Here is a 576716-nt window from a genome sequence, read left to right as displayed (position 1 = left end):
TTTTTTCGTCTGAGCAAAATTGTTTGTTTGATTCATATTATGTCTTCAGTAAAGTTGTAGATATGTACCTTATTTGACATCCCAAAGAAATAATAAACCCTGAGAAAAAAACGGACATTAAACAACAATGAAAAATGTATATAATGGAAAAAATACAAATAAATATGCAAGTATTGTATTGCTTTATTAAACACGTAACATAAGACATAAATATTTTTCGTTACAAAGTGTATGAATTACGAATATATGAAGTGCGACTTGTAGTAGTAGAAAATACAACAAAGCGAATGTTTAATGAGTATTTTACAATAATAACTGCGAAAACATATACATAATTAACACTTAATTATTCTAGACATCTCCTCTTAAAAACTACCATGCTGTCGGTTAAAGCGATGTGGCGAGGGAGTTCGTTTCAATACACTTTTCCAAATGGAATCGGACTCATAAAGCATATTTTATCAATTATGAATATTAACATATTATGAAAAAGCTGTTCTTGGCATATTCCTCATGTGATAAGCGTGCACAATAAAGAAAACTTTCTACCCGTACCGTTCAATCGAGTGCACTCTTATCTGCATGCAGTCGTTCCTTCTGCGACCCGTGCGTGCACTCGCAAGTTCAATTAAATCTGACAGATTATAAGCTCTTAGCTCAGCCTGTCAGCATTTCCCATCGGCAAACCGAGCGCAAGAGATTATATCGATAAGTGCACTTCTCAGTGCAGGCGCAACCCGGTAAAAGCCAGAACACAGCCGGAAAGGAAAACATTTTCCCATCAACTTAAGATACGTAATGATGCATGCATAAGAAAGTGGAAAGCAAATTTGCTCCCGCTTCCCGAACACTTCAAGGCTGTCTCATCTCGCGCGGGCTTGCACATCCAGAACCCATCAAGTAGGGGAGTGCTTCGGCTAGAAGCACAGAGTCGTATTGGTGGCTTAGAGTTTCTCAAAACAAAATTTGCGAAGCATCCTAACCCAGTCCGGTCCGACACTGCTCGAATCGCTCTGTGAAAAAGCGCACACACTTGTGGTTAAAGACATCCTCCCATATTCCATTAGCACCCGGCTTTAACCGACCGAGAATGATCGACTTGAGTTTAACGGAGTTTATGAAGATATGAAGTGTTCCATCACAGGCAGAGCCAGCCCTGGGTTACGATAGTGAAGAAACTGTTTTCCACTTCACTTTTCTTCAATTTGTAAACTGCCTGCCTGCCTGCTAGCCCGCCTAGCATCTTCTTCCCAACCAAAGAGCTTCGATCTTGGTGAAGACAGTTTAGTTTTGGGAGGCAAAAAGTTTACCACTGAGCGCCGAGGAATCACTTTTCCAGTGACGCCGCACTCTGAAAAGCCATAAAACTTAATAGGATGACTCGCGCGACTGCAACGGCTTCGCTTGCTTTGTGCGATAGAAATAGATGAATGGTAAAAGTGGGGTGGACGCCGGTACGTGAATTCTTATTCTATAATGATTATTTGAAAGTGCACTCTTGTTGCTACTAAGTACGATCGATTGCAGCCCTGTGGAAGGAATTTACCAACTCAAACAAAGCGGTTTGCAAATGATCGTACATTTTCGTCTGTAGCACATGGGAGAAGGCGCTACAAGCTAGTAATCCATTTGGTTGGCAAGGAGTTGCTAACGAAATTGGCTTCCAACAGTGGAGTGATGAACTAGCTGATGCTTCAAATTAGCATAAGTATGGATGGAGCAGTAAATCGCCGAAATACGTAGTAGTGGCAGCAGTAATTGCTGTACCGGCAGGTTTTCGTTGTGAAATCTCGTGCAACGTCGCGCCATGAGTCAGCTTGGAATCGAGAACGTATACGAACGGTGCATTATGACGAAAAGTGCTTGCCAAAAACTTGTCGAAAAGCTTTTAAAACTATGCAAAATTTTATCATCATTTCACGGATGGGTTCACCAGCTGGAATTGAACTGATGATGAGCACGGGTCCTGTTCGACCTGATACTGGTTATTTATTTCCTTCCGCTTTCCGCTCGAGTGTACTTCGCCCAACGCCGTTGTTTGTTCGTGCTGCTTCGAGCTCAAGCCCTGAGATGGGTTGAAATGAATTACATTTTTGGGAACTGTTTCCGTTTCTTTTCAAAACCGGTGGTTTACTTTGGAGCGGTATTTGAATAAAGGTTCCAAACAAAAAAAGATTTACAAGATGTGTTCACCAGGAAAAAATTTCATGCTGCTTACGCGGGGAAAATCTAAATAAATAAAACATGCTTTTCATTTTAAAGATATGTATTACTTTGTCTCTCAGAATTGAACGATGCATAATTTTATTACTTGAGAACTATAACAATTTTAACCGTTAATAGTTTCTCTTCCTTAAAACCAATCGAACTTCCTTAGAACTAATCGTACTATCTACTTTATTCGAACATGTCACATTTTTTTCTCTGGAATGTGGACTAGGAGCTTTGCAGTGAACGCTATAGTTGCAACTACTTAGACTTAACCAAAAGCGGTGTCGATAGATATAACATAGAAAATTAAACCGGTGACTATTATCCAAAGTTGTATGGAAATGATATGAGGTATAAAATGTAAATAATGCAACAAGAAAATGTATTTATATACGTATTCCTAAAATCCATCCATAAAAAAAAAACAATATCGCACGCTTAGCCTTGGGGCTAATAGCGGTCTCGATCAACTAGATTAGTTGAGAGAATTCGTTATCGATATTGTTTTTGGCACACTTTGTATGTGTAGGATAAGTACAACGATACACCAGGCCCCAGTGCTGAGTCGAGAAAATTTCCAGCTTGAAAAGATCCTTGACTCGATTGGGAATCGAACCCGATATCACAACCGTGTGAGAGAGCTAGCCGACCGACATCGCTAACCACAGAGCCACGGGGACCACTTTAAAAAAATCCATCCATACAACAGTCTATTACCGTTCCCTTCCGCCTACACTAACACACTAAGACCACGGATTTGTAACCAGCAACCAGACCCCGCACGAATCCGACAGGGTCCGAGAAATACAAGCCTTCGCCTTCCATGATTTCCTAGCTCAATGGAACATCAAGACACCCAGTAAACAACGAACCAGCAAATTTGCATTTAGTTTTTAAGATACCTTTAAAATTAAGACACTAGATTTAAATGGCGCCGTTAAACATTTCTTTTGTACTGTACCGTGTCAATTAAATGTTGTTGTGGACAAAAAATTAAAGAAAATGTATTAAAAAATTGTTGGACGACCAACAGCACAAACTCAACAAAACATCTCAAAATCACAATTCACATTAACACATCTGTTCCTAAAGTGTCGGTGTGACGGTAACATATGAAGTCGATTACTTCTTTAATGAGTGTATGTTTTAATGTTAACACAACTCAAACCAGAAATAATAATTTGCACTTATGTTACTGAGTTCTCAACATATTCCAGCACCCCAACAGCCTGCACTAACTCAATTCGAGAGTTATGCTTGAGAATGTGATAGTTTACCTGGTTTAGCATCAAACCGATCTAGTGGATTTTGTGCCTAATAATAAAGCACTGTAAGGACAAATGATACCACTACCACTACCGCTGTGAAACTATAAATGAACGAGAAAATAAAAACTCTTTCAATTCAATATTCAATTTTTCCCTTAGAGACAATATGTTATTTGATTCAATTTCGGATATTATGTTGATCGCATCTCTGTGCTTACCCTGACTGTGGGAATCAATCTTGATTACACAGAGAATAGCTGAAAATTTAATGGTCGACCGTTCTAGTGGCCATTCACTAGTAAACTGATTGGTTCGAGCAGAAGCAGGTTTTTATATAGCACAAAGAGTGCATTCCTGATTTACTAGGTACATAATTGTGTCGATTGTGCTTGGGAGATCAAGCCATTAATCATGTCTCGAAATCTCCGTTTCAAGCCTTTTTACTTGACATTTTTCAATAGTACAATAGTTCGAATAATCAAATTAAAATTTTGTGCATGTGGGCGGATCCATAGATGACTTTTCAATCGATTGCTACAAGAACGAAGGAAATGCGTTCAACTTCAAAATTCTGCCTTTCATATTTCCACCTGTTCAAATATTCTGCCTTGTGTGTACGGTCATAGAATTCTGCCTTTCGTGCTTCTGGCTTTTGTGATTCTGCCTTCTGTACCGACTCATCAGCTTTCAAAGTTGGATATATTTTACCCTTTTTCCGTTTTTATATTTTCATTTTACATTTCTATGTAGCTGAACTTCCTGAGAGACGTAGTTCTACGTTAGAACAGAGCAGCTGCAATATCATGGTACTAGAAAACTACGAAAATTGGTAAACTTAGATTTAGAGATTGCTGACAAGTCACAATTTAAAATAATAATAGGGCCGATACAAATTTTATTTTCATATTTTGCTGTCACTGAGAAAAAACCAGAATCAATCCACCTAGCGGCGCAGAAACCTTTGTTATACTAACTGCTCATTATGCCAGTAAACCACAAATCGTATACCCGCGTAAGAGGTCCGATATCAATAATGAATTAAATGAATTTAAAAGATAGTTTTCCAGAGGGTAAACCAAATACGATCATTGAATCAAATTTTGACGTGGTTTTTCGAAAACTGTGAATGTTATCACTGAAGTATATAAGTTTTATTTTTTCGTTCACCAATCAATTTTTTAAATAAGAGTAGAAGCAATTAAAATTTTATGAAAAAAAAACCCGAATGTGCCTGTTTGTTTAGATAAAAATGATGAAGATTCCATAACAGAACAGCAAATATGTATGTTAATTCAATGCAGTGCTAATTTTTGAATTCCCGATAATCAAGGTTTAAATACAACAATGGCTTGGTTTTCAGAAATCGCAGTACCTAGAATTATGATTCAGCATCGAATTTTTTTTTGCGAATTGCAGCTTCTACAACTTCTACAAACCTGCTTATAGTTCAGAACTATACCGGAATGCATTGAATGCTTTGTTATTATATAAGCGTTGTTTGAACCATAATTCATTGAAATTCATATGACTACTGATGGAAGTTGTCAATTATATTCCATTTGAAATACATTATCTGAAAATGACGCGATATTTAAGGATGTTGGTTTTTTAGAATGTACTCGAGAGAATTAATCTTTTTGAAAGCCTAGGCTATATAAAAAATTCAAAGCACTTTTAGGACTTTATTACATCTCGCTGCGACAACGAGAAGTGGGATAACATGGATACTCTGTTTGCACTGAGTACTACATTAGAAAGCAACATTTATATTTAAAAAGGTTAAAAGCGTAGTGTAATCTAGCGACGATTATTTAGTGGAAAAACCGGAACCCACATTTCCACTATATAATCGCCGCTGGTCTAACAACCTGAAATATAGCATTTCTTATGTAAAACTGGTCAACAAATCGATTGGTGATGGTTTAATTCTGGGCAGGGCACGGGAAGTGGTCTATTTTGCCCCGTTTCAACATATTTTTGCGTATTTTTGGAAATATACAGGGTGACAAAAAGTCCGGTCACACAGGAAAATCTCAATATTTCAAAGAATAAGAAAAAAATCTGAATCTGGCTTTCATAGCTTTATTCAGCAACTCATAAAGATACTTCACAGACGATATCTCGGAATTACACCACCTTTCTCTGATCGCACCTGCTTCAGACGTCTCGGAAAGTCGTCGCAAGCGGCGCGCACGTGCTTCATCGGCATCTCGTCCCAGATTTTCGTGATAACTCGTTCGTCTCCAAACAATAGTTCAGCCTGAGGCAGAACATTTTTATTCAAAACCGTGTCCAGGTAGTACGCTGCGTTGATTTTGACCCCTTCATCGATAATAAATAAAAGGCGGTTTACCTCTCTTGCAAATGGCTCCCCAAACCATCACTGACGTCTTATTTTGGAACCGGAAAAAGAATCCGGTTCCGGGAAAATAATCTCGTCATCTTCACGCCAACCGAGCAACTCCCGCGACCGTTGGTACCCCTTGTCCTTTGTAGCTTTAGTAACCCCATGAACCACCTGTTTTTTGTATGGTGTAAGTTTTGAAATCCTTGCGCAGAAGCAGGCGGATTGATTCTCGGTTCATTTCAAGATTCCTGGCAGCTTCCGTGCAGATTGGTCGGGATTCCGGCGAATCCGGTCTCGTATAATCTTTTTCAGCCTTGGAGTTCTCACAGACCTTGGTCGTCCAGATCGTGCCTTGTCCTCGGTGCCTCCGGTCTCTAGGTACCGATTTATGGTCCGGTACACGAATTTCCGGTTGATTCCGAGCGGTTTTAGGTGTTTGAATGTGTGTCCGGGTTTGTACCCTTAACATATTCAGCGATAACAGCTGCTCATAACTCTGCCATGGCTCACAACTCAATGTAAACAAACTGCACAGAAACGAAACTCTGCCACTTTGGGCAGCAAAGTTAACCCTTTCATTTGACATATAGATGGCACCAGAGAGATGCAACGTGTAGGCTACAGGCGACCCCAAAAAAGTGTGACCGGGCTTTTTTGTCACCGTGTAGACCCTTTCCCGTGCCCTGCACAGAATGAAAATATCACTAATAGATTTATTGACCAATTTTACAAAAGAATTGCTATATTTCAGGTTGCCAGCCCAGCGGTTTCTAATTAATGGGAATTTGGGTTCATTTTTTCCCAGTGTGCAATGCTTGACTTCCAAAAGCTGTAAATGTATCTTATTGTTTGCAAGTCTGGGTTCAACGTACAATTTAATATATATTTTTAAGGGAGTGAGAACGGTAGCTTCGCTGGTGAGAACAGGGGTTAAGTAAACATTGCAGTTTCTATCTATTTCGAATCTTTAAAAAAAGCTATAAAAACAAAAGGCTAATTTTTTTACACCAGATCACTACCAAGAGTATAAAATTTATGCAAAGTAAAGTTGTTAATGATTACTAATTTCCGTTGAAAAATAAATAAAAATGCGAAAAAAAGAAACAGAGAGAGAGAGAGGGAGGGAGAAAAAAGAGAGTGAGAGAGAGTGAGAAATTATTAAAAAAATAAAATACCCAATGTCTAAAATATACTTTGTTTGATATTCCAAAGTTCAAACAACCAATAAAAAAACCTCGCTCAGTATGGTTTTCAAAGAACTCAAAGAACTTTAATTTGAGCAAAGAGCTTTAATTTGATTTTAATTTTACATTCTGTGACAAACTTTTTTTTTCGATTCTGATATATTACACATATAAACAACGTATTCACACATACATTCGGACAGGCACGCACACATACATACAGAAATTGCTCGATTCATCGATCTGAGTCGATTGGTATATATTACATGGCCCTCCGTGCCATTCATTTTGCGTTAAAAGTTAAATGTCTCATATAAAAAATACTCTTTGATCAATATCTTAAAATCTAAGCCACTCAAAAATCCACTCGGTAGCATTCTGGAGGAGCGTAGTGACTTTCGTTTGCGTATAAGATCATCGAAATCGAATATTGCGTTCTGTAAGAAAGGTGCGTTAGTATTCTGTGTTACACACGAACAGACTTTGCTCAGTTTGTCGTGCTAAGTCGAATGGTATATACGACTTGGCCTTCCAGGCCGGGGATCTGTTTTGCATTTTTCGACCGATTTTATAACCTTTGTTCAGTATAACAAAGGTAAAAGTATATCAGAATTTTACGTCAAAATAAAAATCGTCACATGTTTAGAAACAATTAGGTGCGCAACTAGCAACTACTGTTTCGTAAAACAAGTGAAAATATTGCTCATCGCTAGCTACAACTTTGTGCCATGTTTTAAGCAGAGCTCGAATACCACTTAGATAAAAGTGATTAACTGTTGAGGCCATCCACACATCAAGTTATTTTTCGATGCTTTTATATGAGCAGAACTACTAATCAGTCACGGCTCATGGAACAATTAATTATCGGACGGCACAGTATCTGAGGAATACGACGGTAGGACTTCGAATTTGCTTGTAACTATGCAAGTTTCAACGACTCTGGCAGTAAGAGGTCCAGCGTTGTCATACAGTTGAATCACTTTTCGTACCATTGCTCTAAAACGTTCTTTTTGAGGCGTCCCGAGATGTAATTTTCTGGGATTCCCTATTTGTAAATCAAGTTAAAATTATAGACCTTTTCGAAATTGTTCACATCATCTCTTTTATTCTTTGTTTATAAATATTCTCCCAGACGTTTGAAAAAAAAAACATTTTTTTTTTGCGTTTTTTGGGAGAAGATGAAACGATTGAGCCCTACCGCAAAATGAAGGTCGAATAGCAGTTTTCTCTTTTTTTGTAGATTTTATTATTTCCCGGAATTCCGGGGAATGAACGCTCTATTCTGCTCGTATTGTAAGTAAGCATGTATTCACTTACAGGATTTCGAAAATCTAGAAAAACCTGGAGAATCAGGGAATGTCAGGAAATTTATTTTTCGCTCAGGAAAATCAGGGAATATCAGGGAGAATTTTGAGAAATATTCTTTAATCGAGACGCAATTCTTTTTTAAACGACTGGTTGGCGTATAAACTGATTTTTTCAGCATTAAAGGCTAGTTTGAGACATCTACGGTTCGGTTTCTCGTTACTTTTTCTCGGGGATTTTAGAGTTGCGTTGATCTACGTTGCACTTTTTTGTGTCGGATGCTGAAAAACATCAGGGAAATTAATGTTATATTTCAGGGAATATCAGGTAGAATCAGGGAATTTCATTTTGAAAACTCTTTTGTCACCCTGACTTAACAATGGCTTAGCGTGTAACTCCTAATACCGAAGCAAGCTGTTCCTGCGTTTGGCATGGATCCTCATCGAGCGATTCCTCCAATTCGGCGTCTTCGGAGGGTTTTGGCCTTTCTTCACGCATACAGTTGTCTACATCGAAATTACTGTCTTGAGAGCGACGGATCCAATCGCGGTACGTAGTTTTACTTGGAGCAACGTTTTCGTAATTTTTTCTACTCTCGATGCACTTCAGCCGCTATTTTCTTTAAATGAAATGAGAAAAGTAACGTTTCTTCATTACAAAATCAGACAAAATCAGTATTTTTTTAAATCAGTACTTTCACACAAAATATTAGTACATAATTATAACTGGAAAGCGAGGGGATAAACCTTCAAAGGAAAGCCTAGGGTATAATAACCCTCACTGCTGCGGTAATTTGAGGGAATGCTGTTTACAGGCTGATCCCCAGCTGGTCTCGAGGTACGATGCTTGCCTAACAAGCTAGTCGTCGTAGGTTAGAGTCTTGACTCAGGAGAGACTGTTAGTGTCAGTAGGATTGTAGCGCTAGCCCCGCAATTGTCCTGTACACTTAAAAGTCGGCTGCGAAGTCTGTGTATAGTAAACAGAAGGTCAAGTTCCGAATCGGTATGTAGCACCAAGGCTTGCTTTGCTCTGTTTACAGGCTGCATAAGGTCAATTTTTGAAAAATATAGGGTTCTTTAAAGTTTTTTTTTTGGAAAAAAATCCAGAACTTCAAATTTTAATAAAATTTAATGATTTAAAATTTCTAATTCGTTCTGCTTCTGCATGGTTTAAACTGTAAGTGAAACTTTTTTCGGGGCAGTTCAGAATCTCAAGCATAAGTTACAATTTTTTTAATTATCCAAAGAGCTAATTTATGAATCATTTTGGAATTGAGTCGTTCCAAATGGGTCCCATCCATTGAACAATGTTGATGTTGAAAATTTAATGGGGAATAACTTAGCCGAAGACAGAAAGAGCTCTTATCTCAATGAAATTTTCCTGAATACAAATATTTCCTAATCTACAAAGTTTATTTGTAATACCCAAGAATAATAACGCCAGACAACAAAAGCGAAACAAAATGCTGCTTCAAAGCTCAAAATAGTTGCCCTAGAAACCGCAAACAAAAAGCCCACAAAATTTTCAAAAAACACAATAGCAGTGAAAATCTAGCAATTTACTTGGAAATATGTGATCAACTGAACGCAATCAGTAGAAATTAAGTCTTGTCCAAAGAACTTCTTCAATTACGTCAAAACAAAACTGAAATCAGACAATTTTCCATCAATAATGCAACTCGATGAACATGTTGGTGATAACTCGGAGAAAAATTGCAATCTTTTTGCAAAATTTTTCCAGGAAATCTATACCACATTTTCCGAAGAAAATCGCGACCGCGATTATATTGCATTTAATCCAGAATATTCAAGAAACGTTGGTGTCAACCAACTTCAGGTACATAATGTTTTACAGGGTCTAAGAAATTTAGACCCTTCCAAAGGACCTGGACCTGACGGAATTCCTCCAGCACTCATGAAAAATCTTTCGAAGGAACTTACATCTCCTTTGTTCTGGCTGTTCAATATGTCGTTGAAAAGTGGAGTCTTCCCAAATATATGGAAAAGCTCATTTTTGGTGCCTATTTACAAATCTGGGCGGAAATCTGACATACGTAATTATTGGGAATCGCTATTATCTCTTGCATTCCTAAACTCTTTGAGGCAATTGTCATTGAAAAAATATCTGCTCAAGTCAAAAATCGAATAACAGACAAACAACACGGCTTCTTCAAAGGCCTACATCCACAAATTTACTTGAATTCGTAGATTACTCATTGAATGCAATGGATAATGGGACCCATGTTGAAGCTCTCTATACAGACTTTAGCAAAGCATTTGATCGTATTGACATACCAATGCTACTTTTTAAACTGCAAAAAATTGGAATTGAGTCTGGTCTCCTGAAGTGGCTGGAATCATATTTAACAAACAGGCAACAAATAATAAAATTTAATGGAATAAAGTCAAATCCCATTCAAGTTACTTCAGGTGTTCCCCAAGGCTCCCACTTCTTTTTATTTTGTACGTAAGCAACATTTCCTTCATCCTCAAAAATATCAAAGTTCTAATATATGCCGACGACATGAAGCTGTTCTTGGAAATAAAAAATCAAGAAGACATCAATGTATTTCAGAATGAAATCCACACATTTTACATCTGGTGTAAGAAAAGCCTACTTGAAGTAAATGTAAAAAAATGCAATGTAATATCCTTTTGCAGAAAATTAACAACGCCCAAATATGTAATTGCATTAGGGAATTAATAATAATCTTAGATTCTGAACTTAATTTCATCGACCCATATAACACTATCACACACAAGGCAAACAACATGTTAGGGTTTATCAAACGCTTCTGCTACAATTTTCAAGACCCGTATACTATCAAAACTTTGTATATTGCCTATGTGACGTCAATATTGTAATACTGTAGCATTGTTCGGTCTCCTCGTCCTGGCATATATGAAGAAAGAATAGAATCAGTACAAAAGCAATTTCTACTATATGCTCTTCGTAAGTTAGGTTGGACCTCACATCGTCTTCCGTCATATGAATCACGTTGCATGTTGATTGACATTCAAACATTAAAAGAACGGCGAGAGTACGCGATGGCTTCATTTGTAAACGATATCGTTTCGCAGAACGTTGACTCAGAAGTACTACTTCTTAATTTGAACTTTTATGCACCATCATCGTACCGAATACACTGGGGTCTTTTTTTACGCGGGTTATTTTTATGCGGTTTTTTTATACGCGACTTTTTTTACGCGGTTTTTTACAATAACGCGGATTATTTTTACGCGGTTTTTTGAAATAACGCGGATTATTTTTACGCGATTTGGAAGATTATTTTTACGCGGTACTAAATATGTTTAGTATAAGTAAATCCAATAAAGTAAAAATCAATCGTATGGTTCATGACAATAAGATATTCTGTTTTATTAATCTAAATAATGCATTTTTTTAATATATTTGCTGTTATTATCAAAAAATAGGCAATTTCCGTTGATTCGGGAAGAAGGAACAAAACTACATTAATAATTGTATAGCGATACGAGTCAGGGTCGTTGCGATTAGCTTCCGATAAAGGAACGAAAGCTTAAACATGTGAAAAAATTATATAAAAAAGTTATTGTCATGTTCTTCAATGAATTTTCATTTTAGAAGCACTATAAACTCAATTTGTGTGTTTCGTTACCATTTTTATATTATTTTTCAAGTTTATAATTACTTACTTGCCATTATTTTTAATCGGATCTTATTATAGAATGGAGTTTTTCTTTACGCGATTTTTTAAAATAACGCGTTTTTTTATACGCGGATTTTTTTAACGCGGTACAACCAACCGCGTAAAAAAAGACCCCAGTGTACGCAAAACATGGACCTATAAATAGTATGATGAACTCTTATAATCAACACTGCGAAGCCATTGACTTTACAATGTCTCGGTATAAACTGAAACAGTATTTCAAGTCCTTGAGGCTGAGGACACCAAATTAATTTGTTTTATGTTTGTGTATAGTTTATGTTGTGTATAGTAAAGAAATAAATTTGAGTTCGCGTCAATTTACGTCAAAGTGTCTCATAGTAATTGCTCAACGCTCCAACTTATGTTTACGAGAATACTCATTTAAGTCTCTAAAAAGTGTTGGTGGCTAGGGGCACCAAAATTTACAGTAATCGTAAAAAGCTATGATCTTTCATTTTTTCCTGTTTGAGCCTTAGGGTCACACCTGTGTTGACCAATGTAATCAAATCCATTTTAATCATAATTTATGAATAGAGGTTATTAATAACTCGCTTTTTCGATGAATTCAAAGTATTTTTTATAAATTTGAAAAAAAAAGAAGCAAGTCAACTAATTAGAATGTGTTTCAATCTTTCACAGATTAGAATTTTGACGATTATGGTGAGGTTGCATTACAGCAGAATCTTCAAGAAAGTAAGCCCGTCAAAAATTTTGTTGAGGGAAAACAGAACTTATTCCTCCAAGCACTGAAATTTGGGTTATTTTGACTAAATAATCAGTAAGGAAAGGAACAGATATTTTGAGGAACATTTTGGCCCACGGAGTCTCTGGATGATGAAAAAATTTAACATTTACAATCATTATCGGCGTGCAAAGCTCGACTCGACTAAAAATAATTAGAGGCAGCGGTGCACAAGATAAATACATACGTAAGAGAATTTTCTGTTTCATCAAGGATAAGGAAAACTTATCACAAAAAATATTTAGGGTAAATCAACCTATAGTGGACTCCTTTCCTATAGTGGACCACCCGCCAGATTAACTCAATTTGTGCGAAAACTCGAGGGGTTTTCAGAAAACTTCCGTTGGGAATCATCTTATCCAGCCAATCTGCATCACAAATATTTTTAAACCCCCATTCATGTTAAGAGAAATAAAGTTAATTTGACGAGTGGTCCACTATAGGTTAATTTGCCCTATTTTGTAGCAAAAATTGTGATTTTGAAAAACGTTTTCACACCGCTGTGTAAAAATATGATTCTGTACTCGTTTTTACTATTTTATTGTTGCGAACTGTTATGAATAGTCAATCTGTTGAACGGCTATTAGAAAATGTGTATTCCAAAATGTAGTTCCTCGTACGTTCACAAATCGTTGTTTGCAGACGAGAAAATGCATCGATAATATAGATGAAGAGCATACGTCATCTAATTAACCTACTTGCCGAGAGTTTAGATCCAATTATTCGCTAAAACCAACTTTTCTACCCTGAACGCAGCACAGTTTTTTTTTTTCGAGTATACAAACAGTTCCAGTGCATTGCATATAATCGAGAGGCATGAAGCTTTAACCCCTTTTCGGATAGCTGCCCGGGTAAACATACTTATCGATGAAGGAGTCCAGTCCAGCTGCTTACTGCAACCGACGGAGATGATCGATTCGGTATAAAAGCTGCAATCTGGCAGCGGAAAGCTTACACATCCTTCACTACCCAGCAATGGAACGAGAACAGCTTGCAGTTGCGTTAAAGTTGCCCCACGCCACCGCCGCCGGGTCACGTTCCCCGGCTGCTGGCTGCTGATGTAGCAGTTCTCCTTTGTGAATCGAATGGCGGGTATGAGAGAGTGTGTGTGTTCTATTTTTCCATTATTATTGGTTTGCTAGAGCTCTGTTTGCCTTGCAAGAGCTCGGATCGAGGGGAAGCGATTTCAAGCTTTCATTATTGTTGTTTGCGAAGCGCCTTCTTCGAACTGGCCGCATAGTTATGCACTTCGTCGAGTAGCTTTTCAATGGGGGCTTGTGTAGGGAGGGTAGGTAAATTGGGTGAATAGAGGATACGATAGAATGGAATCAGTGGAAGAAAACCCATCGCAGTGGGTGTTTTTGGCATTCAGATAAGCTCTCAGTACCGATTGAATCCGAGTGGGTAGGAGGAACGGGGTTGAGGGGAAGGGGGTTTCAGAGCGTATGGGCGGCACATGGACGTGCTGGATTATAAAGCGAAAGTATGTGTACTTTCACTCAATGAACTAGCTGGCTGCTTGCAGATCAGCAATCGGGATCAGGGAATTCGCTATTGAAAGCAGGATATGTAAAGAATGAACAGGAATCTGTTTCGAGTAGGGATTCAACTACGAGTGTTGGGAGCAAACTAGGAGGGACTTGAAGTTGCCATCGATAGACATGTTATAAGCAAAATACTTACAACTAACGATCGGCTTTCCAATTGCTGTCGTATGTATGATAAAGAATTCATTCTTTGCCGGGAACATTTGAGCAAACTAGGCTGAATTCCAACTGGGAACACTGATCCAGAACATCGGTTTATTGGTAAACCAAGGAGAATCCAACCGACAAAGCCCACAGATAGCTTCTGACGGGCGATTTATATAAAACCGCTGGCTCTCAAGAAGCTATGCATAAAGAGCGGCTTCAGATCTAATTTACGGTATGAGCAACTACACAATTAGGTACTTCTGAAGCGATACCACTTCCCGATGCCGTTCAATCCCGTTAAGCTGCACTCAAGAGCTCTTGCTGTCTGGCCGTGCTCTTGCAGCTGTAATCTGCGGTGCCTAGCATGACTGAACTTGAACTTAACCATTGGTGGGTGGTCTGCGGTGCAGAACTTGCCTCTCACGGGTGTTAGAAAATATCGAGGCTGACTATTGCCCTCACTTTGGCTGCACCTCTGCTCCAGATCTTTTCAACTGACCATACTGCAGCGCACGTGTTAAACGTTTAAAATAAGTACAGTGCCTTTCGACACGCACCAAGCTTGACGCCAATTAACGTTGTTTCTAATCTAATCTTTTTTTTTTGTTTCTGTTCTTTTCTGCAGGTAAGAGTCAGGAATCCCCGAACCATATCAACCTCCATTGGGTCTGGCATGGCACCGTATAACGGACCGGCTTGTGCTGGGCTCCACTGCACAATGGTCTTCAACTACAGGCGATAATAGTATTATCCAAGTTCTGAAAAAAAAAAACACACACACACACTGAAATGATTATTAAAATGCGTTGAGACAAATGAAACCACCGTGGCTGCGAGCCGCAAAAGCAGCACCAACAGCTGGAGTTTACCCGGCTGGAGTATCATGTTGCCACGGTCGACTGATTGCATTTCCTGCTGTTTGGCGAGGACCATCATCGCCAACCCTATTGTTGCATGACGGGCACGCCCGTTGTCGTTGGCTGATTTCTGCTGGCGGTAGCTTATGGGATATACCTACAAGCACTTCCTGGCCAACAACGGCAAGCGGCAGAATCCGCAGCTTTGCGGAGCCAGCGCCGCCCGGCTCCATTCTATTGTCCGCGCCGAGAGGTCTCGAATTCAGTCAAATGTGAAATTCTTGAATTTTTCAAAGAGTAGTCCCGGCTTCTTGTTCATTTATATGGGTTTAAGGTTTTGTTGTGTACTGTTGCTGTGTTTTTTTCAGTTTTTTGCGTTTCCCTCCTGACAGCTTCGAACAAAGCGAAAAGTGCACAGAGCGGGTCAGCGATCGTCATAACGATTTTATAAGGCATAAATATTTCGGTGCGCAACTAGCGTGACGTGGGTTTGCGTAATTGTGGTATTGCAGATATAAGAATTCGTTCGACTGTTGGATCATAAACCCGCTGAGTGGTGGCATCTTTCATATACCACCATTGTGATAAGGGACTGCAGTAGCATCACCACATCGAGTGCTGTATTATTGAGTGCAAAAGTCATATCTTTATTGAGTTTGGCTGTCATAAAATGCTGGTAGATGAACTTTTGTAATTAATTGCCAACATTTAATTGATAATTAAATTAAACTCGTAATTTTCTCTCCTAGTTCATGTTTATTTGTATACCTGGTCATTATTGAAGTGTTAAACACTTTAAACTCTTTTTTTTTTTGTGAAATCAATAGAATCACGTACTAAAGTGGGGAAAAGTTCAACTCTATGGCACTATCACTAAATTTCAATTAATTTATCGTTTCGTAAGTCATACTCTACAAAGAGAAACCACCTCATTTTTCACTTCACAGAATAACAATAAAATTAAAACGAACCAAGAAGCGATTCGTTTATTTGGCATTTGAAATTTTATTTTAATTAAGATTTATATTAACAAATGATTTTTTTGTGAATGTTTTTACAAAATCTCGTATGTTCCCAAAAACTTGCTTTTACCATTTTTTTTGCAAGCAATTGTAAATCAAGTGGGTTAAATATAAAAACCGGATTGAATACAACTAGCGGGAAAACGTACCTTTGTTATATCATACCATAACATTTGTTCAGTTTTCAGTTACTGCTAGCAACTCATGCGTTGTTATTTACGTACTACCGATAACTGTCCAATGAAGAAAGGCAGTAATGTTTTGAAAATTTATTATAAATTTTAAATTAAAAATGAACTCGTAATTTTCTCTCCTAGTTCATGTTTATTTGTATACCTGGTCATTATTGAAGTGTTAAACACTTTAAACTCTTTTTTTTTGTGAAATCAATAGAATCACGTACTAAAGTGGGGAAAAGTTCAACTCTATGGCACTATCACTAAATTTCAATTAATTTATCGTTTCGTAAGTCATACTCTACAAAGAGAAACCACCACATTTTTCACTTCACAGAATAACAATAAAATTAAAACGAACCAAGAAGCGATTCGTTTATTTGGCATTTGAAATTTTATTTTAATTAAGATTTATATTAACAAATGATTTTTTTGTGAATGTTTGTACAAAATCTCGTATGTTCCCAAAAACTTGCTTTTACCATTTTTTTTGCAAGCAATTGTAAATCAAGTGGGTTAAATATAAAAACCGGATTGAATACAACTAGCGGGAAAACGTACCTTTGTTATATCATACCATAACATTTGTTCAGTTTTCAGTTACTGCTAGCAACTCATGCGTTGTTATTTACGTACTACCGATAACTGTCCAATGAAGAAAGGCAGTAATGTTTTGAAAATTTATTATAAATTTTAAATTAAAAATGAATGCGTAACTCATAAATAGTGAGAACTTCTAACTCACTGACTAAACTAGGGAGATAACATAGATAAATACGAAAAGGTTACGATCTGATTAAGACACTCGAGTAACGCTCAAATAGTTAATGAGTTATATACCTTTTTGGTCGAGAAAAATGAGGGAAGTTTGAATTTATTTTTAAGTGCATAGCACCATTTTTATTGCATCAAAGTGGTTTTTTTCTGAAAGTACAGTTTATCAATAACGAAAAAATACGTTTGATTTTGAGATATACCGATTATTACTGGAGTAATGGCCGTTTCCCCGAAACGCTTTTTTTACGGAGGCTTGCGGTGATCCTGATAAAGACTCAGCGGGTCAACTGAAATTGAAAAACTCATATTATTTCATTAGTTTGGAAGTTTGCCGTGTCCTTGAACGATCGCTTTTATGAGTATTTTGTTTTCAGTGCAAACGGGAACGTTTTTCCCAAAAAAATGCATGTTTTGAACGCTAAAAATTGCATTAATTTTTTTTTGTGGCAAAATGTAACTGTTTTTTTCAAAAAGCGATCTTTCAAGGACCGGCGAATTTAATAACAAAAATTTCAAAAAAAAGATGAAGGAATCGGTTAGTTAGTTTTCCCGCAATCAGGATCACGGCAAAGTCATTTTTTGAGAAACACCATTCCGAGAGAAACGCGTATAAAGTTTCAAGCTTATGCGGCCGTGGCGAGGCGCGCTGCAAATCGCTCTAACTTTCTCCCTATTGCTCAGATCTTCATAAAAAATTGTGAAAATGTTCTCAAGATGTTGTACTTCAAGATAATCCAATAAAAATATTTTCGATTTTTTGGAAACTAAAAAGGTATATAACCCCTTAAGTGTCTCGTGTCCAAAGTACCGCACTGCATCAAATTTCGAACACTTAGGCTATGATGTAACTACTTGCAATAAAAAAAGTGATGGAAAATTAATTTTCGCGTTGAACTTAATGGTTCGTCTTGATAATTTTAATATTGCTGCAAAGAATGCTATTTAGGTAAGACTGCTTTGGATGGACCAATTCCTTCAGTGGACCACCCTGACGAAAAACTACTTATTCTTATATAATTTGAAATTTACAAATGTTTATCGAAGTTCTGATGCAGATTAGCTGGAAAAGATGTTTTCCGATGGAAAGTCCCTGAACATTCCCGGGGTTTCGGCATAACTTGAGTCAATCTGACCGGTCGGTGGTCCATTGAACGATATGCTCCATCCAATTTATACCCTATGTGTATATCAACATGTTCTGTACATGAAAACATAGAGGACTTAGAATTCAGTTTTGTTTCAAACTCCGAACATTTCCGAACAATTTCGCCAAGAGAAGGGATGAGAACGTCTAAATGGGATGAATTACTTTATAGTGGACCCCCATTTTAGAGTAAACCATCCGCCAGATTAACTCAATTTTTGCAAAAATCTTGAGGAAATTTCAGAAAACTTTCATCGGGAAATCTGCATTAAAATCACGAGAAATATTTATTAGGGTAAATTAACCTATAGTGGACCCCTTTCTCATAGTGGACCACCTCCCAGATTAATTGAGTTTATGCGAAAATTTGGGAGATTTTCAGAAAACTTTCATCGGGAAACATTCATCTGCATCACAAACATGTATAGGGTAAATTAACCTATAGTGGACCCCCTTATTTTATAAAACCATAGTGGACCACCCATCAGATTACCTCCATCCCTCCTAACATCGAAATTTATAAATGTATATGATGCAGATTGGATGGATAACATGTTTCCTGGTGGTATTTTCCTGAAAATCCCTCGCTTTTTCGCAGAATTTTTAGTTCATCTGGCGGGTGGTCCACTATAGGAAAGAGGTCCATTATAGGTTAGTTTACCCTTGCTCCCGATTTGTGTTAAGAGAAATTGAATTATTCTGACGAGTGGTTCACTATAGGGTAATAAAAATAAGGGTTAGGTTAATTTACCCTAATTTTCGATTTATGTTAAGAGAAATTGAGTTAATCTGAGATGTGGTCCACTGTAGAGAAAGGGTCCACTGTTAGTTTTTCCGACGCCTACTAATTTCCTGCAAGAGGTCCTACAGTAAAAAGCTTTTGGGTAGAACTGCCTTGGATCAGGCTTCTTCTGTTCTCTTGATTTTTGCCCAAATTTCCTTTTCTACCTGCCAAACCCCTTGGAGAACTAGACTTTCTCTCGCACAGAGTGAGTATTTCAGTCGCAGAGTTCTTTTTCACTCTTAATCATCACGTGTTAAGGATAAACATTTATTTGCTCTCTCAGTTTAGGAGGGAGTAGTTTTCTTTAGCTTCTCCTTTACTAGAAGAGAAGCTGGCCAAATATCAAAACATTTAGGTTCACATTAAAGCCACATCCTAACCGTTTTCGAATTTAATATTATAGGAAGATTCACAACTCACCATGGGTGCGTATTATACAGAAAGTTCGATTTTATACTGTTTTTGCACGCGCCCAGAGCGATGAGAACGGTAACGCAATGCTCAGTTGGTCGCCGAGAAATTTATTTCATTTTTCTTGCGTGCTCGGATGAGCAATTTACAAGAGTTTCACTGGATTTTTGCTCTGTCAAATTAGGAGCGTTTTTTTCGTCAGAGAAACTATTACCTTGCGCTCTCTCTACAGCAGATGGTGTGATGCACATTGAAAGTAAGCTCGCAGTTGTTAAGAGGGAAGAAAACTGTTTTCTCTTCAAGATGAGATTAGCAAAACAAATCCTGCCTTGGATGGACCACTTCCTTCAGTAGACCGCCTGTCAAATTTACTCAATTTCCTCTTGATAAGGTAAGGTAGATTAGCCTACAGTGGACCTCTTTACCATAGTGTACCACCCACCAGATAATTTCAATTTATGCGAAAACTCGAGGGATTTTCAGAAAACTTCCATCGGGAAACATCAGGTTTAGCCTATCTGCATCACAAACATTCATAAATTTCGATTTGGGTATGTTTAGAGAAATTTAGTTAATCTGACGGGTGGTCCACCAAAGGTTTAGAACTAGGGTAAATTAACTTAAAGCGGACTCCTTTCCTAAATTGGACCATTCGACAGATAGCATCAATTTCTCTTAACATAAATATATTTTTTTCAATGGTTCTCGGCAAGTAGAATGGATAAAATATATTTGGTTGGCAGTTTCCTGGAACTGTTGTAACAAGTACACATATGATTACAATATACAATTTTCACTTCTTATATTACGTCTTTTCTTCTACATAAATGTTTATTAATTACTTAGTTTGCTATCGAACATAATTTCCAAAATAAAGTTAGAGTTAAATTATTATTAATATTTTTGCAAAAGATCGTTGACTCAAACACCGCGAGCAAGATCACGGTCAAAGTAGTAATTGGCATAAAAACTCAAAGAATGAGATCCCCGGTGCACGATTTCTCTAATTGCCTTTCTCCACCCATGCCACCGACGCGACGAGATGCTTGACCTAGCCGAAAAAGTCCACTGACCTTTACGAGAGAGACACTTTTGCGCTCTATCCTTTGGGCTGGGACTGGTTGGCGAGATGAATAACGATCGCTGGAAGAGGATCATCTTTCCTAGACAAGACGTTCTTCGTGCTTCTCAGCGCGGTTGGACGATTTTCGCGATACTAATTTCCGGTAACGAAGTTACCGAAAGGCGGTTTGTCTGAGGACTTCAAAGCTGAGACCTTTCACTTTCGTCTGACTAGTGGTAGAGGTAGGAGTGGTTTTCATAGATCGGTCGCGAAGGAATAAAGCGACGAGCAGCAGAGGAAAAGGGATCCGCGTGGGCGGATCGGACTAATCGACGACAGGACGCAGCGAGCGGCGATGCCGCCCTCAGAAAACATTCTCAAGTAAACCCCGGGTATTGAGTGAGTAGCTTGTTTTTGATTTATCCATGCGCATGCGATACTAAATGTCTCCATAATTAAACGAAGGTGAGAAGCAAGCGAGTTTGCCCACCGCTTACCCCCTACCCCCAATCGTGGGTGAAATTGAAACCGCACAGGGGCACGTAATGAGAGCTAGCTAGAATGATATAGAGGAAAGGGAATAGAGAAATAGTTATGTGCTAGAAGACAAGATGGAATAAATGTTAAATCATGGTTTGAAAAGCAAATAGAATAAAAATTATCATTTAGCGCAATTAAGATGTTTTGATGCGCTTTATCACAGTTCTCGGTTAGGTTTTTCATGCTGTTCGGTTCGTTTACTTCTTACTTTTTTCATGAGTTTACTGGAGAGGCTGACTCCGATATCAGCCAAGGCAACTCCCAATTCGCTGATAGGCAGTCGAGTGGGAAGTTGAGGCTTTGCCAGGGATGAGAAAACCCCCTTGTGTAGTATCGGTGAGATCTAAAATCGTGTGTTAGGACGCCGAAGTCGTCGCGTCAGTCAGGTTTTCCGACGCAGGTGTATGCGGAGTACAGCGAGAGTTTTGAGTCTGCCAACTTGCTTCCCCTCCCTAGGATAGGGATAAAAAAAGGAACCTTCTCCCAAAGGTCTCAGGTCGGGCAATCGTTAATCGTGGTGGGTGGTCTCTCGCATGAGAGTGGCGCTTAAGCCACCCACTTAGCACCGGGGTGCAAGCAGGTGGACCAGTTACACTGTCTTGACTAATTCGTATAAATTAAGTCATTCTGGCGGGAGGTCCATCATGCGAAAGCGGTCCAGTATAGGTTAATTTAACCTACCTTGGATAGACCGCTTCCTTTGGTGGACCACCCGTCAGATTACCTCAATTTTTGCGAAATCAGGAAGGATTCCCGGAAAACTTCCATGTAAATACATCTTATCCTGCTAATCTGCATCAGAATTACGAGAAACATTTATAGGGTAAAACTACATTGGATGAAACACGCCATTCAGTGAATCCCTTGGTTAGATTTTTTTTTATTAATAGGGGGGGGGAGTTTGTAATGATTATTTTATGTTCTGCCACAAATGGTGACATTTCAACACTATTATATATATATATATATATATATATATATATATATATATATATATATATATATATATATATATATATATATAAATATATATATATATATATATATATATATATATATATATATATATATATATATATATATATATATATATATATATATATATATATATATATATATATATATATATATATATATATATATATATATATATATATATATATATATATATATATATATATATATATATATATATATATATATATATATAAATGTATATATATATATATATATATATATATATATATATATATATATATATATATATATATATATATATATATTTTTTTTTTTTTTTGTTTCAGGTGAAGGGGAAATTTGCATCCAAACCCCTGAGGTGACCAACCTCAGGGAGTGTGGGGTTGGTTTGAATCAGTGACCGGACCCACTAAAACCCCTTCAGTCTCCAGCCCATAATACTCCCCGGGACCACCGCTAGGTATTGCTTCGGGGAGCGGCTTTTGTGCTCTGTGCACCCTCTTGGTTCTTTAGGTCTTTTTGCTAACTTAGCTAACTAACCTGGAGACTGGCCGTTAGCTAACACTGGCGTGTCGGTGGTCAACCTGTCGCCTGTTTTGCAATTCTAAAACTATTTGAGAGGCGGCTGTACAAACCGCCCTCCAAATGTTTGGGTCTTTACACATCCTCCGAACTAGGTTGTCCGGAGTGGTGTCTGGCCCGCTCACTACCATCATGTCGCTCCGCGCATGCACAAAACGAGGGCACACGAAGAAGACATGCTCAGCAGTCTCTTCCGCATCCGCGCACTCGGGACACATGGGGGACCCCGCATGCCCGAATCTGTGTAGATACTGCCTAAAGCAACCATGGCCTGACAGAATCTGTGTCAGATGGAAGTTAACTTCTCCATGGCGCCTCCCGACCCATCCGGATACATCCGGAATAAGTCGATGCGTCCATCTACCCTTCGCGGAATTGGACCACTCCTGCTGCCATCTGATCATCGAGAATGATCTTCTGGTACCTCGTATGCCCCTTGTGTCACGTTGATCGAAGCATTCTACGTCCTCCTTAATGGCTATGCTGATAGGCAACATGCCGGACAGGACGCAGATTGCGTCGTATGACACAGTTCGATACGCGCTCGCAACCCTCAGGCACATGAGCCTGTAGGTACTTTCCAACTTACTCCGATGTTTACTAGTACCTAGTGCTTTGGACCACACTGGCCCGCCGTATCTCAGTATGGACGAAGTCACGCTAGCTAGAAGTTTCCGCTTGCTGCCGTACACTGCTGAGCTATTGGACATCATGCGAGATAATGCTGCAATAGCCATTGAAGCCCTCTTGCAGGCATATTCGACATGGCTCCCGAAGGCGAGCTTGTCATCGATCATCACCCCCAGCAGCTTCAGGGAGCGCTTAGAGGCGATGGTGCAATTCCCGACACTGATCAACGCCTGTTGCTTCGACTTGCGGTTATTGACAACTGAAATCTCCGTCTTATGATGCGCCAGCTCCAGTTTTTTGGAGCGCATCCAGTCCTCGACGACGCTTATAGAGTGCGAAGCCGTCAACTCAACCTCCTCGATCGACTCGCCGTAGACCTCAAGTGTGATGTCGTCCGCAAATCCAACGATCACAACCCCTTGGGGGAGCTTTTGTTTCAGCACTTCATCGTACATGATATTCCACAGTACCGGGCCCAGGATGGAACCTTGTGGAACCCCTGCGGTAATTGGGACACATTTTTGACCCTCGTCTGTGCTGTAAACTAGCACACGATTCTGGAAATAATTTTCCAGAATCCTGTCAGACACCGGAATGTCTAGTTTCCGAAGCGAGTGGGCTATGGAATCCCAGCTAACACTATTGAACGCATTTTTCACGTCCAACGTGACGATTGCGCAATAGCGAATGCCCCATCTTTTACGCTGGAGTGCTACCTCTGCTGTTTTGGTGACGGACAGAATAGCATCCACCGTAGACTTGCCTTTTCGGAAGCCGAACTGGTTACTCGACAGACCGTTTGCACATTCGGTGTACCTAACCAGTCTATTGAGAATAACCTTCTCGAGCACCTTACCCGCCGTATCGAGCAGACATATCGGTCTGTATGCCGACGGGTCACCAGGTGGTTTCCCTGTCTTCGGCAATAAGACCAGCTTCTGTCGCTTCCATCTCTCTGGGAATGTACAGTCATCCAGGCACTTCTGCATGACTTCCCGAAATAGTCTGGGGGCCTCTTTGATGGCCTTCTTCACAGCCAGATTCGGAATCCCATCCAATCCCGGTGCCTTGCTCACCTTCAGGGAGTTGGCGATCGCGATGAGTTCCTCATTCGTAACCGTTTCCGCCTCCTCTGCCTCGGCACGGCTAACGCCGTCACTCATATATTGGGTGTTCGGCAGGTTGGCCAACCACCTCTGGTCTGAGTTTGAGATACTGGAACGTCGGTGAAGTGACTCGCCAGCCGGAGGCCAAGGATTTGGCTCGTGGCGTGGAAAGAGTCCCTCTATGATCCGCTCAAGCATCGCTGGTGATTTTTCTGCGGGCGCCATCGCACCCTTAGTCTTGGCCATCACCATCCTATAGGCGTTACCCCACGGGTTAGTGTTGGCACTAGCGCACAGTCTTTCGAAGCACGCACGTTTACTAGCTTTTATTGCTCTCTTAAGCGCCGCTCTTGCGGAACTGAATTCCCCTCGACGATCTTCCCTTTCTTCGTCGGTTCGCGCACGTTGAATCCTTCTTCTCGCTTGAAGACACGCTCTGCGGAGGTCCGCTATCGCGTCGGTCCACCAGTAGACTGGTGGCCTTCCATGCCTAGGCTGGCGGTTCCTAGGCATAGTGGCGTCGCACGCCCGCGAAAGTATGGCAACAAGTTGATCAGCGCTCGGGTTACGAATTCTGCTTGCCTCGTGTTCTAGTCTAATTGCTTCCGCAAATACCTCTTCGTTGAAGTGTGATGTCCTCCACCCGCGAGGAGCTGAAGTGTTAATTCTACTCGCCACATGCGGTCTCGTTTTACAGTCTACGCTATAACAGACCGCCAGATGGTCGCTATGAGTGTAGCCATCGTCTACCCTCCAGTTCGTGATCAATCCTGGACTACAGAATGTCACATCGATGATCGACTCCGCGCCGTTTCTACTGAAGGTGCTCTTCAAGCCGACGTTGGCCAGATCTATGTTGAGCTTCGCCAAAGCCTCCAACAAGATCCGGCCTCTCTGGTTTGTGCGTCGACTTCCCCACTCAGTTGCCCATGCGTTGAAGTCGCCCGCCACTACCAACGGTGATAGACCGATCAGCTCCCCGGTGGCTCGGTCGATCATCCTTGCGAACTGCTCGGTAGACCAACGAGGCGGAGCATAGCAGCTGCAGTAGTACACTCCGTTCACCTTGGCAACCGCGTATCCTTCGTTTGAAGTTGACACTATCTCTTGAACCGGGAACCTGCTCGTCGTCCATATTGCCGCCATACCGGACCCGTCCGAAATCCAGTTACCGTTTCCGGAAGGAATTCGGTAGGGGTCCGAGATTATGGCGATGTCCGACAACGACTCAGTGACTGCTTGGTATAGCAGTTGCTGAGCCGCGAAGCAGTGGTTCAAATTTAGCTGTGTCACTCTCACGCCCGTGGCTTGCTAGTCGGCTTACCGGCCGTGCACCTCGGGCCTCCCATTATGTGCTTTGCGTCACGCTTCCCGGCGCACGCCAAGCACTTCGGGGGCTCTCCGCAGTCTTTGCTTTTGTGGCCTGCAGCACCACACCGCCTGCATAGGGAGCTCCTGTCAGGCCCCTTGCAGCTAAAGGACTTGTGTCCTTGCTCGAAGCATCGAAAGCAGACCTCCGGCGGCTGGTAGATGCTGAGTGGGCACATTGACCAGCCCACTTTGAGCCTCGCTACCTTTAGCGCCTGGTTTGCGTCTACTGACGAAAGCCTGACAGTGGCGGTCTGGGTTCCTACTGGGCCTTTGCGCAGTCGAACTGCCTCTGGTGCCACAACCACTTCGCACTGCTCCTTGAGGGCATCCACGACTTCGCCTGCCTCGGTGACTTCGTCCAGGTATTTAAGTTGTAGGGTTACCTGCGACGTGAGTGCCCGAACCTGCACTCTATCTCCAAGCGCCTCTTGGGCCAATGCCCGATAGGCTGGGCCCTTGTTTCTGGCTTCTTTGCGGAGCTCAACGATCATTTCTCCCTTGCGGGATCGGCGGATGCTACGCACATCTGCCCCCAGATCTTTGAGCTTCGCATCGCCTCTCATTGCCTTAAGGACTTCCGAGTACTTTGACTCTTCTGTCTTAAGGATGAGTGCGTCGCCCTTATTTTTAACTTTCTTCGTCGCAGGATTTGTAACCGGGTGCGGTTTTTTGGCCACCACTTTTTGGTTCCTACTCCTTCCCGGAACCGTTACCCACGGGTTACCGGGAGCCTTCTGCTCCTTGGCTGCCACCGTGGGCGTTGCTTGCGCCGCTCCTTCACCGGTCTGAGGGCTGTTTGCGATTAAACGCTTCTTGGTGCCCCCGGGGGCCGTCTCTCCCGGGGACTGTCGCGTTCGTTTGGCAGCTGGCCCTGCCGCGCAAACCGCCGCAAACGTGCTAGCGTCCGTTTGGACCGACTTCGTCGCCAGCTCGGTCACCTTCGTCTCCTCTTTCTCCGCAGCCGCAGCTTTCATTTCGAGCTCGGCGTGCTCCTTTTTCGCAGCATCGACGGAGGACCGAAGCATGTAGAGGGCCTGCTTCAAGTACTTCGTTGTATTGCTGCGACTTTTCGCAAACTCGATTATAGCATCGAGCTGCTCAGACAGGGCCACTACCCTCGGTAGCGTGTCCCGCTGTCTTCCGACCGCCTTTAATAGCTGTGGACCAGCCACCGCGATGTCTTGCGTAGATCCGGTAGGCGTACTGCCTTTATATATATATATATATGTACCCTTTTTTAAATTATTGAATGTTATTAGCTTTCGCAGTTAAGTTAATGTAATTGTAGGAAAATTATTAAACCTACTTGTCAAGGAGAGATTAACTTAATTTATGTGATAGTCAAGGGATTTCCAAAAACTTCCATAGGGAAAGATCTTGTCAAACCAGTCTGCATCACAAACAATATAGATTAATAGATAACTTTTAGGGTGGGGAAAAATGATCGATTTTCCAGAACCAAGTTTTTTTGGTTTCTTTTGGGGCCCCACACAACCCTAAACTTGCCGGGAGCCGATTGGTTTTGTCTCCGCTTGGCGCATTGCATTTCAAATTTGTATGGAAATTTATATGGGAAAACCCACTTTTTTGCATTTACCTTTCTAGAAAGCTCAATAATGCTCTAATAATGCAATACATTATGTTAGAGTATAGTATTTTAGATGCCGAACAACTTTGCAGAAGACACTGAAGAGCTAGGATGTCCCTGAAAAGAGCTATAGCTGTTAAAAGTTGAGTATGTCGATTTAAATGCAGAAAATCTTGTTTTCTGCCAACATTACCAATGCACCGGTGTCAGTAGGATTCGCATCAGAAGTAACCTGTCGTAACGAGTTTACTATGTACGATATTTAAACATAAGATACTAGGATGTACAGAATAAAATTGTCTTCTGGAATCAGACAGAACTAAAGGTGTTTTTAGTTTGTTATGTCAATTCAACAGGTTATGGGCTCAAGAATATAGTTTTTCTATAATTCGTGGCACATAGTCTTTTTTTGATACTCAGCAAATAATAAATCTCATGGAATGCAAGTCTAGGCAGTACTTGTACTACTAGTACATGGTTTTGTGCTTGTTCTCAATGGGAAAAAACAGGTTTCCATCGGAAAGCCGTTAATGTTTGAACGAGCGGTTAATGTTTGATCTATTTTCAGATACTGAAGGTTATGAAATTAGTCGAGTACCTACTTGAAGAAAATGGTCACTGCTACTAGCACCACAACTGTTCAGAATAATGGGAATAATCCCCTTTAAGAGGGTGATTAGGAAGGACTATTCCTACTGGAAACGCGGGGAGCCCACTGTTTAAAGAAGTGGAACCTGCTACACTGTCTAGAGTAGATCCCGTTGATGGAGGACTGTGATGACATCCCGGGAGACGCCTCATCAGAGGAGGCTACCCTCAATGCGGCCGAGTATCACCAGTAGCCTAGAGAGGAAGACTAAGTCGTCAACATGTTTTGGCTGCTATCATTCTGGAATGAGTGAATTCTTAGACTCCGATAGAGACTAGGTAGAATCTACGCTATGGACGACTTCGGTCTTCTCCATCCGGCGCAAGTTGTACAACCTGCGGACAGCGGGCCACCGTACCCTCATGGAGCTATTCGTGGCTCATGAGTAATTTCGGCCAGCGAAAACACCAACTGGTCGCCATCCAGGATCGGCACAACACCATTCATGATACCATCGTAGTGATGCGTCAGACGGATCTGGCCTCCAAGTCGCTGGACGATATCCGGTGCCTATTATTGGACGCCAAGGAGAGCAGGGAAGAGCATCAAGGGCAGTCTGAACCGTCTAACGTAGTTATGGCTGCCCATCGCGCTACCAGTCACCAGCCCAGGAAGAGAGAAACCCGGGCGTGCTATGAATGTGGCAAGGTGTGTCACGCCAAGACGAAATGTTATCGCCTGCTGAACAGAGGTTCGGCAAATGTTGAGAATTGAGCGTCTCGGAGAGGGTACAGGTTTCACCAGAACGCAAGCACACAACAGTCAGCTTGTCGAATCCAGTGAAGGGTATTGTACCAGCAGGGTATCGACGAGAGAAAATATGCCTAATATGGCTTAGTCGTTGCACCCTAGCAGCTTGCGGAACCGGTAGCGTCGACCAGCAAGGTGATCCCCCTGATCGTGAATTCACGACCACATGATTGGAGACGATGTAGTCATGAAGGTCTGCTGAGCTGTGGATGCAGTTGTATAAACAGCCAAAGATGGAGAAGTACTGTTTGGACCAAAGAGAGAAGTGATGAAACTTAAGGTATTCGTTCCTCTACTTGAAATATCAGGAAAATTGAAAAGGGTGAGATGTGGTTTGGTATGAAACCAAAACTGAATTGTTTACGAATCTTTGGATGCAGGTACCAGAAGAAAGATGAAAGTTGGACCACAAAGGAAGAAGATTGACTTTTTTTGGATAAACCAATAATGGATATCGACTTTGGGATTAAGAGTCTGAAAATATAATCATCTTTTGGGATGTGGTATCTCTTTGGATACACAAGACTCTGGTAGCGAGGTTTGAGACCTGACTGGTACAGTACCGGAGTATCACATCTTCGGGTGTAAAGTAATCTGAGGTTACTGACGCTAGGGCACAGGGCGATAAAGAAGAATCCAAGCATGGAGTGAAAAATGAAGAGGTCGTAGTAAAAGATTAAAAAAACAGATACAATAAGAGCTGAAGTCCGTCATTTCCTTTTATTTTCTCTTCAGGGATTTGGAGTTGAGCAATTCCCACTGAGACCGGCCTACTATTAACATGATGGAATTGAAAACGATTCAAGTTATGTTATTTTAGAAGCCCATGTTGAACAAGTAAAGAAACTGCATTTGGTTGATCAAATTGATGGACCCCCCGTTAACTGGAAATCAGAACTTTTTTTAAATTTTTCGTTTTTCTCCACCAAATCTGATCTAACTTTTGAATTTCTCTATGAAATTACGTAAACCAACCTATCATTGAAAAGGAAAAAGATAGGGCCTTCTTTTTTGCAAATATCAAAGTGGGTAGTCGCCATATGGGATTTAGCCGCCATATTGTTTTCTTTCAGAATTACCTACCTACTTTGATATTTGCAAAAGAAGGGCCTATCTTTTCCCTTTCCAATGATATGTTAGTTCAGTTAATTTCATAGAGAAATTCAAGAGTTAGGTAAGGCTTGGTGAGCCAAGTTTTGAAGAAAAACGAAAAATTTTTTGGCCGGTCTCAGCGGGAATTGATCAGTTACGTTTAGGCTATTTTCTGTTTGGTCCCAATTTTGTTAGCTAGAAGTCAGTTTGGAGTGTATTTTTGAGTCTATTCTGTAGTCTTTCAGGCGTTTAAAAGTATTTATATCATTGGATTTAATTTGGGATTACATTTATTTATGGTCAGGAATCTCTTTAATAATGCTAATGAAAATGGCACGATATAAGTTTAATTAACTAAATGAACACTGAATTAAACCCAGAATTATTTTTAAACAAACAACCGTAAACTTCTCTATTCAATTGACCATTTTATCTGCACAATGAAGCTCCTTAATCAAAGCCTCAGGTGCAACCAGCGAAGCTTTATCAATTTGCCGCCACGTCGTACTGATTCGTGTCTGCGTGCTGCCATCATCAGCCTGGTGGAGAAAATCTATTTAGATCATTTTTTATGATGAATATTAAAACCTTCAGCACCTTTCTGTGGCCCAGCTCCGGGACACGGAGATAGACGACGAAACTCTTGCACTGCACTGAAACCCAGACCCCACTTTCTGTTTTCTAAAGGCGCCATCGACACCGGTATTTGGCGTAAGCAGCCGTAAGGAAGTTGTCTGTATCACGTCAACCCCGCCGTCGCTAGGGCTGATAGAATTCGTCAAATAAGCAACTGTTGGAAGCCTCCCGTGTGACCCCGTGGGCATCCCAAGTCTCGGGGCGCAACTATTGAGATGTGGCTCGCGTGGGCCCCACACTCCGAACGATACATTGAATGAATAAATTTGCATCTGCTCAACCCATCCGACCGTGTGCGTCGTCTTCAACTTTCCGACCGGGGCTTATTTTATGTTCTGTCCCAGCTTATGGCGGTTGGCGGTGTGGTTCGCACTTTCACCGGAGCCAATTTCCGACCGGCTCCAGCAGAGCGATAGACGGAGTGCGGTAGAAAACGACAGGAAAGATGAACTTTTCTTCGAAAACTCGGTCTGCTTGCGAACAACCGGTCCCATACATGGCAGGGAGAGAGGCCTTTGAGTTATGGAGTTGTCGAGGGTTTGGGATGCTAACGATCATCACCAGTGCTCGCTTCTGCCTGGCAGGTTGCCACTTGGTGGTGATGCAAAAATGTTTGGAGGTATTATCGGCACGGGTAACCTCAGGGGGGGGGGTGCACTGTTCGGAGGGGAGTGGGTGGTAAACAAGTGAAAGCTGGTTAAACTTGATTTGATTACGTTTTCTTCAAGGTTTTCTTCTCGTTTGGACCCGTCGGAGGCCCATGTTTTCTCTTTCGTTTCGACACGTTTGGGGTTCTTTTTTTTGTTCGCTCTCGAAAGATTATATTAGCAATTCAAATTGTATCAGTTTAGTTTATTTATACACAAGAAAATGGCTTTATCCACTTCGTGGAACAGGAATGATGATTGAAAGCGAATCTGCTGCAGGAGATAATGCGAATTTTAGCTAATCTCGAAACTGAAGGAAGGGTTTTTTTTTATAGAATCACTTATCAAAAGCACTGGGAAATGTCAAATCTCGAACATCGCAACTGCCATTTCTTTTTTGTTAAACTAACGATGTCACTATAATGTGATGCAAAAAAATATTTGCATCGTTCTCATACGTGCTGCCTATGTAGAATAACTAAACACGTACCAAGAAACTTTTTTCGTGTTGGTGGCTGTCTGAAAACAATGTGGACCATTTTTATGCCAATTTTGTTTAGTTCTTACGAAGTTTTCCTCATCCTTTGGTTTATAGTTTTTTTTTTCACGCAGCATAGCCGCATTAAAAAACATTGTTTCTAGTCAGAGAGATAGTAAAAGAGGGGACGATAAAGACCGTAACGTTACCGCACACCAGGCGGCTCCATCGCTGCTGGTAGTATATTTGTTATCAACTAATGGCGCCGGTATCAGTTGCAGTAAGGTTTTTTATGGCGTTTTGTCGGTCTTCCGAGGCCCGCTTGAAGCACTTGAGAAAATGCCATATTTAACTCGAATATTTCCAGTTGAAATCGAATTTCACTATTTTTTTATATATATTATTAAAGTTTAACTCTCTGTTGTTGGTTTTTTGCGTAGGCCTGTAAGCCTTTCTATACTGTAGTATAAGGGTTCTGCGAGAATGCAACTGAAACTACAAGGTATGTCATTAGATTATGTCATTAGAAAAATGAAATGTAGAAAAAATTTGCGTTATATATAATCTTATTGATATTTTAACTTTCAAGGTTTAATTTTCGTGTTCTATGAACCAGTCACCTGTAAGTACGCCAGACACAGATTTCATAAACATATACTAACCGCCAACTAGGGTTGCCATAACAAAATCAGTATTTTTTCATTAAAATCTGCACATTTGTATCTGCGACAAAAATATTAGTAAAAATGTATAACCACACAATAATATAAAATTACCAAACAGCGACCACGTGACTCTCTAGTTAGTCTTGAGTTACGTAACTTTGTACATTTCTTAAAATAGAGAGGGCTTAGAGGAATGATGCATTTTACAATTTTATATGACACGTTAAATTGCTCATATATAACCTAATATTGCGTTTTATGGGATTTAAATTTATACGATATAAACAAATTTAATGTTGCATTTTAGAGAATTTCAAACTCGACATGCACATTTGAGCGATTTAGAATTAACATCCTTATACGACTTCCGGTTTGCTCGGTACGTAATTTGTGTATGGCATCTCAAAAAGTTATATATTTCAACGTTTGTGTAACAAAATAAATTTAATTTTAAGCCCTTCAATTATTTATTCTATATTTATTTTCGGACATTTTCTGACAGAAGTACATGACTGTTGATAAGTTCGCCATTTTTTATCGCATTTTCTTTCATGTCTGAACTTATCTTTAAAAAAAATGCAAGATGCATTTATTCAGCTAAAAATAATCTATTTGTGAAGCTACTGTAGAAGAGATCCTCCTCAAGTTTGTTTTCCTTCCGTTTACATTTCCAAAAAAAAGTAGAAGTGAGACCCAAGACACGATCGCATGGTTGACGAATAACTACGTAAATTCTTATTTATTAAACCTTTCGGTTATATATGCGGTGATATGCGGTGCTGACTCCGTTTCTAAACTTTCATTAAACTTCATTCAAAATACTGCAATGTTATAAGAAAGACAGTAGATAGTTAGAATTCACAGCAGAATTTTGAACTCAAAACAGAATTTTTTATCTCTCGAAGCGGCAGAATGCGACGCGCAACAGCGTGATAATCTTTTGCGTGGCTGAGAGTGTTGCACTCCTATCATCTGCTTCCCTTCGACACGAGAAGGGTTCAATCGTCCTTCTTTAAAGCCCTAAACACGATACAACGTTTAAGTTCGCGTAGGTCTTGATGTCACCTTTTGGATCACTAACTTCACTATAGATTAACCTTCTAGTGCCCAGTGCCGCCTTTAGACACGCTTCAGTTGAATTTCTAAAAAATAACGTTTTCTTCAAGGTTTTCTTCTCGTTTGGACCCGTCGGAGGCCCATGTTTTCTCTTTCGTTTCGACACGTTTGGGGTTCTTTTTTTTGTTCGCTCTCGAAAGATTATATTAGCAATTCAAATTGTATCAGTTTAGTTTATTTATACACAAGAAAATGGCTTTATCCACTTCGTGGAACAGGAATGATGATTGAAAGCGAATCTGCTGCAGGAGATAATGCGAATTTTAGCTAATCTCGAAACTGAAGGAAGGGTTTTTTTTTATAGAATCACTTATCAAAAGCACTGGGAAATGTCAAATCTCGAACATCGCAACTGCCATTTCTTTTTTGTTAAACTAACGATGTCACTATAATGTGATGCAAAAAAATATTTGCATCGTTCTCATACGTGCTGCCTATGTAGAATAACTAAACACGTACCAAGAAACTTTTTTCGTGTTGGTGGCTGTCTGAAAACAATGTGGACCATTTTTATGCCAATTTTGTTTAGTTCTTACGAAGTTTTCCTCATCCTTTGGTTTATAGTTTTTTTTTTCACGCAGCATAGCCGCATTAAAAAACATTGTTTCTAGTCAGAGAGATAGTAAAAGAGGGGACGATAAAGACCGTAACGTTACCGCACACCAGGCGGCTCCATCGCTGCTGGTAGTATATTTGTTATCAACTAATGGCGCCGGTATCAGTTGCAGTAAGGTTTTTTATGGCGTTTTGTCGGTCTTCCGAGGCCCGCTTGAAGCACTTGAGAAAATGCCATATTTAACTCGAATATTTCCAGTTGAAATCGAATTTCACTATTTTTTTATATATATTATTAAAGTTTAACTCTCTGTTGTTGGTTTTTTGCGTAAGCCTGTAAGCCTTTCTATACTGTAGTATAAGGGTTCTGCGAGAATGCAACTGAAACTACAAGGTATGTCATTAGATTATGTCATTAGAAAAATGAAATGTAGAAAAAATTTGCGTTATATATAATCTTATTGATATTTTAACTTTCAAGGTTTAATTTTCGTGTTCTATGAACCAGTCACCTGTAAGTACGCCAGACACAGATTTCATAAACATATACTAACCGCCAACTAGGGTTGCCATAACAAAATCAGTATTTTTTCATTAAAATCTGCACATTTGTATCTGCGACAAAAATATTAGTAAAAATGTATAACCACACAATAATATAAAATAACCAAACAGCGACCACGTGACTCTCTAGTTAGTCTTGAGTTACGTAACTTTGTACATTTCTTAAAATAGAGAGGGCTTAGAGGAATGATGCATTTTACAATTTTATATGACACGTTAAATTGCTCATATATAACCTAATATTGCGTTTTATGGGATTTAAATTTATACGATATAAACAAATTTAATGTTTCATTTTAGAGAATTTCAAACTCGACATGCACATTTGAGCGATTTAGAATTAACATCCTTATACGACTTCCGGTTTGCTCGGTACGTAATTTGTGTATGGCATCTCAAAAAGTTATATATTTCAACGTTTGTGTAACAAAATAAATTTAATTTTAAGCCCTTCAATTATTTATTCTATATTTATTTTCGGACATTTTCTGACAGAAGTACATGACTGTTGATAAGTTCGCCATTTTTTATCGCATTTTTTTTCATGTCTGAACTTATCTTTAAAAAAAATGCAAGATGCATTTATTCAGCTAAAAATAATCTATTTGTGAAGCTACTGTAGAAGAGATCCTCCTCAAGTTTGTTTTCCTTCCGTTTACATTTCCAAAAAAAAGTAGAAGTGAGACCCAAGACACGATCGCATGGTTGACGAATAACTACGTAAATTCTTATTTATTAAACCTTTCGGTTATATATGCGGTGATATGCGGTGCTGACTCCGTTTCTAAACTTTCATTAAACTTCATTCAAAATACTGCAATGTTATAAGAAAGACAGTAGATAGTTAGAATTCACAGCAGAATTTTGAACTCAAAACAGAATTTTTTATCTCTCGAAGCGGCAGAATGCGACGCGCAACAGCGTGATAATCTTTTGCGTGGCTGAGAGTGTTGCACTCCTATCATCTGCTTCCCTTCGACACGAGAAGGGTTCAATCGTCCTTCTTTAAAGCCCTAAACACGATACAACGTTTAAGTTCGCGTAGGTCTTGATGTCACCTTTTGGATCACTAACTTCACTATAGATTAACCTTCTAGTGCCCAGTGCCGCCTTTAGACACGCTTCAGTTGAATTTCTAAAAAACTTCAATAAATACTTGAATATGTCAATAAAGATTCATAGTGATTTTACCGAGGTCCATTTGAAAAATAACTAGGGCACTAGAAGGGTTAAGACATTAGTGTTCAAGATATGTTCAGTGAAATTTCACATCGGCCTTTTTTGTATGTAAATTTTGCCAGTTCGTGTAATGTTGGAAACCTGTACAAACATGTTAGTACCTTCCATACCAACCATCCATAGCAAATTTCGTTCGGTTTTTCTCTGTATTGATAAGTTATTCCCCTAACACAGACATCAGTAGGTAGAGTAATGATTGCAAGTATACTTTGTTAGATTATATCCCCCAAAGAGTTCCAGTACAGTTAGGAAAATGATCTTCGCGATATCATCCGGACTCGAAAACTGATCAGATTCTTAAACAGTTGGAATTCAGAATTGAACCATATGAAAAAATAAGCAAATTAGGAAGTGCTGTTTACGAATTACCTTCAGATCTATTATATTATTACTATTACAGAAAGTGAAAGTAACATCTACGTATTGGCAAAGACGAGATAACAAGATACATTGCGAACTTCAAGTAATGTGGCGCCCCCGAACGACTTGCAGAAACATTAATGATGAATGTGTGTAATGTGGATAAACTATCAAATACGAACTTGACAATAACAATTACAGAAATGTCTAGTCAAACGTGTCAAACCGATAACACGCATACAGACACAGTTGATGTTCTTGGACGCTTTGAGCACGTTACGACCTTGTTTACAGTTACATGCAGGGAGCTGTGTGTCTTGCTATTGCTCATCTTAGGTATGAGTTGGTAATGTGCACCTTTTTGATGTCTGCGCTAGAAAAATGGGTTTTACATGGGTAAAATGTATATGGATATTTGACCTTGAATCTTTTTCTCAATTTGCACCACAAAACAAAAAATATTGATAAAAATTATAAAGTGATAAAATGCTGTAAATTTTACCTTTCCAACGACGCTTTATTTATAACATTCTGTTGAGCTGTCTAAAAGTTATTTGCATTTGAAATCTTCAACCCCTGAAAAGTAATATTGGAGAAAACATATATTATCAGATTTTTTCGTAGTTTTATCGCATTTAATTCGTACAGCTTTTCTTATTCGTTTAAATTGAGTGTTTCGAAAAAAACTCATTTATAGTTACGCTCTTGTGAAAATTTACTCATAGCAAAATTAAACAAAAATTAAATGAAAAAAAATTTTTTTTAATGCAAAATGATATATTATTTTGAGCTAGTGATGCTCTACATCTTCCAGTGTGCCCTTTTACAATGCGCCACTTCTGTGGGATAAAGTTTTCCTTTCTCTCGCTCCAAATTGACGAAGACTTATGCTGATAGTAAAACTTGGAACGTTGGATGATAAACTGGGTAGCTACCTTGAAGTGTTTGAGCTTAAAGCATACTTACTCTGACGTTCGGCTGTAAAGAAAAATACGATCCGAATATTATTACCCAGCACTGGGTGAAGCAGCAATCCAATTGGCCCAAATAAAGAAATTGGCAAGAAACCGCAGAAGGTCGAATGTGATTGAAACTTCAGCTCTCACCCTTTAGGTGCGGATTTTGCATAGCACGCAGCTGCCAGTTAGGTCCGCAATCTATCTAGTGAAATGAGTTTTTTTTTTCTTCATCTCTCAATCGGAAGTGACGAGTGAAAGCCGCATATGCTGATTTGGGTTTCTTGTCATTTTTTTCGAATATTTTCGCTATTGTTGACGGAATTCGATTTCATGGTTTCGATATGATTTATGCTTTATTTTTATCAAAAAATAAACTAGCCTCAGTGTAAATAAAAACTCCACACCCATCACGGTTTTGACACGTTAACACACTTTGGTTCGATCCTGAAAACTGACCAAAATAATCCGTCCCATCGAAGCTGGGTCACGCATTCCACGCCTACGAATATTTACCAAGATGATGACTGTTCGTTTCGGATGGATTTCCCGCGTTTGCTTTCTCTCGAGAATGCGACCGTGCTTACGAGGCATTTGTAGCCGGCTTCCGTCATCCGGCACAAGCCAGGATGAAAATGTCGTTAGGAAGTGCTCCATCTTCGATGCCATATGTCATGAATCTAAAACAGTCCCCATTTAGCCCGGGTCTCATATTTGCCTTTCCGATGCTCGAGGCCTGCAGTCTTAATGGCATTCGTTACGTTTCGTTATGGTTGAGCTGGTGCTCGATGGGTTTACGTTCGAATATTAAACCCAACTTAAATGATTTGCGATAGAAAAAGATGGTCACCATTGAAGGAAGAAAGAAAAAAAAATAATGCTCACCCAATACTACGCCCCGATTCGATCGATTGAACATCTGTTTCCGAACGGAACATTTGTTTATACGCTTGGCCCAAAATTAACCCAACCCCTTCATCGGTGGCCATCCGGCAGTGAACCATATCTTCGGATGTTCCGCACGTTCAGGAAACGAACTGGTCAATATCTGTTCCCAGGCATTAATCGATCCTTTCTTGTTTGCTCTATCCCTTGTTTAATGTTCTGCTTCGGTTTCGTATTTGATTGGTTTACCTCTTTCATCGCAACGGATGCCGTGACTTGAACCGAAGAACTTTTTCTCATCGATTGACTCATCGGTAAACATTTTTAAAATGGAAATCAAGCTGAAAGAGGGGCAAAATTTTCATTGCTCAGTTTTCCAACCATGCTTATTCCGATGTTATTCAATCAACCTTCGACTCCAGCTCTCGCTATACAGAGCCAGTACAATTCGTTTTGTTGGTCCAGACGGTGTCATAAATTGGCTATCGCGATTGAAGTGACCATCAACCGTCGTTGGTCATTGTCAATGGCAGTTTCCACTAGCTCGCAAGCACTACTCACAAAGCATCCATTATTCTCCTTCATTTTTCATGATTGAACTTGATCTCTTTTGCACGATTCAATCGGTGGATTTATTTTTCCGGCTTTGGACGGCTCCAAACCGTCCTCCTAACCGAGACGGTCGTATATAATCCATAATTTAGGAAATCTAAAACTCATCATCGACCGTTCAATGGAGTTCGCTTTTCGATGCGTGCTTTATTACTTCTAATTAAACACGGAGTGCGTGTTTGGGCTGTTGCTAATCTAAAACTGAACGCCCTTCAGTGGCAGCGCCAAGTTCAATGTCGCGCACAGGTGTTGTTTCCATAATTGTTTAGCAAGTATGTACCTATGTAGTTCCGAAAAATATTTTTTTTCTTCTCTTTCATCCCGTGCGCACTTGACACTACCAGGCAGCGCGCGGTGTCATTCAATGCCGACAAGTGATGAGTTTGTTGGTTCTTTTTAAACATTTCCACGCTAATCACTGCTGCAAAGTTAGTGGATGTAGGTAATGACATAATTGGTAACAATTTTGAAGGGAAACATTGTTTTTGAAATGTACGGAGAGATTATTTTTTCGGTTGTTTGATGTAGTTTGTTTTGAAGAAGAGCTTGCCGTCTAAAATTGACTTGAAGTGAATAAAGTAAACAACTTTTATAAATTACTTAGGTGACGCTGCAATAAAAATATAATACTTTTTGGCCGAACAATATATCTATCGCATTTCATGAGAAACATTTCATAATATTTTTTCATTGCATTCACGTTCTTGATTCTGCAAGGTGTAACCGCATATATAGAATATATATCTTTGCGATAAAAAGAGTGACAAGTCCTTTAAATAGAATTGTTTCTAACTTAAAATGGAGCATATTTCATCTATCAAGCTATTTTGAATCTTTTTGTAACACAGATTGAAGCACCAGTTTCATGCAACTACAAAACTCAGGAAATCGGTTGATATATGTGTCAAATGAATACTGCCAGAAATTACAAGAGAACGAAGATCATTACGCATCATATGCCAAAGATAATTTGCATTGACCAGAAAACTGATAGACTAACCGGTTACCACTATTATGATAACATCAATGGCGCTTCTCAGCACCCCGAAATAGTTTATTTGAAAATTACTAGTAACATTTGACTGCTTTCAGAAAAAATAATACTACCACTTCCACTGAATAATTTTGAGGCGCTAGAAAGTACCATTGATGTGTTATAACAGTGACACGGGCAAATTTGTAAAATTTATTGATTTTGAAGATCGCCATTTGACGATGATACAGGATGATTCTAGTTCTTCTGATATTTTTTCATACGCTGCAAGTAAGCAAACAACACATAAAACGAATAAACACACGCTACCAACGCACACAACTAACTATTACCAGTAGGGGAGCTGCATAGCCGCTAGGTTACAGAGTCCGGTTTGTCAAGCGGATAGTCGTACGTTCGAATCATAGTAAAATCAGGTCTTCCGATGTTGAAAAAGACTTGAGCATGGATTTGTTCTTAGGGTCCCCCACCACTTACCCTTCCTTTACGCTGCTTTCTGTTCTACCTTTGTATGACTTCCTATTGACAAAAATCTCTCAATCAATAAAACTGACCAGAAAAACGCACAACTGAACATCTCCGGGAAATTATATTTGGCGATATTTGGCTGAAGGATATAGTATATAGGAGGTATAGTAGGTATATAGGAGGTATAGTAGAGATAGCGTGTAAAATGAAGGGTAAAAAATCACAAAAGCACGGATTAGTAATAAGCATGCCAATTCTCATTAGCGGTATCGCTAATATTATAAGTGCGGGAGACAGCAGACACCCGTACATATCTCACATTATATCCCCGATTCTGGTCGCAGCACATTGCTTCCAAAGCTACAAAAACGTGATCGAAATTATTTTGACCCAAAAAACTTGATTTTAGAGCAACAGTACCTTTAATAAAATTGTTCCATTAATTATTTTTCATGTAATAGAAGTAACAGTTTTGTGATTAATCCACTTAACAGTGAAAAGCGAATTTCACTTTTTTCATTTTTTGCATACAAAAATTAATTGTGTTCGGCAAAGTTGTGGCACATTTCATTAAAAACAACTTTGTCAAAGACACCATACTTCTATCTGTCTATTTAAATGGGCTTATGTGGCGTTTTCTACAAAATGCCACTAAAAATCAGTTTTCTCAACATAACTTTTAGTAGTGATTTTCTACAAATTTTTAATGTCCTACAATGTTGTCTGCTATAACAAAACAAACAATATCTGCGAAAAAAGTTTATTTTTATCTCACATATTTCTTTGGTTATTGACGGTTTTTATTAAAATAATGCATTATTTTACTAACAGATATCTTAAAAATCTGAAAATATCTGCAGACTAAACCATATCTATATTAAAGTATAACTAAAACATCATTCAATCCAGATATAGGCATTTGTCTCTCGCTGTCTTTTGTGTTTATATCTGTAAGTAAATTGGTGCACTATTTCAATAGAAATCTTGAATAACTGATTAATTATAAAAGATAAAAATAAGCTTCCTTCGGTGAACTCGTGTGTTTTATTGTACTGAAAAACATTGTAGAACATTGAAAAATTTTAGAAAATAACTATAAAAAGTTATATCAAAAAAATTATTTTTGAAGGCCTTCTAGAGGAAACTTCACAATAGTTAGTTTCAATTGGCAGACAGAAATATGGTGTCTTCGACAAAGTTGTTTCTTATAAAATATGCTAAAACTTCACTCAGCTAACTGGATTTTGGTATGCAAAAATGAGAAAAATAAAATTAGTTTCTTTCTTTTGGGTAAATTAATCACACGATAAACTTTCATAAAATGAAGAATAATTAACAAAACTACTTTGCTGGATACACTATGGCTCCGAAATCTTTTTTTTTTTGTGTAGAAAGTAATTAGTGTGAATTAGCGCATTATTTAAGTAGAAATCTTCAATAACTAAAAAAATATGTGACATAAAAATAAACTTCCTTCGCAGACCTTGTTTGTTTTGTTATAGCAAACAATATTATAGAACATTAAAAAATTGTAGAAAATCACTATCACATCACTGAAAGTTATATTGAAAGAACTGATTTTTAGTGGCAATCTGATGAAAACTCCACATAAGTCCATTAAAATAAGCAGATAGAAGTATGGTGTCTTTGACAAAATTGTTTTTTATGAAACCACAACTTTGTCGAACACAATTAATTTTTATATGCAAAAATGAAAAAGTAAAATTCGATTTTCACTGTTGAGTGGATTGATCACAAAATTGTAACTTATATAACATGGAGAGTAATTAATAAAACAACTGTACTGAGGACACTACGGCCCTAAAATCAAATTTTTTTGGGTCAAAATAATTTCGACCACGTTTTTGCAGCTATGGAAACAGTGTGCGCAGTGAGGAAGTCCTTACAGGAAAAAAATGCCCAAACGATTCGAAGCGAACGTGCAAAATCGGGACAAAATCGTTAACAATTCCAGATACGTGACGGTGGTTCCCACACAGACGGGAGATCCAGAATCTAGCGTTGTACACATTATATTTGAAATCGCTGCCTGCTGCGCTGCGACTTACAGCATCTTTACTTGCAGCTGGTTAATACACTTTCCAGTAAATCATCCTCATGATGATCTGATAGACAATGAAGACTAAACTTGTGCATGCGAGCTTTTATACGTCACTACCGAGAGTTTTACTGGCCGTGTCGTTGTGCACCCGAGTGAGCAAAACAACAACAACAACAAATCGTGTACAATCGTGCTGGAGAAGGAAGGTTTTAATTCCTTGTTTGATTTGATTTAGACTGAGACCAGAAGATTCTTCCGATACTTGGTCTTGTTTTAGCTCTGATTGTTCGAAATATACCGTGGAATGGGGTGAAATTGATCACCTGAAAATTCGTGATAAAAAACACTAATCAAAAGTTATTGCTCTTACAACACTAGGCAATGTTAACGTGTCCTTAAACGCAACTTTTGCATGTTTCACATACCTGTCAAAGTTAACCCTTGCATGCCCGGTGCAATTTTTCATATTTTCGAAAAATTCTTCTAACCCAGTCAAAACTCATTCAATTTAGATCAAACAAGTTTCCAAATAACAAAAAAAGTATTGAATTTACTTAAAGTAATCTTAGTTGAGGGTTAATTACGTTAAATTTGGAGAAGTGAGTAAAGTTTGATAAAAGCTCAAAAAATATAATTTTCAACAATGATCATTCCATACCAATAAAGAAATACTGGTGAATTCGCAGGAAACCACGAAGATTTTAATTTCAGAGCTAGTTTCTGAGCTTCTGCAACAAACCGAATTGAAATCGGTCTAACGACCATCAAATAAGAGCAAGTTTAGCAATAAGCAGCTCGTGACCCAAAATCCACAAATTTTAACCTGAAATATCGTTATTTTCGTTTCCAAACTAGCTGTAAATGATATTTTTCAGTACATAAATCATCATTTATCTTTAGCATATCGAAAAAAAAGCACATTGCCAAAAGAGTGTATGGATTTTAATGGTGATCAATTTCACCCCAATTTACCTCATAGTACCTTATGAAATTATCGAATTTATTTCATGAAGTAGACAATAGAAATTTCACCAACAGCCATAGAGGTTTACTGGAGCACATACCAGTACTTGTTTCAAAGTTATACTTATTCGAGGAAAATGTACATAAAGCTAGTTAATTGGATATTGTTATAGAAAATAATCAATTTCACCCCGTTCCATCGTACCTTTTATAGCACAAATGTTAGCGATACAAAATCATAATTTTCCACATGTTGGTAGACGTGTTGCTATTTTTCCAATCGATTGCCATAAGAATGAAAGAAATTCATTGGAACCTCCCTAAATTTTGTACGTTTTAAAGTGGACAGTTTTCTCGACGTTTGAGAATTTTCAATTTGCACCCCTATGTGACCGTTAAACGTAACTCTACGTCAAAAAAATTTAAAATTTTAGAAAATAAATTAGTTTTGTCCTGACATTTGAATTTTGCGGCTGATTACGATACGTGACATTGAAGATTATATCTTCTTAGTAGTTTTATTAAATAAAACATCATGCCGGAAAGCCCGCCGCTCAAGGCCTGTTTAAAAGATTAATTAAGGTTATTTTTTTCTAAGCTTCAATCATTTCTTCAGTTCTCGTTACATACGTACACTGCCTGCTCTGAAATTATCTTCCAAAAACAACGAAATAATGTAAAAAAATGTTTTTGACGTAGAGCTACGTATTATGGCAACATTCTGGAATAGGGGTCCAAATCAGGCTTCTTCCGTTCTCTTGATTTTTGCTCAAATTTCCTTCTCTACCTGCCAAACCCCTTAGAGAATTAGACTTTCTCTCACACAGAGTGAGTAATTATCCACATTTAGGCGTAGAGTATTTCAGTCGCAGAGTTCCTTTTCACTCTCAATCATCGCGTGTTGGGGGTAAACATTTGTTTGCTCTCTCAGTTTAAGAGGGAGTAGTTTTCGTTAGCTTCTCATTTACTAGAAGAGAAGTTGGCCAAATATCAAAACATTTAGGTTCACATTGAAGCCACATCCTAACTGTTTTCGAATTTAATATTATAGGAAGATTCACCATGGCCATGGTGGGTATTCTGCAAAAAGTTCGATTTTATACTGTTTTTGCCGCACCCCAGAGCGATGAGGACGGTAACGCAATGCTCAGTTGATCGCCGAGCAATTTATTTCACTTCTCTCGCGTGCGCGAATGAGAAATTTACAAGAGTTTCACTGGGTTTTTGCTCTGTCAAATTAGGAGCGTTTTTTTTCGTCAGAGAAACTATTACTCTGCGCTCTCTCTACAGCAGATGGTGTGATGCACATTGAATGCAAGCTCAGAGTTGTTAAGAGGGAAAAAAACTGTTTTCTCTTCAAGATGAAGATGGTGCAAATTGAAATATCGAACACATCGAGAGCCTCACGAAAACTGTCTAATTTCAAATGCTGATAACTTAGACAGTTTTTCTATTCATACTTACAGCAATCGATTGGAAAATTGATTAAGCGTCCGCCAAGAGTCGGAAAATTGTGATTTTACATTGTATTATTGAAAAATATAGACCCTTGTTTTGAACGCTGATTTTGACCACTAAGAACTGGAAACAAGGCCGAACCCATTCAATCCAATATGGGTATTTTCGGAACCAGGATGATATCCAGAGGCTATTTCGACCCCAGATGCTATTTTGAAGTTTAAGATAGTAAATTTAAATTTCTGGAAACAGACTAAAATGGCCGTATATCGCCCAATATGAATATTCATGAACAATGCTGAAGAAACTGAAAACCAATCTAGACGACATTTTGAAGTTCACTGTGGTGACTTTTAGTTCCTGTAAATTGTATATGTACAAAAAATTGCTCTTCAAAAATTCGAAAACAAGTTTTGCTCCATCTTGCGACGCGTTTTAAAAGTGTCTGAAAAAAATCATTTTTAAGTGGTCGAAAAAAAAACCATTCAGTTTTGAACGTTTTGAACATGAAATTTGTTTTGATTCAAAGACCAAAACAGTTAATAATCTCAAATCGAACTCAGAATCGCTGCAATTACCGTGTAAAAAAACACGTTATTTGGAAAAAACGTCGTAAAAAAATCGTGTAAAAAATTGTCTGTGCTAAAAATACCCTAGGTACTGTAGTATGTTACCGTTACTGTTACTTACTGTAACTGTTTCGACGTAAAAAACCGCGTTATTTGAAAATCGCCGTAAAAGAAAACCGTTTTAAAAACGTGTTAAAAAACGTGTAAGAAAAAGACTTTGCTGTATTATGCCCGAAATCGTCAAAATACGCTTTTTAGGTTCAGAGTAGGTCAAAATAGATAATGATCCCGAATGTGGATCGAAATTGCTAAAACACGCTTTTAAAGGTTAAAACCAAAAACTATGCCAAGTTAAGCTCTAAATAATCATCCAACTACGCTTTTAAAATCATAAAATAGCCATAAAAAGTTTCCAAATTATGCACGAGAGCGCTGGAATACGCTTCTAAACCCAGATTTCAAAAATTCAGACGAAACAAACAATAACAACGAATGATCATTGAATTCAAATGCATTAACCTTGCAGTGAAAGTGATACAGAAGCACTTACGTAGTGTGAAACATTGTTATTTTACGTTGTCTGCCTACTGATACGCATGCTTGTGGACGCGCTCCGTAGCCATCATATTTACTATCCTGTGTGCTCTGAGCCTGCGAATTTTCGAAAAAGTTGACCTTCTAATTTCCATGATTTAAAGCCAAAACAATTTGTTATACCGTCGCTTGCGTTTGTGTTTTAAGATATGGACCCGGTCTACTCAAATTAAAAGACGGTAAAGTAAACGAGTAAGAGAGAATTCAACAGTCTAGTAGAATTTCAAATTTCATGAAAACTAAAGAAAGATTTTTTATGTGAACTTTTTTGTAAGTTCAATCTTGAGTTACTTTAAGCTCAAATTTTCATAAGTTGAGTACAACCGAATTCTTTATAAAAATCTGTATATGAAAATTCATTAAAAATGCAGCTTGGAAACTGCTTTATTCAGAATTTTAAATAATACTCATAACGTAAAAGACATTTTCATTGGAAACCGACCTCGAGTGGCACCTAATAAACCAGACGGCATTTTTCAGCAGAATCTTTAGCTGTAAAGTTTTCAATTTCAGATATTTAAAAATTATTTCATCCACACGATTCACCCTTCAACCAATCAACCGTAAAGGTCTCACAGTTTACAATTTCGTGTTTGCCAATCATCATTCGCCCTATATGATCAACCACGACGCCGTCTGATGCAGCACATGTCCCGCAGTGCAGGCAGAGATGCCAGACTTTTTTTTGGCAAGTCTGTATAATCCATAAAAATGTCTGTATAAGTCTGTATACCGCTGCGAAAAAAAGTTACCGATACATTGATACCTAATTATTTGTCGACCTGTCAGATTGTTTTGTTTTATTGCTTGTTTTGATTGTTCTTTTTCGAGTCTATCATAGTTGGTCGATTAATCGATAACTAATTTATCTTTTAAATCTAAGTAACACATAGAAGTAAGAGTCTTTCCCGTGATAAAAATCGTCGTTCGTCGTAATGTAGCTAAACTGATACATGATAGCAGAAGTCTCGCGGTTATAAAAATAGTACCTTCAAGGTTTGGGACATTTTAAGCAATTCTTCAACGTTGGATATTGCTCCGAATAGAACAAACGGTCTTTTCACCAATATAACCTGCATGGCAATCGATCGAGACAATCAGCTGTTTGTTACTGGGGGCGAAACAGGCAGATTAGTGCCCACGGGGCCGATAAAAACACCGATAGCCTGACTCGATTCCCGTTGTCATGATTTCACTCTCAAAAACGCAAGATTAATATGTTCAGCAAAGTGTTCAGTTCCTAGTTCACTTTTTCCAGCAACGGCTACAGTGACTTTTGGTTTTTGTGTTCGTTTTTTTGTGTATACTGGTAAAACCATTATGTAGAATATCAGATATCTGTGTAATATCTGTATTATACTAAATGTCTGTATAAAATCTGTAGGCTTATGCGTGTCTGTATCGCAACACAGAAAGTCTGTATAATACAGATTTGTCTGTATATCTGGCATCTCTGAGTGCAGGGCACATTTTAACCATAATTAGCAAACAATCCTATATTTGCATGTCACTGCGCATCCCGGCGTTCGATTGTCCGTCACTGGTTGTGGCCGTGAAAAACGACACGCTCGTAAGTATGTTATGCACACTCATTATGGCAAGCGTAACCGTCAGTATCCCACCTTGCTGAGTCCAAAAATGGACACCTTGTAGAGCAGATAGTGACCCTGTGGAACGCACGACAACTGAACTCGCACGCTATATCTACTGTAACTGAGAAACAACGCATAGAGCAAATTACTCCCGTGAAGGTTTTTGCGTAGTGTTGAATCGCCACTCGGTGAAATCTATGTAAGGCTGCTACTAGCTAACTAAAACAGTCGCATTCCAGTATGTTTAGATAAACTCAGAACTCGAACTTGAATCCGACCAAACCTGTCATTATATCACGGCGAAGATTCTCGAGTCATCCTAACGCTCAAGCACGATGTTTAGCAGTGCTTCACCTCGGCATGTCCTAGCTTGTAATCACAATAATATACGTACACACACGACCGATGAGGAGGGTGTCAAGACAGGCGGTATTAAATATTTAGCCACCGTAGTTGGATTGAAATTCCTCACCGGAATGGACTACACCGCCGGGGCGGACTGTTTGCACGCGCGACGGCCCATTACATCACAGCACGGCTTAACGCGTCGCAACAACGGACGGAGGAGGGAGACCTATATTTGCACTGTGCTCTTGATACAACAGCTCACGTTTTCCATTAAAATTCAAATAAAGCCGTGTGTGAGGACGTTAATCAAAACTAATAGGTAACACTTTAAGTTGAACAACGTGCGCGCGATTGTTAATTTTGCTGCTGCTGCTGCTGCTGTTGTTGTTGTTATTTCTATACGTAGATAAACAGGGGTTTAAAGGCTGACAAAGCTGCCATTCCGAGATAAATGTTTACCATCCGACTGAAACGCATCTTCAAGCAATAAAAATATTATCCAAGGTTACGTTTACGGTAAGCAGTTTAATACCTTTGCCCTGTGCTGTTGGAATGTGACGGCTCGGTTGTGACAATAATAAACCAGGATCTTCAACAGCTTTTGCAACGACGTAAATAAATCGAAGGGTAATCCCAACCCGTCTCTATGTAGGTACAGATAAAGATACTGCAAATGGTTGTTGTGTCACCAGCCGGTGTCCACGATCCTTCCATTGTGCGCTTTTCCATAATCTCGTGAGACGAAAAGACTCACGAAGTCACAATAGCGCGGCGACCGTGAATCATTCACACGTTCATCCTTGTCGTTTTTCAGGGACATTCAGATGGCTGACATAGGTGTGTGCGATAAAAAGCGTTCCATGTCAAAGAGCCGCAAAAGGTCGCTGTCACGTGACGGGCAATAATTGTTGCCCTTCCGTGCTGATACCGTATGCGACCGCGGCTATTGTTCATAATCATAGTAGTGGGACCGGAAAATTTCTTCAACCGCGCTGACTGAGTGCCGTGAAACAGAGGGCCAAACCCTAAGCCATCCGTACTCGATGCACACGTGTGAACGCGGATCAATGGCTGAACAATCAACGATTGCTGTCGATTCCAATCGATTCTCATCAATACAATCCACGGTGGATACGACAACGTTGACGGTGTGGTACGGAACGAAACGGTTCCACATTCCAGTGCCTGCCACGGCTGCTGATGCTCAAGTGATATGCTAATTTGCAGCAAAATGATGTTTAATCGATTTATCAACAGCAGGCGAATTGCAGTGCTGCAGGTCTAGAACGAATTGTTGACTCGAAAGGTTGCTGATTTGTGCTGCAAACGCTGCTGATTTATCCGCTTCAATTAAATCATTTACACACGAGTATGCATTAGTGGCACGTGGTAGGCACCCCCGCTAATGGCACTCGTGTTGTGCTTGGTTTGAGTCGAACGAATTCCACAATGACGCCTAGAAACACATACGGTTCGATAAACCCCGAAATGAATGCTTTGAATGAGTTGAGAGATTCCGGAGTGATTCGCGATTAGGACGCAACTAACAAAATGTAAACAAATCGTTTCATTACACCATTGCACAGTGGTCCAGTAATGCAAAAAGTGGAATTTAATATGGGTTAAAAAGAGGCAAGTGGGAACTTGATGTCAATATGTTTTCTTGAAGCTTAGCCGAAGTACTGTAAACTTTTGTGGGTTCCATTTGTCCCAATCCACCCATATTAGAGCACGGCGAGCATATGTTACAGTTGGTTTTCATATATTAATTATACTAACTTTTTTGTGTTAAGAGATAGAGGGATGATATAGCTGGCAAAGTCTCTAAACGTACAAAAATATGAAAGTTCGCTGAACAAACAGCATTCCTATCTCCAGTTGGTACAATGTTACAGAGTATTTTATATGAAAGTTATTTAAAAGTTAGTTTTTTGTACTTAATTTTTGTTAGATACATTTTACAAGAAAACGTTGTTCTAAAGAAGGATTTGGGAATACGAAACACACGTTTTTGTTGAAGACCATACAGCTTGGTGCACCTATATTCATCTTATTTCTCTCATTTGTCCAATTTACCGTCAAATTTCTACAAATTTTTGAAAGTAAATCTATTTGCTTCTCGATTTTCTCAAGTGGATGAAAGTTTTACTTTGAAAATATTACTTTGAAAATATACGATAACTTGATGAAAAAGGCGTGATGAGATGAATATAGGTACTGAGATAAATATAGAAGCGGTTACCCTATATGGTAAAAGGGGCAAGTGAAATCATGATGTCAACACTTTTTCTCAAAGTTTAGCTCAAGTATTCAGAACTGTAATAAGTTCCATCCGTCCCAATACACCCACTCTTACTCGAAAAATAGACAGAAAAAAGGCTATAGCTTTGTAAGGAAAAGTCCTCGAGATGTGTGGTCTTCAGCAAAAACGTGTGTTTTGTATGCCCAAATGCTTCTTTAGAAAAACGTTTTCTTGTAAAATGTAACTAACAGAAGTTAAGTACAAAAAACTAACTTTTAAATAACTTTTATATAAAATACTTTGCAACTTTGTATCCAATGAAGATAGGAATTATGTTTGTTCATCAAAGTTTCATATTTTTGCAGGTTCAAAAACGTTGCCAGATAAACCATTCCTTTATCTTTTAACACAAAAAAATTAGTAGATTTAATTTATGGAAACCGACTGTAACATATCGTCCCCTTAATGCTAGAACTAGATAACTCGAAAATTGACGTTTCGAGAAAAGTGAGTTTGAAAATTTGACCTATTCTGGTGATGACGATTCAAATGTAATTATTAAAGGTTCAGATTTTATGAAACGCATTCATATCGTTTCAGGCCCGTTATAGCAACGAAAAAATCAGCCAAAAGCCGAGTTATTTGGTGTTATTACAAAATACACTTGTTTTTCGTTGAGATATCTAGTTTTTCATTTGATGAATAACACTTTTTCTTGTAATCGTGTTTCAACGAGTCTTGGATATGTTATAGAGCTCGACGCGATGAATATAATGGCATACTTAACTCAAAATTGACAAATTTTGAGTTATCTAGTTCTAGCATTAGGGGGACGATATGTTCGGCGTACTCAAATATGCGTGGATTGGGCCAAATGGAACCCACAGGAGCTTATAGTACTGCAGCTTAGCTCCAAAAATACATATCGACATCATGATTCCACTTGCCTCTTTTTAACCCATACGTTCTTGAACTTATCGGGAAAATAAGCTAAAATATGATACAACGTCGTAAGGAAAAGCCCTAATGATGTATGATCTGTAGCAAAAATGTGTATTTTATGTGCTCCAAAAATTCCTTCAAACAACACTTTCGTGTAAAATGCAATTAACAAAAGTTAAGTACAAAAAACTAAATTTTAAAGTAAGTTCCATATAATATACTTAATAACTTTTTACCCAATGAAGACAGGATTTCCATCTGTTCAACAAAGTTTCATATTTATGAATCTTCTACAACTTTCTTGAATAAACCATTCCTCTCGTCCCTGTGGTTCTGTGGTTAGCGATGTCGGTCGGCTAGCTCTCCCGCACGGTTGTGATATCGGGTTCGGTTCCCGATCGAGTCGAGGATCTTTTCGAGCTGGAAATTTTCTCGACTCAGCACTGGGGCACGGTGTATCGTTGTACTTATCCTACACATGCAAAATGTGCCAAAAACAAAATCGATAACGAATGCTCTCAACTAATCTAGTTGATCGAGACCGCTATTAGCCCCAAGGCTAAGCGTGCGATATTGTTTTTCTATCTCTCAACACAAAAAATTGTTTTTTGACGTTGACTAACGTCTATATCGAAGTTAGGCCCCTGAATTTAAAAATCTAGTAATTCAACCAGGGAAAACCAGAGAAAAGTGGTCAGGTTTTGAGCGCTTATTTTGCAGTCATCTATAATCAGGTTTTCGAGGTTTTGGCATCAATCGATCAGAAATTCTTTTACGGTTAAATTTATGTAACAAAAACAAACTATTGTTTGAGATACACTATTGAAAAATTGGTAATTAATATCGATTGTCTAAATCATACCGCGCAGCCAATCACTACCTCTCTTCCCAAGCACAGTCGACACTAACGGATACAATCGATCTGACTTTGTTGTTATTGTTGTTGTCACTTTCTGTTTCCGATGTTTATGCTGCTGCTAGCGGAAAAAACCTTGCAAATATGCATCTTTTTGTTGGTGTTAATTTTACGACAGCGGCCGGCGCCCCATCATTCTGATTCCAAAACCGCACCAGTGACATGCGGACGCTAGGTGATAGCAGCTGAAAGGAGGAAATACAAAATAGTACCGGTCATCTCGTGCCGGTTTCACCCGTAATGCTGGTGGCTTTAGTAGTAAATGGCTACTGCAAAACACTTAAATGGCTGGAATTCTGGACGGACTAACCAGGAAACTATAATCGGCAACTGGCACCTTTTGGTGCCTCTAAATTTTGTTACAGAAGCGGCAAATTGAATTTTCTGTTTTACCAAATGATGCTGCTAGCGGAAAAAACCTTGCAAAAATGCATGTTTGTGTTGGTGTTAATATTATGACAGCGGCCGGCGCAGCTTTCAAGAAACATTTGTCTCTTCCATTCCATAACTTATGTAGCCCATCCCTCTTTTAATTTATCTGACGAAGCCTTGGTATAAAACGTACCGTTCGAACATTTCACCCCATCAGTTTCATTACTAAACCGTACCGGCTACATACGGACGCTATCTTGAAAGAATTCTGGACGGACTGACCAAAAACATGGATATATTCGGCACCTGGCCCCTTTTGGTGCCTCGAAATTTTGTTACAGAAGCGGCTAATTGAATTTTCTGTTTTATTACAAAATGCTGCTGCTAGCGGAAAAAACCTTGCAAATATGCATCTTTTTGTTGGTGTTAATTTTACGACAGCGGCCGGCGCCCCATCATTCTGATTCCAAAACCGCACCAGTGACATGCGGACGCTAGGTGATAGCAGCTGAAAGGAGGAATTACAAAATAGTACCGGTCATCTCGTGCCGGTTTCACCCGTAATGCTGGTGGCTTTAGTAGTAAATGGCTACTGCAAAACACTTAAATGGCTGGAATTCTGGACGGACTAACCAGGAAACTATAATCGGCAACTGGCACCTTTTGGTGCCTCTAAATTTTGTTACAGAAGCGGCTAATTGAATTTTCTGTTTTACCAAATGATGCTGCTAGCGGAAAAAACCTTGCAAAAATGCATGTTTGTGTTGGTGTTAATATTATGACAGCGGCCGGCGCAGCTTTCAAGAAACATTTGTCTCTTCCATTCCATAATTTATGTAGCCCATCCCGCTTTTAATTTATCTGACGAAGCCTTGGTATAAAACGTACCGTTCGAACATTTCACCCCATCAGTTTCATTACTAAACCGTACCGGCTACATACGGACGCTATCTTGAAAGAATTCTGGACGGACTGACCAAAAACATGGATATATTTGGCACCTGGCCCCTTTTGGTGCTTCGAAATTTTGTTACAGAAGCGGCTAATTGAATTTTCTGTTTTATTACAAAATGCTGCTGCTAGCGGAAAAAACCTTGCAAATATGCATCTTTTTGTTGGTGTTAATTTTACGACAGCGGCCGGCGCCCCATCATTCTGATTCCAAAACCGCACCAGTGACATGCGGACGCTAGGTGATAGCAGCTGAAAGGAGGAAATACAAAATAGTACCGGTCATCTCGTGCCGGTTTCACCCGTAATGCTGGTGGCTTTAGTAGTAAATGGCTACTGCAAAACACTTAAATGGCAGGAATTCTGGACGGACTAACCAGGAAACTATAATCGGCAACTGGCACCTTTTGGTGCCTCTAAATTTTGTTACAGAAGCGGCAAATTGAATTTTCTGTTTTACCAAATGATGCTGCTAGCGGAAAAAACCTTGCAAAAATGCATGTTTGTGTTGGTGTTAATATTATGACAGCGGCCGGCGCAGCTTTCAAGAAACATTTGTCTCTTCCATTCCATAACTTATGTAGCCCATCCCTCTTTTAATTTATCTGACGAAGCCTTGGTATAAAACGTACCGTTCGAACATTTCACCCCATCAGTTTCATTACTAAACCGTACCGGCTACATACGGACGCTATCTTGAAAGAATTCTGGACGGACTGACCAAAAACATGGATATATTTGGCACCTGGCCCCTTTTGGTGCCTCGAAATTTTGTTACAGAAGCGGCTAATTGAATTTTCTGTTTTATTACAAAATGCTGCTGCTAGCGGAAAAAACCTTGCAAATATGCATCTTTTTGTTGGTGTTAATTTTACGACAGCGGCCGGCGCCCCATCATTCTGATTCCAAAACCGCACCAGTGACATGCGGACGCTAGGTGATAGCAGCTGAAAGGAGGAAATACAAAATAGTACCGGTCATCTCGTGCCGGTTTCACCCGTAATGCTGGTGGCTTTAGTAGTAAATGGCTACTGCAAAACACTTAAATGGCTGGAATTCTGGACGGACTAACCAGGAAACTATAATCGGCAACTGGCACCTTTTGGTGCCTCGAAATTTTGGTACAGAAGCGGCTAATTGAATTTTCTGTTTTACCAAATGATGCTGCTAGCGGAAAAAACCTTGCAAAAATGCATGTTTGTGTTGGTGTTAATATTATGACAGCGGCCGGCGCAGCTTTCAAGAAACATTTGTCTCTTCCATTCCATAATTTATGTAGCCCATCCCTCTTTTAATTTATCTGACGAAGCCTTGGTATAAAACGTACCGTTCGAACATTTCACCCCATCAGTTTCATTACTAAACCGTACCGGCTACATACGGACGCTATCTTGAAAGAATTCTGGACGGACTGACCAAAAACATGGATTTATTCGGCACCTGGCCCCTTTTGGTGCCTCGAAATTTTGTTACAGAAGCGGCTAATTGAATTTTCTGTTTTATTACAAAATGCTGCTGCTAGCGGAAAAAACCTTGCAAATATGCATCTTTTTGTTGGTGTTAATTTTACGACAGCGGCCGGCGCCCCATCATTCTGATTCCAAAACCGCACCAGTGACATGCGGACGCTAGGTGATAGCAGCTGAAAGGAGGAAATACAAAATAGTACCGGTCATCTCGTGCCGGTTTCACCCGTAATGCTGGTGGCTTTAGTAGTAAATGGCTACTGCAAAACACTTAAATGGCTGGAATTCTGGACGGACTAACCAGGAAACTATAATCGGCAACTGGCACCTTTTGGTGCCTCTAAATTTTGTTACAGAAGCGGCAAATTGAATTTTCTGTTTTACCAAATGATGCTGCTAGCGGAAAAAACCTTGCAAAAATGCATGTTTGTGTTGGTGTTAATATTATGACAGCGGCCGGCGCAGCTTTCAAGAAACATTTGTCTCTTCCATTCCATAATTTATGTAGCCCATCCCTCTTTTAATTTATCTGACGAAGCCTTGGTATAAAACGTACCGTTCGAACATTTCACCCCATCAGTTTCATTACTAAACCGTACCGGCTACATACGGACGCTATCTTGAAAGAATTCTGGACGGACTGACCAAAAACATGTGCCTCGAAATTTTGTTACAGAAGCGGCTAATTGAATTTTCTGTTTTATTACAAAATGCTGCTGCTAGCGGAAAAAACCTTGCAAATATGCATCTTTTTGTTGGTGTTAATTTTACGACAGCGGCCGGCGCCCCATCATTCTGATTCCAAAACCGCACCAGTGACATGCGGACGCTAGGTGATAGCAGCTGAAAGGAGGAAATACAAAATAGTACCGGTCATCTCGTGCCGGTTTCACCCGTAATGCTGGTGGCTTTAGTAGTAAATGGCTACTGCAAAACACTTAAATGGCTGGAATTCTGGACGGACTAACCAGGAAACTATAATCGGCAACTGGCACCTTTTGGTGCCTCGAAATTTTGGTACAGAAGCGGCTAATTGAATTTTCTGTTTTACCAAATGATGCTGCTAGCGGAAAAAACCTTGCAAAAATGCATGTTTGTGTTGGTGTTAATATTATGACAGCGGCCGGCGCAGCTTTCAAGAAACATTTGTCTCTTCCATTCCATAACTTATGTAGCCCATCCCTCTTTTAATTTATCTGACGAAGCCTTGGTATAAAACGTACCGTTCGAACATTTCACCCCATCAGTTTCATTACTAAACCGTACCGGCTACATACGGACGCTATCTTGAAAGAATTCTGGACGGACTGACCAAAAACATGGATATATTCGGCACCTGGCCCCTTTTGGTGCCTCGAAATTTTGTTACAGAAGCGGCTAATTGAATTTTCTGTTTTATTACAAAATGCTGCTGCTAGCGGAAAAAACCTTGCAAATATGCATCTTTTTGTTGGTGTTAATTTTACGACAGCGGCCGGCGCCCCATCATTCTGATTCCAAAACCGCACCAGTGACATGCGGACGCTAGGTGATAGCAGCTGAAAGGAGGAAATACAAAATAGTACCGGTCATCTCGTGCCGGTTTCACCCGTAATGCTGGTGGCTTTAGTAGTAAATGGCTACTGCAAAACACTTAAATGGCTGGAATTCTGGACGGACTAACCAGGAAACTATAATCGGCAACTGGCACCTTTTGGTGCCTCGAAATTTTGGTACAGAAGCGGCTAATTGAATTTTCTGTTTTACCAAATGATGCTGCTAGCGGAAAAAACCTTGCAAAAATGCATGTTTGTGTTGGTGTTAATATTATGACAGCGGCCGGCGCAGCTTTCAAGAAACATTTGTCTCTTCCATTCCATAATTTATGTAGCCCATCCCTCTTTTAATTTATCTGACGAAGCCTTGGTATAAAACGTACCGTTCGAACATTTCACCCCATCAGTTTCATTACTTAACCGTACCGGCTACATACGGACGCTATCTTGAAAGAATTCTGGACGGACTGACCAAAAACATGTGCCTCGAAATTTTGTTACAGAAGCGGCTAATTGAATTTTCTGTTTTATTACAAAATGCTGCTGCTAGCGGAAAAAACCTTGCAAATATGCATCTTTTTGTTGGTGTTAATTTTACGACAGCGGCCGGCGCCCCATCATTCTGATTCCAAAACCGCACCAGTGACATGCGGACGCTAGGTGATAGCAGCTGAAAGGAGGAAATACAAAATAGTACCGGTCATCTCGTGCCGGTTTCACCCGTAATGCTGGTGGCTTTAGTAGTAAATGGCTACTGCAAAACACTTAAATGGCTGGAATTCTGGACGGACTAACCAGGAAACTATAATCGGCAACTGGCACCTTTTGGTGCCTCTAAATTTTGTTACAGAAGCGGCAAATTGAATTTTCTGTTTTACCAAATGATGCTGCTAGCGGAAAAAACCTTGCAAAAATGCATGTTTGTGTTGGTGTTAATATTATGACAGCGGCCGGCGCAGCTTTCAAGAAACATTTGTCTCTTCCATTCCATAACCTATGTAGCCCATCCCTCTTTTAATTTATCTGACGAAGCCTTGGTATAAAACGTACCGTTCGAACATTTCACCCCATCAGTTTCATTACTAAACCGTACCGGCTACATACGGACGCTATCTTGAAAGAATTCTGGACGGACTGACCAAAAACATGGATATATTCGGCACCTGGCCCCTTTTGGTGCCTCGAAATTTTGTTACAGAAGCGGCTAATTGAATTTTCTGTTTTATTACAAAATGCTGCTGCTAGCGGAAAAAACCTTGCAAATATGCATCTTTTTGTTGGTGTTAATTTTACGACAGCGGCCGGCGCCCCATCATTCTGATTCCAAAACCGCACCAGTGACATGCGGACGCTAGGTGATAGCAGCTGAAAGGAGGAAATACAAAATAGTACCGGTCATCTCGTGCCGGTTTCACCCGTAATGCTGGTGGCTTTAGTAGTAAATGGCTACTGCAAAACACTTAAATGGCTGGAATTCTGGACGGACTAACCAGGAAACTATAATCGGCAACTGGCACCTTTTGGTGCCTCTAAATTTTGTTACAGAAGCGGCAAATTGAATTTTCTGTTTTACCAAATGATGCTGCTAGCGGAAAAAACCTTGCAAAAATGCATGTTTGTGTTGGTGTTAATATTATGACAGCGGCCGGCGCAGCTTTCAAGAAACATTTGTCTCTTCCATTCCATAACTTATGTAGCCCATCCCTCTTTTAATTTATCTGACGAAGCCTTGGTATAAAACGTACCGTTCGAACATTTCACCCCATCAGTTTCATTACTAAACCGTACCGGCTACATACGGACGCTATCTTGAAAGAATTCTGGACGGACTGACCAAAAACATGGATATATTCGGCACCTGGCCCCTTTTGGTGCCTCGAAATTTTGTTACAGAAGCGGCTAATTGAATTTTCTGTTTTATTACAAAATGCTGCTGCTAGCGGAAAAAACCTTGCAAATATGCATCTTTTTGTTGGTGTTAATTTTACGACAGCGGCCGGCGCCCCATCATTCTGATTCCAAAACCGCACCAGTGACATGCGGACGCTAGGTGATAGCAGCTGAAAGGAGGAAATACAAAATAGTACCGGTCATCTCGTGCCGGTTTCACCCGTAATGCTGGTGGCTTTAGTAGTAAATGGCTACTGCAAAACACTTAAATGGCTGGAATTCTGGACGGACTAACCAGGAAACTATAATCGGCAACTGGCACCTTTTGGTGCCTCTAAATTTTGTTACAGAAGCGGCAAATTGAATTTTCTGTTTTACCAAATGATGCTGCTAGCGGAAAAAACCTTGCAAAAATGCATGTTTGTGTTGGTGTTAATATTATGACAGCGGCCGGCGCAGCTTTCAAGAAACATTTGTCTCTTCCATTCCATAACTTATGTAGCCCATCCCTCTTTTAATTTATCTGACGAAGCCTTGGTATAAAACGTACCGTTCGAACATTTCACCCCATCAGTTTCATTACTAAACCGTACCGGCTACATACGGACGCTATCTTGAAAGAATTCTGGACGGACTGACCAAAAACATGGATATATTCGGCACCTGGCCCCTTTTGGTGCCTCGAAATTTTGTTACAGAAGCGGCTAATTGAATTTTCTGTTTTATTACAAAATGCTGCTGCTAGCGGAAAAAACCTTGCAAATATGCATCTTTTTGTTGGTGTTAATTTTACGACAGCGGCCGGCGCCCCATCATTCTGATTCCAAAACCGCACCAGTGACATGCGGACGCTAGGTGATAGCAGCTGAAAGGAGGAATTACAAAATAGTACCGGTCATCTCGTGCCGGTTTCACCCGTAATGCTGGTGGCTTTAGTAGTAAATGGCTACTGCAAAACACTTAAATGGCTGGAATTCTGGACGGACTAACCAGGAAACTATAATCGGCAACTGGCACCTTTTGGTGCCTCTAAATTTTGTTACAGAAGCGGCTAATTGAATTTTCTGTTTTACCAAATGATGCTGCTAGCGGAAAAAACCTTGCAAAAATGCATGTTTGTGTTGGTGTTAATATTATGACAGCGGCCGGCGCAGCTTTCAAGAAACATTTGTCTCTTCCATTCCATAATTTATGTAGCCCATCCCGCTTTTAATTTATCTGACGAAGCCTTGGTATAAAACGTACCGTTCGAACATTTCACCCCATCAGTTTCATTACTAAACCGTACCGGCTACATACGGACGCTATCTTGAAAGAATTCTGGACGGACTGACCAAAAACATGGATATATTTGGCACCTGGCCCCTTTTGGTGCTTCGAAATTTTGTTACAGAAGCGGCTAATTGAATTTTCTGTTTTATTACAAAATGCTGCTGCTAGCGGAAAAAACCTTGCAAATATGCATCTTTTTGTTGGTGTTAATTTTACGACAGCGGCCGGCGCCCCATCATTCTGATTCCAAAACCGCACCAGTGACATGCGGACGCTAGGTGATAGCAGCTGAAAGGAGGAAATACAAAATAGTACCGGTCATCTCGTGCCGGTTTCACCCGTAATGCTGGTGGCTTTAGTAGTAAATGGCTACTGCAAAACACTTAAATGGCTGGAATTCTGGACGGACTAACCAGGAAACTATAATCGGCAACTGGCACCTTTTGGTGCCTCTAAATTTTGTTACAGAAGCGGCAAATTGAATTTTCTGTTTTACCAAATGATGCTGCTAGCGGAAAAAACCTTGCAAAAATGCATGTTTGTGTTGGTGTTAATATTATGACAGCGGCCGGCGCAGCTTTCAAGAAACATTTGTCTCTTCCATTCCATAACTTATGTAGCCCATCCCTCTTTTAATTTATCTGACGAAGCCTTGGTATAAAACGTACCGTTCGAACATTTCACCCCATCAGTTTCATTACTAAACCGTACCGGCTACATACGGACGCTATCTTGAAAGAATTCTGGACGGACTGACCAAAAACATGGATATATTCGGCACCTGGCCCCTTTTGGTGCCTCGAAATTTTGTTACAGAAGCGGCTAATTGAATTTTCTGTTTTATTACAAAATGCTGCTGCTAGCGGAAAAAACCTTGCAAATATGCATCTTTTTGTTGGTGTTAATTTTACGACAGCGGCCGGCGCCCCATCATTCTGATTCCAAAACCGCACCAGTGACATGCGGACGCTAGGTGATAGCAGCTGAAAGGAGGAATTACAAAATAGTACCGGTCATCTCGTGCCGGTTTCACCCGTAATGCTGGTGGCTTTAGTAGTAAATGGCTACTGCAAAACACTTAAATGGCTGGAATTCTGGACGGACTAACCAGGAAACTATAATCGGCAACTGGCACCTTTTGGTGCCTCTAAATTTTGTTACAGAAGCGGCTAATTGAATTTTCTGTTTTACCAAATGATGCTGCTAGCGGAAAAAACCTTGCAAAAATGCATGTTTGTGTTGGTGTTAATATTATGACAGCGGCCGGCGCAGCTTTCAAGAAACATTTGTCTCTTCCATTCCATAATTTATGTAGCCCATCCCGCTTTTAATTTATCTGACGAAGCCTTGGTATAAAACGTACCGTTCGAACATTTCACCCCATCAGTTTCATTACTAAACCGTACCGGCTACATACGGACGCTATCTTGAAAGAATTCTGGACGGACTGACCAAAAACATGGATATATTTGGCACCTGGCCCCTTTTGGTGCTTCGAAATTTTGTTACAGAAGCGGCTAATTGAATTTTCTGTTTTATTACAAAATGCTGCTGCTAGCGGAAAAAACCTTGCAAATATGCATCTTTTTGTTGGTGTTAATTTTACGACAGCGGCCGGCGCCCCATCATTCTGATTCCAAAACCGCACCAGTGACATGCGGACGCTAGGTGATAGCAGCTGAAAGGAGGAAATACAAAATAGTACCGGTCATCTCGTGCCGGTTTCACCCGTAATGCTGGTGGCTTTAGTAGTAAATGGCTACTGCAAAACACTTAAATGGCTGGAATTCTGGACGGACTAACCAGGAAACTATAATCGGCAACTGGCACCTTTTGGTGCCTCGAAATTTTGGTACAGAAGCGGCTAATTGAATTTTCTGTTTTACCAAATGATGCTGCTAGCGGAAAAAACCTTGCAAAAATGCATGTTTGTGTTGGTGTTAATATTATGACAGCGGCCGGCGCAGCTTTCAAGAAACATTTGTCTCTTCCATTCCATAACTTATGTAGCCCATCCCTCTTTTAATTTATCTGACGAAGCCTTGGTATAAAACGTACCGTTCGAACATTTCACCCCATCAGTTTCATTACTAAACCGTACCGGCTACATACGGACGCTATCTTGAAAGAATTCTGGACGGACTGACCAAAAACATGGATTTATTCGGCACCTGGCCCCTTTTGGTGCCTCGAAATTTTGTTACAGAAGCGGCTAATTGAATTTTCTGTTTTATTACAAAATGCTGCTGCTAGCGGAAAAAACCTTGCAAATATGCATCTTTTTGTTGGTGTTAATTTTACGACAGCGGCCGGCGCCCCATCATTCTGATTCCAAAACCGCACCAGTGACATGCGGACGCTAGGTGATAGCAGCTGAAAGGAGGAAATACAAAATAGTACCGGTCATCTCGTGCCGGTTTCACCCGTAATGCTGGTGGCTTTAGTAGTAAATGGCTACTGCAAAACACTTAAATGGCTGGAATTCTGGACGGACTAACCAGGAAACTATAATCGGCAACTGGCACCTTTTGGTGCCTCGAAATTTTGGTACAGAAGCGGCAAATTGAATTTTCTGTTTTACCAAATGATGCTGCTAGCGGAAAAAACCTTGCAAAAATGCATGTTTGTGTTGGTGTTAATATTATGACAGCGGCCGGCGCAGCTTTCAAGAAACATTTGTCTCTTCCATTCCATAATTTATGTAGCCCATCCCGCTTTTAATTTATCTGACGAAGCCTTGGTATAAAACGTACCGTTCGAACATTTCACCCCATCAGTTTCATTACTAAACCGTACCGGCTACATACGGACGCTATCTTGAAAGAATTCTGGACGGACTGACCAAAAACATGGATATATTTGGCACCTGGCCCCTTTTGGTGCCTCGAAATTTTGTTACAGAAGCGGCTAATTGAATTTTCTGTTTTATTACAAAATGCTGCTGCTAGCGGAAAAAACCTTGCAAATATGCATCTTTTTGTTGGTGTTAATTTTACGACAGCGGCCGGCGCCCCATCATTCTGATTCCAAAACCGCACCAGTGACATGCGGACGCTAGGTGATAGCAGCTGAAAGGAGGAATTACAAAATAGTACCGGTCATCTCGTGCCGGTTTCACCCGTAATGCTGGTGGCTTTAGTAGTAAATGGCTACTGCAAAACACTTAAATGGCAGGAATTCTGGACGGACTAACCAGGAAACTATAATCGGCAACTGGCACCTTTTGGTGCCTCTAAATTTTGTTACAGAAGCGGCAAATTGAATTTTCTGTTTTACCAAATGATGCTGCTAGCGGAAAAAACCTTGCAAAAATGCATGTTTGTGTTGGTGTTAATATTATGACAGCGGCCGGCGCAGCTTTCAAGAAACATTTGTCTCTTCCATTCCATAATTTATGTAGCCCATCCCTCTTTTAATTTATCTGACGAAGCCTTGGTATAAAACGTACCGTTCGAACATTTCACCCCATCAGTTTCATTACTAAACCGTACCGGCTACATACGGACGCTATCTTGAAAGAATTCTGGACGGACTGACCAAAAACATGTGCCTCGAAATTTTGTTACAGAAGCGGCTAATTGAATTTTCTGTTTTATTACAAAATGCTGCTGCTAGCGGAAAAAACCTTGCAAATATGCATCTTTTTGTTGGTGTTAATTTTACGACAGCGGCCGGCGCCCCATCATTCTGATTCCAAAACCGCACCAGTGACATGCGGACGCTAGGTGATAGCAGCTGAAAGGAGGAAATACAAAATAGTACCGGTCATCTCGTGCCGGTTTCACCCGTAATGCTGGTGGCTTTAGTAGTAAATGGCTACTGCAAAACACTTAAATGGCTGGAATTCTGGACGGACTAACCAGGAAACTATAATCGGCAACTGGCACCTTTTGGTGCCTCTAAATTTTGTTACAGAAGCGGCAAATTGAATTTTCTGTTTTACCAAATGATGCTGCTAGCGGAAAAAACCTTGCAAAAATGCATGTTTGTGTTGGTGTTAATATTATGACAGCGGCCGGCGCAGCTTTCAAGAAACATTTGTCTCTTCCATTCCATAACTTATGTAGCCCATCCCTCTTTTAATTTATCTGACGAAGCCTTGGTATAAAACGTACCGTTCGAACATTTCACCCCATCAGTTTCATTACTAAACCGTACCGGCTACATACGGACGCTATCTTGAAAGAATTCTGGACGGACTGACCAAAAACATGGATATATTCGGCACCTGGCCCCTTTTGGTGCCTCGAAATTTTGTTACAGAAGCGGCTAATTGAATTTTCTGTTTTATTACAAAATGCTGCTGCTAGCGGAAAAAACCTTGCAAATATGCATCTTTTTGTTGGTGTTAATTTTACGACAGCGGCCGGCGCCCCATCATTCTGATTCCAAAACCGCACCAGTGACATGCGGACGCTAGGTGATAGCAGCTGAAAGGAGGAAATACAAAATAGTACCGGTCATCTCGTGCCGGTTTCACCCGTAATGCTGGTGGCTTTAGTAGTAAATGGCTACTGCAAAACACTTAAATGGCTGGAATTCTGGACGGACTAACCAGGAAACTATAATCGGCAACTGGCACCTTTTGGTGCCTCGAAATTTTGGTACAGAAGCGGCTAATTGAATTTTCTGTTTTACCAAATGATGCTGCTAGCGGAAAAAACCTTGCAAAAATGCATGTTTGTGTTGGTGTTAATATTATGACAGCGGCCGGCGCAGCTTTCAAGAAACATTTGTCTCTTCCATTCCATAACTTATGTAGCCCATCCCTCTTTTAATTTATCTGACGAAGCCTTGGTATAAAACGTACCGTTCGAACATTTCACCCCATCAGTTTCATTACTAAACCGTACCGGCTACATACGGACGCTATCTTGAAAGAATTCTGGACGGACTGACCAAAAACATGGATTTATTCGGCACCTGGCCCCTTTTGGTGCCTCGAAATTTTGTTACAGAAGCGGCTAATTGAATTTTCTGTTTTATTACAAAATGCTGCTGCTAGCGGAAAAAACCTTGCAAATATGCATCTTTTTGTTGGTGTTAATTTTACGACAGCGGCCGGCGCCCCATCATTCTGATTCCAAAACCGCACCAGTGACATGCGGACGCTAGGTGATAGCAGCTGAAAGGAGGAAATACAAAATAGTACCGGTCATCTCGTGCCGGTTTCACCCGTAATGCTGGTGGCTTTAGTAGTAAATGGCTACTGCAAAACACTTAAATGGCTGGAATTCTGGACGGACTAACCAGGAAACTATAATCGGCAACTGGCACCTTTTGGTGCCTCTAAATTTTGTTACAGAAGCGGCTAATTGAATTTTCTGTTTTACCAAATGATGCTGCTAGCGGAAAAAACCTTGCAAAAATGCATGTTTGTGTTGGTGTTAATATTATGACAGCGGCCGGCGCAGCTTTCAAGAAACATTTGTCTCTTCCATTCCATAATTTATGTAGCCCATCCCGCTTTTAATTTATCTGACGAAGCCTTGGTATAAAACGTACCGTTCGAACATTTCACCCCATCAGTTTCATTACTAAACCGTACCGGCTACATACGGACGCTATCTTGAAAGAATTCTGGACGGACTGACCAAAAACATGGATATATTTGGCACCTGGCCCCTTTTGGTGCCTCGAAATTTTGTTACAGAAGCGGCTAATTGAATTTTCTGTTTTATTACAAAATGCTGCTGCTAGCGGAAAAAACCTTGCAAATATGCATCTTTTTGTTGGTGTTAATTTTACGACAGCGGCCGGCGCCCCATCATTCTGATTCCAAAACCGCACCAGTGACATGCGGACGCTAGGTGATAGCAGCTGAAAGGAGGAATTACAAAATAGTACCGGTCATCTCGTGCCGGTTTCACCCGTAATGCTGGTGGCTTTAGTAGTAAATGGCTACTGCAAAACACTTAAATGGCTGGAATTCTGGACGGACTAACCAGGAAACTATAATCGGCCACTGGCACCTTTTGGTGCCTCTAAATTTTGTTACAGAAGCGGCAAATTGAATTTTCTGTTTTACCAAATGATGCTGCTAGCGGAAAAAACCTTGCAAAAATGCATGTTTGTGTTGGTGTTAATATTATGACAGCGGCCGGCGCAGCTTTCAAGAAACATTTGTCTCTTCCATTCCATAATTTATGTAGCCCATCCCTCTTTTAATTTATCTGACGAAGCCTTGGTATAAAACGTACCGTTCGAACATTTCACCCCATCAGTTTCATTACTAAACCGTACCGGCTACATACGGACGCTATCTTGAAAGAATTCTGGACGGACTGACCAAAAACATGTGCCTCGAAATTTTGTTACAGAAGCGGCTAATTGAATTTTCTGTTTTATTACAAAATGCTGCTGCTAGCGGAAAAAACCTTGCAAATATGCATCTTTTTGTTGGTGTTAATTTTACGACAGCGGCCGGCGCCCCATCATTCTGATTCCAAAACCGCACCAGTGACATGCGGACGCTAGGTGATAGCAGCTGAAAGGAGGAAATACAAAATAGTACCGGTCATCTCGTGCCGGTTTCACCCGTAATGCTGGTGGCTTTAGTAGTAAATGGCTACTGCAAAACACTTAAATGGCTGGAATTCTGGACGGACTAACCAGGAAACTATAATCGGCAACTGGCACCTTTTGGTGCCTCGAAATTTTGGTACAGAAGCGGCTAATTGAATTTTCTGTTTTACCAAATGATGCTGCTAGCGGAAAAAACCTTGCAAAAATGCATGTTTGTGTTGGTGTTAATATTATGACAGCGGCCGGCGCAGCTTTCAAGAAACATTTGTCTCTTCCATTCCATAACTTATGTAGCCCATCCCTCTTTTAATTTATCTGACGAAGCCTTGGTATAAAACGTACCGTTCGAACATTTCACCCCATCAGTTTCATTACTAAACCGTACCGGCTACATACGGACGCTATCTTGAAAGAATTCTGGACGGACTGACCAAAAACATGGATATATTCGGCACCTGGCCCCTTTTGGTGCCTCGAAATTTTGTTACAGAAGCGGCTAATTGAATTTTCTGTTTTATTACAAAATGCTGCTGCTAGCGGAAAAAACCTTGCAAATATGCATCTTTTTGTTGGTGTTAATTTTACGACAGCGGCCGGCGCCCCATCATTCTGATTCCAAAACCGCACCAGTGACATGCGGACGCTAGGTGATAGCAGCTGAAAGGAGGAAATACAAAATAGTACCGGTCATCTCGTGCCGGTTTCACCCGTAATGCTGGTGGCTTTAGTAGTAAATGGCTACTGCAAAACACTTAAATGGCAGGAATTCTGGACGGACTAACCAGGAAACTATAATCGGCAACTGGCACCTTTTGGTGCCTCTAAATTTTGTTACAGAAGCGGCAAATTGAATTTTCTGTTTTACCAAATGATGCTGCTAGCGGAAAAAACCTTGCAAAAATGCATGTTTGTGTTGGTGTTAATATTATGACAGCGGCCGGCGCAGCTTTCAAGAAACATTTGTCTCTTCCATTCCATAATTTATGTAGCCCATCCCTCTTTTAATTTATCTGACGAAGCCTTGGTATAAAACGTACCGTTCGAACATTTCACCCCATCAGTTTCATTACTAAACCGTACCGGCTACATACGGACGCTATCTTGAAAGAATTCTGGACGGACTGACCAAAAACATGTGCCTCGAAATTTTGTTACAGAAGCGGCTAATTGAATTTTCTGTTTTATTACAAAATGCTGCTGCTAGCGGAAAAAACCTTGCAAATATGCATCTTTTTGTTGGTGTTAATTTTACGACAGCGGCCGGCGCCCCATCATTCTGATTCCAAAACCGCACCAGTGACATGCGGACGCTAGGTGATAGCAGCTGAAAGGAGGAAATACAAAATAGTACCGGTCATCTCGTGCCGGTTTCACCCGTAATGCTGGTGGCTTTAGTAGTAAATGGCTACTGCAAAACACTTAAATGGCTGGAATTCTGGACGGACTAACCAGGAAACTATAATCGGCAACTGGCACCTTTTGGTGCCTCTAAATTTTGTTACAGAAGCGGCAAATTGAATTTTCTGTTTTACCAAATGATGCTGCTAGCGGAAAAAACCTTGCAAAAATGCATGTTTGTGTTGGTGTTAATATTATGACAGCGGCCGGCGCAGCTTTCAAGAAACATTTGTCTCTTCCATTCCATAACTTATGTAGCCCATCCCTCTTTTAATTTATCTGACGAAGCCTTGGTATAAAACGTACCGTTCGAACATTTCACCCCATCAGTTTCATTACTAAACCGTACCGGCTACATACGGACGCTATCTTGAAAGAATTCTGGACGGACTGACCAAAAACATGGATATATTCGGCACCTGGCCCCTTTTGGTGCCTCGAAATTTTGTTACAGAAGCGGCTAATTGAATTTTCTGTTTTATTACAAAATGCTGCTGCTAGCGGAAAAAACCTTGCAAATATGCATCTTTTTGTTGGTGTTAATTTTACGACAGCGGCCGGCGCCCCATCATTCTGATTCCAAAACCGCACCAGTGACATGCGGACGCTAGGTGATAGCAGCTGAAAGGAGGAAATACAAAATAGTACCGGTCATCTCGTGCCGGTTTCACCCGTAATGCTGGTGGCTTTAGTAGTAAATGGCTACTGCAAAACACTTAAATGGCTGGAATTCTGGACGGACTAACCAGGAAACTATAATCGGCAACTGGCACCTTTTGGTGCCTCGAAATTTTGGTACAGAAGCGGCTAATTGAATTTTCTGTTTTATTTATTAATTATTGTTCAAAGCGCTCTAATGTCAGCAAATAAGAAAGCACTGTTAGATGAAAAATATAGAGTCCTACGTCATGCGGTATGTATGAAATGACAGCGATTAAATAAGAGAGATCCATTTTTCTAGTATTCAGCATTCAGAAATGCACTGTTAGATAAAATTGCAACAAATACTGGAGTTGCAATTCCCTCTACTATTTGTTTTGATGGAATATAAGAAAATACGGTAGTCAACGTCATGCGGTCGTGTCTTGAATACCACCCTCCTACTTTTTTTGGTTTCTAGTATAGTAAACTTTTCATAATTTTTGACAATTTGCCATTATGCAGATCATTCATACAAACAATTGTTCCGAAGACACTATTAAGCTAGGATGAATGTGAAACGCGCTATGGAATTAAGTTCCACTTTTGCCAATGGTTTAAAAAAAACTGGCAAAGTTCATGACAAGAATCCTTTCTTCAATTAAATTATTTAAATCAAGTTTTTAGTAAAGGGCGACAGAACAGTTTATCCAAAACAAAAGATAGTTTGGAACTAGCCCTTTTCATTGTTTTAAAGCAAAGTTTTTATCTCTACGTAATTAATTCTTTCAAAGTGGGTTTAGCGAGAGAATAAATAATGAAATCTACTAAAATTACTAGTGTTGGTGTTCCAAACAACAAAACTATCGGAATATGCAGTCTTTGGAGGATTTTGTGCGAGATAAGTGATATTATTTTTTTAAATTTTTTTTCTGTTTCAGTTGTTCGTGTTGATATACTATATACTCAATCAATTGATTTTTTGACATGTAGGCGGCGCTGCATTTTTTTTTGCTTTCATCATCGACGTGTAGAGGTAGATTCATACAGATCTGTTTTGTATGTATTTTTGGTTGAGAGTAGAGGAAAAATTAACTTTTTTTTTTCTACAATGTTTGTAAACATACAGAGGGTTTCTTGTTCGTACGAATGTGTTACTTAACAAAAGTTTTTAGAGGCTCGGGTTTATGTTTCGGAGAACATTGTACTTTTTTCGCGTTGGTCTTATTTGACATTATTCGACTATCAGTTTAGATGTAATGGAAATATATAATATGGTAAAACCCTTGGCTGTCTGAAAATTAATTTGCTACTAATGACAATTATGTCAAATCGGTGGATAATAATAAGCGTATAACTAAACTATCTATGTATACGATCACCCCTAACCTCAAAACATAAAATAGTAAAATTGCTATATAAATAATCTAAAAATTCAACTGATAAAATACAATTTAAACTAAAAAGTCGGTAAATCACAACAGCCTCAGCTCTCATTAGCTCTAAAAATTCATACCTATAGCAAAATCAATTATCGACCCGCAACATCTAACAGATGTATCCCAGGGTCTCCCTTTCCTTCTAAAATTTCCCATCTCATGTAACATTTATGAGAGCACGTAGGGTTCTCTGCGGTTCTCTTAAGTTAATGTTGGACTAACATTCCTTTTCCGTTCCCCAACAGTTGCAAGGACGTGGCCAGGGCGGTATCAGTTCTCTAGAGACATCTGACCTTCGTTAAGCAACATTTGATTAGATCCCAAATTTCATGTTACTGCTTAGGAACTAAGGTAATTTGTTCTCGTAAACAGAGTATTGTTGCTAGCACCAACTACGAAGTTGTGCAGCTGTTTATGCTATGCTATTCTAAGGACTTATTTGCGAAATATTTCGTAAGCAGGCGACAGTAAAGCGCGGATCAACCTTGTATTCAAAATACAGGCGCATTTGAGCAGGCGCAACTGAAGAAAAAATGAAAACAAAGCGAAATAAAGGTGGACGGATCTCGTTGTCAGAACGCTTTAAGGCTCATTTCGAAAGGGTTGGAAGAAGAGCGCAGATTTTAGTCAATAATGCACAAATTTAATGTAGTATTGTTAGGAAAATATAAGACAGGTTTATTCTACGTCGATTTTTGGTACAGTTGAATCGCTTTATAGCGACATCGCAAGGGACCGTCGTTATAGAAAAATGTCGCAATAAAACGAATAATTTTTATGATCATTGAGAATGGCGCTATAGAGATTTGTCGCTATATAAATTGTCGTAGTTTGACTGTATTATTTTTAATGCTGGTCACTTCTTTGAAATAATGGTTTGGAAATGTACTTGCAAATTTTCAGACTGATATTCCCCAATGTTTATCTTTTGTCAGTTACACCCTCTTCAGGGCCGGCGTCACACTATTTTCCCGAGTGGGTAGTAAGGAATGTGGAAGGTTAATGGGTGGCCTTCCGGTAGTTAACCGGGACAATCACCATGGCGTGTAGGCATATTTTAAGTTCTTTCCTCGTTTTATTTATCAATTTTCGCGACAGAATTGTTGGAGTAGATCTCATTCTGAAGTTTTGTCAAGAAGCTCTCGATGTGGTCAGCTAGGGGACGCTCCATCTCGTCCAACGATTGCTTTGAGTAGTGAGTCGACGGCAGATCCAGCCAGTACACCGAGTTTTTGCCCCAATGATATTTCTTGACGAATCACGCAACTTTCGGCAGGCACTTCTTACCATAAATTTCCAGTCCGGAGCGAAAGAAGAGCAGCTTTAACATCCCCTTCTCGCTAATTGTCAGCCACAGCAGCACCTTCTTAAGGAACTTGGTTTGTTAAATGAAATTTCCCTCGGAGCTCACTTCTTCGTAAAGGAAATAAAATACGAAGCGCCCTGCCAGTCGTTGCCATCCATGTTCGCCAGGCAATTTTCACAGTTTAGCCGGTGGCACCAATCGTCCGACCAAGCACACGCAGTGATGTAGCCACTTTTCCCTCAGTCTTCCTCTTCAGCATCCTTTGGAGCTTCTTATCGCTCAGGGTCGTCTGCCGTTTGGAACTGGATTTTCTTTCGATGCTTGTCCAATAGTGCCAAGATCATATAGATGTCGAAACGGAGGTATCCGGCTTCCACGAAGTGTCGCACGTCCACGAAGTGTCGGACTTCTGGTAAGGCTTTACTTACAGTAATGAAAGTTTCAGTTTTCTGACCAAGACACAGGAATAGCAAATCGCCTCAAATGCATGAAATCTGTAGATATCCTTTGAAAAATGGTCGCTCGCACATGTGCACGGCAATTTTAAGTTTCGAACATAGAAAACATTATGTTTTTTGGTTTTGTCTGATAATTCCGTGTGGGTAAGTACCCACAGGGATATTTTCCGAGTGGGTACTACTACCCACACTACCCACATGAAACGCCGGCCCTGACCCTCTTCGCAAATCACTCCGGATTTATAATACGCTTTGAATAACTGTTGGCTAAAAATTGAGTTTATTCTCCTGTTCGACTCAAAATTATTAAGACGACCTTTGATATTGGACCAGAAGTCCGATTAGAACCGAATTTTTAAAGTTCGATTTTATTTCGGAACCGAGCATTTTGAACCGGGTAATGCTTCTTAAGTCCAGAAGAACTCGTTTTCAATTTCGACTGTGAAACTAATCACGATGAAAGTATCGCATTGTTATACGGTTGGAGTGCAACCGACCCAAACCAAATTTTGAGTTAGTACATGTATTTTCTGCTACCTGCAACCAGGGCTCTACATTTTTGAAATAAAACAATGAAACTGAATATTTCGCGCTGTCACTTTGATTCGAACAGTTTCATTTTCACATGTTTCCTTTCGGCTACTGTCATCGAATCACTTCTTTCTCTTTTTCCCGTCTGTTGTTCATCGGATCATTTCAAATGAAACTGATTAGGGGCCATCTACATACCCACGTGGCCAGTTTTGGGAGGGGGGAGTGTCTAATGGGGTCAAAATCGTTAAAAATCTGTCCACGTGGTATGTGGATGGCCCCTTACTATTTTAAATGACGGAGAGAGTGACGGAGAGAGACTCCTTTCCTTCAGCGTCTCAATTGAAACTAGCACCGCATCGCGTCGTTTTATGCTAGTTTTCCAATATCGCAAGCCACAGTTAAAACGGCAATGGCATCCAATAAATACGTCACACAAGTTCCGATCAATATTCCGGAAATTTTTTTCGCTGTGGATCACTGGCGCTGCATAACCACTGAGCAGTTCCACAAAAAATGTTCCAGTTTTGATTTTTTTTTTCTAAATTATCATTTGAGATTTGGCTAAAACTCTGCATAGATGTTTCTATAGGCAAGAGAGGCCATTTTGTGTTATTTGTTCCATTTTTTGGAATACGACTCATTTTTGAGAAGCTATTAAAAAGTGCTATTTTGGGAAGGTATTGATGATTACAATTTTTTTTAGGGCAAAAACTGTTTGTTTGATCGTTATGATGTCTTCGGCAAAGTTGTATATAAAAATATTGTCTTTTTGAAAAAAATATACACTCTAAAAAAAATTTATGTCTATTGTGAAAAATAGTTGAAATAAAAATTGAAAATTATCTAAAAAAGTTCATTTTTTTAAATTTAATTTTTTCATATAAAAACTACAAAAGATTACATAAACAATGCAACCGGACCAATCATAGAAAAATTAAAAAAAGATTATGAATTTTTGAAAAAAATTGATTTTTTTTTTCACAGAGTATATTTTTTACGGAAGAGTAAAATTATTATTTACAACTTGGTCAAAGACACTATGCCAATCAAACAAACCGTTTTGACTGTAGAAATATTTTTTATTTACCATAAAGCACTCTATTGAAAGATAAAAATATCTCTATAGCCGAAACGATTTGTTTGATTGACATAGAGTCTCCGGCAAAATTCTAGATAACAATTTCGTCCTCCAAAAAATGCCCTTCGAAAAAATAAACTGAAAAAAAAATTTTTTTTTCTTGATTTCTCCATGATCTGACCGGTTGCATTTTTTAAGTAATCTTTTATAGTTTTTATAGAAAAAAAAATTAAATTTTTAAAAAATGAGCTTTTCTTGATAATTAAATTTTTAATATTCATTTTAACTTTGTTTTACAAAAGACATAAATATTTTTTAGAGTATATATTTTTCGGAAGGACAAAATTCTTATCGTTTTGGCCCTAAAAATATTTGTAATCATCAATACATTCCCAAAACAGCATTTTTCAATAGCTTCTCTAAAATGAGTCGTGTTCCAAAAAAAATGAACATATAGCACAAAATGGCATCTCTTGCCTATAGAAACATCTATGCAAAGTTTAAGCCAAAAAAAAAAATGGTTGATTGAATTGGTTGCCTGTTTTTTATGGAATTGCCGTTATACAGATAAAACACAAATTTCTACATAACTCGAGAACGAATCAAACAAATAGAATCAAGTTGGCATGTGGAGGGCTCTCATACAAATGAAACACCAGTTTTTAACACAACTCGAGAACTTATTAAGCAATTGGAACCAAATTTGGCACGATCCAATTTTTGGAAGCATCAAATATTTTTATGGAGGTTTGTCATCTCTTCCTCTACTAAAAGAGATGGCACTCATATAAATGAAACACAAGTTTCTGTAAAACTCAGGAACTAACCAAGCAAATTTGGCACGATCCAATTTTTGGAAGCATCAAATATTTTTATGGAGGTTTGTCATCTCTTCCTCTACTAAATGAAACACAAGTTTCTGTAAAACTCAGGAACTAATCAAGCAAATGGAACAAAATTTGACAAGAACAGGTTTTTCGAGGCAAGACATGTTTCTATGGCGGTTTAATATCCCTCCTTTCTCTGATAGGGAGGACACCCATAGAATTAATCAATTAAATGGAAGCGAATTTGAAAAGTAAGGATTTTACAGTACTAGAAATATTTTTATGATGGTTTGACACTCCTAGTCGAATAGTTCTCTCTTATTCGTCATAATATTTCTTGGCTCCAACATTCACTTCATGTAACAGCATGGAGAACATTTGTATCGAAAATCCGTGAAAAAACTGTCTGTAACAAACAATATTTATTCATTCGACTCTCTCTGCAAAAGGCAAAGCGAAGTCTAGCTACTATATTCGACGATCAAATTCGACCGTCTGTTGTTTATAAAATATTAACTTCGCGACAGGTCAAGATGTAAAAACATTATTGAATATTCAACAACGAGTAGTAGAAATTTATGCTTGCACGCAATCGGTTCGTTTTTTTTTTTGGCACACTGCGAAGGTTAAGTGGTATGTTTTGTGGGACCATATCGGTGTTATTTGTTATGCATTCTCAAACCCGTATAAAGCTACCACTGGGGAAGGGAAACGATTTGAATACATAACCTCAAGTTGACACTCCCGTTGACACCTATTTGAATTCTACAACGGAAAGATCAGCACCACACGCCAGAATATACGTTCTCCAGAATACTTAAAAAAAATTTGTTAAAATTTACATTTAATTCTATTCAAAAATAGCTAATTATTTCTGGATGTTTAGCAGAAAATGTTTGAAACCGTCTCATGTTCTTTCCTGTCCTGGTCTTTTATAGTCTTTTGGAAGCGACTCGTGGGTTAGAAACGATTTCTGCTAGCCTCTAAAGTCGATCAAGTTTTAAAAAATTTTACATGTTTTAAATGCATCATTTTATTTGTGTCATATTAAACAAAAAGAAAACTAAAAACGTACATCGATTTTCCGATAGCAAAATAGGTGACCCTGTCCAATTAAAACAAACTCTGAAATTGCCCAACATAACGGTCGATGTTGCATCCCTCTATCCACTGAGCTTCTGCTGATGATGGTGGTGATGGAGACTACCCACCCATGCATGTTCCCTTTTTTTTTTGCTGTCCTTTTTGCGCACTTTGCGGCTCGCAAAAAATGCTATCTGTCGTTCAATGTAAATATTGATTCAAACCGCCCACTATCCTCTATCCACAGTACAAAACTACATGCATTCATCATGACGAATGGAGTTCCAGAATAGAAAAAAGCGATGTTATTTGGGTAACCGGTTATGCATCAGGGAAAGGAATGGGTAATGTAGCAGAATAAAAGTGTGTTGCCATAGGTATTTAAAATTCCATAATTAAAAACTAGGGTCACCAAACTGGCCGTGATTATCGCTATGGCTTTCGCACTGATAAAAGTAAGCGAAAAAAGCCTTTAATTACTGAATTTCCTCGGACGTGATTTTGGAAAGATTTATCGTGCTTCCGTCCACTTAACCTACTCAAGCTAGTCGCACGATGTTCTGCCCGTTCGTTTTGTCAATATTTTATGTCATCCCATTCATGGTTCATTGGCAAAAAGCCTGTTTGCTTTTGTGAAGTCCTTTGACGGGTGGCTTGGTTTAATGCGAGGACGAAAAAAAACGGTGTTGGGAATTATATTACCCATCTAATTGCGACTTGAGTAAACTGTCATCAAATAATTAAGCTATCTTCTCTTTCTTCTATGTTTTCAGGTAAGACTGCTTGATGGTTGAATAATTAAACTCTGGTGGCTACGTGGACAGATAAGAGTGGATGTATAAGACTATAATAAAGACCTGTGTCAAATTGAATCCTTTTTTTTAGGTTTGTATTTTGATACCATCAAGCTGCTTTGCATTGAACAGCTTAGAATAGAGGAGCCTTCGTTGAAACCCTTAAGTTAGTAGTTGATTATATGACTGTAAAAATAAGAAAAAAGTCACTAAAAAAGGCTCCGCGCTCAACCTTTATAATAGCAGACTTAATCTTCTATGTAATACTGTTTACATATTAACAAAAAGAAAACAGCATCCTTGCAAATTGAGTTCTCGTGAAGAGTCACATCCGACGGAGCAAACCGTCTCGATCGAATCCTAGAATTCCCGGTCGTCATAGCAAGTAAGAAGTGAGATAAAAGTTAGAGGTTTTACTTTCATCCTTCATCTTCTCAACATCACCATCCTTCGGTAACAGAGACCAAATTGAAAAATGTCGTTTCCCCTTCCGTACCGCATATCTTTTCTGGAAAGCACAACAGTAAAAGGTTGCTTACAGATCCTACGCAGTAACACCTTATGCTAGGGCTGTTATTCGTCGTTTGACAAGATGTTTTCCCCTGAATATCGTTGCGAGGAAAGTTTTGCATATAAATCAACATATTACCAGCCGGCAACCTGCAACATAAACTATTCTGGTCTACAGACAACTAGGATGCTAGCAATATTCATCAAAAGGATGTACTATACGTAAATCTTTTAAAAACCGGAATAATTAATTGAATTTGAACTAGCCCATGTGAAACCCCAATCAGGAATACATCATACTTTGCAATAACAAAGCAAAGAAGAGCCCAACCATGTTGTTGAACCGGAAGACCGTATGGTCTATGCGATTGATCTTCTTTTCGATCCGATTCCCCTTCTGGGTAGGGGTCTATTCTGATTTAAGATGAAGTAAATTTGAGGAATATAATTGATGATTGAATGATAAATATGGAAGAAACTCATCAAACCAGTCTCTTTAAAGGCTAGATAATACAAAGCTCTAATCAGAAGGAATATTTTCATTGTAAATATTTGCTTGTTAAGCCTCATTCCACAAATGGAAAACACGAACAGAAGAGCCCAGAACCAACAGTTTACAACCAATCGAACACAACGACTAAGCTTCAGTAGGCAATGGTGAACGCCATTCATATCCAGCCCTCAACCGGGGAACTTCTACGGCACACGGCTAGCTGCTTCTGTTCACGAGCTTGATAAATATTTCATCCGCCTCTATGTCATATACAGTGCTGTATAATACCCCCTTCTTCACAACAACAACAACTTGCCAAGATCTTTCCCTGGGTGAACAAGAAGAAACAACCATGCTAATATAGATTCTATTCTTCCATTGTGTAAGCCTCCTGCCGTGCTCCAGCGCCGCCAATTGCGCCCTTCTTCAAACTGGAGCGGAAATAGGACACTCGTAAGCAACATTTATGAGGCGAATAGGGTAGATTGGGTTTTGGGGCTCAATCCACCACAGTCTATCCGACATTAAGAGCAGCAGTAGCAGGAGGCAGCTCCGTTATTGGAGCGTAAAACGATGGTTCCTTCCGCTTTGCTTTTAGCCTTTACCCCGCATCCGAGTCATTGTGACATTTATGAATATTGCACGCTCCCGCATCCAGTGGGATGATGGAAATGCGAAAACCCGAGGTATTGTTACGTGATAAATTGATTTTACTGGGCTCGATTGCTGGGGAAACTTTTCGCTCCTAGCAGTGGATTCACCGCCCTCCGAGGAGTTCGAGCGAGACACAGCGAGCTGAAAAACGACCATAAATTAGATTCGCGTTAGGTGATATAACTGGAAATGAAGTGATTAAAGTGGAACAAGCCTTTGGTGTGGTGTTGACCGAAAGAATGATGACAAGCATTGAGTTATTACTAACTGACGTTCTATCAACAAAAGCGAAAATTACGGCAACGTGAAAGCTTACTTTGAACAAATTTATTCCGACGCCACCGGGGCAGCGTCGGTCGGTTGTCAAATGGCTTGATTGGGCATGATTAATGATAAATATTCATGACCTTTCGGGTAATTAGATTATATTGTTCGCCACTTGTCCCCTTCATTAAATCAAGCTGTGCCACATTCGGTGAAATTACATGGCGGTTTTTTTCTGTGTTGTACAGCCTGCAATCGCATTTGCACAGTAAACAATCGATTGCAGGGGAAATGTTGTACGGCTAATTAGATGCATGATAAATTAATTACCAAGGACACTTGAATGGAGGATGCCATTTATGGTACTACAGTATTTTAATTATTTGTGCTGAGTCAATCGAAGGACTTTCTCCTTATTTTTTTCTGATAGATAATCGTACATTCTATTAAGTTATTAAAAGAAATCGTGCATCGAAGATTCAGGTAAATTCATCCATTCAACCGATCATCTTTAATCTTTCTGAGAATGAAAAAAAAACATAATAATATACTTTTTTCAAGCTCAAGTATTCAATTTTATTTCCATTTAAGGGGTTATATACCTTTCTGCGCGAGAAAAAAAACAATGTTTGGAATTTTTTTAAGCGAACACCTTTTTTATTGCACAAAAATAGTAGTTTTCTGAAAGTTCTGCTTATCAACAACTAAAAAATAACACGTTTTTTCAAAGGAAATATCTATTGTTTAAGGAGTAACGACCGTTTCCCCGAAATGCTTTTTTTGGCAGGGGTTTGCGATGTTAACGATAGCAGATCAACTGAAATGAAAAAAGTCATGTTTCATTAGTTCAGAAGTGTGCCGGGTATCGAAACGTTGTTTTGAACTTCTATGTTGCTTTTATACCATTTGTCATGCACAACTGTACGGATCGACGAGAAAATGTCAACTGCTAACATTCGCACTACAATGGTTTTGTACCAGTAGCCAGGGTTACGAATATTTTTTTCCTAAGACTTGAAAAAAATAAAACTGACTGAAACTATTTCAAGTAAATCCTATTTTTTGTCGTTATTTCCAAACTTGTTTGATCAAAATTGATTGAGGTTTGACTGAGTTAGAAGAATTTTTGAAAATATGTAAAACTGCACTGGGTATGCAAGGGTTAATTTTGACAGGTACTCGAATCTTACAAAAGTTGTATTTTGGGAGAAGAATACATAGTGTTGTAAGACCAGCATCTTTTGAAGCCATAAACTTTGATGAGTTTTCGACTGTTGGGATGTTGTGGACTTATGTTATACGTTCGGCTGAGCAGTCACAAAAATTTAGAACTACTTATTTTATACTATCCGACGTTTCGTCACTGGTCAGTGACATCTTCAGGGGAAACTGCGGGGATTTATTACAAAATTAGAGGCTTTTTAGCATAGTTTTACAAAAAGTTATAGTCTAGCTGATTGTCTGTGGTTATTGTGTCTGTGACTTACATATTATTTGTTCGTTCCTAGTCAAGATGCTTTTTAAAGCTAATCGTCAATACTGATTGGGGCGATTTTGGGTACATGCTATAGTTTTGGTGGTAACAATATTGTTTTTTATATTAAATTATTTTCGACAAACCAATATTTTAAATTAGCTTACAACTCTGTTTGCTGTGGACCTATTGCGATGGCGGATGGGAACTGATGGGTACTAGTTTGGATTTGAGAGGGGTAGGAAATCGATATTGTTGGTGGGGAGATTGAAAGAAAAGAGAAAGAACTAATTGGCTGAAGTGTTTGTGTTGGGTGCGATACTTGACAAAACTGCTGCGTAAGCTGTGTTGAGTCCGTCGAGATCAACTCGTTTGTTGACTGACGCAAACCACCAAGCAGCTACCACAGAAGCAACAGCAAGTCAATCGCCACCGCACCAAAAAAACAACCAGCCAACCAGCACAAGACCAAGAAACACCCAGCCAGCCAACACCTCACCAAAAATCTTCAAGACAGCCACCACCGCACCAAGAAACAGCCATCCAACCAACACCTCACCAAGTAAGCCCAAATGCAGCAACACTATCATCACAACGGCCAACATATCGCTCAGTACTTTACATTCCAAAACTCTCTGAAAGGCTCAAGAAAACACTAATTCCGGATTATTCACACATCACCATTAGCAGCAGACAATACAACACAATCTCGCGAATGCACACAATAGTTAAAGACCCGATACGAAAAAGAAGATCACAGCCAAATAATTTACAAGATTCCTTGCAACGATTGCAATAATTGCTACATAGGAATGACACAGAACAAATTATGCATGCGAATATCAGGACACAAATCGAATGTAAACAAAATGCAACAAATTCTTAGCACAAACACTAATACCAAACGAGAGCTTGATGAGTTGAAGGAAAAGACGGCACTCATCAATCACTGCATACTATACAAACACAACTTCGACTTCAGTGGAACAGTGATAGTAGACCATAGCAACCGTACCCATATACTCCCATTCCTAGAAATGTGCCATATACACAACACACCCAACACAGTCAACAAACGAGTTGATCTCGACGGACTCAACCAGCTTACGCAGCAGTTTTGTCAAGTATCGCACCCAACACAAACACTTCAGCCAATTAGTTCTTTCTCTTTTCTTTCAATCTCCCCACCAACAATATCGATTTCCTACCCCTCTCAAATCCAAACTAGTACCCATCAGTTCCCATCCGCCATCGCAATAGGTCCACAGCAAACAGAGTTGTAAGCTAATTTAAAATATTGGTTTGTCGAAAATAATTTAATATAAAAAACAATATTGTTACCACCAAAACTATAGCATGTACCCAAAATCGCCCCAATCAGTATTGACGATTAGCTTTAAAAAGCATCTTGACAAGGAACGAACAAATAATATGTAAGTCACAGACACAATAACCACAGACAATCAGCTAGACTATAACTTTTTGTAAAACTATGCTAAAAAGCCTCTAATTTTGTAATAAATCCCCGCAGTTTCCCCTGAAGATGTCACTGACCAGTGACGAAACGTCGGATAGTATAAAATAAGTAGTTCTAAATTTTTGTGACTGCTCAGCCGAACGTATAACATAAGTCCCCAGCATCTTTTGTTCAGAATATTTTATCACAAAATTTCATTTAATCAACTTCAACCCACTGATAAATTTTACCCTATCCCACGATAAACTCTTCCTTATCCTAATCCATTGAATGATAGACGCTAAAATAATGATAGACTTGTACCAATATGTTTATGTCAATAAGTTTTATCTAACCCAAAAAAATGAATTTTTGGAATTAATTTGGTGGCTTGAAAAGATTAAAAATTATTACAAAATTGGCCAAAATGTTTGAAAACAACTGTGAAACTGTCGAATCTATCGTGGATACAATCGCGTTCTGTATAAACGTTATGTAATGCAAAAACATGATGACCTCCGACATAATCCTAGAAGTTTTGAAAGCAACATTTTGCGAGTGTTTTCGTGGATCGTGTCCCAACGTCAAAAAAAAAACTCTTGCTGCTGCCAATGGAGCTCTCAGGGACGCTATCCGTTTTAACGTTTTTGAAATATCAGATGTAATGGTTGAATCTGCAATAGAAAAACTCAAGCCGTCATTTAAACCTGTCCCGGATGATATACCATCATGCGTGTACAAAAAATGTTGCGCCTCTCTTGTTCCGCCTCTTCGAACAATCTTCAATCTCTATGACTGCAACAGTTCCCTTTTGTTTGAAAATCTTCCTACATGACTCCGGTATTTAGGAAGGACGATCTAACTGCCGTATTTAACTACCGAGGAATAACATCATTGTCAACCCCCCTAAAGACGGCATTGGGCACTAGAGGGTTAAAGATGTGTTGTTCAGTTCGTGCAGAAATTACATTACATTTCAGCACGGATTCTTCCCGAAGCGGCTTTGTTCATATCTGAGTGATAGAAATCTAAAATAAAGCGTAAAAATTGGTTCAAAGAAAGCAGCTCCTTTTTCGCCATGTTCTGGTGTGCCCCAAGGAAGCAACTTAGGTTCCCTGTTTTTTACACTCTTCTTTAACGACGTAGTAATTCAACTGCAAAATGATGATATACTCATCTATGCCGATGACTCAAAGATGTATCTTGTGATACGAGTGTTGATGTCCAAATACAAATACAAATACAAATACAAATACAAATACAATTACAAATACAAACACAAATACAAATACAAATACAAATACAAATACAAATACAAATACAAATACAAATACAAATACAAATACAAATACAAATACAAATACAAATACAAATACAAATACAAATACAAATACAAATACAAATACAAATACAAATACAAATACAAATACAAATACAAATACAAATACAAATACAAATACAAATACAAATACAAATACAAATACAAATACAAATACAAATACAAATACAAATACAAATACAAATACAAATACAAATACAAATACAAATACAAATACAAATACAAATACAAATACAAATACAAATACAAATACAAATACAAATACAAATACAAATACAAATACAAATACAAATACAAATACAAATACAAATACAAATACAAATACAAATACAAATACAAATACAAATACAAATACAAATACATATACAAATACAAATACAAATACAAATACAAATACAAATACAAATACAAATACAAATACAAATACAAATACAAATACAAATACAAATACAAATACAAATACAAATACAAATACAAATACAAATACAAATACAAATACAAATACAAATACATATACAAATACAAATACAAATACAAATACAAATACAAATACAAATACAAATACAAATACAAATACAAATACAAATACAAATACAAATACAAATACAAATACAAATACAAATACAAATACAAATACAAATACAAATACAAATACAAATACAAATACAAATACAAATACAAATACAAATACAAATACAAATACAAATACAAATACAAATACAAATACAAATACAAATACAAATACAAATACAAATACAAATACAAATACAAATACAAATACAAATACAAATACAAATACAAATACAAATACAAATACAAATACAAATACAAATACAAATACAAATACAAATACAAATACAAATACAAATACAAATACAAATACAAATACAAATACAAATACAAATACAAATACAAATACAAATACAAATACAAATACAAATACAAATACAAATACAAATACAAATACAAATACAAATACAAATACAAATACAAATACAAATATATATACAAATATAAATACAAATTTAAGTTCAAAGTCAGCTTAAAACCACCTAGAGTTTATCCTGAAAAAGCCGAAATTGATTCCAAATTTTGCTGTTTATGGTTTCTTTGAAAAAAAAAATATCCGAATCAATCCACTAAAGCGGTGAGACCCAGCCTTTCTCGTTCGAACTTATTATTTTTTATAAATTTTCACGAACACTACAACTATTAGAAATTTTTTTTTGATAATTTCCGCCTTGTTTATTTTCCATAACAAATTTTTGGTAGCTAACAGCACAACTATACCGAACATTTAAAACATAACACTCACACGCATATGAATACGTTGTCATCCTGGATTTCAAAATGGCATCTTGGATCGAATTTTGACTTATGTGCATCATTTTGATTGCAGAATCATCCATAGTGGTATTTGAAATGTTTTTAGGAAACCTGAAGTCACCATTATGGCTTTCAAGCGTGTCATACAGTTTTGTAAATTTGTCGGGCGTGCCTCAAGGAAGCAATCTTGGTCTGCTGCTGTTTTCCTTATTCTTCAACGAGGTTTGTGTTGTCATTCCACCAGGGTGTAAATTAATCTACGCCGATGATTTGAAGATTTTTCTCGTCATAAGATCTACAGCTGACTGTGAAGAACTACAGCCTTCTATAATTGATGCATACGCAATTTACTGACAGCTAGTATCTCCAAATGCTCTGTGATTTCATTCACCCGTAGAAAAATAAAACAATCCTATGGAGTTGCACAATCTCTGGATCCAGAAACAGTGAAAAAGTATTTACATGGAAGGGGTATAAAACATAGAATATAAGTACCATAAAAATGACAAAGCAGTGTTTTGGCCTCACCTTATAGTGTCACACTATGCTAATGCAAATTTAGCGGATTTCTGCAAGGCAATATCGAATTTATTCCGAAAGAATGCAATCCTTAAAATGTGCCACATCTGCAGTTTATTGAAACTTTCTGGGCAAATTTGAAGCGAATGGTCTACCATAGAGGTTACAGAACAAAAAACGTCGACTGTTTTTGATCGAAAAATCAAGAAGGAACTCAAAGCAATTCAAACATCCGGAATTCATGACGCTATGAAGCAAGTACCCCAGAGGATCAGGAAATCAGCGCGATGTAGAGCTGAGCTTTTCTTATGAGGTTTGTTAATGAGTTACACTACTTAAATAAACAAACAAGTTTAGAAAAATAGGTTGCGCAAGATTTTTTTTTTGGAATTGAAAGTTTGTTCGGATTTTTTTCATACGTTAAGGACGAAGACACGGGGTAGGAAACTGGCAATAAGGCCAATTGTTTGTGCGCGTTTTTATCTCCACGTAATTTCTTCATTACAAGTGTGTTTTGTGAGAAAATAAATGGTGAAATCAACTAACTATCTAACTAACTATCGGAATATGCAGCCATAGGAGGATTTTGTGCTAGATAAGTGATATTATTTATGTAGATTTTTCTGTTTGAGTTGTTTGCGTTGGCATACTATATGCTCAACTGCAATTGTTTTTGACATGTAGGCGGCGTTGTATTTTTTGCTTTGATCATCGACGTGTAGAGGTAGATTCATACGGATCTGTTTCGTATGTGTTTTTGGTTGAGGTAAGAGGAAAAATAAACTAATTATTTATTGAAATGTTTGTAAATACACAGACGATGTCTTGTTCATACGAATGCGTCACTTAGCACATATTTTTAGAGTTTCGGGTTTATGTTTCTGAAAACATTGGACTTTGTTCGCGTAGGTCTTATTTTACAATGTTCAACTAAGAGGTGACGCCCTTTTAGGCTAGCTGACTGAAGATTGATTTGCTACTAATGAAAGTTACGTCAAACCGGTGGATAAAAATAAGCGTATAACTAAATTATTAAGAGTCTAAACTCTACGTATTCATTCACGCATAACCACAAAGCACAAAACAGTAAAATTGCTATATAAATGATCTAAAAATTCAACTGATAAAATACAAATTAAACTGAAAAGTCGGTAAATCACAATAGCTTCAGCTCTTCGTAGCTCTCAAAATTCATACCTATAATATACTCAATTAGCGACCCGGAACATCTAACAGATATATCCCAGGGTCTTCCTTTCCTACTAAAATTTTCCATCTCACGTAACATTTATGAGGGCACGTAGAGTTCTCTGCGGTTCTCTCAAGTAAATGTTGGACTAACATTCCTTTTCCGTTCCCCAACAGCTGCAAGGACGTGGCCAGGGCGGTAACAATTCTCTGGAGACAACTGACGTTTGTTTGGAAACATTGGATTGGATCCCAAATTTCATGTTGTTGCTCACAAACGAGGGTAATTTTGTTCTCGTAAACAAAGTATTGTTGCTGACACCACCTACGAAGTTGTGCAGCTGTTTATGCTATGTTATGCTAGAGGGTCCAGATTTGGCGTCGGCCCACTACTCGAACCGATCGTTGGAGGAGATGGAGTGTCTAAATATCGATGTGATACCGAAGTCGGCGAAACCACCCAACGTCCCCCAGCGGCGTCCCATCGAGAATTTTTGGGAAAACTTGAAACGCAAGATCTATTCCAACAATTGCGTCGTGAAAACGGAGGAGTAATTAATAAAAAAAAACGAGGAAAGAGCTTAAAAACATGCCCAAACGCATGTTTTCGTACGCCATGGCCAATGTTCCAGTTTGTTGCCGGAAGGCCGCTCGCAAGGGCGTAGAATTTTTTTGCAATAAAGATAATATAATTAACATTAATGGGAAATTTATCCAACTAAATTATTTGTCTGTTTTTTCTCATCAGGTTCAATAAGCAGACAGCTTGTGAAGTAGGGAGAGCGAAAAATAAGCGAACTGGAAATATTCCTCATCACCATCTGAAATAAGGCCACTTTTTTACCGCAAACGTTGTTTATCTCATACAATATGAAAACACAATTGAAAACAGGAAAAAACCTAAATTAATCCACCTAGCGGTCAGACCCAGCCTTTCTCATTCAAACTTATTATATGTTAGAATAGATTTACACGATTTAAGAGAAAAAATACTCCTTGAAAATTTCTGCTGGTTTCAGCACAACTATACCATTATTAAATACTATACCATTAATAAATCAAAATTAAAAACCTAACATTCACACACATATGAGCATACATTAAAACAGACATATGCAACTATAATGAAATAAATATGTTTTGAATACATCACGCAAAAATCCAGATGACTACTTCTGGTTACCGGAGTACATCCTGAAATGGCTAAATTTTGCCTAATCAGGGTATTTCGATGGCGAAGTTGCCGAATTAAATTTCTAGATACTTAGTAGCTTCCGATTTCTGGAAAACAACCTTAAAGGGACCCCCTTAGCGGGGCCTAGTGTGGTTGGTAACATCTCCGCCAACCACGCTCGACGCCTGGGTTCGAATCCCACCGCCGACATAGGTGTCCATGGTTGTGAGGTGGCGTGATCCACTCACAACCAACCCAACTGGTCTAGATTCAATCCTAGCCGACACCGGGAGATTTTCTGAGGCGAAAAATCTCTGGGATCACGCCTTCCATCGCATGAGGAAGTAAAGCCGATGGCGCCGGTCCGTTAAGAAAACGGGTCGTGAGTTAGGGTCCTGGGTGTGCAGTCGCCTCCCTGGGCGTCGGTGATTGGCCACAATAGTGGCGGAACTAGACCGACGGAAAATAAGCGAGAATAAAAAAAAAACCTAAATTAATCCACCTAGCGGTCAGACTCAGCCTTTCTCATTCAAACTTATTATTTGTAAAAATAGATTTACATTAATGCTTAAATCCAATAAAGGTATTTATATTTTCTCTTGGGTTCTAAAATATTGATGTTGTAATTGAAGTATAAAATATGAAATTTGACGTAACGTTAGTGCTTAAGAAATACCGAAATTAAAGAAATTGCTCTTAATTTCGAACAATTTAATCACGAACGATACCGGGAACGCTGAGCCCATATATATTGATCAAAGCAGGTATAGTGATGAATAGCTTGAATTTCTTTTCTTTCCAAAACTTTTCAACAGCATATCAAACTCTTATGAAGTATGTTATTTGAATGTTTGTGATTTTTTTTTTGTAAGATTTGGACCACTGGGACCATTAATTTGATCTTATGTGGTATAAGTTTGAAATATGACTCGTTTGTAAGACACTAGTTAAGTTCAAATGAGTCGTGTAATACTTGAGATAATAGACTTTCGTTATTTTAACAATTTTATACATAACGGTTGCTTAAGTTTGATTACAATCAAATGAAAAGGGAACGTATAAGGCAGCCGAACTTCGAAACCACGTGTTCAATCATAATTCATCAGTTAACACTTAACTAGCCCGTTCATCTGATATCAATATTATTCTAAGATAATGAAGTTTCGTGATTTTCACATTTCGATACATTACAGACGAAGTTACGGTCCGATTACAGCAAAAATCAATAGGGTGTTATGAGGCAACTAGACCTTACATTTGACACTAATTTCGTGGAAATCGGTTCAACCATCTCTGAGAAAAGTGAGTAAGTCCAAGTAGTCTTCGGGATATGTTTCTTTTCATAGCTGGATTTCACATTTTTAAACATAACAGGCAAAGTAGTTATCCGTTTGCAAAAAAAATCGATGAGGTCTTATGGGACAACAAGACCTTCCATATGACACTGATTTTATGAAAATCGGTCCAGCCATCTCTGAGAAACATGAGTGAGATTAGATAGTCTCCAGAACACGTTTCTTCCCATAACTTCTGAACCACTTGTTCAATCTTCATAAAATTCAAAAGTTAAGGTTTTTTAGGTAGCCCGTTCATTTGAAACCAATTTTGTTCAAATCGGTTGTGTAGTTTCTGAGATATTGATGTTGCATAATTTTTACATTTTGATACATAACTTCTAAACTATAAATCAGATTACAATAAAATTCAATAAAGTCTTATAGGGCAACTAGACCTTTCATTTTCACAATTAATTTCATTGAAATCACGACATTCGGCCCTTTTGATACATGACATTCGGCCCTTTTGAGCACTTTTATACATTTGGTTTTTACAGTGATTGCTATACCTTTCTAGGAGAAAGGCAAAAAGTGAAATGATAGAAATGTATTTTTATTTCAACTTCAATCCTGAGCAAGGCCGCAAACATTGAAATAGTACAATATCAAATTTAAATGATGTTGAGGTCACATATTTTGATCGTAGCTATAGTTTTAAACAGTCTGCGCGTTACGTTTCTTTCTATAACTTTCAAACCACATGTTTAAATATTATGTTTAAGGGTTTAAAAGCCCATTAATTTGAATTCAACTATGTTCATAGCTTCTGAGATATAAGAGCGATTTTCACATTCTGACGCAGCGCCAAAACTAAAAGTTTGATTACAATGAAATTTAATAGCAACCTTAGCGGCAAATAGACCCTTCATTTGACACCAAGATAGAAAGAATCGGTCAGACCATCTCTGAGAAAAGTGAGTGCGAAAAAAAGGTGCACATACACACTCACACACAAACATATACACCTATAAATGCATACATGCAGAAAATGCTCGATTCGTTGAACTGAGTCGAGTAGTATATGACATTCGGCCATTTGGATCACTTTTTTACCTTTTAATTAGCCAGTGATCGTTGAGAGAAAGTCAATATGTTTACTTACATTATGTGATTTCACATTTTTATAAACTACGGACAAAGTTACAATCCGATTACAATGAAGTTCAACAGCAACCTATGGGGCAACTAGACCTTTCATTTGACACTTATTTTGTGAAAATCGGTTCAGCCATCTCTGAGAAAAATGAGTGAGTTTAAACAACCTCAGGATAACTTTTTTTTACATAGCTTTTGAACCATATGTTTGAAACTAGTTATATTGAAATCGGTTATGTGGTTTCTGAGATATTGATGTTTCGTGATTTTTACATTTTGATACATAACCTCTAAACTGAAAATCCGATTACAATGAAATTCAATAGCAACCTATGGCGCAACTAGACCTTTCATTTGCAATTAATGTTATGAAAATCGGTCCAGCCATCTCTGAGAAAAGTGAGGGAGAAAAAAAAGTTGCACGTACACACACACACACACACACACACACATACACACATACACACATACACACATACACACATACATACATACATACAGAAAATGCTCAGTTCGTCGAAAGGGGTCGAGAGGTATATGACATTCGGCCATTGGGACCACTTTTATACCTTTGGTTTTTCCAGTGATTGCTATACCTTTCTAGGAGAAAGGCAAAACGCATATTTTCTAATTAAACCAATCTGCTCCATGGTGTTGATTCTTCTAAGTTTACTTTGGATTTCTCATAAAGTAGAATCCAAAAAAACTCACTTAAAAGCTCTAAATATGATTTTATAGTCGAGCATCTGCACTCTAAAACTCATTTAATTCAATCACCTACCTCAGAAAACAAAATCCGCGCATTGTTCTATACGACTACAACGGAACTCGTTCAGCAGCCAGAAATGTTTTTTTTCGTTACTAGCGAACCACTTCTTATTTTAATCACTAAACAAAATCACTCACTACACCAAAAATACTTTAGTCTTCGAAATGTTCACCTCAAATGTCCAAAAACAAGCTTGAATTAGCAGAAATATATGAGATGAATTTCTACAATTCCTAAATTTCAACTGTATGTATTTTCATCTGTTTTCACTGCGTTGAAGAGAATCAAAATTTGCCAAATCAGTTTCTGTTAATACGAGAAAATCATACTGAAAATGTTAAATTATTCCGACATAATTGACATAAATCGACAGCACTGTAGTGGTTACCTAGAATACCAATTTTGCACGTAAACAACTACAGCGGATATCTAGGTAACCTACTACGACGGGCTGCGGCTACGTTCATTCATGATTAACAGTGTGATGAATATAGAGGCGTCGTGAATAATTGAGCAGTGATTCAAGTTTTGAGATGGATATGGAAGCGTTGTGAAAAATGGTTTGTTTTACAAAATTTAAGATAAATCCAGCTAAGTTTACTAAATATTCAATACTGGGCGATTCTATAAGAGCACGTGAGCGTATTTTGTTATCTTGTTCAATGATTTCGTGAAAATTGTTTGATCCGTGCATTTTTCGTGAATATCGATTTAATGAGATGAATAATGGAGCAGTTCCCCTATATGCGAAGAACACCAATATAACCAAAGCAGAGAGTAAAGTTTGCACATACAAAAATTTGTAGGGCAGAGACAAAATAAAGCTTCGAAATTATCGCATCTCATGAGGTATCATAATACTGTTTCCCTTATGAATATTATTTCCTACGAATATCCCGATTTCGATTCGTTGTTTGGATTGAATTTTTGGAGAAATTTCTTGCGTAATGTTAAAAAACACAACATATTTGTTGTTTATTTTGCATTCTTTTCCTAGAGTCAGTTTCAAAGTTGACTTTACGTTGTTAATAAGAAATGCTTTTAAAGCCCTCATTAGATAGCCTAGCTTGCTGTAAAGTAGTTTATAGCGTTTTTAAAGAAGTGCTGATAATGTGTGTAATTTCATCCACAGTCTTCACGAAAATTAGTAAAAGTGTGCACAAAATGAAACAATGTCAAATATTTATTCTGAGCTAATTTCTCAAATGATTCGTACGCATAAAATACACCTGATCTCATTTCTAAAAAGGTAGAATGTAAACTACCTAGAACATAGAAGAATATACATATGAATTTTTAACAAACTTTGCATTTATTTTCGATTATTTCTATCTTTGGAGTTATCTAATGTCAGATTGTAACTGTCATCATCGTCTTGGCTAGAAAAGTGTAGAAGGTTTATCAGGATGGCATGATATCGATCAATCACGGAAAAACATTCCCTCATGCAGAAGCACAATATCGAACTGCCGAGAGAAATTCTGCTGCAGGAAAGCAACCACTGAAAAATTGATACCACAATGCATATATTCATCGGATGTTCCCCCTTCGCCACCATTACGATAACGAATCAGCTAAATTAGCAGGTTCGTACGGTTGGCTGCACGGACCGAAACATCCCAAAAGGCTGGAAACGACAGCCAATTCAGGAGTAATTCTAGTTTCGATCCGACACGATGCCCGTGTCGGTTCGATTGTTGGCTTCCAATACACAATACATTACATAGGCAAACAGCGCGCCAATTTACACTTAAATATTCAACGAGTGCGAGCATGTTTCATGGCCGCCGATAGAATTAATTATTACTTTCCCGTCCATTGCGTGCCGGACAGCCTTAAATACGCAACGGCAGCAGCCACAACAGGCAGCAATTAAGCTTCGCAATCGTTGCAGCGTTATCGCCTTCGTTCATTAGTGTGTGTGTGATCGTAAAAAAAAGTATTTAATTTTCGAAATTTCCACCACTGTTGGTTAATCTCTGCTTGCAATCGGCTTTATTTTATTCTGACCGCTATGCTGGGAAAATTATTAAATGCACGAAACAATCCGATCGCCCTGAACATCATCACGTAAATGCACTGCTTACGAATTTCTGTGTGACCATGCGTTTCCCCACATGTTTCTTGCTGTGCAAATGCGGTCAAAAATGGTATCACTTTAATAATGATGTATGAAGATAATTTGAGATTGAATCACATTATGTGATTCAAACGAAACGAATATGATGCAATCGTCGTTTATTCATCATATGTGCACTTCACGAAGTGTACAGGCCGGGACTAAACTCAAATCCTCTCAACCCATAATGAAATGATGATAGGGTGCATAGGTTTCTGGGAGAAAACAAACACATGACTAGACTACATCAGCTCTGAGAAGCGTTTCGATCGTTGCGTTTGTCTCTCCATAGGCCGGTAGTTACGGGAAGAAAGGATAGCAATAGGAGAAAATCATGTCGCCTGAACAGCAGCAGCGGTGTGGTGCGGTTAGAGGGAATGTGTGGGGGAAGAAACTACTTCGGCAGCGGTTGAGTTCAAGCGAGAGTAGGAGAGCATACACTGTCATTTTATTTCTTTTTCTGGCAAAAAATCATATTCATGAGTCAAAATAATAAGGATATAACAAGTTCTGATCGCTCTCTGTAACAGAGACGAATGACTTCATATACCGAGTTGTGCACATTGAGAACCACGTATTGTGGTGTACACTAATGAATAGAAATATATCGTAAAGAGGAAAGCAAAAAGAGTGCACCAGCACCGATACTTTGTTTTTCGCATACTGACGACGATGTCAACGCATCCTAGGCTTGTTTTATATGTATTCATTAATCGCTAGAGGTGATTTTTTTCCTTCGCTGATCACATATACACGAATATCTACTGTAATTGAACTGTTCATATTGACGATGTTCAAATACATGAGCCATTTTCCCATGAGACATAAGGATATCTAACCCTCCGGTAGTTGTTCGCCTTGCTACTAGAAGTCTGAACTGGGTCGGCTTGTTTCTCACCTTTAATCGGAGTCCGTGCGCACAAATATATAGATTTTGATCGATCCCACGACTAGCGGTTGGTTGTTGGAGTCGTTGTTGATCTCAGTTTTGTTTTATTTGTCTTATTATGATTGAAAATAATCATGATCTGATTTAGATAGTTTTGATGGGCGAACTTATTTATTTATTGTTGCTACTAAAATTTTATTGATATTGTAAAACTAGATCAGTTGAGATCTTCTATATGAAACTACTAACAAATGATTGATTTGAAGTCATTTTCTCCTCCCCACTTTACCTTTCGTCTTTTGCTGCAGGTGCTTTGAGGTTGAGAAGCCGTAAGTGTGCTTCTACTTAATACTTTTTATGCCTCCTGATTTATTTTATCAAACGCAATACATCATTATACGGTTTGCTCGGGTTGGAAGCCTATCGGATTCCACCTAAACACAAGCCGCAATTACGTTTGACACTAGGAACTGCTAGTACAGGTAATCGTAAAAGCAACCCATCGTTACTCAATTAACTCGTTATTCAGAATTTCACCGCAAAACCAGCTCGGCGGGTGGAAAACCTCACCCACCATGTTTCAGCCCCCCATCGACGTCGTTGGAACGCCACCACAACTACTAGCAGACTGCGGTAAGCAGCTGCTACAGATGTCGCCGGAATTAACCAGAAACCTAAAGCACATTATGGCTGCCGCACTGGGCTAGGCAAGGAAACGGCCACCGTATTCTGCCACCGCCCTCAGAACATCGTCATCGTCGTCGTCGAAGCAGAGAATTCAATCAAATGGAAAATGTCAACACTATTATCGTCACCGCGCGAAGCGACTGTCGTGCCGTTGCTAATGAATATTGATTACATTTTATCGGCCTTGTTTGCGGCCTGCTTGCTGCTGCCATTATTACTGGCTAGGATTAGATAGGATCATCTTAGCTAGCGTCTTCATGGAGCATCTTTGTCAGTAAATGGGGTTCTCGGAAGCAGGCAAACGGTGCGATAGAACAAAGCAGTGCTCGCAATGGTGGTCCTTAAATACAACGCGATTATAATCATGCTCACAACAGTTCGAAAGCAGAAATCGCACTCTGCGAGTGAATAGAACACGTCTTCCCATTAAACAGCTTTCCAGTAGCAGAAGCTGTGCGCAGGACAGGGGAAAATAATAATTTCCAAACTTCTTACCGCCACGTCGTCCTGCTTGCCGTGTATACCGGATGTCTTTCAAAGTCGAAAAAAGCAAAAATAAAACTTGGGGATATCTTTCGAAGGTCGTAAAATTTGCAACAATATGCAGGCCGGGCCGCAGAATGATGTCGTAAAATTCTTCCGTTGATATCATTATCATGCTTGTCGTTCTTATCGAAGTTTAAACCGACACCGTAATTTTCCATTTTGGCTTGTTGGCGCCGTTAGGAAAAAAGCCCTCGGTGTAGGCGTATCCGTGGTAGAACGGTTTGGGATGCTCTACTTGGCTTTATTTTTCAAGCCAAATTGCAAACTGAGAAAGTAGGGCACTCACTGGCGTGTCCAGGATCGGACCTTCCTGACATTTGTTGAAAATTTCTTTGGAATGTGATGTTATTAATTTAAGGTTGCCATACTCATTGGAATAATAAAATAATTAATAAAATAAATTAAAATATAACTTAAACATTTCGGGTGTCCTAATCGTTTGCTTTACCACTTACTTCTCATCCATTTTTTTAATGGCATCTAATAAATTCTGCTACTTTACTGTGTTGCCAAAATGTTTGGACTACCTAGGCCTACGCAAGAAAGGTAAGGTTAGCTCCTCTCATCGTACCTGGCAATGCAACATGTTTACAGTGATGTATTTTATTTGTAACATTTAATGGAAACCTTTAAGCTGCACAGATGATACAAAGTTGTTCGATATAAATTTAATCTCTCTTGACAAAAAATGAAAAGCTCCAGGAAAGATTTTTGAAAATCATGCTGTGATGCACACGATAAATAGCGTCTCTCAATTTAATAATAATGATTGAAAATCTCATATATATATTTTCAATTTTGCTCATGACCCTTTAGGTATCTTTTGTTCGGCGATTTATTACTGATTTTAATACTTTTGCTCCGATGCAAAACATAAAACAAATTATATTGAAAATCACTACCGTATAAATATATTTATTGTAGGCAATTAGTTGCTCGGACTGTGCTGCTGCACATGTGTACCGAATCCACACATTTGTTCGATGAAATGTTTTCCCCCTCTACCCCAACGTTTTCCCCTCCGAGAGGGCCGTGAAAAGTCACACAGCCATATCACGGTATGTTACAACTGTTGCAAGCCTGTCCTCGTTGGATGTGCGTTGCTACTCTCTTGCTAACAGCTGTGTGCCCTCGCATTCAGGATGAAAAATGCACCAGCCACCGGCACCAGGAATGACAAATTGTCACAGATTGGAAAAAGCCCCTTTTCCGCTGATTGTGGATGCGTGTTCTGGCAAAAGAATTGTTGTTTTCAAACAAGGGCACGTGATATCCCCACCGAAGCTGTACGGGGCTAAGGAGATTCGTAAATACGGAATCGAGATACATGACGTTTCTATGGCCTCGGGAGTATTTTGCGTTATAAAAATATGTCGAGTAATATTCACAAAAGGTGCACTTTTCTCGAGTGTACATGCTACGCGTAATTACGAGGAACCGAGCTAGTGTTTCGATTGTTCCAGCGATCGCTATCTGGAGTGAAAATCTCATCGTTCCGAAATAATTATAACACCCTGACACTATTCGCTGTGAATAAGCGTGGGTGTAGACAGCCGCTGTTGATTGCTCGAATATGATTGCCCTAAACGAGTGCACAATCGAATGAGATAGGCTTCTCCAGGCAGATTATTTGATTCAATAATCATCCCGCCCGATATAAATTAAATACCACTTTGCATAATTCGTATTCGATGCAACGATACCGGTGATCGGAAAGGTACACACAGCACACGTTTCAGAAATCGATTATAGCTGAACTGCAACCAGAAGCCCCGATGTGTTTGGACCTTTTGGAGCCCTATTAGCCGGAGCACTCAATTGATTTTACTCTGATTGCCGCCTAGTCTGTGGTATCTATCATAGCGAACGCCTTCCAATGTGCCATGAATTGAGTGGTTTTTGGCAAATTGATTTTAATGGCCATCAGAATGCGTTTCATTTATTTCCTGACAGTGAATTGAATGAGCGATGTGATGCTCATGTGAACGTGTCAAAATAAGTAGCTCAAATGATAGGTAATTACACTCAACAGACGTATTTGTGTACCACTTAATATAGAAGTGTTGCGTGAATAAACACAACATCAGCAGGGTCCGACTTGACTCTAGCGGAGCTCAGGCAGGCATGTCCAAACCCACCACACCACTTGCGTGTGTGTTTTAGGCGATGCCACGGAGGGTATTTTCATTGCCCTTCAGTGCTTATACGAAACGGAAACCCACAGTGTTCTAAATAAAACAGCCTTCAGAAGCTTCGGCAAACACATGCCCGAGTGTTCCCTAATTCGTGAGCCCTCGGAGGCACGCTTGCTAAGACGTGTTTTCTCAAACGCATCATGTTTGCAAAAGTACATATGAAAAAAATATTGCAGATGGTTGTATGCGATGACTATCATCAAGCTTTCCAATATTATACCATTGTCGATCTCATCGTGGAGACCAATGCTTGTGTGTTCCCCGAAACTGCGAGCCCTCTGTTGCCTCATGTGCTGAAGTTAAAAAACCCTCGGCTCGCGTGTTCATGAATGGCTCTCCAGTGTTTTGTCTTTAGCTAACGACGGAGGGTAATACGAATAGCCCTGCGTGGTGTGTTTGTTAGCAGATGGGCCTCACGCGCTTAAGTGTGCTGTGTTTTCCCCATGCCTGAGTTCAGGTATATTTTTACAAGCATATTCGAAATCACTACCGATATGATAGTGGCTACTGCGAAACTTTAAACTTTACTTCCTTTTCTTTGGGGCCGAATGGAATCCATGTAGTTGTTTATACCAGCTCTTTTGACTTGGCGCATCGCAACAATTCATTGACTGTCTACGTACCTGTTCATCCCCCGCATTTTCTAACACTTTTCGAATACCACAAGGCAGTAATATGGGACCGCTCCTTATTTTGCTTTATTTTAACTCTAATTTAGCTGGATTTAGGCTGGTGTGTGCCGATGACTTAAAATTGCATCAACAATTGTATTTGGCTGTGCCGTCCGTTGATGATTGTCATGACTTTCAGAGACTGCTGAAGTTTTTATAAATAGGTGTCGCTCATAGTGAGTCACATAAACTCCTTCAGAAAGTGTCTATGTCGAATATTTTATAATTGATCATATAGTTTAAAAATAGGATTAATGTTTTATGTAATGACTGAGTTGAATCCAATGAATTATCAATAAACTCAATGTTAGATTTGTACGGTTCGTAGTTGATTTCAGTGACTTATTATGACCCTATAGGGTGTACATTTTGTCAGATTTTGGTAAACTAAACCGTTTTTGAGATATTCGCAATTTCCGTTAACGTCCTTGCGCTCCTTCCGTTTGTTATATGTTTCAAAATAAAAATATTAATGAGTGAGAGGCGATTGATTTTTTTGCTAATTATTCATGAAATATATTTTAGGAAAACTAAAGACAGAATAATGCTTCAGTCACACTTCCTCCGGCAATTTTGAATTATTTGATCATCAATTTGAACCCAGCTTAGGTTTAGTGATTATACTTTGCTTTTAATTTTGTATTATATTTCTCTCAATTTAAGAACAAATTTGTATGCATATCTCTATTAACAGAAATAACAAATAGTAGGAGGGTGGTATCCAAGACACGACCGCATAGTTGACGTAGGACTACAATAATTTTATAATTTTATTTTGAAGCTATGTTTGATTTGAGCTCGTTTTACTTTTGAAGTTTGCTTGATTTATTTTAACCAATTTAAGCTCAACATCTTCCAAAAGGAAGGTACTTTTGTTCGGGTGGTAATATCAAGTATCTAGGTCGTCAGCCCAAATTCATCAAGCGACACCTAAAACGACTTGAAACTAAAACTAGTCCATTGGTGGCCATTTCTACGGTTAAGGTCTTCTTTGACCATTTAAAAAGTCAAAGAGGTCATAAAAAAAGAACTACACTGGGGTCGCTTTTTACGCGGTTGGTTGTACCGCATTTAAAAGATTAGATTAAATATATTCATACTAAACTTATTTGATACCGCGTACAAACAATCTTCCGAATCGAGTAGAAATAATCCGCGTTATTGTAAAAATATCACGTTCAAAAAAACGCATAAAAACAACCCGCGTAAAAAGCGACCCCAGTGTATTCATTATTGGCATGGTTCGATTTTGGCAAAAATTCTGGCGTGTTGCCAAAATCGAACGGGGTCTGTATTTTGATTAATTCTTTGCAGCACTCTATCTTAGAAGAAAAAATATTCTCTTTTACATTCACAATGGTCTAGAAACCAAATTCAAGGGAAAATTTTGGTCTAGAGCTCTATAGCAATGTTTTAGAGAAAAACTTTTTACAACTTTTTTACAAAGTTACTTAAAATTTTTGGAGCTGTTAAATTGTAGAACAAGGTTTTCTATCTACAAAAATAAAAAAGTTAGATACTTGATAACATTGAAAATTTTGGTCACTCTAATTTTTGACATTTTTTCAATAAGCACTTTATCATAGGTAATAACTTTGTAGAAGAAAGTTTTTCTCTAAAATATTGCTATAGAGTTTTCCCCTAAATTTAGTTTCAGGACCATTGATGAATACCTTTAATTCTAATACAGTCAATATTCTTTATTACGCGAAAAGGCAACCTTCTATAAAATAATTAATTGAGTGCGATTTAGTAGAAATTAAACTTCTGTTTATATCTATTTGTCTTGTTGAATTTGGCTCACTCACCGATCACAAAGCGGCAAAGAAGTCACATAATTTTTTTTCCTGCAGTTACAAGCTCGTGGAAAAAATATCGATAACGAATTACAGTTTTAGTAGAAAATGTATATTCACAGAAAATTTGAAATTGACATAGAATTTTATGAACATGTTGACATTCAATTCAGGTCACTTTAAACATTTTATCAGTATACAGAATCAATCAGAAAAAATTTGATCAGTTTCAAGATACCATATTTGAAAGTTATATGTCTGTTATCTTCGAAAATTAACTGGGCTAGAGTGATGCACAACATTAGCCTCAGCAATTAATATTTGCATAGCGTTGTTCAATTACAACTAAGGTTATGGAAAGTAATATTTTCTTGCAAATGCTAATTCAAAACAATTTTCAATTGAAAAATACACATACTAATGTCGGAACTCTAATATCAAGATGAAATGAATTTGGGTTTTCTCTATACCGCCACCGCGGGATGCAACTAGTATTGTCATATTGGACTAAATTCATTTAGCTAGAAAAATATAATCATCAGTACAGCTCGTTTAACTACCTATTCAAAGATCTGTAGGGAGCATTTTGGTTTTCTATTGTCTTTTAAATACCATATACTCAGTTATTCAAATAAATCTGAAAAAAGCAGAGTGTAGAGTTCAAAAATAAAGAACCCATTTTGTTGTCCCCGGTGGCGCAGCGTATTTTGGGGCACCCGAAAAATCTTATCGAATTCTGATATTTGCTGCTACACGAAACAATGAGAAGAAGGAGAAGACAATTCAAACGGCAATTCGATTGTGTTCCTCGCCCCACTGTCAACAGCGGCAATGTAATTTTCACTTGGCTTGACTGCACAAAAAGGAATATCGAGTTTTTCTGCACTGATAGACGACGAGTAACCAGCGCTCTGCCTGTGCCATCATATTCTCCTTCAAGACATCAGTTTTATTAACATTAACATATTTATTAACAGCAGAACGTAATACTGTCTGATAGTGGAGGTGGTTACGAGCTTTCCAAAAAAGCTTCACCTTCAAGACATCAAAATAGTCTAGGCTCATGGAAGCTAACATTAGTTGACCTATTTGGACGGGGAGATTCTGTCAATTTTTTTTTGCCGCTGTTATACAGGATATCACAGCAGGCAGTTGGTATCTACTCATAAACCCTGTGCCTGGCGTGCTCGCATATGATTGGTACATTATTGGTGAAAATTTGACCTTGAAACTTTTATTCAATTTTCACTGTTTAACAATGAAGTGATAATGAAAATTGAAGAATCAAAAAATTGTCCATCATTTTATCAATCCAACGACATATTGATTATTGTGATCCATCATGTGGTTACATCAGTATAACCGTTTGTAATCTTTCATTTCGACGTTACATCTTGGTTTTAGTTTTCGCGGAATGTATTTCGATATAGTGCGGTTAGACGTAGTCCTACGTAAAAAAGCGTCAAAATATGAAGCCTGAAAAATCTTGAGGAATCACAAGTTCTATTATAGTTTGAACAAATTATAATTTATTATATTGTGAAGGAAAAATTATTTTAATAACTAGTCTATGAAGCATTGTTTTATTGTAACTTCCAACGCAATTCCATGAGTCAGCATGGCTTCTTTTTAAAAGATCTGTAACAACAAAACTAACTTAATTCACCTCATTTTGTTTGAGTTGTCTGGGAGACGGGAAACAGGTAGACATCTCTTACACAGACCTGAAAGTTGCTTTCGACCGAGCCGACCACGGAGTACTGCTGAGTAGAATCGAGAAATTTGGTATTTCTGGTGATCTAATAAAATGGATAACATCATTCCCGACGGACTGAGATCTTTGCGTGAAAATTTGTTCAGAAGAGTCGAAATATTTTACCAGTCTCTCTGGCGTTCCATAAGGGAGCAATTTAGGACCGCTACATTTCACACTAACGTTTCCACTTCACTGCCACCTGGGTGTCGCTTACTCTACGCAGATGATGTGAATATATTCGCGATCATCGAAGCCTTATCCAAAAGTCTGAAACTAGAACATTTGATCAACGAGTTCGAGGTATAGTGCACGAATAATCTGTTGAAATTAAGTGTTATGAAATACAACGTAATTGCATTTCACCGCAAGCTGGATTCAATCATATCGGATTACACAGTACTTTATTATACATTGCAACGGATGCGTTCTACCCTCGAGTCTTGTTCGGTAGTCTGGTGTCCGTCCTATGCAAACTGGATTGTTAGAATCGAATCTGTTCATAAAAGAATTTTTCGTTATGCTCTTCTCATGCTTCCCAGGAATAACCCTTCAGACTTGCCCTCATATGAAGCTCTATGTAAGCTACTGGGACTTGAAACTCTTGAGCAGCGACGAATTTGCTCAAGCTGTATTCATTGCTAAACTCTCCACTCCGCACAAGCGACTTCCTGTACCTCGAGCCGAGCAAGTTGAACTATGGGCTGTTTAATCCAGTTCGATTTATGACCCCACAATACAATGCTTTCTACGAACTTTTCAAGTTTAAAATTTAAATGACGACTCTGCCTCGAGGTCGTCGAGCTCCATCCAGGTCTTTGCTGAATACTATCATCTGCGATCACCTATCCGCCATACGTGCTACATGGCCAGCTCACTGTAACCTGGTTCATCAGCTTGACAATGCCATCGTGTTTTTAGGCACCGGCACCACATATCATTTTCTTGTTTGCCACCGAGTATTGATCGCAAGGGTTCTACTCACCGATCAGCTCCTTTCCACATCCTCGATTCATATCCGTAGACTGTTACCGGAAGTCTCATTGTTTTGTAAAGCGCAAATTTTGTGCGGATCTGTAGGCTGCAAGACCTGAGCTGGGGCTGTTCAATCCGTAATAGGCTTCGTTTGCTACCGCAATTCGTTTTTCAACTGTGTTCTAAGATAAACAAATTTATCAGCAGCACCAACGCCCGTAAAACTGCAAACTTTGTAGTACAAAGCCCATTGCCACCTACCATGTACTCTGTTTTGACAGTGTTTATGGTGAGTCCATTCATTGCAGCTTCCTTTCTGGGAGCCGTAAAGGCCTTCTCTATAGCTTTACGATTAACATCGATAATGTCGATGTCGTTCGAGAGTCCTAGCAGCACATGAGAGTTCGTAATAATCATGTCGCCCTCTGCACTTGAGTCGCTCGTATCAGATCTACAAATCAAGTTAACAACAATTACTTTGTTCGGAAACCATGTACAAGTATGTACTACCACAACTCGTTGCGTTTCACCAAATCGTACGCTGCCTTGAAGTCTACAAACAGATGATGTATCTGCAAGTTGTGTTTTCGAAACTAGTCGAGGATCTGTCTCAAAGTAATTATCTGGTCCGTTGTAGATCGTCTCCTTCGAACACCGTACTCACCAGCAAAAGCTTTCTACAACGGCCTTAGTCTATGAACTATCACACACTTCTTCAATTCACGCTTGACTATTACCCAACATCTTCGATGGGACCAAACTGTGGGCAGTTTGGTAGATTAATCCTTTTTCGATAACAACGTACCAACCGAATTGCCTCCCAGCTGGTCTTGAGGTACGATGCTGGCCTAACAAGCCAGTCGTCGTAAGTTCGAGTCTCGGGTCGGGAGAGACTGTTAGTTTCAGTAGGATCGTAGCGCTAGCCCCGCAATTGTCCTCTACAACTTAACAGTTGGCTGCGAAGTTTGTGTATAATAAACAGAAGGTCGAGTTCCGAATCGGAATGTAACACCAAGGCTTTGCTTTTTTTTTTGCACCAACCGAATTCGAGGTGAGAACCAATTTTGCAGGGTAACTGCCCGTTGTTCTCGCGGCGTGCCCTACCCAACATATCCGTCAAGATTTGGCCACTTTCTGGATGTTTGGTTCCCCGTAGAGTTGCGTGAGCTCATGGTTCATTATCCGTCTCCACACTCCATTCTCCTGCACACCGCGAAAGATGATTTTTAGCAACCGTCGTTTGAAAACTCCGAGCGCTCACAGGTCCTCTTCAAGCATTGTCCACGTGTCATGCCCGTAGAGAACAACCGGTCTAATAAGACTGGCGAGATGATTCTTGAGCTCCGGAAGGACGCCAAGAACAAGGGAGCTACCCACAAAACGGTAGCGGAAAAGGTCCTAGGCAAGGAGGTGCAAGTGCGGAGGTCACCTCAGAGGTGACTCCCCGGACAAACATATATGATTCGCATAGTTTCTCTAGGATTCCTCACATTGGATTCGTGAGCGTCCTTGAATAGGATTCCTGAAAAAAGAATCTTCAGGAATGTCCTGTATATGGGTCTAGGATTCTTGAATAAAAATCGTGAGTGGGAATCCTCCGGATCGTGTTTGCGATTCCTTTCACGATTCCGTCACCATGTTAATCGGTATCCTGGGGATTCTTACTCAGGATTCTCTGCGTGTTGGTAAGGGTCTCCAGCTTATAAACCTGGATGAAATCAGCGAGGGGTGGGACATTGCACAAGCCCGTCGGCGGACACTAACCTGGCCCTGAAAGAAAGCAAGTTGAAGGTCGGCTGGTCTGTATGCCCTCTGAGCACGCTACAGCAACCGGACATTTGCTTACGGTGCTTTGAGGGAGGACATAAGTCCTGGATCTGCAAGGGGCCCGATAGGAGCCAGTTGTGCAGGCGTTGCGGAGGTGCAGTCCATAAGGCGAAGGGCTTGGGGGAGTCTCCCAAGTGTATGGTATGTTCCGGGAAACGGGACGCCAAACACTTTATGGGAGGCCCCAGCTGTCCAGTCGGTAAGCCGGCTGCGAAACCACGGCCGTGAGGGTGACGCAACTGAACCTGAACCGTTGTTTCGCGGCCCAGCAGCTGCTACACCAAGCAGCCACTGAGTCGTTGTCGGACATTGCCATCATATCGGACCCCTACCGCATCCCTCCCAGAAATGGTAACTGGATTGCGGAGAAGTCCAGTATGGCGGCCATATGTACGACGATCAAGTTCCATAGCGTTCGTTGCTTTTGTTTTTTCGCGGTGCGCGGTGCGTTACCTGTACAAGAAACTTCCTTCCGAGGGAGGAAGCCCGCTTTCCCTGTCAGCATACGACCGGTAGATCCACCAGGGTTGGTTGGTTCTTACTAGTTACTCGTATCCCGGTTGGTACCAACGTGGAGGTAGAGGTTCGGTAGCTGGAACGCATGTGGTAACTATATTGCGCCTTTGGTCCAGTCATTCGCCAACTTATTATTCTGTTTGTATCATTCCAAAACATCCAGGGTGTAGTGACAGCTATCTAGATCGGGCCAAACTTCACGGGGCTTCGTATGACTGGATGAATGGCAAAACTATCTCCTGAAGACAATTCTTCTTGTGAACTTGTTCATCCATGGTTGCTCCAGTGATGAAAACTTTCGTCTTCTTTCCACAGCTACAGATGACTTGCCAAATCATCATCTTGCGGGCAAATTTATCCGCGAAAACAAATTTGAACCTACCTGGGGCATTTCTCTTACGGTTAGCGAGGTAAAATTTCATACCCGCGATTTGTTCAAAGTCCAATTTGACGTATGTTCCATCGTCCATCAAAATACAAACGTTGTACCACAGACAGACGTCCAAGCAAGAACAAACCTGATCGTAAATTCTGTGTAAATTTTCAAAGATAATTGCGTTATAAATAACTTGTATAGTAGCGCCGCCTGGTGACCTTATCGTTATAATACATTTTTTTCGCTGGTGTATGAGGCTGGCGTCACTGGTAGCGCTATCTGGTTACGAATTGCTACACGCAAAAGTTCAAGCTTTAATCATCCAATGTGTCCTTTCAATTCGCACAGAATTTGCTCTGATTTCGCACAACCAATGCGTGATACGCATAACGCAAAAGTTGTACAAGAAATACATTGACAGAGATCAAAATCAGAATATGTATCATATACACAAAAATCGTATTGTCTCGGTAAACTTCGGCTTCGGGCGAACGATCAGTTTCGAGGCGCTCAAAAAACCGTTCTTTACTTTCGCGAGCCGGTGCGTATCAACGGCTCGTGCATCCCTAAAAATCGTCAGCAACCGAAACAGCCAATGGCGAGTCTTGTTGCCGCGGAAGTTATTGACGCTGGTGCCAGTAACGCAGAACCGAATGCATGTGAATGAAACCAGAGTCATAATTAAATGCGAAATGTTTTGGACTAATCTCATGTTTTTGTTTATTGTTAATGATTGAATGATGTTTTCAAATGACCTGATTCATGAAAGTGAATCGATCAGACAATAATTTCTTCAATGAAGTCAGTACCCAACTTATCAGTATTGATTGCTGCTTGCACTGTTTTAACGATGCCAACCTTCTGAACATCGGCTGATGCCTTATAAGTGTAGTGGTTTGGAGCTGCGCAATACATTGAAAATACGCTAGAGCATCAAATGCGTTATGCCCAACGCATATGCGTTGTGCTGGTTCCAATTTTTATCAGTAAATGTGCTAATTTCGCTCATAAATGATCTGGTTACGCACACTCCAACATTTGCGTGTACTACAGAAAAAATCTTTACACAAGTTTGGAACTCAGCTTGGACGTCTGTCTGCGGTTGTACTCTGTCAGAGCTCACTCGTATAGGTTTTTTTCTTGGGTTTTGGCAGCCAGGTTTTGTTTCAGCGTCCTGTTGGGTTGTTTGCTGGCATGATACGACCGTAATCCTTCACACATACAGATTCGACGAACTGTACTTTGTGCTGCATTTAACCTTTTCGCAAAATCACGGAGGGAATTCCCAGAATTATTCCGGGCTGCCCTGATAACCTTCACTCGTAGTTTCCGGTCCAATGTTCCACCTTTGTTTAGCGCGGTTTTCCGTCAAAGTGTCCCGGTAACGTTTGAGCATGCTACTAACAGTCGATTTCGGTAGTTTGAGAACCTTGCGATCATTCCTCCTGACCATATTGGGTTTACAACGCATGTGTTTTTCGTCTCTCACGTTCCATCTTCGATAATTTTTCAACGCATGTGTCAATCCTGACGAAATTTTCACCACTAAGTAAACAAACCTTCCCGATTAAAACGCTGTCATTAATTTCTCGGTATGACAACTAGAGGCACTGCAATAAATAAAAGAAAACGGCCAAATACTAAGTGAAGCATACCTTCAACGACCTTTATCAGACGTTTTTTCAGGCACACCTGCACAAAAATTTCCTGGTCGAAGGAACCTTTCACGATGAAAAAGCTGCTCTTCAAACTACAGGAATAGATGGCTTGCCAGAGGAGATATTTCTTTGCGAACTCGACAGCTTAATGTGTTTGAAAATCTCTACCACCTTCGTTCTTCCAGTTGCTGTATAAAATTCTTGTCCAGCAAGTTGTTAAAGTCTAACTTGACGTAAGTTTCATCATCCTGAACCAAGCAATCAAACTTCATTAGCATCTTCACGTACAGCTTTCGCGATCGTCGTCTGGCTGACTTGTTATGCTTATCGTCATGATTTGGAGTCACTACCTTTTTTTAAGTCGACAGTCTGGATCGTTTTTAGCTCGATTCACAGCTGTAGACGACACTTCCAGCTTGCTTGCGACCTCTCGGACGGAAAGGTTGAGAATACGCTTTAAACTGCTGGCCACTTTTTTACGTTTTTGCGGGCTTCGGATTTCGTTTTCTCCCTGATCACAAATGTTCTTCAATCACTTCTATCTTGTTGATGACGGTTGATTTGGCCACATTCTACAATTTTGCCAGCTTGGCGTGCGTGTATAGTTCGGATATCGCGATACGCGAGCAAAAATTTGATGCTTTGGTTCTCTTGCTTCGACCCCATTTTTACAACTGAAGAAAAAATGTAAGAATAAAACATAAAGCATAATACCATAAACACATATCTTTAAAATGTGGGGTGTTAATTTTTTTTTTTTTGATACACGATAAAAATAATACGGCAAATTGAAGTTTAAACATTTTTGACCATAAAGCATGTATGTTGAGCTTTGTTCCTTTTATACGCGCTTTGCAACTTGAATTGAAATGTTTTTTCTCTACCATCGTATGGAGCACGTTGCATGCTCATTAATCTGTTAGCACTTAAGCAACGCCGCGAATTTACAATGCTATTCTTCGTCAATGACATTGTTTCAAATCGTATAGACTTAGCTTTAATACACCCTCACGGCAACCTAGAACAAAAACTTTTTTTTTTCGAAAAACAGTGCAAAACAAACTATGCAAAAAATAGCCTCATATATCGCAGAATGCGTTAGTAAAAAAAATGGTGAAAATTGCCGATTTTTCATGGGTTTACCTTTAATCGCACTGACGAAACTCATGCATCATCGATCATAGTAACCAATGAGTTAGCAAAAAAAATTGACAGCTCTATCAGTCAAACTCTAACTGTGATGGCGAAAAAAGTGAAGCTACTCCGTTCAGAAGTATGCGCGTTCAAAGAACGGTACCCCGCCGCGGTAAAAACTGCGTGTCTATGAATGAATATAGAGCCTAACATTCTGAATACGAAAATGTTCAAAAGTAGTGCTGTTTTAAACGTATTTTGATGTTTTCTTACAAAAAACGTGGTTAACATTATTATTTTTTAGCTCAAATTCAACGTTTTTGACAGATCTACAGTTTGTTCTCTGACACCAACTCGCTATCTGTTTTAGTTTAGGAGAAATTTCAATTTTAATGCAGCAATAATAGAATGGCTCTACGTGGTATGACCTCAAAGTTAAAGCCACTTTATGGAAAAGTATCCAAAAAATTTCAAAGTTGAATAACTCCGAGTAGATTACAACTAGGAAAAATGCGTAGAAGAGTTTTTTTTTCATCAAATGTGGCCCTCTTTCAGCCCCAGAAATATTCCTAACAAGGAACCAATCACCCTGTATACGTTAGATACATACAAAAACGTATTTTGTAATACTTCATTGTTTCACTAGAGCATAAATTACCTACAGCAATGTTTATGTCAATTTACCTTTTGAACAATTGAGTCGACCAATTTTACCTGCAACTTGCATTTTCTAATGTTTGAGAGTTACAATAATTTTCAAATTTATTTCTGTCGATATTGAACAGAAAATATAACATAACTCTAATTAATAAGATATTATGTAGGAGGTGCGTCAACCACATGCGAACAAATGGAGACGCATGATTATTCAGTCTTAATAATTAAACATTTCATCCTCAGAGTATCATAACCAGTCACACAGTATTACAATATCTGTACCAGTTATGCCATATGGACGAACACTAATTGAAAGCATTTTTTCCGTATTTTTTTCTCCATAGCTCACCCTCGGAACGATCCCGTAAAGGCTGCTGCGGTCACTGGTTCGCCGGGCCACCACTGCGGGCGCTCATCGCGGTGGTGGCGCTGGGTGGTGTGGCGTGTGCTCTCGGTGGTGCAGCACTCGGTGCAACCGGATTGGCTGGTTCACCTACCTCTCACCTAACGGCGGCCTTGCTGATGATAGGTAAGTATTTGTTTTCGGCAGAAATGTCTTACTGTTATACCCGACATTTAAAGATTATTTTTGTGCTCCGCTTATTTTTGGATTTTTCACTACCAAAAAACTTGCCTACGGTATAAATTATGCATGTACATCACATATCAGCAGTTATTTTTGTTCGCTTTCGGCAAATTGCGAACACGAAATGGAGACGCACGCTTTTCCTTCTCCAGAGCTAAAACGCCTCTTGCAAAAAAGTGCATCAGTTTTAAACCGGACTTCAGGTGGAAAAATGCTATCCCCCAGCCCACTGTATTCAGGAACACGAAAAAGCAATTTCCCTGATGCAAAGATAAAGGGTTTTTCGCCTGCCAATGCTATTCGGACAGCGGTGCCTTGTTTGGCCTTGGTACGAGCCGGAAATGCTAGAACTTGCTACTTCGAACGGTGTGTGCCATGTACCGTGCTGAGGCTTACGATTATTGTGAATCACGCGCCAAATTTAAAGATGGACTATCTTGGTTTGTTCACCTAAAAGTCCCGAAACGATAGACTTTTGTTTTTTAGAAAGAGAGAGAGAAAAAAGCTTCGTCCCAAGACAAACATTTCGCATGCCATGAAGTCGTATTTTTACTTCGATAGATGGACTTTGCTGTCGACCGGGGCGCACAGCCAAATAAATCCTTACGCCGAGAAAGGTAACATGAAAGCAACTGAGTTTCATTCGAATCTATCGCATAGCGATTCGGTGCTGAAAATGTTTCCAACAGGAAGCAATATCCGAATTTCAGAACTGCCGGAAAAAGCATTCTGCAGGAAATGAGAAAAGCAGCAAACATTTCATTTCTACCCTTGCTGGCGATCATGGTGCAGGAAAATCGCTGGCAGCAGCGGCCGTCGTAACTGCAGCAACGATTGTTGTGCTTCTGCTAACCAGAGCAGGGTTGAAAATAAACAGCTGCAGCCCTCGGAGTGGAAAACTAGAAACGGTTGGTACTCAAAATCCGCCGCGGTACACCGCGGTTGTAATAAAAAAGGTCGAATTTAATTATTATTTTCCCTGCGCATCGAAATCGGTGGGAGCCTTGGGTAGGGAAATGGATTTTCGCGAATTCAATTTATTTTAGCCGGAACGATGTGACGGTTTGGTACACAACTATGCAGCGGGAAAGGAAAGGAAGAAATAGCTCACTGGAATGCGAAGCGGAAAGCACAGCAGATTCTGGCGGTGTAGCTCTATTATTTCGCTGTGCGCACCAGCCGGGCAGCCAAAAAATAGTAATCCGATTTGTGAAGTATTTTTAAGCCAGTAGTAAAAGTTTTTCGTCTGACCAAACAAGCGAGAAGCTACACGATTCATCTCTCGGTATTACAAAACTTTCCGTTGTTTGCAGTTTGCAGTCAGAAATCGAGGTTTGTTTCTACTGGGTCTAACCGAGAGAGGGTGGGAGAGAAAGTTTTATTTTCCAAAACAGTTGCCTGTTGGGTCGTGAATAAATGATTATTCTTGCGGTTCTGGCGGGTTCGGGTTCGTGGTGAGAAACGCAGAGAAAGTAAAATCTTTTTGCTTAAGAAGAGTAATGCACTGCCGGGTATCCGATCCTTAAAAAGCTACCCACTTTTGTTTGCTTCGAAAACCGGTCGACGTTTTTTTCGCTCAAATCGAACCAACGTAGAGCGGATTTGTTGCTTAAGCCCGTGGAATAATCTGGGGCTAACGGAAAAAAACTTCGGTTGATTAAATGGATTCTGTGTAACGCCGGACAATTCAAACTGAACTCTCAGGATGATCAATGTTTTTTAGATTAAGTGCAATAGAATATAGGTTTGATATTCCAACACTGTCAGGAAGTTTGAATATAATTTTATTCGAAACTTGTGTAACTTTTTCGAGCATACTATATTTATTAAGCTCGGGAATGTAATTATTTGCTGGCAGTTCCAACATACATAATCCTCAGCTGATCTTTCTCTTATGGGACAGAATATTCTCACACAAAAAAAACTCTGCAAACGCCACTATCTCCTCTTCCGCGGCTTCACACGAAAAGCTGACACGAACAGCTCAGCAATCCCCAGAGAAATTAACAAAATTAGAGCGAAGCAGTCGCAAAATTTGTGTGCATTTTAAGCTCAGCGTGATAAATGATTATTCGATTATCTGAAAGTAGTTTCCAATTCTCTGCCATTATCCTCTACCAGGATTCCGTCGTCGTCGTTTTCCTGATTCCCAAGGGAAGCGGTGGCGAGGAAAAGCTGCAAGCACCATAATACTATGTAGTAAAGGGCTGCACTGCAGCCCAAACGGCGACAACCACCGCCTCCGTGTGTAAAGGGTGGAAGGAGGAAACAAGTTGTTACTCCTGGGGTTCCAAAAACAACGCTTGCATTTTTTGTTATCGTTGAGATTTCACCTCTTCCGTTCGCGCGCGCACTCCAGGCTAGAAGAAAAAAACCCATTCGGTTGAGAAGAAAAGTTATTGTTGCCATTTAGAGAATTTAATATCGAGTTTTTTTCCTCTCGACTCGACCTACATACATCGCACGGAAGCGAATGAGAAAATAAGACGTAAAAAGCTTTCGCCGCGGAAGCTTGTTGCTTGCAGCTGAGGAAATGAAAATGGCTTTATTGACGTTGAGCGACCGCGCTGCCATACCGCGGGTGGTGGGATGAAATTTTAATCTCTGTTATCTTCATTAAAAGCATTGAATTTATGCTTTCAACAAAAAGGGGGTTGATTTTCCTATGATACATACTTTTCAACAGATTTACGCGGGACTTTATGCAATAGAAATTACGAAATTGAAATGACTTTTCACAACTTCACCACAAATTTGGCAAACCTCTCTCTAGAAAAAACTTCGGCTTTGTTTAGAAAAAAAACATCCGAAAGAAGAAAAATGAAACCTGCACAAAAGCTTAGAGCGCATTCGACAATATAGCATAAAGAAAGCGACATTTCGCGAATCCTATTTGCACACTTCGCAAGGCAACTTGTTTGCATAGTGTTCAACAAACACAGTTTTCCAAGTAGAACGTTAAAAGCGAGCAGTAAATTTTCCTTTTACCCGTGGCCCGAATATGCATATGCGGCGCGTTTTCGAGCAATCGGGAACCTTTTTCTTATTGTAAGGATACTGCGAGTGCAGCGGGTGCATCATGTGGGCTATCCCTCCCGCAGCAGTTTCCCGAATAGGGAAGACTGTTTGCTAGGTACAAGTTAAAAAGAAAAACCAAGAAAGGGAGAGTACAAAAAGGGTCGCACATAAAGATGTCAGTGGAAACTGGAATTTCCTTGCTTGAGCGCATCGCGACGCGTTGTTTGGATAGATTTATCGAAACATCTTCGAAAAGTTGAAAGTAGTTCCATATTATTTCTGAATTAAGTATTTCAACGATTTATTAGCTGGTAACGAAGGCAAATGGGACTTTTATATATTCTTTTTCGTAGAAGGTATATATGCGTTTTTCGGTCAAGGTTACCTCAGTTTATTATTGCACTCCCAATATTTTTCCAAAGCTCATTTTATATAGAAATTATTGCTCTTTGAATTAGAAATCAGTCATTATAGTATGGAAGCCAAAAAAAAATTTCGAAAAAAATTTACACATAATCCAATAGAAACTGAAAGGGTCTATACTTAAGAGTACAAACGCCAGTTTGACGAATAATTACGGATTATATAACGAACTGTTTTCCAACTTTCTTTAACTTTCGCTCTGTAAAGCTCAGTACACAGAATATCAATTTGAAATTGTTACGAATGACCGCTTTTTATACCAGACTGCTGTAGCTGAATCGAACGGTGGATCACGGCTAATTAGATAAGTATATGAATTCTTCACTTCACTGGCGTTTCTAGCTAACGACCGTGTGCTCAGAATAATATTGTCTGCCTGACTAAGGCCAGCAATAGAATTCCAGTGAAATTGGAAAACTGTGAATTAAATTTTTCAATAATTTCACACACTATGGATTGCTTTGGCGATATTTATGCGGTTGACATTATTTTTACTGAAATTTAACACGGGTGACACTGCAGATCAGTTTCAATTTGAGAGAATTAAAACAAAATTATGTCATTTAGGTTTCGCAGTTTCGAAATTTTGCAACAACCAGTAGCTTATGGAGAGCCTGTCAAAGCCATCAATCAGGTGCGCAACTGAGCTCTCGCTATGTATAAAAGATGGTACCAGCAGTTAGTGATGATCAATTTACACATACCTAAAACGTGGTGCACCAACTTGATAAATGGAGTAAAAAACTACACTAACACGTAATTTACTTCAGTTGTGTGAAAGTTTTTGATTTTGGGCTGAAGCGCATCGAGAGTTGGAAAATAGGTTTCCGGAAATGTTGCTCTAAGTGAAACAACGTACCGTGATTGGCTCCATCGCTCGAAAAGACGATAATTTTTAAATTGGTGACTTTCGCGTGAAGAAAGTCGAAAAATCTTCGAAGACGCTGAATTTATGCAATTGTTCGATGAGGATCCATGCCAAACGCAGTAACAGCTTGCTTTGGTATTGGGAGTTACCAGCTTAGCCATTTTCAAGCTATTACATGCTTTGGCAATGATTCAGAACACGAAACTTGGGTTCCTTATGATTTAGAGCCAAAGGTCGTTGAGCGTCGTTTTTTGCCTGTGATCAACTGCTTCAGCGGCAAAATAAGGATTAGTTTTCTTCATCGCATCAAGCCGGGTGATGAAAAATGGATTAATTACAACTATCCAATGTCATATTCGTCGTCACCTAGGCCAAATATGGTCGCTGTCAAGGTTTTACTGTATATTTGGTTGGACCAGGCCGGTGTTGTTCGTTAGAGGTTCTTGAAACCGAACGAAACAATTCATTGGGAAATAGTATCGACTGCTATTGACGTGTTTAAGCCCATAATATAGGTATAAACCTCGAGTACTGTCCACGTCTCATGCCCGTAAATAATGACCGGTCTTTTTAGCGTTTTGGACAGAATAAACTAAGTAGGCACGACTTCCTTCGATAATACGCCCCGTAATCTCCCGGTTGATATCGTTGCTATCAAAGAGCCGAAGGACAGAAACTCGTCGACTACCTCGAACTTATATTGTTACCGTATTACAAAGTCGTGTCCTGTCGTGTTCGGCCCCGCCCACAAGCATATACTCAGTTTTAGGCGTATTAATCTTTAATCCGATCCAATCTGCTTCACGTTTTAGTCGAGTATACAGGTCTGCTACCGTCTCAAATTTCCTGCCGATATCCACGTCATCCGCAATGCGAATAAATTGACCTGATCTGTTGAAAATCGTGCCCCGCATGTTAAATCCCGCCCGTCTCATAACACCCATCAGCGCGACGTTAAACAGTAAGCAGGAAAGACCATAACCTTATCGAAGCCCCCTGTGTGACTCGAAGAAGTCCGACGTTCCACCTGAAATCCTCACACAACACTTCACATTATTTTTGTTGCCTTATTCAGTCTTGTCTGCATCCCCGGAAAGCCGTTTTCGTCAAGGATTTCCATAACTCTTGTCGGTTTATTTTGTCGACTGTGGCTTTAAAAACGACGAAAAGATGGTGTGAAGAGACTCCGAACTCGCGGCACTTTTGGAGGATCTGCCGCAGTGTAAAGATTTGGTCATTCATAGACTGTCCTTCAATGAAGCTCGCCTGGTAACTTCCTACAAATCTGCTGCCTAATGGTGACAGGCGTTGGAAGACGACCTGGGAAAACACTTTGTAGGCGACTTTTAGGAATGTGATCACTCGATAGTTCACGCAGTCTAATTTGTCACCCTTCTTGTAGTTGGGATAGTAACCCCTTCTTGCCACTCCTTCTGTAGCTGTTCGGTCTCCCAGATCTCGACGATTAACTGATGCAGCAAGGTGGCTTATTTGTCGGGACCCATTTTTAAAAGTTCCGCTCCGATACCGTCCTGTCCGGCAAATTTGTTGCCTCGAGCTATCGGATCGCATCCTCAATTTCAGTTGTTGTTAAGGGTGGCACGACTTCGTCATTCATTGCACCGACCACTGTTATGGTCTCCTACTCACACGCCGTTCAGGTGTTAATCGTAGTACTGCTTCCACCTTCCACCTCATTCGCCAAAATTCCTCCATCCTTATCCCTACACAACTCGGCTTGTGGGACAAAGCCCTTGCGGGATGCATTGTGTTTTGATAGAATTCTCGTGTTTCGTGTGTTCGGTGCTGCTGCTCGAGTTCTTCGCATTCCTTCTCTTCCTGGCGACGCTTTCAATCCCTTGAAGAATTGGACTTGCTGCCTCTGTTTCAGTTTATATCGCTCCACAATCTGACGGCTTGCTTTACGCAGTATTGTTGTTCGCGCTACTTTCATCGTCGTCAAATCACTCGTTACATTCCGTTGCACGTTTACCAGTAGGAGGAAGCGCAGCACTGCTGATAGCTGTTTCAACGGCGTTCTAGCGATAATCTAGAGGGGCTTCTACGGGCTCGCCTCCTTCTGGCAACGCAGCTTCGAGCGATAATGTCCGAGAAGTGCCGACCATCTATCAAAACGTGGTCGATTTGTGTTTCTGTTCTATTTGATGATCTCCAAGAGAGTCTATGGCGGAAGTTATGCTAGAAAAAGGTGCTACGTATGGCCATGTTCTTTAAGGTAGCAAAGTCGTTTAGTCTGAGTTCACTTTCATTCGTCAGTTGGTGTGCATTGAAACGTCCAATCACCGATCTATACTTTTTGCCCTGGCCAACCTGAGCATTGTAGTCTCTGATAATGATTCACTCTCCAACTGCGCGTAAAATTCGTCTTTGTCGCCATCGGTACTGTGGGCTATGCACCTTATCAATACTAATGTTGAAGAAACGACCTTCAATCCTCAACCTGCACATTTTAGGACTGATCGGCCACCACCCGATCACCCTCTTAGCTCATGTGCAGTAAAGGAAATGAGACGAATATGAAGCAATCGTCGTTTAGTCTCGATCTGTGTTACAGACCGCGACTGAATTTGAATCCTCTCAGGCCATAATTAAATGATGATATGGTGTATAGGTGTCTGGGAGAAAGCAGACACATGATTAGACTACATCAGATCTGAGGCCTGAAACATGCTGATCGCCAACGCGAACGATCGGGCGAGATTCTTGATGTAGGGTAATGAACAGCCGTAAATAGAGATGTTCATTAACCAACGGCAAGAATCTCGCCCGATCGCTCGCGTTAACGTTCAGCATATTTCAGACCTGAGAAGCGATTCACTCGTTGTGTTTGTCTCTCCATACGCCAGCCGTTAGGGAAAGAAAGGATAGCAACAGAAAACAATGCATATGCTAGCATGCCTGAGTTTCCTAGCCAAACAGAGTTGTGCGCATTTATGAATTGCAAAAATTTCGGTCTAGAACACTATAGGCCAACGGTCCATTGGTATCAAGATGCTTATCCCTGGACCATTTATACCTGCTCCGGTTGAATCATTCATTTTTGAGCCATCTGTGTGAAAGACGACAGAGCCTTGTCGAATATTCAGGCCACCTTGTTCCCAAACTTTCTGCTCGGTGTCTATGATTTTGAACGGTATTTCGAAGTTTGCTTTTCTATTCATCAAGTCTTCGATACCTGGTATATGTTTGCTCAGCAGAAATCTTTTAGGATTGCCAGTTCGCCTCTCTGATCTCCATCAGGTACTTCTTTATGGCGTGTTAATTTCAACGCACTTTTTCCGCCTTTAGTTGTACTACCTAATGGAATGGTAATAGATGCATCTAAGGCTTTCTAAGGCTTTCGATGAAGCACTATTCATTATTCCCGTAATTGCAGTACAAATTAGCCTTTGCAACTTGCCAAGCTTGTTCTGCGTTAACCGTTCTTACGTTTTAGGCCACCACACTAGCAAGGCATATGTTATTCTTGGTCTTATTATTGCCTGGTACTTACTTTGCTTAATTTACTTTTATGGCGACAGATCGTTGAATGAATTTCTGGTCTAAAACTACTCCAAGATGTTCAGTCCTAGTAGAAAACTTCTGTATAGTCTTGCCCAGTTTCAACTCAAGGGTTGTGCCTTCTTTTCCGAGTGAAGTGAATAATGGTTGTTTCAGAGGGGTTAATGGTCAGCCCTCTCTTGACTACACCATTTAAAAGTATAGTTTAGAGCTAACTGCATTCTTTCCGATTCCCCTTCACAAGAATCACAACATCATCGGCGAATCCAACAACTTCTAAACCTACCTTAGTTAGGTTTTTAAGTAATTGGGCTACAACCAGTGATCAAGACAAAGGCGATAGAACTCCACCTTGCGGGCATCCCTTAGTTGTGTTCCTTGTGAGGGTAGTATTACCCAATACTGCAGTTATCTCACGAGAATTGAGCATTGTTTGAATCTATTTTGAGGTATATGTATCAGATCTATGGTATCTCATTGCGTTCAGCATACATTATCGAATGCTTCCTCTATGTCTAGCAAAGCAGCTAGTGCGATTTCTTTTGCATCTATAGATTTCGCTATTTTTGTCGTCAGCATATGTTTTGCATCCACTGCTGGCATGTTGCTACGATGTGCAAACTGATACCTACTCAGCGGAAAGGTTTTTTGGCACGTTGATTTGACGTGGTATTTAATTAGTTTTTCCGTTATTTTTAACATAATGAATGTTAGACTAATTGTTCTAAAAGCTTTTGGAAGTGTTTTGTCGCGCTTGCTAGCCTTTGGTATGGAGATCGCACTCGTTTTTCTCCAGTTATTTGTTATGTAATCAAGTTATTAATATTGTTAATAATCCATCCAGTCCCGGGGACTTGGGGGCTCAAATGATTTAATTGCCCATTCCACTTTTGATTCAGTGAAGTTATCGCAGGCTATGTAATGCGCATTTTTCCTAGCAGTAGGCAAACCAGCACATGGTGCATTTAAGTTCTGTGTTTCTTTTTCTAGAATTAATCGTGTAAGCGATAATGTTATTTTTTTCCACCAAGGCGCGTCTTTGTTAAGTACACGCTTTTTTGGTTGGACCGGGTTGATTTCAGTATCGCATTCAGTTATTTGACTCACAGAGCTCATTCAATACTGCAAATAAGGGAATTTTGTCTATAATTTTTAGTTAATAACCTCCAAAACACAGATAAAAACCTAAATTAATCCACCTAGCGGTCAGACTCAGCCTTTCTCATTCAACCTTATTATTTGTTTAGATAGATTTACACAAACACTGCAATTTTCAAAAAAAAAAAATACACCTTCATAATATGGATCTTTCATCACTCTAAATAACAAATTTTTGGTAGCCAACAGTGATACTTTATCGAACATTTAAAACATAACGATCAAACACATATGAACATACATTAACACATGCAAATAACATAAAGTAAATATGTTCAAAATATATGATGCGAATTTTTTTTGATCGTGGTATAATCAAAACGTCAAGAGCCAAGCCTTGGTGCCACATTCCGTATCGGAACTCGACCTGCTGTTTTACTATACACAGTCGCAGCCGACTGTTAAGTGTACAGGACAATCGCGGGGCTAGCGCTACGATTCTACTGGCGCTAACAGTCTCTCTCGAGCCAGGACTCGAACATACTGGCTTGTAAAGGCCAGCATCGTACCACGAGACCAGCTGGGAGAAACATCACTGTGCTCATATTTTGGTTGGACTCGACTATATATCATTCGATAAAATATCATTTTAGATATGACTTTCTTTTCACAACTTTTGAACTACGTGTTCATTTGTTCAATTATAATAATTCATCAGTTAACTCTCAACTAGCCCGTTCATCTTATATCAGTGTTGATCAAAACGGTTGTGTAGTTTCTGTGATATTGAAGTTTCGTAATTTTCACATTTTGATACATTACAGACGAATTTACAGTCCGATTACAGTAAAATTCAAAAGTGTGTTGTGAGGCAGCTAAACCTTCCATTTTGACACTAATTTTGGGGAAATCGGTTCAGCCATCTCTGAGAAAAGTGAGTGAGCTTAAGTAGTCTTCGGAAAACGTTCATTTTCAAAACTGGTTTTCACATTTTTAAACATAATAGGTAAAGTAAAAGTCCAATTGCGAAAAAAATGGATAGGGTCTTATGGAGTAACTAGACCTTCCATATGACACTGATTTTATGAAAATTGGTCCAGCCATCTCTGAGAAACATGATTGAGATCAAACAGTCTCCAAAACATGTTTCTTTCCATAACTTTTGAACCACAAGTCCAATCTTTATAAATTTTGGAAGTTATGGGTGTTTAGGTAGCTCATTCATTTGTAACCAATTTTGTTAATATCGGTTGTGTAGTTTCGGAGATAATGAACCTTTGTGATTTTCACATTTTGGTAAATAACATACAAACTACAAATCCGATTATAATAAAATTCAATATGGTTTTATGGGGCAACTAGACCTATCTTTTAAGAATATTTTTATGAAAATCGGTCCAGCCATCTCTGAGAAAATCGAGTGAGGTTGAAAAGTTGCACATACACACACACACATACACATACAGCAAAGGCTCAGCTCGCCGAACTGAGTCGAGTGATATATGCCATTCGGCCCTTTGGAGCACTTTGATACCTTCGGTTTTGCCAGTGATTGCTATACCTTTCTATGAGAAAGGCAAAAATTTATGATGAAAATTCACATCCAAAAAGATTCTTGATATCTCATCTTTATTATTATACTTTTCAAGGGTTTTATCTAAAAATTATGGAAAAAATCACTTTTTTGTTATGTTTAATGGCCTAGGTTAATCAATTAACTGAATGCGATGCGAAACTAATCCAGACAAAATATTCAAAAATAACGCTGTAAAAATAAGAAAAAAAATTTCATGAAAAATTGTGAAACTACAGAAGGTGCAAAAAGGTGTTTTTTGACTAGAAAATGTAATTTTTTCAAAAATAACGTTTGGGCATCCTGTGAAAATTTTCTTAGAAAGTCGAAATGTTCTAGAAAAATACTATGAATAACATTATCTTTCAATTTGGGGTTGGCACCTTTACTTTTCCAACATAGATTTTTTGGGATACCCTAACAACATCTTGCAGAATGAAATCCACACATTCTATATCTGGTGTAAGATAAGCATATTGGAATTAGATGTTAAAAATGCAGTTCGATTTCTTTTATCAGAATATCAACAAGATTCTTCAACCTAATTTGGTTGACCACTAAAAACACAAAAAAAAAACAAGGCATGAGCGTGTAGGAGCATAAAAGTTTAGTTTTCCTAGCAAATTTACCGAACATATGCGTTGTGAAACTGAATCGTTGACAAGAGTTACCGAAGCAATTTCTCTTCTTTTTTCAAAAGTTTCAATATTAATGAGCATGCAACGTGATTCATAACAAGGGAGAGGAAATGAGTTCCAACCTAGTTTTCTTAGTGCATATAACAAAAACTGTTTTTGTACGGATTCGATTCAATTGGAATGGACGTCTTGATAAGGCGATCAAACAACACAACAGTATTCTAAAATAGATCTAACATATGTAACAAAAAGAGTTTTTATAGTATGATACCAGACAACCGATAAACACCGACATGATAATCACCGAAGCTTCTCTGAATATCATTACGAGGCCTTTGATATTCATTCCACTGTTGTGTTATTGAATATTATAAACGATATTATGCAACTTCGCAATGAGCATAGGTTACTGAGTTGCATCAGAAAATAAATGTGCTGACACTGAGAACAATTCAATTTATCTACTCGTGAATAAACATCGATATTCTAAGGCACTGATTCGGTCACCATTATCGATTTGTCTGAAACTTTGCATAGACGTTTCTATGAGAAAAAGAAGCCATTTTGTGCTATTAGTCAAATTTTTTGAAACACGACTAATTTTTGAAAACTATTGAAAAATTCTATGTTGTAAGGGTATTTAAAATTAATTATCTCTAAAAGCTAATTTTTGACAAAACTGATTTTATATGAAAACTACAACAGTTTACCAGAAGTTTTCGGTTCCGTTAGGCGCCTTTTTCACTTTGAAAATATGACGAGAACCAGACGAAAGAATCGAAAAGCTCGGATTACGCTTAAAGTGATCCCCCACCTGGCTTGCCCTCATGGGGTTGGTCGTCTTCACTTTTCTTCCGCTGCCAGTTCGCCCCTGGATTGTCTAGGTATTCTTCGACGATTCTACCTCAGAGGGCATTTTCGAATGGTCGATTCCCAAACTGTTTCGATGGGACTGGTCTGGATTTTCTTCGGCCATGATTTTTTGTCGAGGTACTTCTTGTTTGGAAGCTATCTCGATAACTTGACGAAATTCGATCAACAGAAACCCCCAAAAAACAATTTCGAACTCGGTTTTGGCGATACACTCAAGCGAAATTTCTATTTCAAACTCGTTTGCAACTATTTATCCACTTAGCTACGTAAAATAAATAATCAAACGAAAATCACGTTTCTCACATCGAAAACCACACTCAGGCGGCACTGCACAACGTCATTCCACAGAACAAATCTCACACCGGCTCCCGGGGCTCTTCAGCGAATTGCCCTTCCTGGATGCTAGCTAACACCGATTTTGTCCATGTTTAACTTGTTTATTCAATTATGAACTGAAACGATTCTCAAAACTAGCTGCGAAGTCCCTTGGTCCCGGAAGAAGCTGTGCTTCTAAGCTGCACCCGTGCCGGATTTGGTAGCTCACAGCCAGAGAGAAAGCGGTTTTCGTCGTTTCCAGTGCAACTGCAGGCTACGTCGCGCGTGTACAGTAACCTAGCTGCTCACAGGAATCTCGGTTAAGAGCCGGCAATGAATAACAAACAGATTTGGGGATTTTGTGTAATTGGTTTTACTATTGCGGACGATGACCGTAAAGCGGGACACCCGATTCGGCTCGTTTAATTGTCCTGCAGAATCACCAAACTGCAACAGATTGCATTTGGGTTTATGCAGTTTGTGGCCTACGAAGGGAAAGGGAACCCGTTTGGGCCGATGCGGAACGTTTCATCGGAGGTCATTTATTGCTGCATAAATTTCTAATCGGTTGCAGCAGAAAACAAATAGCTTCCGGGATGCAAGTTTATCATTCGAAGTGCAATAAATAATGATGTTTTGGCGGGTAATTGCAATATTGGATTGCGGCGGGGCATTGGAAGTGACACGCAGCTCGTATTATTATTGTAAGTTTCATGTATCATTTTCAAGTAGCTGAACTGACAACGGGGTTAGTCCTTGTAATGAACGAATGGTCTAATGGAAACTTGTACTCACTAAATTTATTCTACCGTAACTTTTAATTAAAGTGACTCAATTGCAATAGATTTATTAAAATAAATTTTTATTGGCAAATTGCATCCAATGTTTACTTTTTAATCGATTGTTATTAAGCACAATAGTTTTGCTTTCTGATCAAAAGTGCGTTTTTTCTGTGAGCGGAAGTTTGGTAGAACCACTCCTGCACCATAATACAATTTTGCTCTAAAAATGTTAACTTGAAGTGATTCGAACACTGAGTTAACCTGACATGATAAATACTGCTGTGCTAACATCAGCAGTTCCAGTTCCAGTTTGACAAGGTGTGACTCAATCCCGGTTCATAAATTATAACCTAGAATCTCGTCATACTTGTTCGCGGTTCCAATAAACAATCTCATTTGCATTTCTCCCGACTGCACGCCATAAACAATTTGCACGGATTCATACCACGTTGCGTTGCTGTCCGATCGTCACAGCCACTGCTGCACTCTGATGGCGCTGATGGCAGAATCGCTGGCGGGAATCGCACTTTTATGGGCAATCAAGTTGATGATTTCATCAGCCCACGCTCCTTTTTCAGGGCGACAGCATTGCGGTGGAATGATTTTTCACACGCTGCTGCCACTAATAAATCGATCATATCGAGTGGGAAAAATGCACTTTACAGACGGCGGCCAGGCGATACACCTGAAAGCAGTCAACCTATCCTGCAGCATGTGAGTCTCGTATGTGGGGCGCTTAAAATCGTTGCCCTCAATGACCAGCCGGGAAGGCTTCGACCGCTGCGTAGAACTTTCCCACGGATCCGCTCAACGCAATGCCGGAGTAAAGTGTTGAGTTTTTATTTGTTTGGCAGTCTGACTAACTGATATTTTAAACTTACTACTTGATTGCCTCGATCGCTTCGAGTGTGCTTTAATATTTTACCATACAGCATTTCGCTCAAAACATAATCTGGTCGGTGTATCTGTTTACTTTATTATTTATTAATAAACTTTCCGCTTTTGGAAAGTTTCCACTCGGTTCCCATTAACTTCGAGTGCAAAGCCGAAAGAAGCACAAAAGCAAACTTTTTGCTCCATATTCCGCTTTAAAGACAGAATGAGGACTCGAAGGAAGACCGGCTTTTATTGATTTTAGAAGTTGAATCAGACTTTGGTCCAGCTTCATGCTTTTGAATAAATGATGGCTTCATGAATTACTTGCCTAAAGTAAATCCGCAGTTTACCAAATCCTTTAATGAGAAGTGTAAAATCCAATGTAAATGTTGAAACAGAATAAAGAAGCCAATAAATGACTTCATTCGTTGAAAACGAATCACGAATCAATTGCATCGTAATCCAGGACCGTATTTTTCTTTCGTGTCAGATTCTGTGTCGTTTTTGTTCGTGCTCAAGTTTATTGCTGCCAGTTCGATGACACTATCTCTCGCACTGAACATGAAAAATTGCACCAGGAAGAAAGCGTAAATTAACATCTTAATTAAAAAACTTCTTCGCTGGGTGCCAGAGCTCTACTTCTTCCATCTCCCAACGCTACCCCGACAGCACACCGCTAAAAACTTTCCATCCATTCTATCCATCTCGGCGCTGTCCCTGTTCGACTATATAAAGTCGTTTTATCTTATAATTCGTTTAAGTTCTCCCGTTCGTTCAATTTGCCTCATTATTTAATTTCACCCGTGCATTCATTAATCTGGATTAGATTAGGCGGAGCGCGTTCGATTCCGTTGCTTTCGCCGCAACGGAGAGAGCATAAGCCCGGAAGCAGCCTGTACTGAACTAATTGTTGTAAACTTTGTTGCGCTTTTTGTTTCTCCCTCAGGTGTTGGAGTGATCCTGGTGACCGTCAGTGGAGCAGCCTGGCGGATGACGGCTCCCGGGGCGCCACCCTGCCTCGGACTAGGTTCGACTGTGGATTTGGGCCGCTGTTCGCGACGACCCTGTGGGCGGGGGGGCAGCACACCGCATGGGTTGCTATATCCGGAGTTCCAACATCGACCGCCACCACCTTCCTACCAGGCTAGCATGCAGGAGTACAGATTAAGGTGAGTATTTAGCGAACTTTAGGATAACGAAATGAATCATTTGTATGATGTATATTAATCGCTTTCAAGAAGGTGTTTTTGAGAAAAAAAATCGTTAACAGCTATAAACGTCAAATGCATCAAGTGCGGATTTACTCCCACTTGATTCTGTGAAAATATAACAGACGAAAATTTATTTTATTTTATCCACATTTTTGTATCTGGAGTGATAATTGTTCCGGAGATCTCTCTAAAGTAGTATTCCTAACTTACTAGTACATCCACTATTTTGAAAATTTTCAACTCATAAACAAAATCAAAGTTAGAGCAGAAAGTGTTTATCGTGGGTTTCAGAATTATATTTTTTTTACGGATGGATTTTATCGACCTATGAACGAAAATGAAATTGCAAACAATCCTGATCTGATTTTCTAACACTTTCTCTTTCTCTTTATAACCTAAATTGGAAAATCTCTTTATATCCTAGATTGGGAGTAAATTTATATGCAATGGTTTCTCGAGCTTTATTACTGGAAATTTATCTCACCATTCGCCAAAATCAGACTAGATTTTAACACGGTGATCATTTCGATTCTATCACGCTTTGCCAAAACATTGTGAATTAAAAAATCCCCTATGTAACGATAGGTAACATTCGACATGACTCCCCCACCCAAAATTACGTAACGCTAATCAGCCTGAACCCCCCCCCCCTCCCCCCGAAATGTTAAATTTCGAGCAAACATTACGGTTACGTAACTGCGTCTACTACCCCCCTCCACCCTACGTAACAATAAGTAACGCTGACTCAACCCCCCTTCTCCCCCCCATCATGGTTACGTAATTTGTGTACGACGCCTAATGATCCGTTCTGTGGTAGCAAGATTATAAGCATATGAAAATGATACATATTATAACATCTGTTACCACTTCAGAATGCGACCAAAAAGTGGGCTCGTGATTGGATAACGCCACTATTTTTTATTTAATTTTTAGTTTATTTTTTCACTAGTTTGATACTGAAAAGATATACCTATTTTTCTACCAATAGTTTTGGGCAACGTGCCTCTTTCGATAAGATCATAAGCGTTCAATGTTCGTTTAGTGTTAGTAACATAATACGCATTTGAAGAGGGAACGTTTTTGTTACACTTTCTACAGTATGCCACCCTATTAATGTAACGTAGTCCTTCGTCAGAGGTTAGCGAATATTGAAGAGTTCGAGTTTGGAAATCAACTTGACACGCTGGATAAACGATTTGAACCAAAAACCAAAATTGATCCACCTAGTGGTGAGAGCCAGCCTTTTTCATTCGAACTTATTATTTATTCAAAAAGAATTACACAACACTCTCATTTAAAAAAATACTCCTTGAAAATTTCTACTGGATTTATTTTCCACTTTAAATAACGAATTTCTGGTAGCCAATAGCACAACTATCACGAACATTCAAAACCTAACATTCACACACATATGAGCATACATTAACACTTACACATGCAAATACCATGAAATAAATATGTTTCAAATACATCACGCGAAAAATACACTGCCGACTTATTCTATTCACCCCTAACTACACACACTGCTGTGCAGGCGTTGGTTATGCGACTGAAAGAAATGTCTCATCACACACAGGAGAGTCAGCTGACGCTGATAACTCTTATAGACCTATGTGATCGAGAGCCAGTCTGAGTCATGCCTACGAGTGCAACACAACAACGGAAGGTGCTCCGTAGGGCTAATTTTTTTCGAATTAATTTCTATCTTTAACAACGGCTTTTACCCGATAACATTCAAGTTCATTAAAGGTAGACAGTGTGTGCAGCCGGGAAAAAAACAGGCGAACTGAAGATATGATACAGATTTAGAGAAACATACCGCATCCGGACGGGACTTGAACCCGCAGTCTCCCTGACTACTTTACTGGTTGCCGGAATACTTCCTAAAATGGCCAAATTCTGCCTAATCTGGTTATTATCTGATAATTTTAAACAGTCTCCGAGCTACTTGCCTTTCCATAACTTTTAAACATTATGATGGTTTTAAAGACTAGTTTATTTGGTCCATTGAATCCAACTATGTTCAGATCGGTTGTGTAGTTTCTGTGGTACCTAATTAAGTTTTGTGATTTTTACAATTTAGTACATAACGGACAAAGTTAAAGCCCAAGCAGACAAATTGTCCAAGGTATCTTGCAATGGTCCTTGCAAATCAACAGCTCCTGTAACAGAAACCACGCTGTTGTCTGCAAGTCTTATCGTGCATAAATTTGCCAGACATGCGTCAATGTCATTCACATAAAAATTGTAAAGAAGGGGCTCAAGCATGAGCCCTGGGGAAGACCCATGTAACTAAGACAAAATGTTGCCAAATCACCATGCGTAAAATACATATGCTTTTCGGACAACAAGTTATGCAAAAAGTTGTTTAAAATTGGTGAAAATCCTTGTCGGTGAAGTTTGCCCGAAAGAATGTCAATAGAAACGGAATCAAAAGCCCCCTTAATGTCCAAGAACACAGATGCCATTTGTTCTTTGCGAGCATATGCTAGCTGAATATCTGTAGAAAGCAACGCAAGACAATCATTCGTTCCTTTGGCACGGCGGAAATCCTGATAGTAGACCACTTGATTCGACCCAATGGTCTAAACGACGGAGTATCATGTTCTCCATCAATTTCCGGATACAGGATAGCATTGCAATCGGCCTATAAGAGTTGTGATCAGAAGCTGGTTTTCCCGGTTTTTGGACGGCGATCACCTTAACTTGCCTCCAATCCTGTGGTACAATATACTGCTCCAGGAACTTATTGAATAGATTCAATAAGCGCCTCTTGGCAGTGCCGGGTAGATTCTTCAACAAGTTGAATTTGATTCTATCTAACCCAGGTGGGTTATTTTTACAGGACAGGAGGGCAATTGAAAATTCTGCCATCGTAAAAGGTGATTCTATCGTGTCGTGGCCCGGAGACGTATCGCGAACAAAGTTTTGCACAGGAACAGAGTCCGAAATACTTTCCTGTCAAAATCAAATATCCACCGGCTTGAAGACTCCTCGCTTTGGTTGACCGTTAAACGATTTCGCATTCTTCGGGCTGTGTTCCAAAGAGTGCTCATCGATGTCTCCCTCGACGTTTCGTTAACGAACGCCAATATCCGCGTTTTTTGCTCGTACCAAGCTTATAAACCAGGTCTCTAGCTCCAAATACCGCTTAAAGTCGTCTGGTTTACGTTTCACCCGAAAGAAGGCCTTAAACGCGTCAGATTTTTCTGTGTAGACATCGGAGCACTCTTTGTCCCACCACGGAGTGGGAGGCCGTTCTTTGATCGTCACGCCGTGATATTTCTTCGTTTGTGCTTGTAACGCGGCGTCGAGAATCAAGCCACCGAGGAGGTTGTATTCTTCAAGTGGTGGGTGATGTTGAATCGACTCGACAGCTTCTGAAATCATTCCCTCGAATAAATTCCAATCGATATTCCGTGTGAGGTCATACGGAATATCAACTGATCGCGTGCGAATTGAACAATTATCAATTGAAATATGAATAGGCAAATGATCGCTATCGTGGGGATCAAAGACTACCTTCCATATGCAATCCAACCGCAGCGATGTTGAACATAAAGATAAATCTAAAGCACTGGGGCGCGCTGGAGGTTTCGAAAGGCGTGTCATGTCCCCGTGGTTTAATATTGTCATGTCAAAGTCGTCGCAGAGGTTATAGATCAAAGAGGAACGATTATCATTAGAAGGGGAACCCCAAGCCACGCCGTGAGAGTTAAAATCCTCCAAAATCAAACGTGGGGAGGGAAGATGTTCTATTAAATCAAAGAGCAGCCGTTGCCCAACCTATGCTCTGGAAGGAATATATATTGAGGCAATACAAAGCTCTTTACCTTGTATTGTCATTTGACATGCGACAGCTTCGACGCCTGGGACCGAGGAGAAGTTAATACGATAGAAAGAATAGCACTTCTTAATCCCTAGAAGTACTCCTCCGTAAGGGTTCTCTCGGTAAAGGCGAATTAGATTAAAATCATGGAAGTTAGGATCTACATTTGAAGTGAGCCAAGTTTCACAGAGGGAAAATGCATCACATTTATGCTTATTAATCTAAACTTTAAATGAATCAAGTTTGGGGATGATACTTCTACAATTCCACTGCAAATAGAGATAGAATCCTTCATCTCAGCCGATGAATTAGCCATCGAAGAATACGATCGCTGCAAGGAGGGGCCATTTAGCAGTCAACTGCTTAAAAACGTTCTGACTGTTGGTAGAAATGCCAGCAGAAGGCTTTTAAGAGGATCAGTTATGTTGAAATTTTCAAAAATCCAGTCAACAATATCTGAAAACTTCAGCAGTCCAGATTCTGGCTGAATCTTGGACGAAAAAGAAGGAACAGTTGGGTTTTTGATGTTCCTAGAAGTGCCGGAAACTCCTTACTTGAATTCAGTTTTGTCAATCCCGGAAGAGTTTGCTTCGGATTTTCTACAGCACTTTTTTGTTTTTTAGTATCAGTCACTTGAGATAGAGACCTTCTCTGTCCTTTCCTAGGAAGCCTAGGGGAAGAAAGGTTTTTCCTCTTCCTAGATTACCCGGGTTCAACAAAAGAAGGTTCCTCAACTGAATCGTCAGAATCAGACACATCGGATGGTCAAAAAGATTCGGGGAAGCCAGTTTGATGGCAGCGGCCTCTTTGAGCATTTCTGCGAAAGTGCGCGTAGAGCGCTCTTTCAAAGACCGCTTGATCTTCTCTTGGCGCTGTTTGTACGTGGGACATGCAGACAGCTCATGCGGAGTCTGCCCACAATAAAGGCACTTTTCAGCACCCTTATTACAGGCGTCATCCGCATGTTGCTCTCCGCACTTGCCACAACGTGCATTATTGCCACAGTGGGAGGCCGTATGGCCCAACTGTTTACACTTTAGGCAATTCATTACCCGCGGTACAAACAAGCGCACGGGTAGACGCACCTTCTCCACGAGCACATAGCTCGACAGAGCAGACCAGGAGAAAGTCACGCGAAACGAGTCTGATGGGGTGTAAGTTTTTACACCCTTGTCGAGCAATACTGAATGTAATTGCTTACATTCGAGTATCTTGACTGGTTTAAGGCTGGAATCCTTGAAAATGCCTTCTCCAGCCTTCAATAGATCCTCGACGGTCAGACTCGATTCGCTGACCACACCGTCGATCTCAACTACGCGAGCTGGAATGTACACGTGGTACTCCAGCGTGAAGAGCTCACAAGCAGCAATCTCGTTTGCTTGCTTGAGGTCGGACACAAAAACACGCAGCTTATTCGGGCGTACTTTGGTTATTTCAGTCACGGCTGTAAACCGTGCCAGATCTCTACAGATTTGTATTGTGTTCAATGCTTTTACTTTCGGCCGGAAAAATACAGCCCTTATACCAACTTTGCCCTCCGGATACTGCTTAAGCCGATGGGTAGCTTTCTGCGGGGCTCCATTTTTTTTATTCTCGCTTATTTTTCCGTCAGTCTAGTTCCGCCACCGTTGTAGCCAATCACCGACGCCCATTTTTAACCCTTGGAACTTTGTATCCGGGAGGGCTAGGCGGTGGAACGAGTGGGTTTTCATCCCCGCGTTCGTCGTCCATGTTGGACGCGTGAGCCACACACGCAAAATGCCAATCAGCAAAGAATTCTGTAGAAGAAAACCTAGAAAAAAAACTACTAAGCTCCTGTAGCCGCTCTCCACAACAATCAGCGCATGGGCGATGCCAATATCCAGTCCTTCACACATGAGTCCGGTAGCAAAAGCTGCAGCCATTCCAGCCACACAGCAGCACCAATACAGCCAAACAGCAGTGCGCCGGGTACTGGATCTCTTACAGTAGCGATACAACGCAGGAATCTGTGGCGTACGGTAGCAAAACGCGATGATGCGTTCCTTTGTCTTCAATAGACGACGGCAACGAGCAGCAGTGCACACGCGATACAATGCACGGTGACCTTGAAGGCGGAATACTGGTCGGCATTAACGAGATCGAAATAAAATTGCGACCGAACACGACGAGAGCACAACTAGAAATTTAATCTTAAAAGGCTACCACTTCAATTATTTTATTGCCTACTGAATGAGTGAATATATGATTACTTTTGTCCTGTAACGGAAAACGTGATTGGAAGGTGGTCGCAATCCGCGTAAAAACCGCGTTAAATAAAACCTGACTGTATTTCTTGATGATAATGGGAAGCACATATCGAAATCATGAATTTCCATGATCGAACCGATTGCATTCTTAAGGTAATCTTTTGTAGTTTTTATAAAAAAAAAAATTAGACTTTTAAAAAATGAGCTATTTTAGATAAATGAATTTTAATTTTTCTTCTAACTTTTTTTCAAAAAATTAATATTTTTTTTAAAGTGTAGGGTAGTTTGGGGTAATTTTGACGCCTGGGGTGAAAGGGACAGGTGCTTTATCTTGGAAAGTATTACTTTTTTGGTTCCATGTACTACTTCATTCTTTCTTTCAACTACTTAACCCTACCCAACATAAAAATTTCATGGTTTGCTGTGATAGATGCACCGCAGTGCCAATGTAAGCAAAGGAAACATCAAAAGTTGATATTGCTGTAAGTTTGACGCTCATGTATTTAAGGTTTTATGAGAACTTCTTCAACGTTTTCAGTCTTATCAGCTTTGCAGCCGTGTTTGTCTAGTAATAGGCTACATTTTGATAAAATATTACGATAACATAGTGGAAAAAATAGTGGAAGAAATTGCGTTTTTTTTTTTGTAAGGCACTCTGTTTGGGGTAAAATGAACAGTTTTTTTAGGGTGGTATGGTCAAGTGAGTTTGAAGTAAATTCTTTTGTCAGACTGATGCCGCGGGCATAAAATATTTTGTACACAAAGTGTTTAAATTCCCCCGCACAGTGGCGGGTTTCTGAATAAAAGTTGCAAAAAACCTAAATTTTTTTCTTAAATAATTGAAAACGACGTATAATGCCAATTTTGAGGTGCTGAACTCATTTCCAATGTCAGAAAATGTTATTCACCTAAAATGCCTTTAAACCTTCCTTGTTATCAAATTTATTTTTTGTTCAGGTCATGCTCAACATTGGTATACTTGTTCCTTATCGAAAAACTTTATACCCATATTTTTTTGTACTTAGGGTGATCCTTTTTGAATTAAGCTTGCCAAAAATAAACAATCATTTTTCACGCACACTGGAACACACACTGACACACACACACTGATACACACACTGATACACACACAGACACACACACTGACACACACACCGACACACATACACACACACAGATGAACACACACAGATGAACACACACAGACACACACACACACAGACACACACACAGACACACACAGACACTCACACAGACACACACAGACACACACAGACACACACAGACACACACACACACACACACACACACATACTGTCATACACACACTGTCATACACACACACTGTCATACACACACACTGTCATACACACACACTGTCACACACATACACTGTCACATTTTTACCCTGTCGACATTACCCCAAACACTGTCCATATTACCCCAATAGCTGGTCCATTTCACCCCTAATGATTTTTTTATGTCCGAAAATCATTATTTTTATTTTGTTTTTTTTTTTGTTCTTTTGACCTCAATATCATGATTTTTTCGTTTAAAAATAAAGAAAACAGGTCAATATTACTATAATACACTACGTTTATGGGATAGAAAACACAGGCTACGAAATAACAAAAGTTTTCTTTATGGGGTTTTTTATTACTCTAAACTACTCTATATTTTTCTCGGAAAGACAAAATTATTATCTACAACTTTGCCCAGGACGATACACCGATCAAACAAACCGTTTTGGTCCTAAAAATATTTGTAATCATCAATACCTTCCCAGAATAGCATTTTTCAACAGCTTCTCAAAAATGAGTCGTGTCCCAAAAAATTGAACCAATAGCACGGAATGGCATCTTTTGCCTATAGAAACGTCTATGCAAAGTTTCAGCCACATCAAAATGGACAATTTAAAAAAAAATATTGAATATATGTCTGCCTGTTGAACAACTTCATCCAATCTGGGTGAGTTGCACTCGGCGAACAAACTTTAAGAGAAGCGCTTTAGAAATGTTCAAAAACTGCATATTTTTTAGTTCCAAACAGGTTTGAGTTGGTTTGTCTCAGGGTTTTTTTAATTTTTTTTTTTGATTTTCTGGTTTATAACGCGCTACTAAAACATGACCGTAGGTATTAGTAGGAATTAGAGTTAAAATATGAAGTATATCAGAAAAAAATATTCAAAAGAGGAATTAAAATTAAAAGTTTGAAAAACTTATCACTAAATAATGTAAAACAGTTTTTTTTTGCATTCATAGTGGTTTTTGAAAGTAGTTTTTAAAAGCAAAGCTATCTTTTTTTGTTTTCTTGAGTACTTCATTACAAAAAATCAAAACTATAAAAAATATAGTAAAACATAAGTGAAAATTTTTTTCGAACACGCATGTCGTGAGTGTTTATGTGAATAATAAGACAAGGCAAACAAAAGGCAATAACACAGAAAATTGGAACCAATAAAATACAGAATTTAATCAATAACTCCAATAACTTAACTAAGTAACTAGACCAGTAATTTCATTTCTGGAAACAACAGCTTTTTCAAACAAAAAATTATGGTTATTTTCAAAATCTTATTTGTCTTCTAAAAGAGCTTTGGGCTTTGGTTCATAAAATATGTAATAAGGATATATGCTTGGCTGATGCAGTATAGAAATGGATTTTAAAACGATACACATTTTATACCCTTGACCGAAACAAAATAAAGCACCTGAAAATGCTGTGTTATCCGCATACAGTAAATAACATTAGCCCTCTCTCTGATTACTGTTCTATCTCTAGTGTGCACATCAAGCACACAAATCCGTTACATTAAACGAAATCACTGCGATTTCATTGCAACACCAGTTTATCCCACCATTACTCAAAATTAATTATACAGATAATAGCACGACCAGTCTGAATAATTCAATTACTAATTAAAACAATTTCGCAAATGAGATTTAGACAAATGGTACATTGGAGAGCAGTTTGCATTTGCATTTGAAGTTGTATACATACACACACTGGCACACATACACCGAGAGATAGTCACTTTTCCAACACAGGAGCCCCTGGCTCTTGCCGTCCTGAACCTAAAGCTGTTAGATAGCTGATGGAGTGCCGAAAGGCAGAACCTGATAGTGGCGCGGTATGACAAAGTTTAGCATGCAGACCATACCCAGCTCTGCCAGCTACTGTCTACGTGGTTGCTTTCACGACACTGCTGATATGAAGTGATACGTGTGTGATTTGTTTCTCCCGGTTACCGGCGGACGTTCCCGAAAGTGGAGCCGCACTTCGCGCAGCCTCCAATACCGAGTGCGGTTAGTCAGTAGCGTGGTTAGGCTGGAAGAAGGTTGGGTTTTCACATTAAACTACATTAAACGTAAAGGAATGTTTGTTGTGCTGTAGAACACATTTATACTCCTAATATTGCTCCCCTCACTAATAATTTTCCGACTAGTCTCACCTGAGTGCTGCATGCTAATTATTTAGATTAACAATTTGCACATTTATCTCTATTACGGACGCTCTGTCTCGGGGGAAAATGTTTACACTTGCTCGTACCTACTGGATGTTAGACGCATTTATTGCATTAGAGTTACTACCAGGTACCAGGGGTTTATCATTTGAAATGCTGAATCGAAATAATGAACGTTTCCACACACCGTTCCGTGAAGATGCTCATTTGCTGTTTAATTGCCACTGTTTATAACACTTCATCCACAAATACCGACATCTATTTCATCTGGTGAATTTCCTCTGCTTTACAGGCTTCTTCTGCTGGATAGAGATCGCCAATCTGGAAGAATGCGCAGCACGGCCTCACCTCCGCCTACATATCGGTCTAACGTCGGGAGTCTCCTCAGGTAAGTAAATGGATACTTCATATTTCGACGCAGTTTTGTGACCGTGAAACATTTCGGCTGCACGAGTGGCCCTGACAAACAAAAATCTCACTTTTGCGACTGTTGGACTGACTGGCAGAGTCGGAATCAAACTTTAATGCATCCACAATAATTATGAATGACCGCTGTGCCTTCTGATTGGATTGACTTGTAATTAACAAACGTTAATAAATGAATGCAATTTGCACGTTGTCATTCGATTAAACGCTTGAATAATTAATTATATATGAAATGAAACAGTGATTAATTATGTTGAAAAAAAAACTTTTTTCAACAGCGCAGTGTCGTGCGACTGGTTGAAATAAAATGCAATACTCGCCCCTTTTTGCACCGGTGGCGCGATGACGAATGAAGCTTTTCGGTTATGTGTTTTTTTTTTTGCTTCTCTTCTAAAAAAGGAAAGCACAATGCGAAAGAAGAGCGATTTGAGCATACTTTAGGAGATGATGGAAAAATTATTATAATCCTACGGAAAGTGTTAAAAATATATTTCGAACGCAATCAAAGACGTATTTGTCAAAAATATACATCAGAATGCACTTAACATTAAAAACTTCGACGTAATGGAAATGGTCGAACACTGTTTGTATTTTGTTATAATTTTTTTAAATATAAAAGTTGAAAAAAAAATCTTTAATTTTGCAGCTCTTTTTCAATTTCTCTCAGTGTTAAACATTTTTTTTCCTTTATTATAGAGACTTTCAATCTTCGACTGGTTCGTCCTAGTGTTAAACAAAATACGATACTCTCTTGATTTTGCATTTAAAAGCATTTTGCATTCTCATAAAAATTACATACAATATCTTCTATACTTGAACATAAAATACAGTAGTGGGTCAAAAAAATTTACACATTACATACTGGAGCATCTGTTGAACGCCTTTGGGGCACACTGTTTCCAAATAGATTTGAGAGCCACAGTGTCTTCAGGAAAGTTGATCCGTCAATTGTTCTTCATTTTATAGAAGTTCCAATTTTATGATTAATCCACTAAACAGTGAGAAGCGAATTTTTCTTTTTCCATTTTTGCGTATAAAAACTCACTTTGTTCGGCAAAATTGTAGCTTATTTTATAAAAAATAAATTTGCACAAGACACCATACTTGAAATTGAAAGGAACTTTTGTGGAGTTTTCTACAGATTTTTCGAACTTAATTTTTATTTTTAACAACGGCTTTTACCCGTTATCATTCAAGTTCATTAAGCAGACAATGTGTGCAGTAGGGAAAGCGAAAAATAAGCGAACTGGAAATATGATACAGATTTGGAAAAATATATAGCATCCCGACTGGACATGAACCCGCAATCTCCCTGTCATGGTGTTTTTATATCGATGTCATCCAATTATATCAAAGTCGAGAAATATGCGAAATTTTGTGATGATGGTGCGCTTTTCTTTCCACGTTTCGATTTTTGCTCTTCGTACTACACCTTTCAAGGCAATGTTGAACAGAAGGTTTGAAAGCGCGTCCCCTTGCTTCAGTCCATCCAACGTCGTGAAAGTGACTGATGTCCGTCCGCATGATGTTGATCTCTTCAGTGTCATTCAAAACAACTTTATCAGTTTCGTTTCAAGCATTATCTGCCACAGCTTATTTCACTTGACTGAGTCGTGCGCCGCCTTCAAATCCACAAACAGATGTTGAGTTTGAAGGATATATGCCGGATTTTTTCTAGGATCTGTAAAGATTCAATCCATCGTGGAGCGTTTCTTCAGAAAACTAGCCTGATATTCACCGACAAAAGGTTCCACCAACGATCTCAATCATAGGAACAGGTTATATGAGAAAGCACTTTGTACGCAGAATTTAGCAACGTGATACCTCTATAATTTCTACAGTCAAGTCGATGGACCTATTTATAGATAGGACAAATGAGGCCTTGAAACCAGTCGTTTGGCATTTGTTAATCCACCTAGATTCGTAAAAAGATTTCATTTGGCAGATACTCGGTTTCCGCCTTCAGAAGTTTGGCCTAAGAACCATCCTACCCAGCATTTTTTTTTATTTTTCAGCCTTTTTAACCTTCGTCTGTGTTGGTGGTTCCATAGCTTGTCTCTCTCTGTCTATTCTCATACTGTTCCATTCAGCAGTGCCTGGAAGTGTTCCCTCCACCAAGCTGCCACCATTGGTTCATCAGTAAGCGGGTTGCCGTCCTTGTCATTGCACATAGTAAAGTTCCTACTCCTGACATTGTTGAAATTCCGCATGTTTTTTCTCGCATAATTGCTCTCAATACAAGATAAACTACTCACCGGTATGTTGAAAGTTTTACTGCATGACGCTGTCGCAGGCCGAAGCCGCATCTTCCTTCGGTTACTTCAAGCTTGTTATACTTGAAAACAACCGGGATATTGGGACACGAAGTGTCCGAACTACCACTATTCATCAATTCTACTAATATACTTCAACTCTACTATTCATCTAACGGACCGTTCACCAAGGGCCGAACGAATAAGAGATGTCCAGCTTCTTTTGTCTTGGGCAGCCGTTCTCCAGTCTCCTCGTACACTAGCAGATCGTGCATCTTCTTCCACCGCGTGCGAGGCCTTCCACGGAGTCGACAGCCTCTTCCTGGTTCTCTACTGAAGATAATTTTGGCGGCTCTCGTCTGGCATTCTGGCTACATGTGAAGCCTGCCCCGCTGTATTACTTTCACTATATCAGCATGATCAGCAATTTACCGCCAAGTATCGACCGCAGAACTTTCCGATCCGTCTTCCTTCAACGTCTCTGCTTCATGTCCGCAAAGGGCCACCGGGAGTATCAGCGTCCTAAACAGCGCTAGTTTTGTGCAAGTTTGCAAACTAAGGGACCTTAGCTGGTTACGTAGTCCGTAGAAGGCTCTGTTTGCAGCTGCAACTCGTCGTTTCACTTCACGGCTCATATCGTTGTCACATGTCACAAGCGTACCAAGATAAACGAATTCATCAACCACTCCAAGTCGCTTTCCATCTATCTCCACCTCAGCACCAACACCACGGGAACTCCCACGCTCCCTACCAGCAACCATGAGCATGTGAGATTTTGTGATGATCGTACCGTTTCTCTCTATTGGGGGCCCGCGAAGCTCTTTGTGTTAAGCAAACGGGGCCGCAGAACCAAAAAGGCTGGGAAATCACTAAAGTAGCGTCACACGAATCAGCCCAATTAGTTTCGTCGGGAAACCGTGTTCCAGCATTATGCCGTATGCCGCCTTAAAATCTATAAACAGATGGTGGGTCTGCAAGTTTGTACCCCCGGAGCTTATCGATGATCTGTCGCAGGGTGAAAATTTGATCCGTCGTGGAACGCCCCTGTTGAAAACCTGGCTGGTATTCGCCAACAAAGATTCCGTTGACAGGATACGGGAGAGAACTTTATATGCGGAGTTGAGCAACGTAATGCCTCGATAGTTGCAACAATCCAATCGATGACCCTTCTTATAGACCCTTCTTATAGATAGGGCTATGAGGCCTTCCAACCAGTTGTTTGGCATTCGTTCATCCGCCCAGATTCTTAGCATTAGCTGGTGGATCGCATAGTACAGCCGCTCGCTTACCGCTTTTAGAAGTTCGGCCGGAATACCGTCCTTCCAACCGGCCTTGCCGTTTTTCAGCTCACTAATCGCCTTTTTCACCTCTCCCTGTGTTGGTGGCTTCACAGCTTGTTCGTCACTCATATTCGTCATCCTGTTCCTGCTCTGGTCATCAGGCTCCTCACCTTTCAATAGCACCTGAAAATGCTCCTTCCAGCTGGCTGCAACTGTCGGTTTATCAGAATGCAGGTCCTTATCAATACACATGACCAGCACAGGAAAATTCCTGTTCTGACTCTGTTCACCGTTCTATAGAAGCTCCGCACGTCGTTTCTAGCATAGCTGTCCTCTGCGCTGGCGAGCATCTGCTCCTCGTACTCGCGCTTCTTCCGACGGTGGACTCTACTTTCGGCAGCTCTGCCTCCCAGTATCTCTCTTTGCTCTAACGCGTAGCCGCAGTAAGCATGCGGCTCCTGGCACGGGTCTTCTCATCTGCCGCTCTCTGGCAGTCGGCATCGAACCAGCCGTTATGCTGTCTTCCACGCATCGTACCTACCACCTCTCTCGCAGTCGTTTCGATGGTATCGTGGATACTGCTCCACAGCCCATTTATGTCTTCCACTCCTTCCTCCTGCTTTCTGCGATCCGTTGAATCGAGATCTCTGGCGTATTCTGCTGCCACGCCATCAGCTTTCAACCGCTGAATGTTGAAACGCGTCGTCCTCTCTGTGCGAGATTTCAGCACGTTCGACAATCGTGCGCGGATCTTACAAACGACGAGATAATGGTCAGAGTCAATGTTTGGTCCCTGGAAAGACCTAACATCAGTAACATCCGGAAAGTGCCGACCGTCAATCAGTACGTAATCGATCTGGGAGCTGGCTTCTCCATTTGGATGCCTCGAGCTGTGTTTTCGAATATTTAAACGTGGTAAGTAGGAACTACAATGGCCATTCCTCTGGCTGCGACAAAGTTTGTCAACCTTAGGCCGTTTTCATTGGTTGACAAGTGAAGGCTATGCTGCGGGGGTCTAGTGTGGTTGTTAACGTCTCCGCCAACCACGCTCGAGGCCTGGGTTCGAATCCCACCGCCGACATAGGTGTCAATGGTTGTGAGTTGGCGTGATCCACTCACAACCAACCCAACTGGTCTAAATTCAATCCTAGACGACACCGGGAGATTTTCTGAGGTGAAAAATTTCTGGGATCACGCCTTCCATCGCATGAGGAAGTAAAGCCCTTGGCGCCGGTCCGTTTAATAACGGGTCGTTAGTTAGGGTCCTGGGTGTGGAGTCGCCTCCCTGGGCGTCGGTGATTGGCCACAACAGTGGCGGAACTAGACCGACGGAAAATAAGCGAGAATAAAAAAAAAAGTGGAGGCTATGCCTTTCAATGACAGGACGGAAGAATTCCTTCCTCCCAACCCGTGCGTTTGCGTCTCCTATGATGACTTTTACGCATAATTTGCATATAAAAATTCACTTCATTCGGCAAAGTTGTTGCACATTTTATAAAAACAACTTTCTCAAAGGTATCATACTTCTATCTGCCATTTTGAATGGACTATTGTGGAGGTTTCTACAGATGGCCATTAAAAGTTATTTTTCTTAATATAACTTTTAGTGGTGATTTTCTACAATTTTCCAATGTTTTACATTGTTGTTTACTATCACGAAACATACAATTTCATCCAAGAAAGTTTATTTTATCTCTCATATTTAATCGGTTATTGACGATTTTTATTGAAACAATGCACTAATTTACTAACAGATATCTTCAAAATCTGCAAATATCTGCGACTAAACCTTTTCTATATTTGTTTGACTTTTCTATATTTAAGTATAAGTGAAACGTCTATTAGTCCAGATAAAGGCTTTAGTCTCTCGCTGTCTCCAGTGCAGATATTTGTGAATAAATAAGTGCATTATTTTAATAAAAATCTTTAGAACTAAATAAACTTAAGAGATAAAAATAAACTTTCTTCGGTGAACTTGTGTGTTTTATTATAGTTAACAACATTGTAGAACATTGGAGAATTTTAAAAAATTATATTGAAAAAATATTTTTTTTTTATTTTTTTATTATTTTCACAATAGTTCATTAAAGTGACCAGATACAAGTATAGTGTCTTCGACAAAGTTTTTTATTACAAAATGTGCTAAATGTTTACTCAGCAAAGTGGATTTTTATATGCAAAAATGAAAAAAATTAAACTCATTTCTCACTCTTAGGTAGATTAAGCACAAAATTCTAACTTCTACAAAATGGAAAATAATTAATAGATTAACTTTACTGAAGACACTATTACTCCAAAATCATTATTTTTCGAGTTAAGAGTAATTAGTGTAAATTAGCGCAGTATTCTTGTTAAAATCGTCAACAACCAAAAATATATGTGAGATAAAAAAAAAACTTTCTTCGGAGATATTATTTGTTTTGTTGTAGCAAATAATTTTATAGAACATTCGAAAATTGTAAAAAATCACTATAAAAATTTGAATAGCAAAATAAGATTTTAATAGCAACCCATAGAAAACTCCAATAAAGTCCATTCAAATAAATAGATAGAAGTATAATGTCTTAAACGAAGTTGTTTCTTTTTAAATTCGCTACAACTTTGCTGAACAAAGTGGATTTTTATATTCCAAAATGAGGAAAGTAAAACTCGCTTCTCACTGTTGAGTGAATTAATCATGGAATTGTAACTTCTATAACATGGGAAATAATTAATGGAACAACTTTGCAGAAGACGTTACGGCTTTAAAATCAATGTTTAGGTCAAAAAAATTTCGATCACGTTTTTGCAGCTTTGGAAACGTCCCGTTCCGCTACTTTGCTGCCACTGTAGTAGATGTAGTACTTGAAAGAAGTGCGTGCAATAGGGTCTACTGCACGGAATTTTCTTTCTCCGGAATTTGGCCACCGAACCTCCTTATTCGCTGCGATTTCGACTCCCTGCCGCTGTAGTTCTCGAGCAAGCAAGCCAGCCAGAGCCGATTAATTGAGAGATTGGACGTTACAAGTACCCAATTTCCAATCGTTTACCTTAATCTTTTCCGTGTTCATAGCCTAGGTCTTTACCGATTGATCCGTTCTGTATTTCTAATTTCGTTGTTCGTGGTTAAAAGAGAGGAATTGGTATGCTACCTTACCAGTATCGCGATACCTACATCCTGCTGATGGGGCTGCTATCTTAGGTGAAGCTGGCGGGATAGAGTATTCCATAATTCAGCTGCCCTCTCCGGGTCAGACGCCGTTGTACGCTGCTCTAATATGGGGACACAGTCGCGTACGACCCCTTTTCCAGTCAGCATACGACCATAATTTCCACCGGAGGTTGGTTACCCGATTTCCGCTAAGATTACTCGTGTCCCGGTCGGCACCTCGTGGAGATGTCCAACCATTCGGCAGCACACAAAGAACATACAACAGCACCTGGAAAAAGCATTTACTAATATAGAATCAAAAATTGACAATATGGAACACCAATTAGAAGCTATACAAAATAAGAAAACAAACTGCAGTACAACGGCGCAGGAACTAATCAATGAATTAAAAGCGCTCAAAGAATCGAATTCACTCCAGCCAAAAACAGACAATCATCCCAGTCTGGCTGAAGAACTTCGCCTTTCATTGCCACTTCCAGAATCGGACTCAGAAGAACACCGTACTCCAAATTTCACATCAGGCTGGCGCCTAATTGGCAATAAAAAAGTATGGAAACGCGACTGGACTGAACATGACGCCAGACAGCGTAAAAGACGCATGCAGGAAAAGCAAGCAGAAAAGGCCGCTCGTAAACGTATGCAGCAACGCAAACGTCAGCAGGAAAACTCAAACCCTATCAGCATAAGTAACAACACCTATAATCACGGAATAAACCATTTCGCCTGCAACTCAAAGAAAACTCAAATTGCTGAGATGCCAAAACAACCAGTACCCTCGGACAAAGACCTCCTGGCAGCTGCACGCGTTCAATTTGCTGGGCCGCCGAATTCAGACATAACATCAAAATATATAAATTTCCAAAAAGGCGAAACTATCAACCCATATCGGACAGAAAAAAAATGCAACTAACAATGAAAATTCTGCACCGGCTCCTGCCAGCAACGCCAGCATACAATCAGCACCGCAAGATAGCCAATTTGAACTTGACCCCATGCGTCCACCAATCTTCCGACTAACGCAGCAATCATCGAATGGCGACGAGCGCTTTTTGAAGGCTAGACTCCGCGACCCAAAAGTAATGCATATTACACGCCTATATCTCGCATACATGAAGGACCAACCATCATCTGTATGCGTAGAATGAATGACACCAACCAGTGTAAGAATGCTTCTCGCATCCGAAGGACTGCCGACATCTCCAGAACAACTCCAACGCGTCTTTATTGAAGTCCATCAGGAATATGGACTCACGCCAGCCGAAGCAGTAGCCGACCTTCAATCATATCGTCATTTTTTATCAAATGAACGCACGCATCGTCTTCAACAACTTCGCGAAAGTGTAAATAAATTTAGTACAAATTTTCGCAAGTAAGGACGCCCTCTTCTGAGGCAGAACCATTATATTTTAACATAAGTAATAACTTGACTAACACTTCTTCGCTTCCTCGACAGAATGCGACTGAAATTCTTATCTATTGTCAGAATTTCAATCGCATGAAAAGCCCAAGCATAATGAAAGAAATTCAACAAAATCTATTGTCGTCATCTTTTGAAATAATTTTAGGAACGAAAAGTAGCTGGGACGAAAGCGTAAGAAGCGAAGAAGTATTTGGAAACAATTATTATGTATTCCGGCACGATCGGAATTTGTCTACCAGTCAAAAAAAGTCAGGCGGTGGAGTCCTCATTGCCATTAATGTAGACTTTACTTCTGAAGAAATAATATCCGACAAATATAAAGAATTTGAACATGTATGGGCCAAAGCATTTATTGCTGGCAAAGAACATATCTTCTGTTCCGTGTACTTTCCACCGGAACATGGTCATAAACATTCGTATGAATTATTTTTCAAAACTTTAGAATCTATTATGTCTAACATGAAACCAGAAGTAAAACTGTATGTCTATGGCGACTTCAACCAACGTAATGCAGACTTTATTGTAGACATTGAAAATGAATCTATCTTACTCCCAGTCGTAGGCGAAAACGAAACACTGCAGTATCTTTTTGGCAAATCCTCAGAACTCGGTCTATATCAAATCAATCATGTCAAAAAACAAACAAAATGCATATTTAGACCTATTATTCACAAACTGCACTGAAGACTTCTGTGTAGATGCATCATTGACTCCCATCTGGAAACATGAAGCATTTCACACAGCAATTGAATATTCAATAGTAATGAATAACACTTCGTACCCTAGCGACTGCGAGTACGAGAATGTACCGGAATACCACAAAACTGACTTCGAACAAGTCAAACGTAGACTTCGCATAATAAATTGGCGTAGTATAATTTGTAAAGAAGGAAATGTCAACGAAGAAGTAACAAAATTTTATGAAAAAATTAATCAAATTATATCAGAAAATGTACCTCTAAAAAAAGAAGACGAACGAACACCAACAAATATCCAGTGTGGTTCAATCCACAATTGAAGAACCTAAAAAATAGAAAACAAAAAGCACATAAAATATACAAAAAAGACAACAATAGCGAAAATCTTCAAAATACCCAAGAAATTTGCTGTCAACTTGACGCAGCCATTAAAATTGCACATGAAGAACATAATCGTAAAATCGAACTTCAAATCAAGTCTTGCCCTAAGAACTTCTTTAATTACGTAAAAACCAAACTAAAAAGTAACAACTTTCCATCACGAATGCATCTTGACAGTAATGTAGGACAAACTAGTAATGAAATATGTAGTCTTTTTGCCACTTTTTTTCAAGAAATTTACACCAAATATGAAGAAACAGATCGCGACCGCGAATACTTCTCGTATTTTCCTGAATTTTCGAATTCTTTATCTGTCAATCAAATATCTGAATTCGAAATTCAAAACGCACTTAAAAATTTAGACGCTACGAAAGGTCCTGGACCTGACAGAATAGCTCCAATTTTTCTCAAAAATTTGGCAGAAGAACTATCTACACCATTACAACACCTTTTTAACATGTCCCTGAAGAATGGAATTTTCCCAGAACTCTGGAAAACCTCATACTTAGTGCCAATTTTCAAATCTGGCGCTAAATCTGACATTCGTAATTATCGTGGAATTGCCATTATTTCATGCATTCCAAAATTATTTGAATCAATAATTAATGAAAAAATCTTTCAACAAGTAAAACACCAAATTACAACTCAACAGCACGGCTTTTACAAAGGCCGATCAACTACCACAAATCTTTTGGAATTCATAACTTTCACTCTGACTGTAATGGACAACGGTAACCACGTAGAAGCTCTTTATACGGACTTTAGCAAGGCATTTGACAGAATCGACATACCATTATTACTCTTCAAGCTCGAAAAATACGGAACTGAAACAAAATTTTTGGAATGGCTGCAGTCATACTTAACAAAACGAACACAAATAGTCCGCTTTCAAAATTCCTTTTCAAACCCAATAGAAGTAACTTCTGGGGTTCCTCAAGGTTCCCACCTGGGCCCTCTTCTTTTTATATTATACGTAAATGACATTTCCTTTCTTCTTAAGTCAATACATGTGCTAGTATATGCTGATGACATGAAGCTCTTTATAGAAATAACCAATGCAGAAGACTTCGAAATATTCCAGAATGAAATTAATGTATTCTACACTTGGTGCAACAAAAGCCTATTACAACTCAACATTAAAAAATGTAATTTAATAGCCTTTAGCAGAAAAACAGTAACACCACCTGCAAACATTTTTTTAGGAAACCAACCAGTAGAAAAATGCAAAATCGTAGAGGACCTAGGCGTAATCTTAGACTCCAAACTTACATTCATAGAACATTATAATACAATTATCAACAAAGCAAATAGTATGCTGGGCTTTATAAAACGCTTCGGCCACATTTTTCAAGACCCATATACAATCAAACTATTATATATTACATACGTCCGACCAATTCTGGAATAATGTAGCATTGTATGGAATCCCTATATTGCCACACATGAAGAACGCATTGAATCTGTCCAAACACAATTTCTTTTGTACGCGCTTCGTAAGCTAAATTGGACATCATTTCCCCTACCATCATATGAAGCACGCTGCATGCTTATAGACATACAAGCACTTAAAGAACGCCGCGATCTTTCAATGCTTTATTTTATCAATGACATTATTTCTCAACGCGTGCAATCTACTCAATTATTATCACAACTAAATTTTTATGCACCCAGTCGTCAATTAAGAAATCGTAAAATATTTTCGGAAAATTCTCACAGAACAAACTACTCAAAAAATGGCCCAATAAATCGCATGATGCGTCACTATAATCAGCACTGCGAAAATATCGACATCACAATGGGCAGAAATCAAATAAAAAAACGACTAACTACTGGAAATAATGTATAGAATATAAGAAAACATTGTATTATTATAACTGTAGTCTACATTTGCTTGACGAAATAAATGAATAAATAAACATTAATCTGGGGCCACTATGCCGGAAACCAAGTTTAGGTTTTGGCCTCTGTGACGATCCCTTACTATGCTGAGAAAAAAATCGCAATTTTAGTCAAAAAGACGCAATGTTATTGCACGCCGGGTTCGTCGCTTCTATTTTCATTACGCGAAAACTTCATTTAAGTCTCCCTAGACATTACGCACTTTCGAGCTGGCCAAAGGCACCAAAATTCACAGGAACGGTTAAAATAATAACAAATGAAAAAAAAGCAAGAACTTCTGAAGTGACCTAGTGTAGGTTGTAAGTCTTGTTGAGTGTAACATTCGCTCATACTAGAAATTTTCCAAACACCTCTGAATTTGATTTTTTGGACCCAGTGCATACAACTTTTTTAACTGAATTTCAAGTTAAGTTGAAAAATTGCGTGAAAAAGTCTAAAAATTTAGATTTAAACACAAACAACTCAACATGTTTTGGTGATATTGGTACAAATCTGTGTATATTTTAAAAGCTCTGTTTATCTTCTTTCCAAAACTGCTGAAATATTGAAAATCGGTCCAGAAATGACTGAGTTAAAAAAAATTGTATGCAGTGAGGTAAAAAACCCGTCTTTTGACTATAACTTCAGATTTTTTCACTCAACAAGACCTACAACCTACACTAGGTCCCATTAGAAGTTCTAAATTGCTGTAGCACAGTGTAATCTATAATGTTTCTTTTTTTTTTCAATTTAAGCTCTAGAGCAAACCTGTGTTGGCAACTAGTCGACAAATGTAAAATAATAAAGCCTAAATCAGGACTTTTTAACTATTCCTGTGAGTTTTGGTGCTCCTAGCCAAGTTGGGAGAGCGTAAAGTATTCAAAGACTGAAATATAATGGAATTTTCCCGTAAGCAAACGTAGAAGCGATCAACCCGGTAAGTAATCACTGTGCGGCCTTTTACGAGCTGCTATCTTTGCTCTCCCAGACGGTCTCGAGGTACGACGCTGGCCTAACATTCCAGTCGTCTTGAGTTCGAGTCTCGGCTTGGGAAAGGCTGTTAGTGTCAGTAGGATCGTAGCGCTAGCCCCGCAATTGTCCTTTACACTAAACAGCTGGCTGCAAAGTCTGTGTATAAATAAACAGAAGCTCGAGTTCCGAATCGGAATGTAGCATCCAAGGCATTGCTTGCCATCTTTGCTAGAGACACAACAATGCACAGAATGGTTGAAATCTGTAATCCTTCATTTTTTCAGTTTGAGCTTTCGTGTTATAATTGAACGGATTTTAACGAAAGTACATGATTACACTTCGTTTTTTTTAAATATCTCAAAAACTACAGGTCATAGCCATCCTATTTTTTGGCAAAGTTCAAAATTTGAAAGATTTATAATTACTTTTCTTTTTTTTTTTTTTTTTTTTTTTTTTTTTTCGACTCTTAGCAAAGTCATGCTATTTTTAATTTTAATTTAAAGAGTAAATGTAGTAATGAAGATAGAAAATTAAACTAACTGAAAATATGATTGTAGAAACTACGAAAAATATAGTTCAGCAGGTGGGACTCGAACCCACAACTTCCAATCTCCGGTCAGATGTGTTACCGTTACACCACCGCAGAACGTTAAAGACGTAGTTCTAGAATCGAGTTTTGTATCGCTTACCCAATTCTCGCACTTCGTACATTTACTCAGTAGAGACTATTATTTATAGCTGGCTATTGTTTCAACACCCTCAGTGGAAGTTGGAATGACTTCTCAGTGTGAGAGATAGAAACGTGCCAGTAAGTTGCCATCTCTACCAGCAGCAACATCGACTTGCGTCACAAACATTTTTACTTTTCTTTTTTTTTTTTTTTTTTTCGACTCTTAGCAAAGTCATGCTATTTTTAATTTTAATTTAAAGAGTAAATGTAGTAATGAAGATAGAAAATTAAACTAACTGAAAATATGATTGTAGAAACTACGAAAAATATAGTTCAGCAGGTGGGACTCGAACCCACAACTTCCAATCTCCGGTCAGATGTGTTCCCGTTACACCACCGCACTGGCACGTTTCTATCTCTCACACTGAGAAGTCATTCCAACTTCCACTGAGGGTGTTGAAACAATAGCCAGCTATAAATAATAGTCTCTACTGAGTAAATGTACGAAGTGCGAGAATTGGGTAAGCGATACAAAACTCGATTCTAGAACTACGTCTTTAACGTTCTGCGGTGGTGTAACGGGAACACATCTGACCGGAGATTGGAAGTTGTGGGTTCGAGTCCCACCTGCTGAACTATATTTTTCGTAGTTTCTACAATCATATTTTCAGTTAGTTTAATTTTCTATCTTCATTACTACATTTACTCTTTAAATTAAAATTGATTTATAATTAGAAACTTATAGAGTTCGTTAGTACAATCAAAAAAAAAATAAAAATTAAAGTTTTTTGTCCATTTTGTACAAAAAAATCAATATCTCATATACTATGGCTTCTTGAATAGTTGTGACTTTTGAAGAGCTTCATATTATTGGTTAATAAACAACTTTGTAAAAGAAACCATCCTTATAAATTGAGAAAATAAAGAATAAAAAATTTAGTACTAGTTTAGTACACGTTTAGTACAAATATTTTAATACAAAATATAAGAATCATTTTCATGAACATTTCCGAAAACACTATCTCAAAAAACCAACACGATCGGGAGTTATTAATTTTGCTCCGCTAGATTGCATTCCTGGACTGCATTACTGTGCACTGTTCAATACAGCCAACACTCAAACTGGAAAAAATGGAAAATTATAGCTTTGTAACCATTCCTGTGAATTTTGGTGCTCCTAGTTTTCTACACTGCTTAGAGGCAACAAATTTCGCAGGAATGGTTAAAAACTATAATCTTTCTAGGGCAACTATTTTGAGCTTAAGGGCAGCATTTTTTCGTTTCTGTCGACCAGCTTTATATGCGGATGGCTCGTCCCAGCATGAAATGTTTATTGTGTGCTACGGGTGAAAAGAAAGGACGAAATCGTGCACGTGTTTGAATTGTTGGCGACGAAAAGCCATGCGAGATTGTTGATAAATCCGTCATTTTCTTTTGTTTCAAAACTTAAAAGACAACAAAATTTTTACTCTAATGTTGAAACTTACCGCTTGTTACCTCAAAAAACGTTCAAGAGAAACCACATTTTATGAGGCCGCTAATGGGTGACTCCTTAAATTCGTTTTTCAACACACTAAAGTCGTTTTTAAGCGGGTTTTTTAAGCGGAATTCGGAATTTACGCGGTTTTTTCAGAAAAACAATTTTTACGCGGCTTTTTTGAGGGTTTTTTATTCTCAAACCGGTCATTTATCGGTGTCCGATAAGTGTAACTAATCGAATTACTGAAAATTCACTGATTTGGCCTAGCCTTCTAATATTTTTCCTTGATATTCAGCTCAATTCGCAGGTGGAAACAACACGGTTATTGATTCCATTTCGAGAGTATTTAGCAGAAATGATTAAAAAACTTTATCAAATGATTATTTTTTCACGGATTTCGGAATTCATGTGGTATTTTATGCGGATCTCGCTATTCACGCCTGTTTTTTAAATTTTGGCGTTTTAAAATTCAGTTATTACTAATTTATTCAATAAACCTATTTAATTATACTAAGTTCCTAAACTGCTATTAGATGATGTCTAATAACCACTATGTTTTGTCATTTCACTGCAGAATCCCACTCACCTCACGGTACAACAACAGTGGCTCGAACAATAACCCGAACGGTGCCGGGACAACAACCACAGCCGGCGGTGGCGGCGGGGGTGCCAGCAGTGGCAGCACCGCGACCAGCATATTCGGTGGCATAAGTGGTATCATCAGCGGTGCCATGGGCAGCAGTACAAACAGCGTCAACGTGGCAACTCAGTCATCGCAACCGTCGGCCGGCAACCCACCGGACATCACGGCGGATCCCGATCCGAACGGTCAACCCCCGCCAACTTATCGCACCATTGACCGCAGGAATTCGTCAACGTCGGTGAAATCGCAACCAGCACCACCGGCGACGACATCTGCTGGGACGGCGACAACCACCGGTGAATCCTGCGGTGGTTCGGCTCTAATAAATGATGATAATAATATTGCTTCGACAGCAGGTCCGCCGGTGGCATCCGCGCGTACGCCTTCGATTATTAAAATAGACGACGCTAAATCAGCTCCGGCCGCCTTCGGTTTGGCGAAAACGCAACCCAGGTCGGTGCCGCATTGTACAGACTCACATGTGTCACATAAACAACGAAACTCAATTACACGCGAAATAATTGAGAACGATAGTAATACGGGGGGCGAAAATGTTGCAAACAAGGACTTAGTTACGATTGTTACCATTTCCGGCACGGTCGAGCAGCCGAAATTGAATAAATCTGCACCCGGCGTCGATGCTACCGACTGCAGCAGCAGTACAAATCCGGTGCCATCGTCCGGCAGCGGAACCGTGGCACATCTGTAGCCGGACCGTTCCGGGGTCGGACACGACGGCACCGGTGCTGCCGCCAACGCGCTCATCGCACATCGATGTTATTTTTCTGTGTTCAGACAGCAGTGAAAAATACACCGGGATGGGGGAGGAAGCGTGGGTGAAACAAATAAAACGCCATGGAAGTCTAGTTTCGCTACGCATGTTTTCTGCCTTTTTTTTGTTTGTCTGGTTTGGAAGTGGTTTCGGTTCGGCGTGGTGTGGTACAACGATGGAGTATTATTTCTCGTGACCGGGACCTGTCCGGTCAGGGTAGAATCTTTCGAGGCTGCGCGGAAAGGACTTTAGTGGCGGGGAGATTGCACCAGTGTTTACCTTGAAACGATATTATTTTATCCTGGTCAACACACGAGGGTCGGATGTGATAAGCCTGAAAGTACAGCAGCGAATGCAAATATTTGGGAGCACTGATCAGAAAAGAATGGTTTATATTTTTGAGATCACTTCTATTGTACACAATACTGACCGCAAATTCCGTATTTTATTCTCGCTCTATACGAAATTCTGGTTTTCTTTTTCGGAGGTTTTTCAAATGTTAAATTGTCGAATTCACGTTTCAGTAACTCTACAAAATAAAATATTTCCCTGGATTACTCTTTTCTCTTACTCACACTGACTGCAATTGTATCTTTTGGGTAAATAGCATAAACAAGTTTCAAATAAAATATCTAATTTAAACCTCTCTCACATTTTCGTTAGCGATTTGTGAACAAAAAATTGTTCAAAACTGTGCGCAATTACCATTAAATTTTCCTATGTAGAATTCCTGATTTTTCGCTAATATTATTTTCCGATTGAGTTGATTCCACGAAAGTAAACAGTACGTACTATAGATCATTTCATTAATTTCTTCAATTAACTAGGTAACTAAACGTTTTCAATCAAAAAATACTAACACGAGTCGAGAGAACCAAGAGAAAAAATGGTTTAAGTTGAAGTTATAAACATTTATATTATCATTATTCAATCCGGTTTCTGTTTTCTTCAATATAAAACTGGTGGAACAGAAAAGTAAACACGACATGACAGATCCGCACAATTTTACTAACATATCCGGACATGTTCAGCAATGCTGTGCAGTCCGCCTGTTAGGTCATCTGCTGTGGAACGCTTCAATTGAATGAGTCACCTGCTCAGTCGTGCTGCGCTGAAATCAGCTGCTGCTCTGCCAGCTGCAGGTCGAGCTGATTTTCAGTAAGATTCAATCGTCCTCTTACTGCGGTGATCGATTATAAACAGGCTATGTTTTGCTCATCTTCATCTTAAAGAGAAAACAGTTTTCTTCCCTCTTAACAACTGTGAGCTTACATTCAATGTGCATCATACCATCTGCTGTAGAGAGAGCGCAGAGTAATAGTTTCTCTGACGAAAAACGCTCCTAATTTGCCAGAGTAAAAACCCAGTGAAACTTTTGTAAATTGCTCATCCACGCACGCAAGAAAAGGAAAATAAACTGCTCGGCGATCAACTGAGCATTGCGGTACCGTTCTCATTGCTCTGGGGTGCGGCAAAAACAGGATAAAATCGAACTTTCTGCAGAATACGCACCCATGGTGAGTTGTGAATCTTATTATAAGAATAAATTCGAAAACGGTTAGGATGTGGCTTCAATATGAACCTAAATGTTTTGATATTTGGCCAACTTCTCTTCTAGTAAAGGAAAAGCTAACGAAAACTACTCTGACTACTAAACTGAGAGAGCAAACAAATGTTAACCCCTCACACGCGATGATTAAGAGTGAATAGGAACTCTGCAACTAAAATACTCTACGCCTAAATGTGGACAATTACTCACTCTGTGTTAGAGAAAGTCTAGTTCTCCAAGGGGTTTGGCAGGTAGAGAAGGAAATTTGAGCAAAAATGAAAGAACGGAAGAAGCCTGATTATAAATGAAGACTGAATTTCTGCATGCCAGTTCTATACGTGACTACTGTGAGTTAAACTTCCGGTAGGCGTGTGTTCGTGGATTACAGCGAGTAAAACAACAACAACAACAAATTGGTTATAAAGCAAAATCCTTTGTATGATTTAGCGTCGGCTGCGTTGTAAAAGAAGGCCTTGTTTTAGCTCTGATTGATCGAAACATGCGTTCAATAAGGCTCTTTTTTTCAATAGTACGAAAGTTAGCATAACAAAATCACAGTTTTCCGCATTTTGGTAGACGCTACCCGATCAAACGATTATAACAAACGGGTAACAAAAATATATCAGAACTTGATAGAAATGACAAAGCCTGTAATATTATTGATATGCCAGAATGATAAAAATTACAGATATTTATAACAAAATTTGTTATTCAATCGACAAAATATTGTACATTATAACTAATTCTGATCTTTTTCTGCCATAAACCTCACAAAACTTGCTGTAATTTGTAATGATCAGTAAGTAATTTTGATAGGAATTTTGATATTTTAACTATTAACGAGACCAAGTTTAGAACACAAGTTGATACAAAAAGTTCGTAAAAAAATATCAAAATTTGTTATAATCCTGATAATTTCGACTGATTGGGTAATGTTTCAATAGATAGCTGTAACAATTAAGGAAATCCGTTAAAAACTGATTGAGTTTTAAAAACTGATTGAGTTAGTACCCCAATATATGTTGCCGTAAGACGTAGTTCTACGTCAAAAAAATTAAAATTTTCAAAAAAGGTCCGTAGTCGGCTTTCCCATGAATCTCTTTTATGATGCCGGAGCAAAACGGCCTTTCCTTTGACTTTTTGAATCTCGTAATCCAACCAATCGACTGTTTACAGTTTGATGCTCTTTAGTTATTTTCGTACACCAAGAAATCTATAATCTCAAAGTAATCTTGGATTGGGCGAGACAGGAGTAGATGCTTTAGGTTCCGTTTTTGAAATACAAATGGGTTCGAGTGGTTGTTCAGGAAATTTTATGTTTTTCATGCGCAATGTGATGATGCTTTATCACAGTGTTTTTGGAGAAATAGAGTTAAAATTTTCCTTAAACATTCGTTCTGGCACACATCTTGATTGATTGCCAATCCGCTCGGCTTGAAGCATGATTTGGACAAGATAAATGAAGCCTGTTTTTGTCCATTACTTTGACCGGTCTTCCACTACATATCTAGCGATTTATTGTTGAGGTTTGCAGGAAATTAAACACAGTCGACACTGGTGAATTTTCGCTTTTTAATGGTTTTTAAGCCATTATTGCAATAGTATTTGAGCCTCAATATAGACACCAAAATATTTTATTCTGTAGTTTCCTGTTCTTGAACAAACAAAATATCAAATTTCGCGCTACAAATAAGATTTTTGCATTTTTTCTTTAAAAATTTAGCTGTACTAACATTTGATAAGGAATCATAACAGGAGATACGGAAAACTTGTCCAGGGATTACTTCTAAGGGATTGTTCGAACTTTTATTTAGAAGTTTTTTACTTCGAATTTTTATTTAGAAGAAAAAATTTGAGTTTAAGATTCTCCACTGAAACACATTTATTTTAACCGTAAACTTACGTTAAAAAATTGAATAATCTTACGTTTGCGGGTCTTTTCCAATCCATGTATATTTTGTATGATAAACCATAAAAAAAATGAGGAAATATGAAAAACACATAACACTCAAATCGTCTTGTACGTGAAACTTAACAGCTTCTTCAATTCCAAATGGGACTTTAGAAACATATTCGTTATTGATATCAGCTGACAAGTCTTCTTCGCTCGACTTTTCAGAGAAACGACTCATTTCTTCATAAGATTTGTTTTCAACCGACTCGACATTTCAACGAAATAAAAAAAATCTTCGTTCGAAATAGTTTTAATAATATTTTTACGAGTGTGAACAACAAAGTCACAATAAAGTATGGAATGTCACGTCCATGAAAATCGCACTACAATATGACGGGTCGAAAAAGGCTCGGTCTTATCGGAAGGTCCCAAATTCAATTATGATTACCGCCATCTATTGACAAACATCAGAACAGGTTTTTTAATACTTTTTATGTTCAAGCAACAAAGAAAAGAAATTTCAGCCAAATACTAATTTCTGTTATGGAAATATCGATTCCCGAAATACAAATTAAGACGAAAACGATCCAAACGTAGGTCTATGGTTAAAAACAACAAGTGATTAAAAGAAAAGGTTTTTAGATAGGGTTTCATACGTCTTCGGCAATGGTTTACTTCGGCCGGTTTTCTGCGGCAGTTTTATGCAAAAACCTGCCGAAGAAAACCACTGCCGAAGACGTTCGATATCTTAACACAATTTAGTTGCCTTAAATTTTTCTAAGCAAATCAAAGAAAAGTTTTTTTGACAAAAATTATTTCAAGCGGCTCGTTTAGGGCCGTCTAAAAAGCTAATTTCGAAAGTTTTCTGAGATTTTTTCATTTTTGAAAAAAAAATTCAGTGTAGGTTCTTTAAATTTTTTTTTCGATATTTTTAAATGAGAATTCAGACAATTTCGTGAAAACTATCCCTTGACCACTTTTCTCTAACTCTAGTCACTACCGGACAGTCGTGAACTCAGAGGCAAAAAACGTGAAACCACGTCGAACATTAAATAGTTCTTGTTAGAGAAACTTTGGTTTGTTTAGAAGAAGGAAAATTTTACACTAATAGTACAGTCCCTCTACAATTATGGGTCAGTCAGCGTGTTGTTTGAATATTCAAAAATGGATATAAAATCGTAAAAATTATCAACTACGAATGTTTTACTATCTATATCTTTGTTCTGATATGTACTTTCGATCAACAATTAGTTTCACTGCAGTTGATGCGTGTAAATCGGTTGGGAAGAAAAATATCACTTACATAGCAAAAGACACAACTATGGGTCACTTTTGGCATTCAAAATCATTTAGTCTATAAAATCGTCAATATACATAACGCAAGTTATTTAATGGTTGTAAAATATTGATAATAAGTTATTTTATTCGGTCTTGATGCATTATCATGTAAAAGTAATAAAAATAGCCAAAATATGGACTGACCCACATTGGTAACAAGGTAACAATACTACAATTATGGGTCACCTCACTTCTTACACTGAACAGAAATATAGTTTCTAGTGACATTTTCAACTCTAAATTATTTTAATCGTATAAAAGAGGTTACAAGTGAGTTTTACAAAAAATACCACTGCTAATGAAAATTGTCCAGTTTCGTGAAAATAGACGTATTTGCTCAAAAATGACCCATATCTGTAGCTGATCCATAACTGTGGAGGCACTGTACTAGTGAAAATTCACTGGTAACATTGAATATTTTCCTGGCCGCACATAATAAATTTGCTCTCCGCTCTGCCCTCCAGTAGCTCGGCTAGCAAAATATCCTACAGCATACGATAGTACCTCTTGCTGCCGTATGCAGAATTAAGGTAAGGTGTGCCGCAGTGCCTGATAGTTGACTCGTAATCAGCTATCTTTTCCTAATGCCGCGTACCTCTAACAGCTATACTGTAGGCTGCGTTCGCTACCGTGTGACGAACAAGAGTGAAGGTAAATTTTCTACGCGTAATCTTTTGTTTCGAGTTGAGCGTAGATTTTTGCAATGTTGGCGGGGTGATGCAACAAAGACATAGTCCTACGTCAAAAATCTGATCTGTCGTACTTTTTGACAATCTCTTTTTTTTTCAAAATGATTTTTTGATTTCAGTGTAGCGCTTAGAATTCAATTATTTCAATATTTTCAAATGAAGGTTCAGAAAATTCCCTAGAAGACATCAACTTACACACTTACAACTTTCCTCTACTTCTTGTTATTATTCAGATACATCGATTTTTTAAAACATTTTTCAGACCTTTTCAAATGATAGTACAGAAAAAAAAACAAAATTTGCACCCACAAAACTTCAATTTAATTCTGAGAGGGTGCTGTCGCTCCTCGGTTTAGTTGGCAAAAAATCCTTAAATACTATTTTTGACGTAGGACTACGTCTATATCTACTAAGGTACATTCTGTGGAAACTACAATGAGCATGGAACGTTGAGAGAGAAGGTTTTTAAATGTTTATAATCAAGGTGCCGTTAGGGAGCTAAAAGGTAAAGAAATTTCATGATATGATTATTGTTACAGCCTTTTTACTACTACGTGATGGAATTGATAATAAACTTTTTATATGATTGGCGCATTTGAGCCATTCCACACAAAAAAAACGGGTAGCCTTTAATCGACCATTTTAAATTTGGCTGGAACTTTGCATAGACGTTACTATAGGCAAAGATGCCATTTTTTGCTATTGGTTTAATTTAAAAAAAAAATAAGCAGTACAAAGCCTTCGTAGTCCTACGTCAACCATGGGTTCACGTCTCAGATACCATTTGCTAAATTTTTGACGTAGAACTACATATTTAAGTAAGCTACTATTAAAAAATTTAAACTGATGATTTTTATTCAGTGTTGAATACTTACTGAGTTAGTTTACTTCGTTTTTGCAAATTAGTTAAATTAGTTACGCGTTCACCACAATATGAGAAATTGTAATTGTGTGCCGTTAACTATTATAAGTACTGTTGAAAAATATCGAGCCATATTTGAACGAAGAATTGGGCCAATCAAAGCTGGAACATGGTCAAATGTCAATCAATATGGGTATATTCTGAACCGGGATGACATTTAAAGGCCCAAAATCGACCCGGATACTATTTTGAATTTCAAGATGGCGATTTTTAGATGAGAGACTGGAATTCGACTGCGGATTCCATTTTCAAATTCAAAATGGCGACTTCCGAAGCTCGAATATAGCAAAATATCATCCAATAGGGTTAATTCTGAAACCGAAACGATACTAAGGACGGTTTCAGACACCATTTTGAAATCCAAGATGGCGATTTCCTCTTTCTGAAAAACATCCAAAAATGGCCAAATATTACCTAATATAGATTTTAGAGCTGCAAGACTTGTATAAAAAAATACACTGTCCTTCGAATTTCGCTTAGCAGTAGTGCTCGAGAGTTTCGTCTTCTTGAAAAAAGCCTCTATGCAAAATTTCAGTTCAATCAGACTTTGGGAACACGTGCCTCAAAGCGATCAAAATTTCACTTTATTAATCGATGAAAATGCACAGATTTCTGGGACTAAGAAACTTCCGAGCTGGGAATCTTGCTTAACCCAAATGTTTCTGGGACTTTGACCAGAAAGTCGATTTTTGCAAGAGGCATTCGGCATAAAAAAATCGATATCAACGAATTCATGTACTACTACCTGTGTATTTCCACCTTAATGAATATTTCCGTTAACGGGATGATACACAGAGCCAAAAATCGACCCCCGATGGCATTTTGAAATCAAAACTGTCAACCTTCAGTGTCTGTGAAACAGCTTGAATTATCATTCTGGAATCTAGATGATGCCCAATGATCAGAAATCGAATCCAGACTCCAATTTTAAAATCCCAGATGGCGAGTTCTAGTTTTCGAAAATGGCCAAATATCAAGCAATATGATTTTTACTGGAACTAAAATAATACCCAGAGGCTAATTTGGAATATGAGATGGTGGCTTCCGGTTCTTGGCAAACAGCCAGAATAGCTAAATACTACCCAACATGGACATTTTCGTACTCAGGATGTTACCCAGATACCGTTTTAAATTTTCTCCTGGCAATCACATTATTTGCAGAGAGTTAATTTTCTAGTGTTGGATAAAAATTATTTGCACGAACAGGATTAAAAATCTCTATTTTACTCTTTTATACCAAAAATTGAAATGGAAGCATCCCCAAAATTATGATAGAAAAGGGCAAAACTCAAGTAGATTTTGATTGGTTTTTTTTTCCTGTGTGGGCTCATCACTGCGACCAGAGATTAGATCTATTGTGATATTGCCCAAGTGGTTTTCTGTATTCCGCACTTCATATTATTGGCAGTATCACCATTGAAGTGAGTGATACGCTTATAATTCATATTCGTGCTTGTGTGTAAGTTTTACCTTTCCGTTTCAAACTTACTACTCTACTATACCGAGCCTCTATCCCTTTTAACAATATCGCCTAATTACAATTCCCTGGAGAGAGCTTTCATACGTTACTCACACCAGTTTTTTATAACAGGGACTTATTTTTGTTAGAAGGAGAGTCAACAGAGGTACTGTAGAATTCAGATTGAAGAAAAGGTACTTGGTGGGAAGCCTGAGAATAAACCCATGCTAAAGTCCTTTGGCAAACAAATGGCTTGGTTCTACTAAGATTCGAACCCTTGCGGCTATGGAGCTCCTGGTTAAAAATTGATTGGTTTAAAATTTATTGAAAAAAAAAAAAATAGACAGAGTAAAATGAAATCTATTCCGTACATTTTGGAGTTCTTCTCAAAGAAGAGATAGATTTTATTTAAGATTTTATTTCAATTGATCTTTATATTTAATATATATCCATAAAAATGGTTCAGTGACTTCAATAGTATAAACTAGCATTGAAAATAAAACATATTGAACTATTTTTGACAAAGTTTGGAAATCAAATTGCGCAGTGCGTATGGAAAGCCGGCCAAAACTGAGTCAATTCTTTATCATTGCCAGAATTGTTTAAAATATAACATTAGCGAATGAGTATAGATGCTTTTAAGCTACTTCGGAAATAAAAAAAGCATCAGACACTAATACTATCGAATGTATCAAGTTACAATACATTTCATGTTTGAAGTTACCAATGTCTAAATAATCGTGTTATAATTTTAACCAGATTTTCCATCAAATCCCAATCATTCCAGTTCTTTCAGTATCAGTTGTTTAAAATTCTAACAAAATACAACGGAGATACAGCCGAAACCATTTCCGTACAGGCGATTATCAGAGAAGTGAAGGTCACCTGTTGCGAATTTCAATATAAAACAAGTTCCAAAAAATGTCATCTGTCAACAGCTTCGAAAAAGAAACATCGTGATTTGCCGCAAATTAGTTGGATAACTACATTATTTTTCATATATGTTAACGACTTTTGGCATGTTTCGTCGTCGTTTACTTTTCTTATGCTTTTTTTTCTTGAGGTTTCGTCTTGCTTTTTCATTCGATATGTGTACTACTAATTACACTGGTCAACACAGGTGTAGCCCTGAAGCTCAAACTGTAAATAATGAAAGATTATTGTTTTCTAGCCATTCCTGTGAATTTTGGTGCCCCTAACCACCAACCTTTTTTCAGAGACATAAAAAAGTTTTCTCGTAAACATAACGTTGAAGCGACGAACCTGGCTAGCAATATCTATGCGACACTTTGATGTAAGTTGACGCGTTTTGACAATGGCCAGAGTCACCAAGTTTCACAGGAATGGTTGAAAAGCCAAAATCTTTCTAGGGCAACTATTTTGAGCTTTAGGGTAGCATTTTTTCGCTTCTGTCGACCAGTGTTATCAAAATAACATTTTTTTTTTTTTAATAGTATTTCTGGTAATAGAAATATTTTTTTATTGATAAGCAGTGATGTCGCTTGTTTGGTTTATCAATCCAACATCTTTCGTTTGGTAAAAACATATGGTACCAAGAACGAAACTAGAAATATTGCTATCAAGAAGTACTTTTTTTGTGTTTAACATTTGTTGAACATACATTTTTAAGCTGAGGTGTAATTGTGGTAATTAAACTAATACAGCGTCTCATCTAATGATCAACAAATCGTTAAATTTAGTATTTTTATCTTGACCGTACGAATCAACGATCATCAGCTCCTTACAGCAATTTCCACCCATAATTCAGTCAGAAAGTGTAATAATGATAATTTACGATTACGATGACACAATTTAATACACAACATTTGTAAGGTCATGTTAGCACAGTCGCGGTTAACGACGTCCTTGTGTACTTCCACCTTTCACGCCTCAATCGGTTATTGCTACTGTAATGTTAAATAAAATATATACCCCATCTTTGCACAGCCAGCCGGAATTGAGACCGAACAAAAAGGAAAAAAAAACCGAATAAAAATTAATAAATAATAATATAAGTTGTTCGCATTTTAGTCGTAAGGTAAACGTAAACGTGGATTTCTGTAGACTTGTATAGATACTTAGATGTAAGATCACCACTACCAATACCACCATCAGCACTTTCCTTTCACTAGCTAACCCTGTTCGACGAAAACAGAAAAACGAATGAATGAGTGAATGCAAGCCAGAGTCTGACAGCGTAGAAGACCTACCGGAAAGGCGTTAAACGATTTTCACAGAACAAAATTTTCGGAAGTTTCATTTTCTATCCACCAGAGTGTCATAAAATGTTATTGAAACCAATAAATCGCCGCATTGCTTCTGTTCACCATAAAAGGCGAAATTTGGTTTCCACGCTGTCGAAAAACATAAAAAAGGTTGTGTGTGTATAAAGTTAAGCATTCAAAATAAGTGCTTGTGAATGAGAACGAGAGAATCGAAAGTGCACTGAAAGAGTCGAGAGCGGAAATAAATTAAGTTTTAATTTAATATGTGCCTGAAATTTCAAATGATTGTAAAATTCGAAACAGCAGAAAAAAAAACAAAAATAAAACACTAATGAGAAGCAACCGGTAGCAAGAGCCGACGCGCGGAAGTTTGAATGCAGAAACTGCATGCACTAAAGTTTTGACTGCCGGATTTTATTCGTTTTTAATGTCCTTCATGTACAACACCCTTTCCAGCCCCAGTCTCGAAGGAAGGCCAGGAAAAGTTTTTTTTTATTTTGACTCCCCCGCTTGAACTTATTATGGTACATGTTCAGCACCGATCCTGGCACCGTTCACATTCTCCTACCGCGTCAAACCCCACGTGAGTTCACACCGCAGCGAATGGGCAAATTTAATTTGATTAATGTTTTATTTCGTCCCTGTTCGGCAACCGGGAAAGTCAAACACACGCCAAACTTGCTCGTTCGCACCAGCAACAGTGCAAGTTTTGCTTTCGCTCTATTTAGTGCCCGGCGAAAACGAAAACGAAAACTAAAACAAAGCAAAAAAATAACGAAGTAGAGTAGCTAATTGAATATGAGCGAAAGATATGTTTTTTTCCTATCGAATATATTCTAGGGTATTGACAAAATCGGAAGAATTTTACAAATGACTAAGAAAGATAAAATAAGTTGAACTATACGCAGCAGTGGTCTATTGGATAGTGTTTCTGTAAGCACATTGAAAGTGTAAGAAATAAACAAGAAAAAAAACTATAGCAAAGTGACATATGAAAGGTATAGACAGAGCATGTTTTGCAAATGGGTTAAGAGAATCTGTATCATAAATGTTTTATTTTTATTTAACCAAAGAATGAGAGAGGAAAAATAAAGAGCAGAGTATTATCATATCGAAAGTTCTGAAAAGTGAAACCAGTTGTTTGTTGTTTTTTTGAGTAATGATGACAGCCCTGCGATTTGTGATAGCTAAATTTTCTTGCGATCTTCGATTGATTGATATTTGGAACTACAGACGCCTGAGAATTGCAATACGATGAATCTGCACAATGGTAAGTAGATCGATAAACGCGTGTAACTAATTGCTATTATTGCATACTAGTTGTTTTCTCGAGGAAATGATGACAGCCGTGTGATTTGTGACAGCTAAACTTCGCTCGATCACTTGGGGTCTCCAATGATGAACTGCGAATTTAAAACCTAATACAAAATGTTCATTAAGAAGATCCTGTATGATTTTGACTTCGCTTAGGGCTGTAAACAAATTCGAAATCGAAAGCTGGGATTAACATCTTTTTCACATGAAAATAATTTTTCCATGAGCACTGAAAAAACATAAATTTAGGATAGTCGAAGTTAGAAGGATGGGAAAATACCAAAAAAAAATATTTCTGAATGTAGGCTGCATTGGTCAGTCCCGGAACGATTTGAAGATCCTGAAGATAGAGGTGTCGCACGCGATAGGCTCCTTCGGGGCATCCAGTTTGCTCCAGGGTAGGCCAATGCAGCTCATATTCAGAAATAAGTCTTGTGAAAAATTCCTGGTAAAAAATCTTGAAGATAGAGGCAAGGATGTAAACTTTCACTCTCGCTCATATTTTTACAAGCCGAAAGCTCATTCAATAGGCACATTGAACAACTTTGTATGACGAACTTGAAGTCCTCAAGTAATACTACAACTTTGTCGAGGAGAGTATTACTCGTTCTCAAACACCGAAGCCCTGAGAGCACATTTAAAAAACTATCACGATAATTATCGCGATCGCTGCGTTTCAATGATTAAAATCGAACATTATTTGGCAAAGTTACAGCATTTCAAAATTGAATTTTACCTATCCTACTTATTTTGACTCCTAAATCTCTAAATTTTAGCAAAACACTAGCTGACTCCAGGCCCGTGTTGCTGCGCCATTAATTTTACGACGACAATCGCATATCTCTCAAATATACTTAATATCAAACAAATATTATTATTACCATGTGTGTATTCTGACCATAAATCTGGTTTCCTGAATTATGTTTCTACACTGTCCCAATTCCTAACAAAGTTGTAACGAATGCTTTCGAAAAATATAGCAAAAGGTAAAAATGTTAGATACTTGAAGGAACGTTCAAAATGATCCAGCTGCAAAACGGTAACAATTTGAAATCTGTTATTTCTATTCAAAATAATTTGTGAAGTGTATTTGTTTCTTCAAATAAAAAGGCTATCCATCCATTTTGATAACTACCTCAACATAATGCTGTTTGTCACATTACTTGCATTATTGTATTTGAGAATGATCACCAAGAATAACTTCTCACTCCAAAAACTCATAAAACAACTCTCTAGAAATTGTGTGGTGTAACGATTTAAAATTCCATCTGGGGTCGATTTCCGGCCTTTGGATATCTTTGTGGGTTGGGAATAAAAATCACCACATTGGATTTTCAAATGGCATCTGGATTTGATTTCCGGTCTCTGGGCTACATTTTGATCTTCAAAACACCGACGTTTGATTTCAAAGTGGCATCTGGATTCATTCTCCCGTATCCGGGCATCACACAGTGTTTTATTTTGCCGTTTTCGTGCGAATCATTAAATAGTGTTTCAAATGTTGATTATAGTCATAATGTATGTTCGGAGAAGTTTCAAGATATTCAAAAGTACATCTTTAGATGTAGGAAGATGAGTGATCAATCCACCTAAAAGTGTGATAGAAAATTTACTATTTTATCAGATTGAGATAGACGCATGGTGTCTTCGACAAAATTTTAGGTGATCTCAAAACAATATACTTTGCCGAAGACATCATGATTCTATCTATGAAGAGGTCCCGAAAATCACAATTTTCTTTATAACTTTTTTCTCTGATTTTTCCGAATTTTCAAACCTTCTACAAAGTTATCAGTTATCCCAATATGCATGTTTATGCTGAACATTGTTATTTTTTATCTCCCAAAATAAAAAAGTTATTTGACATATTTCGATATTTTTGGGGATACTTTCACCTCAACCATCTCAAAATTACGCAATTTTAGGCACGTGGCAGTTTCATACGATGAAATAACTATCTTCAGACTTTCAATTAAAGGTACACTCTTTGGTATGTAAGAGTATGTAAGCAGCCTTTTCGCCTGTTTTTAAAAGCTATTTGGTGCCGATTTTTGTATACAAAAATTTAAAAATAAAACGGTGCACAGCGTTCAAAGTTTGTGTTTTGTCAGTGTGTCTTTTAAAGACTACCTGAAAGTTATTTCCCATCAGTCTTTCTCAAGACTACCTACTTTTTAATTTAACATTTTTTTTTTAATTTTTTCGTATCACCTGAAATAACAGGGCGAAAAAAGAAACCGCGCATCACTACGAGGACAAACAGAGAGCATTCTCTCTCGGAGAATTCGAGTGTTTGTAGCGATAACATGTTTGATATTTTGCCTGAGCAAGAAGCCGGTGAAATGGAAATTATTAGCAATGATACTATAAAAAATGTAAATTCTTTAAAAAAGTAGAAAGTTCCGCCTATTTCTTCTGAATTTAATATTTTCAAAAAGGAACTTTTAACATTTGTTACTGACGTTAAAGTTACCTATCAAATTGGCCGTAAAGGTGAATGCTGCTAATTAGTCGACTCAATAAAGGGTCGTGATCGTCTTGTTCAGTATTTAACTGACGAGATGTACATTTTTTTTCCTACGATACCAAGAACGCCAAGCCGTTCAAGGTTGTCTTGAAAGGTCACACCAACGATCAAACCGTTGATGAAATCAAAATAACTTTGACAGAATTGTTTGACATAGCACCTACCCAAGTAATTTTTATGAAACAAAAATCACGAGGTGAAAAAAGTCAGAGAACTGGAGTTTTCCTTGTGAACTATTTAATTCATTTCAACCGCAGTGAGGTTAACAGCCTAAATTTTTTTGAAAAAGCACATGCTTTATATAATGTGCGTGTAAAGTGGGAAATTTATAGGAAGTTTGGCGGAGGTGAAAAGCATATCACCGAATGCCGTAGCTGCCAATGATATGGCCATGGATCTAATTTCTGTAACATGGACCAAAAAATGCCTTTATTGTGGAAACTCTCACAAAAAGGACACATGTCCTGTGAAAGAGAGTAAAAAAATTCGGTGCGCCAATTGTAACGGCAACCATATGTCAAATTTTTACGAATGCCCTGTCTGTTTATGAATTGTTAAGGAAAGACAAGGTAAACAAAATTCAATTTCCCAATCAAAACAAACTTCAAAACATAATTCTCCAAGCCCCGCTGTACCAACCAAATTTTTCTACTCCTTTGCATACCCGTTTACCGTATGCACAGTTAACAGGTAGTTCGAACATTACTTCACCTAATGTTGGCAGTTCAAAAATGACCAATAACATGGGAGGTAAACAAAACCCGGTAGAAAATAAAAATATTGCTACCGAAAATATTTTTTCTAATGTCAACTGCCTGGGGCCTATTATGGCAGGTAAACTTTCTTTTCTGCAACAGGCAATATTCGATCTTCTGTTGCAGGAAAAATCCATGTTTGAAGCTATTCAAATTGGAACAAATTTTACAATTCAAATTGTTTCTAATTTGAAATTTGGCAATGATTTCAAATAAAACAAAAAAAAATTTAAGTTAGAAACCTAACATCAAATTAAAATATGATCCCAATTACGTGGTTCATAGATATGATAGGATTCAGGGCTCCGGCGGTGGAGTTGCAATTGTTATTCATCGCCGAATCAAACATCGTGCTCTTCCCCATCTTGAGAGGAAAGTTATTGATAGTACAACATATTCACTTCAGATATTCACTTTAGATCTTCCTGATTTGCCTCCAGTATGCACAAAGTCATTGTTCGGCGATGACATAAGCATTTCCGTAAGAGGAAAAAGTCTTCGTGTCATATGCAGTCGATTGCAGAAAAGTTTAGATATTTTTTCTTCCTACTTGCAAAAGTGGAAAATCTCTCCCAATGCTTCTAAAACTCAAATGATAATTTTTCCCCATAAGACTAGGGCATCTTTCCTCAAGTCAAACAATGATCACGTTGTCAAGATGAATGGGGTTATTTTAAGTTGGTCTGACAAGGTTAAGTACTTGGGACTAATTTACGATAAAAAACTTATTTTCAAAGAGCACATTGAGAGTATACAAGCCAAGTGCATCAAATATACGAGATGTTTATATCCTCTCATTAACAGGAATTCTAAACTTTTGATTTACAAACAAACTTTTAGACCAGCAATGCTTTATGTTGTACCGATCTGGTCAAGTTGCTATTCAACAAGGAAGAAAACGCTTAAAAGGATGCAGAATAAAATTCTGAAAATGATTTTGAAGCGTCCTCCTTGGTTTGGTACCCTCGAATTACATAGACTTACTGGTGTTGAAACATTAGAAGCTTTGTCAAATAGAATTATTAACAATTTTCGACAAAAATCGTTGCAATCCTCAACCGCTACGATAAGCTCTCTTTATAGCCAATAAGTTAGCAGTTAAGTTAGTTGTAAGTTTACTTCCCCTTTTCTGACAAGTAGGTTTAAATCCCTACGAATGATAAGTCCTAATTGCGAAAGCAAACAAATCATAACAATTAAAATTACAAATTTCTAACAGTGTTGAGAAGTCACCATTTGTGACTGGACACACATACTCATTACTTACTAATATTTATCATAAATACTTAAGCTACGAACAATTCCCCCTCTCCCTTAATAAAAAAAAAGCATTTTGGCACTTTTAAATCGTTGGTCAGGTATTTCGTGGGCTTCAAAATCACATTCTAGATTTCTCCAGGCTCTCCACTCTCGAGCTAGTTCGGAACGCTCTATTTGTTCACACAAGAACAGCGGAATGGCACGCATTTCGAACTTCATCTGCAAGTATATGCGAAAAAATCCAGTGGTAACGCAAAAATAAATCGTCTCTCTCGGAAAAAATGGGATTGTGGTATTTTTCCCGATAAAAATATGTCTTCCGGCAGAACCAGCAGCCAATTTGTCTCCCGGCAATTTCAGCTTTTTAATCGAAAAATATCAACTTTTTAACCAAAATAATCACAAGGGTTGTACGCAAAGCCACGACCGCCAGATTCTTATATAAACATCGGCCTCAGGGAAGTGCCGGCTGCACCTACCGCTAAGGCTTTCACCATACTGCTACTTGTACCTAAAGATATTAACTCTTCAAATAAGTGTTTTATTTGTCCTCAAAAGAACTATTCTTCAATTCAATATCGGATATAATACTAATCGCATCTCTGTAAGTTGTCTTTATTCCTAAAGTGGGGAAAAGAGACAAAACGGCTCCCAAAGCCTTTAGGCCCATCATTCTCTCCTGTGTTCTATTAAAGACAATGGAAAAAAAATTGGACGGCTTTATCAAGTCAACAGTCTTGGTGAAGTTTCCATTGAGCGAAAACCAATTTGCTTACCAATCAGGTAAATCTACAATAACAGCGCTACAAGCGTTAGTTAACAAAATTGAGAAGTCCTTTCAAGCCAAAGAAATAGCTCTGGTTGCTTTTCTCGATATAGAGGGGGCATTCGATAACGCATCCTATAGCTCAATGCGGTCCGCAATGGAAGCAAGGGGCCTGGATAACTGTATTATTGAATGGACAATGGCTATGCTAAGAGATCGAGAAATTTCTGCTGATCTTGGAGGTGCGCAGCTAAATATCAGATCTAATAAGGGATGTCCTCAGGGAGGAGTACTTTCCCCCTTATTTTGGTCCTTAGTTGTAGACGAACTCCTTAAAAGGCTAACAGAACTAGGATATGAAGTAATTGGATACGCAGACGATGTAGCCATAATAGTTCGTGGGAGGTTCGATGACACGATCTCTAATCGGCTACAAACTGCGCTCAAATCTACTTTAAAATGGTGTAGAGAAGAGGGTTTGAATGTAAATCCCTCCAAAACTGTTATAGTACCTTTTACCAAAAGAAAAAAGCTAAATTTAAAACGGCCTATTCTAGATGGTGTTCAAATTCAGCTTGCAGAAGAAGTTAAATACCTCGGAGTAACTTTAGACAAAAAACTGAATTGGAATTCTCATCTAGACAAGACTATCTCTAAGGGTACAAATGCCCTTTGGGTTTGTAGCAGAGCCGTGGGAAAAACATGGGGACTACGACCAAAAACAGTCCATTGGATTTATTTGGCAATTGTTCGTTCGAAGGTTACATACGCTTCCCTTATATGGTGGCCTAAAATTAATGAGGTAACCGCTCAAGCGAAGCTTGGTAAACTGCAGAGACTTGCCTGTATATCAATAACTGGGGCAATGAAAAGCACACCATCAGTTGCTTTGGATGGTGGTGACCTTGTGGGACACTTACGAATCCTTAAGGAATTCAGACTGAATTCTGATGTTAAAACAATAGAAGATTGGATGACAACGAAGACAAACTATGACATCCCCTTCAAAGTAGTTAAATCAAGCCGCTATGAATGGGAGTCAGGAGGGCCGAGTCTGCGTCCAGGTTCTGTTGTGTTTTACACCGATGGATCAAAAATGGGTGAAAATACTGGAGCCGGGGTGTTTGGCCCTGGAATCAGTAGAGCTATACCAATGGGCCACAGTCCAACGGTATTTCAAGCAGAAATTCATGCTATTATTGAATGTGTGGATATCTGTTTAAAAAGAAATTACAGATTTGCGAAAATCTGCATATTTTCTGACAGCCAAGCAGCTTTAAATGCTCTTAAAGCTTTCCATGTAAATCGAGGCTAGTGTGGGAATGCCTTCTTTCTTTAAGACAATTGGCCAGTAGGAACGAAGTTACTCTATACTGGGTGCCTGGCCATTGCGGCATTGAAGGAAATGAAAAAGCCGACAGCCTAGCAAGAGAAGGCTCAGCATCAAATTTTATTGGTCCGGAACCATTCTGCGGAGTCCCAGAATGCGCTCTGAGGACTGAATTTAGAACTTGGGAAATGTCCACGGTAGAATCAAGCTGGAGCGCCACGGATACATCCAGACAAGCTAGAAGATTTATCACACCGAGTGCTGTGAAAGCTCGGATCTTACTAAATCTGAATAAAAAAGATCTTCGGGTACTAACGGGTCTGTTGACCGGTCACTGCCCGAGTAGGTATCACCTAAACAAAATTTGAAAAACTCGATCTACAGAATGTCGTTTTTGCCAATTTGAAACCGAAACTGCTGAACAAATACTCTGCATCTGTGGAGCCATGTTCAATCAAAGGATGTCAATATTTGGAAAAGGGCTACTAGAGCCCCATGAAATTTGGCATTGTGATCCTGGTAAGGTATTAGACTTCATAAAATGAGTCGACCCTAACTGGGATCGGGTATTATGTCAACAAGTGTCCACCACACCTTAGTTGTGATAGGATAATCGACTAATACCAAATCAAACATGGGTCATACAACAATAGTCCTTACTAATGGACGCAGTTGTGTTTCGGCCCTACAGGGGGAGAAAAAAAAATCTCTGTAATATTACCGACAGTAATATTCTTCTGAACAAAATGATCCAATTTTTCCATTAGAGGAAGTGCCGGCTGATGTATTTACTGTTGATGCTGCCCGCTACCGTACCAAGACAGCATTTTATTAAAGAGAGTGCCGCTGCATTAGCTGACCCTGCTACTGTCGATGCTAATATACCCGCTGCAACTGCTATCGCTATCCATTGCAACAGCTGTGGCCGCTATCCGTTGCCCCTGCGTTCATGTTCAAGCTCCTGCATCAGCTGACCTAGCTAATATCGATGCTGAGATCCGTCGTAACTGCTGCGCTATCCGTTGCCATGCCACAACTGTGGCCGCTTTCCGTTGCCGCTGGTACCTACTGCACTGCTACTGCTGCTGCTAAGGGAGGACTGCTGTTGTCGCTGTCTAGAACTATTATGAGCGGCTTCGACTGAAACAGGTTCTTATATATTAAGAAATTATCGATAACTACACATTTTTTTTGCCTTGGCTCCTATGTATGATTTTTTGATGAAGATTGATGCGAAAATAAATTTTCCTGAGTTTAAACATATTTCAACTTAAGGGGCAACAATGGCGTCATTTTAAATAATTGAGAAACCGGTAATTTTTGTGGTTTTTTCGACGCCATTTTGTTTTGAGGCCAAATATCAAAATTCGCGCTAGCTGGGACTCTATAACTTATGCGCTACGGAGTCTCGGAGTGCCGGTGCCGCTGTACAAGATTCTGGAACGCTACCTTCAGAATCGAGTGCTGATCTACAACACACATGAGGATCAGAAATGCGTCCCGATTACCGCAGGGGTACCGTAAGGTTCCATCCTTCGTCCGGTACTGTGGAATGCCATGTATGACGGTGTGTTGAAGCTGCACCTCCCACCAGGAGCGGTGATTGTGGGCTTCGTGGACGATATAACTCTAGAGTTCTACGGCGAATCAGTCAGCGAGGTCGAGTTGAAAGCCGCGCTATCCATACGCGTAGTTGAGGATTGGATGCACTCCAGGAAACTGGAGTTGGCGCATTATATGACAGAGGTCATTGTAGTGAATAACCGTATATCGGAACAGAAGGCGGCGAATAGTCCCGATGGATGCACTATCGCCTCAAAGCGATCTTTGAAGCTCTTGGGGTTAATGATCGACTATGATTGACTATGCCTGCAAAAAAGCTCCCACGACTATAGCGACATTATCGCGCATAATGTCGAATAGCTCGGCTGTATTTAGTAACAGGCAATAGCTGCTAACTAGTGTGGCAACGTCCATACTCAGGTATGGCGAACCCAGGTGGTCAAAAGCCACTCATCCCGGAGATAGCCGGATTGATTGAGAGCCGGAGATAGCTGGTTGGATCACCATGGGGAAGTTAACTTCCACCTGACACAGTTACTGTCAGGTCATGACTGCTTTAGGCAGTACCTGCACAAGTTTGTGCATGCGGAGTCACCTATGTCCCCACAATGTGCGGGCGCGGACGGAACCGCTGAGCATGTGCTACTGGTTCGTCCGCGTTTCGCACAAGTAAGAAGCGAAATGTTGGCCCACCGCCGGATACTACTCCGGAAAACATAGTGGGAAGGATGTGCGAAGACGAGGGTACCTGGAGAGCAGTCATCACGGCTGCTTCCCAGGTTGTTCTTACGCTACAAGCCATTAATCGACGCTAACCTTCACTTAAGCAGTGAAGTCGACAAGGGGTGCATTAAAAGCACACTCGCCCTTCTCCCTGAAGCAATGCCTAACGGCGGTACCAGAGAGATTCTGGTTCGATAAAAATGGAGAAACTTGTTTTACGCAATTCCCGTTGCCCCTAGCGAAGATGACTTTTTTAGAGACTTAAAATATTTTTTCCGTAAGCTAGCATAGAAGCGACAAACCCGGCGAGGCATTACTCTGCAGCATTTTGACGCATTTCCATCCAAACCAGCGGCACCAAAATCCACAGGGATGATTTAAAACCTTTAATCTTTTCAGGGAAACTATTGTGAGTTTCAGAGCAACCTTATTCAACTTTTGTGAACCAGAGTAGTCGATAGTTTGAATTGAGACATAATCGATGATTTTTTTTGAAATTCAAAATAAGTGCAAGAATTATGCGGAAAAATAAAGAAAAGCAAGAAACAAGAATACCAAATAATTAGGTTACCAATATACTTCTCTGCTTCAGATCTCTTTTTGAAGAAATAATCTGAAACAACGAACGTTATTATTTTTTCAAGGATTTTCATTCGAAAATAAAAAAAATAATTCCATACAACGTAATAGTTTATTATCGTAACTCGCCTTTTTTGTTCGCGTTCAATTATACATCTGTAGCTGTTCTTACGGTTTTACTAGCGCAAATTACTATAGATATTGATCTGAATTGTAAAAATAAAGCGTCCTGCTCTCAGCGATGTCAGCAATGCGGTTCCTTAAATAGCTCCTCTCGGTTTTGCTCCAGTCAAATAATAAAATCTTCCTTTACTATCTTTCTGTTACTTTTGCAATATTATACTTAAATAAAAATAAAATAACTACCTAAACGATTTTTTTTACAATTTATCACACACAAAACTTTTGGACATAAGTTGATTTTTTTTTGCTCTCTGCTTATCGGTTTTACCAAGAAGTAGAAACGAGACTAATGATTGAAGTAGATTTTTTGTTTCATTGTTACTTTTCCTTCGACTAAATGTAAATATTTTTTTCTCTTTTAGTGGTTCTCCTAAATCTACAAACTTTCCGTGCTGAGTTCGGTTTGCTTTTGTTGCATTTATGGGCTAGGTAACCGCATCAACTCAAACAACCGTATAATAGCATTCGTATTTTCGTGTTTCCTTTAAGCTTTTTTTTTTTGAAGATAACATATAGGTAAAATTTCCTGCGCCCACACGTCCTCTCAAACTGAAATAAATTTTCTTCAACGGCCGAAGAAAATTACAGCTTGACGAACGATTCCATTTAATCACCGACGGTGAAACATTTCACACTGTAACAGGTTGGAAATATTTCATCCGTATGCTTTCGTGAAGCTGTAATCGTCTGTCAGCTGATAGCAGCGCCGCTGCTCGCTCGTACGGCAAACATAGGTAACACGCCAAGCTTTCATGCTCGTTTCGAGCATAGAAAAGCAAAGCTTGACGAGCCTTTATGAAACACCTCTTCTTTCGCATACTCTACGAACGGTTTAGTTAATGATGATGACGATGATGATCTTCCAACTTGATGTTCTCTAATGTGATTAAATTTGATGACTGAATGATTTTTGTTGGATCAGGATGACTTCCAGTTGTGACAAAAATATGTGTACGGGTACTTGTAGTGGTGTTCTATTTGATTTGTTTGTGAAATTTTTGGTTTCGAACGTGTTATTGATAAGTATTCTCTACTTATCGGGTTGTGTTAATAGACTACGAGTGTGTTTAGCGTTTTTAAAATATAAAGAAGTTATGTGCAACAGATAAAAAAAACTTAAAACAGACGATTCTTTCTATACTCCTTTTTTCTGTCTTACGTCAACAAACGGCCTACGGGCTTTTTTAGCGGGCGTGATTTTTACAGAATGGACGGCCACCCTTTGCGAAAAAGCTTTGTCCTTCGAGGTTCTTTTTGCAGCTCTGGAAAACAAACGGATTAATTCGGAATTGCACGATAATTGACGTAGAAGCCTCGAAGTAACTTACGGTGCAGTTAAAGCACTGACTGTGATAGTTATTATTCAGAGCTTCCACCCATTTGTCACCAGCTTCGACGGGGAATCCACAGGCGAAGCACTTAGTGGTGAACAGTTCGTTCCAGTCATTCTCGCAGTAGGGATCACCTTCCTCCAGGAAGAATGGATTGTTTCCGAACAGTTTGCCACAGTAGGTGCACTTAAAACACTCCGGATGGAACTGTTTGCCGATTGCATTCAGGCAATCACCCTGGAAAAGTAAACTGCTAAGCCCATTTCATCAAACGAGACGTTATCTCGCACGCAAACCTTCACTCTGTTGTTGCACTTGCTGCACAGCGGGGCCAGGAACTCTTCGAAACAGTATTCGCAATACAAGTCGCCTTTCTCCTCAACGAATCCGATGTCGGCAAGTGGACGCTTGCAGTTGGCGTTGTGACAGATGAAATGGTCCGGGCACCAGATTCGACCGAGAGCGGTAACGAAGGGTCCTCTGAATAGGGGATAGAGATCACAGTTTAGTAATGGCTACAACATTTGCGAAACGTCAAACTACCTTGTCAAAAGCGACGTTAGCCGCCATTTTTTTATTATTCTTAGTACAAACATAATTCGAGAATTAAAACAGATGAAACTTTAAAACAGCTAACCATTTGGCAAAAATTTCAGGCCAAAATCTAACGCTTACATCAATTCAAACCTAAAATAAGCACAACACAATACTCACGTGACGATTTTATGGTTGCACTTGTTACAGATGGGTACCTTGTCGACCAGCGACTGGGCAGCTTCCGAGGAGTTCTCCTTCTGGTAGCCATCTTTGTTGGTTTGTCCAGTGCCGACATAGTTGTTACTGTTGTTATTATTTTTCTCCACATAGGAACGTCTATCACGCGCATGCGAGGTTAGTTCGGAACTTACTTTCCTGCGGTTGACCTGACCAAGCGGTTCGTCCGGTGTGCCGGTGTTGCCGTGGTTGTTGTTCTTCGGTCGCAGAACGACGCTATTTACCGTCGTAACCGGAGCGAGTGGTTTGAGATCTTTCGGTTCGGGATGTGTGAAAGGAGTGGTTGCCTTCGGGAATGGGGGTGGAGCAGGGACGTTAGAGGAATCACAAATATCTATGAGTCTGGACATCGGGTGCGCGGGATTAAGGAGTCGTTTGGGTGGTGCGTCTACTCCGTTGTTTAGGAGATTTTCCTTGTTCTTAGATCGTATATCGTTGGTAGACGGCAAAGGTTTCTGGGTTGCTTCGTGCTTCTTAAGTCTAGCTTCGAGCATTTCTTTGAGCACATTGGAAGCCTGCTTACGGTAGTCGCTGTTACCATTAATGGAAGCAAGTTTGCTTACCGAATTATCCAGAAGGGTGGTGGCCGTGCCGGGTTCGAACAGCGATTGCTTGAACGGCGATTTTTTGCGGTAGCTAGATTCTGCAGAAGTAAAGTTAGTTAGGACACAACAAACACGGGTTAGTGAAGTATCAAACCATGCAGGGTGGTAAATAATGAAGAAAAACAACACTCAAAAAAACATTCGTCACAAAGAAACAACAGTCAATGAATAAAGTAAGGTGGACCTCACACCTGATTTGCTGATTGCAGCAGCCACACAGTGGAATTCGGCCACCAGGTGCAACGGCCTTGTTCAAGACACCACGTCCACGGGTCGGAGCGGTTGTCGAACAAGCAGCTCTTCCCTTGTTCAATGCTCCGGCACCTGCGCTAGCATCAGATCGATCAGTATTTTTGCTTTGACTGTTTCCATGGTTATTACTGAAGCCAATGCTGCTGTTGTTAATAGAAGGCCAGTGACCGTTTAGTGCTGCCGGAGCCGTTGGTGCGGGTGCTGAAGGCAGCGGTGGCTTCATAGCGGGCTGCGCTCCGACGGTTGGGTTAGTGTTAGACAGATAGGATGGTAGTTGCGGTGGCCACGACTGAACTAAATCTTTGGCACATTCCTCCCGCTGTATTGGCAGCGGAGGAAGCGCACCCGCACCAGTTATGAACTCATTGAATTGAGCTTTGAATCCGGTACTTTGTGAGGTTGGAGTTGGCGAGCGTGATGGTTTCGTAGGCAATAGAACGCTCGCTTTGCGGGCGCTTTTGCTGGGGAATTTGTCTACCACAGGCTCAGGGAACAGGCTTACGGATGGGAAGGCACTTGGTGCCGATGGGAAAGCAGGAGGTGGAAACGATTGCACGGCTTGTGGTTGGATTGGAAGCTGTTGTTGCGTCGGTTGTGGCGGCTGTTCTGTCATTTCTGGTGGCTGTTCCTGCATTTGCGGTGGGATATTCAACGCATCATCCTGCCCGGAGAATCGTCTGGTCTGTTGTGCTACAAAACCCCTCGGAGGTGCTTCGTCCTCCTTAATTTTAGTCGAAAATTTAGCGGTTTCAATTGTTTTTGCTGCCTGCGTATGTTCATGTTCTTCTACTACTCTAGTGCGCTTTTGAATCAAAGCGTTTCCTACCTGACTTGCACTTGCGACTGTTCTTTCGGACGACGTTTGCTCTCTCAATGCGCTTTCCTGTGAACGGGTCTGAACGGTCATGTCGTTACGCTGCTCGGTACGTACGGTCATTGGTTTTTCCTGAAAACTAACAGCTCTATGCTGTCGAGTGGCATCATACCCTCCACCCAGGCCATGCTGTTGGAGCTGCATCTTCTGCTGGATATCTGCCGGAATATGATCTTTATTGGCGTACCATGGAACACCGTGCAGCTTACCCATAGATAAGTACAGTCCCGATTCGACGGGGATGCCCTCCCGTGACGGAGGGACGTGCGCCTTCAGCGGATTCGGCGGAGGCCCGAAGGCAGGTGACTTCCGAACAGCTTGCGGAGTTCGTCGGCCATCAAACTCCTTCGACTCCGCAAAGTATTCTTCGAAGCCCAACTGATGCTGATAGTAAGGTATCGCGGTAGGGTGCTTCGTTAGGATCAAAGATGGAGTGAATGACTGGCCACGGTCGATTACTCCCTTGGCTTGCAGCCGCAGGTGGGCATTGTTGTACTGTGCCAACTCGGCATCGTCTTCCATGGGCGTCTGTATGACTGGGATTGTACGATTTTGAATGGTTGTGAACGGTTGCGTTTTTTTCAGCGTTACTTGATCTCTAATATTTACAGGCTGCGCGATAGGCTTTGCTAGATGGGATTTTGAATGAGTATCTACAAATGCCAGTGGGACGTTTTGGCGCAGCTCTTCCGGCTCCGGAGTTTGCGGAGGATTTTGGGTCGGAAGATTAAACCACTTACGTTGATAGGATGGAATTTCGGCCGGGTGATTGAGAGGAGATTTGACCTCTCGACGAGGTGCCAGAGAATAGTGATCAGAACCAGCATCTTTCTTCGGGTAGGGTGGTGCCTTCCCTTTAGGTTTTTCCTGTTTGACTTCAACAAGTGGTTCCGGTTCTGGTTCGGGCTCTTGAACTGGTTCAGGTTCCGGTTCGGTTTCCTTGATCGACTCTCGTCGTATTTCCGGTATGATCGGTTTGAAGGGAACAGGCGTTCGATTGCCGGCTACACTGGCAAAGGCAGAAAAGTTTTTATCCGGATCCACTTGAATTGAAGGCTGCTCCTTCAATAACTCCTGATACATGTCGGACCGTTCGAACTTGACCTCAGTGAACGGTGTATAGGGCCGTTCGGGGGCGGTGGCCAGTGCATCGGTCATCGATATTCGACCGGATGGCACCGGCATATTCTCCATCTGTGAAGGTATTTTGCAACCAAATTTCTGAAACGGAGTATAAGGAGCTGTAGTCAAGGCTTCCAAGAAGGGTGAGGCGCGCATGGATGAAATTTTTTCGCTTCGTATGGGCTCCATCGAATGTGATGGTGGAAAGTACGGAGCGGAATCTGGAGGAAGTGGAACCACCGGAGCGGGAAGATATTTGGGGAATCGCTCCGATTTGGTGGTTGAATTGGCAAGGATCCTGGCCATAACCGAGCCTTTTCGTGGGATCTCCAGGAGATGGTATGGCTGAGGATCTGGTTCGGGCTCTTCTTTCTTTTTGGCCAAGCGACGTTCCAGGGCATCTACCTGCCTCTTGAGGGCTTCCAATTGCCGCATCTTATTTTCCTCCTGTTCTCGCACGTAGGCTTCGTTTCGAGACTTCATAAAATTAGCCTCTTCGATTTGCTCGTTTGTCAAGTGGATCGGTTCGTTCGGAGCGGTACAGAGGGCCTGAACCAATTTGCTTTGCCACTGCTTGGGGACGGGATTGGGAACGATTTTTTTTGGTAGATGACTCCCTGGATGAGGTGATTTGATCAATGGAAGTTCGTAGTGTGGAATCGTGAATTCTTCAATTATTTCTTCATTATCTACCTGGTTTTGTTGGTTGGCCGCTTGATTGGCCGCTTCTTCGGCTTGAAGATAACGTGCCAGTTCTTTACTATAATCGAGAAATTCAACGCGTTTCTGCTGTTTGGTTTCACGACTTACAGGAGATTTCGGTTGTTCTACGATTGGCTCAACAGAAGGTTCCATTGACGGTTCGACCGACTCTGGCAGCGGAGGATCGCGGAACACGAAATGAGTGTACGAAGCATCCGACATGGCCCCAGTGCTGGCTTGGGCGCTACGTTGACCGGATGAGAAGGGATAGTCCATTTCGATAACCGGTGTGTCGTAGTAGGTGACGATCGGCTGCGATGTCTGGGTCGAATACATCCGATACTCTTCGGAAGAAGCTGAAGTCGAAGTGGTAGTCGCGGTGTAAGTTTCGTAACTTTCTTCCTCTTGCTGCCGGCAGTGGGTGTCACTTTGTCTTCTGCTCAGCTCCGGGGCTGATTTGCTCTGTACACTCTTTACCACTGCGTTATCTTCATCCTGTTGTTGAGTTACTTTTTCTGGCGGAGATTTGCTCTTCTCTTTTGCCTTCGGAGGTGGAGGAACTATTATCGGTTGCTTGGCGACTGCTTTCTGGGTTTCTGGTGGTGGGACATAGATGGGGGTGGCAGTAGGGATGGTTTCATCCTCAATGCGCTTCGGAGGCCAGACAAAGGTTGGGGCGGGAGATTCGGCTGGTTTTTGTACCTGTTCTAAGTCTTCGTCATCCAATTCATTTTCATCTGGCGGTTGGTCTGATGATATCGGCACGGCGCAAGATTTTTTTTTGGTTTTGTCGGTTTTACGGTAGGACGGATACGCGCCATCACGAGAAATCCGGTGTTAGTAAGCAAAGACGCGTAAAAGCGGAAACGGATAGAGAAAAAGAAAGCAAGCGATAGGAGCATGAATAAAAGCGTGTTAATCCAGGTGCTGCTATAGATGTGTTCTTAGTGGCGACCGAGCAAACAGTGCTGATAGAATAGTTGTGCTTGTGACGATGGCGATGGTGACATTTAGCATCTAGCTCGTTTTTTTTACAGCACAGCTAAATATCGTACCTCTAAAATTAAACTTGGGTGGATGGACTGGCTTTTTATTGAAAAAGTAGTTTTTCCCTGTGTATGGGTGGTTGATTGGTTTTATAGTACAGTTGCCGTTTTGTTTTTTGGTTTACGATGAAAGTAAGTGGCGGTTTTGTTGTCGTTGATGGGGTAAAAATATATCGAGAACCATTCGAGAAAAATGGAAACAAAGTGTCATTGAGAAAATGAATAATGAGCTTAACTACAAACGGAACGAAAAAAATATGTAAATTTTTGAGTGTTGTTGAGGTTTAAGTGAGGTCAGAACAAAATCAGACTCGGTGGCTTAATATGAGTCGATGGCAAATGAGTAACAACCTTGAGTTGCCCCAACTGGAGGGGCAGCTGCAGCCGCCATGGGAGCCGGTGCGGGAGCGGCCACCGGGGGATACGAAGCTGGCAGCGGTGCTGCGACAGTTGGAGCTGGCGCTGGTGCTGGTGCCTGACCAGTAATGGCGGCAGCAAACGGTGTCGGTACACTTCCTGCTACCGGCGGGTAGACTGCCGGTGGAGGAACCTGAGCCAGAGAGCTTACCGGCAGCGGGGCACCGAATGGTTTCGGTGTAATGTTGTTTTGATTCTAGAGCGGCCGAAAGGAGGGGAAAAAACAAAACGAATAGAAAATAGACAATTAGTAACGGTGGCGAAATGCTGTGACGAATTGCGTTAAAAAGCTATTTGACGAGTATCGATTGTTTACAGCCGTTATCGGCTGGCGTCATTATCGTCGTTTTATCTTTGGTTGTACCGAGTCAGCTTAAAATAAGTACCTAACTATGATAAAATGACAGTTCATAGCCTTGTTACGATTAGTCGCCTTAACGTCGTTATTAATTGCGTTAGCAATTTGTAGCAGCTCAATTTTGCTTAGCAAACTTACCTTGAGTTAAGCTTTGCTGTTATTGACTTTGACTTAAAAAACTCAAATATACTGCCAAGGAAATAGAAATATGCCTTAATCGAGATAGCCAAGTTTCAACAGGTTAATATTTGAAAATCTTCGCACCACTAACAGTGAAACACATTATTTAAGGTTGCAGAGAAAATAAAAAAAAACAAATTTAATGTTTCAATGGTGCTTTTAACGGGAGTCACTTCACGGTGGAATCAGAGTGAAGTGAATAAAGTCCTGTTACGGGACTCACGTAAGTAAGAAAAACGTTGCTAAGTGACATCTGCCGTGAATTATTATGGAATTATTTCACGACCATTTTGAAATCATTTCACGAAGATGAGAAAGGTTTAAAAATCGATTGATTTGTGATCCAATGATAACATAAATCGGATTGATTTTCCAGTAATCCAGTTTTCCAGTCATCACACAAAATTTCAACTCAATCGGACTTAGGGAAGTTGTGCCTCAAAGTGATCAAATTTTCACTTTTTCGACTGATAACGAAAGACACAGACAATTGAGTAGTTTATTGAATTGTCGATATCGATTTTTTTTTTTTTTTTTTGATACCAAATGTCTAAGAAATGCAGAAAACGTCGAAATCTGGTGTTATTTCGAAAAGCAAATTATGGAAAAAAAACTCGATTTTCTGGGAATTTTGAGCTGGGAAATATTCTCATTTCACTTGCCCTATTCTCAATTTCACTTCACTGTCATCTCATTTAACGGTGCTATTGTGTTGTCACCTCCCTTTAGGTGAAATCGGGAATAGGTTTAAAAAAGTGTAGTGAGCGTGAGACAACCGTAATAAGTACCGTGGATCAGACACCTACCAATCGATTCCTGAGATTTTTTTACTCGATATAAGATATAATTTGACTACCACGTTTAGATATTGGCGCATTACCATTAATGCTCAGATATACTCGATATTATTTTGCTTTGTGGAATATATTGAAACCATGCCAAAACCGGTTTCGTAGAATCACCGTTTTGAACTCAGTTTTTGTCCGATTTGAGATCTTTTTTTTTAAAGATGGGTAAGAAGACTCTTAGAATTGTGATATTTGGTCTTAAAACAAAATGGCGCCGAAAAAACATCGAACATTGCCGGTTTATCAAAAATTCAAAATGGCGCCATTGTTGCCCCTGAAGTTGAAATATGTTCAAACTCGGGGAAATTTATTTTCGCATCAACCTTCATCACAAAATCATGCATAGAAGCCAAGGCAAAAAAATGTTGAATTGTGTAATTATTTCACAAGTGAGCAAATTCATAAAAAAATTCTCAATTTCAATATTTCTTTAACTGTCATTTTCATGGGCTTGAGATGTAATTTTGTGGTATCAGTATTTATTTTTTGAATCACGCCCTATTTTTGAAAAGTTATCATGTAAAAATGGTATTGATGATGAGGCATAGAAAATGAACAAATATAAATACTATAAATTTAATTTCTGTTCCAAGGAGTACTTTTTTAATTTTTTTTTTTTTACCCATTGAAGATAGCAATGCACAGTGCGTGGTCCAGGAATGCAATCTAGTGGAACAAAATTAATAACTCCCGATCGTGTTGGTTTTTTGAGATAGTGTTTTCGGCAATGTTCATGAGAATCATCAAGGAGCATTTTTGTATGAAAACATTTGTACTAAACGTGTACTAAACTAGTACTAAAATTTTTATAAGGATGGTTTCTTTTACAAAGTTGTTTATTAGCCAATAATATGAAACTATTCCAAAGTCACAACTATTCAAGAAGCCATAGTGTATGAGATATTGATTTTTTTTGACAAAATAGACAAAAAACTTTAATTTTATATTTATTTATTTTTTCAAGTGTACTAACGAACTATATGAGTTTCTAATTATAAATCTTTTAATTTTGAGCTTTGTCAAAGAATTAGATCTCCCAGCTGGTCTCGAGGTACGATGCTGGCCTAACAAGCCAGTCGTCGTATGTTCGAGTCTCGGCTCAGGAGAGACTGTTACTGTCAGTAGGATCGTAGCGCTAGCCCCGCAATTGTCCTGTACACTTAAGAGTCGGCTGCGAAGTCTGTGTATAGCAAAACAGAAGGTCGAATTCCAATACGGAATGTAGCACCAAGGCTTTGCTTTGCTTTGCAAAGAATTAGGATGGCGATGAACTGTAGGTTTTGAGACATTAAAAAAACGAAAATTTCGATGATTTTTTTTAAATGTCATATCTCCATCAGCGCACGAAAGCTCAACCTGAAACTCTCAGGGCTGAAAGAATATTAAATTAGGTGTCTGTAGACAAAATTTCAGCCTGAAACTCCTTGGAGTTTTTACTCTGTGAGTAATTTAGTAAAATTTTTCTAAAATTGGAAAAAAGTGCTATTTTGTTTCCAATATTATGTCAAATGTCTTCGAAGGTGTTAAAGAGAATCAAATATGAACTCTTTTGGTCTAAAACTATCTAGTTCAATGTTCAAAATGAACTATTTAAGGCTTATGAAATGATTCTTTAATCAAATAGTTTACTTTTTAAGATTCTAATCAATAACATAAAGGTATCATTGTTCAAAACTGATTTGTTCCTTTTTCTCTTCATTTCCCCATACATTAAAAAAAAACTTCAAAATCCAAGTATTAGTTTTTAAATTCAAGCTTTATTTAGAAACTTAATGTTCCATCTACTGTAAGATTTTGAACTTCACTTAGAAGATAATCATTTAAATGGTGTTCTATGATTCAGAGAAACTATTAGACCATATGTGAGTAAAAGGCATTTGAAAACATCTTCCATGTTCACTATGCGGTTGAATTTTCTTGAGTGAAATTCTCGATAATTTTTGACAGATTTATTCCGTGCCTCTTGAACTTCTTCTGACATCATACCAATAGGCAGAATACATTACCGGATGATAGATGGACCGTACATTGATAGTCTGTGAATTGTCGGTGAAAACGGGTAAAAGGAATACAACTCAATTATGCGTTATTGATTAGCATCTTAGAATGTATCCTATTTGAAAAGAAGCATTTCATAAGACTTAAATAGTTCATTGTAAATATTGAACTAAATATTTTTAGACCAAAAGAATTAATATTTAATTCTTTTTAACATCTCCGAAGACATTTGGCATAATATTGGATAAAAATTGGCAAGTTTATTCCTAATTTTGTAGAATTTTACAAAAATACTCACAGAATAAAAGCTCCAAGGAGTTCCGGGCTGAAATTTTGTCAAGACACACCTAGTTGAATATTCTTTCAGCCCTGAGAGTTTCAGGTTGCGCTTTTGTGCGCTTAAAAAGATATGATAATTAAAAAACCTAAATTAATCCACCTAGCGGTCAGACCAAGCCTTTCTCATTCGTACTTATTATTTATTAAAATAAATTTACACGACACACAATGACGCGATGTTTTTTTTTTGATCGTGGTATAATCGAAACGTCACTGTACTCATATATAGGTTGGACTCGATTATATGTAGGCTCGATATATTATTCGTTAAAATATAATTTTTGATTCGATTGTTTATAGTAAGATTTTTTTTCTATATCGAATATGACTTGCTTTTCTCAACTTTTGAACCACGTGTATAATCACAATAATTCATCAGTTAACCCTTAACTAGTCCGTTTATCTGAAATCAGTATTGTTCAAATCGGTTGTGTAGTTTCTTAGATAATGAAGTTGCGTGATTTTCACATTTTGATTCATTACAGACGAAGTTAAAGTCCGATTACAGTAAAATTTAATAGGGTATTACGAGGAAGTTAGACCTTTCATTTGACACTAATTTTGTGAAAATCGGCTCAACATTCTCTAAGAAAAGTGAGTGAGTTTGTGTAGTTTTCGGAATATTTTTTTCTTTTCATAGCTGGATTTCACATTTTTAAACACAACAGGCAAAGTAATAATCCGATTGCAGAAAAAATCAATAGGGTATCATGAGGCAACTGTACCTTCCATATGACACTGATTTTATGAAAATCGGTCCAGCTATCTCTGAGAAACATGAGTGAGATTCAATAGTCTCCAGAACACGCTTCTGTCCATTGCTTTTGAACTACAAGTCCAATCTTTATAAAATTCAAAAGTTAAGGGTTTTTTGGGAAGCCCGTTCATTTAAAACCAATTTCGTTCAAATCGGTTGTGTAGTTTCTGAGATAATGAAGTTTCATAATTTTTACATTTTGATACATAACAGATAAGATTATAATAAAATTCAATAGGGTCTTATGAGGCAACTAGAACTTCCATTTGCATTATTAGTTTCATGAAAATCGGACTGGCCATCTCTGAGCAAATCGAGTGAGATTGGAAGAGCGTAACATACATACATACATACACACACACACACACCCACACAGAAAATGCTAAGCTCGTCGAACTAAGTCGATTGACATACGACATTCGACCCTTTGGAACACTTTTATACGTTTGGTTTTTCCAGTGATTGCTATAACTTTCTAGAAGAAAGGCAAAAATCAATAGAGTCTTATGGCGCAACTAGACCTTCCATATGATACTGATTTTATGAAAATTGGTTCAACCATCTCTGAGAAATATGAGTAAGATCAAATAGTCTCCAGAACACATCTCTTTCCATAACTTTTAAACCACATGTTCAATCTTTATAAAATTCGAATGTTAAGGGTTTTTTTAGGTAGCCCGTTAATTTAGAACCAATTTTGTTAAAATCGGTTGTGTAGTTCCTGAGATAATGAACTTTCGTTATTTACACATTTTGATACATAACATATAAACTAAAAATCTGATTACAATATAATTTAATAGGGATTCATGGGGCAACTAGACCTTTCATTTGAAATTTTTTTTTTTGAAAATCGGTCCAGTCATCTCTGAGCAAAGCGAGTGAGGTTGAAAATTTGCACATACACACACACACACACATACAGAAAATGCTAAGCTCATTGAGTTGAGTTGAGTTGGGTGATATATGCCATTCGTCCGTTTGGAGCACTCGTATACCTTCGGTTTTGCCAGAGATAGTTATACCTTCCTTGAAGAAAGGCAAGAATTCGTGAATGATATGAACTCATCGGAAAACGTTTATATTTATAACTTGTGGACCACATGTTTAATCATTGTAAAAATCATCGATGGTTCTGAAGACAGCATGTTCATTTGATACCTGTTTTGTTCCAATCGGTTGTGTAGTTTCTGAGATGATGAAGTTTCGTGATTTTCACATTTCGTTACATAAAAGACAACGTTACAGTCCGATTATAATAAAATTCAATAGAGTCTTATCAGGCAACTAGACCTTTCATTTGCAACTTATTTCGTAAACATCGGTCCAGCCATCTCTGAGAAAAGTGAGTGTGTTCAAGTAGTCTCAGGATAATGTTTCTTTTCATAGCCTGATTTCACATTATTATATATAACGAACAAAGTTAAAGTCCAATTACAAAAAAATTCAATAGGGTCTTATGGGTAAACAAGACCTTCCATATGACACTAATTTTGTAAAAATCGGTCCTGCCATCTCTGAGAAAAGTTAGTGAGATTAAACAGTTTTCGAAACACGTTTCTTTGCATAACTTTTGAACTACATGTCCAAACACTGAAAAGTTAATTTAATAATGGTCCAAAAAACAAGCCCGTTCTTTTGATACCAGTTTTGTTCAAATCGGTTGTGTAATTACTGAGATATTGAAGTTTTGTGATTTTCACATTTTGATACATAACCTCGAAACTAAACGTCCTATTACGATAAAATTCAACAGGGTTCTATGGGGCAACTGGACCTTTCATTTGAAATTAGTTTCATGAAAATCGGTCCAGCCATCTCTGAGAAAATCGAGTGAGATTGGGAGACCGTTACATACATACACACACACACACATACACACACACATACAGAAAATGCTCAGCTCGTCGAGCTAAGTCGATTGATATACGAGATTCGACCCTCTGAAGCACTTTTATACCTTTGGTTTTTCCAGTGATTGCTATACCTTTCTAGGAGAGAGGCAAAAAATCATCGAAATTTTCGCCTTTTTTGAATATCGCAAAAACTACAGGTCATAGCCATCCTATTACTTTAGCAAAGTTCAACGTTTAAAAGATTTATAGTTAGAAACTCATGGAGTTCGTTGGTACACTTAAAAAAATAAAAAAAAAACATAAAAATAAATGCTTTTTGTCCATTTTGTGCAAAAAAATTAATATCTCATACACTATGGCTTCTTGAATAGTTGTGACTTTGGAAAACAACTTTGTAAAATCCTTCAAAATTGAAAAAATGAAGAAAAAAAATTAGTACTAGTTTAGTACACGTTTAGTACAAATGTTTTCACACACAAATATTCCTTAATGATTCTCATTAACATTGCCGAAAATACTATCTCAAAAACTAACACGATCGGGAGTTATAAATTTGGTTCCGCTAGATTGCATTCCTGGACCACTGCACAATGGTCCAGAAACCAAATTTAGGGGGAAATTTGGGTCTAGAGCTCTTCAGCAACCTTTTAGAGAAAAACTTTCTTCTACAAAGTTGTTACATATGATAATGCGCTTATTTTAAAATTATCAAAAATTAGGGTGACCAACGTTTTCAATGCAATCAAGTATCTAACTTTTATATCTTTGTAGATAGAAGAAAAATTTGTTCTACAATGTTATAGCTCCATTAATTTAAAGTAACTTTGTTGATAAAAATTTTCTCTATCTTTGAAAACAACCGATTTATATTGAAAAAACACATTTTACGCTCTAACTTTTTTATTTTAGGATTCATGTCAAAACTTTCTTAGAGCAACTTTTAGAGCTTTTTAAGAGAAACAATTTGCAATGCTAACATCGTAAATATCTCAACTGTGCTCAAAGTTATTAATATTTTTCATCAAAAAATATGCGTTTTTTATTTGTATGTCATTTATTTTGGGGCTAACATAAAAAATATCTCTTGGTCTCATTTTGAAGGGCATACTTGATTCTATAAATGGAGAAACTTTTAGCAATATGTTATTTTTAAATTTGAGTAAATTCAATTTAAAAACAAGCCGAAAATTTCAATAATTTTATACATTATGCGTATAAAAGCACCCAGATTTATTTTTTGGTATTTTTTCTTATAACTAGACGTAATTACCTTTAGTTTGACCCAAAAAGATCGAAAATCGATCAAATGGTTCAAAAGTTATGAATTTTTTTAAAATTAAATACATCGAACACAGTCGTTTTTATGGTCACCCTATTTCGAAGTTGGTCCCGCAAAGTGCTTCAATTGTGCTCAAAATCGCGGGGATGCATCTATGTTGAAAATAATCAAACCCGTATTGTTTCGTTGGGTTGTTAAGGGGACTAGCTCCGAAATAGGGTGACCATAAAAAACGGCTATATCCGATGTATTTTAGTTATAAAAATTCATAACTTTTGAACCAGTTGATCGATTTTCGATCTTTTTGGGTCATATTAAAGGTAATTACGTCTAGTTATAAGAGAAAATGTCGCTTATGATAGAAAATTCCATAATATTCCACGCAAATTTAAATGATTGCACATAATTTTCAAACAAAATCGTAGTTTAGGGGAATGAGGGGGGGTTAGTTTCGGACAGAGCTTAAAAAAAGCAAACGGTGAAATTTTCAACCAAACTTAAAATATAAGTGAGTTGGCAGCCCTTCCCTTTCAAACAATACAGTGTCATTTTTCATTCATGTTTTTAACCGTTTGAGCTTGAAGTTGTATGCATTCCTCTAATTTCTTTGTGAACGATTTAGAAATTAAAACACACCATCTTAATTCGTAACTAATATGCAAAGAAAAAACTAGATAACAACGGGGAAACAATGATCTTATTTATTAGATAAAATTAAGATTTGTCTTCGGATGGTGGTGAGGCACATTCGGACACTTACTAAATTTGTATTTGATTGTTTTCTTTACGAACTAATTTCATTTTTGTCATATGACTTACATTTTAAGTTTAGTTAAACGGGCAATGAATGTAGTTTGTGAGAACGCGAAAATTAACGGGAAAAGAAGGTGGGCTTCTGGCTTAGAAAAAATTTCCCTCGTCCAGACGGGACACGAACCCGCAATCTCCGTTGTCTCCGGCAAGGTGTTTTGGTCAATTAAATTACTCAGAAAAGTATAACTAACCCTAAACCAAAGTCGAATCATTAAGTTTTACAGAAAGAAACATATAACTTCCTGAATGAAAAAAAATCCCAGATTGGCAGAGTTTTAAAAAACGCAATCCACGCAATCCAAAAAAGCAATCCACTAGAAATGATAGCTTCGGTCTTAGAAAAGACGCAAGTATCAATCATAATGAAGTAAAAAAGTGTAAGAAATAAATTTATGTTTTAAATAACACGAAAAGCATGTAAGAAATATGTTAACTGTGAAGTGTCTGAGAAATAATACTAAAATAAAAAACACCCGTGAAATAGTCACGTATGTTCTAGTTAAAAGCAAACATATCATAGAAATCAAAACGACACATATTTTGTCATATAGCGTTTGTCGTGGAGTTTCACATTGATTATAACTTACTTTTCACTTTTTGTAAAATATTCACGATATTCATTGGAATATTCTTCTTAAATTAGGGCGTAAATTTTTTTATGAATAAAATACCAACACGAGGCCATCAGGTGTGCTGCAGCAAAACCACAACGGTTCAAATAGAAAATCTTTAGTTAACTTGGTACAAATACAACATAAGTAAAATACCCAGATAGGCAAGTAAAATTTTTTGTGGTTGCTTGATCAATATAGAAAACAGGATGAATTAACCTATAGTAGACCCCTTTCCTATAGTGGACCAATCGCCAAATTAACCCAATTTAGGCGAAAACTCGATGGATTTTCAGAAAACCTTTATCGGGAAACATCTTTTCCAGCCTGTCTGCATCACAAACAATTTTAAATATGTTTTATTCTTTATTTATGCTAAGAGAAATTGAGTTTTCCGACGGGTGGTCCTCTATAGGTAAACTAACCCTATATTTGAAAAAAAAACAGGCGAACTAATGTTCTTTTTTGGTCTCTTGATCAAAAAAAATATGATCTCTCATTCAAAGAAATTGTTTCGTTTACTTGTTATGCAAAGAACTTCGATGAAATAACAAAGTGTTGATTTCGTTGAATAAATCCATGTATTTCAATGTTAGTTTATTAGTATCTTTGAACCATTGAAAATTCTATATTAATGTGCGACAACATCATCCTTCATAAGATTAGTTTAATTTAAATACCTATGATTTTTTTGCAATGCTTTCAGAAGACCCATATCAAGTTTACGTTGCTATTTATAGCTACCGCAAATGCACTGGTAACCGTCGGACTATTAATAAAATTCAATCAGCATGTTCCCATAAAACTCTCGTCTATCAATAAAAATTAATCACAACAAAGGCACGTTCCCGAAGGGAATCACGTGTACCGACCAAAAGTATATCGTATGATCAAGAATAGCAATGTCACGTGGAGCAGCTGTTCACCAGTATGATCCTTTAACCACGAACAGTGACAGTTTTAGCGAATGCTTATGCATCGCAGAAATCGCAAGCTGCAAAATTCAACCAATTATATTTTTATGTGTTCACTTGATTGACCCAATGCCATGCATGCTCCCCTTCGGTAGCCTACATAACACGCAGTCGTCTCCGACTCGATCCCAATAGTAATTTGCTCTAACTCTCTTTTTCTCTATGTGCGACAACGTGTCAACTTGTCACTTTATCGCCTGTTATCGCCATCGTTCAGACGCAATCAATCCGAAGGACATTGCCGGTACTGTAGTCAGTACGTACGCAACTTCCCGTTCTTCTTCCACCCCACCTTCAAAGTGCGAATTCAACCCTGACAGTAGTACACCGGATGGACGACGGTGGATGTCGACCCACCCATCGATCAACCGATCGAGCGGAAAAAAAAAACAATTATGTCTGTGGATGTGTCTCGCAAGTGACCAAAATTCCGTTGGCTGTCTGCCAGCAGGCTGAACTGTTACGTAAACGTACGGAAGATCGATCGATTTCCTCGCTACCCGCGAAGGTTCTTTCCGGTACTTAGGATACTAACGGTAGAACAGATCATGCAGGTCATGCACAGGCCACTTACCTTATACTTCGAGTTACTTCCAGGTGGGAATACACTCCGGATGACGGCCCCACCGATGGTCTTATAGAAAAATCCGTACTCGTTTTGCGTAACCGGATTTCCGTTTTCGGCAGCATCCGTTGAATCAGCAGTCGGTTCCGAGGCTACGGCCAGCCCGTTGGGACCGAACGCGCCTGGATCAACCGCCCCGACTGGAGGCTGCTGGTGAAACGATTCAACCGTTTCCGGATTTTCCATACTGGTGTAAAACGAATACGCTGGAGGTGGTGGCGGCGGTGGAAAACTAAATTCACACTGCGTCGTGAAGGAAGCTTTCGTGGCGGTCCCGTTGGACAATGGCTCGAGGATCAGTTCGTTCTCACTACTGGTGCGCGAATGCAGCGGGGACACTTTGTTCGATTGGACCGGCGAGAGGGAATTCGAGTTGCAGTAACCGCTCGACGATGTCGTACTGCTCGATCGGGAGTGCGAAGGAGACTGAGCGCTGCTGCTTCCGTTGCTGTTCGTTTGGGCCGCTTGCTGCTAATCGATCAATCGGGAGGCATCGGTTTTGTTGCGCAGGGGGTTGCCGTTCGGGAGATAAGCACAGAATTACACGCACACACACATCACACGTTACAGCGTAGCGTAGATTGTTAGACATGCAAGGATTGAACACAAACAAGAGCAAACGATTGATAATGAAACAAAAGGAAAAAGAAAGTTGAAATGCACTGGTCGGAGTGTGGCGCGCAGGTGCAGCATTGCTTATCAGCTGGGACAGGTGGGTGTTAAACTCGTAATGGTTTTTTACGTTTTTTGAGAAGTTTGCAGTGAAGGACAAAGTATATAAATAAATCATATTTTTGAAACAATATTGACAAACATTCCAAAGTAGATGAACTGGCATTCGCGAGAATTCACTGTTAATATGAATGAACAACTCTAACTGCCTTTGTAGCTTTTCTAATACATGGGACTGATGACTACTTGGATTATGTGAGAAAGCTTCACTGCCGCGTTATGACATTATGACGTACATCCATTTGATCAGTTTTTCAATACGGCCCAAAAACGAACGAGTTACTTGTCATTTTTGTATTGACATGGTGCATACGTCATTTTGTTTTCTGGATTTTATGCATCGTAGGAATAAGTAACAACTAAAAGAAAGACTCCAAAAGATGGATCTTCGAATAACGAACAAATTGGCATAAAAACCCCATATTCGAGAAAACGGCGTTTACGTCACGTTGTTATCCCACGGAAGTTCAGTTTTATACAATTATATTCAATTTCTCATTAATACTGAAGCGGACATTACACGAAGCAAACATTTGCTATTTTTGGTATGAATCTTATTTGAACAAAATAAAATCCGTACCAAAAATAGCAAATATTTGCTAATACCTGCTAAACGTGTGGTTATTATAATAGTAAGGAACTCTTTAGTGCCTGTTTTGTTATTAGAATTTAAAACAAAAAGTGTATGATGAAACTTAGAAGATTAAGAATACATTTTTGCCTATAAAATTTCACAGAAAACTCATATGGCAAATTGAATTTTGCGCTGCATGGTCTATAAATCCCTTTTTCAAGTTTACCTAATTTACCTACTAACAAGTAAGAAACGAATTTTTCTTTTCTAATTTTTCCATATAGAAATCCAGTTTATTTGACATAATATTGGCTCATTCTATGAGAAACAACTTTGCCGAAGCCACGATACTCCCAATTGTCAATTTGCATGGATTTTTTGTGATGAAAATAATCCATTGAATGACCCTTAAAATTATTTTTTAATATAACTTTTTATAGTGATTTTCTAACATTTTTCGATAATCTACAATGTTGCTTATTCTACTTACTCCGGGCTGTTTCAACAAAAATGTCCCAATTTTTATATTTGCTTTTGCTTAAACTTTGCAAAATTTTTCCAAGAGCTGAAGGTATCATTTTCTGCTATTAGCTTTCTTTAATCACGACTAATTTTTTAAAGGGGTTTATGTGAAAATGTTATTGAAGATAACAAACATTTTTAGAACCGGAAGGGTTTGCTTGATCGGTGTGAGATCTTCAATAAAGTTGTGTATGACAACATCAAAAAAAAAAAACACCGTGAAAAAAAGAAAGAAAATAAGTTGAAAAGATATAAAAATTAATTTCCTCAAAAAGCCTATATTTTAAAATCTATACTTTTATGAAAATTACAAATTCTTTTTGGAAAAAAAATTAAGAATACAATTTCAAATTGCATGTCTTATAAACTCATTTTTAAAAGATCTAATTATTTAACGAAGACTCTCGTTTAATAAATATTTATGCTTGTTCGAACTTGAAGAAATGAAAACTAAAAATATCATAACTTCCAGAAGAAACAATTTGTTCTAGATTTTTTTCACAGCGTTCATTTTTTTGGAAAAAAATAACTTTCTTCGGAGTAATTGAAAATTACTTTTATTCGGAGAAATTGTGTATTTTGTTGCAGCGAAAAAACATTGTAGAAAGTTGAAAAATTGTGGAAAGTCCCCCTAAAAAAGTTATATTGAAAATCAATTTTTACAAAAGTCCATTTTAACGGGTAGAAAGAAGATTGGTGTCTTCAGCAAAGTTATTACTAATGAAATGTGTATCAGTTTTTTCAAACAAAATGAATTTTTGTTTCTAAAAATTAGATATATAAAATTCGTTTCTATGTTTTAGGTGAATTAATAACAAAATTATAACTTTCATAAAAAAAAATAATGCAACAACTTTGCTGAAGACACTAAAGTTTTAAAATCCTTTTTTGGTGAAAATAATTTCGATCATGTTTGTGCAGCTTTGAAAATAGTGGCACGTCAAGGTTGATTTTTGAATCAAGATCAAATTATTAAGGTCAAGTCACGTCAGTCAATACTTGGGAATTCAATTATAAAAAACTCCTCTATTACTCTAAATAAGTTTGAAGATTGAATAACCATGAAAAACATACCGCGTAAAAATACAATTTTTGGGTAATTTGGTAAAAACCGCGTGAATTCCGAGTTCTGCGCAAAAAACAACGCGTTAATTCGCGTATGAACAACGCGTAAAAGTCGTCCTTAGTTTAATTTTGTTTTCGTTTAATTATAGCTTCAAAAGCATGATGTTTAGAAATAAATTGACACATGAATTTTGAAGAAAAATAGTTGAGGGTTCAAAAAAAAATATCAATTTTCAGTGACAGTGTTGCCAGATATATTATTTTTGCATTTGAAAAATTAAATTGCATTTTTCGTCAAACGAGTATATTTTGATTTCAATTTAAACAATTCCATTATGTTTATGAAAAAAAATTATACAAAAAACACTTATCATCCGAGGTATTATAAGCAAAACTCGAGTTATAGAATTTCTTATTTTTATTCTGCTAATACCTCTAAAACTGGCACGATTATGGACATTCTGAATAATGCAATTTGTAGAAAAATATTCAAGAAATAAAAAAAAATGTCAATTTCGACCGGCAGTGTTGCCAGTTATGTTATTTTTACAGTTTAAAAATTAAATTGCATTTTTGGCCAATAAGTATATTCTGATTTCAAACTCGACCATTGCATAGTATTGCTGATAAAACTTTAGCCGAAAAACACCTATTACGTAGTGGTATTATGAGAAAAACTCAAATTACAGCATTCTTAAGAAACTTTTAAAATTTTAATTTCAATTCTTTTTTTGAAGTTCACATAAAAACGCCGATCGGTTCCAAAATTGGGATTTTTGCATTATGACCCTAAATCAACGATTCCACAAAATTTTAGCCCAATCTGAGGATATCGGTGACACGTTTGTGTCTTTTTTTGCACATTTGAGATTAAATGACCCAAATGAAGAACATTACCACAACGCACACTGTTTTCACAGCTGCAAGAACGAAATTATTTTTACCCATAAAATTAGTTTTAAAGCCGCAGTGTTTTTATAAATGTTGTAATTATCCTGCATGTCACAGAAGTTGCAATTTTGTGATAAATCCTCTTAATAGTAAGAAACGAGTTTTTTTATTTTTATTTTGAAATATAGAAATCCAGTTTGTTCTACAAAGTTGCAGCATATTTTAAAATAAACAACTTTGCTGAAGACATCATATTTCTGCCAACCCATTTAAATGGACTTTTATGAAGTTTTCTATAGATTACCCCTAGAAAGGGTTTATTTGCTCTGTAACTTTTTGTAGTGATCTACTCCAATTTTTCTTTGTGCTACAATATTATTTACTATAACGAAATAAACAATTCATTACAATAGTTATTACTTTTAACCATTATGTACTCGGCAGAGTACCCGGGTACCTTTCCAGATTTCATTGCTTTTAAAAACAAGGATAACCTCAACTCAGGAAGCTGAAACTGATGAAATGCTCCTATCTAGTGGAAATAAACCATTCTCCATCATTAGACTGTTTATAGCAGCAGGAGGGGTCGAAGGAGGGGGGGCTTCGATTTTTTTTACGCCGTAAGTACTCGGCAGGGTACCCGGGTACCCACAAAATGTAACGCTTCTTGCTTTTTCATTTCTTGACTGATTTTCGATCTTGGCCTGTCAAAAAATTGTAAAATCTGTCTACTTTTAGAATCCGGGACTGAAATGAACCAGTAACCACATCTGATCCCTGTAAATCCGGATCTTCGGGAGCATGTTCCGATGAGACAAGTTAGTACAACTGGCAATAAAACCGAACAACATTGGTATCAAGATTCATGAAATCACTCCAGAAGTTGATTTTCATTCATTTTGAGTCCATCTGATAAGTTGTCCGAAATGGCCACTTAGAAGCATATTCCCGATCGTGAACATGGTCCCGGATTCGGATTTACGGGAATAATATGGGGACCAATGGCTCTTCAAGTCCCGTATACTAGAAATAGACAAATTTTCCAATCTTTTGACGGGTCAAGGTAGAAAATCGGTCAAGAATTGATGAAGTAAGAAGAATTTCATTTTGATAGATACCCGGGTACCCTGCCGAGTATTTACGTGTGTTAAAATTGCCAAGTACATAACCGTTAATCGGAAAAAGGGATTTTGGCAAAATTATTTAAAAAAAGTATCTTCAGAAAAATTATTTTGTTGATTATTTTTAATTTTATGCAAAATAAAATTTTGTGATTTATCTACCTAAAAGTGAGAAACGAATTTTATTTTTCTCATTTTTGCATATAAAAATCCGCTTTATTGAGTAATATAATACGTAGCACATTTTATGAGAAAAAACTTTGTCGAAGACATCATTCTACTTTCTGCCAATTTAAATGAACAATTGTGAAGTTTCCTTAAGAATGCCCTTTGGAATCCTTTTTTTATTTTAATTTTTTATTGTGATTTTCTAAAAATTTTCAATGTTCTGCAATACTGTTCACAATAATAAAACACCAAAGAAAGTTTGTTTTCATCTCTTATATTTATTCAGTTATTGACGATTTTTATTAAAATAATGCACTGATTTACTTACACAGAGAGTGTGCACGAGGCAACGAGAGACAAATGTCTATATCTAATTTGAATAATGTTTTAGTTATGTATAGAAATGGTTTTGTTTGCAGATATTTGCAGATATTGTAGACGAATGTTAGCAAACTAGTGCATTGTTTTAATAAAAATCGTAAATAACCAAAGAAATATGAGAGATAAAAATAAAATTTTCTGTGATAAAAGTATTTATTTCGTTCTAGGTAACATCATTGTAGAACATTAAGAAATTCGCTCTCAAATGTTATTTCAACAGGCAGATAGAAGTATAATGTCTTTGACATATTACCCCGCACCGCAATGTTATGAAGGTTTACGCCCTTTTTTCAAATTATGTCATTCTTACAGTTGCGTAGCAGAATAGATCAGCATGCCAAGAGTATAAGAAAAATTTATCTATTTTTTCGTGTTGGCGGCCGTGAATCGCAGACAACCAAAGCGAAGCGCCCTCAGTCAGGCCACACCACAATTCGTTGCTTCGCATTGCACTGCAATTTGTTGTTTCGAATTGTGCCATCGAAACCAAATGTATGTAATGTAGTCGTAGTAAAAAGCTCACCAATATATTAGTTTAGACCTAATGAAGTTGCACAAAAATCCAGCATAAGATGGCTCATTCGGGAATAACACAGTGCAAAAATAATTAGTCTTTACTTCCGTATATGACACATTTCAACTTAAGGGGTAATGATGGCGCCATTTTGAATTTTTGAACAATCGAAAACATCCATTGTTTTTGACGCCTAAAAGCTAAATTAAAGCTATATATCAAATTCGAAGAGCTGAGCTACTTCAGAAATCGATCCGGATCGACCATATACGATTTCGCTGAACCTTTTCATAGTTGTTCCTTTTTGATGATAAGGTCATTTTATGATATCTGTTGTTCACGTTGATTCGCGACTGCTGTTTAAAAAGGGCCGAACCATAATGGTGACTGATGGACAAAAATTTCTATACACAGGAAAACGGCTTGTTTGAGTGAAATGGTGTCTTCAGCAAAGTTGCAGATAAAGAAATTTCTGTTCGAGAAAAAATATGTACACTGTCAAAAAATTTTTTGCTGTGCCAAATTTTCCAAATTGTCCTCAAATGTTGATTTTCTCTCAAAAAGTACCTTTTTCAAAAATCTATTTTTTTACACATTGAAGATGACAATATGTACTACTTTTAGCCAAGTTTGGTGATGGTAAATTGAAAAACAAAAATGTTACGAACGTTCGAGTATTTTGGCATTTTCACTTGGAACTTTTTTGAGTGTTTCTTTCTAGCTACACATAACAATGTTGAAAATTTATCACTATGAGCATGATATCAATCCAACGCGCTGTTTTTGTACCATGATCGAATATTTTTATATTGGCCATGTTGATATGGAATATGCATAACTCACCGGCGAACCATGTTATCAGAAGGTTGTAAAAATAATACGAACACATAAAGTAACCAATTTATACAGTACACGCTCGGCCGGTTTTACTCTAAATTGGGTTAATTTTGACTCAATTTCGTTAAAAGTTGATCTACCCTAAACAGAGTAACCATATAGTTACTCATTTTTGAGTAGCATGGATAAATGTCAAAAACTGAGTACTATTTACTCATTTAAAAAAAAAGCATGAATTAGCCAAACTGAGTAACTGTTACTCAGTTTCGTTAATTTGACTTCCCTACGCAAAAGAAAACAATAGGAAATTCGGAAATTAAATTTTGAAAACAACATAAGAAAAATTGCTAATATGTTGTAGATTTATTTCCCATCAAGTTACCTAATTATTAATATTTTATATCATTACCATCTTTCGGATTGCTTCGCGTAAAAAAGCTACAACTTGGTACAAGCATCATGGAGACAAAGCCCTGTACTAGGGAGAGCCCAAATGTGGATAAATCAGCGCTGTGTTTATTGTCCGGTGTTAGAGAGGTGCCCACGTATTTAACTTCAAGATTGCTTCCATCCGAGCTTGCATCGTACAAGGAACGAATTCCTTCTGGTATTAGAGTGAGGGCCGTTCCCACCAACAACCTAGCACCAAACATATACACATTTTTAGTTTTTCCTCCAACAGCATCACGATTAACAGTATACTTCCAGCTATATAGGAACAAACTAGTATTACAAAAAGAATAAGCATTACCGTCTCATCCATGATTTAAGAATATGGATCTGACCACTCAAATAGCTTGATCAATATGTTACAAAATCAATGTAACAAAAACAGAAGTTAGTCGAACAAGCGGACGTGTCCGATGTTTTTATGAACTCATTCTTCGCGTTTCGTTCCCTCACTACTGCAGCACACACTTATTTGACTTGTGGCTCATATTTCAAAGAGCGGATTATTATTTTATTGTAAACTATTCGTTGCAGTACTTTCAAAACTAAATCCATGTACGAACAAGCGAAACAAACAGGGAACTGTTAAATGCCTAGCTTTTGTTTACAGCAAACTGATATAAAATGAACGGTTACCCGAAAGTGAGCAAAACAAAAAAATACGAAAACTGGGTGAAAGTTACTCAGTTTCGTTAATCAATATTACTCATTTTTTGACATTTTGAATTAAAATACGGAAGTGAGTACTTTCTAACGAATTTAGAGTAAAATTGAACGAGCGTGTACGTGTTTATATCAATTAAGGCGCATCCATAAATTACGTAACGCTCATAGAGGGAAGGGGAGGTATCCTTGAGCGTTACGATTTGTTACATAGGGGGGGGGGGGGTTACATAGGGGAGGGTGGGACTAAACACTGCAATCAGAGGAATTTTTCTTACAAAAGTAACAGATACCGCAGACAGAATCTATTCGTTTGCTCAGTGACTCGCATATTTTTATTCTCAACTTTTCCTTAAAATCTATTTTCACAAATATGTTTAACAACACTCGAAAGAATTTCGTTTACATTAGGCAATGTTGTGCCTGTAGCATTTTGTTGGGACATCAAGGCACAAACATATAGTAATCTACATTTTCGATACTATCCAGTCACGAATATTTAGTAAATATCGAAACTGAGATGAAATGAAAATTATTTATAACTTATAACCGTTGCAAAAATGTATAGTAATTGTTTTGTAATTTATGGTAATCATATTCATGAGATAAACTTTTAATCACCATCAGCAGCAGCAATGCAGTTTTTCCTCGATTACGTAACCAAAGAAATGTACGAATATAAGTGTACCGCTGCAATACGAACAGTACCGCTGCAGTACGAATAGAAGTGTACCGCTGAAATGTGCGAATAGAAGTGTACCGCTGCAATCATAGACAACGAAAGACCTGCGGCTCTCTGCTATACATACACTGTACGATACTGTTGCTTTTATCATGTTGCATGTTTTTTTTTTCAAGACATCAGTATTTACTACGTTCTAACAGCCGATTTAGAAATTGCTCGAGAAAAAGGGTAGTTTAAAACTTTCCGAAAAATCTTTACCTTCTAGACATCAAATTAGTCTAAGCTCATGGAAGCAAACATCAATTTGACCTACTGGGACGGAGAGACTCTGTCAATTTTTCTTTTGATATCGATAAAGAGAAAAACAGAGGAAATGGTAGGTATCTTTCATGTTGTCTGTGCTAGGAATGCTCGCTTGTGGTTGGTTCTTTTTCACCTAAATTTGTTTTTGAAACTTTTTATCATTTTTCAGCGCTCAGCAATTAAATAATAGTAATAACTAACGTATTACAAAATTGTCCAACATTTTATCTATCCAACAACATATTGGTTATTGTTATCCTTCATGTGGTTATGCTGTTATTATCGTTTGAAATCTGACGCAATATTTGCCAGTTTCATTTCCTTTTTTACAGAATGCGTTCCAGTATAGAAAACATAGACGTAGTCTCACGTCAAAAAAGCAAGTGTTACAATCGTTGTTACTAGGGACCGAATTCACCCTTCCATCTCTAGCGACTGTGACGGAAGGAAGGTTCTTTTTCACCTTGATGAGTCGTTTTGACGTGGGACTACGTCTTTGTTTTCTTTACTGGAATGCATTTTGTATAATTGGCAAATGCGTCAGATTTCAAACGATAATAACAGCATAACCACATGATGGACAATAATAACCAATACGTTGTTGGACAGATAAAATGTTGAACAATTTTGTAATACGCTAGTTATAATTATTATTTCACTGCCAAGCGAAAAATATTGATAAAAAGTTTCAAGGACATATATACGCGAACAAAAATCCAATCACATGCGAGCATTCCTAGCACGGACGACGTGAAAAGACACCAGCCATTCCCTGTGATATTCTCTGTATCAATTTTGAAACAAAAATTGACAGTCTCCCCGTCCCAATAGGTCAATTTATGTTTGCTTCCATAAGCTTAGACTAGCACCGCAGGTCTCTCTATGATTGCAGCGGTACACTTCTATCTCTACATTTTTTCGGTACACTTCTATTCGTACTGCGGCGGTACTTTTTGTATTGCAGCGATACATTTCTATTCGTACATTTCCATTCGTGTGCAATCTGGGAAAAAATAAATGTTTCTGCTGCTGGTGATTAAAAGTTTATCTCATGTATATGATTACCATAAATTACTCAACAAAAATTGAACATTTTTGCAACAGTTATAAGTTATAAGTTATTTTTATTTCATTTTATCTTCGTTATTCACTAAATAACCGTGACTGGCATAAAATCAAATAATATAGTACATATATGAGCTGTTTTCGTAGTACAGCGAATTCAACTTCTTTGGGTTCGTTTGATTGCTACGATTTGTATTGGATCTTGTTGATAGTTTTCTTTAACGTAGCTTCTTATGTTTGCCTTTTTTTTCTGTATGGACTTCCTCACTGCGACCAGAATCGTAGATCTATTGTGAGATATGCCCGGGTGTCTGCTGTATCCCGCACTTCTATTATTAGCAATACACTGGATTCTCTTTTTACGCGATTGATACGTGCGCGCAAAAAAAGAACCGCGTAAAAAATTGCGTAATTTCGAACAAATCGCGTAAAACAAGATCGCGTCGTTACAAAACCTTTCGCTATGTGGTAAGTGTGTGTGTAAGAGTGTATGTATGTCTATGTATGTGTATGTGTGTGTATGTTTGTGTGTGTGTTACATCTTGGCTCATAAACAATATGTCCCATGTCACACATCGCGTAATTTCAAGAAAATCGCGTAATTTCGAGAAAATCGCGTAAAAAAAGTCGCGTAAAATAAAATCACGTAAAAAAAAAGTCGCGTAAAAACAGAATCCAGTGTACCGCTATTGAGAAGTGGCATGCTTATTATTATTGTTTATCAGTGCTTGTGTGTAATGTGATACTCTTCCTTTTACTCGCTTACTGTTCTACTATACCGATGCTCGTTCCTCTTGCCAAATATCACCAATTATAATTCCCTGGAGAAGTTTCGTAGTGCGTCTTTCTGGCCAGTTTTATTAAAAAGAGGGACTTATGTATTGTTAAGAGAAAGTCAAAGGTGTTATAGATTTCAGCGTAAAGGAAGGGTAAGTGGTGGGAAGCCTGAGAATGAACTCATACTTCAAAGTCCAGTTTTGACATCGAATGGCCTGATTCTACTAAGATTCGAACTCACGACCATTCGCTTGACAAAGCGGACTCTGTAACCTTGCGGCTACGCAGCTCCCTATGTTTGCCTATTCCAGCTTCGATATTATTTTCAGAGTAAAATTCATATAATAAATTTGATTTAATCAGAGTTAAAAAAAACCATTCATTTTGATTACGTATTATTGGATTTTGTTTATAAAAAAATGAATTTAATTCTGATTTAAACGCAATACGAGAAATTCTTGGTGCTTCTTCAACAACAACGATACGCTTATTACTTATATCAATATCAAATAAATGTTGTTCGCACAGAAAAACACTCGATATCGCCAGGTGTAAACGATTTTCTTTCGAGTGTTGTTAAATATATTTTTTAAAAAATTGAAGGGCGGCTGAGAATAGAAATATTGAACAAACGATTTGATTCTGTCTGCGGATTATGTGACCTTTCTTAATTTCTTAATTTGAACGCATCTTGTCAACAATAGCAAACGTTATAAATTGCAAGCCATTGGGTTCAGATTTCGGCTTTTCACTGTTTATTTAGTTAGTCAATGACAGTGGTTATATATTATAATTCCATTATAATTCCAAATCGAATTCATACTTGACGAAATTGAGTCGAGTTAGAAAGATATCCAAATAATCTGGATTTAAATTTGAAGAGAAAAAAAGTAGTAGACTACTTCCCATGTTGAGATTAGGAATATTTTAGTTCAAAATCCGGAATCCGAAAATTGCAAAAGGTGTTACGAATACCAGGAGTACGAAAATTCATGTTTAGAAAACAAAATATAAAGAATTTCCCACCATAATGTGATACCAGAATTAAGAGTAATACAAATAGAATTCAAAACGCTTTATGACCACTCACGCTGATACACTTACTTGCTCAATTCTGAAATAAAAACATTCCCATCTAATATAAAGCTTATTATTGTGCTCCAAAATGAAAAAAGAAATATTATGAAGACACATTCCATGTATTTTTTTCCCATCCAGATTTTTTCCGTGAGGTTGGGTGGGGGGTAACAGTCATTACCGCGCACTGTTGGTAAATCTATTGCGTCAGCAAGACAACGACTTAATTTTAGCAGTTTTTCGCTCTACTGCTACTGGTCAGTACACATGGGCGCCAGCACTTAGTGCTGTCTTATCACATGCGAAGCATATGCGAGAGAACATCATCGTCGTCGTCGTCGTTTGACGACGACACAAATCATTTACGCTAAATCGACGCCCGCAGCAGAGATATGCACACTGTTGGTGCGGTTCTAATAGCGAAAAAAAAAAGATTCCGTAAGACAAGACAACCTTTGCTGCAGCCTACACACCACACACCAGTGAATCCATGTCAATCTTATGATTTCAGTGATAAAAATAGAGTCACACAACAAAACACACACGAGGGGCAAAAAAATAGTGCAGAATTCCTATCGGACTCTGGTTTGCGTCGGCACTGCAATACTTACGTTATTGGCGTATGGCGACTGAGAGCGACCGTTCAGATTGGCGTGCGCATTGAGAGCAGCTGAGATGGCTTGAACTCCAGACTTCTGTCCACTGTTCGGGGAAACAAAACAAAACTGCAGTTAGTGTACCTTCTTTAACACATGACGATATCATGAATGTGCACTAATTGATAGGATTGAAGAATTCACAGGAAAATGAAAACTCAGCACACGAAAAAAAAGTTCTCGATGGGACAACAAAAACACTTGAAAACACTCACACACGGTTTATACCCGATTTGTCGACCTCGGATGCGATGAGAACGATTCAGTTTGTTAACTTACAATGTTGCTGAGCTGTACAATTGAACAAGTGATCGAATTTTAGCAGCGAGTGACACAGTATCGAAGTGATAGTTGCAGCACGGCTGATGACACACTGAGTATCGAGGAATCGATACATGAATATGACCGCTTCCAGAGCGCTCGCTTCAACTGATGACGCAGCGAAGGTATTCCATAGAGATGATGACTAATGAATCGAACGATTGTGATTGTGAACGCGGAAAGAAGTTCAATGTTTTCTCGCTAATGCGAAGCACTGTGCAGTGCCTTGTTTGTCTAGACTCTAGACTGTGCTATTGGAGATAACTCGTATACGAAACCACGGTTAGAATTCTCGCTCAGAAGTAGAATTTAGAATATATTGTGTTTTTTTTTTGCAACAAGTTTGAAAGTTATGATTCTATGGTTGTTTAACTGTAATTCAAATGTATCAAAACACCACGACGGAGACAGGAATATTGCGGGATCGAGTCCCGTCTGGATGAGGAATATTTTTACCGGGCCTAAGTCACATTCTCCAGCTCACGAAAAATTTTGGACATCGTAAAAGACAAACTGTTCGAAAATGTTTGCATGTATACAAATAATTATGCTGAAAACCATGAATGAGGGACAATGCTGACATCGTTACAAAGATGAATATTCGTATTCTACTCAGAGTCAAACTTACATTTTGTTTTACTGTCCGTCTATAGCAAGTCGTATCTTCTACTTCATACTAGATAACTCGACACTTTTTTACAGCAGCGAGCTAAAAACTAACATCACTATATCGTAATAATACTTCTGGGATGAGTCACTTAATACTAGATTTCATGTGGTTTTTGAATCGTTTTCATCGCACTATTCCTTGCAGGTTATAAACTATCACTAAACAAAAACTTTCTCTCGCTGGTGGATCATTGGAAACTGTTTATGAGGTATTTTAAGGAGAACTTTGCATGTATTATTCGCTTTCTAAAACGGTTTCGCTAGGTATGCTGAGTCGGATAGAAAAAAAAGAAACGAGAACAGGAAAGAGAAGAAGAAAAACGAAACAAGAAACAATAGCAGTAGAAAAGAAAAGCAGAGTAAAGGTAGTTTCACGTATGACAGTTCGGCAGGATGCTTGATTTGGTGATGTATCACTACCTAGAGCAGAAGGAAACAGACGAGGAAAAATACGTACGGTTTGGTGACGGTTATCGGAACCATTCCGTTGACCCCGGGCGGAGGGCTCTGGAGGGCCGCCAGCCGGGCGTGGATATCGCAGTACAGTTTATTGTTCAGATTGAAATATCCTTGGTTTTTGAGCGACGTTCCACAGGTGGCGCACTTGAAGCAATCAGCGTGTAGGTTCTTGTCCTTGATGCGCACGAACACGCCACTGTGGGGTCGCAATCGGAGGTGGTTGATGTGGGTGGTTGTTTGGTTGGTTGGTTGGGTATTGTAGTGCGTGATCGATGTTTATCGGAAATGTGTTGTTCGGTTCCAGGTGGTGTGGTTTATGTTCGCAACAGACAAAAATCAAATTCAGCACACCAAATAAAAAAATTGAACCAGAAAAATAAAAAACAAAACATTAACGTCATGCAGTTCTTTCTTTTGGCTGTGGTCAACAGTCTAGAAGTAACCATCAAAATACGAACAAATTTTGACTCACTCATTCAATTAACACTTGCATGCACAAATAAAACCTGACGGTCAGTCGTCGCTAAGAAAATCGAATGAAGGGATATAATTTACAAAATGGAGCTCTCTTATCGACTGGTGGTGGGCTTGAAGACAAACGAGCCCAGAAAACCTGTAAATTCGCTGATGTGTAGCATCTTACTCTGGGTGGATCCTTGGTGGAATGCCCGCTCGTGGAACGGTTTGTGGAGCTGCTCGCTGGGCCTGCATTACGGCTGGGACGGGAATCGGAGCGTGAGCGAGTGCTGGAGCGGCCACTGGTTTCGGTAGTTGTGCCTGGTTCTGTGGTGCTCCCTGCTGCATCTGGGGTGGAACCGGCGACCGTGGTTTGCCGACCATTGGATGAACCGGAAGCCGACCCGCAGTCGCATAGCCACCGATCGCGTGACTTTGCGTCGCGTAGAAATGTGAAGATGCTGATTCCAGTTTGTGAATTGAATAATTAGTTTTGTTTGAGTAGACACTCTCGGCTGATTGTCGTGAAAAAAGGTAGTCACGAAGTAAAGTTCAGTTTGTTTATATAGTGGAAAACGGTTTTATATTTACACAGAACAGGAATACCAACGACGGCAACGGCGATTGGAGAAGAAAAAAGAATAATGAACTCAATTAGGACTCTAGGGGCTGAATGATTTACAACTGCGCTGTAATAGAAAGAAATTTCTCATCTGAAATGTGTGGGCGATTCTCTTTCAGGAGCTGCAATCTCGATGAATCTGTTGTTGAAAGTCATTCGAGTCTGTATGTTGAGTAGCAGTAGTAATAGTAGTAGTAGCTAAAAAACTCAATCATTCTGGCACATTCACGCACATTCACGAAGCCAAAACATTTTGGTGGTCAAAAAGGCGACTGTATGGGACCATCGGAATCACACTTACACAATAAGACGCTCACACGAGTTGCATATGTTTTGACCCGCCGGAAGGCCGTTAGTGGCGGGTGCCACCGGTTTATCTACCGGTGCTGTGACGTGCCTTGTGACAACAGATGTGTTGCTGATTTGTTGTTGATATTGCTGCTGCTGTTGTTGTTGTTGTTGCTGCTGCTGATGCTGAATCTGTTGCTGCTTTTGTTGTTGGTGGACTGTAGGCGATGTTGGTGAAGCGGGTTGATCGACTGAAGAGATTAGTGTTTTGTGTTGGCGGGAAACGGTGTTCCGCGATTAGTAAAGCGATTTGTCTAATTGGCAGCTTGCAGCTAGTGTTAGTAGAGAGTTGCCATGGACTAAAGAGGCGCTTCATGAACTTTGCTGTTTGAATATACTGACTGGTAATGAATTTTGCACCCACTGATTGATGAAATATCCAAAATTGAGAACAAGGTCGCAGCGATCGATACAATTTAACTGTTTTGATTTAGTCTTTCTCCATCTTTTATAGAAATTTTGCCTTTCAATATTACTAGATGACTTGACTTTTAATAAGTCAATAATTGTTTTTGTTACTAAAACACAATACTAGTAATAGTAAACCAGAAGCACAAGTAGGTCTAGTGATTTGTTCTTCATAATCACATACCTAATAATCAAACCCGCATGTAAAATAATTTTGTTCTAGGTTTTTGTGATGTTAAAAATGTCAATTTACAAAATTCTATTAATTTTGTAATAGCTCCACTGAAATATTCTCAGCTCTCAAAGTAAAAAGTGCTTTTTTTAATTCAAATGTTCCTTTCTCAGATTTGATGCTTTATAACATCATGATATTTTCTTGAAATTTCAAAAATCAATTGTATTCGAAAATTGACTAAGTTATCGTTAAAAATCATAAAGATTACGTAAAAGACAAATTCATAGCTAAATGAATGTTCTAGGAAGATCTTTTCATTAAAAAAGAGCTCAGTTATTTTTGAACGCAATTTGTGATACAAATTTAGTGTATTGTAAGTAGAATAGGCAATAGATTACCTTAAACTACACATGTCTCCGGATAGAGATAAAAAAATTTATGAGATGAGCTTAATACAAAGTTACAAACCTACTAATAGGAGTCAAACTAGAACATTGTTAATTTTTCTAGAAGATATTCCCGAAGGTTTAACAGCTTTATTAAGTTTTAGAAACACAAGTTGATCGTATGAATCAGTTTATATGAGTGTCAATTCATTAAGTAGATTTCTGTTTATTTATAAAAGTTATGGATCAACCACAGACGCGTTAGACAACTTATTTGAAAAAAAATAAAGAAAAAGTTTGGCAAGGTAGCGCCTTGCGGTCTTTAGAAGAGTTTTTCCCAGGGAAATTTCCTATAAATATCAAGTATTGATATGTTTTCAGGAGCCAGCTGAACATCTCTAAAGAAAAGGTTTTAAAAAAGTGGTTTTTCCCATATAAAATCGTATGGAAGCTTTAAAAATCGAGCGCAAATCGGGCGTTTCACCGATCGATCTGAAAAGTTACACAGTTTTTATAGGACCCATATGGAACACGGAAAGTGCATGGGAGCGAAAAAATAACACCATCGCTTATTTCCCATATAACCGTGTCCCAGTCTAGTGTGCAGTCTAGTAAGGACATCAATGAGCCAAATTGCATAATACTATTGATAAAAAAATGACCCCAAAGAACAATGGTCCCGAAACCGAATGTGAGAGGAAAGTTGGATTTAGGGTTCGATAGCTATATTTTGCAGATTAACATTCATATATACAGTTTTTACATATGTTGAAGCGCTTATTTTCTTGTTATCAAAAACTAGGAGTAGCAATTAGAAGTCTAACTTTTTTGTCTTTGTGAATAGATAATAAGATAACCCTACAATATGGTAGCCCCATTAATTGTAAACAACTTTGTAGAAAAAAGCTTTTTTTATATCTTTAAAAATAATCGGTTTATATTGGAAAAACACTACTCAACTATTTACTTCAATTTTCACATCAAAAGTGTCTTCAGACGGTTTTCAGAGCTTCCCAAGACAAACATTTTGCAATCCTAAAATTAATGTTTTTCATCAAATATACGCCCTTCCAGTATGCAGGAGGAAGCCATCGGTCCTCCCATGCTTGGGTTCCGTCCCGATTCACGTTTAAATCCTATTTAGTGGATAGAACGTTATACGTTAGGATTGGATCACAGCAATCTGCATGTTTCTCGAATTCATCTGGTGTTCCGTTAGGCAGTAATTTGGGACAACTGCTTTTTGCGTTGTATATAAATGATGCATCGTTAGTACTACCAGAAAGTTGCCGTATGTTTTTCGCGGAAGATGCTAAGCTGTTAGAGTTATACGGAATATCGCAGACAGTGTAGAGCTCCAACAATTAGTCGACATTTTCCACGAGTGTTATTCTAAAAACTTACTGATAGTTAGGATCCAGAAATGTTGTATGATCTCATTCAATAGAAAAAATGACCAGATATTGTACAGCTATAGCATGTTTGGTCAAACTTTGACTAGAGTTAACCAGGTTCGAGATTTAGGCGTTACACTGGATGCAGCGCTATCGTTTGAACCGCACTATAGTGCAAATATATTAAAGGCAGAACGGCAACTTGGATTTATCTTCAGAATAGCGTCAGAAATTCGCGACCGTTCGTGGCTGTATTGCAAGAATAGAATCCGTGCAGCACAATTTGAAAACATGATTAAAATTAAAATAATTTTGTAATTTTCGCCTTCAAAAGTATTCGATTCTGCTGTGTTTTACCTAAAACCAGAAATATTGACTTTTAATTTGATCAAAAAATAAACGTAAGTCGATCAACTGGTCAAAAGTTATGAGTTTTTGAAAATTATATATCTTAAAGAAAAGTTTTTTATTTATTAAAGTGCTCCAATTGTGCTCAAAACTGTAAGGATATATCTTCATCGAAAATAATCAAACTCGTATTTTTTGTTAGGTCATTAGGATGACCTGTTTGGAAAACAAAATAAAAACGACTTTATTGAATTTATATTGTTGTTTTAAACATTCATAACTTTCGAACTTGTGTATGGATTTTCGATATTTTTGGTTCGAATTAAAGGTAATTATTTCCTATTTTGGGAAAAATTACACAACAATGCATTATTTGTACCTTTGACTGCAAAATATATTAAATTATGACAATTTTTATTCTATTCTATTTTATCCATGTATCGTCAAATGTCCTTCATAATGAAGTCAAGATATATTTTTTATGTTTGCCCCTTAACAAAAAAACAAATAAAATGGACGTATATTTTGATGAAAAAACATCAATAGCTTTGAATACGATCGTGATATTTACGATTTCATCATTTCACAATATTTGTCTTAAAAGGCTCCAGCAATCGTCCGAGAACAGTTTTGATGTGAAAAATTAGAAAAAAAAAAATTAGAGTATAAAAGGATTTTTTTCATTATAAATCAGTTATTATCAGAGATTGAAAAAAACTTTTTTTTTTTCAAAGTTGCCTAAAGGCCCCGTTAAGCCTGTCACATTGTAGGACTCTTCTTCTTTATCTTCAAAGATAAATAAAATAGACTTCTGATTTCATCGAAAATTTTGATTGGCCTAATTTCTGATGACATGCAAATAAGCGTGTATGTAACAAGTTTATAGAAGAATGTTTTTCTCTAAAATATTTCTCTCAAGGATCACAATTATCCCTTCCACCAAAAAAGAAAATTTTTTTTATCAAATTAAAATCTATTTGACTGTTTTTCAAGTAGGTAATATCCTTGCTTATAAAAATCTATAGTATTTACAATTCCTCAAAAGTTTAGTAGTAAGTCGCTGTTTTATAACCGTTATGTGCTTCAAATTAGCACCTTCGTCGCCCCGAAAGATTTTTTTCATTCCCTGAAATTCTGTTTTTCGAGGATATGTTCTGAAACTAATTATTTTATGAATATTTGAACAGATTATCACAATTATTTGTTCAAAGTTCATAAAATTACTCCCATAGTCTACCCAAGTAACAAAACTGGTATTATCAAAGTATTATAGCGCTGTTTTTGGCTGTATTAAGCGCTAACAAAGTTTGATAAAACCTATATTGTCATTAAGGTATTTTCTATGGTTTGTATTGTTTGGGCGATATGCCCCCGAAATCTTTCCGGAATAGGTTTTACTGGGGCTTCAGTAATAAATTAATTCTTCAGATATCATGTGGGGGCCCCGAAAAGATTCAAATGCAACTGGAGTCATTTCGTTACCGGAAATACTCATACTTGGTAGTTCTAGTAATTTTTGGCTGATTTCCAGAAACCGAAAGTTTTCATCCTGGACTTAAAAATTGCGTCTGCGATTGTTCCAAAAAATAAATTGAAAAATTTTAACTTTAACTTTAAGAAATAAATGTTTTTTTTTTGTCATTCTCAAAAATGTTTAAAAAATGCTTATTTTTGATTTTAACAAAACTTTGTGCTTATGCTATGGACAAAAGGACACGTGAGTTTCCTACAGGTATTTGATCCATTGTGTCAAGCGTTATGTTTTGAAAGGCGTATAAAATGTTTAAGACTGCATTTTGTAGAATCATAGCTCAGAAACCGTAATCCTTACTTTAATATAATCTGTGACCAAGTTGTATTATTAAATATTAATTAATGAACTTCAAATCAACATATGCTAAAAAAACTCCTGTTTTTTTTCTCAATAGAGAATAGAGATTTTTTAAAAAGTATAACAGTAATTAACAATTTTAATATAAGTTTACAAAAAATTATTTTTTAAAACCTTTTCAAATTTCAACTGTTTAAAATTAATGTCATTGGAAAACTTCCACAACTTGGCCCAGGATAGAGTGAAACCAATTTTCAATTTTCTTGGATTCTTGTACATTTCTGAAATTCATTTTTTAATGTAAATCATACGTTTTCACTGTTGCGGTTTTGAAGCTCTTCTGCAGTATAATTCATTTACTTAATTAATCTGAAAAACTGCAGAAAAGTTTTGCATCCTCTAGTCGAAACCAAATACAAAGATTCATAAAAACTAAAAGTGCTCATTTCAGATTTCGAAATCCTTATTTCGAGTGATTTCGCTGGGAATGGTTCATTATTGTTCAACTTTAAATTTGAGAATAATGGAAACTATTTTTCATTGTACAATAAGTAAATTTTAGAACAAAACGAAAAGTTGAAATGCAATTTCAGGAAGAATTAATTCCCGTCAAGAAACATGTTAATAGCTTAGCCTAAATGGGAACGAGTGATTCATACGGACCATGACCGACTCGAGCAGTTTTATTATGAGTACCCAAAATACGATCTCAAATCAATTGAAGACGCAAAGGCAAATATTAGGGAGAAAGTTCTGGCAAACATTGCCTGAAAGACGCGGTCAGTAAAATAATCATTTTCTGTACTACTTTGAAGCTTATTTTCACATTTTAATATGGAGAAATTCCAGCGGAGATACCCGCTTGACAGATCGACCAGACCTCGATGTGGGATTTATTTGGTAATCAAATCTGTTACTTCCTAATTGGCAGAAATTGCACTCGGTTCGATAGATACCAGAGCACATAAAAGCGGAAGAAGTAAAATTAAAATTAAGAGGGTATCGAGCGTCTTCGGTAGTGGTCTCTTTAGCCGGTTTCTGCAGCAATCTTATTCAAAAACCGGCCGAAGAAAAGAAGTGCCGAAGACGTTCGATACCTTGTTTAAAACAAACTTATTTTTGTCCCTTTTTTCCAGTTTGCTACTGCTATTTTCATGCACCTGCTTCGAATACGTTTGTTTGACCTAGACTTAGTCTACTTAGTCATATCGCCGACGTTGTTAATGAGGATTACTATCAAAAAAGGAAAAGATTACTTTGTGCTCTAAAACACATGTTTGAAATAAACATCTGTTTTTCCAAACAAACTAACAATTACCAGTTTCATAACCAACAAACTTTCCATCAGAAAATCTCGCGATCACATAACGGAAAATCAAGAAAAACTAAACTTTGTAGAAAAGTCCATGAACGCGCCAGAAATTGAGTGTTAGCCAAAATATCTACCGGGTTTTGCTGCACCATGTAACAGTTAAGTATTAATTCGAGGAACATGTATATTCAATTTGCTGCATTCATTCACCCTCCAACTGCTCGGAGTGAGAGATGAAGCGACAAGGGAGGATTGTCGGTTAGTAACTTGATCGAAAGCCAAGCGCAATTTTCTCATTCACACGAGCAACGGGTTTATTAAGATTGAGTGCATGTGCATGAATTTCGAAACCAGACGGCTGGTGATGAATGAATCTGTTCAATGTGGGTGGTGACACATAGATGATCATCATCAAGATATTAAAAGTAATAAATGTGATCGCAGAGTTTGCGAAAAATGGTTTGAGCGGGGGGAACGTTAACCTGTTGGTAGGTGACCGAGGCGGATTCGGTGAAACGGTAATGAAATGTACAAAGTGCTACTCTAAGAGGCTTATCTAATCAATCATCTGATCGGCCATAAAAATGTTTCCACCACCGTTTAGTAGCTTCAACATACAAGCCAGTGTGTAGTAGTGCGGTAGAGGGTCCTCATCATTACCTGGTTCCGGATCGTTGCCCTGCTCGTGCAGCAGTTTGTACACTTCGGAATTGGCTGGAGAGTAGACGCGCTCATTTTTCTTGAAGTTGACACTAAAATATCAAGATACAGTTATTGCCTATAATTGTATCTACTGCAGAATTTGTACCCTAGAACACCACCAGCAAGAACCTCAGCCTGCGAGGAAAGCGTTTCAGCAATCGTTTCATCACTATACATGGCGACCGGTGTGTTATATTGCTTGTTGACGATGCTCTTAATGGGACCTTCACCACCATTGACTTGCGCCTGCTGCTGTTGCTGCTGGAATTGAATAACCATCAATTAGCACTCGTTTCAAGTTGAGATCTAATGAACCATTTAGTTTACCGGGGCGGCGGCGGCGGCGGGGAACGGTTTGGCTGCCTGATTGTGTCCACTGCCGATATGCTGAACAGGTTGCGGAGTGGCAGCGAGTGAGGTTTTTGTGACCGGAGTGATGTTACCAGGAAGTGACGATGGTGACGGTGATGGGATCGAACCGGTTGGGGTCACCGAAGGCCGCCAAACTTGTCCTCTGTAAATTAGACGGTAGCAATATTAACTTACTCGAAGGATCTCCGCCTCCACCCACCTGGAAACTGTAAGTTCGAAGGAATTTCCTGCAGCAACAATAACATCCTGAGCTTCCTTGTGTCGGAGATTGAATACCTCGGTGTTGTTGACCTTAACGAGTGCATCGCCTGGCATCAGGCCAGCCTGATCCGATACGCTTCCAACGTTTACCTGTTCAGAGAGAGAAAAAAAAGAAACAAATCAAAATGTATAAATTTAACTTAACTCCAAAGTGCACTCGAAACTGAAGTACTTGTGTTTAAATAAACGGAAACGGTGATCGCAACAAACAGTTTCTTCGATGGCGGAAGAATCATTAATAAGGTTTTTTTGCTTTCGTATCATTTTGCTTTCCACTATCGATTTCATTTCTGTCATCATCCGCTTTAATTGGATTTGGCCCGCAGCGATATGGCCACCGGGAGCAAACTTTCAATTTATAATATTTCCATTTTCGGCTTTCTGTCAACCGAGATGTGGCTAAAAAAATTCATGAGGACTGTGTCGTGCACGATCAGAACAACTAGCGCAGCAGCGCTCTAGTTAGTCCAGCGAATCTGGGGGGATACGAAACTTCGCCGATGGTCGTGCTCAAATAAATCATTTATCACCAGCAGGTTCTAGTGTAGGGAAGTGACTGGAGCAGGAGAGGAAAATTTCACTTTTATTACAGCGATTAGCGATGTGCTATTATAACTATGGTGCTCTGCCTTCTGTCACGTGGTGTTTTCATTTGGCCTGGCAGAAAGAGGCAGCATAAACTACTATCTCGAAAATTGATGAGGACAATTCATAGTTATAAAATCAATTTCGCCAGCTGCACCGGGTTGCTGGCTACTTCGCAAACTACCTTCCCATTTATCGGATAATCCCCGACTGCACGTTTCCATTCCATTAATTCCTCTAGCTTTTCGCTTAGATGCTGACTTCCCTTCTCCTGTGCAGTGCTCCAGGTGATTTTCATTGCTAATGAAGCTATTAGCGACGACGTCACGTTACCTGATTCGTGTGCCGATTTCACTTTCAGCTTTTATAGAGCACATGCATCATCGGTACCACTGACGCTTTACTTCAAGCGAGTGGTGGAAAATCGTGTCAATGGACGGCATTCTGTGTTTATCAAGTTGACTTCTTTTCGCGTGGCATTAATTAGTTACACATATTGTTCATAAATTGTGCTGATAATGGTAAATACCTACACGGTCGTGCGAACTGAGGAAAAGAATTTTAATTATCTCTTCACTACCCGTGAGTTATGAAAAAAACTTAATAATACGATTTCAATGAAATAACTTCAAGAAAATCTTATAAAATCACGGGAAGAAATGTCATGAAATACTCAATTTTAAATAGTTTATGAATCATCGCCAAGAATTCATGAAAATTTATTAAAATCTGATTTAAAAACCTCTAGCAAAAATTTCAGTTTGTAGAAGCAGATTAAAAAAAAATAGTAGGAGGGTGGTATCCGTGATACTACCGCATAGTTGACGTAGGACTACAATAGTTTAATATTTCGCTTTGAGGCTCTGTTTGATTTGAGCTCGTTTTACTTCTAGCACGGTTCGATTTTGGCACACATGTGCCAAAACGAGCGATTATGTCTAAACACATTTCTTAGTCTTCTTGATTATTTCAACAAATTTAAGCTCAACATCCTCCAAAAGAAAGGTATTTTGGTTCTTTATGTTGCCAAAGCGAATGACCGGAATTGGTAGAACGGTTCCTGGAACATGACAATACTAAGCCTCTAATTACTCGGGTAGTAATATCAAGTATCTAGGTTATCAGCCTCAATTCATCAAGCTTGGAACTAAAACTAGTTCATTGGTGGAAATATCTATGAAAAACGTTATGAAAAGAGAACCGTTCATTTTTGGCAAATTCTGCCATGTCGTGTTTGGCAAAATCAAACGTAACATCTATGAAAAACGTTATGAAAAGAGAACCGTTCATTTTTGGCAAATTCTGCCATGTCGTGTTTGGCAAAATCAAACGGCGTCTGTATTTTGATTATTTATTTGCATCTATTTTAGAAAAAAAAAATTCTCTTCAACATTGATGAATATCTTTCATTCTAATACAGTCAATTTTCTTCAATACGCGAAAAGGCAAGCTTCTATACAGACCTAAATTGAGTACGATTTAGTTGAAATTAAACAATATTTATTTGTTGTTATGGCTCACTCTCCAATCACCAAGCGGCAAAGATGTCACATAATAAAATTTTCCTGCAATTACAAGTTCGTGGAAAAAATAACGATAAAAAATTATAGTTTTTGAACAAAAATGTTATTCACAGAAAATTTAAAATGGACATGAGAAAAACAGAATGTAGAGTTTAAAAATAAACAACGCATTTTATCTGTACAATGAACCTAATTTATATACCCTGCTATCTGCCTCTACCGACACGTACAGAATTTTGCTGTCCCCGGTGGCGCAGCGTATTTTGCGAATAATCATATTGAATTCTGATATTTGCTACTACATATACGAAACAAGAAGAAGAAGACAATTTAAACGGCAATTCGATTGTATTCCAGATCGCCAAACGATACCTACGCGCTAACACAACACGCCCCATTGTGCGTCGACAACCGCAATGTAGTCTAAACTTGGCTTGGCTGCACACAAATGGATATCGAGTTCTACTGTACTGATAGACGACGAGTGACCAGTGCTCTATTCATACATTGCTCGATGCAGTACTGTTGCCTGTGCCAGCATGTTTTCCATCAAGACATCAGTTTTAATAACATTCTGACAGCAGAACGTGAAACTGTCTGATAGTGGAGGTGGTAACGAACTTTCCGAAAAAGCTTCACCTTCAAGACATCAATATAGTCTAGGCTCATAGAAGCAAACGTTAGTTGACCTATTGGGACGGGGAGATTCTGTTAGATTTTTTTTGCAACTGATATACGGGATATCACACCAACCAGTTGGTGTCTATTCATGAAGTCTGTGCCAGGGGTGCTCGCATGTGATTGGTACATTGTTCGTGAAAATTCGACCTTGAAACTTTTATTCAATTTTCACTGTTAAACAATTGAATGATAATAATAACTGAAGAATCACAAAATTGTCCATCATTTTATCAATCCAACGACATATTGATTATTGTAATCCATCATGTGGTTACATCAGTATCACCGTTTGAAATCTTTCATTCCAACGTTACACTTTGGTTTTAGTTTCCGCAGAATGTATCTCGATATAGTGCGGTTAGACGTAGTCCCACGTCAAAAAATAAAATCTAATCTAATCTAAAAATACTTTAAAATAATATTCAAATAATACTACAAAAATATTATAATTATACGGAGGTAATAATCGGAAACAGCAACAAAGACACGAAAGAATCATCCAGAAAACTTTTTTTCTTTCAGGAAATTTGTATTACGTTTCTTTAAGAAGAGCGAAACCACAACTGCTTTGCGTTCATTCTTGAAACTTCCATCAATATATATGTCATTAGCTTTCTCAACACGTAGACCAGAAGGCACTAAAAAGTTTGGCGGATGACGAATTGTTCCCGTGCTCGCGAATTTTTCTGAAGAGATTATGCTTCTTCAAAAGCGAGTTTTCAATACGCATTTGTAAGTTTAGAAATGTTTTTACTAAAGGCCAATTTTTGGATTAGGTGTGAAACCTTACAGCCACAACTATCGTCGAATTACCATCATCTATTGCATTCCAAAACATTTCAAATTGCTTGAATATGATGAAAATTTCCAGTTCGTAAAAAGCCATATTACAAACAAGTAACATGGCTTTTGTAAAGGTCGCTCTACAACCTGAAATCTGCTTAAATTTCTATTTCTTTCAACTAGACTTCTATTCTTAACGCGATGTGTAATGGTAGGCATGTAAGAGTACTTTAAAATTTGTAAAGCGTTTAACCCAATCTACACACCACTATTAATTTTCAAGCTGCGAAATATGAGCATGAGGACTCAACTATTAGCTTGGTTTCAATCAATTTTAATAAATCGCGAACAAATAAAACACTTTCAAATAAACTCTCAAAATCCATTCCATTAACTTCATGGGTGCCCCAGGGTACGTATTTGGGTCCATTTCCATTCATAGTTTATTCAATTGACATATTCTTCATACTTCCGAAAGTAAAAGGGTTAGTGATTAAGTGCACAGCACAGACGCAAGCTTGACTTTTTTCCCTTGTAGAAGACTGAACCACTGCGACCAGTTTTTGATCTATTGTGGTATTGTGGCTTCAACTTACCCTAATTGCGTACGAGTAGGTTCATCACTATTTGGCGAGTTGATGTCCTTGCTACATTGCACATTTATCCCAATTTGGGCAACGCACTTCGTATGAAATTTATTACCTCACCGGGACTTACCTCCAAATTTCGGCAGGTCCTATGTGTCCCTTACCAAAGATACGCAATCTGCATTGTATTAATACTAGACAGAGGTGTTCTGATGTTTCGCTTTCAATGCCACAAAGGCGACATTTATCATCATCAAGTTTGCCTATCTTCTTGAGATGATACTTACTCGGACAGTGCCCTGTAATGAGACCTGCGAATATCCTCAGGTCTTTCTTAGCTAACCTGAGCAGCACGAGGCTTTTCTCGCGATTTGGCTCTATGAATCTTTTCGATTGTCGTAATCCGCTTATGACATCCCAGTTTGCTTTGATGATCGCTTTCTCCCATTCACCGAGTTCAGCTTTTAGAGTGCTCGGGGAGACTCCACAGAAAGGTTCTGGGCCAACAAAGTTAGTGGATGACTCTTGTCTAGCTAGTAAGTCAGCCTTTTAATTTCCTTCGATTCCTCAATGACCAGGAACCCAGTATAAGTAAACCTGGTTTTTCATAGCTAACTGTTGGAGCGCCAGGATGCTTTTTCACACTAGTTTAGAGAGGCAGAAAGGAGAATTCAGGGCTTTAAATGTGGCTTGACTATCACAGAAAATGCAAATATTTGCGTGTCGATAATTTCTTTTCAGGCACGTATTCGTGCATTCTATTATCGAGTATATTTTCGCTTGGAATACTGTTGGCTAGTATCCCATGGGAAAAAAATATTATTTTAACCCTCTAGTGCCCAAGTTAATTTCTAGACGGTCTTCGGTAAAATCACTATGAATCATTATTAACACTTTTTAAGTATTCATTGAAGCTTTTCAGAACTTCAACTGTAGCCCGCCAAATGGCGGCATTGGGCACTAGAGGGTTAAGCTTGACTTAGGACTACGCAAATTTAAACTGTAAGTTAAATCCACTGCACATACGCAATAGTGATGACATTCGTCGAAAGTTTTTGAAAAAAAGTGCACAATGGTCCCGAAACCGAATTTAGAAAGATGATGATAGAGAAAAGCTTTTTTCTACAAAGTTGTTATATATGATAAAGTGTTTGTTAGAATCGTATTAAAAATCAAGCATCTAATTTTTTATCTTCATAGATGGAGAGAATATTGTTGGACAATGTTGTAGTCCCGTAAGTTTTAGGGACTTTGTAGAAAATTACTTTTCTCTTTCTCTGAAAATAGGCGACTTAGATTGAAAAAACAACTTTTCTTAATTTTGTTATTCCTACTTTCTCATAAAACCTGTCTTATAAATACTTTGCAATGCTGATATCGTAAATATCTCGATTCTACTCGAACCTATTGATGTTTCCCATAGAAAATATGTCTTTTTCATTTGTTCGAGGTTCTTTATGGGGCAAACATAAAAAAATTCGTTTGGCTTCATTTTGAAGGACACATTTGACTCTATGTACGGAGAATTTTTTAAATGTTTTTGTATTGTATTTGAGTAAATTAACTTTGAAAACATGACATTAATTCTAATAATTTTATATATTTTGCATATAAAAGCACACATATTCTATATATTTAAAAAAAGAAAAAAAAACTGCCTGATTTGATCCAAAAAGATCGAAAATCGCTAAACTAGTTTAATAGTCATGAACTTTTTCAAATAAAATTTACCGAATAAAGTCGTTTCTTTATGATTTCCTCTCGGAGCTCCCCTCGGAGCTGGTCGCTCTAACAATGTACGAAAATACTGATTTAATTGTTTTCGACGAAGACCAATCCCTTAAGTTTTGGGCACAATTGAAGCACGTTTGTGACAAGTTCCGCTATAGGGTGACCATGAAAAACAGTTTTATTCAATATATTTTATTTTCACAAAAGCATACCTTTTGAATCAGTTAGTTGATTTCCAATAATTTTGTATCAAATGTAAGTAAATATTTTTAATTTCAGGAAAAAATACCGAGAAATCTAATTTCTGTACTTTCAAATATATAAAATTTTTATTATTCTCTCATGTTTTCAAATAAAATTTATTTATTTTGTCGTCAATCATAAGTAGACCATATTAATTACATTTCATTATTAACTTACTAACCTCAAAAAAAATATTTTCTCAGGTGTAGTTTTGTTCATTGTTACATCGATTGATTCACATTATTGGTTATAACATGACATCATTCTATTAGGAGGTTCGTGTTTTCCATAGTTTGTTCGTTGATTACTGATATAAAGAAAGTTTCTATTTCTCAGAGAACGAGTAGGAGCATATAAGTTCAAATTCGTCAAGATTTCTGGGCTGTTTATTCTTTGTGTAATTACATCGTTTATAAAAGCTACCATTGCGAATTCTCGTCGCTTTTTAAGTCCATTCAGATTTATTAACATACAAAGCGACTCATAGGAAGGTAAAGGTAAAGTGGTCCAACCTAGCTTTCGTAGAGCATACAACAAAAATTGCTTTTGTACTGATTCTATACGGTTTATATGTGTATCATGATATGGCGACCAGACTATGCTACAATATTCCGGCAGGGCCTGACGTGTGCAACATACAATGTTTTGATGGTGCATGGATCTTTGAAGTGCAAACTGAATCTTTTAAAAAATCCGAGCATATTACTTGCCTTATGTATGATGTTATTATAATGGTCAACAAAGGTTATCGTTTACAAATAAGATAAATAGTAGCGGATCTAGATGAAAACCATGTGGCACACAGGATGTCACATTCACCACTGATGATAAGCTTCTTTTGAACCTTACTTTTTGTGTTCTGTCGGTCAAGTATGACTGAATCCATTTCAAAAGTCTCGGATCAAATCCTATTTTAGATAATTTGAAAAGCAGTAGAGAGGTGTCAACTCTATCGAATGCCTTACTGAAGTCAGTATATAATGTTTCAACTTGATTTCCTTCATCCATTGCGTTTATAGTGAAAGTTACAAAATTCAACAAGTTTGTGGCCGTTGAACGGCCTTTGATGAAACCGTGTTGTTTACTAGAAATCAATTTTTTAACTTGTGCAAAAATACGTTTTTTGATGATTGATTCAAAAAGTTAAGCAATGCACGATATTATAGCAACTCCACGATAGTTTTTAACGTCTGATTTCATGCCGTTTTTGAAAATTGGGATAAAAAATGACTCTTTCCAAATTGGTGGTATTGTGCTGCGTTCTAGGGAAGAATTTTTTTTCCCCCTAATTTCGGTTCAAACATCGGTTTCAATCTGACTTTAACCGAGATGCGCAAAATCTGCTGAAAATGCAAAATTCGCTTTATAACAATCATTAAACATCATTCAATATTTAATAGTTTTGATAAAAACAATTGATTTACTTTCACAGCAGCATAATTATAAAACTTTCATCCTAAATGTTTCAGGAGTTATCTCCGTGAATGCGTAATATTCATCCATCTCTTCACTGTATATATTTACTTGTTTAATAGTGCTCATATATGCTTTTTTTTATTTGGCTGTTCCTGGGAACAAGACTAACTTACGACTAACTTACGAAATTCAATTTATTTTGAAACATCCTGAAAATGGATTCATTTAGAAAGTTGACCAGGGAACGGTGTTTTACTAAAACTTACTATTCATATCATAACAAAGGGTATTATGGGGAAAAATTGTCACCTTCAATTTGCCGTATTATTTTTATCGTGTATCAAAAAAAAAACTCATTTTAATGACGTTTGATTTCAAAATTTGCTTTTCAGTTGGGACAATGGCGTCGCAGCAAAAGATGTAACGCATCAAAATTTTGCTCGCGCATCGTAAAAATCCGAACTACTCGCATTAAAAAAAATATCGATTTACACACATTTTTGTATGACCAATCTCAGATTGCTACACCCTTTAGATCATTGGAATATTAATATTCTGAACAAAATTAAAATTACGCTCATAGGGGGAGGGGAGGTATCCTTGAGCGTTACTATTTGTTACATAGGGGAGAGAGGGAGGTAAGATCAGCGTTACGTTAAAAAAAAACCTAAATTAATCCACCTAGCGGTCAGGCCCAGCCTCTCTCATTCAATTTTTCATTTGTAAAAATAGATTTACATGAACGCTTCAATCCAATAAATGTATATTCACTCTTTAGGTTCTAAAATAATGATGTTGTAATCTTTACATATAAAAATGCAGTCAAGTCTGTCTGTCTGTCAGATCCATATAGGCCCAAAAACTACCGAACCGATCGACGTGAAAATTTGTATGTAGGGGTTTTTGGTGCCGATAAAGGTTCCTATGATAGTTTGAGACCCCTCCCTCTTCTGGAAGGGAGGGGTCCCATACAAATGAAACATAAATTTCTGCACAACTCAAGAACAAACCAAGCAAATGAAACCGAATTTGGCATGTGGATGTTTTAAGGGGTAACTAATATGTCCATAATAGTTGGATGAAACACAAATTTGTGCACATCTTGAGAACTAATCAACCAAATGGAACAAAATTTGGAAGGTAAATGTTTTTAGTGGTAACAAATATGTACATAATGGTTTGAAACCCGACTCCCTCTTCTATAAGGGAGGGATCCCATGAAAATGAAACACAAATTTCGCACAGCTCAAGAACCAATCAAGAAAATACAACCAAATTTGGTATGTGAATGTTTTTAGAGGTAACAAATATGTCCATAATAGTTTGACGCCCCTCCCTCTTCTGGAAGTACATGTTTCTCTACAGATTTCTGCACATCTCGCGAACTAATCAACTAAATGGAACCATATTGGCAGGTGAATGTTTTTAGTGGTAACAAATATGTTACATAATCGACCTCAGACAACATTTTGGATTGTAAGATGGCAACTTCCTGTTTCTGGAAAACAGCCGAAAATGGCCGATCTCCACTCAATATAATAATATCCGGATCTAGAATAATACACAGGAGCTAAAATCGACCACAGATAGCATTTTAAATTCTAAGATGGCAACTTCCGGTTTCTGAAAACAGCAGAAAATGACCAAATACCACCCAATACGAGTTTTTCTTCAACCAGTATGCCGTTCAAAATCCAGAAATTGTCTCCAAATGCCATTATGAAATCCAAATGGCGACTTCCGGTGTCGCAAAAACAGCGGCAAATGACCAAATACCACCCAATATGGGTATTTCCGGAACCGTAATGATGCACTGGAGCCACAAATCGACTTCAGACAACATTTTGAATTGTAAGATGGCAACTTCCGGTTTTTAGAAAACAGCCTGAAATGGACGATTCCCATTAAATATTAGTATTGCTGGAACCAGAAAGATGAACAGAAGCTAAAAATTGATCACAGACACAATCTTGAATTTTAAGATGGTGACTTCCGATGTCTGGCAAACAGCCGGAAATGACCAAATACCATTCAATATAAATGTTTTTGGAAACAGAATTACGCCCAGATTACCGAAATTGATTTCACAGGCAATTTTAAAGTCCAAAATGACGACTTTCGGTTTCTGAAAAACAGTCCAAAGTTACCAAATATCACCCAATATGAATTTTTCTTTAACCAGTATCCTAAATACCATTTTGAAATCCAAGATGGCGACTACCGGTTTGTGAAAAACAGCCTAAAATAAACAAATACTATCCAATATCTGTATCTCTGGAGCCGGAATGATGCAAAGAGCTAACAATTGACCTCAGACTATTGCTAAATGGCAACTTATAGGCAACAGTCGGAAATGACCGAATAATACTCAATATGGATACTTCCGTAAACGTGATGACGCATAGGAGCCAAACATTGACTCTGGACACCATTTTGAATTTTAAGACGACCACTTTTAGTTTCCGGAAAACAACCAAAATAACTAAATACCTCCCAATATGGGTATTTCCGGTGTCAGATTGATGCCAGAGAGTCTGCAGATAATGACAGAATACCACCCAATATGAATATATACAGAAATAAGGCGATGTACAGAAGCCAAAAGACGAGGATGTTGTCATTTCGATAAAACCAATCGTTTCAAACGATTTGTTATTTGACTTTGATTATATCCTATGGCCGATTCGTCGTGCATTTGCAGACTTCAAACAAACCGCAAGGAATCAATGAACTTGGAACGTTCGAATAGTACGACACCACATTTAAATTATGTTAAGGCCACATATATCAATCAAAGCAGGTATAGTTTCAAATAGCCTTTGGATTTGTCTTCTTTCCATAACTTTTGAACCACATATCAAATTATTATGAAGTTTGTTATTTGTAAGTTTGAGAGATGACTCGTTCGCATGACACTAGTTATGTTCAAATAAGTCATGTAGTCTTTGAGATAATAGACTTTCAATGTTTTATTAACAATTTAATATATAACGGTTGCTTAAGTTCGATTATAATCAAATGAAATGGGAACGTGTAGGGCAGCCAAACTTTGAAACCACGTGTGCAATCATCATTCATCAGTTAACCCTTAACTAGCCCGCTCATCTGATAATAATAATCAAATCGGTTGTGTAGTTTCTGAGATAATGAAGTTTCGTGATTTTCACAAGTCGGCACATTACAAATGAAGTTACAGTTCGATTACAGTAAAATTCAATAGGGACTTAAGGCAGCTAGACCATTCAATTGACACTAATTTTGTGGAAATCGGGTCAGCCATCTCTGAGAAAAGTGAGTGAGTCCAAGTAGTCTTCATAACATGCAAAGTAATAGTCCGATTGCAAAACAAATCAATAGGGTCTTATTGGGCAACTAGGCCTTCCATTTGACACTGATTATATGAAAATCGGTACAGCCATCTCTGAGAAACATGAGTGAGATTAAACAGTCTTCAGAACACGTTTCTTTACATAACTTTTGAACCACATGTTAAATCTTTATGAAATTCAAAACTTAAGGGTTTTCTAGGTAGCCGGTTTTTTGAGACCAATTTTGTTCAAGTCGGTTGTGTAGTTTCTGAGATATTGATGTTCCATGATTTTCACAATAACCTCTAAAATAAAAATCCGCTTACAATAAAATTGAATAAAGTTTTATGGGGCAACAAGACCTTTCATTTGCAATTAATTTCATGAAAATCGGTCCAGCCATCTCTGAGAAAAGTGAGTGAGAATAAAAATCTGCACATACACACACACACACATACACCCACACACACACACACACACACACACACACACACACACACACACACACACACACATATACAGAAAATGCTCAGCTCGTCGAGCTGAGTCGAGTGATATATGCCATTCGGCCCTTTGGAGCACTTTTATACTTTCGGTTTTGCAAGTGAGTGCTATACCTTTCTAGAAGAAAGGCAAAACTCTGGAGAGACTTTCCATAAGCGGGCATTTTTATTAAGCAAATTCCTCTACAGCGTTACGTAATTTTTATGGGGAGGTTGGCGTTGGCGTTACATTTCGTTACATGTGGGGGGTGGGGGTCCGAAAATTTGTTTTTTTTGCGTTACGTAATCTATGGATGTCGCCTTAACACGTTAGTGATATTGTTTGCGTTTGCGAAAATTATTACCTTCCTCATTTCATTCAAAGACAACAGTGGCTAAAGCGCATCGAGAGTTAAAAAATTCCACTGTAATTGAAACAATGTGCCGTAATTGGTTCCATCGCTTTTAAGACAACAATTCCGATGTTGATGACTGTCTGCGTAAAGGAAGGTCAAAAGCCTTTAAAGACTATGATTTGGATAAATTGCTCGATAAGAATTCATGTCAAACGCAGAAACAGCTTGCTTTCATATTGGGAGTTACCCATCAAACCATTTCCAAGCGAATGCATGCTTTCGGAATTATTCAGAAACAAGGAGCTTGAGATTCTTATGAGCGGTAAGATTCAAACGAAACGGCATAAATACAAGCGCGGATAATCAGCATTTCACTTAATCTTACCAGTGATATTGCTTTTAATAGAAGTGCCTAATACGACAGACACCCTGGAAAAATCACAAAAAACGATGTGTCTGGTCCTAGTAAGCGGTCTATACATAAAAAAGCACTGAAGGAGAGTATCCACAGGAAAAACAACCACAACACGAGCAGACGTGATAATACTGCATGACAATACTCGGCCTCACACGGCCAACGTCTCAAAAACTTATATAGAAACGTTAAAAAAGACGCTAAAAACAGAACCTAACATTTTTTATGTTATGTAATAACTTAAAGTTTTCTACAAATAAAAAAGAATAAAACAAGGATAAATTCTTCACTTTTTTTTAAATTCGAAATTGAGTACGGTAGCGAACGGCTTCGGCAGTGGCTTTCTTCGGCAGGTTTCCTGCAGCAATCTTATGCGGAAACTTGCCTAAGAGAACCACTGCCAAAACCGTTCGCTACGCTATTAATCCTTAATTAAAGAAAAGGTTTTGTTGTACACTAGGGTCTTTTTTATGCGGATTATTTTCATGCGGTCTTTTATACGCGGCTACCTACGTGGTTTTTTTACAATAACGCGGATTATTTTTACGCGGTTTGGAAGATTATAATTCTTACGCGGTATCAAATAAGTATAGTATAAATAAATCTGATCTGAAATTAATAAAGTTGAATGAGGTAAAAATAAATAGTAAATAGAGTAATCATATAGTCCATGAAAATAATATTTCGATAGTTAATATAATTGTTCCAAATTTCTATTATTATAAAATATGTGACAGACAACTTTCGTTGATTCGAAGAAAGGTACAAAAAAACATTCATAATTGTATACCGATACGAGTCAAAGTCGTTGCAATTAACTTTTAATGCAGAAACGAACGCTAAGGCCTCAAAATAAAGCAAAATCTATAAGAAAAAGTGATTGCCCTGATTTTGAATAAATTTTCATTTTGGAAGCTTTATAAACGCATTTTGTGTGTTTTGCTCCCATTTTTATATAATTTTTCAAGCATATATTTCTTACGTTTTATAATTTTCAATCAATCACAGTTTTTTTATACAGTCAGGTTTTTTTTCACGCGGTTTTTATACGCGGATTTTTTACGATGTTTTTTTACGCGGATTTTTGAATTAACACGGTTTTTTTAAACGCGGATTTTTGAATTAACGCGGTTTTTTTACGCGGATTTTTGAGTTACCGCGGTTTTTTTACGCGATACCGCGCTTATTCAAAAAAAATTCGCGAATTTCCGAATTAACGTGGGTTTGGAACCAGAAACGGTTGAGTGTTTATCTAGTAAAAGACTTAGTCCAAAAATTACCCTCCGCTCACCGAAAGATCCGGAATGACCGTCAAAGAGGACAATTTCAAATACTGGTTCTAGAGCGTCTCGTGTTACTTTCTGAAGCCCTTCTTTCTGGACTACTTTTCGCGGATTTAACAAAAAACGTGTTTTTTTACGCGGATTTTCGAATTAACGCGGTTTTTACGCGGATTTTCGAATTACGGCGGTTCTTTTTACGCGGTTTTTTTTTACGAGGCACGTATCCCCCGCGTAAAAAAAAACCTGACTGTACGCGGATTTTTTCAACGCGGTACAATCAACTACATAAAAAAAGACCCTAGTGTATATTGTTAAAGCATCGTTACCCAACAGCTCGCTTTCAGGTAATTTTTTATGTAACTAAAACATTCGGAGCTACTATGCTCAAAAATAAATTAAATGAACTCATCATCCAAGTCTTTTACTTTCAAGAAGTAAATTAAGTAATCTTTTTCTATAAGTTTACACTTGTTGCTGGAGAGTCACAAATTAATTTAACATTTTTCATTTTCTATACTCAAATTCTAATAATTTTGACTCGGATGCAGCTTGATAACCATGAGGTTTTTTTATAAGAAATATCTTAAGGACTCATGGTAGTCCATTGATAAATTATTTTTGTTAAAAAATTAAAATTGCAGAAAATGATCTGAAACTTAACTTTAAACACAATTTTGTAACATTTTTCACCCAATACTTTTTATTAAAAGTTTTTTATTAAAAGTTATAGCTTCAAGTTCACACAAACAATACAACAAAAATAACTCAACTCCTTTCGAATTCAAAATTCAATGTTCGTTTTTAATGTTTGTTTATTTTATTTTTTTCCAACTTTTTTTTTCTTGGAGTATAATTTTAAAAAAGGCTTTAAATAAGCGTTGATAAATGAAAAACCTAAATTAATCCACCTAGCGGTCAGACCCAGCCTTTCTCATTCAAACTTTTATTTGTAAAAATAGATTTACATGAACGCTTCAATCCAATAAATGTATATTCACTCTTTAGGTTCTAAAATATTGATGTTGTAATCTATACATATAAAAATGTAGTCCGGTCTGTCTGTCTGTTTGATCCATATAGACTCGAAAACTACCGAACTGATCGACGTGAAAATTTGTATGTAGAGGTTTTTGGTCCCGATAAAGGTTCCTATGATAGTTTAAGACCCCTCCCTTTTCTTGAAGGGAGGGGTCCTATACAAATGAAACATAAATTTCGCACAACTAAAGAACAAAACAAGCAAATGAAACCGAATTTGGCATGTGGATGTTTTAAAGGGTATTAAATATGTCCATAATGATTCGAAGCCTCTCTCTCTTTTCTGGAAGCACATGTTTCTTCACAAATTTCTGCACATCTCGCGAACTAATCAACTAAATAAAACCTTATTTGGCAGGTGAATGTTTTACGTGGTAACAGATATGTTCCATAATCGACCTCAGGCAACATTTTGGATTGTAAGATGGCAACTTCCGGATTCTGGAAAACAGCCAAAAATGAACGATTTCCACCCAATATTATAATATCCGAATAAAGAAAGCTCCACAGGAGCTAAATTCGACCACAGACACCATTTTGAATTCTAAGATGGCGACTTCCGGTTTCGGAAAAACAGCGGCAAACGACCAAATACCACCCAATATGGGTTTTTTCGGAATGGTAATGATGCACTGGAGCCACAAATCGACTACAGACACCATTATGAATTGTAGGATGGCAACTTCTGGTTTCTGGAAAACAGCCAAAAATGGCCGATCTCCGTCTAACATGAGTATCTCCGGATCTAGAATGATACACAGCAGCTGAAATCGACCACAGACCCCATTTTGGATTCTAGGTTGGCGACTTCCGGTTTCTGGGAAACAGCGGAAAATGATCGAATTACACCCTACATGAGTGTTTCTTCAACCAGAATGACGCTCAGAGGCCAGAAATTATCTTAAATACCATTTTGAAATCCAAGATGGCGACTTCCGGTTTGTGAAAAACAGCCTAAAATAACCAAATACCATATCTCTGGAACCAGAATGATGCAATGAGCTAACAATTGACCTCAGGCACCACTTTGAATCGCTAAATGGCAACATATAGGAAACAGTCGAAAATGACCAAATAATACTCAACATGGATATTCCCGTAATCGAGATGATGCATAGAAACCAAACATTGACCCTTGACACCATTTAGAATTTAAAGACGACCCCTGTTAGTTTCTGGAAAACAACCAAAATAACTAAATACCTCCCAATATGAGTATTTCCGGTGTCAGATTGATGCCAGAAAATTTGCTGATTTGCAATATGAATATATTCAGAATTAGGGCGATGTACAGAAGCCAAAAGTCGAGGATGTTGTCATTTCGGTAGAACCAATCATTTCAAACGATTTGCACGCAAAAGTTGGAGTGTGCGTAACCAGATCATTCATGAGCGAAATCAGCGCATTTACTGATTAAAATTGGAACCAGTACAACGTATGTGCGTTGGGCATAACGCATTTGGTGCTCTAGCGTATTTCGAATGTATTGCGCAGCTCTAAACCACTACACTTATAAAGCTTCAGCCGATGTTCAGAAGGTTGGCATCGTTAAAACAATGTAACCAGCAATCAATACTGATATGTTGGGTACTGACTCCATTGAAGCAATTATTGTCTGATCGATTCACTTTCATGAATCAGGTCATTTGAAAACATCATTCAATCATTAACAATAAACAAAAACATGAGATTAGTCCAAAACATTTTGCATTTAATTAAGACTCTGGTTTCATTCACATGCATTCGGTTCTGCGTTGCTGGCACCAGCGTCAATAACTTCCGCGGCAACAAGGCCCTCCTGTGCTGTTTCGGTTGCTGACGATTTTTAGGGATGCACGAGCCGTTGATACGCTCCGGCTCGCGAAAGTAAAGAACGGTTTTTTGAGCGCATCGAAACTGATCGTTCGCCCGAAGCCGAAGTTTACCGAGACATTACGATTTTTGTGTATATGATACATATTCTGATTTTGATCTCTGTCAATGTATTCCTTGTACAACTTTTGCGTTATGCGTATCACGCATTGGTTGTGCGAAGTCAGAGCAAGTTCTGTGCGAATTGAAAGGACACATTGGATGATTAAAGCTTGAACTTTTGCGTGTGTCTTTTGATTTTGATCATATACTATGGCCGATTTGTCGTGCATTTGCAGACTTTAAACACATCGCAAGGATTCAATGAATTTGGAACGTTCAAATAGTACAAAACCACATTTAAATTATGTTAAGGCCACATATATCGATCAAACCAGCTTTCAATAGTCTTTGAATTTCTTTACTTCCCATAACTTTTGAGCCACATATCAAATTGTTATGAAGTTTGTTAATTGTAAGTTTTAGAGATGACTCGTTCGTATGACACTAGTTATGTTCAAATAAGTCATGTAATCTTTGAAATAATAGACTTTCGTTGTTTTATTAACAATTTAATACATAACGGTGGCTTAAGTTCAATTATAATCAAATGAAATGGGAACGTATAGGGCAGCCAAACTTTGAAACCACGTGTTCAATCATAATTCGTCGGTTAACCCTTAACTATCCCGCTCATCTGCTAATAATATTGATCAAATCAGTTGTATAGTTTCTGAGATAATGAAGTTTCGTGATTTTCACATTTTGGTACTTTACAGACGAAGTTACAGTCCGATTACAGTAAAATTCAAAAGAGTGTTACGAGGCAGCTACACTTTAAGTTGGCACTGATTTTGTGAAATCGGGTCAGCCATCTCTGAGAAAAGTGAGTGAGTTCAAGTAGTCATCGGAATATGTTACTTTTCATAGCTGGATTTCACCTTTTTTAATATAACAGGCAAAGTAATAGTCCGATTGCAAAACAAATCAATAGGGTCTTATTGGGCAACTAGACCTACCATTTGAGACCAATTTTATGAAAATCGGTTCAGCCTTCTCTGAGAAACATGAGTGAGTTTAAGTAGTCTTCAAAACACGTTTGTTTTCATAACTTTTGAACCACAAGTTCAATCTTTATGAAATTCAAAAGTTAAGGGTATTTCAGGTAGCCCGTTCTTTTAAAATCAATTTTGTTCAAATCGGTTGTACGGTTTTCGAGATAATGATGTTTCATGATTTTTACATTTTGATACTTAACCTCGAAACTAAAAATCCGATTACAATGAAATTTTTTGGGGTCTTTTGGGACAACGAGACCTTTTATTTGCAATTAATTTCTCTGAGAAAAGTGAGTGAAAATAAAATTCTGCACATACACACACAAACACATACACACACACATACAGAAAATGCTCAGTTCGTCGAGCTGAGTCGAGTTATATATGCTATTCGCCCCTTTGGAGCACTTTCATGCTTTCGGTTTTGCAAGTGATTGCTATACCTTTCTAGGAGAAAGGCAAAAAAAATCCATTTCTTTGCTTAAGAATATCAGAGAATAAATTATTGTCGTCAAAATTACTAACACTAATTATTTCCTTGTGCACTGACCTAAAACTGGCGGTGACAAAAAACAATCTATAAAATAGTATTAGGATGAACACCACACTTTCCAAAATTGATGCAATTTCTTTAGTGCTTTGATGGTCTGAACGCTAATGTCTAATCCGTAAAATTTTTTCAGAGTACTAACTACAAAAAATGGAGCCTGATGAAACGCTAACATATAAACTATAAGGAATTAGAAGAATGCCAGTAGCAATAAATACGGAGTTTTGCCTTTCTCCTAGAAAGGTATAGCAATCACTGGAAAAACCAAAGGTATAAAAGTGGTCCCAATGGCCGAATGTCATATATCACTCGACCCCTTTCGACAAACTGAGCATTTTCTGTATGTATGTATGTATGTGTGTATGTGAGTGTGTGTGTATGTATGTGCAACTTTTTTTTCTCACTCACTTTTCTCAGAGATGGCTGGACCGATCTTCATGAAATTAGTTCCAAATGAGAGGTCTAGTTGCGCCATAGGTTGCTATTGAATTTAATTGTAATCGGATTTTTAGTTTAGAGGTTATGTCTCAAAATGTAAAAATCACGGAACATCAATATCTCAGAAACCACACAACCGATTTCAATGAAACTGGTTTCAAATGATCGGGCTGTCTCTAGAATCCCTAACCTTAAAATTTCGTTATGGTTGAACATATGGTTCAAAAGTTATGTAAAGAAAAGTTATCCTAAGGTTGTTTAAACTCACTCATTTTTCTCAGAGATAGTTGAACCGATTTTCACAAAATTAGTGTCAAATGAAAGGTCTAGTTGCCCCATAGGTTGCTATTGAATTTTATTGCAATCGGATAGTAACTTTGTCCGTTGTTCATAAAAATGTGAAATCACATAATGAAAGTAAACATATTGACTTTCTCCTAATGATCACTGGAAACTTTTTTTCTCACTCACTTTCCTCAGCGATGGCTGAACCGATTTCAATGAAATTAATTGCAAATGAAAGGTCTAGTTGCCCTATAAGATCCTATTGAATTTTATTGTAATCAGATTTCTAGTTTAGAGGTTATGTATCAAAATGTAAAAATCACGAAACATCAATATCTCAGAAACTGCCCAACCGATTTAAAAAAAATTGGTTTCAAATGAACGGGCTACCTAAAAACCCTTAACTTTTGAATTTTGTGGTTCAGAAGTTATGGAAAGAAACGTGTTCTGGATACTATTTAATCTCACTCATGTTTCTCAGAGATGGCTGGACAGATTTGCATAAAATCAGTGTCATATGGAAGGTCTTGTTGCCCCATAAGACCCTAATGATTTTTTTTTGCAAACGGATTATTACTTTGCCTGTTGTGTTTAAAAATGTGAAATCTAGCTATTGAAAGAAACATATTCCGAAGACTACCTGGACTCACTCACTTTTCTCAGAGATGGTTAACCCGATTCCTACAGAAATAGTATCAAATGAAAGGTCTAGCTGCCTCATAACACCCTATTGCATTTTGCTGTAATCGGATTGTAACTTCGTCTGTAATGTATCGAAATGTGAAAATCACGAAACTTCAGTATCTTAGAAACTACACAACCGATTTGAACAATATTGATATCAGATGAACGGGCTAGTTAAGGGTTAACTGATGAATTATGATTGAACACGTGGTTTCAAAGTTTGGCTGCTTTATACGTTCCCTTTTCATTTGATTATAATCGAACTTAAGCAACCGTTATGTATTAAATTGTTAATAAAACAACGACAGTCTATTATCTCAAAGATTACATGACTTATTGGAACATAACTTGTGTCATACGAACGAGTCATCTCTCAAACTTACATATGATAAACTTCATAACAATTTGATATGTGGTTCAGAAGTTATGAAAAGTAAAGAAATTAAGAGACTATTCAAAACTATACCTGCTTTGATCAATATGTGTGACCTCAACATAATTTAAATATGTTATCGTTCAATTTAAACGTTTCTGATATTGCTGATGATTGAATTTAATTCAAATTTCAAATTTTATACTTTAGTTACAACATCAATATTTTAGTACCCAAAGAGTGAATATTCTTTTATTGGATTGCAGCGTTCATGTAAATCTATTTTTACAAATAATAAGTTTAAATGAGAAAGGCTTGGTCTGACCGCTAGGTGGATTAATTTAGGTTTTTTTTATGAAGTTAGCAATCGAAATTTTTCGCAACCCCAAAACACGTTACTGTTTTGAGCTGGCAGTATACTAACAGTTTGGGTTCACCACGGTGTAACTGATAAACTAGATGCTGAAAATATTCAAGTATCTCAGAAGTTTGGAAAATAAGTATCACCGTGGTTTCAAAAATTCATTCATATGGGTAACCATTTCAACTCTCAACGGCAGCTGTTAGTCAGCTTGCATATGTTCATAGAACCTACCACGCAGATACACCGATACGAGTTTAGATATGTTTCCCTAATCGTTACCTCTACAAACTGCTCAAGCAACGACTCCATTTCGGGCAAAACAATACACGCAGAGGTAAATTAATCTACTCATTCAAACTCCAACTTGCCACCCTGAAAATCCGTAGCCCTTTCTGGTAGGTCCAGTGCATTTGTTTTGTCTAAACAAATTGGCCTGTCAAAGAGTCTTTCCCCCCGTATGCCGTGTGGGGCCCTCAATTTGCTTACAACTTTTGCTGGAACCACTACTGCACAGGAGCTGATGAAAACCCAACCTACCAAACCGGATCCGAAAAGTTCTCTAATCGACAGAATCCCTCCCAAATGTGGAGCTATCGGTAGATCGCTTGCCACAGCTACCTCAACTGGCATGGTGAGTCATTCCCGAGGTGCACTTTCGACCCAGCAATCCATCTCAGTCCAGGAAAAAAAAACTCTCAAACTAGAATGTTCTGCGAAAACAAATGGGCGACGTGACTAGCTGTTGATCTTAAGTGCACTAGTTCTGCTGCTGGTGAAAAGTTGCTCGCGATCGTTAGTCGAAGGGAGTGCGCCATGTGACATAATAACGAGCCCCCATTGGTATGCGATTCTTTTTCACTTTCAAAACGGTGATTATCACCTACTCTACTCTCGCTAGCCGACCTGCCTATTGGTCACCAGCTGGGGATAGAGTAAAAGCCCTTTGCTCAAACAATCAACACATCAAACCACAGAATGTAAACTATAAATCCACTGTCTAACACACCTTACTACTTCTTCCTAGTACAAACGTAGGCCGGTGAAAAAAAATTCCGTTGCAAGTTGCATTGCTCTGGGAGACATATTTTAACAGTGCATGGCTTTGGGTTAGTGTGGCACTTGCATGCGAGACGGTGATTTGTTGGAAGTGCTTGGCTTACGTCTGGCCCGATTCTAGGTCCTGTACGAGGCATTCTCGGCATCTATGCGACAGGGGGCGGTAAAAATGATCAGTTGGAATAATTGACGACCACTTTGAGTGGAGTTTGATGGATTTATTGGTGCTTTCAATTGTGCGGTACTGTATTTTTTCTCTACCGCCGTAAGGTAAACGTAAGAAAATAGTCTATAGGTGTGCCTGCTCTAAGTAATTCGGAGGAATCGGGCCGATTAGCCGGAACAGAAAATCAAAATTTTTTGACTAATTGAAAATTTAGGAATTCATAATATCACAGTTCGAATCGAATTATATGACAGCACGGTTTTCGATAAATTTCAAGGAATTAACTCATAAATCCTTACCCTGTTCATCGACTTTAAGACAGCGAACAATTCAGTTAAGTAAAAGAAGCTGTGGAAGATCGTACGATTATGTTATCAACAAATTTGACAACCAGGACTATGACACTGCCAGAAACCGACTGCTTCAAGGACACAACACTCGTCCAGGATTTATCATGATGAAGATATAGGCTAGATTCAGCAACCAGGGAAATTTACATACCAGATCTGACAGCACATCCATACAATGGGTATGGCATGAAAAACTATCGAAAGTCCCGGTACTTCGCGACGTCCCGATAATGACAGCCCGTTCCCGGGAATGCCTTTATTTGCGCGTTTGATTTATGCTCGGTGTCGTTCCAGCTGATTGTCTAGAATTTCATTTATCTTGCTCATATTTTTTCTGCGTTTTCGTTTCGTTTTGCTGCACTATCTACCGATCATGTTTTTATGAGTCGAATTGACGACTGTATGGCGAGGTCCACAACCAGAACCATCCGACGCTCTGACCGAACTGTTTCGGTCTGACAAAACAGGTACCAGGTAAGGCGCACTTGCAGGTAGTTAAAAAAGCGTTAGGCAGCCTACAAGTGTTCATCCGTTTCAATCGTCTATTGTTAGTCCGCAGTACGCGGGACGCGACTTAAAACTGTTGAATGCGTGTTTTATCGCGCTATTTCACTCTAGGTCATAAATTACTACGTGCTGCTTCTTTGGAACTTTTGCAATCACAATGGGTTTTTATGTCTTTCTACGGCCAATTCGTTTTGTCGAGTCAGAGTGTACACCAGTGATAACAATAATTTGCAATTTTCATAGTGTAATTTTTCTTCAGCGATTGTTCAGCGTAGAAGCAGCCTAAACGGCGAATATTCTAATTTGTAAATACACCACTTTCGTTAAAGTGCGAAAAGTCTAATTTAATGTCGTGTTTTTAAGATTTGGAGTTAATTGAACTTCTACATATATTATATTTATATATGTTTCATATATTTTTATTCATTAAGAAGTCGTATGAAATAACCAAAAAATATTAATAATAATAATACAGTGCAATTGAATCTGTGCTCTTCAATCATCCCACGGTTGCTTTAGTTTCTTATGGGACCACATTCCTGAGGCTACCCCCGCTTTTGCTGACCCAAAGGCATCAACATGATATGAATCACCGCGTAAACACGCGTGTTCCATTCAACCGAATCCGACGACTGTGCGCCAGATTTTCTTATGCCCATATTTCGTCAGTCAGTAGACATCGTACAAATGGAATTCACGCTCCTGACACAGAGCGGCAGACATATGTAAACGACTGCGAGACCCCCTATCAAACAATACGTCATCGGAGCATGGCGCAGGGGGGGGTCTCCAGGAGTGTTGCGTCGAATCGAGTGGTTTTTTCCAGCCAAAACACATCTCGCGTCATCTCGGCTCGTGCTTAAGTCTAAGAGGTGATGATTGGTCGAATTAGTGGTAAATTATCATTTAGTTTTCCTGAAAGACGGTTTATCTTTGCGGCGTTTCGCCCTTAGGTGAGGATTATTTATCGTTGAAACTTTCCGCTCGTTGAAATCGAATGTTTTGGGGACTTAAAAACCGATACCGGAGAGCGCATTTTACTTTCGGCGAGTCGCTCGTCAATCATCGTTTAGAATAATCTTCGGTATGCTTATCAATTATCCGTCGAATGATTCAGAGGTGAAAATAAAAATTTATATGCAACATAAAATGTTACGACCGGAATCGTGATATTAACCGAATGACAAGCAGAACCCCTTTTTGCCATTCTGGAGTTCTTTTTTTTTTTGTTTCGTTCATACGGATGCCACCAGTTTTCTGCGTCCAATGGCATTAGCATTTAGGGGTAAGCGGAGTAAGGCCGCCCCCTTAAGCAATTCTGCCTACAGAAAAAAAAGTTACGACTGCAATTTCATTTTTTCATCGCTAAGAGGCTCTCCTATTCAATACCCGCATCTAAAAAATTAGAACTGAAATATTTTCGTTTATTTTCCAGCTTTTTTTTAGATTTTAAATATGCATTGAAAATTTGCAGATCTGTTTCAAGCGGGGTAAGCCCGCCCACCAGCGGGGTAAAATCTCCCACAATTTTTTGAGGATAGCAAATATTTTTAGAGCCAAAACGGTTGATTTTATCGGTATAGTGTCTTTGGCAAAGTTGTAGCTGGTATTTTTTTCTTTTTAAAAAAATAATATACACTGTAAAAAATCTGATATTTTTTTTATAAATTATTTTTTTTTTTATTTTTTAACTATCCAAGTTCAAATCAATGTTTAGATATCTTTTTGTGGTTTTCACAATAAACAGATTTTTCAGGAATGTGGTTTCTCAAGATATTCAATTTATAATATATCTGCCTATAAGCTAAAAAAAACTCATTAAACCTGTCTGGGATTTTTTCGAAGAATTGTTATATATAGATTAATAATAATAATTATAAATTTTTTTACTCATATTTGGAATTTTTTTGATGTTTTTTTTTGTAGAACATAATTGCTATCTGAAACTTTACAAACGACTCTATATTAATCAAACAAATCGGCCAAATAAAAATTTGAACTATTAATTTATTTTTACTCCACGACCCATCAACCATCAAAGTTCAGCTAACCTTTTGTAGATTTTTCAGGCAAAAATATGATTAGAATTGAATTTTGAAAAAATTTATTTTTTGTTCAATTTTTTTATCTTTTCTTTAAATTTTTTTTTACAGTGTATACTTTTTTCGGAAGGGCAAAAATACTATTTTCAACTTTGCCAAAAACATCATACCGATCAAACAAACCGTCCTGGCGATAAAATTATTTTTGCTCATTAATACAATTTTTCCACAAGTTTACTTCTTTTAAAAATTAGTCTTGTTAAAAAAAATATTTACTAGAAAAGTCGATTAACATCGTTGTTTCATATGGCATGAAATCGCTTTTTAGTATCGCGGCATTTGGGTCTTGAAGTAAAACAACAATCAGTTGAATACGTGGCGGTTCTACCCCATGTATAGTGGGCGGCCTTACCCCCAGTAGAACATTTTCATATTTCACCGAAAAAGCAGTCAAAATAACAAGTTTACTCACGGCTTTTAATATTTCCGAAAGAAGACAGATTCAGGCAACCGACTAAACGTATATTCACAAACAAAACAATAGATTTTTAGACAGAAAAGCCTTAAGTCATGTTGCCGCAAAACACTAGCGCATTGACCGGTTGCCAGCTGAAATGTTGTTTTTTTATTATTTCTGTGACCGTTCGCGCACTATCAAAGCAGATGGCAGTGCAAAATGTTATGTTATTATATTGTAACATGTCTATTAAGGAAATTTTTCAATTATTATATAACTTGGCAGTGAAACTACGGTGGGCGGTTTTACCCCGCTGGGCGGTCTTACCCTGTTTACCCCTACAACCTTGAGGTGTGCAATCAGCAATGAACCGGTGTCGGATATGCGGAAAAAAATCGGTAAATTATACTCATTTCAACTAACGAACAGGAGTTCTTTACAAAGTTCCAAAAAAAAATGAGGATAATCCCGGTAAACTGCAGATCGAGTCTCCAAAATTGACAATAAATGTTGAAAAGAGTTTTAAATTATACATACACAAAATTTCAATAGGTTCAAAACTTCACAACCAAGTAATGGATTCTCATACTGGATTGAATTTAATTGGATTTATCTTTTAAGATACGGAATGTTTACCTTAGGATATGGGACTTGAGAAGGGGTATGACTTTATGATTTAAAATTTAAAGGTATAATGAATGTATATTTATAAGTTTGAATAGAACGTAATATTAATATTAAGGATATTTTACTTTAAAATTTAAGATTACCAAATTGGGATTTAAGACTCGGGACTTGGAATACGGTATGTAATAAGCAATCAGAGTTTGGAGTTTAGGATATAGAATTCATAATTTGAGATTTAATTTAAGTGAGGATTTAGCCCAATGTTTCCCAATCGGGAATTAACGACCGGCAAGAGAAACGCGAATTTCATCTAGAAGAAAGCGAAGGCCTTTTATTTTTGACAGGTGAATAAAACTTTTTTCGTAACTTGTCTGTGAAAGCGGTTCCGACATGAAACTGGCAAACACAGCTTCGGATTACAAAACTTGTATCTGAAACTCTTCGCGAAGGGGGTCGCAGAGCTCTTCATGCTTAACAAAAGAGATCGCAAAGCCAAATAGGATAGGAACCAATGGCTTAAGATTTTTAAGATTTAAGATTTAGGTTTTATGTTATAGTAAGGGACATTGGATTGAAAAGTCCTCGGACGGTTTGGTTGCTAAATCCTCTTCGAGCAAATGTTTTGGCTAGATGATGGAATTCCAGAGAGTGCGGCCATTGAATCGAAGTTGCAAGATGAACTAAGGACGTACGAGCAAACAGTTTCGGAAAAACCCGTAAGTGAGAAGCCACTAAAATTTTGGTATTCGTAGCCTGGAGTTTTCTTGAACTTTTCCGGTTGGTGATCAAATATTTATCAATTCCCGAAACGGACCTTAAGTCAATTTAATTTGAAAAATACGTTCTGGAGTCCACCAGAATATGACTGAAGTCAGTTTGACACAGCATGTACTTTTATCAGTAATGCAAAGAAAAATACCACAGAAGATCAATCTTACAAAAAATGCAAATAAATCATGAATCATACGGTTTAATTGCCGTATTTTAAGTTAAATCAAAGAGTTGTCGCTTGTTTTTAATAAAATAATTACTTTTGGCCGTGAATTACCACTGACTCTAGTTATAGTATTAAAAATTTGGAATTCGAGACTCCTCATTTAGCATAAGTCGTCGTTAAGTATTTAGTATTTGAAAATTAAGGCTTAAGAATCATAATAAAAGGTTTATGATTTGAAATTTGGTAATAAGTCTTTAAAATGTACGTTTTAGGATATAAATCTTGAATTTGAAATTAAAGATTTGGGACTATGAATGTAGGATATGGGATTCAGGAATAGGACTCAGGGTTTCAGAGTTTGGGGCTTAGGGTTTATATATTATGATTCAGTATGTACAATTTATTATAAAATATTACAAAATTATAAAAAAATGTTCGATTTGGGATTTATGATTCAATAACATAGAAAGGAGAAATAATAATTTGAGATTTATGTGTAAGGATTCATTATAAAGAACTAAAGATTCGGACTTCAATTGTAGGATTTAGCATGGAATGAACGATAGAGGATTTAGGATTTATTATTTAGGATTTAAGATTTGAGAAAAAGAATTAAGGATTATGGATTAGGTGCATATGATTAGGAGTGTAAAATCTAAGGATTTAGTTTTAATGATTTATGATTTGGTATTTGGGATTCAAAATAATGGATTTTAAATTTGGGATGAGGGTTTTAGAATTAGTTTTCAGATTTAGATAAAAGTTTTTCCGATGATAATAAAATAAACCACTTTTGTTTTTGAAAAACTTAGGTATTTTTTGTTACAAATTCTGAGGCACGAATTCAAACTTAACTTTCGCCAAAGAGAGCCGAGCAAAGTATCAGTCAGAACTTAACACGAACTTTGAAGTGAAAATGAAGTACAACATAGACTTCTCTTGTACTTTCCTACATAGATGCTTCCCTCATTTGATATACACTACCCGTCATAAGTTTGCAAAAGTGCAAAAATGGCTACATGCAGCGCTAATGCCGGAGAGAAAGCGCGCAACGATTTTTAATTCTGGTCGTTTCACATATTTAGGAAAATGGCAAGCCTGCCTATCTAAACATATAAAAATGCAGTCCAGTCTGTCTACCTGTCTGTCAGATCCATATAGACTTGGAAACTACTGAACCGATCGACATGAAAATTTGTATGTAAGGGTCTTGGGGGCCGGGGAAGGTTCTTATGACAGTTTAAGCCCCTTTCATTTTCGGAAGAGAGGGCCCCCATACGAATGAAACACTAATTTTTTGTATAACTCGAGAACTAATCAAGCAAATGAAGCTAAATTTGGCACATTAATGTATTAGAAAGCAAGAAATATTCCTGTGGTAGTTTGATACCCCTCTCTGTTTTGTAAGCGAGCGCTCTCATACAAACGAAACACAAATATCTGTATAACTCGAGATTTCCATACACATGAAGGGGGTGAAAAATGTTTCTATGATGGTTTGATACCCCTCCCTACTTTGGAAGGTGGCGGGGGGCTGGAAAACAGCCGAAAGTGACCAAATACAGTTGCAATATTCAAACTGGGTGCTGCAATAGTAAAGCGATTCCAAACTTTTGACGGGTAGTGTATGCTCAAGAGATTAACTGTGAAAACACTACAATGAGCTCTGTTGTATAGCTCCTTTCGAGTGAAAAGCTCACCTCAGTTTTTTGGAGCCAAATATCAAATGTCTCCCAGATGGTCTCGAGGTACGATGCTGGCATAACAAGCCAGCCATGGTAGGTTCGAGTCTAGACTCAGGAGAGCTTGTTAGTGTCAGTATGATCGTAGCGCTAGCCCCGCATTTGTCCTGTACACGAAACAGTCGGCTGTGAAGTCTATGTATAAATAAACAGAAGGTCAAGTTCCGAATCGGAATGTAGCACCAAGGCTTTGCTTTTTTATCGAATGTGTTTTTTGTAAGCTTCTCAGATACAGACGATTCGCAGCTCTCTCAAGCACGTACGTTGTTTCGCTCACCAGTATGAGAGTAGTTGTTTCCACAGTGAAAGATATTTTTCTACACGCTACTGATTCTCTTAGGAAAAACAACAAGTCTAAATATACAGTTATGTAAATAATTTGTTTTAAGTTTGGAATTATGATCAGTAAATTTGAATACTAAAATTCAACATTCAGAATATAAACCCATGAGCCAGGACGGAGGAGATTTGAAAATTTATTATTGTGAATCAATTAAATACAACTTGAAGTTTGGGACTTCTCATCTACGATTTGGATTCATTGTTTTGGTTTTGAATTTTATTTGTAGGATCAGGGATTGAACACTGAGAACTGGAGATTTTATATTTAGGATTCAGGATTTCAAAATTCATGATTGAGGATTTCGTTTTATGTAGAGAAAAAAAAGATCTAAGATTTTATAGTTCTAATTAGATTTAGATTAAAATTAGAAATTGATAAAACATGATTTGAGAAAAGTTTGTCATGATCATGATGAATTAACGACCTTTTTAGCTTTAGCTCAAACTTTGGAGAATTGTTTATGTAAGGTCATATTCCAAAAATCTCAACTTCTGTGCCAATTGGACTACCCCTCGCTCCGTGCCCTCCTTCATTTTGTCAAAAACCCTTATTTTCTTCAAATTATGACTACGAATACATAGTGTCCGGAAATAAACTGATACATTAATTTTGAAACAAATTTGCTCATGAAATCTAAGAATATTATCAATTTTATCCGGCAGTGTTGCCAGATATGTTATTGTTGTATTTTAAAAAATAAACTGCACGTTTCGACGAATGATCATATTATAATTTAAAATTTGATAATTCCATCGTGTTCCTGAGAAAATTTTACATGAAATACACGATAGGTGTATGCTCAGAGTTAATATGAGCAACACTCGAGCTACAGCACTGTTGGGATTTGAGTCAAATTTACTCTGATTTGTTTGAAATTTCTCTTCTTGTTATGTCGGAGTCTCGTTTCAATTTTGGACATTCTGGATGATGTAATTTGATGGAGATGCGCCAAAAATTCAGAAATTATTTTACCTTTGGCAAGAAGTTTTGCCAGCAGTTTGGATATCCATTGAAAAACAGTATTATTTGTTAATTGGAAATTTTCAAGTTCTAACCTAAACTTCGCAGAAAAAGTTTTTATAGTTAATTTTTGTATTTAGAAAAATACTGAAAATTTAGAAAATATTTAGTATATTTTCATCGCTTATATTTTTTTCAGTAGCAGTGGTGTTTTTAGTAAAAAATATTTGTTTGTTATTTAAGTTAGAAATTAAAAATCACAAAATATGTAAAAGCAAACAACTTTTCTTACGGATGTCCAAGCAACTGACAGAACTTCTGATAATATATATATATATATATATATATATATATATATATATATATATATATATATATATATATATATATATATATATATATATATATATATATATATATATATATATATATATATATATATATATATAGGCTGAGCGAAACGGTGTTTTTTTTAATTGTGCGTGTTTAAAATATTAAAAACTTATTTTTGATGAGTTGCAGAGCGGGTTAACGAGAATAATTGTGTTAAAAGTGAAGATTAGTGATGTAGTTTACTCAGCAAGTTGAAGTACTTGCCAAAGCTTTGCAATAAAGTGTAGAAAATACTATTTTATCCAGGTGCAAGGCAGCAAGACGCAATGGCGGCGGTAACGACAGATAAGTAAAACTGTATCTTACACAGTACAGAGAGGTGCTAGTTTTCTTCCCTACCAAAGGAGATTTTATAATCCATCGTTTACTTATATATTATATAGTATTTTATATGTATTATTATAATTTTATCGACCTCGCGAAACCCATAAATGCTAAGGTGAGCCCAATTCTTTCCAACGTGACGGATTCTAGCGTTTTCCAATAAGATCCATCGCTGTGAATTTTCCAATAAGATCATATTCATTATCTCACTCTTACGCGATGGCTATTCAAGAATGAGAAGACTGTATTATTTAGGTGACGACGGCGAAAGAGATCCTAGTGCAGTCTCTCCTTTTCCCACGTGGGCATGGACAACATAGCAACGAAGTTTGCTTCTTTTAACATTAGTGTGGCCTAGATCAGTTATTCAGGAATACCAGCAGCGATTCCAGATCTGCTGATTTTTTTTATTTCACTTTTACGAAATACCAACCCACATAAATAAGTTTAACTCGGTCGATAAATATCGCAATTGATCTAATTATTACGTGATGTATTCTTTTCAAAGTCCGCGTATGTCGAAAGACGTGTTCTGTTTTGAGAGGAAGGGGGATTTTAATCAGGAAAATATTAGAATGATTCTGGTGGTGGATAGATTTCACCTAACCAGAATCTTATGCTTTATTATTCGATTTTTCTAGCTTTTGAATAATCGTTTTAAATACTATTTCTTGATTATGACTAGTTTGGCGTTTTGTCCGCAAATTTGAGACGTTTTGGCAAATATGTGTACCTGCATTTTTTTTTAATTTTTGGGGCTCTGGATGCACGGAATTTTGCCAATTTTTGTATTTAATAGGCGACTCTTGCGTAGACATATGAAATTAATCGACCTGAAACGCCGCGTCCCTACGCGTCCACATTGGTAGGAAGGAATAGAGCGGTCGTGCATGAATTGCTCTCAAATCAGGAAATCGCTTTTTAAGAACAAACGAACGTCGTTAGTCGATCTGTTAAGCAGAAAGCCAGATGTCCGGGTGACCGAGTATCTAGAGACTACGCGTCGATACCTTCCATGAGTTCGTGTTTTATACAGATAGATTATCAACGCGATATAGTTGTCGGTATAATCTCACCGAGAAAACGAAAGTGGCGAGACGTTAACGTGGATAGAACTTTTGTAGCATTCGTAACATTGTGTAGTCGGCTGAGATGAATCAATGGGATATTCTTTTCGGTACTTACTAAATGATTTGCTAAGGAAATATTCGAATATTTTAGTCTGTCTCAATTTAGTCGCAGGTACGGATTCCTCGCATGCTTTTTTTTACCGTGGTATATCAAACAGAATGAGTTCGGATCGCGTAATAATTTTCGCGGAGGTTATTTTGAACTTATAGGCGCGATATTTGTTATTATGAACCCGGTACTCGAACTCAGCGCATCGTTTACCAAAACGAAACCTGCTGCAAACCCTACCCTTTTCTCCAACATCCCAGTGATTTCTCGTGGAAGTGCAGAGGTGTTCTCGGCTTCCAATAAAGCGAGTATCACGTCAACATATTCCTATACACATTCCTCCTTTGACCTGCATTCGGATGCGGCCGGCGCTGGTATTGCCTAATATAAAGATTAAGGTCACCAGTTTTTACACATCGAGGATGAATGATAGTCCCAAGCATCATCCGTTGGTTCTCTGTGTAATAACAGCTGATCTGGCAATAACGGAGTAGCAACCGCGGGCGGTCAATCATGCTCATGCTCATGCTCATATATATATATATATATATATATATATATATATATATATATATATATATATATATATATATATATATATATATATATATATATATATATATATATATATATATATATATATATATATATATATATATATATATATATATATATATATATATATATATATATATATATATATATATATATATATATATATATATATATATATATATATATATGTATATACGATGTTATATTTTCAATTACCTTGGCTAATTTATTTCAAATTGCATCATCCATGTTAGCAATATACGAATTGAAATTGTAAGAAAATCAGATATAATTCATTTTATTTCTTAAAGATATTTTATCTCGAGTTTGACTCATAATACCTCCAAGTAATAAGTGTTTTTCATTTGAAATTTTCTCATAAACTCGATGAAAATATCAAATTAGAAATTCAAGCATTGAAATGCAAAAATAACAAATCTGGCAACAATATCGCTCAGAATTGACCCATATATTTTTTTCATTTCTTGACCATATTCTATTACATGTTTGGAGTTAAGAAAATCCTAGAAAAGAGGAACACTTGAAGCTAGAGTTCCTCAGAAAGAGACAGGCGATAAAAAAAACCGCCGATTTGGCAACTTGGTTTCACATGTTAGACGTGGCAGATCTTTTTCCGAAGCGCAATATTGACTAAGTTTTTTATTCGACTCGTATAATGGTGGTGATGATGAGAATCCTAGGGAATAACAAAGTGCATCGCAAAAACCGTGACGGTAAATTTCATGTATATGTTTTATTTCATACACTTTCACCACAATCGATAATTATTTTGTTAACTATACAAAGGGTTTGTGAACCTCCGGTCAAAAATCACTGTAATAATGCAATTTTGAAGCATTCCTTATTCATTGTATAGTGATAAAACAAGAAAAACGGTTGAAAATAAACACGTCCTTTATTGTAGCTGACATGACCGGCGGTTAATGTGGGTAGTACGGGTAGTAGTACCCACTCGGAAAATATCCCTGTGGGTACTTACCCACACGGAATTATCGGACAAATCCAAAAAAGTAATGTTTTTTCGTGGTTTTACCTTTACACGCACTGACGAGTTTGCCCATGCAGCATAAACCGTAGTAGCCCTTGAGTCAGCAGACAAAAATTGGTTCGAACTCTAAACGTGATGGCGAAAACAGTATAGCTACTTCGTTCAGAAGTTTGCGCGTTCAAGAAACGATACCCCGCCGCGTCCTATACGGACAGCGTACGGTACCTTTTGGACGCGATATGACTATTTACATAGCGAAAGTTCCGCTAATGTTCAGCGTTTAGCGATTATCGAGCTAAAATTTCCGGCTTAGCGATTAGCGTCGTTAAGTTTTCGGTTGGCAGTGCATACCACTGGTTAAAGGAGATGGAGCGGCTTAACATCGATGTGGTAAATTCGAAAATCAAACTTTTCTCATACATTCCGTTGACATCCTATTGGTGATGTAGAGGTCTGAACCTTCCCTTTTTTACTACCCACTCGGGAAAATAGTGTGACGCCAGCCCTTAATAGTGTGGTCCCATAAGTTTTTGCTGTTATGTAGTGGTTTGAAATATTTTAGTTGAACTAATGAATATTGTTAAAAAAAATTATTCTGAACATCGTTAATCTTTCTAGTGAAATTCTGGTATGCTCAAAAGCCCCCGTTCCATTTTTATCAAGTAGAAATAAGGGGCGACAAGGTTTGGGTTTATGAACATCGCATAAATATCGATATATTATACAACGCACATATTTGTTTTGGCAAGCCACAAACGATGACTAAAACGGTTCTTGCATAAGGTGTACCAATATTCACGCTATTGATGTCCGAAGCTTGAATGATTCAGATCTGCTCTATTGACTCATCTTAGTGGACCAACGAGCGGCGGTGGCAAGTCGCGATCCCACGGATATCCTTCCATCGATTTGCGGTCAGGATGATGTAATTGCACATCTTACGGCGCAGCTGTGCGTTTGCAATATTAAAAAGCTGAGGTGGCAAAATGAACGTGCGAAAAAAGTGCGAGGTCACCTCCGCCGAGGTGTCGGCCGTTTATTACCGTCAAGCCTGTTAAGTGAATGTTTGATTGCCGTAAGCCAATTATCGTCGGTGTCGACCCTGCGTTGATCTTTTGCATTTGCGTGATCGAACCGATATGAACCGGCGTGGTCGAGTGCCGCGTCCGGAAAACCTTCGAAATCCTTTGTCAGTGCATAAGTCTCTTCTGCTCGCGATTGTTGACGCGCCGATGGTAATTTATAATGTTCCGCCGGTTTCGACATTCCTTCGTGGAAAGAGTGTCTCACAACTGGCACCCACCGGCACTGGAATGCATAAAGACATAATGATTGATAAAAATGAGGCAATAAAGGAAAGGGAAAAGAATTCGATCAATGAATCATTGCATTCTTCCGTTGCGTACCGGCGGCGGTGCGCTTGCAGTGAGAGTGAAGGCCAACGTTCGGAACACTAGAATGATCGACAGTGAAATTTTTGTGTGCCCAAAAAGGCTATATTCACATGTCTCGTGCCCAGTGGATAAGATCCAAGACGATTCTTGTTTCGCCAAATGATTCGACCGGAATGCATTGCTCAATTTGTTGTCGTTTTCGTCACGCATTTCACTTGCTCACCAAAAAAGAGCATTATTTTGTTTCACTTTCCGTTGTTGCACAACGGTAAATGACTTATGCAAAAGATGGTTGTAGGGTAATGATATCACGTGGACATGTAAGAGGTACCCGGTACTGATGACGTGATTTGAGAACCAGTATTTCTTTTGATAAAAAATTTGGAATTTGAATCAACTCTGCCATTTATCTGGTTCCGAACAATGTGGTGCCAAACCAACCGCATTGCTTGCTTCTCGCATGTGGTTAATGTTTACCATAAATTAGTCCAATATTTAGGTTACATCTCACTTGCACCTGACCTGGTGACCGTTCCGCTTAACCAACGCAAATAAAAAAGAACAATTGAGCAACCTAACACATGTAGGTCCGCTCAAAGTTCACCAAATCAAACACGATGTTTCGCTCGCTTGTAGACAACCAAGCTTAGCAAAACGGCACCGTAACTTGCTGCTACCGCCACCGACGACGTCGACAACACCGCCGCCGCTGCTGCTGTGGCTGCCGTGCGCACAAACAAGCGAACCTGCTGAGCGTTGGAAGGAATGCTATTTTTTAGCGACCCGCCAGGTAACCTAACCACCCGTAGCGGTCAAATGAGTTCCAATATACACAGAGCTGGAAGGGTCTGTTGATAAAGGAAAACACAAAACATACCCACAGACATGAAACGAAAAATAAACAACACAAAACCATTTTATGGTGCGGTTGGAGTCTTTTATTGCACCATTATCGTTCGGCACTTGACAGCCAGCGCCCCTGAGACGGGTCGTCATTCAGACGAGCTGGAAGTCGAAGCTCGGCTTGTTCTGTTTTCCGGTCGGAAGCAGGAAGTTTTAAAAAAAAGTTTTGGGATGGTGAGGAATAAAATTGCAAACTTGCAGGTATAGTTAATGTTACTGGTTTAAAACACATTTGAGCTGTCTAGGCTGGTGACGAAAGCTCATTCTATACATCGATTATCAAACAAACGGAAATATGGAATTTCAAGCATCTTCGGAGTATATTTTCTGTTTCCTCTGCGTCAGAAATCTTAAACGAATTAGAAACATTAAAAAGTAAAAAACACCAATAAGTGAATCTTTCATAACGGCGCAGTATCGTGTGTAAACCTATCGCCACTGGGGTTGCCTATCAACTCTTCGCGCAAAAAAAAAAACGCATTGCTGCGCCAAAGCGCATTGAACCATCAGAGAACGGCTGCATAGTTACTGGAGTTCGTTTCGTAATACGGCAAAACATCCTCCTCTGTTATCCAACAAGGATAAGCCAGAAAGCGGAGACCGTCAACCGTCGGCGGGTCCTGGCAAACAGTTCAACAGCGGCTTAACCACAAAGGCTTGACCACACCAGGCTTGCTGCTGGAGCGTTAGATTGAGCGGCGGAAAATATTCAGCAGATAAGATAAAGTCACTTTCTTCGGTGCATGTGACAAGGACTAAGCGAGCCAACCAGGCAAACCATATCGCATTAAAAATGACATCGCTTTGGTTTGCATCGCAGGGGATGCTCTACCCAGCGACCAGTAGAAGATTATTTATGATTGGTCGGAATCTGTTTGATACGGAGACATTTCAAGCTGGTGTGCCCTGCTCAGTGTACTTGTTACTGCTGCCGCTGTTGCGCGTTTGTGTCTGCGAAGTACCCCTCGCCCCAGGTGGTAAATGGGTTTTGCAATGGAAAAAGTCCTTTGCAGGAGTACGTACAGATCTTATCAGGTTACTATTGTGTACAAACAGAAGTCTTTGGTGATTTGAGGCTCACCGTTCAGCTTGCACACCTTGAGTATTTTGGAAATGGTCAATTTAAGATTACAATGATTTGTTGTAAATGGATAAATAAGATATTCATTATGGTTATGTACTATGAAACGATCGACTGTTTAAATTCTTTTCACGGAATTAGTGTGATATAAGACTTTCAATCTGCAGTGAACAATTCTTAGGCCCTGAACAGACGAAGACAGCCGAAGCTTGAAGCTCTTGCAGGTAAGGAATTCAACCTGCGTTTTCGTCTGTTGAGAGCTTAACACTGCAACAGGATCTCGGCACATGCCGCACCGATCTATAGATTCTTATCGAATTACTGCCTCTGTCTCTACCCACCGGTGGATTATGGATTCATTGTTTAAAATCGACTGAACACTTCTGCATAACTGAGCAATTTGATAGGAATCGTGTCGAAGAGCGGTGAGAGGAAAATTCACTTGTTTGATCGTGGCGATGCCGGGCCTTAAATCATACAGTTGGGCGGTATTCGTGAGCCGGTTTCCAGTTAGGTATACACGTACGGTACTGGCGGATTCCATTGAGGCAAGTTTTGTTTGGTCTAAGCTCAAGTTCACGGTCAGCTTGCAAACATAGCTTGAAGGTCGTTTCGAAGAAATCACTTGTTCTCTTCAAATGTTTGCTGTGGAACAAATGTGCAATTATACAACGGATTGCACAGAAATCAAACACAGCTTTGTTATTCTTTGCCAGGAATGTTTGTTTCTGTCATAGCTTAGGATTAATTTGTTTGATATTATAGCCAACTGTAAGTGTACAGGTCAATCACAGGGTTAAAGTTTGAGTTATATACTATCTGGAATCTGGATCCGGAATGTTTTGACAACAATTTCTTTTGAAATGTTTGCTCTTTAACTGCTGAAAAGTTCATCACGATTCATCCGGTTTCAACCAAATTATACTTAATGGAAACCACGAGCCGAAAATTATTTTTGGACTGAAAATCCGTCGTCGTGGTTAGGTTCAAATATTGAGAAGTCTAAAATCGAGTTTTTTCAAACATTCTGTGGACAGCATACTAGCGATCTGCAGGATCATAGAAAGCATCGTTGTGAAACTATGGATCAGAAGCTGCTTCCGAAGGTATTGACAACGATTAGGGCAAACTTGGGGCTGTAGGATCAAAAAAACATTTATTACCAGTCAAAGTACCGTTCGAAGGACTCGTCTACGAGAAGGGTTCACATATTTTCGGGCCAACAGACAACCAAACAGGACACTGAAGCAAAATACAATGAGTACAATGAGTTAAGAAAGACGCATTCACATGGGCGACAAAACGTCCCAACCAAAGAGCTATAAAACCACTGATCGAGGAGATGTCCCTGAGAAATCTTTTGGCTATTGTGAAACAGAAGTTAAAAATACTACAAGGTAAACAGAACTAGGGTTGTTTGAAATGGTGAAGTGGGGCTAAACACTGTGATTACTGTAATTACAGACACTACAAATTCGTTTGTTCAATGATTTACACATTTTAATTCTCAGCCTCCTCTTTATTTTTCCAGAAATATATTTAATTACACTCGGAAGAACAACATTTACACTTGGAGATGTTGTGCCTGTAGTGTTTTTTTGTGCAAACAACATTTAACAATTACAACGAAGTTAAAGTTTGAAAAGATTCATTTCTGTTTTTTTGCTTCACAAGCTTGTTTCATTTGCCAACAATTACATTTACTGTATTCAGTGCTGATGAAAGTCATTTTCCCCAGCAAAATTCTTCGAAAATTACAGCCAATCATTTTCAATTTACACTTCCAATGATTCACTTCAAAGCGAGAAAGAAAAACAAACAGCCCACTCAACCAAAATGAACCTCACCGAAACACTTTTTCACTGACACTGACCGATGCCTTGACAATCTTCGTTAGCTGATAAACTGATTTTGTTGTCTTGCTTCCATCGCATGAAATATAATGAGGTGTTTTGACAGTTCACTTCCATGCAAAAAGCGGGAAGGGAGAACTCTGAAAGGATTGTAAAAAAATAACGTTTATGGATGCTTTTTTTCACTTTCACTCAAGAGTGTCAACAAATGTCAACCCTTACGAAGACAGCTAATAAAAGTATACTATTTTATTTGTAAAGTTAAAAATAAAAAAAATCTAACAACGTTGAAATGTAAAAAAAACTTCTGGATAGATTTTGATAAATGGACAAAAAATTCACAAGCACTCGCCACTCTTCTATAAATTAGTGGTTTTAGGAACTCACTCGTTCGATATTATGTCGGTCGCGATTATTTGGTGAATATCTCAGATAAAAAATAAAAATCATTACTGTGACTACGGGTAAATTCGCGCAGTACATTTTTCCGCGCACTCATCCTAAAAAACTGTTTTTCAACAGTAAATTTTACACAACAAATTACAGCCGTTGCTAAAATATTCAATTCTTGTTGAGTAATTTATGGTTTATATGGTAATAATATTCATGAGATAAATTTTCAATCACCATCAGTAGCAGCACTGCAGTTTTGATTGCAAGTGAATCGAAATCGAGCCCGCTGCAATGATAGACGACGAGAAACTAGCGGCGCTCTGCTCCACATATACTCTGAGGCACTGTTGCTTTTACCAGCATGTTTTCTTTCAAAACATCAGTTTCTATTACACTCTAGCAGCAGGAAATTGTTCAAGAAAAGGGGTTGTATCAAACTTTTCGAAAAACCTTTACCTTCGAGACATCAAATAAGTCTAGGTTCATGGAAGCAAACATAAATTGACCTATGGGGACGGAGAGACTTTGTCAATTTTGTTTTTAATATTGATACAGAGAATATCACAGGGAATGATTGGTGTCTGTTCATGTCGTCTGTGCTAGGAATGCTCGCATGTGATTGGTTTATTGACCGCGTAAATATGTCCTTTATACTTTTAATCGATTTTTACCGCTTTGCAATAAAAAAATAATGATCACTAGAATATTGCAAAATTGCTCAACATTTTATCTATCCAACAACATATTGGTTATTGTTATCCATCATGTGGTTATGCTGTTATTATCGTTTGAAATCTGACGCAACATTCGCCAGTTTCATTTCTAATTTAACAGAATGCATACCAGTATTGAAACCAAAGACGTAGTCCCACATCAAAAAGGGAAAAGTTGAAACGAAATGGCTGCTAGGTTAGCCAACAGAGGGACCAAAATATTATGAGTGGTACTCGAAGAAAAGTTCTAGAAATCGTGACGCAACTTGGGTAACGCTAAATGAACTCAACATTCGCTTGTTTGATGCGAATCCCTTCTGATCCCCTAGTGCCACCCAAGCAACAATTGAAACATGATAAAATGATAAATTGTAATCATTTGTTGCACTAATGAAATTCTGAGGTGCCAAGAAACATCTTTTGTTACTACGATGAAATTGTAAAGATACAAGCAACAACTAGAGCTGCATCGCTGCTTCATATATCTTTACACCAACAACGTAATTCACGATGTTGGATTTGTTGTTGAAACATGGAAACGGCATTTGAAAAACTAACCTTCACTGGATAGACCTAGTGGGCGGAGCATATAAGTTGCCAACGTGATGCTTGCGAGATACACAAAACAAACACACAACAAAACTCATAAAAGTTGCTGTCACGGTCTCAAGTCATGTAACAGCAACTTTTGATCGATCGTTTGCCTTATATTTGTTTCTGAGATGAGATTATGTACTGCGTTGTAACTTTTTGCTGAGGTTCATACTGATGTCCATGTCTTCAAGGCAAGGCGAGCAGTTCACATACGGGAATGTTGCTGTGATGATAAACCCCGGTTCTTTACAACGCTTCTTGCAAACATAATTATTTTCACAACACACGAGAGGGAAATATTACACCTTTGTAACGTTTAAAATGTTAAATATAGTAATAACATTGCTCATGTGACTTACCAATGACCTTTTATTTTATCGCGTCTCTGATACTTGGACTATTTTGGACATTTTCACAATTCGGCAGAAAAATGTGGGTCTTTAAAACCAAATGAAATAAATTGATGTGAATTTCTCTATCACGCTAAAATGCTGATGAATTAAAGAAGCAAAATAGAAAACTGAGAATGAGCATGAGCATAATTGAGAAGCAAAATGAAGACTTAGCCATAAACTTGCACGAGTTTCTACAGCAAACGACGTAAATAGTAGAAATGTCAAATTTCTGTAAACAATCAAAGATCAATCGCTATACAGAAAATCTTTTGTTTACCACAACACCATGTAATTACTATTTCGTCCAAGTTGCTGCTACGATACATCTTCGTTGCTAAAATTTGACATGCAGCAGTCACCATGTTGTTATCAAATTCCACGCATAAGTTCATACACATTACTGTTTCATTCTTGTAACTGGTGTTGAAACAACGAAAATGTTGCAGTTGGCTCCGCCTCCTGCGCTTTTTTTGTCATTGTAGGGGAACTGCTCCATTATTCATCCCATTAAGCCGATATTCACGAAGAATGCACGGATTAAACATCAAATTTTCACGAAATCATTGAACAAATAAGCTAAATATGCTTACGTACTCTTATGGAATCGTTTAGCATTGTATATTTAGTAAAATTAGCTAGATTTATCCTGTATTTTGTAAAACAAACCATTTTTCACAACGCTTCCATATCCATCTCAAAACTTGAATCACTGTTCAATTATTCATCTCACGATGCCCCCATACTCATCTCACTGTTAATCATGAATGAATCACATTATCATGAATGAACGTAGCCGCAGCCCGTCTTAGTAGGTTACCTAGATATCTTCTGTAGTTGTTTACGTGCAAAAATGGTAACCTAGGTAACCACTGCAGTGCTCTCGATTTATATCAATTATGTCGGAATTATTCAACATTTTCAGTATGATTTTTTCATATTAACAGAAACTGATTTGGCAACTCTTGATTTTCTTCAACGCAGTGAAAACAGATGAAAATACATACAGTTGAAATTTAGGAATTGCAGAAATTGATCTCATATATTTCTGCTAATTCAAGCTTGTTTTAGGAAATTTCAGGTGAACATTCCAAAGTTTAAAGTATTCTTAGTGTAGAGAGTGATTTTGTTTAGTGATTAAAATAAAAAGTGGTCCGCCAGTGATGAAACAAACTTTGGTTGGCTGCTGAACGAGTCGCGTTGCAGCCGTATAGAACGACGCGCGGATTTTGTTTTCTGAGGTAGGTGATTGAATTTAATGAGTTTTCGAGTGCTGATGCCCGACTATAATATCAAATTTAGTGCTTTTAAGTGAGTTTTTGAGGATTATACCTTTTGAGGAATCTAAAGTGACCTAAGAAGAATCCATTCCATGGATTAGCAGATTAGTTTAAAAAGAAAATATGCGTTTTTTCCTGTTTTCAATTGTGTTTACATGTTGAATGAGATGAATATACGGGCTGAGATACAGGGTGCGGGGCTTGCTACCTCGGATGGGAGTTCCTTGGGATCAACACCAATGGAAGCGTCACCGCTCGAAGCCGCTGCCAGAAGACGGCGAACCTGAAGAAGCCCCTCTAGAGGATCGCTGGAACGCCGTTACAACAGCTTTCGGCAGTGGTGGGGAGGAAGTCCAGAGACACGTGCAACCAAATCAATTTGACGAAGACTGCCAGTAAACAGGGTAACGGGGGTATTTTGGCCCACATGCATATTTTGGCCCACCCGTTAACATTTTACGTATTTTATCTGAAAAATTCAATGAATATAAGAAAACTATGCATGCATCATTGAAATAACACACCTTAGAATCATACTACACTATAATTTTCGGCAAAAAACTGACTCTAGTTAGCATTATTTTGGAATTAGTTCATACATATTCTAAGTCATGGCTGAGTCAACCTTAAGTCAAGAGGAAGTAGTAATATTCAAATCAACGTCCGGAAGCAATTGTAACAAATATGAATGTTTTTTAAACAATTCGTTATTGTAGTAACATCAATAAAATATCATAGAAACAGTTTGTATACTCTAACATGTTCGAAAAAGTTAAAATAGTAGTTTAAAACATGGCCGAAAAATGTTTGTCTTTTTCTAAAGCGAACATATTTTGGCCATGCCAAGTTTTAACAGCCATTGGGCCACTGCGCGCTAAACAAGAAGCAGCTTGTGACAATTTACAGGTAATTACTCCTTAATTTATCACATTCGACGATATGCAGTTTGCTGAGAATGCCTGTCAAACCGCATTTAAACCCAATCTTTTCATTTTTAGATGCCTAAAATTTACAAAAATTAACAGTAGAAGGATGTCCTCCTCAAACCTACTATTTTTACTCTGAAAATACCGATGATGATCTTAAATATATTGTCCGAAATATTTCCATACACAGCTCTAAGTATAGAGTTGGGCCAAAATAAAAATGTGGTGGACCAAAATATGTTTTTAATATTTCGTAGAAATTTTGATATTTCTAGGATATTTGTCAATATATTGCATTGTTGAACGATGTATGTTAAAATAGACACTTAGCTCTTAAAAGTGATATAATAGAGTAAGTATTTATGTTGAAAAAATGTGTTTGTTTTTAATACATTGTGCAATCACTTCCCAAAGCAGGTCGAAATACCCACGTTACCCTATTGGACGAGGGAACGCAGCGTGAGTAACAATGCTGCGTAGAGTTACCCGCCAGAATATGGAGCGATATAGACTGAAATAGAGGTAGAAAATTCAACTTTTCAAGGAAAAAACGCCGCCAGGAAGAAAAGGAATGTGATGAACTTGTTTTGTGCCTCGAGCCGTTATGTGTAGGGGTAAGAAGGAAGTTTTTTTGACGGATGATCGTGAGGTGATCGAAAAATGGAAGCAGCACTGCGATGAACACCGGAATGGCGTGCAAGCAGAAGACCACAACAGAAGCGGAGGAGATGTTGTAGATGCAACGACCGACGAAGATGTGTCACCTCCTATGCGATCCGGCAGGTCAAGAACAACAAATCGGCCGGAAAGGACGGCATCGGAACGGAACTTATAAAATTGGACTTCGATAAATTAGCCAGCTCGCTGCATCAGGTGATCGTCGAGATCTGGGAGACAGAACCGGTAGAGTGGAAGGAAGGGATCCAATCTAAAAGAAGGCCCACAACGAAACTGCGAGAACTTTCGAGCGAATACAGACCTGAATGCCGCCTGCAAAGTGTTTTCGCAGGTCATCTTCCAACGTCTGTCACCATCAGCCAGCAGGTTTGTAGAAAGTAGCCAGGCGAGCTTCATGGAAAGACGGTCTATGACTGACCAAATCTTTACACTGTGGCAGATACTTTAAAAGTGCGGCAAAGAGAGGTGTTGTGTGAGGATTTCTGGCGGAGCGTAGGACTTCTTCGAGTCCCACATGGTGATGGTCTCTTCTGCCTGCCTGCCTTAATGTCGCGCTAGAGGGTGTTATGAGACGGGTGTAGTTTAACACGCGGGGCACGATTTTCAACAGATCAAGTCAATTTATTTACTTTGCGAATGACGTGGATATTGCCGGTAGAAAATTTGAGAGGGTGGTAGACCAGTATACTCGACTGTTACGTGAAGCATACCTGAAGGCATCCAAACGGGGAGGCCCGCTCTCAGATCGACCATGTTCTGATCAATGGTCGGTAAATAGCAGACGTTATAGATGCAAGATTATTCAGAGGACATTTGTGCTTGCTATTTAACATCGCTTTGGAATGTACGATATGTAGGGCGGGTATCCCCACGAGTGGCACGGTATTCAAAAGGTATGTTAATCTTTTTCTGTTCGCCGATGACGTTGATATCGTAGCACGAACCTTGTTGAAGTTGACGGACACGTACATCAGCCTGAAGCCAAGCGTATTGGACTGGCCATAAGCAGACATTGGAAACTAAGTACATGAGAGGGAAAGGTTCAAGAGAAGACATGGTCAACCTCTTTCGCCTTTCAGATTAGTGTTGATGAAATCGAGGTGTAGACGACTCGTGTACCTAGGCTCCCTGGTAACTGCTGACTACAACACCAGCCGAAAATTCGTCGATGCCTTTTGACCGAAAATTTACCTACTTTGGACTCCGGGAGACGCTCCGCTCGAAAAAATTCCCGGTGCACAAAGCTGACCATGTACAAAACACTAATCAGACCAGTAGTCTTTTATAACCACAAAACTTATCATGCTAGTGGAGGACCAACGGGCCCCTGGGAATTTTCGAACGGGAGGTGCTGCGTACCATCTGCGGTGGATTGCAGCTGAAAGATGGATCGTGGCGGAGACGGATAAACCAGTGCTGGCAGAACCGAGCGAGGTAGCAAGGTGGCTTGATCGAGTAGAAAGCGACTTGCGGGGCCTTCGCAGACCACATGACTGGCAAGCTGCAGCCAAGGACTGAATTGTATAGAGACGACTTGCTCAAATAACCTAGGACGCTTCGACCTTAAGCTGACTGGTGAGGCACGTATTATTCAGAGGACCAAACGGTGACTTGGATAACTATCTAATATGCAATATCTACGTCCTTTTGTCCAATGTATTGAAATCCAAGACAACGGAGGAGTGACTGCAGAGTACTCGCAGAAAGTTGTTGGGTGGATCGATGAGCGAGTTGGAGGGAGCCTGAACGTTCGTTCTTAGTGGAGGCTTATGTGCAGTACAACTGCGACAGCTGCGTCCAATGAATGGTTTGACGTTGAGTGCCAACAGACGACGGATGAGAATAACCGCGTAGAAGTACTAGCATTGGCAGCATGTTCTTCCAGGGGCGGATGGTTGCTTCTCCAAGCACTATGCAAGGGACGACTATCAGGATCAGGAGCCGGACCGTTTCAGCCCCTGACATGTACAACAACAGAGAAGGTAACCTGATTATCGATAATTCGATGGTTGCCAGGCGTTGGAAACAACAGCGGATCAGGCTGAAAGTATGATCTGTAAAGAATTTCCTTCGGATCAGTTGGCTCGATCTCCAAAAAAAACTCCCCCACGACTGTAGCAATTATCAAGGCTCAACTCTCCTCAATGCTATATTCTTTCCAGCATCCTGTTCCACAGACTGTGGCCGTTTGAGACAACCTTTGTTGGCGAATACCAATGTTGTTTTCGAGGGAAGTTACACCATCATTACGAAGTCTCACATGCTCCTAGATTTAGCGAACGATGTCGACTGGATGTAAACGTGGTATTCCGTCGAATGCTGGTGCTGCGTCTGTAATTGATGGAGAAACAGTAACCAACGAATTTGTTGACTAATAAAGAGGTGGTTGCCCACGCAATTGGTGTTAGAGGTGACTGGAGGATAACAATCGAAGTCTGAGTGACTTGGAGAGGTATTCTGTATTCTGCACTGGATCTATAATCGGTCCGTCACCGCAAAAGTGAGGTGACATAGGGGAATGAGCGTCTTACTCACTATATTAAAGGACTAGCTTTAGGCGCGATCTAGTTTACTTTTATGAAAGGCGATCCATCAGATATTTCGTGCGCGCTACTATGATTGTGCTCAGTATGACAGTTTAAATATTCAGTAACTCTGCGATGTAATAGTAAAATAGTGAAGTGATTTTTTTTCACTAGAAGTGATTATTTCACTTCTGCTTTTTTCACATCACCAGTTTATCACGAGGAAAACAATGCGTTTTGTTTCCAGTACAATAGGTGGTTTTGATTTTAAAAATACCTGCTTTTTCTTACAATACTCGATGACCGACCTTTCAGTGGGCATTGCGTAATTTTTCTTGGACTTCACGTTTTTTTCTGATTTTACATGGTGTCCATTAAAATGAAATGCTTCTAACTTTTTCATTTCTTGACTAATTTTGGATCTTGACTCGTTTTGACTCCATATTATTTCCGTGAATTCGTATCTCCGAGACCATGTTCAAAATCAAGAATCTGTTCCGGAATGAGCATTGCGGCGACAGATGGACTCAAAATGAAAGATAACCAACACCTGGAGTGATATTATGAATGTTGATTCCAATGTTTTGCGTTTTTTTTTTTTGACAATCGTACCAATTTGTCTCACCGGAACCTGTTCCATAAGATCTAGATTTACAGGGACCAGATGTGGTCTCAGGTTTTTGTCGGACCCGAATGCAACAAAGTAAACCAATTTTCCAATCTTTTGACGGTCGAAGATGCAAAATCGGTCAATAATTGAAAAACCCGGTAGCATTTTATTTGGGTAGGTATCCGGGTACCCTGCGGAGCAGTTATGAGGTAAAAAAATTCAGTCACTTTCTTTGAGTGTCGAAGCTGCTATAAACAGTCTGATGATGTAAAATGGTTTATTCCCACTAGTTTGAAGCATTCTATGAGCTTTAGCTTTTTTTCAACTGATAAAATTTTAATAAGGACGTGCTTACAGATTTAACATGTGTTAAGACATTTTTTCGTGGAGTATGAAGACATTTGAAAAAACAATAACTTGGAATCTCTGTTTCAGCATTTTTTGTGGTCAGGGGTGTATTAAAATTACTTACGGTTGTAAAATATTGAGATTTCGAGCGTCTTACGAATTTTAGTTTATCATTGATTCGTGAATAGGTAATACTAATAATACTAATACGATAATGACAATAAAAATCGAAAATGCTTCTAGAACACGGTGAATGTTTATTCTCAGAAACCCCGAAGTACTCATATATCAAGTTCCACAAGTTCGTATAATAAATATCGCACCACAAGTCTCACTGGATCCAGATCATTAACTTCCCACTAATATAGTTACAGACACCTTCCAAGCTTCATGTGAAAACAAGTAGAAGACACTTTTAGAGGACTGATTTTCTAAAATTGTCTCTCAATACTTGTAATCAAGGCGAAAGCTGTCATTTGAGGTGCAATCATATTTCGTAATTCGCTCTACCTTTCTTATAAGTCGAGTGAATGTGTCATAAAACCGTATTATTCTGCACGTAAAAATCAAAAATTTTGGAGACCAGTAAAATCAAACGTAAAATATTTCCTGAGTTTGGCAGTATTTTACTTTTGACATTACAGTCAGTGAATAGTTCTTATACCAATAGCATAAATGTTACAATCAAAGTAAAATGATGATTGAAAGTTAAAGTTCAAAGTGATATATTCTTACCAGTCTTAAAAAATTTTCAAACAGAAATCCACAAACAAGTTTTCATTAGTGTAGCTCAAATAAATTAACTTTTCAGCATGTTCAGAAACCAACAAATCTCACAGGAAAGACCTTTTGAAACACGACAGGTGCTAAAATGTAGCCATTTTCGCTAACCTGGCGCCTTACGCGCCGTACAACAAATCACCTTGCGTTAGTGGACAACGGCACCATTAAAATGTACCGGCAAAGATCACCGCTAGCCGGTATTCATCAATCATAATTACTGCCAGCCAGCCCCAGATCGGTTACAAAGTCAGCTTTTATTCAGTCAGTGCGCGTGCAGCGAACATTGCCCGTTAGGGCAGGCCAGGTAGCGCATGGCGACAGCGGCAAGCAAATCTGCTGTCGGATCTAATTCTCGTCCAGTTCACATCTCTAGGAGGCACTCTTGAGATCCCGCTCTCGTACATTGCTGTTGCACCAATGAGATATTAAAATACGGCTAGTGTTGAGAGTGATGCAATTTCGTGCAAAGCCGGTTACCTCCTAATTGCTGCTATTTGAGCTATTTTCGATCCGCACATGCGAACACTGACCGAGCTGCAGCCCCAGTGTGTACACTGATCGTCATAAATTTCGAATTCCACGGCTGTCCACAATCACAGACCAGTCGAGGCTCCGTTGCAATAAATTAAGTAATCAGCTAAATACTCTCAAATATTTGTCAACACTGTTTGATGGCAAAGGATTATTTATTCAGCGCGTTGTCATGAATCGCTGGCGTCGTCGGTCGCTTAGCTGCAAGTGTCACCGATGCATACGTGAGGGTGTTCGTGTAGGTTGAGAAACTTTTAGCCGCTGGACATTAACTCGTGGAGACAAATCGGTATACCACACGCATGCCCGCAAATCAGTATTTTAATCAGGCTGAGACGGCGATAGATTTCGAGGGCTTGTGGCGCAAACCTAAAATGTTTGCATATCATGTATGGAAATATGAATTTATTAGTAAATGTTGAGATTGAATAAACATCTTCGAATGCTCAAGAAATAATATTTGATTTGACAATACAAAAAGCAAATTGAGGGTAATAAATTTTAATCACCAATAAAAAGTAGCCTGTATCAGTCGAACCACCAGAACCAATCAAATGCCCTGTTTCTGCTCAGTCTCTTTACTGTGCTATGTAAAATTCCTCAAACCGAACGGGTTGATACTTGTATTTATTACCGGTGATAATTAATATTCTTAAACCCGTCTCGTGTTTTCCACTCACTGCCATGTGGCCATTCACGGTAAAGACCCCCAAACGTTAGTCAGTCGCTCGGTTTGGCAAAAATCGAAAGCGCGTCTAATCAGGACTGCCTCGTTTCGCGCTCTTTCTCTCCGCATGACGGAAGCCAGGTAAGACCCCAGGGTAGCAAGCGACAGTGTTTATACTCACCGGTACTCAGTTCAATCAATACGGGGGGCTCTAGCGTAGCCGGCGGTCCAGCTATAGAGCGATACGGCCGGGTGGCTAATTCTGTTTATTGGTTAATAAAGACCACTACCCATTTTGCATGGCAATCAGCTATAATTGCTGTTTTAGGATAGCTTGGAAAGCAACAGGATAGCTTGGAAAGCAAGCGTACAAATAGGGTGCAGGTTTTGTGATATATTCGTAATGACCCGCGCAGTATTAGTTTACAGCTATCGACTGTTGTTTCATTGGTCTGATCGACATGATGCTGACGAGTTTTACAAATTAATTCAGTCGGGGTAGCACAAATATTTTCTGTTTTAAACAAAATTATAATTAATTAAAATTATAGATGAAGGTTTTCACAATTATATCACGATATCAAGCTCGGCTTACAGTCGTCAGTTATCCAGAGATTCACAATCTTGTTATTTATACATTTCGACGGTGAGCCAAGATGAAGTTATGAAAAACAGAAAATAAAAAAAAAATATCGCATACAAAACAAATATTTCAAAGCGGTCCGCCATGATCTTTCGACCATTCGACGAAAGGTTTCCAAAAAGTTACAAAACATCCAATTCGCAAATCCTCTCGCTTTTGTCCACACTTGGTGAAGGCAACCGGATAGCTCGATTACCTTTCTTTTCAATCTCGTAGATTCACAGCCTTCAAAGTTCACCGATTCCGTTTAGCAAACACAAGCACAAAGTCTCGCAGTACTTACCCGTTGTAGCACAAGCGGAGAAGAGAAATCCTTGCCACCTTGGAGCCGGAATCCCCAGGCTTGCCCTTCTCCACGCTGCAGACGAACTGTGATCAAATTTGCCATATCGCTGTGAAATGAAGAATCAAGAAAAATACAAGAAAATTAATCATACTAGAGAAACCATTAAAATCGGTTTTGGTGCTTTTAATGGATGCTTTAAAAAATGATTTTAATGAGAGACTTTTTCAGACTGCCATGGAATTGAACAAAAAAACTCTAGAAATCATATTCACCTCCGTAACCGTAACCCCTTAGTTCTCCATGCGAACTTCGCAGACACGTTGTCGTAGACGCGGACTTAACCTTGAACGTGTGGCGTTACAAACTTTCCGCAATTATTGCTTTCTCGTGCCGTGCCAGACAGTGTGGACGACGTCGACACACAACACAACACAACACATTACATCGCCATGAGGGAATATGCAAATTCATCTCCGCAGCAGGACAGGCGCCGCGGCCGGAGGATGGCCCTTGAACAACAAGCGCAACGGTTTGTTCCTCGATGCAGATGCAGTCTCTCCGGCACCATCAACTGCATTGTGTTCGGCGGGCGGCGCGCACTCTAAAAGTCCGGTAATGAGAGGTGTTTTATTATTCTCGCAACCGCAGCGTTCATTCGTCCGTTTTGCCGATTATTATTTATATATTTATATTTGCTTTTCAATTTACTCAATCATGCTTACTCAAGCCGCTACTATTACAATAAATCTGATTAGGGGTTAACCATTGGGGCAGCAAATGAAGGAAGCGCAGCGCGTCGAGCACTTTGAAGTGACCGCACTACCCTGCAGGGCGGTCCTGTTGGCAGACTGTGTTTGCCGGGGCGAACTTTTGCCAGTAATCGATTACTTTATCAGTTGAAAACTGAGCTGCAATCAATACACAGTCGGCTGCTCCGATAGATCGATGCGTTTAATGGTCAATTGGGGATATGTTTCTATATTATTGCAAGCCGAATGTTCCACACAGCGCAAGTATTAATCCACAGAACGTTGTGGTTTAAAACGCGACTCATTTAAGTGTTCTTTATATATAACGCTGAATTTGACGGACTGTTTTGGTACGAAACTGAAACTAAATAAAACCCAAACAAAGAAAGAATGCTAATAAATAATAAATGATAAATTAACTACAGATTTCGACTAGGCTATTTCTTAAATTCATATATCTTTTTTTTCTATTTCGTTCGTGCCATCTGAATCAACATGTCGTTTGGCTCGTTAACATTATTCCTTAATAATTTGTTTTTATTATTCACTGTATTTCATTCTACATTTTCGCAATTCTCTCATACATTTTTCTCGTTTAAGTTGCGGTTTAATTTGGAAAATAATTGTTTTATAAATTAAATTAATTGAAAAAACTTCATTTGGTCAAATTTTTCATTTGTTTAACATTGGCTTCAATTAAATAGGGTATCGAACGACTTTGGTAGGTTTTTGCTTAAGACTACTGCAGAAAACCTATATGTACCTCTGTAAATATATATTCCAGTTTTTTTCCAACTTTCGCATCTATATATAATACAATATAATAATATAATGATTCCGATCTATGCAAAGCATTCATTGCACAACTGTTACGCAACTCACACATTTTTTGTGCGAGATCAGAGCAATCATTGTGCGTTACGGATTAGTAACCGTATGATTGAGGCTTGAACTTTTGCTCGTATAAGGGACCATCCACATTCCACGCGAACAACTTTGGAGAGGGAAGGGGTCTGTGAAATGTTCACGGTCCATACCTTTTTTTTTAGAATTTACATGGAGGGGATAGGGCGAGGGTCAAAATAGCTAAGAATCTGTGCACGTGGAATGTGGATGGCTCCCTAAAAGAATTTGTGTAAATTGCCCGACGTTTCAGTCGTTTCTGGCGGCCTTCTTCAGAGAAAGCTGTAATAGATAGTTACACTGTCACGGGCATAGGAGAGTGCGAATTCTTAAAATTCTTAAAATTCTTAAAAATCCTAAAATTCTTAAGATTCCTAAAATTCTTAAAATTCTTAAAATTTTTAAAATTCCTAAAATTCTTAAAATTTTTAAAGTTCTTAAATTTTTTATAATTATTAAAATTCTTGAAATTCTTAAAATTCTTAAAATTCTTAAAATTCGTAAAATTTTTAAAATTCTTAAAATTCTTTAAATTCCTCAAATTCTTAAAATTCTTAAAATTCTTAAAATTCCTAAAATTCTTAAAATTCTTAAAATTCTTGAAATTCTTAAAATTCTTAAAATTCGTAAAATTCTTAAAATTCCTAAAATTCTTAAAATTCTTAAAACTCTTAAAATTCTTAAAATTCTTAAAATTTTTAAAATTCCTAAAATTTGTAAAATCCTTAAAATTCTTAAAACTCTCAAAATTCTTAAGATTCCTAAAATACTTAAAATTTTTAAAATTCTTAAAATTCTTAAAATTCTTAAAATTCTTAAAATTCTTAAAATTCTTAAAATTCATTAAATTCTTAAAATTCTCGAATTTCTTGATATTCTTAAAATTCTTAAAATCCTTAATATTCCTAAAATTCTTAAAATTCTTAAAATTCTTAAAATTCTTCAAATTCTTAAAATTCTTAAAATTCTTAAAATTCTTAAAATTCTTAAAATTCTTAAAATTCTTAAAATTCTTAAAATTCTTAAAATTCTTAAAATTCTTAAAATTCTTAAAATTCTTAAAATTCTTAAAATTCTTAAAATTCTTAAAATTCTTAAAATTCTTAAAACTCTTAAAATTCTCAAAATTCTTGAAATTCTTAAAATTCTTAAAATTTTTAAAACTCTTGAAAAACTTAAAATTTTTAAAATTCTTAAAATTCTTAAAATTCTTAAAATTCTTAAAATTCTTAAAATTCTTAAAATTTTTAAAATTCTTAAAATTCTTAAAATTCTTAAAATTCTTAAAATTCTTAAAATTCTTAAAATTCTTAAAATTCTTAAAATTCTTAAAATTCTTAAAATTCTTAAAATTCTTAAAATTCTTAAAATTCTTAAAATTCTTAAAATTCTTAAAATTCTTAAAATTCTTAAAATTCTTAAAATTCTTAAAATTCTTAAAATTCTTAAAATTCTTAAAATTCTTAAAATTCTTAAAATTCTTAAAATTCTTAAAATTCTTAAAATTCTTAAAATTTATGAAATTCTTAAAGTTATTTACATTATTCAAATTCTTAAAATTCTTAAAATTCTTAAAATTCTTAAAATTCTTAAAATTCTTAAAATTCTTAAATTTCTTAAATTTCTTTTGTATTCGTTCAATTTTAGCAGTAAGAGTCACCTGATACGGTGCCCAGATTGCAACCGCATACTCTAGGATGCTGCGAACCAAGGCACAGGAAAGCGTTTTTAGGGTATAGACATCAGTGAAGTCGGATGTTTGCCTTCGTAACAACCCCAGCATTGCAAATGCTTTGGCTGTAACGATTGAAATGTGATCGTGGAACTGCAACTCAGAGTCAATTGTGACACCTAGATCGCGAATGGACTGGACCCGTTCCAGCGTAATGCTATTGATGCGGTATGGATAATTGATTGCATCTAGGCGACGAGTAAATGTGATCAATTTGCATTTAGTAACATTCAAGTTCATTCCATTTTCACGACACCACAATAAGAGCTCGTCTATATCGCTTGGCAAGGCTAAACAGTCCAGCTCGGATGAAACTACTCGGTAAAGTTTTAGATCGTCAGCAAAAAGTTGTTTCGGAGACCTCAGTCGGGAACAAACATCATTTACGAACAGGTTGAAGATCAGTGGACCAAGCACGCTCCCTTGTGGCACACCTGAAGTGATGACGAATTCTCTGGAGTACGCTGAGTTAACACAGACTGATGCTTTCGATTTAAGAGGTAGGAGTGTAGCCATTCGGTGATATGTTCTGGTAATCCCATATGCTTGAACTTTTCAATGGCGTAATTGTGTGGAACAACATCGAACGCTTTAGAAAAGTCGAAATAGACCGAATCAACTTGCTTTCTGTTTTCGACATCTTTAAATAAGTAGTTCATGTAACACATTAGGTTAGACGTTGTTGACCTGTGCTGCATAAACCCATGTTGGTGCTCTGATATCACAGATTTTACAGCTCTGTAGAGTACAGTTTGAATCATTGTTTCGAATACCTTTGCAAGTGAACACAAGATTGATACTTCACGATAATTTTATACATGATGAGTACTGCCTGACTTATGAATAGGCACAATTCTGGAGAATTTCCAGATATCTGGGAAAGTCTTATTTAAAAGCGATAGATTGAACAGACAAGCAACAGGAAAAGCCAATGAAGATGCACAATTTTTCAGAAACAGTGGCGGTAATCCATCGACCCCGGCTCCTTTAGTCGGGTCAATGTGTTCGAGTTCTGTTTGAACTTCGCTGGTTGAAAGAGTAAATACTGGGAAATTGATGTCATACGTTGGTACTCGCTGAAAGGAGTCTGGATGCAAAGCGGGTGTCACTGTACTATAAACACTTACAAAGAAATTGGCAAATAGGTTGGCCGCTTCGTAATTGGAGTTAGAACTTGTCCCGTTATGTTCAACATTGGATGGTATCCTGGGGCTCGCCTTCAAAGACTTGATATGTTTCCAAAAAGACTTCGGATTCTGCCACAAGTTCTGCTCTACATTCTGTATATACATTCTATACGTTTCAGCAAGGTGTTCTTTATATACAGCTTCCATGTCACGTAGAGAGTTGCAATTTTCTGTGGTTCTTGATTTGAAATAACGTTTTCGCATTTTACGAAGCATGTTCCTCATTTGGCGAAGCTCAGCTGTCCACCAAGGCTTACGCATTGGAACGCTGGAAAGACGTCTTCGTTTACGCGGGACATTTTCAGTCAGAACTTCCAACAGTTTTTCATAGAAGATAGACACATCCACATCAACTGAATCACCTGTTAGATAGTGGCGCCAGTCGATAGACATAATGACGTTATTTAAAGCATCGAAGTCACAGTTTTTAAAGTTTAACGCCATAAAACCAGTTTCTTGGTCACTTTCCTCGAAAACATCATTGTCAACATCAAGCAAAACGGCTAACGGCTTGTGAAAAGGATCAACTCGTAGGAGTGGCTCAGCGGGTTCAAACACGTCCACCTCATCAGGTACGTTAACAAAAGCTAAATCAAGCAACCGTCCCATTGAATTTGTAAACTGGTTAACTTGTAGAAGTCCGTAAGAAAGCAGTGATTCAGTGAGTTAGATGCATTAATGGGTAAATAACCATGAAGATCTTCATCAAGTTGCCACACGAGGTTCGGTAAGTTATAGTCTCCCAAAACCATCAGAATATCAGCGTCTTTTAAACGATCAGTGACGTCAAGAATTGCCGCACAGTGAGCCTTGTATGATTCAACGGCAGAGTTTGGAGCCAAATAAACGGAGCACAGATAAAGTGAGCGAGTACGAAAAACCGGAAGAAACCGGAAGATTGATTAGGCAGAGTATGCGTTTCAGCCACTGAATACTCGCCTGTTGGGGGATTTCGGAAGATCTCCTCCTCTACCACGACATCAGGACCAAGACGTCTTTGATGGCTGGAACAATTGATGGTTGAAAGCGGCGGTGGTGCTGGTGGTAACACGACTGAGTCGGGAGAGTTGGAGACTTCCTGATTGCTGTATAACGTGCGTCTTGGTGGGGCTTCAATGAATGCCGGTTTATTTATCGGTGGATGACTGGAAGGTGCGGAAATATCAGGTGTTGAATTATTAAATTCAGTAGAATACTTGCCAGTGCTAGCAAGCTGGAAGACCCCTTCTCCATACTCAAACACAGGACCGGGACGACTAATGAGCGCTGGCTGCAGTGGCGCGACTGTGATGAGCGGATGGGGGGCTTCCAATTTGCATAATTCGGCGCGCTCCGGGCAGGATCCAAATAAAACAGATTGGTCGTCGATGGAATTCGTCAAGTTGATTGTGGATAAGTCTTCATGCGATGATTCGGCTGGAATAAGCGTTGTCTGGACACAAACATCCATCGGTGATCCCACGATTAATTGAGAGGTGTAGCATGTATGCTGTCTGAAGCTGGTGGTTGCATTCAGTAGTCCATGATGGGAGTGATTGGTGATGATGCCGCCTGGTGGAGTAATAAAGGGGCCGCAAGCACGTTTGCCGGCGTTGGGAGGTGAAATTTTATGGTTCCATAGTCTTCGAATTCCCGAAACAGAAGTCCTTCAGGCCATGTTTCAGGGTCCAGAGCTTTCTGCTTGAGCGATTTGTCCAGTCCAATTTTGAACGACACGAAGGAAAGTGATTCAATGGCTTTGCCTTTTGGTACAAGCTTAACCACTACTGGATTATTTTCTATATTGAGGTAGGCTTTCGACATCTCACAAACAGCCTCCACAGTAACATCCGGGCGAATCCGTGACAGATAAAGCCAGAATCTTTGGTCTGCTTCATTTTTGCAAACAGGTACTGACATAACGTTGTCAAGCGGCTTTTTGCTACCCACGCGACAGACTTCCAATGCGCGCACATTTGATTCCAATACACGAGGACGCTTTACACCTCTACGGTGGTCGACCGTGGGCCAACGAGGACTAGCTGCTGGCGAGGCGTGAGTTGTTGGTTTAGAATGCAGTTGTTTGATTTCCGAGCGTAGTTCAGTAATTGCAGATGCCAGCGAATTAAGTGGTGATTTTTCATCGGCTTGACACGAAATAGCACGAAAATGCGAATTCGCGAACAGTTCAGCACAACCATCGCACATCCAAAAAAGATTTTTCTTGCTTGATGTGAGATATGATTACATCGCGCGTGTTACTCCAGAGCATTCATTCAAGTGGAAAAAGCCTTCACAATAGCCGCGGCAGATAACAATATCGATGCCAGTTATAGCTGCTGAGCATTTCATGCATTGCTTTGCCATCGTGCGCCTTAGCGTAGACTTCAAGCGGTGCTTGCAAATATCTCAATCGGAGGAAAAGCTCGTTCAACATTAATTATATTTTGTGTTAAATTGGGAATTCGTTCTGTCATATTAATTCTATGTCATATTAATTATTATATTATTCAATAGTATGAAAGTAAAAAAGGTAGAATAAAAGTTTGAATACCAGAAAATATATGGATGAATTCACCAAGTACGATTCCAACACAATATTTTACGTAAAGTGTGAAATAATAGATGATAATCCATCGCCGACTGACAGTACAAATGATAGGAATTTTGCTGCATTACACACCTGAACAATACACATTCCTTTGCATTCGTTTCAATATTATCGCTCGTTTTTTCTGGATCATCAATCAACTGCATTGGTTTCCTCAGTGCGCACCCATGGGCATCCTATTCTAAACTTGTTCATTACGATGGATTTTGCATTGGACCAGGAGTCTTCCGACTTTCCAGCTGTGCCAATCAAGGGAACTGTTTAGCAAACCCTCTCTAGGTTGTCTGAATACTGAAAGGAGCCCTTCGTGAGTACAGGCTGCTGTGACCACCTTTCAACCATAGCCATAGTTCACCAGCAAAGGAACTGTACGTTGGTTGAAGTGACAAGGAAGTGTCATCACTCGAAGAAAACACTTTGTCATATTCCTTTTCAACACGGCAATCGTGTCGTTAGTCGTACGAGAAAAAGCGTGCGCGCGAGGGAGAGAGGAAACGATAGAGTATGCCCCCGACGAACGCAACTATTAATTCAATTTAATCGCGATGTGTATCTAAATAATTTGCTTGTTCATTCGACTAATGAGCACGCGCAACATCGGCCTGTTGAACGTAAGTCATTGGGACGCACTCACTTTCAACACCTTTCGAGTGTTGGGGTCCCAGCGGATGAAAGTCGTTAGAAGAAGCCCAGCGCTGAAGGAGAAACAGTGCTGACAGGGAGTAATAGCCCGAAGCTTGGGCTGATGGTGGGGCTCGAATGCAAATTGTGCCGCCAGGGGGCTGCACCGTTCACGGGTCGATTGTATGATTAATGGCAAAATTCAATGGAGCGTTGATCCGAAGTGGTAACCCTGCAATAGGTGCTGGTATAGGTCGGATGATTATTGATGATTGAAAAGTCAAGATAACATCAGCCGGGAAGAATGGTTGTTAAAGTTGTTTGCCAAATATAGCGGATATTATTTGTATAAAATAGGAATGATTGGCTCACCGATTGGCTTTTGTACAGGATTCGAAATTAAAAAGTCAGTCGTTGCTTGTTGGAATTTAGGCTGGGAGGAATTGTTATCATCTCACTGTTCCCCGGATGTGATGGTTGTTGGTATAAACAGGTTCTGAACTTTCAAAATAAAGAATTTAGACTTTGGTCCAAAAAATAGAGATACAGATTCCAATTTATTTTATTCGCCCAATTTACTTTCACAAAAACCTTATTTTATACTCGGTTTAAGCTCAACTTTCACAACTTTTGCAAACTTCGTAAGTCAGCAAACTGTGCCACTACTCATGCCACTCGGAACGATTCTCCATTTTTTTCCACCCTAATAACCGCAGGATAGCCGCCACAGATTGATGCCATTCAGACACGCTGCACAATTCCGCATCCTCGTCGCAACGACTAGTATCTTGCCGCTTCGTTTCGTTACGTTACGTTTCATCCGAGGAGGTGCAAAATCACGGCTTAACGAGGCAAAATTTGCATTCCGCGCTCCAATCGCCACCCGCCGCGGTTCGTTTAATTCTTTCTTCTTCCTCCCCGCTTCCAGCGCGGTGCTGCGCTCCGATTCGCGAAGCAAGTTCATTTGAGTAAAACCAACCAAAGTCTCGGTCACAGGTTGCCACAGGATGGAACCTTGTGTTGTGGCAGTATGAGCCGTGATCGACTGTGCCTGACAGCGGTAAGAGATAGCCGAAGAAAAAAAAAAAAAGGCCGCGGGTGGAAATGGAAAGTGCCGACCCTTCGCAAAAAGCAGCAGCGGTCAGGGAGTTTATTTGAAATATTCAAATTGATACGCTCGCTGAAAGAGTTTCTTAACACGAAACCTTCTCAGCCCGAGACCGAACTGGCCAAACTGATGAGGACGAATGATATCGATGTTCATTTGCTTGGTAATTGTGCAGCCACGGAGAGTACTCTATGGAAAGTGCCAATACGGGACCCTTCGGTGGTCATAGTTGAATGGCATTAAGGTGAAAATTACTTATTTAAATTTGCGCACAAAAGGCAGCTACGAGCCGTTCTGTTTTGCATTTGAATCTTGTCGAGAGGACAACGAACTTATGTAATCAAGTTTTTTTTTTGTGTATAAAATCGTACTCGTGTCTTCAGTTGAGCCATTGGTGGCCTCATTTGGATATCACCAACAAACTGTAAACTGCTTAAATAATTATTCAAGATGTGTGCTTTCAAACTCCACGTACGGTGTTTAAGGTTGGCAAAGGAAAAGTACTTAAGATAGTGAAGTTGAGCGCGAATATATAGGCTCTTTTTGAAATACATTAGAGTGTAGATGGCGGAAATCGCAAAACTTGAATTAACTTATGCAAATGTTTTCTAAATGAGTCCTATTGTGCCGGCGATGCTCTCCGTCTCTCTCATGGTTAGGAACCGCTCCTTCCACCCGTTCCCTATCCTCTTTCGACTGCGCAGCAACATTTTATATCTTTCTTTTTACTGTCTGTGCCGAGCGTTTGGATGCACTTTTTCAAATCCACTTTGCGGCAAATTAAACCGATTAAAGAGGCACTCCTGCAGATACTGCTCGGCACGATTCGACGGAAGATATTTTTCACCATTTGAATGGATTTTATGGACGACGTCTGCCTACATGCGAGAAGAGGGTTTTTTTACGAGTGATGAGATCGAGCCCACATCGTGTTGCTGGTTTGAAAGCACGGCTCAAACAAAACATGTGCATCGGACGATAAAGCATTGTAGTTTGCTGGTGAACAAGAGAGAAATTGTTATCGGTATATTACTTTAAAATTGTTTGTCGATTTGTTCTAATAACTCTCGCATTTTTTTTTGTTAAACATGATTATAAGCGTACCTATCAAAAGGGTGCACAATCTATTCGACGTAAACTTACTTAAACGTATCTTTTTTTCTTATCACAGAATTTTATCACACCACACACACCGAACCGGGAGAAACAAAATATTTATCATGAGCGGATCATTTACTTTAGAGACTTCAAACGCTTTATCGCTTCACAAGTTCCGCGCAATGATAAATGTAGTGAGCAAAACCACGTCAAATGACCTATCGTCATTTTCGGTTGATATTGAAACTTTTCACTCGCTCCTAACCCTGAATATTTCCCGTCGATGGCAAAATTTTTAAGACTTTTTAATCACTCTTAATTTTCTAATAGGACATATGCATTTTTGCATAAGTTTACATTTAAAAGCAGGTTCACTCTGCTCTTTCCACATATTAAAGAGAATAACAAGTCTCTTTAATATGTGGAAAGAGCAGAGTGAACATTCACCGTTCACTTTTTACCCAGCACGAGTGCTGCGTATAGCAATGTTTTGCACCAAACTTTTCCATTCTGCTCTGTGCTGTGTTTCTGCCGCTCGTAGAAAAATAATACACTTGCTGCTTACACCACAGCTGTGCTGTGCTGAGATAAATTCGATAGCGATCGAAGAGCAAACATGCATGACGGGCGGTAGAGATGGTCGGGTTTGACTTTTTTCAAACCTGTACCCGACCCGAACCCGATTTTTTTTTCGGTTGAAACCCGAATCCGATCCGAACCCGAGATTTTTTTTGGAGGTCAATTTTTCAAACCAATTTGAGGCTGCCCTGAAGCTTTGAGTCTCGAATGGTACTAAAATGTTAGTGATTTTCACAGTTGCATGAAATTAGACATCATTATCTTATAAATATTCTTATTTAGTATGGTTAGGTTCCGGGTTTTCAAACACAAACCCGACATTTTCAAACCCGAACCCGACCCGAACCCGAAATTTTTCTTTCCACCAAACCCGAACCCGACACTTTTCAAACCCGAACCCCCACTTTCAAAATTTTTCAAACCCGAACCCGACCATCTCTAACGGGCGGCTGAATTTATTATTTTTCAGTTTTGAGATACAATGCAATCAACACAATTTACTTTTTACCTACGTTTTCCCTTCATTTGATATTTGGTTAAGAGACACCCAGTGGAAGCACTGCAGTGAGTTCTGTAGTGTAGTTATTGAGCGTATTGCCCTCTGGTGTGAGAAAGATCACACCAGTTCATTATCTATCTGGAGTGATATTCTAGATTTCACAGCGATGACTTTTGCAAGCTACCAAGATACACACAATTCGCTGCTTTTCTCAAGCAAGTGCGTCGCTTTTCCCACTAGTGTAAGAGAAGTTGTTTGCGCAGTGAAAAATATTCTCCTAAACCTAGTGATACTCTGAGGAGAAATGATAAGCCTGTTTAAGAGCATTATAGCTCAATTATCTTTTCTTTGGTAGTAACTGCCTAAGAATGAATTGTAGGAAACGGATGTTGCCTTGTTAAAAAAATATACACCGTGAAAATATTTATTTGTTCATCACTAAAAATATATATATATATATATATATATATATATATATATATATATATATATATATATATATATATATATATATATATATATATATATATATATATATATATATATATATATATATATATATATATATATATATATATATATATATATATATATATATATATATATATATATATATATATACAAAAGTTTGATTTACAGAAAAACAATTGAGTTTTTTATTATTAAAACTCGAGGTTATAAGAAAACTTTAGATAAAAAGTCTAGGGTGAGGAAATAAAAAATGATTTTTTTATCAAAGGTAATTTCTTAACCATTTTTCAAATTCCAACATTAGTAATAATAATTTCAATTTAAAGATTTTCAATGATTTGAACACTTATTTCAAATCGAAAAGCTCATGTTGACAAATCCAGTAAATGCATCCGTGTTAAAGATATTTCAAATTTAAGTTGAGGAAATTTGAAAATAAACATTATATGGGGGAACCGCTCACATATTTATCGCAGCACCTACATCCATCCATCGGTCTTATTTGTCCGATTTCCCGTCAGATTTTACTATTTTTTTTAAGTGAAAACAATTTTAATTTTACCTCTCGATTAAGTAGAGTGATCGGAAGTTTTACTTTGAAGAAAAGTAGTTTGGTTAGAAGTGCGTCAGTTTGACGCAGAGTAATTGCTCACTGGGTTCGTCGCTGCTACTTTGGCTCACGGAAAACCCATTCAAGTCTCTGAAAAAGTTGAACAGGTTGTTTCTAAGGTACTACCGCATGGTCAACGTAGAATTATGACAGCCTGTCTTATGTCGATAAAGTTTTTGTAATAGCTTTGGAAATACACTCGATTAGGGTTAATCAATTTAATGGTGTAAAGTGGTATATTTTTCCGTATACTTTTCGTATATTATTACATAAGTATGAAGGTCGAAATTCTGCTGTGATGTCAAACTATAACCGTCTTCTTCAAGACGTTACATCCTTGTTAATGAAGTGTTGTGAATTTTCTAAAACGGACTCAGCACCGCGAGAAGAACTTGCCGAACTTTTCTGTTTAAAATCGGATTTGCTTCGTATATACCGCTTGTTATGCACAGTATCAACAAATCGTAATAAACATCACCCTGCTGTACATTTGCAGCAGCATCAAATCACAGTTGCAGTTTAGTATTATGCTCTTCCAAATACATTTAGTAACCTTGAAAAAGGCTGATTGCTGCAATTGCGATTTTCATTCAATTATTGCATAAATGCTTCATGGTCAGATAGCGCGCGATATTTGCTCTGCCATAACAAATTTTCCGAACGTTGTGGAATGGCATAGCTGGAAAAAGAGGTGTGACTTAATTATTTCCAGTTATACCATTCTACAACGTTCAAATAATTTTATTTCGTATGTTGTAATACTATTGTACGAAAAATACATCTCATTCATTCTGGCTCTGAGCGATTTTTTGATAAGCTCCGCCTTTATTCTCAGTTCCTACAGATTATCTCAGTTTCGTAACACGGATGAACAAAAATGATTTCTCGTGGACATTCTGTCGAGCCGGACTGATAGAGCTCTCATAAAGGTAACGAAATAACATGTATTGTGTCGTATAGCGCGGCTTGGAAGAAGAAAATGTTCCCGTCCCCGTGTCGAATGGAAGCAGATTATTGCGTGTTTGATATTGCCTATGGTAGACATGAGTATGCAAGTGGAAATTCTGCTGTGATGTCAAAATATAACCGTTTTGTTTTAAGACGCAATAGCGTTAGTGCTGCATTCCTGTTATCTGCTGCCATCCAGCACGGAAACAAGTATAAATTACAACTAGCCCTTCTCAGAGCCACAAACACGTTCTTGAACCAATGTTGAATTTTTCTTGGCTTGCAAATGCTGAAATTTGCGGTTTTCCGTTTGTCACACATGATGAAAAATCTTAACTACTTCAATCACATAATTGTAGAGCACGAAAAGGTGCTATTATATTTCACAACAGTAACAACACTGGTAAGTTTGTTCAATTCGCCGATGATTCTGGTTCTCCCGTTTCCTCTAGTAGAATTACCTGTCATTTCCAAAAATTCTGCAGCTACCGAAAACTCCATAACAGCCGCCAGATAGACAAGTGCTTAAGCATCAACGCGCCCAGCGCGGTCAGCCCGGCTTTTCTTTCTTCGTCACGATCAGCAACTAACGTCCGTGTGGTATCGGTACAGTCTTGGAATGAATTATACATAAAACATCAAGCGCGCATTCCTAGTTAAGCAGGTATATTCTGTCGACCTTGTTACAGAAAGAAGCATTGTGCGACCAATCAGAGGTCGACATTTGCGTTTCGACAAGGCATCAGATTACAACTTTCTGCATTTGGACGGGTGCTTGGTTGATTTTCCAATCGATTACTGCAAAAATGACGAAAGTCGGTTAAAAACTAACTGAGTTTTTTTTTTCTTCATCTATAGTTTATTTGACACGGCACAAATACAATTCAATGTTTAACGGCGCCAATTATAACTGGTAGCTTACTTTCTAAAGTATCTTAATAACTAAAAGCAAATTTTTTATCCTCGCTGCCGACTACGAGCTGAAACTAAATCTAACTTAAAGCTAGAATATTTTGCATTAAAAGCACAGGTTTGCTGTTTTATAGTTTTCATTGCCATAGGTAAGCAGCATATTAAATTTGTTCCGCTGCTGGGCCAAGATATTACGGACTGGCATATTGGGTTGTTTCCATCGGGCCTTGAGAGTATAGTGCGGGTCTGATTGCTGTTTCCGGATCCGGGGTCTTAACGTGTTCTTGTCGTTTGGTTGGAGGTAGGTGGTAGGGGATAGGACTAAACTGGGGCGTGGATGGATTTCGGGAAAACGTATATAAGGGACATATAGGATAGGTCACGGCTCGCCAAGACATCACGAACAGGAACAGCCGGCTGCCTACCTTCGGCCTGCAGGGACGCTATTAATCTAGACCTGGCGTCACGGTGTACAGGGCATGACCAAACAACGTGCTCTATGTCGTGATAACCTTCACCACAGGCACAGATACCACTCTCCCCGAGCCCAACACGACGGAGATGCGCGTCAAATCTATAGTGATTGGACATAAGCCGGGACATCATGCAAATGAAATCCCGACCTACATCCAACCCCTTGAACCACGGGTTCGTCGATACCTTGGGGATTATGGAATGTAACCACCTTCCCAGTTCCCCCTTGGTCCAAGAATTTCGCCAACTGATGATCGTATTCTGACGTACAAGTGCGAAAAATTCATTAAAGGCAATTGGTCTTTCATAAATATCACCGTTTGTTGCGCCCACCTTAGCCAGAGAGTCCGCTTTCTCACTACCCGGTATCGAGCAGTGAGATGGGACCCACGCTAAGGTAATCTGAGTAGATTTTTCAGATAAAGCACTCAGATGTTCCCGTATTTTCCCCAGGAAATACGGAGAGTGCCTAACATCTTTCATCGATCGGAGAGCCTCAATGGAACTGAGACTGTCCGTAAAGATGAAATAATGGTCCGTGGGCTAGTTTAAAACGTTTGAAGTTGGACAATTTTCGTGACGTTTTCGATGTTTCTGGTTTTTGAAATTGAATCCCTGTATTGAAATCGGTCCTCTGTATGTGTTGCCGTAAGACGTAATTCTATGTCAAAAGGTATCTTTGCTAGGAGCATAAAAATTTACAGTAATATTTAAAAGCTATACCGGTGAAAATAGAAACGGGCAAAGACGTTTAACCAGAAGCATAGGAAAAAACTATTGATAAATTAAAAAGGGCCGTCCACGAGTGCAATAGTTTTTAAACAGCAATTCGGTCGACAAAGAAAATGATACGGAAAACATACTCGCGTTGTCCAGCTCTACGACAAGACGAAGATAATGAGATAAAAAGGGTGTTGAGTTGGTTACATCATGAAACCCCAGTGTATCACACAGAAAAAAGCGTCATTTGCGCGGAGTTGGATTGGGTGTCGGGTTGGTAAATGGTTGGGCACGTGTCACTTGAGACCTTATTGTGATCGTCCACCTTTGTCCAGAAACTCCTATCCCAACCTCCGCAGGGTACCAACCAGGATACGAGTAACCTTAGGGAAGATCGGTAAACCAACCCTCGGTGGAAACTATGGTTGTATGCTGACTGGAGAGAGGGATCGTACGCGGCTATGTCCCCATGTTAAAAGCGGCGTACAACAGCGTCTGACTCGGAGCGGACGGCTGAATTACGAAACGCGGTGCTTTGCCAGCTATATCTAAGACGGCAGCCCCTGTCGCCAATTTTTCAACTACAGCCTGATAAATGTGTACGCACCGACCAACGATAAACCCGATTAAGAGAAGGAGGAGTTTTATAAGCTCCTCAAAAAAAACGTATAACTAGTACCCAGGACACGACATCAAGTTCGTCTTCGGGGATGCAAATGCGCTGGTCGGTCAGGAGAACTTCTAGCCCCGTAAATGCTAGAGTAAGCCTCCACTCTACTTCGAACGACAGCGGCCTGAGGCTTGTCAATTTCGTTGCAACCAGAAGTTTGGCTATCTGTAGCACTTATTTTGCACACCGGAATATACGTAAGCACACCCGGAGGCATTGATTGATTGATTGATGGTCGACACTTTTCAGACGTTACAGACGTGAGGTAGTTTAGAGGGCCAAACGTTGACATTGATCATTATCTCGTTTTATCCTAGATTTGCGCCAGGTTTTCCAACGTGTTAAAATCCAGGACGACAAGGAGGATACAGTTGAACATTCAGCGGCTATCAACTGGAGAAGTACAGAGTATCTGCAGAAGATTGATGAGCGGATCGAGGATCAAGTTGGAGGTTACCTGAATGAACAGTGGAGGCATTTCCACAGTACAATCAGCACCACAGCGGAAGAAGTGTTGGGTACATCTGCGACAGCCACGTCCACAGAGTGGTTTGACGATGAGTGCCAGCCAGCGACGGATGAAAAGAACCGCACCAGAGTTCACATGTTAGCCACGGCTGTGACTCGTCAGAGCGTAGGAAGATACCGAGAAGCTAAGGCTGCTGAAAAAAGACTCCATCGCCGGATTTCTTCGACAGCATTGGGAGCGGATTGTTCCGGAGGCGGAAGGTTCCTTCTCTAGGCACGATGCGAGAAGCTTCTACAAGAAGATAAATGGAATCAGGAACCGGAACTTGTCAGCCCCTGTCATGTGCAACCTGATTACCGATAGAACGGAGGTGACCAGACGTAGGAAGAAACACTTTAGTGTGCTTTACACTGGATCATGCAGAGATTTAGGTCCGATGAAGAATTTCCCTCGGACTGGTTGGAGGGTTTCATATGTCCGATCTACAAGAAAGGCCACCACCTGGACTGTAGTAATCATCGAGACATAACTATTCTCAAGACCGTTTACAAAATTCTCTCCCGTACTCTGTTCCATAAACTGAGGTCGATGCAGGAGACCTTCGTTGGCAAATACCAATGTGGTTTTCGAAAGGGAAGCTCCACTACGGACCAAATATTCACTCTGCGATAGATCCTCTATAAATTTCGAGAGTTCAACTTGCAGACTCACCATCTGTTCATAATCTTTGGGGCAGCGTACGACACAGTTAAGAGAAAAAAGATATGGCGAATTATGCTCGAACATGGTTTTCCAACAAAACTAGCTATGCTGATAGGAGCCACCTTTGATGGCTCTACATCATGCGTGAGGATAGCCGGTGAGATATTGGACTCCTTCGAGACGTTAGATGGTTTGAAGCAGGGAGACGGGCTGTCAAACTTATTGTTCAACATTGCATTGGAGGGTGCTATACGGAAGGCTAGCGTGCACCATCATTACGAAGTGCTTATAGGTTTTATGGACGATATCGACACCATTGGTACCAACCGTAGAGCAGTGGAAGAGGCTTTCGGTCCTCTCAGAAGGGAAGCTGCGAGAATAGGGCTCATCATTAACTCTGCCAAAACGAAATACATGGTATCAGCCACCATGTATTTCGTTTTGGCAGAGTTAATGATGAGCCCTATTCTCGAGGGTGTGGTAGTCCGACGGATGTTGGTGCTGAAGTGGTGTTAGATGGGGTAAATTTTGAAGTAGTTGACGAGTTTATTTACCTGGGTACATTAGTGACATGTGATAACGAGTTTACCTGGGTACATTAGTGACATGTGATAACGAGGTCAGCGGTGAGATATAAAGGCGGATAGCAGCTGCTAAAGCAGGTATTAGACGAAGCAAACATTTGCTATTTGTATTTGTATGTACGAATTTTATTTGCGCAAAATAAAATCCGTACCAAAAATAGCATATATTTGCTTCGTGTAATACCCGCTTAAGAAGGCTTTTACGGATGACGTAACCAGCTAACTAAACTTGCACTCTACAAAACACTAATTTTTCCCATGGCCCTCTACGACCATGAAGCATAGAGGTTGAAAGAGGCCGATCGGTAGGATTTTGCGTTCAATCCTTGGTGGCAAACTAGCAAATGGTGTTAGGCGCAAACGCATGAACCATGAAGTGTACCAGGTGGATGTGTGCTGACGACGAGGATGCCCACTAGGGCGCCAATCATCGTATGGAAAAAAAGTGACCAGAAAATTTCAAAAAAAAAAAAAAACCCTATACAAAATGTTCACCTGCTCGAAAAAACACCCTGTGCAAAATTTCAGCTCAATCGGACTTAAAATGGGGTGGCGCAAAGCGGTTGAAGTTTGGATTTTTTGAAAACCGAAAAATCACCCAAGGGGGGGGGTACGTGAAATTTCGGTTTTCGATTTTTTTTTTTAACCAAATGACTTAAAAACGCATGAAACGTCGAGAATCGGTGTCATCTGAAAAAAAATTTTTTTGCAAAAACTTGCTCTCTGGGACTTAGTGGTTTTTTTAATTGTGGAAGGCGGAGTTCAAAATGTTTAGAATTTATCTTTTAAAATTAATCACTAGTCTCTCGAAATAGCTTGTATAATTATATACACTATAACTAGCATCGAATACATTATGTTTCATTAGGGTGGTTCATTTATTCGACATAGGGTGGTTCATGATATTGCGTAAAAATGAGTTTAAAATGAAAAAAATCACTTTTCACTTTACCAATAGAAAAATTCCTGAAAATATAATATTTGTTATATCATTGTCGTTAGGGTGGCAATGTTGGATTGGAAAAAATATAAGTAAAATGGCAAAATATTACAAAACAAATTTAAAAAAATGTATCAAACTACTATGTGCAAAAAAAAAATATCTCAACCAAAATTAAGATTGTGTCTCGTGGAAAATGTTGAATGCTTTCATGTTATTTGCAAAATCACACACGGGAGGTACATGAAATTTTAATATTTGAAAAATGTTTTCGATTCCAAGCGTCTTAAACTTTGAAATGAAACGGTGGAAACTGATGGAATATGTTATATTACTTTGTTTGAAAAATCTACTCTCTAAGACACTTGCACTCGTCTTTCGAATGTTGTACCAGACAATTTATTCGTTTTATTTACCACCATAATGTCCTTTGCCAACACTTGATTGAACACACAGTGCTCTGGCTTATATAATCGGACAAAATACTGTATCGATGTTATTCAGTGATAATGAGAGTATAGGGATCTCAATCAGATACGCAACACAATTGACTCGTTGTTTCTGGGTTTGCGTCGTTTTGACAGTTCGACCATACATTTTCTGTCGAGTTTACATCATCAGAACGTGAACGTGCCCATTGGCTGAAACTTTGTATAGAAGTCTTTATAGGCTAAAGATGCCATTTTGGGCTATTGGTTTAATTTATTGAAACACAACTCTTTTTTGAAAAGCAATTGGAAAATGCTATTTCGGATAGGTATTTATGATTACAAAAATTTTTAGAGCCAACACGGTTCGTTTGAGCGGTAAAAAAACTGTTTTATTTTACAAAAACTACGAAAGTTTTCCTGAACAACGAAACCGACCATGGACAAAAAAGGTATGTTTTTTAAATTATTTTTTTTTTTCACAGGGTATATTTTTTTTGAGGAACGAAGTTATTATTTACAACTTTGCCAGATACACTATGCCAATCAAGTAAACCGTTTTGACTGTAGAAATATTCTTAATTCCTTTCCTAATGTCTACAGTCGAAACGGCATAGTGTCTTCGGCAAAGTTGTAGATAATATTTTGTCCTTCCAAAAAAATATGCCTTTAAAAAAAAAAATAATTGAAAATAATTTTTTTTTCGAATTTTTTTTTTCAAAAAATGATAACTTATTTTACTTGATTTCTATATGATCGGACTGGTTTCATTGTTTTGGTAATCTTTCGTAGGTTTTATTTGAAAAATCAAGTTTTTAAAAAATGAACCCCTCTGAATAATTAATTTTTGATATTTTTTATAACTTTTGAATGAATAATTTTTTGAGTGTAATTTTTTTTAAAAACAGAATTGTTATCTACAACTTTGTCGAAGACGTCACACCAATCAAACGAACCGAAGTGCTTTTTTTTATTTTACACTCATTTTTCACAATATTATGAACCACCCTATGTCGAATAAATGAACCACCCTAATGAAACATAATGTATTCGATGCTAGTTAGAGTGTATATCGTAGTACAAGCTATTTCGAGAGACTAGTGATCAATTTCAAAAGATAAATTCTAGACATTTTGAACTCCGCCTTCCACAATTAAAAAAACGACTAAGTCCAAGAGAGCAAATTTTTGCAAAAAAAAAAATTTTCAGATGACATCAATTCTCGACGTTTCATGCGTTTTTAAGTCATTTGGCATCAAAAAAATTTTTTCGAAAACCGAAATTTCATTTTTTTTTTCATTTTGGCTGGCACCCTAATGCCCACAATATAGGTGTTAGGGAAGGATAGCAGCCCCAGACCGAGAGACATGGCGACGTATTCAAAACTTGGCATTGGGTCGATAATCGGTATGTCGCCGTAAAAGTATGTAAATAAGGATCAGGTGGCGACGACCAAGAGAGGTTAGGTGCAGTACTTATGAGAGAGATGGCTATATCCAAACGAAAATGTTGATGACAAAAAGGGTGATTACGAGGGAGGCGAATCGACGTATTTTAGGGTCGAGCCAGTCACACGTGACTATAAAAAGTAGGCAACTTCGCCATAATTGAACGCAAGGATGTATGCCGCGAAGCGACATATCTGTTACTAAAATTATAGGTGAAAGAAATTGCTCCAGAAGTATATTACGAGGCTAGAAAGGAACTATTTTTGTCATCAGCGAAAGAAAAAAAGAGAGAGGTTGACTCGGTTATCTAACTGAAGTACTGACGCTCACAAAGCTCGTTTGCAAAGGGGTCAATGAGGACCGAAAGTAAGATTAGTGCAGCAGTATATGCGCCAGGAACGAATATTGTATTGCTTTAGCTGAAGAGAACCTCCCACGGCCCGACTCGTCCCATCCGTAAAATTTTTTCCGTCACTCGACTCACTACGGTTAAGCCAACCAGGAGCGGAATTACACGTACTTGGATTCACATATACGAAAACAAAATAATATAAAAAAATTGATATAAAGTTATATGAACATTATTCCTACCTGACAGGCCGATGAAAGTCTCTCTTTTCACGAAGACTTACACCATACGAAAATAGGGGAGGATGTAACGATAGCCTCGTTAATCTACAGGATTACGTCACTTGTTTGACGTATTCGAAAACCGAAAAAATGGTCTTGTTCTGGATCAAAAAAATGCATACGGTACGGTTTAACTAAGTTACTTTGCGTAGATGTTTTTATGGACAAAAGATGCAATTTTGTGCTATTGATTATTTCTTTTGACTCATGACTCGGTTTTGGAAGATATGTAAACATGCTATGTGTAATAGTTATTGATGATTTCAAATATTTTTAGAGGTAAAAAGGTTAGCTTGATTGGTGTGACATGTTCAGCAAAGTTGTAGATAATAATATTTTCTTCCCTTAAAATATATGCACTCTTAATTTTTTTTTCTCAAAACAAAAAGTTAAAAAAAATATTATTTATCGAATTTGAATTATCGAACACGAAGTTTTCGTGCATTTTCAGATCATTTGTATCAGTTTGGCTCTTATATCGAAATTTTTTAAAAACGGCCACATCCAACGACCGAAACGTCGGATTCAGATAAAATTACCTGATATGCCGACAATATCAAATTATGTTCTGATATTTTAACCCTAAATTTGAAAAAACTTTAGAGCGGATGAATTGTGCAAAATATTCACCATAAGCACTTTGATTTTAAATTACTGCCAAATTCATTTAGCATCTTTGGAATTTATTTTTGATAAAAACATTAAAATTTGGAAAAAGCTCCGAAAATTAAGGTTACTTCAATATCAAAATTGTTTCACATTTCTCCATTCTGTACTTTTTACCAAAAGTTTTTTTATTCTTGCTCGCAGGCGACTCCATACAGAATCCTAACTTACGACTCGTTGATTAACGGATCGGCGCCAACGGCTTTACTTCCTCATGCGATGGAAGGTGTGATCCCAGAGATTTTTCGCCTCAGAAATTTCCCCGGTGTCGACTAGGATTGAATCTAGACCAGTTAGGTTGGTTGTGAGTAGTCCGCAGTGGGTTCGAACCCAGGCCACCAGCGCGGTTGGCAGGCCTCCCGCCTTACCAAAAGTTTTGTTATTACTACAGAGCATACTACCACAAATCGACGTTGAAAATCTACTATTTTGAAATTATCGAAGAGAAAACATACAGCTTACTTAGTAAACTGTATTATTTCCCAAAGGCGAAGCAAACGCATATTAAGCAGATTGGATTAATCGATGGTGCAACATAACGGGATCATTTCTACTCAGGTACAGCGGCGCGAAAAATCGGACCGTGAAATATCAATCCATTCTATTAAATGGCTCACATCGGTGTTTGATATAGCGAACAGCTGTGCCCAAACTACCGTGCAACGACGGGCGGTGAACACGAAAGGTACCCATCCCTCACTCACCGTTGCACCAACCGTACCTTGTGCATGCGTGTGGTCTTCTTACCCACATGGGAAAAATGCACGCCAATACGTGTGGCACTGTGGAGCTTACCTTTCCCAACAAATGGCCTAGTGATGAAGGGAAAAAAATCCGGGTGGAGGACGTGCGAAGATGGTTTCTACATATCTTACTAACGAGACAGAAAAATAAACCAGAAGGGAGCTCCTTTTCCTCTGAACTGAGACATCGTCGGGGTTTCGTGTTCCTAGATAGTTCATTATAACGCTAAATGAGATAAATATATGTGATCATCTTGTGCAACTTAACCGTTCACCGTGACGATCATCGCCATCATCATCCTCATCATCATCCACATTAGCATTCAACCAGTCAGCCCATTCAAGGTGGAAGCGAAGTGAAAATACCTAATGTACTCGAAGAAGCATAAACCTCGCCGAGAACACGCAAAAATAAATACGTACGGGAGCCTAAAAATAGCACTTCGCAGAAAGGAATATGAGGTGCGATGTTTTGGGAACGGATGAAGCTGGCAGCAAGTGGGAGGATTTGGATTACCATGCGGGTTGAAGCGTCGTCGTCGTCGTTGTCGCGTGGTGGAATCGGGAGGAAGGGGATAGTTTGAAAGTGAAAAAGAAGAAAATAGTAAAAATGTGACAAACGAATGTCAGTGCGATGTATATTGCTCGATGTGGGTGCCGACTCAATGTCAATGTTGCTAGGTGGGAGCGCACCAGTTATAAAAGCAATTGGCACGATTCAACAGGTTTTAGCCGGAGCTTTTCGAGATTTGTTGAATAATGTTATTTTTTGCTTTTCAGCGATTTAGTGCTATTTATCGACAGTTTGCCTCGGCAGTAACTTAGAATAAATATTCCGCTTCCAACATACCTGTTGCATGCAATCATAGCAAGATTCTCTACAACAAGTTCAACAACCCAGTCGTTGGTCGGTGTGTAGCAGGCAATTTAAATTGCTGAAATACCTTTCATCTGATTATCGCCCATAATCTATTTTCCCATGAAGGAGGCAACTATTCCCACCTGGCGCTTCTAGCGGCATAGATAGAGACTGCACAACACCACGGCAATCTGCGAACAATTGTCCGAGGATGGAGCAAAGTGACGCTAATTTCATCTTGGTAACATCAATTTAATTTGCACCAAACCGTGAAAATAGACACTATCCGGTGTGGCGGAATCCGAGTTCGCTTACTTGGAAGACGGACACATAAAACCAACAACAAATATTGCCTGGCCGCAATCCTCGCTGCCGTAGGCTTCGGACGGAGACTGAAAGGGGTTAAACAATTGTTCCACATCCTGTCCGGCGAACTCGCGGGAGACGAGAAACCCGCTGGTTGAGGATGCGGCTGAGACAGGAAGGGCACCGGGGCAGAAATTACATTTACTCGTTTTTATTTTTGTTAGTTTGCTATGCCTGGCGGCGCTGGTGGCGGCTTGCGAGCAGAACATTTTAATCGCTCCATTCAATCTTGCGCCGCTCTTGCTCGTTTCATGGTGCCACGAAGATCACCCCGTTAGATCGCGACTGGAACTGAGTTGTTGGTTGTTGGTCGGTGGAGGATGGTAAGATTTCGTTCCCGACTGGTAGTGAAATTGTATTGTTTTTTTAGAAGCTATTTTTTTGTCTTCCTCCGAAGGGATTGGGAGTTTGATTTTAAGTCTGAATCGTTCATTGAAACCAGTATTGAAAATATTGTATAGTTCCTGTGCCAACGTGAAATAGACTTTAGTATATTCCGGTAAGGCATCGTCAATTACTACCTGCGCGTGTTAATTTGCGGTTTTAGTCTGCGGTTTTGTTGGTGACCTTTCATTAGTAAACGTTACGACAATGATAATGTTGATGAGTTTGCAATCGCTATAAAATAGTGAGCAGTTCATTCAAAACTAACAATTTAATTTAAAAAATAACAGTAAAATGAAATATTTGGAAAAGGACTTGAGAAGAAGGTATTGCCGTTTCGAAAATTACGTTATGGTACTGAAGTTTCGTATATATCTACGAGTTATGACCTTATATGTCTAGCTCTTAGCGACTTGGTGACTAATATTATTTTAAATAGATAATATTCTGTACAATTCAATTTAAATTTTTATTTGACGATTTTTATGACTTTTTGTACTCAACCTCAATTCAATGCATTTTGCTGCGTCCCTAGTACCTCGACATCTTTCAATATATCATTGTTGGCGAATGGGAATAGCTTTTGATTTTCAATACGCAATTCGAATTTTAAACATTTTTGACGTAGAATTACGTCTTACGGCAACATACACAGGGGACCAGTTTCATTACAGGGATCCATTTCAAAAACCAAAAACATCGAGAGCGTCACAAAAATTGTCCATTTTCAACCGTTTTAAGCTCAGTCAGTTTCCAACCGATTTTCGTCATTTTTGCAGTAATCGATTGGAAAATCAACTAAGCACCCGTCCAAATGCAGAAAGTTGTAATCTGATTGTTCGAACGATTGTACTATTGAAAATTGTCAAGCCTTGTCGAAACGCAAATGTCGACCTCTGATTGGTCGCACAATGCTTCTTTCCCCAACAAGGTCGACTGAATATACCTAGTTGACTAAGAATGCGCGCTTTGTGTTTTATGTATAATTCATTCCATGATTGTGCCGATACCACACGGACGTTGGTTGCTGATCGTGAAGAAGAAAGAAAAGCCGGGTTTCAATTTCTGGCTGATCGCGCTAGGCGCGTTGATACTTAAGTTGATACGTGCGAAAAAAATCTTTGTCAGAGCGGATATCGCGCGCTATCTGGACCATGAAGCATTTATGCGATAATTGAATGAAATTTGCAACTGCAGCAACCAGTCTTTTTCAAGGCAACTAAATATATTGATTGCAGTTTAATGCTGCTGCAATTGCGCAGCAGTGTGATGTATATTAAGATTCATTAACACTGTGCATCACAAGCGGTATATGCGAAACAAATCCGATTCCAAACAGAAAAGTTCAGCAAGTTCTGCTCACGGCGCTGAGTCCGTTTTAGAAAATTCATAACACTTCATTAACAAATATGTAACGTCTTGAAGAAGACGGTTGTTGCTTGACATCACAGCATAATTGCGACCCTTATATCCGATACGAGAACGGGGACATCTTCTTCCTTCAACCGTGCAAAACACGATACATGTTATATTGTTGCCTTTATAAGGCAACAATAGGTTGACAAGAGGAATGTAACAATTTACTTGGAGCAGCAAACGTACGGCGGTCTGAACTTTGCGGCAAGTGTAATAGTAGAACGTTTGTTGTAATCCGCCAACCGGGAAGCAACCGAAAATGTTTCTCCTTACAACGAGGTTTGACCTGTTGTGACAAATTTCCTGGCTCCTTTGTCGCTTGTCTCTGGTGCCATCTCAATGATGACACATTGGTTGGCAGGTACACAGTTGACGATAAAATAATGCGCTTTCGCGCTCAAATTTCGCTTATATACCGACAAACTGTGAGCAGCGTAGCCCATCCTCTTTTTTACGAACGTAGGAGAATGATATAACTGGAAATAATTTTTTCAGTTATCCCATGAATCATTTATGCGATAATTGAATGAAATTTGCAACTGCAGCAACCAGTCTTTTTCAAGGCTACTAAAAATATTTGGAAGAGCATAATGAATGATTATTACTAAATTTCAACTTTGATTGCAGTTTGATGCTGCTGCAATTGCACAAGCGGTATATGCGAAACAAATCCGTAAATGTCAATTTACTAAGTTTTCAGCATTACAAACTCACAGCATTACAAACTTACAGCATCTCGTTCATACTTATGGTTCATAACAATTTACAGAAGGGGCATCTTTGCCGATTGAGGATTCCGGCGTTTCTCTGGTTAAACTCCGTCTTATAACAGCATCATGAAATACAAACAATCTTAATATTCATATACTTGACCAAGGATTCCGACGATACCTTCGGAAATTCAAAATTCTTTCTGCTTTGTTTATTTTAAACATTAAACAAAGCTGAAATTATGAACTGTTACTGCACAGTTCAATTGTCTGGTAAATACAACTAATATCAAACATTTATGAATTGATTATACGATTTTTTTTTATGTTTCTTTCAACAGAGTCGACTTGAGCACATCGATTAGTGCGTTTTCGACGTAGAATTATGTCTTACGGCAACATATATAGAGGTACAAATTGTAAAAACGAAAGCATCGAGAGCGTCACGGATATTGCCCCCCTTCAAAAGTTCTGAACTCAGCTAGTTTCCAACGGATTCCGTTTATTTTTAAAGCAACACTAATATACGAAACAAATTCGGAAAAATATATCGCCTCACACCATTAAAACGATTAACCCTAATCGAGTGTATTTCCAAAGCTATTGCAAAAAATATTGCCCTGAAACAGGCTGTCGTAATTCTGCGTTAACCTTGCGGTCGTTTCTTATAAACAACCTTTTCCACTTTTTGTGTTCTTAATATTAACGTGTCTGTATTAGTGATGAACTGCGCTACGTTGCGCATGCTGCATGGAGCAACGACTGTCCAATTTATCGGAAGCGTCTGGCGAGAGCGAAGCAAAGGATCGATTTCTCGAGTTAGCAATCAATTCACAGTTATAGCTCGTCATCAACGAGGGATGTTAATACCCAGCTCGATAATCCGGCTGGTCCAGGTAAATTATTGACCAGTATATGTCCACCCGAAGCAAAAAAAGATACTGCACCCGTTCTCAGTGGAACTCAACTTTTCCAGCTCTTCTTGGGCGACGTTCAACCCAACGATTCGCTACCGGAGGAGATAACTCAAGCTGCAACCCGTCCTGCACCAGGCGAGCCGCTCAGTATTTTTTACCAGAACGTGAGAGGCTTAAGAACGAAGATAGATGACCTGTTTGTCGCTGCATCGGACCAGGAATATGACGTCGTAATATTTACAGAAACGTGGCTTAACGACACCATCAACTCTTCTCAACTATTTGGACAAGAATATACCGTGTATCGCAAAGACCGAGACCCAGGTGCAACGGGGAAATCCCGGGGAGGCGGTGTACTTATAGCACTGAAAAATACGCTTAGTTTTACTTTGTGCGCAAATTTGGCCGACTTCGACCTCGAACAGTTGTGGGTAAACATCGAATGTAATGACAGATTAATCTGTTTGGGTGTTATATACATACCCACGAACCAGTCCAGGAATACTTCGATCATGGAGAATGTTACTGCCTCCATATCTAATGTTGTCACGACGAACGATCTCCGTACCGATCATCTTTTGTTTGGCGATTTCAATCTGCCTGATCTATGCTGGCGTACAACAGGCACAGGTTACGCTTACTCCGAACCCTCTGAATCGACTTCTCCTAGCATTACCTTTATTGACAGCATATCTGTGCTAAATCTTAAACAGCTGAACGTAGCGAGAAACTGTTTAAACCGTACGCTTGATTTACTGTTCGTGAGCGAAGATTTGTTACCAATGTGTACTCTCGTTGAAACGCATGAAGCTCTAGTACCAGTTGATCCATTGCATCCTCCAATTCTAGTGACTTTGAAATGCCTGCCCCGTATGGTTTTCACAGAACTCAACGATCACAGACGGCTGGATTTTTCGAGAGCGAACTACGCGCAGCTGAACGAAGCACTTTTAACTGTTGACTGGGCAACGTTGTACAATATGCATGACATCGATGAAGCAGTTCAGTGCTTCACTACCACTCTCACGCAACTTTTTACAAAGCATGTTCCCGTCTGTCGCCCTCGCCCAAGCCCGCCCTGGTCTAATAACTATCTTAGATACCTGAAACGTAAACGCGCCAACGCTCTTAAAAAGTTTTCCAACAATCGTAACCTGGTCACCAAAAGAAGGTTTCACTACGCCAGCTCTAAGTACAAAAGTTATAACCGCGGGCTATATGCTCGTTATGTAACACGAAAGCAGAGTGCACTGAAAAAGTTTCCCAAGCGCTTTTGGACTTTTGTAAGCGAAAAGCGGAAAGAAGCAGGTTTACCGTCAAGCATGTTTTTGGGAGATGAAAATTCGACAGACGCAGACGGCATATGCAACCTATTCGCTAAACAATTCTCCAGAGCATTCGATGAAACGACAGTTAGTCAGGATCAGACTGATTTGGCCATTAGGGACGTACCAAGAGGAGCTCTAAGTATGAACATCAGTGAGTTCTCGGACGAGGATGTCATGAATGGTGTCAGAAAACTGAAATCATCTACCAGACCCGGACCGGATGGAATTCCTGCGATAGTTCTTATCAAATGCGCCCGGGCCATCTGCGGTCCGCTGCGCTCCATTTTCAATAAGTCGCTTGCACAGGCGGTATTTCCGGAGAGGTGGAAAAAATCCATTATGTTTCCGGCGTTCAAAAAGGGGGATAAGCGTGATGTAGCAAACTACCGTGGTGTGACTTCGCTAAGTGCAGGATCCAAACTGTTTGAGATCCTTGTTGGCGATGAATTGTTTCGGTCAGCAAAATCATATATTTCCCGAGACCAACATGGGTTTTTTTCCGGGGAGATCGACAGCGACAAATTTGGTGCAGTTTACTTCTTTGTGTCTAAAGTCAATGGAACAGGGATTTCAGATCGATACAGTCTACACCGACCTAAAGTCAGCATTCGACAAAGTTAACCATCGAATTCTGTTAGCAAAACTGGACCGTCTAGGCGTGGTAACGAATGTCACTAAATGGATAGAGTCGTATTTGACTAATCGACAACTGAGAGTCAAAATAGGAACTTCCGAGTCAGCTCCGTTCAGCAACAACTCCGGTGTCCCCCAAGGAAGCAACCTGGGGCCATTGCTATTCTCATTATTCTTCAACGACGTCTGTCGTGCTGTTCCTCAAGGTTGCAGGTTAGTCTACGCCGATGACTTCAAAATTTATTGGCTGGTGAAGACACTAGACGATTGCCGAAAGCTGCAGCAGATCATCGATATCTTCGCAGACTGGTGTGAGCGAAACTTTTTAACCATAAGCGTGAAGAAGTGTATGGTTATATCGTTCACTAGGAAAAGAATACCTGTCCACTGGGACTATCGCATTGGAACTGAGGGGCTGGAAAGAGCTAAGGTCGTGAAGGATCTTGGTGTCTTGTTGGATTCCGAGATGAGCTTTCGTGAACACTACGCCTACATTATCAGTAAAGCCAGCAGAAATTTGGGATTTATTTTCCGATTAGCTTCTGAATTCCGTGATCCCTATTGTTTACGCTCACTGTACTTTAGTTTAGTGCGATCCATACTTGAAACAGCAGCTATAGTCTGGACACCTTTTCACAACGTCTGGATCAGCAGAATCGAGAGAATTCAAGCGAAGTTCGTAAGGTACGCCCTGCGATTTTTACCCTGGCAAAACACTAGCGATCTTCCATCTTACGAAAGCCGTTGCCGCTTGCTGGGTATGGATACGCTGCAAAAGAGGCGAAAATGATGATTTATGAAAAAATGACTTTTTTAAGCTACAAACCCACTCTTTTGCTCTTTTTTCATTTCTGTTCGATTCCTACATTTTTCCATATATTTTATTATTTTTTTGGGGTTGTTTTTGAATATTTTGCATGGATTAGCTCAGCATTGCATTTAGTTTTTTGACTCTCAGAGCCCATTGAACATCAAATTAAAATTAATTTTTCTAATAATATTTACATAAAACCCTTCAAAACACAAATAAAAAAAAAATTGATCAAGAACTGCGCAAAGCGGGATTTACGACGAAAAATTACATGAAAAAAGATACTTGATATCTTATCGGGGAGCTGAGATATTGGCATATTTATATGTGATGGAAGACTATGCATTTTTTTTTTTATTCTCGCTTATTTTCCGTCGGTCTATTTCCGCCACTGTTGTGGCCAATCACCGACGCCCAGGGAGGCGACTCCACACCCAGGTCCCTAACTCACGACCCGTTTATTAACGGACCGGCGCCAACGGCTTTACTTCCTCATGCGATGGAAGGCGTGATCCCAGAGAATTTTTGCCTCAGAAAATCTCCCGGTGTCGGCTAGGATTGAATCTAGACCAGTTGGGTTGGTTGTGAGTGGATCACGCCACCTCACAACCATCGACACCTATGTCGGCGGTGGGATTCGAACCCAGGCGTCGAGCGTGGTTGGCGGAGACGTTACCAACCACACTAGGCCCCCGCTAACTATGCATTTTAACAAATATGTTTAATAACTGTTTTATTTTGGGAGATAAAAAATATCAATGTTCAGAAAACTAATGCGTTTTTAGATGGCTGAGTACTTAGTGGAAGGTTTAAAAATTCGGAAAAATCTGCGGAATAAGTTAGAACGAAAATGGTGATTTTTAGTGCCTTCTATTAGAAAACTCAATGTTGCACGTAATATGTAAGAGATAGAAACATGATGTCTTCAGTAAAGTTTCTTGTTTTAAGATAACCTAAAACTTTGTCAAAAACACCTTGCGTCTATCTCATTCTGATTTAAAAGTAAATTTTCTATTTCACTCATTGGTGGATTGATCACCCATCTTCCTACATTCAAAGATTCATTTATGAATATCTTGAAACTTCTTTGAACATACCTTATGGCTATAATCAACATTTGAATCACTATTTAGGAAATTATACGCACATATGGCAAAATATAACACTGTGCAATGGAGATATTGAGCTTTAGTGGCATTTTTGTCAAAATGCATAGTTTTCCATCACATGTATAAACGCCAATACCTCAGCTCCCGATAAGATATCAAGGATCTTTTTATATGTAAATTTTCGTCTTGAATCCCGCTTAGCAGTGAAAAATTTAGTTCTGGATCAAAAAAGTTTTTCATGTGTTTTGAAGGGTTTTATCTTAAAATTATGATAAAAATTCACTTTTTTGTGATGAGTTAAATAATTGAATGCGATGCTGAACCAAACCATGCAAGATATTCAAAAACAACCCCTCAAAAAAAAAAAAAAAATGTAGGAATCGAACAGATTTGAAAAAAGTGCAAAAGGGTGGTTTTGTAGCTTGGAGAAGTCATTTTTTCCATAAATCACGTTTGAGCAACCTAAAAACGTTTTTTTAGAAAGTCGCAATGTTCTACAAAAATGCTATAAATAACATTATCTTTCAATTGAGGGCTGAGCACCTTGACTTTTTCAACATCAAGTTTTTTTGGGACACCCTAGTGATCAGCCTCAAAACAGGGTGACAATATTTTCGATTTTATGTATTTCCTAGAGGCAACAAAATTTTTTAATGCGTTCCAAATCGCTTGGTTGCAGGTGATCACAGGAAAACTCTTCAGAACTTGTTTGTAGATTCCTAAACCTTAAAAATAAACAGAGACCCGTCCCGGGAATTCCTGGGAGTAAAAAGATGTCGTCCAGCAAAGTTTAAAATTATGTTTCTTTTCTCATTTTTCATATTTTCTTAGGATTTATCATCTTATTTTCAACTATAAACCCATTAAACAACACATTTTTCAGGAACCGCAATTAGTAACGTTAAAAGGCTTTATAGTTGGAAATAATTTTTTTTATTTAAATGTTTTTAAACACTCTAAATTGACTTCACTTACATCCAAAGATCCCACTTCCGATTTGTTTATAGTCTAATGTACAACGTATAACGAAAAGGACATTGGACATATTCGTTTGAAATTATTCGTTTTATCGAAATGAGAAAATCCTTGCCTTTCAGCTTTTGTACATCACCTCGATTCTAAAAATGCCCATAATGGATGACAGTCGCAGCTGTTTTCAAAAAAAAAACTCGTCATCTTGGATTTTAAAATGGCATGTCGAGTCGGTTTCTGGCCTCTGAGCGTTACTCTGGTTCCGAAAACGTCCATATTGGATGATATTCGGTCATATTGGGCTGTTTCCCAAAAACCAAAAGTCGCCATCTTAGAATTCAATATGAAGTTTGAATTTTAACTTTTGTGCATCATCACGATAACGGAAATATCCATATTTGGTGGTATTTGGTAACGGCTGTTTTCCAGTCCCTCTCTCCCCATCCTTTCGAAGTAGGGAGGTGTGTCAAACCATCAAAGAAACATTTTTCATCCCCAAAAACCTTCACAAGCAAAATTTGGTTCCATTTGCTCAATTGTTTCTCGAGTTGTTCAGAAATTCGTGTTTCATTTGTATGGTATCCTTCCATTTCTAAAGAGGGAGGGATGTCGAGCTATCATGAAAATATTTTTTGACCCCAAAAATCTTCTAATGCCAAATTTGGTTATATTTGCTTGATTAGTTCATGAGTTGTGCGGAAATTTGTGATTTATTTGTATGGAAGCTCTGCTTTCCAGAAAAAGGAGCGGTATCGAATCACCGTAACAACATTTCTTACCCCCAAAAAACCACCTCATGCCAAATTTCGTTCTATTTACTTGGTTAATTTATGAGTTATGCAGAAATTTGTGTTTCATTTGTATGGGAGCCCCCTCTTCTAGGACAGGAATGAGTGTCGATTTACCACAGAAATATTGCTGCTTCTGGGAACCATCACACGCCAAATTTGGTTTTATTTGCTGGAATAGATCTCGAGTTATAGAGATATTTGTGTTGCGTATGTATGGGAGCCCTCCCTTCCAGAGCAAGGAGGGGTGTCAAACTATCATAAGAACCTTCTCCGGCCCCAAAAACCTCTATATACAAAGTTTCATGTCGATCGGTTCAGTAGTCTCCAAATCTATCTGGATCAGACAGACAGACAGACAGACAGAACTCTATTTTTATATGTATAAGATGGTATTTGGGCATTTTCGGCTGTTTTTCAGACACCGGAAGTCGCCGTCTTAGAATTCAAAATGGTGTCTGTGGTCGATTTACAGCTTCTGTGTATCGTTTTGGTTCCATAGATACGCATATTGAGTGGATATCTGCCATTTTTTCCAGAAACCAGAAGTCGCCATTTTATTATTCAAAATTGTGTCTGAGGTTTGTGGTTTCACGATCCCAGAAATTCCTATGTTGGGTGTTATTTGGTCGCTTTCGGCTATTTTTCAGAAACCGAAAGTCGCCATATTGAATTTAAGAATGGCACATTTGGAGACAATTTGTGACCTCTGAGCGTCATCCTGGTTCGGGAAACACCAATGTTGAGTGGTATTCGTTCATGTTCAGCTGTTTTGCAGAAAGCGGAAGTTTCCATCTTAAATTTATAATTGGCTTCTGGAGTCGAGTTTTGGCTCATGTGCATCATCCCGATCATTTCAGGCTGTTTTCCGGAAAAACTGGTTGAAACATCTGTTAAAATTGTCTGAGAGACCTCCCCCTTTCCCCAAATATACACGCTGTGCAGGTTATGCTCTTGATTAGGTGGGATCAGATCGGTGTTATTTATCATGGGCTACTTGAGTACTAGCAACTGTTATAGGTTTTATTGTCTCAATCCACCCACACGAGAACCCAAAACATTTTTGGTCCTACATCAAAAACCTACCTACCTACCTACGTCTTTGTTTTCTATACTAGATTACATTTTGTGAAATTGAAAATGAAACTGGCAAATGTTGCGTCAGAATTCAAACGATTATAGCAAGCGAACGACTTAATGCATACAAGTTATTTTTTTGTCGGTGGATAGATAAAATTTGTAACAATTGTTTGATATAATGTTGACCATTGTTTCTTTACTGATTGATGATGAATAAAGATGAAAAGTTCCAAGGTCAAGCTTTCCCATACACTTCCCTCGCTATTGGCTTGCTTCCCGAGCACGGATAACAATAACATGGACGGAATAAATTTCACTGCCTACATATTTTGACTCAACAGAGTGTTTTGTTCCGTTTGTCTTTCTTCAAGCTGCGTGGCCACGCCCTAATGGCAAAAATCTACGCTGAACTCGATACAAAAGACTGCATGTAGAAAATTCAGCTTCAGTCTGGTTTGTCACACAACAGCGAGTGAAGTATAGCTGTTAAAGGTACGCGACATTGAGAAACGAGAGCTGCATACGAGTCAACTTTCAGTCACTGCGGAACATGTTACCTTTATTTTGCATACGGCAGCAACAGTTACCAACGTACGCTGAAGAATATTTAGCTGGCACAGCTACTGGAGAGCACAGCGGAGAGCAAACTTTATTATGCGCGGTCAAGCAAAATATTCAATGCTACCGATGGTGCGATTATCAGCGTTTTGTAGCACGAATTTCCAACTGGAGATTATTGAATCGGTTTTTTTCAGAACTATGCTTGAAGATAAGAGTTATGAGATTTTTCGCAACTACTACTAGTGTGCAATTTTCATGTATTCATGCATCGTTAGTTTTACAATAACGGTAGTGTTGCCTATGAACATTTAATCGCAGCATATACTATATACATTTAGTCCTACGTCACCATTTCATACAACCCCTGGCTGTATACCTTGTAGTTTTTTTTTATGAAACGCACTGTAACTACACACTGTTTACAATAAAAATAGGCGTTTGTTCTTCCAGCAAACATGCATATTCAACCTTGTTTTAAAACTTTGCAGAATGATCAACTTCTATTTATATGAATACAAAATACTAGAAGGGTTGTGAGCTAATCTACGACTAAAAGATTAATGTAGAACTACATATGCGGAGAAAATGGATCGATTATCCGGAGTCACCTAATTTTTTTCAATCTCGTACATATTTTGTTTACATTTATGACGTTTGTGTTTCTGTCGATTCTATCTAGAAATGCCAAATATAATGCAGTATTTCCGGCTGTATACCACGTAATTAGTTCGATGCATAAAGAGAGGTAAGGCGTCATTCATAAATTATGTAAGGACTTTTTTCGCAATTTTCGAGATAATAAGGTCTAGTAAGATTTTGCATTACCCCCCTCCCCCCATGAATCTTACGTAAGATTTTTTCTTCAAAGAAAAAAATATTTTCGAAGATTAAACATTTGTTTTACATAAAGCGTATTCGTAGAGGATAAAAACAAAACAAGGTAATTCAGTTAATATCATGTTAAAGTGAATAAAATTTGAAATCAAGTAGAAATGAAGAAAAGTACAAAATAATTCAGCGACGGTGAATTCACTGTTTTGTCAAGGTTCAGCTGTTAGAATCACAGCGAGAAATAATTTACCTAATTTAGATTTTTTTTTAGTTTTGTTAATTTTTTTAGTTTTCTAAAATTTTTCAATCTTACGTAAAATTCTCTTGAGTTCCCCTCTCCCCCTTCGTAAGCATTCGTAAGAATTTTAGATACCCCCCCTCCCCCCAAAACCCTTACATAATTTGTGAATGACCCCTAACACGATTGATAAATCTCATTATAACTAAATTTTCCACATTTAACAAACATCGACATACAGTCGCTGGATAATTTGTATATTTTATGTTGGCATGTTCACCGATTACAATATTCTTTTGATAAACGAACTGACTGACGATGAGCGAAGATAAAAAAAATTAATTGAAAGTCAACTCGATTTTTCAGAGAATTCGGTTATCCGAAGTGAAATATTTTCCGAAACTCCGGATAATCTAGTCCGACCTATAATAATTTGAATGACAGGCGCTAAAATTTCGATTGATTTTTATGTATCAATATGTTTGTGTCAATAATTTTCATTTAACCTTAGTAAAATAGATTTCTGTAAATATTTTGATGCACTTGGAAAGATTCAAAATGGCATTTGGGGTCGATTATCGTCCTCTGGTTGTCATCCTGGTTCCGAAAACACTAAAATTATATGTTATTTGACGATTTCAGACTACTTTCCAGAAACCGAAAATTATCACCTTAGATTTCAACATGGTACCTCCACTTGATTTTTGGAGTCCAAGCACTTTTTTTAGTTCCGGAAGCTTTCATGGCGGATAGCATTTGGCCATTTTAGGCTTTTTTCCAGACACCGGAAGTCACCATTTTGGATACAAAATCGATATCGATATCCGACTTCCAGGTTTCTTTTAAATTAAAAATATACGATTATTGGGTGGGGTGGAGTTTGTTCATTTTCGGAAACCGAAAGTCGTCATCTTGGATGTCGAAACGGTGTCTGTATTTGATTTCCGGTTTCTGAATTTCGATAACGAAATGACCATTTTTGGCAGTTTCCAGAAACCGAAAATCCCTAGTAACAATGTTGGTTTTATCGAAGTTTTATAGCGCTTAATACAGCCGAAATAGCGCTATAAAACTTTGATAAAACCAATTTTGTTACTTGGGATTGCCACTTCGGAGTTCAAAATGGGGTCGAGTTTTGACCTCAGCACCATCTCGTTTACGAAAATACCGATTTGGGGTGGTATATGGCCATTTGGGCTGTCTCCCAGAAACCAGAATTCGTCACCTTGGAGGTATAAACGACATTCAGGTTCGTTATTCGGCCTCTAGATATGATTTTGGTTGCGAAAATACCCATATCGGATAGTTGTTCAGCGATCTGTATTTAAAACAAGGCTCGATATTTCACAATAATACAATAATTTACGTGATGAAATTACAGTTTTCTGCATTTTGAGCGGATGCGTAACTAATTTTACAACCGATTGAAGCTAGAATGAAAGAAATCCGTTCAGAAATAACCAAGTGATAAGCATTTGCAAAGGGACAAATATATTCCGTTTTAACATTTTTTCACACCAATACACCTTCTTTAAAGGCGCAGTTCTACGTCAAGAATTAGTTCATTTATCATAGAAAGCTTTGAATAACTTTTGACACTTTAAAATTATCATGCAAATTATCGCTGGGATATAGACAAAAACTACGCTAAGGAATTAAGTTCCACTTTTTACCCTTTTGGACCACAGTGGGATGGTAACGACTTCAATTGATGCGATTGAACCGCGCACTGTGCGAAAAACGGCCACAATACGAGCAGAGACACAAAAAGTGATTTTACTGCGTGTCAACGCTCGAGCACATACTGTTCCCCAGATATTGCGCCGTTCAAATATTACTAGTTCCGTTCCATATTCCATGGTCTGGCTGATCAGCTTTTCTGCTTGTATAAAGACATCTAAATAAGGGTTGATTCGTGGATAGCCTCGAAAAACGAACACTTTTATCGTAACGGTATTCGAGCACTTCTAGAAACGTAGATATTTTTTGGGCAAGACTGTGATTTTTGGGAAGTAAAGTTGCAATTATATTTAAAATAAGCAAGCACTTTGTTCGAACGTAATATTTATATAGATTTCGGTAGTTCTAGGGTGAGCATGACTCTCTCTACTGGGTAATAAAAATATTGGTAAGTTTCAAAAAGCTTAATTATTGCTCACACAAATTAAATGAGAAAAAGAAATTTTGCATTGTGAGTTAAATTATTTCCTTTAGTGCAGACCGAACACGATCATGCAGGATAGAAGAGTAAGAAAGAACTTAGCGTAACAAAGTGATAGCATGCATAATTCTTACTCGAATGGAAAATGCATCAAGGGTGCCACTCAGTCAACCCGACCTAACAGAGGATAGAAAAATACTCCACTCGCCAAGGGCATCCCTTTGAAGTCGTGCGTGCCTGAAGCTTCCCCAGAACAATAACAACGTGTCTAGTCTCCGGAATGCTTGAGACCTGTTGCAGCAGAGTTTTGCGAACCGTAAACACAATTTGCAATTCGTTGGTGTTATTTTTTCTTCACTACTCTTCAACAAACAACATTTTCCCATCTGCATCCGTTGACCGTTGCTGCTGCTTTGGATGCCGAAAACGTAATGGCAGTCGGACTACCGAAATAGATTTGCTAATCGCAGTTAGTCGTTCAGTTGAGTTACTTTGTGGAGGTAGGATTTTTCCTAGTACTACAGTGGGTGTTCCATTAGTCAATAAAACAAGAAGCATTTCTAGCGTAACTTTTCTAAAGGACCTAAGTAACACTGAGAAACTCTATTTGTTATTTTGCTCTTTGATCAAGAACTGAGTGTTTTTTTTAATTTTTCATGATATTTTAAGCACAATAAGATAGGCAATACTATAGTGTTTCTATTTGTGGCAACGCTGTAATTAATGAAATAGGGCGATAAATGAGAGAATCTCTCTTTGTTACTTTGGATTTTTTCAAAAGTTACGCGAGATTTCTTTTTTATATCTGAAATTACATTTTCAAAACCGCGGCTGCAAAAAAATCTTTTTACTGTTACCCTGTTCCACTCACTAAAGAAGTAAACAAAGTACAGCATTGCTCTGGTTATGCAAGTTGTTATTCATTCATGCGATGGTCGGCGCACTTCTGCGCCACCATTTCACTTGGCCATCAACCCACAAATCGTCCGGACGTGTTCTTTTCATCAGCAACCGGGGAAGTCGCACGTCCGAAGCTTTAATCACCGCCGTGTCGCTCGTTTGGGGTTCCATAAATATAGCGGCGGTGGGTAATCAACTTTTTGCACGCATCAACAGACGGGAGAAATTTCGGACCTCCCCCTGTTGTGTGTTGTAGCAACTTGTAGTGTAGAGTACCTATTTGCACTGTACGCCCGCACGCCCCTCCTGTAATTGAACGTCGACTTAAAGGTCGTCCTTCTCGGTGTGGATCAGGGTAATGCCGAAGGCATCGAACTGCGCCATCAACGTCTTCAATTTCATCCGGGTTGTAAATCATTCCCAGCGAGAAAAATCGGCCCCATAAACAACCGAAGTCTCATTTCGCTCCAGTAAAACGTCTGTTTTCTTTTGTTCGCAAATGACAAACACGTCGGATCTCACGGTTCGAAAGAGTGTTTCAAATTGAATTCCCGCTAGTAATAACATGTAACATTGTTGTTAATATGAAGCACTATACAAAACTTAATCTTTGTGGACCTTTGTGGAACTATCCATTATAAACGATATCCTCAAATTCGTTTCAGGATAATATTGACTTTAAACGTTCAGCTAGGCCCAAAATAATTTAAACTGTGAAATAAACCCCCCAAATTAACTGCGGAACAAATTTCCCTTTCGTTTAATTTTCGTTGATCTTACCTCACAGGAAAGTGAGTATCCAAATAACTCGCTAAGTTTAACAAAAAAAAACTTTACCTCCTTCCTCCGCGGCGACTCTCAAGCTTCGCACAGAAAACGTGTAATTCGTTATCTTCAACACGCACTATAGCAACAAACAGCGTGGCATGTCAAACCCAAAGTAAGGCTCTCCAGGGCGACGGCGATGATCGCAATCGAAAAACGAAAAAAATAAACTCTCACAAAAAGATCTTGTAGCCCGAAGGAAAATCGCAATCACGAAACGGAACTAGGTACGGTTTTTGGCAGAGAACGGCCTTGTGGGTCTACCTTTCCAATATCCGGTTCAAGCTGAATATCACGTTCACTCCTGTTTTTTTTTATTTTCAATTCCATTACATATTTTAGGGTCTGCTGACCCTAAAACGCACCAGCAGGATAAGGGCCGACCGATATCGACACAGTCATTGTCGTTACTTACGAAGGCTCGCTCGAAGAGAAACATAGGCATAAGAAACTGGTGCTGAAATTACATTGAGACACGTTTGTTGTGCGATTTTGTTTTGGTTTTTTTTTTCGGTTGTTCTCTGTCGATGGATCACTCCTGGCGGGGGTGGAGGTCGTGCTGTCACCGATCGTTAATTATGTGGAACAATGCGTTCGGTACGTGCCGATACGGTCGATCGAATTCCGTGTGGTTGAGCATTCGTTCGGACGTTTGGCGTCACGCTCGGCACGGTGATAGGCTGTGGGAACGAAATCGTTGGAATCGTTGCAACGTTATTGAAACCAGTAGAATGACTGTGATTTTTAAACACTGATAAGATCGGTTTTCTGCTGATAACATTCACCAGTTATGTTTATACTGGGATTGATTTCTGAGCAAAAATTTCGGTTTAGCATGAAATAATTAGCACTTTCATTTCTTTAAACAACAATAAAAATCGAGTCTAAATATAACACCGAGTTGGAACACATTTCACTTTAAGGGGCAACAGTGGCGCCATTTTGAATTTCTGAGAAATCATAAATTTTTTGAAGTTTTTTCGACGTCTTTTTTTTTAAGCCAAATATCGAAATTCTAAGGGTTTTTCTACATACATACTACTTAGCATTTTCTCACCCACCTTTTTAAAAAACAGTTCTAAAATCGAACAAAAACTGAGCTCAAAACGGTGATTCTACGAATACGGTTTTGGCATGGTTTCAGGTTATTTTACAAAGCGAAACAATATCGAGTTTATATGAGCATCAATGTTAATGTGCAAGCATTTAAAAGTGGTAGTTAAAATCTGTCTTTTATTAAGAAAAAAGTTTCAGGAATCAATTGGTAGGTGTCTGATTTACGTATAATGTCAGCAACATGTCATTTTCCCCACAATACTAAACTAGGTTTATCTCGACGTTAGAATAACTTATTTGTGATATGTTTTATATAAATACCTTCCCAAAATAACATTTTTCAATAACTTCTCAAAAATGCGTTTTTTAATATAGGGACTCATCCAATGTGACCAGAAACGTTGGTGTATTGTGTTATCTGCTGTATTCCGCACTTCTATAATAGACCAAATCGCTTTTGGGAATTAGAGACATACTGATTATTAATCCGTATTTGTGTGTATACGCTTTGAACCTACCTTCAACGCTTACTACTTTTCTACACTGAACTCCGTTACTCTTACCAAGCATCAACAAATACAATTCCCTGGAGAGGTTTCAGCGGTGTGTTCTGGCCAGTTTATTATAAGAGTGACTCATTGTATCGAGAAGGTTACATTCTAAATCTTACATCTGGACATTTTGGTGTAATGAAAGCGTGTTGAGAAAGGAATGTTAGGTTTTCAATTGCTTTAGAAATAAAGACAGCACGTGCTTGACTCTTAGGTGTGTGACCGACTATTAGACTCGCTGTGAATCGAGAGAGACTCGAGCAATTGTGAAGAAGTGCAGAAAAAACGCCATCTGTTCGAGGTGATTTGATTGGTTCGAATGAATTCATTGCCCATTGCCCAAGATTTTTTCAAATTTGTATGAACTTTTAGAAGTTGTTCCTTGTTGACCTACAGTCCTTTACTTCTGTCATGTGTTCTCCCTATCGTCACGAGATACCAAATTCAACGGTGAAAACTGAGTCTGCATCATTGTTTAAAGCGTTTTTATTAGTATAATTCATGAAATTTCCGTCTGGTTTTCCAGTATTGCTTAGACCATTCACATGATTTTCTGTAAGTATTTTCTGCAGTTTCGCCAAATCTGAATTTTTTCATGAGTTTCTACAAAGTGACCCTCAGTTTTTTCTTTTGAATTTGTTTACATCGAAAGGGTTGCATGCAGTGGAAAATGTAACGTCAAAGTACCGGCCCTCTGTGCCACCTCTAGACCTTGAAAAAATTCAACCATTTTTTTATATGTGGCTTATTACACCCTTTGGAGGCCTTTTTGCCTATGGAAACAGGTCTAGCGATCATTTTTGAAAATAAGACCCAGTCTACTATCTCACCCTGGATGGCAACGACTGGCAGGGCACTTCGTATTTTACGTCCCCAACGAAAAAAGTGAGCTCCGAGTTGAAGTTCATTTCACATAACAAGTTCCTCAAGAAGTTGTTGCTGTGACTGACTTTTCTTTCGATCCGGACTGGCTGTTAACGGGGGATTCTAATACCATTAGAGGAGAGTCACGGTGTTCTGACCGGACCTGACGTGGGCCCACTACTCGAAGCGATCGTTGGAGGAGATGGAACGGCTGAATATCGATGTGTTAAAAAGTCGGCGAACCCGCCCAACGTCCTCCAGCTGTATCCCGTCTAGAATTTCTGGGTAAACCTGAAGCGTAAGATCTACAACAATTTTGTTGCGAAAACTGAGGGGGAATACATAAATAAAACGGAGAAAGAACTCAAAAACATGTCAAGTTTTCGTCCGCCATGGCGAATGTTCCGGTTAACCGGCCAGATGGCCGCTAGCAAGGGCGTAGATATTTTTTCAAGTGAGCTGATATAATTACCTTACATGGGAAATTTATCAAGCTCAGTCAAGTCGACAGCACATATCAAGCGCGTGCGAGGTCTGCTTCGAAGTCGTGGGCCTCTATCCGGTTCTCTGCTAAATATTATCTTTGCCAGTCGCTCATCCGCCATCCGTGAACCTGCCGTGTTTCATCAGCTTGACAATATCAGCAGGTTTGTATACTTCGTACAGCTCGTGATTCATGCGCCTGCGCCACACCCCGTTCTCTAGTTTGCCTCCGAGTATTGATCGCAGGATTCTACGCTCGAAGAACCCAAGCGCTCGTCGATCGACCTCCTTCCACGTCCACGATTCATATACGTAGGGCGCCACCGGGAGGCTCAGAGTCCTATAGAGCGCAAATTTCGTACGGATCTGTAGGCTACGGGACCTAAGCTGGCTACGCAATCCGTAGTAAGCCCTATTCTCCGCCGCAATCCGTCTCTTCACCTCGCGGCTCACCTCGTTGTCACATGTCATGGAGTACCAAGATAAACAAACTCGTCGACCACTTCGAAAGTACCCCCATCCATCTCCACCGCAGCACCAACACCCGTAGAACTACCACGCTCTCTGCCAGCCACCATGTACTTCGTTTTGGCAGTGTTTATGGTGAGTCCAATTCTCGCAGCTTCCGTTTTGAGTGCCGTAAAGGCCTCCTCAACTGCTCTACGGTTAACACCAATTATATCAATGTCGTCCGCAAAGCCCAGAAACATGTGAGACTTAGTGATGATGGTGCCGCTCCTCTGCACACCTGCCCTTCGTATTGCACCTTCCAAAGCTATGTTGAACAGCAAGTTCGAGAGCCCGCCAGCTTGCTTCAGACCATCCAACGTCACAAACGCGTCCAAAAATTCGCCTGCTGCCCTGAAGCATGATGTGAAACCGTAAAGCGTCGCACGTAACAGTTTAACTAGTTTTGTTGGGATACCAAGTTCTAGCATTATTCGCCAAAGCTTGTTGCGTTTCACTGTGCCGTACGCCGCCTTAAAGTCTATGAACAGATGATGCGTCTGCAAGTTGTGTTCTCGAAACTTGTCGAGAATCTGTCTCAAGGAAGGAAAGAATATTACGTACAATATCTACACATCAGAGCTGCAGTGCTTTTTTGTGTGTCTCTTAAGCATATAGCAAATGGGGGGAGCATCTAGGTAGTAAAGTAGATTGCGTTGTTTGAGTTGTATCTAGAAACTAGCAAAATATAAATCCAGCCACCCTCACGTTTGTCTGCTCTTCAAATTCTTTTGAATTTTTCTACATATTGAGGAGAATAACAAACCTAAAGGTAGAATTTAGATTTCATCGAAAATGTTGGAACCGTAAACTGGGTTGACTTTGATTACTTTTTTTTTACTATATCTTAAATAATTTAAGAATATATGCATTGGGGCGGGGGTCTAGCGTGGTTGATAACGTCTCCGCCAACTACGCTCGACGCCTGGGTTCGAATCCCAACGCCGACATAGGTGTCGATGGTTGTGGGGTGGAGTGATCCACTCACAACCAAACCAACTGATCTAGATTCAATCCTATCGACGCCGGGAGATTTTCTGAGGCAAGAAATCTCTGGAATCACGCCTTCCATCGCATGAGGAAGTAAAGCCATTGGCGCCGGTCCGTTAATTAACGGGTCGTGAGTTAGGGTCCTGGGTGGAGTCGCCTCCCTGGGCGTCGGTGATTGGCACAACAACAGTGGCGGAACTAGACCGACGAAAAATAAGCGAGAATAAAAAAAAATTCCTGGCATGCATTGAGTAAGATCCAATCATTACTTTAAAATTTTAGCAACAATTCTGCTGTTTTTAAATATGCTCTAAAATTTTTTCATCAATCATCATTCCGGGGTTACTTTGATCACTTCATTGTTTTGATGAATTTGGAGTTATTTTTTTTCTATAAATGGTCGGCGTGCGACCAGACCGAACCAAGCGCCATTTTTTTTTTTAAATTGAGTTTTTAACACCAGTGGATGTTAAATTTGATAATCTATCTTTCATGATAAAACGAAATCATTTGAACAGTTTATAATGGTATTATAACAAAATTTCTTTGCAGCAGTTTGCAGGAAACATACGGGGTGGTTAAACTTTGATCGCCGATTACTCGAAATAAAGTTTTTGGCGCTTGGTTCGGTCTGGTCGCACGCCGACCAGATATGAGAAGCAATTTGGGGGCTGTCCACATTTCACGTCAACAGCTTCTGTTGACGAATGTCCAGGATTCATACAAAAGTTTTAGAATATGTATGAACGATTGGCCTTGGAGAGACAAGCCAAAAACTAATCCACGTGGAATATGATTTATCCAATAGGCCAAAGTTGCATGTAACGTGACATCTTGGGTGGTCGTTAAGAAGAAATCATGCAATACACTGTTGAGATTATTGAAAATCAACATTGCCTTTGTGGAAAAAACTGCAAAAATAGTAATCGAAATCGTTGAATTAATATTTTTTTATTTTAGTAATTAATCTGGGAACAAAATGAACAAAATTTACGTATCGCAGCTTGTTGTTTTGTTTCTGCTTGAACCGTTTGTTTGTATGCAATCAAAATCGCTCAAAATCCACTTTATTTTCACTTCATATTTTAGCACGGGAATCACTCTTTAAATAGCAGGAAATGCATGAATAGTAGCAATTTAGACATATCTAAACACCATCCGTGTATATTACGACAAATATCAAGATATATGAGAGTTTTTTATCACAATTTCAAAAATGAGGTGGAGTGATCACAGTCACCCCGCTGATCGAAGTCACCCCACTTTACGGTAACCCTAAGTTTTGATAACCTGAAAATAAGCGCTTCAGAAACCTTCTATAAATTTTTTTTCCTCAGAATATTGCTATCGAGTTCCATATCAAAATCTTCATTTAAATTAGGTTTGTGCAGAGGCGACGCGTGACCAAGTGGGCTACCTGTTCAATCAACATTTGCAACACTGAAACAACAGTATCGTGATAACAGTTTCAAAAACTTTTAACTTTCTACATTTATCTATATGGCAAAGAAATTTTACGGTCTATTATGACCGCGAGTTTTCGATAATTTTCTCGTAGAATAATAATATCTGCATCATTTCATAGAGGAAATCTTTATCCACATTTATCGCATCATGATTCTCAATGATCGGTTTTAGTCGTGAATAACTCTTGATCCGTCGAAGAACTAGAAAAGTTCGCTCGACAGATGGAGTTGTGATATGCAATGTCAGTATCATTCAGGTTTCGTCCAACGATAATTAAAATTATGTTTATGATCTTTTTGCCTCTAAACTTTTCGCATGAGTAAAAAACCTATCTTTGTTTATCAAATCTTAGTTCAATGCTAAAGCGTTTCCTTAGACGATGTTAAAATTTTAAGCTAAAAAGAAAGCAGCGCGTAAGAAGACAAACGTATACTATGCGGAATATGCGAGGTTCAAGTTTTCGAATGAACAAAATGGGTGTAGAGGTTTGAATGAAACTATACATCGACGGAAGAATTCCACCACATTGACAGAAATAACGAATGAATTTGCTCGTTTTTCATTTGCACTACGAAAGCTCTAAAGATGGATCTGCGAACTCTCGCGGCCACGTGGTCTCTCTCAAATTTCAATGACGTCGAGAGAAGAAACAGAAAGGCATAACGAAACAGATTTACCAGACACTGAAGAGAGGTGGTGTGTAGGGGAAAGTAGGTAAAGACGGACACTGCGGGTAAGACGGACACTTTTAATATTTCACAAACTAGAATGTATTATGATAGTTGAGTGATGCGAATACCTTCTTTATAGTGTGTTAATGCTTTTGAGTTGCATTATCGGTTTTCAGCAAGCAAACTGTCAAATTTGTAAGTAAAACAAAGAACATTTTCGTGAACGCGCAATTTCATGTAATTTTTATTCCACGGAAAATAGTGAAAAACTCGTGAAACTTACGTGTTTTCATTTATTCACAATAGTAAAGTGATTAATTAGTCTTTCCTCGGTTTTCTAGTGAAAATCCAGCAGATTTTCGATGTTCCGATGAAGAGCTACGATCGTTTGAAAAATTTACAACCAGGTCGGGCAAGACGGACACACTAAGGTAGGGAAAGATGGACACACAAATTTTCCAAGAATTTTCACATGCAGCATCTGTTGTGTACTACAAATGTTCACAAAGTACACCCGCGAGAGAAACCAGCAGATATTAATCACTTAGCAGTTAGAACAGGCCATATAGGCGAGGAATTTTCGCCTTCATCGAAACCCATCCTCTCAAACTGTTCACGTGATGTATAGATGGACTCTAATAACGTAGAGTAATGTATGGCCATCACTTAACACATAAATCAAAAGAATACTTAACGTACTAGGGGAAAGTAGGTAAAGACGGGCACCCTAAGGTTTAATCTAAATAATTACTTAGGTATTGCTATTTAGATCGCAGTAGTCATACAAATTGAAACTTAAGGTCATTTGTTTTCATAATCATTTTTGGTATTAGTGAACTTCCTCCAAGTTTTATGTGTTTTGGGTCTTCAAAAATAAGACTACAAATTGCTGTTTTTTGACATGGTTGGGAAAGACGGACACTTGTGGGTGGGTAAGATGGACACTACGAAGGTAACGGTGGACACTCACAAAAAAGATGTAGTACGTTAAGTATTCTTTTGATTTATGTGTTAAGTGATGGCCATACATTACTCTACGTTATTAATGTCCATCTATACATCACGTGAACAGTTTAAGAGGATGGGTTTCGATGAAGGTGAAAATTCTCCGCCTATATGACCTGTTCTAACTGCTAAGTGATTAATATCCGCTGGTTTCTCTCGCGGGTGTACTTTGTGAACATCTGTAGTACACAACAGATGCTACATGTGAAAATTCTTGGAAAATCCGTGTGTCCATCTTTCCCTACCTTAGTGTGTCCGTCTTGCCCGACCTGGTTGTAAATTTTTCAAACGATCGTAGCTCTTCATCGGAACATCGAAAATCTGCTGGATTTTCACTAGAAAACCGAGGAAAGACTAATTAATCACTTTACTATTGTGAACAAATGATAACACGTAAGTTTCACGAGTTTTGCACTATTTTCCGTGGAATAAAAATTACATCAAATTGCGCGTTCACGAAAATATTCTTTGTTTTACTTACAAATTTGACAGTTTGCTTGCTAAAAACCGATAATGCAACTCAAAAGCATTAACACACTATAAAGAAGGTATTCGCATCACTCAACTATCATAATACATTCTAGTTTGTGAAATATTAAAAGTGTCCATCTTACCCGCAGTGTCCGTCTTTACCTACTCTCCCCTACATCTTTTTTGTGAGTGTCCACCGATACCTTCGTAGTGTCCGTCTTACCCACTCCAAGTGTCCGTCTTTCCCAACCATGTCAAAAAAACAGCAATTTGTAGTCTTATTTTTGAAGACCCAAAACACATAAAACTTGGAGGAAGTTCACTAATACCAAAAATGATTATGAAACCAAATGACCTTAAGTTTCAATTTGTATGACTACTGCGATCTAAATAGCGATACCTAATACCTAGTAATTATTTAGATTAAACCTTAGGGTGTCCGTCTTTACCTACTTTCCCCTAATGAATGTTTTCTCTCGCTGACATCGGTTTTGTTCAGCAGAAAGTTTGAACCAAAAATGTCATTTTTACGCGAGGCGTCGCATTAGTAGTGGTGAGCATAAATGACTGCGTCTACCCTTCCGCTCTTGAAGGTGCAGAGAAGTGTTGAACGGCAGTTAGTTCAGGTGAAAGGTCTGAACAAACGGTAGTCATTATTGCGTGTGGCCGTGTGGGTTGCGTTGCGTGTGAGTTGTATGGCGTAGTCTGAAGTGTAGCCCATCAGGTTACATTCTTTATGGTGCATAAATTTCCACTATGTAGAAAATAAAATAAGGATGTTCGGGATAACATTAAAATTACAAATAAATTACCTTCGAAGATTTTTCATCCACTCTACAAATAAGAAAAAATCACGTTTTTTCTGAAATTGTCTACCTGTCCTATGAACAGGTTGAACAGGTGGACGAGACGCCTCTGGGTTTGTGGACCAAACTCGCACCCGACTTTAACATGATAATTATATCCATTAATCCATGCTTTTGAGCAAATCCATGCCCATGACCTATTGTCGAAAATTGACATTCACAGTTGAAAAGTTTATAATGATTTTACCAAGTAAGTCTAAATTTGAGTTAAAAAAATAGAAAAATAATTACTCAATTTAATAAACTAAATACGGTGTTTTTCGAAGATGCGCAGAGAATGAGGTTAAAAACTTCATGTAAACCTTCAAACCGAGGCTCCAAGTGTTCAAGGTAAACAATCATCTTCGTGCTACTTTTCATACAGGATCAGTGTTGCAATCAGTACTAATTTTGTGATACACGTGAATTATGGCCTCAACGAAAAATGTGTTCGTCATGCTCGTTATTACGATTGATGCATTGCGTTAAAGATAAAGAAATGGTGCAGAACGCTTAGAAATTCGGTAAGATATTTTCGAAATTTCATTGCACTTTTCATTACGTACGAAAAGTCATGCGAAATGAAATATGGTTGCCAAAATTGTTTGAAATAGAATACTTTTACCTCGGTATAACGTAACATTTTAAAATGTATTGAAATCGGAAAATAAATGATACAGCAACTGTTTTAGGGCTATAAATTGCTTCAAAAAAAGTTTGTAGCGAGTTTTGAAACCAATGAAACCAATGAGAAAATTGTCCAGAATGGGCATAAGGAAGGTTTAAAAATACTGATAGGTGATGGGAAATAGGTTTTCACGCATCTTTGAGCAACCTCTTGTATCAATTGAAAAAAATATTTTTGTTTTGCTTCTGAAAATATTTCTAAATGGGCATCAGAAAGGTTTAAAGATACCGATAGGTTATGGAAAATGGGTTTTCGCGTATCTTTGAGTATCCATTAACATTCTTGCATAAATTTAATTTTTTTTGCTTCGATATAACGTAACTCGATATAACGTAACGAAAATAAAAATAAAGTTGCCTCATATCGAGGTATGACTGTATTAGCAAAAGGGTTGCCATATTTACCATCGAGGATATTTCATGTTACATGAAGGAATACAGATAAAATCTATGATACAATCATCTTGTCTGGATGCGGTACATCCAATTTTTTATCATATTTTTTTTTGTTCGTTCATTTCTCGCTTTCCCAGCTGCTAACACTGTCTGTCTCAACCCAGAAAAAAATATCATATTTTGATGTCAAATTTAGAAAATCTATACCGCGCGTCTTAGCAAAGTGATTTAAGAAATCAAAGAAATAGTTATCAGTTTCCGTTATACTCTACTAGAATTTTTTTTTTTTTTTTGGAAATAAATATTGAAATTCAGTCCGCGCAAATATATATTTCGACTGTGACATACAGTATTCCTCAGTGCTTTTTCATATTTTGATGTGTTTAAAATATAATCATGCGTCAAATTGACTTACGACTTTCAAATAATTGAAAGTACAACTTTTCCTTTATTCATTCATCGATAATTGAATGGTCATTACGAGGTTAGCACATCGATGAATAACAAAAACCAGAATTCAGGTTTTAACATTTCCTCTTTGGTGGAGAAAAAACGAGAAAAAAAAACTGACACACTGTTAGAAGAAGTTATGTAAAAAATTAACCATACTAAGATTTTCGACAACTGTGCAACAATAAAAAAATTCATCCTAAAGCAGTTCATGTTTTTCTCAACCCTGAATGATTATCGATAAAATGTTTACATTACCAGTTAAAAGCAACGATACTGATGAAATCTTTTCTGATTCGGCCGAGTTCGCACCCGCATCGTTGGATTATTGTTAGGATGTTTATTGGATGCGAGATTCGAAACTGCACCAGTTTCCGCATCTCATCAACCGGCAGCAGCAGCCGCAGCCAAGGACAGACATCGACGGAATTTCTAATCGTGCGCTATTAGCTACCCTGCTAACTCGGGCATCCAGCGTGCTGCAGCCTCTCGAGAGCTTGCCAAATCGAAGCGCTGCTCTGCCGTAGAACAGCTCGCCCTGCATGCAGCACAAGGTGGCATTAAAACATAAGCACAGCTTGACCTAGTTAATAATTCACCAACCTTATAAGCGTTGGGCCGTATCGCGTCTCCTAAGTCCGTGTGGAACCGATGATTCGTTGGAGTCATTAATTTTAAGTATTTTGCTCTTTTTGGACGGCTGCTGATCAGCGATTTGCTACCGGTTTCGATGGGTTGAGGTAGTCTTGCCTCATATTTCGTAACTGCAGCAGAAACTCTGGTAAAAACGCAACAAAAGCTGCACGGCGACGCGACAGTAGAAAAACAATTTTAACGTCAAATAATTAGTCCCTGTGCTAGCAGTGACAGAACGACATTCCACAATGGAGGCTCAGGTTTCATCGGAGGAATGGCGTCACATCGTGCTAGAAGATGTCAGGGTTTTAACAACGGATATTGAAATGAGTTTCGCTTTTCTGGATTAAACCTACTGTCCGCTGTTAACCACCCTACCAAAACGTCCGCCGATCAGTAAACGCGATCATCTGCACAATTAAAGCTTACATAACATTTTCGAACAAATGCCCAAGTCTAAGCTGATGTTGCAACGCAAATATTTCTCTTTCTGAATCACCTCTTTCCTCAGCACCACCATCGCCACCGGAAAATTCGGCCCAGCACATGGTATGTCGTGGGATGAAGGATGTAGACGAAGGTGTTTTATTTTTGGCTCATTCAACGCACGCTAACTGCTACACCCAAGCACAACAACATCGCATCGATCTACGGTAGAGGAGCAGTACCGGGGAGATAATCTTTTCGAATAAAAGTCCCGCTACTGGGGTGCCGGATTAAATTCAGAGAAAAACAAATTACCCCACCAAACAACAATTTATTAGCGGTTAAAATTTGATTTTTAATAAGTGGGAGTAGGTAGTGATCACAGCAAAAAAGTGTGACCCAGAAGACAAACACCGGCTTCTCTGAGGGACCTTCTCTGACCTTCCAGGTGAAGTTCGATGTGTCACCACGACGCCCGCTAACCGTGTGCCGTGTGCCATGTGCCAAGTGCACCTCGATGTAACAGATCGTATCTCGTTTCGCGTTGGCACCAGGTTGTGGTTTACCAAGATCAATGTGATCTCGATCAAGGTCATGCTCGAGTCTCGTCCACCGGGAGATCTTCCGCTGTCTCGTTAACCAACACGAACGCCCGATTAGAAAATTAGTAGTGACAATTGAATCATGGAACTTTGACGAACCTCGCCTGAAGGTTGAGCCCTAGCTGCAGGGATCGTGTTCTCTATCTGCGGCTTGCGGTTCGGAGCGACGCCAATCTGCAACCGTGCAGTGTAAATTATTGGTCATTTTTTGAGAGGGGACAATTTTCTCTTTTCGCACGCAACTTACAATCGCTGTTTGACGCATGAATATTTTCCAATAATGTGCAAAAAGGTAATATAATTGAGCGACAATTTAAGGTAAAATTATCCTCGCTGAAGATGACTGACAAAAAAAAGTTGTTGTTGCCCTCACAACATAAAATCTTCCTCTGGTTCGACTGCTATTGTCGTTAGTAGTGGGTCACAAATGAAAGTTTGTTTTGAATAGTTTGTGCCATCTAATTGGAAAAATTACCCTAATTTTTCACTCAACTCCTTTTTTTGAGCAGAAGAATATCTATACGATCGCGTTTCGTCAGTGATTTTACTTAAAATATTCATTTAATATCTTTTGGAGCAATAGCGATTGCGTATTGATTTTAAAAAATGTTCAAGTTCATGAAGAGACATTGTGAAATCAATGGTTTTGCAGTTTTGATTTTGAAGGCCATCCTGCGATGTTAAAGCCTAAAATATGCATAATATTGAGCAATAATGATTGTTTGTTTGATTTCGAAGTTTCCCCCTTGTGGCACAATTTTACGAAGAAAAAGTGATCTGTAGTACCCATCACAAGGTACACCTGGAGACATTACAATGCAAAGGCCTGCTCCCTGATTGATCACTAGTGTAGAGCATCGTTATAAGAAAAAATGAAATTTGATAGCATTTTTTTGTCCTATTTGGGGAGCCCAAAAAATTCTAAATATATCAAAATTTATCGATTGGTTTTGTCTCTGCTTGGCGCATTGCATTCCAAATTTGTATTAAGATTTGCATGAGATGATTGTCTAATTAAATGCTGAAAATCATTTTTCCAGCCAACACTACCAGTGTACTGGCATCAGCCAGATTTCCATCACAAGTAACCTTTGCAACTCTTAGGCTCAATAAGAAAGACCTGAAGACATTCACAAGTCTAATCAAAGGACCAGCAAGTATTCTCTCAAGAAGCTAGGCAAACTTGATGATAATAAAGGTCGCCTTTGTGGCGTCGAAAGCGAAACCTTGGATCACCTAGTCTGCGAATGCCGAGTATTAATGCAATGCAGATTACGTATCTTCGGTAAGGGACACGTAAAATCTGCAGATATTCGGAGGGAAAGTCCCGGAACGGTAATGAACTTCATACTATAATTGGGATAAATTTGCAATGCAGCAAGGACATAAACTCGCTCAATAGTGATGAACCTGCTCGTACGTACTTAGAGTAAGTTGGAGCATACCACAAAAGGTCAAATAATGGTCGCAGTGGTTCAGTCTCTTTCAACGGAAAAAAACCTTTGCAACTTGTAGGTATAAAATCCTGCTACTCCTTGAATATTGACCTACAACTGTTCTTTATCCAGCTGAGTGTATAAACTGGATACGACAGGTTTGCGCACGGCTGACCAACGTATTTTAATCGAGATCGGCGAGAAAATCCGTCATAACATCCAAAGGTTATCAGCGGATTAAGCTACTGCACAGTAAAATCGGAAACTTAACAGACAGATCAATGAACCAGTTGAAGTGGACCGCTTAATGGACAGTTAATCGGCCGAACTTTTCGAAGTCGGGAGCGAGCGGCTGTACAGAGTGATTCATCAGATTATTTTGAGGGTATGATCTAAGAATCACTAGCTAGAAACTAGTTGAAAGGACTCATATACCCTATCTATAAGAAGGAACATAGACTCGACTGTAGCAACTATCGAGGCATAACCTTCCTCAATTCCACACTGCCTCAGGTTATGCCAATTCGCTGAATGTGCATGGTGTGAATAATTGAAACTCGCTTCCAACCTCAGTTAAACGTTCTTCGTCAGAAGCATTTTGAAAAAAGGCTCACTTGATTTTTGGAACCGATAATTAAATAGTTAGAGTTATGATAAAAAAAGTGTGACTACATCGACATTGCCATTGTGAAACGCCACAATCTCTGGCAGATTAGGCATGGTTTGAACATAGTTTTCCAACAAAACTGATTAACCCGAATCAATTTGATGATGCCATATGGCATCATTTAACAAATTGAACATTTCTCGGTTTAAAATGAAATTCAATGACATTTCCATCGTTTGGCAATACTCTTATGAACCCTAATAGAAGTCGCTTGACAAAGGAAATTACAACAAGTTAGTTCAACCCTCTAGTGCCCATTACCACCTTCAGACGGGCTTCAGTCATACCTCTCAAAAGCTTTAACATATAATAAACAAAGGTTTATAAAGATTCATAGTCATTTTACCAAAGCCTATCCAAAAATTAACTTGGGCACTAGAGTGTTAATTTGGTGCGTGAACGCAGTAACTATCCGAAGTTGAAAGAAGTCAAATATTCACGGAGATTTCTGGGTTGATTCCGGCTACAACTGATACGTGCGACTGTCGACGGTGCTAGAAGAGCGAGCAGTCTCACATCGACACAGAATCATGGCTTCGTTCAGAAACCATCTACTACAACTAATCTTGTATCTTCCACCTCTTTCGACTACGGCATATTGAATAAGGCTTGCAGGTGGATGAGATTTGTACAGATCTTTCTGCTGGGCAATTGTCGCTGAAACCAGGCCACTAGTGACACGAGGTCTTTGAAAATTGATTTTTTTATTTTAGTTCGATTGAACGCAGTAAAAAATTAATAACTGCACATAAATTTGTTCCATTTGGTGGACCCCTTGTTCACCAAGGGGTGAACAAATTTTTAGAAAAGTGAAAATCGAATATTTTTATAGAGCTATATTTCAAATATTTGTCCCAAAACCCTCTACAAACAGCATTTCATTATTCAGAAAACATCTAGAGCTTTCATGTGGAGTATTCAAAAGTTTGACCGCCATCTTGGATTCGCCGCCATTTTGAATTTTATCATTGAAACGCATTTTTGAGCAGGTTGGCAACCACCGATTTTAATTCTGAGACAACCATTGGAAAGCTACAAGATCTACAAAATCTACAAAATCCTACAATACACATTTAAAAAATCAGGTGTGTCGCGAAAGAAACGTGGCCGTCGAGCCAATTTTCTATACCGAGTTTTAACATTTCCAACGCGCGCCGCGCGATCGATATAGCAGCAAGCGCTGCTTGTCACGCAGCGCACACTGAACGCACATCGTTTAGTATGCACGAAGTACATGTTTAGAATAGGTCTTCATAAACAACTTATTTGGATAGGGTAGAACTGCCATAGATGGACTACTTTCTTCAGTGTACAAGATACTTCGCCAGACAAATAGTGACCATTCACCCATTTGTAATTTACTACTTGAAAAATGGAAGGTTAGAGCAAAAAAGTTTAATCACAATAACACCTGTTCTCGACCACAACTATGTGCTTGTTCACTGTTGCTTCAATGAATTGTTTAGTTACATGAAAAGAAATCTGCCACACGTATCAAAAACGCATATTTTCTCTGACGGCGCTGAAAGTTAATACAAAAATAAGTATAATTTTACAAACATTACGTTTATGAAAGATGATTTCCAAATGGACGCGGGGTGGAATTTTCACGCAAACTCGCACGGGAAATGCGTGAAATATTTTACGATTTCTTAATTGACGACTGAATGCATAAAAATTTAGTTGCGATAATAACTTAGAAGATTGCACGCGTTGAGAAATAATGTCATTGATAAAGTAAAGCATTGAAAGTTCGCGGCGTTTTTGAGTACTTGTATGTCTATAAGCATGCAGCGTGCTTCATATGATGGTAAGGGAAATGCTGTCCAATTTAGCTTACGGAGCGCGTACAAAAGAAATTGTTTTTGGACAGATTCAATGCGTTCTTCATGTGTTACAATATAGAGATTCCATACAATGCTACAAAATTCCAGAATTGGTCGGACGTATGTAATATATAATAGTTTGATTATGTATGGGTCTTGGAAATTATGGCCGAAGCGTTTTATAAAGCTCAGCATACTATTTGCTTTGTTGATTATTGTGTTATAATGTTCTATGAATGTAAGTTTGGAGTGTAAGACTACGCCTAGGTCCCTTACGATTTTGCATTTTTCTACTGGTTGGTTTCCTAGGAAAATGTCTGTTGGTAGTGTTACTGTTTTTCTGCTAAAGGCTATTGAATTACATTTTTTAATGTTGAGATGCAAAAGACTTTTGTTGCAAGTGTAGAATACATTAATTTCATTCTGAAATATTTCGAAGCCTTCTGCATTGATTATTTATATAAGCAGCTTCATGTCGTCAGCATATACAAGCACATGTATTGATTTAAGAAGAAAGGAAATGTCATTCACGTATAATATAAAAAGAAGAGGGCCCAGGTGAGAACCTTGAGGATCCCCGGAAGTTGCTTCTATTGAGTTTGAAAAGGAATTTTGAAAGCGGACTATTTGTGTTCGTTTTGTTAAGTACGACTGCAGCCATTCCAAAAACTTTGTTTCCATTCCGTATTTTTCGAGCTTGAAGAGCAATAAAGGTATGTCGATTCTGTCAAATGCCTTGCTAAAGTCCGTATAAAGAGCTTCTACGTGGTTGCCGTTGTCCATTACAGTCAAAGTGAAAGCTATGAATTCCATAAGATTTGTGGTAATTGATCGGCCATTGTAAAAGCCGTGCTGTTGAGTTGTAATGTGGTGTTTACTTGCTGAAAGATTTTTTTTATTAATAATTGATACAAATAATTTTGGAATGCATGAAAGAATGGCAATTCCACGATAGTTACGAATGTCAGATTTCGCGCCAGATTTGAAAATTGGCATTAAATATAAGATTTTCCAAAGTTCTTGAAAATTTCCATTCTTCAGAGGCATATTAAAGAGGTAAAGTAAAGGTTTAGATAGTGCTTGTGCCAAGTTTTTGAGAAAAATTGGAGCTTTTCTGTCAGGTCCAGGACCTTTCGTAGTGTCGTATTTTTAAGTGCGTATTTTTAAGTGCGTTCTGAATTTCTAATTCAGATATTTGATTGACAGATAAAGAATTCGAATATTCAGGAAAATACGAGAAATATTCCCAACTAGACCCCGCACAATACCTCTAGGACCCGAGGATTACAAGCCCCTGTCCCAGCTCACGACATCGTGGCTCAGCAGAACAAATCCATACATGCTGCATATTCATGGCCATTCAAAGATCATCAGACGAACATTCAAAAACAAAACACTGATTGAAAAATCCATGCTCGTTTTAAGTTAGACCTAATTTAAGTTCGTAGTCGGCACACGCAAAAGTTCAAGCTTTATTCATCCAATGTTTCCTTCTAATTTGCACAGAATTTGCTCTGACTTCGCACAACCAATGCGTGATAAACATAACGCAAAAGTTGTACAAGGGATACATTGACAGAGATCAAAATCAGAATATGTATCATATACACAAAAATCGTAATGTCTCGGTAAACTTCGACTTCGGGCGAATGATCAGTTTCGAAGCGCTCAAAAAACCGTTCTTTACTTTCGCGAGCCGGTGCGTATCAACGGCTCGTGCATCCCTAAAAATCGTCAGCAACCGAAACAGCCAATGGTGAGCCTTGTTGCCGCGGAAGTTATTGACGCTGGTGCCAGTTACACAGAACCGACTGCATGTGAATGAAACCAGAGTCACAATTAAATGCAAAATGTTTTGGACTAATCTCATGTTTTTGTTTAATGTTAATGATTGAATGATGTTTTCAAATGACCTGATTCATGAAAGTGAATCGATCAGACAATAATTTCTGCAATGGAGCCAGTACCCAACTTATCAGTATTGATTGCTGGTTGCACTGTTTTAACGATGCCAACCTTCTGAACATCGGCTGATGCTTTATAAGTGTAGTGGCTTGGAGCTGCGCAATACATTCAAAATATGCTAGAGCACCAAATGCGTTATGCCCAACGCACATGCGTTGTACTGGTTCCAATTTTAACCAGTAAATGCGCTAATTTCGCTCATAAATGATCTGGTTACGCACACTCCAACTTTTGCGTGCAGCGAGGATAAAAACTTTGCTTTTAGATTTTAAGTCATCAGATATAATTGGCGCCGTTGAACATTAAATTTTATTGGTACAGTGTCAAATAAATGAAAAGTAAAAAAACAGTTAAGTACAAAAAACTAACTTTTAAATAACTTCTATATAAAATTCTCTGTAACTGTGTACCCGAAGAAGATAGAAATGTTATTTGTTCAACAAAGTTTCATTTTTTTAAACGTTCTAGAACTTTTTTAAATGAACCATTTCTCTATCTTTTGTCACAAAAAAGTAAGCATTTTTATAATTTTTAAAACCTGCTGTAACAATTGCTCGCCGTACTCCAAGATGGGTGGATTGGGACAAATGGAACCTGCAAGAATTTATAGTACTTCAGCTTAACTTCAAGAAAAAGTATTGACATCATGATTTCACTTGCCCATTTCAAACATATATCAAGGAGTCTGTAATACAGTGTGCATAAAAAAGTGTAGTTTTGTCTTTTAATCATATTTTGTACATTACTTGTAATACATAATAAAAATAACTTTTATGAGCAAGATCGCGCCAAATCACCGATGGTCGAATATCGACCATTTTTGATTTGAATGAAACTTTGCACACGTATTTGGCTCAGCAAACTGAGCATTTTCCACAGATGGAGCGATTTTTTACACCCATGAGTTACATTCTAAAAGGGCGTATGCCTTTTGGCATAGGTTTTATTCGAAGCATTGTGGCCCAGAAACCGTTGGTTGTATAGAAAAACTGTCTGAGAATGAGTTGTATGTAATTAAAAATGCACCATAAAAAAAATACACGCTGTACAAAAAAAAATTTTTTTGACCAAAAAAAATTAGAAATAAACATTAAATTTAAATTTAAAAAAAAAGAGTTGAATTTTTTTCTTATTTTTTTTTAAGGAAACTTGACGTTAATACGCAACTTTTAAAAAAGTCCCGGATGGAGAAATGAAAAAGAATTTTTTTATAATAGATTAATTTTTTTATAAAAATTCTAATTCAAACATTTTTCAAAATATTTATATTCTGATGATTATAAAACATGCAGAGAGTCATATTGAATCAAAAAGCTCTTGGTAGTAAACATTCTAAACGCATTGGTTTTCGAGTTATTTTAAATTTAAGCTCGAAAAGTTATTAACATTTCGGAAAGTACACGTTTTTCTTAATTTGTCCATGGTTCTCCAGCAAAAACCATACATTCATTGGAATGCTTGATCAAAAATATACAATTCATTCTTTGACAACAAAACGATTGGATAAATAATTCAAGCGCTAAACCTTAGCCTACCTACACGTTCCTCCTTGCCGAATGTTTTATAATAAAATATGTTTGTCGTGCAACACTACCTACTTGTTTACTAATAATAACTGTTTTTAAAGTACGCAACCAATAACTACTGGGTTACTTATAATATCTGTTTTCGTATATAAATACGATTGCACTACTCCAGATGTGTTAGTAACAGTTTGCATTTTGTGAAGATGGATAAAGTGAAAATGGAATACACCAAGCCCAAATGCTGCAAACCCTTTCCTGGTCATCGGTGCTCATCAAGCTTACGCAAATTAAACGAAAACGTTATTGCAAAATTAAAAACATTGAACAGTCAAGCTCATTTTAATACGTCTTCATCAATTTGTGATTCGTGTAGTTATTGGAATGATAGTCAAGCCACCATTCATCCCTTCGTTGTTTACTGTTCAGAATCTGGAACACTTAAGAATATCAGCTTCATCATAATATCGGAAGTACTCCATCATGATACTGTTGCGGTTCAGGTGTTCATTGCCAAATTAATGAGTTTTTTGAAAACAACAATAGAGTTGAAAAAAGCGATATTAATGTCTGATGGAGCTGCCTCACAATATAAAAATAGAAAAAACTTTGCAAGCTCAAAACAAAATATAACGTCGATGCAGAGTGGCATTTTTTTGCGACTTCTCATGTTAAAGGCCCATGCGATGCAATTGGTGGCATATTAAAACGAATGGCAGGAAATGCAAGTTTAGCTAAAGAACATGAACATCCCATTACAAGCGCAAAAGAATTGTATGATTGGTCTAATCAGAAAAGTAATAAAAATTCATCAAAAATGTCTTTTAGTTGGGTATAATATGAAGAATATGAACAAGGAGTAACAGAATGGAGCAATATTTTCAAAAAAATCTATAATAATAGCTGCCACACAAAAGTATTACTCTTTTGTTTCGATTTCAGAAAATAAGATACAAACAAAGCTGTTTTTAAAAGATGACGAATCATTTACTTATGATGTATATGAAATATAAGGTGAAACTAGTTCTGTAAAGTATCTATGTCATGAAAAAATATGTTCTCAAGATAATAAAACTCGAAAATAAATATTTGATTCTTATATATTTTTATATCACTTAAAACATTTAACTCTTTTCTTGAGGACCGTTCGCCCAGTCGTTTTGTTGTCAAAGAATGAATTGTATATTTTTGATCAAGCATTCCAATGAACGTATGGTTTTTGCTGGAAAACCATGTACAAATTAAGAAAAACGTGTATTTTCCCAAATAATTATAATTTTTCGAGCTTAAATTAGAAATAACTCGAAAACCAATGCCTTTAGAATGTTTACTACCAAGAGCTTTTTGATTCAATATGACTCTCTGCATCTTTTAAAATCATCAGAGTACAAATATTTTGAAAAATGTTTAAATTATAATTTTCATAAAAAAATTAATCTACCATAAAAAAATTATTTTTCATTTCTCCATCCTGGACTTTTTTTTAAAAGTTGCGTATTAACGTCAAGTTTCTTAAAAAAAAGAAATAAGAAAAAAATTCAACTCTTTTTTTTTTTAAATTTAAATTTAATGTTTATTTTTAATTTTTTTTTGGTCAAAAAAAATTATTTTTGTACAGTGTATATTTTTTTTATGGTGCATTTTTATTTCCCTACAACTCATTCTCAGACAGTTTTTCTATACAACCAACGGTTTCTGGGCCACAATGCTTCGAATAAAACCTATGCCAAAAGGCGTAGCCCTTTTAGAATGTAACTCATGGGTGTGAAAAATCTCTGCACCTGTGAAAAATGCTCAGTTTGCTAAGCCAAATACGTGTGCAAAGTTTCATTCAAATCAAAAATGGTCGTTTAAATTTTCGCGTATTTCCAGGCGATTTGAAATGATTCTGCTCTTATGTAAGTCTATTGTAAATGCTCTATGATAAAAAAGCAAATTTTGATAGTTTTTAAAGAGAGCCAGGTAGGGGTATGAGCGCGGGAGAACTTTCAAGAGAGAAAATACTAGAAAACAACATAAAAGATGAAGTATGCTTTAATTAGCGATACCGCTTACCGTGCAACGCACGTACTGTTTAAATAAACCGTTGCACACGGGGTGAAATTGAGCCCGATTTCATAGTAATTAATTTCCGTTGGGCTGGCAGCCTGAATATAGCATTCTTCATGTAAAATTGGCCAACAAATGGATTTGTGATGATTTCATTTGCTGCAGGGCAAGGGAACATGGCAACGTTATTAAACAAAAAGATTTATATTTCAAATTTGTGATTGAAAAAAAGTGGATGAACCTCAATTTTTTGCCGAACATTTGTGGGGATAAAATTGTCAAATAATTATTAAATTATTTTTAAATTATCCCCTAAAATACTTACAAATTATTCTTGTGGTCAAAAATTAAAATTGATGAAAATATGTAGAATGAGCAATATCAGCAAAGTTTCATCCGGATCGGAGAGAGTCGCAACCAATCATTTGGTCTATAAACGCGTTCACGTATTTGTCTAGAATCTCGAAAAACTGTTCGATTACTAGTTGAAAATTATACCCAGATATAGGAACATACGGTTAACCCTTTATCTTTTTTATTTTTTAAAATGTTTTTCATAACTTTCTCTTTTTAACTTTTGTATTGAAACCTAAGCAAACATTATAATGAAAATTCAAAGCAGAGTAAATTGAAATAAAATAAACTTATTTCTTTTATCAAAAACTGTTAATCTTTCTGAACGGATTTTATGAAAATTATACAAATCGAGTTTCCTTCTCAGTCATATGCATTGAAATGTACATTCTTTGAGCAATGAAATTCTCTTTTCACAATATTTCACTAATCAAACTCATGAGAAAAAACAAAGGTGCTTAATGGAATCAGCGTACCAAAAAGCATAATGAGAACTTTGCACCAAGATGACTGTTTACTTTCTACTCAATACTGCCTTAACCTACACAGATTTTTTCAGATAGATACACACGCTGCTCCGCTGCACGCTGGGAAATCAAAATAAACTCAAGATCCAAAGAACAATTTGTTCAATTCGTGCTCCGGTCATAGTCATAACAATCGAGCGCTACTTCGGCAGTAGATTCGGTAAAAAAAGTAGCGAGTGAAAATAAAAAAGCACAACTCCCAACAGGATGAAGATACTTCCACATCCCACACTATCCGGCCTATCCAAACGCAAACACAGACGAAAAGGGCAATAAATTTCGTTTCGGCAAATGTTTGCTTTCCTGCGAAGCAGAAAATTATGAATGAATCGAAAAAGTTCGATCGAGAAATATGGGCCAACCGGGTTGAGTTCCGAAGCAGCATGAGATCACTGCTCGGAGGGCTGTTGCTGGTTCGTATGTCATGTTCTGTGTGATGATACCAGCAGTGTGGAGACAAATCTGGCTGCTCATGACGACAAACAGCATCCGCAACAATGTTTATCACTTAGCTCGAATTCGGTGCCAAATCACTATGGGAGTTTTATTTTTACGCCAAATTCATGACGGTGAAGGTTATAAAAAGATGAGGATGATTGTGATTTTGCTGTTGGTCGAAATTGATCAAGAGATGCTGATGATCGGCCAATTTGGCATTTTCAAATCGAGGAAGTAATTTAATGTTTCCATTCGCGATAACCGGCTGTGAGCTTACCTGTGTTTGTTTAAATGCTTTTACAGTGGTACAGTGGGGATGATCTGCAAAAAAAAACAGAAACAAGAATTAGAACTTCTATCATTCTCTTGCTGGTTTCTTTTTGAACTTGCTGCGGTGTAAACTATTTTTAAACTATTTACTGCTGTTGCACGTTTCTGGCTTCAATCACGAATTTCTCTGTCCAAACGATTACTACACAAACAGCGCGAGTCAAGTCGCGAGTCATTACGCAAACCCCTAGCAGGTATCCTCTAGGTCAACGGCGATGCCATCTGCTGCTATCGTTGCGAATGGCCACATGCCGAGACAAAAGCACGCCCCATTACGAAGCGCCTGCCGCATCGAATGAGATCAAGATCAGGTGCTATTTTAATCGCACCTCAGCAGCAGTAGAATAGTGTCTGCTCCGTTTATCGTGCCCTTAAAAATCTCATCTTCAGAGAGAACAACAACGAGTGCTGCCTGCTGAACCCTTCAGATAAGAATTCTGTGAGATAACTGATTTGCTGATCGTTGGAAATGTCGTTTGTATTCGTAACAATGAAGCAAATCACAGTTCCATAACAGCCATCGTCCTCTTTCGCCATACGCAAACTGAGCATCACCATGAGCGAGATACCTACTAAATTTAGAGCAAGTATTTATTTTACGTATGTTATTTTTAATTGGAATATTTCTCACTGGCGAGAAGTTAGAATTGCTGCTAGTTGAGTTTTCGAAAACATTAGGACCATCTCGTAGATCATTCGTAGAGCTAACGACGACGCTTGTAAGGATTGCGCCAATCAACCCGGCAGCACACACGGCGTAATTAGGTGCATTGAAGTACTCTGAACTTCTGTTAGCTGCCTTGGAGAGCAAGACGTACAGGCTGCGGGTGCCAGTACCTGGTATGCACAATGTTGCCGTTAGTCAGTCGATCTGCCGGTCGAAATCTCCGGGCAAGATTTTACCTAGCATTTATGTGATCTTAATTTCTAGTCATAGGATAATTTGTTTGAGCTTGGAATTCTGCGCTAATTAATGGAACGAATGATATTAGCTGAATAAGACAAATTAGCGGCCTTGGATAGTCGAGATATTTATTGGAGGCTAATAACCAGTCCCAGATTTATGACTGTGGGGGCCCGGGAGCCAAGTCCCATAACGGAGCCCTCTTTTCAGTTGTCGGAATTTAATTGAAGGAATATGTCATACAAAAATATAAGTTACGATTTTTTTTTGAATTCCCATATTTTTTTTTATTAATGTATGTATTTTCTATGAATCATGAGAAGTGACCCCCCTCGATTTCTCCTAAATCCGGTTATGCTAATAACTATTAATATAAGAGCGGAAAATTTTGTGTGTCACTCTCCTAGGTCGCAGTAAAAATATCTTCCAAAAGGTATGTGATTTTCGTAGGTGTCTCCTCTTAAGAATGAATGTTTAAATCAGACATAAGACACAATTTATCGACACACGTATTATTTACACCAAATATTGTTTTATTTAAAAAAAAAACGTGATTGAAAAGAGGTCGATATCTTATACCGCTTTTGAGTTACAGTTGAATCCCTCTAAAACGTATCAACATGTAAAAATCACGAAACATAATTATTTCAAAAACCACACGACCGATTTTAATAAAACTAGTGTCAAAAGAACGGGCTGTCTCCAAAATCCTTAGCTTATAAATTTCGTAGTGATTAAAAATATGATTCAAAAGTTATGTGAAGAAATGTATCCAGAGGCTGATTAAACTCACTCATTTTTCTCAGAGATGACTAAACCGATTTCCACAAAATTAGTATCAAATGAAAGGCCTAGTTGCCCCCTGGGTTATTATTGAATTTCATTGTAATCCGACAATAACTTTGTCTGTTATTTATAAACATGTGAAATCACGTTATAAAAAGAAACATATTCCAAAAACTGCCCTAACTTACTCACTTTTCACAGAGATGGTTAAACCGATTTTCACGAAATCAATTGAAAATGAGTTCTAGTGGCCCCATATTATGCTATGGAATGTCATTTTCATCGTATTTTTAGTTTAGGCACTGTGTTTCAAAATGTGAAAATCAAATGACGGAAGTCTCTTATCTCAAAGATTACATAACTTATGTAAACAAAACAAATGTCAAACGAACGAATTATCTGTCTAACAAGTAATTTATTTCATATTGATTTATTATGTGGTTCAAGAGATTTGGAAAGAAATTTAACCTAAGTACTGTTCAAACCAACTGATAAGAATAAAATATGTAGCCTCGACATCATTTTCATTTAAGTTGAACGTTCTCAGTGTTGCTAGGAATTAAATTGTTCGAAATTAGGAATCATTTCTGCCATTCTATTACCTTCCAGCACAACTATTTTCAAAAATATCACGTCAAATTTCATACATTATGCTTTTATCATTATGAAATTCAGTTTCTCGCAATACAACATCGTTATTCTTGAAACGCAAAAAGGTGGATCGTATTTGGCAATGCTAGGATGTATTCCAAAAGACACCAACCGAATCAAGTAAAGGTTTTTTCAATCATTTAGGCATGAACTTGCTAATATATGTAGTCCACTTTCGTTAGACGAAATAAATAAATAGACGGAAGCCGCAATTTCGGATTTCAAAAAAGAAATCTGAAGTTGATTCACGGCCTATACCTGAAAAATCCACAGTGACGTGACAATCATGAAAAAAATTCGCTCAATATATTCGAAACATATTTCTTCTAATGTAATTTGTATATGAGTGTGTATCTGTACAGCTGGTCTCGAGATACGATGCTGGCCTAAAAAGCCAGTCGTCGTAGGTTAGAGTCTCGGCTCGGGAGAGACTGCTAGAGTCAGTAAGATCGTTTCGCTAGCCCAAGGCTTTGCTTTGCTCTGCTCTGCTTTTCTCGTGTCTGTACATGTTTGTATGTGTGAATGTGTGTTCGTATGAGTGTGAATGATTAGTTTAAAATGTTTGGTGTAATTGTGCTGTTGTTTGTTATGGTTAAGAGTAAACTATGAATCCAGTAGAAATTATCAAAATGTATTTTTTTCGAGAACTTGAAGTTTTTTGGCAAATTTGTTTCAACGAATAATGGTGCGAATGAGAAAGGCTAGGTTTCACCGCTAGGTGGATTATTTCGTGTTTTGATTTATTTTGTAGCTTAGTATTTTTTCCAATTTTTTTATACTTTATACTTTGAAAAGGGTGTATTTACAGAGTTGATCGTCATAGACTTTTTATTGGAAATCATCTTGCATCATTGTAATATAATTATTCTTAAATTGTTGGACTTGAAGGAATGGCTTACAACTTATTCTTCAAAAAAACAAATTACTTTTTATAGGAGGAAATCTCAGAATTTTTACAATAAGTTTTGTTATCATTTCAATTTTAGAAAAAATAAAAAAAATTTTATTAGGGGAACTGCTCCATTATTCATCTCATTAGGCCGAATTCACGAAGAATGCACGGATTAAACACCAAATTTTCACGAAATCATTGAACAAATAAACTAAATATGCTTACGCGCTCTTATAGAATCGTTTGGCATTGTAAATTTGGTAAAATTAGCTAGATTTATCCTGAATTTTGTAAAACAAACCATTTTTCACAATGCTTCCATATCCATCTCAAAACTTGAATCACTGCTCAATTATTTATCTCACGACGCCGTCACACTGTTAATCATGAATGAATCACATTATCATACATGAACGTAGCCGCAGCCCGTCGTAGTAGGTTACTCAGATATCCGCTGCAATTTTTTACGTGCAAATATGGTAACCTAGGTAACCACTACAGTGCTGTCGATTTATGTCAATTTTGTCGGAATAATTCAACATTTTCAGTATGATTTTTTCGTATTAACAGAAACTGATTTGGCAACTTTTGATTTTCTTCAACGCAGTAAAAACAGAAACACATACAGTTGAAATTTAGGTATTGTAAAAATTCATCTCATATATTTCTGCTGATTCTGATGTTTTAGGAAATTTGAGGTGAACATTTCAAAGATTTAAGTATTTTTAGTGCAGTAAGTGGTTTTGTTTAGTGATTAAAATAAAAAGTGTTCCGCTAGTGATGAAAAAAACTTTGGCTGGCTCCTGAACGAGTACCGTTGTAGCTGTATAGAACAATGAGCGAATTTTGTTTTCTAAGGTAGGTGATTGAATTGAATGAGTTTTCGAGTGCAGATGCCTGACTATAATATCAAATTTAGAGCTTTTAAGTGAGTTTTTGAGGATTTTACTTTATGAGGAATCTAAAGTGAACTAAGAAGAATTCATCCCATGAATTAGCAGATTGGTTTAGTTAGAAAATATGCGTTTTTTCCTGTTTTCAATTGTGTTTTCATGTTGTATGAGATGAATATATGGGCTGAGATGAATAATGGAGCAGTTCCCCTAATTTATATATTACATTGTAATCTAAATTAAGATTATTTTTTTTTGGCAAAAATATTACTTTTAATGTGTATATTTTTTTACAAATATACATGTTTTTCCTATAATTCTTCTCAGACAGTTTTTCTGTAAAATCAAATGTTTCTAAGCTACAATGCTTTGGATAAGGGTTTGCTGTGCTACATGGGTTACTCCATACGAAGCGCTTATTACCACACGACCATCACGGTGGCTCAAAGATGGAGGAATTACCCATCTAGGTTCACTTAAAAAAATCCAATTTTGGTATCAAATGGAGTAAACATGGCTATTTGTGAGAGGTCTTCAGATCGATGTCTGTTGTTTTTCATTGATTTCACTGGTCAACGGAGGAGTGGCCAATAAGCTCATATTAGTAAAAATGAACGATTTCTTTAATTCTTGTAAATTTTGGTGCTCTCTGCCACTAGCATTTTTTCAGAGACTTAAATGAGTTTTCTCGTAAATATACACACCAATGTTCGAGTCTTACGCAGCCACTGTGTCCTCTCAGTTCACACATTTTCTGCGTTATTAACGCACATAAAATGTGTGGAAAGCATAACGCATCAGCTGCACAAGGAATACATAGACATGATTCAAATCCAAATGTGTATCATTAGAACCAGCCGTAGGTTAATGAACAGCCGTTGGTAGAGCTGTTCATTAACCCGCGGCAAGCTTCTCGCCCGATCGCTCGCGTTGGCACGACAAAGGCCTCACACTACTGAGTAAAGCGACGCACTTGATTGAAGAGAGCAGCAAATCGTGCTGAAATATTTCTCCTGAGAGATAACAAACTGGTGGGATCTCGTGGGATCACACGAAAGGACAATACACTCAAACACAACAGAGATCACTGCAGAACGTGCTTCGTGAGAGAAGGAACCCAGGTAGCAAAGTAGAGAGCGGTGTTTACTATGCATCTCGAAACTGTAAAAAAAATCCAGCCGTACGTCACGCATGTTAGCTCTTCGAATTATATCGAATTGATCTTATCACTGTACTCCGCGCGGCGTTCTGCTATGCTCTCTAGAGTGATTCACCACTCTTTTCCCGCTCAGCTGTGGTGTAAGCAGGGTTGCCACATTAAAATCTGTATTTTTTTTGACAAAATCTGTTTCTCTGTATCTCGGGCCGATAAAGCTGTATGGAGCAAACTAAGAATTTTGGATGGAAAAATTCTTACTTGCAGAAAATATGTAAACATATAAGTGTTTTTGCCATTGCTTTATCTTTTTTTTTTGGTCTTAAACTTTCAATAAGTAAGGCGATAGTTAAATATATTAACTGATGCTTATTCATTTTTCTCTACGTGATGTTTATACATGTTTTTGCTTAATTTATCTGCATCGGTACCAACATAAACAGTAAGCTGATAAATCTACAGAATTAACCGTTACAGTCAACAAACAAATAAACAGTAACATCCTAGTTAAATGCAAAATTTGATATATCCAATGTCTTCTCTTATTTTTATTGCTTCAATGTTGTTTTTGAATCGATCAGGTGATATTTCAATACACTGTATACACTGCTTCAACTAGAGCAGGCTCCTGAAAAACGTTACCAATACCACAACAAATCATTATGACGATACCAACACCGATGAAATCGTTCTAAGCGAAGTGGTTCGGAGCTGTCAAATACATTCAAAATACGCGAGAACATCAAATGCGTTATGCCCAACACACATGCGTTGTACTGGTTCCAAGATAGATCATCAAATGCTCTAAGAAAGCTCATAAATAATCTGGTCACGCGCACTATAACTTTTGCGTGTAACGTTGAAGCGACGACCCTGGCGAGCAATTACTATGTGATACTCTCACGTAAGTTGAAGCGTTTGGGTAATGGCTAGAGGTACCAAAATTCACAGGAATGGTTAAAAAACTATAATCTCTCCAGGGCAGCTATTTCAAGCTTCAGGGCAGCATTTCTTTTTCACTTTTGTCGACCAGGGTTGTTAACTGAGCAGCAGGATGATTGAAGTAACAAAAACCAAAAAGTTTTACTGCATAACTATTATGCCCTTCCAGTTGGTCTCGAGGTACGATGCTGTCCTAACGAGCCAGTCGTCGTAGGTAAAAGTCCCGATTCGGGAGAGACTCTTGGTGTCAGTAGGATCGTAGCGTTAGCGTCGCAATTGTCCTGTAAATTAAACAGTTGGCTGCGTAGTCTTTGGTTCTCTGCTTGCATAATTATAATTTGTACTATTTGTAAGATCATTTCTATCCAAAAAACCGACGTCTATTCAACGAAACATTACACAACCAAGCAACATCACTCAGAACTTCTAAAGCTTTACGAGAATCTGCTATTAAAAATTCTGGACTACGATCAGTTTAACGTTTAAAAGGCGATGAAAATTAAGAAAAAACTTTGAAAATTTCTTTTGAAAAGATTAGCGGTTCTTAATCAGCAGAATTCATTAGGATAGTCAGGCTAAAAAAATATTTCACATATTATTGAAATTGAAAACTATTAACTATCGTGTCACGAGTCGTGTGTAAGGTTTTCAAACAGATTGAATTTATGTGTTCTACTAATTATAATTACCATCGTCGTTTTTATGTTCAATCAGATAAAAATGCTGCAGTGGAGTATTTTCTGTTTCTCAGTGTGCACTTCCTGGTGATTTCTTACCTAATGTAGATCAATTGAGGCCAGGTTTTTGGCTAGCAAAACAAAAACCTTGTTACCACTAAAGACCGCGGAATCTGCTGCATTATCCACAAGTGTCATATGAAGGAGTGAGTTTTGGTGGGAAGATACCGATCAGGATCCCCTACAGTTCAACTTGTGTCCATTATTATTTATTTTTTCACGAATTAATGTATAATACAATTTGGTAAAAATCAACCTTATTAAGTTTATGATGTGAAAAATCTAGGCGTTAGTGGGGGGGAAGGGAAAATTAAATAAAACCGATGTAAAAAATTATCGACTAGAGTTCCTGGAACTGACGGTAATGTCGATTTCTAACACTCGCTTCGCAATTCACGGTGGTCCTAGTTTGCCATAGCTTATACCCCATATCAACCAAAGCAGACAAGAAAAGATAACGCAGCGCAATCTAAATGTATCAACTTGCAACAGTAGAAGGTCATAAAACAGCAAGCTTCCATTGAAGGGCCTGTGACTCATATTGCGAACCGTTCAAAATAGGTGCTTCTACACCGCAGCCGCTCGTGAAACATTCCGAAAGTCAGCAGTAAGTCTTCAAAGCAAGCAACGGCTGTTTTTCTAGTGACATCGTAACATTCATTTTTTTTTTGCTTTCGCGAGTGCATTACCATTACTTACTACCCTCCCGGACATTTAGCCAGCGCGGTACCTCTGGACAACGACAACGAAAACGAAGATAACAAGCGCGCAGTGAAAGTACTAATGGCGGTAATTCGATCGCGGCCATCGGTTAATTCGATGCCTTGCCCTCACACCGAATGCTCTCGTTTTTCCTCCGTAAACATCGCGCAACGCTGCTGGTAATCAATGCGCAGTCTGATAAACGATCCGAAAATTGACACATGTGGCGGTATATTTGCACTTGGAAGGGTTATGGTGTCATTATTTTGCGCTTACGCCCGCGAGTGCAGCGAAGAGTGAGCCGGGTAGGAAACCAAAAAATTCCGATCGCATTCATTCTCGGGTGATCTCATTCGGTAAGTGTGCGATTTGCATGAAGGATTTTTTTAGTGGGGGTTAAGTTTACTGCTTAAGTTATTAGTCGTATATTTGTCAGATTTTTAGAAGTTATTCATTTTTCTCACAACTCAAAATATTATCACATTTTATCAGTGAAATTCCAATGAAGGAGTAAACAGTTGCTGGCTGGATATCGGCATCATTTTACAAGGGTAAAATGTGATAAGAAAGACAATGAATATGAAACTCTGTACTTAGATAAGAATCAACTAGAGCGTTATGGGATGAGATTACTGTATGTTTTTCAGACCGTGTTTTAAATCGAGTAAATTTTTCGCATTGTTAATTCACTTGGAACTAATAAAATTAACAGTAACTATTCATTATAAAATATGCAGTCGACAAAAACACGTGCTTTTCGTGTCAACTTAATGAGTCAGCTTCGCTGTCGATTTGGCACTTTGGCAGTAGAACATAACTTAATATACGTAACGACCCCGAACTTTCCTGTGCAACCAGTCGTTTACTCCCGTTCTAGAATAGTGGTACCGTGCGCGAGAGAATTTATATGTCGTATTTGTAATTTGTGTAAAGCAAAATACAAGCTTTCTGCCCTACCACCTTCACCACTTGCGCGTCCCTACAACGAAAACGAAAATCGACCGCGAGAAGATGCGGTGAAAAACGAGTCCACGCTCGGTGGCTGCCAGCGTTGGGAAGTTAAAAATAGTTCCGCCTCGAATTCGAACAGATTATCCCATCGCCGAGCATCACCCGGTGGAGGAAAACTCTCGTTACATAGACAAGTTTACTAACACTAGCGCACGTTTCTCGTGCTCTTCGTATGTTATGCCGGAAAACCGCAGCCGTGCTGTAGAGTATTTCTGCTGGGTTTGGGTGGGAGCGGATAACATGGAACGCTACGATGGTCATGAAAAGTGTCAGTGGCCACCACCTGTCAAGTAGACGAAGATCAACTTGTGCTGCAATACACAATTTAGGTGGTGGAATGAAAAATGCAACTGTCCTGTAGCTTCAGAAAAGAAAAAGCAGATCGATCGTTTCAGTTTGTGGTTTTCGTAAAAAAGCGGTTATGCTGAGCTTCCACTCCCATACTGCTAAAGGAAAAACAAATGACCATATTTCAAACTAAAAATAGTGTTTGCTCGCATGTGTACTGCAACATAATGGGCAGAATTGGGTTACGGTCAACAGACGAACCATCTGGCGAGAGACAAGAAAAAGTTAGCTCCGAACTGGAAAAGTCAAATCGCTGTATGATATCGAATAGTCCGTGGTGAATAGCAACTGAACGTGATATCAGTAGATAGCATCAGTAAACAATCCGATATTGAGCAAATCTATCAATACACGTTTTGATTCTTGAAGTGAAGATATACCATAAGGATAATTCAAAAGTATCGAATCGCTATTAAATTCAAAAAAAATTATAAAAAGAATTACCATATATTCGATATAATAAAACAAAGATCGAAAATCAGAAAGCAGCATTTAGAAAATAAATATTCAGGAATTCTATGCAAGAAAGTTCTATCCGAATGTTTCGCTCCGATCATACGCAAAACCGCTATAGTTGTTCTCTATCAAACAGTTTTAGAGCCCTTTTTTTACTGTTTTTGAAAGCTGCACGAAAAATCGATTTGTTTTTTCAAAATTTTTAGTTTTCAAAAATGTGTAACTTATAAGCCATTTCACCGGTTTTGAATCTTTTAGCACCAAATTGAAGGTTATTCATCGGTCTCTAAGAGAAATCAATAAACTGTATTTCAAACAACGATACCCATGCGAAAATAATGATGCAAACGATTTTTTGCCGTTTTGCAGGGTTTGGGACCTATACTGCCGTAATCTCGCAGACTGACGTAAGCGCCATTTTTTCAAATATGGGGTACTTATGCCAATTTGTTCGTTATTCGAAGATCCATCTTTTGGAGTCTTTCTTTTAGTTGTAACTTATTCGTACGATGCATAAAATCAAGAAAACAAAATGACGTATGCACCATTTCAATACTAAAGTGACAAGTAACCCGTTCGTTTTTAGGCAGTATTGTAAAACTGATGAAATGGATGTATGTCATAATGTTATATCACGGCAGTATAAAACCGTATCGTTTAATACTTTTTATTTATTACTATTTATTACTTTCTTATTTTAAAAATAGATTTTTTTAATCTTCAATATTTACTATAACCACCATGCGTCTCCATTAAGAAAAGCTACTGCAATTAGTAATGGGCGATCTTTGGAAAAAAATCGATTCACTTAAATCAATTGATCAAAATCGAAAAAAACAGTTTACAAAATAATCGAGCCTGAAAAATCGATTCAACAAAAAATCGATTTTTGTCTGGTATAAGCTTTTTAAGCCCTTTCTTGGCTATATTTATGGAGATTTTGTTTTGTTTGTTTGAGTTTCGTACATAACAGGTAGTCCAAAACTAAAAAAGCGATAGTGATACCGCTTTTTTAGTTTTTATACATCTTCTTTTACCGCGTGTACCCTTCTGGCGGTTTTTTTTTTCTGCTTAGAGTTTTCGTTGTCGCTCATTCCATTGTTTCGAAAGCACTAAGATCATGAGCACCGACTTCATAGAATTATTAGAGGGGCAAGTGAGATTCGAAAATATCTGTTTTATCAAATTTTTAAGAACTTATAGTAATATATCGCTTGAAATTTTTGCGTGCGAAACGTCACAGAATTGACGTTGAGTGATTGGAATGACAGTTTTGATACTAACTTTCATAGACCACAATTTTGCATTATGTCGTGTGAAGTTTAAAAATAACAATTAAAACAATAAAAAAAACGAAAAAATTAGAAAACTTTCTAAAATTATTGAGGGAGGCAAAATGATACGTTGCCCCTCGGAAAAGATATTGGGAGGGAGGGGCAAAAAGTTTCATGTCCCTCCAAAGTTGGCGTCTGTGACTAAGAGCAATCCAAACCTGTATGTTTCATGAAGAAATCGGAACATCCGCAGTACAAACTCAAATAAACAAAAATGGCGAGCGCGACACCATGCAGAACAAAATACAGCACGGCATATACACGGCCATTCAATTCAATTTCAATATTTGAGTAAACGAGCACCATGCTACTCATAATTTAAAAATCGGCGCATATACAATTTTTACCTAAATCAAAAAATTGGTGCATATACCATTTTGCCTAAATCGGGACAACAGTTTTTCATGATAGAAAACACCCACAACTATGGTAAACAACGTCCCTACGGAAGCCAATCGCCAAAAAGTGCACTTGCAGAGGTAGCAAATATGAAATAATGTTGGCTCATATCTAAAATGGTAAATTCAATATCTTATACAATGCAAAATCTCAGCTCAATCGGAATTCGGGAGTACATATTTGGTCAAATTTTCACTTTTTCGACTAACGAAAAAGTGAAAACTAACGAAGAAAAACACAGTTTGTAATAGGGGAACTGCTCCATTATTCATCTCATTAAGCCGATATTCACGAAGAATGCATGGATTAAACACCAAATTTTCACGAAATCATTGAACAAATAAACAAAATACGCTTACGTGCTCTTATGGAATCGTTCAGCATTGAATAATTAGTAAATAAGCTAGATTTATCCTGAATTTTGAAAAACAAACCATTTTTCACGACGCTTCCATATCCATCTCAAAACTTGAATCACTGCTCAACTATTCATCTCACGACGCCCCCATATTCATCACACTGTTAATCATGAATGAATCACATTATCATGAATAAACGTAGCCGCAGCCCGTCGTAGTAGGTTACCTAGATATCCGCTGTAGTTGTTTAAGTGCAAAATTGGTAACCTAAGTAACCACTACAGTGCTGTCGATTTGTGTCAATTGTGTCGGAATGATTTAACATTTTCAGTATGATTTTTTCGTATTAACAGAAACTGATTTGGCAACTTTTGATTCTCTTCAACACAGTGAAAACAGATGAAAATACATAGGGTAAAAGCACTGGTTTTGGCCATAGTATGTTATTAATGAGAGATTTTTGGCCTTCTTCCTTCGAAAAATATGTAATTGAATCAGTTCAACGTTGAAATCGGATGAACTCGCCTATATTTTGTTGTATAACAACACTCTGTTGCTCGCTTGTACGGTTCTCATTGGAATTTTGTTTCACTGTGTGGATTCCTCACTACAATAATGTAATCCACCGCATTGAAAGCATCCAGCGCCGATTCGTACGTTACGCTCTTAGAATGCTTCCCTGGCGGCAACGAGGTTCACTGTCAGCTTCTCCAGCTCGATATTTTTCAGCTTCGCCGCGAAACAGCGCGCGCCATGGTAGTCTTGAATGTTTTGACTTCAAGGATTGATTGCCCGGCCATTCTTCGCCTAATCAAACTAAACGCGCCATCCAAAACCAACTGCCTTTTCGTCGCACCAACTACAGTGCAAACAATACCATCATTGGTATTCAACGTGCCTTCAACCGTGTGTCATGTGCTTTGGACTTTCATTTATCGCATTATATCAAATAGCGATGTTTTAGTAATACAATCTTTCTTATCCAAAACCAGTTTTGTATTTTCGCGAATCTCATGGGATATCTTATGACAGCCCGAAATCTCCGTACTTTGCATGTTTTGCATCAATGTTTATACGTTACCATGGTTTTGTTTACATATGGCCAATATCAGGAAAATGAATTACGGAATTGCTTTGATATGTGGCCAAGAATGGATCGTTGATCGTTTTTGGAAGCTTTTGTTATTTTTGATATTGCAGAGAAAAATCATACCATAATGCCTATTTTTATATCCATGTGCTGTAGTAAGTTGTGCCTGATGCTGGTAACAAAATTTGTCATAGAAATGGACAAACTTCAACAAGGCTATGCTCTATCAAAAATAGCTTGCAAATTACCTAAACGTTAGACTGTACAGTAAACCTGGGAGAGTATAATTAGTTCCTTTATTAAAAGTAAAATACGCATATGCGTTTGCTACAATGAGTAATATATTTGTCGAAAAATATCAGTAGTTCCAATAGGAGAGTTTGAAATAGGAGTAATTCAACATACTTCTCACAATTATCAATTTAATTCTATCATGGCCAAAACTGGTGCTATGGCCAAAACCGGTGCTTCAACCTACAGTTGAAATTTAGGAATTGTAGAAACTCATCTCATATATTTCTGCTAATTCAACCTTGTTTTTGGTAATTTGAGGTGAACATTTCAAAGATTAAAGCATTCTTAGTGTAGTGAGTGATTTTGTTTAGTGATTAAAATAAAAAGTGGTCCGCTAGTGATGAAAAAAACTTTGGTTGGCTGCTGAACGAGTCCCGTTGTAGCCGTATAGAACAATGCGCGGATTTCGTTTTCTGAGGTAGGTGATTGAATTAAATGAGTTTTCGAGTGCAGATGCCCGACTATAATCCCAAATTTAGTGCTTTTAAGTGAGTTTTTGAGGATTATACTTTATGAGGAATCTAAAGTGCACTAAGAAGAATCGTTTCCATGGATTAGCAGATTGGTGTTAGAAGAAGATATGCGTTGTTTCCTGTTTTCAATTGTTTTTACATGTCGAATGAGATGAATATACGGGCTGAGATGAATAATGGAGCAGCTGAAGATTGTAAAACGCTATATTTAGAAATAACAAAGTACGCATTTTCAAGCAAAAAAAAATTTCATTGAAACAATCGAAAAAACTCTATTAGACAAATGATTTTTTATCATTCGTTGTTTTGCTTTCGTCTCGATTAGACGCAAATTGTTCATCTCCGTTTGAGTTCGCAAAATAACAATACACGAGTTATCGTACGGGTGTTTTTTTTTTTTGTCGATTAGTTCTTGTGCTGCGCGATAACAATAGCCTGCAGTTTATCGGCAGAAACATCTTCTTCACACTGGTAGGGGCAGGCTACCCCGCCAGTGATCTGATACGCAGCTGATATATCAGCAAGAATAATTCTCCCGCATCGCTGTTACCCCCCTAGCAGCACCGACCACCACGACCGAGCGAGTGGGAATCAACAACAAGTGGCATCTACAAGACCACGGCCACTGTGTTACAACACGAAGCTGGATCGTCATTGTTTGTTCTGCGGAGACACACTTCCAGATTGATCCTACTAGCAGCCGTGAGGTCGTGACTTAGACGTTAGGTGAAGTATTCACTTTAGAATTTTTATCATTATTATTAATATTATTTTTATTATTGTTATTATTATAATAATAATAATAATAATTATTATTATTATTATTATTATTATTATTATTATTATTATTATTATTATTATTATTATTATTATTATTATTATTATTATTATTATTATTATTATTATTATTATTATTATTATTATTATTATTATTATTATTATTATTATTATTATTATTATTATTATTATTATTATTATTATTATTATTATTATTATTATTATTTTTATTATTATTATTATTATTATTATTATTAATATTATTATTATTATTACTATTGTTATTAATATTAGTATTACTGCCTTTTTTTATTTTGATCCATTGTAGTTTGAAAAATTGTTTTAAAATTTAATAGCAACTACTTGACCCCCCCCCCCCCCACATTCGAATATTTATCGCTTGTGTGCGGTAGAGCGTAACGCTCCCGCAAAATGGACGACATGCAGGTGCAACTATTCCTGGATGTGGAAACAATTGGGGAAGAGATTGAGATCTCCCCCATCAATTCCCCTCTACCTTCCCCGCTACCTAGCCCCGTACCAAGGGTACCGGCAACACGGGTGAAAGCTTACCCAGATGCTTCGAAAGGTCCGTTCGTAGTTTACTTCAGGCCCATAAAGAAGCCTCTAAATATTATTCAAATCGGCAAGGACCTGGCAAAACAGTTTTCGGACGTAACCGAAATTACGAAGGTTAGACCGAACAAACTGCGAGTTGTTGTGAGTAGCTTGAAGCAAGCAAACGCAATTGCTAGCTACGAGCTCTTCACGAGAGAGTACCGCGTGTACATCCCTGCCAAGAACGTGGAGATCGACGGTGTGGTTACCGAAGGAAGATGACATTTTGCGTCACGGGGTTGGCTGCTTCAAGAACCCCCTGATTCAAGATGTAAAGATACTGGATGTCAAGCAATTGCATTCAGTATCCATCGAAGAAGGGAAGAAAAAATTCTTCCCTTCGGATTCCTTCCGTGTAACATTCGCCGGATCCGCACTGCCGAACTACATCTCTTTGGACAGGGTTCGTCTGCCTGTACGCCTGTTCGTACCGCGGGTCATGCATTGCCAAAACTGCAAGCAGTTAGGTCATACAGCCACCTACTGCTGCAACAAGGCACGCTGCAGCAAGTGCGGAGGCAATCATGCTGAGACCGCTTGCAGTGAGGATACTGAAAAGTGTCTTTACTGCGAGGGAACTCGGCATGACCTTTCGGCGTGTCCCGCGTACAAACAGCGCGAGGAAAAAATAAAGCGTTCCCTCAAGGAACGATCAAAGCGCTCTTTCGCAGAAATGCTGAAGAGTGCTGAGCCACCCTCGACAGGAAACATCTTTTCCTTTCTGCCAACCGATGAGGGTACATCTGACGATCCCGTCGAAGGTTGTTCTTATGCCATGCCAGAAGGATCTAGGAAGAGGAGAATGATCAACTCTCCTAATCTTTCTCGCAAAGGTCGCAAGATAACCCCTAGCGGAATGACCAATAAGCCAACACAAAAAGGAAGCGGTGAAGAAAAACCGAAGCAAGTACCTCCCGGTTTTAATTTTAATTCAAACCAGGAGTACCCACCGCTTCCTGGGGCACCAAAAACCCCTCGTGCACCCATTACTCGATCAGAAGATAAAAAAACAGGGTTCATAAAATTTTCTGATATTGTGGACTGGATATTTAAAACATTCAACATACCAGATCCCCTACAAAACATTCTTCTTGCCCTTCTTCCTACAGTGGAAACCTTTTTGAAGCAACTAGCAGCAACTTGGCCCCTCATTTCAGCTATCATATCTTTCGATGACTAATACGGCGAAAGAGGTTAGGAATTTTATCACTGTATTACAGTGGAATTGCAGAAGTATCATCACCAAATTCGATCTATTTTCTCATTTAATAAATACATACAATTGTGACGCATTTGCGCTCTGTGAATCCTTTCTCAATTCAAACGATCAACTCAATTTCCACGATTTTAACATTATTCGTCGAGATCGAGACTCACACGGTGGAGGGGTACTTTTAGGGATTAACAAGTGCTATTCCTTCTTCCGAATCGACCTCCCCTCGATCTCGAATATTGAGGTCGTTGCCATTCAAACGAATATGAATGGAAAAGACCTATGCCTTGTTTCGTTATGTATCCCTCCATCGGCGCGGATTGAACAGAGGCATCTCACTGATATAGCAGAGTTGCTTCCCGCGCCTTTTTTGATATTGGGATATTTTAATTCTCACTGTTCGCTATGGGGGTCGCTGTACGACGACAACCGATCTTCTTTAATCTGTAACTTAATCGACGACTTCAATATGACACTTTTGAATACTGGGGAAGCGACACGTGTACCTAATCCTCCAGCACGTGAAAGCGTGCTTGACCTATCCCTTTGCTCGACATCACTAGCAATAGATTGCCAGTGGAAAGTAATCAATGATCCCCACGGTAGTGATCACCTACCAATCGTTATCTCAATTGCTAATGGGTCAACTCCAACGGATCCAATCAATATTGCGTATGACCTCACACGTAACATTGATTGGAAGACCTATGAGACCATAATATCGCAAAGAATCGAGTCCCACGTGGACCTTCCTCCGGAGGAAGAATACGCGTTCCTTTCTGGCTTGATCATCGACGCCGCGACTCAAGCTCAGACGAAACCGATACCCGGGGTAACGATTAGACGGCGCCCTCCCTCTAAGTGGTGGGACAAAGAGTGCTCAGACCAGTACGCGCGGAGGTCCTCGGTGTATTTGGCCTTCCGAGAACAAAGCACTATCGATTTGCTCCGAAAGTACGATGTACTGGATAGACAAATAAAGAGCTTGATAAAAGCAAAAAAACGCGGATACTGGCGGCGGTTTGTGAACGCGTTGTCGAGGGAAACAGTGATGAGCACTCTATGGAATACCGCCAGGCGCATGCGGAATCGTAACGTTTCGAATGAGTCCGAGGAGTATTCAGATCGCTGGATACTCGATTTCGCCAAAAAGATCTGTCCGGACTCTGTCCCCGAACAGAAGACCTTTCGCGACGCGTTTTTAGTAGCTACGGAAGAGCCTCCATTTTCGATGTTGGAATTTTCAATGGCTCTCCTCTCGTGCAACAATAAAGCTCCAGGGTTGGATAGAATAAAATTCAACTTGTTGAAGAATCTACCCGACTCTGCAAAAAAAAACCCGAAAAGAGCAAATGGCTTCTGCATTCTTGGACATTAAGGGGGCTTTTGACTCTGTCTCTGTTGAAGTTTTAACCGAGAAACTTCATTCGCAGGGACTTTCACCAAATTTGAATAATTTTTTGCTCAATTTGTTGTCAGAAAAGCAAATGTATTTCTCACATGGTGATTCGACAACTTCCCGAATTAGTTACATGGGCCTTCCCCAGGGCTCATGTTTAAGCCCTCTCTTATATAATTTTTACGTCAATGACATCGATAAATGTCTTGCAAATTCATGCACGCTACGGCAACTTGCAGACGATAGCGTTGTATCCATTACTGGAAGCGAGGCTAACGATCTGCAAGGACCATTGGAAGATACCTTAGACAATTTGTCTGAATGGGCTCTTAAGCTGGGTATCGAATTCTCTCCGGAGAAAACTGAGCTGGTCGTTTTTTCTAGGAAGCATAACCCAGCTCAGCTGCAGCTCCTACTAACGGGTAAAACAATCACTCAGGCTTTAGTCGCTAAATATCTCGGGGTCTGGTTCGACTCTAAATGCACCTGGGCTTGCCATGTTAGGTATCTGACACGAAAATGCCAACAGAGGATTAATTTTCTTCGTACGATTACCGGAACCTGGTGGGGAGCCCAGGAGACCTTCTAAGGCTTTACCAAACAACGATATTGTCTGTCATTGAGTACGGGTGTTTCTGCTTCCGCTCCGCAGCAAACACACATTTGATCAAACTGGAACGAATACAATATCGTTGTTTGCGTATTGCCTTAGGTTGCATGCAGTCGACCCATACGATGAGTCTTGAAGTGCTAGCGGGTATTCTTCCGTTGAAACATCGTTTTTGGAATCTCTCTTACCGGTTGCTAATTCGATGCACAGTTATGAACCCATTAGTAATTGAAAATTTCGAGAGGTTGGTCGAACTTCAATCTCAATCCAGATTTATGACTTTATATTTCGACTATATGGCTCAAGATATTATTCCTTCTTCATACGATTCCTCCAATGTCGCACTTTTAGATACTTCTAATAATGCTATATTCTTCGACACCACCATGCAACAAGACATTTCTGGTATCCCGGATCAATTGCGACCCCAAGAGATCCCTAAGATTTTTTCCAATAAGTTTAAACATGTTAGTTATGATAAAAGGTTTTACACTGACGGATCTAGTCTAGATGAGTCAACTGGTTTCGGTGTTTTCCACGAAAATTTTACCGCCTCCTACAAACTCGATGCTCCTGCTTCCGTGTACGTCGCAGAACTTGCTGCCATTCAGTACTCTCTTGGGATCATCGAAACCCTGCCCATAGACCACTACTTCATCTTCACAGACAGTCTCAGTGCCATTAAGGCTCTGCGATCGATGAAGACTGTGAAGCACACCCCGTATTTTCTGGGGAAAATTCGGCGGTTTTGAAGTGCTTTAACAGATAAAAATTACCGGGTTACCTTAGCGTGGGTCCCTTCTCATTGTTCCATTCCGGGCAATGAAAAGGCTGACGCTTTAGCTAAGGTGGGTGCTATTGATGGCGATATTTATGTAAGACCAATTGCTTATGATGAATTTTATAGCATTTTGCGTCAGAGAACACTCAACAGTTGGCAATCATCATGGAACTCAGATGAACTGGGACGGTGGCTACATTCCATTTTTCCTAAGGTATCGACGAAAGCATGGTTCAAGGGGTTGGATGTAGGTCGGGACTTCATTCGCGTGATGTCCAGACTTATGTCCAATCACTACACGTTAAACACGCATCTCTTTCGTATAGGGCTTGTAGACAGTAATCACTGCGTTTGTGGCGATGGCTACCATGACATCGAGCATGTTGTTTGGTCGTGTACCGAATACTGTGGTGTTAGGTCCGAGCTTATAGATTCCCTTCGGGCCCGAGGAAAACAACCGAACGTACCCGTTAGAGACATTCTGGGAAGCGGTGATCTCCAGTACATGACACAGCTATACGGGCTTATAAAAAATGCTGGCATTAAAATTTGATTTCTTTTATCTATTTGCTAGAATACAATTTCTGTCACAAACTGAAAGAGAATGATACACCCGGCTGGAGACACTAAAACGAAGACTCGGCATCTCTATGTTTACGCAGACACCTCAGACCAAAACTGCTCAAATAGAACATCACTGGTTAGCCACGTACAAATGAATACATTCTGTAATATAAAATAGTTAAAAACAAAATTGTAACACCCCTCCTCTCACCTTAAATCCGTAGTAGTCGGCCGCGAGAATAAAAAAAGGCCTCCTTCTTTTCCCTGCTAATTTAGAATTTAAAAAAAATGTACTTGGCTCAGTTAAACATAAATTGTATCGTGCCGTGTCAAATAAACTATTTAAAAACTAAATGATTTTATATTCTTTTGGAAGTAGAATAGACGTGCTTCCAGAATATCAAGTAGTTATCTGCGTATTTTTGCGTGCAAGTGAGTAATTTAAAGTTAAACTAACCTTCGAAAAACCGTTACTGGTCGAATAACTTTTTTATTTCGAACTATAGCTAGATCAAATGTTCAGCAAAAATATGTTTTTATTTTTGGCTTATAATTTTGCAGAAGACATAAAACATGTAGAAAATTCAGCAAAAAGGTATATTAAAAATTATGATTTGAGTGAACTTTGTATATAAAATTTTTTATTTTTTTTCAACGTAAGCGATAGAATAAATACCTTCAACAAAAATGCTAGTGGAAATATTTTCCACAACTTTCTCGAAGACACTTGGTGTCTATCTCATTGTCCTGAAAGAAAAATTTTCATATCACTTCCAGGTGAATTAATCAATCGTCCATTATGAATGAAGCGCAAAAACATACAAAGAAACTGCTCCAAATAAAGTATATCACTAAAGTCAAATTTAAGGACGCTACTAATTTTGAGCACGAAATCAGCAAAATAAAACACTGTGAATGCTTTGTATGGAAAAAAACATCATCATCGAATTTAAAGAAACGACCATGTGCATTTTGTTTATTTGCCCAAAATAATGACCTCTGCGAAATTTCTGCTTAATCAGACATGATTAGTGGTGCCTCAAAGCGCTTAAAACTTAGGTATTTTGACCCTCGAAAATTAACGTTCCTAATGTAAAATTTTATTAAAGGGTCATATACCTTTTTCGTTTTCAAAAAACGCAAAAAAAAAATTATTGCATTATCTTCTAAAACAACATCTGGAGAACACATTCACAAATTCTCATAAAGATCTGAGCCATCAGAAGAAAGTTGGAGCGATTTGTAGCGCGCCTCGCCACGGCCGCATGAGCTATACTTGAAACTTTACACGCGATTATCTCGGAATAGTGTTTTCCGAAAAATGACTCCCGTTTGCACTGAAAACAAAATACTCATAAAAGCGATCGTTCAAGGACACATCACACTTCTAAACTAATGAAATAATATGAGTTTTTTGATTTCGGTTGACTCGCTGAGTCTTTATCAGGATCACCGCAAGCCTCTGCGAAAAAATAGCGTTTCGGGGAAACGGCCATTACTCCAGCAATAATTGGTATATCTCAAAATCAAACGAATTTTGTTGTTGTTGATAAACTGTACTTTCAGAAAAATACCACTATCGTGCAATGAAAATGGTGCTATGCACTTAAACATAAATTCAAAATTGCTGATATTTTACGTAGATCAGACACCTACCATTCGATTTCTGAGACTTTTTCATTCAAAATAAGATATAATTTGACTACCACTTTAAGATATTAGCGAATTACCATTAGGCGTCGTACACAAATTATGTAACGCTAAAAATCTAGATTTCAGACACCCTCCAACCCTCTATGTAACGATAGGTAACGTTCGACATCCCCCTCCGAAATTTTCAATTTCGAGCAAACATCACAGTTACGTAACTGTCTCTACTACCCCCCCCCCTCCTCCGTACGTAACAATAAGTAACGCAGACTCAACCCCCCTCCCCCTCCTTCATGCGTTTCGTAATTTGTGTACGACGCCTTAATGCTCAGAAATAATCAATATTATTTTGCTTTGTGAAATATACTAAAACTATGTCAAAACCGGTTTCGTAGAATCACCGTTTTGAGCTCAGTTTTTGTCCGATTTAAGATTTGTTTTTTTTTTCAAAAAATGGGTAAAAAGATGCTAATATGTGGACAAACTCTTAGAATTTTGATATTTGGTCGTCAAACAAAATGGCGTCGAAAAAACATCAAAAATTACCGGTTTCTCAAAAATTCAAAATGTCGCCATTGTTGCCCCTTAAGTTGAAATATGTTCAAACTCGGGGAAATTCAGTTTTGCATAAAAATACACAAAAAATTATTAATAGAAGCCAAGGAAAAAAAAAAGTCAATTTTTGTTGCACTGTGTTATTTTTCACGCTTTGGTCAGAAAAAAGGTTGGTCTCCTAATCGTAACTACTATCTTTTCGTGCAATTAAACCGTTATCTGTATTTTTTTCACTAAAACTATATACCGAATTACTGATAAACGAAAAAACCCCTACATTAACAAAACCAGCCTTGTTGGTAAACGAATTTATTTTCAGCACCGTTTATCGCTCGCCAGTTCGTGCTGTTATCGTTAGGAAGTCCAGCAGCAGACGCGGTGACGGTCAGATGCAAAACGCATACCTGGGGTCGATGTTTGCGCAGTTGTTTCAAGTACGTTTAGTCAATTCACACCCGAAGGTGTTTCCTCTGTCTGCCACTGGCACTGCTCGCCGTTTCATGACCTGAAGCATCAAACCCGTGAGGTGTCCGTTGACGAAGATGCCTTCGAAGTGGTGGTAAGGTGAGGATAGAACATTCTCACTTTCATAGTTGCGCCTCCAGATTTCGATTTCTATGTTGAAGTCGTTTTTTTTTGCTGCATCAGTAACGCTTGCCTCCTTCACCTCAACACACTAACTTCTTCCGTCCGGCAGAACTGGTCACTTGGGGAAGCAGAAACGAGTTTTTACCCATTTCCCAGTTGTGTTCGCTCCTCGCTCCGTATTTACGTCCCAGCCAAACGATCGCCCCGACATGGACACCTCCGCGAAAGGAAGAAGTTTTGTTTTGCACGGAGCACAATTTTATTTTGATTTGCACGCTGTGGCAGCAACACAGGGGTGACTTTGCAAATTGGACATCTGACTGACTGTTTGGTTTGTTTGTTTGTTGCGAAAATAGATAAATACTGCTAGTACTGGAATTAGTAAAAGAGTTGCCTAGTTGGGTGTGAGTAAATGACTTCTGTTTAAAAATATGAGTGGCTGTTTACAAACTTTCAACCTAAATCAATCCACGCGGGCGCGTGGAAAACTCAACATATTTTCCAATTTCAATTACAATTTTTTCTGTCATTAATTTCTGTCTTTAATTGACTTTTTCTATGGAATCAACCTTGCCCGGATTCTGTTATGTCAGGACTCTTACTTGATTATATCGTAATGTGCAGATAAAAAAATTGAAAAAATCAGTGATATTTTTAGCCGAAGGTCTTATTGGTTTTATTAAAACCCATTTGGAAGCATATTATAACAAAATAATCAAAATTTTGGTGTAACATCATAACATATCCAAAGTGAAATTGATCTTTGCAATCCCGGGATCGATTTCCCGGGAAATAGCTACAAAAATCGATCACGAAGGGTGTCAATCAAGTTTTCATAAGAACTCGTACTTTAGTGACTTCAAATTCGTTTCTCTCTAAATCTGTGCATACTAGAATAAATCTTTCAGCATTATTGGATTCAGAAGACGTTACTCTAGAAACCTACCGTGGGAGACTGAGAAAATCAGGTTTCCATGAAAATACGTACTTTAGTGAATTTAAACTCGTTTTTCTCAAAATATTTGCATGCTCAAATAAATATTTCATCGCGTATTGATTCAGGAGACCTTACTTCAAAAATGTAGAGCTTAAAATTTGAAGAACGATTGTCTCATTTTATGTTTTATGGAAATACGTAGTTTTTTGTGTTTTGTACTGAAATAATTTAGAAACTCCAAAATTCACTCTTACATACCATATTTCATTTACCTGACATGATTTGAAACATGGAGCAATTGATACGTATCAAAATTCCCAGTGTTTGCTCAATCTGTTTGAAAAATAAAAAAAAAATACAGACATATTTGCGTCTCACTAAAACGGGGAGGGGTCCACACGGGTGGCACCTGTACTAAAACTTAGAGCAACTATTCCCCTTGAATAAAATTTTAAGTTTTCCCAAATCGGCTGTTCCAGTGCTGAGAACGAGCATTTTCAAAAAACAAGTTCCGTCCCGGGTCTTTACGGGTTAAGCAGTTTCCATCTGTGGCTTCTGAATGGCTGCAATATACACTACCCGTCATAAGTTTGGACTCGCTTTACTGAGTATTGCAACACCCAGTTTGAATATTGCAACACCTCGAAAAGTTTAGCATCACTTAAAATGGACAGATTTATAACTCTATCTTTTGATTTATAACTCTATCTCTTGATTCTGGAAACCTAGCGAGTTGCCGTCTTCAGCAAAGTTTGCTCAGGAAATCAAGGGCTTGTAGTTAGGGCTTGTATAGTGCGGAATTCAGCCGCAACGCAGCGCTAGTGTACATTTAGTTTTGAGCGTTTCGAATTCAGTTTAGCTCAATAATCCCATCATTTAGAGAGTTGCGATTTTCAGCAAAGTTAGTCTAAAGATCAAGAGTTTCTGGTTGGCAAACAGTTTAGTTCGGATTTTTTTTAATGTGCTGCTAGTGTGCATAAAGTTTTTAGTGTTGTTAACTTACTTCTAACTTAAACACTTTTGAGATAGTTGCATTATTCAGTAAAACTTTTATTTACGCAATTCTATAAGCATTGATTGTTTACACATGACGAAGTGAAATCAATTTGAATGTTGACAGTTTGATCACTTCACACAATACGTAAGCTTGTGTGTGTTTATTATATAGAAATGCTTTTATTTGAGGAGATTACAACATGTAGCATGTGACTATGTTGGTATGTTGACAGTTTGATCACCAACATTCACAACCCGTTCTCATTCCGAGTTGTGCTCTCGTCGTATTCGGTCGCAATTTTATTTCGATCTCGACAGTGCCGACCAGTAATCCGCCTTCAAGGTCACCGTGCATTGTATCGCGTGTGAACTGCTGCTCGTTGCCGTCGTCTATTAAAGACAAAGGAACGTATCATCGCCTTTTGCTACCGTACGCCCCAGACTGTGCGTTGTGTCGCTACTGTGAGAGATCCACCAAAGTAACAAAATTGGTTATATCAAAGTTGTTTAGTATATGATACAACTAAAAAATAAAACCTTCAATGCCGACCATGCGAACAACCTACTTACAACAGCTACAAACATGTGTTATGGCTAGTTGGCCCAGCTTTATTGCAGTCATCAAAACTTCGTATACGCTCCAACATAGGACCAGATGTTTTATACAACCCGATTTACTTACCACATAATGGCCTCGAAATTTTAACTGAGATATATTCACCAAATTAAGTGTGATGTATTGAATTTTATCTTGGCTTTATTTCTTTATGACAGGGGTTTTTTTCCAGCTGTGTCGCGAAAACAAAATTGTGTAAATTCTTATTTCCATCTTGACTGATTAATGAATATATTGTTGCCTTTTAATTGTTTTCGTGCATGAGAAAACACATGCCATAAAATATTTATGGTGAAACCGGCCACGAATTCCATCGCAAATGATAAGCGCCGCAGGAATTCGGTAGGAAATGAATATTTAATTGAAATTCAGTTCCCCTAACCCCGGGCGAATATAAAATCTTCGTCATAACAAATTCTTATAATTTGATCAGAACATAGCATATCATAACCTAAGTCAACCTATCATAGCATTCGTCTGGCTATGTTCCGATCATGAAGTTTTATTCAGCCCACAATAATAACCTACTTGGCGGGGTTGCCATAACAAATTCTATTCAAAAGGAAATTACAACTAGAAAATTTATCTTAGCTTTAAGAAGGACTATCATACAACTCCACGGGTTATGTATTTTTGTTTTCATTTGGTTGTTATGAAAGTCAATATAAAACAAATTTATGACCGTTTTTAAAACTGTGAGGCTACGTTGTATTATGGTAGACATATGGTGGTTTGTAAAGCCTATTTGCAGAACATATTCCATGACTATCAAATAAAATCTACTTACAATCGAAGGTTTTCATGCAAGCCAACTTGAAACAAAAACAAAACCAGAATAAATTCTTGAAGCATTCTGAATGTTACTTGGGCAGTACCCGACGCACTGCTGTTTGGCTGTATTGGTGCTGCTGTGTGGCTGGAACGGCTGCAGCTTTTGCTACCGGACTCTTGTGTGAAGGACTGGAGATTGGCATCGCCTGTGCGCTGATTGCGGTGGAGAGCGGCTGCAGAAGATAAGTAGTTTTTTTTTCTTGGTTTTTTTTTCTACAATATTATTTGTTGATTGGCATTTTGCGTGTGTGGCTTACGCGTCCAACATGGACGACGAACGCGGGGATGAAAATCCGCTCGTTCTACCGCCTAGCCCTCCTGGATACAAAGTTCCAAGGGTTAAGAATGGAACCCCGCAGGAAGCTACTTATCGGCTTAAGCAGTATCCGGAGGGCAAAGCTGGTATTGGGGCTGTATTTTTCCGGCCGAAAGTGAAAGCATTGAACACAATGCAAATATGTAGAGATTTGGCACGGTTTACAGCCGTGACTGAAATAACCAAAGTACGCCCGAATAAACTGCGTGTTTTGTTGTCCGACCTCAAGCAAGCAAACGAGATTGCTGCTTGTGAGCTCTTCACGCGGGAGTACTACGTGTACATTCCAGCTCGCGTAGTTGAGATTGACTGTGTGGTCAGCGAATCGAGTCGGACCGTCGAGGACCTGTTGAAGGCTGGAGAAGGCATCTTCAAGGATTCCAGCCTTAAACCAGTCAAGACACTCGAATGTAAGCAATTACATTTAGTATCGCTCGACAAGGGTGTAAAAAATTACACCCCATCAGACTCTTTTCGCGTGACTTTCGCCGGGTCTGCTCTGCCGAGCTATGTGCTCGTGAACAAGATGCGTCTACCCGTGCGCTTGTTTGTACCGCGGGTAATGAATTGCCTTAAGTGCAAACAGTTGAGCCATACGGCCTCTCACTGCGGCAATAGAGCACGTTGTGACATGCGGACGACGCCTGTAATGAGGGTGCTGAAAAGTGTCTTTATTGTGGGCAGACTCCGCATGAGCTGTCTGCATGTCCCGCGTACAAACAAAGCCAAGAGAAGATCAAGCGGTCTCTGAAAGAGCACTCTAAGCGCACTTTCGCAAAAAATGCTCAAACTGGTTTCCCCAAATCTTTTTGAGGTCTTGTCATCCGATGTGTCTGATTCTGACGATTCAGTTGGGGAATCTTCTTTTGTTGAACCCGGGAAATCTAGGAAGAGAAAAAACCTTTCTTCCCCTAGGCTTCCTAGGAAAGAACAGAGAAGGTCTCCATGTGAAATAATGAAGTGATATCCGAAGCAAACTCCTCCGGGATTGGCAAAATTGAATTCAAGTAAGGGGTTTCCGGCACTTGCAGGAACATCAAAAAACCCAACTGTTCCTTCTTTTTCGTCCAAGATTCAGCCAGAATTTGGACTGCTGAAGTTTTCAAATATTGTGGACTTGATTTTTGAAAATTTCAACATAACTGATCCTCTTGAAAGTCTTCTGCTGGTATTTCTACCAACAGTTAAAACGTTTTTGAAGCAGGTGACTGCTAAATGGCCCCTCCTTGCAGCGATCGTATCCTTCGATGGCTAATTCATAGGCTGAGATGAAGGATTCTTTCTCTATTTTACAGTGGAATTGTAGAAGTATCATCCCCAAAATTGATTAATTTAAAGTGTTGATTAATAAGCATAAATGCGATGCATTCTCCCTTTGTGAAACTTGACTCAGTTCAAATGTAGATCTTAACTTCCATGATTTTAATATAATTCTCCTTGACCGAGACACCCCTTACGGATTCTTTCTATCGTGTTAACCTCCTCTCGGTCCCAGGCGTCGAAGCTGTCGCATGTCAAATGACAATACAAGGTAAAGAGCTTTGTATGGCCTCAATACATATTCCTCCCAGAGCACAGGTAGGGCAACGGCTGCTCTTTGATTTAATAGAACATCTTCCCTCCCCACGTTTCATTTTGGGGGATTTTAACTCTCACGGCGTGGCTTGGGGTTCCCCTTCTGATGATAACCGTTCCTCTTTGATCTATAACCACTGCGACGACTTCGACATGACAATATTAAACAACGGGGACATTACACGCGTTCCGAAACCTCCAGCGCGCCCCAGTGCTTTAGATTTATCTTTATGTTCAACATCGCTACGGTTGGATTGCATATGGAAGGTAATCCTTGATCCCCGCGGTAGCGATCATTTGCCTATTCAAATTTCAATTGATAATGGTTCAACTCGCACGCGATCAGTTGATATTTCGTATGACCTCACACGGAATATCGATTGGAAGTTATACGAGGAAATGATTTCAGAAGCTGTCGAGTCGATTCAATATCACCCACCACTTGAAGAATACAACCTCCTTGCGGGCTTGATTCTCGACGCCGCGTTGCAAGCCTAAACGAAGAAATATCCCAGCGTGACTATCAAAGAACGGCCTCCCACTCCGTGGTGGGACAAAGAGTGCTCCGATGTCTACACGGAAAAATCCGACGCGTTTAAGTTCTTTCGGGTGAAACGTAAACCCGACGACTTTAAGCGGTATTTGGAGCTTGAGACCAGGTTTGAAAGCTTGGTCCGAGCAAAGAAACGCGAATATTGGCGTCAGTTCGTTAACGAAACGTCGAGATAGACATCGATGAACATTCTTTGGAACACAGCCCGAAGAATGCGAAATCGTATAACGGTCAACGAAAGCGAGGAGTCTTCAAGTCGGTGGATATTTGATTTTGCCAGGAAGGTATGTCCGGACTCTGTTCCTGCGCAAAACTTTGTTCGCGATACGTCTCCGGGTCACGACGCGATAGAATCACCTTTTACGATGGCAGAATTTTCAGTTGCCCTCCTGTCCTGTAACAATAACGCGCCTGGGTTAGATAGAATCAAATTCAACTTGTTGTAGAATCTACCCGGCAATGCCAAGAGGCGCTTGTTGAACTTCTAGTCTAGTCTAGTGTACACTAACACAGCCAGTACTTGAATGCCAAGAGGCGCTTGTTGAACTTGTTCAATAAGTTCCTGGAGCAAAATATTGTACCGCGGGATTGGAGGCAAGTAAAGGTGATCGCCATCCAAAAACCGGGAAAACCAACTGATGGAGAAAATGATACTCCGTCGTTTAGACCATTGGGTCGAATCAAACGGTCTACTATCAGATACTCAAGCCCCCTCCTTTACAATTTTTATGTGAATGACATTGACGCATGTCTGGCAAATTCATGCACGATAAGACAACTTGCAGACGACAGTGTAATCTCTGTTACAGGAGCCAAAGCTCCCGATTTGCAAGGACCATTTCAAGATACCTTGGACAATTTGTCTGCTTGGGCTTCACAGCTAGGTATTGAATTCTCTCCGGAGAAGACTGAGATAGTAGTTTTTTCTAGGAAGCGCGAGCCTGCTCAGCTCCACATACAGTTAATGGGTGAAACGATTTCTCAGGTTTGGTATATAATTATCTTTGGTGTCTGGTTCGATTCGAAAGACACCTGTGAATGTCACGTTCGGTATTTGATGAAATAATAGTAATAATGTTAGCTAATAATAATAATAGCTAGTAATGTTCAATGGGCTCTGTGAGTCAAATAATTGAATGCGATGCTGAACCAAACCATGTAAAATATTCAAAAACAACCCCACGAAAATAAAAAAAACATATGGAAAAATTAAGGAATCGAACAGGTTTGATAAAAATGCAGAAGAGTGGTTTTCCAGCTTGAAAAAGCCATTTTTTTCATAAATCACGTTTGGGCAACCTGAAAACAATTTTTTAGGCAGTCGAAATGTTCTACAAAAATGCTATATATAACATTATCGTTTAATTTAGGACTGAGCACCTTGACTTTTTCAACTTCGAGTTTTTTCTGGGACAGCCTAATGTGCATGGAATGGGTTTAAAACTTAGAGTATAAGTACCATAAAAATGACAAAGTAGTGTTTTGGCCAGACCTTGCATTGTGCGGATTTGCTGCAAGGCAATATCTGGTTTATTCCGAAGAATATAATCCTCAAAATGTGCCACTGCTGCAGTCTATTGAAACTTTCTGAGCAAATTTGAAGCGAATGGTCTACCATAAAGGTTACAGAGCAAAAAACGTCGGTTGATTGATAGAAAAATCAAGAAGGAGCTCAAAACAATTGAAACCTCCGAAATTCAGGAAGCCAGGAAGCAGGTACCCCAGAGGATCAGGAAACCAGCGCGATGTGGAGCTGAGGTTCTCCTAGGAGGTTTGCTAATGAGTTACATTACTTGAAAAATCAAACAATTATAGGAAAATAAGTTGAGCAAGATTTTAATTTGGAATTTAAAGTTTGTTCGGAATTTTTTCCTATTACGTTAAATGCAAGAAATGATGATCGAATGGATCTACGTCACAATGCCATCTCACGGCAGAGCAGGTCTAGGAGCATTGGATGTCTTCAGCCGTTTTGCAGCCTTTAGTAGCGATTCCCCGGTAATCTCAGGAACATCAGTCGAAATAATTTTCATTGGGACATCAGAAGCGGTGGTACAACTTCTTCAACAGTGGCCATGGTTATATTATGAATAGGTACCATAAAAGTGATCAGCAAACAATTCACATGTCATTAGAGTCTTAATAGTTGATTTATTATCTAAAAAACTTTTGCTGATATTCTATCATTGATCTTTTGCTTTGTTTTAACGAACTTTCAAAAAATTTTTTGGGTTTCGGCGAAGGTTCTTCGGTATGTTAGTAACATATTGTCTACACAATCGTGTGTTCAATGTACGGTACGATTCACTTCCATGGTTAAAGTTGTTTTCCGTGGGTGTACGAAGTCACGAAGTTTGCGATAGTGACGTTCACAAGCATTTTGTTCGGGTAATATTGATGTAATTAATAATGCTCAAAGCACAAGTTCTCCTGGTATCTGGAAGAGTGGAGTCAGCGGATTTTGAGTAGAATAAGTAACATTTTATTTTCGAAGTTTTTTGGACCAAATATGAAAAAATTGCCCGTAAATTAGGCACGCTTGCAGTGTCACCCGCAGTCTACTGGCAGATAAACTAGTTAACCAATGGAGTTGCCCATGATAGAGATGGCAGAATCGGATTTTTGTTCGACTGATTGATGAAAATTGCGTTGAACTAGGGTCCCGCTACTATGGATCTAATAACTGGTCGTAGAGGAAAATGCACCCAGCAGGAAAAAAAATCCTACACCCCCTTTCCTGGCGATTGCAAGGAAGTAGCCAGGTATCCAATGAAAGGTTTAGTTTGCAGATTACATCATCCGAAGGGAAGATACTAGTCTCAAGTTTTTTTTTGTGACAACACATAATAGGGTAAAACTACCTTGGATGGACCACGTCCTTTAGTGGACAGATTAACTAAACTTTTGCGAAAACTCGATCGGATTTCGGAAAACTTTTCATCGGTATCCAGTTAATCGGCATCAGAATCACGAGAAAGGTTTGTGTGTTCCAATTGACTAAACCGTTTTTCGTAAGGATGGTCCATTAAAGGAAGTGGTTCATCCAAGGTAATTCTACCCTATGTTTGTGAAATCATCATTGTTATATTTTTCCAAACTGATCATTGGATAGCCACGTGTATAATCCAATGTTTTATGTTTATAAGCTTTTCCATTCAGATTATGTAAGAATGGACCGCATTTTCCTGAGACTTATCACTGTATAGTTTCCGTTTATGGCTCCGATGATTTACAAACTCAATTACGTTGGAATGGTTTCATATTATATATATATATATATATATATATATATATATATATATATATATATATATATATATATATATATATATATATATATATATATATATATATATATATATATATATATATATATATATATATATATATATATATATATATATATATATATATATATATATGTATATCATTAGTTTTTCCTAGATCATTTTGACTCCAGAATGATTTATTTCTTCTGCATCATCGATTAACATAAAACCAAACAATGAATTTCATCTACAAGCAAAAACTTAATTTATGGCCAGTAAGTTTTTTAAACAAACTTAAGAAAACAGTCAGATATATCACAATCATATATCGCAATTTTCCGGCAGAAATCAATCAACTCCTTTTAAATTGTATTGTAGAAATGTAGCAGTAGATTTCTATAAACTCATCAAAAACACATCATCACCTCACGGACGACAACCCTGGTGTTTTTTTTACGACCACCGATCATTAAACTGGTTCTGGATCCCAATTCTTAAATCGCCTTCTCGTATTCTCTGTTTCTGCCTGCCTTCCTGCCAGTCTTCAGCACGACGAACCACGTGCGCCTTATAATGAGAAACACCCCTTCTTGTGGTAAATCCCCAACCAGCATCCTAACATATAAATCGACAAGCTTTTTTAATTCATTAGAACAGCACAGTGCTAACACACATTTCCATTTGTGGTTTTTTGGGTTAAATGGATTTGAAAATCGCTGTATTTAGGGTAACCCGCAGCGATGGAGCGTCATTTAGAATGATTATTAGTGCCTAAATTATATTTAATGGTTTTCATCGCGCCGAATAACAATCCAAGTCACATTACGATGCACCATTACAAATTCCAGAAACGGGTAGGTAACTAAAGAAATACGCGACAGACCCTGAGGAAGGGATTTCGTTGAAGATCTGTGCGAGTAAAAGGTTATTAACCCCTGCATCGCAGGCTGCGCAGCCCGGCAGAAGTTATTGGATCGCGAGGCTCACGATTTTATGCTCCATACAGTTTGAATTTGCAGCATGTGGACAAAGAACAACATTCCTCCTGCCCCGAGTTTTACCATCACCACCACCACCACCACCATAATCCCTGTCGCAGCTCGCACGTTACCATAAGACCAGGTTCAGGTGGTGTAGAGGCGACGGCCAAAATTTGCATGCATAACTTTGATTCTCACCTTGAAAACAGAGCTTCGTGCTCCGCGACGAACGTCGGTTGGGTTGGCTACTTCGGAACTGAGCTGACTGCGCTAATTTATGTCTCGGATTCGTTTCAGTCGCGCTGCTTCTCTACACAAGAAGCATTTAATTCGAACTGCGTCCAGAACTGAATTTCTCGTACTGGCTTTGCGAGAGAGTCACAAGATTACACTAAAGGAATTTTTATCCCTTATTTTCAGAACGGCCAGGGGAAAAACACACTTCAATTCCAGACTACGGGATCAACACTTAAATCTTCACACAAGCGGTATTAAAAAAACGACACTGCTGCTAAGAAAGAGAAAAGGGGGAAGAAAACATCACTGATAATCCATGACCGAAAAGTATTCGAATAATTCAAGAAAATTGAATAATTTTCGCGCTTTTCACCGCACTTGATCGCTGCCCGACGTCGATAAAGGAACGGCGAAAAAAGTCGAATATATTTGCTAATTTTTATTTTTAGCCAGCCGAAAACCACGAAACCTGAGCTGAGCTGTGTGCCTGTTCGGTTGTTCCTGTGCGCTCGGTTTCGCGGCTGCGTGACGTAACTTTGCGCTTCACTATGCGATCACTCGGCACGGTCACAAACACGTTACACAGTGACTTTTTGCTGCTCTGTTTGCTCAAAACGCTCACGGCCAACGATCGAACTAGCCGTCGAACTACGGTCTTGCACTGGGGCGGAGAAGGAAGAACAAACCACTGCCTAGAACAAGAAGAAAGGACTGACTCAACAAACCTCGACCGAAAAAAAATTCCGATTTTCAATTTGGATTTTCCACGACCAGCTCGCTAGACTGTCAAACTTCGAATGTCGCCTCGGCCGTTTGCGCGATTCGGTGTAGCGCGAGAATTCTCGGTCGAATTTTCCCGCGCACCGGTTTTCCATCCCAGCCCCCTTCAAAAGTGGGTGTCCTGAGTTTTCCACGAGCTGCGCGGTACCAACCACGTATTTGCTCGTTTATGCTTATGTGTGTATTTCGTGAATCATTTTCACCACGCGGCACCACTGACTGTTGTGAGCACGACTAGGCAGTGGTGAAAATTGTAACTAGGCACGCTATCAGCCAGCGGAGACGCGGAGAGGCAAATAGGCGGTTGTTCACGCGCGCGCCAGTTTTCATTGGTAGTAATGTGTGTAGATAAAGCCGCGATGTCAACTGTTGTATCCGCGGTGGGCTTACTTAATATAATTGTTTGAATAATAATGTTATGATGACCCACTTGTTACTGCTTTAAAGCTTTTATTTATTGAAAATTCAATACAGTATAAATTAAGCAATTGTTGGGGTTAACAAAATTGTAAATTGCATTTTGCACAAACAACCAAACATTAAATTATAAATACTTTATGACAAAAATGCAGCAAATTTTTGATGTTCAAAATATTTCTAATTTTGAGAAAAGGTCTCCCAAAGAGGTACAAAAATATTCGATGAAAGTAGGACTTCCGAATCCTTGAGCATAGTACAAACACAGTCAGAAAGTTCGCACTCTAAATAATAAATCTCTGAATTACATTCTTGAATTTCAATAATCACAGAAATTATGTAACGTGTTATAGATGAGTTTGTAATTGCCAGCATAAACTAGCTGCATGTACCCAGCCTTACCCTAATAAAAATCCAAAAACAAGAAACCGTAACCTTGGATTATCAAAATGGCAACGAACACAAATTCTAAGTCTCTGGACGTAATCCTATACTAGGAACTATCAATATTGAAGAATACTCTGACATTTTCCTCAGTTTTACAGAAACCAGAAGTCGTCATTTTGGTATAAAATGGAGTCAGATATGAATTTCTTGACGTAATATCGATTTCACAAGCAATAGTTTCGGAGAGTATTTCAGCACTTTCCACAAATTTATTCAGCTTCGCAGAAAATTCTAGTCGCTATATGGAGGATATTTTCCCCAGCTTTCCTGAAACAGAAAGTTGCAATCTAGAATTTAAAAATGGAATTGATTATCGATACTTGGTTTCTGGCCGTCATCCTGATTCCAAGTATACGCATATTGCAAGGTATAGTTATCATCGATATTGGCAGATTCACAGAAACCATAAGTCACCATCTTTAATTTCAAAATAGTACCCGACACAGATTTTGAGTTCTTAAGTGTCGTCCTAGTTCTAAAAATAGCAATATTATGAGTTGTCTACTTGAAGCCTATTTTAATATATTCTGTATAAGGCCCAAAAAATGACAAGTCACATCAATATACAATATCGCACGCTAGCCTGAGGGGCTTATGCGGTCTCGATCAACTAGGTTAGTTGAGAGAATTCGTTATCGATATTGTTTTCGGCACATTTTGCATGTTATAGGATACGTACAACGATACACCGTGCCCCAGTGCTGAGTCGAGAAAATTTCCAGCTCGAAAAGATCCTCGACCTGATCGGGAATCGAACCCGATATCACAACCGTGTGGGAGAGCTAGCCGACCGACATCGCTAACCACAGAACCACGGGGACCACCGTCACACAAAGTGTATGTGAAAGAATGAATTCGACTTTTTTCATACCGCAGCGCACTCCGCGCCAAATATGTCACTACAACATACACGCAACTACTCGAGTGCCTTCCGTGCACTCTCCGGGCAACACAAAATATCGTTGGCAACGGTATTTTTTCTCTCGCACGGCGGGAATTCGGCGCTACCCCGGTCTTGGCACGACCCTTCGGTGTGAATGCGTTCGCATGCACTCAATCTCAAACAAGCATGGACGACACACGGCACAGACACGGTCCGGACCCGGCCCGGTCCCGGCACGGAAGCAATGGGAATAGCGCTTAAGAATAATGCCCAACGCAAACACATCTTGCCTCAGCATTAGGATTTAGCCGCCAAGCATTTCTCAGGGGATTGCATGTTTTGAGAATGATTCAAACACAAGGAACTTCTTTCGCCTGTGAACAACTGCTCTGGTGGAAAAAAGAAAGAGGCTACATCAACGCATCGTGACGGGTGATGAAAATTGGATTCATTAGAGCTACTCACGCTTTTACATCGTCGACTCGGTCGAAAATTTATACGTGTAGTTATTTGGTAGATACTGACCTGTTATTTGAGAGCTGTTGAAACCGAACGACAGCAACAATGGAGATCGATATCGACTTCAATTGGTGCGATTGAGCTGAGCACTGCGAATTCACTGCAAAACTTGTATCTGAAATTCCTCAGGGGCCACGAAGCTCTCTGTGCTTCGCAAAGGGAAGCGCGGAGCCAAAAAGGTTGGGAACCACTGGCCTAGCCTATCAGTAGTCCGCTTCAAATAAAGACATCAAAAAATGGATCGATTCGTGGATAGCCTCAAAGGACGAACACTTTGATCGTAACAGTATTTAGGTTCTGCTAGAAACAAAAGAAGTTGTAGCGATGGGTAATATCATGAATAATTTTGGACTACTATTTTGAAATTGAAGATGATGACTTATGATTTCTGTGAATCTGCCAATATTTGGACTTTTTTTTAGGACTAAATATTAAAATTCTAAGAGTTTGAGTATAAGCATCTTCTTACCCATCTTAAAAAAAAAACAGATCTTAAATCCGAAAAAATTGAGCTCAAACGCCAATATCTAAAAGTGGTAGTTAAGTTATGTCTTATATTGAGTAAAAAGTCTCGGAAATTGAATGGTAGGTGTCTGATCTACGTACAATGTCAGCAAAGTGTCGATTTTGCCCCAATTTCCCTACAATACAAAAATGGGTTTATCTCGACGTTAAATTAACTTATTTGAAATCTGTTTAATGTAATATCAAGAGTTTAAGCGATACTCAAAGATACAATAACAATTTGTCTTCGCATGATCCTCTCCTTTTCGCGGGTAAGGGGTTGCATTTAACTTTATTGAAAACGTTGTATGAAATGGTGACATAGGACTAAATGTATATATTATATGCTGCGATAAACTGACCATAGCTAACACTATCGTTTAAATTTGATGGTCGTTATTGTAAAACTAACGATGCATGAATACATGGAAATTTTACACTAGTTAGTTGCGAAAATTCTCATAACTCTTATCTTCAAGCATCTATTGTTCTGAAAAAAAAACCGATTCCATAATCTTCAGTATGAAATTCGTGCTACAGAACGCTGATGATTTGCATAGATTTTTGCCATTAGGGCGTGGCCACGCAGCTTAGAGCAAGAGAAACAAAACAAAACACCTTCGATACTACTGAATGATTTTCATAAGCACCAGAAGAAAGTTATTGCTTTCCCGATACGAAAATCACACTGGTTATTAGGTTAACTAATTTTCGTTAGTATTATTTGACTGATAACGGTGTTCGAGTGGGCAAAATGAAACAATTAAACCGGTAAATCACTCAATTTAGCAGTGAAAATTCTTGAAATGAGGGTTATATCTTGCTGTGATAAACTATTCATAGGCAACACTACCGTTTATCTTTTGTGCGCCCTGGTCGTAATTCAATATCGCACGCTAGCCTGGGTGCTAATGCGGTCTCGATCAACTAGATTAGTTGAGAGAGTTCGTTATCGATATTGTTTTCGGCACATTTTGCATGTTGTAGGATAAGTACAACGATACACCGTGCCCCAGTGCTGAGTCGAAAAAATTTCCAGCTCGAAAAGTTCCTCGACCTGATCGGGAATCGAACCCGATATCACAACCGTGTGGGAGAGCTAGCCGACCGATATCGCTAACCACAGAACCACGGGGACCACATCGACCTGGTCGTTATTGTAAAAATGATTATTGAGAAATAGATGAACATTTCACACTAGTAGTAGTTGTGCTAGTAGTAGTTCTGAAAAAAATTGATTCCATAATCTTCAGCTCGAAATGTGTGCTACAGAACGCTGATGATCGCACCACAATCGGTAGCATTAAATATTTTGTTGGCCGCGCATAAAATTTGCTTACCGCTGTTCCCCTCAAAAAATCATGCAGCGTACGATGGTGCCTGTTGCTGCCGTATGAAATATAATACCGAACCGATTCCATAATCTTCACGTGTGCTACATAACGGTGATGTTCGCACCAACGTACAGTGGTTTAAAATAGCAATTTCGCGAACTTAATTCAATAGTTTCTAAGTGCTTCACTTTAGGACTGTTGTGTCTTCAAATCAATTGCTTGTATTGAAATTGCTCACATTATGGTGTTATGCAACAACAGCCATAGCCTACTATGGCAAAAATAAAATTTGTAACTTTTTTGTTTCTGCATGAAACTCCAAGTTGTCTTTAGCAAAGTTGTAGATAATTATATTACAAACAACTTTGCTAACAAAAGTTTTTCTCTAGGTATTGTAGTTTTTGAAAAAACTTAACTTTCGCATGGCAATGTCCGTAAATTCAGTTTTTTGCTTCTAACTTTGTTGTTTGAATTTTTTTCCAATTACAATGTTCTAGAGACTTTTAGGTCTTATCATGTTCTAAAAGTTTTACGAAAACAGTATGCTGAGATTCCTTTTGGTTTGAAAGATATAAGCAATTTCAACAATAACTTACTATATTTTCTCCTGCGGATTGAAGAAAAAGGGGGACGCCCGGAAGCTTACACTCACCGCCATTTTGAAGCTTCAGATTAATACTATAAAATGGTGGAAAAGTTACTCGTTCGACTCGTCACAATTTAGAGAACGAGCGTTAAACATTTGTGTGGTTTTGAACATTTTGCCTTAAGCATAACGAGATATCATCACAATAGCACGCTTTTGAGCGTTTTGTGTATGTATATACGACTGAATATATCAGTGTCTGTCTCTATGGACGAATGTATGTGAAAAAATAGGTGTATATGTGATTTGTATTTTACTTACTTGTGATATTTGATTAATATTTAGTGCTTTGACAAATGACTAACTGACTGCGCGTTTCTCCATGCATCAAATAACGTGCAATATACCGACATTTTGAACGATGCAATCATCGTCAAATTCGAAAAAGCAAAACACTAGATACTGCTAGGATTATGTTATGAATCTGGATAAATGTGTATGATACATTATCAGCGCAAACAATCATGCAGTGTGTGTATCAGGGGAGAGAGAGACTTATACCAATTTGCTGTTTGATATTTCCAGAGAATATGATTGTAGGTACACATATGCCCACACATACATTCACACACATACGTCCATAGAGACACACACTTTTAGTCAATCGTATATACATACACAAAACGTTCAAAAGCGTGTTACTATGACGATATCTCGTTATGCTGAAGGCAAAATGTGCAAAACCACACAAATGTTCAACGCTCGTTCTCTAAATTGTGACGAGTCGGACGAGTAACTTTTCCACCATTTTATAGTACTAATCTGAAGCTTCAAAATGACTGTGAGTGTGGGCTTCCGGGCGTCCCCCTTTTTCTCCAATCCGCAGGAGAAAATAGAGTAAATTATTGTTGAAATTGCTTATATCTTCCTAAACAAAAGGAATCTCAGCAAAGTGCCTTCGTAAAATTTTTAGAACATGATAAGGCCTAAAAGTTTCTAAAACATTGTGTTTAGAAAAAAATTCAAACAAAAAAGTTAGAAGCAAAAAACTGAATTTACGAACATTGTCATATGAAATATAATTTTTTTTTCTAAAACTGCAATACCTAGAGAAAAACTTTTGTTAGCAAAGTTGTTTGTAATGAAATTATCTACAACTTTGCTGAAGACAACTTGGAGTTTTATGCAGAAACAAAAAAGTAACAAATTTTATTTTTGCCATAGTAGGCTATGGCTGTTGTTGCATAACCAGGGTTGATATTTGTTGACACTCTTGAGTGAAGGTGAAAAAAAGCATCCATAAACGTTATTTTTTTACAATCCTTTCAGAGTTCTCCCTTCCCGCTTTTTGCATGGAAGTGAACTGTCAAAACACCTCATTATATTTCATGCGATGAAAGCAAGACAACAAAATCAGTTTATCAGGTAACGAAGATTGTCAAGGCATCGGTCAGTGTCAGTGAAAAAGTGTTTCGGTGAGGTTCATTTTGGTTGAGTGGACTGTTTGTTTTTCTTTTTCGCTTTGAAGTGAAGATCATTTGGTTGGATTTGTCGTCAAATTTTATTCCGTAACCGTATACGATGCGTGCGATCTATTTCATCTGAGTATAACAGCACGTTACTAGGACGAAAATCTAGTGTATCTGAAAGAGTGCTGCGATCATTGGGAGTGAAAATTGAAAATGATTGGCTGTAATGTTCGAAGAATTTTGCTGGGGAAAATGACTTTTATCAGCACTGTGCATAACACCATAATGTGAGCAATTTCAATACAAGCCATTGTTTCGAAGACAGTATAGTTCTAAAGTGAAGCACTTAGACACTACAGAATTAAGTTCGCGACATTACTATTTTGAACCACTGTGCAACGGTAGCTTTGAATATTTTGCTTGACCGCGCATAATAAAGTTTGATCTCCGCTGTGCTCTCCAGTAGCTGTGCCAGCTAAATATTCTGCAGCGTACGAATGGTAACTTGCTGCCGTATGCAAAATAAAGGTAACATGATCTGCAGTGCCTGGAAGATGACTCGTATGCATCATTCGTTACTCAATAACGCGTACCTCTAACAGCTATACTCCACTCGCTATTGTGTGACAAACTAGACTAAAGCTGAATTTTCTACACGCAGTCTTTTGTATCCAGTTCAGAGTAGATTTTTACCATTAGGGCGTGGCCACGCAGTTTCGAGAAAGACAAACGGAACAAAACACTTTGTTGAGTCAAAATATGTAGGCAGCGGAATTTATTCCGTCCATGTTATTGTTATCCGTGCACGGGAAGCAAGGGAATAGCAAGGAAAATGTATGGAAAAGCTTGACCTTGGAACTTTTCACCTTTTTTCACCATCAAGCAGTAAAGCAACAATGTTGAACATTATATTAAACAATTATTATACATTTTATCTATCCACCGACGTATAAATGACTAAGATGCATAAAGTCGTTCGCTTGCTATAATCGTTTGAAATCCGACGCAACATTTGCCAGTTTCATTTTCAATTTCACAAAATGTAATCTAGTAAAGAAAACAAAGACGTAGTCCTACGTCAAAAACGAGCAACCAATTTAATCGACCGTTTTTGATTTGGCTGAAACTTTGCAAATATGATTCCATAGGCAAGAGACGCCATTTTGTGCTACTTGTTTAATTTTTTGGAAGCCGACTCATTTTTGAGAAGCTATTGAAAGATGTTATTTTGGGAAGGTATAGATAATTACAAATATTTTGAGAGCTGAAAATGTTTATTTGATCGTTATGACGTCTTTGGCAAAGCTGTAGATAATAATTTAGTCTTTGCGAAAAAAATATATCTTGCAAAAAAGTTAAAATAAAAATTAAAAATTGATTATCTATAAAAGCTCATTTCTGAAAAATCTAATTTTTTTATAAAAACGACAAAATATTACCGAAACAATATCATCGTTGTAATTTTTTGAAAAAAAAATTTTTTCTTCAATTTTTTTCGAAGGGCTAATCGAACGTCTTTGTCAGTGTTTTTTTTCGGCCCCCTTTTGCATAAGATTGCTGCAGAAAAACTGCTGGAGAAAACCACTGACGAAGACGTTCGATCCTCTATATATTTTTGCCTTTCTCCTAGAAAGGTATAGCAATCACTGCAAAAACTAAAGGTATAAAAATGCTCAAAAGAGCCGAATGTCGCATATCACTCGACTCAGTTCGACGAGCTGAGCATTTTCTGAATGTGTGTGTATGTGTGTGTGTGTGTGTATGTGTGTGTATGTGTGTGTGTAACGCTCTCCCAATCTCACTCGATTTTCTCAGAGATGGCTGGACCGATTTCAATAAAATCCATTGCAAATGAATGGTCTATTTGCCCCATAAGACCCTATTGAATTTTTTTGTAATCGGATTTCTAGTTTAGAGGTTATGTATCAAAATGTATAAATCACGAAACATCAATATCTCAGAAACTACACAACCGATTTGAACAGAATTAATTTCAAATTAACGGGCTACCTAAAAAACTTTTGAATTTCATTAGGATTGGACATGTTATGGTTCAAAAGTTATGGAAAGAAACGTGTTCTGAAGACTGTTTAATCTCACTCATGTTTCTCAGAGATGGCTGAACCGATTTTCATAAAGTCAGTGTCAAATGGAAGGTCTAGTTGCCCCATAAAACCTTATTGATTTGTTTTGCAATCGGACTATTACTTTGCCTGTTATGCTTAAAAATGTGAAATCCAGCTATGAAAAGTAAAATATTCACAAGACTACCTAAACTCACTGACTTTTCTCAGAGATGGCTGAACCGATTTCCACTAAATTGGTGTCAAATGAGAGTTCCAGCTGCCTCATAACACCCTATTGAATTTTACTGTAATCGGACTGTTACTTCGTCTGTAATGTATCGAAATATGAAAATCACGAAACTTCATTATCTCAGAAACTACACAACCGATTTGAACAAAATTGATATCAGATGAACGGGCTAGTTAAGGGTTAATTGATGAATTATAATTGATCAAGTAATTTCATAATTAGGCTGCTCTATACGTTCTCATTTCATTCGAATATGATCGAACTCAAGCAACCGTTATGTATTAAATTGTTATAACAACGAAAGTCTATTATCTCAAGTATTAAACGACTTATTTAACATAACTAGTGTCATACGAACGAGTTATCTCTTAAACTTACAAATAACTAACTTCATAACAACTTGATATGTGGTTCAAAAGTTATGGGAATCTATTATCTAAATCTATTTAAAAAAATAATAAGTTTGAATGAGAAAGGCTTAGTCTGACCGCTAGGTGGATTAATTTAGGTTTTTTTTGAAGGACAAAATTGTTGTCTACAAATTTGCCGGAGACACTATGTCAATCAAACAAACCGTTTTGGCTGCAGAAATGTTTTTAAATTCCTATAGAGCACTTTAAAATATACCTCGTGAAAAAAAAAATTTTTTTCTTTGATTTCTTCATGATCTGACCGGTTGCATTGTTTAGGTGATCTTTTGTAGTTTTTTTTATAAAAAAATAGATATTTTAAAAAATTAGCTTTTTTAGACAGTTATTTTTAATTTTAATTCTAACTTTTTTTACAAAAAACATAAATTTTTTTTCGAGCGTATTTTTTTTTCGAAAAGACAAAATGGTTATCTACATTTTTGCAGAAGGCGTCATACCGATCAAACAAATAGTTCCCAGAATAGCATTTTTCCAAAGCTTCTCAAAAATGAGTTGGGTTCCAAAAAATTAAACAAATAGCACAAAATGGCATCTTTTGCCTAAAGAAACATCTATGTAAAGTCCAAATCAAAAATGACAATTTAAAAAAAAATTTAAAACTGGGACATTTTTTATGGAACTGCTCTGCGGCCTCTGCCGCTCATAGCAAGTGGGACAGCCATTTACATTTTCACTAAAATTGAATTGATACGCGGACATGGTAGCTCACTATGCATAGTCTCGTTACTATAGATAGACTCAATAACTTTGTTCTGAAAAACTTCGGGAAAACATCCAAACATATTGTTCCACCTCATATCAAGGAATGGTATGAAATCACACAAAAACGCGTTTTTCTCGGCTTGTTGAAAATGCAAATGGGACTGATATGCTATGCGCGGCAGTGCTCTTCTGTCTCATAGCTGAAGCGGGGCTTTATGTTTTGATCGGTCCTGGGCAAAAATCACGAAAATTCTCTTCTACTACATAATGTGCAGAAAACTATTGGGTCAGAATTCGTGAAACGGATCACTAAAATTTTTTAATTTTCAAATAACTGTCACCCGAGATTTCCATTCTTCAATTTTTATTGAATTTGAGTAGGTTTTCAAGTAGTTATTGTCATTTGAAATTAAGGTCAATATTTCCTACAAATAGACATATCTTTAAAAATATTGCATCGAATTAGATGAAATTTGCACAGCAGATGCATCTTAGGTTGTAGTTTATGAATTTTTTTTTGTGGAGAAAAAATATTTCTTCAATAGTAACGTTTGAAAACAATATGTTGAAAAACCATGTTCTAGGGCTCTGAAAAATCCTGACTTAACATACCAAAACAAAAAAAAACTTTAAATCGATAAAATCGTTGTTGAAAACAACATCTTACTTGACAGAACTATTCAAATGCAACTGAGAGTTTTCACTTTGGTCGGCCATCAGCACAGAGACTTAAAAACTGAGTAAATTCTGCATTTGCACATACGTTAAAGTCGCTTTTTATGCGGGGGATACGTGCTGCGTAAAAAAATCGCGTAAATCCGGAATCCACGTGAAAATACCGCGTAAATTCCGGGATCCGCGTGCAAAAAACCGCTTAAGAAGCGACCTTAGTGTATACTTGTCTCAAACCTATAACTAAACTATTATATCTTGAATGCGCTAATTTACATACTTGAAGCAAATATGATTTTTTTTTATTAAACAAACATACCTTTCGTCTTAAATGCCTTACTCCTTACAATGGTAAAATTCTTAGACAAATTAAAAAGATTCAAGTTTTTTTCCTCTGTAAGGTTACTTTTAATCACACATCCAATTTCAATATGAAAACAATCATTAAAATCACATTTCACAACACTTCTATAAACTGTAAACACATATAAGGGATTTTCCACCAAAGCACGAAACTTTTATACAAACATTAGTTTGGCCCCCTTTTTCTGGTTTCTATTACTGGTAGTAAAATAACAAAAATAACACAAACTAAGCACTTTTTGCACTTGGTATAGTAACAAAATAAGAACGTCGTTTCCTTCTTTGCGGACTGCTGTAACTAACGGCTCCACCGGCAGCCTGCTACGGTTTTTTGTTTTTCTCCGGCACAAAAATTGCACCAGATTGTACCAAATTTCGATCGAACGGCAAACTGAACAGCACTATCACCAAAGCTGGATGCACTTATCTTAGAACCTAGCTACTTGCCACTCCTATTACGCACCGGTTGAGGCAGAACAAAAAAAACAACCGGTATCCAAACTGCGAACAACAACAGCGACTGAAACTGGACGACTTCACGTGGTTTCGAGGTGAGCGCACAAACTAAACTAAAGTCTGTCTGCTGTTGCGAGCCCGATTTGCCTTGAGCCCAAAGCGCAAGCGACAAGACGAGAGCTTTAAGCAGGAACCAGCTCAAGACGGTGGTAGCAGTGCTTTCAATTTTAATTTTATTTTTCAGGCTTCGTCTGGCTGGTTTGAATCAAAAATCATTTTTTTCACTTCTATCTTTATGGTGTCAAATTTTTAATAACAGAATTGATTATTACTATCTATGAGACAGGTACTACACCTTATGAAAGAAGATAAAACTTGCAACACTGACGAAAGCTTCCATTTAAAGCCAAAAAGAGAATTCTCTTACTTAAACTCTTCATTCTCCTTGTGATTTCTTTCTTTGCATGAAAGCTGTCTTGTACATTGCCTCCGAGTAAATTTATTCAAAGAGAGTGAGCGAGCGAACAGGCAGCAATGAGCAAACTTAGGTACATTTGTTTTGGAACTGATAAGCCACCTTCTGAGGGAAGTTCGCATAGCGTCGTGGGCCGATATATTATCTGCCGAAGACGAATGAGCGGATCAAAACAAAAGATAGAAATATCTAATACTAACAACATTCCGTTTCTGGTTTCTTTCGTATGCGCGCTGTGCCAACACCGATTAATGGGAGACCGGTCTGCTAATAAATAGCAGCAGAGCAACGTGTAGTTCAGTGACCAATGCGATAGAACAACGTTAATATTTTCATAAGCTCATATTTCACGAAGTAATAAGTTATTGCTTGTAGAGTAGGCTGTCCCAAAAAAAAAATCGATGTTGAAAATGTCAAGGTGCTCAGCCCTAAATTGAAAGATAATGTAGTTAATGGCATTTTTGTAGAATATTTCGACATTCTTAAAATTGTTTTCAGGTTACCCAAACGTGATTTACGAAAAAATGACTTTTTCAAGCTACAAACCCACTCTTTGGCACTTTTTCAAATCTGTTCGATTCCTACATTTTTCCATATATTTCTTTATTTTTGTAGAGTTATTTTCGAATATTTTGCATGGTTTAGTTCAGCATCGCATTCAATTATTTGACTCACAGAGCCCATTAAACATCACAAAAAAGTGATTTTTTCTCATAATTTTAAGATAAAACCCTTCAAAACACATATACATTTTTTTTTGATCAAGAACCGAATTTTTACTGCAAAGCGAGATTCAAGACGAAAATTTACATGAAAAAAGATCCTTGATATCTTATCGGGGGGCTGAGATATTGGTGTTTTTACATGTGAAGGAAAACTATGAATTTTCTTAAAAAATGCTACGTAAGCTTAATATCTCCATTGCACAGTGTTTTATTTTGCCGTTTGAACGAATAATTTCCTAAATAGTGATTCAATTGTTGATTATAGCCTTAAGGTATGTTCGGAGAAGTTTCAGGATATTCAAAAATGCATCATTTAATGAAGAAAGATGGGTGATCAATCAACCAATGAGGAAGATAAAAAATATAATTTTCAATCAGAATAAGATAGACGCAAGATGTCCTGAAATCTTCTAAACATATAAAAATGCAACTTTGTCTATCTGTCTGTCTGTCTGTCTGATCCATATAGACTTGGAAACTACTGAACCGATCGGCATGAAATTTTATATATAGATGGAGATTTAGAGGACGGGAAAGGTGGCTAAGATAGACATCACAGCGGAACTCATCAAGTTGGGCCCTGGAAACCGTCTGCCCCTGCTAATAGTTAGAATCTGGGATACAGAACAGCTATCAGAAGACTAGAAGGAGGAAGTTATATCAAGTTGAAATGTGGGGATTACCGAGCTGATCGCTCAACCCAGTTCTCAACCCAGCAGAATCCAAGAGAAAGTAAAGAGTGCTTTCCCGATTTTTTTTTGTCGTCCCTCGCCGCTAGCAAGAAGAGTTCTGGGAAGTTATCACGTTAGTTTTGTAGCTGGGCGATCGATAATGGACCAAGTCTTCATGCCGTGCCAGATCCTCCAAAATTTTCACGAATATCAAGCTCCCATGCATTCATCGATTTAAAGATCATATGCGATAGTATCGGCCGTGTAGAGCAATGGAAAATAATGGACGAACAAGACTTTCCTACAAAAGTGAGAAGACTGTTCAAGGCCACGATGAATGATGTACAGTGTCGGCCAGGCTTGGTATTCACATACGATCCGCTGTTCTCTTCAAAAACTTTCTGGGCTTTGACGAAGGCGAAGCTAAGGAAACATATAAAACCAACGGAAGAGTTGAAAATTCAAGAAAGGTTAGGTTAGGTGAAAATGTTCGGAGAAACCACTGTGCAGAAGCTAATGAGTGGAGTTACGAAAAAATTTAAAGTGTATTTACAATTTACGGGACAGTCTATACATATGATATAATTTTTCAATGATTGCTTTGAATACTGCACACAACTGTAAGTGTCAGTAGCTTTATGTGAACTGAAAAACTTCACAATACGTGGTGTAATATGTTTTGATGTCTGCGTTGGTGAACAGACAGACCAATCAGATGAGAGCCGTGGCGGCTCGTGCTGTATCAAGAAGTTATCGCCATGTTGCTCGGTTTTGGGCTGAGTTTCGTCAGTTCCCCAGACGTCTCATTACCCGCAAGTCTCCTTCGATCTGGTCGAGCCATCGCGCACGATAGGCCCCTCTATTTCTGGTGCCGGCAGGGCTGCTGAGGAGAAGTGATTGCATAGGGTTGTCGTCTGGCATCCTCATGACGTGATCGGCTCACCACAGCCAATTGACTTTCGCCAGGTGTACAATGAGGTTCTCTCCAAGCAGCACGTGCAGCTCGTGGTTCATGCACCGTCGACATTCTCCGTCGTTCGCCTGTACTACACTGTAGATAGTCCGCTGCACCTTCCGTTCGGATACTCCGCGAAAAGCGTCATTGTCTCGATTCCGTAGAGGACTAGTGGTTTTACCAGGGTTCTGACAAGCGTCAACTTCGTGCGTCGTCGCACTGGACTCGATCGAAGTGTCTTCCGAAGTGAAAAGTAGGCACAATTTCCATTCTGCGTGCGACTCTGGAACTAATTGCTGGTGTTATTGTCGGCGGTCACCTGTGACCCCACGTTGGTGGGCACGTTGTACTCGCGACATTTCTGTGAGATCTGTCGGATCGAGAATATCTGGTCCGTGGTGGCACGGGTTCTCATTAAGCCCGCTTGGTACTGGCCCACGAACCTCCTGGTTAAATGCCATATACGACGGAACAGGATTTGTGAGAGTATTTTGTAGGCGGCATTGATTACGGCGGTAGTTGCGGAACTACAGCTTGTTGCCCTTCTTGTAGATGGGGCAGACGACTCCCTCCATTCACTCGTCTGGCAGTTTTTCCTCCTCCAAAACCCTGAAAATGACCCATTGCAGCGCTCTAGCCAGCGCCTCTCTTCTATGTTTAAAGAGCACGCTCGGCAGTCCGTCTTTGCTTGCGGTTTTATTGTTCTTCAACTTCTCGATCTCACAAAAAACTTCATGAACATTGGGGCCTGGTACTCGATCATCTACTGCTGGTGCTTCTAGGTCAGTTCCTACTCCTCTTCTACTGTATCGCCATTCAGGTGTCAATCGAAGTACTCCATCCAGCTGTCGACCACCTCGCTGGCATCCGTGAGAAGGTTCCCATTCGCTTCGTTGCATATGTCGGCCTGCGGCACATAGCCTCTGCAAGACTGATTTACCTTCTCATAGAACTTCCGCGTATCACTGGCACGGTACAGGTGCCCTAGCTCCACATGTTCGCGATCTTCTTGTTGTCGCTTCTTTCGCCTGAGCATAGTGGTCATGTCGTTCCGTGCCCGTTTATATTTGGCCTTGTTCCCTCTCGTTGATCTGCCTAGGTACATCACCCAGGTCCGATTCTTCTCATTTACCGCTGCCTCGCACTTTCCGTCATACCAGTCGTTTCTGCCCCTTCGGTGCTTCTAAGCCGTTGCTGTTTCCCCGATAGCTGTGCGAATGCTACACCACCCTTCATTGAGAGGTGATGCGCCAAACCCCTCCGCTGTTGTAGTAATGCTTCGAGCTGTTGCGCGTATTCCTTCGCAGTCTGGGGTTTCCGGAGCTGCTTAATGTTAAGCTGCGGGGTTCGGCGATGTAGCGCGTGGTATACGGTCGACAGTTTTGAGCCCAAAGTTACCGCAACTAGGTGGTCCTTTCGGGCAAAGAAGGTACTTCGAACTGCCAATTCTCTTGAAGCTGTGAAGTTGACGCATCGCTGGCCGTTGTCGTTTGTCATGGTGCGCAGGCTATGCGGGCCAATCACCGGGTTGTATATGTCTTTCCTACCGATCTGAGCGTTCATGTCCCCGATGACGATCTTGATGTCTCTACGCGAGCAGCTATCGCTGCTGTGCGTAGAACGCTTCTTTCTCTACAAATTAAACCGGGTATTCCTTCGGGAGAGCATAGTACATTAATGATAGTGTAGTTGTAGACCCGGGCATTATTCTCAATAAACACAACCTCTCGCTGATCGCTTGCCACTTGATCACACGACTCTGCATCCTGTCCAACACTATAAAGCCGGTACCCAGCTCTTGGTTGTGCCGCCGCTCTGGTAGTACTGTACCCTGCGGCCACAAATCCTCCGTACTTTCTCTGCTTTTCGGTAAAGCTCCTGGAGCGCAATGATGTCGAAGTGGCGGGATTCTAGCTGATCTAGCAGAATCCGTTCGCCACCCGGGGTGTTCAGCGATCTACAGTTCCATGTACCGAGCTTTCAATCGTCGGCCTTATTTCGTTGCTTGGGTCGTTGCCGTTTGTTCCGATGCGTGTTCAATCCTTGATTGTTTGTAGATTTTAATTTCAGTATGCTGCCTTACTAGGGCTGCGGATGCCTAGTCTCGCAACGGGACTGCCGTCTTGGGTGTAGCTGGTGAGACACTGCATTTCGTAATTCAGCCATCCGCTCCTAATCAGTCGCTGTTTGAGCCACCCCCAACATGGAGAACAGCCGCTCAGTCAAGCTGCCCTCCGAGGAAAACAGCACTAATTTTTCTGTCAGTATATGACCAAGTTCCCACCGGTTCATCGATCTTCCCTTAGTTGTTCGTATCCCAGTTGGTATCACGAGAAGGTAGGACCAGAAGTTGCTTGGCATTCTGCTTTGGATTATGCTAACTAGTACGGGGGTACTACTGGTCCGCACTGTATTTGGAAAATGCAGAGATCTTTGGCCTTACAAATTGTTCTCATTTTCACCACAAAAGGAAAAAAAGTGATTATATTTATCATATCATGAAAGTCTTGCACATTTTGAGTATGCAACGAAACATTGTCTACATTGATTACAAACGTTGTATTCAACTGAGCTGAGCTATCAGCATTCGAAGCCTTTTCTCCTGAGATTTGTAAGTTTACCATTTGTTTTTTATCGATTTTCTTTTCATGTTAGAACTTACCTTTAAACGAATGATTCCTGTGTTACTTTTTGCCTTTCTCCTAGAAAGGTATAGCAATCACTGGAAACCAAAGGTATAAAAGTGCTCCAAAGTGTCGAATCTCGTATATCAATCGACTTAGTTTGACGAGCTGAGCATTTTCTGTATTTGTGTGTGCGTATGTGTGTGTGTATGTGTGTGTGTGTGTGTGTGTGTAACGCTCTCCCAATCTCACTCGATTTTCTCAGAGATGGCTGGACCGGACTTCATGAAATTAATTGCAAAGGAGAGGTCTAATTGCCCCATAAGACCCTATTGAATTTCATTGCAAACGGATTTGTAGTTTGGAGGTTATGTTCAAAAATGTGAAAATCACGAAACATCATTATCTCAGAAACTACTTAACCGAATTTAACAAAATTGGTTTTAAATGAGCGAGCTATTTAAAAAAACCCTTAGCTTTTGAGTTTCATGAAGATTGAACGTGCGGTTCAGAAGTAATTTAAAGAAACGTGTTCTGGAGAGTGTTTAATCTCACTCATGTTTCTCAGAGATGGCTGAACCGATTCTCATAAAATCAGTGTCAAATGAAAGGTCTAGTTGCCCCATAAGACCTTATTGATTTGTTTTGCAATCGGACTATTACTTTGCCTGTTATGTTTAAAAATGTGAAATCCAGATATGAAAAGGAACATATTCCAAGACAACTTACTTGGACTCACTCACTTTTCTCAGAGATGGCTGAACCGATTTCCACGAAATTAGTGTCAAATGAAGGGTCTAGCTGCCTCATAACACCCAATTGAATTTCAATGTAATCGGACTGTAACTTCGTCTGTAAAGTACCAGAATATGAAAATCACGAAACTTCATTATCTCAGAAGGTACCCAACCGATTTGATCAATATTGGTATCAAATGAACAGGCTAGTTAAAGGTTAATTGCTGAATTTTATAGTGGTTAAACACGTGGTTCAAAAATTGTGAAAAGAAACATATTCCGGTGACTTTTCAAGTTCACTCGTTTTCCCGAAAATGGCTGGACTAAATTCAACAATCTGAGTGTCAAATGAAAAGTTTGGCTTTCCTATAGGTTCCCATTTTTTTTGACTATAATCGTATTTTTATTCCAACCATTATGTATTAAATTATAAAAACAACGGAAGTCTATTATCTCGAAGATCACACGACTTATTTGAACATATCTAGTGTCATTTGAACAGGTTGTCTCTCAAACTCACAAGTAAGAAATTTCATAGCAATTTGATATGTGATTCAAAAGTTATGAAAAGAAACGAAATTCAAAGACTATTTAAAGCTGAAACTGCTTTGATCAAAACATATGGCCTCAACAAAACTTAAATTTGATATTGGGCTATTCGTACGTTCCCGGTATTGCTCGTGACTGAAGTGTACGAAATTCAAAGTCATTTCTTTTATTTCGCTATTTCTTCAGCACGAATATTTTACTCCTAATTAATAATTTTTTTAACTTTTTGCCTTTCTCCTAGAAAGGTATAGCAATCACTTGCAAAACCGAAGATATGAAAGTACTCCAAAAGTACTCGCTGGCTTGTTTGCTCAACCTACAGCGGCAGGGAGTCGAAATCGCAGCGATTCAGGAGGTTCGGTGGCCAAATTCCAGAGAAAGGGAATTCCGTGCAGTGGACCCTATTGCACACACTTCTTTCAAGTACCACATCTACTATAGTGATGGAAAAGCAGCAGAACGGGGCGTCGGTTTCGTAGTGCTGGGAAATCAGAAAACAAGAGTCATCCGGTGGAAGCCCGTAGATGACCGTATATGCGTGTTGAGGATTAAGGGCAAATTCTTCAACTACAGTATAATCAACACCTACGCACCGACAAACGACAAATCCGATGAAGTCAAAGATGAGTTCTATGACAAGCTTGAGCGAATCTATGACGAGTGCCCAAAACACGTTGTAAAAGTCGTCATTGGAGATGCAAACGCACAGGTTGGGAGGGAGGAATTCTTCCGTCCGGTCATTGAAAGGCATAGCCTCCACTCGTCAACCAATGAAAACGGCCTGAGGCTGATAAACTTTGCCGCGGCCAGAGGAATGGCCATATGTAGCTCCTATTTTCCACATTTGAATATTCGGAAACACACCTGGAGGCATCCAAATGGAGAAACCTGCTCCCAGATCGATCACGTACTGATTGACGGTCGGCACTTTTCGGATGTTACTGATGTTAGGTCTTCTCGGGGACCAAACATTGACTCTGACCATTATCTCGTCGTTAGTAAGATCCGCGCACGGTTGTCGAACGTGCTGAAATCTCGCACAGAGAGGACGACGCGTTTCAACATTCAGCGGTTGAAAGCTGATGACGTGTCAGCAAAATCTCTGGCTGGATCAATGGATCGCAGAACAGCAGGAGGAAGGAGTGGAAGATATAAATGGGCTGTGGAGCAGCATCCACGGAGCCATCGAAAGGAATACGAGAGAGGTGGTAGGTACGATGCGTGGAAGACAGCCTAATGGCTGGTTCGATGCCGAGTGCCAGAGAGCGACAGATGAGAAGAACCGTGCCATGAGCCCCATGCTCACGCGTCAGAACAGAGAGAGAGATACAGGGTGGCAAGGGCTACCGAAAATAGAACCCACCGTCGGGAGAAGCGCGAGTACGAGGAGCAGGTGCTCGCGAGCGCAGAGGACAGCTATGCTCAAAGCGACGTGCGGAGATTCCTTAGAATTGTCAACAGAGTCAGAAGCAGGAATTTCCCTGTGCCGGTCATGTGTAATGACAAGAACGGCAACCTGCTTACTGATAAACCAACAGTTGCAGCCAGGTGGAAGGAGCATTTTCAGACGCTATTGAACGGTGAGGAGCCGGATGAGCAGAGCAGGAACAGGATTACGATTCTGAGTGACGAACAAGCTGTGGAGCCACCAACACACAAGAGGTGAAAACGGCGATTAGTGAGCTGAAAAACGTCTAGGCCGCAGGGAAGAACGGTATCCCGGCCGAACTTCTAAAAGCGGGAAGCGAGCGGCTTTACTATGCGATCCACCAGATAATACTAAGAATATGGGCGGATGAATAAATGCCGAACGACTGGTTGGAAGGCCTCATATGGCCTATCTATAAGAAGGGCCATCGATTGGCTTGTGGCAACTATCGAGGCATAACGTTGCTCAACTCCGCATATAAAGTGCTCTCCCGTCATCCTGTTCTTCAGATTGAGACCGTTAACGGAATCCTTTGTTGGCGATTACCAGGCTGATTTTCGGCAGGGGCGTTCCCCGACGGATCAAATCTTCACCCTGCGACAGATCCTCGATAAGTTCCGGGAGTACAACTTACCGACTCACCATCCGTTTGTGGACTTCTGGGCGATATATGACTCAGTGAAAAGAACGAGCTGTGGCAGATCATGCTGGAACACGGTTTCCCTGCGAAACTAATTAAGCTGAGTCATATGACGCTGGAGGGATCAAAATCGTGCGTGCGGATAGCTGACGATACATCAACCGCATTCGTAACGTTGGATGGACTGAAGCAAGGGGATGCGCTCTCCAACTTACTGTTTAACATCGCTCTTGAGGGTGCAGTACGAAGAGCAAACGTGGAAAAAAACGGTACGATCATCACGAAATCTCACATGCTTCTTGGTTTTGCGGACGACATTGATATCATCGGTATCAACCGTAAGGCCGTTGAGGAGGCCTTCGTACCTTTTAAGAGGTAAGAAGCGAGTTTGGGGCTTGTCATTAACTCTGCCAAAACGAAGTAGATGGTAGCTGGCAGAGAGCGTGGGAGTCGTCGTGGTGTTGGTGCTGAGGTGGAGATAGATGGGGAACGATTGAAGTGGTTGGTGAATTCGTTTATCTTGGTACGCTTGTGACATGTGACAACGATATGAGCCGTGAAGTGAAACGACGAGTTGCAGCTGCAAACGGGGCCTTCTACGGACTACGTAACCAGCTAAGGTCCCGAAGTTTGCAAACACGCACAAAACTAGCGCTGTATAGGACGCTGATACTCCCGGTGGCCTTTTACGGACATGAAGCATGGACGCTGAAGGAAGCTAATCGACGAGTGCTCGGAGTTTTTGAGCGTGAAGTTCTGCGATCGATACGGTAAACTAGTAGATGGAGTGTGGCGCAGACGCATGAATCACGAGTTGTACCAGGTATACAAACATGCTGATTTAGTGAAGGTAATACAGCGGGGCAGCCTTCAGTGGGCTGGACATGTATCCAGAATGCCTGACGAGAGAGCCGCCAAAACTATCTTCAGTAGAGAACCAGGAAGAGGCCGTAGGCTCCGCGGTAAGCCTCGCACGCGGTGAATGTGCGCGGTGGAAGAAGATGCACGATCTGCTGGTATAATAGTAGACTGGAGAACGGCTGCCCAGGACAGAAGAAGCTGGACATTTCTAATTCGTTCGGCCCGGAGAACGGTCCGTAAGCCAACAAAGTAAAGTAAAAGTAAAGTAAGTTTGCAGCATTAGGGGAGGGTTCTTCCGCAAGAAATATTTTGAAAGGTTCTCGTTTTCAAAATTTAGTCTGGGTTGGCTTGTGATTTTTTTTAGCTTCTCTTAGGGTATCAGACTATTTTGGCATTGCTTCCACTGGTCAATATAGATGCTTAAACCGGAGAAAAATGAAAGATTTTTTTTTCTGTTTAAGCTTTGGGAATGCACTTTTTTTAGTTTGGGTCTAGCGTTCCTCTATCATGGGTAGTGCTGATAAAAGTAATTTTCCCCAGCAAAATTCTTCGAAAATTACAGCCAACCATTTCAAATTTTTACTTCCAATGATCGCAGCACTCTTTCAGATACACTAGATTTTCGTCGTAGTAGGGTAAATATGTATAAAACGACAGTTCACTTCCATGCAAAAAGCGGGAAGGGAGAACTCTGAAAGGATTGTAAAAAAATAACGTTTATGGATGCTTTTTTTCACTTTCACTCAAGAGTGTCAACAAATATCAACCCTGAATTCATGGGTGTAAATACAATTTCGATAAATAAATAATACACTCTTTTATTGAAAAAAATGTTGCATGTTTCTATTCACCACGCAATGGGGCAAATAGAAACACTTATCAGTCGACTGCGTTTTTCTTGTTCTGATGAAATTTTCGCATTAAATTTTGGAGAAAAAAGAACAATTGTTTCAACTTTATTGATATGGGATGCAAAAAAACGTCACGAAGTATTTAAATAGCGGAAATGTAGGACTGGAATCTTGGTCCGTTTCTTTCGGGTTGCTGATGTCGTTGTCAATTCATGCCAATAAATCAGACTCGTCAATTTTTAGGCTAGCAGTTTGGTTATCTACACTCCCAGACGGTCTCAAAGTACGACGCTGGCCCAATATTCCAGTTGTCTTGAGTTCGAGTCTCGGCTTCAAAAAGGCTGTTAGTGTCAGTAGGATCGTAGCGCTAGCCCCGCAATTGTCCTGTACACTAAATAGTCGGCTGCGAAGTCTGTGTATAGATAAACAGCGAGTTCCGAATCGGAATGTAGCACCAAGATTTTGCTTTCTTCAGTTTGGTTATCAGCTGGATCGGGTTTTGATGGTAGCTGAAGAACACACTTAAAACTGGATCTCGAGCTCGGCAAAAAAACATCCGAGTTCACTCGGAAACTTTGGATTCAACCGGTATTTCAGCAAAAAAATGCCGGTTGCCGACAGTTGTCAGATCATTTTGCCGAGACTTCGTCCAAAAAATTATGCTTGACGAATCTCGACTCTAATTTTTGCCGAATTTATCGTTAAACACTGTTGATGCCGAGGTCACCAAAAACATTACTGGTATCTAGGCACAAATTTTAATCGTTGCTGTGTTTCGGCAATACAGCTGTCATTCTCATGAACGAGTTGCCGCCATTTTTCTTAGTGCAAATTTATGCGTGTTACGGGTGAGCAAACAGGAATCGGATACAAGTTTGGCTGAAATTTGTGGAAATTACAAGTGTTTACAATCCGGTAGCCGAAAAAAATGTAGTACAGTTTGGGGGGAAGTGGCTGGAACTCAAAAAGTGTAGTTTCAAATCGTGTGAATACAATATTTTATTTGTTTTAGGGATAGGCATTAGACGTAATTTTAGATTAGATGTTTAGCTCAATGCCCTACTGGCGAGCAAGATAAAGATAAGTATTCAAGATTTAGTATGAATAAATTTCTTTACTTACTAAAACTCATCGAGCTTATAATTTATCTTTTGAAAGAAAACTACCTGATCCACAGCAAAACTATTTTCTGCGATCGGGTTCCACTGAAAAAACGGCTCTTTACTGTGCCGAACATTCAGCTTATATAACCGAAAGGTCGTTGGACTGGTTTGCCGCTTCTCGGCTGGATTTGCCGAGAGCACAGTCAACTGTGTACCGCGATTCTCGGCAAAAAATGACATCTGTCAAATATTGGTTTTCCGAGATTCTCGGCAAAAGAGATTCAGCCGAGATGGTTGCCGAGGACTCGGCTGTCCAAATCTCGGCACAAACAATGCCGAGATTCGGCGAAATTTTTTAAGCGTGAAGTTGATTCCATATTTCGCGGCCGCTTGGCGAAGAGACAGTTATTTCAACGTAATATTCTTGAAGCTTGCATCAGGCAGACTGTTTTTTCTACGATTTTAAACGTTTTGTTTGAAAGTCCTGACCAAGATGGGCTGAGAATGTACAAAACAATTTCGCATTTTCATGTAATCCCATTATCTAGTATTTATTAAGAGAACGGTAAATATAAATTCCGCCGTTCAAAATACATACAAGATAAGTAACGTTGAGCATCATCCACAAAACTTTTACCAATAAAACGCGCGCTTTTCACTGCCATAAAGCTTCCCGATAGGTTAACCGAATGCGACGCAACAAAATACTGCAACGCAACCTTACCTTGCAACATCAGCTGACCGCTGCGACTTGCTTTCCATGCTGCTACCTTTCCAACCGTGCAAATGCATTCGTAATTTGTACCGCAATTGCTGCTGCTGCCTGGATGGGAGGTGGCGGTGTGCAGACAATTTTCTATCCGGGCTAAGGACGGGATACTAAAATCTCAGCAAAAATCAATTCGTTCCTACGGTGGACGGACGACGTCAGTTCGCTGTTGGTCGCTTGGAGCTGCGATTTTGTCGATTTCGTCAGTTAGTCGAACCGCGTGCGCACTACGATCGAGCGAGTTCTGAGCCGCATTCAGATCAGTTCCGCTCGGGGCCGTCGTTTGAAGTGGAGCAATCGTTCTACGGCTAAAAATCAGCCAACGCTAGGTGGTCTGGTTGATGGGCGATGCAGTCGGTTTTATATTTTATATAAACAAACCGTGCGCGGTATTTTGTGCGGATTGGTTAATGGAAATCGATAATCATAAATCGCTGCTTGAGATGGATGTAGCATTCGAAGGTGTGCGGCGAAGACCGTCTAACGGTCGATTCGAATGCAGACACGGACACGGTTCCGTCGGTAGAAGGGTTGATGTTTGTTAGGTGGTGAGTTTCCTTTAACATTGGTGACATCGTCCAGCTGAAAAGTGAGTGAGAGAGAGAGAGCGTTAAAGAGAATGAGTTCCGGTTGGTCTGGTGTAGTGGAGTTTTCCGGATGGTTCGAAAAGTAATGGGGAAAAGCCACCATCTGGTCAGGAGCAGTCGTTCAGTGAGTGTACACCGATAAAGGAATGCGGACGACAGCACCACATCAGACCACACAGCATTGGTGCGGTAGTTGAGAGTAAGGTGACCACCATCCATTAGATTCAGCCAGTGGATCCGTTTTTTCCTTGTGCTATGTGTTGGGTCCGTTCTTCCCGGAATATCCCGTCTCGATATCGTGCGTTACGTTCGATGCAGGAGAAGTGAAGAAGCAGGATAGTTTTGGTACTGGTAAGGCTGGAGAAGAAAAACGAGCTCCGAAAAGTGGAGGCAAATTAGTCATTTTCGCTCGAGTCCTATTATCGGGAATTCTCGCTGGACCGTGAAGTGTGTTATCCATGTCCAACAGAGACTCATCCGGAATATTATCCCCTAATGAGGACGCTGAAATCGATGATCCAGAACAGTGAAGGGCTCGCGGGAGAAGGTACTGGTGCTTCCAGTTTGCGAAGAAAAATCTCGGGCAGTGGGATCGGTTTTCCTTTTTCCAAGGGATTCTGCTAGTGCTGATTCTTCTTCATCATCATCGTTGTCGTCGTCGTCGTCGTCGTAGTCACCGTGACAGACGTGTGTTCTTGATATTGTTCCTCGCTGCTGCTCTTCTTCTCACTCTCGGTGTGTTTATAATAAATCGCTTGCTGATTTTGTCGTCTGATGGCGCTGCCGCTGACTGGTGGCTGGATGCGAGTGTATGTGGAAAATGTAGGCTATTCAGTGTTCAATCAAATCTAGCTCCAAAGAGCAACACAGGAGGACTCGTACATCTGTTTCCGTCTCGGATTGTGGGAGCAGATTGGGAGTGTGACTTCGTGTCCGTGTCCGTGGGTATCCGTGTGTATTTGTGAATTTTTATTTGATGATGGCCTACTCCTGTTCGAAGAGCAACACAGCCTTAGCAAGTACTGCGTATGGCGGCTACTAGCAGCCTAAGTGGAACAATCTTATAGCCAGAAATGCGACGAGAGGCCAAAGGGTGCTTGTGGGAAGAGAATCAAACCGAAGAAAAGTGCAGAATTTTTGGCAGTGGTAGTGAGTGCTAAAAGATTTTTCCCCGAAACCGTGTTCCAGTAAGGGTCGACTTATGTAGTGCGAGAACGGGAGATTGAGTCACCTGTTTTTCCTCGAACCGGAGATAGTGAGCTTCCCCATTTTGGGGGTGGAAAGAGTCATCTGAGACGGGTAAAGAAACGAGAAGCAAAAAAAAAGGAAGAGAGAGAAAGAAAACGGGAGAAAGAGTGACTTGCAGCAGACGGTGAAGTAGCGCTTTAATCAGTGACCTCGTAGTACGCATGAGTTGTGATATCGATTGATTGCGCACGCAAACCCTTTGCTCTCGCCGCGCCATCTAGCTGTACTGTTGTAATGCCGTTTGGGGCCATCATAAAGAAGCAGGGATCGGCATCCTGCAGCGCGTATACCGTAACCGCGGATGAGCGAAAAGTTTGACGGACCGTTGCCAGCAGTAGCCGTCCTAAAATCGCGGTTCGTGTTCTATTCGGAGATTTTCCTACGGTCGACGGAACCGTTCCGGTCGCGAGTGGTGTGTGAAAAATCAACCAGTACAACTGTGTGCGATCAAGATGGCCGCAAGTGTTCCACGACGACGTACAGTGATGAGAAGAAACAGTGTTACAGCCAGCAGAATACCGTGTCCCGTTGCACCAGTGCAGCGACACCACTAAGAAGCATACGCAAGGACGTTAGAAAACTAAGATGATGGGGCCATGAGCCCGAGCCCCGAGGTCATCAAGAGTCGCAAGTGCGTCTCAAGCGGGCCTGCACCATGCTAGCGCCGCCGAACCCGAGGTCAATATGCGGCCAGGACCCGGGCTGGTCGTGATGGCGCTTGCGTTTATTTCGGGGGCTCGGCGAGGCACCAGTCAACAGAGCAGTGCCAGTCAAGGTAGCAAGTTGGGCAAATTTGAGGAAGACAATACGGAAGCACTATCACGGATAAATCCGTGGTTGTCAGCGTGCGATCTGGCGCAACCCAACTCAGCACCGGATCTCCAGGTACCTAAATACCACATGTATATTCGCCCCTCTACGTCCCTTTCTACCCCTCCTACACACATGGTAGTGTCTGAAGATTTTTTGGCAAACTCGTTTTTAGTGCTGCAATAACAATCGACTAATCGTACCAACCGAAACGTGTCGGAATTTTAATTTTGTCTTAGCAGGAGAAAAAAATCATTCGGAAACCACCATCAGACACACGGATTCCCCAAGTCCATTTAGCGTCGAATGGAAAAATTAGAGAAAAAACACATCTCATTCATCAATTATATAATAATAAAATTCAAATCTTTCAAGATTCTAAAGTGGGAGAGCAGAGAGTCCTTTGGACCGTTTGACCGTTTGTTTGATTGCGTGTGCGGGTGTGTGTGTTTGTGTCGGTGAGTAAAAGTGAGTGAATGATTCCTTGCAGGCAAAGGCTAGCAATCCTTGTCACAAGCGCAATTCCCCGTTTCCAGCGAGAGTGAGAGTGTGTGACAGACAGATAACCGAGACCAACACACGCGTTCGCCTGCTCTAGTGTTGCTTGTAAGAAGCGCATCAGCAGAGATCTGAGATTACAGCTATAACGAGTGGGAGGATAAATTCTGATTTGACACACTAATACATCATTGACGGGAATCCACCGAGGTGGCAGTTGGTTGTTCCGCTTAAAGAAAAATTGTAAGTTCCACTCCACGAATGCTCGGTTGGGAATTGCCACTGCTGCCTGATGCGCCATAGTTGTGGGGGGACGATTAAAGAAAATTCCTCAACAAAAGTAAGGGAATAAATCTTCTCAAGTGGGACATACTTGAGCTACTATTTCTTGTTGTTCCATGGTGATTATTTATTTGCCATTTCATCATTCGTGGCGTGAACCAGAAAATGAGAAATACCAATCGAATTCAAACTCGTCGGTGGATTAGCTCTTCAAATGGTTTCAATGTCGATAATTGTGTTGTGCTTCGCTTCGCCGTGTTGTGCAGAGCACTAATCATAACCAAAAGGACCGCAAGCAGGGCAGTATATGTTGTAGCGGTAAGCACGTAGCCATAGCTACCATCCATTCAAGGATTTCAAGAAAATCAATGCCTCATTTGCACTTATCGAGCAGGGTCATTTTCCTTCTCAATAAGTTTTCCTCTAGCTTTCTCTTCGGTTTGATTCATATTGCAAGCATGTCCCAAGGCACACACGTGCGCTCGGTTATTACTTTGATTCAAACAAAGCAAAAACTTTTACGAAGTTTTCTTCTAGCGCCAAATCATTCATATTCTTAGCTCACGGTGTTTTGTAGAAGGGACACCAAAATGGATTCTTTAATATTTAAGCTATCTTCTCATGAACTATCTTACGGTGTCCCACTTTCTGCAGCCCTATAGCTTTCTTACATCGGAATGGTGAAGTGCTCGAACTTGTCAAAGTTGAGCTAATTTCCAGCTGCCCCAAGAGCTTAGAACTTGCAATCTACTTAACTCTCCACAACAAAACCAAATCTCGAAAGACTTCCACAAAAAGTCTCGAGAAAATCTTTCCGCACAGCAACTGACCAGCAGAAGCAATAGCAAAAAGAAACTTCACATATATTGCTCTCCCCAATAGTTGAAGGGAAATCCATTCGAGGAAAAACACACAGCACACATAGCATTGTATGAAAATGTGTGACACACACATACAGTTAGACTAGAAAATGGGAGAGCTTGGCCTGTAACATCCTATCCGTGTCGAGACAGGTGACACGAGAGAGTGAGATATTTTCTAAATTTCTGTTCGATGGGGTGGGACACATAAAAAGGGAGTATGACGGACCACGAGCTGTGCCACCATTCAGATAGACGATTTAGAGAACGGCGGCGGTGATGGCGACAACGACGACGACGACGGCCGCCACAGGCAAAGCAAGGAAGACAGTTTAAATTGACTGGCTTGACTGACACCCTGGACTGTCAGTCACTCGGAGGTGCTACCGCAGTGCTGCGAAAGGGGTGCAGGTTGATGGGCTGGGAGATTGTCCTGATTGGTGTGTGGGGAGCATACACTTCTGCTATTGATTTTAATTTTTATCAACTTATTACGTGGCGGCGGAGTTTCGAACAAGCCCATCGAATAAGCTCTGCCTCTGATTTGGATTTGAGTACAAAGTAGTGCTTTATAATTTGATGGTTTCGTAGTTCAAAACCATTCCGAAATATTTTGTTTGAAAGGAAGAGGATATGAGATGGAGTTCCTTCGTAATATGCAAACAGGATTCATTCAGACAAGCTAAGATTGTAATTAAACTTTCTTCAGAGAAACGTTAATTTTTTTAGAACTAAATATTTGATCAATAACCAACTGAAATCTTCAGTTGGTCAAATAATAAACATGTTACTATAAAGAACTCATTCTGCTGATATTTACAGTTTGGTGCTTAAATGTTTAAGCAATGTGCCGTTTAAGTATTACTTTTTAAAGTAGTAACACATTGATTTTGATAATCATTTTAATATAACACAATGCAGCAATTTGCTTGCCCGGCCATGGCCAAGAATGCGACCCTCTTCCCGCAAAAGGGGGAGGATCATGTTTATTTGTTGTTATTGTATCTTTGAGTATCGCTCACTCTCTTGATATTACATTCAACAAATTTCAAATAAGTTAATTCTACGTCGAGATAAACCTATTTCAGTATTGTAAGGACACTGGGGCAAAATTGACATGTTGCTGACATTTCACGTGGATCAGATGCCAACCAATCGATTCCTAAGACCGATCCATTAAGATGGAATGGTATTAAAGCCACAAACGGCTGATTTTGAGCCAACCACTTCGAATTTTCAGAAGCACGAGACTCGGAAATAGATAAGGCGATCCCTGTGAAATCGCTATTTTATGTTTGCTTCACTGCAGCAAACATGAAATTGCGTTTTCACAAAGGACGCATTAACTGTTTGTCGTATTGCAAAGTAGAGATCGAATTTTTATCATCATTTAAATTTAATTGCAAGGTGTTTCAAGCCTAAAGGGTGTTGTCATGATTTTGGTTTCCAACGGATTTCTTACGGTTTTGCAAAAATCAATTGGAAAATTACTTACGCTTCCATCAGCATCCGGCAAAATTGTAATGTTATGACGTGAACTATTGAACTCTTGAAAAATGTCGAAACATATTTTAAACTCAGATTCCAATTAGAGCTAAAAAGAAGGCCAATATGGGTATTTTCAAAACCTAGGTTATATTTTCAGGCCAGAGATCAACCCAAGATATCAAGATGACGTTGTCCGGTTTCTGGAAAACATTCTAAAATGCACAATACCACCTAATATAAATTTTCCTGAAATCAGAATAGTTTCTAAACCGCAAATCAAAGCCAGAAGCCATTTTGAAGTCCAAGATGGCAATTTTCGGGTTCAGAAAATTATCTAATATTGCCTACTACGGTTAGTTTTGGAACCAAAATGATACCCAGAGGCCAAAAATCGACTCCAGACACCATTTTAAAATCCATGATGATGATTTCCGGTTTCCAGAAAAGAGTCTGAAACCGAATATCACCCAATATGGGTATTTTTGGAATCGAGGTAATGCCCTAAAATTAACCCTAGACACCATTTTGAAATCCAAGATAGTGACTTCCGGTTTCCGAAAATGACAAATACCACCCAATATAGACATTTCTGTAATCGAAACGATGCGCATAGACCAGAAATTGTCCACAGAAGCCATTTTTAAATTCGAGGTAGCAATTTTCGGTTGCTGGAAAACAACTAAAAATAGCTATTCCATAACCGAGACCGGAGACGGTTACCGAAAATGACCAAATACCATACAGTAAAGGTTATTTTTGGATTCAAATTAATAGCCAGCGGCCAAACATCTACTCCACAAACCATTTTTAAGTCCACGATGATTACTTCCGGTTCCCGTAGAACGACTTCTAATGACCGAACACTTATTATTTAAGATATATCTGGAATCGAAACGATGCCAACGAGACCAGATATCACCTCAACTGAAGTCCAGGATGTTGACTTCCGGTTTCCAAAAGTTACCAAATACCATTAAAAATGGGTATTCCCGTAATCGAAATGATGCACAGACGCCAAAAATGATAACTTAAAATCAAGAATCGCAACGTCGAATTGCTGGAAAACAGTCAAAAATAATCATTCCGGAATCGCTATGATACCCAGAGAACAAAAAAATGAATCCAGGCGCCTTTTTCAAATCCAAAATGGCGATATCCACCTGCCCAAATATATCGCATACTTGGGTGGTATCTATTAGTTGTTTTTGAAACCAAAATGAAATGAGGAGAGGTCGGAAAACGACTTCAGACGCCAAATCCAAGATGGCGCTTTCCGGTTACTGGATAACAGCCAAAAATGATTAGTGAAAGTTATTGACATACACATATTGATACAAGATAATCCATCGAAATGTTATCGACTATCATTCAAAGAATTATTGAAAAAAAGAATTTTTCGTCAAATCTATCCCTTGCGATCATTCTCACATACAATAGAGCATGCCCTGTAACAAACAGCCTTTGTTAGTTTTACGTCAAATTTGTTGTCGTGGCTTTGTAAACAATATTACGAGACAATACCTCATTCAAGTTAAACTAAATGACTTTTACGGATACTACTGATTTAGCTGATTCTGAAATATAGGCCCCAACATTTTTATTACTGGGCCACAAGGATGTTATGTAGAAAACCTCATGTAGTTTTCAACGAGTTTTCTACGTAGAATACCTCTGGTAGAAAACCTAACCAAAATCGAGTATTCTACGAGTATTCTACGAAAAACCTGCAAAGAGATTTTTGTGGTGATTTTCATAAGTTTTCGGATTAGAAACACCTCCCGGTTGCAAAATATTCTAGGGCTTTGTAGCCAGTACAAACAACAAAACCAGGTATGTTTAATTTTATTTTCGAAACTTTATATAAATTCGTAAATTAAGTAGCAATTCAGAACCCAAAGAATGAGTAGTTACTTAACTCAAAACCGAGTAATACTGTACCCAAAAAATTAGTAACAATCACTCAGTTTTTAAAACGCCTTGTTTCTTAATTATGCGTATTTATGGAGTTACTCAGTTTATGAGTTGTTCCACTTTTTACAAAAATGCGTCAAATCTTGCTCATTTTAGAATTATTTTTCCCGAGGCTGTGAAGAATTCTTCCTGCAACCGTTTTAAGTTACATGGAATTTTCGGTGTTTTTTTTATATTTGCCAGGGGAACCTTGACCCACTGAGGAGTTGGGTACGCTCTAAATATATGAGATTTGACAGCGAAAGCATGGTTCTGTAGGAATCAGATGTGCCTGTTGCATTGATTTTGTATAAAATTGTTGAGTGAAAACTCTGTTTGCTTTTCTGAGTTTCTTTATCATTGCTTGTTTCGCCATAGTCACAAAATAGTCCGGAAAAACACTCTCAGGCTTCTTCGTGTTTCTTTTTTTTTTGTTATATTAATTCTCCCGTTAGTTAAATAAACCTAATTAGCGCAGCGAATGGCTTTTTATGACTTATACTGTGAGTTTTCGAGTCTTTGAGAGTTTTCTACTTGCGAGAGGTTTTCTACCGTAGAAAACGTAGAATACCGTACGTAGAGTAGATTACTTGCGAGTCCCGAAAAATCGCGTAGAATACCATCCCTGAATCATCAATCATAGTAACCCACGAGTTAGCAAAAAATAATTTGACAGCTCTATCATTCAAACCTTCACTGTGATGGCGAAAAAAGTGAAGCTACTTTGGGTTCTTTGGGTTCAGCTACCGGGTATGCCTGTTTCGGCATCTACAACATCTTGATACTATTGGAGAACGATCAGAGCATCGAAAGAAAGCCCGGTTCCGGACGGCCAACGACCCTGAGCGACAAGAAGCTTCAGAGGATGTTGAAGAAGAAGACCGAGGGAAAAGTGGCTAAATCGCTGCGTGCACTTTGCCGGGAGGTTGGTGCATACGGTAAAACAGTGAAAAAGTATCTGGAGAACATGGACATACATGTCAGGAAGCGGCAGTCCTGTCCGCTGGTCTCGGAGCTGTAGGCAATGACGCAACGACAGCGGTCGAATAAGATGGTCAAATCGATTTTCCCGGCGAATCGTGACATGGCAGTGGTGATGGACGACGAGACCTATCTCACCCTGGAATCAGCAGGGCACTTCGTATTTTACCTCCCCACGAAGGAAGTGAGCACCGAGTGGAAATTTAATTCAAAGACTAAGTTCCCCAAGAAGGTGCGGCTGTGGCTGACAATCAGCGAGAAAGTTGCACTTCATTCTCTCCGGGCTGGCAGTGAACGGATAATTTATAGTACGAAGTGCCTACCAAAAGTTGCGTCGTTCATCAAGAAATACCATAAGGGTGAAGACACGGTGTTCTGGCCGGATTTGGCGTTGGCCTTCTACTGGAAGCGATCATTGGAGGAGATGGAGCGGCTTAATATCGATGTAGTACCAGCTGCGTTTCATAGAGAATTTCTGGGCGAACTTGAAGCGCAAGATCTATTCCAACAATTTTGTCGGGAAAACGGAAGAGGAATTAATAAAAATAAACGAAGAAAGAACTTAAAACATGCCTACACGCATATTTTCGTCCGCCATGGCGAATGTTCCGGTTAACTGCTTGAAGGCCGCTCGCAAGGGCGTAGAATTTTTTAGCAAATAAGATAATATAATTATCATTTATGGGAAATCTGTCCAATTCAATTATCTGTCTTAGTTTTTTTTCATCACCATCTGAAAAAAGCCTATTTTTTACCGCAAACGTTAAAATAGCGGCGAAAGTCGTTAATATTGTTTTTAATTCTCTTCGTGAGAGTATAGCATGCATTGAAGCGAATGTTGCCAAAAAGCTGGAAGATTTCCAATATTTATCAAGATAAAAGGGTGCCAAAGAACAGAAAGAGATCTAGAACTGAGAGAACGGTTCACCCTGCACTGGGCTCTATACCCGATAAGAGGACAAAATTGAATAATCATGATGAACCGATTGAAGACGCGCTTATGCAAAATAACGAGTTTTTTTTCTATTTAAGGGGTAGCTTAAGTATTTATGATAAATATTAGTAAATACTGAGTTTGTGTGTCCAACCACAAATAGTGACTTGTCAACACTGTTAGAAAAATTGTAATTTTAATTGTTAGGATTTGTTTGCTTTCGCAATTAGGACTTATCATTTGTAGGGATTTAAACTACTTGTCAAAAAAGGGAAGTAAACTTACAACTAACTTAATTACTAACTTATTGGCTGTAAAGAGAGCTAGCAATTGAGGATTGCAACGATTTTTGTCGAAAATTGTTAATAATTTTATTTGACATAGCTTCTAATGTTTCAACTCCATTCCATTCCAAAAGTTAATAATTTTGTGTACTTCCGGATCCAAATTTTCTTTCAAAAAATACTAGCGTCTTCAATAGATTGAGAAGACTCGACTGGTTTAATTACAACGACCGGCCTAGTCTTCAGGTTTTCAACACGCTTTAATTTATTCAGCGTATTTCCAATCGACCCCGCTAACATGCTTGTCTTTTCTCCTCAGAAAACCCCTAGAGTGCAGGAGAATATCTTGCACTGCGAAAACAACTGCTCTCAAACTGAAGAGCAAATCAACGCTGATGCTAGAAAAGAGCGACAAACGATTTTTATCTGCTTAGCTTCCTGAAAGCACTGCGGTGAAATCTGAAATCTCTCTTTGCGAGACAATAACCTATGGTGTTTTTTCTCACACGTGTGGAAATCACGCACAATAATTACACTGCAGAGCTATCTGCGGTGCGTTTCACAGTTGGTTTCTTTAGCATGGCAGAAGAGAGAAAGAGATTGGGAGAAAAAAAATAGACTGCGTTGCTCGTGCCGGTCGAATTTACTTTGGTGGAATTCGTTTTTGCAGTGTAGCTACACGAGGACTATACTTTTGTTCGGTAGGTTTTTTTCACCTTCCGGACTACTCGCCAGTGGACATTGTTGTGTACTTCTGCGTTTTCTCTGTGGAGTGATTCACCCCTCTTGTTTCTATCAGATGTGGGATGAGCTGGAAGTGTGTTTGTCTCTCTGTAAGCTGGTTGAGACACGTTGGAGTGGAGAAAGAAGCAGTGTGGTGAAAGCATTTGCTACACGCAGGCACATACTGGAAGGGAAGTGCGCGGTGAATTTTTTCTCCTCTCCTTTCACATACTGAGAAGAATGACAAGCATGCCCGCTAAAACATTTGCGTATGTCGGAGAGTTTTGAAAAAAAAACTCGTTATCTTCAGTCTTGGGTACAGTCCTGTACAACATGTTTTCTTCCGATCTTCCTGATTTACCTCCAGGATGGTCATGGTTCTGTGATGACACAAGCATTTCCGTAAAAGGAAAAAGTCTTCGTATCATATGCAGTCGATTGCAGAAAAGTTTAGATATTTTTTCTTCATACTTGCAAAAGTGGATAATTTCTCCCAATGCTTCTAAAACTCAATTGATAATTTTTCCTCATAAGACTAGGGCTTCTTTTCTCAAGCCAAACAATAATCACGTTGTCAAGATGAATGGGGTTATTTCAAGTTGGTCTGACAAGGTTAAGTACTTGAGACTAATTTACGATAAAAAAAACGTATTTTCAAAGAGCACATTGAGAGTATACAAGCCAAGTGCATCAAATATACGAGGTGGTTATAACCTCTCATTAATCGAAATTCCGAACTTTGTTTAAAGAATATACTTTTGATTTATAAACCAATTTTCAGACCAGCAATATTTATGCTGTACCGATCTGGTCAAGTTGTTGTTTAACATGGAAGAAAACGCTTCAAAGGATTCAGAATAAAATTCTGAATATGATTTTGAAGCGCCCTCCTTGGTTTGGTACATTTGAACTACATAGACTTACTGGTGTTGACACATTAGAAACTATGTCAAATAAAATTATTACTAATTTTCCACACAAATCGTTGCAATCCTCAATTACTACGATAAGCTCTCTTTATAGCCTAAGAAATTTTTCGGGGCTCATTTACTCCACAACAAACACACTCAGAGAGGAATTAAAATATGTATAAGAAAGCTCTATCTTTCCTCTTTATGCCTGTTTTTTTTTTGTTTTGTTTGTACATGCTCAGTTCGCTTCGAAATGGCGTCCAAATAAGCAGCATTCCGCAAGTGCATTGTACAGTTCGCTATGAACTGCACAACAATTTTGGCAAAAAGTTCATGGTAAACCATTTTAAGGCAAAAATCTTCCGCTTTCTATTGTGTATGGTTTCTTGTTAACCTCAACTTTAATCCCTCAGGAAGGTAGTGGAAGACCGGCCAGATTAGTAGGCCAGGTACAAGGCTAGTGGTTTGGCTATCAATCAAAATATATATCAGAACGAATGTTTGAACAACATTATGATTCCATTTCTTCCATACATACCATACAGATAAAAAGTATGTGTTTTGGCCAGAGGAAATATCATCATAGCACGTCAAAAAACACAAACGTTTCTGAACAACCACTCGACTCCATCGCAACCTAACAAATCTATTTCAATATCGTCCAATCGAAGATTTCTTTGGAATTTTGAGTTCCTTCGGTGCAAAAATACTTGGAAATTAAAGAAATGCAAACAGTTGATCGGTAGAATCAAGAGATGCATTCGAAAAGCGGACTTGAAAGTGGTACAACGCTCTTGTTTTGGCACCATAAGGAAACTTCGTCGGGAGGCCGGTAACGGACCTTTCTCAAATGTTCAATATTTTTTGTTAGTTCACAATGAATGTATCTTCATGAGAAATAAATCAGGCATTTACGTCACTTTGTTAACTCTCGACAGTATAGTACTCATTCATTCGGACAACTCCGCCGGAGAAATTCTATGTCCTAAGATTAGCGAGCTAAAATGCATCCTTTATGCTCAGACTGGACATGTACCAGTTTTGCTCTTAACGTTTTCTGGTTGTCATAATTTTTCCCATAGAACAAAAGTGGTACATGTTTTTCCATTAAAGTTTGTGTAAGTTTCTTCACCAGAACTTGTTATGTTTTCATGTATCGTCTTTTGAAACCTTTCCAGCAATGATTTAGTACAGTTATGTTGCAAAAAGTTATTGAAAATAATTTTAAATTCGAGTGTTTCTGTTTATCGCGTCACCTGAAAAATTTACTTAATGGCATATGTAGCACTTTTACTCTCAACGGCTCATATCTTGTTGAAAATAATCTGAGAAATGATTCTGTGAAGAAACTATAACAATATTCACCATCAAATTCTACTAAAGAATCACTTTTCTTAGAGGGCCGGGCTTACCTCCAGTACCCCTACAAATCGGATCGTTTACAGATGCATGTATGCGAATCCGAAAGATTTTTCCAAAAGAAACCTAAAAATCCTGCATTTGGATTCTGAATAGAAAGGAAGGAATAGATTCTGTCCGTAGCCTAGAAATGATTTCATTCACGATTCCGTCACCGAATAATAAGTATCCTGAGAATTCTCACTCAGGATTCTTTGTGTGTTAGCTAGGGTAGATATTGTTATTTAGTAACATCGGGACCGAATTAGGGAAACCGCTCCTATATTCATCTCAAAACCTATATTCATTTCACCGTTCTTATGTGTCTAGTTTACCGTCAAATTTTACTATTTATTTTTATAGTGAAAGTAATTTTAATTTTCCCTCTCGATTTAGTCGAGTGGTCGGAAGTATTACTTTGGAAAAAAAGCAAAATTTGACGATAAATTGGACAAGTAAGAGCGATGAGATGAATAAAGGTTTTAAGATGAATAAAGGAGCGGTTCCCCTACGCACTTTTAGTTGTGTTCAGTTTTCTTAATCAATAATAAAGATAATATTGCGATCCAAGTTTCTAAACAACCACTGGATTGCTTCAGTGTAATAATTACACGTTAAGTAAAAAATATATTTTTCCTTGGTTTTTTTTTCAGTTTCGTTTCATTAAAAATGTAAACTTAACTAGTCAATAAAACATTTGAACGTAGGAAAAAACAAGGCATGCATTCACTATCTACATTTTTCAATAATGTGCTCTTATCAAGATTATACCAAACCGACCAACTGAATACAATTCCATATGTCTTGATAATAAATCAGAAATATTAACAATAGTGTTGCGTTTTGCCAACAATAAACATGATTCAATCCCCATATTCAATAAAACTTGATCGAATCGGTGTCAAACTACTCAGCTATGATCAACGAGTGGCGTTTGTATAATTGAATGTGAATCATCGAAGTGATCACTTCATTTCGCTGTTTTTTCAACTGGACAACATTTCAAACTATTTACGTTATACAGCTACGATAGGATTAGTGCGGTTCGGAAGCGATAGTTTTCTAGCATAAGCTAGAGCATTGGGGAGTGTGTGTGTGTGGTTGTTTGAAATGTTTGCCAAGAGGCTATTAAAATTTTCACCCCAATGGGTGCAAATAATGATCGCCCTGGAAAATTGCCCACGGATCGGAGAGCAGCGCGCTAGGCAAGTATGGTACGGAACGAGGCGGAAGTGAAATGCGAAACTGTGGCAGGCAGCACTGCCACAGACCGGCAAGAGTGGTGATGTTTATTTATGCAAGGAAATTCAAAAGATATGGCGAGTTTATTGGAACAGTTTTCGCTGCCGTTCGATCTGTATCTTTTTCGTTTGCTAAACGTTCCAGGCAAGACCCGTGATAGGAGCGGCGAATGAAAGGCGTTCGAAAGGAATAACATTGTCGAAAAACATGACAGATGAATTATGTGGTATCGGCTTGCGCTCGGTTCGGTATCCGCGAAGTGCAGTAACTGACGTGGCTCAAAATAGGGTTTTCGTCAGGAGCCCAGATTGTACAAATAAACGCTTACATTTTTAGTTTCCTAGTTCGTAGCTGGAATCGATCAATCTCTGCTTCGGCGTAAACGACGACGCTCAGACTAAACGAGATTTGCTGAACTCAACCACAAGAGCATACGGAAAGCCACCACCCACGACACGCAAACTATTTGCTTCCATTTTGTTCCAATTGTACAGTCCACAGAGTCGTGTGACCGAAACGGTTCGTTAGTCTGTCCTCCTTGAGTGTGCGTGCCCGGGAATGCGAACGTTCCAGGCCAATTCCAGCAGATTCAAAAGTGGTTTCAAAGCCGTCACCCACAAATGCTTGAAACCGCAGAAAGTCTGTTTACGGAAAGCTGATCTGGCTGCAGCATAACCCAAATGCCCGCTCAATGGTTGCGGAAATTTATAATTGCATTTCTGATTCAATATTAAAGTTTAGGAATTCGAAAGTTGAGCAAGTTTGGTTACGCGAAGCACTCGACGAACATTAAACCATTGGTCTGCATGTAGCAAAAAAAAGTTATATCACCATTATTCTGATACTGGTACTGAATAAATGATACATGTTTGGTATTCGAGGTTCACCGCATTCAATTCAAGTGCGGAGCTTGAAACAGCTTCAGACGAACTGAATTCTGCCGAGAGTAGCTCAGTATTTCCACTTGGCTACTCGGTTGGTTCTTTCCATCGGTTTTCGTAATTAAGAAATCGAACGTGAAGGAAAGACGAAGGGTCACTGGCAGGGCAGAGCTTCAGCTTCTAGGGGCCGTTTGGTTGGTGGTTGGTTGTAAAAATAGTATCTATTAATAGCCACCAGCAGCGGTGAATTGCGCTAAATATTTTACTGCATTTAAACTGCAACCTTCATAATTGGTTTAATTGGCTGTCAAACGAAGTCAGTACGGTTGCCACCGTAGAAAGGTCAAGGTGTGCCCAGTTTGGCCGGAAGAGAGAATCCACACTAGTGTACCCAAATGCAAATGCATTTTTAGAAGAGACCCAGTGAATGAGTTTCGTGTTTCGTGTCAGCGTTGTTAGACTATATTTCATGTCCTACATTTGAGATAGCTATTTTTATCTTCAGCCATTTCTTTCTTTCTTTTACGTATTACTTATTTACGTTTTTATAGAGTAAACGAATATATAAACATTATGAAGTCTTTCATATAAAGGTTGAAAAAAAAAACATGACTAAATAACTCAGCTATCATATAACTATGACAGCAAAACCGCAGCTTTTCTTCAAAAGCACATCTCACAAATCCATCGTTTATCCAGGTGATTCCACGAACATTTCGATTATAAAAAACGTAACCAAACAAAGTTTTTCTAAGGAAAAACTGATTTTATGATAAATTGAGTTGTTATTGGACGCTGTTTCCTTTTTTTCAAGTTTCAAATATGAGCACATTTTGCTGCAGTTAACAATGATACAACATATGAAACATTAGACTGGGACACGGTTATATGGGAAAAAGGCGAAGGTGTTATTTTTCCGCTCCCATGCACTTTTTGTGTTCCTTATGGGTCCTATAACAACTGTGTATCTTTTCAGATCGATCGGTGAAACGCCCGATTTGCGCCCGATTTTTAAAGCTTCCATACGATTTTATATAGGAAAAACCATTTTTTCAGAACTTTTTCTATAGAGATGTCCAGTTGGCTCCTAAAAATAAATAAATACATGATATTTATAAAAAAATTTCCTGGAAAAATCCCTTCTGAAGACCGCAAGGCGCTACCTTACTTGTAAAAAAAGATATTCTTCCCAGACTGATTGAATACCTGACGAATAACTCACCATTGAATTTTACTAGCAATACTGCTGCAGCATGCTACTGTTGCAAATTCAACCATGTAATGAGAAATGATATCGCTTAAATTTATCTTGGAGGCTTACCCGAAAAAACTATGAGCAAAAATCACACTTTGAAAATTAATTCCACGCGAAATTATTTCTTATACTTAAGAGCCAGTTCGCGGAGACCGCAACTAGGTCTTGTTTCGAGGTTCTCCGATCGGACTGAAACTTCCAGGGTTGTTTATCTATAGATTAGAATAATGTTTTGCATAATGTCAGATTTTTTAAATAGGGGTAAGTGGGGTAAAAAAGCACGTCAAAACTTGATGTCCAAAAATTGCTCAAAACGTCAAATTGTTATAGCTTTGTGTAAACTGAATCGATTGTCATGAAATTTGGCATGTTTATTCTATTCTATAAAGGCAACAAAATGAGAGTTATTGGAAGTTGCTATAATACACTAATGCAAAAGTTTGCAGAAATTTAGGTTTTTGGAAAAGGGGTTAGTGGGGTAAACCGGCTCTTCCAATTCTTGTATTCAGAAACTGCTCAAACCGTAAAGTCGGCTTATTCCCGAAGTTACACGATGAAATGAGAGGTTATTTTTGGAGCTAACAGAGGTAGAATGAATGCCAACAAAGCCTTGCGATACGTTTAGTTAAACTTTTTTTGATATGGCCTTTGAATAATTCAATAACCAAGGGGTCGATTGTAGTATAAAACCAAATAAAATCTATATTTCATTATCTTTATTTTAAATCTGTATTATCATCATCTAAGCACTCGTCGAGCATATTAGTAATTGCACTCAATGCATTTTCAAAGAATGCATTTTTTCTTGTGGCTCTGGTATCAGCAAAAACCTTATGAAAATCAATGTTTGAGAATTGATTGATTCATTATTACCAACCAATATTCATGACGTTCTAGTAAATACATCAATGCTTCATCTTTACTAACTTGTATTAGCTCAAGCTTAAAAAAAGCAAAGCCTTGGTGCTACATTCCGATCCGGAACTCAACCTTCTGTTTATTTTATACAGACTGTCTGTATTAGCTCAAGCTTATTTTGCCTATATAACGTAGAAAAGTGGGCGAAAAACGATTTTATTTGTTCTACCGATAAATACATTTCCGGTTTGAATTCCCTAATTCCTGCAGAAGGGTGTACTTTTGAAATCATTCCTTTATGAGCATCTTCCGGTGAAATTTTTTTCTAATGGTAATTTAATTTTTTAAAGGGCACATTAAAAAAAGGCTCAACAAAAAGTATCACGTGGCTTTGCTGACATTCGTTCATTCTTTTGTTGGCTCCAAAAATAACCTCTCATTTCATCGTGTAACTTCGAATGAAAGCCGAGAGTAATTATTTTACGATTTGAGCAGTTTCTAAATATAAGATTTTGAAGAGCCTGTTTACCCCACAAACCCACTTCTCCTTTCAAATTTTGCAAACTATTGCATTAGTGCATAAACAAACATAACCTGAAAATTATAGCTCAATGGAAGAACAATGACACAAAAAGGAGTTTCGCTTCTCGCACAATGGGTTCGAAATGATGGCCAATAACATGTTATAGAAAAAATGGATTTTCTCAGGCATCTTTATAACGGCGCATTTTTTGAATATATCTAATGAAAGCTCTTGAGTTGCACTAAAAAAACGTATTATTTGGATTTTAATCCTACATCTGTTGGCAAAAGAAAAACTGTTGTGAAAATCACCTTATTTTTTTAGAAAAATGCGAATATCTCATCATGTATTCTCGATAGCAACTTCCAATAACTCTCATTTTGTTGACTTTATAGAGTAGAATAAACATGCCAATTTTCATGACAATCAATTTAGTTTACACAAAGTTATAACAATTTTACGTTTTGAGCAATTTTTGGACATCAATTTTTGACGTGCTTTTTTACCCCACTTACCCCATTTCAAAAAATCTGACATTATGCAAAATATTGTTCTATCATATAAATAAACGAACCACGAAAGTTTCAGTCCGATCAGAGAACCTCGATACAACCTCCCTTGTAAAGGTGGTTGCGGTTCTCGCGAACTGGCTCTTAAGCAAGTTTGCAATAGCAGCATGCTATAGCAGTGTAGCTGGAAAATTTCAATGGTGAGCCGTCCGTCAGACTTTCAATTAGTTTAGGGTGAATAGCTGTTTCTACAAGCATCGTAGCGCCTTACGGTCTTCAGAAGAGTTTTTTTCAGGAAAATTTCCTATATCATGTATCGATATATTTTTAGGACCCAACTGGGAATTTCTAGAGAATAAGTTTTGAAAAAGTGAATTTTCCCATATAAAATCGTATGGAAACTTTAAAAATCGGGCGTTTCACCGATCGATCTGAAAAGTTACACAGTTGTTATGGGACCCATAAGGAACGCGAAAAGTGCATGGAAGCTAACATTTATTTTTTGTCCCACCCTAATGGTTACGTCGTTGAATCATTACAAGACGGTGCAAGTGATACTGCAGAAACACGAGGAGGAATATTTCTCCCATGATATCGAAGCAGAAAAACCCCTGAAGGTTCTTCTCCGCAGTCTTTCTGACATGGAAGTTGACACCCTGTTGGAGGAACTAAAGGCAAAAGGACTCAAACCAATCCAGATTCACAAGATGACGCGGCACAACAAAACTCGGAAGTACCGTGATCAATTATATCTCGTAAACCTGGAGAAAAATTTAACGTGCCTGGCGGACCTGCAATCCATTGGAGCACTTTCCACATCATCGTAGCCTGGGAGCGCTACAAACCAGTGCATCGTGACGTCACCCAATGCTCTAACTGCTTGCTGTTTGGACACGGGACTAAAAATTGCCATATGGCGTACCGTTGCATCAAGTGTGGCCAAACACACGCCCCCGATGCCTGCCAGCTGATGGAGACTGCCGATCCGGTGTGCGCCAATTGTGGGGCTGCCCACAAAGCAACCAGTAGAACGTACCCGAAACGCGCAGAGTTCATCGAGATTCGTAAGCGGGCCTCCACCAATAATTAACCAGGTCGCCGAAAGGCGCCCCCAAACAACACAAAGGAGTTCCCTGCCATTGGCAATCGGCACCCCATACCTTTGCTCACCCCGCTACCGCTGAATCCAACCACCAGACCAGTCACTGCTGCCTCTACGTATGCTGAAGCAACGAGATCCGGTAGCCGTTCACCCCCACCAGGTCTCCAAGAGACTCGTCAGCAATGACTTTCTCCCAAGCTGCAACTGGCACAACTGAAAATGAACCTATGCTCACCATGGAGCAATACGTTTCACTGGTGGTGGAATGCATCAACACTTTTCGCAATTGCAAAAGTAGAGCTGAACAACTGCAGTCTGCGGAACAAGAATTACGAGCTAGTTGACTTCCTCAACATACACAAGATAGACATTGCAATAATCACGGAGATGCATTTCAAACCTGAGGTGAACATCTTTCTTCCCGATTTTCGATTGGTACGGCTGGATCGAGCATATTCTTCTAGAGGAGGTGTGGCTATTGCTCTTCGGCGTGAAATAAGCTTTCATCTGCTACCAAGTTTTCAATTCAAAGTCATCGAGGCCGTGGGATTAGAAGTATCCACTGGAGTCGGCCCCTTTACCATTATCGCAGCCTACTGTCCCAAGCAAGTCAACGTAAAGGACGGGACGGCAACGAACCTCAGAAGCGACATCATCAAACTGACTCGGAGGCAGGGGCAGTTCATCATTGCGGGTGACCTCAACGCAAAACACCAAGCCTGGGGCAACAGTCGACGCAACCAAAACGGCCTCCTCTTCAACGGCCACTACAACATCCTAGGTCCGGCCGCTTCCACCCGGTTGAGCAGATCCGGAGTACACGCAACCATCGAGCTGTTAATCTCTAATATGAGCAACATCACCAACCCGGTTGTACACCAAGAACTCAGCTCGGACGACTTCCCAGTGGAAGTCGAAGTTGGATCCTCTGCTAACCGATTCCAAGTCTCTCGGTGTAACTACCATCGAGTCGATTGGGCGCGGTTTCAGCGATGTGTGGACAACGCAATAGACTACAGCGTCCAGCTTGAGTCCTCAGAAAACATCGACCAGTGTCTTCAGTCCATCGATGAGACGTTATCCCAGGCTCGGGATCTAGATGTGCCGGCTTCCAGTCTGGTGAGCAACTCTTTGACCCTAGACAACACAACCAAACGATATATCCATTCCGTAATACTATTAGACGACAGTACCAGTGCTCTGGCCTGCCTCACCTGAAGACCAATATCAATCGTCTTAACAAAATCATCAAAGCCAGGTTGGTGGATTTAAGAAATAAATATTTTTCTCAACATCTTTGCTCCCTCCCAGTCCGTGGAAAGCCGTTCTGGTGGCTTACCAAAATTTTGAAAACCAAACCGAGACCAATTCCCCCTCTATCACCTCAACACCAATCCCCGGTCATTTCCTTTTAACAGCATCTGAAAAAGCCAAAGCATTTGGTCATCATTTTGTCAACTCTCAAAATTTGGGTCATGGCATAGTTAGCCCGCACGAGCATGCCCCTCTAGAGTCGTTGATCTTCTATCAATCATTCCCGATGAATCTATAACATCTGCTGATGAGTTGTTAGCTGCCATCAAGCGCACCAAGTACATGAAGGCCGCCGGCGTCGACGAGGTCCTCAACCTTGAGTTGAAAAACTTAAGTCGAGAATTTTTCGAAAACCTGGCAGCGATCTTTAACAAGTGTCTGGAGCACAGCTACTTTCCGTCTCGCTGGAAGCTAGCTGAAATGATCTCCATCCACAAACCTGGCTACCAACGCTAAAAACTATCGTCTCATTAGCCTATTATAGTGCATCTCGAAGTTGTTCGAAAAATTGATTCATAGTCGCTTACTAGAATTCGTAAACCAGAATAACATCTTCCTCCCAGAACAGTTCGGGTTTAGATAGGGTCACTCCACCGTTCACCAACTGACTAGAGTTACTCAGATCCTAAGGCGAAACAAGTCTGTTAGTAAAACATCTGCTATGGCATTGTTGGACATCGAAAAAGCGTTCGATAATGTCTGGCATGATGGCCTGGTGTTTAAGCTGCAGCGATTCAACTTCCCGATCTTCCTCGTAAAGATTATTCAACAACATTCCCTCTGATACGTTTAATGTAAATGCTGGGGTTACACAGGGTAGCCTCCTTTGTCCCATCCTGTTCAACATATTTACCTCAGTTGCTCCTCCCCTTCCGGGTGGTGGCATCCTGTCTATGTTTGCAGACGACACTGCCATTATCTACAAAGGTCGAGTGATTAGAGCCTTGACGCATAGACTACAGCAGGGCCTGGATGTTCTGTCCGACTATTTCAACAGCTGGAAGATCTGCATCAATGCAGCTAAGACCCAGGCTATTATATTCCCGCATTCAAAATCAACTCAACTTGTTCCGCCTGCCAATGTGAGAATCCATCTCAATAACACTCCCATCGAATGTCGAAAGAGGTGGTCTATCTTGGTCTCTCCCTGGACTAAAAGCTTCTTTTTCGTTCACACGTAGAGAAAACTGTTACCAAGTGCCATGCTTGTCTTTTCTCCTCAGAAAACCTCTAGAGTGCAGGAGAACATCTTGCACTGCAGAGACATCTGCCGTCACACTAAAGTGCAAATCAACGCTCATGCTAGAGGAGAGCGACAAACAATATTTATCTGCTGAGCTATCTGAACGCACTGCGGTGAAATCTGAAATCTCTCTCTTGCGAGACAATGATATATGGTGTACTTTCTCACACGTGTGGACATCACGCACAATAATTACACTGCAGAGCTATCTGCGGTGCGTTTCACAGTTGGTTTCTTAAGCATGGCAGAAGAGGAAAAGAGATTGGGAGAAAAAACAAGACTGCGTTGCTTGTGCCGCTCGTGCCGGTCGAGTTTACTCTGGTGGAATCCGTTTTCGCAGTGTAGCTACACGAGGACTACATTTTTGCCCGGTAGGTTTTTTTCACCTTCCAGACTACTCGCCAGTGGACACTGTTGTGTACTTTTGCGTTTTCTCTGTAGAGTGATTCACCCCTCTTGTTTTTATCAGATGTAGGGTGAGCTGGAAGTGTGTTTGTCTCGCTGTAAGCTGGTTGAGACACTTTGGAGTGGAGAAAGAAGCAGTGTGGTGAAAGCATTTGCTACACGCAGGCACATACTGGAAGGAAAGTGCGCGGTGAATTTTTTCTCTTCTCCTTTCACATACTAGGGAGATTGACAAGCATGCCAAGTGCAACATATTGACCAAATCCCTCGATCCTCTCATTTATGGGAAATTCACTCTTTCCCTCACCAACAAGCTTGCCGTTCACAAGCAAATAATTTTACCGGTCATAAAGTACGCTTTGCCTGTCTGGGAGGGCTGCGCTAAAACCCACCATCTCAAACTTCAGATTGTTCAGAATAAAATATTACGTATGATCCTAAACACCCCTCCGAGGACACGAAACTTTGAGATCCGTCGCCTGGCTGGTCTTCAGGTGCTGGAAGAACGGAGAACAACATCGTTGACTAGGTTCAGAGAGTCCCGCGCCAGGTCACTTCACCAGATCATTCGTGAGCTGGTACCGTAAACTGGGGTGACTTTGATCACTTTTTTATTGTATCTCAAATATTTTCAGAATATACTGAAAACAATATTCTTTGATATTTTTAAAATAAGTACTGGCATGCATTGAAAAAGTTTCAGTACTACTTCAAAAGTTTAGCAACAATTTTGCTGTTTTTAAATATGCTCTAAAAATTTTACACCAATCATCATTCCGGGGTGGCTTTGATCACTTGATTGTTTTGACGAATTTGGAGTAACTTTTTGCTACTTTCACTAAATTGAACAGCCTAAAACGACTTAAACGAGTTTATAAATATGGAAAGCAATTTGGGGGCCATTCACATTCTACGTGAACAGTTTATAATGGCGAATGTCCAAGATTTAAACAAAATTTTTAGAATATATATGAATAATTATCCACTGAGAGAGAAGGTGGTCTAAAATCATCAAAAACTACTCCACGAGGAATATGACTTATGAAATTGTCCAAATTTGCATGTTACTTCACGTCTTGGGTTTTTGTTAAGATGAAATATACAATACGCTGTGGAGAATATTGGGATTCAACATTGCCTTCAAGGAAAAACTTGCAAAAATAACAATAAAATGTATTGTTATAATATTTGTTCATTTTAAGAACTAATCTGGGAACGAAATAAACAATCTTTACGTATTGCAACTTGTTGTTTTGAATCTGCCTAAACCGATTGTTTGTATGCAACAAAAATCGTCAAAAATACACTTTATTTTCAATTAATATTCTAGCATGTAAAACACTCTTTACATAGCAGGAAATGCATGAATAGTAACAATGCGAACATATATCCACACAATCAGTGAAGATTACGACAAATCCTAAGCACTACGAGCGCTTTTTTACCACATTTTCAAAAAAGAGGTACAGTGATCAAAGTCACCCCGGTGATCAAAGTCACTCCAGTTTACGGTACCTTAGTTTTAAGTTAATTTTAAGTTAGTTATTCGTAGTTAAGTAGTTATAAAAATTAATTTTTTAATTAAAAACAAGCCCTATAAAAAAGAACTGTAAAATTCTACACAAATAATGTAAATCTATAGAAATAAGTAACCAGCAAACCTCAAAACAAAGATGCAGAGCCTTGAAAGTTTAAACAATTAAACAATTATTATGTAAACCTTATGTAACCATATAAAAGTATAAATAAATTTACTTTGAGTAAAAAAAAAGAAGCCGCTCATAATAGTTTTAAACAGCGACAACAGAAGTCCTCCCTTAGCAGCAGCAGTAGCAGTGCAGTGGATACCAGCGATAGCGGATAGCGACCACAGCTGTGGCATAGCAATGGATAGCGCACTAGTTGCAGCGGATCTTACCATCGATAACAGCTGGGCCAGCTGCTGCGGCCAGCGGATGCCAATGGCAACGTATGGTGAGCACAACTGTGGCATGGCTACGGATAGCGTAGCAGTTGCAGCGGGTATCAGCATCGATAGCAGCTGATGCAGTGAAGCACTTTAGTGAAATGCAGTCTCTGAGTGTTAAATCAGCTTTTCACTGTTTATTTTATCACAAGGAATACTTTATTCGCACTGTCAGTGATAACACCAAGATGTGATCGTTATCTTATCCGATATTGAATTGAACAACAAATTGTCCTTTTCAGGATGAAATCAAAGCCTGATTGAAGAGTTAATATTTTCTCTTCAGTTTATTTACATTTTTAAATTTGTAAAAGTTATAAATTTTACTTTATCTCCGTGTCACGGAACGTACTGAATTATCTTTTCCTTCAGTCATGAGCACGACATCCGAAAAATTTTCATTATCTGCCTATCGGGATATTTCGGCTCAGCGGTCTTTAATTTTAGAACCAATTATTTAATTTTGTCTAACGTTTCGACACCGGTTGGTATCTTCATCAAGGAAAACTATATTGTTTCAATAGTTCACGGATTTTAAAATAGGTTTACATTTTTATAACATAGTCTACTTACAATTCTTATTGTTCTTTGTCCTGTGGCTTTTTAAAGCATATAGGCTGAATTTGAAAGATTCGTTCAAAATTTTTTTTGTGGTTTAGTCTGTTATTGGTGGTTCTATCATAATATCCTACTGTTTAATTTCTGTTGTATTCAAAAATCTGTGGTTGTTCTAACGGTTGCGTTACTGTGGTGGTTTTTGCTATTGGGGATTGGTATTTTGGCAATTGATATTCTGGCTATTGATGTTAGAGCTATTACTAGAGGGAGACAGGATGTTGTTGGTCATTCTAGTCAAGAGAGAGGCATAAACTGTGTTGAGTCCAGCAAAATCTGTTCTCTTGTTGACGGCTTGTTTGGTGGTGTATAAGTGACACATCTCAAGAAAAGGGAGTGTATTAATGGTTCTGCTACGTTCTACAATGCTGGTTGCGTCTAAGTTAAACCTGTGTCCGAAATCAACACAGCGTTGTAAGAGTGCTGTTTTCTCTTTTATTTCTTCTAGTGTTGTTGTTGTGTGGGTACCTGTGATTATTTCATCTACACGTTTTATATTGGATTTGTGGCTCAATAGTCTAGTGTTGAGTTTATTTGTTGTCATACCAATGTGCTGCAGTTGCTACATGGTATTTTGTACACAACACTACGGTTGTCTAATTTTTTGAGCGGGTCTTTTAGTTTCGCCATCACGATTATACTTCGAATAACAGGACTGTCAAATTTTTCCTGCGTACTCATGGGTTGATTAATGCTGCATGCTGCGTGTAAAGGTAAACCCATGAAAATTCGGCAATTTTCGTCCATTTTTTTACCGCAAACGTAAGCCCCGTTGACTGTCCTCCTAACATAAATAAGTCCTTCTTTTAATATAACTGGTCTGAGTATGACGTATGATAGTTCTCTTCAGGGAATTGTAAGTAGGCAATATTGGTAGGATGGAAAGAGGCTCGGTATAGTAAAGCGGTAAGCTTGAAACGGAAGGGTAAAACTCACACACAAGCACGGGTATAAATGATAAACGTATCCCTTACTTGAATAGTGAAGCAGTACGGTTAACACCTAATTAATATCACCATACAATAAAATGCTCTGGTCGCAGTGATGCGTCCATACAGAAAAAAAGTGTACCAATAAAACCAATAAGCTAAAAACATGGCCAAATACCATCAAATATGGGTATTAATGGAAACGGGATGATATTCAGAGGTCATAATTCGATACTAATTACCATTTTGAATCTTTTTCGGGCCGCCATATTATTTTCAGTATATGACTTTAGAAGCGTTCTAGTCACAACTGCATAATGCCCGTCCTGGATTGTTAAAAAATTGAAAAAAAATCTTCTTTCATTTTCAAAACGTGAGCAGAAAAAGATTGACAGCATTATTTGAAGTCATTGATGAATTTCGATTTCATAACAACGTCAGTTATAAATTTCTTGCCTACTTGAGTAACCTAGTATATCAAGTTACAATTCAACAAAGCGGACATTAACTGCAGCAAGGATTGTTGTGGGTAATCCATCTTCTCAGAAAACGTACTACCCAAATCACAACCACCTAGCTCACTTTTTCACCTAGCACTGCACCAAACAGAACAGCCATGCTGCTGTTTGAATTTGGAATAATACCTAAAAGGAAACTAACATACGAACAGCCAGTTGTTACGTAATCAGAATTAATTGTTTTCAGTTTGCTCAATTCGAGTAACCTTGAGAATTGATTATAACAATTTTAGTAAAATATTTTCTCCGAATAGCAGCAATGAGTAAATATTTATAAAGCTAGGAAACAAGTATAAAAATCACAGGAGGGTTGTGAGCAAAGCCACGACCGCGAGGTTGAAGTAGAATACTTTTACACAGCTCTACTTACGGCTGCACATTAACCTACGGCCGGGCGAAACGGTTCACGCCGCTTTTCGTGTTTAGCCTGGCAGAGGCATAATGTGCACGGCCAACACAATAGAAAGGTGTTTTCACATTGAAAATTAGACACGGTTTTACTGGAGTAAGTGTTGGCAAATGCATCTACCGCTAATACCACCGCTATCGTACGAAAGCGCTTCGTTTCATGTGGGGAATAATATCAACAACGAAAAATGACGCGCGTCTAAGCACACCCGAACTGTTTCGCCATGCCGCTTCCATTTACTTCCTTATAACATCCGCCTCATGGAAGTACCGGCTGCACCTACCGCTGAGGCTGTTACCATACTGCTACTGGTACCCAAAACTATTAACTCTTCAAATTAAGTGTTTTATTTGTCCACAAAAGAACAATTGTTCAATTCCCTATCGGATATAATGCAATCGCAGCTCTGTAATATTAGCGACAGTAATATTCTTCTGAACAAAATGATCCAACTTTTCCATTAGAGGAAGTGCCGGCTGATGTACGGCAAAAATCTCGCCCGATCGCTCGCGTTGGCGTTCGTTCTCAGGCAGAGGCCTGAGACGTGGTGACCAACCACAGGGCAAGTGATTTGTTTAATTTGAAGGCAGCCACAGGCGCAACCCGCTGATATATTCTGTTACCGCTGAGTGCTGATATCTGCTGCTGCTGCTGTCAACGTTGTGGAACGTTGTGGTCCATCCAGCTCACCTTCCGACTAATGAATGTAGCTAGTTTTCCCAGAAACACTCTTTTATAGCCGAAGGGTGCTACGTAATAGGCCACGCTCTATCAGTTCAGTTGTTCCATTCCCTAATGTTCTTCAGACAAATTATTCCAAAATTCGCATTTGATTTTTGTATCCAGCGAATAAACACCGATGGTGCTCTCACACAGGTAACGGTTTTAACTCGTATCTTATTGCGGTTCGTAACATCAAGCGGTTTCGTTTGCACGCTGTTGCGTGTTGCATCATGTTGCAACTTGGCAGCTGGGAGACGACGAAATTCTGTTTATGCTGATTGATTGAATCGACTTCATATTAGCTCTGCATAGTCGAACTAACTGCTTTTGTGAATGCGTTCTAACAGGGCAGTTTATTATTCAATGTCGGTTATGCTGATCGCAGTCTTTGCGCTGCCCCTACAGTGGGGGGTTTACTGAATAAAGTGAAAATTAGACAACTACAACAGATTTCGATTGCATCCCGCACAGAATGTCTGCTTGTGTTGATGCCAGAAAATTATTAACCTTCAATTATTTTTTTATTTGCCTTGAAAAAAGCATTTTGCGGTTCAAAATCGGTTACTAATTACAACCTTTGAGCTGCCCTAACATTGGGGGAATTCAGATACACGGACAACATGCACGGACAACACATTTTACATTCAGTAAATTCGACGGGTGCGACAAAATTAAATTGCTAGGATGCAACACAGAATGCTTGCTTGCGTTGACAAAAATTATTAATTTTCAATGACTTGTTTATTTGCCTTGAAAAAGGCATTTTGATTTCCAAAATTGGATTTCCTGATGGCAATCTTCATGCTGCCCCAACACGGGGGGAATAATGGCTGTCTGGCGAAACACGCTGAGAAAAACCGCGCTGCTCCTGAGACGTGGTGACCAACCACAGGGCTAGTGCTGCTGCTAAGGAAGGACGACTGCTGTTGTCGCTATCTAGAACTATTATGAGCGGCTCCGGCTGAAACAGGCTCTTATATAGGCCGAATAGCATGTTTTCAACTGCAAGGTATATGATCCTGTCGACCGTGCTTGGGAAGCAAGCATATAACGACCAATCAGAGGTCGAATTTTTCGTTTTGACAAGACTTGGCTATTTGCAATAGTACAATAGTGTGAATAATAAAATTACAATTACCTTATTCTGGGAAGAGTCTTAGAAAAAACAGTCGACTCCAGTGCCCTAAATCAAGATTGATCTCCTGAATCCGTTTGCCTGCCAACACCAGCTGCAAGTTCCGCTCGCTTCGGTGTTGTTCCACGGAAATATTTCTCGCTGGGTTGATTTCTTCCGTTCATCAATTCCGTGGACTGTCTGTCGAAACGAAGCAGGTCCGAATGTGGAAATATCTAGATCTGATCTCTCGTATGTTTTTGGTATGTATCTCCGAACGAGTGATTGATAGTGCGGAGCAGCAGCAAAACGTGCAATACACGATGTAATTCTGTCCGTTCAGCGACGATGGTCAACAACTGGGAGATTGCAGCGGAAGTGAAGTTGCAGATCCATATCGAACTCGTTCGTTATGAAATGAGAAAATTTGTACGGGTCATGGCCGTTCACTTTCCACGCGAACGCTCGGTCGAACCAGCGAGATTATTGCTGCCAGTTTGCGGGATACATTGCTCATCCGTTGCACGGTTCCGTGCAAAATGGGAGATGAAGTGCACTGAGTGATCACGAATTGGCGCATTGGGCAACGATTTGGCTATCACGAGCAGCATATCAGGCCATTCTTTTCAATGGAAAAATGGAACTGGGGCTGCCAGCATGTACCAATTCGCTGGAGCATATATAACATATTACTGAAAGGGACTCGGGTCTATTAGATGCCAAATATTTACCAACGCCACACTAGCAAGGGTTAATGATAATGGCAGTTGGCACCAAATTCCAACAAGGTTCTAAAATCAATTTGATGAAATGTTATACTCCCGGACATGTCGTGTCTCACAGTCTGCCTCGCCAGAGCCAACCAGCAAACGAGTGCTCGGTTTAGGTGGGCCACACACAGTCGAGCTTGCGCTAGTGGTTATGGCCAATGCGGTACATGGTATGCGGTAAGCAGTTTATTACTATATCCTTGTGCCACACCCCTTGTGCTATCTTCCTTCCATGCCGTGCCACGAGGGCGCGTGTATTTTGTCACCCACGGGCAGGGATACCCGGGAACAATAAAGCGTCTAACATTTTGTGTCAAAGCAACGTGCACTATAAATTTTTCCCCAGTAAAAATGAAGGTCAATTAGAGAGGGTAGTTGGAGTTCCTAGCGAGCCGAAGACTGTGGATATGTAGAGCAGAAGCAGAAAGCAGGTTCACGTTCTGTTTACACTAGCTGGAAAGATTCCCACCCACTTTTTTCTTTATCTCAAGGGAGCACAGGGAAATGAAAAAGAGAACAACACAGTGCATTTCCACCCACTGCACTTCGGTCATTGCATCTTTATCTTTGTCTTAGCTGATTCAATATACGACAAGTTGCTCGAAATAAACGGAAAGATACAAAGATTCACTCGACACACTGGGTTCAAAAAAAAAAAACAGAAACTTTGTGTTATATGTTACATAGAGCATCCCCTGGGTTGCAGTTGCACTCACTCTTGCCACACTATCCACTCTCATCTGGAGGTCCACTTGTTTCAAGGAAATCAATGAAACAAAGCAGACTTCCGCCTGCAGACGGTTGTTTGTTTTATGAATCGACTGCACACAGAATCGCTGGAAGGAAGCATTTTAAACTGTCGCTCCGCATTGGAACGCGCGATTTCTGTCCGCTGCCGGGCGATGAAGTTGATTTAACCTTCCCCGGCGAGTGAGCGATCGTTACGGTACATGATCGTCTACAAAATTTCAAATTTTGCGCCGTTATTCACCGTGGACAAGTAATGTGTTATTAGAGTGTTTATAATATACATTTAGCAAGAAAGCAAGTTGGCATGGTGAATACAATTATAACTGAGCGAACATTAGATACAATGTATGTGAGCATATGCAGATACCAATTTGTTAATACTGCAGAATTAATGAAGCTCGTGATTTTCGTTTCGTTTAAAACTAAACGATAGATTATTAAAAACCAAATTTTCTATTAAGTATCAATTTATATTTCTGCCGTTTTCCACTAGTGTCCTCGGGCAAAAGCGAAATTCCCGAAATAACACGTATATCCCCGTAGTCCCGAATAACGTATTATAAGAGTATTCATAATCTTTTGAAAGTGATATTCAAGCGTTCTCCCAGGTTTAGCACCAATAAACTATATAGGCTAACTAAAGTGGAAATACAGTGCTTTTTCGATTTTATCGCGATCAAAAAAATTTTACCGTGAATTTGACGAAACCGTGAATTCAGCGAAATGATAAAAATTAATTTTTTTGTGTTGGAATGAATTGAAATTTATGATATTTTGAGTAAAATGATGCACTTTAATGGTTGAAGGGAATATAAGTTCAAGATAAAAATGAATAAACAAGAAAAGGTTAGGTTAGTATACGTAAATACGTATTTCACGGTTCATTTTTCTCAAAATTATGACACAAATTATTTGTAACAAATATGACTTTTGGTTGCCTCAGAAAATTGATCAAATAAATTGAGTTCATGAAACTATACACATGCAAGGACACAAGGCTCAAGTGAAAATGATGTTTCGAATGCATTTCCTACAACTGGAAGTACATTATTTTTGATTTAAAGTTTTTTTTTTAAAAAGCGTTATAAAAACGAAAAAAAAACCGTAAGAAAATCGAGCGTGAATTTGGCGGGTAGTGATAAAAACGACTTTTGATAAAAACGAAAAAGCACTGTAATAGTATTCATAATATTGTTCATTTAACTGCATTACAATCATGTTCACGTAACTGCGAAAGTAATTACAAACTATTGATATAAAATAATAATATATAAAAATATGTAATAGTCTTGATATGTCTTGATTGTGGCAGAACATAATTTTAGTTCTGAATTAATAGGAGTAAATAATTTTTTCATCACAAATCATCTCCCTTATTAAAAAAATAGTATTCAAAATGTATATACCAAGCAAGCAGGTTAGCATGTTTGATACAATTATAGCTGAACAAACTTTTGGATTACCTCTGGATTCCTTTAGGGCCCGAGGTATACAACCCTATGTCCCAACTCGTGATATCCTGGCTCAACGGAACATGAAATTCATGATGCTAGTCTATGGCTACTTGAGACCCATCAGAGTGTCCATATAACAAACAGAATCACTGATTTAAAAAAAATCACAGGAGGGTTGTGTGCAAAGCCACGACCGCAAGGATGAAGTAGAATACTTTTATAAGAAAGATAACTCAGCTGCTTGCGTGTCTAACATTTTGAAATCGGATTTGTTTCGTACATACCGCTTGTTAAGCACAGTATCAACAAATCGTAAAAAAATCACACTGCTGTGCATTTGCAGCAGCATCAAACCTCTGTTGCAGTTTATTAATAACCATTCATTATGTTCTTCCAAATACATTCAGTAGCCTTGAAAAAAGGCCGATTGCTGCAATTGAAGTTTTCATTCAATTATTGCATAAATGCTTCGTGGTCAGATATACCCGCTGCCACTGCTACGCTATCTGTAGCCATGCCACAGTTTTGGCCGCTATACGCTGCCATTGGTAACGCAGAGATCCGCTGCATCCATTGCTATGCCACAGCTGTGGCCGCTATCCGCTATCGCTGGTATTACTGCACTGCTACTGCTGCTGCTAAGCGATGACTGGTGTTGTCGCTGTTTAAAACTATCATGAGCGGCTTCGGCTGATACAGGTTCTTATATAGGCCAAATAGCATGTTTTAAATTGCAAGGAATGTGATTCTGTCGACCGTGCTTGAGAAACAATCATATAACGACCAATAAGAGATCGAATTTTTCGTTTTGACAAGGCTTGACAATTTTCAATAGTACAATAGTTTGAATAATAAAATTACAATTATCTTCACTTGGGAAGAATCTTAGAAGATTTTCCAATCTATTGCTGCAAGAACGAAGGAAATCCATCTAATACTAACCGATTCATTAGCATTTGAAATTGGACATATTTTTCACTGTTTTCGGTTTTAGATTTTCATTTCACATCCCTATGTAGCTGAACTTCCTGAGAGAAGTATTCTACTTCAAAAACATGCTAATTTTAGTCCTAGTGTTTAGTTTTAGCTCGTAGTCCGTAGCGAGGATAAAAAATTTACCTTTAGCTCATAATATACCCTAGAAATGAGATTATCTGGCTTCGTTAAACATATCATGTATTGTGCCGTGTCAAATAAACGCTATGTAAAAAAAAAACTTTTGGATGAACGTATAAATAAAAAAATATAAAAATATTAATAAAATTGAACAGTTGTCAAATTTTTTATTTAAATCGGAGATCTGAATTTGGCATTTGTTTTCTGATTTCCAGGAGTTGTTGCTTTTGGGTGGACTCCCTAATTTTTTTATCGATTGCAGCAACAATGAAGGAAATCTGTTAAAAGCTGACCGAGTTATAAGCAGTCAAAATTTTATATGATTTCATCCCCTTCTCCAACCTTAAATTTGCATTTACAAAGCGTAATTTTTCTCGGAGACTTTAGCTAGATTTCTAAGCTGTGAAGTTTTTTGCGTAGAATTACGTCTCACGGCAACATAGGAGTGTAAACTGAAAAACTGAAAACATCGAGAACGTCACGAAAATTGTTCACGTTCCTTCACTTAGTCACTTCCAACAGACATCCTTAATTCTTACAGCAAACGATTCTAAAATTAGTGCGCGTCCAACAAAATGCGAAAAAATTGTGATTTTGTGAGGCTAATTACTGTATTAATGAAAAATTTAGAACCTTGTAAAATGTAAATTTCGACTAATCTGAGCTGCAAGCAAGGACAAATATCAAGCGAAACTCTTAGTTCCAGCTTAAATCAAATTGAGCAACCAATCACCTTACTTCTCTAGCACAGTAGACACCAAAATATACAAACGTTTTGTTGTTGTTGTTTTTTGCTTGATCAAGTGCACGACACGCTCACCGGAAGTATAACTCTCGGTAGCTACGTATTAGAAAAAGAAAAGCAGCAGAAATTTAGTCTTCATTGTGTATCCAATCACTGTTGCAAGAGGATGACTCACTGAAAAGTGGATCGACCAGCAGCAAGTATAGCTGCGACAAGTCTCAGCGCAGCAGGCGGCGATTTAAAATAAAATATGTATGGTTTTTGCTACAACTCCCGCTCAACCTATTGCAGCCTTACATAGCGAACAGACCAGTATAGCAAACTATCGCGACCATTTGACATTATTGCATGACACCGTATCGAAAACTACTGTTGCCTCTCTTGCAGACTGCGACAGCAGCGTTTAACTATACGCTTCTCTATTTGAGAGAATCGTGTGACTAGAAGCCAACACGGATGGTTAACGTTTCTCTTTTGTTCCGATCTCCGGCTGCTTCGATATCTCGACTGTCGCATTGTGCTAATGACAATAATTAGCAATCATGCGACAAATTAGTACAGTAACAAGGTGGAAAATAAATAATTTCTATATATGTACTGCCGAAAAATATCATCACTTGTGTACACCAGAAGATTTTAATCCCAACTTCTAAACTTTATCATTTGAAAATAGTTCGTTGTAGCGAAGGTCTCATCCAAATTTAGCATATTTAAGCACAGGCAGGACAATAGAGGCATGAATCTTACAAATTCAATTAACGTCCTGGGACCCAAATAAAAATCGATGCTAAGTAAATTGATTCCACTTAAATTCGTAATAAATGCAACAAATAGCACAGACAGCTACAGTCAATAACACACGAGCCAGAGATTGTCTATACAATGACAACAATATAAAGAGAAGTGAGCGAGAGAATTGTTGTTCAAATTGAATTCGTGACAAAAAGCAAGAGATAAAGCAGATCGTATGAAACTTCAGTAGCGGCTACTGTCGCGTAGTTTTTCATTTCACAGAGGTAATTACAAAAATCTTGCTACTGTTGTGTGAATACTGTAGCGTACCAGTACATTTCCCCACCCTGATCGCGACGCACAGTGGGGCGACTTCATATAAAGGCTGGTCAAGCAAAAAAGTGTCGATGAATGCGTCAAAAATAATGGTATTTACATAATTTTGAGGTGCTGTAAACGAATATGGCATCCATTTTTTATTTGGGGCCGTCCATGTAGCACGTGACCTAATTTTATTGACTTTTTGATACTTTTTCCTTTTTTTATCAGATAGCAGTTTATGATCTTTAACCACTAGCAATGCCACCCGGCGTCCTCCTCACTGACGTAGTTTTTGGACGACCCTCAACCAAATTTTGCGAAAAATATGATATTTTTGGAACTTAAAACAACATAAGTAAAACAAGCTAATTACGAATCATCATCTACTTCTTCATCATCATCATCTTCCTTTTCTTTTCTTCTTTCTTCATATTTATAACTGTGATCAGATTCATAATCTTCTCTCGCCGATTCAATAATTGTTGCCTTCAAAAGAAATATTACTTCATCTGGAAGTTTTTTGCCATTAATTTTCACCTTTTCAAAAAAAGGTTAACTATTGGAATTGTGGAAACACAAAGAGGATTGAATTTATCATGATTAGTATTTTCGAGACTATTTTTGTGACTATTTTTGGCATATTTAATTATCCAATTTTCGGCATATACACTACCCGTCATAAGTTTGGAATCGCTTTACTGAGTATTGCAACACCCAGTTTGAATATTGCAACTCCTCCCGAAAAATTTAGCGTCACCTGGAATAGACGGATATCTCGTGTTTTTGACAACCTAGAAAGTTGCTGTTTTTAGCAAACTAGTTCCGAAGGTCAAAGGCTACTGTATGGTGGCCAATTCAGTGTGAAATTCTACCGGTATGTGGCGCTAGTGGGCACACAATTTGTCGTATTTTGAACTTAACCAAGCTCACGATTCCGACCTGCTAGAAAGTTGCGGTGTTCAGCAAACTTGTTCAGGATGTTAAAGGCTTCCACATGGTAGACAATTAAGTGCTGAATTACCACACTATGCGGCGCTAGGGTACATGTGGTTCTTCGTATTCAACGCCGTAACGTATAACGCCCCATGTGTGTTCCGAACTATTCCATTGAGGCTATTTTCATTACAATTCAGTGTTAACACAAATCAAAAACCCCCTGTATCCTAATTGAAATACGACTTCGACAATTTCGGCAACCACCAGAGCGAATGCTTTTTACTTCGTGTATACATTTCGGGTGTCTGCTCGTTAGATGGGGCTTTCAGGCGCCTTCTCGAATGCGCCATGTACTGAAGTCACAACCACACGGCTTGCACATAAGCCGACGGCGTTGCGTGTTTGGTCTTCAGCTTGCAGCGGAAAGCAATAAGAAATGCCCTCTCTGGTGTTCAAATCCTTCATCATCGGATTAGAGGCATGTCTACTGCAACTGTTTGCAGCCGAGGTAATCAATTTACTCGCGATATCGTCAATTTTACCCATTGTAGAACGGGCTGTTAACGTTGGTGATCAAACTGTCAACATGCCAACACAGTCGCATGCTATATGTTATGACAAATGAAAGCACTTCTTTAGAATGAACACACACAAGCTTACGTATTGTGTGTGGTGATTAAATTTTGTTTTTTTTTTTTATTCTCGCTTATTTTCCGTCGGTCTAGTTCCGCCACTGTTGTGGCCAATCACCGACGCCCAGGGAGGCGACTCCACACCCAGGACCCTAACTCACGACCCGTTTATTAACGGACCGGCGCCAACGGCTTTACTTCCTCATGCGATGGAAGGCGTGATCCCAGAGATTTTTTCGCCTCAGAAAATCTCCCGGTGTCGGCTAGGATTGAATCTAGACCAGTTGGGTTGGTTGTGAGTGGATCACGCCACCTCACAACCATCGACACCTATGTCGGCGGTGGGATTCGAACCCAGGCGTCGAGCGTGGTTGGTGGAGACGTTACCAACCACACTAGGCCCCCACTGTGGTGATTAAATTGTCAACATTCAAATTGGTTTCACTTCGTCATGTGTACACATAAGTGTAAAAGATGTGATTATTAAGCTAAACTAAGTTCGAAGCGCTCGAAATTACATGCACACGAGCGCTGCGTTGCGGTTGAATTCCCTACTATACTGTTCGCCAATTATAAGCCTTTGACCTTTTAAGTAACTTTGCTGAAAATCGCAACTCTTTAAATGGTGGGATTGTTGAACTGAATTGCGTTCAAAACACTCAAAATTTCATGCACACTAGCGCTGCGTTGTGGCCGAATTCCAAACTATACTCTCCTCCAATCATAAGCCCTTGACCTCCTGAGCAACTTTGCTGAAGACCATAACTATCTAGGTTTCCAGAATCAAGAGATAGAGTTACATTAATCTGCCAATATCAAGTGATGCTAAACTTTTCGGGGTGTTGCAATACTCAGTAAAGCGATTCCAAACTTATGACGGGTAGTGTATAATGATTCAATTACTCTTATCTTGAGTCTCTTCGGTCATATTTTCTATATATAGTATTGTGATTGACTGTGCAACGGTTTGCTAGATTTTGGATCTCCCGTCTCTGTGAGAAGCACCGTCATACAATGACCAATGACTAATCCGTACATGTAAGTGATTCTGTCTGGATCAGGTGCGTCTGCTTTCAGTCGTTTGGGCACTTCTAATTAGTTTTATGTGTGCTGGTAGCGTGTGTTCACTATTATATCAATAAAGTTATGCCAAAGAACCCGAAAGCACGCAAAAAAAAAATTCCAACATTTTTGATTCAAAAGAAACAATGCGCACGTATTTGGCTAAGTAAACTGAGCATTTTTCGCAGATGGAGAAGTTTTTTAGGCTCGAAGGTAATTTTCTATAAAATCGTATGTGTTTTGGCATAGGTTTTATTCAAAGCATTGTAGCTAAGAAATCGTTGGTTGAATAGAAAAACTGTTCGAGAATGAGTGGTAGGGAATTAATGATGCCTTGAAAAAACTCGAAAAAACTTTTGTTTTTGACTAAAATGAATTGAAAATGATACTCCATTTTATTTTACAACATGAAAGAGCTGATTTTTTTAGAGTTGAGATTTAAACGTAACTATTTGAGAACTATTGAGCAACTATTGAGAAAACTAGAATCATCCCGTATCACCACCAGCAATCGTATATTGAGTCAAAAAGTCTCAGAAATCGATTAGCAGGTGTCTGATCTACGTAAAATGTCAGCAACATGTCGATTTTGCCCCAATTCCCCTACAATATTGAATTAGGTTTATCTCGACGTTAATTTAACCTATTTGAATTCTGTTTAATGTAATTGCAAGAGTGTAAGCGACACTTAAAGGTACAATAACAATTTGGCATCACATGTTCCCCCCCCCCCCTTTTGCGGGGAGGGGGTTGCATTTTTAGCCAGGACCGGTCGAAACATAAAAATCATGATATTGTTATTTATAGCATTTTTGTAGAACATTTCGACTTTCTAAATAATTGTTTTCAGGTAGTCCAAATGTGATTTATGGAAATGAGACTTTTTCAAGGTACGAAACCATTCTTTTGCACTTTTTGCAATTCTGTTCGACTCCCACATTCTTCCATATATTTTTTTATTTTATAGGTTTATTTTTGAATATTTTATATGGTTTGGTTCAGCATGGCGTTCAGTTATTTGACTCCAGAATCTGGTAAACATCGCATCGCATCGATTTTTTCCCATAATTTTTAGAAAAAAACCTTTTTAAACACATACAAAATATTATCAGTCAAAACTGAAAATTTTATTGGCAATCGGGATTCATGATGAAAATTTACATAAATAAAAATCCTTGATATCCCATGGCTGAGATATTTCCATTTTTGTGTTTTAAAGGGTTTTATCTAAAAATAAAGGGATAAAATTACTTTTTTGCGATGTTTAATGGGCTCTGTGAGTCAAATAACTTCATGCGATGCTGAACCATACCATGCAAAAATTCAAAAAAATCCCTGCAAAAATTAAAAATATATGGAAAAATCTGGGAATTGAACAGAATTGCAAAAAGTGCAATAGAATGTTTTCGAAGCTTAAAAAGGTTATTTTTACATAAATCAAAATAATTTCTTAGACAATCGAAATGTTCTACAAAAATACTACGAAAGACATTATCTTTCGATTTAGGGTTGAGCACCTTGACTTTTGCAACATCGATTTTTTTTTGGGACAGCCTACTTCGCATACTGTTGTAGATAAGATTGTCACAAAAAACATTGCCGAAGACACCTTTTTTAACTCTCCTTGACGTATAAAGTTCTATTATCGACTATCAATCAGATATCTAAAAAACTGTAGCTGAGCAATTCCACAAAAAACGGGCAACCAATTTAATCGACCATTTATGAAACTTTGCATAGAGGTTTCTATAGGCAAGAGATGCCATTTTGTGCTGTTTGTTAAATTTTTTAGAACACGACTCATTTTTGAGAAGTTATTGAAAAATGCTATTTTGGGAAGGTATTAATGTTTACAAATATTTAAAAAAAAATCAAAATAAATCAGAAAAATTTTCAAAAAATCATTGCTTCTTTTCCTGATTTCTACATGATTTGACCAGTTGCATTGTTCAGGTAATCTTTTCTAGTTTTCATATAAAAAAAATCAGATTTTTTAAAATTCAGCTCTTTTGGATAAATAATTTTTAATTATTATTGCAACTCTTTTTCGCAAAAAAAAAATTTTTTTTTCTAGAATGAATATTGTTTTGGAAAGACAAAATTATTATCTACAACTTTGCCGAAGACGTCATACAGATCAAACAAGTAGGTATAGCCCTAAAGATATTTGTAATCATCAATATCTTCCCAAAATAGCATTTTTCAAGAGCCTCTCAAAAATGAGTCGTGTTACAAAAAATCAAACAAATAGCACAAAATGGCACCTTTTGACCATAGAAACATTTATGCAAAGTTGCAGCAAAATCAAACTGGGACATTTTTTGTGGAACTGTTCAGCTAGTAAAAGCCAGAAATGTTGATAAAATAAAATGTGAATTGTTGTTAAGAAAAAGTAAATTTAATGTCGTTATTAGTACATTTCCAGAGCACAGCAAGCCAAATACTGGTAGACGAAATTTTCATAGAGAAAATTATTGTCAAAACTGCATATAACTCGGTCTGTGTAAGAGCTATTTTTTGGTGTCTTCTGCAAAGTTGGGAGTTTGGATGCAATACGAATATATGTTGAACATAAATTTGGCAGCACTGTCTTTAAAATGCAGGGTTAATCCTGCATCGGCTCGAGAAATGAAACTAATTTTAGTTGTGTAATTGGGACTACGGAATCACGTGTGATAGTGGAAAAGAACACTAAAACGATGCTGCTAAAGATAAGTATAGTGCACAGGCGGGAGGTAGTTTAAAAGCGATCTTTTTGTTGCTACTAAAATTGTACTCCATACATAGATAGTGACAATCAAAAGGAGCGTCACTTGCCTCCCACATGAAGGCTTACACGAGAACTTGTGTGCAGGTCCGAGTGGACAGACAGTGCTGCTGTTTTATCGTGAATGGAGCAAATGCATTGCAAAAAATGTGTTTTTTTTTTACTTATTTATCTTAATTTACCATTAATATTTTTAATTTAATTTTCTTAGTGTTGCATTTGCGGAGGCGATCGATTGACACATTATTTTTTACAAGTTCAGCAATTTATCAGTGAATTTTGGCAAATATTTTGGTACATACATAGTTTATATTTGGTACGCATATATGGTAAGATTCATTCATTTTACTCATTGGTAGTCCTTTACTTAAAAAATATAACATGCTATTAAATACGGGTCAATTTTTTTCATATTAATGTATCAAATTATTTGAAAGTCTGGAAACAATAATAAAATCTCTGAGATTCTTATATTATTTTGAGGCGAGGCTTACTGAATGGAAAACTACTCCGGAATGTACTGCAAGTACTCAGTCATTTTGTAAAGGGTTCTGGAAGGTCGGTAGACTTCCTAGAATCGCATATCAGTTCTATATGGGAAATCATCAAGTTGAGAACACAGCGCTTGAAGATATTTTTCTTGTATTGGGTTATTCTTGTATTGGGTTATTCCACCTGTTTGGGGTGGGTTATTTTATTTTTTTCGTCATAATGTAACGAAAAAAACCTCAATCATAACTTCTTCATTGAAGAATTTCCTTTGTCGTGAAAATTACAATGAAAAATAAGGAAAAGACTAATATGCGATTATTTAGGCCATCGAGTAGCAAAATAATTGCATACCAGTCTCACTTTCAACCGCTCGGCTCATATTTTTCTCAAGTATTTTGAATATGGGCAGACGTTTATAACCGCAGACAGCTTCTAAATATTCTTCATGGAGAATGGCAGAGACGTCCACCCTCACCGACTTTAAGGTCGTCGTTTAAAAATCAAAATATAAGGTTGAAGTCTTGGATATGCTACTGAATAATATCCTTTCTTATGTCTTCAGTGTTTCGCAATACGTGCAGAATAAAATTATTCTGCATTAGCCCGTGCATTTAGTGTATTGGAGAAGTGGTATTGAGAAAGGGAAGTTTCTAATCTCATTACAACAGTAACTTGACGGAAGACGACGACGGTGAAAAGAGGTACAAGCTGTTCTTAGCTAAGCAACTAAAGACGATTTCGTCTGAGTGCTGACAGCTTCAAATTGAATGATCATTTGAGCAGATCATCCACAGGAAATAAATCCCTTGCAGAAAGCAGCATTACTCAAGGCTATTATCCCTCTGATTGAGGAAAACCAATAACCTTTCGGGAACGAACTTTCAAAAAAATATGCAGTTTCGGTGTCTACTTGAAATAATCTTCAGTGTGGAATTTATTTGAGAAACCTTGCATCAATTAACTATTTGCTGATTTTTCACCAGTAAAAAGCTTGAAAAACAGCATCAAGTATTTATTATATGGATCGAAGAAAAAAATATGGGCATACTAAGGAAAAACATTTGGTGGGACTGATATGCGATTATTTTTAAGATGGGACAATTTGACCTCACATTTTTTTTCTGACTTTTTCAAATCAAACATACTTTTCTGTTTCCTTAATCTGTAGTAGAGCAAGAAATGGATAAAATCTGATATTTACCTCAAAAACGATGAAAATCCATATGGGACTGGTATGCGATTATAGGCAGTAGAGCTAACACCTTCCAGATCCCGAAAATAAGATTATTGCAGAAATGAAAGATAAATGCAACAGTCTTTTTTTTTTTCATTATATCATTGCCAGACAGTGGGATCTAGAAAGGTTTCCACACACAAACAAAATAAATATATGCTGAACATTATTGCCATCAAAATACTACATTGTTTTAAATATTTAAATATTCCTCTAAAGTGAAAGACTGAAAAAAAGTTAGATTTTGAAGCGCCTATAGCGATATCGTTCTGAGCTAAAACTTGTTGTTGTTCTTTGAAAATTTGTGTATACTAAATTTCTTCTGAATGATACGCCAATGAAATAAGTGTTTAGACAGTGAATGAGAAAAGAAAACGATTCTGATTCGGTCTGTGTAGATGTTATAGTTAAGTATGCTGTAAATTGTTACCCTTTAAATCCAATAAATGCTACAGTTTTTATATATTAAAAACATTTTAGTTCAAGAAACTAGTCGGATATGAAACGGTATACCTTCAAAACAAGAGAAATTAGAAAAAAAATGTCTTCGACAAAGTTTTTTGTGACAATATTATCTGCAACCATACTGAAAACATTGTATATCGTAAACAACTAGTTCGGTGCAGATGTCTTATTTGGATTTCTCAGTCTTTTATCATAAATATACGACCATTTGTATAAATTGCACCGTGGGTACATTATCTACAACTTTACTGAAGACACCATTTCTTATAGTCTGCATGACTGAAAAGATAGATTTTGCATTGCCACAAGCGGCGAAGTTCCGAACTTAAACATGCTGTCATTCTTGGAGGCTTTTATGAACTTTTTTTTTTGTAAGATTTGAACCACTGCGACCATTATTTTGATCATTTGTGGTACTTAATGAACCAAATGTCTTCTGAATATAGCATGTCAATAAAACTAGTATTCGGAAAGTAAATGAAAAAAAGTTCACGATTTTAGGCTCTAATATCACTCTGAATTCGTATAAATAGCAGCATGTTGCACAATATCATTTTTCATCTCTCGAACGTCTAGTACCAAAACATCATGTCATCAGTTTTCAAGTTATTACATTAGTTCAGAAGGTTCATAATAATTGTTTAACGCACTAGCTGGTTCCAGGCAACAGCCATGTGACAAAGTTTAGTTAGGGTGTAAAGATTGCATCTACTCCGGGCAAGAAGCCTATTTGGACTGAAAGCAAACAACAAAACAATGTAGGGGTAAGCGGGGTAAGACCGCCCCCTTAAGCAATTCTGTTTAGAGAAAAAAAAGTTGCGGCTGCAATTTCATTTTTTCTTCGCTAAGAGGTTCTTCTATTCAATACCCGCATTTAAAAAATAAGAACTGAAATATTTTTGTTTATTTTCCAGCTTTTTTTTAAATTTTGAAAATTCATTGAAAATGTGCAGATCTTTTTCATGCGGGGTAAGCCCGCCCACCAGCGGGGTAAGATCGCCCACCATTTTTTGAGGATGAACAATATTTTTAGGGCCGAAACGGTTGATTCTATCGGTATAGTGTCTCTGACAAAGTTGTAGATGGTATTTTTTTTTAAATGAAACATACACTGTGAAAAATCTGAAAAAAATGTTTTTTTTTTCTAAGTTTTAACTTATTTTGTTTTCTGATTATTCAAGTTCAAATCAATGTTTAGGTAACTTTTTTGGTTTTCAAAATAAATATATTTTTCAGAATTGGGGTTTTTCAAGATATTGAATTCATAATATACCTATCTTTAAGCTAAAAATTAAAACTCATTAAACCTATCTGTATGATTCTTTTGAAGACTTATTATGTATAGAAAAATACTAATAATTATTATTTCTTTTATTTATATTTTCAATTTTCTATGTTTTTTTAAGAACAAAATTACCAACGACTCTATACACCAAATAAACCGTCAAAAAAAAATTCTTCACAAGAATTGAGCTATTCATATATCTATTACTCCATGATTCAACAACCATAAAATTTTAGCTTACCTTTTGTAGATTTTACAGGCAAAAACATGTTTTTTTCAAAAAAATTTGAAAAAAAAAATATATTTTTAATTCTATTTCTATATTTTTTCTTTAAATTTTTTTAGAGTGTGTACTTTTTTCGAAAGTAAAAAACTACTATTTTCAATTCTGCCGGAGACGTCATACCTATAAAACGAACCGTCCTGGCTCTAAAAACATTTTGGTTCATTAACACCATTTTCACACAGGGTTACTTTTTTCAAAAATAAGTCTTGTTAAAATATATTACTAGAAAAGCTTAAACCAAATCGAAAATGGTCGATTAACATCAATGTCTTATGTGGCTTGAAGTTGCTTTACTGATCCTGTAAATATTCCCTTTGTAGTGTCGAGGCATTTGGGTCTTGGTAAAACAAAAAGCAGTTGGATTCGTAGCGGTTTTACCCCTTGTATAGTGGGCGACTTTACCCCCAGTGGGACATTTTCATATTTGACCGAAAAAGTTGTCAAAATTACAAGATTACTTACGGCCTTCGATATTTCCGAAAGAAGATAGATTCAGGCAAGCGATTAAACGTATATTCACGAACAAAACAATAGATTTTTAGACTGAAAAACCTTAAGTCCCGTTGCCGCAAAACAATAGCGCTTTGACTGGTTGCCAGCTGAAAGGTTGTTTTTGATTATTTCTGCGACCGTTCGTGCACTATCAAAACAGAAAAACGTGCAAAATGTTATGTAATTATACTGTAATAGACACGTTAAAGAAATTTTTCAATTATTTTATAACTTGGTAGTAAAACTACGGTGGGCGGTCTTACCCCGCAGGGCGGTCTTACCCTGTTTACCCCTAAATAATTAGTTTTACTGCTGTGTGGCCTGCTTTCAGAGTCCGAAGAATGCTCCTTTTGAATAACAATATTGCAGACTTCAATGTTGTTTCGAGTGGCAAAAACTTAAAAAACTGCACAGCCAACCCACAATGGCTGTACAGTTTAGTCCAGGAAAGGTATCTCGCTACTTTACCCAACAGTCTACATTGACACTAGCTTGCGTTATGAAACAATTTATATCTCGATAAGAAACGTTGCACCGAGTAATATTCCACAGTTCTGGGGTCACGTGGCGCAGCTAAAGACTACACGTGTGTCATTTCGTTTAGTTGACTTCGTGATTGTGCGTGTTTTTTTTTTTTTGTTAAGAGAAATGCATTTCACAGTTCAGAAAAAATGTCTATTCCTCGTCCTATGTGAAAACTTTTTTTAGTCTCATAATTTGATCTGCGAACCGCGGGTGTGTTCGTGATTTTGCCACACAAGCAGCGGTTTATCTTTGGTAATTGCTAAGTGTCATAAAGTGTCATTCGATTCAATGGAAATCAAGGTCGAGTGGCCCGACGAAACGAGAACCACTCTACACAGTTTCACTGGTCTTGGCCTATCCGCGGGTGGTCCGCAGCGATCAGCTGACTGATTGCCACGGGAAATAGCAGTGGCAATCTCGATCGAAAAACTAAAGCAAAGGCAGCGCTGAATCTGTACGTACGCTTGAACCGTGCAACCGTGGCAGCACTCGATGCGATGGAAAGGTTCAATTTCTTCCGGTTCACCTCACTTGCGCCAGCACGCAATCCTATACAGATATGGTATGTACCTATAGACAGCGCATGCCGGGTTGGCAACGGCAAATGAGAAAATGCGAGTGCGAGAAAAACATTGCATAATGTTTTTACCGCTTCTGCATCCTCTCCTGCCCGGGAGGAGGGCAGAGGATCTCTCTGCCTGTTGTTACTGCTGTTGCTGCTGTTAGTGCCAGCCAGCCATGCATCGATTCCCAACGAGCCGAGTATAATTTATTAGGGGGAAAATTGGAAAACCTTTGACGTTCCGACATGCGACATTATCTTTTCCTCTCAATCTTGCAGTGATTTTCCGGCCAGAGGGACAGCGACTTGGCGCTAGGTGGAACAGTAGACTGTGTTTAGTATTTAGGGTGATTTTTTTCGATTTTATGATCCTAACTTTTTTCTGCGAAAATTTACTGGCAGCCAAGAACCAGTTCGTTGTGGATTATCTAAAAACGGGTTTTTACTTCGTTTTTATGGAAACACTTTTTGAAACTTTTTTTTTTGATAATTCTTGTGCATGTCAAATTAATAATTCTTTGCTCACAAACTTTTTCATGTCCAACATTTTTTCAAACAAAAAATGATTTGTAATAAATCGGTCATCTCATTTTTTTCTTTCAAATAGGCTGCATAGACACTTATGTTGCCTAAAACTCTCCTGAATGAATAAAAATGAACACTTTTAAAGAAAAAAAAAGTCCAACAAAACTAATTTTCTTGCACCAAAAAAAAATTTAAAAACAAAAAGCAAAATTTATCCACCTAGTGGTGCAGAAACCTTTGTTATACTAACTATAATTGTATAATTATTAGGCTGCCTATAATTGCATATCAGTTCCATCTTCATTTTCATCAAGTTGAGAAAACAGCACGTAAAGGTATTTTTCGTGCTTAAGTTATTTCAACTGTTGAGCGTGGTTTATTCCCATATTTTCGACATGATATATTGAGATAGACATTTACCATAACTTCTTTATAAGAACGACAAGAATGCACGTGGGACTGGTATGCGATTATAGGCAGTAGGCCAGTAAATCACAAATCGTATAGCAACGTAAATCCAATTTCAATTATGAATAAAATGAATTCAAAAGATAATTTTCAGAAGTTGAACCAAAGACGATCTTTGAACTATAGCTTGACGTGGTTTTCGCAAATATTTTGGATGTTATCACTGGAGTTATGAGTCTTATTTTTTCAATCGAGAACCAATTTTTAAATGCTGGATAGAGGCAACATATTTTTTTTAAATAAACAGAAACCGTAAACAGGAAATAGTAATAGATAAAAAAGATGCTGATTTCATACTAGAACAGCAAATATGTATGCTAGTTCGAGGCAGTTCTAGTTTTTTAATTCCCCATAATCCAGGTTTGAATACCACATTCGCATTATTTTCAGAAATCGCAGGACCTAGAATTATGAATCAGCATCAAGTTTTTTTTACGAATTGAAGCAAACTTCTACTAACCTCGGATCAGCATTACAAAGGAAAAAATATAACCATTGACGAAAGTTGTCAATTCAGTTCTATCTCAAATGCATAATCCGAAAATGAAGGTTTGCGCGACATTTAAGAGATTTGGATTTTCAGAGTGTAGACGAGAACATTTTTCTTTTCGAAGGCCTAGGCTGTACGATGAAATTCGTAATTAAGACTTTATAGAACTTCCTGCGTTAACGAGAAATTGAATAACATGTTTGCACTTTGTCTTAAATTAGAAACCAATATTTATATCTTATATGAGCGTAGTGTATCATATCATAGGAATAAGTGACTTTCCACCTGCGCACACTAGTAAACGTGTATAGCCATGTAAAGTTGCTTCAGTTTCATCCAAACTACAAATGATCGCATCTCGATGTTCACAATTTTTTAAATCCTTGGTCACGAGTTAAAAGTATATTTAGAACCTAATATTAAACATCAAATAAAAGTTCAACTGAAAAAAATTCCAGCTGTTCAAAACGTAGCATTGCAAACAAAATAGCGATTTTTTTGGTGTTTTCTACATCTGCAATATCTGCATCGCTAATTGTGTTACATTTGCACACTGTGGGATCAGGTTTTGCTTTAATGCTCCCCGAAGGCAGTAAAAGCTTCTTATTTTTCGCAAATCTTGGTTCAACGTAAAATTGATTATATATTTCAAAGAAAGTGTGGACGGAAGCTTCGCAAGCAAGAAAAAAAGCTAAGTAAGCATTGCAATTTGCAATTAATTTATTTACACCAGTTAAGACGCACTACGAAAAGTGTAAAAATTATGCAAAGTTGTCGATGATTGTTTGTTTTCTTTTGAGAAATAAATAGCGATACGAAAAAAGAGGGATAGAAAAAAAGAGGGATAGAGAAGAAGGAAGGGCATGGAGAGAGAGATAAATTATCCAGAAAGTAATATATCCCATGTCTAAAATATACTTTGGTCAAAACTCTACAGATCAATCAATCAATAAAAATTTGCACTCAGTATGATTTTCAAAGAGCTCCGGGGCTTCCATTTGAGCATGCGAACATCAAAATCGGAGTATGCGTACTGTAAAAAGGTTTTTTTTTGTTCGATTTTGATATACTACACATATAAACAACATGTTTACACATCTATACATACAGGCACACATTCACATACATACAGAAATTGTTCAGTTCGTCGATCTGAGTCGATTGGTATACAACATATGGCCCTCCGTGCCATTCATTTTGCCTTAAAAGTTAAATGCCTCATATAAAAAATACTCTTTGATCAATAATTCAAAATCTAAGCCACTAATCGAAAATCCACTCGGTAGCATTCTGGGGGAGAACAGTAGCTTTCGTTTGCGTATAAGATCATCAAAATCGGATATTGCGTTCTGTAAGAAAGGTGCGTTAGTTTTTTGCGGCACATACATACAGACAACATACATACACACACACACACATACACACACACATACGCACGAACAGACATCGCTCAGTTTTTCGAGCTGAGTCGAATGGTATATACGATTCGGCCCTCCGGATCTTGGATCTATTTTGCGTTTTTGGACCGATTTTATAACCTTTGTTTAGTATAACAAAGGTAAAAAATTGTTTAAAAAATTCGGTCATCTTAGATTTTCTTTAAAATAAGAACTCTATTTAGCTACTTCTGCTGTTACGCTGTTACCTCATGAACTGTTCAAATGATTTCGGTTTTCAATGAAAGATAGATTATTCATTTTCACATACACTGGTGTTGATAACTCGAATTAAAAAAATGGCGCTTGACTCGGTCGCACATCAACCAATTGAACAGTGAACAATTGAAAAATTTAAAATGACTATCGAAAGACCGTCTAGAGAAAAATATCAACGCAACTATTTAAAGCTTAAAATCTAGGTTGAGCTATTAAAAATTCCGAGTCTCCATTTGGAATATTGGAACTCTGGGAGGAGAATCATTTTACTAATGTCATTTCACTATTGATTTTTGACCAACGATTTCTAACGCAAAGTGTCAGTTTCCAACAGTTGTCTTTCGACTACCCAAATTGTTGGGCTCACATCTGATAAAAATTACTTTCGAGACTGAATGAATTATCAAATCAATGAAAAAAGAAACCTGAATGCCTAATTTTCGATGCAATACGTTTTCTGGATTCAGATTTTCGCTAAGGCACAATAAGTATTTCCATTTTGATCCGACCTGACAGCATGATGGAAATGTAAAATTTCTACAGTTGAAGAAAGGAATGGGATAAATTCCATGAAACACAACGACAGCCGACGTTGAACGGAAGCATATAAATAAATTGTGTTATTTTCACCCCAATCAAATGACACCACCAGCCCTGTGTTCGGTTGATTTTCCAACAGAAATTTCTATTGTTTATCTACCTTCCAGGGGTTAGCAAGAGATGAAAACTATTTTATGAACATGTCAAGTCATGGTTAATTTCAATTTCCCCTGTCCACTGCTGGGGCCCATTCCTGGAAGAAAGCTAGAAATATTCAAACTGCACAAAAAGCCTCCGGTCCCAATTGGAAACAACGAACGCCGCTAAGGGTAACTTTTCCTGCGACAGTCAATACCGGCTGGCTGCTCGTCGAATCGCTATCGGATCTACGTCATCACCCCGGGAGAAAGGAACAGGGGAACGGTTTGCAAAACGCCCACGGCCTCCCGAAAAGCGCGCACGATGTTTCGTCAGGCATCAGCATCGTACAAGCGGACCAGTGAGGAGCTATCGAGCAAAGGAAAACAAGTCAATTACGTCATTATGTACTTGAACCGACCTACATTCTTCGACTTCACCCGGCTAGGCTTCCGCAAAGACAGGAAATTTTGTACAACAGCAATCGCAGAAAATGATTTCTTGTTTTTTATTTATTATAAAATTGTGAGGATTTTTCAATGAATACTTGCGGATCTAAATTGAGTATAAAAAAGCATGAATAAGAGAAAGTAATTAGCATTGCAGGTTTTGTTGGATCAAGCTGTCTGCAAAATTAATTACGCTCTTCTGATGTTTCTTAATACCTCGTTATTATCGATACCTTCTGCCGGTAATTATTATTCTACACTGCTATCTTACTCTGCAAACCCTTGATTAAAAAACGAATAGCGGTTTATTTTTCTGAAGTTCTCACTAACCCACCATTTCTCTGTTCTCCAATTTCAGGGTCAATGTTCAGCCGGTACACTGCCTGTGGCCTGGATAAACGAAGGTCCTGGTCCACCGCGGTGTCCACCGCCATGCAAGGCTAAGTCTAATAATAAAAATAGTAATTATAAGCCAAACAATATTGATAATACTAAATATAACATGGAGAACCGGTTACATGATAAACAACAGTGCCTTGACTATTTGGGCGATAATGAAGAGTTAAGTCCAGCACAAATTTGTAAAAAATCGTCACAAAGTATTGAGACCAAGTTGAAAACGTTACGTTTGAGACATTGTTGTGAACGTACTGTTGGCAGCGCGCTGCACAACGCGGCCTACGCCGGGGTGCTGCGCGGTGGTTCAGAATGTGTTAGGATGCTGAGTGACCTGCTGGAAACGGATGCACTCGCCGCCCGGATCACCTGCGAGTTCACCGAGGTGCTGGTGCGGTACGACTGCGGACAGCCGTTCTCGATCATCCACCACTGCGAGGACTGTAAGGTAAGTCGGCCGGGTCAACTGAGACTGCTCATACCTCGATGCGAACCGGTTGTTTTTACTATAAATTTGTAGGTATTTACTATTGGTGTTCGATATTCGCTGTATGTGTACACGCTGATTCGATCAATTTTCTTAGATATAGGTACATTTTAAGTGTAAAAATTTGATTTGCCTGCTATGTGGCTAGTTCTATTATAACCGGATTATTTACATTGTCACAGAAAATAATTGACCTATTTGAAAAAAGTTATAAATTTTAGAATGGGTCGAAACCACAAGATTTATTCTAAATTCCGATCTTAACAGCATTGCAGACAACGCTGTGAATTTTGTTATTTTATGCACAATTATGTTCTCGTTGTTTTCTTGAAATAAAAATGAAAATGTAAGTTTATCATGAAACAAAAACTTGCTATTTACCATTCAAAGTATTTTCCATCGTTAGCAAGCCATCTCTCTGACAGAGCTCGAATACCGTTACGATAAAGTGTTCGGGTGTTTGAGGCTATCCACGAATAAAGCATTTTTTTCGTCTTCATATGAGCAGAACTGCTGATCAATCGGATCATGTGCCATCGAACGGAATAGACAATAATAAAAAAGCGTAATATCTGGTACTTTCCATTTAAGTGTTTCTTCGTTGTCATGCAGCAGAATCACTTTTTTGTGCTTCTGCGCGTATTTTGGCCGTTTTTGCACAATGTTTGGCCTAATTGTATCAATTGAAGTCAACAACGTCTGCTAGTCATGGTGTGTATATCCAGTCATGTCGACGATATAGAAGCATGACAAGGTCCCCATGATTGTTTATTTTTGTAGCTGAAATGAATCCAATCTCCATTACCCGTCACAACGCGACACAAACCTCTTCCTTTTTGGCCACTGAAAAAGTTATTCACAGGTGAAAAAACAACGCTCAACGTGCCTTGGCTTCAAATCAAGTTTCTTGTATATGAATCATTCTTAAAGCATGCAATCACTAGGAAATGGCTTAGCGGGTAGCTCTTAATACCAAAGCAGACTGTCCCTGTATTTGGCATGGAACCTTATCGAATAACTTCTAAATTGAGCGTCCTCGAAGGTTTCTGGTCTTCATTCACGCGGACAGTTGTCAACGTTGAAATTATCGACTTTGATTTAATACGCTTCAGCTGCCGTTTTCGGCCTCTATCCGGTGCTCTGCTAAATATTATCTTAGCCGGTCGCTCCTCCGCCGTCCGTGCTACGTGGCCAGCCCACTGTAACTTGCCGTGTTTCATCAGCTTGACAATATCAATAATAATAGAAGCATGTGGGACTTTGTGATGATGGTGGCGCTCCCATGCACACCAGCCCTTCGTATCACACATTCTAAAGCTTTGTTGAACAGCAAATTCGAGAGCTCGGTACTTTGTTTTAGACCATCTAACGTCACAAACGCGTTCAAAAATTCGCCCACTGTCCTGACGCACGATGTGGAACCGTCAAGCATCGCACGGAACAGTTTAATTAGTTTTTTAGCAGCTCGTTGCGTTTTACTGTATCGTACGCTGCCTTAAAGTCTATGAACAGACGATGTGTCTGCAAGTTGTGTTCTTGAAACTTGTCGAGAATGTGTCTCAAGGTTAACATCTGGTCCGTTGTAGATCGTCCCACTCGGAAAACGCATTGTTATTCTCAAACAAAGGCTTCCTGCAACGACCTCAGTCACTGGAACAGTATACGGGAGAGGATTTTATAAGCGGAATTACGGAGGGTTCTGCCTCGATAATTTTTACAGTCGAATCTATGTCCCTTATTGTGGATAGGACATATGAGTCCTTCTAACCAGTCCGTAGGTAGTTGGTCCTCAGATAATCTGATAATTGCACTACACAGCCGCTCGCTCCCGACTTTGAGAAGTTTGTCCGGTAAGCCGTCCTTCCCAGCGGCTTTGTGGTTCTTTAGCTCTTTGCAAGCGTTCTTCTCCTCGTCCGAAGTTGCTGGATCCACAGCTTGTCCGTCCTCCTCAATTCCTATCCAGTTCCTCGCGATGGCTCTCCCACGTTCCTCACCATTCAACACCACTTCAAAATGATTCTTCCAACGCCTGGCCACCAGCGATTTATCGGTAATCAGGTTCCCTGCCCAGTCATTACACATTGCAAGTACTGGCACGGTTCGGTTAATTTCGTTAATCGTTCTATAGGAGCTTCTCGTGTCGTGTCTGGTAAAGCAATTCTCCGCCTCCGAGAGGACGCGATCGTAGTGCTCACGTTTCTTACGGCGGTAAAGCCTCTTTCCGGCAGCTTTTGCCTCCCGGTATTTCTCCCTCATCTGACGCGTCACACGATTAGCTGCTACTAGCGTGTTGGCGTAAGCCCGGTTCTTCTCTTCCGTCACCTCTAGACACTCTGCATCGAACCACCCCGCGTGGTTCCCGTTGTCATGCCTATCACTTCTCGCGCTTCCACTGCTCGTTCAGGTCCCCTCCAGTTAGTTCACCGATTCGTATATCAACTGTATGTCCAGGCGTATCTTCCTCGCCGATCTCGATTTAAATACGTTGGACAACCGGGCGCGAATCTTGCCTACCACGAGATAGTGATCCGAGTCGATGTTTGACCCTCAAATGGACCGCACATCTATGACGTCTGAAAAGTGCCAGCCGTCGATCTGCATGTGGTCGATCTGGGAGCAGGCCTCTCCGTTGGTGTGTCTCCAGGTGTGCTTCCGAATGTTCAGACGTGCAAAGTGGATACTACAGATGGTCATTTTCCTGGCTCAAACCGTTGTCCTTGGTGGTAGAGTGAATGCTTTCCCTACCAATATCAGGACGAAAGAACTCCTCTCGTTCAACTTTGTGTCATGTTGTGGGTACTCTCCATACGTTTTCTCAAGGAGCTCATAAAACCCCTTCCTTGCGTCATCGGTTTTATCGTTTGTCGGCGCGTACACGTTGATAAGGTTGTAATCAAATAATCTGCCCTTGATCATTAATACGCATAGCTGGTCATCAAAAGGTCTCCATCTAATGACTCGCTTCATTTGGTTTTCGGGTAACACGAAACTGACTCTTCGTTCCGCTCAGTCACCGACACTGTAGTAGATGTGGTACTTGAAAGCAGTGCCCGTGGTCGGATCAACCAGCCGGAATTCACGTTCTCCGGTTTTAAGTCAACGCACCTCTTGTATGGCTGCTAGCTCCACTTTTGCCTTCCGTAGCTCTCTGGCCAAGATGCCTGCGGGTGTTGGTTCGAGCAGGGTCCAAACATTTTAATTTCCGATCGTATTCCTTTTTCGTTTGCCTAGGTTTATACCGATTGTTCCGATTCGTATCATTCTCTGGATTATTCGTAGTATGTTTGTTCCAGCATGCTGCCTTACTAGGGCTGCGATGCCTCGTCTCGTGACGGGGCTGTCGTCTTGGGTGTGGCTGATGAGGCACCGCGTTTTGTAGTTCAGCCGTCCCCTCCGGATCAGTCGCTCAGTAGGATCGTAGCGCTATTCCCGCAATCATCCTGTACATTAACAGTTGGCTGCGAAGTCTGTGTAAAATAAACAGAAGGTCGAGTTCCGATACGGATTGTAGCACCAAGGCTTTACTTTTTTTAGAACGGGTGTACTGCTGGTACGCACTGCCCAGCCGTTTACCAACCATCAGATGGAAAACACTTATTGGCAAATCTAGAGTTACAGAATTTGAAAAATTCTGTTCCTGGAGAAAAGTTCGCCGACACTTTTACGCACCGAGAAAATTTTCAGCGCGCCGATTATGATTGTGTGTGCCGATTTTTTTCCATGATTATTGAACGCGAAGCACAGTCGAGAAGTGTAAGTTATCTTAATTTTTGGATATTTGTTACAATATTTGACATCAAACAGCCAGAATTAGTTTTTGCCTTTCTCTTAGAAAGGTATAGCAATCACTGGCAAAACCAAAGGTCTAAAAGAGGTCCCAATGGCCGAATGTCATATACCACTCGACTCAGTTCGACGAGCTGAGCATTTTCTGTATGTATGTGTATGTGTGTAAGTGTGTAAGTGTGTATGTGTGTATGTGTGTGTATGTGTGTATGTGTGTGTATGTGTATGTGTGTATGTGTGTATGTGTGTATGCGTGTATGCGTGTGTATGTGTGTATGTGTGTGTATGTGTGTATGTGTATGTGTGTGTATGTGTGTGTGCGCGTTTGTGTGTCTGTGTGTTTGTGTGTGTGTGTGTGTGTGTTTGTGTGTGTGTGTCTGTTTGTGTGTGTTTGTGTGTGTGTGGGTATGTGTGTGTTAACTAATGGCTTTTATTATGATTGAACATGTAGTTTAAATGTTATTAAAAGAAACGTGTTACGGAGGCTGTCGAATCTCATCCACTTTTCTTAGAGACGACTGGACCGATTTTAACAAAATTAGTATTGTATGGAAGGTCTAGTTGCCCCATAAGACCCTAGTGAATTTTATTGTAATCGAACGGACAAACCGTTATGTATGAAAATGTAAAATCACGTTTTGAAAGGAAACATATACCAAAGACCAAAGACTGCTAAAACTCAATCATTTTTCTCAGAGATGGTTGAATCGATTTATAAAAAAATAAGTGTCAAATGAAAGGTGCAGCTAACCCATAATACACTATTTAATTACACTGTAATCCGTTATGTACCTAAATGGGAAAATCGCAAACTTCATTACCACAGAAACTACACAACCGATCTGAGCAAAATTAAAATCAAATTAACGGGCTACCTTCAAAACCTTTAACCAATGAATTTCATAATGATTGGACGAGTGGTTCAAAAGTTGTAAAAATAATATACTCCGAAGGCTTTTTAAACTCACTTACTTTCCTCGGAGGCTTACAGCCACAAACTGGTTCACCACCGTTTCCCTTGGAGATGGCTGGACCGATTTCAGCGTTTTTGCCCCGAAGATTCTAAATTATTCAATCACAGTCAGACTTTTACTTTAACCATAATGTATCAAATTGTAAAACGGAACGGAATTCTCTTATCTAAAAGGGAACATAACTTTTTTGAACCAAACAGGTGTCATACGAAAGGGTTGTCTTTAAAAAGTAATTTTTTTCATATTAATTTATGATGTGGTTAAAAAGATTTGGAAAATACTACAAGGTATACAGCCCTAGGGTTGCATGAAATGGTGACGTGGGACTAAACACTGTTATTAGGGCTGGAGCTAACCTAGCATGAGCTTTATCTACTTAATGTCAAACAATTTTTAAATCTTAAATTTTTGTTTGAATCGTTCTGGTCTCCAATTTCAGATAGTTTCGTTGAGTTTGCTTTTTGCTTAGATAGGAAAATTTTACCCAATTCGCTAAATTAAATGATTGTCTTGGTAGTGCAGTTACGAATAAAGGTTTGATTCGAATATGTATGAAATGACAGCGATTAAATAAGAGAGATCCATTCTTCTAGTATATATTATTATTTATAAAGTTTTAACGTCTCAGCATTCAGAAATGCACTGTTAGATAAAATTGCAACAAATACTGGAGTTGCAATTCCCTCTGCTATTTGTTTTAATGGAATATAAGAATACGGTAGTCAACGTCATGCGGTCGTGTCTTAAATACCACCCTCCTACTATTGTTCTCTGCTTGACAATTTTTTTCATTTGCCCACAACTACATTCGCTGTATTACAAAGACAGCTAATATACGTTTATTATGGTAAAGCTTAGAATATTAATATATCATCTAACAATTTTGAAATGTTAAAAAAGATTCTAAATGAATCTTACTCTTCTATAAATGTATATTTTAGGAATTAACTCTTTCGGATAGTATCGAAACGATTATTTAGTCACGATTATTTAGTGAATATCGAAGATTAAATTAAATAAAATATCCGTTACAAAAATTTACAATTCTCGTTGAGTAATTTATGGCAATAATATTTATGAGATAAACTTTCAATCACCATCAATAGCAGTATTGCAGTTTTTCCTCGATTGCACACGTATAGAAATGTACGAACAAAAATGTACCACTGCAATACGAATAGTACCGCTGCAGTACGAATAGAAGAATACCGCTGTAATCATAGACGACGAGAGACCTGCGGTTCTCTACTCCACTGGTACTACCCAGTCAACCACAAATCGTATATCAATGTATGAAAATTGTCGCAAATATATCAAAACGAAGTCGAAATCGTATAGCACGCTTTTTATCATGCGCAGAAATTCATCTTTAATTGTATATCATGGTGGAGTCTATCCGATTTACGATTGTAGGCTTAGAGTTGTAAGACAGTGTGAAACAAATCACTTTCTATCGGATATAATCGTATATAAATACGTATATCAATGAATTGCATACCATTATTCCTCAGTACGTATATCGCCTCCAAAATAGTACGTATATGCTGTTTTTGTGCATCAAATGTGAGTTTTTATTATATATATGAGTGCGGATATTGGAATCAAAACATTATTATACGTATGAAAATGTTGACTGGGTGTTGCTCTTACCGGCATGTTTTCTTTCAAGACATCAGTTTTTATTACGTTCTGAAAGCAGGTTCATAAATTTTTCAAGAATGGGGATTGTTAAAACTTTTTGGAAAACTTTTACCTTCGAAACATCATATCAGTCTATGTCGCTCATGGAAGCAAAAACAAATTGACCTATTGGGACGGGGAGACTCTGTCCATTTTTATTTCGATATTGATACAGAGAATATCACAGGGAACGGATGGTGTCCATTCACGTCGTCTGTGCTAGGAATGCTCGCATGTAATTGGTTCATTATTCGCGTAAATTTGTTATTGAAACTTTTTATCAATTTTACCGCTTAGCAATGAAATTAGAGTGATTACTAGCATATTACAAAATTGTTACACATTTTATCTATCCAACAACATATTGGTTATTGTTATCCATCATGTGGTTATGCTGTTATTAACGTTCGAAATCTGACGCAACATTTGCCAGTTTCATTTCCAATTTTACAGAATGCATCCCAGTATAGTAAACAAAGACGTAGTCCTACGTCAAAAAAGTAACCCAAAGACTGTTTGAAACCAACTGCTTAGAATAAAATATATGGCTTCAAAATATTTTTTTTTAAGTTGAAGTTTCTCGGCGTTGCTAGGAATTAAATTGTTCGAAATTAGGAATCATTTTTTTCCATTTCACTACCTCTTTAGCACAACTCATTTCAAAAATATTACGTCAAATTTAAAACATTAAACTTTTATCATTATTAAATTCATTTACTTGAAATACAACATCAGTATAATCGTATTTGGCAATTCTAGGATGTATTCCACAAGACGGAAGCCACAGTTTCGGATTTCAAAATGAAATCTGAAATTGATTCACGGCCTCTACTTCGAACATTTGAAGTTTTTTTGGCAAATTTGTTGCTTTTTCGCTTTTATCAACAGTCGTTTTTATCACTACTCGCCAAATTCACGCTAGATTTTTTCAAGGCTTTTTTCGTTTTTATCACGCTTTTTTCAAAAAAAACTTCAAATCAAGAATAATGTACTTTCAGTTGCAGAAAATGTATTCGAAACATCATTTTCATTTGTGCCTTGTGTTCTTGCATGTGTATAGTTTTATAAACTCAATTTATTCGATCAATTTTCTGAAGCAACCAAGTGTCATATCTGTTACAAATAGTTTGTGTCTTAATTTTGAGAAAATACGTATTTCATTGACTTTGAAGCAAAAACTACGTATTATTCGAGCAGTTGAGAAAGAAGATTTGTTAACAACTTAAAAATCCCTAAAGTTCGGTTCTCATAGAGCGTGGTTTTAAAAACTATAAAATCTAGCGGTTTCACAATTTCACATAAACAAGCATTAGACTCTACTAGCTATGCTTAAAAATGAGCAGTACAAATCATATTGATATTGCATGTATAATAGCCGTGAGAAAGTCCGCGAAAATTCAATGGAGAAAAATATCAAAAACTAACCTTTTCTTGTTTATTCATTTGAATGTTGAACTTACATTCCATTCACTATGCAAATGCATCATTTTACTCAAAATACCATAAATTTCAGTTGAATCCAACACAATTTTTTTTATTTTTATCATTTCGCCAAATTCACGGTAAAATTTTTTTTGACCGTGATAAAATCGAAAAAGCACTTTAATAAAGTTCGAATGAAAAAGGCTGGGTCTCACCGCTATTTTTTTCGAATGAAATCAAAGTTAGCGATGTCAGAAAATAAATAAAAAATTATAAATTTTGTAAAAAAATACTGGATTACTGTTGAATAGGTTTTTAACAGTTTTTTGGTAGAAGCTTTAGTTTCCTTCAGAATAAGTTTTTTTTCGAAGATCAATACGCAAATGCAATCGTTTACTGAAAATTATGCCCGAATAATTGATAATATTGCGCTGAAACAGAGATTTTTCGTAAATGAATGATAAACTCCGCCACAATTCATAAAAATCAAAGTTATAAAAAAGACAGTCGAAATCCATGTCTCTAAGATCCTATAAAAGGCTTGTGGGGTATACGATGCAGGTAAATTTTGGGATAAGGATGATTCCTTGCTCAAAAAGACGATTTTTTTTCGATATGACATCAGATCTTGACGTTTCATGCATTACTAAGCCATTTGGTTTCAGAAACGAAAAAGTCAAACTTTAACCGCTTTGAACCTCATGTTTCCAAGGTCTGATTGAGCTGAAATTTTGCAAGGAGACTTTATTTCGAAAAGACGAACTTTTTAACATTACTTCTAAGCGAAATTTGAAAAATCAGTTTTTATTGCCAGCTTTTTACAAAATTCAAAATTTCTATCTCTTCCAGATTGTAAAATTTACGAGTTTTTGTAAAATTTATCTAAATTTCACGTTTTCTGTGATAATCTTATGAGTTCACTTAAAAGAGTTGCAGATAAATTTTTCCTCGATAGAATTTGAATAATTCTGTTCTATTCTGCTGAGTACGTCAGTTTTTCCAAAACTTAAGAAAAACTATGAAATAAAATTAAAAAAAAAAAACACAATTTTGTAGTGTGAATTTGAACGGATTAGCAAGTATTGACAAACTACGATCGTTCTTTTCAATTGGTCATAAAAAATCTTCTGTTTATGAAACGAAACGGAATGAAGTACCTTTGCTTTTATCTATTTGATACATATTTTTTAATTGAATTTATAAAACAAAGGAACTGACTTTCATCAGAATAAATAAATCGTCACGTTGTCGTTATCTTTATCTAAATAATTTAAAACTTACTCGACCGTATTACAACTCAGTTTTTGTTAAGAGTATTCAAAGATATGCTAATACCAACTTTTAAGCGGTCATTCACTCAAAAATGATTGTTGATTCCGTATGTTCCATTTTCACGGTTATGACAAACTTCATTTATATGAAAAACATAAATTCCTGCAACTGACTTGTCCGAACGGACGAATAAGATAAAATTTTCATACGAATAAAAAATAATACACCATTCGTGTGGTATGAGCAGAAATACAATCATTATCGTTCTACAACAATCTTTTTTAAATTGTATGTATAAATTTTACATAAAAAGATTTTGGGAAACCTAACATATCTTATATATCGCGACAAGACCACTCCAAAGGTGTCTCAGATTCTCATGAAACTATAATTGCGCAGAGTCTACTGTTTTAGTGCCGCAGGCAAAAGCTTAGCTTCCAACAGGCCATGTCACAACGTCGAATCCTTCTAACGTGCAATGGATATAATATTGATGACAGACTGCAAAATGTCTAGCGTGTGCTGAGTTAATAGCAAATTTCATCCACATTGGCTCACAGGGGAAAATTCCTTCCGCGAAACATTTATTTTGATCTTCCGCCCAGAACAGCAATCTCTTCATATTCCCCGAGGACCGTTCAAATGCCTTGCCCATAATTGTGAAAGAAACATTCAATTGTCTTCCAATAAATATATTATGAGCACGCTACATAATGCCTTCGTTTTCGTTTCCTTCTGCTTCGTTTATGTCGAAGAGCAAGAGAGCCGCCAGCCCTCCATCTCGCGAACTGAACACCCCCTGATCACTGATCTCCGAAACCAAACAGGAAGTAGCGCAAAAGACAACACCAGCATAACGGAGAACGTAGATAACATAAAACCATGAACAAAATTATCCGTGACGCGGTGCCACAAAACGCTTCCTTCCTTTGCTGACGCCGTACACAATATACACGAAAATCTGACCGACGACCGTCAGAGAGCGCAACCGACAAACGACAGACGGAAATGGAAAACTATTTGCTGACGCACGCATACACATACACAGCGGAACATGCAATCAGTGATAGCGTCTGCTCTGACTACCAGCGAAATGGATTTCTTTTCGTGGTTGATATGGGAGGAAGTGCTCGATGGCTGCCATCATGTCTAGTGACGGGGCTTTGCAGTTCACTCGTCTTGGGCGTTGCATTCGAATTTGGCCGAACCGTGAATGAGGGAGCTTTTTCTAAGAGATGAATTTTGATGTTTCCGACCTGAAGTTCGATTTTTACTCTAATATTTCTTTCTAGCCTTAATAAATATTTCACCGTAGCATGCTTACTCAGCTATTTTTTTCTTATCGAAAGCTAATACAGAACTCACATGTGTGACATTTCGCTGACAAAAAGTTCAATTGTGAGAAGGGATTGCAAAACAGAAACGGGCAAGCGTCTTATTTAGGGCGGGGAAGCTGTCTGTAAACGGAATGCGGCAGGCAGACTTATTGATTTTCTATCCTGCACATCCCTCTGTTAGGCAGGATACGTAACGAAGAAACTGAGCACCAAGTGAAACGGGTAGGACAATATGACAGGGTAGATCGGAGGAAGAATTGCCACTTGCTGACAGCGAATGATACAGGACTATTCCATCTAGTTTGTTTCGTTAAAACTGCTGGTAAGACTCCGAATCGGCGTGAAGTTAATTTCTACATTAAACGAACGAGGCCAACTCAATTGGGCGAACATGAATTGACACACGCCCAGGCGGATATCACGAAAGGCTAGGATTGGCTATAGCGTAATGAGGAATCCTACTCCCTTCTGCCGAAACAATGCGGTACTGGAATCGGTGATGAGCGCGGGGATCAGGGGACCTTGAAATGGGGTCACTTAATTTCATTAGCCCATAAAGTGCATTATTCATGAAATGGGCCATCGGGTGCGACTCATACCTAGCAACTGTGGAGTGGCCCAACTGGAGCAAACGAATCGGGAGATTTGTGAAATATGGTAGTCTGGAACGTCAACCTTTTGAGGACTTTTAGTACTATTGGTACTAACAAACGATTACGAAAGTTATTTGAAACGTGCACAAGCAGGTGCGGAAATTGACATTTTTTATTGTATTCACACACTTCGTAGTTTCAGTAGTTACAACAACGACAACGGGGGACGCCATAATTATTTTCTCTGTGAAACTAAGAACGCCGTAGAACCGGCCATTGAACCTACCGTACTGCAAACGGATATGGGAAAAAGCTTTTTTCTGCTTTTCGTTCTGTTCCCTGCTAAGTTACAATAATACCGCGAGGGCTCCGCTTTCCCGTGTACAATCACTGATGTGAGGAAAAGTAATATATGGGTGTGTGAAAGCATTTTTATTCATCCGGAAAGATAATATCATTCGCAGCGATAGACGTAGAAAAAAAAACATTCTTTTATATGAACTGAGCTTAAGAGAATGCCTATCAAAACGTTGTTTCAGTATTGCATGTTGATTTAAATAAAACTAACATTAATCTCATTATATTCTGGTTCTCGTGAACGTAAAATTATGTAAGGGATTACAACTCGATGGATCCATCCTGAACACAAGACTCCACCCAAACCATGGAATACTGCAGTATTCAGGGTATTAGTCTTGTACATTGGTACCTAGTCAAATAGGTGGTTGACCTCAATTTGAAACGGATGATTTTTTTTTTGTCGGACCGAATAACGTAAAAAAACTTGTAATTGGAATTTGTTTTAGTGAATTTTAAAGCTGAATTTTAACATTCAAGTTCGTGGATGGTCTGCTTCAAATGACTCATTTGCGTGAAAATTGCGGTTATGCAAAGTATTGTGTACTAACGTGATAGTCTGGGAATCGAGCAAACCTTTAATAGGAATTATTTTGTGATTTAAACTTGTATATAATGAGGTTATTAGTAAGAAGATAGATTGGAGATTAGTTTCACACATTTATTTCGCAATGTCTGATTCTCTTTAAGCATTGCTTTTGCAGCCTGCTGTCAGACAATAATTAGGTGTTGGAAAATGGCATGAATGCATACATAATAATGTTTAAGTGGAGACTTTTGGGACACGAAACAGCGTATACTCCTTTTATATGACCACATAGCGAGGATGCTCTACATGAGATGTGTGTCCCAAAAAACATCGATGGCAGTCGTAAATACTTGAAAGCCACAAATTTTCCAATTTTTGAATTTCCAATGAGTAGACAAAATGTTGCGTTTCATACGACGAGTGGAAACTCCTGTATTTTGCTTTCGACAGGATTCAAAAGATACCATTACCATTAAAAAAACCTAAATTAATCCACCTAGCGGTCAGACCCAGCCTTTCTCATTCAAACTTTTATTTGTAAAAATAGAATATATATTCACTCTTTAGGCTCTTGAATATTGATGTTGTAATCTATACATATAAATGGTTCTAAAATATTGATGTTGTAATCTATACATATAAAAATGCAGTCCGGTCTGTCTGCCTGTCTGTCTGATCCAAATAGGCTCGAAAATTACCGAGTCGATCGACGTGAAAATTTGTTTAGGGATTTTTGGTGCCAATAAAGATTCCTATAATAGTTTGAGACCCCTCCCTCTTCTGGAAGGAAGGGGTCCCATACAAATGAAACATAAATTTCTGCACAACTTAAGAACAAACCAAGCAAATTAAACCGAAATTGGCATGTGGATGTTTTAAGGGGTGTCAAATATGTCCATAATAGTTGGACGCCACTCCCTTTTCTGGAAGGGAGGGGTTCCATACAAATGAAACACAAATTTCTGCACATATCGAGAACTAACCGAGTAAATGGAACCAAATTTAGCATGTGGATATTTTAAGAGGTAACAAATATGTTCCATAATCGACCTTAGGCAACATTTTAGATTGTAAGATGGCAACTTCCGGTTTCTGGAAATCAGCCAAAAATGGTCGTTTTCCACCCAATATAACATCCGGATCTAGCATGATACACAGGAGCTGAAATCGACCACAGATACCATTTTGAATTCTAAGATGGCGACTTCCAGTATTGGGTGTTATTCGATCATTTTCGGCTGTTTCCCAGGAACATGTGATTCTAGTATATATATTGAATTAAGGCGATGTACAGAAGCCAAAAGTCGAGGATGTTGTCATTTCGATAAAACCAATCATTTCAAACGATTCGTTATTCGAATTTGATCATATCATATGACTGATTCGTCGTGCATTCGCAGATTTTAAACACATTGCAAGGAATCAATGAATTTGGAACGTTCAAATAGTACTATACCACATTTAAAATATGTTGAGGCCACATATATCGATCAAAGCAGGTGTAGTTTTAAATATTTTAATTTCTTTTTTTCCATAACTTTTGAGCCACATCAAATTGTAATGAAGCTTGTTATCTGTAATTCGAGAGATGACTCGTTCGACTCGTTCGTAGTTATGCTCAAATAAGTCATGTAATCTTTGAGATAATAGACTTTCGTTGTTTTATTAACAATTTAATACATAACGGTTGCTTAAGTTCGATTATAATCAAATGAAAATCGGGCAGCCTAACTTTGAAACCACGTGTTCAATCATAATTCATCAGTTAACCTTGAACTAGCCCGCTTATCTGATAATAATATTGATCAAATCCGTTGTGTAGTTTCTGAGATAATGAAGTTTCGTGATTTTCACATTCCGGTACATTACAGACGAAGTTACAGTTCGATTACAGCAAAATTCAATAGGGTGTCATGAGGCAGCTAGACCTTTCATTTGACACTAATTTTGTGGAAATCGGGTCAGCCATCTCTGAGAAAAGTGAGTGAGTTCAAGTAGTGTTTCATGATTTTTACATTTTGATACCTAACCTCTGAACCAAAAATCCGATTACAATGAAATTCAATAAGGTCTTATGGGACAACAAGACCTTTCATTTGCAATTAATTTCATGAAAATCGGTCCAGCCATCTCTGAGAAAAGTGAGTGAGAATAAAAATCTGCACATACACACACACACTTACACACACACATACAGAAAATGCTCAGCTCGTCGAGCTGAGTCGAGTGATATATGCCATTCGGCCCTTTGGAGCTCTTTTTTACTTTCGGTTTTGCAAGTGATTGCTATACCTTTCTAGGAGAAAGGCAAAAAATATATAAAATATCCTGTTTTATTTTACTAGGAGAAAGGCAAAAAATATATTAAATATCCTGTTTTATTTTACTACCTTAGAAGGCGATTGGTTGAATGAGTGGAAAATACCAATTTTTTTGTGATGCAATTTGGTCCCGGACACTCTTTACCCAATCCAACGAATCTGCTTCAGAACAGTCCTGTCGAAGATTTCTGTATGATTTCATGTTCCTTGGTGTGCAAAAACAACTGGAGAGCAACAAAATTTCAGTTGTCACCCGTTAGCTAATAACTGCACTGGTTACCTCGCACAAACTACTACGATAGATCATTACCATGACCAATGTAAATGTTTCATCGCATAACGTTGATTTGCGAAATTCTTGCGATAAATCTTCTTCTTCTTTTTCTATATCTATAAAATAGATGATACCCAGCCCGCGTTGCTGCGCCTCTTAGTTTATAACGACAATTATGTATTTCTGGAAAGTGCCATAATTTCAAACATGTATTACCATGCAATAAAAACCTAAATTAATCCACCTAGCGGTCAGACTTATTATATGTAAAAAAAGATTTATATGAATGCTTAAATCCAATAAATGTTTATCCACTCTTTGGGTTCTAAAATATTGATGTTGTAATTAAAGTATAAGATATGAAATTTGACGTAATGTTAGTACTTAAGAAATAGCGAAATAAAAGCAATGACTCTTAATTTCGAAAAATTTAATCACGAGCGATGCCGGGAACGTTCAGATAGTACGATACCACATTGAAATCATGTTGATGCCATATATATTGATCGAAGCAGGTAAAGTGTTGAATAGTCTTTGAATTTCTTTTCTTTCTAAAACTTTTAAACAGCATATCAAATTGTTATGAAGTTTGTTATTTGTAAGTTTGAGAGATGACTCATTTGTATGACACTAGTTATGTTCAAATAAGTCGTGTAATACTTGAGATAATAGACTTTCGTTGTTTCACAAATTAAAACATAACGCTTGCTTAAGTTTGATTACAACCAAATGAAAAGGTAACGTATGGGGCAGCCAAACTTTGAAACCACGTGTTCAATCATAAATCATCAGTTTACCCTTAACTAGCCCGTTCAACTGATATCAATAGTGTTCAAATCGGTTGTGTAATTTCCAAGACAATGAAGTTTCGTGATTTTCACATTTCGATACATTACAGACGAAGTTACAGTCCGATTACTGCAAAATTTAATAGGGTGTTATGAGGTAGGTAGACCTTTTATTTGATACTAATTCTGTGGAAATCGGGTCAACCATCTCTGAGAAATATGAGTGAGTCCAAGTAAGTTGTCTTGGAATATGTTTCTTTTCATAGCTGGATTTCACATTTTTAAACATAAGAGGCAAAGCAATAATCCGTTTGTAAAAAAAATCATTAGGGTCTTATTGGGCAACAAGACCTTCCATATGACACTAATTTTATAAAAATCGGGCCAGCCATCGCTGAGAAACATGAGTGAGATTAAATAGTCTCCAGAACACGTTTCTTTCCATAACTTCTGAACCACATGTTCAATCTTCATAAAATTCAAAAGTTAAGGGTTTTTAAGGTAGCCCGTTCATTTGAAACTAATTTTAATCAAATCAGATGTGTGGTTTCTGAGATATTGATGTTTCGTGATTTTTACACTTTGAGACATAACCTCTAAACTAGAAATCAGATTACAATAAAATTCAATAGGGTCTTATAGGGCAACTAGACCTTTCATTTGCAATTAATTCCATTGAAATCTGTTCGGTCAGACCATCTCTGAGAATACTGAGTGCGAAATAAGGTGCACATACACACGTACACACCCACACACAAACATATACACATATACATGCTTATATGCAGAAAATGCTCGATTCGTCTAACTGAGTCGAGTAGTATATGACATTCGGCCATTTGGATCACTTTTCTACCTTTTAATTAGCCAGTGATCGTTAGGAGGAAGTCAATATGTTTACTTTCATTATGTGATTTCACATTTTCATGAACAACGGACAAAGTTACAATCCGATTGCAATGAAATTCAATAGCAACCTATGGGGCAACTAGACCTTTCATTTGACACTAATTTTGTGAAAATCGGTTCAGCCATCTCTGAGAAAAATGAGTGAGTTTAAACAACCTCAGGATAACTTTTCTTTGCATAACTTTTGAACCATATGTTAAATCATAACGAAATTCAAAGGTTAAGGGTTCTGGAGACAGCCCGTGATCCAAATGGTCGAATGGCATATACTACTCGACTCAGTTCGACGAAACGAGCATTTTCTGCATGTGTGCATGTATTGGTGTATATGTTTGTGTGTGGGTGTGTACGATGTTTTCCAGAAACCGAAAGATGCAAAATTGGGTTTCAAAGTGAAATATGGAGTTAACTCCCGGCTTATGAGCCCGGGATAATGCTCCTGAAAAACATTGGATAGTGTTTGTCCCTTTAAGGTTGTTTTCCAGAAATCGGAAGCTACTATGTATCTAGAAATTGAAAATGGCGTCCTAAGTTGATTTCTGGCCTCTGGGTGTACCGCTTCCGCAATACTCATAATGGATAAAGTCGACGTCTTCGCCATCGAAATACCCGGATTAGGCAAAATTTCGCCATTTTAGGATGTACTCCGGTAACCAGAAGTAGTCATCTGGGTTTTTGCGTGATGTATTTGAAACATATTTATTTCATTATATTTGCATATGTATGTTTTAATGTATGCTCATATGTGTGTGAATGTTAGGTTTTTAATTTTAATTTAATTATGGTATAGTTGTGTTGAAACCAGCAGAAATTTTCAAGGAGTATTTTTTCTCTTAAATAATGTAAATCTATTTTAACATATAATAAGTTTGAATGAGAAAGCCTGGGTCTCACCGCTAGGTGGATAATTTGGGTTTTTTATGATAATTTACTGAAGGGATTATGTCGATCACCTCACGTTCATCCGTCAAGATTCCTTCCATTCACACATTTCAGCTCACGGCACAAAGCCTGTGCGGGGTGCGTTTAATTTCTTGTAGAATCAACGTGTTACTTGAGAACGATACAGTTGTTCCATTTCCTTAAACTAAAGCTCTTCCAGGAGGCGCTTTTTGTCCCGGAAAAGATGGGTCTGCTGTTTTCGTGCAGAATCAATGCCCGCGCTGCATTATTCTCGTCTAAAAACGTTTGACACTACTCGTCAAACTGGTCGTTACGTCGATTCCTCTTGACGAGTCTGACCTTCCGGCTGCTTTCACCGTGATCCAGCAGTCCAGAAAGGTTTTTATAAGCTCTACCTCGTCCAACAAGACGAGCTGCCTCGAGGCTTTGCGCGTACTCAGTAGCGACTTCGGGAAGTTTAAGTCACTCCAGATCATATCGCGGCGGGCGACGGTAGTGGATGTTGTTGACATCCGAAAGTCTTTGGTGCATTTATCCGCGAAGCTTCTTCCGGCAATCAAAGACGGAAAATAAGCGAAAATAAAAATAATATAGTTTATCGAAGAAATCATAGACCCACTTTACGGCATTGGCATTCATTTGTCGTTTGTTGGTGCGTATGCATTTAGAGTGCCAATGAGATGTATGAAAAAAAATTGACTTTCGAATATCAAAAAAATCGAAAAAAGGCCCCATGCAAAATTTCAGTTCGACCGGACATCGGGAACACGTGTCTCAAAGCGGTCAAAGTTTCAATTTTTTGACCGATGAAAATAATGCACAAGTAGTGGCCTAGTAGCTCATGAAATTGTCGATATCGAATTTTTTTTTTTTTGATGCCAAACTCGAAAAAAAAAAATTACAAAAAATGGAGTTTCTGGGACTTTAAAAAATGTTTAGGCTGGGAGACTTGAAACTTTGACTGCTTTGAGGCACATGTTCCCGATATACGATCGAGCTTTAATTTGGCATGGGGACTCTATTCGAAAAGGCGAAAATTTTGATCTTTAAAGTTAAACGGAATTCGAAAGTTGATTTTTGATATATGTAAAAATGAAAGAAAAACGGCTTTAAAAATTTTCTTTATTTAGTACTAAGAGATTGCCAATTTAGTGTTATCTTGAATTAATCACTTAAGCGAATCATCTCGCAACGTGTCAGAAATCGTCTTGTTCTCTCGGTAGATCGCGATTGACTGCTCGATCCGAACAGTTCTTCATATCTGTGCTTCATCAGGCTCTCCCACTCCTACAACTCGGTCATTCTGCGAAGGTTCTGGCTCCCAGATCCTATACGGCTTTAGAATACTGGCTGCTGTTGATGTCTTCTTTGGTCCTTCTCCGCTAATTTTCTCTACATCGTATCGGTTGTTTGACTTCACGGTTGTTATTTTGTACGGCGAGGTACTCAGCTGCATACTTTTTGCCTGGACCAAACTGCGTTCCCTCGATGACAACGACATCACCGAGCTGATAGATTGATGCCTGCCGTGCACGTAGATTATACGATTGTTGTTGATCACGCTGCGCCTTCTCGATCGCTGCTCTGGCCTTCGCTCTGATATCGCTCCGTTGCTCGTCAAACTGTGCCATTTTTATTTCCTCCAACAGCTCACATAAACGAATATCCCCTTCATGGCGCATCTGAACTCCGAACATCGCTTCAAACGGAGACACGTGCTCTGATGTACATTGGCATTAATCCACCGCTGAATATTTCCAACGTGTTTGAACCATTTTGTCGTATCGTTTACACTAAGTTTCGTAAGCATCGCTAAAATCACCTGTTTGACACCCTCGACTTGCCCGTTTCCGCGTGGTATTCCGGTGGTAATCTCTACATGCTCGACGTTTTGGCTTTCACAGTAGCCCTTAAAATCATTCGAGGTGAAAGCTGCTCCCTTATCACTGACAATTCTCCTCGGGTTCCCGAACAACTCGCTCTGGTTTTGTAGTCTATGAATCACTTCATGCGCATTGGTAGTCTTAGTTGGGTATATCCAGGTATATTTCGTGAACGCGTCTACCACTACGAACAGACCTGTACAACTTCTCCGTCATATCCATCGGACCCAGATGATCCACGTGGTACGTGTCGAAAGGGACGTCTCCTTTTGGAATTGGAACAAGCAGCCCTTCAACCTTTCCTCGTTTATGACTAGCCAAAATACACTTAACACAACACTCAATCTATCGTTTTATTCTTTCGGTAAGATTTGGAATATAATAGTCACGTTTTATAATCTCTTCGAGCTTCCGAGCACCAAAATGGCCGTTATCGTGTGCTTTCTTAATCACTTCACTTTGAAGTTTTGTCGGAATTACAATCACTTCGCGTCCATCAATCAATTTCATCAATAAATCGTCACTAAAAAAATAGCCCTCAAACTCTTGAGTCTTCAGCAACTCAGTTATCGCTTTTAACTTTTCATCTCGTTTTTGTGCACATTTAATCATCTCTAAAATCGGATCGCTCATTGTCAGCATCATTGGAGCTCGACTCAATGCATCTACATGTTTCATCCTGGTTCCCGCTCGATGTTCAACAGTGTAAGTGAACTCCTCTAGAAGCAAAGCCCATCTTGCCACACGGGCTCCCAGCTGCTTTACCTTCAACGTGTGTTGGAACGCTGCACAATCTGTCACGATTTTGAATGGAATCCCCAAAAGATAAACTCGAAACCTTTGTACCGCTTTAATGACTGCCAACACTTCCAAGTGATACGCGCTGTAATTTTTCTCTGCATTTGACGTTTGTTGACTCATGAAATATATTGGATGCAACTTGCCATCATCGTTCTTTTGTAAGAGCACAACACCGTACCCTTCTTTAGAGGCATCGATATGCAGCTCCATCTCAGCAGCAGGGTCATATATCTTTAACACCGGATCAGACACTAAACATTGTTTTAACAACGCAAAACTTTGTCGCTGAGGATCACCGAACTCGTATTTTGCATCCTTTTTCAGCAGAGACGTTAGCGGCTTAGAAATCATCGCGTACCCCGGAATGAACTTACGAAAGTAACTCGTAAGACCCAAGAAACGCTGCAACTCTTTTGCATTAGAAGGTTCACGGTAGTTTTGCACAGCACGGATTTTCAAAGGTGAAATACGGTAACTTCCATCACCTATCACGTATCCCAAATAGTCGACCTCGTTTTTCAAAAACAGAGATTTCTCCCAATTGAACTGAATCCCATTCTCGGCTGCAACCCTTAACACTTCCTTCAGAATCTTGATATTTTCTTCTTCAGTCTCGGAGGCAATAATCGCGTCGTCCACATATATCATCAAAAGTCCCTTTCTGATTAGATCACGGAAAACATCGGCCACAAACCGTCCAAAGCTTGCCGGAATGTTGCATAATCCGAAAGGCGTCTTCAAGAACTCGTATTGTCCGGCATGGGTCACGAAACTGGTGTACTTCTGACTCGAGGCTTTTACTGGCACATGGAAAAATGAACTCCTCAAATCGAGTGTAGTGAACACTTTCGCACTTTTGAGTTTGTCCACTTGATCTTCAATGTTCCGCATTGGGAAACAATCTTTCACGATCTTCTTATTCAACTGTCGATAGTCACATACTCTCATTGATCCATTTTTCTTAGGCGCAAGCGTCACGGGCCTTGCGTAATCACTGGCACTCTCTCTAACTATACCAGTCTTGAGCCACTCGTCTACAGTTTTCTCCAAGATCTCCTTTTCTCTCGGTGCAAAGCGTCGCGGGTTAATGTGTATTGGAATATCGTCCTTTAAAATAATTTTTGTTTCAACTCTTCGGACCACGCGATTTCATTTCGCAATCGTTCGCAAAGTGTCCACGGTTGCCACAGTTGTAGCATCGGATTTCGGCTGTTGTCGATTCAGCAGCGCCACTCTTTTCGGAGGCTTTAGGGTTCTTTTTTATTTTCTCTTTCTCTACTCTCACAGTAGACTTGAGACTGTTACGACCACAATCACGAATCTGGCTTTTCATCTTCTCGTATTGCTTTACGCGCTCTTTCAGCTCTCGCATATTTCTCGCACCAAACAAACAAACTTTTTTCACCGGGTCGTCCGTTATGCCACGAACAATATAATCACATACGGCTTCCTCCTCAATACCACCGCGTTTCGCGATGTTTTGCATGTGGTAGATATATTGCAGGCAAGTTTCGTCGGTCTTCTTTCTGCGATTACGCAGCAGCTCGTGAACTTCTGCACTGGACACTTTATCTTCGTATTCTTCTTCAAGGGCCGCTCTTAATTCAACCTAATTGTTGAGGCTAGAAGAACTACTCACGAACAACTTCGCAGTGCCTTTGAGCAGCCGTCGTCCGTACACGAACTTTTGCACATTATTCCATCCGAAATTTTCGCACGTTTTCTCGAAGTCATCTAACCACCCACGTATATCACGATCGGAATGCTCTCCGGAAAACTTCTCAAGTGAATCGCCGATATCGTTAAAAGTAAACTGCGGCGGACGCGCATTTTCTTCACCGTCACTCGAACTCATTTCGCACTGTTTTGGATCCTTCGGCGTCGATGTCACAGCTTCAGGATCAGCGGTCTCGACAGCACTGTACTCTAGCAGCCTTCGCACGAGCGTCACTTTTTTGCCACTAGTTAACAAATTTCTCTCTTCGCACATATCACGTAACTCTTTATTTGTTCGTAGCGCGAGTTGCTCCTCGGTTTCAGACATTTTGCTACAGCCTTGTTCGTCAGTTTCACTAACACTGCTTTGTTCTCTCTCAGTACAGAGAAAATTTCACTTGGTTCTCACAGCTCACAGTGTAGAGATATCTCTCTAATCTCACAACACTCAGAATTGTGGAGGTTTTTTCTGCCTCCGTTCACGCAATATGGCGTCGTAATTATCCGTTTGTATTTTACGGACGAAAACACGCACCAAAAACACTAGGAGGCAATCCCGGTTGAGCCCCCATGTAAAAATGAAAGAAAAACGGCTTTAAAAATTTTCTTTATTTAGTACTAAGAGATTGCCAATTTAGTGTAATCTTGAATTAATCACTTAAGCGAATCATCTCGCAACGTGTCAGAAATCGTCTTGTTCTCTCGGTAGATCGCGACTGACTGCTCGATCCGAACAGTTCTTCATATCTGTGCTTCATCAGGCTCTCCCACTCCTACATATATATGCCATTGGCCCCAAGCTCGAAAATTTTCTATAACCCAGAAAGTTGAGTTTCCGTTATACTCTACAAATTTTTTTGGAAATAGATATTGAAATTCAGTCCGCAAATATATATTTCGACTGTGACGTACAGTCTTCCTCAGAGCTTGTGTGGACATCCACATAAGCACTGAGGAAGACTGTACGTCACAGTCGAAATATATATTTGCGGACTGAATTTCAATATTTATTTCCAAAAAAATTAGTAGAGTATAACGGAAACCGATAACTATTTCTTTGATTTTTACATAACGGTTGCTTAGTTCGATTATAATCAAATGAAATGGGAACGTTTAGGGCAGCCAAACTTTGAAACCACGTGTTAAATCATAAATCATCAGTTAACCTTTAACTAGCCCGTTCATCTGATAATACTATTGATCAAATCGGTTGTGTACTTTGTGAGATAATGAAGTTTCATGATTTCCACAATTCGGTATATTACAGACGAAGTTACAGTTCGATTACAGTAAAATTCAATAGGGTGTTATGAGTCAGCTAGACCTTTCATTTGGCACTAATTTCGTGAAAATCGGTTCAGCCATCGCTGAGAAAAGTGAGTGAGTTTATGTATTCTTCGAAATATATTTCTTTTCATAGCTAGATTTCACATTTTTAAACATAACAGGCAAAGTAATATTCCGATTGCAAACAAATCAATAGGGTCTAATGGGGTAACTACACCTATCATATGACACTGATTTTGTGGAAATAGGTCCAGCCATCTCTGAGAAACATGAATGAAATTAAACAGTATTCAGAAGACGTTACTTTTCATAACTTTTGAACCACACGTTCAATCTATTTAAAATTCAAAAGTTAAGGGTTTTTAAGATAGCACGTTCTTTTGATACCAATTTTATTGAAATCGGTTGTGTGGTTTCTGAGATATTGATGTTTCGTTATTTTTACATTTTCAAACATAACCTCTAAAATAAAAATCCAATTACAATGAAATTAAATAGGGTCTTACGAGGGAACTAGAACTTTCATTTGCATATAATTTCATTGAAATTGGTCCAGCCATCTCTGAGAAAAGTGAGTGAGTTTAAGTAGTCTTCGGAATATGTTTCTTATCCAGGCTGGATTTCACATTTTTAAACATAATAGGCAAAGTAATAGTCCGATTGCAAAAAAAATCACTAGGGTCTTATGGGGTAATTAGACCTTCCAAATGACACTAATTTTGTGGAAATCGGCTCAGCCATCTCTGAGAAACATGAGTGAGATTAAACACTCTCCAGAACACGTTTCTTTGAATAACTTCTGAACCACAAGTTCAATCTTCATGAAACTCAAAAGTTAAGGGATTTTTAAGTAGCTCGTTTGGGAGAACGTTACATACACACACACATACACACACACACATACACACACATACAGAAAATGCTCAGCTCGTCAAACTAAGTCGATTGATATACGAGATTCGACTCTTTGGAGCACTTTTATACCTCTGGTTTTCCAGTGATTGCTATACCTTTCTGGGAGAAAGGCAAAAATGTAGTTCGGTCTGTCTGTTTGATCCATATAGGCTCGAAAACTACCGAGCCAATCGACGTGAAAATTTGTAAATGGGGGTTTTGGTCCCGATAAAGGTAAATAGTTTGAGGCCCCTCCCTCTTCTGGAAAGGAGGGGTCCAATACAAATGAAACATAAGTTTCTGTACAACTCAAGGACAAACCAAGCAAATGAAACCGAATTTGGCAGGTGGATGTTTTAAAGGGTAACAAATATGTTCACAATGGTTCGACGCCCCTTCCTCTTCTGGAAGCACATGTTTCTGCACAAATTTCTGCACATCTCGCGAACTAGTCAACTAAATGGGACCATACTTGGCAGGTGAATGATTTTAGTGTTAACAATCGACCTCAACCAAGCCTGTTATGAAGTTTGTTATTTGTAAGTTCGAGAGATGACTCGTTCGTATGACACTAGTTATGTATAAATAAGCCATGTTATCTTTGTGATAATAGACTTTCGTTGTTTTATTAACAATTTAATACATAACGGTTGATTAGGTTTGATTACAATCAAATGAAATGGGAACGTATAGGGTAGCCAAACTTTGAAATCACGTGTTCAATCATAATTCATTAGTTAACCCTTAACTAGCCCGCTCATCTCATAATAATATTGATCAAATCGGTTGTGTAGCTACTGAGATAATGAAGTTTCGTGATTTTCACATTTCGGTACTTTACAGACGAAGTTACATATCGATTACAGTAAAATTCAATAGGGTGTTACGAGGCAGCTAGACTAATTAGTTGACACTAATTTTGTGGAAATCGGGTCAGCCATCTCTGAGAAATGTGAGTGAGTTCACGTAGACTTCGGAATATGTTTCTTTTCATAGCTGGATTTCACATTTTCAAACATAACAGGCAAAGTTATAGTCTGATCGCAAAACAAATCAATAGGATCTTATGGGGCAACTAGACCTTCCATTTGACACTGATTTTATTAAAATCGGTTCAGCCGTCTCTGAGAAACATGAGTGAGATTAAGTAGTCTTCAAAACACGTTTCTTGTCATAGCTTTTGAACCACATGTTCAATCTATTAAAAATTCAAAAGTTAAGGGTATTTAAGGTAGCCCGTTCATTTGAATCCAATTTTGTTTAAATCGGTTGTGTAGTTTTTGAGATAATGATGTTTCATGATTTTTACATTTTGATACATAACCTCTAAACAAAAAATCTGATTACAATGAAATTTAATAAGGTTTTATGGGACGATGAGGCCTTTCATTTGCAATTAATTTCATGATAATCGGTCCAGCCATCTCTGAGAAAAGTGAGTAAGAAAAAAAATCTGCACACGCAAAAGTTGAAGTCTTGTACAATCATTGTGTCTTCCCGATTCGCACAAATGTTGCACAGAAATCGCACAATAAATGTGTGAAACGCATAACGCAACAGTTGTACTGCGAATACATTGACATAGAATGAAATCAGAATATGTATCATATACCGACACTTTATTACTAGACTAGACACATCACATACAATTTGCAGGTTGCTCTTTCGCTTCTCTTTCGGTTCGGATTGCGACGCGCAAGGCGATATTTCGTTGCTTCACGAAATGAGCGAGACACCCGTGCTGTACATACTTGATACCATAGTGTTGTTAGTCTCACTCATACTGTCGGTGCGTGCTTGCTGCTATTCAGAGAAATGCATGAAGAAGAAAAAGTATCTCGAAAGCGTGTGTGCAAAAGACTTGAAAAGCGTAGCATATGTCTCGTCCTCAAGCAGAAAGGAGGAGAATGGTTTTGCTTCTCGCTCGCTTTGCAATGCTGCTTGATACCAGTTGAAACTGTTTAGGTGTAGTAGTTTGGAGCTGCCAAATACATTGGAGAAACGCTAGAGCATTAATTGCGTTATGCCCAACACGCAATCATTGTACTGGTTCCGAATTACATCAACAATTGCGCTAAAAACGCACAATTTTGTACTGGTTTCGCACCATCCAAGTTTTGCGTGCACATACACACACACACACACACACACACACACACACACACACACACACAGAAAATGCTCAGCTCGTCGAGCTGAGTCGAGTGATATATGCCATTCGGCCCTTTGGAGCACTTTTATACTTTCTGTTTTGCAAGTGATTGCTATACCTTTCTAGGAGAAAGGCAAAAAAAGTATTCAAACTGTTTTTACGTTTTTCTAATAGACGGGTTTTTAACCCTACAAAAGATTTTTTTTGTATATGTATATCTTTAGAATAAAAAAGATTATCGATATCCACAAAAAATTTCCTAGTAGGTACGCACGAAAAACATACATTCGAAAATAGTTCTACAGTACCTTGGTTGGACTTTTTCCTGCTAGTAGTTCAATCCGTAGTTCGAATGAAAACTCGTACAGATACTAATTGGACATCCATTTATTAACAAAAAGTTCGCTGTTATAGTTAAAATTGTGGCAAAATTTACTCGGTTGAACGTTGTGGAAAGACATTTTACCTTCAATTGCTGATCAGTAGGTTGAAGAACGGTTTTAGAACTGCTTAGGTGACTTTCCATCTCTTGTTCAGATAGATGCCACCAAGAGCGGGTTTGTAAACGGCCAACACTTTCATTTGATTCGCTTCGTTAGTGTGCGTCGCAGTAGGCTCTTGCTCGTAAATGTATAACGAGAGTCGTCTCTCGTACACAGAGAAAATGGTAGAATAACAGTCCCATATTAGAAACTATTTGGCCATTCTAGAGTTGAATGCACCTCAGAACGAAGGAAACAATATCAATAACATAAACTCATTGCTGAGCATAATTTCAAAACAATATTGTAGGTGTGCTTTGTTCCAAGTTCCAAGCTTCAGAAATGAGATTTGCCTGCAATGTGGCCTTATACGATCGAGCCTTATCTAGTGTATATTAGCAGTCAATTTTGAACAGCCTAGATTTTCCGGGTTTACATTCGAGCTACATGCTCGAACGAAAACATAAGAATTACTCAAGCGTGCCTAAATAGTAGTGAAATATATAACAGTACCCGAGAAGAGACCATATGATTTTATTTCAAATTGTGTTTATCCTGCTTTGCCTTAGAAATAACCAAACGAAAAAGATGTTTTTAAAATTTACCATGACAACGAAAATTTATCATTATTTTCAGTGTGAATAATTCCCATATGAACAAACTATTAAAATTATGCAACAAAAAGGATGAAATTATTAACGTTATTGAAAAAAAAAAACAATCAATTGATCATCTTAAGGTTAAAATGGGTCACGATTATTGCACTTTTCCGCACTGAAAACAGCTACCGCTGACCAAATCCAAAACCCCTTTTTTTGGTTATCGCTTCAAAAAGTGCCCTGCACTGCCGGCCGCAGCGATACTCCGCCCCTCCCGTCATCGAGCAGAAAACATTCCAACCGAAAAGGGGTTTGCGTTCCTGTGTGCCTCGTTTCGCTACACGTTCCTTGATATGTACCGTACCATGTGAGTCCTCTTGGCAGCACCAAGCACCAGGCAGTTCTGGTGAATGCTTTCTGGTGCGTGTGGCCTGGTTCGAGCTCGACTGCGGTGTACGATTTTCACTAGCTCTATATAGAGTCTGGATATAGATGATGATGATGGAACTTGGAGCTCAGCCTGGGCCAAGCGAGTATGGCGAGAAAAAAAACTAGTGCTCTTCTATGGCTGCATGTGGGAAAAAGAATGTCGGACGCTTGTTGGAGAAAAAGGCTGTTCGGATAAGTTTTCACTGCTTCACTGGGCAAAATTAGCGCATTGCGGGTGGAATGAAAAATCCAATTTAATTGTCATGTAATGGATTATGTTCCGTCGTTATTGGTTGAGATTCATGAATCCCCGCTTTATTACCGTCTGCGCCCCATGCTTATCAAGAATTGGATTATTGAATTACGTAGTTTGCTGTATATCCTATAATTTCAACTAAGGACCGTAGAAACTTGAGTAGTATAATACTTAGTATGAGTAATAATCGATCGACGTTCTTCTTTCCCGATGAAGGTCACATCTCCGATGAAACAAATCGTTCCTCTCAGACTCACACGGAAGAATAACGAAGTGACATTTTATACACGTAAGCTTCGATGAGTCAGGATTTTCCAGGAACTTTCCACATCAAGTGATGACTCAAGCAGACATTTCTTCGCTCTGCCACTGTCCGTCCGTGCGTGCGTTATTTGCTACCAGATTGATGAAAATGTCCCCCCAAGTAACCCCTCTCCTGGCCTCGTCCCCCCAGTATTTCCAAACCAATTGCCCCCATTTGAGAAAAATAAACTGCTGTCATTATAGACTGGTGTCCACTCGTTCTCTCGCTTTTTCCCCTTCAATTTCCCGAGACGATTTAATGAGCCTGTGAATGAGGATTGATTGACAAACCGATGGATCCAATTTTGGTGTGTGTGCATGTGCATGGAAACATGGATGCTGCTTGATTTATGGCAGTATGGAAACCTTGATGACATTAAACAGTAACATACGCGAAAATGACGAACCTATCCGCGTGCGTACTTCACCCGGGGCACAATAATGGTCACCCACTGAGTGCATCGAATGGATCGACACCACCGGAATATGCCATGAACGATGAACGCTGGCTGCCACGATGAGTCAAACTATTGAATGTGAAGCTACCAAACCAAATGTGTCCAACTGCTCGACATTAATTTTGCCATTATTTTTCTTTTATTTTCTGTAACCATCCAGCGCGACACCAAAAATCGATATCCATTGGTCAAGGATGTGTGAAACAATTTCCCGCTAAAATGCTAAAATAATATCATTGCAGCTTAATACCATACAATTTTCACCTAGCTAACCACAATCCATCCCATTCAAATATTTGTGGGCAAATAAATTTCACTTGACGATGAGGACAGCTAGTAATGCAGCGGAAACTTGTGTTGCAGTCGCGACACGAGTGTGAAGAAAAAAAAAAAGATTGCCCTGACCATGCTGCGAATACTGATGCTGCAGTGTTGATAATGGCCGCACACAGCGCGTGGTGGCCATCGCCTTCAGCACAACATAACGACGAGAGTGATGTTCCTTTATAATATTTGAGCGTGTTTCAATAAAAATCGACCCGAGGGCAAATAGTCGTAAAAAAGATTGCAAACAACACACAAAGCGTTGTTAACACTTACTCTTAATTAATAGCAGCAGCTAGCCGGTTCGAACCAGCAGCAGGCCACCACCCCGGCCGGGAAGCAGCGACGGTTGCGAACGAATGAGGGGACCGACGATGGTGATTAGAAGGCGAGCACACAAAGGCGATTCGCACGAGCGAGCGCTTCTTTCACTATTGTGTGCCAGTTGGCAATTTCGACCAGGATGATGATGATGATGATGATGATGGTAGTGGTTCTTGTTTTCAAGGATCCCGTTATCGAGTTTTCATGTTTTGAAACTAGCTGAATTCGACTTTGGAATCATTTGCAGCACTTGTGAAAGTTTAGCATAGAAGTCACAAACAAACACGGGACTGATAATAGCACTAGAAACACTAGAGATTAAGTACATCTCTGCTGGAATATTACAGCGTTACTTGTGTTGCCCTAATAGCACGCGCCGCATTTACATTTAATGTTGAAAACTATGTTAATGCGAATTCAAGATTTTCTTGATGGAAAAAGATTCGGACGAACTATTGTTTGGCGTTTCAATGACGTATCCAGCTCACAATACTTACACTAATCAGTTTGGTTTTGTTCTTGATGGCATAGTTGGGTGCAAAAGGGTACTGTTTTTTGACGTTGGACTAACGTCTAGCTCGAAGTTAGGCACCTGAATTTGAAAATCTAGTAACTCAACCAGGAAAAACCTGGGAAAAGTGGTCGGGTTTTGCAGTTATTTCTTTTCAGAATATCGAGGTTTTGACATCAACCGATCAGAATTTTGTTTACGGTTAAATTTATGTAACAAAAACAACATATTGTTTGAAATACACTATTGAAAAATTGGTAAATAATATCGATTGTCTAAATCATACCGAGCAACCAATCACTACCTCTCTTCCCAAGTACAGCCGACACTAACGGATACAACCGATCTGACTTTGTAAACGATTTGTTGTTGTTGTTGTTTTACTTTCCCTGCCATTCCCTATTCTTCTAAATTCCTACGCCTACCTCTTTCCAAATAACCTTGACATATATGGTACCTTTCGAACAATTCACCCCATCATTTTCATTCCAAAACTGTACCGGTATCATCCGCACGCCATCGAATTGAATTTCTCGTTCCTGCGTTGGCCGGTAAAGCGAACGGTTCTTTCTGAAGCAGCAGAATGCTGGTGGTGGCGAATGTTGGTCGCTTTTAAGAGCGCATATAATCGAATTAAATTTCTCATTCGTTCGTATGTATGATTTGCTATAGCACGTGTGTGAGTAGCTATAGTGGGTGTTGATCGAAGACTTAGTATTTTCTCGTTTATTCATTAACACTTCATTAAAGATATTAAAACGTCTAAACGAACACGGTTGAATAATTCGACTGTACAACAGGGATTTGAGATTCTTCAGCCAATCTTCACTCATCAAGGAAAAAATACTTACTTGCTAGGAATTTCATTAAGATCAGAACAGGTTCTTATCGGTAGAAGAAGTATTATAAATTATCGGTTATGTTTTGTAAATTAGCATACATTTAATTTTCGTTTTCGTTTCTCGGTGCGCCGTGTTGTTTTTAGTTTCTCGCACACAGAGAAAAAAACTTGTCTCTCTATCGTGAAAAATAACAAAACATTTCGAAATGCTTTAAATCATAATTAAAGAAGAAATATATATTTTCCTGTCACTCTCCAAAACCTTGATAGCAACAACACAGAAAGCGTGAAATTGAGTTCTTGATTTTCTAAGTTATTCAAATAAACGTAATTTCTTTAAATACATAAAGTCATATGCTGGGCTGGAGCCAACCTAGCATGAGTTTGATCGGTTTTATGTCAAACAATTTCCAATTTTAAAATTTCCGCTTGAATCGTTCTGGTCTCCAATTTTCAGATAGTCTCGTTGAGTTTGCTTTTTCCTAAAATAAGTAAATTTTACCCAATTTGCTAAATTAACTTATTGTCTTGGCAGTGCAGCTGCAAAGAAAGGTTTTTCTGAAGTTACAGCGCTTATATAAAAGACTTTTTTCTAATATACATTATTATTTATAACACTTTAACGTCTCCGCATTTAGAATTGCACTGTTAGATAAAATTGCAGAAAATACTACAGTTACAATTCCGTCTACTATTTGTTTAAATGGAATATAAAAATACCGTAGTCCAACATCATGCGGTCGTGTCTTGGATACCACCCTCCTTCTTTCTTTCTTTAAAATTTTATGTACAAAATAATATAACCAATAATTTGTAGTAAAAATGATTGTTCATCTTGTTTTCAAATGAAATTAAAAGAAAAAGAGTAAATGTCATATAAAAACGGCATCATGGTGGATTCTCTTCAAATTTATTTGCTGTTGAAACTTGATGTTATTGCAAAACTTTTAATAAAAAATCTGGGACGAAGAAATGTAAGATAAATTTTTATTAAAAAAAAGTTTTATAAAATTTTTGAATTTTTTTTTTGAGAATAATAAAATCATATGACGCAACACATTTTAACACACATTTTCAAGTCCTTAAGTTCTTGGCGACTAACTTTCTAAATGTATCCGTTTTTTTGAGATATTGCAAACTTAAATTTAAAAAATTTCATTTTTTTAAAATAAACTTATTTGTGAGATATTTGTAATTCTCCAGTAATAAACATAGATAGGTTGAAATGTACGATCAATATTACACAATTCATTATTTGTAATAGAACAATTGAATATTTTAAGAATTATTTTAAAAGTTATCTCAGCTCTTTAAATTACCCTGGTCGACAAAAGTGAAAAAAATAAATATTCTAAACAATTTCTGTCTATTTTGGTGCCCTTAGTTTGGTAAGAAGTGCATCAAAAGGCTGCAGAGCAGCTGATCGTTGGATTCGTCGCTTTTTCTGTTAAACAATGAATTACACAGTGCAACAAAACTTGACTTTTTTTCTGCCTTGGTTTCTATGTATATTTTTTTTGTGCATTTTTTGCATCAAAACCAAGTTTCCCCCGAGTTTGAACATAATTCAACTAAAGGGGCAAAAATCGCGCCATTTCGAATTTTTGAGAAATGGGAAATTTTCGATGTTTTTTCGACGTCATTTGGTTTTAAGACAAAAAATCAAAATGCTAAGAGTTTGTCCACATATTAGCATCTTCTTACCCATCTTCAAAAAAAAAAAAAACAGATCTTAAATCGGACAAAAACTGAGTTCAAAACGGTGATTTTACGAAAACAGTTTTGGCATGGTTTTAGTATATCTCACAAAGTAAAATAATATCGAGTGCGTCTGAGCATTAATGGTAATGCGCTAGTATCTAAAAGGGGTAGTAAAATTATATCTTACATTGCGTAAAAAAGTCTTAGGAATCGATTGGTAGGTGTTTGATCCACGTAAAATGTCAGCAACATGTCGATTTTGCCCCAATTTCCCTACAATACTAAAATAGGTTCTTCTCGAGGTGTAATCAACTCATTTGAAATCTGTTTAATGTAATCTTAAGAGTGTAAGCGATACTCAAAGATACAACAACAATTTGTTCAAACTGGAGGAAATTTATTTTAGCATCAATCTTCATATAAAAAAAAAAACAAACAAAGAAGTCAAGGCAAAAAAATGTTGCACTGTGTTATATTACATATATTATTCTCTCATTTTAAAAAATCGATGCTTGCTGGTGGAAAACCACGAACAATTTCGAAAAAGGCGTATTTGAACTACGTTCTGGAAAGACAAAACTATTATCTATAACTTTGTCAAAGACGTTACACCGATCAAACAAACCGTTTTGGCCCTAAAAATTTTTGTAATCATCAATACCTTTCCAAAATCGAATTTTGCAATAGCTTCTCAAAAATGAGTCTTATTCCAAAAAAAATAGTAGAAGGGTGGTAACCAAGACACGACCGCATAGTTGACGTAGGACTACAATAATTTTATAATTTTATTTTGAAGCTATGTTTGATTTGAGCTCGTTTTACTTTTGTAGTTTGCTTGGTCGTTTTTGACCATTTAAAAAATCAAAAAAGTCATGAAAAAACCGTTCATTATTGGCATGGTTCGATTTTGGCAACAGAAAAAATTCTGAGGTGTTGCCAAAATCGAACGGGGTCTGTATTTTGATTATTTCTTTGCAGCATTCTATCTTAGAAGAAAAAATATTCTCTTTAACTTTCACAATGGTCCAGAAAACAAATTTAGGAGAAAATTTGGGTCTAGAGCTCTATAGCAATGTTTTAGAAAAAACTTTATTTTACAAAGTTACTTAAAATTATTGGAGCTATAAAATTGTAAAACAAGGTTTTCTATCTACGAAAATAAAAAAGTTAGATACTTGATTTTCCCCCAAATTTGGTTTCTGGACCATTGATGAATACCTTTCATTCTAATACAGCGAATTTTCTTTAATGCGCGAAAAGGCAACCTTCCATAAAATATTTAATTGAGTACGATTTAGTAGAAATTAAACTTCCTTCTATATCTATTTGTCTTGTTGAAGTTGGCTCACTCACCGATCACAAAGCGGCAAAGATGTCACATATATTTTTTTCCTGTAATTACAAGCTCGTGGAAAATATATCGATAACGAATTACAGTTTTAGTAGAAAATGTATATTCACAGAAAATTTGAAATTGACATAGAATTTTATGAACATGTTAACATTCAATTCAGGTCAATTTAAACATTTTATCAGTATACAGAATCAATCAGAAAAATTTGATCAGTTTCAAGATACCAAAGAACAACGAAGATACCATATTTGAAAGTTATATGTCCGTTATCTTCGAAAATAAACTGGGCTAGAGTGATGCACAACATTAGCCTCAGCAATTAATGTTTGCATAGCGTTGTTCAATTACAAGTAAGGTTATGGAAAGTAATATTTTCTTGCAAATGCTAATTCAAAAAAAATTCAATTGAAAAATACAAACACTAACGTCGGAACTCTCATATCAAGATGAAATGAATTTGGTTTTTCTCTAAACCGCCACCGCGTGATGCAACTAGTATTGTCATATTGGACTAGATTCATTTAGCTAGTAAAATATAATCATCAGTACAGCTCGTTTAACTACCTATTCAATGATCTGTACGGAGCATTTTGGTTTTCTATTGTCTTTTAAATACCTTATATTAAGTTATTTAAATAAATCTAAAAAAAGGCAGAGTGTAGAGTTCAAAAATAAACAACGCATTTTGTTGTCCCCGACGGCGCAGCCTATTTTGCGACATCCGAAAAATCTTATTGAGTTCTGATATTTGCTGCTATACGAAACAAGAAGAAGAAGACAATTCAAACGGCAATTCGATTGTGTTCCACGCCCCACTGGAGTTTTCACTTGGCTTGACTGCACAAAAATGAATATCAAGTATTCCTGCACTGATAGACGACGAGCTACCAGCGCTCTTTTCATACATTACTTGGTGCAGTACTGTTGCCTGTGCCATCATATTCTCCTTCAAGACATCAGTTTTATTAACATTAACATATTTGTTAACAGCAGAACGTAAAACTGTCTGGTAGTGGAGGTGGTTACGAACTTTCCGAAAAAGCTTTACCTTCAAGACATCAATTTAGTCTAGGCTGATGGAAGCTAACATTAGTTGACCTATTGGGACGGGGAGATTCTGTCAATTTTTTTTTGCCACTGCTATACAGGATATCACTGCAGGCAGTTGGTGTCTATTCATGAAATCTGTGCTAGGCGTGCTCGCATATGATTGGTACATTGTTGGTGAAAATTCGACCTTGAAACTTTTATTCAATTTTCACTGTTTAACAATGAAGTGATAATGAAAATTGAAGAATTACAAAATTGTCCATCATTTTATCAATCCAACGACATATCGATTATTGTGGTCCATCATGTGGTTACATCGCTATAACCGTTTGAAATCTTTCATTCCGTCTTTACATCTTGGTTTTAGTTTTCGCGGAATGTATCTCGGTATAGTGCGGTTAGACGTAGTCCTACGTCAAAATAAATCAATAGCACAAACACAAACGTCTATTCAAAGATTCAGCCAAATCAAAATCAACAATCTAAAAAAAATAATAAAACTGGGACATTTCTTGTGTAACTGCTCTCTTTGCTAACGGGTGTGCACGCTTGCTTAAATTAACACCAGCGGCATTACTGGCGGTTTTTGACTTTGATAATGAATGCTTATTAACTCATAGCGACACTAGGGGCATTATTGCCCACTAAGCAAAATTTAAAAAAAATCGTTATTTTTCTGGTCGATGAAATCTTCAACGAATGTCTGTTTGTCTGTGGTTTAGTATTTATTTTCTATTTTTTGAAGTTTCAATTCAACGGAAAATGGTCTGTTTCGTAATGACTATTGTTAATTGAAGTTTTGAATTTTCATAGGATCGAAACGGCAATATTTATCATTACCGACGTTTCGGTCGCTGGTTTCGGCCTTTTTCAAAGAACTCCATAATAAATTACTCTATTGGAAAATATTCTACAAAAACTCCGGTCTATGTTCACTAGAATTTCGTAGAATGCTTGTCCAATAAATTAATTTATTTTATAATTCCTTTGAAAAGGGCCTGAACATGAATGCTTAAAACCAATAAAGGTATGTTCACTCTTTGGGTTCTGAAATATTAATGTTGTAATTAAAGTGTAGCCGTCGCGAATCGATCATGCTTAAGCGAGTAGTTTAAGCGCCACTCCTTACGGAGACTACCGCCAAGATAGATGTTGCCCGGATGAGACTGCTTTTCTATGCAAGTCCAAGTTGAATCCCTTCGGTGAAAGAATTCAGATCGGTTCAGCTCGCTAACTAGTTTCCGCCAAAACAGGTGCAAAACTCGTAAAGAAACTTAACGAACCCAAAGCTCACCGTACATAATTCTCGATATAGGAATCACTTAAGCTTTTATCATCACGGGAAACTTACAAACCCGCCACCAGACAGCGCCAACTTGAGAGGAACCGAACATATGCATGCCTGAGACTTTCGCATGCTGCGAACTAAAACGGAGCGAACGAACTAAGGTGACTAGGGAAACATTTCATAAGCTCAAAATCCTGTATAATCTTAAGGGCTAGGTTTATTAGTAACAATTTCAATCGGTTTAACTAATCCTATATTTACACATTCCGGTTTTCGTTGTCTCTACTCGGTCGGTATCGTGTGCGATTCTAACTATCTACTCTTACTTTACTCTTCCTCTCTCTCTCTCTCCCTGTGGGTGCAGGCATAACGATCATCTCACTACATGACTTTTCTATTCCCGAGAGCCAAGGGTGGATCAACTTGATCTCCCGGGAGCGATCGCAATTGCGTTACGGGGCGTCCGTAATCGCGGTTACATGTGACCAATCGGGTCACTCGAGCTCGAAATTTCTATCGGTCTATCTTCTACCCGTCACAAAATACAAAATGGCCGTCAATCGTCTCTACATACGCCACGTGGCGGCTTCTAGGGTCGGCACTTCAAAAAAAGAGAATGGAACGGACTCACCGAATCTCTCATGAGATCAGTTGCTGTGGCTGCTGTTGAACCAGGATGCTGGCTGTATTCCCTAGTTACAGATGTATGACTGGGCGATCTCTTATCGCCAGTGGGATTGCGGCATTTGCTGCCAACTAAACTGCAGGTGCCGGCCGAAAAGGGTTGATTCGGGCCAGCAGAATCGTTTCTCGGGCCAATCCGGAGAATTCTGGCTGTGCTGACTCGGCGAGGTAGCGGTGATGGCGAGTGGCGCGCAAACGGCGCGGCAAGCGTGATGAGAACGTGCTCTCGTGCGGTTTCTCCGATTCCTAGGGTGAGAAAGTCTGATGGCATATGCCACCGAGAGGTCGTTAGCCTTTGCTACGGGTCGTTAGCCTTTGCTCGTGCTTACCTTTCTGTCTCCTAGCATGCACACGAATCGGGTTTCACACACTTAACTATTCGCACGTTCTATCTAACTCCTAGAAATACAAAAACTTTAGCTCATGAACTACTTCCCTAGCACTCTCTGCTTTTACCTTGAAGCAGTGACCTAACGCGAAACTATTCACTTCCACTATGTTTGGCGATTTGGAACGAAGTGATCGTACAGTTTTAGCCCTAAGATAAACTAGGAGACCTGACTACTTGCCGGAAGTACGTCAGTACATAATCGAAAATTCTTCGGGATCACTCGGAATTCGCTAAATAATTCTTTCGGTTCGTTTTGACCTACGCACGTAGTTTTGCCTTCTCTTTCCTTCAACTTTCCTAGAAAGGTTCGTTTTGAACCTGCATGTGAAGTAATCTCGGGTTTCCTTATATAATTTTTTTCGGCTATCTAAGGGATCGACGCATGGACGTGCGACGCGTGGCCTACATTTTGGCGATCTTACCTTAGACACAACCCAACTGAGCACTAATCAAGGTGAATATTTACAGGACTTAAGTGTTATATTCTAAATTTTATAGTATGAATATTTTTTCGCTTCCAACTCAACCGTACTGCATTATGCTGTGACCGGCAACGGTTACAAAAGAATAAAATATGAAATTTGACGTAATGTTACTGCTTAAGAAATAGCGAAATAAAAGAAATGTCTCTTAATTTCGAACAATTTAATCATGAGCGATACCGGGAATGTTCAAATAGTACGATACCACATTTAAATCATGTTGAGGCCATATATTTTGATCAAAGCAGGTATAGTGATGAATAGTCTTTGAATTTTTTTTCTTTCCAAAACTTTTAAATAGCATATCACATTGTTATAAAGTTTGTTATTTGTAAGTTTGAGAGATGACTCGATTGTATCACACTAGTTATGTTCAAATAGTCGTTTAATACTCGAGATAATGGGCGTTCGTTGTTTTACAAATTAAACCATAATGGTTGCTTAAGTTTGATTACAATCAAATAAAAAAGAAACGTATAGGGCAGCAAAACTTTGAAACCACGTGTTCAATCATAATTCATCAGTTAACCCTTAACTAGCCCGTCCATCTGATATCAATATTGTTCAAATCGGTTGTGTAGTTTCTAAGATAATAATTAACATTAAATTCTTTCAAATATATGATGCGATTTTGTTTTTGATCGTGGTATAATCGATTTGTACTTATATACTGCGTATAAATATTTAGATTATTTATGTCAACTTTAGTCAGTAGATTTCAAATAATTTACAATTAAATGTTGTTCCGTGATCAAAATATGATCACGTGGTTTAAGAACGGCCCCAAATGAAATTCTGAAAAAAATTATCGTTTCTGAGGGACATCCAATGTATGGCCAAATACCAATCAATATGGGTTCTTGAAACCTGGATTATACCCTGCGGCCAGAATCCGACCTCAAACTCCATTTTTAATCTAGATGACCACTCCTGGTTGCCTGGTAATCATAAAATCATAAAATTGCCGAACTGCCTAATCTGGGTATTTCGATGGCCAAGATGGCGACAGTTTCCGATCAACAGCCTAAAGTGACAAATATCATCCAATACGATTTGGGGAAACGGTTTGATACTCTGAGGCCAGAAATCATCTTCAGACGCCATTTTAAATTTCTAGACAGTAGCTTTCGGTTTCTGGAAACCAGTCTAAAAGGGACAAACATTACCCAATGTGAGTTTTTCAGCACCCGAGATTATGCTCAGAGGCCAGGAATCAACTTCATACTTCATTTTGAAATCCGAATTTGCGACTTCCGGTTTATGGAAAACATTCTTCAATTGCCAAATACAATCCACTCTTAGGATTCTAGAATATTGATGTTGTATTTGAAGGAATAATTGGAACATAGTATTTGAAATTTGACGTAATATTTGTACTGAATAAATAGTTTTTCTATCATAATGACTCCTAATTTTGAGCTTTGATCAAAGCAGCTAGTTTTAAACAGCCTTTTTTCGAGTTTAAGGAACAACCTGTTTGTTTGACACCTGTTTTCCTTAAATAAATCGTGTAATCTTTGAGAGAATAAACATTCAATATTTTTACAATTTAACACATAATGGTTAAAATAAAAGTCCGATTACAATGGTCAACACAAGTGTGGCCCCTAAGGACAAACTAAGAAAAAATGAAAAATTATAGCTTTTTACCCATTCCTGTGAATGTTTTTCTTTCTAGGGCAACTATTGTGAGCCCCAGAGCAGCATTTTATTCGATTTAGTCAACCAGTGTTATAATCAAATGAAATGGATATTAATAAAGCAACTAAACCTTTATTTTGAAACTTAGATTGTTGAAATCGGTCATGCCATATTTGGCAAAATAAGTGAATTAAAAAAAGTTTTCTGAACACGTTTCTTTTCATACCCTTCGAACTACATGTTCAATCATCATAAAATTCGTTATTAAGGGGTTTTGGAGACAGTTCGTTCATTTGTTACCTATTTTATTCAAATCTGTTGTGTAGTTTCTGAGATAATGGAGTTTCATAACTTTTACATGTTAATACCCAACAGACAAAGTTACAGTCCGATTATAATAAAATTCAATAGGGTTTTATCAGGCAACTAGTCCTTTCTATTGCAATTTATTTTGTGAAAATCGGTCCATCCATCTCTGAGAAAAGTGGGTGAGTTCAAGCAGTCTTAGAAACATGGGTTTGTCATAGCCTGATTTCCCATTATTATACATAACGGACAAAGTTGAAGTCCAATAACAATAAAATTCAATAGGGTCTTATGGGACAACTAGACCTTTCATTGCAATAAATTCCATGGAAATCGGTCCAGCCATCTCTGAGAACATTGAGTGAGATTGGGAGACCGTTACATACATGCACACACACACCGTCACACACACACGTACACACACACACGTACACACACACGTACACACACACGTACACACACACGTACACACACACACACGTACACACACACACGTACACACACACGTACACACACACACGTACACACACACACACGTACACACACACACGTACACACACACACACGTACACACACTCACGTACACACACACGTACACACACATACATACAGAAAATACTAAGCTCGTCGAACTAAGTCGATTGATATACGAGATTCGTCCCTTTGGAGCACTTTTATACCTTTGGCTTTTTCAGTGATTGCTATACCTTTCTAGGAGAAAGGCAAAACTAAGAGCACCGGTTTTGGCCATAGTATATTATGTATGAGAGATATTTGCCCTTCTTCCTTCGAAAAATATGTATTTGAATAATTTTAACGGGGAAATCGGATGAAATCGCTTATATTCTGCACTAACAATGAGTTTAAATAATCAAATTATGTTGTATTGTTTACATATTTTCCAATCAAAATCCTGACAGTAAAAAACCGAAATTATAACCAACCATCGTACAATTCCCAACAGTCGAACACTCATACACAAATCTTAAGAATCGTAATAATAAAGTCCCTAATATTTTTTTCACCGTCAGTCAGCTATCCCTGCGCCATAAAGTTGTCCTTCCTGGGCTTTATTTTCCTCTTCTTCCTTTTCGTTATCTGATGTAAGGCTGCGCCTACCCTCTTTAGCGGTATCGGACATGTGATGTTCAGCGACTTTGACGCGGTTGGCGTCCGACTCCACGCAAAACTCAATCTTGTCATTCATATTTAAGTACTTTTGAATATAACTCACAGTTGAAAAGTAGAGAAAAACTCAAACAGAGCTTGTACACAACGAGAACGGTTGATCGACTAAACAAAGGGAAATTGTGAGTTAACACGTGCTGTAGAGACGTTGTACCGGTCGAAACCTGATGCAGCGACCTCTATACATCAAATTTGAAAAATGATATCGATCATAGGCGACTTCTACTAGTTTACAAAGCCTCGCAATTAAAAAAAAAGGAGCATCGCCAAAATAAACGAAAAATGTTATTTTGGAGCATAAAAGTTGTTCGGTAAAATTTGATTTAAACGAAATTTGAGTTTGGATCAGTAATTGAGCGATGTAGATTTTGATTCTAGGATAGTATTAGCATGATTTAAGTCAATAAAAAATGACAAGAAAAATTTATTTTGTTGGATGTTTCCCCTTAAAGGAAAAAGGTTCATTTATAAAGCCTCATGAGGACATGGTTGTGCCTGGGTTTCCAATAAAATCTTGCAAAACGCAAACAAAAAGTTTGTCAAAAATTTGGCGTTAATTTTTTTCGGACAGAATTCTTGACGTATGAAACATTCAATGTGACAAAATTCCAAAATTTTAAGTGATGACCTTTTTGCGAGACAAAGCAAACGAAATCTGGCAAAAATAAAACAGTAAAAAAAAACGGTTCAGATTTCGATCATCTTCAGTAACAACGCGGCGCTTTTCGGAGTTTGAAATAAATATTGGGCATAGCCTCGAAAAATCTTATAATAATGCAAAGGCAGGGAGTAGAACGTCTACTACTTTACTTTTACTTCTATGGCGACAGATCGTTGAGATCTTATGCCGAATCCAGAATGCGTATCCACAAAACTCGGTCTTGGGCTGCTACTCTCCAGTTTCCCCTTACAACCGCTGCTCTGGCATCTTCGTCGACAGCAAACATCCAGCGCATGCAAGGTCTGCTTCGAAGTCGTCGGCCTCTATCCAGTTCTCTGCTAAATATTATCTTAGCCTGTCGCTCACCCGTCATCCGTGTTACGTGGCCAGCCCATAGTAACCTGCTGTGTTTCATCAGCTTGACAATATCAGCGTGTTTGTATATTTCGTACAGCTCGTGATTCATGCGCCTGCGCCACACATTATTCTCTAGTTTGCCTCCAAGTATTGATTGCAGGATTCTACGCTTGAAGACCCTAAGCGCTCGTCGATCGGCCTCCTTCCACATCCACGATTCGTGTACGTAGAGCGTCACTGGGTGTTCAATAAAACGCGAATTTTGTACGGATCTGTAGGCTATGGGACCTAAGCTGGCTACGCAATGCGTAATAAGCCCTATTCGCCGCCGCAATCCGTCTCTTCACCTCGCGGCTCCCTATAAACATAAACAAATTCGTCGACCACTTTGAAAGTATCCCCATCCACCTCGACCGCAGCACAAACACCCGCAGAACTACTACGTTCTCTGCCAGCCACCATGCACTTCGTTTTGGCAGTGTTACTGATGAGTCCAATTGTCGCAGCTTCCCTTTTGAGAGCCGTAAAGGCCTCATCAACTGCTCTACGGTTATCACCTATTATATCAATATTATTGCCGCGAAGCCCAAAAGCATGTGAGACTTAGTGATGCTGGTGCCGCTCCTCTGCACACCTGCCCTTCGTATTGTACCTTCTAAAGCTGTATTGAACAGCAAGTTAGAAAGCCCGTCACCTTGCTTCAGACCACCTAACGTCACAAACGCGCCCGAAAATTCACCCGCTATTCTGACGCATGATATGAAACCGCCAAACATCGCACGTAACAGTTTAATTAGTTTTGTTGAGAAACCATATTCTAGCATTATTTGCCACAGCTCGTTGCGTTTTACTGTGTCGTACGCCGCCTTAAAGTTAATAAACAGATGATGCGTCTGCAAGTTGTTTTCTCGAAACTTGTCACGAATCTGTCTCAAGGTAAACATCTGGTCCGCTGTAGATCGCCCCACTCTAAAACCGCATTGGTATTCTCCAACAAAGGCTTCCTGCAACGAACACAGTCGCTGGAACAGGATACGGAAGAGAATTTTATAAGCGGAATTGAAGAGGGTTATGCCTCGATAATTACTACAGTCGAGTTTATGTTCCGGTTTGTAGATAGGGCATATGAGTCCTTCCAACCAGTCCGTAGGTAGTTGTTCCTCAAACCATGCCCCTAGGATAATCCAGTGAGTTGCACTACACAGCCGCTCGCTCCCGACTTTGAAAAATTCGGCCGGTAAGCCGTCTTTCCCAGCGGCTTTGTGGTTCTTTAGCTTATTGCAAGCGTCCTTCACATCGTCCAATGTTGGTGGGTCCACAGCTTGTCCGTCCTCTCCAATTTCTATCCTGTTCCCCTCGACGACTCTCCTACTTTCCTCACCGTTCAACACCACTTAAAACTGTTGCTTCCAACGTCTGCGATTCCTGCGATTTATTGGTAATCAGTTTCCCGCCCTGTCATTGCACATGTCAGGTACTGGCACGGTCCGGTTCCTGATTCCGTTTATCGTTCGATAGAAGCTTCTCGTGTCGTATCTGGTGAAACAATTCTCTGCCTTCCGCGAGGACGGGATCGTAGTGCTAACGTTTCTTACGCCGCGCCGGTGGAGCCTCTTTTCGGCAGCTCTTGCCTCCCGGTATTTCTCCCGCATCTGACGCGTTACACGATTAGCTGCTACTAACGTGTTGGTGTAGGCTCGGTTCTTCTCTACTGTCACCTTTAGACATTCAACATCGAACCATCCACTACGCGTGGTTCCCGTGGCCATGCCTATCACTTCTCGCGCTGTTTCGCTGACCGCATCATGGATGTGCTTTCACTGCTCGTTCAGGTCCACTAAAGCTGGTTCACCGATCCATCTATCAACTTTCCTCTGCAGCAACTCCTTCCGCTGATAACCTCTGGATTGCCAGACGTATCCTTCTCGACGATCTCGATTTAAATACGTTGGACAACCGGGCGCGAATCTTGCCTACCACGAGATAGTGATCGGAGTCGATGTTTGGCCCTCGAAAGGACCGCACATCTATGACGTCTGAAAAGTGACGGCCGTCGATCAGCATGTGGTCGATCTGGGAGCAGGCCTCTCCATTGAGGTGTCTCCAGGTGTACTTCCGAATGTTCAGACGTGCAAAATGGGTACTACCGATGGGCATTCCCTTGGTCGCGGCAAAGTTCACTAACCTCAAGCCGTTGTCGTTAATGGTAGAGTGAAGGCTTTCTCTACCAATAACGGGACGAAAAAACTCCATTGTCGCTGAAAAGATAATCATATTTTGATGTGTGTAAAAGCGTCAATCATGCGTCAAAGTGACTCCCGCCTTTAAAATGATTGAAAATGCAACGTCTTTTTATAAATTATCGATGAATGATCATTACGCTGTTAACACATCGATGAATAACAAAAACCAGAATTTCGGTTTCAATATTTTATTGATGATTAAGAAAGAACGTGAAAAAAATGACGCACTGTTAGATAAAAAAAGCGCAATGTTACCGGAAGCGAGGAGTCAAATTGACGTAGACTGTCTTTCCAGGGTTATTGATGAAATGCTAGTGAGAGCGGGGGCCTAGTGTGGTTGGTAACGTCTCCGCTAACCACGCCCGACGCCTGGGCTCGAATCCCAGCGCCGACATAGGTGTCGATGGTTGTGAGGTGGCGTGATACACTCACAACCAACCAAACTGATCTAGATTTAATCCTAGCCGACACCGGGAGATTTTCTGAGGCGAAAAATCTCTGGGATCACGCCTTCCATCGCATGAGGAAGTAAAGCCGTTGGCGCCGGTCCGTTAATAAACGGGTCGTGAGTTAGGGTCCTGGGTGTGGAGTCGCCTCCCTGGGCGTCGGTGATTGGCCACAACAGTGGCGGAACTAGACCGACGGAAAATGAGCGAGAATAAAAAAAAAAAAAAAAAGAAATGCTAGTGACCAGGAATTGTAAATAACATTCTAAGGCGTTGGATGATAAAGATCACAGAATTGGAGACATAGTCAAAATTTTAGCTAAGGTATCTTAGCTAGTATCTGGATTTTTATGAAGTCGGAACTGTTACGTGTTTTTTTTTTTTTTTGACCGATGAGTAATTATGAACTAATTGGTGTTACAATTCTCAATTTTGCACAAAAAATCTTTCACCGCCACTTATTCACCACCGCATAATTTGAAATTGAGTTTTCAATTCATACTAGATACTGCTTAAAATCTTAAACTGTTCGCGGTATCATTGCACTTAATTCAATCCAGGCGATAGCATCCTTCCACGGGAAGCATTTCCTCGGGTACTATCAAGTCAGAACGAGTGCCTGCCTCAAGAGCCTTAGCGCTTATTGCAATCGGATTACACTGACAGTAGGGAAACTTGCTCTCCAGCCCGCAAATGCATATTTGATGCCGTGTTAATCGCTTCGGCACGACCGACACAAGAGAGAGGTACTTTGATGTGAAAATCTTTCCGAAAACTTCCGTTTGCCGAGAGCAGTTTTGCAACAGTTTCCAGTTGTAGCTTGCCAGGAAACTACGTGAGAAACGGAGTTCGCAGTTTTCAGCACCCTTTCGGATGGCACAAAAAGGTTGTTCTTTGTTATGATATAATAAAAATATTGAAAATCCATTATGTGATGAAATTTTGTACAAAGATTTGTGTGAGCACAGAGCAGCTGCAAGATTTGTAAGACAAATGCTCCGACATTGTGAACAGAACCAGACGGTTAGAGTAGAAGACGACGAAAATCCTTAACAAAAACGGAATGCACTTCGTCTTCGAATCGAAATCTGCTGTCTTTCTGCCACATCAGCAGAAGATTTTCACGCTTTCTTGTCTTGTTGGTGAAATATATCCTTGCAGGGTTGCTATCCGATTTCTTTCACTCACCCACACTCACACAAGCACCGTCTAGCACAATTCAATTCTAGCACCCACCACAGCCTTCGCGAGATTTACTCTTGGTGTGCATTGAATAAATATTTTTGATAACAATTCCTGTCGCTGCCAACCGCCGCCTTTATGCATTCAAGTCATCGTTTTCATCGTTCTCGTTGTTACTGCCGAGTAGCTGCTTTTCACACAAGGCTAAAAATCTAGGTCAGACCGCAAACCGAACCGTGGGATGCAGTTTCACGGCATTAAATCCGCCTTCCTCCCATCACTCCTACATATTAGCGCCACCTTCGTCAACATCATCATGATGATCAACACAATAATCATCATCAACGCCGTTACCACCTCCAGTCACCCAATAATGTAGATGGCTAGGGAAAGCGACGATTCTTGGCAGCTAGAAGGCGCACACGACATCAACCGCCACGTCGGGAACAATGACTGTCGGCACTCTCTACTGCGGGAGCAAGGCAGAGACACCAACAACGCCAACGTCGCATTTTAACCGGGTTTGCACTTGCTCAAGGACACGGCGCAATGGTTTGCTGACAATGAAGGAGTTTGAATGACTTCCAGCTAGAACTAACAAGCTATACGAATGCATGGTGAAGAACAGCATCCGTTCGTTGTTTTCTGATTGACCGAAAGTTGCACCCGTTAGCAAATCGCTCTTTGTTCATAAAAAAATTGATGTACGGGGCGTCTCCACCTTCGCATGCCGAACGGAACGCATGGTAATTTATGACGATAAAACCGAGTGATATTGAACAAACAACACCCTTCCCGTAATATATCGTTTCATTAAAAGATCTGTCAGAAAATAACTGCCCGTAAAATATGAAACAATAATCGTAGAGCACGTCGCAGCAATAAGTTTTTGGTTTTGTGTACAATTAAAAGCAATTTATTGATATTTGAAAGAGGTGATTAAACAAATGCAATTTGCACATATTTACTGCCCGCAAATCCAGCATTAAAGTGCTTGTTTATAATAGAGCAGCGGCGAATATCCATCACAAATAGAAATCCCGCTGCCGATTGGACAATGGCAGGAGTCGGCTTTTTCTGCTGTCGTGGATATCACAAACACAAGCTGCGGATTCAAACGAAACGGAAGATTGATTCCATTTCATTCTGGCTGGCTGATAATAAATTATTCCTCCGAAATTGATGATGATAGCATTCATAAGGAAATCCCTGTGTTCGCGTTTTGTGGTTACTCTACACCTTAATCGGCGAGTCTGCCGAATTCAGATGTGGGTAAGATTATACCGCCATAGTCATTAGCGGTCTGGTTCGAGCGAGAAGATCAGCAGAATCGTGTCATTGAACCATCAGCTCGCAGCCTTCCGACCAGTGAGATGAGAATTCTATTTTTAGCCAGCAGCCAGAAACTCGCCAGTCATAAAAAACAAATCAACGGGCACATCACGGAATGTCGAATCCGCTTCTGGGAAAAAATCAATTATTAGGGAAACAACGCCCATATTCCCGCTCCGTTATTTCGGCCGCATCAGCGATTATTTTATTTCAACGCGCCTAGAATTGTGGCATGTTGCATGATTAAGACGTGAAAACTGCAGCTGACCACACACCATTTACTAGCGACTGCTAGTACCGCTAGCCGCAGATGCTAGCAGTGATGGATTTGTAGAATGCGTCGTGCTTCCTGCTCGAGCTATTCGATTTCAGTTGACCGTGAATAATTGCTAATGAATCTCAATTCCCTGGATGGAAACCGGACCAGAAACCGAGCTCGAGCATGGAAGCGCTTGGTGGCAAAACGACGCGTTTACAACCGACGTTCGACGTAAATATTCGCAACACCCTTCGGTCGTACCGTGAAACCATTTGCACGAAACTCAAATGAAGCGGTCTAGTCTGGCAAACTGCAAGTGTTATTTGCGACGGCCAACGAGAATGCGGTAAACGCGTTCCACTGCAGCTGCATCTACGTCTGCAGTTGAAGCTACGAATTTTGGTAGTTACCTAACCGGATTTAATACTCGTCGTTGATTCTGCATTTTGGAAATAACGTGTTAATGAATTATCTATGCCGGGGAAATGTATCCATTTTCGTCCGGTTTTAACCTGAAATTACGCATTTGTTTACTATGCTGCGGTGTATTCTGGGAAACAGGAATAAAACCGTGTTCACTGTTAGTGACCACTGAATTAATCATTTAATATAAAGGACAAGCAGCTTTTCCGTTGGGAGTCACAATGTTTTTGGGGTATTCAACTTGTTTTAAAAGAAATTCTGTTTGAGTGAGTATGGAAATCATTGGAGTTAACTGAGTGTATTTGTCTCTTCCTTTTGGTTTCCATATTTTTTTTTTAAAGTTATAATTAGAAATCAACCCATCCGATGAAAATAATGTCTATGGACGCCAGAACTTTTAGTTTTACTTTGCAGTAACCAGTAATATTTTAAAGGTAGCGGTAACCCTTAATGTTTTAAAGAAAAAAGTGTAAAATAATACGAGAAATCGAACTTTCCTCCAGGTTTACTATGTAATGTTTAGAAGAAATTTGAAATAATTGTCAAATTTCAACAGATTTTCAAAATCAGTTCATAATCCATTCCTAAATTGTTATTATGATACTGCTAAATTTGTTGTTGCATTCTGAAAAATATTTTTTATGTTTTCATGGACAAATAAAAGGGTTCTAATCTTTGTAGCTATTGATATTGTATTGATTGAAAATAGCAAATTCAGAGTTATTTTAGTAAATCAAAATGAATTAAAAAAAATCATTTTTGCTCCATCTTTTTTATTTTAATTTTGACGTTAAAATTGTCTTCAGCCGACTTTTAGAGTTTTTTAAGACAAATATTTTACTTAGCCGTAAGGCAGGGCCGGATTTAGACGCTGGGTGGCCCGGGGCAAATTTGTTTGTAAGGCCCCCTTTTCTTAAAACATTTAGAGGAAACGTTCTGGAAGGTGACGAGCAAAAAAGAGAAGATCGCCCTGAAACTAGAGGGGCCCCTTCAATCGAAAGGCCCGGGGCATTTGCCTTCTTTGCACCCCCCCCTCAGATCCAGGCCTGACGTAAGGTAAGTAACGGATTAATCAGTGGCGTATATGTACGAATCATATGAATATATACAATACCGTTCATCACAGAGAAATTTGAATGAACATCAATCGAAAATAACACTGTTCGGCAAAAGCGAAAAAAGTGTTGCCCTAACGCTCGAAATAGCTGCCCTTAAAAGATCATAGCTTTTCATCCATTCCTGTGAATTTTATTGCCTCCAGCCATTGTCAAAACGCGTCAACGAGAAGCATACTAATTGCTCACCGGGTTTGTCAGTTCAACGGTATATTTACGAGCAAACTCGTTTAAATCTTTGCAAAAATGTTCGTGGCTGGGGGCATCAAAATTCACAGGAACGGCTAGAAACCCATAACCTTTCTTTTTTTTCTAGTTTGAGCTTTAGGGTCACACCTATGTTGACCAGCGGAATCAATTCAAATTGTCGCCTTTCCGGCGCCAGTTGAATGATGAGAAAATCTTCTACAACACGAATGCAAACAAACCTCGAACCTAGGTGATTGAAATAGTGTTCCGGATTATTGTTAACGTTTGCTTGTTTATAATCTAAAAACAAGTGCCAACAGAGATAAAAATAGTGAACGAGTTGCATAAGCTGCTAAAAATATGTTCCCTACCCTTTAAGAACATTTCGCAGTAGTCTAGGGAACAAATTTAGGGAGTAATTTGTATCTTGAGCTCGATAGCAATATTCTAGAGTAAAATTTCTTTCTTCAAATTTATTACATATGGGTCATTCCATACGAAGTGTACATACCACTTGGACATGACCATCACAGATTTTGCTCAAAGTTGGGGGGATTATTCATCTACTGTCTCTTTGGAAAATACCAATGTTGGTATCGATTGGAATACCCCCCGCTCTGTGGGACTCCCCTGTTTATTGCAATGTCACGAATTTTTTGTTCAAATTTTTTTTTTCTTTTTCTTACAATTTATAGACGTAAGATGTCCGAAAAATTCTGACAGATGATATTTGAAGAAAATAAACCAAGGAATCCAGAAAGAATATAAGTTTTGACCGGTAGTATTGCCAGATAAATTATTTTTGTATTTAAAAACTAACTTAAAATTTTCGGCAAATGCAGCCATTTTGATTTTAAATTTGATAGTTTCATCGTGTTCCTTGGAAAATTTCATATAAGAAACAACTATCATTCCGAGGTAATATGAGCCAATCTCGAGATATAACATTTTTACGAAAAAAGCTGTAAACTTCGTAATTATTTCATTATATAATTTATAAACGTAAGACACCCGAATAATAGTGATAGATGAATTTTGAAGAAAATGAACCAAGGAATTCAGAAAAAATATTGTTTTTGACCGGAAGTGTTGCTAGATGGATTATTTTTGAATTTTAAAACTAAATTTGCATTTTTCGTCCAATGCAGCTAATTTTATTTCAAATTTGATGGTTTCATCGTATTTCTCGGAGAATTTTACGCAAGAAGCACTCACCACCCCGTGGTAATATAAGCCAATCTTGACATATAACATTTTAACGAAAAATTATTTACGAAATTCAGAACTATTTTAGTAAAAATGCTATATATCGAGATTGGCTCATATTACCTCGGAATGACAGTTGTTTCTTATGTAAAATTTTCCAAGGAACACGATGAAATTATCAAATTTAGAATAAAAATGGCTGCATTTGCCTAAAAATGCAAATTAAATAAAAAAACAAACAAAAATAATCTATCTGGCAAGTGTTCAAAAATAAAATTTTTCCGGATTCCTCGGTTTATTTCCTTCAAAATTCATCTATCACTATCTATCGGGTGTCTTACGTTTATAAATTGTAAAAAAAAAGTAATTACGAAGTTTACAACTTTTTTCGTGAAAATGTTATATATCGTGATTGGCTCATATTACCTCGGAATGACAGTTGTTTCTTATGTAAAATTTTCCAAGGAACACGATGAAATTATCAAATTTAAAATCAAAATGGCTACATTTGCCGGAAAATGTAAAGTTAGTTTTCAAATACCATAATAATTTATCTGGCAACACTTCCGGTCAAAACTTATATTTTTTCTGGATTCCTTGGTTTATTTTTTTCAAAAATCATCTATCAGTATTTTTCGGACATCTTACGTCTATGAATTGTAAAAAAAAGAGATTCTTGACAAAAAATGCGCGACTTTGCAATAAAGGGGGGGGGGCATGGAGAGCGGAGGGTATTCCAATCGACACCAAATTTGGGATTTTTCCAAAGTGACAGTAGATGAATAATGTTCCCAACTTTTTTTGCTTTTTCGTGGTCACTTCGTATGGAATGACCCATATGATGAAGCGCTTATTTTAATATTATAAAAAATTAGAATGAACAGAATTTTTCATGAAATCAACAATCTAATTTTTTTAGCTCTGTAGACAATAGTAAAGATTGTTTTACAATAATGCAGCCCCGTTAATTTCAAGCAGTTTCGTATGAAAAAAATTGCCCTTATTATTCAAAATAAACGCTTTAGAGCTATTTCACTAAATCTCAGTTAAAAAAAAAACAAATAATTTTTACTCCATCTTTTTTAGTTTCCACATTAAAATTTCCTTAAACCGACTTTCACAGCTTTTCGAGATAAACATCCTGTAATGCGGGAATCGTGAATATCTTGATACTATTCAAAGTTATTGATGTTTTCCTTCTAAAAATAAGTCCTTTTTTTCGGGTCAAACATTAAAAATATATCAAGGCGTAATTTTAAAGCACATATTGAGTAATACATGTCAAAATTTGTCTAATTTGTCTAATGTTAAAAACATGATGATAATTTAAATTCAAAAGTATATCTCATATTTGATTCTTCAATGTATTTCTAGAAAATAATTACTTTTAATTTAATTCACAAACCCAGGCCCGGATTTGAGGGAGGGGCAAATGCCCCAGGCCTCCCGCTTCAATGGGCCCCTTAGTTCTGGGGCGGCCTTTTGTTTTTGCTCGTCACCTTCCAGAACGTTACCTCTAAATGTTTGTTGCCCCGGGCCCCCCAGCGTCTAAATCTGGCCCTGCGTTTCCTCGTCACCCTTTTCCGGAACTAATGACCAAACAAAATGTACGTGTCAGATTATTTTCTATGAAGATTAGACCCTGCAATTTTGAGCACGGTCAAAACCCGTTAGATCAATAGTTTCGAAATAGGGTGACCAGGATATTTATTTACCCTAACCACCAAATAAAAAAATATAGTTCAAATTGTTTTCGATGGAGATCAATCCTGCAATTTTGAACAGAATGGAAAATCTGTTGTCAATTCCGAAAAAGGGTAACCAGCAAATAAGAACTTTTTTTCCAATATAGGGGAACTGCTCCATTATTCAATTCATTAAGCCGATATTCACGAAGAATGCACGGATTAAGCACCAATTTCTTAGGAAATTATTGAACAAATAAACAAAATACGCTAACGTGCTCTTATGGAATCGTTCAGAATTTTATATTTAGTAAAATTTCCTAGATTTATCCTTAATTTTGTAAAACAAATAATTTTTCACAACGCTTCCATATCCATCTCAAAACTCAATTATTTATCTCACGACGCCCCCATATTCATCACACTGTTAATCATGAATAAATCACATTATCATAAATAGACGCAGCCGCAGCCCGTCGTAGTAGGTTACCTAGATATCCGCTGTAGTTGTTTACGTGCAAAATCGGTAACCTAGGTAACCACTGCAGTGCTGTCGATTTATGTCAGTTATGTCGGAATAATTCAACATTTTTAGATGAAAACACATACAGTTGAAATTTAGGAATTGTAGGAATTCATCTTATATATTTTTGCTAGTTCAAGCTTGTTTTTGCAAATTTAAGGTGAACATTTCAAATATTAATGTATTCTTAGTGTAGTGAGTGATTTTGTTTAGTGATTAAAATAAAAAAAAAAGTTTTCAATTGTGTTTTCATGTTGTATGAGATGAATATATGGGCTGAGATGAATAATGGAGCAGTTCTCCTATGTATATTATTTTAGAAAAATCATAACTTATGAATCAGTTGCTTCAGTTTGGAGAATTTTGGGTCTAATTACATTTCTTAAAATGAAGAAATCAAATATGAAAAATTACTTTTTTTTGTTTCTTAATATATAGAGTTGCATGTGCTTTTCAAAATGACCCCAAAAAACGAAGAACAAATGAAAAGTGCCTATTTTTAGACGAAAACACTTAATTATTTGTTGAAACAAAAGCTTTTAGAAAAAAAAATTATATCTTGAAAGTTTTTTCTGAATTCGAAGTTCACTCTAAATCTGGCGTAATTTTTCAAATCGAGCAATCTAACATTTGCATCGAACTGAGAAAATCAACCTTGAAAATTTTCACTCAACATTTTGAATTCTATTTTAAAACGAAACAATATTTATTTTAATGGATACTGCTAAACAGTACTTCTAACTAATGTCGAAGATTCTAATTATGTTTGAGAATCAATGAGTTTTTAGCGAAAATAAAGTATACAAAGCGTTGCTCCAGCCAAACGTAAATACCCCCTTTTGATAAGTCCTAATGTCAACTAGTGTTTGACATACGTCTGAGCGTACTGGTATGCTGTGAGCTGGTGCGTTATTTGCGTCAAAATGTTGTGTGAGATTCGCCAGATTGAAAATCGTTCGTTATATACGTCACTTTGTTTGCGTCGTTCTGTGTCTTTTAATTTCACTTGCTTCGAGTAAAACATAAACAAGGTCAAATTGGTGTAAGTGATGGTCGAGCAATGTTTTTTTTCGCGTCAGTTTCGTCGACTTTATGAGAGCGTATCTGAGATGACAATTCGTTTCGCAATTTTGTCAGTTTGCTAGCAAAAGGGTGTAAGTAAAAAAGTGTAAGCAGGGTAGTTCAGTCGTTTTGTCAAAATTGTTTAAAAGTGTCGAAGAGCTAATTTTTAGCAAATTATTCCAAGTAAGCTCTTTCATTACATGTTGCATGATAGCATAACATTAAAAGCTCGTTTGTTTACATTTTGCGACTTACGCTGGTTTAAAAAATTACACGAGAAATAATAAAATTTGGTAACCGAGTATAAAGTATAAAGTATAAAGTATAAAGTATAAAGTATAAAGTATAAAGTATAAAGTATAAAGTATAAAGTATAAAGTATAAAGTATAAAGTATAAAGTATAAAGTATAAAGTATAAAGTATAAAGTATAAAGTATAAAGTATAAAGTATAAAGTATAAAGTATAAAGTATAAAGTATAAAGTATAAAGTATAAAGTATAAAGTATAAAGTATAAAGTATAAAGTATAAAGTATAAAGTATAAAGTATAAAGTATAAAGTATAAAGTATAAAGTATAAAGTATAAAGTATAAAGTATAAAGTATAAAGTATAAAGTATAAAGTATAAAGTATAAAGTATAAAGTATAAAGTATAAAGTATAAAGTATAAAGTATAAAGTATAAAGTATAAAGTATAAAGTATAAAGTATAAAGTATAAAGTATAAAGTATAAAGTATAAAGTATAAAGTATAAAGTATAAAGTATAAAGTATAAAGTATAAAGTATAAAGTATAAAGTATAAAGTATAAAGTATAAAGTATAAAGTATAAAGTATAAAGTATAAAGTATAAAGTATAAAGTATAAAGTATAAAGTATAAAGTATAAAGTATAAAGTATAAAGTATAAAGTATAAAGTATAAAGTATAAAGTATAAAGTATAAAGTATAAAGTATAAAGTATAAAGTATAAAGTATAAAGTATAAAGTATAAAGTATAAAGTATAAAGTATAAAGTATAAAGTATAAAGTATAAAGTATAAAGTATAAAGTATAAAGTATAAAGTATAAAGTATAAAGTATAAAGTATAAAGTATAAAGTATAAAGTATAAAGTATAAAGTATAAAGTATAAAGTATAAAGTATAAAGTATAAAGTATAAAGTATAAAGTATAAAGTATAAAGTATAAAGTATAAAGTATAAAGTATAAAGTATAAAGTATAAAGTATAAAGTATAAAGTATAAAGTATAAAGTATAAAGTATAAAGTATAAAGTATAAAGTATAAAGTATAAAGTATAAAGTATAAAGTATAAAGTATAAAGTATAAAGTATAAAGTATAAAGTATAAAGTATAAAGTATAAAGTATAAAGTATAAAGTATAAAGTATAAAGTATAAAGTATAAAGTATAAAGTATAAAGTATAAAGTATAAAGTATAAAGTATAAAGTATAAAGTATAAAGTATAAAGTATAAAGTATAAAGTATAAAGTATAAAGTATAAAGTATAAAGTATAAAGTATAAAGTATAAAGTATAAAGTATAAAGTATAAAGTATAAAGTATAAAGTATAAAGTATAAAGTATAAAGTATAAAGTATAAAGTATAAAGTATAAAGTATAAAGTATAAAGTATAAAGTATAAAGTATAAAGTATAAAGTATAAGGTATAAAGTATAAAGTATAAAGTATAAAGTATAAAGTATAAGGTATAAAGTATAAAGTATAGCATGAGCATGAGCATGATTGACCGCCCGCGGTTGCTACTCCGTTATTGCCAGATCAGCTGTAATTACACAGAGAACCAATAGATGATGCTTGGGATTAACATTCATCCTCAATGTGTAAAAACTAGTGACCTTAATCTTTATATTAGGCAATACCAGCGCCGGCCGCATCCGAATGCAGGTCAAAGAAGGAGTGTGTATAGGAATATGTTGACGTGATACTCGCTTTTTTGGAAGCCGAGAACACCTCTGCACTTCCACGAGAAATCACTGGGATGTTGGAGAAAAGGGTAAGGTTTGCAGCAGATTTCGTTTTGGTAAACGATGCGCTGAGTTCTAATACCGGGTTCATAATACCAAATATCGCGCGTACGAGTTCATTATATCTTTTACGGAAATCATAACGCGATCCGAACTCATTCCGGTTGATGATGTAACACCGCAAAAATAAAGCGCACGCGAGGATACCGGACCTATAACCTAATCAAGACAGACTCAAATATGCGAAAATCTGTTTATGAAGTCATTATGCAACTACCGAAACGTATCTCTCATTGATTTATCTCAGCTGACTACACAATGTTACGAAGCAACCATATATGCATTAACCAAAAACAAGAAAAAAGTAAATATATAGGTCCTCAACACATACTGCAAGTGGTCAGCAAGAGAACTTCAAAAACGGCCTATTTGCTTGGCCATCGGCGTTTGAAACGAACGAAAAAAGAAAGAAAAAGAAAAAAAAGGATGTGTGCGTTGACAGACGAGTCGCGTATAATCCTGATATTAATTGCAAATAATTGCGATATTTGGTGGCGATTAATAACGATGTTTTGTCGCGATTAATTATTTACGATATTTATCGAACGAACGGAACCTACTCCGAATCACTGCGTGCTGGAATAGAACCTACGGGTGGACAGTCTGCGAATAAATGGTTTGGTACACCTCGGAAGTCACAACACACCGAAAATCCATATTCGAGCAAAGCTCACCTGGGCCGAAAACACGTTTACCCCGGAAAGTTATGCGCGACCGCTCTATTCCCTCTTACCGACGCATACGCGGAGACACGGTATTTCGCGTTGATTACCACTTACTTCTTGAATAATGAAGCGAAGATACCCACTGAGTATGAAAAACTGGCGAAGTTTCATGCATTCATAGCTAGAAAATTTTAAAAAATGCAAATATGCATATCTAACAAGACCGAGTACTAATTAGATTCAACAAAATGCCAAAATAATCGCAATCAAAATTTATTTGCCATGCTAACCGACAATATTTCTACTTAATTAAATTAAAAATTGTCTATGTGTTTCAGTATTTACTCAAAAGCTAGAAAAATCATAAAACAAGGGCATAAAATTGCTCAAAATGAAAGCAGAGAACAAAAAAAAAAACAAAAAAAAAACATTGGTTCCCTTTTGCCATGCAAATCAAACAAAAAACACAGGCAAAACGTCACCAACACCAACCCGGTGGCATCGGTCTTGTTCCCTGAAGCTGCCGTGAAAGACAGTGGCGCTAGTCTCATTTATGTTCTTGAAGGTTTGTTCACACAGCAGTGTAAGCGTGACGAGCAAAGCATAATATGTTGTAGAGAGTTATGCGGCTTGAATCAATTTAAATATTAAAAAATAGCTTGGCTTAGCTTTGTAAATTTGAAACACACAGGCATTGATACGCTTTCTCTTTTACACATACATTGAGATGGTATTCTTTACGTCATCGCACGTTTGCCAGCTACCTGCAAGAAACACCGCCATTCGCAATCGGCAAGAGCAAACGTTGTGTACATTCTATAACAATGCAAGTAAACCTCTCGACGTTATGTGTAATAAACATATCATCCGAAAACAACACGTAAGTACACTGCCGCTGTACACCGACACTGTGTGCACGTATGAACAATGCTTTTTTTCTTGTTTCGATGAATCAGCTGTCAAATTGCATGTAAAATTGATCCAGTGATCCAGCTAATGCTGGCTTCACTCATGTTGTACGTAAACGTCAGTGATGCCACCGGGTTGACCAACACTAATACTTATCCTTTAATCTCCGCGTCCTCTCTGAACTATCCTGCTAGTGCGAGAAAGTGCCGCACGCAAGAGCAACGGTCACCCTGCACTCGCACTTCTCTCGCTTTTCCTTGTTCACCTTGCACTTACTCACACACACATACTTATGACAAGGCAAGGGCTAGCGGGAAACGTGCTCCGCCACCGAAAAAGAAATGCAGCTCTCACAAATTAGCCACAAAATTACACGAATCTTTCACGGATTTCAACATTGACGTCACTCTCACCGATAATACGAAACCGCCACATTTCGTATTACCTTTTACTCCACCCTTTGCACTTAAAATATAACGATTACGCGACGGGAAGGCTAAATAAAATACGTCGACATTATTGCACTATCCCCAACCGTACTCGAAAATCCTAGGAACACTTCATCGCGATTCAAATCAAACACTCGGAATTCACACCGAAACAACAGCGGCCTTCATTCAATAAACGTAGACACATCACTTTTCCAGATAGAAAATATATAACTTATAAAAACTTGAAAAAACCATGAAAAATTCCGACGAGAAACATTTTCACGTCCGTTCTTGATCACAGCTTCCATAAGGTATAAAGTATAAAGTATAAAGTATAAAGTATAAAGTATAAAGTATAAAGTATAAAGTATAAAGTATGAAGTATAAAGTATAAAGTATAAAGTATAAAGTATAAAGTATAAAGTATGAAGTATAAAGTATAAAGTATAAAGTATAAAGTATAAAGTATAAAGTATAAAGTATAAAGTATAAAGTATAAAGTATAAAGTATAAAGTATAAAGTATAAAGTATAAAGTATAAAGTATAAAGTATAAAGTATAAAGTATAAAGTATAAAGTATAAAGTATAAAGTATAAAGTATAAAGTATAAAGTATAAAGTATAAAGTATAAAGTATAAAGTATAAAGTATAAAGTATAAAGTATAAAGTATAAAGTATGAAGTATAAAGTATAAAGTATAAAGTACAAAGTATAAAGTATAAAGTATAAAGTATAAAGTATAAAGTATAAAGTATAAAGTATAAAGTATAAAGTATAAAGTATAAAGTATAAAGTATGAAGTATAAAGTATAAAGTATAAAGTAAAAAGTATAAAGTATAAAGTATAAAGTATAAAGTATAAAGTATAAAGTATAAAGTATAAAGTATAAAGTATAAAGTATAAAGTATAAAGTATAAAGTATAAAGTATAAAGTATAAAGTATAAAGTATAAAGTATAAAGTATAAAGTATAAAGTATAAAGTATAAAGTATAAAGTATAAAGTATAAAGTATAAAGTATAAAGTATAAAGTATAAAGTATAAAGTATAAAGTATAAAGTATGAAGTATAAAGTATAAAGTATAAAGTATAAAGGATAAAGTATAAAGTAAAAAGTATAAAGTACAAAGTATAAAGTATTAAGTATAAAGTATGGTGAAAATTTTGCCATTATAACAAGTTAACCAGAATAACCCCTCGTCATATGCAAATAACAATCCACAGTGACGAGAAATTAAACAAATTTGCCGAGTGTCATTATTGTGACACATCAACGGCACTTTTTAGCACCTAAAAATCATTAAGTTGAAGTAATTATTATATTCCTTATTTTATTTCAAGGAATCTCAAATGTGCGCAATTACATGCAGGACTGCAGCTAATCTAGCCTAGTTTGAATTTGTTTAGTGGCAAATATTTTGATAATCGACTTTTTCTCGTTTGAGTCGTGCTAGCCTCCAGTTCCTTTTAGAAATTAACTCATGGGTCTAAAAAATCACTCCATCTGTGAAAAATGTTCAGTTTGCTCAAAGCCAAATACGTGTGCAAAATTTTATTCAAATCAAAAATGGTCCATTTTCGACCACAGGTTATTTGTTGTGATTCTGCTCGTGTGTAACCTTTCGGTGTACGAATGTCAATTGACCATCATTTCGTTCTACGAGAGCTGACGGTCGTGCTACATTTACGAGCGAAAGCCTACTATGACGCGCGTTGAAAATTCGTTGGAAATGGTTTGGCGGATAACTCTAAATAACGAAGCAAGCTGTTCCTGCGTTTGACATGAATTCTCATTCTACAATTTAGTTTCTTCCAAGTTTTTTGGCCTTTTTTCACGCGAACAGTCGCTAGCATTGAAATTGCCGTCTTCAAAGCGACGGTATCAGTTACGGGGCGTTGTTTCACTTAAAGCAGCATTTACGTAAACTTTTTTAACTCTCGATGAGCTTCAGCCGCCTTTTTGTTTGAATAAAATGAGAAAAGTGAGACGCAAATGACGATTATTTGGCAAAAAAATCAGAAATTTTCAAACAAGTAAACGTATATGAAGCCACAATAGTATCACTAACGTTTGTTTACCATATATCGCTGCTTGGTTCACCATGTTTTGAATGTGTCATTGACATATCATTAGTACCATATAGCCGAGTTTATTTCCGGAAACACTTCATTGAAAATACTTAATCATCTTCAGAAAGACGATGGTTTATTTGTAGAACACCATTACGCGCTCTTTGTTGTTGCTATTTGCATATCGTTACAGCCAATTTGCAATAAATTTTGATTTTTCTTCAAGCTGCTTGAACGCAGAACAAAATAGTGAAATAGCGGCTCATTCCAGTTACCTGTCTGGTTGGCAACACGATATAAAAGAATAATTTGTCACACATTCTTGTTATATAAAAAAAAATAAAAATCATTATGTTACGAGACGAAACCCATAGAATGAAATAATTAAAGAAAGGGTGAAGACTTTTGCAACATGCGGATACAATAAACTTCGTGGGGAGGAACTGATTTGGAATTACAGTCATACCCCGATATAAGGCAACTTCATTTTTATTTTCGTTACGTTATATCGAGTTAAGTTATATCGAAGCACGAGAAATTTTTTTTATTGATGCAAAATTCTTTATGATTACTCAAAAGTGCACAAAAACTTATTTCCCTTCACTTAAAAGTATATTTAAACTTGTCTTATGTCCCTTCAAGACAGTTTTCGTAGATCAACATAACCAGTCACAAAACATTGAAAAAATAAATCTCAATTTTCCCCCGTTTTACGACACTTATTGGTTTCAAAACTTACTTAAAACATTTATTCGGAACATTATACACCCCAAGAATATTTGTTGTGTTTTAATTTTGGGAAATTGAAAAAAGTTACGTTATATCGAGGTTGCCTTATATCAAGGTATGACTGTAATTGATATTTAACAAATTTTCAAAGTCAACAGTGGTCCAATAAGGCAAAAAGTGGAACTTAATTCCATAGCGCCTTTCACCTTCATCCTAGCTTAAAAGTGTTTCCGGAACAATTGTTTGCATGAATGACCCGCATAATCGCAAATTGTCAAAAAATACGAAAACTTTACTATACTAAAAATAAAGAAACTAACTTTTTTGTGTTATGAGATAGAAGAATAGTTTATTCAGAAAAGTTGTAAAAGATTCGAAAATATGAAACTTTGTTGAACAAATGAAAACCCTATCTTTTTTTGGTACAAAGTTATAAAATATATTACATGGAACTTACTTAAAAGTTAGTTTTTTGTACTAAACTTTTGTTAGTTGCATTTTACCCGAAAATATTGTTCGGAGAAATTGTTAGGGCACACAAAACACACATTTTTCCAGAAGCCATATATCTCCAGGACTTTTCCAAACAAAGTTATATCATATTCAACTAATTTTTTCGATAATTTCGCTCGCCGAACTCTAATATAGGTGGATTGGGACAAATGAAACCTTAAGGAGTTTATAGTACTTCAGCTTAACTTCAAGGAAAAGTATTGACATCATGCTTCCACTTGCCCCTTTTTAACCTATAGTTCCTTGAAGTTATTGAAAAAATAAGCAAAAATATGATATAATATATGATTGAATTAAGTTCCACTTTTTGCCTTATTCGACCACTGTGCATTGGTATTCTTTACGAAACTTTAATTCGTTTTCAGCTCGAAAATGTAGTACTCGTTTGGGAAAATAATTAAACTTTATTTATTATCTAATCGCGGCAGTATTCCCATGTTAGGGGCGCGGTACTACAGCGTCTGACCCGGAGCGGGCGGCTGAATCACTAAACTAAATGTGAGATTGATTTCTCTCTCATTATACATTGGATCAGAAGGCTGCCAATAGTAAAAAGAGGAACCGAGTTCGTGATTGGTGTTTTTAACACGTCGGATGATATTAAGATTGTAAGTATTTGAATAAAGTTTGAAAATGTTCGATTGAAAAATGGAACATATCAACGAAAATTTACTCTTACTTGAAGCACAAAGTGTTTAAAACTGCCATTTTGGGTCTGTTTGATGCTCCTTGTCAAATGATAAGGGAGCAAGACAATTTGTGTAACTTGTACTTTTTTTCATGGAATGAATTAAAAGAAAACACACTATTTACTGCAATCGTTCAAAACAGGTGTGGAATCCGAACACCATCCGAACTTCTTTCACTAATCGGCATTCATCTCGGTTAATTTCAATATATTTTATTTGCTATACAAGAACTCAACTCAAGTTGAAAATGTACCCCAAACTATTAGCTACGGTGGGTTTTCAAAGATGTTTCGACCCACCCAAGTCCAACGGCCATTTTCCCCTATTACCATCCTGGGTACCGAAATCAAATTTTCTCCCGAAACGCTCACGACACTTTCCGGATAACCTTAGTAACAACAATCGCCAAATGAGAGCGAGACTTTACGATGATTTATGGTGCATTGACCGACCGTATACCCCACGGGGGCAGAGCGTGGGCCAATCCGTGCCGCCTCTGCCTGATCGGCGAACGAAATTAACACCGTGTGGCGTGGAAATTTTGAGCCACACTACCGCTGTGCTGCGGTGATGGAATAATCCGAATTTCCGCGAAAATGATTTACGAACTTGCTGGGGTTTGTTTGACTTTTTGATTTCACTTCGGTAAAACAGCTCCGGCACTTGGACCACGATTTTTACGCGTAGCGAATAGGTGGTGCAAGTTCGGTTTTCCAACAAGTGTAAGCTTGAATATGTTAATGTAAGGAACGCTCCTACACCATTATCCCCTTAACTAGTACCGTTGCCGTGTAGTGACGAAAATCTGATGAGTAGTGGCAATTTGGAATGCATAATAAATGCGACTGATTGCTCCGTAAGACAGATTGATGTGTGGAAACCGGTGCGTGTGTGTGTGAAATGGCATAAGGGAAATGACCCGGGCAGTGAAATTGGTTCGTGACATACTGACCATTTCAAATTAATTGTTGATGTGGTGCCTGATGTATTCCGCTTTTACTCGGTTGGCTGGACAGAAGGCCTGTAAACTGAGTATGTTGATGTTGGCTGTTAGGAAATATTGAAACTTTTGGATTAATTACCAGGGCCCATATTTTTCTATAATAAGATAACCACATACCGGTAATTTGACTACTAGAAATAAACTTGAAATGGGAATATAGAACGCTTATTTTGAACACATTCTGATGTCCCGAGGTACGTTGCTGGTCTTATCATCGTACGTTAGAATCCCGGTTGGGGAAGATACTGTAATACTGTGTGGGAGCAGAAGGTCAAGTTTCGACCTATAGAATTTATCAAAATTACACCTAGTCATAAATATTTCGAAACCGAACTTCACCTACTGTTTATTCGACGCAGACTTTACGGTTTGCTGTTAGTTAGTTAGTAGGCAATACGCGACCAGGATTGTCTTTTAGGTGGAATAATTTTCAGTAACTGAAAAATCATGAAGTAGTTGTTGCTGATTTAAATTATGACTACATTAATTATCTATAGATAAATCGTTCAGCTCAAATCATCAATTACCAATAATAATGCGTAGTATTCCAATCAGCTGCAATACGTTTCCATTCATTCTATAAAGGAAAAGGGAAGATGTAAAATAATTTGTATACCCTAAAAAACTGATTGATCGCTACTCATATATATCTGTATATTTGTTTTCTGAAGTGTTCAACTCTATATTGTGTATTTTTCAACAAGCGTTTTATATAATTTTAAAATAATTCTCGTGGTACCTGATATTTTTATTCGTCAACACTGATTTTATACAAAATATTTTAAGTACATTATTGGCGTATAGTTTAACATGTACTTTTTAAAAAATCTTACTATCAGTACTTTGCCTCCCAGCTGGCCTCGAATTACAGTACATGCCCAGCATAAAAATCGTCGTATGTTTGGACGCAGAAAATTACAACATGATGATCTGGATAATGCGTGTTGCTAACAAATGCAACAACCAGTTTAAAAAACAGTTACTTATTTCTAAACCAATCCAATCTATCTCTCTCTCTCTCTCTCTCTCTTTCTCTCTCTCTCTTTCGAGGGTACTATTTCTCTCTAGAATACTGCGAGTTTCTCGATACATCACATACTGATAAAGCAAAAAAAAATCTAGTGGCCCAAAACGACTGTTAACTCTCGTCCAACATCAAATCCTGTCGCTATTGGCTTTTTTGATGGCAAAACGAAAGCAAAATGTTATCCTCCTTTTCCCAATTGTCCGCCACCGCCGCTACGCCAACAAACGGCGCTCCAAGAGAACAAGCTGTTGTCGCGTTGCGAGGATAAATATCAATTAGCTATAATTCAGATCTGCGCATATCAATTCTCTTTCTCTTTCGCTGCTCGGCTCTCTGCTGCTGTTGATGCTGTTGGTACTAGGTCTGTTGGAATGTCCCCATATCTCGGGAAATACTAGCATTTCGTCACACTTCAGCAAACACCAAGTCAGTCAATTTTGTATGCACTCGCTGGTGTCTGTGTGCGCTGGGCGCTTCAAATCAGGACAGCAAACGTTGATAGCAGATATCCTTTTCGCACCATCTCAGAGGGCTCTCGAATTGGCAAAACGCTACCCACACAGGGCGAGTTTTGCTCCCTCTCGCGAAAGAGTGTTTCACACCCCGGTCACCTTCTTGATTTGGGCTACAATGGAGTGGCCTGTGAGTGTCCTGTTCTGTGCCCCTTCCAGAGTACCCACTCACTCTCTTCTGCTCTTCCGTTTCGATTGCTCTCTGGTCCTGTCTACAGCTGCTGGATTCTCCCAGTCCGTAACACACCGTCAGGCGTGGGCCGATGGGTGGCGATAAGGGCGGTGGTGTGGCACGGCGATTGCCATTCACATGTGGTTGGCTGGTGGCACCAGGACCTGGGTATATCTCGCCGTGAAAGCTCTCCCGGATCACTTTGCTGCCACACACGCACATTCGCTGACAGAAGATGAAGTGGACAAGTCATGGACAGTGGCTGAAATTGGCCATAACTATGAGTTTCTAAGTGAAAGAATACCCAGCAGCGCCGCCCGGTAGTGTGGACTACGAAAAAAAAACGATACACTCTTAACTTACCGGGAAACCATTCGAATTTTTTCTTAATGGGTAAATAAGAATCGATATCGAGTTGGGAAATGTGAGCGGGAGCTGATTGGATATAACGTACCTACCATTCGATTGTAAAATGATTTTGCTTTTTTATGAGGTTTAGGATTAACGCAATGCGAAATCGAATTTCTTTGCGATAAAAAATCGCCGAAAAGTTCAGCTTACTTACTGTTTTGAAAAAATATTTTAAAATAATTGTTGTAAGTCCAATGCATTTTTCTATTTGAAATTTCTTTTGTTCTAAACTCTTTTAATTTTTTTTTTATTCACCCACAACTTATTTCGATATTTCTGTTATATTTTGTCAGAAACTCCTCTCAATAAATGTTCGTGAAACATTGGGAGTGAGGACAAAAAACAGTAAATATAGTTGTATACATGGTGTTAGGGAGCTGACTTAAAATCCTTAAAGAGATGATAGAGGCCCCGCTTCTACGCACATGGCCAAAATTTAACTACTGGAATCCTTTTCCAGTTTTAGGTTATGTTTACCTTCAACGAGTTCTAGTACAAGAAGTATAATAGCTGGCTCAAATCCGTTGATTTTCGTAATCAATAGTGTCTTAAAAGTTTAAATTAGAGCGAATAAGAAGCTCTTAGAAAGGAACAAATGTGAAAACAAATGTTTTTTGAGAACTTAACTGCCATTTTCTCTCTGAAATGTGTGATAAACATTGGCTTTGTTGTTGAACAAATTAAACATTGAAGTCACCAAGCATCAAACTCTTTTAGTTTAGCTGCTATTCCACGTTGAAAGCAACAAGCTGCGCCTTCATTTAGTGTGGTAAGATTCACAATATCTGCTATTCAAGAGTGAGTGGGATGGAAATTAAAACATTGTAATCTTTGAAACCCTCTTTCCAGCTGGTCTTGAGGTACGATGCTGACCTAACAAGCCAGTCGTCGTAGGTTCGAGTCCCAGCTCGGGAGAGGCTGTTGGTGTCAGTGGGATCGTAGCGCTAGACCCGCAATTGTCCAACACATTAAACAATTAGCTGCGATGTCTGTGTAAAATAAATAGAAGGGATGTAGCACCAAGACTTTGCTTACTGTAATACTATAGGGGTCATTTTGGAAGACGATCGTGAGGTGACCGAAAGGTGGAGGCAACACTTCGATGAGCACTTGAATGGCGTACAGCAAGAGGACCAAGACGGCGACGGAAATGACATCGTCGATGCAAGTATAGGCGAAGTTAAGAATGTCATTAAGCGGAAGAAGAAGACCAAATCGGTCAGATGGTGTCGAAGCGAAGCTTATCAGGCTTGATCCAGACAAGTTGGCCAAGTACCTGCATTGACTGATTGAGATTTGGGAAACCAAACAGCTGCCGGAGTAGTGGAAGGATGGGGTTATAAGCCCTATCTAAAAAAAGGCCACATACTGGGCTGTGAGAACTATCATGCAATCACCATCCTGAATGCCACCTGCAAGTTTTTTTCAGTATATTTTTTAATTGTCATTTTTGATTCGGCTGAAATATTGTATAGACAGTTATATAGGCAAAACATGCCATTCTGTGCTATTGGTTTAATTTTTAATACACGAATCATGTTTGAGAAGCTATTTGAAAATGCTGTGTTGGGAAGTTATTAATGATGAACCTGTTAAGAATAATTCTCTCTACTTTACTTATCTAAAAAAGCAAACTGATTGGTCGATAACTTGAAAGCTCAGCTTGATTCTTATCCGCCTTTAAAATTGGAGTGATTTTTGCATTTCTTCATAATTAGGGAAAATATGAAATTTTTAAACAGCTATTGAGAATTTTAACCATAAGTTCCATTGTGCTCTCAGGGAGATGTTTGATCAATATGTTAAAGATCTCATCGTCACCATTTTCGAAATTTTTAATAATTGATTTATTCGCATTTTAAGTCAATTTAAATCATTTCTGCAGGTAAAAAATTCTAGGAAGAAATTTATTCAAATTGACGTGTAACATTATTTTCAATTGAACTTGAATTATGAACACTTTCGAACTGCTGAGCAAGTCTTTGAGCCTTTTGTTCATTGCATTCGGGAAAACGTTCACCACCTTTTAAAGCTTGAATAGGTTTTGAAGTTTTCTTAAGAATCTTCGACAACTTCCAAAAGGGCTTTGAATGTGGTTTCAATTGTTCAACGTTAGTCTCAAAATTTTTATTTCTCAGAAGAGTAAATCTATATTTATTCTCTTTTTGTAAATCTTTATAAATAGTTTCAAAAATAGGGTCACGAGAACGTTGATGTACTTGTAGAGTACAAATAAAACACATCTGTCTTAAGTAACGGTTAACAGTGGAATGAACATTAATTCAAAATTTCTGAAATCAAAACCCTCGGATTACCCACGATTGCTGTGATCCTCAACACTCCTCCCTAATCCGAGACACCCACTGATTCGCAAAAGCGATGTTGCTCTGGACGGCTAAGGGCTTTGTAAAACCATCAGCCGGCTGCTCTGTATTTGGTACGTAGGGTAAATATGTATAAAACGCCCCAGTCCATTTATTCGGAAACACACAAAAAATAAGACATGAGACTATTGGGATTTCGTAGCGGGTCATAGGACCAACCTTCTGTGTAAGTTTGTTAATTATCACTAGCAGCAAAAAATAAACAAAAATCAATTTTGATTTGAGCTGCTTCAGATCTAATTTCTTGCGGCGTTTCCGTAACGTTTTTTCACTAGCGTATAAAGTTTATTACCTGGTATTTGCACTTATATATCTCAAATGAACCTCTAATCAGCTGCATCTAGTGAAGAAACGATAAAAATTGTATAATTTGCTTAAGTATTCAATGCTTTCTGCTACATTACAGCTCCGGGCAATATGCCCCACCGCTAGCCGGGCTGATTTGTTTATTGCTTTAGCGTTTGCTTCTGAGACTTCAAGCGCTGTTTAACTTCGCGTGCTGAGCTGCCATATGAAGCTACTGCATGGGGCATATTATACTGCATCTGGGGCGTTTTGCCCCGGTAGATTGGAAAGCTTGCAATTTTGTCGTATATTTTAATAAAATTATGGCATTTTTGTGTAGCAGTAATTACAAAACTAAATAATAGCAGTGAATTACCAACTAAATAGTGTATCCAACTGCATGAAAGATTTGTTGTTTGTGATAAACATAGCTACAATATTGATGATGTTCCTTAGGGGGGGCGTATTATACCTGTTTACCCTAAAACAACTGCACGACTTCTTGCTGTAGGCTATCATGCACAAAATGGTAGCGAATACTCACATGCTTTGTGCGAGGATTGTATGATCCATTCGTCGCGATACTGATTGCAGATTGGTTGCCAAAGTTGAGAAGTACAGATGTTCCTGAAATATCTACGACCGCAAGTTGATCCACCACATAGCTTCTTGAATCGTACGGGACAGGGCCATATATTCGGCTTCACAGAGGATAACGCAACTGTTGGCTGCTTTTTAACATTCCACGATATGGTTTCTCCTTGTAACGAGAAAACGTATCCCGTCGTTGGTTTCCGAGTATCCGAATCTCCTCCCCAAACGGCATCGCTGTAGCCAACTAGCTCAGTGGATCCTTGTTTGGAGTACCCCAACTTCTTTGTCGGTGTTCCCTTCAAATAGCGAAATATTTTCTTTATGGCTTCCCATTGTTGGCGACCTGGACTCCCATTGATTTATCTAACCGTACATTTGGTTCTGCGGGCGTTGATACAGGGTGTGCTTTGGTCATACCAAAACGTTCAATAATTTCTTCGATGTTAGCTTGTTGATCTGCCGCGGCCAGAGGAATGGCCATATGTGGCTCCTATTTTCCACGTTTGAATATTCGGAAACACACCTGGAGGCATCCAAATGGAGAAGCCTGCTTCCAGATCGATCACGTACTGATTGACGGTCGGCACTTTTCGGATGTTACTGATGTTAGGTCTTTTCGGGGACCAAACATTGACTCTGACCATTATCTCGTCGTTTGTAAGATCAGCGCACAGTTGTCAAACGTGCTGAAATCTCGCACAGAGAGGACGACGCGTTTCAACATTCAGCGGTTGAAAGTTGATGGCGTGGCAGCAGAATACGCCAGAGAGCTGGATCAACGGATCGCAGAACAGCAGAAGGAAGGAGTGGAAGACATAAATGGGCTGTGGAGCAGTATTCACGGCGCCATCGAAACGACTGCGAGAGAGGTGGTAGGTACGACGTGTGGAAGACGGCCTAACGGCTGGTTCGATGCCGAGTGCCAGAGAACGACAGATAAGAAGAACCGTGCCAGGAGCCGCATACTCACTGTGACTACGCGTCAGAACAGATAGAGGTACAGAGTGGCAAAAACTGCCGAAAATAGAACCCACCGTCGGAAGAAGCGCGAGTACGAGGAGCAGGTGCTCGCCAGCGCAGAGGACAGCTATGCTCAAAACGACGAGCGGAGATTCTATAGAACTGTCAACAGAGTCAGAAGCAGGAATTTCCCTGTGCGTGTCATGTGTAATGACAAGGACGGCAACCTGCTTACTGATAAACCGACGGTTGCAGCCAGGTGGAAGGAGCATTTTCAGGCGCTATTGAACGGTGAGGATCCGGATGAGCGGAGCAGGAACAGGATGACGATTATGAGTGACGAACAAGCTGTGGAGCCACCAACACAGGAGGAGGTGAAAAAAGCGATTAGTGAGCTGAAAAACGGCAAGGCCGCTGGGAAGGACGGTATCCCGGCCGAACTTCTAAAAGCGGGAAGCGAGCGACTGTACTATGCGATCCACCAGGTAATACTAAGGATCTGGGCGGATGAACAAATGCCGAACGACTGGGTGGAAGGCCTCATATGCCCTATCTATAAAAAGGGCTATCGATTGGATTGTGACAACTATCGAGGGATAACGTTGCTCAACTCCGCATATAAAGTGCTCTCCCGTATCCTGTTATTCAGATTGAGACCGTTAACGGAATCCTTTGTTGGCGAATACCAGGCGGGTTTCGACAAGGGCGTTCCACGACGGATCAAATCTTCACCCTGCGACAGATCCTCGATAAGTTCCGGGAGTACAACTTACCGACTCACCATCTGTTTGTCTGATAGCTGTCGCATCAGCCGCGTTCATAACGTTGGATGGACTGAAGCAGGGGGATGCGCTCTCCTACCCAAGGATGGAAAAAAATCGTATCGCATAACAATCATTTGGGTATCATTTCTGAACTTGCTATTCATAAGCTTTCAATCCCAGCAAACCATCGCTATTAAAAGTTACACATTCTCACGCATGCAAGAGACAACTTATAGCAAAGAAATAGGTAGCTTCTTTGATGATTTTGTTTCAGCATTGCCTGCTTTAGGTGGAGCGAGCAACATATAGCGAGTGTTTCACGAAAGAATCGTAAACGATTGCAATCGAGCGATCGCAGCGATTCTTTCAAATGTAGGTTGCTTGCAGGCGTAATTCGGCTACTCCACATCGTGCTTTCACCGTGATACACCGCGATGATTTTTAGTGATTTCAAATATCACATGCTAATGCACCATACTACCATTTCCGTAAGCATTGATTATACCTAGTTGCTCCGGTAAGCAAACAGTTGAACGCAATCTAACGTTCATTTGGATTCATAATTTTGTATCACTGGCGATAATATCTCAAAGCTTCTCGCGATACCGTTGAATGCAAGTGAACTTGGATACAATAAATACTATCGTGTTTGAATCTTTAAGTCTCCTTCTATGGTATTCGGAACTTTTAGAAGCGAAAAACAATCAGCAGCGTTTCTATGGAAAACTTGTACGCGAGTGAAAATAGTTGAACGATAACTGATGAATCAAAGAAAACATTTGCATGAAATATTGCTAGTGAGTGAAAATTTCCATGCTTGCTCCTACCTACTGTTTAATAAGCTCTTGAGGGTGCAGTACGAAGAGCAAACGTCGAAAGTGACGGTACGGTCATCACGAAATCTCACATGCTTCTTGGCTTTGCGGACGACATCGATATCATTGGCATCAAGGCCGTGGAGGAGGCCTTCGTACCTTTTAAGAGAGAAGCAGCGAGATTGGGACTTGTCATTAACTCTGCCAAAACGAAGTACATGGTAGCTGGCAGAGAGCGTGGAAGTCCCCGTGGTGTTGGTGCTGAGGTGGAGATAGATGGGGAACGATTTGAAGTGGTTGACGAATTCGTTTATCTTGGTACGCTTGTGACATGCGACAACGATATGAGCCGTGAAGTGAAACGACGACTTGCAGCTGCGAACAGGGCTTTCCACGGACTGCGTAACCAGCTAAGGTCCCGTAGTTTGCCAACTCGCACAAAACTAGCGCTGTTTAGGACGCTACTACTCCCGGTGGCCCTTTACGGACATGAAGCATGGACGCTGATCGACGAGTGCTCGGAGTTTTTAAGCGTAAAGTTCTGCGATCGATACTTGGCGGTAAACTGGAAGATGAGTGTGGCGCAGACGCATGAATCACGAGTTGTACCAGGCAGTAGTTAAAATTATCGAATGAGTTTCACAACATTGAAACTATGCTTTTTCGTCGTGTAGGTGATATATATTACCATGACAATCGGTTTCACTATCCGATATGCGATGTAAACAACAGTGTTCATCGTTACTTGACGTCTCAAAATGAATATAATACCCAACAAGAACGAAACAGAACATATTCGGATTGGTTCATCTATCAATTCAAAAATAGCAACCGTGAAAATGAAACTCAAAGGCAAAAAAATCAATTTCGATTTGAGGTACTGATATTTTTTGAAGTGCAGTTACATTTTTTTTATTTCAAAAATAATCTGAAATGGATAGCAATACCAACTGGAAGCTCTTCTCGTGATAACGATATTATCAAAACTAGAAAGCTTTGTGCAGGTATGGTTATCGTCCATATGTTTTCAACGTTGTAAAAAGTGCTTCAACATTAAAAACCTTTTTTTAGGGAAGCGTACGCTACAGGAAGTTGCTTTACCGCTGATTGCACGTGGGCTGATGTGGGCTTGATGTTGGGAGGGAATGCAAACATTCTTAAGTCGTTTTGGACGTCGGGAATATCATCCGGCATATCCGTACTAGTTATTCTTTTGAAGCGTATGAGCATGGTTTATTCAAAGATAATGAAATTACACAGAAGAAACCAAGAATCATCACCAATAGACAGGTCGCTTTTGCTGATCAATTGTTCATGAATTCAAATAATAAGTTTGTGATTATGATTGAACTTATTTATGAGAAATATCATTTATTAGAATAAACGTATTAAACGTTATAACTTATATAAATTTAATGAATTATATGCTATGATGGCTGCTGTGATTACGTATGAACTGGTCTAGGTCAGTCGGTTGCTTGTCGAATCCCAGAAATTTAATATTGAATATTGCATCTGAGCTCAACGTAATACAAATATTCAGTACAAGTTACTGACACTGATATTCGTTCTCATTTCCGTGATGATGATAATGAATTGCAACTTTGACAACGTATAAACGAATGTGAAGTTTGACTGAGGAATGAATACCAACAAACGTGTTCATCGAAAATCAACATTTCGATCTGTCTAGCGACCGTTGTCTAGCTACAGTTTATGTTTGTGCATAGAAAAGATATTTGACGCTAAGGTTGGCTTGATATCAGTCTGTTTGAATTTCTAGGCGGTGATTTTTCTCAGCACTGGTACCAGGTATACAAACATGCTGATATAGTGAAGGTATTACAGCGGGGCAGGCTTCAGTAGGCTGGACATGTAGCCAGGATCCCTGACGGTAGAGCCGCCAAAACTATCTTCAGTAGAGAACCAGGAAGAGGCCGTCGGCTCCGTGGTAGGCTGGTGTACGGGGAGACTGGAGAACGGTTGCCCAAGACAGAAAAAGCTGGACATCTCTAATTCGTTCGGCCCTAGACCGGTGAACGGTCCGTTAGCCAAAAAAGTAAAGTAAAAATAAGTAAGCTTGTTGATCTAGCCAGAGCTTTCCTTCTGTTCGATCTCTTGTAATCCGAATACCCAAACAGAATTCGGCTTTACCGAGATCCTTCATTCTAAACTGCTGGCTTATATACATCTTCAATTTTTGATCGTTGGTAAAAATCAAAAAATCATCAACGTAAATCGTGACGAACATCAGTTTACTTTCGTTAATCATCCAGTACAAGCAACGATCTGCTGATGAACGAACCAGACCAAACTTTTGGAGAACACTATCCAACTGCGCATTCCATACTCTTCTTGACTGCTTCAAGCCATAGAACTTCTTCGTAAGTTTTTGGATCGTCCATCGCAAGATCTCCGTTGGTTGGATCAGGAGTTAACGAGGGGGGGGGGGGAGCTATCATCAGCATATGCCCCATAGCCGATAAAATCTTTATACTTGCCTGGATAACAGCGCACCCGACCGCTGCGCCTTGGTTCTTGCTGCAAATCTACTGACCTCTCGAATTGCGGGGGGAGCGCATTGTCGACTGCATCTGCAACTTCATCGTCGTTACATAGAGTGTCGTCTGCGCTCTGGTTTTCATCATCTGAGACTATGTCAACTGCTGCATTTTGCTGATTTTCATTGGTCATATTCGCAATGCTTGGTACTAGCAATTCTTCTAACTGAAGCTCCATGAACTCCACCGGTTGTACATTTTGGTCACACGTTGCTTTTGCATTCATTGCACCTTCAGCAAGGACGACTACATCTCGACTGGTTTCAAACTCACCTCTCTCTGGATCATAGAGACGGAAACCTTTGGTGTTCTCACAATAGCCGACAAAGATAGCCTTTCTTGCCTTAGAGTCAAACTTCTTCCTCTTTATTTTCGGTACGTGCTTCATTACCTGTGATCCGAATATCTTGAGATGCTGTAGATCTGGCTCGTTTCCCGACCATGCTTCCTCTGGCGTTTCGTTTCGCAACCATCGTGTCGGACTGCGATTGACCAGGTAGCCAGCAGTCGAAATTGCTTCCGCCCAAAATTGCTTACCAAGCCTCGCGTCGTTGAGCATGCACCGTGCTTTCTGCACCAATCGGTTCATACGTTCCGCAACACCATTTTGCTCAGGTGTATACGAACACGTGGTTTGATGCCGGATACCTTCAAATTCTAGGAGCTCGTCGAAACCTCTGTTGACGTACTCTGTCCCGTTATCAGTACGTAAAATCTTCAATTTCTTTCCGCTTTGTCTTTCAGCTTTAGCTTTGAACTTTCGGAATGCTTCCAGGGCCTGGATTTTCCGCTCGAGGAAGTACACGTCTACCTTCTTGCTGGCATCATCCACGAACGTAACGAAGTAACGACATCCTCCAAACGATGGCACCTCTACAGGGCCGCACAGATCGGAGTGCACCAGCTCAAGCAGTTCCTTTGAAGTTCCTTTCTTGAATCACCGGAAGGAAATGGAAATCGTCTGCTTACCGATAAGAACGACTCGCAATTAGCGAGGGCTTCATTCTTGAAGTCGATTCCGTTTGCTACTTCCTTGAGTTTTTTTAAGCTTTCAATATTCAAATGGCCTAGACGTCTGTGCCATAAATCCATGTTGCTGACCAGAAACGATTTTTCCGGCCGGTTGACACGATATAGACCTCCTTCTTCTACTCCGGTGATGACAAGCCCACCATTTTCATCCCAGATTTCAGATTTGTTTGCCGTGAACACCACCTTGTTTCCACGTTTACAAGTAGTGCTGACAGTAGGTTGGTTGCCACATTAGCAACATCAACACTTCCTTCCAAGGTTTCTATCGAAACCGTTCCCTTCGCAACGGCTTTCATGTTACTGTTTTTTGCTGTTCCGACTTCATGATCCATGGCAACCGTATTAATAAAATTTTGGTCTGCCCGCGCCATGTGGATAGTGGTGCCGGAATCAAGATACCACTCGGCGGTCCTTACGTTTCCTATAGCAAAGATACTGCAAAGTCCTTTCGACTTACTAGCCTTCATCGTTGACTTCTTAGCATTGGGACACTTGGCTGCAAAATTCCCCGGTTTTTCACAATTGTAGCACCATTTTCTTACCTTTTCCACCGTTCTTTTGTTCAATAAGCTTCTTGCGGCTTACCTTGCTGTACAAAGCACCTTCAGTGCTGCTGCTGACCGGACCCCGATCAAATTTTACATCCTGTAGAATTTTTGCCTTTATCGCGTCCGCCGTCAAGACCGTTCCAGAAGCTTCGAGATCCATTAGCAAAATTGCCGCAATCCAGGAGTCATCAATCTTGAACCCAACCGATGCAAGCTTGTGGCTCAGGGCATAAGTTCATCTACATACGCCTCAGCACTAGTACAGTTGATCAGCCGATTCGACGTGAACTTCCGAAGCAATCCGATTTTCCTGGTCAATCCGCTGTCCTGGAAAGCGGATGCCACCTTCTTCCAAGCTTCTTTCGCGTTTGCTGGTCCCTGCACTAGGCTGTAGTTATAGCTCTCCAGACTTAAGCAAATCGTGGCCAGAGCCTGTAACTTTACACCCTCGGGAACGCCTTCGTCGTCACCGTCAACTGCCGACCAACTTCCCGATCAGAAAGACAAAACAAAAATGTAACAGAAGCTGTTAGTTTGTTATACAAAAAAACTTTCAGGTTGTGTTTCAAATTAGATCCCGTTAGGTGTTAAAATAACAGAAATTATAAGAATAAATATTCTACTAATATCAAACCCATATCAAGTTTTGTTACTAACGTATCAGCTTTCTAACAAAATGAGATAGCATATGGAACAGTATAATAACAGCCATTGTTATAAACTACAGGTTTTGATAAAGACGAAAGAAATGTGAGATTTGTCTCAAAACAACTTTGTTTCAGGATTTGTTTTTAAAACTCATTCAGATTATATTTTGATATCAAAAGCATATGGGAAAATACAAAATCGTATCAAATTATGTTATTTGTATCTCGTGTTGATAGAATTTTGTAATTTTTTGTTATGCTCTTCTGATCGGGTTCCTTCACGGATAAAAATCATTCGCATCGCAGAAGACCACGTCGAATAATTCTCCATTCCTTTCAGCTTCTTAATTGCCGGCAGTGCCACGGAGCTTTTGCTAACTCGAACACTTCCAGCTTCAGTGCCTCTTCCGTTGGTGTCTCCACCTCCAGTCGGTTGCACAGAGTTTAGATTCCCGCCCGTGAACATTTTTGCTTCAATTTGAAATTCAATATCTTGATAGTTTCCGTTTCCGGGCCTTTCTTACGCTGGGCCTATAAGCACTTGTAGAGTACAAATGAAACACGTCTGTCTTAAGTAACGGTTAACAGTGGAATGAACATTTACTCAAAATTTTTGAAATCAAAACCGTCGGATTACCCACGATTGCTATGATCCTCAACAGATATTGACGTCTGCGGACATTTTTCAAACGAATTAGAAGTTGAAAATTTTCGTGAACTATTGGTGAATCAAATTCCACTTGAGCCTTAGGAACATTTCAATGCTTCTAGAGCAGAATCAATATTCACTTCGTTTTGCTCATTACTGAAATTACTCTCAATATGAGTTATATCTTTCGCAATTAGCCTTGTGATAGTTAAAAACAGAGCTCATAGGGTTTAAAACTGATCCATGTAATACGGAAAAAGTTATTGGAAGATGGACAGAATCAAAGTCAGCATGTGTGATCAATGCACTACATACATGACTTTTATCTGTTAGTACCAAATCGATCGTTGATGAATTTCTTACAGAAGAAAAACATGTAGGACTAATCGGAGATAAAATATAATAATATCCTGAGGATAAATCATTGAATAAAATTTTGCCATTAGAATTACTTTGAGAATTATTCCATGATCGGTGTTAAGCGTAAAAATCGCTGATTATAAACGATTTCTGTTGAGTTTTTGCAAATCACTATTAAAACAATCTTTGTGTTCGCGTGCGCATTAGAATAGTAAATTTGCTGTGACAATAAATAAAATTTCAATTTCAGCTTAAACTTCAATTCCCAAAGTTTCAATAACTTTTGTCTCAGGATAGGGAAGAGTACGATGTTTGATTTGGCGAGGGATTACAATTGCAACTCCACTGTCGGGCCCCTGAATTCTGCCATATCTATGATCTACGTAGTTGTGATCATATTTTAATTTAATGTTAGGCTTCTGAAATGTTTCAGGAATAATTGCAATGTGCACATTATTTACTGTTAAAAAATAAGCAGCTCATTCTCAATGGCTCTCAATGAACAAGCATTCCAATTAAAAATTCTGATTGATTTATTTATATTATTTGTAAATTTCAAATTTGAGACGCTGTTAAGGGTAAAATTTATTCTAATTTAATTTGCTTCAAACATGAAATTTGCTTGCTGCATGGTATTCATAAGATTGAACATTGCCTGTTGGAGAAAAAAAAGTTTACCTACCGTAATAGGTCCCAGGAAGTTGATATTAGAAAATATTTTCTCGATATCAATACTAGCTGTGTTCATCAATGTATTTTTTCCATTCGCTGTTTTGGTTTACCCCAGTAACGGTAATTTTCGAACTACCAGGATATGCCGATATTACGCTCGACTACCTGTAAACTTTGCATATGACAGACGGTCCTGTAAAGGAGTATAAAAATAGGATGGTACAATTGGAGAATAAGCAACATGTCTTGATTGGGAAATAGAAATTTGTTTACCTTGCCTTGCCTTAAAAATGGCTAAGCGGACTGGAAATTGATAATAATTTGACAAATGGTTGCCAATACAATTGACTCAGCGAAAATTTCTACCCTCTTTCACTGGACATGTGTCCTTTTAGTGAAATGAGTTTCCACAAATGAGGCATTTCTGGTCCATGTTACAGAACTTAGATCCATGGCCATTTCGCTGGCAAATACGGCATTGAGTGATATGCTTTTCACCTTCGCCAAATTTTCTTTACAACTCCCACTTTACCCGCATAGGTGATACGAAAAAAGTTGAAAAATAATGTCTAACTGCAAATAGGTAGTTTTTAGAATGACTGGTGTAAACTAATCAATTTTTAAAAGACACACACAAACAAATCACAAACTTTAAAGCTATAGGAAGTCAAAAACCAATTCACAAGCAATCGAAAACATGCCTGATCTGTAGGACAGCTCAAAACGCACTGGCAGGCACATCCTATTCAATAATTCATTCTAGGAGCGTTTTTAATACATTTTGATGTATAGAATATCATAGCTTGTCACTTTTCAAATAATTCAAATATTCTGAAAAATAATTTGTGGTTGTTTATTACTTCTTGACTATTTTTTACGCCAAATCTTTATAGATTTCATTAGAAGAGGGTAGTCCGTCAATTTTTCACTAATTTTTTTAAAATCGATCTCGTAATATCTGGGATAATATATTTACATTATTTTTACATTTTGATTCATAATCGTAAAACTGAGGAAACGACTATCAGTTTTGATTTAATAACGGACCATGGAGAAATTGAACTTTTCACTGGACTCTAATATAGTGAAAATCCGTATTTCAACAGAGCATCATGAAAAACAGTAAATAATAGAAAAATCGATAATAACAAAGGTAAATGAGAAAATATACTTTATGTATACAGAAGTTGAGTAACAGATTTCAGTATAATTCGATCAGTAAATAATATCTAACATACATGTCATCTAAACTTCTCAACAGTAAAGATCTGTCATTAATTGCAATGATGGAATCTGGACTCGCAGAAAACAAGTACTATGACAAAACACGTTGCGCCTCAATATAACATTAAGCATCTCGCACCATAGTTCATAGTACTCACAGCAACCGATATAGTAAACCCAGTGACGAAGAAAAACTGATTTGAAATTCGAAGTTCAATTGTGCTTCTTCTTGCGTTCGAATCTTTTTTAGTCTGCAATTCGGGCATTCGGGAAAACTTTCTCCTTGCTGCCGGGAAATGGAACCGAAATAGGAACGCTATTACCAGCAGTCGCTTGGCCTGTAACATTAAATGAACCGCAAGCACACGGAAAACTTCAATAATTAACAACCGCAAACTGAAGCAGCCACCATTGCCCCACCAGAGTGGCTGCTCTATGCGGACAGATGTGGGGACTTGCAAAAGTTCCGAATTTCCACTCGGAAGGTCAGATGGTGATTTCGCCTGCACAGATGGAAAATACCACAACTGCTGTCAGTTGTGCAGTACTGACGCTGGCACTGTCCGTTGTACAATCGTTCCCGAACACGCTAAATATTTAAATGAGTGCATTATCATTTTCACTTCCCCGGTCCCAAAAATAGGTCAACCGAAGGGCTAAACATAACGATTGTGCGGTGGCACCCGTTTTTCCTTCTTGCAGTTTCTTCTGGATGCTCGACGAAGTTTTCCGCTCCTGGTTCCTAGACACAGAGAGAGGGTCACCACACCAATGGCTAAACTGGAAAGATACGACCAATTCTGCTTGTGTCTGTCTCGTGTAATCCTGGCGAATGGGATGGCACAGCAAAACTACCGCTGTGCTCACACACTAACAGCGCTAGATTTGCTTTTGAATGTGGATAAATAAATAGTGCTTCCTCGAGGGTGCGGAATGTATGTCAAACAGTAACGTGCCGCCATCAGAATTGGTGTGCCACTTGGGTGCCACACGCCAGACGGTGCACGGTTGGTGGCCACAGCCGTGTTTATCGTGCCAACCTCGAGCTCCCCGAGAAAACCCCGTGTGGCAGCGCAGTAGCACTTTGCAAATTGAATAACTAGAGATTTCAATTTTTTTGTTCAATTTACTAGCGAAATGGGGAATTGGTGCTGGTTGACCTGAACCTGGCTGCTCGTTTCACATTTATTTTCTAATCCCCCAAACAACAATATTGGGTTAACTTTGTTCTAGATATGCTCTAGACAAAATGTTGCAATGAGATGACACCAGCAAAAACTAACGAGAACTTGAGTTTTTCAGTAACAGTTTATATAACAGATGATTTCAAAACATGGTATCGGATTTAGAACTGAGTGTCATCCGTCACTAGCTGATGAAAACCTTTTTCTGTCACTGGATCAGTTGCTAACAAGCGAAAAATCGATTATCAATGTCTCTTGTCTTCAAATATCGAGGAACCTTGGAAGTTCCATGTTTTCGCATCATTCCCAAAGTTTGTAAAAGCTCTGTCTTTTAGTATTGAGAGTGAAAATTTGAAACACTCGGACGACAAATTATCCGAAAACATTATACCTATTTACTGATGAAAACTCAAATCTGTACGACAAGCAGCAACCTCGTCAAGCAGCAGAACATCTCGTAGACGTCCACCGGGTAAAAAGCTACGACACGACGGAACCAACGATTCGTCGGGAGAAGCCATTCTTTAATGGAACTCACGAGTTACAAAATTGAAACAATAAACATCAACACGATCACTAACGCTACAAAACTAAACGCTCTACGGACATTCGTACACTCACTAGAACTTGATATTGTTATGATGCAGGAGGTAGAAAACGAGCAACTGCACTTGCCCGGTTTCAACGTTATTTGCAATGTAGACAATGCTAGAAGGGGGACAGCGATCGCACTAAAGGAACACATACGATTCTCCCATGTTGAAAAGAGTATCGATGGGCGAATCATCGCACTGCGAATTGCGAACACGACACTGTGCAACATATATGCACCCTCAGGAACTACTTACCGCCAAGAACGCGAGCGCTTTTTCAACTACACGATCGCGTACTATCTACGACATCGTACAGAGAACGTAATACTTGCAGGCGATTTCAACTGTGTTATACGACAGTGTGACGCAACGGGTACAAACAACAGTCCGGCTCTCCATACAACCGTCCGACAGCTCTGTCTCCAAGATGTATGGGCTAAACTTCGCCCACAATCTGGTGGGTATACGTTCATAACTCACAACTCGATGTCACGACTAGACCGTATCTACGTTAGCCGGGAACTAACTCACCAGCTGCAGGATACTAACACACACGTCCTTCTCCTTCTCGTGGCCTTCTCAGACCACAAAGCTGTTACCGTACGTCTGTGTCTCCCAAATCTCGGCAGAGAGAGTGGCCGAGGCTTCTGGTCTCTCCGCTCGCATCTGCTGACTCCGGAAAATGTAGATGAGTTCAGGATTAAATGGCAATACTGGACTCGCCAACGCCGACACTACACTTGTTGGATGTTATGGTGGTTACGGTATGCAAAACCGAAAATCAAACTTTTTTTCCGCCGGAAATCTACTCTGGCCTACAATGATTTCCACCGCGAATACCAATGGCGATATGAACAGCTACGAAGAGCTTACGACAGATATTACCGCGACCCAAGCTTGTTAACAACCATCAACCGACTAAAGGGTGAACTCCTAATGCAGCAACGACAGTTCATGCAGATGTTTGTACGCAGCAACGAATCTTACGTAGCCGGTGAACCGCTCTCCACCTTTCAACTCGGAGAAAGAAAAAGGAAACGAACAATCATCACACGATTACAAAACGAAAGTGGTGAAACTACCGATAACGCACAAGACATCGAGCATCAGTTGCTACAATATTATTCACAACTCTATGCAGATGAGAGAATCGGAGCAGAGCGGGATGACGATTTTGTCTGCAGAAGGGTGATACCAGAGGCTGACGATGGTAATAATGCATGCATGAGGGAGATTACAACAGCTGAGATTTTTTCGGAAATAAAAACAAGCGCACCAAGAAAATCTCCGGGTAGCGACGGTTTGCGCAGATAAATTCTACATGAGCACCTTCGATGTCATCCACAGAAAGTTAAACTTGGTCATGAACGAAGCACTCGAGTCACACTTCCCAGCCGAGTTCGTAGACGCAATAATTGTGTTGGTGAAAAAGAAGGGGAGTGAGAGTATCGTACGGTCGTACAGGCCGATCTCGCTTCTGAATTTCGACTACAAGGCGGCTTTTTGGCAGTATCCTAATGGCGGAATTCCTCCAATTCAGTCTAATCGAAGGTTTTTGATCTTCCTTCATACGATAGTCCTTAAAAACTGCAAGAATTAATACAGGGTGCTCAGTTAGTTCGAATACACTTTAAAAATAAGTTCCAAAAATGAAAATACAAGATATATTTTTCTGAGGCAATGTTTATCGAGAATTTTTACGACATATTAACACTCCCCCTTTATTATTATTATTATTATTATTTATTATTTGCATTCATCTGACATCAGGGTCTACATGAATATGACTTAAACTAAACAAACACGTTTGTGCGCAATAAGCGTTGTCTAAAACTATTTGTACTCAGAGAAAAGTCAAATAAGGTGTACACATTGTTAAATAAAGAGCACATTACACGTAAAGGTTCATTCTGACCATATTCGGTGCGTCTAAGATCTAACCTGATAAAATCAAAACTTCTTAGATTACGCGGTGGAACATTCACATTAACATGCGCTAGAATACGAGCTGAATCTATACTTCCAGTTAGCAGTTTTTGTATGATTAATACTCTTTCCAGTTTACGCCTCCTTTCCAACGTGTCCATTCCCAGAAGACGGCAACGATTTTTATAGGGAGGCAGTTCATTGGGATTACTCCATGGAAGAAACCTAAGTGCATAACGTACAAAACGTGACTGAACTGCTTCAATCCTTGATGTCCAAACATCAACATACGGACTCCATACCACAGCAGCATACTCCAACACAGATCTGACCAGCGAGTAGTAAAGCGCACGAAGACAATAAGGGTCTGTAAATTCTTTGGTGATCCTGATTATAAACCCTAGATTACGATTAGCTTTGGCTATCACAGCGGAATAGTGCTCCCTAAAGGAGAGCGTCGTATCAAGATGCACTCCAAGGTCTTTGATCACACACACTCTCTCTACCTGTTCGCCTCCAATGTTGTAGTTCCAGCTAATCATATTTTTTCTACGAGTAAATGAGATCACAGAACATTTGTTCGTACTGATGATTAGCTCGTTAGTTCTACACCATTCAGTGAAAATGTCAACAAGTTTTTGAAGCTCTCTACAGTCGTCGATTTATTTAATGATGAGATAGATTTTCAAATCATCTGCATACAGAAGTCGACACCCTCGCGGAAGTATCGTGCACACATCGTTGAAAAATAAAGAGAAAAGCAGCGGGCCAAGTTTGCTGCCCTGTGGAACACCAGAGAGATTTGTAAAATAGTCAGACTGAGCGGCTCCAATCTTCACAGACAATCGGCGATCTATCAAGTATGATTTAACCCAGTTAACGAAATTGGGTGCAGCTCCCATCCGTTCAATCTTTGCAAGAAGCAAATTATGATCCACGCGATCAAATGCAGCTTTCAAATCTGTGTATTTGGTGTCTATTTGGGCTCCTTTCTCCATATTTCTTAAGCAGAAAGACGTAAATTCCGTTAAATTAGTAACTGTTGATCTTCCAGCGAAAAATCCATGTTGGTCGCACGGAATGTGATTTTTAACTTCATGAAATAAAACTTTGTTTACAAGAGTTTCAAGCAACTTAGATCCTACACATAGAGATGTTATTCCGCGGTAATTGGATACATTCCCACGATCACCTTTCTTGAAAACAGGAAATAATATGGATTTTCTCCATTCATCAGGGAAAGATGCTTCAGCCATTGAATGATTGCAAATTGATGTTAGGGGAGCACAAAGTGCAGTTGCACACATCTTAAATATAATTGGTGGAATACCATCGGGCTCTGGCCGACAAAAGGATTTCAGTTTTTTTATGGCAGCATTAATATCCGTTTCAGAGAATACAATATTTCGCATTTCTAGTGCTCCCTCTGGTATATTGCTAATAGCGGCGGCTACGTGCTGTGGAGATGCAGCCTCCGCTTTAAAGACACTAGAGAAATGGCATGCAAATAGTGTGCATATTTCACCAGGAGTGGCCGCTGAGTCTGTCCCATAAGTCAAAAATGACGGAAGACCATTCTCCTTACGTTTTTCGTTTACAAACGCCCAGAATCTTTTGGGGTTTCGCTTTAGATCGTTCTGCTTTCGCCTCACATGCAGTGAATATAACAGGCGATTATAGCATCTATACCTATTGCTGGCAGTTTGAAATTCACGTTTGGCTATCATATTGCGGTTCACAGTGTAATATCGAAGAGCCCTAGCTCGATTTCGCTTTAAAGTCCTGAGTCGATTATTTGACCAGGGAGGACATTGAGTAGGACGGGGAATAGGAACATGAAGACGGAACAAATCCAAAAGAGTGGTAGTAAAAATTCTGACCGCGTCATTGATATCATTTGCTGTGTACAGTGGTGTCCAGTCAGTTTGTGTGAGAGAATGGCTTAGTGCTACAAAATTTGCTTTTCGAAAGTTAAACTGTGGTGTCTCTACAGGATCTACGAAGGTAACTGCCTTCGGACAGTTTAATGAAGCAGACAGAGGAGGGTGTAAAATATCCATTTCAACAAGTGGTTCCATAGCTTCCGAAACACTGTATTGCCCAGCGGCAATCTCGTTAGCAAAAACAAGATCAAGTATAGCATTCTTGTGATTCACAACCAGATTCAACAGCTTCATACCAAGAACTGACATGCCATCAATAAGCACAGAACTAGAGCTACTAAATGTTGATTCTGATGGATCAGGGTATATATGGCCATTGGGAGCATTTTTCCATTTAAGTTTAGGTTGATTAAAATCGCCGAAAAGGAGGTGAGAGTCGTGTGGCCCAAGAGAATCTGTAACGTGACTAACACTTTCGATATGTTGCTCAATATACGTCGGATCTGCAGCGTGATTACGGCCAGGAGGTAGATACATACAGACATCATGACCATCAGTAGATACGCGAACCCATAGTTGTTCCAATTTGCTGTCTGTTGAGTTTGCAACAACATTAGATTTCAGCTGGTTCGTAACGGCAATCAGAACGCCACCACCGCGTTATTTCCCAGTAAGCTCAGCATCACGATCCTTTCTATATACAGTATAACGATTTCCGAACAGCAGCGCCGAAATGAACTCCTCGTTCAGCCAGGTCTCGGTGATAACAATCACGTCCGAATCTGAGGATGCAAGAAGAAATTCATCTACTTTCGTGCGCAATCCTCTCACGTTCTGATAGAAAATGTTGAGACTGCTATGAACATCTCTCATGCTGGGAGCACAAGTCATCGTGCGGTCCGTTTGGATGTCGGCAATTATTACATCTTTCAGTAAGTGCATAGACTGTGGTGGTCGATCGTGGCCAGGATGTGGTGTACCAGACAGAACAGGAGTCGATGTCTGCAATTTAGATTTTTCTCTATTGGACAGTGTAGCAGTTTTTCCCACTTCGGCGAGACATATACTCTTATAGTTACCTGAGAGACCTATAGAATTCTCCGCAGTTTGGTTGGATGCAGGGGCAACAAGCGCTGAAGGTAACGATGATTGCTAGATGGAGTAGTCAATGTTCTGACGTGCTTTTTCTAGGCGTTTTCTATAGATGGGACATTTCTGGCTCCACGATGAGTGATTAATGTCACTAAGATGATCTGTTCGTTGTTTATTCAGTTTGTCACAATTTACACACTTCTCGAAGTCTGAATCGCATTCATTGATTTCATGGCCATCCGCACATCTAGGACAGCATACAGCCTTATCACAAGAGGATGCCTGATGGCCATATTCAGAGCACTGGTAGCATCGCATAACGTTTACGTTCTCAACTACACGGCAGCGTTCCCATCCAATGCTCACATACTGGAGCTTCATAATGGCATCGAAGGAAAGAGCGTCTAACTCAAGTATAGCATTGAATCGATCAGCGTTTCGGCTTTGTGGTTTGGTTAAGCGTACTAGCTGAAGCTTAAAAGCCGGAGGAAGATTGTTTTGTGCTTTCATCATACAGGTGAGGTCATTCTCATTCAGCTTTTTCGTTAGGCCAATTAGTTTCACTCGTGGGTGTAGTGGTTTCATAACTTCCACTACATATTTATCTGCCAGTAGATCAGTAGCCTCAGTAGCAAGTTTAGATGCGTTTTCTCTAAAGTCACATAAAATAGACACTTCAGCAGAGTCTCGGAAACGAACATCCTTAACGGCGAAAGTAGCTGGATTAAGTTTATCGTGAATGTCTGCCTTGGTAACCGCAGTTTGTTGAGTACACTTGGGACGTAGCACTACCGTTTTTTCAAATTTCTCGACATTTTTCGTCCTGGTCATTGGTGACTTAGTCGCATTTAAGGAATTGTCAGTGATTAGTTTTGCTTCATCGTTAGGGGTTGTCACAATTATTTTGCGTTTTCCGGAACGGGTAACTCCCCCTCAAGTTGACTTAGGCTAAATTCATCATGAGATGGTTTTTCAGCAGAGGATTTTTTTCGTTGAGTGAGATTCTCACGACAGTACAACTGGATTCAGTCGAGCTGTTAATTTGTACCCGTTCTTTGATGAGGGACTCAATCCGCACAGATAGAGTATCCGCAAACGTTTGCAATTGTGTTTCCATACCACTTTCTATATTAGTGACAAGTTCTTTGAACTGGCAGCTCAATGTGTTGATTTTTTCAGACAACTCAGAATACGTATGCTGCATTTTGTTTAGATCAATTTGCGATTTTCGGCAATCAAAACACATGAACTTCAATCCTACATTATCTTTGAGCGCGCTGGATGCAGCTCTAGTCAGTTCGGAACAACGGGTGTGCATAATCTTTTTGCAACCACCAAAGCAGTAAATACGGTCGCGATCGGCGACAATGCTTTGTGTACACACATCACACAGCACCGAAGCTGTGTTTGTGTGTGTGTTTATGCTGTAAGATGAGCTTAAGACGTTTCTCAAAAGCATCTTACGCGGCACGCACCTCGGCGTCCACCGTCATCTCGTCACCGATCTTTGAAATGAGCTTCCTAAATTGGTCCATAGAGTTCACTTTATATTCACTCTGTTTGGTCAGCATGCACGACGGGGGAGCTGGGAGGCTCCTAAATTTAACCAAGAAAATAAGTCAAACTCTCCCGACACTGCGCTTGGGCGATATGCGCAGTGTGGGCCGGTGCACCGTCCTGTAGGGAGACGTAAACCGTGCTCGTAGTGAAGCTGCGTAGCCGCAAGGTTATAGAGTTCGATTTGTCAAGCGATGGTCGTGGGTTCGAATCTTAGTAGAATCAGACCATTCGATGTCAAAAGGACTTAAGCATGGGTTTATTCTCAGGTTCCCCAACCATTTACCCTTCCTTTACACTGATATCTATAATATACTTTGCGTGACTCCCTCTCAACAAAAATGAGTCCCTCTTACGACGAAGTTTCTCCAGGGAATTATAATTGATGATTTTTGGCAGGAGGAACGTGGCTCTCGGTTTAGTAGAACAGTAAGCGTGTATAAAGGAAGGGTAAAATCACATTACAAGCATGCACTGATAAAATAATAATAAGCATGCTTCCCTTCTCAATGGCGGTATTGCTAATAATAGAAGTGCGGGTTGCAGCAGACACCCGGGCATATCTCACAATAGTTCAACGACTCTGGTCGCAGTGAGAAAGTCAAACAGGAAAAAAATAACTCTTCCCGTAGAGGTTTCAAAGAGCCTGCACCCCAACTTTCTCCTTACCCTCGGTTTTATTGTACACGGCGTCAATTCTACCGTTTTATAGATGAACACCTGTGGGAGCTTCCCATACCTGGATACAACCACCCAATCCATTATTGACACAGCGCTCTGAAACCGCGGGATATTTTGTGTGGAGCGTGAGGATGCTGGCCAACGTTGGCACCCATAGCCGACATTTGGCGGCTGTTGCAAAACACAGAACTCCTGTCAGAAAACACGAACTCCTGACCTGCGTACCATGAAAGTATCAGTTTGGCTCTGTCCGGCCTCTGTTATCCCGTAAACCTTGCGTTTCTTCTAAGGCTTGTATCTCACGGCCAACGTCATGATGGTGTGTGCAATCGCGATCGTCACATTCAGTTCAGCAGCTGTCTTCCGGATCGAGAGGTTTATTTTTCGAAACCACTCTCTCACCTTGATGGCCAATGGCGCCCTCGCCGAACGCGACCGTTTGGATCTCGCACAACCCTTAGCCGAGTCCGTCCCTAGGTACCGACGAATAGTGGGACAAATGAGATTCCGTTAAACCTTGGGAATTTCAACCGCTGGAATATGTCGTTAGGTTGCTCGCTTTACTACTAAGTCGCGGTTCTTTAACAAGTTGACACCGTGCGCATTGTTCAACCTATCTATCAGGCTAAAGCTGATACCAATACTGCCATGAGATGACAAAGTGACGTAAGTGCCACTTTCTCGAATTTGAGTTTTTCATGCCAATTTGTTCATTATTCGAAGACCTATCTTTTGGTATCTTCCTTTTCGTTGTTACTTATTCATACGTTGCATAAAATCAAAAAAACAAAGTGACGTTGGCATACATTTCCATACAAAAGTGACGAAGAATTCTTTCGTTTTTGGGCCGTACTGAAAAACTGATCACTTGGATCTACGTCACAATGTCATCTCACGGCAGAATACCAATACACAAATTGCACATGGTGCGCACCTACACAACGATTAAAAGTTGTATTCGAACTTATTTAACACCCGGTACAGAAAATCACCACAGTTCCTAGCGAAAATTCAAGCACTCACCTCAGGGATGACTTTTTGGCTCAAAATATAGGACGAGATCACTGAGAGATGCGAAATTACACGCTTTCGCATCGTCGCCGCAGAGATCGCCTAGCTTAAGATTGCCTGGTCAGTATGATGCTTGGGCATCTACCAGCTTCCTTACGCGCTTTCTTCAGTTGCTTTGAGACAAGACATAGGTTCTGGACCTACAAGGAGCCAAACAAGAGCCACCGATGTAGGCGTTTTGATGGTGATTCAAAAAATGAAGGACTTTTTTATGTAGTGGAACTAAACTACTGCGTCCAAACATAAGGACTATTGTAGTATACCCCCATTATTATACGTACTATGTGGGGTAACCAGTCACCCACTATTGATCGAGTAAATAAACGGTTGCCTCAGCACGCTGCCAGTCAGATAGAATGTGCTTTATTAAACCAACTACAGATGTTCCGAAGCGTCGCTTTCCATGTTACAGAAGCGACAAGTGTAATCCTGAACTCGACCAATGTTCTTCAAATGATACTTACTCGGGCAGTGCCCAGTTATTAGTTCTGTGTAAGTACAAAGAGCACACTTGTTGAGCTCTAGGAGCTTTCCAGTAATTTTTGCAACTGATGAGTTGTCCCCGAAATGGTCATTGGTGGCCATATTGGGCCCCACGGGAGTCTGTTCCGGTATGACCATTTCGAGAACAACTCATCATTTGGACTCGAGATGGATGTAAATCAATTTGTTTATTTGTTTATTTGTTTATTTCTAAGTGAATCATCTGACATAAAGTCTTAATGAAAAAGGATAATCATTAAAAGTAACAAGAGTTAGTTACCCTACGTTTAAAAATATGACTAGGCACACCAAATTCAAAAAGATGCTCGACACTCGTGAATGTTCTCACACAAAAAGCAACAGGTTCATAATAACCATAGTTCGTGCGATGAAATTGGTTCAAAAGCATCGAGAAGGACCTCAGAATACGTTGAGATGCACGGAAATTCATCAATGACAGCAGCTTCGGGGAATCCAGTTCAGCGTTCAGAATCTTGGCAATGCATACAGCCTGTTGTACTTTGCAGCGGTGCTCTAGAGTGTCAAGTCCAAGCAGGCGGCAACGAGCCGGGTAGGGTGGCAGATTCGTAGGATCACGCTAAGGTAGTACTTTCAGGGCCAATCGGATGAAACGTCTCTGTATACGCTCGAGGCGCAGGTTCCATGAAAGCTGGTGCGGATTCCAAACCACACTTACGTTTTCTAGTAGAAGTCGTACAAGTGAGCAGTATAAAGCTTTCAGACAATGGGGATCCTCGAAGTCACGTCCAATTTTTGCGATGAATCCTTATTGCCTCCTTGCTTTCGAAACAATTGCAGCACGGTGTCTATCGAAAGTCAGCTTTCTGTTAAGAATAACTCCAAGGTCGTTGAGGTAATCTACTCTGCGCAGCTTTTCTCCGTCGACAGCATAATCAAAAAGTATTGGCCGTTCAATGCTGTGAAAGGTTATCACTTCACATTTTGCAGTACTTAGAATTAGCGAGTTTAGTTTACACCACGTCACAAAGGTATTTAAAAGTGATTGTAGACGATAACAATCCTCGATGGTGCGAATCGTCAAGTAAATTTTTAAATCATCGGCGTAAACTAATCTGCAACCAATCCCAAGTGCATCAGCAATGTCATTGAAGAAAATAATGAAAAGAAGCGGTCCTAGGTTACTACCCTGTGGTACGCCAGACTTGTTCGTGAATGCAGACGATACACCTGATCCAAGCTTAACTTGCAAAATTCTGTTGCACAGGAATGATTCAAGCCAAGCATTTCTGGAGTGATCCCATGAATTTTGATGTACATATGCTGAGAATTTTGTAATACATGCTTGTGGCCATATATGGCTCCACGGGAACCTACTCCAGAGTGGTTATTTCAAGAATAACTCAGCAGATGGACTCAGAAAGCATAAAAGTCAACTCCTGGAGCGATCCATGAATTTCGATACAAATATTGTTTGGTTTTATTGCCAATTGTTAATATTTGCCTTGGAGCTTGAACCTGGCCCTGGAGATATGGATTTACAGGAACCATACGGGAACTAATGGCGCTGCGGTGGCGCAGGTCATAAGGCACGGGACTGCGGTGCACCTCCCAAGTGTCTGGTATGGACCGGTAAACGGAACGCCAAACACGCCATGGGAGGCCCCAAGTGTCCGGCTGCACGGCCGGCTACTAAGCCGCAGGCTTGAGGGTGATACAATTAAACCTGAACCACTGCTATGCGGCGCAGCAGTTGCTACACCAAGCAGCCGCTGAGTCGTTGTCGGACGTGGCCATAGTTTCGGACCCATACCGCATCCCAACCGGAAGCGGTTACTGGGTATCGGACAAGTCTGGGAAAACGGCCATTTGCACGACAGGCAGGTCCCCGGTTCAGGAGATTGTGTCGACCTCCAGAGAGGGGTACGTGATAGCCAAAGTGGATGGAGTATTCTACTGCAGTTGCTATGTTCCGCCAAGTACCGAAACGTTCGCACAGATGGTCGATCAAGCAACCGTGGAACTGACGGGCCTATGGCCGTTGGTGGTTGCGGGTGACTTCAACGCTTGGGCTGTCGAGTGGGGAAGTCGCTGTACAAACCAGAGGGGCCAGGTCTTGTTGGAAGCTTTGGCAAAGCTCAACATTGACTTGGCTAATGTTGGCACGAAATGCACCTACAGTAGGAATGGTGCGGAATCGATTATCGATGTGACGTTCTGCAGCCCGGGACTGATCACGAACTGGAGGGTAGACGACAGCTACACGAATAGCGATCACCAATCGGTCCGCTATGAGGTAGACGTGCGGAAGCAAGCAGCGAGTAGGGCCAATATTCCATCCTTCTACGGCTGGAAAACATTGCATTTCGATGCAGATGTTTTTGGGCAGGCCATTAGATGGAAGCACGAAGGGGGTGAATCACACCCGGGTGCGGACCATCTAATTTCGATGCTGTCATGGGCGTCCGACGCCACGATGCCTAGGTCTCGTCCGCCTAGGGAGTGTAGACCACCGACATACTGGCGGAGCGAAACGATAGCAGGCCTACGCAGTGCATGCCTCCGTGCAAGACGGAGGATGCAACGCGCGCGTTCCGACGAGCAAAGAGCTGAACGCGGTGCCGCATTCAGATCCGCTGAGGCAACGCTTAAGAGCGCAATCAAAGCCAGTAAACGAGCCTGTTTCGAACGACTCTGTGCCAGTGCCAATTCGAACCCGTATGGTGACGCCTACAGGATCGTTATGACCAAGACTAGAGGTGCGCTAGCTCCGGCTGAACAATCACCAGCGATGCTAGAAACGATCATTCAGGAATTCTTCCTAAGCCACGAACCAAGTCCCTGGCCTCCGGCTGACGAGTCAGCACCAACCGTGAGTGACGGCAGTCGTGCAGAGGCAGACGTTGCGGTAAGGGTGACAGAAGATGAATTGATCGAGATCGCAAACTCCCTAAAGATAGACAAGGCACCGGGACCAGATGGAATCCCGAACATGGCCATCAAGACGGCCATCAAAGAAGCCCCCGGGTTGTTCAAGGCGGTCATGCAGAAATGCCTTGACGACTGCCTCTTCCCGGACGTGTGGATGCGCCAGAGGCTGGTGCTGTTGCCGAAGGTCGGGAAACCACCAGGTGACCCATCGGCATACAGACCAATCCGCCTGCTGGACACGGCAGGCAAGGTGCTTGAGAGGGTAATCCTCAATAGACTGGTGAAATATACAGAAGGTGAGAACGGTTTATTAAGCAACCAGTACGGTTTTTGAAAAGGTTGGTCCACGGTGGATGCACGCTCGACGTGAAGAACGGGTTTAACAGTGCCAGCTGGGACTCCATAGCCTTAGCGCTACAGAGTCTAAGAGTGCCGACGCCGTTATACAAGATTCTGGGTAACTACTTTCAGAATCGAGTGCTAGTGTACAACACAAACGAGGGTCAGAAAAGCGTCCCAGTTACCGCAGGTGAACCGCAAGGTTCCATACTGGGTGCGGTACTGTGGTATGCCATGTATGACTATGTGTTGAAACTAACGCTCCCTCCAGGGGTGGTGATTGTGGGATTCGCCGACGATATAACTCTTGAGGTCTATGGCGAATCAATTAGAGAGATGGAGTTAAAGGCCGCGTTATCTATACGCGTAGTGGAAGACTGAATGCACTCCAGGAAGCTGGAGCTAGCGCACCATAAAACTGAGGTTATTGTTGTAAATAACAGAAAGTCGGAGCAGGAGGCATCGATCAGTGCTGGTGCATGCACTATCGCCTCAGAACGCTCCCTGAAGCTTCTGGGGGTTATGATCGACGACAAGCTCACGTTCGGGAGCTACGTCGATTATACCTGCAAGAAAGCTTCCACCTACGTACCTCGTGCCATCGTGGTAAACTCGAGAGTACGTACAGGCTAATGTGCCTAAAAGTCGCGTGCGCATACCAAACAGTGTCGTACGAGGCGGTTTGCGTCTTGGCTGGCATGATGTCCATCAGCATCATCGTCAAAGAGGATGTAGAGTGCTTCGACCAACGCGATACGAGGGGTATACGCAACACCATACGGTCATCTTCAATGGCCACGTGGCAGCGGGAGTGGTCCAACGCTACAAAAGGTAGATGGACACACCGACTCATTTCAGAGTTAGCATGCTGGATTAATATGCGCCATGGGGAAGTAACCTTCCATCTGACACACATCATGTCAGACCATGGCTGCTTTAGGCATTACCTGCATAGGTTCGGGTACGCCGATTCCCCTATGTGCCCGCTTGTACGGGTGTGGAAGAAAACGCGGAGCATGTGTTCTTCACATGGGACGGACACCGCGCCAGAGAACATCGTGCGTAGGATGTGCGAGAAAAGGGAAATGTGGGATGCGGTCATTAAGGCTGAGTAAGCTGTATGATAATTACAGAAAAAAGTTATGTGAAACATTTTACGATTTCAATGCAAGAGTATTCTTATCAGACCATTTCATTTGATGTAGAAGTCACTGACTGGTATAATAAACTGGTATAACTATACCCACAACTCATTATAGAAGAATACGGAAAAAGAGGAAACAGTTTTGTACGTACACATATACGAAATACGAATGCGTTTCAATCTTGCTTGAAATCAAGCGTACTCACCACTCCTGGTTACATAATCATCACCAGCCTAATGATTCATATTCCAGTAAAATCTCTGAGCGATGAAAGCACGATCGCCAAAAATATAGGAACGTAAGCGGAAAAGCACAACCTCATAATCACCGTTTGCCGTACCAAATCTTGAAAGGCTCTTTTTCTCCGGTGGTCAGTGCCATTCGACTAGATTCTTTCCAAAAGCTGGCAGAGTGGTAAAACGAAGGCTTTCCCGCATGCAAAGGATATGAAAGCGCTACTGCCACTGTCTGCGAGCGAGCCAAAACGAAATGGATGGGCGTGGAAGTGATGTTATACCTATATACACATATACCGCACTAGGGTGGTCGTAGATACGGCCATAAATAGTACCACCAAATGTTGAGCAAATTAGTATTAATTCGACTTGTTGGTTTTTTAGTTGGTTGCCTGATGCTAACATACAAATTTGACTCACCCTGACGGAAGGAAAACACCACGCTCTGTGCCAGGATACGAGACAATGGTTGGCCAGCGCACTTTGCATCCTCGTAAGGTTTTTCTAGACAAACCATGTTAAGGGAAGTGATGTAAGTGATGGCAGAAAAGCTGGGAAAATCAGCATACGAAAGCAGGGTTGTTACTAGGTAAGAGTTAGTGCGATAAGGTGATGGAAACACTTGATATAATACATCAACTTTATCTGCGTGATAATGGAAAAACTTGCGAATGGTGCAAAAGGATGCATCGTACATAATATGTGATGATTTCTTTTACTGAGACAACCGACTTTAGCCTCACCCCTACAAGACAAAGTCACAAGCGAGTAACCTATGTTCTGATAGTACCGCTAAAGGATTCACTCGGCCAGCAATATGCTGAGAGTTGGCGAAAAACAACCAACTGTGTGAAGAACAAAATAAAAAGGAACCATAAACGTGCCTAATCACGTGAAAGCTCTTTCTCTTTTGCGTATTATTCAAGCGATACAAAGTTTTCCTCAAGAGGAATCTGAACGAGTGGAGGTCGCTACTTAAAAAACACACTCTCTGGGATGCGGCCTCCACGGTCGCTATGTACAGTAATGCTGTGCCAGCGGTGACGCCACCGGAGATGTGGAACAGTGTGGGACGACAGAACGCCGAGCATTCCTTCGAGGACCAATTTTCATCTCGGTGTCTCCGCGCTCGCCCGGATGCCAATGAACGAAAGGAAAAAGTGGAAATTCCTCTTTCATTGACTTTACTAAGTTTCAGTTGATTATGTGTCGAGCCGGAAAGATATACAGCACAGTAGAAGTACAGCTTTCGGCATCAGACTGCACAAGAACATACCAGTTAATCGGAAGAACACGTTCTTAGTATAGGGAGGCAAACATGGCACAAACACCGTTGGGGGCATATTTGTCGAAACTATACACAATCTGACGGTTAAAGCTTGGGCGATAAAAACAACTGCCTTATATATACGGCTTTGAACTAACTTGTTCAATGAAGAACAGAGTATGCAAGGGCTACATGGCTCTAAGGATTGAAATGAAACAAAAACCGGCAGGCTGTGTGTCTTTCCGTCAACAAATACCAATCAGTACAAATTGAAATAGTCTTTCGTCATCAAGTTTTGCTGAACGGTTCTCAAAGGTTAAACAGGAAAGATTCTGGTCATGTTACGAACGTTGTAGTACAGTGACAACGGCGTTACAGTCGGTCCCACGGAAACTAAATGAGGAATACTGGCCAATTGTAAAGCACATACTGAAGAAAAATGGTGGAGCCACAATTAAACTGTAGGTTTTCAAGCGTGTATGTTTATTTATGTATACCTTATGTATTGCAACATGAGTGTAGTGTACGGATTTTAGTGTGCATAACCTTTAGCGCTCGATTGTAGCCAATTGGGGACATTTCGTAATGGGAAATAAAATTGAAGTTTCTGAAAGCTTTTTTCAATTTTTCAAAGTAGAAATCTATGTTCAGGAGTGCGAATTTCAATTTCTCTCGCATATCATGTAGCGTAAAAAGCAAAAAGGTTAAAACTCCAGATAGCTACGCCAGAATTGTACGAATTTTTATGCTTTAACATCTATTTAAATTTAAATTTTAAAAGAAAATTTTAAGGTTGCATCTTATACTCCCAGTCAGCTAGTATTTAAAAACTTTGTTCGAAGCCCTTCTATTTCCTAAATACAAATAATCATTTCGCAGTTAGAATTTACTTGTTGCCTTTAACAAACAAATGCTTTTGAAAATAGTGCCGTGTTATAAATCCCGTTAGGTTTATTTTGCATTTTTATAAATGCAGATCATTTTAATTTCAGTTTAGTTAACTGGAGTGTAGTAAACATGCAGGTTGCTGAAAGTCATTGACAAAGTTATTGAGATATTGTCAAATAAATGTCATGTTTAAAAAAAGTTGTTTGTCAATGAATTGTTTAACTGTTATTGAAGAAGCAGTACTGTACTAATGCTCTAGGCATGAATTAAGGTGTCAAAGCATCTGTTTTGAATTCTCTCTCTTTCCCTTCTCTCTCTCCTTTTTATCTCCCTCTCTCCTACTTACTCTCTCTCCTACTTTCTCTCTCTCTCTTCCTTTCTTTTTCTCTTCCTTTTTCTCTCTCCTGCTCTCTCTCTCTCTCTCTCTCTCTCTCTCTCTCTCTCTCTCTCTTTTCCTTTCTCTCTCTCCTGCCTCATGTGTCTCATGATTTTTCTCTCTCTCTCCTCCTTTCTCTCTCTTCGCTTTTTCTCTCTCCCACCTCTTTTCTCTCTCTCTCTTCTTGTTTCTGTTTCTCTCCTCCTCCTTTCTCTCTCTCCTCTACTTTTTCTCTCTTAACCCCTTCCTTCCTCTCTTCTCCTCCTTTCTCTTTCTCTCTCCTCCTTTCTCCCTCTACTCCTCTATCTTCCTTTTTTTTTTCTCTTTTTCTCCACTTTCCCTCGCTTTTTCTCTCTCTTTCTCCTCCTTTCTCTCCCCAGTAATTTTGTTTTATTTATGCATGCTTAGTTCTGTTGCAAATGGCGTCGAAATCAGAAGCATCGCGCAAGCGCATTAACAGTTCTAGCTAACTAAAACTGTAAAAATATCTTCATGGTAAACAATTTTAGAAGCGAACAAATCTTCCGGTGACTACTGTGTACTGCAAACCTTAACAATAATTCGGCACGAGTCGAAAACCGACCAAAGTAATGCTCAAAAAAAGGTTTTGTTTGTATTTTGTATAAGCCCAACGCTTTGGCTGTCAGTCAAGGTGTATACCCGCAAGAAAATTTTGGTTTTATTTCTTCAAAAACTCCTTGCTGCAGCATTCTTCCACCAGTTGTCAAATCTAGAAAAAAATAGATGATGCAACCCCTTTCCCGCAAAAGGGGGAGGATCATGTGAAGACCAATTGTTATTGTATCCTTGAGTATCTTTAATACTAAAACCATGTCAAAACCGGTTTCGTAGAATCATTGTTTTGAGCTCAGTTTTTGTCCAATTTAAAATCTGTGTTTTTTTTAAAGATGGGTAAGAAGATGCTAATATGTGGACAAACTCTTAGAATTTTGATACTAAAAAATCAAAGCCATCAAAACTTAACCACCCCGTATGTATCCTGCAAGCTGCTGCAGAGAAATTTTGTTATAATACCATTATAAACTGTTCAAATGATTTCATTTTTTCGTGGAAGATAGATTATCAGTTTTAACATCCACTGGTGTTAAACACTCAATTTTTGAAAAAAATGGCGCTTGGTTTGGTTTGGTCCCACGCCGACCATTTGGTCTTAAAACAAAATGGTGTCGAAAAAACATCGTAAATTTCCGATTTCTCAAAAATTAAAAATGGCGTTATTGTTGCTGCTTGAGTTAAAATATATTCAAACTCGGGAAAATTTGGTTTTGCATTAAAATGCACAAAAAATTATATATAGAAACCAAGGCAGAAAAAAGTCATTTTTTTGCACTGTGTAATCATCTGGAATTACACAATGAAATGGCAAAGTGATATCTAGTAGTAAATCATTCTCAATGTTCAACTACTGATTATCTTGTATTAAGCTCGTCATGCTCAAAGCAGATCAATTGAGAAAAGCAATTTAGGAGTGATAACTTAAAACTCCATACTTCTAGAGCCCGAGAAACCCTCTACATCATCCGCTAGTTTCATAGAAAGTAATTACTGTTCTTGGAACGATATTGGTCTGGAACCACCAAGGTTGGTGGTTCGATTTGCATTTTACGGATTTACGGATGATTCTCCTTCAAACCCGAAAATTTTTGGGGGTTCAGCGTTACGTTATCTTAGGGGGCGGGAGCCATATTGAACGTTACTAATCGTTACATAGGGGGTGGGGGAGGTAGTCTAAAATCTGGATGTTTAGCGTTACGTAATTTTTGTACGACGCCTTATCCAGCGTCACTAGTAGCCCAGGGAAATACCGTACCTTACCAAACAGTCCCAAGCCGTGGTGTGGCCTTTGCTGTACGTAAGAGCCGTCTCCATTCCACTCGGTCCATGGCTGCAGTTCGCCAGCTCTGCAGTCTGCGTAGGGTTCCACCTGATCGATCCACCTTGCCCGCTGTGCACCTCTCCGTCTCGTCCCTGACGGATTGGTTTCAAGAACCATCTTTACCGGGCTGTTCCTTACAACATGCCCAACCCACCGCAACCTGCCTATCTTAGCGGTGTGGACGATAGATGGCTCCCCAAGCAGCTTCTGAAGCTCGTGGTTTATTCGCCTTCTCCACACCCCGTTTTCCATCTGCAGTCCACCGAAGATGGTACGCAACATCTTCCGCTCGAAGACCGTGAGGGCGCGTTGGTCCTCCACAAGCATAGTCCATGACTCATGCCCGTAGGGGACTACCGGTCTAATCAGCGTTTTGTAGATGGTTAACTTGGTGCGGCGACGAATTCTACTCGATCGTAGCGTCCTCCGGAGACCAAAATATACACGATTTCCTGCCATAATGCGTCATTGAAATTCTCTGCTGTTATCGTTGTCGGCAGTTACCAGTGAGCCCAGATACACGAACTCGTTGACCACCTCGATTTCATCACCAACAATTTGAACTCGAGGTGGGAGGTTAGCACTGTCTTCTCGTGAACCTCTTCCTTTCATTTACTTCGTCTTCGATGCATTGATGACCAGTCCAATCCGTTTGGCTTCAGCCTTTAGTCCGTAGTACGCATCCGCCATCTTCACAAATGTCCGAGCCACAATGTCGATATCGTCGGCGAAACCAAACAGTTGAGCCAACTTTTGGAATATCGTGCCACTCGTGGTAATCCCTGCTCTTCTAATGACACCTTTCAGGGCAATGTTAAACAGTAGGCACGAGAGACCATCACCTTGCCTCAGACCTCGTCGGGTCTCGAAGGGGCCCGAGAGTGCCCCCGAAACTCGAACTACACACATCATTCGATCCATCGCCGCTTTGACCAACCGCGTCAGTTCGTCCGGAAATCCGTAGTCGTGCATAATTTGCCATTGCTGGTCCCGTTCGATTGTGTCGTACGCCGATTTATAATCGATGAACAAATGATGTGTGGGCACGTTATATTCGCGGCATTTCTGCATAACTTGCCGAACCACGAATATCTGATCCGTGGTGGTGCGGGCACCCATAAATCCCGCCTGGTAGTGTCCCACGAACTGCTTCGCAAATTATGATAGTCGACGACAGAGTATTTGGGAGACTACCTTGTAGGCGGCGTTCAACAGAGTGATTGCCCGGTAATTGCAGCACTCCAGCTTGTAGCCCTTTTTGTAGATGGGACACACAATACCCTCCATCCACTCCTCCAGTACTCGTTCTTCCTCTAAAACCTTGACAATGACACAGTGCATTTCACCGTATTTCAATAGCTCGCTGAAAAGTTGGTCCACTCCAGCAGCTTTATTGTTTTTCAGCCGGCCAATCGCCTCCTTCAATTACGGGAGATCGGGGGCTGGAATCCTGATGTCTTCTGCTCGTGCACCAAGGTCAGGTGCCATACCGTCTTGCGCTCTACTGCATCGCCGTTTAGATGCTCGTCAAAGTGCTGCTTCCACTTTTCGATCACCTCACACTCGTCTGTAAGGAGGTTGTCGTCCACGCTCCTGCACATATCGGCTTGCGGCACGAAGCCTTTGCGGGAGCTGTTCAGCTTCTCGTAGAACTTCTGAGTGTCGTTAGCTTGGTACAGCTCTTCCATCGCTACGCGATCTCGGTCCTCTAGCTGGCGCTTCTTCCTTCGGAGGACCGAGTTTTGGCTGTTCCGTGCTTGTCGGTATCGTTCCACGTTCACTCTCGTACGGTGTTGCAGCATTCTCGCCCGTGCTGCATTCGTCTCCTTGACTAACCGTTTGCATTCGCCGTCAAAACAGTCATTTCTAGGATTCGGGGCGCTTGTACCTAGTAGCGCTACAGCAGTGCTACCTATGGCGGATCGGATGCTCCTCCAGCCATCTTCAAGGATAGCTGCGCCAAGCTGCTCTTTCGTGGGTAGCTCTGCCTCCAGCTGCGGCGCATATCCCTATGCAGCCTCGGCGTCCCGCAGTTGCTCAGTGATTGGTCGTGGCGTTCCACTTCGGCGGGTGTTATACACCGTTTTACGTGGCACGTATCCCCGCATAAAAAGTTACTTAAGTGTACACGTAACCATCAATAGCAAAAATTAACGAAATTCTCGAATAAGCCGCACTCAAAAAGGTCAATTAAAAGCATCGTAAATCCCTACCTCTTAAGCACAATAATAAATATGCAGCCTGCGATTATTTTTATAAAGTTGATAAACTTCTCGTGCGAACGTGTTTGGATGCAAATAGAATAAAACTCAATTTTTATTGATTATCAAACAAAAATCGCATTCATAATATAAAAGCGTTTATTCGTGATGTTTGTTCGCAATTTGGGCTGTTGAGAAATTAGCATCAGTTGCGTTTTTGTTTGTGTTAAAGTAGCACTTGAGAAAGAGTAAAAAAATCGTTTTTCGGATTGTGTCTTGTGCTGACTAAAGAGCGCTTGAAACGCTATCTACCGTGCTGGATCGAAATTCGTACACCTAAAGACATGATAATCTTCGACGGTCAATATAAAATTAAGAAATCACATATTGCTTTAAACTGACATGTTTACTTACAGGTCTACTTATATTTTATCACTGTTTTCAAGCAAAATGATTAAAATCACTCCGAAACTCGAAAAAAGCATGTTTAAATAGAACATGTTTTGAATCGAAATCCGTACACTGTTTTTGTCTGAATCAAAACCCGTACACTTTTGAATCGAAATCCGCACACACGCGATGTAGACTGGATCAAAGTCCATACAACAATAAATCAAACTCAGTATAGATATAGAAGTACAAAAATGAACATCTTTCATTTGTAATTTATCTTTAAATTAACGAATAAATATATTTTGAGGATCAACTGGTTCCTAAAGTTTCACACGGCTTTCCAATTTTTTATATCAGCTAAAATAGTGCAATTTTCGTTGCGTTTCGTTGCGGCACCCCTTGTCGTAGTAACCGAAACGCCGGATCCTCTGAAAGCTTCCCGGTACGACTTTCCCTTGCGTACCTCAGTCACAGCTCCTTCGAAATTGTTTGCCATATATTTATACTTGTTTTCTTCCATTATATGCTTAAAACAAGAAAAAAGTTCAACAATATATGCATGATACACACGCTGTACGGATTTCGATTCAAGCAATTAACAAGGATCATAATCCGTACGGCGCAGTTTTTGTTAAATGAATACAATTTACACTATTTGCCAGACCATGTACAGCTCGAAAATGACAAAGACTTACCTTTTCCATCAATTTCAAAAAGATTCACAAAGTAAAACACTTATACCCCACTTGAAAAACGTTTTTATATGAAGAACGTTTCCTTAGTAAATTCTCTAACGATACAACGCAATGACAACTGAAACCGATACACGATTGATTTTTCATTTTTAATGTTATTATTTCATGGCCTACTGGCGCATAGTTTAATTAAACAGAAGGCCAACATCTCAACGGACGTTTACATGTAACTATCATATGAATTTTCATTTTTATAATGCTTCAAACTGAAGAAAAACATCAAGGTGTACGGATTTCGATACTGTACGGGTTTCGATCCAGCACGGTACCTTCGGATAGAGCAGCAAGGCGGTAGAGCTGCTCATTAAAGGGTTGCGAGTTTTTCGATTTTTCAAGCTTTTGGTTACATGTTGCAGCTAAATTGTTTTAATAATTATGATTAAACTTTGTGGCAGCGTGATATGAATTCACGACAACTGTACTATGATAAGTTTGGCGGTTTGAGATCGAATTTAGGAATAAGTTTTGGCTCAGGTGCATGTTTGCATTCTTATTAATTCTCAAGGCTTTGAAAGTATGGAATTTTGCCAGTTTTTTTCAATTTTGGTAGATAGTTTTTACGTCAAAAACTTCCTGCCTAACCTCCTAATCCAACTCCGTATTACTTACGGGAGTGTCACTGAGTCGGTGACTCTCACTAAGTAAGTATTGCATCATCAATATCCTTTCCATTATCCCCAAGCTACGGTAAAGGTGGGCGTGGCCAGCAATGATGACTATTGGGCCTACTTCACCTCAGATTGGTTTAAATGTTACTCCCAAACCTTGTACCTCATACAATCCGAGTGGAAGCGTTAGTCACCAGTCTGCAATCTACGACAAATACCGTGCTTACGCTACGCTACAGTACGTAATTTGTGTACGACGCCTTATATTCATTTATTCAATTTCAGCCGACTCGCATGTACTAATTATCCGACTTATAACTTTTCGATTTACCTATTACCTAATTACCTTGATCGAAGATATGATTCGGTAAAATTGCGCATGTTTATTTCATGTTTTAAATCGATATAATTATTTTCGAAAATGAAATAAAAGGTTTCAAACATTATTAAAATTCCAAAAATTAAAAATATTGAGTATAGCATTGAGTATTGCGAAACTAATAAATCCAAGACGAAAATATTCAACATGACATATTCAATAATCATACTGGGCACAATCATAATAGCGCGTGATACCGTCTGTGAACTAGCCAATGTGCGGTATCCGGTTGGTTTGTTGTGATAATCACATCTAACTAAATTTCAAATGCGATTTGTGTCCATTTAATCAAATTCATTCTCAGTTATTCTTACTTGTCGACGCAAGAACTATTTCTTAAATATTAAAATATTTTCTTATGAATTGCTGAGAATATTTCACAAGTAAACTCGAATTCTACAGAATGCGTACGATATTTATGGCCCAAATATTTATGCTACTAAAGTTATTTTCAAAATGCATTTCTGTAATGCACCGCCGTTAAGCCATTTTTTGTTTTTAAACATTTTGATATTTTTTAATGATTTTATTCTAAAAGTTACTGTTTCATTGACGACTGTAGTTTTTCGCTTACAAAAACTGCTACAAGGTCGTTGAGACAAGTTGAGTTCTAATGAAGCCATCACCTAGGAGATTCGAAACTTAAGTGACGCGAATTTTGTATGACAAGCTCTATCCCATTTAAAGATGCCACACAGGAAATAGTCCTGTGGATTAAGGTCAAGCATGCTAGGTAGCCGAACTTCATTTTGCGAAAACTCTGGAACATTTTTAAAGCCCTTTCTGTGTCTTCTTAGCGCTTCCTTAGAAGTGTATGCTGTTTTGACTCTTTCCTATGTCTTTTTAATTCAAAATACTGTTGATCTCGACGCTTTTACAAGAGGAATAATTTCATTGACACTTGTTCCGGAGTGAAGAAAATCGACCAACAAGAAAAGAATAATTTCTCATTTTACCGTAAGTTTATTTTTGCCTGTTCTTTATCTACATTTTTAAATAAAATATTTTGTTATGCTATAAGACGTGTTAAAAGCTCTGAACATATTTATTGTTAACAAATTTCCTCGAGTATAAATATCAATGATATCAAAAGTTCCTTCAATTCTTGAATAATTTCAACACTGCGATTAAGTTAGTTTACATTGATTGAATATTTTCTCGAAACCTGAAAATTTTCGAAAACCGCACCAACTGCCTGCGAACCACATAGCATAATTAAGAATGCCAAAAACCCGCGTTTCATCGCGTCTGGTCATCGTGATAGAGCAATCCATTTGCAGTTCCATCGCACGGCACCGTGGTGGAATGGAGTCGTTCGATCGCCATGATAAGAACCGTTTCTATGTTTTGTTATGTACCCCTCCCCCCGAGGCAAGCCTTCACCATCCAGTAGATTTTTCCGTTCCCGCTTTACTATAAGCTTTTCCAAAGCTCCCGGATCTTTCTCGATAACGAGTAATTAATTCATCAGACGGTCCTACTTTTTTTCCCCCCGTTACTTTCTCTAACTTCCTGCTCGTTGGACAGAGCAAATTATGATATCGCTTGGCTTCACAGAAGGATCCTTTGTGCGTTGTAGCTGAAGGTTATACTGATGAATGTGACCCCGAATAAAGCATCAATCAATTTTGTTGTATAGATTTTCGTTCAGTCTTGATTGTTGTCTTTTGGCAGTAACGAGAATATAAGTGACATCCTACGGTTATTTTCTACTTTATCCACCACAAACAAAAAACATTACAATCAAACAATCTAATCGTCCACTGTTTCTACGTCCTATCTTTTCTCTTCCAGGAGGCATATCGACGGTGGGGCTGCAGCATGCTATTGCCATTTTTTACGACGACAGAGGAAGTGGCCAGCGTGGACGCCATGATTAAAAGTATCGATAGCGGTAGCGGCAGCGGAAGCAGCTCCGGAAGTGCGACGGCCGGTGGCAGTGAAAGCGGCTACACAGGTGTTAACAATAAAACCGGAACCAACGGTGACCGGGCGAGTCGCGGTAAATCGAACCCCAACTACCGTGACACCGTCCCGAACAAGCAGACTGAACCGAATTTGAACGATGCGAATAAGCAGAAACTAGTAAAAAATATATCAATCACTGTGAAAAGGTAAGATTGTAATTATTAATTGTTTTCAATAGAGCTGTTGCACTAGATTGGGTGCCATGGCACATTCATACATATTGCATATACACAAAGAAAGAGATCTCTAAGCTGAGGCACTTCAATGTTTAATAAATTTACTCCGAGCAGGCTTACCAGGTACGAGAGTACCGTCAATGAATATTCGATGAGCACACATAGCAAATAGCATGGCCCGTAATCGTGCAACAACTCGGCACCTTGTTCAGAAGAACTTGATGTCAGCATTGGTGGCTTTAGCAGCATCCGTACAACAGCTGCTCAATTATTCTCTCCAGAAACATGGCAAAAGTCATCATTTAGCATAAATGTTTTTGATCAATTTTCATGCCCGATTTCCTGGTCGTATCCTGGCTTGTGTTCTTGCGTACGGTTGCGATTAGTATACATATGAATATGTGCAGGCACGGAACAGCTTTAGATTACTGCTGCTGTTTGGGGTATCCCAAAAATTGTAAATTGTGCAAATACAACAGAAATAAAGATGATTTTATAGCAGACTCATTTCATCAGGCATGTGGAATGGAGACTTGTGCAGTTTTGCTCAAATGCAGTATATAAGCTATCTATCGTAAATCGTTATTTCGGTGATTCCGTTATATTGAACAGTGTCGACAATTTGTCTCGCTTGCGATTGCAAATAAACTTAGTTTGTTCACTACTGTGAGGATAAGAATAATGGTTATAGTCTTCTTCTTATTATTATTCGTTTTTATATATAAAAATGGAATTCCGTAATGCAGTTGATCTTATTCATACTATTCTCTCCGTTTCTGAGGTGTAGAGCAATTACCATAATTTGAAATCGTTGTAAATATAAAATTCAGCAGTTTTTCACATAGAAATCCAGATATCAAAAGAAAACATTTGTTAAAAAGTTACTTCTTACAAAACATCCCTTAGGATTCACCTGTGTCACGCCTACAACCTCGGTCCACGGCAGCTTATCTCCATTTTCTTAGGCGTCACACTTCTCAATTTTTGCCCCACTTGTTCTAACCTCCTAGCTCGTCGCGCGCCTCTACGTCTTGCATAGGCCGAATTTAAGACGAACCTTGTTTTTGCAGTATTTTCTTGATACTGGGCCAGTGCTTCAGAGTCTTCCTCGAGCATTGTCCATGTTTCATGCTTGTAGATGACCAACGGTCTTACAACCGTCTTGTGTTTGGTTGACTTCACACGGGGGCGAAGTTTACCAGATCTCAGGAATTTTGGAGTCCGTAATACGCACGTTTGCGTATTTCTTCGCTGCAGATGTTGTCTGACATTACCAATTATTCGGAGTACACAAATTCTTTAACCACTTCGAACTCATTTTCGTCGATTGCTACGCTGCCTATACGAGCCTATCGCGTATGCTAAGATACTTGGTCTTCAAGTATGCTAAGATACTTGGTCTTCAACGTATCCACCTTCAATCCAACCTTTTCTACTTCACGTTTCAACTCCGTGTACTGTTAAGCAACCGCCTGGAGCGTGTTTTTTTCCTCTGTGTGGACTCATCACTGCGACCAGAGACATTTTGATCTATTGTGATATTAACCAGGTGTTTCCTGTACTCCGCACTTCATATTATTGACAGTATCACTATTGAAGTGAATGATACGCTTTTTTTTATTTATATCCATGCTTGTGTGTGAGAGTTTACCCTTTCATTTCAAGCTTACTGCTCTACTATACCTAGACTCTTTTCTATCCTACCAATGCACAGTGGTCTAAACTCGAAAAATCGTGATCGTTTTAGATTTGACTGTGAAATATTGATTTTATGTACCCAGTGTCTTCAGCAAGTTTATTCCATATAACAAAGCCTTTCTTTTAGCGTTTTCGGTTTTTTGATCAATCCCCATATTTCTTCGAAGGTTGCAGATAGTAGCAAACCAGACTGTATGCATTTGAAAGTTTATCAAAAGAACTGCATTACTCAAGAGAGTTCAACTGTTTCCAGTCGTATCCAACCGAGTACTGAATGAAAGGAAAACACCTCTCAAAATGAGTTTTTTGTCCATAACTTTTTCTGTAATCGTCGAAGCAATTCAAGATGTTCTAAGATTTTAATAATTATACGGGAAAACGTGAATATCAAAATATGACTATTTTCAGAAAAAAACTGGAAATATTTTTCAAACGAATGAAAGTATCAAACCAATATATTCTACAAAAATGCGAGGTTTAGCAGAATGAACAAAATCTTAGAACATCTTGAATTGTTTCGACAATTACAGAAAAAGTTATGGACAAAAAACTCATTTTGAGGGGTGTTTTCCTTCCATTCAGTACTCGGTTGGATACAACTGGAAACAGTTGAACTCTCTTGAGTAATGTAGTTCTTTTGACAAACTTTCAAATGCATACAGTCTGGTTTGCTACTATCTGCAACCTTCGGAGAAATATGGACTCAAAATATGGCTATTTTCAGCAAAAAACTAGAAATATCTTTACAACAAAGGAAAATATCAAACCAATATATTCTACAAAAATGCGGGGTTTAGCATAATGAACAAAATCTTCGAATATATTGAATTGTTTTGACGATTACAGAAAAAGTTATGGATGAAAAACTAATTTTGAGGAGTGTGTTCCTCGTAAAACTGTATTTCGTCATATCAGACGTACAGATAGAAGATTACAATGTTCAGCAATTCTTTTTCTTATAGATTTTCCTACAACTTTGCTGAAGAAAGCAATCTGGTATTTCGAAAATTAAAAAAAAATTGTTTTTATATCTAACTACTAGGGGGATTGATCAAAAAACCGAAAACGCTCAAAGAAAGGCCTTGTTATTTGGAATAAACTTGCTGAAGATAAAATCAATATTTCACAGTTAAATCTAAAACGATCACGATTTTTCGAGTTTAGACCACTGTGCAATGTCGCCAAATTACAATTTACTGAACTGAGGCTACACCTAACGTTCCTCTCTGGCCAGGTTTATTCTAAGAGGGACTTATTATGTCAAGAGGAAGGAGTCTTATCGAAACCTCGTTCCCCGTGCCAATATCACCATTTACAATTCCCTGTAGAGGGTAAATATTTCTGAAATCAGTTTTATTATAAGAAGGACTTATTTTGTCAAGAGGAAGGTGTCTTATCGAACCTCTTTCCTCCTACTAACAACCGCGTCACGATCACAATTCCCAATTCTGGTCAGGGTTATTATAAGTAGGACTTATATTTTTGTCAAGAGGAAGGAGTCTTATCGAAACCTCGTTCCTCCAGCCAAGACCGCGTCATAATCACAATTCCCTGAAGAGAACTACTGTACGTTGCTCAGAACAGTTTAATTATAAGAGGGACTTTTTTGTTAGGATGAGAGTCAGCAAGGGTACTATAGAATTCAGCTTGAAGGAAGGGTATGTAGCCTGAGAATGAACCCATGTTAAAGTCCTTTGACAACCAAATGGCTTGATTCTACTAAGATTCGAACGCACGACCACTCGCTTATCAAAGCGGACTCTGTAACCTTGCGGCTACGAAGCTCTTTTCTGGAACGTGTTAGTCGATGATCTACACGCGCTTCATTGATATAGAATCGCGGGGTTGATAAGAAACATACACACCGTTCGTATTCGTAATACGCGAGCCTCGCGCGCATCATCATTTGATTCCATCACTTGCCGCGAAGACTTAATAACACAAATCTTTCTCTCCGCTTAGTTTTGGTATGACCGTTCAACCGAAGATCCTGCTCGTTGCTTTTATAAAAACGTATCGCAAATCGAGTTCAGTTGACAAATATCGTGATTGATTGAATATCTACACAATGTACACCTATCAAAGCATCGTGTTTTTCGAAGTGCGTTTGCTTTCTCGAGAGTATTCGGGATAGGACATGAACAATTGCTTAAATATTTGGATTCATCACGGTACTTGACATTAAAGATACCTCGTTCGCCTTTGTGTGCTTCATAGTTCGATTACATAGTTCGTCACATACCGCGGTGATACAACCTTTCCTTTCCGTCACAGTCGTGGAGATGCAGAGGTATACTAGGTTTCCGACAACAACGGCTGTTACACATCCTACCTTACAACATCCTTTCCGACCCTAACGTAAAGACGTGGCCGGCGCCGTCATCGGTTTATAAAAAGCGGTAGCTACTGAATTGTTATACACTGAAGTTGGCAAACTAATACCAAGTAGCTATCTACGTGGTTCCTTGTGCAACTTCACTAGCTCAGATCGATCACGGAGGAGCAACAACTCAAGCTCAGCAACCGCCTGGAACGTGCCGTTGGCGAAGCAGATGAACTGGCTGGATTCAAGATCATGCCCCGCATGTTTAAGCTCGCAAATCGCTCGGTTTATAACACCTTTAAGGTCAATATTAAATAGGGGACAAGAAATATCGTCGCCCTGAAGTCCCTTGCAAGTTTCTAACAAGCTTGATAACGCGGCCGTGGCGAGGCGCGCTGCAAATCGCTCTAACTTTCTTCCTATTGCTCAGATCTTTATGAAAATTTGTGAAAATGTTCTCAAGATGTTGTATTTGAAGATAATGCAATAAAAAAATTTCCGGTTTCTTGAAAACTAAAAAAGTATATAACCCCTTAAAGTTCTCGAATAATTATAAAATTGTTACTATAGAACGGATTTTGGTTTCTTTTATCTAGTTGGATAGAGAACAAATAACTCCAGTTTATGAAATCATTTTTTGAAAATTTTTTATAGTGAACTGGTTTTTAATTTTGTTTATTTTTCGTAGCCATTTTTGATTATATTTCAGTCGATCTCGTACCTACAATGATTTAATCCAAACACAGATAACGCACGACAATATAATGTTTTATAGACGAACACTCAGTGGAAAAAAACTGATGAACGACAGATTGGAAGAGAAAACGAAATATTCCTTTGACGTTTGCAGTCTGCAATGTTGAATGAAATTAGCAACTTTAAATAAATGATTTCGGAATCAACCTTATTATCAAAACGATTTTCTCGAGTTTCGTAGTTGCATCAATTTGGCGATTTAGTTTATGTTACACGTGAATAAATGCCTCAATTACGAAAACAATTCCATTTTAAAGACTTTGAGCGTCACTTGGAATAAATGTAGAACTGCGGTTTCACCCTTCGTAATTTGCAAGGCAAGAAACTTCAATATTGCCACAACAACGTAGGTATTTATGGCTTTAAAAAGGGCCAATTGTAATTTTTACTTGGCAGGAGGAATGAACCAGTTTACTTCGAGTTAGTGTACTTCGTAGAGCTTACCCTTCGGATCCAATGTGCTTGGTCAGCTTTCTTGGCAACAACAAACGTTAGGATGTCGAAACTCGACTACTCGCCGCTTGTTTTCGAAGCCATCTTACATATACATTTGACGAATAGCACATATTCACGCCCAACGTTCGAACAGTGTGTAGCGCAGTACGTCCTCTTTTTTCGAATTTCTCCATTCTACATCACACTGCCTGCTTGTTACGTTCGACCTCTCTGTAGGTAGGGGAGGATTGTACAAAACGCACCAGTTAAGCATTTTCGCGATTTACAGCGCTTCAAATCATTTTAAAGTGACATTGAACGTGTAGGATGATTGTAGGATCTATTCATTGTATGTTTATGACGAAGTTTATTATAAAATACTCGATTTCAATGTCTTTTTTGGTAAAAATTACCATTGCCGCCAAACAAGCCCGTGATCAAAACGCACCACAACAAAGGTCAGTATGCTCCAAAGCAGTAGGCTAATATACCACTAGCAGAAATCAGCACGCGAAGTGAGAAGTGATTGAAGTCTCGAAAGTAAAATCAAAGATAATGGGACATGCTCTAAGTTGTCAAGCAATCTCCTGCAAGCTCTTCATAGTGCACACTTTTTTATATGAGAACTGTTGAGAAGCTGGGTTTTTATGAGAAAAGCGAAGAATTTCGTCATGAAAAGCCACATGTGTAAGTATTTTGGGGAATTAATAGCATGGCCCATCTTACCGAACTGGTGCGTCTTGTACGGTTCTCCCTTATTTAGGACAATCAGATAGATTTTTTCGTCATACAGACAGCACTTTTGTTCATCGTCATATCGTTATTCCCCTCATTCGAGTACATTGTCTTAGGGGTGGGCGAAACGGCTCTTTTGCAAGAGCGGCTCTGAACCGCTCACTCACCGTTCCGAACCGACTCATATGAACGGCTCATGGTTCACAATGATTCACGAGCGTTGACAGTTCGTGTTTTCTCGGTAAACTTCGGGTCCGCGCGAACCCATTAGTTCTGGTGCGCTCAAAGAACCGTGGCTCTTTTTCGTGAGCTGTTTGTTCTTTCGCTCTTTCCTAAGAACCGATTCATATGAACGGCTAGTGAGCTGTTCGCTCATCCCTACATTGTCTGGTTGAGGCAAAGTCAAGGGAAAGATAAAGTCTAGTCCATTTCGTGCTGGGCTTCAATTTCTGGTAGGTCGAATTCATTGTCTGCTACGTAATGGAAATTATGCGTCTTGGTGCTGGAGTACCTGGCGACTGCAATGTACAAGCTTTTATCCGGCGTCACTATTGTCCAGGGAGGTGTTCTGCAAAATATCTAAGCAGTTCTGTTCTCAAAGAAAACGGGAAAGAAAGCATAATTCGATTCGTACTTTTGAGGACGACAACATGTTATTGAAGCAGTAGATATGAGTGTTTACCTCTAAATAAAATTTAAAATATTTTTACTAAGCAGGTTAGGTTTTTAGTTAGTTTTTTAGTTAAAGCCACGCTGTTTTGTTTAAACAGTAAAAAGGCACTCCACTTACAACGGTGTTCCAGCAACCTTCAACCTTATTTTCGAATGACTTCAAGTCAATTAAAAAACAAGGTTACCAATCATTTAGTAGATGAGCAACAGTTAGTTATTCTTTGAACAATCTTGTATTCCGAATCCTGGAGGTCCTTTAAGCGTGATGAAGATTCCCCTGGATGTCACGAAGCATCCAGTGCCTGTCAGTAGAACTGCTGGATGGTTAACCTGAATAACGGGACCGGCACACTTTGTCTGCTGTAAACGAAGAATAACAGATGCTTGACAAGCATCAGAAGGTGGTTTCTAATACCTAGGTTTGCGAACCAGAGTTGGCTAAAGGCAATGAACTCCTATTACTTTTCTGTGAAACCTTCCTCTCACTTGCAGGTTTGAGTATGAGGGATTGTTGAGGCATCAAGCTATTGCTAACCATTTACTGAACCTGACCCCCCATGACATAGTTGAACGCTTCACATATATCTTCCTGTTGGTTGCTGCAGAAGTTACTCCTAGTGCTGAATTACGTTTGCTCAATTTCATAATAAAAACCGTTGCTTGAATCCTTTTGGAAAAGTTGGAATTGTGTAAAATTCAGAACACTTATCTTAGTTATTTAACATTGCTCAAAACCAACCCGTTTTTATTGTTCTGAATAACAGTGTCATTCAAATTCAACCTATGGGACATCCCTTTATGCTTCATCACATTAAAACCCAACGAATCATGCCAGTTCCAATTGAACATCGCTGGTCCTTCACACTTCTTCAACCGAACAAAACACGGCGTATAAGGAGTATTCTCGCCGGGGCTCTGCCATTGCGACCGGATATATTGTTTCGAGTGGAAATCTCGCAGGCTCCATCCAACCATTCATCCATCTAGCACATGAATAAATAATTCATCAGCACTTCATTTGGTGAAGACGCGCAGATGCCTGTGAGGCGCAGTCGTTCGTATGACAGTTCACTTGGAAGAAACTCGGTTAGCAGGGGTTTCTTTATCTATTCATCATGCCAGAACGAATTGGCCGCCCCGGTGGTGATGAGGCGATACACAAGTGATGAGACGAAAACGGCCGATGGCAGTCACAGGGAGGATGTTCTTTTGTTTACACAATCTCGGTCCCCACGAGAAATGGAGTCAATTTCTGTTTGCTTTACTACATTAAGCCCTCTTCAATTGTCGAAATCGGTATCGTAATGGTATAATTTGTTTCGACTGCATGTTGTTTGCACCGACAGAGTTTCGGATGGTTAAATCTTATTTCAATTAAAATTCATGTTAACTTTTTGTTAACTATTTAATTCCGCTCTAATGATGGTTTGAAAAAAAAACCTGTATCTAAATTTGCCAACACCAGCATCCTTTTGCTTTAAAAAAATGTCTTGCCAGAGAAAACACAATTGGAAGCAGCTGACTATTACAGTGCAATCAGAACTTGTAGCCTGTCATCTTTTGACTTCGTCCTTACCTTGTCTCTCGGGACTAACCCGTCTACGATTATCTTCCCCAACCGGTCTATTTTAACAGCTCTCCACTAGACCGGGCAACGGCACACGAAGACATAAATTTATGTTATGCGCTTCATATCACTCACAATCCTTTCCTTCGGTCTTTATCTTTATCCACGCCAGCAGCCGCTTCTGACAGAATGCATAATGTATGTCCCATGCTTCCACCAATAGCATTGTTATCACTTCCCGAAACTTTGCGAAATTACCCACGAAAGTGGAAGCCTAATTGATTAGATAAATGGATAGGGACGATGTGTTTATGCCGGTCTCTGTGTTGCTGATAAATAATGGATCAGTGCAAATTAATAAGCACTCAAACCGTTCAGCTTCAGAACGCACTGGAACCGAACCGGCAAAGCTGCGGCTTGGACTGTGACCATCCCAAGCCAGGATTACGGTGGCATTAGTTGCAACCTCGTGCCCAACAACAGATCGGTTACCCTAGCAACGATTGTCTGTGTCGTGAGATGCTGGTACAAATATATGTCGGTCGCTTGGCTGCAGGATCGTTTTTCCCGACAATTTCACATGAATGAATAAATTAGCACAGTGTCCAGCTTCGAAGCTGCTTTCGAGAAGTTTACGAGGCTGTTTTCGGTAGATTGTTTCCGAGCTTTGACGGTGTTTACCGACATCATGTACCTACTGCTGCATTTTTAATATCAGGCATTTACCAGTTTTTTTTTGTCTTCATTCCAAGTGTTGGTATATTCCTTTCAATAATTTCAGAACCATAGTGAATACTCAAGTGCTATTGACAAATGCAATATTGTACAATTAATTTTCTTCTTCTTAATAACAAATTTCATTGCAGTTCACGTCGAAAAACGCAACGAGTACGAATACGACCGTGTCTAGATGTATGCCAAACCGTGGAGCAAAAATGTCCATACATGCTACCGGGAGACCGAGCTCCAGCATATCCAACCCAGTATGCCGGCGAACCGACGTTTCTGTGTCGAGGTAAGTTAGAGCGATATTCTAACTAGAATGTTTGTTCATCACTAGCTGATCCGCTAAACTTCATCCCGCCAAATTTATGTGTTTTTTTTTTTTTTTATTCTCGCTTATTTTCCGTCGGTCTAGTTCCGCCACTGTTGTGGCCAATCACCGACGCCCAGGGAGGCGACTCCGCACCCAGGACCCTAACTCACGACCCGTTTATTAACGGACCGGCGCCAACGGCTTTACTTCCTCATGCGATGGAAGGCGTGATCCCAGAGATTTTTCGCCTCAGAAAATCTCCCGGTGTCGGCTAGGATTGAATCTAGACCAGTTAGGTTGGTTGTGAGTGGATCACGCCACCCCACAACTATCGACACCTATGTCGGCGGTGGGATTCGAACCCAGGCGTCGAGCGTGGTTGGCAGAGACGTTACCAACCACACTAGGCCCCCGCTCAAAAATTTATGTGTTAATTTCAATAATTTTAAACATTACAAATTCATTGATTCCTTGCGAATTGTTTATAGTTTGCGAATGCACGACGATATGATCAAAGTCAAAAGATAAATCGTTTAAAATGATTGGTTTTATCGGAATGACAACATCCTCGACTTTTGGCTTCTGTATATTATCTCAATTCCGGAAATATGCATATTGGGTGGTATTCGGCCATTTTCAGCTGTTTTTCTGGCATCAATCTGAATCAGGAAATACTCATATTGGGTGGTATTCAGTTACTTTGGTTGTTTTCCAGAAACTGAAAGTGGTCATCTTTGAATTCAAAATGGTGTTCAGGGTTCTATGCATCATCTCGATTACGAAAATAAACATATTGAGTAGTATTCGGCCATTTCCGGCTGTTTCCCAACAGATGCCATCTTACAATTCAGAATGGTGTCTGAGGCCAATTTTAAGCTGCTTACATCATTCTGGTTCTGGAGATATTCATATTGGATGGAAATCGGTCATTTTTGGCTGTTTTCCAGAAACCGAAAGTTGCCATCTTACAATTCAAAATGGTTGTAAAAAAACTGTCGTTATAAAGAGACACGTATTTTTCATGTTAACGTATTTGAAAAAAACTCGGTCTTCAAATTGAGCCGAAATTTATCGATACACATTCACGATTCACTTCATTTAGGAAACAAAATACTTGTTAAATCAAATAATTTTGCAGAACTATCTTTCGGTAAATCAATTTCACTGAGCATTTTAGCATACAATAAATCGAAAAACTGAGCGTACGCATTTAGTTAACTTGTTATATTTTAGTTTTTCGAGGTCTCCGAGTTCTTCGATATGCCGCAAACTAGGTTCCGGAACCATTCCCGGAATCGATTCCAAGAACTCAACCAGTAGTGGCTAAAACACGTCCAAATGGTCAAACAGCGATCGCCAACAGTGTTGTTTTTCAAAAACTTAAACTTTGATATGTCGCAAGCAAGATTACGCTACCGTTTTAAATCTAGCCTGTGTCGTTGGAAGGGTACTTACCCCACAGTTCTCCTCGATAAATCTGGAACAACGGAAAATTTCGATGTCTTATGGAAAAGGTTCGATCAAATTCGGTTTAGATCATTCCGCAGGCAGGCGAAAGAATTTACGTTTTTAGGGCTTTAGAGAGGTCAGGTACGCAAGTGTTAATTGATTTTTCTGTATCTCAGTGACGTAGTTAAAGAGAAGGAGATATTACATCAACCTTCATTGTTTTTGAACTGTTTCGTAGTTCATCTTTAAAATTTGTATGCAGAGATTTTTTCGTACCGGACATGCTACTAAGGTATCAATGAATTACTTTACTTTACTTTTATGGCGATCGTTGATCCTATGCCGAATCCAGAATACGCCTCAACAAAACTCGGTCTTGGGCTCTCCAGTCTCCCCTTACATCGGCTGCTCTGTCTTCTTCGTCGACAGCGTTGGCCTCTATCCACCTCTCTGCTAAATATTGTCTTCGCCGGTCGCTCATCCGTGCTACGTGGCTAGCCCACTGTAACCTGCCGTGTTTCACCTGCTGGACAATATTAGCGTATTTGTATACTTCGTACAGCTCGTGATTCATGCGCCTGCGCCACACCCCTTTTTTTAGTTTGCCTTCGTGTATTGATCGCAGGATTCTACGTTTGAAGACCCCAAGCGCTCGTCGATCGGCCTCCTTCCAGGTCCACGATTCATGTCCGTGGAACGCCTCCGCCAAATGTCGTATGGATCTGTAGGCTACGGGACCTAAGCTGGCTACGCAATCCGTAATAAGCCCTATTCGCCGCCGCAATCCGTCTCTTCACCTCGCGGCTCACCTCGTTGTCACATGTCACGTGAGTACCAAGATAAACAAATTCGTCGACCACTTCGAAAGTATCCCCATCCATCTCCACCGCAGCACCAACACCCGTAGAACTACCACGCTCTCTGCCAACCACTACGTAGTTCGTTTGGGCAGTGTTAATGGTGAGTCCAATTCTTGCAGCTTTCCTTTTGAGAGCCGTAAAGTAACTGCTCTACGGTGAACACCAATTATATAAATGTCGTCCACGAAGCCTAGAAGCATGTGGGACTTCGTGATGATGGTGCCGCTCCTCTGCACACCTGCCCTTCGTATTGCACCTTCCAAAGCTATGCTGAACAGCTGGTTAGGGATGTCGGTCGGCTAGCTCCCTCACACGATTGTGATATAGGGTTCGATTCCCGATCGAGTCGAGGATCTTTTCGAGCTGGAAATTTTCTCGACTCAGCACTGGGGCACGGTGTATCGTTGTACTTATCCTACAACATGCTAAATTTGTCAAAAACAATATCGATAACGAATTCTCTCAACTAATCTAGTTGATCAAGAGCGCTATTAGCCCCTAGGCTAAGCGTGCGATATTGTTGTTGTTCTCCTTTTGTCCGATGCTCAGAGCTCCGTAGTAACGTTTAATCACACGACTCACCGTTGACTGCACGGTTCAAAGTTGTTCTCCGATGTATCTTCAGGAGAGTTAAGGCTTTTCCAGGTTCTTGTGCAAAATCAATCCGCTTAGTCGCTTTTCGATCGATGTCTTTTTTTACAGTTTTCGAAAAACTGATAGCGATAAAAATATAGTGTAAACAGTACAATCCAGATAAGTAACTTTCTACAGCATTTTTCCTAGATTAAGTTTGATGTGGGTCACCCTTCATGTGGTAGGTTTCGTTGAAACAGTATATCATGTACTGAAACATAGAGTTGTATTTTGTGGATGCTGAAATATCGTGCGGGGTCTAGGGATGCTATTTATTCAGAATTTCGTTGACTTTGCAGTGGCACAGTGGATAGCCGAAATAAAAGAGATGTCAGTTTCTTCATAAAGTTCTTCATAAGTGCTGCAGAACAACAATCACAGCGTTACACTTGCTTGTGACTAAACTAGAAAAAATCTTTCTCTTTGAAAGAAGTGGCCCTGTACGCATTTCTCGACATTGAAGGAGCTTTCGGGGTTTGAACGGCCGAGAAAGATGACTAAGATAGTACGAGACCCCTCCCTCTTCCCGAAGGGAGGGGTCTTATACAAATGAAACACAAATTCATGCGCTTCTCGAAAACTAATCAAGCAAATGGAACCAAATTTGGCATGTCGATGTTTTTAGGAGTGACAAATATGTCCATATTGGTTCGACACCCTTCCCTTTTCTGGAAGGGAGGGGTTCCAAACAAATGAAACAAAAATTTCGCACAGCTCGAGAACCAATTTACCAAATAGAACCAAATTTGGTATGTAAATGTTTTTAGAGGTAACAAATATGTCCATAATGGTTCACAGAAGAGGGAGGGGTGGTTCCAAACAAAAGAAACACGAGTTACTGCACATCTCGTGAACTAACCAAATAAATGGAAACAAATTCGGCAGGTGAATGATAGGGGTAACAAACATGTCCATAATGTTTACCCTCCTTCTTCTGGAAGAGAGGGGTTCCACACAAATTTCTGCACATCTCAGAAATAATCAAGTAAATGGAACCAAATTTGATATGTTGAGGTTTTTGAGAGTAAGAAAGATTTTCGACTCCAGTCGCCATTGTTAAGTTTAAGATGGAAATTTCCGGTTTCTATCCGGAAAATGTTTACAAATATCATTTTGATATCCAAGATGGAGACTTCTGGTTTCTGAAAAACAGCGGGATATGACCAAATACCACCCAATATGGGCATTTCCGAAATCGTGATGATGCACTGAAGCCACAAAGCGACCTTTGACAACATTTTGATTTGCAAGATAGCAACTTCCGGTTTCTGTAAAAAAGTCAAAAAGTGCCGATTTCCATCCAATATGAGTTACCAGAATGATGCGCAGAAGCTAAAAGTCGATCACAGACACCATTTTGAATTCAACGATGGCGACTTCCGGTGTATGGAAAACAGCCGATAATGACCAAATATCACCAAATCTGGGTGTTTCTTTAATCAGAATGACACTTGGAGGCCAGATATTGTTTCCAAAAACCATTTTGAAATCCAAGTTGGCGACTTCCGGTTTCTGAAAAACAGTGGCAAATGACCAAATACCACCCAATATGGGTATTTCCGAAATCGTAATGATGCACTGAAGTCACAAATCGACCTCAGACAACATTTTGATTCGTAAGATGGCAACTTCCGGTTTCTGGAAAAAAGTGAAAAATGGCCGATTTCCATTCAATACGAGTTTCTCCGCAACCAGAATGATGCACAGAAGCTAAAAATCGATCACAGACACCATTTTGAATTCAAAAATTGTTACTTCCGGTGTCTGAAAAACAGCCTTAAGTGACCGAATACCACCCAATATAAGTATATTTGGAACTAGAATGGTTCAAGGACCTGAAAATTTACTTAGACGCCATTATGAATTGTAAGATGGCAACTTCCAGTTCCTGAAAAACAGCAAAGATGGCCGATTTCCATCCAATATCGACCACAGACACCATTTTGAATTCTAAGATGGCAACTTCTGGTTTCTGGATAGCAGCCAAGTATGACCAAATAACACCCAATACGGGTGTTTCTTAAACCAGAATGACACTCAGAGGCCAGTAATTATCTGAAAAAGCCATTTGAAAATCCAAGATGGCGACTTCCGGTTTCTGAAAAATAGCCCAAAGTGACCAAATACCACCCAATATGAGTGTTTCTTTAACCAGAATGATGCAAGGAGCTAAAAATTGGCAACTTCTGGGAAACAGCCGAAAATAACCCAATTCTACTACATATGGATATTTCCGTAATCGAAATGATGTATAGAAGCCAAGTATTGACTCTAAACACCATTTTGAATTCGAAATTGACCACTTACAGTTGCTGCAAAACAACGAAATTAAGTGAATACCACACAATATGAGTATTTCCGAAATAGAGGTGATGTACAAAAGCCAAGAGTTGAGGATGTTGTCATTCCGTTAGTACCAATCATTTCAAACGATATAAACAAATCGCAAGGAATCAATGAATTTAGAATGTTAAAAATTATGAAATTAAACACAAAAATAGGCGAGACGAAGTTTGCCGGGTCAGCTAGTGCTACATATTTATCTATGACACAAGCCATGAAAAAGAGATATTTTGAAAATTGTATAGTCGAATGGATAGCATGCTCACAAACAGACAAATATCCTCAGAGCTGCCTGGGTCGTCAACTATCGTGACTGCAACTAAAGGTTGCCGGAAAGGGGGGGGGGGTGGGGTCTCTCACCCTCGCTATGGTCATTGGTGGTTGACGACCTTCTAAGGCGCCTTGAGGCAGAAGGGTTTGAAGTTGTGGGCTTTACAGACGACCTTGTTATAGTGGTTCGTGGTAAATTCGACAATGTGATATCAGATAGAATACAACAGGCCTTAAACATTACACGCTCTTGGTGAATGAAAGAAGGCCTGAGCATCAACCCAGCAAAAACATCAATTGTTCCCTTTACAAAAAGAAGAAAACTGCAACTGCAGTCTCTACATCTTAGTGGGGTGGAAATCAAATACACTGAAGTCGTTTTTTACGCGGGGGATACGTGCCGCATAAAAAAAAACCGCGTAAAAAACGCGTAAATTCCGGAATCCGTATAAAAAACCGCGTAAAAAGCAACTTTAGTGTACAGCAAACCAGTTGAGAATCTCGGTGTAATCCTAGATGCTAAATTAACCTGGAACGCATTCTTAGATTCAAGACGACGTATTTTACAGTTCTTTTCCACACGTTTCTATAGGATTAATCAAGAATTTGTCAAAATGAATCATTATATATCTTTTCTAAAAGACGCGAATGACCATTTAAGGTTAAAGCGTCTCAAATAAAAAAAATCGATACGTTAAATTGCTTTATATGTAACCTACACACTAAGATATTATCACTGAGTACGGTAAAATAAATTACCGAGATTTCAACAGCTGAGATCTCGGTAATACATCAAAATACCGAGATTCTGTAAAACCAACAATTGACAACTTGTCAAACTTCAACGAGATTCTCGATAATATTTTACCGGGAAACTAATGAACTACATACAGTTTTATTTACATATATGATTAGGGTTTGCAATCCCAGGAACGATTTCCCGGGAAATAGCTTTTCCCGGGATTCCCGGATCCCGGGAACAGAAATATTGATTCCCGGGATGCCGGGATTCCCGAGTTCCGCAAAAAATTTTGTAAGATTCACTATAGTTCCTTATGCAATAGTGCAATAAAATTAAATACGTCAAACTGATGCGACCTGAAATAAATCATTTCATAAAACTCAAAGTCAGTATAGTATTTCAACGTAAAAATCATCTTTGCATGTTAATTATTTGGCATTCATATGCTCTAAGACTGACTTAGTTTAAATTAGTTTATTTGACACGGCACGATACATTTTCTGTTTTACTGAGCCAAGTACAATTCGTATTAATTCTACGTTAGCAGGGAAAAGAGGAAGGCCTTTTCTTTATTCTCGCGGCCGACTACGAGCTAGTGGGGATTTAAGGTGAGAGGAGGGGAGATACAATTTTGACTTAAAACTATTTTGGAACTTTGTTTTTCAACTGGTAGAGCAATTGTATTCTTGTTTGTTGTGGGTTCAAAATATTTGTGTAAGCATAGATGCGGGCTCTTCGTTTCCGTGTCTTCAGCATAGCATATTTGTATCCTTAATCTGACAAATAGACAAAGAAAATTTTAAATTTTAATGTCAGTCATGTACTGGAGATCACCGCTTCCCAGAATGTCTCTAACGGGTACGTTCGGTTGTTTTCCTCGGGCCCGAAGGGAATCTATAAGCTCGGACCTAACACCACAGTATTCGGTACACGACCAAACAACATGCTCGATGTCATGGTAGCCATCGCCACAAACGCAGTGATTACTGTCTACAAGCCCTATACGAAAGAGATGCGTGTTTAACGTGTAGTGATTGGACATAAGTCTGGACATCACGCGAATGAAGTCCCGACCTACATCCAACCCCTTGAACCATGCTTTCGTCGATACCTTAGGAAAAATGGAATGTAGCCACCGTCCCAGTTCATCTGAGTTCCATGATGATTGCCAACTGTTGAGTGTTCTCTGACGCAAAATGCTATAAAATTCATCATAAGCAATTGGTCTTTCATAAATATCGCCATCAATAGCACCCGCCTTAGCAAAAGAGTCAGCCTTTTCATTACCCGGAATCGAGCAATGAGAAGGGACCCACGCTAAGGTAACCCGGTAATTTTTATCTGTTAAAGCACTTAAAAACCGCCGTATTTTCCCCAGGAAATACGGGGTGTGCTTCACAGGCTTCATCGATCGCAGAGCCTCAATGGCACTGAGACTATCTGTGAAGATGAAGTAGTGGTCTGTGGGTAGGGTTTCGATGATTCCAAGAGAGTACTGAATAGCAGCAAGTTCTGCGACGTACACGGAAGCAGGAGCATCGAGTTTGTAGGAGGCGGTAAAATTTTCGTGGAAAACACCGAAGCCAGTGGACTCATCTAGATTAGATCCGTCAGTGTAAAACCTTTTATCATAACTAACATGTTTTAGTACCGCAGGATTGGAGGCAAGTGAAGGTGATCGCCATCCAAAAACCAGGGAAACCAGCTTCTAATCACAACTCTTATAGGCCGATTGCAATGCTATCCTGTATCCGGAAATTGATGGAAAAAATGATACTCCGTCGTTTAGACCACTGGGTCGAATCAAATGGTCTACTATCAGAAACTCAATTTGGCTTCCGCCGTGCCAAAGGGACGAATGATTGTCTTGCGTTGCTTTCAACAGATATTCAGCTGGCGTATGCTCGTAAAGAACAAATGGCGTCTGCGTTCTTGGACATTAAGGGGGCTTTTGATTCCGTTTCTATTGACATTCTTTCGGGTAAACTTCACCGACAAGGATTTTCTCCAATTTTGAACAATTTTTTGCACAATTTGTTGTCCGAAAAGCACATGCATTTTACGCATGGCGATTTGGCAACTTTTCGCATTAGCTACATGGGTCTTCCCCAGGGCTCATGTTTAAGCCCCCTTCTTTACAACTTTTATGTAAATGACATCGACGAATGTCTGGCAAATTCATGCACGATAAGACAACTTGCAGACGACAGTGTAATCTCTGTTACAGGAGCCAAAGCTGCCGATTTGCAAGGACCATTGCAAGATACCTTGGACAATTTGTCTGCTTGGGCTTTACAGCTAGGTATCGAATTCTCTCCGGAGAAGACTGAGATAGTAGTTTTTTCTAGGAAGCATGAACCTGCTCAGCTTCAAACACAATTAATGGGTAAAACGATTTCTCAGGTTTTGGTACACAAATATCTTGGTGTCTGGTTCGACTCTAAAGGCACCTGGGGTTGTCACGTGAGGTATCTGATGAAAAAATGTCAACAAAGAGTGAATTTTCTTCGTACAATAACCGGACAATGGTGGGGAGCCCATCCAGGAGACCTTATAAGGCTTTACCAAACAACGATATTGTCTGTTATTGAATACGGGTGTTTCTGCTTCCGCTCCGCAGCAAACACACATTTGATCAAACTGGAGCGAATACAATATCGTTGTTTGCGTATCGCCTTAGGTTGCATGCAGTCTACCCATACGATGAGTTTGGAGGTTTTAGCTGGAGTACTACCATTGAAAAACCGCTTCTGGAGCCTGTCTTCTCGTATTCTAATCAAATGTGAGGTCTTGAACCGTCCCGTGATTGAAAATTTTGAAAGGTTAATCGAACTTCATTCTCAAACCCGTTTTATGACATTGTATTTCAATCACATGTCCCAAAATATTAACCCTTCTTCGAATATTCCAAATCGTGTCGACTTATCAAATACTTCTGATTCTACTGTGTTTTTCGATACATCCATGATAGAAGAAACTCGTGGAATCCCGGATCATTTACGCGTGCAGCAGATCCCTAAAATTTTTTCCAATAAATATCGAAACATCAACTGCGACAATATGTTCTACACTGACGGATCACTTCTTGATGGGTCCACTGGCTTCGGTATCTTCAATAACAATTTAACCGTCTCCCATAAGCTCGATAATCCTGCTTCTGTTTACGTCGCAGAATTAGCTGCAATTCAGTACACCCTAGGGATTATCGAAAAAATGCCCACGGACCATTATTTCATCTTTACGGACAGTCTCAGTTCCATTGAGGCTCTCCGATCGATGAAAGATGTTAAGCACTCTCCGTATTTCCTGGGGAAAATACGGGAACATCTGAGTGCTTTATCCGAAAAATCTACTCAGATTACCTTAGCGTGGGTCCCTTCTCACTGCTCGATACCGGGTAATGAGAAAGCGGACTCTTTGGCTAAGGTGGGCGCAACAAACGGTGATATTTATGAAAGACCAATTGCCTTTAATGAATTTTTCGCACTTGTACGTCAGAATACGATCATCAGTTGGCAAAATGCTTGGACCAGAGGGGAATTGGGAAGGTGGTTACATTCCATAATCCCCAAAGTATCGACGAACCCGTGGTTCAAGGGGTTGGATGTAGGTCGGGATTTCATTTGCGTGATGTCCCGGCTTATGTCCAATCACTATAGATTTGACGCGCTCCTCCGTCGTGTTGGGCTCGGGGAAAGTGGTATCTGTGCCTGTGGTGGAGGTTATCACGACATAGAGCATGTGGTTTGGTCATGCCCTGTACACCGTGACGCCAGGTCTAAATTAATAGCTTCCCTGCAGGCCGAGGGTAGACAGCCGGCTGTTCCTGTTCGTGATGTCTTGGCGAGCCGTGACCTATCCTACATGTCCCTTATATACGTTTTCCTGAAATCCATTCACGCCCCAGTCTAGTCCCGTTCCCCTCCGTCTACACCCAACAAAACGACAAGAACACGTTTGAACCTTAAGCACAAAACCAGCAACCAGACCCCGCACAATAGAACCAGGACCCAAGGACTACGAGCCTCTGTCCCAACTCACGACATCGTGGCTCAGCAGAACGAATCCATACATGCCATTCGACGATTATCAGACGACCATTGAACAACAAAACACTGATTGGAAATCCCATGCTAGTTTTAAGTTAGACTTAATTTCAGCTCGTAGTCGGCAGCGAGGATAAAAAATTTGCTTTAGTTTTTAAGTCATCAGATATAATTGGCGCCGTTAAACATTAAATTGTATTTGTGCCGTGTCAAATAAATGTTATGTGAAGAAAAAAAAAAAAAAAAAACTAACATGTTTTAACTTATTCGAAAAAATCTTAGGGATCTCTTGGGGTCGCAATTGATCCGGGATACCAGAAATGTCTTGTTTCATGGTTTCATGATGTCGAAGAATATAGCATTATTAGAAGTATCTAAAAGTGCGACATTGGAGGAATCGTATGAAGAAGGATTAATATCTTGAGCCATATAGTCAAAATATAAAGTCATAAATCTGGATTGAGATTGAAGGTCGACCAACCTCTCGAAATTTTCAATTACTAATGGGTTCATAACTGTGCATCGAATTAGCAACCGGTAAGAGAGATTCCAAAAACGATGTTTCAACGGAAGAATACCCGCTAACACTTCAAGACTCATCGTATGGGTCGACTGCATGCAACCCAAGGCAATACGCAAACAACGATATTGTATTCTCTCTAATTTTATAATGTGCGTGTTCGCGGCGGAGCGAAAGCAGAAACAGCCGTACTCAAGAACTGACAATATCGTTGTTTGGTAAAGCCTTAGAAGGTCTCCTGGGTGGGCTCCCCACCAGGTTCCGGTAATCGTACGAAGAAAATTAATCCTCTGTTGGCATTTTCGTGTCAGATACCTAATATGACAAGCCCAGGTGCATTTAGAGTCGAACCAGACCCCGAGATATTTAGCGACTAAAACCTGAGAGATCGTTTTACCCGTTAGTAGGAGCTGCAGCTGAGCTGGGTTATGCTTCCTAGAAAAAACGACCAACTCAGTTTTCTCCGGAGAGAATTCGATACCCAGCTTAAGAGCCCATTCAGACAAATTGTCTAAGGTATCTTGCAATGGTCCTTGCAGATCGCTAGCCTCGCTACCAGTAATGGATACAACGCTATCGTCTGCAAGTTGCCTTAGCGTGCATGAATTTGCAAGACATTCATCGATGTCATTGACGTAAAAATTATATAAGAGAGGACTTAAACATGAGCCCTGAGGAAGGCCCATGTAACTAATTCGGGAAGTTGTCGAATCGCCATGTGAGAAATACATATGCTTTTCTGACAACAAATTGAGCAAAAAGTTATTCAGATTTAGTGAAAGTCCCTGTGAATGAAGTTTCGCGCTTAAAACTTCTACAGAGACAGAGTCAAAAGCCCCCTTAATATCCAAGAACGCAGAAGCCATTTGCTCTTTTCGAGCAAATGCGAGTTGAATTTCAGTAGAAAGCAACGCTAGGCAATCGTTCGTCCCTTTGCCCCGGCGAAAGCCAAATTGAGTATCTGAAAGTAAACCGTTTGTTTCGACCCATTGTCTAACCGTAAGAGGATCATTTTCTCCATTAATTTCCGGAGGCAAGAGAGCATCGCAATCGGCCTATATGAATTGTGATCAGAGGCAGGTTTCCCGGGTTTCCGAATAGCAATGACTTTTACCTCCCTCCAGTCATGCGGAACAATATTTAGCTCAAGAAACTTGTTGAACAAGTCCAACAAGCGTCTTTTTGCAGAGTCGGGTAGATTCTTCAACAGGTTGAATTTTATTCTATCTAACCCTGGAGCCTTATTGTTGCACGACAGGAGAGCCATTGAAAATTCCAACATTGAAAATGGAGGCTCTTCCGTAGTTACTATAAACGCGTCGCGAAAGGTTTTCTGTTCCGGTACAGAATCCGGACAGACCTTTTTGGCAAAATCGAGTATCCAGCGATCTGAATACTCCTCACTCTCATTCGAAACGTCACGGTTCCGCATGCGCCTGGCGGTATCCCAAAGAGTGCTCATCGCTGTTTCCCTCGACAACGCGTTTACGAACCGCCGCCAGTACCCGCGTTTTTTCGCCTTTACTAAGCTCTTCATCTGCCTGCCCAGTGCCTCGTACTTTCGTAGTAGGTTGACAGTGCCGTACTCCCGGTAGTCCTTATACGCCGCGGACCTTCGCGCGTACAGCTCAGAGCACTCTTTGTCCCACCATTTGTTGGGAGGGCGTTGTCTAATCGTTACCCCGGGTATCGGTTTCGTCTGAGCTTGCGTCGCGGCGTCGATTATCAAGCCAGCTAAGAACGCGTATTCTTCCTCCGGAGGAAGTTCCTCGTGAGTCTCGATAGATTCCGCTGTAATAGACTCATAACGCTTCCAATCAATATTACGTGTAAGGTCGTAGGAAATATTGATTGGGTTCGGGGGAGTTGAACCATTAGCAATTGATATAACGATTGGAAGATGATCACTACCGTGGGGATCGTTGATTACTTTCCACTGGCAATCTAACGCAAGTGATGTCGAGCAGAGGGATAGGTCAAGCACGCTTTCACGTGCTGGAGGATTAGGTACACGTGTCGCTTCCCCAGTATTCAAAAGTGTCATATTGAAGTCGTCGATCAAGTTACAAATTAAAGAAGATCGGTTGTCGTCGTACAGCGACCCCCATAGCGAACAGTGAGAGTTAAAATCTCCCAAAATCAAAAAAGGTGCGGGAAGCAATTCTGCTATATCAAGGAGTTGCTTCTGTTCAATCCGCGCGGATGGGGGAATATATAACGAAACAAGGCAAAGGTCTTTTCCATTCATATTCGTTTGAATGGCAACAACTTCAATATTCGAGATCGAGGGGAGGTTGATTCTGAAAAAAGAATGGCACTTTTTGATCCCTAAAAGTACCCCTCCACCGTGTGAGTCTCGATCTCGACGAATGATGTTAAAATCGTGGAAATTAAGTTGGTCATTTGAATTGAGAAAAGTTTCACAAAGCGCGAACGCATCACAATTGTATGTGTTTATCAAATGTGAAAATAAATCAAATTTGGGGATGATACTTCTGCAGTTCCACTGTAACACAGTGACAAAATTCCTAACCTCTTTCAACGTATTAGTCATCGAAAGATACGATAGCTGAAATGAGGGGCCAAGTTGCTGTGAATTGCTTCAAAAAGGTTTTCACTGTTGTGAGAAGGGCAAGAAGAATGTTTTGAAGGGGATCTGGTATGTTGAATGTTTTAAATATCCAGTCCACAATATCAGAGAATTTTATGAACCCTGTTTCTTTTATGTTTTCTGATCGAGAAATGGGTGCACGAGGGGTTTTTGGTGCCCCAGGAAGCGGTGGGTACTCCTGGTTTGATTTGAAATTAAAACCGGGGGGTACTTGCTTCGGTTTTTCTTCACCGCTTCCTTTTTGTGTTGTCTTATTGGTCATTCTGCTAGGGGTTATCTTACGACCTTTACGAGAAAGATTAGGAGAGTTGAGCATTCTCCTCTTCCTAGATCCCTCAGGCAAGGCATAGGAACACCCTCCGACGGGATCGTCAGATGTACCCTCATCGGTTGGCAAAAAGGAAAAGATGTTTCCTGTCGAGGGTGGCTCAGCCCTCTTAAGCATTTCTGCAAAAGAGCGCTTTGATCGTTCCTTAAGGGAACGCTTAATTTTTTCCTCGCGCTGTTTGTACGCGGGACATGCCGGAAGGTCATGCCAAGTTCCCTCGCAATAAAGACACTTTTCAGTATCCCCACTGCAAGCGTTCTCAGCATGATTGCCTCCGCACTTGCTACAGCGTGCCTTGTTGCAGCAGTAGGTGGCTGTGTGACCTAGCTGCTTACAGTTTTGGCAATGCATGACCCGCGGTACGAACAGGCGTACAGGTAGACGAACCCTGTCCAAGCGGACGTAGTTCGGCAGCGCGGATCCGGCGAATGTTACTCGGAAGGAATCCGAAGGGAGGAATTTCTTCTTCCCTTCTTCGATGGATACTGAATGCAATTGCTTGCAATCCAGTATCTTCACACTTTGCATCAAGGGGTTTTTAAAACAGCCAAATCCATGACGCAAAATGTCATCGACAGTGAGATTCCCCTCGGTAACCACACCGTCGATTTCTACATCCTTGGCAGGGATGTACACGCGATACTCTCTCGTGAAGAGCTCGTAGCCAGCAATTTCGTTTGCTTGCTTCAAGCTACTCACGACAACTCGCAGTTTGTTCGGCCTCACCTTCGTAATCTCGGTTACGGCCGAAAAATGTTTTGCCAGGTCTTTGCCAATTTGAATAATATTCAATGGCTTCTTTATGGGCCGGAAAAAAACAACGTAGGGACCGCCAGCGGCATCTGAGTAAGCTTTTACCCGTACTTCCGGTACTCTTGGTACAGGACTTGGCAAAGGGTGGGCACAGGGGAAGGTAGGGGTGAGCTGATGGGAGAAATTTCAATTTCTTCCCCGTTTGTTTCCACCTCCAGGAAAAGTTGCACCTGCATGTCGTCCATTTTGCGGGAGCGTTACGCTCTACCGCTCACAAACGATAAATATTCGAATAAGGGGGGGGGGGGGGGTTCAAGTAGTTGATGTTAAATTTTAAAAACAATTTTTCAATCTACAATGGATCAAATAAAAAAAAAGACAGTAATACTAATTCTAATAACAATAGTAATAATAATAATAATAATAATTATAGTAATAATATTAATAATAACAATAATAATATCAATAATAATATTAATAATAATATTATAACATAGTAATAATATTGATAATAATAGTAAAAATTCTAAAGGTAATACGTCACCGAACGTCTAAGTCACGACCTCACGGCTGATAGTAGAATTAATCGAGCGTCTCCGCAGAACAAACAATGACGATCCAGCTTCGTGTTGAGACGCAGTGGCCGTGTCCTACACGCGACCTTGTAGATGCCACTTGTAGTTGACTTCCACTCGCTCGATCGTATGATGGTCCGTGCTGCTAGCGGGGTAACAGCGGTGCGGGAGAATTATTCTTGCTGATATATCAGCTGCGTATCGAATCACTGGCGGGGTAGCCTGCCCCTACCAGTGTGCAGATGTTTCTGCCGATATATAACAGGCTATTGTTATCGCGCAGCACAAGAACTAATCGACAAAAAAACACCCGTACGATAACTCGTGTATTGTTATTTTGCGAACTCAAACGGAGATAAACAATTTGCGTCTAATCGAGACGAAAGCAAAACAACCTAAGACTGACTTATTTTAAGTCGTATTGAACTGATTATTCAGTATTCTATCGATTCTTTCCGGTTTGTGGATCGAATAACGAAATAAGGTGGTTAGTAAACCAAAATTCTTCCTCGGAATCTTAAGCTCTAATCAACGGTGATATAAACTCCAAAAGGGTTTGAAATATTGTTCTGTCAATTTGAGACTAGATTTGAGACGCAGTTTATCCATAGAAATCGCAATGACATAGCAAATATTATTAATAAAAAAATAGCGATTAGGTTTGCTACCGCTCAAGTAAATCGTGAATGTTTACTGTAGTGTAAAAAGTATTTTGCTCAAAAACTCCGTACCAAATATAGCAAATATTTTCTTTGTCTAATGCCTGCCTAACACTTAGTTTTCTCTTAAACAAACTGAAAGAATCGGACACCAGTTTTCAATTGAATGTAGCAAGAGCTGTAATCGGTGATTTGAAAGAATTCTAGATTCAGCAGACTTGAGAAAAGTTCTACAGAAGACATATAAATAACATTTTTGGGCATAAAGGAAAATTGTCAGCGGATCTGAAGCAATTGTTTGACGACATGAAAACCCTTAATTCTCCTGTTCTGCAAATGTATGCTAAAAAATCGATCTCGAATTTCTGATGTTATTCAATTCATATTCAAGTGTTTCGTATCTTATTTGTTTTTTGTTCTTCATGCGAATTTAGAATGAAATTGTAAACAATTTTTCGTTGCCTTTTACTGATAAACTTTATTTAAAATCTCATTTTTGCTGAAAAAAGTTTCCCTTCCCGGTTCCCGGGAATTCCCGGGAAATGAGATTTTTCATTCCCGTTTCCCGGGAAATCGATTTCCGGGAATATTGCAAACCCTATATATGATCAATTGTTAATTTTGTCTTCTGTTCAAAGCATTTCTTATTGCTGCCCTAGACATAGATCCCCTAGTAACAACAGTTTTGTTACTTGGGTTTCGTCAATGTGTATACAGTATTGATTATATGTGCTTATCATTTGATTCATAGGTCTGTTAGTAGCATACATTGTTCGTTGAGGAGCCACTTGAAACAAACTTCTGGTTCTAAGTATGCGTGGAGGTACATAAAAGTTCAAGCTCTCCAGTAAGTTTTCTAATTTCACACGATGGCAGATTATGTCGTTTATAAAAGAGACCTTAGCAATTTCTCTTCGTTTTACAAGCGTTTCAATGTTAATTAGCATGCACCGTGATTCATATGTTGGGAGTATCAAAGAACTCCAAACTAGCTTTCTGAGTGCATACAACAAAAGCTGTTTTTGAACTGATACTATTCTTGCTACATGTGTGGGTAGATATGGGCTCCAAACTACAATACAATATTCGAGAACAGGTCTTATAAACGATACATAAAGTGTCTTAATGGTATAGGGGTCTTTAAAATTGTAGCTGAACCTTTTGATGAATCCTAACATACTGAGGGCTTTATTGATCATTGTATTATAGTGTTCCACACATGTACGTTTTGAGTCGGGTATTACGCCTAGGTCTCTAAACTTGTAACTCCTTTGAATCAACTGATTTCCTAAAGTGAAACCGAATTCATGATTGGTGTGTTTTTTCGAGTAGGATATAATGTTGCATTTTTTTAATATTAAGATCCAGTAGACCTTTGGCACACCAATTGAATAAAACGTTAATTTCATCCAGAAAATGTTTTAGATCTACGTTGTTACGTATCTCCATGTACAGTTTCATGTCGTCTGCATAGTTGAGTACTTTGGCGCGTTTCAGTACAAGATTGACATCGTCGACAAGCATAATAAATAATAATGGACCCAAGTGGGAACCCTGTGGAACACCAGAAGTGACTTTAATTGCTGTCGAGGTTTTTCCTTCAAAACAAACAAACTGCGTTCTATTCGTCAAGTACGATTCGATTTAAGCTTAAAAAGTAGCAGCGGAATATCAACTCCATCGAACGCCTTACTAAAGTCAGTGTATAGAGTTACAATGAAGTTATTCCTGTCCATCGCCCCTAAAGAAAAGTTCACAAATTCTAATAGGTTTGTAGAGGAAGATCTACCTTTGAAAAACCCATGTTGGTTATTGGAAATACTATTTTTGACTTGACTGAACATTTTTTGATTTACGATTGCCTCAAACAACTTGGAGATCGACAAGATGATTGCAATTCCTAGATAGTTCTTAATATCTGACCGCTTACCAGACTTAAATATAGGGATCAGAAATGATTCTTTCCAGGCTAGCGGAAAAACGCCTGACTTAAGAGACAGGTTGAAGAGGCAAAAAAGGGGTTTAACAAATGAAGTTGCAAATTTTTAAAGTAATGAGGGCGGTATCTGATCGGGCCCCGGTCCTTTATTGGCATCAAGGACTTCAAGCGACATTAGGATTTCTTGAACAGTAATATTGTCAACTGATACGTCATTTTCTAGTTCTTTTGGGTAAGAAAAATAGTTTATGTCTGGAGTATCCTCTGGTGTTTTATAATTTTTTTGAAAAAATCGCGCGAACTGGTTACAACTATCACCACTATTAGTTCCATCAAAGTCTTCAAATTGCATGCGGGATGGATAATTAGAAGTTCTCATTTTTTCGTTCGCGAAGCTAAAAAACGCTTTCGGATCGGATTTTATGTTGGCTTCTACGTTTGTAATAAAACTCTCATACGCTAAGGATATTTTTACGTCAAGTGCTCTGCAATTTTTTATATAGTTATTTAAGTTCTGAGAACTTTTGTTTAAGCTTTATGTGCCTTTTGTTTTCTGTTTTTGAGATTTCTAATTTCACGTGTGTACCATACCGGATATTTATAGCTTGCCTTTATCCTTTTTTTGCTCTTGAGCACGAGTTCGTCAATAATTGAGTAAAGGCTGTTACTTAATATACCGACAGCTTTGTCTATATCTTTTTCATTTTTCAATAAATTTTGCCAGTTTACATCATTCAGTCTCCTATCAAATTCATGATAATTTAGGTTTTGAAAATGGTGAGCAAGCTCAAAGTCGGTATCGCCGGGGCGCTGTCTATGAGAGTCAGTGAACAGTGAATACTCGATGGCAGTATGACATTTTTCGTTTCTTCATAATGGATCTACGGCGGCATCAATACAAAAATTTTCAGTGCAGTTGGTGAATAAAAGATCCAAATAGCAGTTAAGTTGGTTACGAACATGGTTGATTTGAAAAATTCCAAGTTCGCTGATTTTATCAAAAATAAATTTTAGTGTATCATTTTCACCTAAGACAGGCTGCAGAAGATAATAATAATAAGCATAGCAATAATAATTAGCAAGGCGAACTTAGCGTTATGGGTTTGCTCCAAGATGGTGGGAAGAATTTGGGTCTTAAAACCAAAAATGGTAATGTGGGTGTACACCGCAATAGTAAGGCTTCGAATCTCTTACGCTTCGTTAGTATGGTGGACAAAAACCAAGGAGACCACGGCAACGATGAAGCTAGATAAACTTCAGCGGTTAGCTAGTATTGCCATTACACCTTCTGAAGCATTAGAAGCTATCCTCCATCTACTTCCTTCGAATCAACACGTTCACGACAAAAGATGATACTAGACGGTAATGAGATAGGTCACTTGAATCTCCTACCTGGTGAACCAGCAACGAACATGAATAGTTGGATGGAACTTACATCCAACTATGACATCCCATACTCAGTGTATGAACCCTCTCGTATGGGATGCGGGAGGACCTAGCGTTGGAAATGGATCGATCAGGTTCTATACTGACGATTCAAAAATGGAGTTCGTAACCAGGGGCGGGAGTGTACGGTCCTAGAACAAAAATATCAGTAGCTATGGGAAACTAGCCAACAGTCTTTCAGGCTGAAATAGCCGCCATTATAGAATGTGCCAATATCTGCATGAAAAGGAAGTATAGACATCTTCATTTTCTCGGATAATCAAGCGGCACTTAAGGCCCTGAAGGCCTACAAGTGCATGTCTAGAACTGCCTGGGACTGCATTTGCCTTCCACAACAGATGAGCCAGTTAAACTCTGTAAATTTTTACTGGATTCCTGGTCCAGCGGAATGAAGAAGATGAATTCGCAAGATTTGGTTCCCAACCAACCTGCATTGGAGGGGAGCTCAGTAGCCGCAAGGTTACAGGCTTTGGTAAGCGGGTGGTTGTGGGTTCGAATCTTAGTAGAATCGGGCGATTTGGTTGTCAAAGAACTTTAGCATAGGTTTACTCTCAGGCTTCCCACCAAGTACCCTTCCTTCAATCTGAATTCTTCAGTACAGCTGTTGACTCTCCCTCTAACAAAAAGAAGTCCCTATTATACTAAAACCGGTGTGAGTAACGTATGAAAGTTCTCTCTAGGGAGTTGTAATCAGGCGATATTGTTAGGAGGGACAGAGGCTCGGTATAGTAGAGTAGTAAGCTTGAAACGGAAAAGTAATACTTACACACAAGCACGGATATGAACGATAAGCGTATCACTTACTTTAATAGTGATACTGCCAATAATATGAAGTGCGGAGTACAGAAAACACCTGGGCAATATCACAATAGATCTGATCTCTGGTCGCAGTGATGAGTCCACACAGGAAAAAAAAACCTTCATTGGTCCAGAACCGTTTTGTGGTATCTCAGACTGCGTCCTGAAGGCTGAGCTAAAGAAATGGGAGCAACGAGAGATTACAGCCAATTGGAAGGCAGTGAAATCTCTTAACCAATCGATAAGATTTATAACACCAAACACAAGCATTTCTCAAAAGTTGCTGAGTCTCAATAAGAGCGATCTAATAACTGGTCACTGTTTGAGCAAACATCATCTTCAGAAGATTGATTTCACCCAAGATGATATTTGTCGTTACTGAAAATGCTCTGCAATTGCGGAGCACTAATCAGACGCAGACTTTAGTACTTCAATAAGGGTCCCCAAGAACCCTAGGAAATCTGGTGTGCGCAACCAGTCAGGGTAACTAGTTTTATAAAATAAGTTATTCCCGATAGGCCATACATAGTTCAAATAAATGGACGCAGTGATCCAACGATATACAACCTAAATATGTATAACTTAAAAACATAGTTTCTTTAATAACACTAACAGTTCAAAAAAAATATGTGAGATAAAGTAAACGGTGTTAAACTGGCCAGTAAGCATTCACGACAAGTTCATCCAAAATCCAATTAGTAAAGACACATAAGCACATGGAATTTAAATAAACGGTTGTTTTGCAATTTGTGATTTAAAATTTTTCACGCAATTAAATCTTATTTTTCTTGGGTCAGTTAAAATAAAGTATTTATTTTAATAGATTTAATGAAATGGAAGTCAAAATGAGAAATAAAATCCACGTAAAAGTTCCAGATATTAATCTCAAATTTTTCTCCTCTCTTTCAGATCTCAACATCGAGGAAACCGGTGAACAACGGCAGAAGTCCAACAGTGGTCCGGTCGACTGCTGCTACGACTACTGTGGGTTGCATCCACATGCCGGTCTTTGCACACAGTGTGACCCTTGGCTGTACGAGGAGGAGGAGGATGACGACGGCGACCACGACAACGCCGCCGTCCGTGACGAAAAAGCCGTGGGCAAAATGGCCAAGGCCAACAACGAGAAGCTGGCAGCCGCGAACAACACGAGCTCTAACAACACAAATGCCATCATCATCAGAAACAGCAGCAGCAGCGGCGGCGGTAGTAGTAGTAGTCTTAGTAGTAGCAGTAGCGATACTAGTAGTGGTAGTAGTCTTAGTAGTAGCAGTAGTGATACCAGTAGAAAACGTAACCTCTTAGCCGAGCTAAGGTTCCACAGTGAGCTGCCGCCTCGATTAGCCACGTGTCCGAGTATAACAAGCGCAACAATCCCGTCAACACAATCGGAGCATTGCAAATCAGCGCAGCAGCTGCTACTACAGCAACAATTACAACAGCAACAGCAGGCATCCAGCGCCATCTCTACTCCCACTTCTAGCACTACCAGTAAAGGTGCTGCTGCTGCTGCTGCCCTCTCGATGACGGCGCCGACGACAGCAACACCGCCGTCGACGCACTCAGAGGCACCCGCGTCTTCGTCAGCCTCATCGACTGCATCATCGTCATCATTTATTAGGCTAACTAGCATAAAGTCGGTTTATGGTACATATTTTAACAACTCGTGGACGATGAGGCTGCGGTGTCTGGACGAATTTGTTGCATGGACGAAAATCCTGCTTCAACTGGCAGGGTTATAGTTAAAGTGAAACCGGGGGCGCTTTCAGGGGCGCTGAATCGTGTGTATCGTGTGTGACAGTTACACCCAAAACATCGACGCGACGTTTTGTGTCGGCACACACAAACAAGCAAAAGAAGAAAACAGATGTCGAATACGAACAGTGTTAAATGACATTAACAACTAATGATTAACAGAACAAAGCACAAAATTACCCGCACCCCACCAATATGGGAGATGGTTTTGCGTAGAGGAAAAAAAGAAAAAGTTCAGCTGTTTTGGACGATGCGATAATAAAAAAACAAACGGGCAATTAGAGGGGTAAACAATTCCAATAAGCGCGGTGCATTTCCGCGATCAGAAATGCAATTGAAAAGGCAGTTTTTTTGTCGTCAGTGAGGCGATGTGACTTGATGGTTTTCGGATTGGGAGAACCAGTTTGAAGATGAAACAAAAAAACCAAGAGGAAACAAAATTGAAAAAAAAAATAATAATGTGGACAGTTCTAGGTGAAATATAAAAATATACTAATTGTTAAGTCAAGTGAGAAAACTAATAGACGTAAACGAAAGCTAACAGTAGACGAGGGTAAGAAATGAAAAGGTTCAACAAAAAATACTGTTTTTACAATATAAAGCAACACACGTGTAAGCAAGCAAGTATTTTTCGAGTTCGATTTTTTTCGTTGTTAAGTTTCGACTTTTTTCGAGCGCGTTTTAGTGGCATATGGAGGGAAAAGGAATCGTTTACCGTTGCGGAGAGCAGCGAAGAGGCGGCGCGTAGGATGCGGATGTTTTATTCGAACTTACGCGGTGCGTTTTTTGTTTCACCGTTGGGCTGTACTAGCGGTTTGGTTAGGAGAAAGAGATAGGGAGAGTTGGCCAGCGGTAATCGGAAGGAGGATCGCAATGAGGACACGTCTTGAGTCGCTACTGTTAAAATTAGTCCGTCAATTTTTACAACTGTCGTTGTAGTTGTACACGCTTAAGCCGCTTCAAGCAGGTGGAATTAGGAGAAGCCAAGGTCTGTGCAAACGTTAGCCCTGGAGAGGTCCCGAACCATCCTCGCTAGCGAACGTACGTGTGGGCGAATTGGGAAGACAAGTTAGCTTGAACGTTTACCAGGACACTATTTTAAGTTTTACTGTGAAAGCTAAATGCACTAGTGGGAATTAGTAGCCAGCAGTTTCTGACCTTTTTATACTCGTTGTTGGAAAACAAACCAAACAGCAGATGATTCTCTGGGGCTAGAAGTACACACACCCACAGACGCCAGCACCCATCGCTGCGCGATGAAGGTCAAGCCAGAATCTATCATCATTAATTGTAACCTTAGATCAGACAAGTAAAATTTAAACGACTAAACGGCCACCATATTTGAACAGCATATTCCTCTCCAACTATCTGTCAACGTCCTGGTCGTGGGCCCTGGAAGGCCGTCGAATGGCCTTTTACTCACGGCACAAAGCAGACAGGATGGCCACCTGCACGAATACATGTACAGGACCAGCCAGTAGTAGAAATTAAAAAAAAAACACGAATGCAACTGCAACCAACGGCCCGAAAGTATCCAATAACAATAGCAACAACAAAAACAACTCGAGGCCAATAGCGGTGGCCAAACCCCAAATATAAGTCAACCTAAAAATAATAATAAAACAAAATTGTTAACGTTCGAAAGCCATATTTTTAGCATTTGAATAGTAATTAAACAAATGAAATTATAATCAGTATTTGTTACATAAATGTGAGATTTAATGAAGGAAAAACAGACAGAACAAAATATTACACTAGTGGAGGAAGGGAGGAACTCTAATAGCCTAGAAACACAATAAAAAACACTAGAACATCTAACGAATATCGGAGATGCAAATACGATCGAACAGAACGTAAAAATTATTGAAAATAAAACCAAAAAAAAAACCTAGAGACGTCATCAAGTTGTAATGTTAATCGTATAGAGTGGTAAACAAAAAAAACTGTAAGTAATGAAAAACTGTACGCCAAACCAAGAAAAAAAAAACGAGAGTAAAGCTGTTGTCAGCGAGCGTCGCGCGTGCAGAGCAGAAACCCACCCGAAGTTTTTTCGACATTTCGTTTGAGACTATTGACAAGTGGACTGCTGTACGGTGGTGTTGATTTATTTTTACTGGATTATTAACAGATATATTTTCGAGAATTTATTTTTATATAGTGAAAGCAAGGGGTAAATTTAGACAAAAAAAAATGAATTACCGAAATTTTAAGCAAACATGCCGTGATCGGTGTGAATGAAAGATTTAAATAACGGAGAAGAGAACACATCCACACAGACACACGTTAAACTAAGAATTACTAGTAAAAACACAGAAAAGATATGGAAAAACAAACCAAACTTAGAGTGTATAGATTGAAATTTGTACTAAATGACCTAGGAGTAAACAATAAATGACAGTGAAAACAGCACTCTCTCTCGCACACAGCAACAGAAGCAGCAGCAGAAGGGCATGTTCACAGGAGCGCTTAGTTTGTACAGTAGACGAAATTGAAACCACGAGAAGACATTGCTTCGGAAAAAAACCCACATCTCTAACCGCAGTAGGGGAAACAATCCTTGAATAAAAGCAACCTTCGCAAGAGTAGTTTAGTTCCAGGAGATTTCCCTGCTGGAAGAATATGTTTATTCGAGCAATGAGAAAAACAAATCATACACTCACAACCACTAGAATACTTCCACTCGAAACTACTCTATACACTGTTTAGAACTACATCACTCACAAAAACTTATTTGGAAGAAACCTGCGAAAGATGTTCTTCTTACGTGAAGATTACAACCAAAAAAATAATTGATTCCAATTATCTATTAAAGAAAAAAAAACACGGTAAAAAATAAAACCATCTCTCCCAGAGGAGAAGCTATGTACACATAAAAAAAACCAAAAGAAATCAAATCTGCTACGTATAGACAAGTATATCTCTATCTAAGAACACACTATAACTTATCACTAACTCGAATGTGAATAACGATGAACGTGGAAACGAGCGGTCAGCTAGTGATCGCCGGAGTTGGCTTTTTGCAAAATAGTCCGAATCAAACAGAAGAATGAAAAACTCGAAAACCAGCACAAATCTTTTCGCTTCTTGTACTAGAACAACAATATGATGATCCAAATAGGCACACACACCAATAAAAAAAAATATACATGTTATATATACATAAACCGCCCACGGAAATTCACAAACGTCACTCATTCACGTAATCACGGTATAGTGAGATCTTTGTTAACCGTTTCTGTCAGTTTACTGTTTCATTTGCTGTGAACAAACAAACGACGATTGGTGACAAAGCGAACAGCTAACCCAGTATGGTTTTGCACGATAACCATGAAAGCACACACACACACAGTCATAGCTCATCTGTTTGTAAAACAAAAAATCCAAAATCATCACAACAAAACAAATTTGCGAAACAAGCTTTACAGGGGATTTATTAAATAAACAATAAACTTGGAACGGATAATTCACAGAAATAAACAAATGCAAAAACCGTCATTTTCACTGATGGGCAGATTGCAAAAATGTGTTAATTTAATCAATATGGAGAAAAATTATCATATTTCAAAAAACATTCGAGTTTATTTATTTTTATTTTCGTTTACTCGATTAAATAAAACCTGTCAATAGTTGGGATCAAGCAACCTTTTTTATTTGAACTCATGATAAAAACGAACAACAACTTGGATCGCTTTATTTTCCAACTGGTCTATTGCTTTCATTCTGGTTGGTTGTTGAGTTGAGGTTAGTTGTTGATTATCTCTACCGTAAATACAAGCAAAAAATTGGCCAGCTCTGCCCGAAAGACGAACAAGTTGCGCGTGAATTTGAACTCCTTATCGGCTATTTTAAATAGGAACTAAAAGTGTCGCTAGCTTCTTGAAATTCGTATTGATAAAGGGTTATATGAGTGCTTTGTTTGTTCCATTCCTTTTATTATTCTTCGTTAAAATTATTGATTAGCAAATTCCGTCGATTCATAGTAGATTTGATATAATAAATTTTCTGCCTTATTACACAAAACACAATTACTAAAATGAAGCTACAAATCCCTAGAGACCTTGTTTTCCCAAATGCACAATCGCCCAAATTCTACTGGATATAACGAATTATATAGTGTGACACAAAACAATGGAGTCGTTAGCAAAAATCATTCTAACATTTTACGGGATCGACGATCCGGATTCGTCGGAAGGAAACTTTCCGATAGATGAACTTTTAACAAAACGCCGAGAACCACTCATAGCAAATGCAATCTGCCAATTGATAGAAACTCACACACGGAACCGTAACACAAAAAAAAACTGTTAGAGCAAAACCGCATTCAACCAGATCATGCAGATTAGACGATTGAAGGAAAATAAGAAATCCAACCGTTAATGTGTTTTATAGAAGAAAAGATAAAAAAGGATAAAAATTTACATAACAAAAAGAGAAGAAAACAAAGTCAAAAACCAACCCAAAATAAATGAAATCGTACCGTAGTAGATGAAAAAAGTTATAAAAAGGAGAAAATAATTAAAAATTGTTAAGTACAGTTATCTAATTATACAGCAAAGTATTAAGAAAAAATCAAAGGAGAACATAATAAATGAAAGGCTAGGTATGAACAGAGTTCACCAAATCATCAGTATGGATGTATTCAGTTGACTTTCCGTTGAGTTCTGTTTAATGGGTTCCAGTAAACGTTATCCACTACCGGGCTGCCGCATACACTTACTACACCGCAAACCGGAATAACAGACACAAAAATCCAAACAGAGTATGAGAGCGACGTAACCTTCGTAGAATATAAATTAAAATAAATTTAAAAAAAAAACAAAGTGGATGAACATTTAATAGCAATCGCCCCCCCCGCCACAGAATCGAATAAGAGCCAACCCACATAATTATAACGAATAACAGAATAAAATAGTAAAAGAAAGTAGTTCAAGCAAAATCCCAACCCAGCATTGGTGCGTTTCGACCGTGGCGGGTGTTGACAGTCGAAGAGAAAAAAGCAAACAAAAAAAAAAACAAACACACACGAACCGGAACGTACCGCCGGAGAGGGCCAAAAATTCTCGAAGCCTAACGAAAGGCACGCACATAAGTAATGGTAAACTGTAATACAGACATTAACGTACACAAACACACTTGCATACACAGACAAAACACACACACACACACCGGGAGCGTGAATTGCAAACTCCCTCTCACATGTAAGCCGAATCATTGAGGACAGAAAAAAAACAAGTAAACAAATTGGTAACAAGTACTACACATTTAATAACACTGTAGAACATTAAGGCGAAACGAATTAACGTTTATCAACAGAAGAAAAAAAGGAAAAAAGAACAAAAATTAAAAAAATAAGTAATCGAGTTCAAGAGCAAAACAAACATGAGATTTAAGAATCACAATATGTCCTGAACTTTTTAGTTTGTAGAACTGTTTGTTACCTATGTTCAGTGAATAAGAGGCAGAAAATAAAAAAAAGTATATATACGATGTATTAGTAGGAATTTACTCTGATTGAAATTGTTGCAAATCGGATCCACGGAAGAGTAGATTAATATTAAACAAATAGGAAACAAAATAAATGAGAGAAACTCATCCACACATACTTAAGAAAAGGAAGAAGAATCTATATCTAAGCATTAATCTGGAGAAAAAAAAACTAGGAAATTAAACAAGTGACAAGATGCAAGTAAATGAGAACACGAACTACTATGAAAAAGAGATTCAACCGAGAAGCAAACTGAGCGGAAGCAGTTGAGAAGATCAAACAGCTGAGATGAACAAGAAAAGATAACAAAAAAAAAAAAAAAAACAAACGAAAACCATACAAACAAAGCAGAAGAAACTAAAATCTTTGTTTTTCGTCGAATTGAGGCTAATTTGTATATAATTTCACCGCTTCTGTATACTTTTAAACAAAACAGATCATACTGAGGACGGTAATCAACAACAATGCCAACCGAAATGAAATAAAAATTGAAAAAAAAAATCGCTAGAAAGAAGCAGAAACCGTGTGGAAAAACTATGAATAAAGAGAATAACATGAGAGAAAATAAAACAAAACATCGATTTGTTGATTATTTGCAGAGAAACGCACAAATTAAGCTTGTTTTTGTTTCCAGGTATTCAATACAAATGAAAAATAAATTAGTTTACATCATTTCAAAGCTATAGTGTGCAACCTAATTAAATCTCGATGAGACAGGTAAGTTAGAGTTTATCCAATAACCATGCAAGTTGCAGACGGCAGCCTCAACAAACTAGGACAAACAATAGGTAAAACAAAAGCAATCAGAATTTGCTTAAGTCATCCGTTTACTTCAATTTGTTTACTTTTTTAGGTCTCACTTTGTGACAAGGTGCTTTATCAACTTTATGTCTTCAATCCACAATTATTCCGTCTTACTGATTGTCTTTTGTGGCTGGCCCCGATTGGTTACGGATTGCTCGTCCTCATTGATGGAGTAGAACTGTTTTGTTGTAAACCTGTACCCCAATTAGATACAACCTAGTTGATGGAAATATTGACCTGCTTGGGATTAGAGCTCCATACTTAATATGGAGTTAAAAGGTAACTTCCTGAGAAGTTGTTCCTAGAGGAAGCAAGAACTCCGCAAGAGCAAAGCAAATGCTCTGAACTCTCTGGTTCAGATTTGCAGAATCGGCAGGTGTCGTTAACACTACACCGATTTTCTTTAAATGATAAAAAGTGGGACAGTGTCCGGTAAGGAGTCCCGTGATTATCCGTAGTTCATTACGATTTAGACTAAGTAACTTTCTGGCGGTTCCAGGGTTCAGATAGATTAACTTTTTTGCTTGTCTACAACCCTGTACCTGATGCCATTGGGATGCTATTTCTAGCCTTTCCCAAGTTAGTAGTTCGCTTATGATAGCGGAATTGGACGTACCCACAAACGGCTCGGGGCCATTAAACCGCTGAACTGATCCCTGTCTTGCTAGGTAGTCAGCTTGTTCATTACCCTCGACTCCGCAATGTCCGGGCACCCAAAACAGAAAAACTGAGTTCTGCCGGGAGAGTTCCCGTAGAGTTTCAATGCATTCCCAAACAAGTTTGGAAGCGCATTTGACGGACTTACGTGCTAGTAGTGCTGCTTGACTGTCCGAGAATATACCGATTTTCGCATGTCTGTAGTTACGTTTCAGACATATTTTTGCGCAGATATATATGGCATATACCTCTGCTTGAAAAACGGTGGGCCATTTGCCCAGGGAAAATGTTTCCCTGATACCGGGTCCGTATATACCGGATCCCGTTAGGGATCCCATTTTCGAGCCATCCGTATAAAAACTGACGATGCCAGGTGGAAAATTAGGCCCTCCATTGTTCCACATAGAGCGGTTTGTTTCCATCACTCTATACGGAATATCCATGTTGGTCCTAACGTCCATCCAGTCGGAGACTGTAGTTAATAGCGGAGTTAATTTGAACTCCCTAAGTATGCGAATGCGGCCGATTTGGTCCGAAGGTGGCCGATTCGAGTATAGTTATCCTCCTTTGCAACCTTAGAGCGCCAAGCTTTGCTTGCTTTTTCACATGAAGATATGGAGGGCAGTAGGCAGAGCATTGCTTCCATGGCTGCAGTTGGAGTTGTTCGTATAGCGCTGGTAACCGAAAGACATGCAAGTCTTTGAACTTTTTTGAGTTTGGCTTGCGCAGTCTTTCTGTTCACCTTGGGCCACCACACAAGGGCAGCATAGGTGATTCTTGGTCGGGCAATGGTCTTGTAAGACCAGAGTGCCAAGTCTGGTTTCAGTCCCCAGGACTTACCGAACAGAGTTCTGCAGGCCCAGATCGCTGAGATCGCTTTCTTAGCGGCATGATCCAGTTGTGCAGACCAGTTCAGTTTCTCGTCCAGAATAATTCCGAGGTATTTGACTTCACTGCTGAAGCCCAGTCTAACTCCATTCAGTATTGGAGGAGTGATGGAGATCTTCCTTCCAGGTCCGTAGTTACCAAGGGGGCTAGGGGGGGCTTAGCCCCCCCACGCGTTTTTATTGCCCCACCACGCAATTTTCTCATATATTTGATTGATACTAGGTAAAAAAACCAAATGAAAAATCTGAAATATGACCAATAAGCATTATTGAATAGTCTCCAGTAGTAGTTCATTAAATCTCAAAAAAAAAAACAAGTTTAAATCCGAACAATCGAAACGGTCGAACTCATATGACAAAAAGGTTAAATTACTCAATCTTTTGGTGAGCCCGCTTGATTCGCGGCGAAGTTGAAACTGACGATCCGCATACTTCCGTTTCGGATGTCCGAACCAGCGTCTGGGAGTGAAAATGTCAGTTTTTTAAAATGTGTCATTTTAATGAGAGAACCAATCACAGTTTTATATGTTTGATTATATAAGAACAATGCAACACAAGTTTTGCTGCAAAATTTGACCAGTTTTTCCAGAAGTTTTTATTGTTCACTTTTTGATTTCTTGGATTGAAAAAATCGTGGGCAAAAAATGACACACAAAACTAGTTTTTTTCAAATATTCAATATTCAGACAGTATCTAAACTTCCTGCAGTGTGCTTCTTGTGATTCATGTTTATGTTCAGTTCAATTTATTTTGGCTTAACCCAGTCCGTTACCTAGCCCGGACAACTATGTTACAGTTCGGTCAAAAATAAAACCGGACATAAACATTGATCAAACAATGCGAATCGTCAAATTTAGAATTTGGGCTAACGGTTGAATCGCTCCATTCTTTCTTCGCTAATAGAATCACTCAGTATCGTCGATTTTGAATAATGTGACCTTCGAAGATGGGTTTCTAACGCTGTAATTCCTTCAATGCATTTATCGTTTCAGATTATAACTTTTTAGAACTCTCTTCTGTTTTTAGTTTATCGGCTCTAATAAGTGTCATAGAATCGTTGTATTCCATCACTCGTCCTTGCATTGCTTCTCTTGCTGGTTTGATCATTTATTTAATGAATATTGAATTGGTCGAATAGCGGGTTCGTCACTGTAAGGCAGAAACTATAAAGTTTTTATCCCTGCTTTTTTTCAACGATACGCACATTCGCAGCTTGGTTTTTTTTTTTCGGAATATATAGCCGGGAAACCAGATTTTCGGGAATAAGAACATTTTTATGGGACACCACTAACGCTTATTTGAAAATATATAGATGACCTTCTGAATCTTTTGGTGCTAAAACTATCGACATAGGAGGGAAACTGCAAAACTTATAAGAATTTTAATTTGTGAGTACCCGGGTACCCGTTGGACGCGTAAAGGTACTTTTTTGTCGAGCACATAACGGTTTTAAACGGCTTTCCCTCCAAAAAAAACGTTTAATTAAAAAAATTATCTGCCCCCCACGCAAAACGGAGTACCTACGGCTCTGCTTCCTTCGTCTGCCGAATTGAATTAGGACTGTTTTTAAGGGGTTTATATTTAGACCCTCCTGTAAACTACATGACATGGTGGTATTCAGAGCCGTTTGCATTCGGCTCGACAGAGTTGCGTCATCTTTACCTCTGACCATTAGCGTATCCAATGACCTCGTAACCAAGCTGTGAAAGCTTGTTGAGGAGTGCGTCGACAACTAGTGACCATAACAAGGGGGAGAGAACTCCTCCTTGTGGGCATCCCTAGATCACTGACATTGTTAGCATTGTGTGTATCCAGCTCCTTGAAGTGTGGTCGATTCCCTTATTGGAGAGAGCCTTATTAATTGATGCCAAGGACGTGTTATCGAGGCCCCTTCAATATCAAGAAAGGCACATAGCGCCGTCCCTGATAACTCAGAGACTTTTCAATCAACGTCACTAAGCTGTGAAGAGCAGTTTCTGTTGACTTGCCGCTTTGATAGGCATGTTGGTTCCTATTCAGCGGGGAGTCTTCAAGAAACTCATCACGGATATATTTATCCATTATTTTCTCCATCAACTTGAGGAGTGATGAAGTCAGACTTATGGGTCTGAGGTAGGGTTTTATCCTTTCTTCCAACTTTGGGGATAAACACTACCTTCAACTTCAGCCAGTTATCCGGAATATGGCCCAGGATAAAGCTGGCTCTGAAGAGGTTTATGAGCTCGGACATGATAGCTGCGGCCGATTTTTGTAGAAAGATGGGTAGTATGCGGTCTGGACCTGGAGACTTCATTGGGTTGAGTGAGCTTAGAGCCCAACCTATTAAAGCCTCCGTGAACAGTCGGCGGGCCAGCAGGATGGACTCCCGAGACGCCATATGTCTCGAGTCGTCCCGCCGCGACCCACCGCTATTCTGTTCTTCAGTCTCTGTCGATCCGGGAAAGTGGGTGTTCATGAGAACCTCCAACGTTTCCTTGGTAGTGACAGTCAGGCATCCATCCTCTTTCCTTACTTGTCCTAAACCGTTAGTATGGTCTTTGGACATCGCCTTTTGGAGCCGCGTAGCTTCCGGCAGAGTTTGGATTCTTTCACAGAAACTAACTCTGGATTTCCGTTTGGCCTTGCGTAGCTCGGCGTTCTACCTAGTGAGGGACGCTCCCCAAGCAACAATTGAAACATAATAAAAAAAAATTGTGATCATTTGTTGCACTAATGAAATTCCGAAGTTTTAGGAAACATTTTTTGTTACTACGATGCAATTGTAAAGAAACAAGCAAAAACTAAAGTTGCATCGCTGCTTCAAAAATCTTCACACCAACGTAATTCGCGAGGATAGATTTGTTGTTGAAACGTATAAACGGCATTTGAAAACCTAACCTTCACTGAATAGATCTAGTGGGTGGAGCATATAGGTTGCCAACGTGATGCTTGCGAGATACAAAAAAACAAACACACAAAAATACTTCTAAAAGTTGCTGTCATGTTCAGAAGCCATGTAACAGCAACTTTTGCTCGATCGTTCGCCTTTCATTTGATTTTGAGATGAGCTTATTTACTGCGTTGTAACTTTTGGGTGCTTGGACTAGAAGTCGTCCAAAAAGTGTGGGTCTCTAAACGAAATATGATAAATTGCTTTGAATTTCATTATCACGCTAAGGTACTGATGAATTGAAGAAGCATAATTAAAAACTGTTAATGACCATTGCATTGGCATTATAAGGGAAGCAATATTTAAAACTGAGCCATGAACTTGCAATGCAGCATTTACCATGTTGTTATCGAATTCCATGCATAAGTTCATACACATTGCGGTTTCATTCTTGAAACTTGTGTTGAAACAACGAAAATGTTGCAATTGGCTCCACCTCCTGCGCTTTTTTTGTCATTGTATATGAAACTGAGATGAAACTGCAACTTAATTTCGCATAAGAATTTGTTGCTGTGATGCACAAAGTTCATTATCGAAACAAATTTTGCTACTTGGGTCTGTAGTCATCCCAGTTAGATGTGACTTTTGCCCTGTTGAACAACCGCCTAGTTTCCCGACGAAGGTCACTGAGTTGATCATTCCACCAGGGTACGTCACGGCATACTGATCGCTGTGTTAGTGGACAGTTTGCATCAAAAGCATCCATGATTCTGTTTTGTAGATCATTTGCTGCCGAATTCAGGTCAACTGAATTTCGAATGTTGCTGTAACTGAAGGTTCGTAAATCGATCAGGTGTTCCTTAAAGGATTCCCAATCAGTATTCTTAGGATTTCTGTACAGTTCTCGTTTCAGAGGGTTAGCCTCTTTATTAAAACTATGTGTCTGTGGTCCGACAAACGGAGACATGCCAATTTTTCATCCTTTCAGAAAAAGAGGCGCTACACAGAGTGAGATCAAGGACCTTCTGTCTGATAGCGTTGATAAAGGTGGGGTTATTCCCTACATTACATACATTGACATCGTTAGAAGTAAGGTATTCAAACAGGTACTCACCCCTAGTGTTGATATCCGAGCTGCCCCATCGTGTGGTGGGCGTTGGCATCGCAGCCGATCAGAAACGGCTTGTTGATGGCCTTGCAGTACCGAACGAACGCAGTAACTTCGGGTGGCGGTATATCACCTTGGTCGCCCGGGAAGTAGGCCGACGCGACAACCATTTCCTACTTTCCTCTGGTTGTCGGTACTTCAACCGTGACGGCAACGACATCGCGTTGGATAAATTCTGTAATAGGTAAAAAATTTAGTTCTTTATTTAGCAGAATTGCAGTCCTTGGTTTGGACTGCGTGTCGCAGTAGATTAACCTACCGTTAGGAGCGTTAAGTCCGAGAACTTTGGATTCGTTGATCCACGGCACCTGGATGAATGCAGCTGCTAGCTGCTCTTTGGCGAATCTCCTGCAAAGAACGCCCGAGGCGCCTTTTCCGTGATGGAGATTCGCTTGCACGCAGCGAAGCCTGCTCACTTTGCAGTGATGTTGCCGTCTTTGTCCGGATCGGAAGATGATCCGGGTATTGGCTGACGGCTCCCAACCGCGGTTTGGCTGGTTGATGGAAGTTGTTCTTCCTCACTGTTCGGCTTCGGTTGCAGCAGTCGATTGGCAACAGAAGGTTGTCGCGCACGCTGTGGCGGTTTTTGACTCCGGGGGGTGCGACTGTTCGGTGGTTGACTCTTGCGAGTCTTCGGCGGAACCGTCCGAGCAGCCGCGGGGTTGCGTTGTTTGGGTGGTGACAGGGCACTCTCGGGGGAGCATCCTGCGCGTACCATCCCAGCCGCAGGGTTGCGTTTGGGTGGTTGTGGGGCACTACCGGAGGAGTTTTTCACGCGAGCCTTTAGCCCATTCGCATGATCGCTTTGCCTGGGTGGTGGCAGGGTACTCCCGGAGGAGTTACCCGCACGTACCTTACCTGACATTGCGACGGAGTCTTTCCTGCCTGTGACGTTCGGCCTTCCGCTTACCTTTCGGATGCGTGCTTTGCCGAAACCGTAGTGCAGCTCATGGTTTCCATTCTGGATGAGTTTGGCCGATTCTTCGTCAATATCCAGAACTAGCTCGACCAATGTCTTTACCAATTTGCGCTTACAAACTCGCCACATTTTGGTAAAGAGATGGTCGTTCTGATTCTGGAGTGAACGAAGGATCTTCTCGTCCGGAGAGTTCACACTGTCCACGAAGTAACCGACATAGCGTCTGACCTTCGGCAGATCCTTCATGTGGTATACACGAAGCTGTGCTCCCTCCCACGGTACGAGGGAGGGAAGGTACCTCCCTTTCCAACCACTGCACTGTGTCGGTGTCGGCACAGGCAAGTTGCAGGAAGCCATTTTTTAGATGGCAACCGTCAAACTTGGGCTTGGTGGTTGGCTTTTCCTGGTCAGCTATGTGATCGAGGATGGAGGTCTGGACAGTCTGAAGCAGGTCCTTTGTGAGTAGGGAGCTGGGGTGGATAGCATAAGTAACCGCGAGGCTTATAGCTCCCGCCATGTCCCTAAAAGTGGCCGTCGGCAGTGGCTTCGGACCCGATGACCCCAAACCAGTGCCGTTCCGCAGTTTTTTAGGCTGTGGACACTTAGTACTGGTGTTTGGGGACACCAAGTCGTCCGACCGCTGACGCTTGACGGCGACTTGGTT

At 38.9% G+C, this 576716-nt stretch overlaps 3 protein-coding genes across 21 annotated transcripts in view; 2 read left to right on the top strand and 1 right to left on the bottom strand.

The window, feature by feature from the left end:
• Positions 1–159319, top strand: part of LOC129722666 (uncharacterized) — a 395463-nt gene extending 236144 nt beyond the window's left edge. For all 4 annotated transcript variants that reach the window (XM_055676305.1, XM_055676307.1, XM_055676304.1 and 1 more), the window contains 4 exons: positions 107129–107313; positions 122303–122525; positions 132380–132475; positions 147270–159319. In XM_055676305.1, coding sequence (XP_055532280.1) covers positions 107129–107313; positions 122303–122525; positions 132380–132475; positions 147270–148047 — 1282 coding nt within the window. In that variant the 3' untranslated portion in view covers positions 148048–159319. The remainder of the gene's footprint in view (positions 1–107128; positions 107314–122302; positions 122526–132379; positions 132476–147269) is intronic.
• Positions 159320–169096: 9777 nt separating this feature from the next.
• Positions 169097–365834, bottom strand: LOC129722665 (PDZ and LIM domain protein Zasp-like). Of its 16 annotated transcripts, none has more exons than XM_055676288.1 (17): positions 354583–354675; positions 353819–354131; positions 321313–321356; positions 258771–258879; positions 209431–209582; positions 209187–209373; positions 208966–209120; positions 208818–208909; positions 202257–202494; positions 200876–201073; positions 199384–199474; positions 186897–187418; positions 176244–176505; positions 172088–175595; positions 170814–170997; positions 170515–170754; positions 169097–170448 (listed from the first exon to the last, which is right to left on the bottom strand). In XM_055676288.1, the coding sequence occupies exons 4-17, from the start codon at positions 258873–258875 to the stop codon at positions 170371–170373; spliced, it is 6012 nt and encodes a 2003-aa protein (XP_055532263.1). In that variant the 5' UTR covers positions 258876–258879; positions 321313–321356; positions 353819–354131; positions 354583–354675; the 3' UTR covers positions 169097–170370. The 16 variants fall into 16 exon arrangements, with proteins under 16 accessions (XP_055532263.1, XP_055532262.1, XP_055532276.1 ...); XM_055676287.1 differs by having other exon boundaries at positions 353819–354128; positions 354583–354663; XM_055676301.1 differs by having other exon boundaries at positions 172088–174243; positions 174838–175595; positions 353819–354654.
• Positions 365835–378655: 12821 nt separating this feature from the next.
• On the top strand, positions 378656–569323 carry LOC129722668 (mucin-5AC). The gene is made up of 5 exons (XM_055676308.1): positions 378656–380845; positions 427935–428420; positions 531965–532284; positions 541367–541515; positions 562418–569323. Exons 1-5 carry the CDS (start codon positions 380645–380647, stop codon positions 563248–563250), a joined length of 1989 nt encoding a protein of 662 aa, XP_055532283.1. The 5' UTR covers positions 378656–380644; the 3' UTR covers positions 563251–569323.
• The last annotated feature ends 7393 nt before the right edge of the window (positions 569324–576716 follow it).

This window comes from Wyeomyia smithii, chromosome 2 (assembly GCF_029784165.1).
Source record: "Wyeomyia smithii strain HCP4-BCI-WySm-NY-G18 chromosome 2, ASM2978416v1, whole genome shotgun sequence".
Lineage (NCBI taxonomy): Eukaryota > Metazoa > Arthropoda > Insecta > Diptera > Culicidae > Wyeomyia > Wyeomyia smithii.
This window is presented reverse-complemented; position numbering and strand designations above follow the sequence as displayed.

What these genes read in the sequence shown, in the direction of transcription:
- LOC129722668 (XM_055676308.1), top strand. Translation starts at nt 380,645, where the DNA reads ATGCGGCCAGGACCCGGGCTGGTCGTGATGGCGCTTGCGTTTATTTCG. An exon ending in ATATCAATCACTGTGAAAAG is followed by an intron (nt 532,285 to 541,366) that starts GTAAGATTGTAA and finishes ATTTCATTGCAG; the next exon opens with TTCACGTCGAAAAACGCAAC. An exon ending in ACCGACGTTTCTGTGTCGAG is followed by an intron (nt 541,516 to 562,417) that starts GTAAGTTAGAGC and finishes CCTCTCTTTCAG; the next exon opens with ATCTCAACATCGAGGAAACC.
- LOC129722665 (XM_055676289.1), bottom strand. Translation starts at nt 258,875, where the DNA reads ATGGCAAATTTGATCACAGTTCGTCTGCAGCGTGGAGAAGGGCAAGCC. An exon ending in CCGCCGCCGCCGCCGCCCCG is followed by an intron (nt 209,121 to 209,186) that starts GTAAACTAAATG and finishes ATTCAATTCCAG; the next exon opens with CAGCAACAGCAGCAGGCGCA. An exon ending in AGTGCAACAACAGAGTGAAG is followed by an intron (nt 170,755 to 170,813) that starts GTTTGCGTGCGA and finishes TTACTTTTCCAG; the next exon opens with GGTGATTGCCTGAATGCAAT.